General features: G+C 48.1%; 51 protein-coding genes and 1 long non-coding RNA gene across 85 annotated transcripts; 27 read left to right on the forward strand and 25 right to left on the reverse strand.

Annotated features, from left to right (window-relative positions):
* Positions 1 to 21,124: 21,124 nt before the first annotated feature.
* On the reverse strand, positions 21,125 to 22,292 carry LOC108097334 (protein KTI12 homolog). The gene is made up of 2 exons (XM_017199568.2): positions 21,932 to 22,292; positions 21,125 to 21,867 (listed from the first exon to the last, which is right to left on the reverse strand). The coding sequence occupies exons 1-2, from the start codon at positions 22,194 to 22,196 to the stop codon at positions 21,233 to 21,235; spliced, it is 900 nt and encodes a 299-aa protein (XP_017055057.1). The 5' UTR covers positions 22,197 to 22,292; the 3' UTR covers positions 21,125 to 21,232.
* Positions 22,293 to 22,389: 97 nt separating this feature from the next.
* On the forward strand, positions 22,390 to 25,307 carry LOC108097333 (protein SMG9). Its single transcript, XM_017199567.2, has 2 exons — positions 22,390 to 24,138; positions 25,063 to 25,307. Exon 1 carries the CDS (start codon positions 22,618 to 22,620, stop codon positions 24,091 to 24,093), a length of 1,476 nt encoding a protein of 491 aa, XP_017055056.1. The 5' UTR covers positions 22,390 to 22,617; the 3' UTR covers positions 24,094 to 24,138; positions 25,063 to 25,307.
* Positions 25,308 to 25,839: 532 nt separating this feature from the next.
* LOC108097369 (carnosine N-methyltransferase) lies at positions 25,840 to 28,562 on the reverse strand. Of its 2 annotated transcripts, none has more exons than XM_017199614.1 (6): positions 28,314 to 28,562; positions 27,599 to 27,857; positions 27,139 to 27,257; positions 26,929 to 27,069; positions 26,583 to 26,840; positions 25,840 to 26,526 (listed from the first exon to the last, which is right to left on the reverse strand). In XM_017199614.1, exons 1-6 carry the CDS (start codon positions 28,436 to 28,438, stop codon positions 26,109 to 26,111), a joined length of 1,320 nt encoding a protein of 439 aa, XP_017055103.1. In that variant the 5' UTR covers positions 28,439 to 28,562; the 3' UTR covers positions 25,840 to 26,108. The 2 variants fall into 2 exon arrangements, with proteins under 2 accessions (XP_017055103.1, XP_017055102.1); XM_017199613.1 differs by having other exon boundaries at positions 27,139 to 27,308.
* Positions 28,563 to 28,753: 191 nt separating this feature from the next.
* LOC108097105 (type II inositol 1,4,5-trisphosphate 5-phosphatase) lies at positions 28,754 to 33,700 on the reverse strand. Its single transcript, XM_017199174.2, has 9 exons — positions 32,895 to 33,700; positions 32,303 to 32,489; positions 31,696 to 31,957; positions 31,449 to 31,634; positions 31,056 to 31,388; positions 30,049 to 30,925; positions 29,766 to 29,952; positions 29,480 to 29,704; positions 28,754 to 29,418 (listed from the first exon to the last, which is right to left on the reverse strand). The coding sequence occupies exons 1-9, from the start codon at positions 33,003 to 33,005 to the stop codon at positions 29,231 to 29,233; spliced, it is 2,556 nt and encodes an 851-aa protein (XP_017054663.1). The 5' UTR covers positions 33,006 to 33,700; the 3' UTR covers positions 28,754 to 29,230.
* A 115-nt stretch (positions 33,701 to 33,815) lies between these two features.
* On the forward strand, positions 33,816 to 36,396 carry LOC108097106 (translation initiation factor eIF-2B subunit epsilon). Its single transcript, XM_017199175.2, has 5 exons — positions 33,816 to 34,042; positions 34,123 to 34,247; positions 34,318 to 35,606; positions 35,668 to 35,954; positions 36,010 to 36,396. Exons 1-5 carry the CDS (start codon positions 33,950 to 33,952, stop codon positions 36,226 to 36,228), a joined length of 2,013 nt encoding a protein of 670 aa, XP_017054664.1. The 5' UTR covers positions 33,816 to 33,949; the 3' UTR covers positions 36,229 to 36,396.
* Positions 36,397 to 37,113: 717 nt separating this feature from the next.
* On the reverse strand, positions 37,114 to 48,816 carry LOC108097003. Its single transcript, XM_043207396.1, is given in 3 exon segments — positions 37,114 to 39,043; positions 39,046 to 40,095; positions 48,516 to 48,816. Coding segments are annotated over 2 exon segments (2,802 nt in total). The 5' UTR covers positions 40,061 to 40,095; positions 48,516 to 48,816; the 3' UTR covers positions 37,114 to 37,256.
* On the reverse strand, positions 40,249 to 48,438 carry LOC108097103 (WD repeat-containing protein 7). Its single transcript, XM_017199172.2, has 2 exons — positions 47,437 to 48,438; positions 40,249 to 46,453 (listed from the first exon to the last, which is right to left on the reverse strand). The coding sequence occupies exon 2, from the start codon at positions 46,338 to 46,340 to the stop codon at positions 41,763 to 41,765; it is 4,578 nt and encodes a 1,525-aa protein (XP_017054661.1). The 5' UTR covers positions 46,341 to 46,453; positions 47,437 to 48,438; the 3' UTR covers positions 40,249 to 41,762.
* Positions 48,817 to 48,887: 71 nt separating the features above from the next.
* LOC108097104 (ER degradation-enhancing alpha-mannosidase-like protein 2) lies at positions 48,888 to 53,172 on the forward strand. Its single transcript, XM_017199173.1, has 3 exons — positions 48,888 to 49,431; positions 49,489 to 50,617; positions 50,678 to 53,172. The coding sequence occupies exons 1-3, from the start codon at positions 49,313 to 49,315 to the stop codon at positions 52,376 to 52,378; spliced, it is 2,949 nt and encodes a 982-aa protein (XP_017054662.1). The 5' UTR covers positions 48,888 to 49,312; the 3' UTR covers positions 52,379 to 53,172.
* Positions 53,173 to 53,265: 93 nt separating this feature from the next.
* On the forward strand, positions 53,266 to 54,832 carry LOC108097107. Its single transcript, XM_017199176.1, has 3 exons — positions 53,266 to 53,467; positions 53,629 to 54,319; positions 54,420 to 54,832. The coding sequence occupies exons 2-3, from the start codon at positions 54,154 to 54,156 to the stop codon at positions 54,728 to 54,730; spliced, it is 477 nt and encodes a 158-aa protein (XP_017054665.1). The 5' UTR covers positions 53,266 to 53,467; positions 53,629 to 54,153; the 3' UTR covers positions 54,731 to 54,832.
* A 110-nt stretch (positions 54,833 to 54,942) lies between these two features.
* On the forward strand, positions 54,943 to 56,199 carry LOC108097240. The gene is made up of 4 exons (XM_017199418.2): positions 54,943 to 55,071; positions 55,241 to 55,400; positions 55,639 to 55,851; positions 55,906 to 56,199. Exons 1-4 carry the CDS (start codon positions 55,069 to 55,071, stop codon positions 56,148 to 56,150), a joined length of 621 nt encoding a protein of 206 aa, XP_017054907.1. The 5' UTR covers positions 54,943 to 55,068; the 3' UTR covers positions 56,151 to 56,199.
* A 128-nt stretch (positions 56,200 to 56,327) lies between these two features.
* LOC108097239 (armadillo segment polarity protein) lies at positions 56,328 to 66,696 on the forward strand. 4 transcript variants are annotated; one of them, XM_017199414.2, is made up of 7 exons: positions 56,328 to 56,465; positions 57,926 to 57,985; positions 60,325 to 61,964; positions 62,018 to 62,218; positions 62,281 to 62,553; positions 63,556 to 63,652; positions 65,961 to 66,696. In XM_017199414.2, exons 2-7 carry the CDS (start codon positions 57,955 to 57,957, stop codon positions 66,239 to 66,241), a joined length of 2,523 nt encoding a protein of 840 aa, XP_017054903.1. In that variant the 5' UTR covers positions 56,328 to 56,465; positions 57,926 to 57,954; the 3' UTR covers positions 66,242 to 66,696. The 4 variants fall into 4 exon arrangements, with proteins under 4 accessions (XP_017054903.1, XP_017054902.1, XP_017054906.1 ...); XM_017199413.1 differs by lacking the exon at positions 56,328 to 56,465 and adding an exon at positions 56,839 to 56,968; XM_017199415.2 differs by lacking the exon at positions 56,328 to 56,465 and adding an exon at positions 57,478 to 57,614.
* Positions 66,697 to 69,637: 2,941 nt separating this feature from the next.
* On the reverse strand, positions 69,638 to 70,637 carry LOC108097133 (39S ribosomal protein L16, mitochondrial). Its single transcript, XM_017199229.2, has 3 exons — positions 70,483 to 70,637; positions 70,357 to 70,422; positions 69,638 to 70,298 (listed from the first exon to the last, which is right to left on the reverse strand). Exons 1-3 carry the CDS (start codon positions 70,529 to 70,531, stop codon positions 69,682 to 69,684), a joined length of 732 nt encoding a protein of 243 aa, XP_017054718.1. The 5' UTR covers positions 70,532 to 70,637; the 3' UTR covers positions 69,638 to 69,681.
* A 119-nt stretch (positions 70,638 to 70,756) lies between these two features.
* Positions 70,757 to 79,557, forward strand: LOC108097127 (histone-lysine N-methyltransferase trr). Its single transcript, XM_017199223.2, is given in 9 exon segments — positions 70,757 to 71,428; positions 71,491 to 71,507; positions 71,509 to 73,389; positions 73,392 to 76,850; positions 76,950 to 77,474; positions 77,550 to 78,145; positions 78,217 to 78,346; positions 78,418 to 78,600; positions 78,654 to 79,557. Coding segments are annotated over 9 exon segments (7,308 nt in total). The 5' UTR covers positions 70,757 to 71,004; the 3' UTR covers positions 78,747 to 79,557.
* LOC108097134 (COA8 family protein CG14806, mitochondrial) lies at positions 79,548 to 80,416 on the reverse strand. Its single transcript, XM_017199231.2, has 3 exons — positions 80,277 to 80,416; positions 79,955 to 80,221; positions 79,548 to 79,849 (listed from the first exon to the last, which is right to left on the reverse strand). Exons 1-3 carry the CDS (start codon positions 80,325 to 80,327, stop codon positions 79,634 to 79,636), a joined length of 534 nt encoding a protein of 177 aa, XP_017054720.1. The 5' UTR covers positions 80,328 to 80,416; the 3' UTR covers positions 79,548 to 79,633.
* A 626-nt stretch (positions 80,417 to 81,042) lies between these two features.
* On the forward strand, positions 81,043 to 81,658 carry LOC108097136 (UPF0184 protein CG14818). The gene is made up of 2 exons (XM_017199233.2): positions 81,043 to 81,213; positions 81,275 to 81,658. Exons 1-2 carry the CDS (start codon positions 81,135 to 81,137, stop codon positions 81,487 to 81,489), a joined length of 294 nt encoding a protein of 97 aa, XP_017054722.1. The 5' UTR covers positions 81,043 to 81,134; the 3' UTR covers positions 81,490 to 81,658.
* Positions 81,545 to 83,384, reverse strand: LOC108097129 (WD repeat-containing protein 18). The gene is made up of 2 exons (XM_017199225.2): positions 82,512 to 83,384; positions 81,545 to 82,451 (listed from the first exon to the last, which is right to left on the reverse strand). Exons 1-2 carry the CDS (start codon positions 83,280 to 83,282, stop codon positions 81,672 to 81,674), a joined length of 1,551 nt encoding a protein of 516 aa, XP_017054714.1. The 5' UTR covers positions 83,283 to 83,384; the 3' UTR covers positions 81,545 to 81,671.
* Positions 83,385 to 83,599: 215 nt separating this feature from the next.
* LOC108097135 (ribosomal protein 63, mitochondrial) lies at positions 83,600 to 84,159 on the forward strand. Its single transcript, XM_017199232.2, has 2 exons — positions 83,600 to 83,885; positions 83,947 to 84,159. The coding sequence occupies exons 1-2, from the start codon at positions 83,715 to 83,717 to the stop codon at positions 84,094 to 84,096; spliced, it is 321 nt and encodes a 106-aa protein (XP_017054721.1). The 5' UTR covers positions 83,600 to 83,714; the 3' UTR covers positions 84,097 to 84,159.
* A 293-nt stretch (positions 84,160 to 84,452) lies between these two features.
* Positions 84,453 to 87,040, reverse strand: LOC108097130 (vacuolar protein sorting-associated protein 26). Its single transcript, XM_017199226.2, has 2 exons — positions 86,612 to 87,040; positions 84,453 to 86,536 (listed from the first exon to the last, which is right to left on the reverse strand). Exons 1-2 carry the CDS (start codon positions 86,753 to 86,755, stop codon positions 85,238 to 85,240), a joined length of 1,443 nt encoding a protein of 480 aa, XP_017054715.1. The 5' UTR covers positions 86,756 to 87,040; the 3' UTR covers positions 84,453 to 85,237.
* Positions 87,041 to 87,320: 280 nt separating this feature from the next.
* LOC108097132 (serine/threonine-protein phosphatase Pgam5, mitochondrial) lies at positions 87,321 to 88,616 on the forward strand. 2 transcript variants are annotated; one of them, XM_017199228.2, is made up of 2 exons: positions 87,321 to 87,996; positions 88,061 to 88,616. In XM_017199228.2, the coding sequence occupies exons 1-2, from the start codon at positions 87,439 to 87,441 to the stop codon at positions 88,367 to 88,369; spliced, it is 867 nt and encodes a 288-aa protein (XP_017054717.1). In that variant the 5' UTR covers positions 87,321 to 87,438; the 3' UTR covers positions 88,370 to 88,616. The 2 variants fall into 2 exon arrangements, with proteins under 2 accessions (XP_017054717.1, XP_017054716.1); XM_017199227.2 differs by having other exon boundaries at positions 87,325 to 87,996; positions 88,058 to 88,616.
* A 50-nt stretch (positions 88,617 to 88,666) lies between these two features.
* On the reverse strand, positions 88,667 to 92,157 carry LOC108097128 (protein MMS22-like). The gene is made up of 3 exons (XM_017199224.2): positions 91,762 to 92,157; positions 91,120 to 91,706; positions 88,667 to 91,065 (listed from the first exon to the last, which is right to left on the reverse strand). The coding sequence occupies exons 1-3, from the start codon at positions 92,094 to 92,096 to the stop codon at positions 88,667 to 88,669; spliced, it is 3,321 nt and encodes a 1,106-aa protein (XP_017054713.1). The 5' UTR covers positions 92,097 to 92,157.
* Positions 92,158 to 92,412: 255 nt separating this feature from the next.
* LOC108097336 (peroxisomal targeting signal 1 receptor) lies at positions 92,413 to 94,325 on the forward strand. The gene has a single exon (XM_017199570.1). The coding sequence runs from the start codon at positions 92,518 to 92,520 to the stop codon at positions 94,198 to 94,200; it is 1,683 nt and encodes a 560-aa protein (XP_017055059.1). The 5' UTR covers positions 92,413 to 92,517; the 3' UTR covers positions 94,201 to 94,325.
* LOC108097337 (mediator of RNA polymerase II transcription subunit 18) lies at positions 94,319 to 95,259 on the reverse strand. The gene is made up of 3 exons (XM_017199571.2): positions 95,052 to 95,259; positions 94,701 to 94,993; positions 94,319 to 94,648 (listed from the first exon to the last, which is right to left on the reverse strand). Exons 1-3 carry the CDS (start codon positions 95,174 to 95,176, stop codon positions 94,407 to 94,409), a joined length of 660 nt encoding a protein of 219 aa, XP_017055060.1. The 5' UTR covers positions 95,177 to 95,259; the 3' UTR covers positions 94,319 to 94,406.
* Positions 95,260 to 95,924: 665 nt separating this feature from the next.
* Positions 95,925 to 99,599, forward strand: LOC108097331. Of its 3 annotated transcripts, none has more exons than XM_017199561.2 (6): positions 95,925 to 96,090; positions 96,154 to 97,594; positions 97,652 to 97,996; positions 98,061 to 98,715; positions 98,786 to 99,043; positions 99,106 to 99,599. In XM_017199561.2, exons 1-6 carry the CDS (start codon positions 96,043 to 96,045, stop codon positions 99,410 to 99,412), a joined length of 3,054 nt encoding a protein of 1,017 aa, XP_017055050.1. In that variant the 5' UTR covers positions 95,925 to 96,042; the 3' UTR covers positions 99,413 to 99,599. The 3 variants fall into 3 exon arrangements, with proteins under 3 accessions (XP_017055050.1, XP_017055051.1, XP_017055049.1); XM_017199562.2 differs by having other exon boundaries at positions 96,157 to 97,594; XM_017199560.2 differs by having other exon boundaries at positions 95,925 to 97,594.
* A 342-nt stretch (positions 99,600 to 99,941) lies between these two features.
* Positions 99,942 to 102,507, forward strand: LOC108097311 (coatomer subunit delta). 2 transcript variants are annotated; one of them, XM_017199528.1, is made up of 8 exons: positions 99,942 to 100,144; positions 100,245 to 100,284; positions 100,348 to 100,571; positions 100,631 to 101,043; positions 101,105 to 101,302; positions 101,362 to 101,675; positions 101,744 to 101,855; positions 101,916 to 102,507. In XM_017199528.1, exons 1-8 carry the CDS (start codon positions 100,142 to 100,144, stop codon positions 102,208 to 102,210), a joined length of 1,599 nt encoding a protein of 532 aa, XP_017055017.1. In that variant the 5' UTR covers positions 99,942 to 100,141; the 3' UTR covers positions 102,211 to 102,507. The 2 variants fall into 2 exon arrangements, with proteins under 2 accessions (XP_017055017.1, XP_017055018.1); XM_017199529.1 differs by having other exon boundaries at positions 101,108 to 101,302.
* A 145-nt stretch (positions 102,508 to 102,652) lies between these two features.
* On the forward strand, positions 102,653 to 103,926 carry LOC108097313. Its single transcript, XM_017199530.2, has 4 exons — positions 102,653 to 102,977; positions 103,029 to 103,090; positions 103,151 to 103,268; positions 103,453 to 103,926. Exons 1-4 carry the CDS (start codon positions 102,943 to 102,945, stop codon positions 103,538 to 103,540), a joined length of 303 nt encoding a protein of 100 aa, XP_017055019.1. The 5' UTR covers positions 102,653 to 102,942; the 3' UTR covers positions 103,541 to 103,926.
* A 4,411-nt stretch (positions 103,927 to 108,337) lies between these two features.
* LOC108097223 (AF4/FMR2 family member lilli) lies at positions 108,338 to 141,934 on the reverse strand. 5 transcript variants are annotated; one of them, XM_017199380.2, is made up of 4 exons: positions 120,757 to 121,021; positions 119,852 to 119,901; positions 119,323 to 119,751; positions 108,338 to 111,669 (listed from the first exon to the last, which is right to left on the reverse strand). In XM_017199380.2, exons 1-4 carry the CDS (start codon positions 120,786 to 120,788, stop codon positions 109,688 to 109,690), a joined length of 2,493 nt encoding a protein of 830 aa, XP_017054869.1. In that variant the 5' UTR covers positions 120,789 to 121,021; the 3' UTR covers positions 108,338 to 109,687. The 5 variants fall into 5 exon arrangements, with proteins under 5 accessions (XP_017054869.1, XP_017054871.1, XP_017054867.1 ...); XM_017199382.2 differs by lacking the exons at positions 119,852 to 119,901; positions 120,757 to 121,021 and adding an exon at positions 141,667 to 141,934; XM_017199378.2 differs by lacking the exons at positions 119,852 to 119,901; positions 120,757 to 121,021 and adding an exon at positions 139,758 to 140,687.
* Positions 141,935 to 143,293: 1,359 nt separating this feature from the next.
* LOC108097224 lies at positions 143,294 to 145,020 on the forward strand. Its single transcript, XM_017199383.1, has 2 exons — positions 143,294 to 143,908; positions 143,979 to 145,020. The coding sequence occupies exons 1-2, from the start codon at positions 143,867 to 143,869 to the stop codon at positions 144,888 to 144,890; spliced, it is 954 nt and encodes a 317-aa protein (XP_017054872.1). The 5' UTR covers positions 143,294 to 143,866; the 3' UTR covers positions 144,891 to 145,020.
* Positions 145,021 to 148,110: 3,090 nt separating this feature from the next.
* LOC108097315 lies at positions 148,111 to 150,454 on the forward strand. The gene is made up of 3 exons (XM_017199532.2): positions 148,111 to 148,738; positions 149,418 to 149,729; positions 149,821 to 150,454. Exons 1-3 carry the CDS (start codon positions 148,202 to 148,204, stop codon positions 150,229 to 150,231), a joined length of 1,260 nt encoding a protein of 419 aa, XP_017055021.1. The 5' UTR covers positions 148,111 to 148,201; the 3' UTR covers positions 150,232 to 150,454.
* LOC108097314 (protein O-mannosyl-transferase 2) lies at positions 150,359 to 153,974 on the reverse strand. The gene is made up of 10 exons (XM_017199531.2): positions 153,580 to 153,974; positions 153,435 to 153,518; positions 153,278 to 153,362; positions 153,098 to 153,202; positions 152,934 to 153,042; positions 151,794 to 152,575; positions 151,482 to 151,722; positions 151,268 to 151,416; positions 150,760 to 151,210; positions 150,359 to 150,710 (listed from the first exon to the last, which is right to left on the reverse strand). The coding sequence occupies exons 1-10, from the start codon at positions 153,687 to 153,689 to the stop codon at positions 150,517 to 150,519; spliced, it is 2,310 nt and encodes a 769-aa protein (XP_017055020.1). The 5' UTR covers positions 153,690 to 153,974; the 3' UTR covers positions 150,359 to 150,516.
* A 1,655-nt stretch (positions 153,975 to 155,629) lies between these two features.
* On the reverse strand, positions 155,630 to 170,119 carry LOC108097297 (frizzled-3). The gene is given in 3 exon segments (XM_017199511.1): positions 155,630 to 156,645; positions 156,647 to 157,669; positions 169,611 to 170,119. Coding segments are annotated over 3 exon segments (1,950 nt in total). The 5' UTR covers positions 169,839 to 170,119; the 3' UTR covers positions 155,630 to 155,946.
* Positions 170,120 to 178,372: 8,253 nt separating this feature from the next.
* On the forward strand, positions 178,373 to 184,317 carry LOC108097264 (ubiquitin carboxyl-terminal hydrolase 16). Of its 2 annotated transcripts, none has more exons than XM_017199458.2 (5): positions 178,373 to 178,555; positions 179,041 to 179,465; positions 179,998 to 180,650; positions 180,713 to 181,857; positions 182,171 to 184,317. In XM_017199458.2, the coding sequence occupies exons 2-5, from the start codon at positions 179,079 to 179,081 to the stop codon at positions 183,436 to 183,438; spliced, it is 3,453 nt and encodes a 1,150-aa protein (XP_017054947.1). In that variant the 5' UTR covers positions 178,373 to 178,555; positions 179,041 to 179,078; the 3' UTR covers positions 183,439 to 184,317. The 2 variants fall into 2 exon arrangements, with proteins under 2 accessions (XP_017054947.1, XP_017054949.1); XM_017199460.2 differs by lacking the exon at positions 178,373 to 178,555 and adding an exon at positions 178,600 to 178,624.
* Positions 184,318 to 185,234: 917 nt separating this feature from the next.
* LOC108097036 (lysozyme) lies at positions 185,235 to 186,073 on the forward strand. The gene is made up of 3 exons (XM_017199057.1): positions 185,235 to 185,420; positions 185,575 to 185,724; positions 185,780 to 186,073. The coding sequence occupies exons 1-3, from the start codon at positions 185,264 to 185,266 to the stop codon at positions 185,923 to 185,925; spliced, it is 453 nt and encodes a 150-aa protein (XP_017054546.1). The 5' UTR covers positions 185,235 to 185,263; the 3' UTR covers positions 185,926 to 186,073.
* A 2,821-nt stretch (positions 186,074 to 188,894) lies between these two features.
* LOC108097328 (hornerin) lies at positions 188,895 to 191,067 on the forward strand. Its single transcript, XM_017199552.2, has one exon. The coding sequence runs from the start codon at positions 189,082 to 189,084 to the stop codon at positions 190,849 to 190,851; it is 1,770 nt and encodes a 589-aa protein (XP_017055041.1). The 5' UTR covers positions 188,895 to 189,081; the 3' UTR covers positions 190,852 to 191,067.
* Positions 191,068 to 202,403: 11,336 nt separating this feature from the next.
* On the forward strand, positions 202,404 to 248,169 carry LOC108097286 (sex peptide receptor). Of its 6 annotated transcripts, none has more exons than XM_017199494.1 (11): positions 202,404 to 202,549; positions 202,617 to 202,682; positions 202,753 to 202,816; positions 202,912 to 202,986; positions 203,031 to 203,203; positions 203,275 to 203,363; positions 203,432 to 203,541; positions 237,712 to 238,319; positions 240,758 to 240,888; positions 243,295 to 243,356; positions 246,024 to 248,169. In XM_017199494.1, the coding sequence occupies exons 8-11, from the start codon at positions 237,887 to 237,889 to the stop codon at positions 246,751 to 246,753; spliced, it is 1,356 nt and encodes a 451-aa protein (XP_017054983.1). In that variant the 5' UTR covers positions 202,404 to 202,549; positions 202,617 to 202,682; positions 202,753 to 202,816; positions 202,912 to 202,986; positions 203,031 to 203,203; positions 203,275 to 203,363; positions 203,432 to 203,541; positions 237,712 to 237,886; the 3' UTR covers positions 246,754 to 248,169. The 6 variants fall into 6 exon arrangements, with proteins under 6 accessions (XP_017054983.1, XP_017054985.1, XP_017054984.1 ...); XM_017199496.1 differs by having other exon boundaries at positions 203,039 to 203,203; XM_017199495.1 differs by having other exon boundaries at positions 203,044 to 203,203.
* A 38-nt stretch (positions 248,170 to 248,207) lies between these two features.
* Positions 248,208 to 250,178, reverse strand: LOC108097285 (phosphate-regulating neutral endopeptidase PHEX). The gene is given in 3 exon segments (XM_017199492.2): positions 248,208 to 248,875; positions 248,878 to 249,898; positions 249,953 to 250,178. Coding segments are annotated over 3 exon segments (1,806 nt in total). The 5' UTR covers positions 250,171 to 250,178; the 3' UTR covers positions 248,208 to 248,308.
* Positions 250,179 to 254,464: 4,286 nt separating this feature from the next.
* Positions 254,465 to 255,637, reverse strand: LOC108097001. Its single transcript, XM_043207405.1, is given in 5 exon segments — positions 254,465 to 254,487; positions 254,624 to 254,705; positions 254,708 to 254,796; positions 254,855 to 255,340; positions 255,523 to 255,637. Coding segments are annotated over 5 exon segments (795 nt in total).
* A 456-nt stretch (positions 255,638 to 256,093) lies between these two features.
* Positions 256,094 to 256,648, forward strand: LOC108097096. Its single transcript, XM_017199153.1, has one exon. It carries the CDS (start codon positions 256,094 to 256,096, stop codon positions 256,646 to 256,648), a length of 555 nt encoding a protein of 184 aa, XP_017054642.1.
* A 15,469-nt stretch (positions 256,649 to 272,117) lies between these two features.
* LOC108097378 lies at positions 272,118 to 273,806 on the forward strand. Its single transcript, XM_017199628.1, has 3 exons — positions 272,118 to 272,350; positions 272,434 to 272,706; positions 273,065 to 273,806. The coding sequence occupies exons 1-3, from the start codon at positions 272,279 to 272,281 to the stop codon at positions 273,158 to 273,160; spliced, it is 441 nt and encodes a 146-aa protein (XP_017055117.1). The 5' UTR covers positions 272,118 to 272,278; the 3' UTR covers positions 273,161 to 273,806.
* Positions 273,807 to 276,981: 3,175 nt separating this feature from the next.
* Positions 276,982 to 309,104, reverse strand: LOC108097390 (pituitary homeobox homolog Ptx1). Its single transcript, XM_017199649.2, is given in 7 exon segments — positions 276,982 to 277,487; positions 277,565 to 277,829; positions 277,832 to 278,305; positions 279,469 to 279,643; positions 295,223 to 295,443; positions 301,527 to 301,577; positions 308,062 to 309,104. Coding segments are annotated over 7 exon segments (2,085 nt in total). The 5' UTR covers positions 308,681 to 309,104; the 3' UTR covers positions 276,982 to 277,207.
* Positions 309,105 to 345,374: 36,270 nt separating this feature from the next.
* On the forward strand, positions 345,375 to 364,122 carry LOC108097147 (muscle segmentation homeobox). Its single transcript, XM_017199266.2, is given in 5 exon segments — positions 345,375 to 346,159; positions 357,007 to 357,237; positions 357,240 to 357,784; positions 361,792 to 362,404; positions 362,407 to 364,122. Coding segments are annotated over 5 exon segments (2,517 nt in total). The 5' UTR covers positions 345,375 to 345,618; the 3' UTR covers positions 362,994 to 364,122.
* Positions 364,123 to 364,242: 120 nt separating this feature from the next.
* On the reverse strand, positions 364,243 to 365,315 carry LOC108097149. Its single transcript, XM_017199269.2, has 2 exons — positions 365,147 to 365,315; positions 364,243 to 365,086 (listed from the first exon to the last, which is right to left on the reverse strand). The coding sequence occupies exons 1-2, from the start codon at positions 365,313 to 365,315 to the stop codon at positions 364,335 to 364,337; spliced, it is 921 nt and encodes a 306-aa protein (XP_017054758.1). The 3' UTR covers positions 364,243 to 364,334.
* A 66-nt stretch (positions 365,316 to 365,381) lies between these two features.
* Positions 365,382 to 366,678, forward strand: LOC108097151. The gene is made up of 2 exons (XR_001771762.1): positions 365,382 to 365,497; positions 365,589 to 366,678. It is a non-coding gene; the product is annotated as an uncharacterized LOC108097151 (long non-coding RNA).
* On the reverse strand, positions 366,651 to 368,935 carry LOC108097148 (N-chimaerin). Its single transcript, XM_017199268.2, is given in 6 exon segments — positions 366,651 to 367,190; positions 367,261 to 367,366; positions 367,424 to 367,901; positions 367,954 to 368,388; positions 368,390 to 368,604; positions 368,668 to 368,935. Coding segments are annotated over 6 exon segments (1,524 nt in total). The 5' UTR covers positions 368,792 to 368,935; the 3' UTR covers positions 366,651 to 367,024.
* Positions 368,936 to 369,233: 298 nt separating this feature from the next.
* LOC108097150 (myosin-2 essential light chain) lies at positions 369,234 to 372,644 on the reverse strand. 2 transcript variants are annotated; one of them, XM_017199271.2, is made up of 3 exons: positions 372,536 to 372,644; positions 372,395 to 372,422; positions 369,234 to 370,345 (listed from the first exon to the last, which is right to left on the reverse strand). In XM_017199271.2, the coding sequence occupies exons 1-3, from the start codon at positions 372,536 to 372,538 to the stop codon at positions 369,933 to 369,935; spliced, it is 444 nt and encodes a 147-aa protein (XP_017054760.1). In that variant the 5' UTR covers positions 372,539 to 372,644; the 3' UTR covers positions 369,234 to 369,932. The 2 variants fall into 2 exon arrangements, with proteins under 2 accessions (XP_017054760.1, XP_017054759.1); XM_017199270.2 differs by lacking the exons at positions 372,395 to 372,422; positions 372,536 to 372,644 and adding an exon at positions 370,438 to 370,568.
* A 97-nt stretch (positions 372,645 to 372,741) lies between these two features.
* On the forward strand, positions 372,742 to 375,517 carry LOC108097146 (ribonucleases P/MRP protein subunit POP1). Its single transcript, XM_017199265.2, has 2 exons — positions 372,742 to 374,486; positions 374,551 to 375,517. The coding sequence occupies exons 1-2, from the start codon at positions 372,842 to 372,844 to the stop codon at positions 375,435 to 375,437; spliced, it is 2,532 nt and encodes an 843-aa protein (XP_017054754.1). The 5' UTR covers positions 372,742 to 372,841; the 3' UTR covers positions 375,438 to 375,517.
* Positions 375,518 to 375,591: 74 nt separating this feature from the next.
* On the reverse strand, positions 375,592 to 397,862 carry LOC108097144 (proton channel OtopLc). Of its 13 annotated transcripts, none has more exons than XM_017199252.2 (13): positions 397,804 to 397,862; positions 397,114 to 397,531; positions 392,719 to 393,209; positions 391,793 to 391,926; positions 391,359 to 391,397; positions 384,256 to 384,440; positions 383,999 to 384,156; positions 383,277 to 383,388; positions 383,032 to 383,192; positions 382,119 to 382,136; positions 379,929 to 381,430; positions 379,432 to 379,792; positions 375,592 to 378,998 (listed from the first exon to the last, which is right to left on the reverse strand). In XM_017199252.2, the coding sequence occupies exons 3-13, from the start codon at positions 392,866 to 392,868 to the stop codon at positions 378,858 to 378,860; spliced, it is 2,961 nt and encodes a 986-aa protein (XP_017054741.1). In that variant the 5' UTR covers positions 392,869 to 393,209; positions 397,114 to 397,531; positions 397,804 to 397,862; the 3' UTR covers positions 375,592 to 378,857. The 13 variants fall into 13 exon arrangements, with proteins under 13 accessions (XP_017054741.1, XP_017054740.1, XP_017054742.1 ...); XM_017199251.2 differs by having other exon boundaries at positions 397,630 to 397,857; XM_017199253.2 differs by having other exon boundaries at positions 397,762 to 397,838.
* Positions 397,863 to 400,090: 2,228 nt separating this feature from the next.
* LOC108097000 (proton channel OtopLc) lies at positions 400,091 to 412,606 on the reverse strand. The gene is made up of 7 exons (XM_043207406.1): positions 412,354 to 412,606; positions 410,015 to 412,069; positions 405,720 to 406,505; positions 405,097 to 405,214; positions 404,938 to 405,034; positions 404,665 to 404,853; positions 400,091 to 404,602 (listed from the first exon to the last, which is right to left on the reverse strand). Exons 2-7 carry the CDS (start codon positions 411,799 to 411,801, stop codon positions 403,299 to 403,301), a joined length of 4,281 nt encoding a protein of 1,426 aa, XP_043063341.1. The 5' UTR covers positions 411,802 to 412,069; positions 412,354 to 412,606; the 3' UTR covers positions 400,091 to 403,298.
* Positions 412,607 to 414,124: 1,518 nt separating this feature from the next.
* On the reverse strand, positions 414,125 to 415,503 carry LOC108097257 (NAD-dependent protein deacylase Sirt4). The gene is made up of 2 exons (XM_017199446.2): positions 415,235 to 415,503; positions 414,125 to 414,996 (listed from the first exon to the last, which is right to left on the reverse strand). The coding sequence occupies exons 1-2, from the start codon at positions 415,413 to 415,415 to the stop codon at positions 414,239 to 414,241; spliced, it is 939 nt and encodes a 312-aa protein (XP_017054935.1). The 5' UTR covers positions 415,416 to 415,503; the 3' UTR covers positions 414,125 to 414,238.
* Positions 415,504 to 415,695: 192 nt separating this feature from the next.
* LOC108097256 (RNA-binding protein 25) lies at positions 415,696 to 420,332 on the forward strand. Its single transcript, XM_017199445.2, has 6 exons — positions 415,696 to 416,112; positions 416,186 to 416,427; positions 416,696 to 417,908; positions 417,989 to 418,811; positions 418,927 to 419,573; positions 419,728 to 420,332. The coding sequence occupies exons 1-6, from the start codon at positions 416,050 to 416,052 to the stop codon at positions 419,821 to 419,823; spliced, it is 3,084 nt and encodes a 1,027-aa protein (XP_017054934.1). The 5' UTR covers positions 415,696 to 416,049; the 3' UTR covers positions 419,824 to 420,332.
* Positions 420,333 to 420,549: 217 nt separating this feature from the next.
* Positions 420,550 to 421,531, reverse strand: LOC108097259 (ras-related protein Rab-18). The gene is made up of 3 exons (XM_017199447.2): positions 421,353 to 421,531; positions 420,829 to 421,261; positions 420,550 to 420,741 (listed from the first exon to the last, which is right to left on the reverse strand). Exons 1-3 carry the CDS (start codon positions 421,409 to 421,411, stop codon positions 420,640 to 420,642), a joined length of 594 nt encoding a protein of 197 aa, XP_017054936.1. The 5' UTR covers positions 421,412 to 421,531; the 3' UTR covers positions 420,550 to 420,639.
* Positions 421,532 to 422,502: 971 nt separating this feature from the next.
* Positions 422,503 to 423,446, forward strand: LOC108097317 (60S ribosomal protein L35). Of its 2 annotated transcripts, none has more exons than XM_017199536.2 (3): positions 422,503 to 422,617; positions 422,861 to 423,029; positions 423,094 to 423,446. In XM_017199536.2, exons 2-3 carry the CDS (start codon positions 422,890 to 422,892, stop codon positions 423,323 to 423,325), a joined length of 372 nt encoding a protein of 123 aa, XP_017055025.1. In that variant the 5' UTR covers positions 422,503 to 422,617; positions 422,861 to 422,889; the 3' UTR covers positions 423,326 to 423,446. The 2 variants fall into 2 exon arrangements, with proteins under 2 accessions (XP_017055025.1, XP_017055026.1); XM_017199537.2 differs by having other exon boundaries at positions 422,508 to 422,579.
* A 450-nt stretch (positions 423,447 to 423,896) lies between these two features.
* LOC108097316 (protein trapped in endoderm-1) lies at positions 423,897 to 429,978 on the reverse strand. Of its 2 annotated transcripts, XM_017199535.1 has the most exons (8): positions 429,639 to 429,978; positions 428,167 to 428,452; positions 425,545 to 425,696; positions 425,322 to 425,467; positions 425,093 to 425,193; positions 424,925 to 425,027; positions 424,294 to 424,784; positions 423,897 to 424,216 (listed from the first exon to the last, which is right to left on the reverse strand). In XM_017199535.1, the coding sequence occupies exons 3-8, from the start codon at positions 425,693 to 425,695 to the stop codon at positions 424,030 to 424,032; spliced, it is 1,179 nt and encodes a 392-aa protein (XP_017055024.1). In that variant the 5' UTR covers position 425,696; positions 428,167 to 428,452; positions 429,639 to 429,978; the 3' UTR covers positions 423,897 to 424,029. The 2 variants fall into 2 exon arrangements, with proteins under 2 accessions (XP_017055024.1, XP_017055023.1); XM_017199534.1 differs by lacking the exon at positions 428,167 to 428,452.
* Positions 429,979 to 430,765: the final 787 nt, after the last annotated feature.

The raw sequence follows: 430,765 nt of genomic DNA on the forward strand, positions 1-430,765 counted from the left end.
GGTGACGTCGACTGCGGCTGCCACTGCCACTGCGACTGCAGCCGGCTGCAGTTTGCATCATCACCTTGTGCCGTTGTCAGGGCATTGGCACAGTTTCTACACTTACATACACACACACACAACCAAAAAAAATAGCATACACATGCAATCGCACATCGACGACAGCCGTGCGCATTTGTTGTTTTCCTTTTTTCGCCCATTTTGCCTCGGTTTGCTTTGCTTCAATTTCGCCTTTGGATTTTTCTCGTTTTTTGCTGCTCTTGCACTTTATCGATAACCAGCTGGTCAATCGTTAACGGGATTTCGCCTTGCAACAGGACTTGTGGAGCAGGTGGAGACTGTACTGGATAGTGTCGTGTGTCACCAAGTATTAGGTGTCATATTTGGCACATCCATCAATGTGTGGCTTATGGAGAAGTGATTTCGTTACCGAGTATAATAAGAAAATTCATTAATCAAAACATTACATGACGTATACTTAACGTAGTTTCGTATACTTAATATCCTTTAGAAAAATTACGTATACGTAAAAAGTTTTGATTTTAATATTTCCTTCAAAGATTGACATCTCTAATAATTTGAGCTCATGTTTGTATCTTTATTTCCGCCAAAATTTACGTATACTTAATCTAACCAAAAATTACGTATACGTAGAGCAGCCTTTTGGAAAATATTTTTTTAAAAGACTTGAAAGTCCCTGGAAGCTTTTTCATTTATTATAGGTCATAAATGTAGCCATAATTTATTTTTGATTTCACTATTTAGATAACATGAATATTTAGCTTTCAGAGGCCCAAGGACAAACTTTCATTAGAGTTTACAATTATTTTGTCATTTGTCCAACAAGAAATAAATGTCCTTTCCTTTGATACTGCACTAGCTATGGCTACGATTTAGTTCATCGATTCGCTGTTATTCATTCATTAACTGACCAGACAGCCAAATTGATATAATTTCTGAGCTTTACAGCTATTATATCAATTTTACGAGTGATTCGTCGACATTTAACTTCAAAAACATCCATTTTAATTCCTTCATAATGCGTTTTTGCGAGACAACTTTCTTGGCTACAGGATAATCAAATTTCTCGGGGAGAGACGGAACAATGGGGAGCTACTGCCGATTGTGGCTAAAAGCAGTTTTGACACTTACCGCATTTACCAAGGCGGCGGAGGATGCAACAAATGCTGACGACGACAGCGAAGAGGGGGCGACCAAGTCTGGCGTTTCACTCAAATGAAAATGGCTGCAACAAAGAAACAAAGATAAATTACATAATGGAGCAGACAATAGTGGGGAGGGTATTGGGGGAAATGTGTTAATAGCTCTTAACATTTGTCCGGAGCGCTGAGTATTTAAATTTAATAAGTAGTAGTAGTAGTTTCCACTTGAAAATCAACTAATATGTTGCGACTACTGTCACATATTTTCCAGTTTACCAAAAAGCCTTGGCAAAAGCATAATTTACAGGGTTTCCGGCTTAGAGATTCCCCAAAATTGCCCAGCCTTGGCAGCAGCTTTCCCACTTCTTTGTGCGATCCAGGAAAAGCTGTTCCAGCCCCCTCGGCCCCCCTGCCCCACGCCCCCTCGAACTCAATGTCTCCGTCTGTCTGTCTGTGCGCCAGAAGAAGAAGCTTTTGAGGGTCGCGGTGAGGGACAAAGTTTAGCACTAGCACCAGTTCGAGTTTGCCATTTGCCAAATAGAGAACTCTCTCGCTCTCGCTCTCTTTCTCTCTCTCTCCTTCTCTCTATCGGTCTCTCGGAAAAGCTCGCTCGTTGCAAAAAGACAAACAAACGAATAAAATACATCTGTGCGCTTTTCAACCTCAAGTGAACCAAAACGAGGAACGGGAAGAAGGCAGGAGGTAGGTGGTAGGAGGCAGGAGGCGGGAGGTGGGAGGCAGGAGGAAGGGGCCGAGTGAGCTGAACTCGGCTGAACCGCACTGAACCTGCCCCACGGAGTCGGGCCATTGGGATAGGTCCAAGTCCTCATTGCCTCGCTGTCCCCATCTGTGTGTGCGTGCCCATCTGTGTGTTTGCCAACGAGCGTGTGCTAGTGCAAGTGCGAGTGCGAATGCGTGTGCGTGTGCATGTGCGTGCGCGTCAGTGTAAGTGCTCGACTGGGACGGCTAAAAATAGTCAAATGCAGTGGCTCGGTCTGTCGGTCACTTGCCCAGCACTCCAGCACCCTGCGCCCAGACACCCCGTGTCCTTCCTTTGCTAAAAAATACTCAGCCCCCTCCACATGAAAAATTCTGCTCACTTTTTTCGAATATACATGCATCCATATGAATGTTCGTTTAAATCAAAAGAAATTAAGTCCCTAATTGCTGTTATTAAAATCTTTTTAAACATGACAATGGATTGTTATTTTGAAAGTATTTATGAGTGTAATACAAATATCGCACTTTTATACTCGATTTTCTCACCGTGCACCCTATTTTCACCCCTCTCCGCCGGCTCTTTCACTTTTGTTTTATATTTTATTGGCTCGCTGGCAGTTTTTTGTGCTCAGGTCTTTTTGTCTTATTTCAGATAGAACTGCGACGCCCCGCGTCCCTTTCGACCCATTCAGCAGTTTTGTTTTCATGCAAAAAGGTTGAAGACCTTTCACCTACTTTTTGTGTGCGCTGCTTCTTCTTCGGTTCTGCGTTTGTTGTTGCTACTTTTTGTTTCGGTTTTGATTTGGCTTTTTCGCGTGTGTGTGTGCTTTTATTTTTTGTTCTTTTGGGGCAAGAGAAAAGTTTGCATTTAAAATATTTCAGCGAGCGAGATGGAGCGATGCAGCGGCAGAAGAACTGTTCATTTCTAGCGGAAGAAGCAGCCCAAAGAAAGAGAGGGCAATGTTTGGGATTGGGAGTGGAAGGGGAAGAAAGAAGAAGAGGAAGACAGTGCTCTCATGTTACGTATACGTACGTATGTGTGACTCATTTGAGTCAGTCTGCCACTGTGTGCTTGTGTACTTCTCATATATTTAGAACACTTTTTGCAGTTTATTCGATTTCTGTTTGCCCGCCTTGTTGTTGTATTTGCCTTTTTGCTTGCATTCGTACAAAAAAAGTCGAGTTTTTGATAACGGCGGAAAAAATAGCAACAAAAGACCTCCAAGCCGCCAAACAAACTTGTTAAAACGAGCATTAAACTGTCCTCTACTCATGCTAAGAACTCATCCGAAAGCTAAAACCAGCTTACGAAAATCAAGCAAAAAATCTGGCTGCTGCTTTTGTATCGAATTTAAGTTTAGTTTCCAATGATTGTGAAGCTAACCCCTTTTTCACTTGGGAGTCTAGTGGGGGTTTCCAGCAGTCTAGACTCAACCACCCTTCCTCCTAAAACCCCTCCCTTCACAAGTCGTGCAAGAGATTCCCACTGCCGCTCCCTTTCTTTTTCCCCGCGCTTTGCATGTTCCGCTGCTTTCTTCTTTTGTTATTTTTTGGCACTGCCAATCGCGAAATTTTATTTAGGTCAATTATAAATATTAAACGCAATTAGCAATGAAATTTTTCAATTTCATTATCACAGTCGCTGGCGTCGCTGCCAACGCAGGCACAAAAGAAAGAAATACGAAAAACAAAAATTCGTTGACGACGCCACTGATAAGGGAAATATAGTGAAGCATAGCATTTGGGAGGGGGCAGTGGGTTTGGGTTACTTGCGACCCGAAGTCTTCGTCATCGGAGCGCTGGTTCCACAATGTCAAGACTGTTGCGACCTTATTTAGCGGGAAATATGTACGTATGATACGTACACATGCTTGTGTTTAGTGGGATATTTTATTTGGAAATGATTAAAAAGTACAAGTTTATTTAAAAGAGGATGCAAAAGCTCTTTCGAGACGCAGTAGAACCCAAAAGAGGGAAACATATTTCATAACAAGGAAAATTCGCTTTTCGAAAGTTAAAAACGTTTATTTTGTTAGGCCAAATAGAAGGCAGTGCGCAGCGGAAATTTTCATTTCCCGAATAAACGGGAGAAAAGGTGGACTCTCTTTTTTGCTTTGCTTATTCGATTCTGTGCAGCTGCAATTGTGCTATTCGAAAAGTCCTTGAGAAATGCCAAGCGAGGACCAGGGACTGCTGGCACCCAGGAAAACCCGCGAACACCCACTGCAGCCCCCATCGGCAAACTGCAATGAACCCCAAGTCCTCCCCCGCGTACCCCCTCTGCGGCACGTTCACCGATGTTTGTCTTTGACTCAAAATGACCTTAAACTGGGTTAAAGCTCGCCAAAGTTACCTCGACAGGGGCGGCGGGGGGCAGGCCATAAACTGAACTTTCTGTGCAACAGAGCATGGCCAACGCAAAAGAGAGGGGGCGCTGTATGTCGTAGAAAGAGAGCGGAAGAGAGAAGCTGTTTGTTTGCTAAATGCAACTCATGAATCATTCACACGCAACTATGAATATGCAAAAACGAGCCGCTTTGAATGCACAATGAATATGCGCACACACATGTATATATGCATGTATGGGTCCCTGCAAGTTTGTTTACGAAAGCACAAAAACCGACACCTGCAGGAATGCCTGGAATTATTTTCCCATTTTCCGCAATGTAAGCTTAGAGCGTCAGCCATTAGAATATCGTCCAAACATTTGTCTACGTTAAACTCAAATTATTGTGAATTCCATGCTTAGGCTTTTAAAAACAACACGGAGTATTGGTAATACGCGTTAAGTGCATCAGGCTATTGTACCAGTAGCAATAACCAATGGTGTTTATTTTTTTGCAACCAGCTGGCAGCTCTTCTAATTGCCTCGCATGTAATTCATTTTCTATTTGCCAAGAGAAAGTAAAAACAAAAAAAGCACACACTAGTTCATTACTCAGTCATACAGGCAAGCGCACACACACACTCGTGCGCATCAATACATTTTATTGCTCATCAAAAAAATCAAAAAAGTTTGAGGCTTCGTTTTCTATTGTTGGCTTACCCCGCAACCCCTCCCCTTTCTCTTTTTTGGTGTAGGCGTTAAGTCGGCGGCGCATTCGAAAAAGAGAGAGATGACTTTTAAGCTCAATTTGTGAGTGGAAAAAAGACAAATAGGAGAACTTTTGAGAGAGCAAACCAAAGGTGAATGACTTCGGGTGAAAAAAAGTTGCGCAGTCAGCTAGTTTTTTCATCTGTCATTATCCCCCTGCTTAGCTTCACTTCTAATTCTCTCTCTCTCTCTGCGACCATTTCGAAGTCGAAAATGCAGACCACTAGGTTTGTATTTCGTTTTTTCTTCAGTAAAACTGTATAGTGAACCTCCGTAACAATAGAGAAAAAATATTATATTTATTGATCATTATAAAGCGGCTGAAAACCATTGCAGCTTAGCAGTACACAACTTTGCTGTGATGGGGTCTTTGGCCCTGAGAAGTAGGCTACGTTTCGGAAAGAAACATTGTGCTGCATGCTTATTTGCGATGCCCAAACCCAGACATTTTTTTTAAACCTTATTCTCTTTTTTGTTTGTTTTAAGGCCAAAACTATTTATATAAGGTGATCGAAAGGCTCCAATCTTTGGAGCGACCACTGTGCTTTGGTTGCCCAAAGCCAAAACTTTTAACACACAGAACCAGAAGAGCGAGCTTTTCGGCACTCACGAGCTGTTTGCTCTCGCGCACTCGGCGACTTCGACAAACGGCAATGACAGTGTAGCACTCTATTCCTATTTCTTTCGAACTGACTAGAAATCCACCCTTTCACTCGCACTCATTGTGGGCAATGGTAACGGTAACGGACTGACGAACCGACGAGACTCCTACCCTGTACTTATTCCACCATGGTGTAGCCGTGCCTCTTACATTCTGCCATCGCCTTAGTAGGTCAACAAAATTCCGGACAATGGCCTTTCGCTTTCGTCGGCGGCCGTCGACTGCGCTGCCGACGCTGGCCGCGCTGCAGCTCTGCAGTTGGCAGAGCTTCGAAATGTAAATAGAAGCTAAGGTAAAAGCAACCCATGGCGCCCAAACCTCCCAGCCGCCCCCTTCCCCTTGGATCCCCCAACCCCAACCCTCCGTTCAATTTGACGACGACGACGCGACGATGAACATGAAGATATTTCAGTCGCCGCCGTCGATGCAGTTGTTGTTTTTATCATTGCTGTTGGGGTTTCTGTTTCGTTTTTGTTGTTTTCGTTGCTTTCGATGGCGTAATAGGCGCATGCAGATGCCCAGAATTGTGTGTGTGTGTGTGTGTATGGGTGTGCATTAATTGGCGTACAGTAGAAATTTCCCATCTGGAACTTCCTCAAGACCAAGTAACTTGAGATACTAAATGAAAATGTGGATTTCCATGGAGTGCACGGATTAATGTGTTGTTGTCCAATCAGGATATAGAGTTTTAAGAAATCGTATCCCCATGTCCGGGTCTATCCGAATTCCCACACTCTCCCGAGTGCGAGCACAGGGTATCCAGCATTTTAGCCTCCAAATTAAAAAAGTTTCCGCTGCGTGGGGAAAACAGAGGAATCCAGTCGCTGGGGCCTTGCTTATTGAATTTGGACCACATCCAATCCATCAGGCGAGCCCAGTGTCACTGCCCCAATCCTACTTCGGTTCCTGCTTCAGATCCCACATCTCCCCATCTCCCCGGCAACAGGGAGATGCCACACAAGTAGCAAGAAGTGGCAAGTGGGGGGGAGGGGCAAGCCGCCCGAGTCGAGCAGCTCGGAGCGGAAACCCCCAGGAATGTTGGCTATGTAGGTTAAAGGGCAGCGTTCGTTGCACCCGCAGACTGAAGGACAGCGGCCCCGATGGGTGGGGCACTGGGTGGTGCCGTGGGTGGTGCAGTGGGTGGTGCAGTGGGTGGTGCCGTGGGTGGTGCAGTGGGTGGTGGCTAGTGTGGGGTGGCATTACATAAAGGTTCAGTGGGAGAAGCGAAGTCACGGACTCTGAAGAGCGCCTCCCTTCGCGTCTCGCCTTCTGCCATCGCATATACGTATTCCTGGGGCTACACGGAAAATCGAGAAACTAGAAAGTTTCGAAGGGAGCAACTTTGACGTTGGTTGGGAACACTTTTAGCCAGGATTGTCTATGACAGGGAAATTAGTCGAGGAACACTTAAGCGAGCCAGGCCTTAGGTTCCGAGCCAGTTGTTTTCATTAATCAATATCTGTCGACAAGTTGACATCAGCGAAAATATTTCTTAAAGGGAAAGCCTTTTTCCGGCAGACAGTACATAAGGAGTTGCAGGTGAACGAAATTCCATAGAAGTGGTCAAAAATCACGCTTTTTATACTTATTTTTCAGAATGGTTTTTGAAACGTTTATTGAATATCGTCTCCAATTTGTCTTCCAGGTTGTACAGAAAAAGAATTTTGCCCATTTCTGCGCAACGCACAATTCCTTTTTGACGCACACCGAAGGTTGTTGGCACAGATCCACCAGCCACCCACTTCTGACGCCCAGAGACGCCACCAATGCGTCGCTCTGCCAACCAGACAGCGGTTGTGCCGCCCGCGGAGGCGCCCCGCCATCCATCCAAGCCACCCGATGGCTCGTGCTGCTGCCAAGCCCCATGGATCTGCATCTGGATCCGTGCACCGAGCTCCCCAACTCCGAGCAGAGGCAGGAGGAACGCATCTGGAAGACCAAAACCAAGGTTTGGGTTCTGCCAACTCGCCGAGGATCCCTCGGAATTCACGTAAGTTCTATCTGAGTACGAAAGCATCAAACGATTCACGTTAATTACTAAGATGAAGCTCTTACATACTCATATATACTCATTTTGAACCGACTTTTTGAAAAGTGTTTGAATGAAAGTAACTCCCCACGATTACTCACCGCTCGTTACTCCCTCTCTTCGGAGTATTGAAATGGTTCTTGCTGGTTGTCTTTAATCGGTCTTTAGTTCGAGCCTTCGGGCTTGAGGTTGGGTTTATGTTTATGGTCGATCTGAGCACAGCCCGATCGGATGGATTTATATCGAAGCTGTCAATTTCCTCATTGACACGTTGTCTTTGCAAGAGCAATAAATGTTGGTGGCTGCAAGGGAAGAAAGAATAAGGTTTAAATGTGCTCGTAGCTTTAAATATTTTGAAATCAAAGAATCACAGAACTTCAGGCTGGTTACTGTCTCGACTTTCCGTTAGCCGGTGCCCCAACCCATAGCGCCCTCTATGTGAGATGGCCACCGAACAGATGGCGAAAGCTAGCTTCTGCGGTAGGTGGCGTATTTATGGCTCTCTTAAGGAATTGCAAAATCTCTTCTAGTTGCTTTTTCTTAATTTCTCTTTGCTGCGCGCTCTCTTAGCCGATGTGCTCTCTTAGGACAAGTTGTTGTTGCCCCTGCAGTTTGTGTGTCAATCGGTTTCATTAACCCCAACGATTTATATATATATGTGTGCAGAGGCAGCTCTGCGGCAACGAAAGGTCAACAAAGTACATTTCATGGACACACATGCATTTGCGGCCTCCTTATTTTTCCGCTTTTCATTTTGATTGGTGTGTAGGTTCTTGTTGTGCTTTTTTCGTGTTCCTAAACAACATTCAATATGTACTAAAAAAAATGTTTTAGCAGTTAACAATAGTTTTCAATTGTGTTTTCATAATTTTAAATCTGAATATTTACTAACAAAGGTTTTTTTGTGGTACCTTCGTTTTTCGTCCGCTTGGTGTTATTCTCAACAAGGTTTGTCATTCAGTCGCTACAGTAAAGACTAGGTTTTTATGGGTTCACTGTATCCAACATGCTCTTTGGTTACAATTGCAAAAAATGCGGAAGAATATGTAACGCAATGCAGAGGTGCAAGGCATCCCCAAGAAAACGAAAAAGAGAAAAATTAAATAGAAAAAAAGAAGAATCGGTTGCAAAACGAAAGCAAAGTGAGTTGCAAACTCTGGTGATCGCAGACAGCTAGCAATAAATAATTTAAACGAAGGAGCAAACAACTTTGAGGCTCGCTTTAAAAAGATAGCCTTCACTTTTTACCCACTATTAATTACAGTCAGCTATCAATATTTGTATATGTACACACATATACAATAATTAGTCTTTTAGTGTAGGGAACAATAATTAAGAATTAAAAATCTCAAACACCTTTAATGTGTTGTCCGAGCAACCTAATATGTTTGTTTAGGGACAGACCAATCCAATCGGCAACCATCTCCCGACGCAAGTGCAACAACAGTTGGCCGAGGGCAGGTTCACCCTGTGGAATATATCCGTCACCCTGCCCCGATTTTCCCGCGACCAAAAACAAAACCCTCCCGACACGAGACGGAGGCCACACAGGAAAGCACCAAAGGCACAGGCAACCGGGCGCATGCAAATAAAAATAGATTTTTCTCGGTATATAGGATAACGACCACCAACGACCCCAAAGTTGGAGCGTCGTCGACGTCGGACGGTGACGTCGGTCGGGACGCCAACGATCTCGGGCAACGACCGGCAAAAAACAAAAAACAAACGCAAACGCATCCAAAGTTTGCCTACCCCCAAGCAGAAGCAAGAAGCAGAGGCAAGAGCTGAAGCTGGCTCCTCCACTCACTCCCCATCTGACTTTCTCTGTCCCTGTCTCGCTCTGCTTCCCTATAGCCCTCTCGCTCTGTTTCTGTTTTTGTTTCTCTCTAGGGTGGACCAGTCAGGTGAAAAGATATTCACCACTTTATCCGTTTTATTTCGGGAATCCTCTATTTAATCACTTATTCAGTAAGCGCCCCCAAATATATATATGAACATATATGAAATAAACATGGCAACAAAATACGTATATAAAGTATTTTCTAGTTCTAAACTAATTGCCACGTCCTTAAACAATTTAAAACTTACTGCTGGCTATTAATCAGCAGCTCGCATTAAACACGTATTGGATAAAAGAAAAAAATATTTGAATTATGGCTTAATCCTTATTCGATAACGTATCCTAAATTGGGACCACCCTAATGTTCACCTTCCCTCCTTCCGTGTGTTTGTCAAAGAGCGAGAGAGTCTCTCTTTAGGTCCTACACTCGCACACACACACACACACGCCCGGGCACGTAATACTTCGTAGGGGTTGCTGACCTCATCTCAGGGTCGCCGAAGGTTGTTGAACTCGGCAGCGCGCTCTCTATCTCGCTCGCTCACGCTTGTGACCGGCCCTCGTCTGTTGACGAGGGTCGCCCGTGCTCCCTAGCTCTCCCGCCTCCCGCCTCCCCACTTCCCGCTCGTCATTCTTCCCTGCTCCTTTTTGCGGCCTGAAATGTGTGCTGGTCGTTGGCCTTTCGTTTATCCCCTTCGCCCTCGCCCCCTCTCTGTCTCTCCTTCGTGACGTAATGTGGCAACAGGGCATTCCCGATTGCCGCTTCTTCCTCTTCCTTTTGTGGCACCTACCCCATCGTCCCGCCTTCCTTCATTGTTGCCGCTGCCTTTTGTATTCCCATTTATTCAGTTTATTCAGTTTTTTTTTTTAGGGGAAGCGAAATGTAGGGCTGCTGCTGCCGCCGCTGATGCACTCCGCCGGTGCCTGTGTGTGTGTGTGTGAGTGTGTGTGTACGTTGGTGCATAGTTCAACATTGTCTGAGGTTAGGGTTGAATGCTCGACAAGTCCGTGTTTGGGTCTGCTTTGCTCCGCTCTTTTCTGGTCCCTAGCCAATGCAAACCAACTGTTACGGAACCCAACCGCGGCGTTTATTGCAATCTGCAATTTGCGACACGTTTTAAAAGGGAGCCATCGAGTTATCCGCGCCTGGGAAACCCCGGACACACGGACTGCTGTCTTCCGATGGGAATTAGAATTATAACTTTTTCATACACGTAATCAAAAGAGGAAATTCGCATTGTTTTTTAAATTTTTGCAATGCTTAGAATCAATCCCAATCAAATGGTGTTGGAACGAGCACAGTAGTTGTTACCCACACTTTCTTAGGAATTTCAAAGTGTGGAGCTTACGGACGGAGATTTCACAAATACGTATGTATGTATGTATGTATCTTGTGTTTCTTGGGGAAGAATCGAACATGGGTAGGTTGCTCGACGTTATCGACACTAGGCAACAGTGCTTTTTGGTATGTAGTTTTTGTAGGCCTTTAAGTTCCTCCTCCCCTCTCTCCTCTCCCCCTCTTCCCCCTTCCCCCTTCCCCCGTCCTTGGCCCTGCCTTCCCCCACCCCCTCCTTCTGCTCCTTCCATTTTATTCACTTTTTGCTGTCGCCTGGTTTATCAGCCGGATGATTGGCGCGTGGTTAGCTTTTATCGGTCATTCGCCTTCTCCACCGAGTGAGTGGGAGAGGGACAGAGCTAGGGAAGATAGAGGGAGAAGATAGCACTGGTGGGAGTGCGTGCTGAGGGGAGTCTAGGAGAGTGCGTAGTGGTCAGCAATGCGTCACAATCAATCACACGCAGAGCAAAAAAGAAAGATCTGGGAAAAGGGGGCGGTTGGGGCAGGAAGGCGGCGGGGAAGAATAAGAAGGAAAAAGCCATGACCGTGAAGTTTAACGCCCTCCGGGCAATGTTAACGTCGGCGTAGCAGCTGGCAGCAATGCCCACAGTCCGCCATCTGCAAGATATATTCTACAGTGCCACCTTCCGCGTTTCAAGCATACCTCTAAAAAATCTTACTTTAGCTTCCCAACAAACTGCATCATAAGTGATTTTTTTTTTTTTTTTTTTCGCTCTTTTGCCATTTTTATGACCCAGCTAATAATTTTTTTAATTCAATTCCGATTTCGAACTGACAGAAATCATATAGTATTAAATATTTTCCCTAACAAACTGCATTATGACTGCCAAAATATGCGTTTGCGGAAAATTTACTAAATTACATAACATTAGATAGTTTTTACTTTTTTGGGCCGGTTTTTGTCAAAATTTTCGAAAAGCGAAAACCCAGAACTTCTAAACCCATAACTTTTCTAATTTATTTCTGATTTAGAAGTGGTATACCTTAAAACAGTTTGCTGTTTAGTTTCCAAGCTACAAACTTCTTTTGTATTTTTTAAGAAATGAAATGATTTTTCCTTTTGGGTGCGCGGGGTTTTTGGTGCGTGTTTATTTAGCCCTCTTCCTTGGCGCGCCACCCCCGCATTATCCCCGCCCCGTTCGCCTTTGCCTTTGACGTCAGCAGAGGCAGAGGCAGCGACTGCGGCAGCGGCGTTGTCGTTTTTGTGGTTTGACATTGAACTCGAATTGATGCGCGCCGCTGAGCAAATGCGTTGGTCACCCCCGTCGCCATCCCCTTCGCTGCTAACACCACCCACTCGCCAGCCCTCTCACTCTAGCCAGCTCCACCTTATTAGCCATTTCGCTTCGCCACCTTTTTTCGTTTTATTTGGCTTTTGGTATGGAGGGCAAGTTCACTGAACTTTCGCATAGAAAGCGCGCAGCCAAAATCTCTTTTTCAGCTTTGACTTTCGAGCTGGTCGAGATCCAGGTGTTTGTGTGTATGCATGTGTGTGTGTTTGCAAGATAGTATAGGATTGAAGGCGCGTGAGGTGCTAACAATTAGCAAGTGAAAAAAGGTTAGGAAACGATGAATGACTAACGGGCAAGCAATGAATAAATCGATTGAAATGCAAATTTAATGTATTTTTCCTTTTTTATGTAAAAAATTTTCTAGTCTCCAAATGAGTTTTAAACTTGGCCGTAGACTTAAATAGTCTGGTGTAATGGCTAATAATTTAATTTAAATTAAACTAAACTTCTATTCTTAAAAGTCAGTCAAAATGACTCTGAAGGACTTAAGTTAGGAACATTTAATTTTAATATAGACGATTTTGAGATTTTCGTTTTGAGGTAGAAGTACGTATACTTAATATGCGAAAGGCAAAGCGAAATTTCAATGAAAATGGCTAAAAGATAAGGCCATAAACAGCAAGCTAACGGAATCGGTGCGCGTACATTTCCTGGACTTTTTTTGTGTTCTATATGCTCCATATACATATTCGAAGAACCGAATTAAGTTCATAAGCGACTGAAGAAAAGACCAAGCGCAACAACAATGAAAAGCTCAAGAGCAACAACAAAGGCAAAAACAGCGAAGACCAATTTTATGAAAGTCACAGTCAAGGTCAACATGCGTGCAAAGAGCGAGCGAGACAGCGGGAGTGCTGATGAAGAGAAAGAACCGCGGATCTTTATGTACGTTGGGGTGGACCTGGGTGATATACAATTCTGGAGTCAAAAAAATACCTATCACTGATACGCAAGGTAACAAAACTTATTATTGATTTCAAGACATCTATTCTAGAAAATCCCACTATGTTAAATGACTAATTTTTAAAGTTAGCAACAGGTGGCTGGGAAAAGTTAGCCAATGTGTATCGCTCATTTTTAGTTTTAGAAAGAAAGGATTGGTTTTTCTGATTCCAACTAGTTCACTCCATGGAACTCATTTTTCGTATTGCTATCTACGTATGTATGTATGTATGTATTTTAACCGCACAAAGAACCTCTTCTTCTCACTAATGCAAAGCAAAAGAAAGTTTGCGTTCGTGTATGTATGATTATGGGAGTGTGGGTGCGGCGGCGATCAACAAGGAAGTAAACGAAAATCGAAGTATTCACGGAAAGGCAAAAAGGCAAATCGCAGGTTAAAAGCGGAGCCAAAAGCAGGCACACAAACGAAATCAAATCAAAAGTAATAAAAAATGACTCACTTGATCCCTCACGGCACCAACACAAGCGCAAACGCGCACAGACACAGATACAAAATGGCTAGGTCGGTCGTTCAACCTGAATCCAAATCGCGGGGTGAGAGAGAAAGAGAGAGTAAGAGAGAAAATGTTTTTTCTTTTTTAACCGGCCGGTTTCGCTCTCTCGCTCTTTATTTCATAACGCTTCTGGTTTCAGTTTTTGTTGTTGTTTAGGGTTTAATGACATTGCCAGCTCTTGTTCGTATTTATTTTTTCTTTTCTTCCCCTCTTTTTTTTTGTGTTTTTATTTTTATTCGTATTCAATGTTGTAGTTGTTCTTTGCGGCTTGTTTATTTATTCTTGCAAGGCAAATACAACTTTACAACTACAACACAGTCACACTTCGCTTTGGCGACTGTACAGTGAATACAAATGTAGAAATAACAGGCAGCTCCAATGCGCTTCACATAATCTTCGGTTCAGGCGACCAAACGAAACGAAGAAAAAATAAAAACCTCAACTTATGTATGTATGTATATCTGTATGTATGTGTATTTATTCTGTTGCCATCTAAGACATTGTTTAAAGTTAAAAAAAAAAATTATAATAATTATTTTACATAATATTTATATTCACACCTACATATGTACATATGTACGGATGTACTATGAGCGTATACGTAATGAACTATTTATTATATTTATATGTGTTTCTCATTATTTATGGTCAGTTAGGTTGAGTACTGAAAATCCAATTGACAAAAGTATAGGGTGTGAAACTTAAAAACAACAACTGCGGCAACTTTCTGCTGTGCTGTATTTTTACTTTTCAGTTGTTGCTGTTGCCTGCCCCCGACGACGATGCTTTGCTTCCTCTGCCAACGTCGACAGCGAAGCTCTGAGGTTTGTGTCTTTTGCTTTTGACTTTGCTTCTGCTTTTGGTTTTCTTTCTGCTTTTGTTTTAGCGCGCTCACAAATGTGTGTTAGTTGGCGGTCATTCACACTGAACGTGCCCTTTTTGTTGTTGTTTTCTTTTAGTTCGCTGTGCGCGCCAGCCGTGTGTGTCTGTGGCTTTGTCTGTGTGTGTATCTGTGTGTGTGTGTTTGGAGCAACTTCAACTTAAACTTGACGTTTTACATTTTTGAATCTTTTCAGATTTCTTTTTTCCAAATCTTTTTGTCGCACATCCTTTTTAGCATATGTATTACGATCTTGCGATTTGATACGTTCTTCTCTGCTTGTGCACTGCAAATGTAAATGCATTCGCTCTGGAATTGACGTCATTTTGGAACGGATTACGCAATTCCGCAAAAACTAACTAAATCAGCCATATCTACTCGAAAACCGTTGAGTGAAAGAGACAGCATGCGATGGGGGAAAGCATGGGCGAAAACGCACAAGCATAAGGGGGCGGAATGGTAATGGGAGTAGTGTAAAAGTAAAAGGTCGTTGAACGAACATTGTACCTATTTCTGCTATTTCCACACACACTCTCATTCCCACATAGAAGAGTGTGGTTGTGTGTGGGCGAATTGTTATTACTATTCGCCAGTTACAAAAATATATATGTACATACATATGTATGTACATAAGTACACAAAGCCAACAAATTAAAAGAGAAACCCGAACTTCCGATATACAACCTGAAAAATACATAGTTGCGAATATTTTATTCAAAGGGCTTTCTTCACTAGCTTTCTTATCTTTGAGGAATAAATATTTGACATCTTATCGTAGTATATGTTCCTTGCCCATTATATTCATTACTTTCCAAAATAGCCTTGCCCATAGCTTTGCTCTTTTGTTTAATGTTCTTTAAATAATTCCTGGTTTTGAATAATCTAATTTAGTATTCCCATAAACCGATGTATACTTAGTCTCTGCTGGGCAGGGAAAGGGCTTTCTGTTTTCCGTACACGAAGAAATTTAGAGAAATGAGGAGGTGAAATGGCCGAAAGATCGCAGCCATCGCACGAAATCAAATCGATGTGGATGGGATCTTGACGGATATGTATCTCGCACTCCCCTGCGTAGTCCATCCGTCAGGATGTATCCGACGGATCGTCATCAGCGCAAAGTCTTCAGATCGCGAGTCCAAAGGCCGCAACGTGATCATTCCATTTCTTCTGACGGCAAAAGAAAGCGGCCAAATTGCACGAGTTGTTAAAACCTCAAAGCGATCAAAAAGCGAGGCGAGGAAAAATGCCAACCTGGCATGCCAGTCCAACAATTTCAAAAGGTGTCCAATTGTGGCCCCGAATAAGATGACTAATCGGAGTATTGGGAAAGTGCAAGCCACGCGGAAGTGGATTTAAAATTCCAAAACACATGTTTAAGGGGTTCCATAACTTGCGAATGATGCCCCCGTTTTCACAAGATCGTATAACTGGGCAAGAAGTTTATGTTAAAGTTATGAGCAAGAGATCTTTAAACGTACATAAGTAAGTGTATACCGAATATATCGAATTACCCAGAAGCCGAAAAATTTGTCTTGGATATTGAAGGGAGGATATAGAACGGAAGTGTTGTAAGTGCCAAGCTTCTGCAAGAGCAATTTCGAAATGTTTTGAAATTTCCCGCGATGATGGAAGCGTGAAGCTGGTGAATAAGAAAGCAATCAATCCAGAAGCGCATAATTAGTAATCATGACTAAGGGATTCGAGAGCGCGTGACAGGGAGGAGAAAGGCGGAGAGAGTGCCAAAAGGGGGGGAAAGCGATAGGGAGACAATAAGAACTTTATCGAGGCACCGACCCTTAGGCGGTTTATACATTACGTATGTGTGCATGGGCAGCACCTCCTCCCCCTTTTGTGCTCCTGCCCCTTTCTTCTGCCCCTCTGGCCGTCAGTATGCATAATATTGTCACAGCTATCAAATGGCAAGAAGAAAGAGAACGGCAACGGACGGCAAACTAGAGATAAGGAAAATTCCTACTTGTTCCTTTCAGCTCAACCCTAGACTCGATCGGGATCAAGCAACTGTGAGCCAGGGGGCATGCATGCGGCTTGGAGGCGGATCGAAACGGATCGGAACTGATAAGCATGTTTACGTACGGAGTCTCAGGTGCATTACCCACCTTATCCGAAGGGAGTTACTGTATACGCGCTAAATAAACTTCAAGTTCATTGGCATTTATTAAAATACGAGGCAAGGCAAAACGAGACCAAACAAATCGAAAAAAGGAAATGAAACAAAGGCGATAACCGCAATGGAGTTCCACAGAAGAATAGTAAGAAAGTGTTTATATTTAGTAACTGAGTGTTTTTGTGAGTTGGAATGTGGGGAAAAGCTCTTAGATTTATAGTGTTGATTCGACTTCCCAAGAGGCAACGTTTCGAAAACTGTTCGAAACACTTCACCAGGACACGTTCCCGTTTTATGGCCTTTTGAAAATATTGGAATAAAGATTGTTTTTTGGAAATATGACAGCTGGCAGGATTTCAAGTTTCTGAGTGGAGGGAAAGCCATTTGATTTTTGAATTTCTGTGTGAGTTTTCCTGTGCATGGGCATTTTCCTGCTTATTCCCTTAATTGGCCGCTCGTTCTACGTACGTGAGCGTGTGTGTGAGTGTTTGTTCAAACCCTTGCCTCCCAATCTTCGCACCCTCTATTTGCATCTCCCTCTCGCACGCTTGAGCCATGTAAAACGGGGGTTACATGACATTGAAACCGAATTTGAAGGTTTCAGCGTTTTGTGCTCTGGACAGGGTAAGTTGGACCGCCTCGCCCCAGAAATACCTACCAGAGGAAAAACGTGAAAAACGGAAAACGGAGACAGACACAAGCCAGAGCAAAGCGTTGCCCCTTTTTGCGGGCTCTTCCTTGTTTCTTTGCTCAAATGGCGAAATATACACAACTTTTGGAATCTCTCTGACGCCCTTGTCACTACATTTTTGGTCATTGGCCTCGCACCAACACCAACACCAACACACGGACACGGACACGGACACGGAGCGCACTAGCACCAGTACGCCAGCACCCAGTGGCGTACTGCCGTACTGCCGAATATGTGGGGGGAGTGAATTAATATCGAATAATGTAAATGCTACCTACCCATCCATCACTCAGTATACTTGGCAATTAATCAGATTATCCCCAACCGTCGAGTTCAATTGGAATTTCCTTGGGATCTGTGATCCCCTCGATGAACTCCCAACTACACCCCTGGTGGCCCCTCACATATACATATGTATGTATGTATGTACCGATATAGAGCCATTTGGGACTTGGTAACAAGCGGCAGTCGTAATGCGAAGAAGCAGGGAGCAGAAACAAAACAATGCCATTGCCCAGACCTTAAGCACCCCACTTCCCCCCGTGGATCCCACCTCCCTCCTCCCCGTTTCCCTGATTCCCGCTCCCTGCGGAGAGTCCCCAAGTTCCAGGCGTTGTTATCGTGCGTTTGCCAACCCACCCTCTACTCACAAACACACACATGCACACACCGCACACACACACACACACTCATCGGCAATCAGGAAGAAGAAACCAGCCAATAAAGTTGCGGTGGGGACTACGCCGCACTTTGGGCTCCCTTTTTCGATTCGAACTCGAATCCCATGGTTCCGCTTTATTTGGCAGGAATAGGAAAACACTTACTTAAACAATACACAAGTAAATGAGATTCCTCGATCTGCAGATTATTTGATATGCAAGATACAGATATGTAGACATAAATCAAAATATCTACATATGTATATCAGAGAAGTAGATAACAGATATTGGCAATGGTAGTTGAGCAGAGTTAAGTTAAACGTTTGCATTTTTTCCTTAAATATAAAATACGCAGACTTTCATGCTGATTAAAAAAAAGGGTTTCAGGATTCGCATATTGAACCTTTCAAGTAAAATTAGGGAATGTTCTGAGAACCACTTAAGTGTGTGGCCAACAAAGCAAGAGCATCTGTAAAGTCGATGATATAACTACATTTTTAATGGCCTTAAAATCGTAGTCATCGGCATTTTAGCATCAACGATTGTTTATCAATGTGTAAATAAGCAGCGTTTCGTATTCGTAATTCATATCTGTGTGTGCGTTCCCAAAAATTTCAATAGCAAAGGTCGATGAACTTGCGCCAGTGCGAGAGAGCGGGAGAACAATTTTTGAAATTTTTTCTGTTCCGCATTTCTCTGAAAGTTTCTCACCACTCTCTTTGGCCCTCTCTTCGACTGAATTTGTTGTTGAATTTGCGCGCGCTTCCTCGTTGCGTTTCATTCATAAACAGAGAGCGGCGAACTCGAACTCGAACTTTTTTTTTCGTCGAGTTATCTCGGCCAGGCCAACGAACCGGGCTCTGACATGTGCTCCTGCCTCGTCCCCGTCCTCTCCCACTGCCTCTGCCTCTGCCCCCACCCCACCACCCCTCCGTGAACTTTAAGGCGCGGTGACTAAGCGCCCTCTTAAACTCCTCAACTCCTGAACGTAAAACCCCGTCTACAAGGCAACCCCCCGCCCCCTTCACTTCCCCCGAGACACGCACAATGACCCAACTTCAATTATAATGCCATCACTCGGATTATTGGTCAGTGATTAAAGTATTGAGCGATTTGGTGAAGTAATTCCTTGGTGTGGGCATTCAATATAAATGGGTCCTGGCAGTTGCATAGCCCTTGCATAAGGAGCATTAGTTGTTTAATATCCACTAAGCTAGCTAGGTATCAGAAAACCCTTGGATCTATCCATAGTTCTATAGGGACAAGATGTGGTTTTAAAAATATTAAGAAATTTTGAGTAATAAAAAAAATTGGCTGTCGAGCAGGGATATTGATTGGATCTTATTTTCAACTTTAGGCAAGTGGGGGTTACTTCAGTCTTTATCCTCGAGTTCATATAAGGGATCTTGTAAGTAAAGTAATGCGAGGGGTATATAGTACTCACTTCAATTGGTCCCGTTGCAGCGGTGGCATCTTTGTGGCATTCGGCTGGCGCTTCTTTAATGGCCAGCTATAGCAAATACCGGTGATCCTGGAGCCAAAGACGATACGGATATCGATGGTCGCGATGGAACTGGGGCGATATCCATGCTCTGCCAGCAAGCGATTCTCCGGTTACCGTTTGAAGTTAATTTGCTGGTGGCCTTATTCACTTTTAACAGCTTTTTGTTGTTAAACACTCACAGCAAGACACAGGCTCTGCTTCCTCTTTGTATTTGTATTTTTGGGCGTTAAAAGCCCTCGATTACCACTGTTGTTGATGTTCACAATAATGTATTTTCATTTGTTTTGTTTGGAGGTTGTTGATTCCAGATTTAGCAGCTGTTGATTTTTCCTGGGCTTTTTAGTTACATTTTCATTTTCTTTTTTTTTGGGTGGGGAAAACGTCAGCTGCAACAGAGCACACACATAAAAAATAGAATTAAAAAAAACCTCGGTGGCAAAGTTGCATTATGCATTTTACATTTTTGTTCCGCACACACTCACGCACACACATAAAATAAAAACAAAGCCAATTTTAAAGATCTTTAGAGGTATGCGTATGTATTTGGCGATCTTTGTTAATTTTTTTTAATATTAAAATTTGTTGTATGCTTATTGTTGCACTTGTCAAATTGTCGCACACACACACACTCGTTGAAAATGCACTTTGCTGCTAGAGCGGGATAGAAACAGTGGGGCGAGACTGCCTTCGACTTTATTTTTTATTTAATTATCCAATCTTTGGTGGTAAAAAAAGCAGTCGTAGCAACAAAAAAAATGTAAAAAAAAATAGTTTCTTGTTTTGTTTGTGAAACTCACTACGGAGTAACGTTTGATTTGCGAAGCGTTCCGGGCGCGCGACTAACTCGTTGCGCGACTATCTTGTATCTGTCAGCTACAACGCGGCGGCAGCGCAAAGAGAGCGGCAAAAGGGTGAAGAGAGCCAAGAAACTGCCGCTAAGAGAGTCCCTAAGAGAGGAGTCCTTAAGGGAGCTGCAGGGCCAAAAGAACGCCCAAGCCCTTTCACACTAAATCACCTGAAAGTCAACCAAACAATTTCTTTTTTATTTAAGCCAACAATTTAAAATACGAAGGTGGATAACGAACCACCCGCCGCTTTCTGAAAGAGCGGACTTAAGAGCACCATAGCCGCGTTTACATACAAACGCAGCGACACAACGCGGAACCATGCGGAAAACAAAAACAATAAGAGAAAAGTTCGTTAACATTTCCAACTCTCTTTTTGGTGTTGTTTTTCTTTTCTCTGCCTTAACTCTCTTCTCTTCGGAATATTAAAGCGACCGTTACTTTAAAATTTAAATTTAAAAAAGTAAGAAATTACAACTTTTATCTGACCCATAGACTACCATTAAAAATATATTTATCAAAGGAATTAAAGCGACTTTAAAATTTAAATTAAAAAAAAAATTATGAAATCACAACTTTTATCTTACCCTTGGACTACCATTAAAAATATATTTATCAAAGGAATCGCGATTTTTAATTTTTCTTCCTTTTCAAATTGGGGGAAACAATAATTCAATATTCTAAGGGAGTATTCACCCAAATCTTCAAATCTGATGGCATTCACACCTAAATTTGTTACAATTTACCCCTTACCAAAAATCCAAAATTGGCCAAAGCTTTCTTGTTTTTTAAATAAAATGAATATTCTACATAAATACTTCATACGTTTATTTAGCGTTTCTCATATTTTTCTTTTCTCACTTAGAATAAATTATGAGGATGTCCTCCAACAACCGTCGAGCCACAATCACAGTGCTAGCAACCGATCGTGTTGGCGTTAATGAACTGAACGAACAGTTGGGGCACCTGCTCCAGCGGTGTGGGCGCTGTCTGGCTGGCCCGGCAAGTGCTAGTGATGAACTTCTGGCGCAAGCGGTTCAACTGGAGCGCGTTCATCGAGGTGGCGACCTTCACGGGACTGCTGCTCCCCGGGATGCGAAGCTGGCCAAAGGCTTTGATCTTGACGGCGCCTAGGATCTCCTTGATGATCGACTGCATGATGTTGTCCAGTTCGAATAGGTAGTTGGTAGCGCCAAGCGGTGGATTCTGGGTGCTTTGATTCGGCGGAAGGGGCTGCGTCTCGTAAAGGGCCTTGTAGATGGCATCCATGTCGAGCGTGTCCTCGGGCAGGGTCACCAAAAGCGGACTGTCCCAGCGGTTGTTACTTTGCGGCTCCTCGTAGCGCCGGCACAGGGCGTCGAATGTTTCGCGGGTGTATGGAACCTCTGAGTTATCCGCCGGCTGCTCCGTTTCACTGTCGCCGGGCAGCTCGTCCGTTGCTGTTCGATGGCAGTTGAAGGTCCACGCCTGATCCTGCGGAATGCAGCAAAACAGGGTGCACTGGGTGGTCCTCGACGCCTTGGTCATGCAGTATAGTTCGTAGCGATAGCCTGCCAGGAATTACAACCAGTGGGATTATCAACTGTTCAGCATCTGGAGATTAGCAAAACTTGCCTTTGATGTAGTTGCCGGCGTCCAGGATGACCAGATCCTCCATGTTGAGATGGCGCGAGGCCTCCGACTTCAAATCGCTGCGCACCACCTTCTCCTTTTGGGAGTCCCCGGCATGTGCGTTCTTACCGAACAGAGCCTTTGGCACTGCCTCGTTTTCGCTGATCAGGTGCACCTTCCTGCCGCGCTCGACGAAGTGATCTCGTAGTTGTCGCGCCCGGGTGGATTTTCCGCTGGCCGGTAGTCCCGTAATTACAACTATCGGCATGTTTTTTTTAGCCAATAACTATATATAAACAAAACAACTCCACGCTGCACTGCAGCAGTGCTTGCTAATGACCAAGTGTGTCCGCGTGGTGGCAGATAAGTTTGTTTCTAGCTATATATAGCTATAGCTAGTAAAATCACTTATACTGCACTTCTATAAATTTACGCCTTAAAGTAGAGAAAACCGAAACAATAATTATTAGTTTAATCAATCTTAATTAGTATATATATTTGCCGTCATTTCTCCACCAACTTTTTTTTAAAATAATAGCTTTATTTTAGCTATATCATTAGCTACATTTCCATGGCAATAGCACAGCTGTTTACGTGCTTGGAAGTGTTGAAAAACGCGTAAGTCTTGTTGTTGACCCCCAAACGTGTAAGTTCAAATACGAAAGCCACAAATTACTGGATAAGTAGGAATGGCCGAGCCCCGTCGCCGGTTCCGCAACAAGAAGCGGGATGATCCCTCATCCGGCCCCCTAGCTCCAGTGACAATTGCGCGGCGTGAGGATGCCCGCATGGTGCAGCCTAAGATTTTGCTCAAGAAGGATCGCGACAGGGACAAGGAGTGGGAAGGGGAGCGGGAGCGAGAGAGGGATCGGTATCTGGAGAGGGAGAAGGAGGTGGACCCCAGTCCCAACAGCCGCAACAGCAACCCCGAGACACCGGTGGCCATCAAGACGATCATCATCAACCGCACAACTGATTTACGTCCGGCGGATAAGTGCCAAATTTCTGTGTGCAGAGATACTTCCGCCCAGGGCAGTGGTCATCTGCCTGCCGTGGCATCCAGCTCTGTTTGTGCTGCCCTGGTCAGCTCGGTGCCGAATGGTCGGGGCAAAGGCCACTGCGGTGGTGGGGCAGGAACCGCTGGCAGCGCGAGCGGCGCTCCAATTGTCCTTCAGGAGCAGCTGCAGCCACCGCGCATGAATCGCCCTACACCACTCATTGTGGCCAACGGCATCTTCAATGCCAATGCCCGCAAGTTGTTTCACAAGACAAATACAGACTTTACTGTCATCGGCGTTCTTGGTGGTCAATATTCAGGGAAAAGCACGCTGCTCAATCTCCTAGCTGCCGAGCGGTCTCTGGACTACGACTACTACCAGCACCTGTTCTCTGCGGAGGCGGACGAGTGCATCTTTGCCACGCGGCACAAGGTCAAGCCAAATAATGGCCAGAAGAGTATTTTACGTCCTCGCACAGAAACGTTGCAGTTTTTCATCACCCAGGAGCGTCATATCCTGCTTGACACGCCTCCGCTGCTGCCCGTGGGAAAGGAGCCTGACCAACAGGACCTGTACTCCCTGGCGGCCATGGCACAGCTGTTGAGTGTGTGCCACGTCCTGATCCTGGTCGTCGACGGCCTGGCTGTAGAGCAGCTGCGCCTGATAAACGCAGCCCTCCGACTAAGACCGACGGTGCCCTGCAAGGGCTATGTGCGGGACCACCTGCCGCAGGTTCTGTTTGTGCGCGCGCGGGCCAGCCGGATGGACTTCGATCCGCAGCATCGGGAACGGCTGGACAAGAAGCTGGCGTACTTGTACGGGCCCACGGGACTGCCCATTTACCGGGGTAGAGGAGAGGGGCGCTGCCTGAACACCTTTCTGCTGCCGGAGGTGAGCGGTAACGGGGCCACCGCCTTCCATCCCGGCTTGGGCGAACTGGTGCGTCAGTTTCGAGAGCGCGTCCTCGGATCTACGCGCGTCTCTATGTGCCACACCAGCACCGAGCTGAGCGAGGCCATCTGGTTCGAGATCCTTGCGGAGAGTGCCCGCCGGGGTGCGCCCCATTTTGAGAAGATCTACGCAGAGATCAAGATGCGCCACCTGGACACTCGCTGCCAGTGGCGGTCGGACAACTGGCGCAGCTTCCCCACAGGCCCAGAAAGCTGATCCCTCGATTCCGGACACGTAGCAGGAGTAGAACTATGCATTCGGGTATGGCGATGTGGTGATTATTGTGATTAAAGTTTCAAAATAACTGCTAGCCTTTCTTTTTTACTGGCTTATTGTGTAGAATAGGGTCAAAATTCTCTGTCAACCGTTAACATCAAGTCCATTTTCGAGAGATTGGTTTGAAGTAAACAGGAATCAGAATTAAGAACGTGACTGATATACATACAAACAAATGTGCATATTGTTTATAGACATTTCCATCATTCAATAAAGGCTTTTCAAAGCTTATTATTTGACATCCCCAAAAAAAGTATAAAACTGTTTCTTACTGACACTGATCCATAAATTGAGTTAGTTAATTAGAACAACTAATTGAACGAATAACAAGAAAGGAAGCTATCTTCGGCGAGCCGAAGCTTATATACCCTTGCAGTCATCACAAATGACGAGCAAAAAGCATCAAGCCAAAACAACATTGAAGTAATGACGATTTTTCTATTTATTTTTCAATTAACAAATTGTTCCTATGACTTCTATAGTCGTCAGGTTCCAATGAAATAAATTATATTACATATTTATTTATATAAAATCAATGAAACAAAATTACTTTAAAAAGCGTGCCACTTAAAAATCTGATTAAGAATTAGTGAATTTTGATCAATTTTCAGCAAACCCATTTTTTGGCAATTTTAAAAGGGGTTGTATCATAAAAACTAAAAAAAAATTCTAATGATGCAGTTGGTTAAAGGATAAAATAAAAACTTTTAGAGACATGCCATTTTAAAATCTGTTAAAAATTAGTAAAATTATGGACTTAAAACTAGCGAATTTTGGTCAATTTTCAGCAAACCCATATTCAGTAAATTTGGAAAGGGGTTGTATCATAAAAATTTAAAAAAATCGTCAAAAAAATAAAAAATTAACTAATGATGACTAATGTATTCTTGTTTTTTAACCTCATTTCAGGTCATGGCTATGGGGAACATACAGAAGGGCTACTGCGTTCTCGTCTCCTGACTCATCCGGGAAATCCACATGCCACCAGCCTGGGCAGCAAACGGGGACACAGCGTTGGACTCTAATCTTAAGAATAGTTAATTGACTAGACTCGCATTTAAGACTTACAAGACATGGATTGTCCCGAAACTTACAGTATAAGCCTAGGAAATAGTTATACTGAATTATGAAAAATAAACTGAAACTATCAAAAGTTTGTCTTTCTTTTGGTGGTTTATTTGCTGTTTGCTCTATCTCTCTCAATTGGAAAATCTTAAAATTAGCATGGGCTTGGCCGAACGATTTCAACGAGAAAATTTGTGACACTTAGATTTCAAATACCAGGTTAACAGAATTTATTAGTAGGGGTAGATTTAATTGTGGGAATTTTTAATTTAAAAAAGTGTAGCATGCTTTTGAGGGCAAATCATTCTAATCAAATGTCAGTAAGCAATTAGTAGCATAGAGCTTCTGTCAGTGAGCAACTTTTCCAACAATTTTTGTCAGCTTCTGTCAGTGAGCAACTTTTCTAAAAAATTTTGTCCATTTCCACCTACTATGGCTTTATGTTCGCCTGGTACTTCAAAAAGTGTTTGGTCCAAAAATTGTGGGTTTGTCTGACCGATTCGAACGAGTGCAATTGGGACTAGGATTCTAAGTTTCTCCTATGGAAGCTAAACGATATAGTTGCCCGATCCGGGTTCTTTTCGACTTATTTACCCTCTGCAAGGAAATAAAAACGATTTATTTATATTTAATGCTTTGTTTTGGTATATTTGGTTGTATATTTTTCCATGTGGTCTAAAAATGTACAACAAGTCACTCTAAATTTTATACAGAATAGAGGTATAACTATAACGCTGCAACGTCGAACCACTGTTGGTCAATTCGAGTTCCATTTCTTGCCTGTGACGTGTAGGTTGATGGGGGTGATGGCATCTGTAGGTGGGTTTGGCTTTGGGTTAAGGTTTTGATTTCGGTTCGGCTGTGGTGTTGGGGTTGCGATTCAGTAGCTATCACGTTGTCTGGGCCAGCTCCATTTCAGTCTCATCGTTGCCCGTGGCCTGCTTCTGAGCTTGCTCCTGCTCCTTTTCTTCCCGATCATGATGCTCTTGCTCCTCCTCGCTGTCCTCCCGCACAATGAGATCGTGTGGCTCCCGGGAGACCTTCCGCTTGCCCCGCTGCTCCTTAAACGGATCCGGCTTGCGGCAGACCCAAAAAAGGCTCTGATACTCGCTCTGCTTCATCGACGATGGATTCTGGGCGTACTTGGTGTGGATACCGGTGCGCGACTTCTCGATTACGAAGCCCACGCTCTCCATGATGATGCACAGGTCTTCGAACGTCGGCTCAATGCTGTTCTGACCACTAACGTCGCTGTAGTGGTAAAGTAGTGGACCGAGATTCACCCAAATGCCACCAGGCACGAGAATTCTGCAAGAAAATGGTGGCAATAAGCAAATGGGGTGTATGGATCTCATCGTGCTTACTTGTAAATAGTACGTATAAAATCAATTACGTTGTTGGCACAATCGATGAAGAAGCACGTCGCCACGCAGTTGTAGGAGTGCGGCGTCTTGTAGACCTCAAGGAAATCCCCGGCTGCTATTACAAACTCGCCCTTGGGCGGGTTCTTATTCGGGCAGACGTCGGGAAAGCGCACAGCGGCCACCTGGTCCTCACGCCTTAGATTGTTTACATACTGGTGGACCCACGGGTACAGCACATATTTGTTCTCGTAGTCGCAGCTATCGAAGGTAACGAAAGGTACGGTCTATGTTAAACTTACTTTTTACAAGGAGTTGGAAACTCAGTTCCCAACCTGACTTGACTTACAGATTAAGGACAAAGTAGGAAGCGATCAGCATGAAGTAGGAAAACTCGTTGCCCTCGCACGAGTATCCCAAGCAGGCCAACTCGTAGGTCAACCTTCCCAATCCCGCCCCCGGCACCAGGATCTTAATCTCCTTCAGCTCACTGTGCAGGATTTAGTAAAACGGATATTAAAACCATGGACGAGCTGGATCCAGCGGAGAAGTCACTCACTAATCGCTGGGCTTGTAGTACTCCACGATGCTATCGATGATCGGCTTATAGGACTGCTCTCGCTCCAAAGCGCCGTCGATGCTCCAGTCTCGCGCAATCAACTTCAACGTCGACTGGGCCTTTAAAATTTTGAGAGGTTCTACGTCAGCTTCATCGAATGGAATTTCATTCTGCGATTTGGATTAGAGCGGGTGCGAGATACGAGGTGCAAGTGTCATGTACAGATTTGGAAAAAAAACACAAAGAAGAAGAATATGAGTGCCAATTGTTAGTAAAAGGAAGAACTTAAGAATTTGGATTTGCGAATGAAATACTTCTACAGAACTGATAGATAAATATAAATTATTCAAGATATTGTAAAATGCAAAAACTAATATTGGGAAAACAGGTCTTATGGTGCGTGGACGTTAAGATGAGAATTAGGAAGGGTTTCTAAGAATCTAGTGCTTCAGCCGTTTACCTGGTCCATATCGCCGTGCCTGACGTTCGGCGGCGGCTCGTCGAAGTCCCAGCGATCCCTCGAAGGACTGGCACCTGGTTCCTCCGCAGGGTAGAGAACACGCGCCCGGAGAATCTCCCTAATGACCGCCTGATTGCGGTCAATGCACGTGCGGACGCACTCCAAGTGCGCCCGGTACTTGGTCAGCATGTGTTGATCCTCTCCAGACAAGCTGTTAAGGTAATCCATGGAGCGCTTTAGTCGCTGGCACGCATATGGCCTGTGTGGGAGGAAATAATTAATTTCCATTATCAGTCAATGCCACTTAGTTTCTATAAACATGCTTATCAATACAAATGATAACAAAGGGCTAAATCTCGTCTTGGTATATTATTATATCCCTAAACATGTTTCAGGATTTAAAATAAAAAAAATTATTTCTTGAGGTAAACTTTGTATGCATTTATTTATACTAATTAATTAATTTGCTAATAGAGCGGAAATGCATAAGCGGGTTACCGCGCACTTTTAAAAAGTGGTAGCTAGATTTAGCTTGAATGCGCCTGCATCGACAACACTGCCATGCACAGACAGGCACGAAACGGGAGTTTGTCGGCAGCATGTCTGTTCAGGCAATCAAGCAGAGCCGTTCCCTGGCGTGCTGCAGCCCCCATTCACCGGCGCTCCAGTCAGCATGTGCTCCAAGGCAACAAAAACAACCAGAAACAGTACTTACCCATAATAGAGGAAGGCGTTCTGCACCTTTTGGATGTGCTTCTCTTCTTCCTCCTCGTTGGCGGCGAACGCCCGGGCCAGCTGCTCGTCCATTTTGGGATGCTTGGGGAACGTGGTGCAGTCCATGGTGCTCAGCTAGGCGCGGCGAAATATTCTTCGATAAATTTGACTAGTTATATCCAAATTGCGGCCTTTGCATTGCTTTTTTATTTTGGAGGGCGGGACCGGTGTGGCTGTCGTTCCAAAAAACTAAATGCCTCTACGCCATCGTGAATCGGTGTGCTTTTACTACAGCTTTGGTCGATGTAATCGATTGTTATCGATCCTGCGCGCACTTTTCGTAGTAAGTGTGTAAGTTCGAACAATTTAACTTGGGTGCCCCACTAAAATGGGAAATCCTCGACTTCACTTAATGGTCAAGAAATAATAAAATAAAAGGTATTTATTTTGATACTGTGTGGAGCGGTGTTATTTATTTTCAGTTGGAACTGAAACCAGGGTTTTAAAGAAGTCACAAGTTTCCCGGCGGAAATCTTAATTAATTTAAACTAACAAGCAATCGTGCTCAACAAAACATTGATTTAACGAGTGTGCAGTATACATTTCGATTAACTTATTTACACAATACATTTTGTTTTATTTCTGCACTCAATAGTTCGTAAGACGTTTCGCAGGCTCAATAACTGAAGATTTGATCTGTATATTGGTTCGCTTTTGAGATGTATGCGTTGTAACAAGAACCGGGTTATTCCGGGATGTAATTCGGGACAACCAAGTTGGAATGAACGGAAGGTTGGGCACCAACAATTAACAAATAAAACAGAGAAATATGCATTAATGCTAAGTTCCAACAAAATACCAACAAGTAAAATAAATAGCCTAACACTATGTACAACTATCGCCGTTCTCCGGGACCGACTAAGCCTGCAGTCCGGCCTTGGTCCCGGATCCGGATCCTGTCCCTGTTCCGGTGGCCTCATTGCCGTTGCCCATTGTCTCGGCGTCTGAATCGATGAAGAGCCGCATGAAATTGATACAGCGGCTGTGGTAGTCCATCCAGGCAGCGCGCTCCGTGCTGCGCAGCAGGATGCGGCCGAAGGTGGAGGCTGTCCGAGAGGAAAAATGTCACACACAACATACACGGAACAGAACCCACCCGCTACTCACCGACTTGATGCAGGTCGTAGAACTGGCTCTCTATGCCCGCGCGCAGGAACATGCACAGATGCATGAATACGTTCCGCTTCGGCGGGCTAAGCAACGAAATGTAGTCCATCGCCTGCGACTTGTTGGTGCACTCCAGCAGGTTCTCGACCACCGGCTCCAGCAAAGCCTGCTCCGGCAGGTCGAGCAGCAGCAGCAACGCCCGCGCAGCAGTCTCCGCATTGGCAGCTGCATATCGGTCGGGAATAATCAGATATTTTACAGTTGCTGCCTTATTGAGTCCACTTACGGAACGGCTCATCCGACCAGGTGTCCAGCCAGTCGCGTACCGAGTTGAAGTGAGGGCCGAGGGAAAGACGTGAGTCGTAGGACGGGAAGGCACCCTCCTGTTTGGCGCCCTGCCTGTACAGATAGTCGATTAGCAGGAAGAATTCCCGTGGCATGGTCACGCGATACTCCGGCGATTCGTCGTTCATCTGCAATATAAATTGGGAACGTAATTAGCCCCTGCACTTGAAAAACAGAGTGTTGTGTTCCCGACATTCAAGATGAGTTGCTGCCACTACGCTTACCAGCTGCTTGATCTGATCCTGGGAGTACTCGCTCAAGGGCCGATCGGTGCGGCACATCGTCTCCATAGAGAGACCGAAGCAACTGGGCTGATAGTCGCCCGTCACCGTGATGAAGATGTCCCGTCCGTTTTCAACGTGTAGAATGAGAATGTCGAAGTTGTCGCTGGCGCGGATCTTGCGCAGCAGCCCGGTAATGGTCCGCACATTGGCGTGCATCTTCAAGCGGATGCTGCGCGCGGAGTCGATCAGCAACGAATCCTGACGTGGATCGACGTGCAGCCAGGGCTCGCAGATGGCGTGGATGTCCTTCTCTTTGAAGCTGAAGTCCACGGGCAGCGGACAATTGTTGTAGACGTTGAAGTCCCGTGTGCTCGGCTCGTTGAACCGTACAGTCCCAAAGTCGATCACCGTCTTCTCTACGTTGATCTGCGGTTGGTTGTCGTTCTCCCGCTTGTCCACTGCCTTGAGTACCTCCTCCTGCACCCTCTTGTACTTGATCTCGTCGCGTGTCTTGATCTTCACCCGGAAAACGGCGTACACAGGCTTGTGGTCGCTCTGCCGTATCTCCATGATGCTGTTGTAGGCCAGTTGCTCAATGCGCGTCCCCTTCCACAGCACCCGGTCGCAGTAGGCCGGCGCCCGCTGCTTCTCACTGCTGTCGTAGTTGTCTGTGCCCGGGTCGTACTTGTACGTGGGCCGAAACTTGATCTCGCCCTCGGTGTACCCCTCGAAGCACTTGCCGCGCCGCATTTCCTGGCGCAGCTGGTCGTATTGCAGGAGCAGCTCGTAGGTCTGCGCGTCGCTCATCGGTCCTGGTCGCTGCTGCCCGGGCGGCTCCTGAATGCGATAGTTTAGGTCGCCCAGCCAGAAAATGTGACTGGAAAAAGAAAGAGATGGGTAATTAACTGAATGCAATCGTCTCGCTGTTGAAAATGTTTGCTTTTGAAGTTTTCTTGGCCGACACTTAAATTTGAGCCAACCGCTCATCACATTTTCCCCAAACTCACTCATGATCGCTGATGGTGCGTCCGTCGTCAAAGCGAATGCCCTCCACAATGGCGTTGTAGTCCTGATTCCGCTCCTCCACGTAGCCCATATGGGCAGCCAAGTGCGAGTTTACAAAGCATATGTTGCCCTCGTTGAGTTGCAGGCTTATGGCCACGCCGCCCTTGTTGCCCAGAGTGTTGAAGATGCCGCGGGCCACCGACTTGGGGCGGCATCGGATGATGTGCTGGCGCAGCTCCTTGCGCACGATGACCGTTAGCATGGTGGCCACCAGGCGGGTCGACATGAGGATTTCGTACTCTACGTCCGGGTGGACGCTGTCCATCATCTTGTCGCTGCCGGAGGAAAGGCGTTGTGAACTTTTTGGGGCCAACAAAATCATGGGTAACACTCACATCCAATGCTTCTCGAGGGCCTGCACCTGGGTGGAATTCAGCATGGCTTTGGTGGGCGTGTCAAGCTCCTGCAGGCCGATGGCGTAGATGTCCGGCGGCTGTTCACTGCACGCCAGCCATGCCCTCAACGGATTATTGCTATCGCTGCAGGTCTTGTTGTTCACATTCCACGTGGCGCAGTAGATGCTGAGTAAAAAGTAAGCCAATTGTCAGGGGCTGAAGCTTAACAGAGGAGGTTGCAGCTTACATAATATCCTTGTAGACAATGTACTCGCTCTCCCGCTTCTTCAGCTCCTGCTTCACCTCGCCAATCTGCCGGTAATCATTGAGCCACCTGAAGTTCAGCACCTTCTCGGGATCGTGCTGGGCCATCGTGCTCTTGAAGGCGATTACCCTGGCCACGAACTCCTCGTAGTGGTCGCCCTCCGTGGCGTAGTAGTAGTACTTGATGGGGCCATCCTCTGCCGTGGACAGGTCAAACTGCTGTGTGGTGATAGAGGTCTTGCTATCTGCAATGCAACGGAAATAGACAGGGGAGCGTAAGTAGCTTTATCTTCACTTATTTATCTTCCCACAACTTTCAGTTAACATCACAAACGAAGAGCGCCTGGGAGCTCATCTATTCAGCTCATCTATTTGCCTGCAATTAAGTGCTGTCGACTGTTGATTAGGTGCCCACTTTACAAATAGTTACTGCACACAGTGCTTATTATGAGTTAAATATTTCTCAACTAATAGAATTGGCAATAACAGGCGTTAAAACTAGAAACTCAAAAACAATTAGCAACTATTGTAATTGTTTATCAACCAAATTTCAAATAAGAATTGATTCTTAAGCCACAAGGACTTCTTACCCTGCCGCAATTGGAAGTTGTGATCGATAGCGAACACCTTGTTGATGATCAGCTCGTTCACGGACGTCAGCGGAGTGCGCAAGTAGGAGAACGCGATGATGGCGAATGTTCCGCCCGATTTAGAGGAAACAAGCGCCAGCAGACGGTTGGTGTACTCCGGACCCTTGATCTGATAAGCCTCGAATATCTGAAAAGACAGGATCGTTTCATGGAAGCATTCAATGGCCGCAAGCAAGAGGGGTGTACAAATAAATGACTGTGCTTATCATACAAAAGAAAACTAGCCACCAAGAAGGGTTAGCTTGTTATCAATATGTTTGAGAAATGTTTAAGCGTTATGTTTAAGGGCGTTAGTCATCGTGCAAACTTTAATGCTTGGTTACATTATTGAAATAATTTATTTCCTCTGGAACAGTCACCAGTGAAGTTATTTGAAATAAATTAATCATCCTCAAAGTTGTATTTTCCGGTGAAATTCTTCACCATATATAATTTTTTTTTTTAATTCCATATAAGGACTTTAAGCTACATAGATTAGCCCGCTTTTTTTTAGAGTTTTTAATTTCTTTTCTTTCGACTATTGATTACTTACGTATTCTATGGTTTCGTCCTCCTTGAATCGCTCCTTGACAATATCCTTGACTGTCCTGGTGGTTGTCACAGAAGCGGTTCCGTTGGGAACATTGTTTCCCACCGCGTCCATTTTCTAGTGATGTGGTTTCGAGTTCCTCCTTCTAGTTCCTAGTAAGTGCTGGGTGCATTAATCTCGGAATGAAGAATAATACTTATGGGTTTCTTCTTCTGCGTCGGTGTGTATGTGTGTAGATATGAATATGGACAGTGTTCTGGTCTTTGCTGCTGCGTTGTTGCTTTTTCTATTTATAGTTGGCGCAAAGGCCCAGCGATTGAAATTCACAGTGGAATTGTGTATTGACTTGGGGATTCCAATTTCCGGTGGCAAGGGCGAGCAACTGGATCTGGGGCCCCTGAATCGGGATCCACTGGTCGGGTGACCCTGCTCTTGACTGCCACAATCGTTGGTAATAGTAATAATCGCCGTTTGTTTGTTTTCTCGCTTCATTTACTGTTGTTGTTGCTATTGCTGCTGCTCAAGGTGGGTGTATCGCACAAACACACGGATCCACCCGTACGGAGGCACCAATTCATCGGGTAATGCGATGTCAGTAATTTCGACTACCCTCCGCTATGCGAGTTGCAGCCAGGTGAGGCGGAAACAAGCGCTGTTCATAGACAAACTGGCACGCGCGCTAATTACGGCGCTGGCTCATTTTTATTTATTTCGATTATTCCTCCGGACGAATTTGCCTGCCGTTGTTGTTGTTTTTTGTTTTGCCAGTGTGCCCGTCTCATGTTTAGGGTCGCAAGGGCAGTTTAATTCAGCACTGCCATAGCATGTCGGGTTCATAACCAATCTGTTAACATACATGTTAACAGAGTATCGTGTCGAACCGATAATGTACTAACGCTTCTTGCAAAAATGTGATGGTGTGGTGGGAAACTCGACTGGAACCTTGGTTGGTAGCAAAGCATCGTTTTCGACTTCGAAATACTTTGAGACCGATGTTTCGCAGCCCTAGAATACTGATCCACGAAAACAAAAACAATTGAAATCGAAAGGATAAGGATATGGCCCAATTCGAGAAGGAAATCGTGCAAGCGGTGCTAATAGCCGACAATAATGTGTGGAACTTCAAGCCGCTCTCCGACGAAGGCTCCACGGTGAGTGCTCCCACAAGGGGTCGCGCACGACAAGCAGCATAACTCGCCGCCCGGTTCTCCCTTTATCTGTGTCTCCGCAGGCACTGCTCCCTCTGGTCAATGTGAGAATGCTGGACTACGCACTCATCGCCCTCAATCGGAGCGGTGTGGAGGAGGTGTTTGTGTACGCCAGCCTCTTCCTGCAGGACATCCGGGACCACATTAAGTAAGTCGCCTCCGGGCTGACGCAATTGCGCTGCTCACTTATGTTTCTCGATTCCTGTTGTCTTCCGCAGGGCCGGAATCGCTGCATACGCCGCGTGGTCTTTCAAAATGACCGTTCACGTGATCGGCGGGGAGGGCTGCCGCTGTTTCGGTGACGCTATGCGAGACCTGGACGCAAAGGCGCTGATCCGCGGCAACTTCATCCTGCTGGGCGCCGACACCGTGACGAACGCCGACCTACGACCGGTGCTCGAGCAACACAAGCGGCAGGCCAAGTTCGACAAGGGCACCGCCGCAACGCTGGTGTTTAAGGAGTGCTCCAACAACGTGCGCACCGGCAACGAGGTGCTGATCGCCGTGGACCGCCGCAACGACCGGCTGCACTACCACCAGCGGCTGCGGATGCACCAGAAGGAGCCGCGCTACCAGATCCCACTCGACGTCTTCTTGGGCAACTCGTGCGTGGCGCTTCACCACAATTTGCTCGACCCGCAGATCGCCATCGGCTCGCCCTCAATGCTGTCGCTGTTTAGCGACAACTTTGACTTCCAGACGCGCGACGACTTCGTGCGCGGACTTCTGATTAATGAAGAGCTGCTGGACAGCCGCATATACGTGGCCCTGCTGCCGGACGCCCAGTACGCTCACAAGGTGAACAACTGGCTAGCCTACCAGCTGGTCAGCCGGGACATCGTCAACCGATGGGCTTACCCGCTCGTCCCGGACATGGGCGTCTACAAGCTGCAGCAGCAGTACGTCTTCCACAAGGACAACATCTACAAGAGCCCCGAGGCGCAAGTATCGAAGGTGGCGTTGCACCAAAACGTGGTCGTCCAGGCGGGAAGTCGCGTGGGCAGCGGGACCGTGATCAGCGATAGTGTGATCGGAGCCAACTGCCGCATCGGACGGAACTGTCGGCTAAGCAATGTGTTTCTCCTGGGCGACGTCACCGTGAAGGACAACTGCCGGCTGGAGCACTGCGTGGTGGGTGCTGGCGCCACCATTAACGAGGACTGCGACGTAAGCGCGGGCTGTGTGCTGGGGGCGAAGAGCGTGTTGCCGGCCAAGACGACGCTGGCCAAGACCCTCGTCACCAGCGCGCCCAGCACACAGCGCAGCGAAGAAGAGGATCCGATCGAGCTGGAGTCAATTGGGCCGCACGCCTTCATCGTTAGCGATCTGACCACCGGCGATCCCGAAGACTCGGACGGCGAGGACTTTCTGCCACAGCAGCCGCTCAGCATACCCAAGATGGGAGACCTGCTGGCACAGCTGGACGAGATCAGCTTCTGCAGCGACCTGAGCGACGACGACGAGGACGCGTCTCGGGCGGTGACGCCGCTGCCCGACGACACAAACAGTGAGTGTAACCGCGGCATGTTGGAGAGCGCTTTATCAACACTTTACATCTCACATCTCAGTTTTCCTCGGCGAGGTAATCGACTCCCTGACGCGCGGCTTCCGCGAGAAGTCCAACCCCGACTTCCTTATACTCGAAATCAACTCATCGCGCTACGCCTACAACATGTCCCTCAAGGAGGTGAACTTCAACGTGGTGAAGGCTGTGTTCGGCATGCAGAGCATCGTGGAGCCGGCGAACGACAACGTGCTGGTGGCAATTAATGCCGCCTTCAAGCAGCTGGGACCTGTGGTCTCAAACTACATTAAGAGCGAGGATGCCATGCTGGACTGCCTGAAGGCATTGGAGGTGATTTTAACGCTTTTCTCTTCCTGAAAACTGATTAAGTTTCCCCCTTACGCAGGACGTGTACGAGGAAAACGTTTTGGTGCGCGAGAAGATATCGCAGATAGTGCATTACCTGTACGACAAGGACTTTGTCTCCGAGGAGGCGATCAAGACCTGGTACGAGCAGTTGGACGAGGAGGAGCTCGCGCCCCTGCGACAAAGCCTGGGGAAGCTCGTGGCCTGGTTGGATCAGTCCAGCGAAGAGGATGACGACGATGAGGAGGAAGAGGACTAGGCAAAGGCTTAACCACTATTTTTCACATTACCTTCTGCAACGATTTTCAAAGACTTCTAAATGCTAAAGCCAGAACCATTAAATGGTTCATCCCAAAAATGGATTTTATAAAAGTAGTAATTGGTTCATGTTTTGCCCTTCAACGCAAATTAAAGACTCCTTAAATTATTTTTTAACCTTTTATTTATTAAGGCTGTCTTGAAAGTTCAAAGTTCACGTTCTACTAGAAAGTCAGTGCTATACATAAAATAAAAAAATGAAAGTTAGCTTCGGCAAGCCGATGCCTATGTACCCTTGCAGTTTGAACTAAGTGGATAAAAACGACACAGACTCATCACAAATCTATAGTACCAATTTTTTTTTATAAATTGTTGGATCGACTTAAACAACGTCAGCAATATTGTAATGTTTATTCATTAGTTTGTCGAATTTGCCATTTATATTTTTTTGAGGGAGATCCCAGTTATGTGATAAAGTCTTTTGAACTTGATATTGCATTCGTAATTCGAAATTCGTTAGAAAATTCTTGTTCCAAAAATCATTCTTGAATGATAAAAAAAAAACGTTTTATTTTTTTCACCTATTCATTTTATAAAGAGTGGTTGATCTTTTCTTATTATTATGAAACTGAATTCAAAATCTAAGGTCGTTAAAAACATTATACAAAAAATGATCAAGATTAGTGACGTAACCATATGTTCCCATTACTTTTCCGATTGTTCCTATGGGAGCTATATGATATAGAAACGGACAGACGTACATACATGTCTAGACTGAGCTCTGAGGCGTTTTCTCCACTGAGGTCATACTATATTCCGACTGAGGTCCTACTACATTGACCTCTGCAAGGGCATGAAACGCAAACGAGTTCCAACTTCCTACTGGTTACTTTGTTACAGCTTTATTGCAACACCTTCTTCGAAACTTTACTCCTACTCTTGGGTTTAAACTAAGGTCCAGGAGGCCGTTGTTAAAAATGGTTGGTATTCGACTAGCGAATAGATGCAGCTTGGTCGGTCCTGTGCAGGCTATTTCTCGTAGACGAACTCCTCGCCCTCGTCCTCCTCCATTTTCAGCTGCTCGAGGTCGTCCTCCTCCGTTTCGGCGGTCGAGTGGAACTCATCGTCGGACTCCTTCATGGACTCAATGGTGATCTGCGTGTCCTCGGTGGCTGACGGATTGGGCGACTCCTCCTCGGGGTCCAGGTGCTGCTCCTCCGTGTCGTCTTGCTGCAGCGGGTTCAAGTGCTCTGCGTTGTCCGACTCGTCGGAGTCCAACTTGTCCTCCTCCTCCGTGTCCTGGTCTTTCTTGCCCGCTCCGGCCTGGTTCTTCTTCTCGGCCTGCTCCGGTCTTCCTTTCGTTTTCGCCTTGGGGCTGTCTGTGGCGCCCTCCTGCTCGTCCATCTCCTCCCTGTCGTTGTTGTCTTGGTCCTCGGATTTTACCGCTGACTTTGCACCATCCGCCACGCGACTCTGGCTGCGCTCCTCCAGGCTTCGGCTGATGTCCATGGCAATGTACTCGAGGCGCACTTGGACGCTCTTCTGGAACACCTCGCTGTTGTCGCCGCAGAACAGGTTGCTGCGCACCTCCTCGAGGCAGCCCTCGAGCACCTTGTTCACCTCGCCCACGTCGCAGTCGCCGCCGAGGTTCTGGGTCACGATCAGCAGGGTGGTGAGGTTCTTGAGCAGACGAATCATGCGCGGATTCTTCACCAGGCCCTTGTTGATGTCGTCCACCGTCTGCGAGGCCTTGGCGCGGCACTCCTCGCGCAGGTAGGTCGGCGAGATCATGGCCTGCACGTTGGGGTTGCGCGTCAGGCTGGTGGACATCTCCTGCACCTTGGTCAGCTCGAACATGAGCTCGCCGTTGATGCGCTCGATGGACACAATGTTGAAGGCGTACTGCCGCTGGAAGTTGTCGGCGATCTGGCGCCGATGGCGGTCCCCGTTCTCGTCCTGGCTGATCATCTCGCCCATGGCCAGCTCGGCGGTGGCGTTCATCTTGTTCAGGCGCTGGATGCGGTCGGCCTTCACCGCGATGTGCTTCTGCAGGTGCACCAGGTGCTCCAGCAGCGAGCTGGAGTAGGCGTGGTGCCTCGCCAGCTGCTGCCGAATGGGGCTCTCGCCCACGCAGTCCTGCCCCAGCAGGGGGTCGCTCTTGTTCAGCTTCATGCTGAGTGCGTTGCGCGCGGCCGCGTTGTTGCTGGCCAGGTGCTTCTGCGGCGACCTCGAGTAGTTCGCCACGGCTCCCCCGCCGCTGCCGCCGCCGCCACCGGTCGCACCCTTCTCCTTCTTCTGCAAGTAGTTGCTGGTGAGGTTGGCCGTGAAGCCCAGGTTGGTGGTGAAGCCCATGCTGTTCGTCTGGTAGATGCTCATCAGGTTCGGCCGGAAGTCCTTCGTGAAGCTGTGCAGCGGCAGCATCTCGTGGAAGTTCTCGGACACGATCTCGTAGTCCGGGATGGCGTGGGTGCCCAGGCCGTGTCGCTCGAAGGTCACCCGGTACATGGAGTTCATGGAGTCGTAGGCAGCCACTGTGCCGGCGAAGATCCCGTCCTGGGGCGTTCTCAGTCTGGCCGTGACCTTGGTGCCCAGCGGCAGCGGCATCGGTATCTTCTCCGGCATGTCCGACAGCAGCATGGAGTCCTTGAACTCGCCGGGCTTGCGCGACTGCAGGGTGCGTATCAGCTGCCGCTTCCTGTCCAGCTCCCTGCGCTCCTCGCTGAAAAAGTTGGCGGAGCAGCGGCGCGGCCTGCCCATCCGCCGCCTGATGTTCACCCACTCGTGGCGGTTGAGGCTCCGGGTGCCCAGCCGGGGGCCAGCTCGTTCACGTGGTTCATGAACTCGTCGCGGCAGTCGAAGAGCGGCCTGTCGATGTACGAGTAGAACCACTCGGCGATGGCCCACTTGTGCGCCTTGGGCAGCTTCAGGAGGTTGCGCAGCCGGAGCCCGATGGACTGGCCCAGCCGCTTGTTGGCCAGCGCGGTGGCCTCTGCTTGGATGGCCTCCTCCTCGGCGGCCGCTGCTGCCGCCGCCGCCGCAGCCGCTCCCTTGCCCACCAGGTGGGCGCCGCGGCCCGACTTGAATCCGCCGGCGGCCATCTTGCTGCCCGCGGAGAGCTTTCCCACCGCCTGCGACTTCGACGGTGTCTTCTTGTGCTTGCCCACTTGCACCTGCTGCTGCGAATGGCTGCCGGCCGAGTTGGAGTTGGAGTTCGAGCTGGAGCCCTGCTCGCTGGAGCGCATGTAGCGCGAGACCACGCCCTTGCGCTTCTTCAGCACCTTGGACGGCGTGATCGGAGTCTTCTGGGAGGCGGAGCCTGCCCCGGCGGAGAGCGGCGGCCTGCCGGGCATCTTCTTGGGCGCCAGGCTCATGCGCAGCGGCTTGTCGTCGTTGATGATGTTCTCGTCGTAGAAGAGCCGGTTGCGCTTGCGTATGCGGGCCGGCATTCCACGGGCGTTCAGGGTCAGGATTGGGGCCTTCTGCACCTTGGGCTTTGGCGGCGGGGCGCTGCCCACGCGCTGCAGTCCCAGCGTGGCCAGGCTGAAGGCCGGCGGATCTACCTGCTCCTCGGGCTCGCTGGTCTCGTTGCTGTCCGGCTCCTCTTCCTCCTCGGCCTCCTCCTCGTCGAGGTGCTCCTCCTCCTCCTCGCCCTCGTCGAGGTCGGGATCGTGGTCGTCGCGGTTGCTCTCGTCGTCCTGTTCCATCGGCTGGATGTTGCTGTCCTCATCCTCGCTGAGAGCCGAGTGCCTCCGGGCTGCGGCGGCGGATGCGGATGCAGAAGCGGAAGCTGCTGCCTTCCTGCCCCGGCCTTTGTGGGCTTCTGCGACGGGCATTCTCACTGGGCGAGCAAAAAGCTGAAATTCAGAAGCTGAGAGTTGGTCAGATGTCACTTGTATTGTCATGCATTGTGTTGGAAAATAGCTATAATAGTACCCAAGTGTTGGACAACACCATCGAAGTTGCTTCTTCAGTATCAATATCAAAATCAATCCCGCCTCGAGGGAAAATGCAATTGGAAGGATTTGCTCACGTTTGGTTGACTTTATTTGTTGTATACTCCGTACATAATTGTGGTAGTTGCTTCGTTTCGTTTTGTTTGTGTAATACTTTGATTGAAGGATCTCGTATATAAGTATGCATGTATATTCACATATATATGCTTGTAAATATATATATAATTCGTAATTGAAATTAAGCACAAATTCAATTAACTCTCTCACATAGTACACGTGTGTGTGTGTTGTGTTGTTTGCTTGTGTTGTATTCAATACGTTAACGAACACATATTGCAAATTCAGTTGGGTATATTTATATATTTAGGATAAATAGTTTTTAGGCCCCCGAGTACCGTTATTATTCGCTCGATGCATATTACCGCCGGAAATACATAAATAATGTGTGTATGTGTGTGTGTTATATTGTGTTTTGTATTTTATAAACTGATTTTCCTATACAATTCTCACATATGTAACAACAAAGATTTTTACACACGCCTTAGCAGAAATATACTATCGAAAGAAGAAGATATTTAGGAATTACAATAATAATTATAATGTTAAAAAAAAAACTGATCGCTCTATAAATATTTAGTGTTCGTTTTCCGTTTGTTTTCTTTTCGTAACTTTGCTCAATACATTTGTTTAGGTTTCTTTTAGATATATATATATAACAATACATTAGGCATAACAAATATCAATAATAATAATAGTAGCATACAATAGTAATAATAATAGTTGTGTAATGATAATAACAGCTTTTCATTCTTTGTTTTTTTCGTTTTTGTTTTTATCTTTTTCAATTTCCTTTGTTGTTTCTCGCGTGGTTGTTTGCTTGCATCTGGTTAATTGTTGTTTACCTTTTAATATTTGGATTTAGTTTTTGTTCTTTTCCGCATTGGAAGTTAAACAATGAACAGAAACAGAATCAGAAACACGCGCTTAAGGAGTAGGGGTAAAACGTTAGCACTAAAACATAAAATGGACGTAGCAAGGGGGAACAAAGGGCGTAGTAAAATCGTGTAATACATTAAAATACATACAGATACGGATACGGATACGGATAAGATACAGATATATAGGGTAAGTATATAAATAAATAACAAAATGTGTTGTGAATTTTCTCATTTGCATTAGTTTAGCCAGCTTTCCGTTTGCCTTAAAATTGTTTCGCTTTCGTTTTCGATTTTGTTTTTGTTTTTGTTTTGACCTAATGTTGCTTAGCTTTTCTTTGTTTTTGTTTTCCTTTGCCTTAATTACGTTTAACGAAACGCAGGACGTTTCTGTTTTTTGTTTTTGTTTTTTATTTTTGAATAATTATTGTTTTGTCGTTTCTGCTCCCTCTGATTCGCCTCCCGATCCTCTTCCTTGTCCTCCATCATCCATTCTCCATCCTCCACTGCGCTCCGCTGCTTTTGAAGCCCGCGCTGATTGCCTAATAACATGCTAAAGGTCCCGCAGGACCCAGGACCCAGGAGATCTCGATCTCGATCTGGATCTCCATCTCCTCTCGCCCTCTTGCTCGTCCAGCGCCACCTGCTTAGACGTTGAACCGCGTCTCGGAACCGTCGGCCAGCATCAGCGTCACCGTGCGGTTGTTGATCCACACCAGCTTGGCCAGGCGCATCGGGTTCAGGCGCGACACGTCCGGAATCGGCGCCGTGGAGTAGCCCTTGGTGCAGCGCGTCTGCGACTGGCCCAGCCCGAACATGCCCGTCGAGGTCTGCCAGAAGGAGAGCCGGTTCTCCGCGCAGGAGTACGAGACCAGGTACTTGCCGTCCGGCGAGAAGGCCAGCGAGGTGATCGGGTGGGTGTGCGCCGGGATCATCTGGCACTTGTTCTGGCGCAGCTCGTAGATGGCCAGGTTGCCGCTGTTCGCGCCCACCGCGATGCGCCGGGTCTGGGCGCAGTGCGAGATCTGGTTGAACTTGCAGATGGCCGGACAGAGCTCCGCCAGGCCGCGGCTCTTCAGCTCGTTGCTGTCGACGCAGTGCAGCGCGATGTCCATCACCTCCACCAGCAGGCCGGCGATCTCGGACTGCATCTTGTCGATCAGCATCTCGACGCACTGCAGGATCTCGCCCTTCGCCTTGTGCAGCACGGACTGGGTGAGCGGCGTGTTGATCGACTGCGCGTTCTGCTGCATCGTGTTGTACCTGGCCACCTCGCGGGCCATCGTGGTGATGAAGGCCGCCGGCCGGGCGGTGGCTATCAGGCGCAGGGCGTGCCGGGCCGTCCGGCAGGCGTCCGCCTGCGGAGTGAGCGGCAGCTTGTAGTTCAGGTTCGGCACCGCCTTGCCCTCGCACGAGATCTCGAGCAGCCCGAGGAGCACCTTGGACACGTCCAGGTACGGCTCCCACACGGTGAACCCGCGGCCCAGCAGATCGATGGCCGCCCGCCGCAGCGGCGTGTACTGGGGCAGCTTCGGAGACGGCGGCGCGTACAGCAGGTGGGCCAGGGCCATCGAGGTGAGCCGCGCCAGGTTGTTGGCTATGCCGAAGCCCTCCACCACACTCGACTTCCTGCGCTCGCCGACGGCCACGCCACTGGCCAGAGTGGCGCCCGTGGCCATGCTGATGCTGCCCCGATGGTTCGGCGAGTCCTGCGATATGTCCTGGCCGAACTCGGCTCCTATGACGCCCAGGAGTATGACTGCGGTGGTCTGCTTGCGCTTTAGCTCCGACAGGCTGGATGGCTTGCGTATGATCTCCTCCTCCTCCTCCTCGTAGTCCTCGTCCTGGTGGCCGTCTCCCCCGGAAACGTTGCCGCCCGGACCTCCGCTGCCGCCGCCGCCTCCTCCGGAACCGCCCACGCCGACGCCGCCGTTCCCACCCGATCCGGAGCCAGCTCCGCCGCCCGCCGGCTGACTGATCAGCGCCAGCTGCTGCTGGGCGCCCACGATGGGCTCCGTGTGCGTGTAGAGCGGCAGGTACTGCGCCCAGCTCTCGACCAGCTGCTTGCGACCCTTCTTGCCCATCCGGGTCAGCTCGCCCAGGAGGATCTGCTGTGCCGCCTCCCGGATCTCGATGCAGTGGTGCTGCCAGCGCTTGACCATCATCTCCACCTGCGGACGCTTGAACTTCTTCGGCTCCAGGGCCTCGATCTTGTCCGGCAGCAGGAAGCAGTGGTGGGTGGCCAGCAGGCTCCAGGCGTGCTTGATCTGCGAGACGTGGTGGGCCATCAGCTCCTCGCGCTCCTCCTCGTTGCTCAGCGTCGAGTCCGTGCGCTGGGCGAGGCGCTGCAGCTTCTTGTGCTTCTCGCTGTCCGGCAGGAAGGAGGCGGCGCTCATCGAGAGCAGCGTGTTCGACATGGCCACCAGGGCGAGGATGTGGTTGGTGGTCAGCGTGGTGCTCAGCTCCCAGTGCAGACGCGACGTGAAGACGGCGGTGAGGTGCTCCAGCCGCTGCAGCTCCTCTGGCAGCGGGCGCTTCTTGGAGCTGGAGGGCAGCTGGATGCCCGGCGGTATGGCGTAGTTGTTCTGCCACGTGGGTAGCAGCAGGGACATGTATCCGGCTTTGGAGAGCACGCCATAGGAGATGGGCACAATGGGGCGCAGCAGGCCCAGGCGCGTCTCGCACATCTTGTCCAGGTGCGGGTCCAGACCCCACGAGTGGAGCAGCGAGAGCAGCAGCTGGGCCACCTCCATCACGTGCGTGACCTCCATTTTGGAGGCGATCTTGCTCTTCAGGTCCTGCTGCTCCTCGTGCGGCTCCACCGCCTTCTGCAGGCTCTCCACCTTGGCCTGCACCTTCTTCTCCACGATCTCCGTCTTCTCCTTGAACTTCTGCACCAGTCCGTGCTTGTCCTTGTCCTTCAGGATCTTCTCCACGTCCACCGCCTTGTTCTTGACCTTGCTGAAGAAGTCGCCAATCTTCTTGCTGGCATCCAGATGCATCGACTTGCCGTCCTTGGGGTTCTGCAGGTGGACACCGAGCGCCTCCAAGGTGGCCGGCGTCATCTGTGCGTACTCCTCGCTGTGCAGCTCGAAGATCAATCCCTCGATGTCGAAGAAGAGGATGTGACTCTCCGCGTCCTTCGGATTGGTGCGGAGGCCCTGGATCACCAGGGGGTTGCTGCGGTGCTTCATCAGGAAGTCGAAGTTGCCCTGGTTGTGGCCTTGGAGCTGCTGCAGTTGGTTGATCCCGCGCTGGGTGGCGTGACGGATGGCGTTCATGTTGCGCGACTTCAGGCCGCGGAAGAAGTGCACGGCCGGATTGGCCATGCCCATCTCGCTGGCGGAGGCACCGTTCGATCCGCCGCCACCGCCTCCCGAGCCGCCGTCTTCAGCCTGCTCATCGCAGGCGGAGAGCACCTCCTCGGCCAGCATTCCGTGGAGCACACGGTCCAGGTGGCCCGTCTCCATCTGCCACACGTACACACTGCCGTCGGAGCAGCCCACGATGAGGAAGTCGTCCAGCGGACGCCACTTGATGGTGACCACCGGGAACAGGTGGCGGCTGGCCAGCGTCACGCACTTGCGCTCCTGTAGGGAGACCAGCGTGACCGAGTGGTCCGAGGCCACCGAGCAGATGCACTTCAGGATCCTGGGACTGCAGCTCTCCGGCGGCACCAGCAGCTGCGTGATCTCGCCGGCATGGACGCAGAACCGGTGCAGCAGGCTGCCGCTGTACAGATCCCACAGGCAGACGGCGAAGTCGATGCCGCCGGAGAGCAGGTGCGACTTCTCGTACCGCGAGTGCACCATCGAGGGACAGAGCAAGCAGTTGACCCTGCCGCGGTGACCGTAGAGGATCTGGTGCGAGGGCCAGTCGCTGAAGTTCTGCTTGATCCCCACCAGCAGCTGCATCATCACCGTCTGGGTGGCCGGCACGATGACTATGCTGCCGTCCTCGCGGCCGATCACCAGACGGCTCTGCTGCGGTAGGTAGATGCTCGAGGTCAGCTTGACCGGCGACTCCGTGATGCGCGACAACTGGTCCAGGATGCCCACGGGCGGGGGATCCATGATGGACCACGCCTCCACCAGGGAGGTGCACACGTGCGGCTTGAGGACGCGCGGCGGCATCTGCTTGGCCTGCAGTATGCTGATGTTGTCCAGCGGCACCTCCGGCACATTCCACACGGAGATGTAGCCCTCGGAGTCGCCGCGCAGCAGGTTGTGCTGGCCGCCGGTGCCCTGGAGCAGCTTCATGGCCGGCGGGCAGGAGAGCACCTTGTCGCCAGCGTGCTGCAGCACGTAGTAGAGGTACGGAGCGTCCCTGACCACGCTCTTCGAGTGGAACTCCTTGTTGTCCGGAATGCAGTTGGCGGGCAGCTTGTACAGGTAGCCCTTGCCCTCGTCCGTCCAGAGCATCACCCGGTCCGAGGTGATGAAGTCGCCTCCCTGCCAGCGCTCCCGCGCCGGGGCGATCACCGAGCAGAGGACGGTGAAGTCGCCGGCGTCGTAGATCTGCCAGTACTTGGTGCACACGAGGAGCACGGTGCGCTGGTTCTGGGCGCAGCAGTTCATGGTGATGGCGTTCAGGCAGCGGATCTCCTTCGACTCGTTCTCGTAGATGGGCTCCGCGTGCTTGTTCTCGTTGCCCGTTAGGGTCCACACCTTCACGGTGCCGGTTGTGGTGATGGCCAGCACCACGTCGTCCTTGCGGCGCATGGGACGCAGCACGTGGATGGCGGAGATCCAGTCCGGCTTGACCTTCGAGCTGAGCACGTAGATCACCTCCAGGCTGAAGGGGTCCATGACCATGATCTCGGCATAGTAGCCAATGCAGAAGAGGCGCACGTCCTCGCTGTTCGCCGTGTGGTAGCTCTGGATCTGGGTGTGCACCTGCGGCAGCTTGACCGCCTCCATGCACTTGCCGTCCGTGAGGTCCCAGGTGCACATCTCACCGTTCTCCGACGAGCTGACCAGGAAGTTGTTCTCCGGAAGAAGCGAAGCTCGCACCAGGCACAAAACCGGGGCCGAGTGGCCCACCAGCAGGCAGCGCGGCGACATCTTCAGGGTGGTCGGCTCCACCTGCCACAGGCAGATCTGTCCGTCGTAGCAGCCGGTGACAAGGGTGAACTGGTCGTCCGAGAGAAACACGCTCGAGATGCAGTGCGTGGGCGCTGTGGGTCCCCACAGCACCACCGGCACCACCAGATTGGTACTCACCATTCTGGCGCGCTTTACCCAATCTTTGCGGTAGTGGTGGTGGTAACCTCTCCTTCTCCTTCTCCTGCTCCTCGCTGATGATGGTGGTAGGGGTTCCGACTACGCTACTGCGGGGTCTGTAAGAACGGGTCTTGAGTAAACATTTGCTCACGTCTCCACCAGGTGGATGGCGACGGTCGGCCCTGTGTGCGTGAGAACTTGAGATTGGAATCCGATTCGAGTGCGTGTGTGGTACAGTAAAGGCTGGCAGGCAGTGGCTCTCATAAGGTTTTTGGCTCTTTCGATTACTTTACTCTAACTAAGTCGCTTGCTATACCAGCAGGTCGTTATATCGCAACCTACCTAGGCAAATAAGGGTTTCCTTTGAAATATGATCAAGCACAGAGTAGAAAGAGGGCAATTGCTTTACAAGAAGGTTTGTGGAATCAGTTTCAAATTTCGGTAGTTTAGCTATTGTTTATTACATAAGGCTTCTGAGGTGAATGCATAAATGTAACATTTACCCAAACAAATGATTCGCGTTTACCCTAAGATTCTACCCTAAGATAAGGGAAAGGTGTAAGGTGTATTTAAAAAACTTTTCTTTTGTGAAACACTAACTGGCTGATGTACAGTGAGGTACATACTGGTATACATATATATCGATCTGCTAGGGAGCTTCTTAATCATGTATGCTATTTCTTGTCTGGCTTTTCCTGTCCTAATGTGAGTAAGTCAATCGGAGTGGCTTGTAAAGCTCTCAAGATAAGGCTGCTTAACAGGTGACACTCTACTTATCGGCGCGTCCACCCCTGACAGCCTCCACTGTACTCCACTGCGGAACCGGAGTGTCCAAAGATAAACAATGGTTATACAATATGCCTGTGCGACAGTAGCAAAATTTGAGATGCGGTTTCCAGGCACGGACGACAATATCGAGTGCCATATGGAGCTGGGAAAATATGAAGTGCTTCGCCAATTGAAAGATCAATTAATTGGGCGACAATTTGGCATCGCAATTTGACCGGATTTCGCCTTTGCTATCGCACACACACGCAGCCACAAGCACGCACACAGGGGCAAACCATAATGATTGTAGATAACTTGGCATTTAGCTAACATTTTTCAGCCGTTTTCCGTATTGGGTTTGATGTGGCGCGTGATTCCTCCGATTCAGGTTCAGATTCCGATACCAATTTTGATTCCTCTCGCTATGGAGAAATTAATGGTCCGTTGCTGGTGGTTGTTATTGATCCTGGTCGACGGACATCGCGGTGGCGAAGCGGACTTCAATGTCGATTTCGATTTGGTTCGATTCTAATTTATGGACACGGGACGGGCGAAACACACAGACCACCCCCCAAAACACACACACACGCAAACACGCACACACGAGCACTTTTTCGCTGCTTACAAGACACACACGTTGCTGTTGCTATTTTGTTATTGCTTTTGCTGGCCACTTTTTCGTACTGGGCATATTTGCACTTTCCGCTGGACCGATCCGTTGCACAATAATCCGTACTCCACGGAAAACAAAACACTCCACTGGGCACTGGGTACACTCTGCCCTATTTATTTCCCTACTATTTGCTTTTTCCTATTATTTTCGTACACGACTATTGAAAAAAGCAACGAAAGTATTTTATCGACCGTGGGGTAAAAATTTTCGATAGGTTTGCGTGTGCGCGTAGGGTTGCCGCCGTGGCTGGGGGCTCTCTGCTATCGATGCCATGCAAACAACGACAACTCTAGGGCAGACATTTAATATTTTTCTTCAATTGTTTAAAACTTAGCAAATAACTCGAGGGGCAATGGGAAACAAGCTTTTAAAGGAAATGTGCTTTGGTCCAAGGGTTATAGGGATATGTTTAATGGAGGTTTCTGGAAAGCAATACGCGATCCCACATGTTTTTTTTTGCAATGTTTTTACTTTTCATCCAACGGACAATTAAGCGTACATATTGCAATTGGGGAAACGCATTAAAAATGGGTATAAAAAGGCACCCAGTCTATGGTCCACATCCTGCGATGTGAGACAGTAGATCACTTGATTAGATGTTTTCCCTCCAAGGTACGAACTGGTGGACAGAAAGATGATTTGTCGTACAGCAGGAGCAACAATGGTTGAAAATCTACTTAATCAACTCTTCAGGAGGATCTCAGGGCTTAAAACTTAAATGAAAGGTATTTACTTACCGCTGGGTGCAGTTGCTTCTTTTATCAGCAGCCTGTTTCGCTAAATATTTCGGTTTTAAAACACTTTTTACCCGAACGAACACACTTTTGAATAGCCAAAAAAAAACACAAATGCGTGCTGCCAACTCAACGCGATTAAGAAAATAAAAGGCGCGAGTGCCGCTCAAGCAATCGCGAATAATCGGTATTTTTATGGCACGAATTGAAAGACAATCGCGTTAATCTCGTGGATTTTCATTTTAGAAATACATTTTAAATTATAAGGCTCATATTTTTGGATGGTTCGGTTGTTAGAGTGCGTTTAAAACGGCTATGACTATTTTAAAGTGTGTGGACCACCCTGCCGATAGTTTTTCGATCAGCAACAGCTGATTGCGTGGTATTGTGAGATATAGCCGGTTGTTTAACCGTTTTGACTTAATTGGTGCAGGAAAATCTATTAAACTTAAATATTGCCCATAGTATATATCATTATCATATTCGTATCATATAATTAGACATGAACAATGCTGGATGAGACATAAATATTAAAAGATCATTTAAGTGTTGTTAACACTGTATAAAATATTCTCCATTTAGTGGAAAGATACCAAATTACAATTTCAAATAAACAACAATATAACCTACAAAAAGTGAGAGTATTTAAAGAGCGATGCGACTATCACGGTTTTGCCATGTTTTGATTTCGCGGCAACGTTGCCTCATCTGATATCCACACAACCAAATCCACGCTGGCTATGGGGCACTGACCATGCCCATAATTGAATTAGCAGTTCTGATTGATTGACTGTCCCACGATGCAGCAGCAGATGACCCAGAACACCAGAAGGGCTCTGATTTGTGTAGTGCTCCTTCTGCTGGCCACCGACATCAGCGGCCAGAAACAGTACTCCAAGGCAAGAAAGCTGGAGCTGAGGTGGGTTAATGGGATTAGCTCCTCTAGTGAATACTAATATTTACTGAAAATTTCCAGGGAGGACGTGCGGCGGATGTTCCAGCACGCATACGAGGGCTACTTGCGTCACGCCTCGAACTACGACGAACTGCGTCCGCTAACCTGCGACGGCCATGACACTTGGGGCAGCTACTCCCTGACCCTAATTGACGCCTTAGACACGCTGGCTACTATGGGCAACTTCACGGAGTTCCGCCGCGTTGCCCGTCTGCTTGAGGAGAAGATGAACTTCGACCGGGACATCAATGTCTCCGTTTTCGAGACAAACATACGCATCGTTGGCGGCCTGCTGTCCGCCCATCTACTCTCCAAGCGGGCTGGCGTCGAGGTGGAACTGGGTTGGCCCTGCAGAGGTCCTTTGCTGCGACTGGCGGAGGACATGGCCCGCCGTTTGCTGCCCGCCTTCGACACGAACACGGGTATGCCCTACGGCACCGTAAATTTGCGCTACGGCGTGCCCAAGGGCGAAACCTCGGTAACCTGCACGGCGGGTGTAGGCACCTTTCTTATCGAATTTGGCACTCTAAGCCGGCTAACCGGGAACAGCATTTACGAGGAGGTGGCCATGCAGGCGATACACGCCCTCTGGGCCTATCGCTCGCATATCGGACTTTTTGGCAACCACATCGATGTGCAGAGCGGTCGCTGGACAGCCCTGGATTCGGGAATCGGAGCAGGAGTCGACTCCCTGTTTGAATACCTTGTTAAGGCGTCCATATTGCTCAATCGCCCGGAGCTACTGGAATTGTTCCACGAGGCTCGCGCGGCCATCGACAAGTACATGCGAAAGGAGGACTGGTACGTGTGGGTGGGCATGAACAAAGGCCACGTCACCCTGCCTGTTTTTCAGTCTCTGGAGGCATTTTGGCCCGGCATCCTCAGCATAATTGGGGATACGGAGCCGGCACTGCGCACAATATCGAGGTATATTGGTGTCTGGAAGAAGTACGGCTTTCTACCTGAGTTCTATAACATCGCTGCAGGAGAAGCATCTCCGAACCGGGAGGTGTATCCCTTGCGACCGGAGCTAATTGAGTCGGCCATGTATCTATACCGGGCAACGGGGAACGAGTACCTGTTGGAGCTCGGTGAGCACATGCTCGAGACCCTTGAGTTCAGTGCCAAGACCAAGTGCGGCTATGCAACGGTTAGAACGTCTTTAAAAAAGTTTTGAGCAAGGTCTTCTATAATTTGTTTTTCTTTTTAGATCCGCAATGTGGTCACCCACGAAAAGGAGAATCGTATGGAGTCGTTCTTCCTGGCAGAAACAAGCAAATACTTGTATCTCCTGTTCGACGAGAACAACTTTCTGCACAACGATGGCTCTGGAGGGGAACTTCTGTCCACCAAGGACGATGTGTGCATAGTGCAGGCAGGTGCATACATTTTCAACACGGAAGCACATCCCATGGACATGTCGGCTCTTCACTGTTGCCACGCCCATAAGGAAGACATATACGCGTCCCTGGACTTACAGCGATTCAGTGCACGGGCGATCTTCGAAAGAACCAGGGAGCGTCAGGTTGCGGTGCAGGAACAGTGGGTGCCGCAGTGTCACTTGGAAAACTACGAATACTATTTCAAGGAACCTGAGAATGTGCAGGCACACGATTCGAGGAAGGAGCAGGGACGCGAGCAATCCGGCGCCACCACAACCATGGCCGTGGACATCGAGGTGTTTGATGAGTTTCAGCAGCCTGCCGGCGATCTGCTGGTAAGCAACTTTGAGCGGATTCGCGAAGAGCGTGAGCTCAATGAGAGCCTGCAGAGGAGCGAGGTGCCACGCAACCAGTTGACCGTCAGTGATCTGGATGAGTTCTTTGCCCAGCGGCGGGAGAGCTTCGGCAGCGCCTCTGAGGCCCTCCACTATGTGCTGGCCTTCATGGGTAACTACACAATGGACGTGGCCTTCATCCGGGGTCTGCAGCTGTACGATGTCAACATCAGCACTGTCCTCGGCACAAGTGCCCAAAAAGAGTACGAGTCACGGATGAGATCGCTCTGGCAGCTGTACGAGCTGGAGCAACAATTCCAGGCCAACATCCTCCTGATCCAGGGACTTGGCTTGCTCACTCTTCAGGGCGACAGCGAGCAGATGCGCAATTACTTGGCAGAGGTGTTGGACAACCTGGACAGACCGGCCCACTTGGAGGAGCTGGATCCGCAAGATATTCAACCGAAAGTGGTCAACGCCTCCACAACCCAGTTGGCCATTATTAGAGAAGTGATTCTCAAAGCACGTAACGCTTATGCCAAAGCCCTGGTCAATACCACGGCCATGCAAGAGTTCGCCATCCGGATCTACCTCAGTGGCACCGCGGAGGCCGGCGTTCGCGTTCGCCCGCTGCTGGAGCTGGCCGAGCTGAGCCAGGAGGAGCGAATGAGGCCACTAAAGCTGGCGGAGGAGCGGACGCTCTTTAGCTACACCCGGCGAATCGTGGACTTCCGGAAACGAATGGCGGAGACAGTTGACCGGCTGCAGACGCTTATGCAGGACATTCCGCTGGCCAAGAGCAAAGATTCTGCCACTGAAGAAGCCCAAGCTGCCAAAACAGATGCGTCCACTGTCTACGCTGAAAGCGAAGCAAAGGCGGCGGCGAAGACAAATCAGCAGGAACAGAAGCAGGAACCGAACCAGCCATCAAAGGAGAAGCTAGCGGATGAGGGCTCGGGATCAGGCTCAGGGCCAGAGGAGTCTGGATCCGTGTGGTCACAGTTCGTGCAAACAATCTTGCGGAAGACCACCGTGCAGCGGGTCAAGTTCGACGAGGCCGTGCTGCTAGAGAAGACGCGCAAGGCGCTGGAGAAGCACGCCCACAAGGAGCTGCCCCACCACCTGTTCGCCTGCCACCGCCCAGAGTTCATTGAAAACTTCGCATATCGAGACTTCTACCCGGAGGCGTTGTAGTCTTGCAACCACCTGGACAACTAAACACGACTGATCTGTAGATATGTATTTAGTTAGTTGTGGGGTATTCGCTCTGGCGGCTGGGCTACCTTGTAAATAATTCGCATCCTCAGGCAATCGGGGTTTCAATCAGCAGTGCTTGAAGCATAAATACCTCAACCTCGTAGGAGAACCGTCTTCTCATAGTTCCCCAGAAGGTTACCGATCATTATAGTTTTAGTGCTGGACATAATAATTAGAATTTTCTATATTTCGTGTTTAGACATGCATTTTTTATATAATAATAATGTATAAACCATTTAGCCTAGGCCTAACTCAATTTATGTATTAAACAGACATAAATTTACCGCACTTCTAAAAGATGTAAATTGGTTGTTTAGATTGTTTTTATAAAATTTAATTTTTACAAAAACAGACTGCCTTCAAGAAGTTAAATTAATGGAGTGGTTGATGACATTAAATCAATCTCTGTTAACCTAGTTCTTGGATATTTAACTAATGAAAACTAGGAATAGTTATATCCGCAAGGATAACTGTAAAACTATGTCACAGTGCGAATACCCCTTCAGCTAGGACCGCCATTGCCAGGCGGCGGATCCACTTGCTTCGACAATTAATTTATTAATATATACTTAAATCCCCAATTTCTCGTGGTACTCCCAAGGCATTACCAAGGCTTATACCTATTTATAGCTATAATAATCGTATTTAGATTCGTGTGTTTAAGTGTGCGTGTAAACCGTTTGCAGTGACTGTTGTTGGCTGTTTTGTAATTAAATTGATTTATTTCCGTATTTATGCATTCAATTAGATTCGATTAGGCTGGAATTGACGGCAATGAGCCAGTTCCACAACCCGAACAGGACATAAAGAATTACGGCAGCCAAGTGCAGAATGTGGTTGCCGCCTCCTCCTCCGCCTCCAAAGGATTGCGGCTGCGATTGTTTGGACACGCAATGGCAATCGCTCGAATAGGTTTATTTTCGGAAATTGCTGTTTACTTCAAGGATTCGGTTTTTGGGCTTGTACCAAATTACACCAATGACATGAAATCAAGCCAATGAGCGGATGGAAGCAGTGATGCTAAGGGTAAACCTTTTAAAATTTTACTTTCTGGATTTCTAGATGGTTGGCATAGAATAAAAAGTGTAGTATTTTGTATTTAACGGACTGATTAAGAATTTGGTTCAGATGAGGGTCTGTTCTTTAAAAATATTATATCCTATATCCTTTATATTACCCTCCTATAGGTACAGCTACTGCCCTGAGAACATCTACCACGTCACATCAATGTCTGAATGCCTTTTGCCTTCTCCTGACCCAATCGCACCCATCGTGGACACCCCGCAACAACTGCCGAGTAAGTTCGCCCGACAGGCGCCTTTCACGTTGGCGAAACTGTGATTGTGGGTCACACCACCACCGACACCCATCCTGCCCGACTGCCCTCTTAAGCCCCACTGGGGTGCGTCGTGGGGATGCGTGTGCAGTATTGGTAACATTGCCTGCCATCCAGCAACAATGGGAAAACTTTAATGAGAACAAGTTGCTGCCAAAACAGAAAGACAGCCAGGCAGACAAGCAGACAAGCGGATTGTCGGACGGACGGACGGACAGGTGTCCTTGCTGCAGAAAATTCCGCAGCCACGTCAAATGAACCGAGCACGCCACGAACTGCGGACGGATTTCTTGAGTCCCCGTATCGCTAGCAAGCTTCTTCGAGGAGCTGGAAAAGGAGGGCAAGTGAAAGCGCGAGTTGGGTCGCGCGGAGCAGTATGAAACCAGGACTCGAAACCACCGACGAAGGCGAGGAGGATAACGAGGGACAAGATCACCACGAGGGGGACCCCCGACCACTGCCCTACGATTTTGAAAAGGAGCTGATCGAAAAGTCCAACCGACACATCCGACTCTTTGAATCCTTTGTTCCAGTGAGCCAAGGTATGGGGGTTCAACATTCATAAAAGTAGTTAATAAACATTTGGCTTAGATTTTCTTCACCTACTTGGATGGAAGCTTTAGATCTTCTTCTGATTTATAGTTTATCCCCTGACCCGGAAGTTCTACGCCCAGTTTGACCAACGTCATCCGCCGGATCCGCTGCGTTATCTGCGGCACACCTGGCCGGAGAAGCAGTTGGAGCACCAGAGGCAGCTGGTTAAAGCTGTCCCGCTCCTAGAGTCCCAGGTTTACGGCTGGCTACCACTTCAAAGCGGAAAACGTGCTGCCGATCTTAATTTTTTGCACGCTCCAAAACTTCGCTGCGGGATGACGGTACACGGGGAGCGTTTGATTGCGGAGAGAATTACGGAACGACCACCTTTCAACGGACTTCGCTTCCTGCTCCACTAATCCTTAGTCTTCTCTAAAGAGATACGTGTCTAAGCGCCCATTTTAACATTTTTTGTTGATTATAAAATGCATAAAATGTTAGAGCTATATAACTATCTTTAATTATGTTTGCTGTTTATCTCATTTGGTGATTCGTGGGTTAATTCAAACTGCCTTGGCGAGGTGGCAACGCTTTATCGATTGTTTTTAATCAGGGATGTAATGCCGATATTTTTTGTTTGTTTATTTTTGTTTTTCTCTACGGTTGCTTTTAATTCGCGTTTTACTAAATGTGGAACTGGCTTTTTCTCCTGTTATGAGCACACAAATCTCCTAAGATTCTCACAGTAGCCGCCAACATGGTGGGTGTAAACGTATTGCTTTGCCTTTGGGAAGATCTACATATACGGCCTAATTCGCGGGCAGCAGAGTCAAAGGTCGCAATTTCTGGCCCCAGAAGCGACCAACGCTTAATCACTTTTGATTTTTAATTTGCCTTTCAGTAATGTAATTGCTGATCTAATCTTGCAGGCTCACTTAAACAAGGCACGCAAAGCCGCAAAAAAGACTGCAGAAGCAAAAACAAAAAGCAATTCAGAGCCGAAAAAAGCCCAAAACCCAGGCGATCAGAAAGAATTACCCAAAGATGACCAGTTTCTGGACGGGTTGCTTCAGTTTACTAACAAGACATGTACGTCCAGCGATCAAATTTACTAAGTGCTAATTACCCTATTTTTGAATTTTATTGGATGCTGCTCTAAACGGTTTTTGAACTTTTTGGTTTAATATTTCTTTTATTTGTTGAAATTATCTTCCCAAAAGAATGTTATAGGGATTTGTATGCTAACTTAAGTCGGACTTTCCTAGTTTTTAACTTTATTTTATCAAAGGAGTATTAAGTAATCATTAAATCTTTGCTGATCTTGCAGGGCTTCAAATCCGTCGCCTGGCCAAGTTTGTTATGTCAGAGCTGGGTGGCAATGAGTTTTTAGAGATCTTGGCGTCCTGGTGCGCACGAAATCCTCATATTGCCATTTGTTTGCTGGCCGGCGGTCTGGTCTTTCTCCTGCCTTTCCTCATAATCTTTGGGTTCGGAATAGCCACCATGCTGATGACCTTCACTGGCCTTTTAGTTCTAGAAGGTGAACTAATCAGTGTTTGTTTATAAACCCACTTTAATTTACCCTTTTTTTCAGGCACTCTCCTGACAATCGTGTCCATGGTATTCTTTGCCTGTCTAGGGGGATTTGTCATCATGGTTCCTATTTTCGGTGTCGCAGTTGTAGCCGCTTATTTTGGCTTTGCCCAGGTCTACGGACTTTACGACGGCATGGAGCGGCAAAAGAGTGCCCTAATTAAGTTTGTAAGGGATCAGCGGAAGGCATGCGAGTCACCGTCAAGTTCAATGACCATATCTGAGGAACCCAATTCGGCTTCATAAGCCAATATTACTTGCCCATCAAACATAGTTATTAAATGAATAAAATCCAGTGCTTGAATTTTTCCTTATGTTCAACTGTAAAACCAATCAAATATTTTTACAGGTTTCCGAATAACACATTTTAAAAACGGCGCTCAGGATTGTTCTTTGTAAAAAACAGGTTGGCAGGAACCTGTGGTAAGTTATCAGCTATCGGTTATCGGCTCTTCGCCCAATACAGTTTTCTCAGTCGTGGATTTTTGTCGAATTTTAAGATTTAAGTGCGTTATAAGAACAGAAACCTGCCTTTGAGCAGACAAATTAACTTCCGACTTGGTAAGTATTATGAAGCAATATAGGTTTTCACAGTTTTCAGCACAACTTAAGCAGTTTTTACATAAACTTAAATTGTAATACACCCACACGCACACATGTAGGCGATTGTGTAGGTAATGTTTATACAAGATAAACGGTAGGAAACAGATTACAAAGCTTGGTCTACAAATTAGTATTGCGTTCTGTTATTTATAAGTCAGCTATGGCGAAATCTCCCGCAAAATCTCCTAAGGCGTACTGGAAAATTTTGTTGCTAAAAAGGGCATAGTTAAAATTTGTGAAGATTTCTCTATGTTCTTACAAGCATAAATTTTTAAAAATTTCCACGGGGCTATCGGCCAGCGACTATCGTGTTATCGGAGCAGCAACAGGCCATCTCTAGTTAGGTCTCTGTCGCCATATACACAGTTTTTTTCAGCAGAGACAATTCGTTGCTAGTTTGCCCCAGTGCGTTTTAAATTAATAAATTCTGCTCCAAGGCAGACTTTAATCCTTTGGAAGCGGTAAGAAAATGGAGTAGAGTGTTGTCTATTTAAGAAAGTGAGTTTTGTGTTTGGAATAAAAAGCTGGAAAGCAAGGGCAAACAAGTTCGCGCGGGGCTTGAAGGGGGTGTGGTGAGATGTGAGCTTGTATGTGTAAGCGTTGGAGCTGGATACACACAAACGGCAGTTTTATGTATTCTCCCCCGTGGGACTGCTTTCCTACTCGTGGAATGTAAACAATGCCGCAGACAGGAAACTGTGTTTTCCCGAATTAAGGGCTCATTATCGGCGGCTTGGTATTTTATCTAATCTGAAACTCCATAATCGGAAATTAGAATCCTTTCTTCATGTATGTATGCACAATCTGGCGGATCTGTGGCAACTCTGCGCAGCACTGCATTCGTGTGCTGCAGTGCGACCCTTTACTTCTCTTCTCTCTCATTTCCACTTGCTCTCCTTTAATGCTTAGTCCATCTCACTCGCGCAGTGTTGCAAGTGTTTCGTGCTTCACTGTACGCTATACGATTCTGTTCCATTTTAACGAGCGTGCTGGTCGGTCGCATTTTCCAGAAGCTGCAGTAAAAAAAAAAATATTTTCTAGTGTTTTTTTTTGAGTGCCTGAAGCTTGAAGAAGTGACAAAGATAGTAATCAAATAAATAACTCAAGGTTTGTGGCCAAAGTCTTTACCAGGTAGAGAGGCCCACACAAACACGTCTACCTGTGGTCTGCCTGCGTGTGTGTGTTTGTGCTTCTTTGGCATACGCAGCATAATTTGTATTAAGCTGCGACATCTTAAAGCGGAAATTAATTAAACAAAAAAGAAATCACATATTAAGTCAGTAATATGCCTGCAAAAAAATATAGCTCGCAATTTGGGTTTAACTGTTGTTTCTAGTTTTTATACATACACACTCAAACTGTAGTTTGTGTTAACTGTTAAGCAAATTACTCATTTATGATCTGTCTCTTTCTTGCAGGTGTGGTGTAAAGCGCCTTAATCACCAAGATGAGTTACATGCCAGCCCAGAACCGTACCAGTAAGTATTTCTAGCGGTGCTCTTCCATTTTCCTTTTTCCAAAAATCCATTTGGAAAAACTCCAAAATACCCAAAATGTAAAAAAAAAAAAAGTAATTTTGTTTGAGTTTAAGGGGCTTCAGGTTATCTTATCCAATTTTACTTAGAAATAGGAGTTAAGGAGAAAACCCTAGAAATTCACTGCCATTATGAATAAAACCACATCAGCTTTATTAGAGTTATTACTTGTGGTGCAAGTAATAAACCTTTTTAAAATCTATAATTTTCTATTTTATTTTTTTTATAAGCTCCTGTATCGCAATACAATAACAACTCTGTTGCAGTAATTATTGTAAAGAGAGAGAGATACTTGTTGTTGACAAATTTGCCCAATGTGACATAAAGTATTTGCTTTTGTTATTTGTTTTTGATGCTTCCTTTGTTAGAATTGTGAAATATATAGGGTAACTATGCTATCCATTCACCCCCAATAAATAATTTATGCCTGTTCTATGAGTTGCCCACATTTACATACTTGTTAATGCTTAAACATGCACCATTTGGATGATCTTTTTTTTTTTTGTGCGATTACCAACCACCAGGCGTATACTGTGTCCCTGTCCTTACCACCAAAAAAAGCTGTTTGTGTTCCTTTGATTTTGCAATTTAAAATTCGTATGACGACGCTGCTAAAAGGACAAGGAAGGAAGATGTTTTCCTCCCTCTCGCGGTTCTTTTTGCCACTTCATTTGCAGTGTGCAAAGTCTGTTAACCATGGAATAGCAGAGGCCTAGCCAGGACATTATCAGGAGGGTGAATTAACTAGACGTATTTTAAATATTTATTTAAGAACTAGAATTGCAGTCTTGCTTATTGATAGATAACTTTAATAAAGCTTAAAAAGTTCTTACCAGTTTTCGATTCGCTGTATAATTAAAGTCGATTTGTTAGTTATACTTATGTATTTTGCAAATTTATGGTGCCAAACCCAGTAAACCCCCTTTTTACGCCTCTGTTTGGTACCCTTTGAAACTTGATTTCTCTTGCCTCTACTCACGCAGCTTGCACGTGGCACAGCCACCCACCCATCCGTCCTCTAACAACCTCCCAGGACCTTTTAGGTCCTTCCTCTCAGACTTCCAATTTTATTTTCGACTTGGCTGCACATTTTCTTCTGCTTTTTGGTTTTTTTTTTGCTGCTGCTGTGCAGAATTTAATTAGTAAGCGGCAACTTCCACTTAAAGGCTCCGGCCGTTCTCTACCCCTTATTACATACATTCCCTTCGTTCCAGCATTTCTCCCTTCGAGGGATAAAGCGGAGGAAAACGCACTTAATCGATTCGGGAAATGATTCGAAACAGAAGCACAGTCCTACGTGCTTGTAGCGAACAAAATTGAGCAATTAAGGAATAAATATCTTTCTATGGGTTATCTAAAGCTAAATTAATTTTATGAAACCAATCTTAACAGATTACATTACATTAAACAACTCTATAAGGGTTCGGTCAACTAAATATTATAATCCATTTTTATCAATACTCTTGGCCTGAATTTGAGTTTTTTCAAATTCAGCTGTTTTTATGTTTGATTTATACAGGTTTGCCTGTTGTAAATATTAACGAGCCGTATGATCAAAAAAGGGGGAGTTTGCAAATGCATACAAAAGGGGCGTGGCCGCACTGTGTCCGCGCATAAGTAAAACAACAAAGGCAAAAAGCGGGGCCCGAAAAGGCATAATTAAGACAGAAGTGGCAAACAAAAAGCCCCACGAATCCTTTGCCAAGACCCTCTCATGTGTGAGCATCATGACCCCCTCCCTGTTTTCGCTCCACCCATCCGCTCTAAACTTTGTGGAAATATCCTGCAGCGTTCAATTTGTCACGCTTCACAGTTTTCCTTTTGCAATTTTTTGCGATATATGGGGTGGGGGCTGCTCACTTTGCTGTCAGTCGCTGTCGTTTCCCATTTTTCCATTTCCCAAGGAACAAGCTGTAGAGGGTTTAAAGAGAGAACCCGAGCTCAAATCAAAAACTAAACCCAATGCCAGAGATAAAGTGTAGATACTAAGTTGCATTCAGTCTGAGGGCCATGTTTCCGTTGTCCTACGCCATTCTTGCTCTGCAAAAGGTTGACAACAAGGAATATATATATACATAAGACTATACCTATACATACATAACTCGAAGAAATGCGTTATGCGTTTTCAAATATGTATATATATACATTTATATATTATTATGCCATTTTCAATAAATAACGATGTTAAAATTAGCTTAAAAATTTCAATTCCAAACTGAGCGTCTGTAACGCACTGATGCAAGTACAAAAAAGACTAACATTATTTGTCCCTCTGCTTGCAGTGTCGCATAATAATCAATACAATCCTCCGGATCTGCCGCCGATGGTGTCCGCCAAAGAGCAGACCCTCATGTGGCAGCAGAACTCGTATCTGGGCGACTCCGGCATTCACTCGGGTGCCGTGACCCAGGTGCCCTCGCTGTCCGGTAAGGAAGACGAGGAGATGGAGGGCGATCCGCTGATGTTCGACCTGGACACTGGTTTCCCGCAGAACTTTACACAGGACCAAGTGGACGACATGAACCAGCAGCTGAGCCAGACGCGCTCCCAACGCGTCCGTGCTGCTATGTTCCCGGAGACCCTGGAGGAGGGCATCGAAATTCCCTCCACCCAGTTTGATCCGCAACAACCGACGGCGGTGCAGCGCCTATCGGAACCGTCACAGATGTTGAAGCACGCGGTGGTGAATCTTATCAACTACCAGGACGACGCCGAGCTGGCTACCAGGGCCATACCGGAGTTAATCAAGCTGCTGAACGACGAAGATCAGGTGGTCGTTTCGCAGGCCGCCATGATGGTCCACCAGCTGTCGAAGAAGGAGGCCTCGCGACACGCCATTATGAACAGCCCACAGATGGTGGCCGCTTTGGTGCGCGCCATCTCGAACAGCAATGATCTGGAGAGCACCAAGGCAGCGGTAGGCACTCTGCACAACTTATCGCACCATCGCCAGGGTCTGCTGGCCATATTCAAGAGCGGCGGAATACCGGCTCTCGTCAAGCTGCTCTCCTCGCCAGTTGAAAGTGTGCTCTTCTATGCGATTACCACGCTGCACAACCTGCTACTCCACCAGGATGGCTCCAAAATGGCCGTGCGCCTGGCTGGCGGCCTCCAAAAGATGGTTACGCTGCTGCAGAGGAACAATGTTAAGTTTCTAGCTATCGTCACCGATTGCCTGCAGATTCTGGCCTACGGTAACCAGGAGAGCAAGCTCATAATCCTCGCCTCCGGTGGGCCTAATGAATTGGTGCGCATCATGCGCTCCTACGACTATGAGAAGTTGCTGTGGACCACCTCGCGGGTGCTCAAGGTGCTGTCGGTTTGCTCCAGCAACAAGCCCGCCATCGTGGACGCCGGAGGCATGCAAGCGTTGGCCATGCACTTGGGCAATATGTCGCCCCGCCTCGTCCAAAACTGCCTGTGGACGCTCCGTAATCTGTCTGATGCGGCCACCAAGGTGGAGGGCCTCGAAGCCCTGCTCCAATCGCTCGTGCAGGTCTTGGGTTCCACCGATGTCAACGTGGTCACCTGTGCCGCCGGCATCCTCTCGAATCTGACTTGCAACAATCAGCGCAATAAGGCCACCGTTTGCCAAGTGGGCGGTGTGGACGCCCTCGTCCGTACCATCATCAATGCTGGGGATCGCGAGGAGATCACCGAGCCGGCCGTCTGCGCCCTGCGTCACCTGACCTCGCGTCACGTGGACTCGGAGCTGGCCCAGAACGCCGTGCGTTTAAACTATGGCCTCTCCGTAATTGTGAAGCTACTGCATCCACCATCGCGCTGGCCGTTAATCAAGGCCGTCATCGGGCTCATACGCAATTTGGCTCTCTGCCCGGCCAACCACGCTCCTCTGCGCGAGCACGGGGCTATTCACCACTTGGTGCGGCTGCTAATGCGCGCTTTCCAAGACACAGAGAGGGTAAGTTTGCACGTACTTGTGGATTGTTCGTACTAACTGTTGTCTACAACCAGCAACGCTCCTCGATTGCCACCACGGGCTCGCAGCAGCCGTCCGCCTACGCCGACGGAGTACGCATGGAGGAGATTGTCGAGGGCACGGTGGGGGCTTTACATATCCTGGCCCGTGAGTCCCACAACCGGGCGCTCATTCGGCAGCAGTCGGTGATACCGATCTTTGTGCGTTTGCTGTTCAACGAAATTGAAAACATTCAGGTGGGATGAAAGCTGTTTTGAAAGAGAATTCGCGTCACTTACGTTTACGTTTTTGATTTCAGCGCGTGGCTGCCGGCGTTCTTTGCGAACTGGCCGCCGACAAGGAGGGCGCTGAGATTATTGAGCAGGAGGGCGCCACCGGGCCGCTGACCGATCTGCTTCACTCGCGCAACGAGGGTGTGGCTACGTACGCCGCCGCCGTGCTGTTCCGGATGAGCGAAGACAAGCCACAGGACTACAAGAAGCGGCTGTCCATCGAGTTGACCAACTCGCTATTGCGCGAGGACAACAATATTTGGGCTAATGCCGACTTGGGCATGGGTCCCGATCTGCAGGTGCGTGCCAAGTAGGCTAAGAAGACGAGAGGTCTCCGGTTTTCCGGCTCTTTAAACACCCCTTTTTGTGTTCTCATGATTCAAATTTTAAATCCCGCGCGAAAAGCGAACGCGCTCTGTACATAAAATTGTAAACTTGTAGAAAACTTACTCTAGTCAAGCATTATATAATGGTATCTATATTAAGTATCGACCTATATACCGCTTGCTTACGATTTCGATAACATACATTTAAATTTCATCTTGATTTTGATTTATATGTTTTGTTATTTGCTTTTATTGTAACCCAAGAATCGATAGATCATAAATGTTAGTTGATAAGTAGGTAGCTGTAGATGACTATCAATTACGTATACCGATTCCGATTAGTTATCATCGTTTTTTTTATACCGCAAACCTCTTAACCACACCCCTACCCCTACCCCTTTCCACGTATCCCTCCGAAAACAATGCCACCGGAAACATACATACATACATACATTAATTTAAATTTGTATTATGCGATTTCTCGAACTTTGTGTTTATGATTTTGTAATTAATTCACGTTTTTTATTTAATTTTTGTTCTTTTCTTTTTTTTTCCTTTATGTTTACTTTGTGTGTGTTAAACCAAAAAAAAAAAAAAAAAAAAACACTATACACACAACTGCAACGGTAAATGAACCGAAACCACCAATGACGGATAATCACTGCACCAAAATCTCACCAACAACAATAAACATCGCGACTGTCTCTGTCTCACTCTCGTCGCCCCCGCTCCTACAACCACCCCCTCTCTCCCCCGTCTTTCACATTCACTTGCAAACTGGCGTTTGCGTGTGTCTTCTTCTTTCCTAACAACTTTTCACTTCTGATCCATCCCAACAACAAATAAATGAAAACAAAACTTAAAAAAAAAAAATAAAACATCGAACACACAATCATACACGAACGATCACGCACAAACTACGCACAAACAAACGCACACCGACCGATAAACAAACACGAAATCGATCGATCACAGGATATGCTTGGACCCGAAGAAGCATATGAAGGCCTGTACGGACAAGGTCCGCCCAGCGTGCACAGTTCGCACGGAGGTCGCGCATTCCATCAGCAAGGTATGTATGCCATATGCATAAGAGACCAAGCCCCCCATACCCTTAACCAAGCCCCAAGAAGAAGAACCCCCGTGAAACCCACTCAAAAATAAACTAATGGGAACGTTAAATGGCTCAGACAATTCGATAACTCCTTGGGCCCCGACCCCGATACCACCCCGCATTCATTTAATCGTTTCCGTCTCTGTTCATCTCTCAAATAAGCACTAATTAATCGAAGCCTAATTGTTAAGTTCACATCAAACTTTAAAAGTGTGAACCAAAGACCTTTCCCTGTGCCACTCGCTAGATCTCTTTACATCTCTGTATTCTTGCTCGTTATTCCCCGATTTCGTTATCCCCTAATTTCCACGGCTGCATGCAAAGGAAATAAATAAAGACTAGTTTGTGTGCGTGTTATTTGGTTATTAAGCCACAACTTTGGTCAATTCTCGTGCAAATCTAAAACCTATTATCGTATACGATGAATACAAAATTTTTTGTAATTAACTGGGTTACTTTATAGTAGCTGACTTTTTAAGGGGGGAAATACAATTAGAAATTTTTTTTTTTCGAAAAAATTTTTTTTGGTGTAATGTACTCTAAATATGTCTGAGAATAAGCCTTTAAAAGCATAAAGCCGTCCGGTCCTTATTTTCAAAGTTATACACAATTTAGTGAGGGTGTGTCATATGGCGGACATGCACAAAAGTAAACTTTAAACGCTTCTCCTGAAAAGTCGTGTTTTCAAAGTCGCCGTGCAATGTACAGGTCAGAGATTTTATTTTAATCGAATGCGGTTTTTTGCATTATGTTTGAAATTAAATTCTCCACACCATGAATATAACAGTTTTTCATACTTGTTTGTTATAACATGTTTTTTTTACAAACAAAGTCGAAAAAAAAACGTTATTTTTGAAAATTTTTTTAACTTCAAATTTTTTAATGGAAAAATAATTTTTTTCAAATATGGAATAATTCATGGTGTGCGCTGTACCTTTAAGTTTAAAGCCCAGTTGCTGTTTTTTGTTTAAGTCGTGATCCTGGACCTGGAGACTGCACGGCGCAAAGTCCTTCCCTAAAAACACGACTCCACATTATTGATCATAAATGGGCTTAATTACAATATTTTTCAAAAAACTTGACTGATTTTTATTGCTCAATAATTACCTAATAACATGCAAAAAGAATCGCTAAGATTCATTTAACACCCTACTTGCAATCCACTCCCAAAGATAGCCCTCATTTCAGGCTTTCTAATTGTATTTTTCCCCTTAAAGAAACGTTTATCAGGATAACATACTTCGTTAGGCGCCAGTTGCATAAATTAACGTTAAACAGACAAGAATACCCTTTGGTAACCCCTTCATTGCTGTCTTAATGGATTAGAGGAGAAAAGAAGTACCTGTCCTTGTGGGCCTTAAACGAACAAACTATTGACCTTACACGTAGTTATCAGCACCACAAACACAAACACAGAACACCTATAAATAAACATCCACTAGCAACAACAAGGAGCAATTGCGTAGAGGAAGGATACCACTGCCAGAAGAGTTCATTTATCTTTTGTATACTACAACCATTTAAAGACATTTTATCATCGGTTGGACCGCGTGGGATAAATCAACATAAACTTTTTATCAATAATTTTTAATAATTATCCTTTTGTATACATTTCTTGCGTTTAGTTTTTTTAGAATGCATTTAAAATTCAAACTGTCCATCTTCGGAAAAAGAGGAGTAATGAAGTTTAGAGCATTTCATTTCAGTTTGCATGACACGTAGCCTGCGATTATCGCATAGAACTAGTCACTTATCGTGTACATAATTTTAGTTTGTAAGACGTGCGTGCATGCAGATTTTAAGAAGGAGGTCAACCAGAATTCAACATATCTTTGTGTCGTATTTAGTTTTAGACTAAGCGGCATTTAACGACCGATCTATGTTGTTAAATACTTTAGGTTAATTTAAAAAGGCGGTCGTGTATGAGTGAAATTCACGTTTCGTTTAAACTGGTGTTTACCCTTTTGACGCGCCGATGAAGTGGCCATAAGTAATAAAGATTTGAAAATATGGACAAAAATTAAACAACACTATTAAATCTGCATGATATACTATATACTATTCAGTGCGATTTAAGTTAATTGTTTGATGTTTATTAAATTTTGTGGATAGCTCAAATGTGTAACCGATTCCAGCGAGAAATTATGAATCCACTTGTGCAGGACTGCATTGCCCACCATGTGCAAGTTGATGCCCTACCTTATGAATACTGTTCACTAATCAGAACTCTCGACCTTGTTTTGTTCCCCTTTTTGTTTGTTCGCAGGATATGATACTCTACCAATAGATTCGATGCAGGGTCTGGAGATCAGCAGCCCCGTGGGCGGCGGCGCTGCTGCCGGCAATGGTGGAGCGGTGGGCGGAGCTGGCGGCGGCGCTGGCAACATCGGCGCCATCCCGCCCAGCGGCGCACCTACATCGCCTTATTCCATGGACATGGATGTGGGAGAGATAGATGCCGGTGCTTTGAACTTTGATTTGGACGCCATGCCGACGCCACCCAATGACAACAACAATCTGGCTGCCTGGTACGATACCGACTGTTAGACGAGCCGAGCTAAGGGTAAGGGTCGAGATTTTATTCGACCCAACAGAAAACAACACAAAACACACACGAATCCCCCGTCCTATTAATATAGCCCTCTTCCACCGGGTGCGACTTCATGAACTGAGAGATGGAGCGATCACTGATCACTGATCCCTGATCACCGATACTTGACATGATCAACGAAAAGTGTTGATTTTAATTGACAAAGGAAAAGGAGAGGAGAGATGCTGAGGCACAAGAAAGGCGAAGGCCACTGAGGCCCGTGGAAGAAGGCTATTGTTCACACCCCCTCGACACATATACACACACGCATACATGCATAATATTATATATTAATTATAATACGAAAGCAACGGCAAGAAAAACATATTATATGATGCATTACATATTATCCACATAAACGAAATGGAAAATTAAACAAATGTTTGCAATAGAACTCGTACATTTCCCTTCAGATATGTGTTTGTTATTTGTTGAAAGGTGGAAAGCCGAAGATAACAAGAAGTAAGTATGGGCTTTCAAGTGCTAGATTTAAGCCATTTTCTAAGAAAGCCATTTTTTCATACACCCAGAATTCGTAATAAAATTCAGAATCGACTTCCTCGCCTGAAAGTGTTAAAATTTTTTGGCAAAAAATAATGAAAATTGGGCCAAAAATCGCTCATTACTAACCTGCCCAAATTTAAGCTGATCAGCTGACCGATTCCACAGAGCGCTGCTGTGGATTCACCTACTTCGAAGTTTTGTTTGCCAGCTGCTTCAAATCCAAAATGATGACTTTTTGAAAAATGATTATTTAAATGCCGTAATAAACATACTAATAAAAAAGTTGTTCCAATTAGTACATGAATTCCATGGAATCCTGTTGCTATATAAAAAGTAGATCCATAAACTGAATCTGCAATTGTAAATGGAGCTTCGATATATTCGAGTCCACTCCCGGATGCAGTGCATCATGAGTCGCCTCCTCCTACTGGAGTCCACACCCGGATGCAGTGCATCATGGGTCGACTCCTCATACTGGAGTCCACTCCCGGATGCAGTGCATCATGGGTCGACTCCCCCTACTGGAGTCCACTCCCGGATGCAGTGCATCATGGGTCGACTCCTCCTACTGGAGTCCACTCCCGGATGCAGTGCATCATAGCCTGACTTGGCATGAACTTGAAAGTGGCGGATACCTTCCTGCATGAAGTGGACTCCAGGATGCAGTGCATCAAAACCCGAAGAGGTGGGTAGCAGTTTTTTTTTAATTAAGTGATGACGTGGTCTTTTGTAAATGTAATGCAATTATTTAATTAAATATTATTTTATTTTATTTCAGGTTTTTGGTTGTGTGTTTGGCTGGTTGCAGAAAATAATTGGTGACACCATCTTACTTGTAACTTGGAGTTGAATATTAGGATGCAGTGCACCAAGTTTTTTTTCGCAGTGAGTACATCAATTAGACAGTAAATAATTAAGTTATTAATTTTAAGATCAATCAAGAGCAACAGATAAAGATCTGAAATTATTCAAGAACAATAAGAAAGAAATTCAACAGGTGATTTTGTTCAAATAATGAACTTGAAGTACTCCTATATCAAACACAATTAGTTATCTAAAACAACTAGGGTCATATTATAATAATATATATAGTAAGAATAGTTGTAAGAATGCGGTTACCGGAGATATATGCTGATACCACCAAAATGGACTGGAGAACAGGCTGCAAGATCAAGGATTAATGACGAGATCTTCTATTGAACTTCACTCCTGGATGCAGTGCATCAACTCATTGGGGTATGTATTTCTTAAATAATTAGTTTGTATTAAATATTTTAACTGATATTTTGAAATCCTTTTTTTCATGTTTAAATAATTTAGCTAATAGTTTGAAATTCTTCTTTTCATTACAGGTGATGGCTATAACGTTTTACTTGGAGTGAACTCAAGATGCAGTGAATCAAAAACCCAAAGAGGTAAATACCTTTCTTACTAACAAATTAATTCCAGCTTTTATTATTTAACAAATTATTTATTGTATATTTTTTTTTATTTAATTTCAGGGTGAAGTGTAAATGTTGCGGATAAAGTGGTTGTAGTGATTATCCTATTGAACTTCACTCCAGGATGCAGTGCATCAACTCGTTGTGGTGTGTATTTTTATAATAATTAATTTGTATAAAATAATTTAACTAATATTTTGAATCCTTCTTTTCGTTACAGGTGATGACTATACTTTTCTACTTGGAGTGAACTTCAAGATGCAGTGAATCAAAAACCCAAAAAGGTAAATACCTTTTTACTAACAAATTAATACTGACCATTATTATTTTTAAAATTACTTATTTTATTTTTTGTTTCTTATTTAATTTCAGGGTAAAGTGTAAAGTGTAAATGTTGCGGATAAAGTGGTTGCAGTTATTATCTTACTTCAAGAAGACGAAAGATTGCAGTGCACCAAGGATTTTTCGCAGTGAGTACATGAATTAGACAGTAAATAATTAAGTTATTTATTTTAAGATATCAGATATATTTTGACAAAGAATTTAAAAGCAACAGATAAAGATCTGAGAGTATTCAAAAACATAAAAGAAATTTAAAAGTTGTATACTATCAAATATTAAACTTGAAGTATATGAAAATCAAACACAATTAATCATTTAAAACAAGTAGGGACATATAATATTAATATATATAGTAAGAATAGTTGTAAGAATGCGGTTACCGGAGATATATGCTGATACTACCAAAATGGACTGGAGAACAGGCTGCAAGATCAAGGTTTACTGGCGAGGTCTTCCATTGAACTCCACTCCAGAATGTAGTGCATCAACTCATTGGGGTATGTATTTCTTAAATAATCAATTTGTATTAAATAATTGAACTAATGTTTTGAAATCCTTCTTTTCATTACAGGTGATGACTAAACCTTCCTATTTGGAGTGAATTTCAAGATGCAGTGAATCAAAAACCCCAAGAGGTAAATATCTTTTTTACTAACAAATTAATACTAACTATTACTATCTGTACAAATTACTTATTTTATTTTTTGTTTCTTATTTGATTTCAGGGTAAAGTGTAAAGTGGTTGCAGTTACTATCTTACTTCAAGAAGACGAAAGATTGCAGTGTACCAGGGTTTTTTCGCAGTGAGTACATGAATTAGACAGTAAATAAATAAGTTATTTATTTTAAGATGAAAAATACGACTCGATATGATAAAAAAAAAACAACGACTTTCAGCCAGATAGCTTAAAATTATAAATAAAACCAACCCATAAATCGAAAACTTATCCAACATCCAAGCATGTCAAAAATCAAAACTTCACTTCAAAGTCAAACTTTTAATTTTAGCTATAGTTTGTTTTTTGGTTCTTGTTTTATAACTTAGAGAAAACAACGAAAAACGTGTAAAGAGAATTGCGTTGTTTATTGGGAATAGATATTCTATTCTATTACAAGTGTTTGCCAAACCACTTGTGATCGACGGGCGAAAGCCACCGATGGCACCCGTTGAGGTTATTCTGGATCACGTACTTCATGGTGAAGGGATTCTCGTTCTGGTGGGCGTGCTCCTCCTCAGCTGCCCGCTGCTTGTCCAGCATCTCCTGGGAGACGACGGTGGCCTGAAACGGCAACTGATTGGTTACCTGCTGCAGAAACTGTTTGACCTCGACGAACTCGCACCGGCCGGCAATCTCGACGATGACGCGTCCGGCCTTGATGGGAGTCACGTAGTGGTCAATGGCCCCCTTTCCGCCTCCCATACGCTGGCCCTGACCTTTCTTGGTGATTGGCTGCCAGGGGGCAGGAACGCGCCAGGTTGCGAACATGGTGTTCACGTTCATTTTGCGTCCGATCGTCAGGCGCATCATCTCGTAGTGGCCCCAGCGCAGACGGCCTCCGCCGGTTGCCACAATGGCGTATTGCTTATGGAGCAAGGTGTTGTGAACCGTCTCTGGGCCGCGCATATATCGCAGGCGCTTCTGCATCTTGGGCGGACGGATGTTCGGCGGAAGCTGCGGCTGGCGCTCCATGATTCTTAGCTTGGGACGCTCGGGCTGCTCCACATCTGCGGGTTGCCGGACATCATGTTATTGTGGGCTTATCGACCAAGGGATGTTACTTACTTTGGTATTTGATGGGCGGGGCGAAGTATTTAAGGCCGGCTGTGTTCACGGTTGCTATGCTGCTCGCTGAAAGTTACGGAAAGTCTGTTGAAGTGTGTTTAGGTAAATAGGAAACCGTTCTCCCACCTGACAGGGATTGCTTGAAAAGCTGTGTAACTGATTTAAGACTCTGCATGGCTGGTTTCACTAAGACTTATTGATATTTCCACTTATTTTATAAGTCAAATGTGTTGCATCAATAATAGAGATGGGAAACATAAAAGATTGCGTATAAAAACACCGCAAAGAACGATGTTAAGTCCACCTCCAATCCGCAGCGTTGCCGGATTCATTTACAATAGCGGGGTCGTCCACCCTACAGTATTCTTCAATGTGGCTTTCGCTTTTTTCAGTATATTAGCTAATTTTCTAGTATGTTTTACCAGTGTGTCATGGTATTTTTAAACGAACCGAATCGTCAGCACCACGGGCACACTGTACTGCATACACGAAAATAAAAAATTTTTTTGACAAAATCGTGCATGTTTTCGCTCGCTAAAAAAAAAAGCAGGCCGCGCGAGCCCTAGCTAGCTAGACCGCCGCCTTTCCCGTCCCACGAATCGCAGCGCATCGCATCCCGCGTCCAGCGTTTCCGCTAGTGTATTTGTTATGAATATACCGAAGGTGACAACATCGCTTGGTGCCGCCGAGAAGGCGAAACCCGAACGTGTAGCATCCGTGGCGGCTGCCGCAGCCTTTAGTGCGGTCAGTCTGCAGAAGCGCAGCGGCGCCGACGACCCGGCAGCTACGGCGGAGGACCCCACGCGCAAGAAGGCAAAGACGGAACTGCTCCTCGGAACGCCAGCGCCCAGTTTGCCCGCCAAAGCGTCGCCCGCCCCGCAGCAGCAGCAGCTTTTGTACCAACGAGCTGGTGGCCAGCAGGTGAAAGCGCAGATAAAGGGAGCTTCGGATCCGCAGGAATCGCAGTCAGAGGAAACCCAGTGGGACGCCCGCGACCAGCAGATCATAGTGTGCAACTTTAGCTCCGGCGCCGAGATGGCTGCCATCAAAGCGGAGGATGCGGACAAGCAAAGTGAGTACTTTGACGGCTTGCCAAAAGATACAGTCTACCTAACCCTTCCCCCCGATATGCAGCCTTCGCTAGCTTTACCAAAAAAGGAGGGCGCCTCCTCGTCGGCCTCGTCCTCCTCCTCAACCGCCTCCATCATCTCCATCGAGCCCAGCGGCCTGTCGTCGGAACACGCCGACAATCCCGGCAAGGCGGAGGATCTCGACTTCGTGCTAATGCCAGCCGCCGGCGCCGATACGGCTGTGGCCGTGGCAAACGCCACGGGAGCGGTCACCTCTACGGGAACGCCCATCGGAGGCACTTCTACCATAATTTTGAACACCAACAATGGGGCCACAGGAGCCGGTGGAGCCGGCACTACCACCATCCTTACGCAGAAAACCGGCCACGCTAACTACAACATCTTCAACACCACGGCCACGGGAAGCCAAACGCCAACCACCACGCTGCTGAACCGGATGAACCTGCACCCTAAGGTGAAGACCCAGCTTGTGGTCAACGCCAAGAAGCTGTCGGAGGTCACGCAGACGACGGCCAAGGTGTCGATCGGTAACAAGACGATATCGGTGCCGCTGCTGAAGCCGCTGATCAACGCCAGTGGACCGGCCACCGCCGGAGGAGCCACTATTGTGGAGAGCAAGCAGCTGCTGCAGTCAGGCGGTCAGATGAGCACAGTGATGAGCGCCGCGCAGTCGGGCGGAGGTCAGCAAGTACACCATCCCGGTGTCCATACGCACGCCCATCCGAACGCACACCACTTCACCAAGCTGATCAAGCGCGTGCCCAAGAACCCCGGCACCATAGTCTCGTTCTCTGGACTGCAGATCAAGCCGGCGACCACCAAGATCGTGGCGACCAAGATGGTCAGCAAGAAGATGTCGCTGCAGCTGCAGCAGCAGCAGCTGCAGGTGACCAGCGGCGGCGGACTGGCCCCGCCCACCGGCAGCATAGTGACCATTACCACCACCAATCCCAGCCAGACGTACGCCATGGTCCAGGACGCCACCTCTGTTGCAGGAGCGTCCCACACCGAGGAGGATGCCCCGGCGCCTCGAAAGATCACCGCTTATACAGAGAACCTGCAGAAGATTCTGAACAAGAGCAAGTCCCAGGAGGCGGCGGGCGGCGGCTCCGAGGAGTTCGGCAACAAAAACAGCGTGGTGATCAAGCCGCTCGACAAGGGCGCGCTCAATTGCCCGACCAGCTTCAACATCTTTAAGCAGCAGCACTCGCAAGCCTCCCAAAACCAAACGAGCTCCGCCGTCGGCAGTGGACCAGCCACTCCGGTGACGCTGACCATGACGCCGGCCTCGGGGAGTGGCTCGGACCAGGCCACCACCTCCACCGTGTCCGTATCGGCGGGCACAATCTGCATCAACAACCCGATGATGGGCTCGCGACCCATCATCTCCATTCAGAACAAAAACATATCCCTGGTGCTGTCCAAGACGACCATGGCCCAGCAGAAGCCGAAGATGATCACGACCACCACGCTGGCCAGCCAGTCGGCGCTGCAGATGCACCACGCCCTGGTCCAGGACTCGAGTGCTGACAAGGGTGGCTCCCCTGCGACCCCGGGATTGGCTTCCTCGGGGGCGGCTTCGTTGCAGCTGAAGCTGACCACGGTGGCCGCCACCACGCCCACCAAACTCAGCGTGACCTTGGCCCCGGAAGCGGCTAAGCTCGAGGAGATTGTCGGCGAGACGAAAGCGAAGCTACTGGTCAAGCAGGAGGCGGCCGCGAAGGATTCGGCTGCGGCGCCGTCCGGCGAACAGGAACGAAGCAGCGAGATGAGCACGCCGGAGAAGCGCTTGAACGCCAGCACCACGATGACGCCCATTGGGCAGGTGCAGAGTCAGGCCGGCGGTCAGGTCCAGGCGGTTCCGGTTTCGGTTCCGGTTGCTCCTACTTCGACCGCCTCCAATCCCAGCACGCCCAACCCCCGGCGAGCGGCACGCCCGCAGCGACCAACAATCAGCGCTCGGGCGCGGAGGACTCGAACAACGCCCTGCTGAAGCAGCTGCTCCAGAACAAGAGCAGTAGCCACAGCCTGAGCCCGATCAGCATCGCCTCGGCCCACGTTGGCTCCGCCCCGACGACGGCCCCGCTCTCCGCCCGCAAGGTCATCAACGTGCGGGCGCCCAGCATGGGGCAGGTGAGAAGTCTGGAGGATCAGCTGGCGCGTCCTGTGATCCCGCCAGTGCCCGCTGCCACTCAGGCGACCGGCAACAGCAGCAGTAGCAGCAGCAGCAGCGGTGCCTCCGTGGCCACGTCCACCACCACCACCACGGTGGCCAGTGGCGGGAACGGCCAACAGGTGGCCACCGCCTCGTCGACAGGCACTCCAGTCACGGCAGTCGCCATCAGCACACCCGGATCAAGTGGGGAACCGAACCCGGATCAGAAAACCGAACAGCCCGCCGTGGGTGCAACCAACCAGAATCAGAATCAGAATCAAAACCACAACCAAATTCAACACCAGGCGCCACCCCCTCCACCGCCTCCGCAGCAGCAACAGCAGCAGCAGGCACTCCAATCGCAGCAAGCGCAGCAGCAAGCGACCCCCCACCAAGTGAAGCAAACCGTGCAGATCGTGTCCAAGGAGACGTCATTCATCTCGGGGCCCGTGGCCACCAACAAGATACTGGCGGAAGCCGCTGCCAAGCCGGCCGAACTGCTGCCTCCGCCGCCCTACGAACTGGCCACTGCGCCCGTATCGAACGTGACCATATCCATTTCCACGAAGCAGACGGCGCCCAAGGAGCTGCAGATGAAGCCCAAGGCGGTGGCCATGTCGCTGCCCATGGAGCAGGGCGAGGAGTCCATGCCGGAGCAGGCGGAACCGCCGCCCCACCCGGAGCAGGGTGCCGCCGTGGCGGGCGGAGCAGTCGCGGCCCCGCAGTGGAGCAATAGCAACCACATAGAGGTGGGGGTGGGCGCCACCAAGATACCGTTCAAGCCCGGGGAGGCGCAGAAGCGCAAGCTGCCCATGCACCCGCAGCTGGACGAGAAGCAGCTGCAGCTGCAGCAGCAGCAACAGGTTGAGATGCCCGCCAGCGCCGCTCTGCCCGCCACTCCGGCCAACCAAGCTGCTCCCGACAAGGTGCAACTCATCTCGGCGATTGCCAGCTATGTGAAGAAGCCTGGGACCGGGGCGCCTGGCGAGGCGCAGCCAGCTCCGGGCCAGAGCCAGGGCCAGGTGCAGATGCAGGCGCAGATGCAGGCGGCCATGCAGGGGCAGCTGACCGGGCAGCTGTCTGGAGGACAGATGCCCATGCATCTGCAGGCGCAGCAGCAACACCAGATCCATCTGTCGGGGCATCCACAACAGCAACAGCAGCAGCAGCAGCAACCTCAGCAGCCGCCGACAGTGCCGGTTCCAGTCGCGATTCCCGGCCAGAGTGCCGTGCTCACGATGGAACCGAAGGCGGGTGACCAGCGCAAGCGCCGCAAGAGGGAGGTGCAGAAGCCGCGGCGAACGAACCTGAACGCGGGACACGCGGCGGGAGCTCTCAAGGATCTGACGGGCACGCTACCAGCTGGCGCAATGGTCCAGCTGGCAGGGATGCCGCCGGGCACGCAATACATCCAGGGCGCGACTCCGGGCACTGGCCACGTGATCTCCAGCGGCGGTCAGGGCGGCGTGGTTCTCGGAGGCGTGGGATCCGGAGCCGGCTCGTCGCCCATGCTCAAGAAGCGGGTGCGCAAGTTCTCCAAGGTCGAGGAGGATCACGATGCATTTACCGAAAAGCTGCTGACCCACATCCGCCAGATGCAGCCGCTGCAGGTGCTGGAGCCGCACCTGAACCGCAACTTTCACCTCCTCTTCGGAAGCAACGAGGCGTCGGGCGGGGGATCGCCCTCCTCCGGCGGCTCCACGGCCTCCGGCAGCGGATCTTCCTCGGCTGGCGGTGGCAAACTGAAGGGCGGCACTCTGGGATCCCGCGGCTGGGCGCTCAGTAGGCACTTGGAGGGCCTGGAGGACTGCGACGGCGCCATCTTCGGCCGCTTCGGACGAGTGCGTCTGCCGGGGATTCCCTCGCTGTACGACAGCGAGCGCTTCGGAGGAAGCGGCGGCTTGGCAGGGGGAACCACTGCCACCCGTTCGCCCTCGCCGTCCGTGTCGCCGGGAGCCGAAAGGACGCTGCCGATGTCCAGCATACAAAACGATTTCTACGACCAGGAGTTCTCCACGCACATGGAGCGCAATCCCCGGGAGCGTCTGGTGAGGCACATTGGCGCCGTGAAGGACAGCAACCTGGAGACCGTAGACCTGGTGGAGAGCGAGGGCGTGGCCGCGTGGGCGGCCTACCCCAGACTCACGCGCTACCCGGGGCTGATACTGCTCAACGGGAACAGTCGGTGCCACGGTCGGATGTCGCCGGTGGCGCTGCCGGAGGACCCGCTCACCATGCGGGTGCCCGTCTCGCCGCTGCTCCGGTCCTGCGGCGAGGAGCTGCGCAAGAGCCAGCAGCTGGAGCTGGGGAGCAGCAGCAGCCACAACAACAACAACAACTACCAGCAGAAGAACCAAAACGTGATACTGGCATTGCCCGCCTCAGCCTCGGAGAACATCGCCGGCGTGCTGCGGGACCTGGCCAATCTGCTGCACCTGGCGCCCGCCCTCACCTGCAAGATCATCGAGGACAACAAGGCGGGCGACAAGGCAGAGGAGCAGGCGATGGACCAGGACGACGAGAAGCTCCGGGACGACTTCAAGCGGCCGCTGGCCACCGTGAGCCACAGCCACCTGCGGAAGATTCTCAACGGACGCCGCAAGCTGTGCCGCAGCTGTGGCAGCGTGGTCCCCGCCAGCGGGCTGCGAGTGCCGCGTCACAGCGTCCCCGCGCTGGAGGAGCACCTGCCCCGGCTGGCCCAGCTGATGGCCATGCTGCCCCGCAAGTCGGTGGCCCCGCCGTTCGTCTACTTCTGCGACCGCGCCTGCTTCGCGCGCTTCAAGTGGAGCGGCAAGGAGGGCCAGGCGGAGGCGGCCAGTCTGCTGCTCCAGCCGGCGGGAGGCTCCGCTGCCGTCTCGTCCTCCGCGGACAACTCGCCCGGCGGCTCCTGCAGCGCGGCCCTCGCGGAAACGGTGGTCAAGCAGGAGCCGGAGGAGGAGGGGTCGGACCAGAAGCAGGGTGCGCCCGGCACGCCCGCCAGCTTGCCCGCGCAGCGCAAGTGCATCGTCAAGTGCTTCAGCGCCGACTGCTTCGCCGCGGAGTCGACGGCCACCAAGGTGGAGTTCGAGGGAGCAGCGGGAGCGGGAGCGGCCGGAACAGGGACGGGACCGGCCAACAACACGGTGTGGGAGACGGAGGCCAGTGGGCTGCAGTTGGAGGACACACGGCAGTGCGTGTTCTGCAACCAGCGCGGCGACGGCCAGGCGGATGGACCCTCGCGCCTGCTCAACTTCGACGTGGACAAATGGGTGAGTGGGCCTGCGGATCCAGGCCGGTTGTGTGTGTGTGTGTGTGTGTGTGTGTATGGCAGCCAGTTCTCTATTTAACCCCTAATCTATCGTCGTCAGGTGCACCTCAACTGCGCCTTGTGGTCGAACGGCGTGTACGAGACGGTTTCCGGCGCGCTGATGAACTTCCAGACGGCTCTGCAGGCGGGACTGAACCAGGCGTGCAGCGCCTGCCACCAGCTGGGCGCCACCATCAAGTGCTTTAAGTCGCGCTGCAACAGCCTCTACCACCTGCCCTGCGCCATCCGCGAGGAGTGCGTCTTCTACAAGAACAAGTCCGTCCACTGCAGCGCCCACGGCCACGCCCACTCGGGCATCGCCATTGGAGCGGGCGCCACGGCCGGCGGCGGCGGAGGAGCGGGAGGATCTGCGGCTGAGAACGAGCTCAGCTCGCTGGTCGTCCACCGGCGGGTGTTTGTCGACCGGGATGAGAACCGGCAGGTGGCCACCGTGATGCACTACTCGGAGCTGAGCAACCTGCTCCGCGTGGGCAACATGACGTTCCTGAACGTGGGTCAGCTGCTGCCCCACCAGCTGGAGGCCTTCCACACGCCGCACTACATCTACCCCATTGGGTACAAGGTGGTAAGTAGTAGGACTTCAACCATGGAAATGGCGGAATGGATGGCCCCTAATCGTAATCACAATCCCACTCCACAGAGTCGCTTCTACTGGTGCGTGCGACGACCGAACCGCAGGTGCCGCTACATCTGCAGCATCGCAGAGGCCAGCTGCAAGCCCGAGTTCCGCATCCTGGTGCAGGATGCCGGCGACAAGGAGCCGGAGCGCGAGTTCCGTGACAGCTCGCCCTCGGCGGTGTGGCAGCAGATCCTGCAGCCGATCACGCGGCTGCGGAAGGTGCACAAGTGGCTGCAGCTGTTCCCGCAGCACATCAGCGGCGAGGACCTCTTCGGCCTGACCGAGCCGGCCATCGTGCGCATCCTGGAGAGCCTGCCGGGCATCGAGACGCTCACCGACTACCGCTTCAAGTACGGCCGCAACCCGCTGCTCGAGTTCCCGCTGGCCATCAATCCCTCGGGGGCGGCGCGTACGGAGCCCAAGCAGCGGCAGCTGCTCGTCTGGCGCAAGCCGCACACGCAGCGCACTGCTGGCAGCTGCAGCACCCAGCGGATGGCCAACTCGGCGGCGATCGCCGGGGAGGTGGCTTGTCCGTACAGCAAGCAGTTCGTCCATTCGAAGAGCTCCCAGTACAAGAAGATGAAGCAGGAGTGGCGCAACAACGTCTACCTGGCCAGGTCAGCTACTTGTGTGCACCGCGTACCCACGTCCACACCCACTCACAGCTTAACTCCTCCTCGCCTTTTAGGTCCAAGATCCAGGGTCTGGGCCTGTACGCCGCCCGGGACATCGAGAAGCACACCATGATTATCGAATACATCGGCGAGGTTATCCGCACCGAGGTCTCCGAGATTCGGGAGAAGCAGTACGAGTCAAAGGTGATTTTGATACCCTTTTAAGGCCGCACCTGGTACTTGGACTAACTCCAACTTCAACTTCGAACTTACAGAACCGCGGCATCTACATGTTTCGGCTGGACGAGGACCGCGTAGTAGACGCCACTTTGAGCGGTGGCCTGGCGCGCTACATTAACCACTCGTGCAATCCCAACTGCGTGACGGAGATCGTGGAAGTGGATCGCGACGTGCGGATCATAATATTCGCCAAACGGAAAATCTACCGCGGCGAGGAGGTTAGTTTTGATATTCGATGAAACGGCAAGGTAACCCAACGATTTTATCACAGCTCTCGTACGACTACAAGTTTGACATCGAGGACGAGTCGCACAAGATACCGTGTGCCTGCGGGGCTCCCAACTGCCGCAAGTGGATGAACTAGAGGCGGGAGGAGCCCGCTCCTCCTTCGGATAGCAGTCCGTTGGACCAAAGAAAGCGCAAGAAGCGGCGGCGAGCGCGTCGCGCCCAGTGAACAGGAACAGGAATTGTTATATCTGATCAAATAGATAGATTCGCTAAGCAGAAGAGACCGTGTACATATATACAATTATATATATATGCCGATATGCTCTTGGCGAGCATAGAACCTGTAAGTTATGTATATGTGCCCACAATAGCTAATTCGTGCCCTGCATCCATTTATCGCTCCTGAGTGGAGAGGAAGGGCGGGAGTGGAGAGGAGTGTTTGATAGTTTAAATTGATTGATTGATTGATTGATTGGTATCGTTCTGCATAGAGAGAATATAAATGTTAATGCTAGGACATGACCACGCCCCTGTAATGTATTTCTGACCCCCACCACCATCATCCCCCTTACAGCCGCAGGAGCATCGTATTTTTTTTGTTTTTAGCACCATCTCCACATCCATCACCATTGCAATAAGTGTCAGGAAACAGACCCATCCGATGGCCAACCCAAACTTGACTTTATGCGTGTGTGCCTTCCCCCTGTTTACCATTATCGTAATTTTAGTGGTTACTTTCAATATTCGCATACTGCGCGGGGAGCTTCCCCGCGCGACATGTACAACCATTTTTGAATATATACACTGATAAGGATATAAATACCTACATATATTTTATTTTATTTAACTAGTTTTGCGATTACTCTTAAGTACATTAACCGACTCCGAGCAACGTGTATTTTTCATCCCCTCTAAAACTTAAGTAAATTTTATGCCATCATTTTACACACACAATGTTTTATTTCAACTTATGGCGAACACAAAAAGTAAGAATATATAATAAGGACTCTACTAATTTTGAACCTAATTTCTCCGCCTGGTCAGCGCAAGAAGCTTCTGGAGCTGGACGGCGGCGGCCAGAGTGAGGATATCGAAGTTCTTCAGGTACCAGGACAGGTTGTACATCATGTGAATGCGCCAGTTCTTGTCGAGGAACGTCTTGTAGAAGTGGCTCATCTGGTCCGGGGACACCTCCGTATTGCCTTTCTCCTTGTGCAGGCGGATGAAGTCTTCCTTCTCCTACAAACAAACCGAAATCGAAAGGGATGGCAATAGAGTGGCATCAAATAATACAGGTCGAAGAGTAATCACGCCCAGGAGCTGTTTCAGAGCTCCGGTTCTCACCTCGTAGAAGCGCTTATTATGTCGCGTCCAGAAATCCGTATTCCAGGCCTCCACATCGATCCGTTTAAGACGGAGATCCCGCGCCAGCCGCGTCTCGTTATCGTCGAAGTGCCGCACATACGGCCGGAGATTGGATTCTGCATCCGGCGGCCCAATAAAGTCACTCTTGACCGTCTTGGGATCCGGTTTGTGGGTCAACCCAACAACGGCCTTTTTTTGTGGCGGAGCTGGTGGCTCCGTTGTAGCAGCGGCATAGCATCTTGGTAGCTGTGTTTAATCAAAATGTATAAATCAAGTATGCGGGCGATCTTTTGGGACTCACGGAGAGTTGGGAAAAGAGTATCCGGGGCTGGTATTTAAAGCATTTGTTCATTTCGATTTGTTAAATAAACATTTTATTTAGATGTATCGAATGTTATGTCAGGTCAGCAGTGTGGCCGGTCTAGAGAACGGCCGGAATGGTTAAGTGTAGAAATTCTTGTTAAGGGCACTCCGAGAAACACGGCAATTTCCATCTTTAATAGAATTTTTGGATTTGGACCAGGAATTCCGCCGAAATCCTGCCTTTACTCCATCGACTTGGACGAAAAAGCCGGTCGTTGTGATTAGCTCTTGGATTTCAAATACCAAGCAAACAAAATACGTCGCAAGTAGCTGCTGGTAGTTTTTTTTCCTTCTAAGTGGCTGCGTTTTGTTGTTTCCAGTCACTATTCGACCAATAAGAGACCAGCTTATCAGAAAACAACGGTTAGTTAAAATCTTAGCTCGTGAGATACCTGCTGGAGGCTTCTGATCGCCTGGTGTTTAAAATCGCAAATTACACAATAAGTTTTACGAATTTCACAGTTTTCTGAGACAAATTTTTTTATGAACAGAAGCCGTTGTTTTGGGAGTATACATGGCTAAAGATGATAAGAAGTACAGTTTTTCTTCTCCGGGCCAGGAAATAATTACAGAAATAACAAGCAGTTTTGTTTACTTTGGTAGGAACAAAACAAACCTGAACCACAATTCGGAATCCCCCTATTATTTATACCAAGAGTTTTACCCAATTGGAACTCAAACTATCGATCCCTTGCAACGCTGAAATCGTCCATCTCTAGCATTAATAACTATCCCGTGACAATAAATCCAGCTGGAAAATACAGACGAGGAAAATCAGGGGAAAAGTGCTGGGAACATGTCACCCAAGAACAACCACGATCCCTCCTCGTCCGGCGACTCCGGCAACGCAAATGTCCAGGAGGCGGATCTCCAAGGTAAGTTCTCCTGGCCCGTCGATTCTCGAGTGGATTGGTTTTAATGGCATGACCCCTGCAGAGATGGAGGACGTCAACGACAGCCTAGACGCCCTGAGCTGCGCACTAGACGCCGTGGAGCAGCGCACGGACGACATCATGTCCCAGTTGCGGGAACTACTCAACTCCAACCGGGAGATCCGTCGCCTGCTTGCAGAAGAGAAGGACACCGCTCAGGAATCAGAGTCTGGCGACGACAACATGGGACAGTCGGCCAGCGAGAACGCGTCCAAGTAGACGCCACACAATGTTATTGTTTTACCGCCCAAATCCCTTCTATACACTTTTGGTCTTACCTAAATTCTATTGCTTTTATTGTTGTTTATCCTTTCTCTACACTTTTTGTCTTACCTAAATTCTATTGCCTTTGTTGTTGATCTAACCTAAGTAAACTTAATTGAAGGCAGCTTAAAGACTTATCACTTCTGGTGCGGCCTTTTCCGCTTTGACTTTCCCGTGGCATCCGCCTGGACAGAGGCACCGTTGGAGACGAACCTGAACATTATGTCAAACATCCGTTTGGACTCTGCCTTAAGCCGGGCATTCTCCGCCAGCAGCTCTTGCACATCAATACCATTTGTCTTGGATGTTTGGGGCATGTCATCATTATCATCATCCTCATCATCACCACCGTCGTCGTCTTCTGACATAGCCTCAAATTCCTCTGAAGAAACTTTATCTGTTTCTTCCACATCGGATTTAGCTTCATCCGATACAGATTCATCTTCTTCCACATCAGAGTCGGCTTCGTCTGCTTCATCCACATCCTTCCCCGCACTCATTGACGCTATAAGTTTGCGTAGTATCTCCTCATCAGTGCCCGGATAACTTTGGGTATAGTCCACCTCCGGTGTCTTTCGTCCTTTCGAATAATCTTGATCAATCAAAAGCATGACGCCATCGTTTACGTCCCGAGGTGTGATCATCCGCTTCAAGCTGTCTGCGAATAATTGTGGCTGCTTGTGCTCCGGTAGAAAAACGGCCGGGCTGAGCAGCCGAACGCGCAGGTTTGTCACCGAGCCGTTTAGAGGCAGGCTCTTGATCAGTTGGCGACTGTCCACGTCCCAGACACACACCTGGTTATCCTCGCCGCCGGAAACCAGCGAAGTGGCGCTCATGTTTATAGCCAAACAAGTGATAGCTTTGCCGGCAGTGTGGCCCACGAAGGCCTGAATCTCCTCCTCCTCCAAGTGGTATTCCTAGAGAAGCCAGAGAGTTAGTTGGCTAAGAACAAAATGGAGGTAAGGAGCAAAATTCACCTTCATCCGCGGCGCCTTCTCCATGTGGAAAGCAAATACCTTGCCGTCGCCGGAGCCCACGTACACCTTGGTTTCCATCTTGTTGACGATTACACTGTGCAGGGCCACTGGAAACACAACGCTGAGTAGCAGGATACCACCACAAAGGTCGTACACCTTGCAGCAGCGATCGAGCGACACGGTGTACAGGTAAGAGCGGATGCCGCCGATGCCCGAGTACAGATCTGTGACCGCCAGGCCATGATCGTTAAAGCTGTACAGCGGCTCGGTGCTGTCCTTGCCGCCACCGGTATCCAAGGGCGCGGCCGAGAAGGTCAGGTCCCAGACGAGCACGGCTCCATCCTTTCCGCCGCTAATAAAGTGCTCTCCGTTGTCCGTAAAGCGAAGGCATGTGACCGCCTGGTAGTGCTTTGACAATGTGTTCAGCATGCGACCGGAGTTCATGTGCCAAAGGTAGATGTTCTCTTGGATGCCGGCTACCAGAAAGTTCCCGTCGGGCGTCAGGGCCAGGGCGTTGACCTTGCCGGGCAACACGAACCTTAGACCGGCCATCTGCTCCTGCTTGTTGATTGGCCAGACGTGAAGCAGGGGCTTCGTCGAGTTCGCAGCGAAGACGTAGTGAAGGTCGATCATTGCTAGGCCGTGGTGCTGGGCAACTCCACCGCCCTTGTAGCGCATCAGGTCGGTGCCTGTGCGCAGGTCCTGCACGCTGCATGTTGTGTTATCCTCGCTGCCCGTGCTGATAAACAATGCCTCTATGGCATCTCCCATTTTCGCTTTCAAACGCTAACGCGATTTCCTCCCGGTGTCATCAGTTTACACGTGCGCGGTCTAGTGTTGCCAGTTTGGCTACATATTAGCTAGATTTCAGCCGCCACAGTGTAGCCAGGAGGCGCGACGTGAAAATACCCTCCACAGTGGACCATGAAATCAGTGAGCGCTGTGCTAAATTTAAATCTTTTTGTTCGAAAAACCCTGGGTTCAGTAAAAAAAATATATTCTTGGTTGAAAGATGAAAAATCTAGCAGTTTCAGAAAAAGCCGTCGTGAATTAATGCGACACTTAGACTTTCTCTTGTGCAGCGCAAACGGTGGTTCACTTTGGTATTTCAGTACAGACACTATCACACTGGACCGTCTTGTACATTGCCATACAAATATTTAAGTAATTTGTTGGCTCGTTTTTATGAAATAGGCAACCAAAATGCATCTCACGCTGATCAACTTTTTCAAAAAGACTGTGCCGGGTCACATATTCCGGGGCAAGCGGCGCCTAGTTAAGCCTGTCAGCCAACGGGCAATAGATACACTGACCCGCGAGTACGAGCGCCAGGAGCAGGTGATGCTACTCCTTCGGCATCCCTACCTGACCCTGGTGAGTGTGCCCTAGCAAATGTGCGCATAGTCCGGATTGACCAGACCCTTTATATTCCCAGGAACAATCCTCCGGACACGCTAAGGAGCTGCAAAAACGAGAGAAGCTGGTGGCAAAGTGGACGGATGAGCAGACCCTGCGCAAGATGAAACCGCACGTGACTATTGAGGAGCGACTAAAGCAGCTGAAGATCAAGGAGGCGTGGGATTAGCTGCTCACACAGCTCACCTGAGTTAATTGAGAAATAAATATAGATTGTATGTAAATTACGTAATTCCCACTGAAAAAGTGCGTTTCGTTTTGTTACTTTTGAGCGCCCTGATTTTAATGAGAAATGTTGCTCTTAGCTTGTTAATCCTGATAATGATATCTATATCTTCCCATATTGTCATTTTTAATGACAAATGATCATGTCAATCATTATAAGATAACAATGATGCCAAAATGTAAAAGTTTACATTTTTCATCAGCACCATCAGTAAATTAAACAAAGGCTTTTTTAAACGCTGATAGCTTTGAAACGCTCTCTATACGGCACAACATAGATTTAATTCTACATCGCATTTATTCGTTTAATTGCGTTTGTATTTGTGTATATATTTCAATATTTCGTTTATATAATGTATATGAATTGTGTTATGTACATATGCAAGGCATGTAATATTTTTGTCGTCTCCACTTCTTATCCTTCGGATATATCGCCATTAACTGAATCCTTCCAGCATAGATTTGTTAGTACGCTATAGACTACAACTTTATTACTTAATTTTTGTCTTGTTTTTTCTGCTTGTTGCTTTTATCTGTTATCTGTGTTGGAGTTTGTTTAGTTTAATGCACACTTTGATTTCAAGATCAGGGAATTCTCACTTTTAGAAAGCAATTTTAACATTTTCAAATTGAAAAATCATATTTTCCAAACGCCCTGAGCACAGGGAATCGTCATCAAAATACTAGAGGGTTTATTTAGTTATTGGGGGGTTCGGGATCCTCCGGCATCTTCTTTCGTTTTTTTTTTAGCACTTATACCAATGGCGACGTCTGGAGATTGGTTATAGCTAAGAGTTCGCCTCCTGTTTACGTTTGTTTCATTTTTCTAGGTTTCGTTTTGTTTTTCGTTACTATCATTTGCGTTTTGCTTGCTTTTGGTAAATGATGCGCATAACCTCAATAAAACATTTTGTAACAACTTTAAATTAACTTTAAAAAAATAGATATATGAATATTTGTTGCTTCTACTCCTGCTCCTCTTCTGCTGTATACGATTATATGCGTAATAGTTCCGCCTGCAGGTGCTGCTCTTGCTTTTGCTGCGTGTCCCCCCGCGGAGATGGAGATCCTCGCCAGTTTTCCACTCAATCAGCGGCCAGCGGCGTGACGCCGGTCTTTTTCGTAGCTGCCGCGGCAGCATCTCCGGCATGCTCGTCACCCGGGCGGGTCTCCTCTAGAGTTTCGCCATCGGAACGGGAGAGTGGCGACGCTGGCAGCAATGGCGGCGGCGAACTAGACAGCATGGCAACCGGCGAGGCACTTGTGGTGGCCGCTGCGGCTCCATCGCCCATGCCCCGCTCGGGAGCTGGTTCTGAAGCAGATGTCGCTGGTGTGGGAACTGAAGCTGATACAGAAGCCGTCGCTGGCGTGGGCGTCAGTGGCGGCGAATCCATCTGTTGCTGGCTGAACTCCTGATTAGGGCTCTCCCTGGTAAACAGGCCCATCTTGGACTCGGATCCCGCAGGCGGTGGTGCCGGAGCTCCGCCTGCCTCTCCGCTGTCCGTGCTCGAGCTAATAAGCGAGTGTGCCACCGTGGGCGCCGCCGGACCGCTAACCAGATGCGGCGGAGCATGCAGCGGGACATGTTGGTGCTGCTGATGCTGCTGTTGCTGCTGCTGGGCTCCATGGTAGCGCGGGATATCCGCCTTGCGCCACAGCGTTATCTCCTGTTGCTTGAAGTAGCGCCTGTCCTCGGTATCCATCAGCACTAGGTTGAGGAAATATTTGACCGAAAACTTCTTATTGATGTCACGCATGGTGGGCGTAAGGTTGTATCCGGCGAGGAAGACCCGGATGGGTATGCTTTCGCCTTTGACGGGCGCCCCGTCCATGATCTCGTACTTCGCGATCGTCTCGTTGTCGTTAAACATCGTGGGACCCGTACCCGTGCTCTCCTTCTTAAGAATCGCGATCTCCATGTGCTTGATCTTAATGCGCACCAGCAGGAAGTAGATTTTGCCGATGATTGTGTCCCGCAGGTGGTACTTGCTCTTGTTGTACTCGAACTCGATGTGCAGGCAGTCCTCGATGCCCACCTCCATTTTTATGGGATTGTTCATCTCGGGGTAGCTGCAAAGCGTGTGCACGGCTATGTCTACCTCCTTGGTGATGTCGCTAATACGGCGGACAATGGTGGCGCGCAGAAAGTACCGCAGTCGCACGTTCGACCCGGCGTAGACTTCAAATTGCTTCTCCACATTGGGGAAGTCGAACGGATAACTATTGTTCTGGATGAGATCGCCCGGACGAGCCAAGGCCTTCGCCAAGCATTTGAACTCGTGGTGGTTACCGCGGTCGTAAAATAGCTCAATCTGGCCGATGAACTCGATCTTGATACCCTGGTGTTCAAGCTTGCTGCCCGGCTTCTTAAGAGTTACGTTCACCTGTACAAAGACAACAAAAAGTGGGTGAATTATATGATGTGAATAGGGGAGCTCTTTCGGAGGTTTAGGACGCACCTTGCCGGATACCGTTTCGCCGTCGTAGAAGAGCAGCATCTTCTCCACCTTTCCGTCCTCCCCCTTGACTTCCGCTGTCTTGTGCTCCGCTCCATCGAAGACTATCTCAATGTCCGCTGACTGGCCGAAACCCAGAAAATTCATAATTGATAATCGTCGAATCGGCTTCTTCCTTTTCTTCTTCGTGCCCCCTGCCTTTGCTGCTTCTGCTGCTGCTTTTTATTTTTGCTGCTCCGCTGGAATGTCGTCGATGTGGTTGATCGTCGGTGGTTGTGCCTACCCGTATTCGTATCCTTTTTCGGATATTCTTTTTCGTAACCGTCGGCTTTAATGGGCGTTTTTCTGCGACCTTTTTTTTTGGTCCTCTCACTGCGCTGTTGGCGTGTGTGTCGCTTTTGTATGTGTGTGTGAAATGAAAAAAATTGAAATTTTTCACATCACGGCGTTGTCGGATCGTCAATCGATTGTTTTTAAGGAGTGCCTGGTCCAGTATTTATCGGTATTCAGTATTTATTTATAGTTTGTTGGTATTTAAATAATTTAAATTCAAAAAGAAATATTTTTATAGTAATAAAGAATGTATGTGGTTCTAAGGGTTTTTAAAAAATTCGAAGATAGTAGATTTTCTTTCTGGCTGAAAGAAAACCGTAAAGAATCGCAAAATTTTTAAGTCCGTGTCCTATAAAGTCTTAATACTGTTGCTTAAGAAGATTTGCATATAAAACACCATAAAAAGTACAGTATTTAAATACCACACTACATATTCAGCGGAAAAATCGAAAAAAAAGAGATAAAATAATATAAAACTAGGAAAGATCAGATACAACATGCGAAAGTTGACCAGCTTCGTGTGCGGTACAGGAGCCGGACTGGCAGCATTTTATTTGCAGCGGTTGCGTGACCCGCAGACGGCGGTGCAGAACTCGTGGACGCACAGCGACAAGCCGGTGGATCCGTGGGCCCTTTGGGACAGCAACTGGGATTGCCGGGACCCAAAGGCTTTGGTCCGTCCTCTCCGAAACAGCCAACCGGAGGAGGAAAATCGCTATAACGCGGACCTGGAGAAGTCCAAAGCCAAAAAGCCGCGGCACATAATCCTGGTGCGACATGGCGAGTACCTAGACGCAGGTGATTCAGACGAGACACACCATCTCACAGAGCGAGGACGCAAACAGGCGGAGTTCACTGGCAAACGACTCTGCGAGTTAGGCATTAAGTGGGACAAGGTAGTGGCCTCCACGATGGTGCGTGCTCAGGAGACCTCGGATATTATACTCAAGGAAATTGACTATGATAAGGAGAAGGTGGTGAACTGCGGCTTCATTCGGGAGGGAGCCCCTATCCCGCCCCAGCCACCTGTTGGCCACTGGAAGCCGGAGGCATCTGTAAGTCTAACATGTCAGTGCTTGAGAGCCTTGATTTATTCCGCTTTCCGTTCCCCTGCAGCAGTTCCTCCGCGATGGATCGCGCATTGAGGCCGCTTTCCGACGATACTTCCACCGCGCCTATCCCGACCAGGAAAAGGAGAGCTATACTCTGATCGTGGGCCACGGCAACGTGATCCGGTACTTTGTCTGCCGGGCCCTCCAATTTCCCGCCGAGGGATGGCTGCGCATCAACATCAACCACGCTTCCATAACGTGGCTGACTATCAGTCCGTCGGGCAACGTGTCCATCAAGTACCTGGGCGACTCGGGCTTCATGCCTGCCCCACTGCTTACCAACCGTATCCCGCGGGACGCCAAGAACGTGGTCTAGGGATGTTAACCGAACTGCCAGAAAGAGAAGCAATCTTAGTCTATTTATTGTGAAGCCTTAAAGTGAATCCGTAAACTCAGCAATAGTAACACTGTTAAAGACCATGCATTTTACAACAGACCCCTAAAGTAAAAATCGCGGGAGGGCCGAATATTTGAGACCTCCGACAAAAAAACATTTTTATATGAAATCTTTGTAAAACCGTATAATTTACTTGGTGATGACTACTATTAAAAGCTAAAAACTATATTGTTATTGAGTTACATCCAAATAATCAAATGCACAGTCAATCTAAACCTAGCTTAAAACCTTTTGTAGTCGCTGTAGACACTTGCGAATGCCCACATCCTCGCCAGCGCCGCGTTTAAGCTCTACCTGCTTTGCTTGCTTCTGGACGAAAGGCAGGAGTGGAGCCACCAGATTCGGTGCAAGTTCCGCCAGCTTAATCAGCATCTGGAAGTAAAAGTAGGTGCAGTGGGCAAGGTGCTTCTCGGCCAGGGATCGCAAGTCATTGGAGCACATTTCCCTAACAGATTGAGAGCACTTATACGTCTCGTGGGATACCAGCGCTCGATAGAGTCCAAACACCTGACCGCGACTGAGGTCTAGTTCGTCCACGAACATCACGTGTTCCAGCAGAGGGATGTGCACGCCGCGGAGAATGGTCATCAGCTGCTGATCCTGCTCTGCGGTCGTGCCCTCGATCAGCTGCTGCAAGATGGTGATTACCAGAGGCACATGCTGGCCAGCCTTCCGCCTCTGCACTACCAAGAATTGGTTCACCAGGAGCTGAAGCACGAACTGCGCCAGCACTCCATCTGCATCTGCCTGGAGAAGCGTAGCGTAAGGTCGAGCCACCAGCTTTGCGTTCGGCGAAAATCCAAAGTGTGGCGTCCAATGCTGTACCAGCTGCTCCAGGGTCTTGGCCACGTAGGTGTCTGTGCGGTAGGGTAGCCGACCAATCCCCTGCAGCAGTACTGGGAAGATTTTGTGCACCATTTGCGGCAGACGGCCCTCAGGCTGCACACCGGCTTGCAGCTGCGTGGTAAGCAGGAACCGCACCATAGCCAGGTGGAAAAAACAGCTGGGCTTAGAGCGGACGTACGCGAGCGTTGGGCAGTTGTAGATGACTATAGCTAGGAAACTGTAGAAGCGGGATCCCAGCTCCGACCGCTGGCGATCCGGTGGCAGCCAGAGCTCGAAATGATTTACATAGGCGTGCAGTTTGTGGCTCAACTGCATCCGCACGTGCGCCGCAGCCTCCTCCTGCTGTGCGCGCCTTCCGAGGGCTCCAAAAAAGGCACAGAGAGGCTCGCGGCCGCTCTCTAAAGATGCCGGATCAATAGCTAGCTGCCGGAACTCCTCCAGATTTGTAACATGGGGCGTTAGGGCCAGGACGGACTCATTTTGCGCGTTAAGGAGAACCAAGGACTTCACCCAGACCTGCAGGATCGTGGAGCTTGCAGGCCGGCAGCCGTCTTTAAGCACATGGAGCATCAACTGCGCCGAAGCGGCCATATTAATAGGTTCCGGACCCTGAAGAAAGCCCAGCAGCAGTTTATCCTGATCCTCGGCCAGGGAAACAAACTTGGCCGCCAACATGGGCAACCATGAGCTATGCCCACTGACGTACTGCGTCCTCAGCAGTGGCAGAATGTGCTGCTGGAGCGCCTCCTTCATACCACTGGCATTGCCTGCCACTGCTTTTGGATCGCCAAGGCGCAGGACCAGGGAATGAATGGCCTGCCATACGCGGTCCTGCGAAGCCTGGCCACTCTTTTCCACGTAGTGCGTTAACCAGGGTCCCAAAAGTTGCTGCTCGCCGCGGTTAAAGTCATCTGCCAGATCAAAGACGGTCTGCAGGCTGCTCACATATATGGCGCCCACCTCCGTGTCATTTCGAATGGTGGCCAACTGGTTAAGCAGCTTTCCCACATAGTCCTCCATAGGAAGGCGATGATGCGCATGAAGGAGAAGCAGAGCCATGTGTCCCTTGGCCACGAGAGTCCTTCGCACCGGTGGCAGCTTATCCAGAGCCAAACAAAGCAGCATATCGCGCAGCTTGGGCGCCAGCTCGCCGAGATCCTCCTGGCTAAGCAGCAGGCACAGGAAGAGCTCAATCACATGGTGGATACCGGGTTCATTGAGAGCCAAGAGCTTCGCGGCACTGAATTTGCTGAAGATGCGACCCAGCATTTTCTGGCGCTGGTTGCTCCGGCCCTGCATTGGCAGCGTCTTTAAGGTCCTACCCAGCATCCAGGCGTACATGGTGAAACTGCTCAGATTCAGATCTTCCAGATGAGACTTGTCCAGCAACTTGCTGTAGCGCTCCACATAAGCAGCGCCACTGGGACAGGTGAGGGGAAGCTGATCCAATTCGGTTCCTGCACTGAAGTTGCAGTTCAGTAAGCGATGCAGGTACTCCCATAGTTGGCACAGCACATCCATGTCCGGCTGACCAAATTGCAGTTGTAGGGGCGAGATCAGTGAAAGATAAACACGACGCTGCTGCTCGTCCGGCTGACTGGCCAAAAATTGTTTTAGTAGACTGGCGGTTTGGAAGCTGCCAGGCGGCAAGATTTTCGTTTGCTCCGGTAGGTACTGACCCTCGCTGCTGTACTCTTCCAAACGTGCCACTCCAAGTCGTAGCCAGGCGTAAAACTCATGGTATGTCAAGGAAACTGCATTGATCTCACCTGGAGAAGACAGTGTAAGGGGGGGAACCATAAAATAATGTTTTCGCCTCTTACCATTAAAGTGGTTTGCCCTGTGCCTCTGCATGGCCATGTGAAAGAGCGTCCAAAAGTCCAGATCCATCTCACTCAGCCATTGGGGGACAAGATGCTTCAGCAGAAGCCACAGCTCCTTGGTGCAGCGACAAATAAACGGGGAGGAATGGATCAGCTCTGGGCGATGTTTGCTGCGGAAATTATGACCGGCGCACACTATTAGATCTTCCAGTGTTTGCTCCACGTGCCCTAGAATGCCCTGATTCTCCCCAGAGGAATACAACAGGTGGAGATCCAGGATGCGCCACTCCAGGATGCCGTGATACAGGTGATAGGCCGGCGCTTGGCATTCGTTTCCCTTGTTGTGCTCCGCAAAGTACAAAATTTTCCAGGCATCCGTATCCAGCTGATTGCTAAGCAAATAACGCAGATCCTCCAGAAACTGGGGTGCCCCAAGCAGAAGGTTGTTTTCTCGCAGTTGAAGCAGCAGATGGTAGAAGTGGGTGACTTTTCGGCGCACTCCAAACCATCCGGAGTTCAGGGAAGAGGTTGTGGTCTGCAGTTGCTGCTGCCCCGCCACGGCGGAAAAAAGCTTTTGCACATTCTTACTAGGAATTCTGGCAGAGTTAGAACTTGCAGTTGGGATAGCAGATGGTTAGTTACCAGGCCTCGCCGTAAAGATAGTTCCTGACTGCGGCAACCGACAGTTGACCCTGGGCGAAGTCGAAGCATAGGTTATCCAGATCACAGCGAGGCGGATTCAACCGGGAGTAACCGTTCCGCAGAAAACCACCCTCCGGAAACTGACTCTTTACTGTGTCCCGGCCGCTGCAGCAGAACTCCGGCAGAAAGTTTAGTTCATCGTCAAAGTCTTCTACTTCTGCATCGTCCAAATTTATTTGTCCGTGGAGCGTTTCCTGCTGCAACTTCTGGGTGGCCTGGGCGAAGGCGGTCAGGATCTCCTCGTCGTCATCCGACTGGAACAAATCATAGTCCATGGTGCAGAAAAAGATCCAGGTTTCACAGGATTTTCTAAATGCGCGGATTTTCTGATATCGATTGCGGGTAGCTCATTACAATTTGCACCTGTTATCGATTCATAGCGATAGCGATTTATAATAGGGAATATCTGTTAAATTTAATTAAAATATAAAACTCAAAACAAAAGAAGGGAGTTGACTTGAGTGAAAAGTATAAGAAATTAAACTATAAAGTTAATGTATAAAAAAATTCATAAGATAATAAGTAAAATACGTGATATGTAAATAATAAGATTTTCAACTGACGGTGAGTACCCCCAATATTTTTTTTGGCTTGCCCTAGTAATCTTTGTGGACATTTGAACCTTTGTTGTGGACCTTACTTGGCCTGTTATCGCCCAGTTACGCCAGTTACGTAGCATCCTTCAATTCAAGCACCATGTCGTTTCGCCCGTTAGTCGAAGGCGACTGCGGCGGCGTGAATCCGCTGATGCAGCTGGGCGGCCAGTTTACTCGCGATGCAGCCTACAAGGACGAGGGCTTTGTGCAGCGCCAGTTCGAGCGAAGCGCTCGCCCCGAGGACCAGTTAATCAGCGAGTTCCTTGGACAGGTGGCCGCCCCGCCACAGTCCTTTCAGATGGACACGCTGCTCCAGGAGATGCGGGACATCAACATCCATGGAAATGCCCAGCAGCAACAGGAACTAATGCAGATTCAGCAGGCGGAGCAGTGGGGTCAGGACTTTGCCCGTGGCCTGGCGCCCCCTCTGCCCAACAAGATGATCCACATGCAGCCTCAACAACAGGACCTGCAGCACGCCCAGGAGTTCTTCGACGAGCCGCTGATCAGCAGCCAGAACTTCCGTCCACTGCAGCGGCAGCCTCTTATGGCCATAACGGCCGGACAGCAGCAGGATCCCTTCTTCGACTCGGGCATGGAGACCATAATTACGGACAACTTACCCCGGGCGCCACAAGGCGAGTCACTGGAGGACTGGATCAGCGACTACCAGCGCAACGCTGAGCAGAAGGAGCAAGCCACCTCCAACTTCAACGAGAAGTTCTGGCAGCGCCTACAGGACGAGTGGCAGAAGCTGGCCGACGAAAATGAACACCCGTGGCTGTCGGAATACAACGATAACATGGATGCCTACAAGGAGTATGAGTTTGCCGAGGAAAACCCCATGTCTGAATTGGAAAACGCTTTTGAGAAGGGCAAGGAGTACCTGGCAAAGGGCGACATTCCTAGCGCCGTCCTCTGCTTCGAGGTAGCGGCTAAGAAGCAGCCAGAGCGCGCCGAGGTCTGGCAGCTGCTGGGCACCTCGCAGGCGGAGAACGAAATGGACCCGCAGGCCATAGCAGCGCTAAAGCGGGCATATGACCTCCAGCCGGAGAACCAGCAAGTTCTGATGGCCCTAGCGGTTTGCTACACCAACGAGGGCCTACAGAACAACGCTGTGCGAATGCTGTGCAGTTGGCTGGCGGTCCACCCCAAGTACCAGCACCTAGTCGCCGCCCATCCAGAGTTGCAGATCGAGGGAAATTCGCTTGCCTCTTCGCTGATTGGTCCGAGCAAACTGCGCGACCTTCAGCAGATCTACTTGGAGGCTGTGCGCCAGCACCCGTCTGAGGTGGATGCCGACGTCCAAGAAGCCCTCGGCGTGCTGTACAACCTTTCTGGGGAGTTTGACAAGGCGGTCGACTGTTATCAGTCGGCGCTGCAGGTCGATCCCCAGAACGCTAAGACCTGGAATCGTTTGGGCGCCAGCCTGGCCAACGGGTCGCGCTCTGTGGAGGCGGTCGAGGCTTATCAGCAGGCGCTCCAGCTGCAGCCAGGCTTTATCCGAGTACGCTACAACGTGGGTGTCTGCTGCATGAACCTTAAGGCCTACAAGGAGGCGGTGGAGCATTTGCTGACGGCGCTTACCATGCAGGCGCACACAAACGCCGCTAGGGAGCTGCCGAACGCGGCGATGGCCGCCACCAATAGTGGCCAAAACCAGATGTCCGAGTCCATTTGGAGCACCGTCAAGATGGTCATCTCGCTAATGGGACGCAGCGATCTTCAGGGTCATGTGAGCGATCGCAATCTGGTGGCCCTCAACGATGCCTTTAAGGACTAACAAAGCTGCTATTATTCTCAAGTTCTAGCAGGCCCACTTGATTTATGTATATTTTTCTATGGTTTAATTTGTAAGAAATTAAATACTTCTGTGGTATCCAAGGATAAATATTTAATCATTCCTTACCGATTGCTTTTGTCTGTTTATTTTCCTATCTTATAGTCTAAGCAATTAAATAAGTTAAGAAACAAGTACATTTTTTTGCACTACGGCATGCCGCCTAGCCGCTTGTAGTCGATCTTCTCGAGCTGCACCAGAGGCTTCAGTTGTTCGGCGAATACTCGCATCTCCTCACCGACGTTCTCCTGCCCCGTGGGCGCCACCACGGATAGCTCCACGATGTAGCTTTGCGAAATCGGCTCGTTGGCCATATCCTGCTGCTTACCAGGCACGATTTTAATGAGCTTAGAGACGGTGATCTTCATGCGACCCTTTCGGAACATGTATCCTAAAAGAATAGCTGCATTATGCGTAACAGTAACAGAGGTAGCAATATTTACCCTTAGCTATGTACTCGAACTCAAGTCGGAAGCCCATCTCCGTGAGGAACTCAAGAATTCCGTTTGTACAAGCGCAGTCCATGCAGCTGCGCACCAGCGTAGGTCTGCGTTGGTCCACCTCTGGATTGCCCAGGTAACGCATCTGGAAGGGAGCATCGCGTCCAAGGGCGCGGCGCACGCGAAGCAGTAGCGGCTGATTGGCATTGGCGTTGGGCTGCCTAAGGCTCATACACACCTCCAAGTCGTGGAAAGGCTCCGGTGAAGTGTCCACGTTGTCACAGAGACCCTTAAGTCTGCGTGTTGGCGATTAAATAGGCTTAAATGGGTCTAAATGAGTATTTGGGCACACACCTGTGCATTAAGTGCTCCACAGCGGAGTCCAGAATGGATCCTTGCAGTAGGTATTCCAAATTGGGCAGAAAGCGGTTGTTCATCGCGTGGGAGAGGCACTCGCGGGCCGAGGAAACACTATTCATGACCTAAGCTGGCTGTAAATTAACTTCTTAAGCGCCGGCTAAAAAATGCGTTGTCCTATTTGTTTATATTCTTCTTTAGTGATGCTTCACATCACAAGCACTGAACGTTTAGCCATTTTCTAGCTTTTTTTTTACTTTGGCTTCTAATGTGTCTTATCGACTCTTAAGATAATAACTAAACTAACTAACTAAAAATAATAACTACCTAATAACTAATTACTATAACGTGGTTTGCAGCAATGGCGGTCCCATTTACAATCATTTAAAATTTAAATTAATGGAAAATGCAAGCTTATTAAGGTACAATTTTAAAAATATTTTCGTTGGTGTAGTTTGCTATGGCATTTCAGGGATTGGCTAAGAGGCAAATTGCATTTTTTTAGGGGAGCAGTCAATTATAATGTGTTAGAGATAGATAACTCCCATAGCTTATAACTGTGGCAATTTTAACCGGATTACAGGTCAGTAGCATACATTAAAATGTTTGTGAGTTGATTCTATAAGAACGTGAACGAAAAATTTGGATTTTAAGAATAGTTTTCCTCGATGACATACATATTTAGGTACATGTACGATTTCTCAGTACAAGCACCACCAAAACAGTATTTATTTTTGGACAATGATATATTTCTATAACTGTTTTTCTGTCATATTGCGAAGTTCAAAACCTTGAACTTCGAACTATGAATCTTTCTAGCTAAAGCCGTAACAAAATTCATCGAAAAACACACGGTACTTCGATAACGATAGATTTAACCTGAAATCGACGCGCTCAAAATACAAAAAAAAATAATTGTCAATTTTACTTAAAGCATATTCTCAAATATACCTAAGATTGCCGTTAATCTCCTAACGACGTCTCCAAAATGGCGGATCACAAGTATAGGCTTTTCAATGCAGTCGACCCGAGCAAAGTAAAAGTACCCTTCAATCAGAAATTCGCCAATTTGACGCTATCCTCTCACAAAAAACGACAGCAGGTGTCCTTAAAGCCGAAGGAACATACAAATAAAAGGAATTCTCTTGGAGACTGTCAACAGGAAGCAATTTCAATGCGCGGAAATGTGGGTGGTCCGTCCCGCGGGGATAATCTCGAGGAATCGCACTCAGATATCAATAGTTCCGATTACATGGACGCCCTGCAGTTGAGTTGCAGCCAGGATGCACCTGGCTTGGATAACCTGTCCGGTGGCATCAGTAGTTTGAGAGTACAGACCAAGGAGCAGCAGCTGCCGCCCAAGCCAGAGATACCCATTTGCATTTCCTCTTCCACGGAGGAGCACGACGACGATGCCTCCTGCATCACGATATCCGATTCCAGTGAAGACGAGGGGGAACCTCTGCCCCCCGACAGCATGGCTGTGAGCGACCGAGCACCCGATCCCGATCAGGAGCCAATAACACACCCTATACTGACAACTGAAAAGGTGCAGCGCATCGAGGCTTTCCTGCGCGATGTGTCTATTGAGCGGCGTGACATGGAAAGGAATGGCTCACTGACACCATCGCCCCTTTCATCCTCTAGGCGGCAATCTCGGCTAGCTGAAGCTGACACCGAATCTATGTCGCCAACCGACGATGACTTTCAACCGGTGGCTACTAAGTCAATGGAAGACAGTAAGCGGCTGGCGGACATCGACACGCAGATAGACACCATCTGCTCGGCGGACATAACTCAACTGGATAGCAGCAAGCGGCTGGCGGACAACGAAACCGAGGCAAATACGATGGGATCAGAGGACTTGGAGCCCCAGGACAGCAGTAAACGGCTGGCGGACAATGACACCGAACTCAACACACTGTGTTCTAAGAGCTCCGTCAGCAACAACTCTACGTTGCACGAGGAGCAACCCATTTCAGACGAATCCATTGAAATACCAGAAACTTCTAGCGAGGGCGAGCCCACGCCACAGAAACCCAGCTCCGGTTCCTCAACATCGGGCGATGACGACGGAGATGGATGCAAATCCATCCAAGTAAACAGCATTAATATTTCAGCCAAGATCCACATCAAGATCAGTATTCCCACTATCGATTCGAGTTCGGCGGAGGACGAAGAGCAGCATTACCCGTCGCCTAGGGCCACCATGTCCCTGCCGTCCTCTGAAGAGGTGCACCAGGAGCAGCAGCAGACTTCAAAGACGGCACACCAACACTCGATGCTGTCCACGGCTGATGCTTCCGAGGATGAGCAGTTTCTTACCCACGCCGAAAAGCTGCTAAATCAGTTGTATGGAAAGTCCTGGCAAACGCCAGATGTAATCCGTACTCTGAAGCGTTCTAGTGGCAGTGGCGGAAAGACTGCTCCACTAAAAGCCAGAAACATTCCAGCAACAGCGGCCACCACCGAGAAAAAGAAGAAGCCGCGTCCTCTAACTGCTAGACCAGATGAGAGTGTCCTCGGAGATTTCAGCATATGTAAGCAAACGTTCTAACACCACCGAAATCTTAAGTAACACTCACTGTTTTCCGCAGTTAAGCGAGCTCTACGCTCGACCCAAACTCCTTTGAACTCCACTCGCTTGCCACCCGTGCGAGCTGTCCAAACGGAGAGACGTCCTCGGCCTCAAAAGCCAGTGACACGAATGCGCACTAACCACGTGGATGAGGATCGCTGGCGGAAACTCATCGATTCTGACTCCGCCACAGATGCTTCAGACGACGAAGACGCAGATGCCACTTTCAGCGATAGCGGTAGTGGCAGCGAAATCAGTGGCGATTCAAAAAAGAAAGGCAGTCAAAGGGCCGGCGAGGTTACCTATTTAGATCTCACCAAGGACGAGGTGGAGGTGATCAGCAATCCCGACGAAGATTCGCCTTGTAAGAGCGACTAATTTTTAACTCATTTCATGCCATACTCAAAGGATTCGGTTACTTCTTTTAGCACCAAAGTTCCACCGCCGCTTGGACGACATTCTGCGCTCTTGTCGCGCCAGCGCTAAGGCTAAACTCCCTGCTACGCCTGCCCCTCAAGCCACCACTCGCCGGAAGCTGTTTACACCGAACACTGGATTCGAAGACGAGACCGAGGCTAGGGCGATAGTGAACAGAGCATTGGAATTGGACATGCTTGATGAGCTGGAGGGCGACTACCTGCCGGGCACTCCCGTTCACAAGCGATTGCAGGAGGTTAAAAAGAAATTGGGTATCCCGCAACAAGTACCAACAACACCACATGAAAGCCCGATCCTCAAGCTGCTCACTCCGCAAACAGCCCCGCCAAAATCCCTTGCTCCGCTCAAAATCCCCGGTCCACCAAAATCCACGGCCCGCAAACCAAAAAAGCAGAAGGAACTGCCGACTAACATGGCTGGACGAAAGTGCAGCTTCTTAAAATCTTTGGAGGGGCAAGTGAGCCGGGATCTGGCGGATAACGAGGCCTTCTTTTACCGGGAGAACTTCGCCAAGAACAAAGAGCAGCTGGCACAGCATCTCTACAAGATGTTCAATACTCAGGTGTTTAACAACGAGCTGGATGTGCCCATTACTTGGTCTAAACTGTTGCGCAACACAGCCGGACGGTGCATGAATAAGCGGAAGTGAGTGTCGCTGACTTCTGCCGGCAAGGATTAAAGAGTGATCCGTTTACTGTTTTACTTTCTTTTGCAGACTAAACCAGCGCAGCAGTGTGGTGGAGCTGAGTGTCAAAGTACTAACCACGGCAGACCGCCTGCGTTGCACCTTGATCCACGAACTGTGCCATGCCGCCGCATGGGTGTTTAATGGGGAGGGTGGGCACGGACGCGTTTGGAAGATGTGGGCCCAGCGGGCCAACGACAAGTTCCCCGAACTGCCACCAATCAAGGTCTGCCACAATTACAGCATTGAGTTTAAGTACACATATAAATGCTTAAGCTGTGATAAAGCGTAAGTTTCCAGGAGGCGATTGTGAATATTCCCCTATTGTGATTTCTTCTATGTTTCTACAGTTCGCATGCCCACTCTCGATCCCGCAAGGTGGAGGACCTGCGCTGCAGGATCTGCCGTGGGCCAATCACTCTATTTCTTAACAAAAAGGACAAACAGGGAAACACTGTATCCACTCCTGCGGGCGAGGCGAAGGGATTTGCCAAGTTCGTCAAGGACAACTTTCAAAAGCACAAGCGAGACAACATGACAGCCGCCCAGGTGATGCGCATTCTCAGTGTGGAGTACGCCAAGCAAAAGGGTAACTCGGCGGAGGGGGTTGCGGCGTCGATCGCCAATGGAGTGGAAACGCTTACACTCGACGACTAGCTGAGCTAGCAGGACCCTAGGACAATCAGGCAAGGACTGAACTATCTCTCATTATTTTCTTAACTAACTCAATAATGTAAGAGGTGTATGTATACACTTGTATATTTTCTTTGATGTATTATAATAGTTTATACAATTTTCAACACAATGTTGTTATTATTAAAGTTAAACGGACATTTTAGTGTCAGTGTTGTGTAACTTGCTCACGATAAGCCGGTGTAACTCTGGGTGTTGAAAAACAACGAAATTTGTAGAGTTTGGTAGGTACATTAATAGTAGCCCTTCGTTGTCGGAACAGGGAATGCTTTAGTGTTTCAGATCTGACTTAAATACTTTGAAAGCTGAATGATGTTTTTCTTTACCTGTTGAAAAATAAAATATACAATAAATGTCTGATAAAGGAATGAAGTAAATAAAATGGAACTTAGCTGGGACCTACAAAAAAAAAGTTATGGAGAGTTAAGAAAAAAAATGTGCAGGGTATCCCGTTACCGATACTCTGCTTTGCGGTGAATATGCACAGTGGCTTTGGTCACACTGTCCCGCACTCACACACAGCCACCGTAAACATTTTGTCGTAGAACCGAACACGTCAGCTACGCGGATTGATTAAAAAACAACTTTTCGTGCGCCCCGCAAATCCGATCCGTAGCAGCAGACCATCCTGCGCAGTCCGCATTCGATCTGAAAAGTATTCCCCAGGACTTGAATATCAAACGCAGCCGCAAAATGGTAAGAGCCTCCGACCGACTCACGCACACACGCACACGTCGGCGATTTCGAAGCTAATCGGCATATTCCGGAATTATCATTAAACTTAATCGATTCGCAGGTACTCATTGCTGCTGCAGTCTGCACGAAGAATGGCAAAGGTGAGTGCTCCATATATCCTGTGAAAAAAAGACTTTCAAATAACAAATAACGTATACGCACAGTGATTCTGTCACGTCAGTTCGTCGAGATGACGAAGGCACGCATCGAGGGACTGCTAGCTGCCTTCCCCAAGCTCATGACTGCTGGCAAGCAGCACACCTACGTAGAGACGGACTCTGTGCGCTACGTCTATCAGCCGATGGAGAAGCTGTATATGCTGCTCATCACAACAAAGGCCAGCAACATCCTGGAGGATCTGGAGACGCTGCGCCTGTTTTCGAAAGTGGTGGGTTAATGCCTTTGAAAATCACCAAATCAGATCTAATCCGCTTGAATATCCTGCAGATCCCCGAGTATAGCCACTCGCTTGATGAAAAGGAAATCGTAGAGAATGCTTTTAACCTAATCTTCGCCTTCGACGAGATCGTGGCATTAGGATACAGGGAAAGCGTCAATTTGGCCCAGATCAAGACCTTTGTGGAGATGGACTCGCACGAAGAGAAGGTCTACCAGGCGGTTCGACAGACGCAGGAACGCGAGGCGCGTCAAAAGATGCGTGAGAAGGCCAAGGAGCTGCAACGCCAGCGTATGGAAGCCAGCAAGCGGGGCGGTCCCTCCTTGGGCGGCATGGGCGGACGCAATGGGGGCTTTAGCGCCGACAGCTTCGGCAGCAGCGGCGTGAGCAGCAGTTCCGGTGGCTCCAGCGCCGCCATAGGGATCACCTCCATCGACGTGGACACGAAATCCAAGGCTACTGCGTATGTCATTACCCCCATGAATTTCTTCTGGTTTGTCGCTTATTTTTGGTAATTTCCTTAGCAGTAAACCTACTTCGCGAAATGCCCTTAAGCTTGGCGGCAAGTCAAAGGACGTGGACAGCTTCGTGGATCAGCTAAAGAGCGAGGGTGAGAAGATTGCCAATCTGGCTCCGGCGGCGCCCGCTGGAAGCTCCAATGCTGCCGCCAGCGCAAGTGCAGCAGCGAAGGCGGCAATCTCAGCGGATATTCACAAGGAGAGGTGGGTTTCAGTGGCTTTATACTAAAGTTCATACGTGCTAAACCTCGTTATTCACGCAGTGTGCATCTGAAGATCGAGGACAAATTGGTGGTGCGATTGGGTCGCGATGGCGGTGTGCAGCAGTTCGAGAATTCAGGCCTGCTGACCCTGCGCATTGCGGACGAGGCGTACGGTCGCATCTTGCTGAAGCTGTCCCCCAACCACACACAGGGACTGCAGCTTCAGACACACCCCAATGTGGACAAGGAGTTGTTCAAGTCACGCACCACCATTGGGCTGAAGAACCTGGGCAAGCCGTTTCCCCTCAACACCGACGTGGGTGTGCTCAAGTGGCGGTTCGTTTCGCAGGACGAGTCGGCTATTCCATTGACCAGTAAGTGCCCCTGGAGGGGACCTTGCTTCTCTTTCACTTACAGGTCTGTGCTTCTCACTCTTTTTCAGTCAACTGCTGGCCATCAGACAACGGCGAGGGTGGCTGTGATGTGAATATCGAGTACGAACTGGAGGCTCAACAGCTGGAGCTGCAGGATGTAGCCATTGTCATACCTTTGCCGTGAGTAGAACGTCTTTGAAAGCCCCGGGAGCATAAATCAATTCTCTTTCAACTCTTCAGAATGAATGTTCAGCCCTCAGTGGCCGAGTACGATGGCACCTACAACTACGATTCACGTAAGCATGTGCTGCAGTGGCACATCCCTATCATCGACGCCGCCAACAAGTCCGGCTCCATGGAGTTTAGCTGCAGTGCCTCCATTCCGGGCGACTTCTTTCCCTTGCAGGTGTCCTTCGTTTCCAAAACGCCGTACGCGGGCGTCGTTGCCCAGGATGTGGTGCAGGTGGACGGCGAATCGCCGGTCAAGTACTCGAGCGAATCCATTCTGTTCGTGGAAAAATACGAGATCGTGTAGGCAACGCCGCAGGCAACCTAAGTAGTACATAAATACACCTAGAAATCCATTTTATTTTTCCGGGGCGATTCGATTCGATACGATTGATTCTACTGCTGCAGTATGTTATAGATTATTTTTATATATGTTTCGAACTTTGGATATACATATATGGCGCGATCGGCTTCTCAGAGCAAGTAATCCCAAAAAAAACTAAAAATATATGAAAAATCATTAAAGTCTATCAATTAAACTAATTTTGTGCACCCGAAGCGTTGCGTGCAACGGTATAAAATAAATGAAAGGCAATTAGTTATAGTTGGTTTCGTTGTGAAGTGTTTTTAATTTTTAATTTTTAATTTTAAGGAAGGTATTCTGACTTCCGTTACATTTTTGCTAGGCAGTGAGCCCATGAAGTAGTAGGCATGAACGTCTGCCCGTCTGTTTCTACTCTATATAAACTAGTCTCTAGTTTAAAGTTATCAAAAAAAGTTTTTAAACCACGCGTTCTCCACAAGTCGAATACATTTAACTAGCTCTAAATATGTAAATCCCTCTAGGTTAACAATTTTAAAAGATTTGTTTCAAGAATGCTCACTGTATATAGTATTTTTAGCGAAGCGTGTTGAAGTATTTCTGGGTTTGGCTCCTACTGGTCACACTTTTCATTGTTTTGGTTCTCGCCTTAGTTTTTTCTCTTAGAGTTCTACAGAGTTCTTCAGAGTTTTACGTCTTGGATTTTAAGCCTCGCCCATGGAGCAACAACTGGAAAAGGTTTTGGCGGAAATGTAGGGATCCCGTTGAGCGCGAGGACCACTATTAATAATCCTTCTTTGTAGCGTTGCGCGACAGGACACGGTGGGAGCTCTTCTGGCGAACCGTCAGGGATTGTGTCTTGGCAGTGAGTATCGGAGTATTTGCCCGATTAATCAGTTACAATAATGTCGTTGAACTCTTGCAGCCAAGGGAGAAATCGATGCTAATGTTTCCGGCATCGGAATGGCTATTTCGGAGCAGGTGGCCAAGTTGGAGCCGAATACCACGGTTCCGGCCACGATTTGCCTGTATAGCGGCAACAAGTAAGTTAGGAACATGCCTCGTTGTAAAGGACATGATATGTTTTGCCCAATGCGGATATGTTCTGAAGTCAAGAACCTCTGACAGAGACCACCTCTTTAAAGTTCGTTCGTCTTACTCATGTTCTAAAAAGGATTATTGCAAACTAGCTATGTATATATTACTTTTTCATTTGTTTTCCTACAGACGTTGTGTGATCCAGAAGAATGGTGAGATCACTGGCGTGATCTTCAAGCAGCAGGCGACTGCATCGTCTACCGCCGCCAGTAACTAACAGCAACTCGGGCTTCAAGCCCAAATCTCAGGCCAAATACGCAAGTCAAGATACGGATGCAAACCCAGATACATTTATACACATCTTCCACGACTCGGTAGCTTCGCTCGATTCGATTTATATCACGGTTCAAGTGCCAGCGCCTGTTACATTTGTCTCTCGTTATAACCAGTAGCCACAAGCATTGATTTGTGCGACTCTACTAGCATTAAGCACAACGGATTAGCACTGCTGTTAATTGCCATGTCCAAGCCAGCCTAGCGCTATCAACGTGTACATATAGACTTTGTACGATTAAGCCCCCAAAAGTGATCGATGCATATACACCAATTACAAATATAGCGATGAAGCAAGCCAGCGAACAAGCTTTTGAACTTGGAAATTTATTTGATTTGCAGTCTTAATTACTCAGTCATACCGGTATAGTGGTTCGTGCTGCAGTTTCTTGCGCATTTTCCGGGTTTTCATTTTGGGTTGGGTTGGGTGCACCGCTGCATCGAGGAAATGCCGCCGCCCACGTCATGTAAGAAGTGATACATAGATTCGCACATGGCATGCTGCATGCAACGAGCCAGCGGCAACTTCGCAGCGGTATCAGTAGTGCCAGCAGACAAATTGCCGTGCATTCCGCAGCCTACAAGCCAAGATTTCTGTAATACAGTCGAGCGTCTACAGTTGGCTTACAGTTAAATCATCTTAAAACAAAAACTAAGGTGACTTGTTTGACGGCCGACGTAAAGTGTAAAAGTCCTTAAGTCCATGGTTCATAGTGGTACCGCCAGGCGGAGGAGCTCGCTTCGCTGACTTCGTGCCAAATATGGAGAGGCGGCGATGCCATCACCTGCAGTGCGGATATCATTGCTTCAAAAAATTGAAAGGCTTCTGGTATCTGCGATGTTTATGAACATCTTTCAGGTAAACCCACTCTGTTTGCGCATCGTATTTACCTGTTGCAGAGCTCCGAGCCGAAAGAGGCCTTGAACTTTCACCATGGTGCATGACCGAACCACGTGTGGCGTCTAGGCCTCTGTCTCCGCCTCTGTTTCAGCTTTTTCCCGCATTGCTGTGGGTGTCGAAAAGCTGCGGCTGTGCAAGGTAAATACCACAGAGACAACAATGTTGATAAAACACGACAAAACAAAAAACGATCACCGAAATTGGCAGCCAAGGTGCGTTTGTTTAGCCGCCGCAGCAAAGCCTTCAACTTGAATTAAGCGTTCAGTTGGATGAGCCAACCATGTGACTGCTGCTGGTCCATCTAGATTTTCGCTATCGTTACCCCTGACATGAAGAACCCTTTCCTTTTGACAGTCACATTTTTTATAATTTCTTATATACTATATATACATTTTTTGTAATAATAACGATTGGACTATATATTACTCATACGCATAAGTGTTGAATCTTGCAAATGGGTAACTAGTTGTTAAAAAAAATGACCCAAAAATTATAAAATACATATTATATATAGGAATCTAAGTCCTAATGAGCAGCAACCCACACTGTTCAGTATCATCGCTTCACTCTCGCTTTTAAAGAACCGAAGTGCCGAGCAGGAAAACTGGTTTCTGTTTTCCCAGCGAAAGTCTCAGCCGCAAGGTGATTCACATGCACTCGAGAGGAAATTTCGAATTCCGCAGCGGCCCGCTGCATTATTCACAATTTTTAGGTAAATCCGACTCGACCTGACCAGATTTGATCGCAAACCACTGAGCTTCCAGGTCGCAAAAAAACCCGAATTACGATTCAATATTCAATACAAATTCACTGAAGGCAAAAATGCGAAAAAGCAGAGCTCCGCCCAAAAGATTTGATATATGTAACCAGCGAATTATTCATGGGATTCGACTTGAGTAAGAAACGGCTTTCATTGAAATGGTCTTGCAGTTTTTAAATCAACTAATAAAGTACAGAAGATGAGATTTAGGCGCAGCCAAGCTTATAAAGTAAAATGCAGACCCCATTACGCAGAATCGACAGGTATTATTTAGATGAGAGCAATTCCATGCTCGATTGCAATCCGATTTGCTCAACAATACGAGTGGATTGGACAGTGAACAAACCTTTTTAGTTGTTTGTTATAATTGAAATATTTAATTGTTAGAGGCCTGCCAAAAAAGACATGAAAGGGTTTGCGGAAAAATGTTTTCAATAATAAATCAGAATCAGACCGGTTTCCTGTAGTGTACCTCCCAAACGGAAACGGCATCGGCAACCCGTTGGCACACTGCATACGACATATGTCCATATGTCCATATGTCCATATGGAGGCGCCTATCATCTCACCACTCATAGTGCTCCGTTTTGGTAATTATGTCATGGGGAGTGGGGGTAATCGCCACCTCGATGCCAGCTATCACGTAATCATCGCGTCATCGTTCTATGCTCCAAACTACCTATGTACATACATATGCCGACTTTTGGACACTTCGAACAGAAATCGGTGTGATCAATTAAATATAGTACTAAATATTCAAGCTTTTAAATAGTTTATACTTTATTATCGCACTTTCGGCGCTGGAAATAGTTTGTTAAGCAAGAAATAATGGCTATTTTCGTCTGGATCGTCAACAAGTGGCAGGCGGGTCAGCAGGTGACGCCAAGTCGCAATAAATAAACAAATATATCTTAGTGACTGTGACTTCTTGCGAGAAATGGCGACGCCTGTGAATCATCGTCGTCGGATTGGGGAACTCGATTTTGGTCTTACGCCTTATTTGGTCAATTTTGAAAATTGATTTCGATTATTGCACAAGCTCAGGTGCGTGAATCATGGGTGTTTTGTGCGGCCATATGCTATTTTTATATGATTGGGCATCTGGCGAAGCAATGAGCTGGAATCTCCAAGAGAGGCTTAAGCTATATACCCTTCTGCAAACAAATTGAATGCCTCAGGTCTAGGAAAAATGTGGATGCCACTTACGGGAGTCGACTGTTTGTCTGGCCAAAAGCCTGAGGTGCGAGAAAAGCGCACAATAGCCCGATGTTATCTTGGGTTTTTATATTACATTGACTCTTCCGACTCGGATTCTCGGGCGACCATTGCATAATCGGCGACTGGCGAGCGTTTTGCTACAGATTAGGGTTCCGTGCACGCGGCATTACCTATGTACAGATCGCATACAGTATCGCCAACACATCCCAACTCTGCCTATACTCAGATACTCAGATAGCAGACAATTAAAACAATTGATGCGATTTCTCGCACAAATGTGCCAAACACGAACGTTCAATTTATATTTAGTCGATCGCCTTCGTCCGTCAAATGATCATCAATGGTCCCTCTTTTTAGCCCCCCGCCCGGTTTTTCAGTCAGTCACAAGCCGAAGGCAAGAAATTAACTCGATTAAAAGTCGATCGATCAGTTGTTTTCTTCTGGCCTTTTGCTTGCGCTTTGTGGCAAGATGAATCCGAGCGATTTGCATCGGTCTAATCTGCTTTTGACCATTTGGCTTATTCTCCTCACCGAATACCCTTCACATCTCATTCGAAAGTGTTTTGCCCAAAAACCTTTAGAGAGTGGAGTACTATTTTTAAGGACTTGGTTCAGGAAAGATATCATGTTGGTGTCGTACATTGTTGTGATCCAATTTTCGCTCGTTTCGTGGGTTTCGTCATCAGTCGAGCATCAGGGCAGCACCATTATGAACATGCCGCCACCTCTTGAATCACTTTCTACTTTCACTGCTGCACACCTCACGCACACTGGCACACCGGCACACCGGCACACACACACCAGTGCAGGCTTTTCATTTCGCACTTCGCACTCGAATGCTAACTTGGCAAAATTGACGTCAGCGGTGGCAGGCAGATAACCTTTTGGCTTGAGACAGACGTTCAGATACTCTCTGCTAACTGGATGATGCCACTATTCGTGTGCTGGCTATGCATTATTCCAAGTATCTATAGTACACCCGAGAACGTACCTCAGTTGGGTTGGATTCTGCGACGCAGATGCCTGAAATGCCGGGTCTCGGGCATTCGCCGAATGCCAATTACTTGGTTGGGCAAACACTATTTGTTTTTAGTTTCAAAGAACCCTCAGCTGATCACACAGATCGGTGCTTCCGCAAGTTGGCATTACAGCTGTTGACCGCAGATGCAGATAGATTACAGTGGGCACCAGCTAAGGGCGCACCAGCTTGGGACCAGCACTCTGTTGTTTGTGGAATTGGATTGCAAGGTGGGTGCATACGAGTACTTCAAAGCATTGCTAGTTGAGAGTCGTTGGGCTCTGTCTGTTTGAACTCATGTAGCATATAGCATATAGCATATAGCATATAGCAACGGGTCGGGTTTACATCTCTTTTAGCCACTGACCTCGCGCTGCAGGGCCAGCATCGCCAGTCGGCTGAAAAACAAATGCGGTTTGATCTTGATCGCCGCACTAAGGTAACGCGTTCTGTAAGTGGCAAATAGTAAATAGTGGCACAGTAAAAAGCCACATGTTTGGCCAAGGTAAATAAATCCATCCAAATTAAGAGACATGCGCGTTATTCTTGTTAACATTGTTAACATTGTTAACAGCTTCAGCGGTTTGTCTTTTTCCAAAATTACCACTTGCCCAAATCGAGAAGATATCGCTGCTGTGACGTCTGTATTCTGCGGTTCAACGTGCTTTCGTCACGCCACATACACACACATACATTCATACACACCTCACGCTTTTTTCGTTGACATTCAAAATATTACTCAGCCGTCGTGTGGCGCAACAGTCGCGTTCAAGACCCTAGCTGCGGTTGCTGTAACAATCGATCGGGGTCACCATTTCCCAAACAAATAAATAAAAGCCAGTGCTTTCGGGTGATTTTTAGTTGCAAAACAAATCATTGTTTATTTTATTCTCTTTCAGTTTTATCGTTGTGCTTCTTCTTTCTGTTTTATATAAAAAATAAAAACAGCCGCTAATTGCAGTGTATTTGTGCTGAAACTTATGCTGCTAGGAACATCGATTTTCGAATAAAGTATTCCTTGACTGGTTTTAGAAAACAATCAATCAAGGAACAATGGTTAATCGTCGATAGTTTCTCGAGAGAAATCAAAGATATCTCTTAGCCTAAAATGGAGTTCAATGTGAAAAATTGTACACTTGAAGAAATTTTCAATGAACTTATCGCGTGAATCGTTAAATAAATAGTCAAAACGTTTGGAAAGAAACTGATTGATAGGATTAACCTAACTTACGTTTATGCATAGTGTATAATGTAGTTAAAGTTAAACTTTACTTTATCTTCGTTTCCCGTTTGTATGTGAGATGCATTATTAGTGAAATAATAAAAAAGAGTTTGAGGAAAAAAAACAAAGAAAAAAAAATAAAAGTAAAGAAAAGAATGGAAAGTAATCAAAACGAATCCTAAGGTTAATTATGATAAATGGAGTGATTTTAGTTGAAAGTTTTGGTCAAAATTAAAAAGTATTTGGATTGCCTTTCTTCGGTGCTACTTAAACAAGTAATGGATGCATGTATATATTTTTTGTATTTTTCTGTTATTTTTGTTTTTGTTTTGCTTTTACTTTTCATTTTTCGTGTAAATATGTGAGAAAGTGAAAAAAACATCACAGCTTAAACTTCAGTACATTTTCTCGTGGTTCGAAATTAATAAGAAAAAAAAAAAACCGTATGCGTATATACATATGTAGGTTAAAGTTCTATTTTTCACTATAAATATACGCTTACAAAATGTACCTTATGTGTCGCATATAAATATATGTGTGTATGATCGATCATCCTCTTTTCCTCCTTTTTGCATTTAGCATTTAGCATTTAGCATTTAGCATTTAGCATTTTGCGTGCCTTCTTGCGATGCCCTCTTGTCATTTGAATTGTGCGGTCTACTCGGTGTGTCGATGTATTCGCTGAGCCAGCACCTGGCAATGGGCTCCTATTGCCCGGATGCGCCGGGTGCTCCCGGAACGGATGCACCCCGTTCCGCGCATAGAAACCGATTGCCAGGTGGGCGACGCAGCTGAGATTTAGAGATTGTTTTGTGTTGCTGAATACAGTGGTTCAAACTAGGTTCCTAGGCTCCTAGATCCTACTAACTGGCTCTTAACGACTAAAAGTACTTGCTGGCCACCCCCCTTCCCCCGGATTCCCCCACTTTCCCACTATCCCGTGTGTGTCCAGTTGCCCGCTGCTTGCAGTGCTCAGTCCTCCCAGCTCCATGTGGGGTCCAGCTCGCGGTTGATCCGCCAGAGCATCAGCTCCATGCAGGCCCGCGAGTCCTCGAAGCTGCTGTGGCCCGTCGTGCCGTCGCCGCTCTGGATCTCCCGCTTGAGGTGCACCTTGGTCAGGTGGCGCAGCGCGCGCCGGTAGGGGAAGCCGCTGCAGTGGGGGAAGCTGATCGAGGTGTCCACCAGGGTGTTGTGCACCAGCCGCAGCGCCCGCAGGTCGTTGTCCAGTCCGTGCCCGATGAGGATCGTGTCCGCGGCGATCAGTCCGAGCAGGTCGCGCTGCACCTCGGCCAGGGTCTTCGCGCCGGCGCCGCGCAGATCCCGCTCCGTGATGCCCGAGTAGCGGGTGTTGTAGTCCACGATGTCGCACTCCGGCCGCACGAAGTGCTCGTACACCAGCTGCCCGTTGAGGGCCACCAGCGAGACCTTGGTCACGTCCAGGCCGCGGCCCGTGTAGCTCATCTCGCAGTCGAGCGCGTACACAGCTGGCTCTGTATTCGGTCTGCACTTGGACTTGGAGTTGCAGTTGCCATCGGAGTCGGAGTCGCAGGCGTTGGCGGAGGCGGAGGAGGAGGAGGAGGAGGCGCGGGAGGGACGCGGCTGGGTGCGCACGAAGTCGTAGTAGGGCCCATTCACCCCCACCACCGATCCGGTCCAGACGTGCCGGTCGCCCAGGCAGCAGCCCGGCGAGCCCTCCTCGCCGCCGTTGCAGCAGGTCCAGCGGCCGTGGGAGACGCCGTCGTAGTAGCGCTGGTACTTGCCCGAGTGGTAGTGGCACTCCTCGCGCGACAGGTACTGGCCCGTCAGCTCGTCCACCAGGAAGTGGCGCTTGCAGCGGGCGCAGGGCTTGGCCAGGCTGCGCTCCACCTGGACGAACTGGCAGTACAGCTCGGCGTCTGCATCCCCAGAGGATGAGGATGACGAGGAGGAGGAGCTGGAGGAGGAGGAGGAGGAGCTGGATTCGCACTCACTGCCGCTCCACTCGCCGCCCGACTCGGAGTCCATTGAGCGGGGCGAGCTGTTGCCGGAGTCGCTGGAGGTGGCCACCTCCTCCTCCTGGGCGCGGTTGGACAGCCCGTCGTGGCAGTTGATCACGGTCACCGCCGGAGCAGTCTCGGCCAGCGCGGCCGCGAAGCTCATGTGCGGCATGCACTTGAAGATCTCAATGGCGCCCTCGTGCACCACGGACTCCACGGGGAACCCGTACACCCGCAGCAGGTGGTGGTCGATCACGTGTCGCCGCAGCTGCTGCACCACCGTCGCGTCGTCCAGGTCCAGCTGCTCGTACTGCCGCAGCGGCGGCACCTCAAAGTTTGTGTTCTGCCGCCCGCGCTCCCGCTCGCGGCGCCACTCCAAAGTGGCTGCCCCCGGCAGCAGGGAGCGCTCCATCCGCTTCCGGCTCGCAACTGCGTGCGGGGAGCTCGTCGGCGAGCTGGTGGGCGAACTGAGCGCCGAGGAGGAGGAGGAGGAGGAGGAGCTGCTGTCGCAGGACTTCCGCTCGCCGTTGCCGCCGTGCTTCGCCGTGTTGCCGCCAGGATTGCCGAGGTTGCTGCTGTTGATGCTGCCACTGCACTTGCCGCTCTTCTTGTTGCTGCCGCGCTTCTGCTGCTGCGGATGGGACTGCTGCTGCTGCGGATTGGACTGCTGCTGCTGTTGCTGCTGGCGCCACTTGCCGCTGGACTGCTTGCCCTTCGAGGCAGCTGCTCCGCCCGGCTTCTGCCCATTCTGGCTGATCTGGCCACTCTGCTCGGAGCTGCGCAGCTGCTGGCTGGCGGACTTCTGCTGCCGCTTGGAGCGGCTCTTGCCACCGCCGGAAACGTGGTTGCTGCAACTGCCGCCGCCGGAGGAACCCTTCGGCTTGTTCAGGTGCTCCCTGCTGGAGTCGATGTCCTCGCTGGTCGCCTCGCTGCTGGTGCTGTTGCGGTGGCTGGGATTGTGCTGGCCCAGGAATTTGTCTGCAACGAGCGTTCAATGGTGGAAAAGGCAATTAGAACCGATCATCTATCACTCGATACTCAACACTAGTTTACTGTTACTATTACAGCTTCCTATTTACATACATACATATTACATATTTCTATTGCTAAGTGTGCTAAAAGAGAATTACTGGCCACCAGGCAGGAAAACCCAACACTCATTCCCATATTCGCGCATTAACTCGAATTTCTGATAACACACGCTCGCACACAAGCGCAGGTATTTAGGCACACACGCTTATCAATAAGCCCCACGTGCTTCGACTATTTCTCTCTCGCTCTCACTCTACCTCTCCCTCTCCTCCTCTTCTTGATTCGTAAGTGAGTACACTCGGAGAAACTAGGGGAGCGCTTCCCGAAACTACACTTGAGCTGTTAGTTGTGCCGTGTGAAAATCCAAGAGTGACAATCGCTTACTAAGTGGAGACACTCATGAGCACACGTGCTCATATGACCGGGTAATTTCTGACAGTGTGGCTTGGTTTAGGGAGGCTACGCACGACTGGAAACTGACGCATGTGCGGGCCTTCCTACCTCGAGTTCTGCGGACTCAGCTTGTTGCTCTGCTGCTCTGTTGCCACCCGACGGGCGTGCCTGCTGGGCGGCTAAGTGGATGGGTGGCGATGTGGAGGGGTGAAGGGGGGCTAGTGTTGACGCATTACAATTATAGCCATTTATTATGACCATAATACGCCACCTGTTAGCATTACTTCTTCCAACTAAGCGCTTTATGTCGCCGCGGCTTCCGCATTTGGCTCATCATTCCACCCTCCCCCCTCCCATTTCATCTCATCTCATCTCATCTCATCATTTCGAATCTCGTTCTCGACTTAATCGCTAAGGCAACGCACAGAATATAAGTTTCGAGGGGCCTTTGGGGGCAAGGGGGCGTCGAGGGACTAATTGGGGGCTCAGGTCCCAGCTGGATTGACCTGTTGTCACGGATTACGCTGAGCTCTCGGGGTTCACTCTCTGCTGGGGATTAATCACACTGGACTGGATAAACAAAGAGTCCAGCCGAATGACTGAATGGAACCACTCAAGCTTATGAATATTAATATTGGATCATTTTTTTGGGGAGCTGCTGCTTGAGCTCGCCCCTCGTATTTGCGTAACATCTATAGTATATCTATCCACCATCTATGGGTAGCTTTGGGTATGTCTTCCTGATCCGTCAAGATCGTCCGTCACTCAAAGGAGACTTGTGACGCCTCTGGTGCCGACGACACTTTCTTATCTGCCACTTTGCATTGGCTCCGCCGTTTCCCAGCCGCTGTTCGCTATTTGTGACAGGCCAACCGCACCGCTTCCTCGTAGAGAAATTCGCCAAGCACTTCCTCATCAGTTGCAAAGCACTCGCAAACACACTCGCACACATGAACACATTGAATAGCCGCCGTTTTGGGGCCAGAAAGTGGCAGCCACTCGGGCTGAAATTGAGTTTCAGAGCGCGCGTAGATAAATCATACGGCGACGAGGTGGGTTTGTTGACTCCGCGCCTCGAAGGACGCCGGTGCCACCGGCCACTAAGCACCCAGACGTGAGCTGGGAGCCCAAACACCCAAAGAGCCAGTGGGATCATCGGGGAGAAATGAGCTCAGCTGGATCGGATCTGATCGGATCGGATCGGGCTGGTGTTTACATGGTGGTGTATAGTATGTCCATCACGTATGCTATAGTGTGTTGTATATGGCGTGTGGTGCAGAGTGTATACTGTATGGTTTTGGGTGGTACATGATCGGCGAGTGCGTGGTCAGCGATTAGATAAGGCGTGGCCAGTTTGGTACTGCTTTGGCCATCTGCCTGGCATTCGGAAGCCAAGCGGACCAACCAACCACTGTTCTCAAGCGTATTCCTATGCTGCGGCTTTATCAGCGACCCACGCACGCGCCGTACTTCCCAGGCAACCTTGGACAATCGCAGAGGAACGCACCCACAATCGATGCTTCTCCGGGATAATGGGAAGATATATTGTCGCCACAGCCACAAGACGAAACTTATCTGAGCGGCGATCCCCATAAATTAGTGTCGCACGCTCGAGTGCTCACTTCCCAAGGGCACTTCATCTCCCCATCAGCAGACCTTAACCCTGGAGCCCAGATTAGATATGTGTTTGGGTGAAGTAGGTGGGACTAGCGTGTCGGGGCTGACAGATGATAATGATAGCGTATAAGGCGTGCATTGTAAAAAGAGGCTCGTGCTGTAAAACACGACTGGAGGAGACTGGAAACCGAAACTGAAACTGAAACTAAAACTTAAACTAAAACTAAGTGCCTGCCAAATTATCCCGTCGCATTACGGGCATTGCGGCACGCGAATGCGAGTGCGGGTGAATGCTGTGTGTTGGATAATCGGGATTACCTATGTTATATACCATGCCATACTATATACCATATAGTATCTCTGAAATCGATCTCTGGCTGCTGGGCTCATGGTGATCTACAGTCCCACCTCCCGCCATGTGCTGGCTGATTGGGGTTCCTCCGGTACTCACGGTTGCTCACTTCCTCCGATTCCAGACCGAAGGCCACCCACATTCGGTTACTGGGCGGCGATAAGATGTGCGCTGTGCGTGTCCCGTACTCCCGACTGACCAATTTCCTAGCAGTTACCTACGGCAACAGTGCCCCAAGTCCCAGTCCCCCGAGTTCCACTGGCTTGTGATTGTGATTGTCGGTTGTCGGTTGTCGGTTGTCTCCGCACCTGTGATTGCGACTCTGATTGCGATTCTGATTGCGAGTGCGGTCGAGTGCCGAAGTCGCCATTCTACACTCGCCATTCTAATCAGCCCTCAGATGCGGCAATCCCAAAAAATACAGAAGTGAATCGGAGCGGAGCGAAACCAAATCGATTCGGGGGGATAGCAGATAGAAGATAGATTCAACAGCTGTTGGGCGGAGATAGCCTCTAGCTCGGCGGTCAATCAGCTCGGAGAGTCGTAAATCAGCTCGTCAGCAATCGGTTTACTCATCTTGGCGAAATACCAATTGCTTTTGGCCAGGCAGGCAACGCCTTGCCATTTAATTAGTTATCGCCCCGCAGTCAGCTGTCGAGATAAGTCGCTAGATATGCACTGGCAGTATCAATCCAGCAATCCAATCGCCAGTGACGCAATCGATGTTGGAGCTCGTCATAGGTGCCCATCTATCTACCTATCTATATATACAAATATTTACATTTGTATGGAATCTAGCCAGCATCCAGGTACTCAGCACACATTTTTCCTCGACTTAAAAACGACCTTCGGCCGAGTGCGGCGCTTCCTGTGCGGCGACAACGAACAAAATTGCCCGTCTCGCAATTGGCTTGTGCATTTTTAATGAGGCCCGAAAACTTGGCTTTCAGCAGAGCGAAAAAAAGGGAAAAAAGCAATAGCAGTAGCAGTAGCAGTAGCAAAAGCAATAACAATAACTATCATACTCGTTAAACATCATCGCGGTAGTTAATTGTGGCCGAACTCAACACGCTCACGTATGTCACAACATCCCCTCGCAGGTCCAAAGTTTTGGCACAGCTCGCAGTGTAATATGAGTTTTATTAATCAAACATATATAGTATGCTATGCTATATAGTATACGGCTGCCATATGCGTATGCAAAATGCGGCCATTGAGGTCAGCAGAAGGGGCACACAGATTTAATAATTTCCAAGCCGAAAACACAGGCTGCGAGCCGCAAAAAGCGGACAGGCAATCCAATCGAGTGTGTTCATATGGTACACACAGTACACTCAGTACCCACAGCACACACAGTACACACAGTACACTCAGTACACACAGAACACACAGTACACACAGTGGTGTGCCAAATTAGACAACACCTGGCGAGTGATCTGCTGTTTTTGCCCCACTCTGCAAGCCCAGGATCGTAAATTCGCCTTATCGGGCTTCTTCCTATTTCGAAATAGCCCGATTAACAATCTTTATATCTTTATGTGCCCATAGGGAGTATTCCAAAAGCAACGTACATCCGTGCGAAAATATTTACCCTGCGATAAAACTTCTAAGAATAACTATATGGGGTCTGCTTAGTTTAAGCTTAATATCAAGTTGTGTTTTAGCAGGGCTTACGTTTCCGAAGTTCTTCTCTTAGTTCCCCATAATCGTTATCCATCTCTACCTACTCCCCTGTAATGATATAAGTCCCACTGTGCGGAGATCTAGGCAAGCTCTGGATGGGATCATAATCGGATCGGATCCGATCGGATTGGATCGGATTGGATCGGATTGAATGGCGTAGCAGGCGGGACGGGGACTTAGACATTGGGTAAACGCCCGGTGCTCAAACGGCGAACACGTTAACCTTGACTATTGCCGGCGGGGCAAATCACAGACGGCGGAGTGGGGAGCGAGGGTTAAGTGGAGAAGCGTTGGGAACTATTAAGCAGATCGGCGAAGAAATGCGAGTGGCGATGAGGCTGGTGGCCACTAACTAAGATTTGAAGATCAGGCCGAGCAACAATAAACGCAACTGCGAGCACATTTTACGATTGTTATACAAGAATTGCGGTCTTTAATGGGTTAATTATGCGAACAGGCCCTCAATTCAGTTCAGTGTACGAAGTACCGTGGGCATCATGACGGTATAACCCTTGCTCTTTTTAACCACATTTGAGTTGTCGTGTCTTTGGTTCCAATGACAACCTGAAGTCCTATTTATCCGATTAAAACTAGGTGAATGCGTACTAAGGTGGCGAAAATGAATCGCAGCTGGCCCACAAAAAGACAAAGAGACAATCGGCGGAGAAAGGCGAAGAGTCGCGGCTCGGAATAAATACTATATATGGGCTCAATCCGATCCGATCCGAGTGCGATTCAGTGGGGCGTGAAAAGCGCATTCGCCAAATGCCGTCCCACAAAAACAAACACAATTGTCTAAGGAGTGCTTGGCCAACAAGGAGGCCAAGTGTCCAACTTTGGGCATCAAACTTTAATTGAGTAATGATTGGCTCGCTGGTTTGGATGTACGGTTGTCCGTTTGTCCATTTGTCCGTTTGTCCATTTGTCCGGTTATCTGGTTGTCCGTTTGTCTGGTTGTCCTTTTGTCCGTTTGTCCATTTGTCCGGTTGTCTGGTTGTCCGTTTGTCCATATGTCCGTATGTCCCTTTGTCCGCTTCTCCGTTTGCCTGTTTGCTGTCCGGTTGTCCGTTTGTCCATTTGTCCGTTTGTCAAGTTGCCCTTCCGAAGATTGTGGCTCTAATTATGTATACAAATCACTTACGGAAGAAAACGAAGTACGCTTTTTGGCACTTAACGCAGCGGTGCAAATTTCGCTTGTGCAATCCCGGTGATCTCGGAACTCGGTTCTCGACCACCTCTACCTTTTCCAGCCAAGTGCTAATCAATGACAGAACGACCGCTTATGTAACGAGTGCCCGCAAAACATTTGTACACTTGGCTCGGGTACACGTCGATTATCAGTTCATCGTTTGACCAAAATCGATCGTCGACTGATACTAAGACTAATAATACACCTGATACGGCAGAAAAGGCAAACACAAATAGCAAATACAAATGGTTAAGAGGCGCCAGCAGAACGAGAGCTGAAAAATCTGGACTATAATCAGTTGCCCCTTAGAAATTGCGCCTTAGCTTTCCCACATGGCGAATACACGTTTATTAGTCCAGCAACAGAGAATAAGACCCGATTCTGGAAAGTTTTGCTTGATTAATGTCCAAAAAAATCCAATGGAAAATTCTGCCGCGGCAATAAAAAACAAACAATAATAAACGCAGAATGTAAGCGAAAAGGGAAAGGGATTATATTTATTTTTGGGGAAATAAAGAAAACTTCGTTTAAGAAAAGAATTCAAGAAGTAATAATTCACTTCACACACATTCTGATAAGCAAACAAATGAAGGTCGTGATGTCAGGTGTAAATATAATGGGTAATCCGTTCCCAATCACATCCGATCATAACCGATCAATGAATTGGCAGAGCAAAGCTCCTTTGTAAGCCACACATACTATAATATAATTCCCCCGGCGCATAAATTATAGAATTGTGCAAAGAATTTGAATTTTTATTGTGGTCTGCTGATGGCTTTACTACCCATTTGGGCTGCCTTTCTCGGGGAGAAGATGTTGTTTGTTTATTTAATTTGCTTTTGTTTTCGTTGATTCGCTCAACTATAATTGATTTTTAATGCGAACGAAAGCGAAAGCGAAAGCCAGGGGAAAAGAATGAGTGTCGGCGAGCCCGAGTCTACGAATATATATGGTATATGTACATATGTGCTCATGGATCCCACTTGAATTGTTCCGATACAAGGTTCCTATTAAGCTTAAGCGAAGATTTCCTGCAATTTTCTTATTTGCGCACAAAGCCGGTGTCTCTAGTGGACAGTGACAGTCAGAAAAGTCAGAAACTACAATATATTGTTACCCTTGAAGTGCTCGGATATCGCGGATAGTTAATTGAAGTGCTGGCGAGCGAGGTTTTACCCCCATCGAATGGCTACTTATAGATAGACCCAGTTTGATAAGGGCTTCTCCCCGATACCATAAATAGATACGCCCCGTACGTTTGAGTGGGCTTTCCACCCGTCGAGTGATCGGGGCTTTATATAAGTTAGCGTCGCAACGCAATACGGAAAATTTAGGGTAGTAAAACACTTGGGTTTGATATACGCTCCCCCACAAATATTTGTTTTGATGAGCTGTCAGTAGAACAGTTGCGTACTCACTGCTCAACACTCGTACACCGAAACAAATTCCTGGATAATGTTTTGATTAAATTGCTTCCATACTGCAAGAACCTACTTGTTTTATATTACCTAGAAAACATTTGGCGATCTGTAGACAAGCTTAGAGAATTATTCTGATAAACTGTTTTCGGAATTTCTTAATAGTTCCGAGAATGTGTACTCGTTCTTATGACCGCCGGTGTGCTGCTGAAAAGGCCTTTCCAATGCCGAGACACTTCCGTAATTAATGTCGGATTCGCCGCCCATCCACCCACTGACCCAGAAATACACTCATGGATCGAAGCTGTATCTGTATCTGTATCTGCATCTGTATCTGTATCTGTAAATGTATCTGTATTTGTATCTGTTCCCGTTTGGCAGCGATGACGCTCTCAATATTCCCGATCCTATCCGATTCGATCCAAATTCCCGTTCCCATTCCCGTTTGCGTTTTCATTGCCGTTAACGGCGATGACGTTGATTTGGTGGCCGGGCATATGATTCACTTTAGATGCCGGCCGATTTGCTTGGAATTTTATTAAAAACAAAGCGAAACCGTGAATCAGCGTTTGCGGGGCCCGCCGTCTTCAGTCTTTAGTCTTTGTTCCGGTACCCATGATCCGAGAAATGCTATGAATGTGGGTGTAACACTGACTAAAACCGCGCAGAACCGTCGAAATTCGTTACAAGAGCTCAGTGGCAAGAAGTGCTGGTTAAGTGATTCACACGATTCACACGATTTGTATAATCGCCGAATCGGCTGATTAATAGTCGCTGTTTACCAACTTGGTGGCACACTAAGCATGTAAACACCCTGCCTGAGTTGTTTTGATTTCTTAGAACTGTTTTGGATTTCGGATTTCATCCTGTCTTATCTCTTTCCGGGCACCATTATCCCTGCTTAGCTAACCCCTGAATACTTTTGTATACTTTGTAACAGAACTTACCTTCCATGCATGAAGAATTGGCCAACCGATGTCCGTAGCCCCGCTCCAGCCAGGTAGAAGTGGGTGGCGAGGGGGAGATCTCACTTCCGCCCATTCCGGCGATTCCATTTCGCTTCTGGATATTCCCGAAGCCGGCTGATTGCTGATGTTGCTGTTGCTGCTGTTGCTGGTGTTGCTGGTGTTGCTGCTGCTGCTGCTGCTTGTTGCTGTTGTAGCGACTCTTGCGAGCGGAGTGCTTGCCGCCGTGCTGCAATGTTGCTGTTGCATGTTGCTGGTAGCCCACCATGCCACTGCCGGGTGCTAGGTTGTTGCCGTTGTACTTCTGAGGGCAGCGCTTGTTGCTGCTGCTGCTGCTGCTGTTGTTGGAGTTGCTGGTCGTGTTGCTGTTGCTATTGCCGCTGTTCTGGTTGCAACGCTGCATTTTGTCATCTGGAAAGAGCAGGCCAAAGCTTAGTACTCACTTCGAAGTCGGGTAAATGTATATTGTGATAACAAGTGCTATCGAATGCAAGTCGCATCGCAAACTTACAAATCTTAAGTACTTGCAAGATATCTTCGAGAAAGAAATGCATCGCCGCGCTGCAGACATAAACGCGTTCGAATTAGTTTCAGGTTTTTTGGTTTTGATCGTAGCTTGTGCTTTGTGAACGTGTGTTCTGTGTTCTGGGTGGGTGGACCTTAGTAGCTGGTGAAACCGCCTGCACTTGCAGCTGGGAGCCGACTAAATGGCGCGATTAGCGAGCAGCCGCGATATAAACAAAAGCTGGGCGCCAAGAAAGCAAAAAGGCGACACAGCGAATCGAAAAAACCCCAGAGACAGAGCGCTCGCCATTCACAATTCACATTCGATGACGACACAGTACACCGTACAGTATACAATACAGTATACAATACCGTACACCATACGCGGTGAACAGTACAGTGCAGAGTGGCGAGTGACTCACCGCTGATAAAGCGGGAATACGGCGAACTCATCATCATCGAGCTGTGCTCTTTCTCTTTCTCTTTCTCTTTATCATACTCTTTCTCCCTCTATATCTGTGGTGCCCTCTCTTTCGCCGAATGTGTGCTAAACCTAGGCCAAGTCACATTGTGTTTGTGGGGCTTTCGACCACCTTCTGACCACGTGCCCCTAGCCCCGAGCTTCCTACTTAGATAAGGCGTATCCATCCGCATGAGCTGCTACTCGGGGTGGAGTGTGCGTGTGTGGGTGTGTGGGTGTGTTGGTGTATGTCTTTTACCCTCGCAGAAGGTGTTGTGCCGCCTTAGACCTCATCTACCTACTGCCAGGGTAGTCAAACTTCGAAGATATCCGAAGTTCTCTGCCCTGCCAATACAAAACAAACGAGTATCTGTATCTGCATCTGCATCTGCATCTGCATCTCTATCTGTATCTGTATCTGATGTCGCATATCTGGAAGAACTTAGCCGAACCTCTGTCCCTGATGCTGATGGAACCTCCTCATTGATCTGTGCAATTTTTGCGCTTTTCCCCGCTCTTCAACGGTCTGGAAAATTTAGCCCGGTTCGATTCGATTTTGCGTGGTAGTGTGGCGCGTTCACCAAAGACAAAACGAAGCGAAACAAACGGCAAAAATTTTGATACTTTTGTGCAAATGTTTTGTTTGTTTTGAAAGTGACTTGAACTGTTCCGATAACATGTTTATTAATAATATTCCACAGCAACTACGTCAACTGACAAGGTGCCCAATGCCCGGAGAACATAATTCTACAGGGCCACGTGATCCCATGATTCTCCGTACTCCGTGCAAGTAGTTAGAGATACATATGGGATATAGTAATGCCACTAATCCAGTTTAAGTTGACAAATATCTAGAAGTATGCATATAGTGAGAAGCCGGCAAATAGAGCAACTTGTTTGGAGTTCAACTTGAAATAATAAGAGCAGTTCGTTTCGCTTTCATCTTAAAGGTTTTTTTTATGGTTTTTATTAGTAAACTGTTTACTGAAATGTTATCTGAAATATTTGGCATCTATTCTAAATAATTATTTTTGTTTCATTCGCAAAGTCTTTCATGTTTGCGTGTGAATTTTAGCACTCAATAAGAACTTTGCCCGTATTTTTAGCCAGCGAGCACATAAACGCAGAGTTCATCATCTGGTTCGCTTTCACTGGGCCATCATAAATGGATCTTGGAATTTCGACAATTCGCTGTTTATGGCGGGGAATGAGCCCGCAAAACAACAGCAAACAGCAAACAGCAAACAGCAAGCGAAATCGCTCGCCTTCGAAGCAAAAACAAAAATAATAAAATAAATTTGTAGAAGAGTAAAACAAAAAAGTCCGTCAGAAAAAATCATAAGACGAGCAGAAGACAGTCGAAATGATGACTGCGAGAAACAGGTACCAGTTCGTGCCTAGCGCCGCTCCATGTGCGTACCGCCTGCCCCGCCCCTTAGAAGACACCCCCTCCCTCCGCGCCCCTCCCCCCTCCACCACCACCCACCACACCAGAAAAAAAAAGCGAGTGATTAAACTGCTTACCATACACGCCACATAAAAACCGACTTGATATTCACAGGAAAGGTGCGAGTATATCCACATATATGGGATGTTTACACATTTTGATTTTTGTCAATGATCGAATAATAATAATAATGGTTAAATCATTGGAATCATCGATGGAGGTCTCAGTATTTCTTTCAGTGCGTTTTCAAGAAGAGAGTGGGAGAACCTCCTGAAATTGTCGGGCAAATTGTTGCTACTTCTTGCTAATATCAATTTGGCGAATGCAAAACTCGTGAAATTCGCTGGCGACCACGCCCCCCTCTCCGCCGTCGATTGGGGCGTGTGATTTATAGAGGCGCCGCACTGAATCGCGATGATTCGCGGTATCCGAACTCAAGTCGAACCCAAATCGAAATCGAAGTCGGAGTCGAAGTCGGAATGATAATGCTGCGTAAAACCAGTTTGGGAGAGACTTATAAAGATAAATGCGACAAGTTCGTGGGGATCGTTGAGATCGTTGTGGGCACGTGTGTGCAATCACCCTAGGCCCACTGTACCCCTCCCCTCCCCCTCCCCTCCCCTCCCCCAATATCCCGCCTCACCCCTTTCTTGTGTGCAAAGGTCTCGCCACCTTGCCAAAACGGAAATGCATTCTATTTTTGTGGCCACCGAACTCGGCAACTGCATCATCATCACTGCCCATTTGATAATCATCATCATCAAGTAGCGGAATACGATTCATTCATACTCGTACTCATCAGAGTTAGCAACAACACACAAAATTCAGAGCGTCAAAGTTGAATGAATCCCAGCGTACATGTATTTATATACATATATGAAGGGTAAAGATCCCGGCGAAAGGAAAAGGCAAGGAAACGAGACATTAAGAGCGAACATAGTATATAGTACATATATGGTATATAGTATATGGTATTCAGTATACAGTACACAGTATATAGGGGAGCCAACTGAAGCGGATCATTAGGGGAAGACCACGGCGAGCCGAACAATGGGGGAAACCTAAAGAAACTTTGGCCAGACCTCGCCAAACTTGGGATACACTACACATGGCTCTTGAGGGTTTTCGATTAACTACTTACTAGCAATGTTTTCCATATTGTACGTAGTTGATCATCAAAAGCTTGGAGAGTGGAGAGCTCCCTTGGGAATGTGTCACATATCCTGCCGGTCATCAAAGGGTATCCCCAAATGGGACCAAGGCGAGGAATGCCAATGTGCTTGTGCGCATGGCAACAGCTGGCAGCTGAAATTCAAGCCGATGATGACGACGCACTCGGCGCATGCGTGTGTGCTGCGCAGATACAAAAGATACATCTCTCGGATTCACAGGTACCTAACAGCTACACTTTCGGAAGCTGCAGTTTCGCACGAAAGTTTTCCAAAACCAATAAATCTGAATCTCCGAAAATCCGAAAATGAGTGGAAATTTCCCCCAAGCCCACAAAGTGCGGCGCACAATCCACGGAACGAAACGAGTTTCCTTAATGGGGATCAGGGGGGTGGTGCTAACGAACTTTTCACCGCTTTTGAGTTTTGGGTTTTGGGTTTTAAGTTCAGCGCCGCTTTTGCTTTCGGCTTTCGGAAAGAAACACGTGTGTGTGCTTCTTGTAATAACCACTGTTTCGGCCGACCGGAAATGTTAATGCGGCCTTAATGTATTGTATAATTGCGGTCGGGCCATAAAAATGAATAGAAATCCATATAAAATTAAGTGATTCGCATTCAATTACGTGCCCGTGCGCGCACATCTAGAACGTTTCGCCATTTCGTATGGTGGCCACATAAACGTAGGTTAGATTGATGTAAGGCAGTGCCAAAAAACAGGAAGACTTATCAGCCGGGGACGTGCCGCTGGGCCCAGCTTTTATTTCGGGGATTGGCCTAATCAAAAGTGCTTTAGATTTATGGCGGAGGGGAGGAGATCGTGGATCGTGGATCGGTAGAGCGTGATGCGATGACGTTTAATGGGGTTTTTATGCCCGACTGCCGATAACCAAGCCCCTTTTATCTTCGCAGTTATTTTGTGAAGACCGAGTGTAATTGGCCGATCAAAGTTCTAGTTTTAGTGATCATCGTGTACTTGATATGAGATACGTAGCCTAAAAGTCTATAAGTCTATAAGTAGTGTGTGGGATTACTCGGAAGTCGTTAAACCAATCACTTCCGCCAACGGCGGTGAGCACATGGCGTATGCGCAATTTTCGTTATCAACTTTGGCCAATTTCCTTTTTAAATAAATACCTATCAATACCTATATCTTTTCCTCATTTACTGCATGCAGTGTTTTAATATTCATTTCCAGTCCAGATCCACCTTGTTTATCCCTGATCACTTCGATCCTCGCCTGAAAAATGCCTACTAATTGTTATGACTTCTCTGGTAAATAACAATCTCGAGGGGAATTGTTAGGCTTATCAACAGAAGGGGACTCTTAAAGTAATTCAAAGCAAGTGCTGAAGAGTATATATGTATATAGAAGCATCGACCCCTTTTTTCGAAGATTTCCTCTCGCATCAATGGCAATTGTTATTAATTGAAAACATTATGGAATTCGCTGTTTACTCAAATACCCAAACGCAACCAAACAAATCAACTAATTTTGTTCAACCGAATTTTCTTCTCTTGATGTATTTTTGTGGGACTTGTGTTCATTTATTTGCTTGTTTTTGGGACTCACAAAATTAAAATTGGAGGGATGAGTTCATTTAAGATGAGAGTCCGCGTGCTTGTTGTCAAAATTCCGCGATTCTGACACTTTTCTGACAACTCAAAATGAACGAGAGCAACAGCAACAACAACAGGAACAACAACAGCAACAACTCGCTGGCAACTACAATCCAAGTATCGTAATAATATTGTGAGCCGAAAATCCTGACACTTGTCAAAACAAATCATCTTCATCAAACGCGCTTCTCATTCAAATTTTATTTGCGGCTCTGCGAACGGATTTCCCAAGCAGCCTTTTAAATGCAATCTAATGTGGATCTATGGATCTATGGATCTATGGATCTATGGATCTATGGATCTATGGATCTATGGATCTATGGATCTGCTGATCTGTAATGCTTCGGTGTACAAGACCAATAAAATGAGTTCCCAGGTGTAGCCAGTCTCCTTTGATTTTCTCGTATCATATCAGCTTGGCTAAGCCAGGTAATTGCCTTGTGCTCATTAGTACTCTGAAATTCCAGCTGATTTTCCCGTTCGCTTTCCCAGTGGGTTTTCGCCCCCCAAAACGCTATACTGGAGCCAATGCTCCTCGTTCCTCGCCAGAGTAACGGGCCAGAGAACAAGTGGCTCACCAGATTTCCATCTATTGAGGATGACCCATATTTTTCTGTTTCTCTTGTTTATCACAATTTGCAATTGCTTTCGACGTCCACGGTCTTCTCTTCCTCTTGATCGCAGTTTCACGGCCCACACAAACGCGGCAGAAAGAGATGGCGACAGTGCACGGAGAGAAAATAGTTATCTCTTTGGCAAGATCTTTCCCTAGAAACATGAATGAAAATGCCTTCCCGGTTAAAATAAAATGATTTCGATGCAAAAATCGATTTTGCAATACAATTATTTATTACTTCTTCGTCGGAAATTTAAACGCAAACAAGTTGTTAAATTTTTCGTTTAATTCTTTTATTTATAGAACTCAATTCTTTCAAGTGCAGAACTTTTTGTTTTGGTCGCCCGTTGAGAAATTACTTTTGACAAAATGTTTTCGAATTTTGTTTTGGTATGTTTTGTGTTTTTCTTTCGGGGGCCAAAACGCAACAGATTCTCGCCTTCATTCATATAAAAAGCGCGGCGAGAAAATAGAAAATAGAAATAAAATATTTATGGTAATTATTATTAGTATAATGCAGAGTCGGCTGACGTATGATATACTCGTATATTATTGTTATCGCTGTCATTGCTCTTCGGGGATATTGTTATGTATAATATTTGAAACACGCACACCGACCGAATGCAGAGCGACCGCAAACCCAGATGATTTATTTCGCCCAAAGCCAGCCAGTAATCAGAGTAATACAAATGGGCGCACAGCGCGCATTTTATAAAAATAAACAAACCAAGCGGGCCAAAACCAAGACAAAATAAAGCGAAAAGGCGAACGGCGAACAGTAAAAACCGTGCTCCTCCCAAAAAGAGGGAAATAAATAAATAAAAAGCCGAAATACTAACGAAATCTTGAGTGAACAAGGGCACGACAGCTAGAGAAATGATGGCAAATTTTGATTTTGATGCACGCCGCCAGCTGTGCTGCTGCCTGCACAACAAAATCGGTGGAAAATAGACCAAAACACCGACGAAGTGTTAAGTAAGCGGTGTTGCAAACAAACTCGACTGCTTCCCCGAGGAAATTCGCGTTTTCCAACGAAAAGCGGACCCAATAATGCACATCAACTTAATTTATAATGCTTTCGTTTGTTTGTATTTGGTTTGATTTCAATTCTATTCCTTTCGCAGAGGTCTATATTCCAGAAAAAGGGTGCTAACAGCTGCTTATTGGCCAACAAGTTAGAAGCGGTAAGAAGAACGTGAATATTAATTGGGTAAACAAACAAAGGCTTGCTTTCTCATCAATGCAGATAGGAAGTAAAAGCAGAGCAGATATGTATTTAGTTTCTTAATCTAATTCTGACAGCAATGTTTTAGGGCTTGAAATTAAAAATAAGTTTAGGTTAATTCTGAGTTAACCACAAACTTTCGAAGAGCTTCACAGACCCGCAAGACTTGGCCAAAATGTCTTTTGGCCAAGAAACGAGAAATAAACAACGAAATGGAGAAACGAAACGAAGAAACCAAAATGATCGCCTGGCTGGCCCCAAACCTCCATTTGCATGCACGTACTTATTTATTTAATTTTAAATAGAAAGTAACCTCAATTGCACTTGTAAAAAACATAAGTAAATAGCGCCGCCGAATACATAATGAAAGAGAAGTCGGGTAAATACAGACGGACACATAAGTCTGAACCACCGATTTTTTAGACTGTGTGGCAGTGAAAGGCCCCTTCGGCCCAAAAATCAAACGCTCGAAGTGACGGAAAAGAGTCGATAAAGTGGGGAAAATGCCGAGAGCAGAGGAATTGTCAGACGATTTACTTCTCGAAGAATTACTCATTTGGAACTCGTAATGCCTTCTGAAGATAATTCATGTGATACCAAAGTGAAACCCTGCACAGTAATATTTATCCACTTGCTTGTGTTTTTCCTTATTAATTTTGAATACTTCGCAGTTTTGCGAGCTCTCCTTTGTTTTTGTCACGCTTGTCATTCGAGGCGCTTAATGGGCAAATCAACAAGAATTCAGCTGATAGGAGCTCAGAATGCACCAGAGTTAGCATTCGAAACAACAAGTGGAAAAGTGGAAAAGTGGAAAAGTTATGTACAAATTCGCTGTGGAAACTTGTTTGGAATGCGATCAGAAATCGAGGGGGTGGAGATTGGCCGATTTGCCGAGCATATAGATGGGGCGGTGATGGGTCCAACAATAAGTTTATAAAGAGGAAATCACAGCATCACACTACCCACTCGTTGTTCTAAATAAAGACCAACAATTGAATGAATAGATTTTATCTATAAATTGTTCTAGATACATCAATCGGTGTCTGTGTGTGTGTGTGTGCACCACACATCCACACACAAGTTGGTTTCGATACTAGGGAATTAATCTAATAAGTTAATACATATGTGCCAGTGTTTCCTGCTCATTAAGTAATGAAAAAGCCAACCGTTTATCTCGAAGAAGTAATGTCTCATGTTTCCAATTTAAACACTCAAAACAATGTTTCGAAACATTAATCACTTGTTACGAATTCGTCATAAAAATGTGCTGTCGCTATTTAATCTATACTTTTTAAAAGTTTAAACATTTCTTGCGTAAATCACCCCTTAAAAGAGAAACTATAAAAAACATTTTTTCGTGCGATTTCTTTAAAATAGGATTTCAGAATAAAATGCTGAAATCGCTGTTCGCCTCTCACCGCGCAACGAATAAATTCAGTTGTATAGATAAATAAATAGATGTGTTTATATGTAAGTCAGGTGCGTAGTCCTAGGGGGATAAATATTGGCGTGATGCAAGCTGTTTCACTTTGTTCACATTTCAATATAAAATATACGGAATTCGGGCAATAAAACTGACAAAATGTTGATTAACTTTTGATATAAGATGTGTTTACCCACATACTTAATGATGAGATGATAAATAAATCAAACATGTTGCAAAAAAAAAAATATGTCAATGAAAGTAAAAGTGCTGCTGCCTTTCGTTTAGTTCACTTTTATCTAGCGTCATTTATGATTGTTCTGGAGATAAGCTTGGCTTGTTTGCGAGGGGAGTTCCATTCTCTATTAATAATTCAAATGATTATAGAAACAATATACTGGGGATTTACTATGGGCTGCCGGGCCCCTTGACAAATGTCTGTGTCTAAATCCCATTTGGCTTGCATCACCTGACTACGACAACAAGTGGCAGAGGCTCGAGCTTCGTAGCTGGTTTTCTTTTGGCGAATCGGTCACAGTTAATTAGGAAATCTGGCTTGCATAACGACCAAAACAAACAAAATGTGGCTTCAAGCCGGTTAAATGAAAGTTTTGCCACCAAACACGATCCCTAAGGTCGCCAAAGAAAGTCCAGTGAGGAAGATAATATTGTTTAAAAGGAAAAGGTTTTTGTTTTTGGAGGTATTCTTCTATTTTTTCTAGATTAAGCATTGGTACAAAGTAAAAATACATCTACGCATACCGTGACTTATATGTATATTCTGCACATAACACCTGAAAAAAGTATATCTGGAAAATCGACGACAGCCTGTATGATCATTAATCAAATTAATTATGATGGATGGGAATTTCATAATTTCGCTCGGTGACTGGTGGGTCAGCGATTTCAAAAGCGGTTCCAAAACATTTTGATTCATATTTTCGACTGCTGCAAAAGCAGACGGAAAAGAAAGCAGCGGGAAAAAATAAAAAACAGCTAAGCACAACAAGGTAAAGTGAAAACGAAGCTGTTAAATAAGAAGCCCGGGCCGAAAAATATACAGAAAAGCAGCGAGGCGAAAACTTTCGCTTTGGCTTTGGACTTGGCCATCATCGGAAAGACAAAAAAAAAAAAAAAAAAAAGAAACCGAACTGGAAATGGAAATGGAAGAGCGACTCCCGGGGTCTTGGTATTTTCGACGACCTTTCTTATGTCACGTCGTCGGTCGTCTCTCACAAAAAACGAAAACAAAGGCAAATTTCTTGGACTTTTCACTTTTGGCCATATGCAAATACGGGCCGGATTATGTCACGACCCTTGAACTCGAACATCTTAATCTTTCCACACGTAGACGGCATGCCGCATTCGTGATCTCGAATCGAAACGCGAATTAGCACAATGGTTTAAACAAATTAAGCAAATAAAGCAAATAGTGGCGCAGAAGGAAAACACACGGAGCGCGGTAATCATAATCGAAATCATATGATGATCCTCATCCCGCATTCCGAATTCCAAATTCTGTCCAGCAAATTGTGTAATAAAAGTGTATGGTAAAAATAACAGCAGAAGCAAAACACCAGCTGACACCATTTAACAGATTAATAAACATAAATTATTGTATAACAAATTCGAGCAGATTAAATGTTGTCACGCGTAGAGCGGAAAAGCGAGCTATAATGCCGAATGGCGAGCTATAAATCTGCCGATAATTCGAACTATTAACTAGAATTTGGTCATTTCCTATTCGCATTGTTGTTGCTGGAGTTTGGCTGAAATCGTTTTCATAAATCTTGGGCAAAGTTGTGGCTTTTTCATTCACTTGCGATTGATGAAGAACTTTGCAGAAGTTAATGGGGATAGGACATTCAGTTTCTTGGGAACAACCGAATCCATTATAGTGACTTTTTAATATCTTTAATGCCAAATAAAAAAAAATGAAAAATTCAAGTAGACTTCAAACTATCTTGACCGATTCTCCTTTTATTGCTGTGTTTTATTCGCATTCGACAACTGGAACAAGCTTTATCAGGAGCTTCAATCGTCAAATGATTGATTTGAACCTGCGGCTGTCGCTTATCGCAACATCTGGCAAGACTATAAATACAAACAATTAATGACGCCTCGCGAAATTGTATAATCCGAGGGTCTCTACCAGAGATCTGCAACAAATTTGCAAGGGTCGCCCACTATATAGTAGTTATAAGCAAAACACAGACAGTTGCCTTCGTCGCATTAACTAAATTTCGTTATTATGCATGGTGCTGCGAAATGCATGCCGAATGGAAATGGAAATGGAAACGGGAGTGGAAACGGGAATGGAAATTGAAATGGGAATAGAATGCCATGAATGCCATGAACGGCAAAACAAGAAAATACAAATAAATAAAATTACAAAAACAAGGGAGGGGAGAAGAAAACACCTAATAACAAATAACTCAAGGTCGCTGATAAGAGCCAATTGCGCGCGAAATTCGCTCGCTCCAGATGTTCCAGTAATTCCAGAAGCTATTAACTATTACGAGGTATACTATTACACAGAAAGTAGTGCTCGCTATCTTGTGGCACTTCGAACTTCATAAAGAGATATTGGAATAGGTGATTGATATTATTGCACTTGAATTAGATCTGCAGTGGAAATGGTTCCAGTAAAATGTCCATCCAAACGTGAAATGTTTTAGAACGCAAATAGTTAGCTGGCATTTTAAATAGTGGAACTTAAAGTTTGTTAGAAGCATGTTTTTATTGTTAGACGTTATTAAATTTAAATAAACAGCTTAGATTCCCTTAACCCTTTACATGGTGGTGATGCATATCTGCATCATACCGTTCAAATTCATTTATTTTTCAACGGGCGTTGCAAAACTTTCTGAAATCTTTTTGATGCAGTTCAGAAACTTTCGTTTTTTATATAACAAGTGTTAGTCAATCAGAATTCTGTCCAATACTCAACAGATAATTACTTTTCCCGCCAATTTGGTGAATGTGGAAATCTGAACTGGTTGTGCAGTTTCTCATCCAAATATAAATATCAAAAAAAAATGTATAGTTAATTTAATTTATATTTATAAACAGGTAAAAATTATATTTAGTTATATATTGTCGAGTTTTTGTGTTTGTTGCATTATAATACGAATAAATCAACAATTTTGCCTTGGTGCAGATATGCATTAAAGTAGCTTTACACATAGAAAAAATAAGGTAAAACCAAAAAAATTAAAAAAATAAAAAGAAGTGTATTTTTTATTTTCACTTATCTACCAAACAAAAAAAAAATGAAGAAAATCGGAGTTATTGCCATGTAAAGGGTTAAAGCATCTATGAGATAATGGTTTTTCCCCTCTCAATCCAATCCAATGAATACAATTGCCCGCATTATCTAGTCGAAAGTCTTTAGCCAATACAGCGCTGCTGATTAGTTTGGTCAATTTCAGTCCGTATCTCTGCTAATTTATTGAAATTCATTTACTGCCTACACGTAAAAATAAATGAACTCGATTTTCAGAAAGAGTCAGGCGGCAATAAGAAGAGCAAGGCGAAATAAACGCACAAGGAATCACAAAAATAGCTGGGGAAAAATCAAGTGAAATAAAAAAAAGCAATAACAAAGTGCAAAAGCAAGGCAGAGTAAATGAAAATGTTAACTATACACCCAATACTCTAAAGATCGCCGATTGTGGATGGCCGAGGGCGGACCTTTCTCAACAGAAAAGAAAGTAAGCAACTTGAAGTCTTTTCATACGTAGCCCCATGCAAATTAGTTTGTCGAATGAAAGTTGCCCACGGGCTCTGCGATCGAGAGATTATTATGTAAACACCGGGTTTTATTTTTATTTACTTTGTTTTGCACGTAAGGAATACACGCAAAGAAACCAGATGATGAAGAGTGGCGTGGAAAACCCGATTGCGATTGCTTCCTACTCGAGCGAGGGGCAGCGATATCTTTCGAGTTCCCATCGAACCTTGTACCGCGCAGTTTCTATCCAGAAACTCTCTGATTAATTGCAATTTGAAGTTCTTATCGCTCCAGTATTCGTCGGATTCGTATTCGGATTCGGATTCGAGGGGTAGGTCAGGGAGAACTACCATACACTCGAGTGTCGTAGAGCAGAGCGACGTTTCCCGTGGGTTCCCATACGATACGATACGATACTACACACTATACGATCCCCGCTGTGGGGCTATAAATAAACCCCACTCAGAGCCGAGAATGGCGAGCTCTGGGGGGGCAGTCGGGTGCACGTCAGTTGTGGAGTGCGGGAAAGACCCGCAGCTGTTCCTTCTCCAAATAATTAATGCAAATACGAGTGTGATTAAACATCGTGCGAGAACTTAGACATTTTTGGGAAATGCCAAAGCTGCTCCACTTCACACCCGAAATTGGATTAGGTTGTGCTCTAGAATTCCAATCCTCGTGCGGCGAGTGTACTCAAGTTTGGGTCTTTCGGTCCAGAAAGTGGGAAAATCTTCGCATCCCACAGTTACGCCACTGGGAACTTTTCCCCGACTTTATCGCATTTTAAACTGTTTTTCCAGCCACCTCTCGATAAATCGCTCTAATGCCATTTATTGCCGGCGAGCTGTTTGATTAATGACAACGGGTCATAAACCGTAGATATAGCGTAACTGATTTGGTATCAATACTAGCTTACTATGGCTAAATCGATCAATAAGTCGTGGACGAGCTTGCTAAAAAACCTTACGTTAAAATAGCTTAACCGTTCAACCGAATGATTAAATAATTTATATTTAATCGTTGCATCCCGTTTTTACAAATATCGGGTGAGGATAACGAAATTTTTATTTACCAACATATAAGTGGTATTTTTTTGTCTGATGGAAAGATTGGATACTATCCTAATTTAATTCTGAGAATACATATGGGGAGTGCTTCAAAAAATGACTCAGATGAAAACTTATACGTCTACCTGGCATTCGGGACTTACTTTTGCACTTGGCCAAGCCACTGGCCACCTGGAGGAATCCGTACACGGCAATTACGACGCACGGAAGCGCCACAACGCCAAAGGACACGTAATCCATGTGCTCGAAGTAGTTCGTTAATTGCTCCATTTTTATTTAAATGTTGGTTTTGAGTTTTCAGTTGTTGACACTTGAAATGCACTCAAAGAAAAATCAAACAAAATAGTTGTGTTTGTGTATACACTTTTAAACTTTCTTTTTGCGCAGGCGTAACTTAATGATTATTTTTTATTTTTTTACGAATTTAGCAGTTTGTATTTTTCAATTTTTTTTTTTCAAATAATTTATCGTGGTTTTCCGTAGTATTTGGTTTTTTAGTTATTTATGTTTCGCATAAGTCGTTGCGGCGGCTCCTTTTGGGGAACTAACTGAAAGTCCTGCGCTGTCTGCTCCTTTGCCTTTGTTGTTGTCGTTTTTCGCTTTTGTTGTTTTTGCTGTTGCTGTTGCTGCTGCCTTTGCTTTAGTGATTGTTGTTGCACAAATAACGCCATTGTTTTGCACTGCAAATCTGGCGTAATTGATTTGCATCGGTGGCCAGAAATGCAAGAGCGCCTGGTACTCCCGAACGGAAAAGGAAAAGCTCACTTAAACGGATGAAAGTCCAAAGAGTCAAATCAGCAAATTGCCTAAAACACTCGCGGAAAACGCGTCGTGGGAAAAATATATTTTGTTGATTTATTTTTCAGCTTTTTGTCGGCGGAGCGCGCAGTTAATTCGCTGCGTGTGCGGCAACGGCGAATCGTCGAATGAATATGAATGGAACGAAACTCGGGCGAACGACGTCGCCGTCGCAGCGAAAAGAGAGCAGAGCGCCAAGCTCTCTCTCTCTTATGCACTGGGAGAAACGGTAAGACTTTGCGCATGAAAAAAAGGTATAAAAGTAAACAATTTTCACTGCTTCCCATTTAGCTTTCCTTCTTGACATAATCTTTGTTTGTTGTATTTTATAAAATGCCTGTGAATATGTTATTTTCGCAAGCTTTTCCATGATTTCGCTAAGTGTAGGACGTAAAGCAATATCTTTTTTCTGCTCTCCCAAAAACAAAGCACGCGGTTGCGATTCCACAGTGGGGCTTAAAAGTTGCTCCAACAAGAATTGAACGTTTGGTAAATTGAATATTGCTTGAAAAACAACAAAATGTTTCAAATTTTTTCTATATACCAATAATTACCCTATCATAAATGTTCAATTAGGTTTGGAGTGCTATCAAACATTCTATTTATCAAATACTGCGGCCACTGTGCGATTCGAAAGGCACGTGAGACATTTGTAATCGGCTGAGAAGGATGCTCAATCTCCTGCAACTTGAATTGCAATGCAGCTGAATCATATATTCTAAATACGAATTGTTTTTTGCTAACGGCTCCTTTCGATAATGGTGATGAAACACTTACAAGTGGATTGCTAAGCCTTACTTTGGGGCTGGACTGATCAGAAATGTAATTGAATACTGGCGAGGGGACTGCGGGCGGGGGTTGGAGGTCGAATGCCCCGAAAAAAACACGTACAGAGAACATGCGCTATTTGAGTGCTGAGTGCTGTTAGTGCACGTACCTGTGCTGTGAACTTGTACATTTGCACCTAACCCACGCAACTCTATCGGAAACTGAACCCACTGAAAACCACCCACCGGTCACCACCCACCAAGTCACCCCTTTCAACCCCCCACCACATACGAACTTTTCACAAACTACGTCAGCGCATTGTTATTGACGTTATTAGAAATATGCTCGAGCCCCCTGAATATCGGCTGATGCTATCGATGGGCCTTGGGAAAGCCAGTTTTCCACCCACCTCTCAGGACAATAACTGTTAACTTTTGGGCCACGTCAGCTGCACAAGTCTGACATTGTCATCGCAGGGAATCGATTTAATTATTGATGGATAATGTACTTGGCGATTCACGGGGGTTATACAACGCAGTAGTTGAAGAAGTCTAATCATAATTAAGTTGACATACGATCCATTGGGGGTTCAAGGAAAATTCCTCTATGACTCAAGGAACCGAAATGAAGGATCCTATTACCAAAGTTATAGACCCAAATGGGGGAACTTCAGAAAGAGAGATTTTTATAAAACCTCACCAACCAATGGTTTAAGTGTAAATAACTCAACTTATTTTTCAGATACACAGGGGCATAAAATAATTGCAGTTCAGTACTTGGTTGCTGCGATAATGGATATCACTCCCTTTGTTCAAAAACCCAACTCGTGTCCTTGCCCAATTATTATGCGTAATCCCGATAAGCGCGTTCAGATGGGAGTTTCCCCATTGGCGGAAAACCGAGAAGAGAAGAAAGGCACCCAGTCGAATTGGGAAACACTGTCTGGCTCCCGCCTCCCCCAACTTTCTATCTAAGTTCTTTGGGTTCAACGAATTGTTTGTTGTCCGAACTCCGTCCGATGTTAATGACTCCGGGGTGACGCCGTAGCCTTTGCACAACCCCAGCCGAACAGTACAGTGTGCACTCGGATCCATATACTATATAGACGCCTTATAGCACCCAACATTGAACTTGTTGGGGCTGTTGTCTGTTGTCTGCCCCGATTCCATTTGCCAACCCATCTGGCCGGGTGAGTTTTGGCTTTCTGCGTTCTGTTTCGTGTGTTTTGTGTGTTTTGGGTGCTGGGTTTGTGCTTTGGCCATTGAACCTGGTTCCCCGCTCACTAGAGACACCTTCCCGATGTCGTTGTTTTTGTTTTCTCCACCCACGGTTTGCTCTGCAAACTCTGGTGCACAGAGAACATTTTGCATATTGATAATAAACCGCACAAAACTCCCAAGCAGCACCCTTTGTTTAGATATACTGACTGGTTTCAATTCGAACTCGGTTTGATGGACACACAATTTTCTCCACCTGTAGAGCACATTTAATTTATACCCCAACCCGATATTCATTTCGGGCTAATTGCTTTCGAAACGCCACAAGTTCTTTATAAATATCGTTATGATTATAAATAAGTCGAATTCCCGACTCTTGACAAATGCGCAATTTCGAAACGAATCGCAAAGTGGTTTTGGCCTTTTTGCAACACCTCTTCTTGAGTTACCTTATGGCAAGTATGGCAAGTGGCTAACCCTGTGTTGGCAATATCTTAGGGATGTCGGCACTTACTCGGAGATACTCGTATAGTAACATCTAGTTGCGCCGACGACACTTGCATTTACGGCTGGTCGTTATAAGGAGGTTTTACTCACCTGAAAATAAACAAAAACATGCACAATAAACAAAGGTTGTCAAAATGAACTGAGATCTTTAAGGTTTTGCATCTTCCAGTTTGGTCTGTAAATAAGTTTTACGCAATATTTTATTTCTGACAATTGCTGGAAGTTCAATTCAGGTGTTTGGAAAATGTTGTATTTTATTTATTTCCATTATAACAAGTCGCAAACGTTCAGTTTTGCTCAGTTTGTAAGAAATTGTATTGCTTTCATGTTGTTTTTTAAATCAATGGCCCTACAATTATTTAACTAAATCATGCGATATCAGGCGAAAGTTCAATTACGTTTTTCCGTTTGCCGGCTGCCAAAGGAAACTTTGAACTTTTGAAAAAAGCGAATAAAGCTCTTATCGGTGTAACGAACCGATGTTGTTGCTTCGGCAATTGTTTTTGTAGATTTGTCGTTGTTTTTTTTATTATACTACAAACACATAGCCAAGCGTGTGTGGTTAATCGGCCACCGAAAAGGAGGGAGTGCGACTCACCAAAAGAGCGAAATTATTTGCTATCTACAGCGAAAGTGAGAGCGACTTCCATTACGAGCAAATTCAAGGACGTCGGAGGGCCAGAGAAAGTGGGGTGTGCGGTGCGCAGTGGGTGGTGGGAGGTGGATGATTCTTGAACCTCTTGTTGGCTGCAGATAAAAAAGCAACAAACACTGGCGCGCGTGTCGCTGTGGAATCAGGTGTTGGTGGGTGATTGAACCCCCGATATCTTCGCACGAGCCACACCCACACCACCCGCACCACCTGCACCACCACCCACTGGCTGCAACGGAAAACGTTGGGGTAGGCGCTTAGCCACTGGACAAGTGCGCCGAGTCTTGTCATTGGCATTTGATAGATATTGCGGAAAAAGAGGCTTCCAAATGAAGTAAACATCAGAGATCATTAGTATCGAAGAAGACCCTTCAACCAATACGAGTATATATTATTCGAAATAAGAAATTAATGTAAAGTAAGCTGCACCCCAACATTCAATAGTTGTGAATTATTATCAATACGCAGTGGGGCTGGCAATCGCGGCTCATGGTCTCGGGCCATGAAAATAATTATTGAGAACAACAGAGGATTGTTTTCATTTAGCTCGAGCACTTCCTGCCTGTGCCTCTCCGTCTTCCCTGCACTCACCGTCTCTTTTCCGGCGTCTTTGTTCATCTGCCACAGGAAGTAATCCCCAGACATACACTATATATACGCTCTCGTGTAGATTACGTTTGTAAACACGTTTGTGCGACTGGGCTGCCGAGGGGACGGGGGGCATGGGCCCCTCATCTTGAATGCCACCTGCCCACAGATCCCGAAACCCATAAAGAGACCCAAAAAATACGCAAAACAAAAGCCACAAACAACATTGAGATGAAGTGCAACCTGCAGCGGCTTAATAATGCGGAAATCGAGCAACTCTGACAGTTTTCGTCCGGAAGTTTACTTTTCTTATTGAATTTATATTTAATTGCCTTGTCGATTGTCAATCGTTAAGATAAGCCGATACAATTATAAGGTAAAAAAAAACCAAAAGTTCGGTAGTAGTTAAAATGTTGTCATACTGGGCGTATACATAATGTGTAATGCGTATACGTAATGTGTAATTTACAAGAGCTCGGAAAAAAACTGCAAAAAAGTGAGATGTTTGAATTAAATCTTAAAATAATGTTCAGTATTCGACTGGTTAAACTAGATACTAGAGCAAAATTTACTTAGTTTGAGAAGTAAGTGCTCATCTGAACCCTCATTTCTTTGTAACGCAACTTCAGATTTATTTTCATTTATCTGTCGTGGTGTTTTTGCTGTAAACTAAGTAAACCTTGTGTTTATCGGTTAATTGGCAGTGAACTCCCCATATCCCCATATGCATATGCGCACATGCAGATGTTTGATTGTCCGTGCGGCTGCTTGTGCATCGGGTGCGAATTGCGATTTACATTTCCGAGTTCTGAAGGCCAGGCGAGTGAGAAGCTTTCGCAGATATCAATTAAGCTTTTGGCAATTGAATTCTACTGCGTCTTAGGTGCATTGAACCTATTGTTTATTTAATTTCGGGAGCTTTCGATATGGGGCGCTAAGTAGAAACTGCTGATGTTTTGGCAAATGCCAATGCCATTGCCAAGAGCCGAAAGCCGAAAGCCGCAAGCCGAAATAAAAAAGTAACGAACACATTTCTCCTGCCCCCCGTGCACCGTGCACCATTTCGGGCATTAAATTCAACCTCGAAAACAAACTTTTCTCCCGCCGGCGAAGTTCATTGCCGTACCTTGACCTCGCGAGTGCGTTGCCTCTCCCTCGCTCCTTTGTGATTGTTGTTGGCTTTGTTGCCGCTGCTGCTGCTGCTGCTGCTGCTGCCGGCGTGTTTATTGTGATGCATGCGATCGTCATCGTGAAGAAGGCGACAACAACCACGGCAACAACAACAACCAACAACGATTGTGTTCGCGGCGTTTTGTTTTCCTCCGCCGCAAGATTGATTCGAGTAGCAACATCCTTGGCCGGTCAAGTTTTGCACTTTACTTTTTGCCCTGAGAGCCCTGTACAGTGCAGCCACTTCTTGTGGCCCAAAGGCACGTGTTTCAAGGACCTATGTAATGCCAAATAGTTAAACTGAGAATACTAGTGTTTATCGTTATGACGTAAAGAAAAGTTTTCAAATTGACGAGGCATTACCTATGCAAAGTGATTCGTAGAATACATTCCTTAGCCTCGGGAAGTGAAATTCCTCAGACTTGCTGATAAGGCCAAACAAAAACCTACCTAATTTGCATGCCCGTGATAAGAAAATAGTTTTCAAAATGGTAAACAGAACTCTATATGTCACAGTTCATGTTCCGGCAATATAATAATGCAAAGGCCTTCGCACAAAAAATTTCATTACTATTTATTTGGGCATTTTTCAAAATAATTTTTGGTCATTAAAAATTGTCATGACATCGTTGAAAAGATATATAAACATTTTTCATCCGCGGTCACTTATAATTCTCAACTGGTTATCGTTCCGAAAGTTCCCTTCTGAAACTTTTGTGGGTTTTTGGTGTGTGTGTGTGTAGTTGTGTGTGCTTGTAAAGTGGCTGAAGGTGATGCCTTCTACTGGACTCCAGTCCCGGATGGAGTGCATCAACCAGCTGACGTGGTATGTATTAAGTAATTCAATTATTTTTTAAATGTTAATTAATTTACTTATTTGTTATTTCTAACTGCAGGTGATAGGTGATGCATGGGCGCACCTCCTTTCCGGGAGTGGACTTCGGGATGCAGTGCATCAACCTCCCAACTTGGTAGGTATTCACTATTAAAATGAGCTAATGTTACTAATCAACCGCATTATTACTTTTAATTGCAGCCAATATGCCAACGCCTTTCAGCCAGGAACGCAACGTACTTCCGGACGAATTCATCAGAACTTAACGGGGTATGTATTAATATACATAATTTATTTATTTTATAAGGTTTATAACTCTCCCTTAATTTCGGTAAAGAAATCTTTTAAGATAGCCTACCAGTAGTAAGTAGTGGCATCGGTAGATAAGAATTCACCTTACGATTTGCTCAAGTAATTGTTTTGCGAAAGAAGCCTGCCTGGCCCACTGTGCGTATGGGTAACCAACAGCTGATTGCTGCAAGTGTGCACAGCTGTTTTGGATGCACACCCGAAACGCCCGAAACGTGTGGCTGCGATTAAACCGAATCACAACAACAAAGCGAACGCTAAGTAAACAGGCAAAGCAGCGCAAAGCAAAGAAGGAAAGAATCACAAACTCACATGTTGCTGCTGCTGCTGTTGCTGTTGCTGTTGCTGTTATTGTTGTTGCTGCTGGTGCTGCTGTTGCTGCTGTTGCTACATTGTAGACATCGCTGTTAGTGGCCGTGGATCGGAATCTCACCCAAGAAGGTCGTGAATTGGAATTGTAATACATCTTGCCCTGCTGCCTGTGCTGTTGCAGTTGCCGACTGTAGCCGCTGTTGTTGCTGCTGTTGCTGTTGTTGCTGTTGTTTCTGCTGCAGCAGATAATGTTGCTCCTGTGATGCTTGCGCTGCTCGTGCTGCTCGTAATCCGTCTTTCGCTTGGTTGCTGCACCAGAGGGCGCCAGCGTGAGTTCCTTTGCAGCGGTCGCCGCCAGCAACATGCTGCTGCTGCTGCTGCTGTCTCCGTGTTGCACCTTCGTCGCCGGCTGTTGCAGCTGCTCCTTGCTTTTAGGCTGGCGGTCGCCGAATTGATTGCTGTTTCGGGGCTTCTGTCACTCGAAGTTCTACTTGCGTCACAATGTCCACAGGTTTCATCAGCGATACTCGCATAGCTCGAAGTTGTTTTCGCCCAAAAGGTTCCCTGTTTAGTGCCTGTTACACTCACAGAAAAAACAAACAAACAAAAGCACACGGACACGCGGAAAACACAAAGAGTCGTTTGTATATTTCCCGTTTGACGTCACTTCGTTGATGATGAGCAAAAAAAAAAAGAAACCGATCTACGCAGCGTCCGAAAGTGAGTCTCAGGGCCAAGAAAATTGCACCGGAAAATAGGTTTTCAATTCGGGAACCCGCGAGTTCCTTACTCTTCTGCCCACTTAATTTGGCTTCACAGAAGGTTCACTACTATTTTTAAGAAGAATACACGAATATTAAGCGCACCGCCCAACTGGTTGGACCAACAACAACAAAGTGCCCGCGAATGATTGAAGCTCAAAAATGGACTGCCAGCAATTGTTACCGCCGCTGTTGGCTCTGCCGACGCCGCAGTCGCCAGCGAAGCAGCGCGCTCTCCCGATTTCCGAGCGGAATGAACCCGCCGCCGTCGCTTTATGCAAGTGCCATATAGTCTATGGTCTTTGTGCATAATTCCAAGAATATATCAGCGCCGTGGAGTCGAGTGCGCAGGGAGAGCCGCGAGCATATCGCCATATGGCTCATTAGCCGACTAGCGGATACCTGTTGAGGGACCCGCCACCCTGTTGTAAAAGTGTCTAATCCCGAAAGGTTCCGAATAAACAGAAAAGAACCGAAAACTATAATGCGTTTAGGTTGCAGATCGGCGGGCTCTGCGGTTCCCGTGAAAGTGAAACCGAAACCGAAACCGAGCATACCCTGCGCTGCACTTTTCGGGCAGAAACAGCACGCTCTGCCAGATACCTAGTACCTGCTATCATATCAGCGCCTTTGCTGCCGCTGCCGCTGCCGCTGCCGCAGTCGACGTCGACGTCGCAGAACAAAGAAACGGCGGCAGAGCTGACGCATGCCGTGTATCTCGCATTTGGCATTTCGCATTTCGTACTTCGCATTTCGCATCTCTCAGTGAGGTTGGCTCGTGGCCCCAAATTGCGCCTAACCCAATTCGAGTGTCATCATCTGGTCATGGAGCCCAGAGGCATTCTGTCTGGCTTCGGCCCCGACCATTCCTGCCCTGCTCCTCGCTCCTCGCCTTCGCCCCTTCGGCTTTCGGGAGACGCTCGGCCGAGGAGCTTTCACTCATCGGAGCAGTCAGCTCAGTCAGCTGTTCGCCGCACAGTGGTTGTGGTTGAGCAATAGAGTGAGTACTTAAGCAGGATGCTGAATTACAACACGACAAGTAGGGGATTCAACAATAAACGATGGCAGCTCAAAGCGTTCTCATGTATCTTATACTTGTATGTAGTATGTATCTTTAAATACTCGTATTTAAAACTTAAGAAACATACCCAGTTTTTTGGATTCCTGGGAGACTCCAATAGACTTGCTGTCGATTGATATTTGAACGCCTGGCAAGTCCACCGCACAGTGGTTTTGGTACAGTCTCTCACCAAATCGTATATTTATGGAGCTCAAAGCGCCTCTTTATTGTTCATAAGCAACTGACACTGAACTAAAAGCGGACTACAGCTTTCGTTTGCATATTCCGGAATTTCGAATAATTTAGCACTCGGTTTCGCGGCTTAAGAGAAACAGCTCCGTTCGGTTTAAGAAGTCAACTGATCCTGCTCGCCCGCATATTCGCGCATTTATAAGGAGTCAGGTCAGAAGGAGATTAAAAACCCATTGTGACCGATAAGGGGTCCGCCAGCAGTTATCAGGTAGTTAGGAGCGACCCGTCGTCGACCTGATCTAAGGACTCTCTTCAAGGAGCAGAAGAGCCGGCGGTTCCTCCGACAAGATGACGCGTGTCCGCGGGATTTCTCCCGGGTTTTACCTGCATACTTAATTTTATTATTTGGCCTGTCGTTTTATTGGCCCCGTTCGAACCAGCTTCGCTTTCAGGCCGGGAGTGGTTAAGCCTGGCTCTATCCGCGATTCGCATCTGTGGACATCTGCATCTGTTGAGGCTGACCTGTTCGTAGGTAGGAGCCAGCTCTTCGGCTGAATCCTTCCCAAGGTAGGAGGATTCATAAGGTTTCATTAGATGCCAGGAAACCTGGCTAGTTTCTGGCGAGTGGATCATCACTATCCGGCGGGCGCAGAACCCGGCTAGAGCTTTGCGTCTTTGCCGTGATTGCGAACTCGGCTACCGATTCAGATAAGGGCGGCCCTCCGCTTTCCGTTTTGTTTTGAGCGGGAGATTCTAAACAACACGGCGGATGAGCGATATTGCGGGTGGCTGGGGAGCACGTACTTTGTACTCTGGCATCTGGGCAGCTGCAGTTGGCGAGCAGCGGCCACTGGCAACTGCGTCTCGGCTCTTCCAGAAGAGCACACCCCTTTCATAACTTAAATATTGGTCTGAATTGAGACATCTATTTAAATATTGGCCTAAATTGGGACATCTATTTCACATTTCAGGTCGCTTGGCGGAAGGCCAAAGCCGTTTATTTACTCCCATGCCAGACACCTGAGTCACTCGCGTCGGAAGTGGAGCACTCGCAGAAATGTAAATAAATGCGAAATAATGGGGACCGAATGTTATGGGAGTCACAGAGATGCAAACAAATTATCTGGGCGGCGGGAAAAGAGCACGAATCGGTGTCACTGTGCCATGTTTGAGTTCGAGGCGGCAACAAAGGGTGTTTTTGCATTTTATCCCCAGGGCCGTAAGTCCTCCCCACCCACTCACCCACTTAACCACTTAACCACTCAACCACCGGCGCTTGGGGACGAATAACCCAGATCCCAGAACCAGAACTCGGAGGAAACCTTTCTCGCGATCCGCTCGGAAAGGCGTTCGGCTTTCAACTAAGCGGCGATGTGGGCTCCATTTCGAGGAGAGAATGCGCTGAAGAGTCTAAGTTGGCATAATAAGCATAATAAGCACTATAAGCAACAAGCAACAAAGAAACGCAAAGCGGAAAGCGGACCTTCAGCCGAGATCGAATCTACACGCAGTGCTGATTTGCGTGCCACTTTCTGATTTGATTTAAATAACACTATGTGGGGTTGGGATATTTTTCCATGTCTCAAATCGGTTGGAAAAGGATACCGAAGGCATTTTCATTTACACCGACATAGTAGCGCTTCAAATTAGCAAATTTGCGACCCTAGGATTCAACCAGCTTATTGAGCGGGAAAACTAGGGGGAAATAAATGGAATACGGAATGGATCCTCCAGGTGATTTGGCCACGCAGCCAAGCATTGCAAAAGGTCAAAGGCCGCTAGTTCGGAGGCTACCCCTATCGATAGGAAAAATCGCCTAGTGTTGGTCACCCAAAACTGAAGTCGCACCAGAAAACTTTGACAGACGTCAAAAAAGATGACGTTCGGATTGACTCCTCTGCGAAAAAGGACAAGTCATTCATTCCGACTGCGAACATCAGTTAGTGAAAGCTGAAAGCCGAAAGCCAAATCCAAAGCCAAAAACCATTTAATTTTCCCTCAAGCAAAGGAATCCATCAAGTTTTCCCTCAAGCAAAGGAAACCATCAAAATTTCCCTCAAGCAAAGGAGATCAGTTTGAATTCGAGTCGAGAGAACATGAACCGCAAGCGGGAGGTCAAGATCCACACGAGTGTTTGGGTGAGTCTCTGAAGACTGGCTTTTTCCCCCCTTTACCCCCTAAATGCTAAACGCTTCCCTCGTGGACAAGGTGAACAAGCGCTACTCCGCCGTGCTGCAGGGTCCGGCTGCGCTGGCTGCTCCGGCTGCCCCTCCGCCGATGCACCGCCTTCCGGCGCACATGCGCCGTGCTCCGCCAACTGCGATGGCTGCCGCCCAAAAGGGGCCGAGGGGTGCGGCCCTGCCCCGCCCCCGGAACCTCGCCCCTCCGTTGGCCCCGCCCTTCGGCTCCTCTGGCATCGGGATTTCGGGGCCGCGCTTCGCATCGCGGGTCCACTTTGGAGCCCCAGGCTCGGGCCCCCTGCACTTCGGTGCTCCGAGAGGCGGAGTCCCGCTCTTCGGGCAGCACTGCCCGACGCCCTTGGAGGAGCTGAGCCGCCTCTTCTCCCAGATGCCCTCGCTCGGCGTGGACGAGCCCTTCTTCGCCAGCAACCTCAAGTACTACCCCCACCTGCCGCAGCCGGACTTCGTGGGCCCATACCAGACCTACGCCCAGGTCAAGGCGGCCATGGCGCGCTGCATGGGTGGTGGGGATCCCGCTCACCCCCTCCCCCTTCCCCTTCCCCTTGCGGTGAGGGCATGCAGCCAGTCGAAGGAGTCGCTGGAGGAGGAAGAGCTAAAGGAGCCACAGGAGCCACTGGAGACGGACGTCGCCTTCTGTCGCCGCTTTTGGATGACGGGCCAGAGCGGCTTGCTCTCGCTGTCCAACCTGCTCTTCTCGGCCAGCGGCCACCTGCTTCAGCAGTCGTCCCCGGAGCTGCAGCGCCAGATGGAGCTGCAGCTGCGGCAGCGGGACCCGCTGCTGACCCGCTTCCTGTCGCTCCAGGACGACCTGCTCCAGGGAAGGCGCCTCCCCGCCGAGCAGCGCCGCTGGTCCCCCATGCCCATGATCGCGGAGGAGGCCTCGGGAGGTCTCTCCCAGGAGGAGCAGGAGTTCCCGTGAACCAGGAAGAGCCCGAAGAAGTTCTAATCAAGGAGTATCAAGGAGAATGTGATCGAAGTTACCTAAAATAAACACAGCTACGCTGCAACACAAAGAGGTGCTCTTTTGCAGAGGGGCCTTTGGGAGGGCCTTTGCCTACATGAAATACACGAATATACAGACATACATGGAATGTACATGGAATGGAGTGTGACCTGCCTTGGCCCAACAACAAGTGTTGGCTGCGTCGGTCACACTATCTAGTTATTATGTGTTTGAAACAGAGCGTATTTGCATTAAACACGTAATCGTTTGATATGTTTTCAATATAAATCCGAAATTAAAATTTGTATGAGGGATCGGGATGCATAGGTTCGTTCGGTATCAGAAAACTTGGGTTTGCTGAAAAGTGACCAAAATTCAGTAAATCTAAGCCCATAAGTTTTCTAATTGTGACCAGATTTCGAAGTGGCATACCCCTAAAAGTTAAGATTTTAATTCCCCATTAAACTGCATACTTAGAGCTTTTTTTAACTTCCCGACTGGCCTACAAGTCGGTGGGCCGCCTGAAGTGGGCTTGTATGGGCGCTCTTGGAATCCAGTTGCAAACTTGCCAATCGACAATTATGGCCCGCATTTGGTTCAAGTTTAATGCAATCTTTTGCGCAGCAGCGAATTCGCGGATGGCCTATCTCACCGGCATTTCTATCGCAATCTCTGACTTTGGCGGCGTGCCGCCATCGCGCCCTCTCTTTCTCACCGCGTCCCCCGTTCCCCGTCCCGCTCTGGCTTCCCAGAAGCAACAAACAAAACACGACAAGCAGATACGACATGAAAAGCTAAGTAAACATTTGTTGCTACTCGAGTTTTGACACAATTCGAGGACTGCAGCCCAAGGCGATCTCGAAATTCCCTATAAAGCACTCTCACAAAGGCTCCTCCAGTGCCCCAATGCCCTTAATATGATGCAACGAGCTACTTTGCCATTACTTTGTACTTTGGCCACTCGCTTTTCGAGACATATCATATCATATTGTACCGCAGTTCCGAACAGAACTCAACCGCATCTTCATGAAATGCGCAGCACTGTTTGTCTATCGAGGTATGTCGAGCTGCGATCTTCAGATAGGATTGTCTGGGGGAAGCGCTGTTTACTCAGATCGTTCCTATTGTGTCTGCCTTGCTGTACATATATGATATAATGGTATAATGGTATTATGGTGTTGTGGTGGTCAGCGAGTTATGCGGGCAGTGGAAGTGTGTGAAGGTTTTGTATTTGCCTGCTTAGGGCTGAGCAAACAATGCGAACGGATTGCAGTTGAAGCGCCGTAGGTCAACTCGACCCGAGGAGTCTCTTCCAGAAAAGTCTTACTGGGTTATCCCCATAAGATAGATAGATAGATAGATGGATTCCCAACGGAATACGAAGGTGATATGCGGTTTCCAGTCAGTCAGTTGGTCAGTCAGTCAGATGAAGCGATGCCAGCTTTCGTTTTCAGTTTTCAGTTCGTTGATCGCGATAACCCCGCCGATCCGCAATTACGGAGCGCCTCCGAGCTCTCCGTTCCCTCGGAAACAAAACCACAGAATCCACGCGGCAATAGGCAGATACCGCCGGTCCAGCTCCGTTGCACCACTGCCAGGGCAATTGCCAAGTAAACTAGGCGGGTGTCTAATTTTAGACCGCTCACTACTCCGCATACGTCATCCCAGATGCCAGATGCCAGATTAGTTTCGGAACTGGCAACTAATTAGACGGCGGCCAGACGCGATCCCAATTCCCATCCCCATACCATTGTTGTCAAGTTCGATCCGGATTGCGGATTGCGGATTGCGAATTGCGAACCACGGACTCCGGATTGCGGATTGCTGATCCCTGACTCACCGGCGACCTGTGCATGCGGTTTCGGGTTTATCGGGCGATTCGATCGCTCCACTCGCCACTTGGCACTTGACCACGTAGAGGCGCCTCTCCCGCGCCAACCAATATCGGCCAATACAGCTGAATAACCGAAAAGCTGAATGGCCGAAAAGCACGAACGCCCGACCATGATGCAATGGCTATATGCGATATGCTATATGCTATTTGCTATATGCATCGCTATATGCGCGGTAAACAAAGCAAAGACGTTGCTCCCCGGGTTTGTTGTTTTTGAAGACCTGCCACCTAATGATAAACCACATCCTAGGTCAGACTTTTTCCAGTGACTTGCAGTCTGGCTTGTTGTGCACAGACTCTCGGGTACTTCCCTGATTCCCATACCCCTATATACCTATATATTCTGTAGGTATAGGTATATTTCTGAACCCCATTCGCAGGGCTAGCATACTTTTTGGATGGCCGGCGTCTCGGATATTTGCGCATCTGGCGAAGGGAACAGATTGCACCGCACAGATGCGCACACCCGATTGCGCCGAGATTGAACCACGTGCTGGCTGGCATTCCGCGGTCTCCGGCTGGCTGGTTAGTATTCGACGGATGCCCTGCCACAGGTGCGCTGATCAACTGTCTCGGCTTCCCACACCCAGAACCCCAGACCTCTAGACCCCCAGAACGAGATTCGCACGAGGTCGGGTTCCGCCTTCGCTGGAACAGCCACAATCTCTTCTGGGGGACAGGCACTGGTCACTGTTCCTTGGGCTCCCAAAGCCGAGATATGCTCAATCGCACTTGCTATTTGGCCTGGCCACTGTTATAATGGGACAAAGACCGATATACTATGCTCAAAGCAAGAGAGGTGTGCATGTACATAGATGTCACTGCGACTCGGGGTATGCCTATGCTCGCCTTCGCCTAGGTGATACGGATGTGCGAGAGCTCTGAGATTCGAAGCTCTGAGATTGGAGAGCTGAGATCGGAGTGGGATCTAGTCGAGTGCCGAGGCCAGGGGCTGCGTCTTCACGGGGATTCCCTGGAGGTAGTTGAGCCAAGGGTTTCCTAATCGCAGGTTAAAGAGATCCCAACCGTCGGTGCTCAAAATGAGTTAACTAAGCAAAGGGGAACAGAATCCCCCAAAATAGTGCCAAGGTAATACAATCCTTTTGCTGCTCTGAGTGTCTTTCTAATTGCCACCCCCCTCGGAGTCCCATCCATGGAGCACTGATCTATACTATAAACCCGCGACGGAGATACGCTCGAGCGGCGACTGCGACGCGGCAGCACCTGATACCGTCTACCGGCGACGCTGATAAGGGCTCGAAATATATAAGTGCGTCGGCGGGGCCACGGCTTCCCAGTCGCAGTCACAGATCGCTACCTAGAGCCCCATCCGGACCTTCAGGCGCAGCGGAGTACAGAACAGGACAGGATTAACGATTGAGGACTGAGTGCAATGAAGCTGGACGAGAAGCGGTTGGGCCAGGAGCCGCCCAAGTACCTCAACGAGGACTTCTTCAAGGCGGCGCTGGAGGACGGGCTGCGGGACATGCGGGTGGAGATCAAGAAGATCGTGTTCGCGGAGTCGAGCGGAGGGGGCGGGGAGAACTACTGCAGCAAGATCTACCGGGCGAAGGCGCTCTACCGGAGCAGCAAGCGGCAGCTGGACGAGGAATTAGCTCTGATCGTGAAGAGCATCGCCATCACGCCGGCCACACAGTTCCTCGAGGAGCTGGCCGTCTACCTGCGCGAGAAGATCTTCTACTTCGACGTGCTCGGCAAGCTGGAGGTGCTCATCGGGGACGGGTCGAAGTTCGGGGCCAAGTGCCTCTACACCACCCGCGAGCCCATCCAGACCATCGTCTTCGACGACCTCACCCAGTACGGCTACAAGCTGGCCAGCCGGCAGAGCGGCCTCAACGAGGAGCACTGCGTGGTCATCCTGCGCAAGCTGGGCAAGTTCCACGCCGCCTCCATGCTGCTGGCCGAGAAGGTGAGCCAATCGGGGATTCTAGTGGTTAGAGGGGCGGGGAGAGGGAGGAGCAGCAGGCTAGGAGCATCTGATTAGACTGCCAGAGGTCGGCCACTGCCCCCAGTTGTAAATATTAGGCAGATCGTCCGGCAGCTCGCAATCTACTCGCCAGATGATTTCTTTTTTTTTTGGAGGCCCACTTAGAAGTACGTGTTCCAAAGTTCAGACCAGTTCAGATCAATTAAGGCGCACATTCGAACACTACGTTCCCGGGTAATCTGGTGACTTTCGCATTTGAAGAATGATAACTTGGCTTCTTGCCAACCTAGACAAGTCGCAATTCAAGTCGCACTTTGAAAGGCTTTACTATTCGAAACTATCAAAGCCACCAAAACTTAATTGAAACATAGAGAGCTCTCTGCTTTTCATGTGATTTCCATTTAATCGCACAGTTTGTAGTGATCATTACAAAGTGTATACTAAATCGATTCCCGATCCCCGATTCCCGTTCTCCGATCGACGATTCGAAATCGCAACAGGTGCCAAAGTGCACATAAATAAATATTTTCCTATCATGAATGGGATTTTTGCTGACCAAGTGCCTGCGTCAGATGTGGTAACACATTGAGTTCAGATCAGTTGGTGATCCATTGGGAATCGAAGGAAACGTGCTTTAATCCAATATCTTCCGATCCTGCAGGAGCCCAGTGTGCGGGAGCACTTCACCAGCGGGATGCTGGACGAGAACTACATCCGGACGAACGAGCGGTTCATCAGCTTCATGACCCTCCAGTGCCGCACCCTGGCCAACGTGGTGGCCAAGTGGCCCGGCTACGAGCAGCTGGCCGAGAAGCTGCACCGCCACTGCGACAACCTCAAGGAGAACCTGGTGACGACCGGGCGGCCGTTGCCCGGGGAGATCACCGTGCTGAACCACGGCGACCTCTGGGTTAACAACTTCATGTACAAGTACGACGAGGAGCAGCCCACCAAGCCGATCGACGCGATCTTCGTGAGTGTTCCCTTTCCTCCTTCCCTCCATTCCAGGGATTACTTCTGGGGAGGATGAATGGTTCCTAACTCATCCGAATTCTCTACTGCAGGTGGACTTCCAGAACAGCTTCTTCGGCAGCCCGGGCTGCGACATCAACTTCTTCCTGAACAGCAGCGTCCAGCTGGACGTGCTGGTCCACCGGCGCGAGTTCCTCGTCCAGACCTACTACGCCTCGCTGCGGGAGAGCCTCGAGCGGATGCACTCGGCGGTGGTGCCCAGCTACGCGGACGTCCAGCGGGAGATCCGCGCCCGGGAGCTGTACGGGTTCTTCTCCTCGTACGCCTTCCTCCCGATGGTCACCATGCGCAAGGAGGACTCCTTTGACATCAGCATCGAGGCGCTCACCGACCAGGACTTCGCTAAGAAGAAGGTCCAGCTGATGTTCTCCTCGAATCCCCGCACCACGGACACCCTGCGCTACGCCCTGCGCCGCTTCGACGACCTCGGGATCTTCGACTGAGGCAGTTTCCATAGTTCCACAGTTCCCACAGTTCCCAGTAGCTTCTATAGCTCCCATTAGCTCCTCGCTACTTAACAACGGCTTTTTTTTTTGTTTTTGTTCGTAATCAGTAATCAGTAATCAGTAATCAGTAGGGTTAGGCATATTCTATACGCTATACGTTATACATCTACTCATAAATAATAAAAGGTGGCCCAGTTGGGGCCCACATCCACTCCTCGCAGTTCGGCTTCCCCTAATCGGGCAGGGATCATCTGATGGGGACAACCCCGGAGCGACGGACCTCTAGAACTCCCAGGTGGAGAGCCACTTGAGGCTGTGCATCGTGGAGTTGGGCTCGTTGGCCAGCGGACCACTCATCCCGTAGGCCAGGGGCGAGAAGAGGGCGAAGCTGTAGACGAGGACCGAGAGCACCACTCCCAGGATGACGTGCTGGATCCACTTGGGCAGGTTGCGCACGATGTAGTTGAACATGACGCCTATGGGAATGCAAGTCAGTCTACTGATTCACCTCTAGGATGCACTCACCCGTGAGCAGGGAGTTGAAGATCAGGGCCGGGAAGTAGTGGTGGAAGTAGAGCACCCGGCCCATCGCCCAGAAGGGCAGGTAGTGGAGCACCCAGCCCACGAAGAGCCAGGCGGCCGCCCGCAGGGAGGTCTCCGGAGATTCGACCCACCGACCATCCGACCCACTCGACCCACTGGCAGGCGCCTCCTTGAGGAGCTCCTCCGGCGAGGGACAGCAGCTGCAGACGTCCGTGGTCGAGGGTTCGCTCTCCTCGCTCTGGGCCACCATTTGCGATTGGGAGTGGGATTGTGAGTGGGATTGGGAGTGGGCCAGGCCAGCCCGCCTCTGCTGCACCACCGCGTTGAAGAGGAAGACGGCGACGAAGAGGGCCAGGAAGAGCAGGTTGCTCCACCAAATGAGCGGGTTGCCCAGCAGGTAGATGCGGTAGGCGCTCCCGGAGAAGAACTGTCCCTGCAAAGAATAGTTGTAGTTCTGGTGCTGATCTGGAGGGGATTGGTTCGGACGCACCCTGTAGTTGATGGGCCACTGCCAGGGGCGACTGGTGACCTCGCCCTCCTTGGGCTTCAGTCCGGCGTTGCCCTGCAGCATCACGGCGTGCGACTCGAGGAAGCGGGCGAAGAATCCGGGCGCGTACACACTGAAGCTCACACTGGGCACTGTGGAGCACAGAGGAGAAGATGCATTAGGTGACCCCATCCAGCATCCCACAATAGATACTCACGTTGCTTGTGCTCGTTGTCCTCGATGTTCCACTGCGCGTTCTTGTCGCGCACGTTGAGGTTGCAGGAGACCTCCTGCTGCTCGAACCCCCACTTGGGCAGCTGCTTGCCGCTCGAGGTGAGGGCGCAGTTCTGCAGCAGGTGGATGAGCTTGAGGCGCGAGGTCACCGTGTGCACCGTCTGGTTGACCCGCCCGCCCACGATCATCACGCGCCAGGCGTCGTTGGCATCGCCCACGCCCATCTGCAAAGGAGCAGGAGGAGATTTAGGGATTACCATCCTGGTTACCATCCGGATTAGGGATAGTCACTTACCTCGCCGTAGCCAGTCACCTGGAGGTGCTTCTTGGTCATGGGCGCGGGCTCGTTGTGCGAATGCAGGTTGCGCCGGGTGGCCACGTGCTCCAGGCGGACGATGTCCCCGTGGCGGAGCACCTGCAGCTTGTCCTTCGGCAGGCGCTGCTTGTTGTGCGGCTTGATGAGCCACCGGTTGTTCTCGTCCTTGTGCGTGTAGGTGGTGATCTGCTGCTGGCGCGAGCCCGCCTCCTTGGGGTAGAGGTGGTGGTGCGAGTGCAAATAGCCGCCGCCCGTCTTGTGGTTCTTGATGGTCACCACCGAGCCGTAGGCCACGTCGCGCGGCATGCTGGCGTTGTAGAGCGAGTTCCCGATCAGTCGCGACTGGAAGGCGGAGCTGTAGAAGCCGTCGCCATTCCCGCTGCGGTTCAGCACGCTCAGGTGGACGTAGAAGAAGAGCACGTAGAGCAGCACGGGCCATGCGATGAGGGCCACCGCCCGGCAGGCCAGCTGCTTGGCGGTCTCCGCCACCGGCAGCCGCAGGTCGCCCAGGATGAGCCACAGCTCGGTGGCCGTGTGCAGCCCCACCAGCAGCACCACGAACAGGCCCACGAACTTCACGCTGATCGTGCAGGAGAGCATCGTGCCGGTGAGGAAGAGCCAGCCCCACCAGCGCCACCCGTACGATCCGCCCTCGGCCGTCGCCCGCGACACCTTCACCATGCCCCACACGGAGGCCATCATGAAGAAGAGCAGGATGGGGTCCAGCAGGATGTACTGGTTGAGGGTGAGCAAGCCCACATCTGTGCGGGGTGGAAAGTGTGGGTGGAATGTGCGTGAAATGTGGGTGGAATGTGGGTTACAATGGGTTAAGGGTTTCAGTGGATGTGCATCTGCATTTGTATCTGCATCTGCATCTGCTAAACTTGATTCGATTTGAAAGGCTTGTAATAGGATCCCCAAAGAAACTACTTCTATAATGTTCAGTTTGATTTGTTTACCAAGGAATTGCAGGAACGTTAACCTAAGCTTTCAACCCCATCCCAAACTGACTTACTTTTAAACTCTTCTAACCGAACCCCCAAAAAGTGGTGTAACCCATAACCATATTAGTCGGATTCTGACTAAATCATCAAGGGGTCAACCCTTCGGTTCACTCACCAAAAACGAGGTAAGCGGCTGCGAGCAAGGCGGCTTCGTGGGATCGGGTCAGATCGTAGACGGTGTCGAAGCCCATGGGCATGATCAGAGCGCCCAAAGTGGTGCAGAACTGGATGGATATAATAGGTAATTTCTAGAGTAGCGTACTTTCGTGCACCACTTACGTATCGCATTCCCTGGTAACGGGTCTCGTTGTACTTGTCGCCGGGCTTCTCGAACGGAAAGGTGCCATTGTAGCCCGTCAGGTAGCCGGAGAGTCCGATGAGCATCTGTGCAGGAGTTGTATTCAGATCAGTTGGGATTCTTTTTAGAAATTTCTGAAATTAAGCAGTGGAAGCACCCACCTTTCCCAGCGGAGGATGCACATCGAAGAAGAAGGTCCTGTTGATGTACCAGCTGCCCATCTTGCCGAAGTGCGTCTCGTCCCAACTGGAGGAGGAGTGGAATCGTTAGGTAAAAGGAAGCTCAGGAAGGTGGAGCCACTGGAAAGTGGGTCATTACCATATGTGATCCGGCTCGGTCACCTTGTAGAACCTCGTGGCGAAGGTCACCAGGAAGACGGTGGCCAGGAGGAGCCACCAGTTCCTGTTTACAGATTATATGGAGATCATATTAGCATTCCTCCGCTCGACTTCGCTGCACTCACCAGTTGGCCTCGTTGCTCGACTTGGGCCCTCCACTCGCCGTGGCTCTGGCCAGGTCTCTGGCGGATCCTCTTCTCGGACACTTGGGAGTCTTTACCACACTTGCTGCCATGATCTCAGGGGTTCCAGTTGTGGTTGGATTAAAATCTGGACATTTCCCAGCCTGCTGCACACGTCAACAAATACCAAATACCAAGAGCAGCCGCTGCAGAATGCTTTCTCTTTCGCCACTAGATCTTTCTTCTTCCCCCTTTCTCCTTTCCCCTTTCTTCTTTAACCTTTCTTCTTTCTTCTGTCTTGTTTGTCGGCCAAAACCGGTCTGCGACTTGGCTTTAACTGTGCTTCGCAAACAAATCTGGCCCAGCTGTTCTGGCGAGCCGTTCTTCCCGTTCCCGGGTTATCGATAAATGGCCGAGACGGCTTTGACTTCGCCTCCAAGCAACCAGTCTGTCTTCTTATTGGTAAGAGGCTTCCAATTGGTAAGAGACTGCGATTGAGACTGGCGGAACCCGTCGGAACTACGAACTTTCGAAGGCCACGCAAAAGTATGCAATGCTCAATGGCAATCACAAGTGTAAAATAAGTTGGTTAAGAAGCTAAATCTAATATCTAAGATGCCTCTGAAAAAAACAGTTTTATTTGTGTTCACAAGAAACTTAAACCATTTGATGGCAATCCACCAGTTGTGGCCCAAGTTGAGTGGTCCAATTGGTGACCCCATCCAGATGCACCTCACTCTCCATTCGTTTTGGGAGTGAGATGCATTTAGTGCGGGAAATTGCAGAGTTCTTAGCCGCATTTAGCACCCGCAAATAGCCAGTACTCTTATGGCACTTGTGGTTCCTTTGGTTGGATCTTGGCCAGCTTGCTCAACGCCTTCGTATCCTAGATATCTAGAACCCCAGGCCACTTTGTGTTCTCTTCACACGGACAAAAAATCTGAGGAGTTCTATGTGAACTTTATTTATTACAAAGGTGTGATACGAAGAGCTGATGAAGAACAGAACAACCTAAAGAACAGAACAACTGCGGTTCAGTTGGATCTCCTTGTGTGTTTGTTAACTCATTTTCTCTCCGTGCAGAATAAGTCAAGAAGAGCGGCGATGGGGATGACGATAAGCGTCAGGCTTGGCTTCGTATCGTATCGCCTCGCTTCTTGTTTCCCCGCTCTGGGCCAAGTCCATAACTCCACCAGTCAGTCCACCAGTCCACCTGTCCATCTGTCCATCCGTCCGGGAATTCGAGTCCGAGTCAGGCGGCATTAATCGTTTTGATCTTGGCGCACAAGAGTTAATTGCACGCTTGCTGCACAGTTGCTGTTGTTGTTGCTGTTGCTATTGTTGTTGTGGTTGTTGTTGTGGTTGTTGTTGCCGATGTTGCTGCTGTGTTGCCTGCAACGGCCGCCCGGCAATTTGCTGAATAGAAACGTAGCCGGCACGCGGTGTGGCAGTTTCAATCAAATTGATTGTGTCTAAAAAACTCGTGTTTCGTGCGATACGCAGGGAAAGTTACCTATTACAACAGTTGAAACTACCGAATAAATAAATAATAGTGCAAGTATTTAGCCATGTTTTCAGAGGGTTTCACCTGCTTTTCGAATAAAGTTTAACCCCTGGAAGAGCTGTTGTACTCTGATATCCAGAGGGTATCGAGCAGTCGCATACCGAGCACCCGAGATCGCAGGCCCTTCCTCGCAATGCCACAATGTGTGTGACACTCGCAGGGTGGCTGAAAGTGGAGTGGAGTGGGCCACAGGTGGAGGATTGGCTACAGCTGAGGCACAGGTGAGGTACAGGTGGTGCCGGCAAAACGCTGGCCATCAACGCTGCCCGTCCGTCATTAGGCATTTCCCTCTAATTGCCACCGCAGGAACTCAGCCTCTGTGTTGCAATTAAACGAAATCGCAGCAGCACTCTCGCATCATTAACCCACATGGATGGACAGTCGGATGGATGGATGGACGGGTGAACCCGGTCACTTCGTGGGAATCAGCTGGGCCGACAAGGTGGGAAAAAAGGTGACCCCGACCATCGAAAACAACACTTCACTCGCTTCGGTTTACTCGTAGTCTCGCTTTATTGATGGGCGATCTTAGCAGTAGGAAAAAAAACACTTTTGTATGTACAACCTAGCTTATCCTAGAGATCTACTTAGATCTACTTAGCCACTAATATATATACTAATATATTATATTATATATGCGCTGAAGGCGAACTCTAAAGCTATAACACATTTCAGTTTCTCCGCTTTCGGGCTTACGAACTAGGATCAGATCAGGGCTTGAAGCCTTCTCCCGGCGGGATGCGGGATATGGGATGCAGGATTAGTGATATGTACAGGGGGATCCCATTGAGTTCCCATGGAGATCCCTACACCCTCGACTGGTTCGGGCTGAAGACGGGCACGTTGTGGAAGCTGATGCCCGCGTAGAGCGGCGCTGCGATTCCCCCGCTCGGCAGCATCGACTTGCCGCTCGCGTAGAGCTGCTTCTTGGCCACCAGTCCCGCTCCCCCTCCCACTCCCACTCCCACCACCATCGTCTTACCGCCTTGGCGACCCATCAGAGGAGGGGAGGAGGCGGGGGAGCCCGCCGCTCCCAGGCGGCTCCTGTAGCTCTCGCAGGTCTTGCGCGACCACACCCACAACCCAGTGAGGGTGCCGCCCACCAGCTGGAAGGAGATCCGCGCGAGGGCCGGCCAGGCGCTGAGCGGGGCGGGCGGTAGGCAGTCCTCGGGGGCGGAGCAGCTGGGCACCGAGTCCGCGTACCGCTCGCAGAGGGCGGCCACCACGCCGGCGGCGGTCGGGGCGAAGTAGAGCAGCGAGAAGAGGACGAACCGCCGCCGGATCTGCCCGAAGCGGTGCACCGAGCAGCGGGGCGCCAAGGCGGGCTGGAGCTGGCGCTGCAGGAGGAGCAGCGAGCGGGAGGCGCGCAGCGTGAAGTACAGTCCCAGCAGGAGGAGCACCAGGGCGGGCAGCTCCACGAACCCGGGGGCGTGGCACATCCCGGTCAGCTCGCTGGGGCGGACGCGCTCGAGCAGCAGGGCGGCGATGGGCGGGGCCAGCGGGGGGCACCCAGGCGAGCACGTGGAAGAGCCCCGAGCGCTTCTCCAGCGCCTCGCTGGACCACTTCTTGTGCGAGGAGAGGTAGAAGCAGAGCGCGAAGATCAGCCACCAGCTGGCGGCGCAGAGGCTCAGATAGGAGGTACTGATGTAGGAGGCCAAGCAGGGCGGGCTCAGCGGGCAGGCCTCGGAGTGGACCCGCACCATCCTTCCTCCCATCGTCGGAATGGCAGGTAGCTCCTGCTGGCTCCCCTTCAAGTGTCCAAGTCCGATTCCATGCCCGTTTCCCTGTCCGTAGCTGTGGTTGTGGAACACGATCCGCTCCAGGTAGCACACGCTGAAGAGGCTGTAGCAGAGGCACAGGAAGAGCACCGGCCGCTCCGGGTAGCCGAAGCGGGTGGGCTCCGCCCAGAAGGTGACCAGCGCGAAGAGGGTCAGCACGAAGCACACCGCCGAGAGGCCGAGCACCAGGCTCTCCGAGAGCTTCTTCTGGGCGGCGGTGTGGAAGGCGTCCCGCTGGCACTGCGGCACGCACTCCTCCGCCCCGAAGGGGCTGCCGCTGAAGTTCTGCGGGCAGAGCACTGCCGCTCTCAGTCCCGCTCCCAATCCCGCTCCCAGTCCCGCTCCAGATCCAGGGGGCGGTGGCGCCCCGCTCTTCCAGAAGCGGTACATCTGCGGTGGCGGCTGGAGCGGCCCCTCCGGGAGCGGCACCGCCTGCTGCTCCCCGCCCGGCGGACTGGTGGGACTGGTGGGCGGGGCCTCGGGGGCGGGCGCCTCCTGCGGGATCTGCATGCAGAGCTCGTGCTTCTCCGGCTGCGGCAGGACGGCGCAGTTGAGGAACGGCGGCCAGAGCTCCATCAGCTCCGGCGGCGCCCGCTCCCCGCACTCGCCCCGCACCGTCTCGCAGAGCGACTTGCAGGCGCTGACGGGGCGTGGCACGTCCGGCGTGCAGAGCGGGAAGAGCGCCGAGCAGAGGAGGAAGCGGGCGCGCGGCGAGCATCCCGACTCGATGAGGGGCACCAGCTTGGCGATCTGCAAGGAGAGGCGAGAAAAGGAGAATCAGGGGTGAGTGAAATGTGTATCGAAATTATCGAATCGGTCTATCGGGGGGATTTCTTATCGGTTGGATAGCTGCTAATTCGGTGTATCTGCGAAGTAATTTATATCTTTTCGAACAGCAGAGCCTTCTATCTCAATTAACGACATTTAATTGCGCGGCTGGCTTCTGTGGAAAGGGAACTTGAAAGAGCGCCGCCGAATAATTAGATCGAAATTCGCTGTTCGATAAACAGGGCAACAAAAACAATAGCAGCAACAACAACTAAGGGAGAAACACTCTTCCAAAACCATTCGCATTCCGGTTCGTTCACACTTTCGCAGTCCGCAGTCCGCCGTCTATACTTTTATCTAATAAAATTGCAATAAAAGCCCGGGCTCGCTTTGTTGTTCCGCCGACACGCCGGCAGCACCGAAAAGCTAATTTAACAAATGTTTGCCATTTGCAACAATTGAGCGGTTTGCACAATTGCAGTTTGTTTACACCGGCTAATGCCTGGCATTAAATTAGCTGAAATTGCGAAACGAGATCGTGTAATGCTAATGCCGATGATGGTTTCCAGCTGGTGGGGCTCCGGGTTTCGAAAGTCTTTTCTGCGGCAGTGGCTTCTATATATCTTATATAATATTTGGACTATTTGGGTTTGGGGATGAGTGCTCAGCTTTGAAAGTAAGGCTATATTGTATCTTTTGTTTGCCACTGACTCCGGAGTCCCTCCCTGTTTACTTTCCATTAGCAATCTCACACGTTGTGTGTGCGCTTGGTGTGAAAACTTGCGTCGGACTTCACACATGAAAAACCGCCGCCAGTTTCCCGGCTGCGAGCTCATTCCATTTCCACAGTCCGCAGTCCACAGTCAGTTGTCGATGGCAATTAATTGTCAATTACCAGCCAAGCAATCTAATAACTTCAAACGAAGCCACATTTCTCATCTCGGCGCGACTTCAGCTGATGCGAAATGAATACAGTCGGAGGTACACAGGAAACAATTGAGCTAACATTCCGAACATTAAGGGAAACTTCGAGTGGTACTACGAGTCTATAATATTCCACATTCAAAAGCAGATTTTTATAATATTCTACTTCTTCATTTCGCCTCTGGCTTTTTATTCTTCGCCTGTACTCCGTCCATTGTCCATCCTACGAGAAATGCCGACATTGATGACGATGACGAACCAGACGCATCAACATTTATGAGTTTGTGGAATTTTAGACAAGTCAGAAGTCAGCGCGGCAGGAACGGGCCAGGACCCCGAGATGTGGCAGCGTTTTGGGGCAGACGGAAGGCGAAAAACGAAGACAGGAAACCTGGGGAGCAGGCCTGGGCTGCATCGAATTATCGGGAATGGGAATTGTTTTCTCGGGAAAGAGACCCTGTCGCATCGCCTTTTGATAGTCGATGTCGATGAGCCGATCTCCGGGGGCTCTTGACATGGATTTGATGGCCGGCTGGCCGGACTCTTTGTTTGCTGGCTAACAGTAACCATATTGTTGTTGTATAATTAAGCCACATTAGGCCAAAAAACGAAGAATGGAATGGAGAGGAGGGAAAGAGGGGAAAAGAGGTAAAGAGGAAAAGAAGGCCGGCACCCAGAAGAACCGGGGGGCATCTCGAATGGAGCATTAGACACGCGATTTCCAATTTTTTTTCGGCTTTTGCAGCTCTCTGGAAAATAGCTGCCAGCAATAATAATTTAATGATGCAGTCGGCATCGAGCAAGTGAACCGCATCATCGTCTTGGTCGTAATCATCGACTTGGCCGAAAGCCAGGCGAGTCGGCGCAACAACGACGACGAAACGGAAAGGCAATCAGCCTAATAGACCTGCTCTGGCCCACGAGTGGGAGGGAGAGGGAAGAGGGGGAGTGAGGGAGATGGCGAGTGAGAAGCGGGGGAACAGTGGTTCGCAGTCGCGGGAAATCTGCATTTCTGTCTCTTCAACCATATTTAATCGATTAATTAAGTAAGAGTATTTAATCAATTAGTTAAATAAGAGTATTTAATAGATTAATTAAATACGAGTATTTAATCGATTAATGAAATATGAATATTTTATCGATTAATTACTGCTTTTACATGTAGGATTTCCCTGACAACAAGTTATCTGTTAATTTTGCCACCCTAACGTATACGTGATATTCGAACTTCCGCCCAGTGTGTCCCGGTGTTTGGTGCTCGGGCCACGAGCAGAGCCGGCCAAGTGTCTAAAATGTGTTATTAATGCAAAAAGGCATTGCCTGCTCATCGTCATCATCGTGGTGATCATCATGGTCACCATGGCAATCATGGTAATCATCATCCCCTGGATGACCATCAACTCTTCGGTCTGCGCAGCGAATGCAATCTGCAACGCTTTGAGCATTTTTTTCGTGTTTCCCCCGAAGTTGTCGGCTGTTTGGTTTTGTTGTATTTTTTTTTTTTTTTTTTGTGTTGTTTTTTTTTTCGGCCACGCAAAAGCCAACGAAAAGTTGGCTGGCAATTCGCCGCGGCTCGCTGCGCTGTCCGTCCACCCGACCAAAGGCGACAGATTCGTTTTGGTCGCGCCACGAAATTATGGTTATTACCGCAGTCGGCGAAGTCGGCGAAATGAAAGGCGTTAGATGAAGTTTGTGTTTGCGTTTGCGTTAGCGGTAGTGCAATCGCTTTCGAGCTCTGTGTCTTAACACTGGTCATTCGGGTTTTGGGCCCGCTTCATTGTTTGAAGGAGATTCCCAGATACTCTCGACCGTGTCTTCCTCATCTTCGCCGGCTGCACAGCCAGTGGTTAATACAATGAATTCGGATTCAGATTCGGATTCGGATTCGGGCTCTGGTGGGATTTTGAAAAATCATGGAACCAACTTTTGTGTCTCCGCCTCGATAGGAACCACCACACAAAAAAAAAGCGAAAAAAATAAAAAGAGTTCTGCTTAATTTACTTAAGAAACTCAAAAACCGAGTGTTCATAGCCCTTCCTTTTCAGTTTCGTTTCGGTTTTGGGTTTTCCTCTTCCTCTTCGCCTTCTCCCCCTCTTATTCCCCTTCCCCTTCTCCTCCTCCTTCTTCTTCTTCTTCTTCTTCTTCTTATTCATCTTGCCTTTTGACTTGCGGCTATTTCCTTTAATTTCGGTTTTAGTTATCTCTTTCTCGGCTTCTTTCGCCGCGTGTTTCACACTTTTTTGGGTGAAGTCCGCCCGTCCGAAAAGCATTTAATTTTGTTTCGCCTTCTCCCTTCCCCCTCTCCACTCTCTTCCCCCTCCCCTCTCTTTCTGGCTGGCTCACAATTCAATTACAAGGCAAAGAACAGCAACAACAATGACAGGGTTGACACCTCGCAACCTAAACGCGACCTAATGACTTATCGATTTTGATTAATGATTGCGGGCCAGCAAATAAAGTCAATGGTGGGTCCAGAGGCCGAGCGATCGGAAAAGGAGAATAGAACTGCTCGGCGGCACTTTGACTCTGAATACGTTCCGTTTTCGAAAGGAATTGCCAGAAGAAAAGGTACACTGAAAGAAATCACAGTACCTAACCTCAGTTTGGAACTTCAACCTGAACCTGAAGCTAGTCAAGCGAAGGGCACTCCACTTATCTATAATGCCCAATGTCCCAACCCATTTCTATTTCTATTCCCAATCTCAATCTCAATCCGACTTGCACTCCAATCCCGATACGACCAATCCCGATTCCCCCGATCTTAAGAGACACTTAATGCGATCGGACATCTGCATAATCTACGTAATGGATTAATTTATAATTTTCCACGCTCGCAGCGCCGAAGATCGGAGCGAAGGGGAACCCAACCGATTTATATATATGCGGTATATAGGCTGCACTGTGTTTTTCTGGGAGGAGCCCACAAATTGGGAGTCCGAGACTTCGAGTGGGATACGAAAAAGAGCGACTCCGCAATGGGTGCAATGCAAGTATAGGTATCAGTGTGTGCAATTTGTTGGCGGGCTTGGTTTCCAGTTAATGGGATTTGCTTATAATTACAATCATTAGGAGATCCCATGGGGGAAGAGGTAGCCAAGGCAGTCGTGGCATCACAGCTCCGTGTAATAATAAACGAGAGCTGCGAGCGTTGTCAAAGGCAAAGCCAATTATCTGTGCAGAGTGGGTAAACAGTAAACAGTGTCTTCGGAGTGAATAGAGAGCTCTCCGTGGATGCCACATGGATGGCTTATCCCACAACTCCGACAGAAGTCTCCTTTCATCGGCCGCCATCACCTTGGGACTCCCGTGACTGTGCGATATCCGTATCTGTGCGATGTATCTGCGAGATGTATCTGCGAGATGCATCTGCGAGATGGCCTGCTCTTGGATTCGGCGGCTGTCGGTGCGACAAGTGTTGCGAAACGCCAGCTGGAGGGACAGTGAGCCCTCCTCCCGACGCACCACTTGCCGCTCAAAGTAAAGTTTTCAGTTGACAGCCGTTGTACCGCATCCCAAAGATACGTAGCTACGCTTTCTAAGTGGGTTTGGATCCTGTGCTTAACACGTGTCTATCTATTGTATCTAGTATATACTGTACTTAGGGTGGAGATCTTTCCAAATTGGCTTGAGGTTGGAAGGTGGCTTTCAGCGAGGGTGTGCCCAGTTCGGTGCCCCATGCACTGTGCCACTCTATTTGATTTGCGCTCCGAGTGACTTAGTTTGGCTTTTTCGGACTTGAGTGCTCTCTGATGCGAACTGACAGCTGCTGGCCAGCTGAGGGGGAAGGGGGAGCGGTCTTGGAGCGACTCGAAGCCAGACTTGATGGCGGCACGACTTCAAAGTCAATTGATTTCATTTGCTATGAAAGCGCTTGCAATTAGCGAGCGGGGATCACAGCTGCCGCTGAATGTTTGCGGTGGAGTATTTGCCACACAGTGAGAAAACAGGGGTTCTAGGGAATTACTCCGCACAATCTCTCTATCAATCTTAATCGCATTTGAGTACTACTTTCTCAGTGTGTAGAAGGTAAACTCGGATACACGTTTATATTTCGGCAGTTCGGCAGTTCGGCAGGCAGATCGGTGACTTGATTCTGCGGCGGTAATTTGCATAATTAAGATGCCGTCCCGTGGCGACAACGATGCGATGATAAATCGCCGAAACGCCCAGGCCAAGCTGCTCCTCGATGACATCACGCCTCAGCAGCGGCGGCGACAGCGGCAGATGCAAAGCTCCATTTAGCATTCTTAATTAGCCCTGGCTTAGATGAGTCCGCATCCCAGAGATACCCATCGGCTCCCATCCGATCCCATTGGATGCGATCCGATCGGATAGATTCGCATGAGTGCATTTGTGCAGCGCCCGATTGGCCAACCCAGCTAGCCAAGTTAGCCAAGCTGGCCGGGTTAACAGACGGTTTTCGAATCGCCGCCGACCGCTGACAGAACTGTCAACCGATGCCGACGACATACGACTGTCGTCTCACAATTAATTGACGTTTCGACTGGCGCGGATTGTCATTCAACGGCGAACGGGCAGCGGCGGAATGCGCCGAAGGAGCCTCGAGGAGGATTCTGAGCCATCCCCCGAACAGCAGAGGCCAGTGCACTAGCACCCGTTTGCGAGGAGCGACTTCGGACTCGGACTCCGCGCTAATCGATGCCCGCTGAAGGTTCGAGTACGTTTACTTTGGTACTCGGACTGGGATTGATTTGATTTCTGTGTTGTGATCTCCACAGAGAACGGCACTTGGCTCGCTGACTCTGGCTGTGGCCATCCGCTGCCAAGTTAGATAATCTGCGGCAGCGATCTGCGGGCCGGGCTCTCAAAGGCCCACCGAACACTTGGCCGTGCAATTGGGCCCAGATCTCGGTGGCTCTGTGGATCTGTGGCTCTGCAGCTCGGTTGGCAGTACAATTGGGACATGTTTGGCCGGTCCGCGGCTAGAGAGACTCCAACTGGCCCCCTTTGAAGGGGCAGCAGGGGGACCTGACAGGCCGTGCCATTGTATGGACTCCGTGCGAGGAAGGTAATGTATGCGCTGCCGTCTGCCGCGCTGACATTTTGTCAGGCGGGATTACCGAAATGAGCTGCCGTTCGCCGTTCGCACACGCAACTACTTGCAACGCAACTTGCAACGCATGGTGCCAGCTGTTTTCGCAGCGGTTTCCCCCCATTTGCGAACTCCAGTTGGAGGGTGGAGGGAGGAGGGAGGAGGAGCGGTAAGAGCGGTAAGAGCAATTCACGCGTGCGCAGGCGCGCAGTTCAATTAACTTAATTGCCATGTAATTACGCGCAACAATAACAGCAGGAACAACAACAAAAACAACAACAAAAACAACAACAAGAACATAAACAGGAACTACAGACAATAACAGACACTCGGGTAACAGCAACAACAACAAGAAGAAGAACAGCATCTCAGCGTCATCTTTAACATCCTGCCGCTGATGCATAAAGGCAAAACAAAAGACTTAAGACACAAACCTGCTGCCGAGCCTCATCTCGCATCTTCTGTGGCTTTCTTTCCCATACCCTCACTCCGGGTACGAGGCTACTCCCCACCAAACTGGCTCAGCTCCGCGATTAACTTGATGAAACTACTAACTTTTTATGATTAAAGTAAACACTGTTCAAGGATGAATTCGATTATCCTGCGAGGAAGTAATAAGCACTAAAGTTAGTGTGTCTCAGCTTCGAAATGGAACTTCCTCGAGTTGGAGTTCGAGTTCGTTTCTTCGGCAGCTCTTTCTCTGTCTTTCTTCCCTGCGACTCCAACATTCCAGGGAGCCTGCTGCTCCCCCTCCCTCTCTCCCCCCTCTCCCCACCCTCCTCTTTCCCCTTTTTCCCTCGACGCTTTCGCATTTTTTTTCGCTGGGAAGGCATTTGAAAAACGTTGCCGCATTTTTTGCGTGTTTGCCAGCGAGCGGAGGAGAAAAAACAAAAAAACAACAGGCCACTGCCGCCGAGGAATGAACTAATTGTTTTTTTCCCCTCATTTTCGTATATTTTGTATTTTTTCCGTGGCTTCTTTTGCCTTTTCAGCGCTGTCAAATTGTTTTCGTCAACATTGCAACTGCCCAGATCCATCATTACCGGACGGGCTGTGGCCAGACCAGTGAATTCCGGCGAAAAAAGTCATCCGCAGAAATAAATTTAAGAGATTGTCAGGCACACTGAAAACTGTTTGGGTGACTTCAATTTAAATGTGAGTTATTAGTTGTATTACCTTAAAAAGATTTACAATTTAAGAAATGTAAAGAAAACTACGTGATTACTATTAGATTTTAAATAACGTTAACGGCATTAAAAATATATTATAGATCGTGTGGTGAAATGAAAACACATTCTCACAAACTAAAATATCTGGTGTTACTCAATACTTCAATTGAGTGCATTTCTTTCAGTGCACAAACAAGAATTCGGAGACTCGGGCTGAGTTATGCTCCCCTTTCGCCGGACTTCAAAGTCAGTTGTCGCCGAGCAAGAACAACAAATACAATGGCAGCAGCTTTTCTGCTTTTCTGTGTTTCTGTTTTTCTGTTTTTCTGTATTTTGTTGTAGTTTGTTGGATTTTATCCTCCTGACATTATCAGCGTTAAGTCGTTTCAAATGCCGCCCTGATGGATTTCTCAGGCCCCTGTGCCTTTTGCCATAATTACAATGCAAACAGAGCGCTCTTCCGTCCCGCTCCCGCTTCCCGCTTCCCGCTAGTGCCATCTCGCTCCGGCGGACGTAACCAGGTAGCCAGGTAGCCAGGGAAGAGCAACAACAACAACAAGCCGGCGCTTGGCATTTGCGGACCGCGTTCCGATAAGAACGAGCGCTGGGTTACTTTCTTATCAGAAACGCCCGGCGGATTAACTCGGCACTCAGCACTCATTTTCTTGGGCCGCAACTTTATGATTTTCCAGCTGATAGCCAGCCGAATGCAAACACATTAGCTGTTGCTTTTATCTATTCGTTGATGAAGAAAAAAAGAAAAACAGGGAAACAGAAGAGGAGAGCACAGAGGCAGAAATGTGACCTTTGGGAAGCCTCTGTGGCATCCACAAAATAGTTGAGCAGTTTAGTTCGGTGTTCGAGTGCTTTCCTCCCTTTGTGGCGATTTCCCCAATCAAGTGCGGCTAGATATTGACAGTGCGATATCGGGTGATATGATATAGTTGCCTCGCCCGCCTAAGGTTAAGTCATGCGGCCCACATACTCATAGGCGTATGATACATGTGGCCGATACGGAACGATAAGCCGCCATAAAAAGTCAGTTTGCGGCATTCCTTTGGGCTCCAAAGAATTCTGTATCGTTCACCTGGAACTGGTTGCTGGGCACTCCTAATGGGTTCTGATTTTCAAAATCAAACAGTTTATTGTCGCCATCGTCGAAGTTGCTTTATGGTCGCCGTCTTCGGATGGCGGCCCTCTGTGAAGTCTTATTTGCTTTTGGGGCTCTCGGCTCTTGGCTCTCGGAGTTTCGTTCGCCGGCTAATGCCTTGCTCAAATATTTACAATTACTTTGCATAGAGTCCGCCTCGCTTCGTCACCGAACTTGCTTCCAGATCTTCCCAGAGCCAAGAGGAGTTGTTGGATACGGAATACGGTCGCCAGGAAGGGGAAACCAAAGGAAAGGTTCGTCGATGGCCATCTGAAAAGCAGCCACCCCTTCAGTGGGGCGCACTTTCAATTAATTTACTTGTAATTGTCGCTTGACGAGCACTTTGCTGGCCTTTGATCGCAACGCCCTCGCCCACCAAAAACCAGGCAAACATCGGGCAAACAAACAGGCGGGCAGGCAAACAAACAGACAAACTGAAGGAAAGATAAACTGACAAGCTCTTGGTGTTGCCTCTCGATCACGGAGAGTGGAGAGTGAGGAGTGGAAAGTGGGGGTTGGGGGTGGAGAGTTGGGAGTGGAGAGTGGGGAGTGGGGGTGGAGAGTTGGGAATGGAGAGTGGGGAGCACCGCCGACCTTCTCGGTGGGGTTTGTTTGCATTTGATGTCTTCCCGACGACACCTCCTCCCCTTTCCTCTTCGGGGGCTTCTCCTATCACAGCCCACAGATAAGGGGAACCACTCGCAGTATCGTTCAGATACAAGGCAACCATCTCCCGCCAACCAGATCGACTGACTTGCCAATATCCAAGGGCTTTTCTACCATCAGCATTTATGAGAGAATGGAATAGTGTGTGCCCGCCCAGGATATGAACTTCCTCGCCGAGTAAACTTCCATTCGTTTGATGTGATCTGAGCACTTTATGCGTATAAAGATACGTATCTGCTGCGATCTGCGATCGCTGTGTAAATACAGCCGGATAGCTGAGGCTGCTGCTTTGATGCCTTTTATTGCCGCTCGGCGATGATGTGGCTGCCGCTGGATTCTCTTTGATTTCTGTGTACGTACAGCCTTCAGTCGCTTTGATCTGCCCCATGTGCTCGTTGCTTCCGATTCGATTTGTTCGGTGTGCTGGCCTCTTTTTCGGGGGCAGCCCTCCTGCTTTCGTTTTTATTGCCACTTGAGGCTTGGCCGCGTTTCGTTCATTGTTCATGGGTCTCTCTTCTAAACAACGAATGGAATGGAGGAGCAGTGGAAGCAAGCGAGGGACCCACGAAAACCACGGAAACCCGCTTCCAGATCGGACAATGCATCTTATTTTCTCGTTTTTCCAGCGCCTCGATGAAACAAAGTAGGCGGCAACGCGCTCGGCAGCCGCCCCACCAAAGTAATAAAAGCACAAAAGACCAGAGTACTCCGAAGATGGAGCAGCACCGCCAGTGGTGCCACAGGCAGTGGATACAAGGTACAAGAAAGTGATTGCCACATCTCATGCTTCTCGTCAAAGAATGTTGCATGGGAGAAATCATTGAAGGTCAGATAGCAGCAGCTATGCACTCTGTGTTTGCATTTGAGCCCCCAAAAGTAGCCAAATCGGTAGGAATATGGTCGAGATATGGTCGGGATATGGTCGAGTCTGCCATCTCCGATGCCGCACTCATGCCGCATCCACATCGGAAAAACAACAACAACGCGTCATCGACATTTGCCTCTCCATCCAAAACGGGGAATCGGGAATGGGCATGAAGTGCAAGATGCGCTCAAAGGAAACCGAGCCGCGCTCCCAACGAAAGGTGCTAATGGACCCGACTCCGAGCCCAGAGACACCAACACACAGCCGCCTGGTGTGGCACACACAAATACACACACACACACAGACTCCCATTGAAGCCAAACCCAAAACCCAAAACTCGTAGCCGAAACCGATGCGTTTGTTCCACACACCGGGAAAATAGATCGACTCACTTTCGAGGTGGAAAGGTATTTCCCCTGAATGTATCTCGTATCTCGTTCCTCTACACAACCTATGCTCCCTCCCTTTTCCAACTTACATTTTCGCTCAGTGCACTCTCCCCAGCGGCGGCTCTTTCTTCTCGCCCATTTGTTCCTTTCTCCCTTTGTCGCCGACACAATCGCAATGGCAATCCCAATCGCAATCCCAATCGCACAGGTCTCCTGGCCAACAACAAACGTCTTGTGGCTCCTCGAGATCCTAGCCAAGTGGCATGCCGCTCTGTCTTTCAGTCGTTCTGCCTTTCTGTCCCTCGACGGCTCTTCGCACGCACTGCGCGGCTACTCAGCGGTTTTCATGGGCTGTTTTCACGGTAAATTATGGACCGAGATGACCTCGAATGTTCGGGCCGCAGCCTATTTGGACATGCCGCCAACTAGAATACCTCGGAGTTAGTTTCAGAGCCTTTCTCTGAGTTCTAGAGTAACTCGCTTTGCAGGAAACGTAATTATTTACGAGCATAAGCGCGTCCTTCTGGGATTGCTTCAATCACTTTGACTGGAGAGCGTCGAGTTGCCTCCCCCTTCATTGGAAAGCAATTAGATATCGCTGCTCCGACTTCCTCCGACTGATAACAGTGCGTCTTATTTGTCTGCCGGCCTTGTTGCCCCTTTATCTAGATACAGCTCTCGAGTACAGAAAACACAATCAGCGCAGCGGGCGGCACTCAAAACTGACTTGGAGGCGAAAAAGCGAAGAAGTACGGCTGGAGTTTCGGAACTGGAACTTACGAATGCAGACTCTATTTCGTAAACTCATAATTTCCATAATGCTCTGATTTCGAAAGTGACCCCGATTAGATACGGGTTGTGAAATGTTTTAATTCGGTGAGGAGATAAGTGGTTCAAATGCCTTTCGTTCTATTCGAAGTAGTGAAATTGTACATAAAGGGTTATCACTCCACTTACAGAAGGCTATCACAAATTAAAATGCAATTCGCCCCGAGAAACACAATGATTATCAAAGGAGAACCCTCGAAGGATCCCAAATGACATTTTTGCTTGCTGTATTCCTGTTCCTCTCCTTGGCTTTGTGTCTATCTGAGATCTCAGAAAGCCTTACTTTGATGAGCTGCCGCCCTCCGAAAGTCCCCCAAAACATCCCCACGTACCCGTCATTCAAACTTTGAACGTTTCGCAAGAGTTTGTGACTTCCCAAAAGTATCTCTGCTGCTAGCCTGTTGGCTGTTGCCTGTTTGGTTGTCACTTGCCAAGATTGTAGGCAATACTCTTCTGGAAAGTATTGTGACTTCAATGAGAAGTTACTCCATTCCCAGTAGTTCACATTTGAACGCATTGCGTATTGCCAACATTTGACTCGACTGATTGATTAAAAAGTCACCATTAAGTGTCTATTAGGATCTGAGAATCCTTGACTGGTTAACTAGTAGTTAGTAGCTAGTAGCTCCTAAAAACCGAAAACCGAGTGTATTCTGGCTTTTCCCCTCTTTCCATTTTGAGTCGCTGCCGCAGCTTTTATTTTGTTTTTCGCACGTAGCGACGAGAATTGTTTTTATGGGCCACACAAAGCCGGGCTTATCGGCATCGTGGGATCGCGGAGACCGGGACGTGCCTTCTGGCCTTCCAGCTTTCTGGCCTTCTTGCTTCTGGCCTTCTGGCCCATATGCATGGAGGGGATGCAAGGGAAGGGGGCCTTACCTGGAGCTCAGCCTCCAGCTGGTTGGTGTGGCCCGCCAGGTTGGGCAGCGCGGTCATGTTGTAGCCGAGGCCCTGGCAGGCGGAGACGGAGATCCTCTGGCACTGCAGTCCATTGGGGCCCACTGCGGACGGCCCGTTCTGGCCGGGAGTGCTGGCCCGGGCCAGGATCGGGAGAAGGATCAGGATGGGGATCGGGATCGGGGAGAGGGTCTGGCTGGTGGCGCACATGGTTGTGGTGGTTGTGGAACCGGGACACTGAGTGGCTGCTTCAGGGGGTCATCTCGTTCGACCCTCCGGGGGTTTCTGTTCAAGTCAAGTTCACTCGCGGACACGTAAAAAAAATTGCAGTGGATTGGATGGTCTGCAGCTCCAAATTCAGTTTCAAATTCAGCTTCGAATTCAGCTCGAGCTTCGATTGTTTTGGCCTCGGAGGTTGGGTTGCGTACTTCTGGCTCAACAAACTCAAACACCCGCGGAGAAAGTGCGTTAACCTGACCGCTCGACTTCGGTCTTTCGAACAAACTGACGGCGCCGCTCGCCGGTCTTTGGGTTTTGTCCGCCGAAGGGAGATCCAACTTGTTCGGATCCAACTTGACTTGGAACAAGTTCGATGACGGTGCCATATGCCCATGCGAGTATATCCATTCATCCGGCAGTCGGGTGGGTCCAATGCCTAATGAAGACAGATCGCGTCGAAGGGGAAATACAGTGAAACCCGGTCGGAAGATGTCTCCCCGAGGATCGCAGTTGCGGAACAGGATGAAATATGGTTATAGGCCGAGCTTCGAATCGGAGGGAAAGACATGGAGACGTGGGAGTTCGATACTCTACGAATCATTTGTTCTAGTTCTGTTTTGGGGAATCGAGAAGAATCGCTTGCGGAACCCAGAAACTCCTGATTTGCAGCAAGAGGATTGCCTTTCGGACCACCAACTTGGTTTGATGGGTTCCCGGATTGGGTTGGAGGCATCGCCAGAGGACCGGCAGGTGAGCCGTGCTCCCTGCGAGCAACTGCGGTGCCATCCGACCGGAGCGTCGATCGGTTCGACACACTGAAAAAAATGGTCATGGAAAACAATATGTAAGCCTCCAAATAATCGAATGTACTCGAAGGTGCTTGTGGTTTCCTTGGCCGAGCAATCATTGTGATGTTACCTCCTCTGTTCGGGGGTCAATTGCCCACCCGTTTCTCCGAGTGTAAGGCGAGGAAACTCGATCGGCGACGTCGACCAACCGCAACAGCAACATCAAACAGAACGAACGAAGGCGGCACAGGCGGATGGTTGGATTGCTGGCTGGGGAGATGGTGAGGTAAGGGGATGGGGGGATTGGGGGGCTTCAGGTGGACGGTGTGCTGGCAGGGGTGGCACTGCAGGAGGATGAGGTGGATGCAATTGAACACCGCGACCTTCACACGCTGCAAATGTCGGCGTCGGCGATCTTTGATGTGTGCTTTGATTTCCGGCAGCCAGATAAGATTTTGCTCATCCCCTGCGTCCCCTTCAGCCGACTCCCCCTTCCCCTTCCCCTCCCCCTTGGCCCCCCACTCGGAGCCCCTTTCAGTGGTTTTCCTGGGTGCCGTGCAGAAAAAATCAGAAAAGCAGATCAAAACGAATTGCTGCAAATTTTGTTGTGGATCTTGGACCTTCGCGAGTTCGGGAGGTTGACGCATTAGATCGGGTTGGTGGCCACCTGTTTTGCTTGATATTATTTTATATTTATGTAACTGCATCAGTGTGGAAAAAAGCTCTTGCTTACTCTGAAAAAATATATCCACAATTTTAGATGTTTAATACAATTCGGGTTTCGGGTGTGCTACTTGTGTATAGCTTCGCCACAATGCTTACTCCTCCAATTCGAAGTGCCCAACAACAACAACAACATCAACAACAACAACATCAACAACAACAACGAATAACAACGATAGCAATAGCAATAATAAAGGCACTCGAACCACTTGGCGATCTCGAGCGGTCCACGATCTTTAGATCAGCGATTGTCATCGCGCCTAATCCCCCATGTAAGTAGTGCCCAAAAAGGCGGAAAGAGATGGCCTATCCCTGTGCTGGATGGAGGAGCGAAAGGAAGGGAAGAGCAGACCGCTTTGTTTGTTTGTTTTTGTGCTGTTGATTCTCGAAATCCGCCAGTTGTTTAAAAATTTGGTGCGCACGTAAAAATATCATCAAAGATTTGAAGCGAAGTGGGAATGGGAATGGGAATGGGAATGGGATTGCGATTGGGAACAGCAGCGGGAACGGGAACGGGAATGGGAACGGGAATGGGAATGGAGCGGAGTGTATGGGATGGCTGAATGGATGGATAATAGCTAATGTAAGCACTTGCTCTTGGCCTTCCCTCTCCCTCTTCTCTCCCTCTCCCGTTGCCTATCCCTTTCCCTCTTCTTTTGTTTACCCAAAACTCAAACCCCACTCGGCTTTTGTGTTTTTTTTTTGTTCAGTGCTCAAGAGTGTTTCTGTTAAGTGAGGATCACTTGGGACCGGAGGAGATTAGTCCAATCGTGGTGATCCGTGGCGATCCCTTCGGATCCCAGATATAGGAAGCGATCCAGAGAACTGAAGGAACTGAACTTCCAAAGTGGATAGTTGGGTAGTTGGGCTGTTGCCAACTGGGTTGGTGGTTTCTGCAACTAGTTTCTGGAGCCGGTGACCAGTTTTACGTCCTGCAACTCGAGGTGACACCTTCAATCATTTTCCCGACTTCAAAGCGGCGCCGCTCAAAGAGGATTCGCTCAGCCGTAAAGCGCTGTCAACATGGAAAACGATCATATTTTCCACGCCGTCTCTCTTTTGCCATTTGCCATTTACCATTTACCATCCGCCATTAACCGTTTTCCTTTTGCGTTTCCCAGCGATCGCTTGACTTTGATTTGTTTGCGCTTTTCCGCCGATGTTTGACAAAGATATGCGGGTTAATATTTAAGTATGTGTGTGTGTGTATATGTATTTATACGATCGGTTGGTGGTCGGGATGTCCGACATGAGTCACCACCCACAAGCGAGTCCCACGGACACGGACCCAGCTGGTGCTGCCAACTCTCTTTCGGCCTTGCGAGTGTGCCATTAACTAGTTTTCTGGTCGGCCGAGTTCAAAAGCGCTTATTAATCTCTGGTACTTGTGTTTAGTACTTTTAAATACGTTTTGAGTACTTTATTCAGTACGCTTGATGTTTTGCCGCCGCTCCAAGTCACGATGTTTGCTCTGCTCCCCCCATTCCCCATTCCCCTTTCCCCTCCTCTCCTCTCCTCTTCATTCCTCTCCCCTCCACTCCGCTGTTTGCTCTCTGCTTTTTGCTCTTGCTTTGGCTTTGGCTTTTGCTTTTGCTCTTGCGAATTGGACGCGCGTCAATATTTATTTTATTTATCTTCTCGGTTGCCCAGCTCACGGATGTTCAAGGTGGGAGGATGGGAGATGTTGGGATGGGGAATTGGGGTTTACAGAGAAAATAAAGAGGGGTGCCAAAAAGCAAACAAATGGTAAGCTCCAAGTGAAGTGTGTTCCAAAATTGTTCAAAGGAATCCTCTTCTGAACTCCACTCTTCTTGAATGAGATCTCCAAGTCGAGCAGCCACCGCTGATTTCTCTCCGTGTAGCGGCTCTGTGGACTTGCACGCCCTCCGAACTGGCGCCCGGCTCGCCTGCAACCCAATCCGCCCATCCGCCCGACGACTCCCAGCGGTACTCTCCTGCCAACTCTTTTATTTCCCGCCCGTTTATTTGCCTTTCTCGCAGAAGCCATAGGAATAATGCGATAATTACAATGCCGAGAATCGCTCGCTGGCCGGGGACGCCGTGTGAATTACCGCGGCTCAGACTAAAGGCCTCTAAAGTTACTCCCTCCCAAGCGGGTGGAAAAGGGGGAAGCAGAAGGAAGGGAGGGGGGAGTGGGGGTAGTGCCTGCACTGCCTACCAAAGTGAGTTGCATGGGATTATCCTGCTTCTTCAGTTACACCACCAGCAACATAAATCTCCATTTGAAAGTGCGCTCGTCGGTGGCAAGAACGCGAAAGTGATTACTCGACGGCCAAATGGGGACGATGGGGAAGGGGCACCCGCGATGCAAGGGGGCTTCCAAACCAATTAAAGGCCAAACCCTCCCAGCCGAGCTACGAACGTGGTGCTCCTTCAAAACAATGTTTACACCGCCGATAGGCGGCAATCGGGAATCCAATACGCAGGCGCGGAATACTGGCGCTAATTCCGCGGAGGGGAGCCGCACAACAATAAACTCCGGCCAGACAATAAAACACATAAAACCCCAAATGCGAAATCCGAAATGCGAACTCCCAAATGCGAAATGTGAAATGAGGAGTGCAGAAAGTGGCGGGCAGAATGACGAAGGGCAGAGCTTATGAGATCCTTTGTGCCCTAGACATTCGTCTCTGAGGATTCTCGGCGGGAAGGGCGCACCGGGAGTAATTTGCCATATCCTGGCGGAAGGAGGGAAGGGAGGGGAAATGGGCGCAGGGAGCGGCGGCGAAAGATGAAAGCCGCACTGGGGTGCTAATAAAGTTGCCCCGCCGCAGAATAATGAACTCCGGGGAGAAGCCCCTTTGGATTTTCCCTGCCCCGTGTAGGTGCTAATTTAGCGACCCCACAGAGATACGAACTCGCATTCGAGGACGACCGCCGCAGCACTTCCATTTTCAACAGAAATGAACCTCAGATAAGGGACTAAATGTCAAAATTATCAGCACACTGGAGCCCCGACCGAGTTAACCCATGGTGAAGGTGTCCTCTCGAAGAGTACAGATCCCCGAGTGGAGAGTACAGATCATGAACACGACTCAGAAACACTCCTTGGAGCATGACCCATTGGGTTGAATCGTAAATGGCAATGCACTTGCAACATTGAATCAACTGGCTGTCACGGGAATATTTCATTTATTTCCTTCCAACCCAGAAGCCAGAACCCAGAAGCCGAATCCCCATGGGTTAAAGCCTTGATTCGGCTCAGACTGTGTGCCTTGCTGACTGCAGATCAGGGGGAGATCAGGGGGAGATCAGCAGGGCGGAGGGGCGAGCTCAAAAAGCGGAGCACATGGGACCGGCAAAGTGCAAATATATGTTGCCAGACCACAAGAGCCGGGCCCAAAGCCGAGAGCCAAAGGAAGGCGGGCCAGAACCATAGGAAAACCAAAAACAAAAAAAAAAAAAGGAAAGAAAAAGAAAAGAAAAGAGAAGAAAAAACGGGTGAGTGGATCGCCTTACCTCGAGATGCCAAAGTGCATCAGGCACTAAAACGCAGAAAATTGAAACAGGCTTTTAATGAAATGAAAGCGCCGCAAGAGATGAGATGCGCGGCTGGTTGGATACCGAATGCTTGCTTGCCGGATGGCTGCATTGCTGGATTGCCGCACTGGTGGATTGCTGGAGTGGTGGACGGATCGGTCGGATCCATCGGAGGGCCATCTATCTGGAGGCAGGGCTCGCCGAGGTGGCAAACGAGAGCGAGTGAGCGCTCAGAAATAAGGCAAAACAAAGCGAACACAAAGAGTCAATTAATTAGTAGATGGATCCGCGATTATCGCTATATTAACATTGCGCCGCATCGCTGCAGTTGAAGGCGCAGTTGAGGCTCACTGTGGCAAAACAGTGTGCTTTCCTGGCAGATGCTCGTATGTGGATCTTTTGGTCAGGAGGATCCACTCGCCACACTCCTTAGAGCATAAAAACAACGCAAATGGACTTTCAAACGGACCTACCAAAACCAAGCAACCTTGCAACAGAACAGAGGAGAAGGGAACGTTTGAATCCACATGGGAATATCGTTCGGACCCGCATTATCTCGCAGTGCAGGGTCCGTGGCTCGAGAGTGGTCTTCCTTTTACTTAAGATAAGGCGGGGAATGGAAGCTGGGCGTTCATTAAATGATAAGCGAGCGACGGCGGCTCCGGGTGATAAGGCCATTTGAATTAACCCGCTCGGACAGGTAAGCGGATCGCAGCCATCCCATCTGTGGCATCCAGCCGGTGGAGTGGTGGTGTGGTGGAGTGGTGGTGTGGTGGAGTGGTGGAGTGGGGGGGCACCTAATGGCCCGGGACCGGGGATTCCGAGGATTCCCAGGGAGACCGACAGAGCGGCAGCCGAGGGGCAGAAACAGAAGCTGGGAAGCTGGGAAGCCGCGAAGCCGGGAGAGAAATGATTTAAGTACACGCAATCCTTGTGGCGCCACGGCGGGCAGCACTCGTCGGAGGACGAGTCCTCGAAATTTATGGTGCAATTTGCTGCAAAACGAGAAGGAAATGGGAACACACACCGCACGGCCATTCGTTGAATAAATCAATTTGTTTTCCCAGTGTCGGTTTTGGTAATGCAAATTGCGGCTTCGATCGGTTATTACGTTTATAAAGGCTAAACTGGACGAGTTTTGATCAGCGGTGCAAGAGCATGTGGCCCAGGGGATCATATACATATATTATTTTAATATTACTTTTAATACTTCTTTCCGATTTCAGTTCAAATAGATTCTTATGGTTGTGGCCAAGCGTCTTGCAAAAATTGTGTTTTTAGGCAACTCTTTCCTGAGCCGATGACTCAAGTTCGCAGATCTCCTTTCCAGCTAAATGGAGCTTCGAGTCCATAAAAACCAAGTCCTAAAAAACAACCGAGCAACAACAACAACAACCGAATAGAGAGCAGAACACAAAATCGAAAGCTAAGCCCCGCTTTGCATGCGACCCATCGCCGTAATGGAGATTATAAGCTGCAGGTTGAATCATGATCGTGGTTGGGGCAAACTGTGAGAGAGGAGAGGGAAGAGGAGAGCGGAGCGGGAGAGGAAGAGGGAGAGGGAGAGAGCCAGGAGGAGCAGAACACATGGAGCGGGAGCAAAACGGCAGCCAAGCGGGAATCGTTTTACGTCTTCTGCGAAATATTCATTACAGCAAATTTGTAAAAACACGCTGAGGGGCGGAATAAAAAAGGAAGTGCACTGTGGAAAACGTAATAATCTCCCAAATAAATGAGAAAAAACAGAGAGCATCCCTCTATGCTATCGTCGTCATGAACATTCAAGCGGAAGGCCCAGTTTTTTTTCGCGTGTATGGGCGCCCAAGGAGAGGAAGATGAAACATGACTTCGCCTCCGACTCCCTGGATCCCCCATCCCCCATCCCCCATCCCATCCTTCTCCTACTGTTTCTTCCTCTGTTCCGTGCCCAATGCGGCTTTTCTCCTTCGCAAAATGATCTGTGGTGCTATTATGCATTATGAGGCCTAATGCGCACAGTTCCTGTGTCCAAAGGAAAACGCGGAGGAAACATGGGAGAAAAACTGGGGAGTGGGGCAGATCCGCTCCATTTGTGTCCCAAAGCGCTTATAGATCGGATGGGGCGATGAGATGGAAAGTCATTCGAGAATTTCCCCCAGTATTCCCCATGATTGAGAACCAAGAAAATGAAACAGCGGGAAAACAATGCGGCGACAACCACTCAGTCGAGGCAAATTGCTCAAAGTAATGCTGCTGGACCATGCACTTCAAAAAACTTATCAATTGAAATGAAAGAGCGGAGAAATGTAAATATTATGTAAACATCCGAAATAGTTAATCAATACTTCTGGGGAATCGGATGATCACAAGAGCTTAGAAATGATTCACAGTGTTTTTTGTTTTCAGTTCTTGCTTAGTTTTTTTTTAAGTGGCCAGTCTGATCAGGTTTTTATGCCCGTGAAGATAGAGTTGGGATCAAGATGGAGCTGAAAATTGAACACACGTTCTGTTGTTGCTCCTCCCCCTCCTCATACTTTGTCCTGCTCCCCTCTTCTCCTCTTCTTCCTCCTCCTCCTCCTCCTCCTCCTTCATCTCTTTGTTTTTTTTAAGCTCTCGCTGTGTTTTCATGAAATATTGCCCGAGGGGCGGTTCAATTTTGATGCATTTACAACGTTCGGGGTGTTGGTAATTATAGGGACTTTATGTCTGGAAGTTTCCTTTATGATAGGGTTTTTACTTTCAAGTTTCTTTCATATACCGTTCGCGCTATTGTTGCATCGCCTTTGATTGCTGAATTAAGTCGGTCGAGTGGACCTTTTTTGTCTTTTAGTATTTCTGGGCCAGCGCCTCGGGAAACGCCCAGGGAAACCGGGAAGGTCGGATCGAAAGCCCTCTGCACACACATAAATCCGTTCGAGCGGAGGAGGAGCTCGATCATTGAATCCAGACGCACGGAAAAGGTTTAAGGGAACATCAGCACTCCGCGGGATCAACTCAGTTAGCTACCAATGCGAATGTATCTTGAGAGACCTCACCAATCTATTGTGTATTGTGGTGGATACAATCAGAAGACTCTTTTTATCAACATATGCACGGGTTTTATCAATATTGGTTTCGAAAACATTGTTATTATGAGGAACATAGTAAGTGTTTAAATAGTTGAAAGTGTTTTTGAAAGTCCGTTACTCAGGTACGTGTCTTTGCTAGATGAAGTCTCCAAAAGGTGGCGCAAATTGGAGAAAACCTTGCTCTAATTGAAGCCCTGGTGTATAACAGTGTGGTGGGAAACTAGGGTGACCGGTGGCATCCACCGAGGTCGGAAGAAACACATCTGCGGCCAGATATAGTTTTTGAGTCTGCTGATTTTTCACATTAACATTTGCAATTAGCGGCCGAGCCCTGGCTTATTTATTCTGTTTACATTTATTTCTGTTAAGAATTTTGGTTAGCGATAGAGGCGAAAGCGCCTCCAGCGGAAGAACCGTCTTATCGATAAAACCTCGGCAGCTTTGATTGGGAATCGAAAAAGAATCGGATATCTGGAAAAGGTTTTACGCGATTTAAAGTGATTGCAACTCGAGTGATCCGTCGATCTGGCAACGCAAACCTAGTTTTTATTTACGCAGAGCACGACAAAAAAGGAGTGCAGGAACAGATCAAAGTGCTATATCCGATATATGCTCATGTGCAACGCATTTCCCAGCAAGTGAACTCCAGGTAACTACGGCCAGTCTCAGAACGCAACGCGACCGAGTTCGCGGAAACAAAAGGCAGCTGTGTGCGCGTGTAAGTGTGTAAGTGTGTGAGTGAGTCGCTGCATGCGAGTTGGTCCTTTGGTTTCCGCGAAATCGCCCGAAAAGGGGGCAACGCACGTCGGGTTGGGTGGACACATGTCCAGTGAAGGGGGCGCGCAGGCGGGGCCATGTTCGTTGGTGGCCGCAGCGGGGCGACGAACTTAACCTCAAATCCTGGGCCGAGAACCCCAAACGTGTGACGAAAGACAACAAGGCAACAAGGCAAGCCAGGCGAGTAATGCCAGTCACTTGGAGCCCGATTCCGGATGACAAGCGAAAGCACAACGATGAGGCAGTCCCGGTCCCGCTCCCAGATTTCTAGTCTGATCGCCTTCTTTGAAAGCAAGCAGACCCGCCCCCGCAGCTCGTAGTCCCCGTGTCTAATCCCGCCTCCTCTCTCTTCCACAGAGCGCGCCCACAAGGAGGCCAAGCCCAAGCAGCTCGCCATGGTGAAGAAGCGTCAGGCGGACAGTCACGACCACGAGAGCTCCACGGACTCCGGCGATGAGGAGCTACACCACCGCAGCCACGCACTCGGCTCCGCCGGTCAGGCGGACGGAGCCACGCCCTCCTCCGCCAGCTGCCAGCACATCAAGAAGGCGGTGGACGCGACCTGGCTGAGGCGTCAGCTGAAGGCCACGGGTCTTCTCTACGAGTGCTCCCAGTGCCAGAAGCTGGGCAAGACCGCCGCGGAAGCGGGAGGCACAGCCGGGCCCGGATCTGGCGGGGAGCCGGGCGACTTCGAGTTCGACAGCACGCTGTGGCTGTGCCTCAAGTGCGGCAGCCAGCTGTGCGGAAGGGCCCGCCACAAGCACGCCCTGGAGCACTACCAGGTGGGTAATCTTTCCCCTTGGATTCCCATTAATTGCGTCTTTCCAACTCCGCTTTGTTTCGCTTGGATTTCCCTTACTCATTTGGTTTTGATTGTGTTCCGTCTCTATTCCGTTTTGCTCGGGTTTCCAGCGAAGTCGAATTCATCTGAATATTGAGGCATTTGGCCTAAATTCGATTTGGGAAACCGAATTAGCTTAGTGTATTCAAATGCAATTCCAGCCCGCATAAAAATAGGCCAATCTTGCCCAAGTTATTTACAAAATTCAAATGTCCCTTACAGAATCGCTGAAGTATTCAGGGTACATTTGTAAATTGTAAGTCTTCTCTTAGAATTGGAATATTGGATTTGGAGAAAGTGGCCAGCATAATGGCATTAAAAATAATAAATATTATATATTTTATGTAGCCAGGAACTTAATTTCAATTGTCAGAGTTTTGCAACAATGGTGTATGCCTTTATATACATTTTTCTACAGAATTTTTTATACCAATTGCGTTGTGAGGCTAATAATATCTTTCTGCTCCTTGCAGACACCCCGCTCGGACTCGCATGCCCTGGCCATGAACACGCGCTCCTTCGACATCTGGTGCTACGAGTGCGACATGAAGATTTGCTCCAATCTGCGCAAGAACCTGCTGGAGTGCGTGGAGCTGGTCAAGCGGCTGGCCCAGAAGCCGCCCACCAACTCCAACACAGCCACGCCCAGTCCGCCCACCATCAGCTACATCGAGCAGAAGTTGCTGGAGCACCTCACGCCCATGGTGTCCATGACTGGCGGATACTTTGACGACGCTGGCGGGGGAGGGGCCGCTGTTGGTGCGGGAGGTGGAATCAGGGGCAGCCAAGTGGCCATTCCGATGCCCCCGCCGCCGCCCAGCTCTGGACAGTCGCCCTCCGGTTCGCTGACCAGCGTGCCGGGAGTGGCCAAGAGGGTCGGCCAGGTCAACCCCACCACCACAGCCGCAGCTACAGCCAACGCCAACGCAGCCACAGCCAATGGCAACAGTGTAGGCAGGCGAGTCCTGAGCCTGGAGCCGCCGCGCAACGAACTCGACCGACTGCCCAGGGTGCGAGGCTTGACCAACCTGGGCAACACTTGCTTCTTCAATGCGGTGATGCAGTGCCTCGCCCAGACGCCGTTTCTGCTTCCCGTGCTGAAGGAACTGGCGGAGCCCGGAGAAGAGTAAGATGGATATGGATAGCATAGCCTTGCTTGAACTGTATTTAACGTGTTCTGTGTTCCAGGTTCGTGCTGCCCGGAGGCACCTTCAAGCTGAAGGACAAAGGCGACATCGAGCTGCCCATGATCAAGGGCACCCTCTCCTCCTGGGGCGGACTCACCGCCGCCTTGAGCAACGCGCTCGAGGAGCTCCAGGCGGGCGGCAGTGTCTTCACGCCGAGCAAGCTCTTCGACAAGCTGTGCATGAAGTGTCCGCAGTTCACGGGCGGCGACCAGCACGACGCCCACGAACTGCTGCGCCAGCTCCTGGAGAGCGTGCGGAACGAGGATCTGAAGCGGTACCAGCGCGTGATCCTGCAGAACCTCGGCTACAAGGACCAGGACATCAACAGCGTCTCCGAGGAGATGCGGCAGAAGTGCAAGATGTACGGCAACCAGGCCAGCGACCGCATCCTGCGCCCGGAGCAGGTCTTTCGCGGCTTCCTTGTGTCCACGCTGACCTGCCAGGACTGCCACAGCGTCTCCTCGCGGCACGAGTACTTCCTGGACATGTCGCTGCCCATGGCCGTGGAGAAGCCCCAGCCGCCGCAGCGCAGGAAGCCGAGTCCGGAGCTTTCGCTGGTCCCCAGCAGCTCCGGCGTCATCTCCACCCAGACCACTCAGCCAGCGATCAACACCAAGTTCACGGACGGCAACGTCAACTTCACGGCCACGTCCTCCTCCTTCTTCCTGCACGCCGACCAGGAGGGCTCCCTGGGCCCCTCCAAGTCGCAGGTGAAGAAGGAGAAGGAGCGGGAGCGCAAGGCCAAGCGGGCGGCGAAGCACCAGCGCCACAAGCAGGCCCAAAAGCTGAGCCTCAAGCTGAACGGCAACGGTGGAACTGGCAACGGGAACGGCTTGGAGGAGCCCGGGGAAACGGAGGCTGCGCCGGCTTCCCTGGGCGCTGGCGATGGCCAGACCAACGACGGTCCCGAGCAGTCCAAGGACCAGACCGAGGACACCACCTCGTCCAGCGTGACCACCTCGGAGCACTCCGACGCCGACGTGGAGGACAATCTGGTCGAGGATACCGCCCCGCCGTCGTCGAGCACCTCGGCAGCTCCGCCCAAGTTCTACACGGACAGCAACGGCAATGCCCAGCCGCTGGGCGAGAAGCGCGACGACACGCCGGAGCACATGGACAAGGACTCGCTGGAGGAGGACGAGAATGGTGAGTGGTTGAGCACTCAACCGAAGAGAAGGGTTTCCTGATTCCAATATGACCTCTAAAGTGCACTGATATGCACAACTAATCTTGTAAGCTGTAGCAACAAAAAGTACATTTTGTAGTATAGAATAGTATCAGTATCAGCAAATTAGGAAATCTATCTATATACACAGATATAGCTTTTAAAATGTTTGTATTCCTGCTTAAACAAAGTGATGAGCCATGTGATCTAGATTCGTTGTCAGTTTCATTGTTGTCGCAAGTATTTCAAGCACTTTGGCGTTCGCTAATCCCACTTTTCCCACCACTCTTCCAGACTCGGGCATCGCCACCAGTCCGGCACCAACTGCCACCAACAGCAGCACCAGCACCAATGCCATCAACGACTCCAACGCCGCGGGCAACAACAACTCCGGCAACTCCTGCAACTCTGGCTCCGCATCGGGATCGTCGGGCGCCACGGAGGAGACCTCGGCGCCGGCTAGCCTGGTCAGTGCTGGGCTCTCGGAGAAGGGCGCCTCCCTGATCCGCCAGATCTCGGTGGGAGCCGAGCAGGGTGGCCTGAACGGGGCTGCAGGCACGGACGGAGCGGCCCCGGCTGCGCAGGCGAACCATCAGACGCAGAAGCAGGCGCAGACGCAGACGCAAAGCCAGACGCCTGCCCAGAACCAGGCGCAGGTGCAGGCCAAGGCGCAGGCCCAGGCGCTGGCCCAGGCACAGGCGCGCACGAAGCGGGTGCGCACGCAGAGCTACTCGGACTGGAGCACCACGATAGCGCCGCGCTACCAGTGCGAGGACGGCGAGTGCTCCGTGCAGTCGTGCATGAACAACTTCACCGCGGTGGAGCTGATGACCGGCCAGAACAAGGTGGGCTGCGACAGCTGCACGCTGCGCATCAACGGCAGCGACCCGAAGGCCAAGACGGTGAACACGAACGCCACCAAGCAGCTGCTGGTCTCCAGCCCGCCGGCGGTGCTCATCCTGCACCTGAAGCGCTTCCAGCTGGGACCGCGCTGCATCTTCCGCAAGCTGACGCGCAACGTGAGCTACCCCAACCTGCTGGACATCGCCGCCTTCTGCGGCTCGAAGGTGAAGAACCTGCCGAACATCGACCGCAAGCAGAAGAAGCTGCTGTACGCCCTCTACGGCGTGGTGGAGCACTCCGGCGGCATGTACGGCGGCCACTACACCGCGTACGTGAAGGTGCGCCCCAAGGTGACGCCGGACGACAAGCGCTGGAAGTTCCTGCCGCACGGCAGCAAGTCGGAGCTCGACCAGGACGACGAGCAGCTGAAGAAGCTGGAGGAGCTGCTGGCCAAGGAGAAGGCGCGCGAGCTGCACCTGCACGCGATGGACGACAGCGACGACTTCACCAACTCCAGCAGCAACTCGTCCACTTCCGACGAGTGCAATGCCCCGACCACGCCGCTCGAGGAGCAGCAGCCGCCCCAGGAGGAGGCCGCCCACGTGCGGGCGCCGCCCGGCAAATGGTATTACGTGTCCGACTCGCGTGTCCAGGAGGTCAGCGAGGACACGGCGCTGAAGGCGCAGGCCTATCTGCTCTTCTACGAGCGCATCTACTAGAGATCGTGTCTTTAAAGGATTACCGAGGACGAGTGTGAGTGAGCAGGAGGATGGAGAAATGAGGAAGGAGGAACGAGGAAGGAGCGCGTGTCTGGGAAGGGGAGTGCAGGAGAGGAGCAGCCATCGTTCCATCAACTAGCTTAGGATACTCTATACATATACATTAATTAATTTTACTTTCTGCGCGGGGTGCGTCGTCAGAAGAGCTCTCTCCTTCCCAGGAACCCAACATTGATTACAATTAATTTTTATTTAAAACTGCATTTCTGTACAAGCTGGCCCGAAGGACAAGCACGGAGGTTGGAAAATTAGTGAAACACCTAGATACGAGATACGAGATATGAGATATACGATATGAGACAGAGAAACAGAAAGAGAAAGAGACAGACGTAGTGGCGGAGAAGGAGACAGCAGATACTCACACATGCCAAATGCATTTGGTTTCTCCCACTCAAAATTTATTGTACAATTTCGTTTTTTGGGACAAGCTTTAGTTAGTTAAACACGACGGAGGAGGAGACACGCACTCATTTTAAAGTAGTTCTCAGGAGAATGGCTTTCGTTTACTATTACCATTATTTGTGAGTTCTTTGCGAAAAGACACTAAGGGGACATAACATGTTTATTAGCTATAAGTTCTCTCGGTTCCAACTTTCCTCGAACTACGACGACAGAACGTTACTTAAACCACAAGGCTCGCAAAACCCAGAAAAAAATCGGATAATTAAAGACAAAAATACAGATAGAAAGGAGGATCGAGAGGAGAAAACAAGGAGAGAAACTATTTGCTGATGTTCATAAGGTCTTATAATGAATACGAATGAAATAAAACAACCAATTGCTCGCTTCTGCCAATAAATTTAACTTTGCGTAACTTAACTTATATACACCTACTATATACACTATATTAAGGGCCCATATACATACCGCCCACGTAGATATTTACAATTTCAGCCGAGAAATAAATATTTTGAACCAACCAACGTAGTGGAGGCAATGGCGAAAAGAGAGGTTTATACAATAGAAGACAAAATAATTATACAACACAGTTTATCTTATGACTTTGGCTTAAAGATCGATTAAATTATGATAACCAACCAACAACCATGGGACTCTATGTGTATTAAAGAGTGAAACGATTCGAAAATGTATGCAGATTGCTTGTGGGTTATTCGGTTTTTGTTTTGCCAGAGTGAAGGTTTCACTTGTGCAGATCCGCGATCCAGTTAAGAACTAATATGATAAAACATTGTTTGCGTTTTAGCATGGGTTCTGCCGATTCAATTTGCCACATTGAAGAATATTCATCGCAGGCCTAGCTCCTTTAAAATTTAACTTCTAGCAAAAGTAGAAAGTGACTCAGAACTCTGAGCATGTAGCATACATGTCGAATACATCGAGTGACCTACACGTGTAATGTAGAAAGTAAAGGAACAATTGGTAAAAGTAAACTGTATTCAATTAATGCCACACTTAATACGAATTATTCGCCACTATTTATCAATCTTTTCGCCCATTAACTGAAAACATATTTGTGATAAATACATTATTAATAGATGTCTTTTAAGAAATAATAAAAACTACAAATTTTACTGGAAATAAATTTAAGCAACAGTGGTGGGTATAACAATGAGCCCTTTAATGTTGATGCTTCGACTACCGTTCCCAGTTCCCAGTTCCCAGTTCCCAGTCCCAGCTTATCTGTTATCTGCTCCCGGCCATCTGACCCCATCGCATCCCATTCCAAGGTCACGACGTTCTCCGCTCAGTCGATCGCTCAGAGCCCGACTCACAGGCGGCTCCATCGGTTCCGTTCAGTCGCACAATGAAAGCCGCAGTGTTCAGATTGTGGTTCTGGCTGGGACTTGGGTTGCTCCTGGCCAACCTGGCCAACCTGGTTTCGGCCAAGCGGTACCTGCGCTGCGAGCTGGCCCGCAAACTCCTCGATCAGCATGGCTTCGAACGGAGTCTGCTCTCCAATTGTGAGTGAGGTGTTCATTAGAAAATCAATGTTCTTCGTCGTTCCTGTTCTATCCTAGTTTAAAAATTTACATGAGCAGTATTATGGTTTCAGCTCAAACGTATTATACTATGTATATCCGGGTATTGCTATTAATTCAAAGTTCCTTGAACTAGGGATCTGCCTACTGGAGCACGAGAGCGATCTGGACACCACTAGGATCTCAGCGAATCCCAACGGAACCCGCAACTACGGCTTGTTCCAGATCAACAGCAGCTTCTGCCAGGAGGAAAGGCGCGGCGGCACTTGCAATGTCAAGTGCGAAGGTCTGAAGAGTCTTCTGCACAATTAACAATCTATTGTATTATTCTTCCTTGCTAGACCTGCTGGACGAATCCCTGAGGGAATCGGCGACTTGTGCCAAGCGCATCCAGACTTCGAATGGCTTTAGGCACTGGAATGGCTGGCAGCGCTACTGCCGTAACCCTCAAAATCTGCCTAATCTCAAGGTTATCTGTGGTATTTAGAAAGTAACAAGTACTGTGCAACTTTTTATTCGTTGGATTTCGCAAACACTTGAAAGCAAGTACTCTCCCCTTTGAAATAAAATGACTTTTGGCTGTTCTATAAAATCGTACTGAAAAAAATGTGGATAAATTGAGCATAAAAAACGTTCACCTGCATCATTACTTTATTTTCTATTTTTTGGTCAATGTTTTGTCATTTTTTATGACCTCCGAACTTTTCGATTTTGCAAAAAATGGGTTTGCAGAAAGGTGACCAGATCCCAGCACTTCTTAGCCGATAATTTTTGTATTTTTTATCCGATTAAAAAGTGAGATACCTCCCTGAATTTGTTATTAAAATATCTATCATTGATATGGGATCAGAATGTTTGGTTTTGGGTCACCTTTTGGCTAACAATCGGAAACTTGAAAAATTTGACATGAACAGGGGTTAATAAATCGACCGTTCCTAAATGAAAAATTTAAATGAAGACCGGTAAGGGATTTCATGAGAAAAGTTTAAAGGATCAAAGTTGACAAAGTTATGGGATCAGAAAGTGCCGTTTTCGGTCACCTTTTGGTGGTTTGAATGAGTAAAGTTAAAAGAAAGGTTTTGGGTGATTCTCCGTAAGGAAATCTTGCGACCAATGTCTCTCTTTCATTCGATCAGTTGCTTTCTCTTAATATCTGCGAGCTTTGTTCATTATCAGCTAACGCAAGCTTTTTGGCCCATAGCTTTTTCCGACGACTGTTAGCTTTTCAGAGCAATTTAGTCAGCTCGTGAAACTACGCCCCCTCCTCCCCAGTGGGGCTATCTAGCTTACGTGGGGCTTTCGCACTCGGGCAGCCGTGGGGTTCATTTGGCGACACAGGCCAAGCGATTCGGAGCGTTTTTTGGCAACGTGTTCAAAACAGAAAAAACCGAAAACCAAGCAAGAAAACTTGGAAAATAAGTAAAGTCGAGAAAAGTAATTCCAGTGCCCAGTGCCAGAGATAAACTCTCTTGTTACACATATATAGTATATATATATACTCTAAGGAGTATTTGCCATGCAAATGACTGGCATGTGATTCTGTGATTCCGATTACCCCGAATGCCGCCCCTTATATAATAATTGTACCTCCTCCCCAAACATATTATAATGTGACTCATACCCTCCCCTGAACCGGTTCTGAAGAGGAACTGTTGCAGCTTCGCCAGAGCGAAAGATCCAAGATCTTGGGGCTCAGTCGTTGAGCTGCGGTGTGATAAAGTTGAAGCCAAAATGAAAACTTAAGTGTATACTGATTTTTTGTTTTCGTGTTCAAGTCCCAAGACCCATGAAACGTACCTGTTAATAATAAGTGTTATCCCTAAAATGGGGTCAAATAAGATCCGCCCCAATCTCCATGTTATCCTATAAGAATGTGAATAAAGAAATGAAAATTAAAAATTATGAAATAAAATGGATGAGCTCTATTTGATATTGGTGGGAGAAAAAAGCCTTTTTTCGCATTTTTTATATTTACCAAGCTGATAGATTAAAAAAATTTGAAAACCTAAAGAAAGAAAACCTAAGGAAGTTACTGTGTGATTATCATAATGTTGTGAAATAGAAAAGATCTCTACTGCAAATGTTTTTACTCAGATAGAGTACGTTACTCGTGCATATTTGCGTTGAAAATAATGTGAAATTATAAGGTCTTAACTTATGTCGGATCTTAAAAATAAAAGATCTATGATTATGTAAGTGCTCATATGGCACCTTGTGCAGTGAAGTGAATTATATATCAATATATTAGTAACAACAATCTGAAAGTAATTAACGAATGCCAAACAATAGAAAATTTTAATTTAATATCAGGTTTGATTTGTCTCCTTTCCTATCCTGTTTCGTATCCTTTACAGATAATGTCAGCTGATGCATGAGTGATCACTAAGAAGTGATCATGGAGCATTATGTGTTACTCGAAGAAGCTAATGAATGATCCCTGGTCCTTTAAAATGTCCTGCAAAGTGAGCTCGGCTCCTTTTGAGCAGTGAACTTTGCCACATTCTTTTGATTTCATTTGAAACATAGTTTTTATCCATGTTGGTATTTTCATAAGATTGCGAAATGCAGTAGATATATTTCCATTTACTTGGTCCACTCAGGCGGTGTGTTTTTCGTTTTGGGGCTATTTCATCATATGGCGAAACTCGTCCAAAATCCCCTTTGCCGAAGAGCTTTGTTTGTGTTTTTTCTGTTTTGTTTTGGTAATCAGAGAACGACGCTAAGTCCACGTAGTTGATAGCGAATTGCGAAAACAAAATCGCTCAAGCCAATTCAGCTTTTATGGTGTTCGTGAGAGAGCGTTTAGCTACAGTCGAGCCCCCTATGGTGGATTTCGAGTCAACATAGTTCGAAGACTGAATCACTCAAGTGTTATGCTTCCTTAAGTACTATTTCACTAAACAATTGCAAAAGTAAAATTGTTCTAAACAACTAATTGCACTTTGTATGAGTCATAAAATTGACCCTAGTTCAATTCCGAATGATATGAACTGATTTTAAAATATAAATAAATTCAAGGTCAAGTTAAGGGTTCAAATGATTGTGGATGGTGTTTGAAAGCTAATAGTCTATTAGGATACTCTATTAGAATCTGTTTTCCGAATTGTGAAAAAGTGCAGAAGGTTCGAAGAGGTGGCATAGAAGTGTTTAATAGATTATCATCCTAAGGTCTGGATCCTAAGGTCTGAGTCCTAAGGCTTAATCCTAATATCTGAATCCTAAGATCTGAAGAAAAATATAGACACTTTATCCGAACGGACAGAAGTGCACTAGTGCCCGCTTGTGTTGGTCGACTGGCGCTCCACTGTACCCAGTGGCTCTCCCTTTGTCTGCGACGCATTTCTCGGCGCTTCAATGGTGGGGCGTTCTTGCCGCTCCCGCACCGCCGAACGCACCACCGAACCACCGCCCCCCCGCCTTGGCGCTCTGCTGGCGCCGCCGACCTGAGCGTATAAAAAGTGCCGGCCGGCGAGCGGTTGTCATCAGTTCCCCAGCTTTTAGCTTTGTGGAAGAGCGTTTGCCAGTGAACAGCAGCGAAAAGCCAAGCGATTCAAGCCAAGCCAAGCAAAACCAGGCCAAAACCAAGCAAAACCAAGCCAAAATCTATTACCACATCGAAGGTAGATCCCCGAGAGAAACCAAGATGAGTGAGCTGGCCAAACAGCAGGAGCAGGCGAGCCAGGAGCTGCTCGACTGCGACATCGACTTCGAAGTCGAGGAGGTGCAGCCGGCGCCCAGGGAGCGGGAGCGGGAGGAGAGGATCCCGGCCGGGAAGGCGGACAAGCGCTACTCCAAGGCGCTCAAGAAGGTGACCAAGGTGCAGCGCATGCTGGAGCAGGCCATGCTCCTGCTGGCCGAGGAGGAGGCCAGGGTGCGGCAGCAGGGGGAGAAGGAGCCCAAGAAGGCCAAGAAGCAGCAGAAGAAGCTGGCCAAGAAGGAGAAGAAGAAGGCCAAGAAGCAGGCCAAGAAGCAGGCCAAGGAGCAGAAGGAGGCGGGTCAGGAGCAGGATGACTCCTCGTCCAGTTCCAGTTCCTCCAGCTCCAGTTCCAGCTCCAGCTCCAGCTCCAGCTCCAGCTCCTCCGGCTCGAGCTCCGAGGACGAGGAGGCGGTGAACTTCTACGGCTACGGCTGGGGTCGCAATCCCTGGCGCCGCGGACCGCACGGCGGCTTCCCCCACCGACATGGCCATGGCCACGGCTTCCCCCACCGCCATGGGCACAAGCACGGTCGCAAGCACGGCCACAAGCACGGCCACGGCCACGGACCCCACCACCACGGAAGGCACGGAAGACACGGACGCCACCACGAGGGACCCCACCACCCGCACCACTTGGGACCGCACTTCGGTCCCCACTTTGGACCCCACTTCGGACCCCACCCCTTCGGCTTCGACTTCGACCGGCGGTCCGCCTGGGCTCCTTGGCAGGATCAGTCCCAGTTTTTTCGGTGGATGGGCCTGCCGTGGGCCCTGGACAATGCCGCGGCCTGTCGGAGGAGCCGATCGCTGCCTAGACCTCTCCACGACTGTCGTGGAGATCTCGGACTCGGATTCGGGTTCGGGTTCGGACCCCGACACGGATACGGACATGGCCACCCGGGTAGACCACATGGCCGTCGAGTAGAGCGCTCCCTTTCCCGCTCCCGCTCCCGTTCCAGTTCCAGTTCCAGTTCAAGCTCTAGTTCCAGTTCTGAGGATGAGAAGAAGAAAAAGCGCTGCGGTAGGAAGTCCCGCCCCAGGAGGTCCCGCTCCAGTTCCAGTTCCAGTTCCAGTTCAAGCTCTAGTTCCAGTTCTGAGGATGAGAAGAAGAAGAAGAAGAATAAGAAGGGCAAAGGCAAGGGCAAGGGCAGGAAGGAGCGTTCCTCCTCCAGCTCCTCCTCAAGTTCCAGTTCCAGTTCGGAGAGCGATGTGCCGAGGAAGCACCATGGCCATGGTCCCCGCTTCGGACCTCCCCATGGCCACCATGGCCACCATGGCGGCCGCGGCCACCACTTCGGCCCTCATCCTGGACAGCATCACGGCGGTCATGGCCCGCATTTCGGACCCCATCATGGCCCTCACTTCGGACCCCATCATGGCCACCACCACTTCGGCCCACCCCGCAGACCGGAGTTCGGCTTTCCGCCAGAGGAACCCTTCAGGCACTTTGCCCACCGCGGACCCCACGGAGAACCCACCGAGGGACCGCCGCCACCGCCCACACCCTTCGGACCCCCAGCCGAGTTCTTTGGTCGATCCCGATCCCGGTCCCGGTCGCGCTGCCAGAAGGAAGGCCGGGAGAGATCCCACTCCCGTGGGCAGGAAAAGTGCGGAAATGGCGGGGAGAAGTGCAAGAAGAACAAGAAGAACAAGAAGAAGCACGGAAAGCACGGCCATGGACAAGGACATGGACATGGACATGGACATCGCGGCTAGAGGGAGCACAGCTGGCATTTAAATGCGTCAATATTCCTTCAATATATTCTTCAATATAACCATTTATCTATAACCTCCTTTGCAACTGCAAATCGTATACCCAGAAAAGCTTTATTACTGTTATTGTTATTATAGAAAAACCATTTAAAAGTATATTCAATCAAAAAAAGAACAAAAACAAAAACCAAATAAATAGCTATTGTATTTACTACGAAACGAACACTCAAATCTCATTTCACTTCTGGGATTAGCGAGCAGCGGAATTTTGTTCTCGCCAATAATTATGTATTTAATTCATTTTGGGCGAATGATAAAATTGCATTATTAATGCATTGGCAATGATAAGGACATCAAAAACGCCAACAAAGCGGCCTTTCTGGCCGAAACAAATTTAATCCTATTTAAATCCAATAAAACACTCAAAGGGAGGAGAAAAACAGTTCAAAACGAAAAACAACCAGCGGGGATTAATGTTAAAGTTTTCCGGTAGATAGTACTGCCATAGATAGAGGGAGTGACGAATCAATACAACGTGGGTATTCCTGGGAAGGTTTTCCCCACTCGAATGACGAGGTGGGTGCTATCAGCCGATAGCAGGCCCGATAAGTCGGTAAGTTGATCGATAACGTCCGCTGCTGATAACGGCGCTTGGGGGTCGCTCCCTCCTGGTTGAACGTGATTACATGGACGGCGAGGTAATCCAATTAAGTGACCCGAGGCCTGCGCAAAGTGCCAGGAGCAACCGCAGAAGCCGTCAATTAGCCGGCCAACTAGGAAAAGCAACCTCGCTCTCGTTGCGAGGTTTTCTTTTAGGGTTTGAACGGACTTTCCCCTGCGAGGGGGAAAGGCTGGGAACAGCTCGCAGCCAACTGTTCCCAGCGGCGGGGGAGAGCTGTTCCGAGCTGTTCCCTGGTTAGGTTCGTGGCGACAGTATGACCACCCTGTCATCTCTCACAGGCGACTTCAAGGCAGTCAGTGTGGCCCTACCCCCTCATTGTAGGGTGCACACTCTCCCCTCCTTCTCATCGCATCCCCAGCTTAAGAGAGCGCCTAAGAGAGCCGAATACTGGGAGCAGTGGTGGGAACACTTGCGGGAACACTTGGTAGCCGTCCCCTAATTAACGGGTGGAATGGCTTTTGTCTATAGCTCGTCTGGCGGATCGGGGTACCCTGGGCACCACCAGCTCCTCAGGAGCGAACTCCTGACCTCTGCGTCCGACGAGCGGACCAGGAAGCCGCCGTTGTTGCAAGCCCCACCTCTTCCCGCCTCTCCCCCTTCCCACCCCTCCCCTTCCCCCGTTAGAAGAGGGGTCAACAGGTGAGCACTAAAAACAGGCCAAAATCCAATGGCGCCATTTATAAAGGAAAACTTTATTTAATTTTGTGACAATGTGACAGGCGCAGCAACTGTTCATTGTTTCTTTTTGTGTGGTGTTTGTTGACATTCGGGAAAGTTGCAATGTTTTTATTGGCAGTTTTTTTGCACGGTGGATAAAAAGCATAAACTGTATGCAAGGTAAGTGGTTATTTATTTTTTGGACGGCTAAAATGACTTTTGAAAGCCATGGAAACATTTCCCTGCCGCCATTGTCACTTGCAGGCTCCCCGTTCAGCTCAACTCAATCCGGAGCGACTTCTGTTTTCCAATTACTGGGAAACAAAGGCGGTCAAAAGGGGGAAAAAGAACTTGAAACTGTGAGCGTGGCATGGAGCAAAAAGTAAGGAGCCGGAAGTGGATTTTTGAGCGGAAATAATTTTGCCACATGTTGGCAATATAAAAAACCGAAGAGGGTGAGGCTGAAACAAAGTCACGCGCGGAGGTCGAGGAAAAGCGGGGAGAGCGGGGGCGTGGCACAAATCCTTCCGCTGTCGTCATTGTCGAAAGCCCTAAATTCAATATAAGCGAGGGATCCGCCGCTCCCTGCTCATCCCATCCTGCCCATCCCTGCGATTCCCACTTCCTGCCTCCTCCCACTTGCGGTACGTATATTTTTTAATAATTTTCTCCATTTCCCTTCACCTGTCTATGAAGCAAACGGGGGGGAAAACTCGGGAGGGGTGCTAAAATCAGTTGTAGTTGCCTTCGTTTTAGGGGGTCGTTTGACCTTCAGTAGTTTCGTCGTCGGTTGGCATCACAGAGCCGGAATGGAGGAACCAGCCTTTGTTGTCCGCGTGCTTAATAAGCGACAGCCGAAAAGTATGCACCCGTTGCAAAGTGAAACTGAATGGCATTCCTGCTCCGCAATATCTTGGCAAGCAAGCTGGGGCGACAGCAGTTCCTCCCCCGCTTTCCCGCTTTTCCGCTTTTCCGCTTTTCCGCCTCTCCGCTTTTCCTTTTTTCGGAGCCAGCACTCTCGGCTAACTGGCAAACAATGGCCGCCGTAATACTACACAATAGATATTTGTCGGGGGCGTTCCTAGGTGCGAATGCGAATGCGAATGCAGATACAGAAAGTTATTCGAACGCTACGTGAGCGGAGTGCCAGAGCAGTGGGAACTGTAACAATGGGCGGGTGACCCCGACACCTCCCCCTCCCCCTCCCCCTCCCACTTCCTGCGAATGAGATGGCCCTTAGCCCAGTTGCAACGCATTTCGTATGCAGCTCTTGTCCGGCAACGCAACCTTTACGCTTCTGGTTCGGGCTCTTCCGCCCCCAGCAGCCCCGCCCCCACGCTCACTCGCTCACTCGCTCACTCGCTCCCTGCCATTGCGGCTCCATTTCCACGTTTCCACCAGCCGGGCTAAGCAAACAAGCGAGAGCAGGAGCAAGAGCAAGAGCAAGATGTAAGGACAAAAAGTGCAATTTGCAAGGACAACGCTGCGTATGCGCGATGTTTGAGGCGGATGTTATGACTTCAATGCCAGCGCCACTCGCTCCTCCTCCAGTCTAGTTGAACGTGAAATCGCCAATTTAATTTAAGATAGAGAGAGATTTAAAGTAATCAAATAAGGGCTGAAAAAACAACTGCGGATGAAAAAACCATGGATGGAATGGCGGGAGGAAAAACAGCCGCAGGCAAAGGAAAACCTTCTCGACCTTAAACGGGCCAATTAGGAAACTAAAGCATCCACCCAAGGAGCTCGAACTAAGAGCAGCTGAACAGTTGCCTACGTGGATACCCCGGCAGAATATGGTACAAAAACTACGCAGATGCAATAATTGCCGTAATATTTGGTTATTACACGCGCGGCAATTGGAAATTGTGCGGAAAACGAAACAAAATGCCGCCTGAAATGGCCATCAATTTAAATTGTTTAATTTGTTTGCAAATGTATCTGTATATCTGCGATTGGGAATCGGATCGAATGGCTCCCGGGGGAAGGGGATCATAAAGATAGCAGCAGTGGTAAGTTCCCCCGGAGACAAATTGAAATCCGTGCAGCGATTAAAAGGATTTCTCCGTACACTCAAAATACTTTCGCTGGGAAGTTTCGTGTTGGTAAATAATAAACAGGCAAGTAAGACGAGTGTTTGTCGAAATTCCCTTTGTTATATTGTACGTTCTGATAATTTGCGTTATGTGTTTACCTCGGATTTCTTTGTCGGAACTGTAAACATAAATGAGTTTCTGTGCGTGTTGTTCTTTTGAATACTTTTTATGAATTTGCCAGAGCATATGCTTCTGGGGCTGGTACTCCAATGCCTATTTGTACTCGCACTCGTATGCTTTCCACCTCCAATACATCGCCTCGAAATGCCGCCACGTTCGGGCAATTTGTGGCAATTAAATTCGAGGCGGGCCAACTTTTCTTGTGCGAAATCTGCATACGAGATGTGACAAATTTGACGCTATAAAAGCCAATTATTCCATTTACTTAGTCCCTGCTCCCGGCTACACACATACACACACATATATATATGTATATTTACCAACACACATGCGAAATTAAATCAAAATCTTTATTAAAACATTTTATGCAAATGAATAAATAAGCAAGTGGCGGACAGGAAAAAAGCGGCAGAAGGAAAACTGACTGACAGCCGTCAGAGCTCGCAGAGAGTTAGACAGAGAGGGCGATAGTCGGGGGGAGTGGGAGGGGGAAAGGGACGGGCAACAGTTACACATTTACATAAATATTACAAGGCTATTACTCGCCACCCGATGCCACGCCCACTCACCCTACGCCCACACGCCTTCGTAGGCAAATACGCGTGTGTGTGTGTGTGCATTACAATAATATGAAAATTATTTGTAATGTAATTTCAACTTAATAAATGTTCGTTTTCACATAAAGCGACAACTCATTTCGCTCCGCCAGCAGGTAAGTGTGTGCGTGCACTGAGAGAAACGCGGGAGGTGGTTTGTTAAATGATTCCTAGGGAGAGTGAACGGTGAACTGCTAGACATTTCCCTTGTGTTCCTTCCGGTGGAGGGAATTTTCCACAGTGGTTCGAGGTAACGGTGGGAAGTGGAGCTGCGAGGTGAGAACGAGAAGTGGAAGGAGAAGTAGAGGGAGAAGGAGAAGGACAAAGAGAAGGAGGCGAAAAGGGAGAAGGAGGAGAAGGTAAAAGCCAAAGCACGACAGGAAGTAAAGTTGTCGAAAGTGAATTTGCATAAACGTATGAAATTTTAATATTTACGACAAATTTTCAACCACTTCCCCGCCGAAGAAGAAGTCCTCGAATCTCGAATCTCGGCATCACACATACGCACCGTGCACTCAACCTCCCCGCCACGCCCCTCCACCTGCCGCCCTCCCTTTTCGAAGCTGCATGCTCTGCGCACACACGAAAAGTTTTCATTTCCCGGCCCACGGAAACCCAGTGCAGAGTACCTGCGTGTGTGCAGATGACAATGTTGCTTTCCGGCTGCCAAAGTGGGCGGCCAAAGGGGGAGTGGCAGTGGGAGTGGCAGAGGGGGAAAGGGGGAGAGGGGGGAAAGGCACTCTCCGAGTGTAAACTAAATTGAGTTAGCACTGAATTGGGCAATGAGCAGGGGACTCGGAACGCGGGGCAGGCTCTGCCTCCGAGCGGACTCGCCTCAATTGCGGCTCTTGCAAATTAAATCTGGGTCGCCTTAATAGGGAAATAAGTCGTAGTTTAGCTGGAGTTTGCATACGAGCATTTGGCAGACCTTCCGCTCTGAGCCGACTTTCCTCAAGGCTGATTATCTCGGGTGAGTTTACCACCCCGCTATCAGATTATTTGTTTTGGATCTTGCACTGAACTCCCGTCTTGTCTTCCCGCAGGTGAGCACCTTTCCCATCGATTTGGCCAGTTGAACTTGCCGACTAACCGAGGCGGAACTGCCCAAGTTTCGGGAAGTTCGTTCGGCCACACAAGGTACGCGAAGTATAGGATATGTAGCCTCAAAAGGAGGACGCAGCTGGACTTGGAATTACTTACAGGGCGCAATTCGCAATTCGATTCGGTTGGCTTCCACATGGAAGCGCACCAGGAAGCTTGGCATTCCTGGCCATTCTGGTTGTGATTGCGGGGCGGAAGGTGCCAGGAACCACTCCAGTCTTGGTCGAGAAGTAGGGCTTCGCTTTGGGCGAAAGACGCCACTTGTTTATCTGGCCATTAGCATGGCTCCCGCGGCTATATTGCCGTTCATCTGCAATTAGCGCCGCCATTTAAGTGATTCCACAATCTGCCCGCTCAGGGGCTTTGTTTACTCCACCAGCCACCAGCCAGCTCAAATGTTAGTTTAATCGTCTCGTTCGTAAATACGCATATAAGTGGCCGAATTGCTTTCCAAATATTTCCTCCGAGTACTCGCAATCGCACAAATCGAGGCGGGGCGAGTCGACCTCTTGTTCGGATCGCTTTTAATGTACTTTTTAATGGCTTTTATTGCCCTGGTCAATCGGTTTTCGATTGTTTTTGAAAGAATCACTCTGCGCATTGGAGCACATTAAATTGCCATTGAGCATGGATAGCATTCGTAATCGACGATTGGCTCCCGCTTTCCGCTCCTCATTTGCTGACCCCCCAACCTCCGACCTCCAGCCTCCGACTTTTCCAGTTCGGCATTGTCGAAGTTTCCTTCGCCATGTCCCCTGCCAAATTAACTGGCGGAAAAGGGTTAAATGGCTTCGACGACTTTTTGCAGGTACCTTGAGTACCCTTCTCCTCGTAAGAATGCACTGGCTCTTACTCTGTGAATTCATTAGTGGGACCCCCACGAACCCAAGAGGAACTCACATAAACAACCATTTTTTTGAGATATGCCACTTTGCAATCGGATTAAAATTAGAAAATGTATGGACTTGGATATGGTGCATTGAAAAATGGAAAATAATAAAAATTTAATTAATGATGCAGTTCATTAGGGAATTAAATTACAAACATTTAAAATCGGATTAAAATTAGAAAAGATATGAACTTAGAAATAGTCAATTTTTGACACTTTTCTGCAAACCCATTTTCCGGAAATGCGGAAAGGGAAACTCATAAAGGTATTCCATTTTAAGATCGAGTCAAAACTGTTGAAGTTATAAGCTCTTGAGGCAACAACTGCGACTTCCATTAACTTTCGAGGGTGCTCTCTTCCCTGCCAGTAAATCATTTTCGTGTGCGGGCGGCGTGTTTGATTTCATTAGATATTGATTGCCAACTTGCAGCCATGCCACGCAAAGGATCAAAGTCCGGCGGCGAGCTTCCCGCCCGCTTTTCCGCCCGATTTTCCGCACTCGACGCCGGTTCGAATATGTTTCCTTAACCCTTTGACGTCTGGCCTGGTAAATTGATTAAGGCGAAATCAGTGCACTAGTGATTTACAACGTAAATGAGAAATGAAAAATTAACTCGGCGCGTTCGTGTGTGAAGTTTTTCTCATTTACATTTTAATGCTGCGTCGCTCTTGACTGGAACAAACCTAAATTATTCAGAGGACCCACTGATGAGTTGCTGGCAAAGGGAATGCAAAAGCGGCAGAAAATATCGAAATAATTAAATAGACTTTGCAGAGTATCACTCGCCTATGAACAACTCTACTGGTAAGTAAAAATGTATTCTTTTGCATATAAAAGGGCTCATAACAAAGGTTCAAAAGCGTAGAGCAGCAGAATGCACACCTTTTCCCCCTTATGATTTTTCCGTTTGGACAATTTAATTAATTATGCTGCTGAACAGCGAGTTCATCGATCGAAGTGTGTGTGGTGTGCGTGCGGAAAACGGAAAACTCTTTATTGAGTGCGTTCGCTGGCGGACAATCCACTGTTCGTGGCTCTTTGGGCCGGCTGCTGGCTGATTGTAATTAAAACTGCTTAATTTACTGTCAATACAAACACGCCACCCCCGCGGACTCCCGCCCAGGAGCCACCCGCCAAGGCCTTTCGGCCTGTCAACACGCAGCAATTAACGCTGCCCCGGAAAAGCGGAAAAGTTGGATACTCGCATCTGAATACGCGGCTGGTTTATTGGGCTCAATAATGACGCATTGGAAAATTTCTCCTGCCTTCCTGCCGTTCGCCTTCTTGTTCTGCTGCGAGTGAAACAAAGTCGCCTTCCTTTATTGTTGTTTGATGCGGTTTCACCCATCACATATGGAGTGCCTCTTACTTGAGGGCTTTCCGCATTTTCCGGTGGGGTTGAACCGAGGCAGCGGTGTTTAATTGATGTTCAATGGCTCGTCGTGTCCGATGAACTCGTTGGATTGCCGGAGTCGATTGTTGACTCGCCAGTGACTTAATGTTGCAAAAATTGCATCCCATGATTTATTACTCTGGCCAAGGAAAACAGTGTTTACCGGGCTAAAGCTGCCGCTTGCAGTCTTTGTGGCAGACTCTAAAACGTAAACCTTCTTCCAATGGATACTATTTATTATATGTTCTGCTTTAGATGCTCTGCTAACCACAAGCCAAAAGTATTCGGGGTCTGGGGAACATCTGCCGCACTTATCGATCGATTGGCCTGCGCTCCTTGAGCCTTTGCACATTAATTGAGCCAAGGACATGCCGCACACGAGTATAAATACGAGCACATTTCGTCTGGAGTGGCAGGTTTCTATGGCTGCAGTCTAATCCTGCGTCGATGGGTCCTCCGATTCAATTAAAGGCTGCACTGCCAGCCGCAACAAATAGGTAATCAATACAGTCTGCGACACACGAACGCCGCCTAGAGGAGCCTGCCAGCGCAGGCAGTGCGGCTCATGAGAGTAAGGCGAGTGGGTTGAGTGGATTGAGTGGGTGAGTGGGGAGGGGGCGTGATTGATGTTTAGCATTCGACCCGGCGACTGCAGATTGCCTTCCGTTTGCCGCGAGGAGTCGACTCGAGTCAAGTCGAGTCGAGTCGAGTCGGGTTTGTCCTGGATTGCGAGTGCATCCTTCTTTGTGCCATGCATAAATTACGTGCCACCAGCAAGGACTTTTCACTTTGTTAACTCTGTGAAAATTGCACACAGACACGGACACACAGACACACATACTTGGACACACATCCGGGCATTGGGAAAACTGTTGCCCCCGGCGAGAAAAGCGAGAAAAGCGGGAGAGTTGCCCTGCATTTTCCGAGATAAGAGAGCAGGCGGCGGATTGTTGTCACTTCGCAGTGCCGGGTGGCAGGCTGCAACTGCAACTGCAACGCTCGAGAGGTCCTGCAACTTGGGCGAATTCGTTTCATTAGTTTTACCCATTTGCCCGCTGGCCTGGCCTCGTTTGCTCACCAGCTCATCCACTAAACAAACTGATTTATGAGCGGATGCAGCGACGTGTATTAGGTGGCTCATCCCTGCAACTCCATCCACGCAGCCACATACTCGTATACGTGCCACCGAAAGGGGCAGGCGGCTAATTGAGCGCACAGGCCACGGAGACCGCCAGACAAATCGCCAGATCGAAATTCCGCGACTTGGAGGAGGGGAAGGCGGTTGCGAGGGCATCGATTCCATGCATTTACAATGAGGCACTCGGATGGCATGTTAATTAACTAAATCGCTTTAATGGCTGCTCGCGGGGGAAAGGAGGCGGAGGGGGAGGTCGCCGCTTAAATCTTTACTAAGCTGTTGAGCAAAGCGCATTAAATTGTAATGAGAGGGCGGCGCAGGATACTTATTTTTTCCATTATTTCGCTGGGCTTTTCTCTGCTGTCAGCCGGGCTGTTCTGCCAGGCTGTTTGGGCCAAGGTCATGGCTTGACAAGCCGCTTAAAACATTAACTTATTATTCCCTCTTCTCTCTGCGGCATCGCCGGCAAAACAAAGGGAATTGCTTTTAATTATGACTGCGGCCAGACGGGCGGAGTGTTTGAAGTTGCCACTGCCACTGCCGCTGGGGAGAGCTATTCCTCCTCGAGGATCCAGAGACCAGCGACTGGCAACTGGCGACTGGCGACATTAGGCTAATGCTTGAGCGCAATCACTGATTAAATTCGGAGTAAGGCCGAAAGGGAAAAGCGAGTGAAAAGTAGAAGAACGGAATCAAACTAGAAGCAACTGCTCGGGAACACTCATTAGCATTAGTATATAGTATCTGTTCGAAAGAAGGGCCATGCAGGATGTTCGGCAGATCCTAATTGTTGCCGCCACAAAAGCCATTTGGAGCACGTCCTCGCACGGCTGACACAAGCACAACTTTTCGATGGATCCCGCAATGAGGAGGGCTGCCTCGTAATCCCAATTATCCAGCGGCTGAAGACAATGGAGGAGCAGGAAGAGGAGCAGGAGCCCCAAAGGTGCGCTCACCCCTTCTGGGGAATGCGAACAATTGCTCATCATCTGCGATTATCAAGGCCATTTGCAATTTGTTAAGAGGCGGTGGCGGAGGGGGCGGGACTATTAGGCACCACCTTCCCGCCGTCTCGATGATCAAAGAACTGCCTACAATTGCCTCGACACAAAGGAGCAACTGAACTGCTGAGGAGCTGAGCTGACGAGATGTTGAGCAGCAGACCAAAAACTGAACGAGACGTGCTAATTGGCCGCCGAACAACGAGTGCATGGCATCTTGCAGGAGCCGCCGAATTACATTACACATACGCCGCGTTGCCAGTCAGACAGACAGACGGAAAGCACTGCGAAGCAATAGGCTCGGCATCCACTTAATCAGACAATTATGCCCCGCCAATGCCGAGCTAATCTCGAGCTTAATGCTTTTAATTTCGCCCATAAGCCGTCGAGGGCCGCATTTAACACACGGAGATCGCGGTTTGAGTGCCGGGAGTCGGCACTTTTTCAATTAAAGCGCCGGAGGCATGCAGCTACTGCTACTGCCCTGCCTACATGGGGGAATCAAAAATCATCCGCCAATAACGGAGGCGGAATCGGAGTGGGATTGGACGTGGTCATACCCTGGTTCGGAATTGGGTTTTTATTCACAAGATTGTGCTGGTGAATCAAGAAACTCTTTAGCCTGATTAATGTTCGAGTGCGAAGTGTCTGGGTGCCTTAGATATCGATCAGATTAGCTCCAGCTGCAGCAGCAGCAGCACTCTTTTCCAGGGTGTCGTGTCTATAAAAAGGTGGCTCGTGGCAGGTGGTCGGCCTTGGTGCCCCGCCCGGAAAACTCCCGCCTTTCCCTTTCCCTTCCCCCGCCCACGAGCATCTGTCAGTCAGTCTGTCAGACGCTTTTTGCTGAAAGTTGCCATGCGCAACGGAAAACCGCTGCTTATGGTGGCTGCCGAGTGATGTGTGGGTGTTCGGTGTTGGGTGTTTGAGGTTGAGGGTGTTGAGAACGTTGGCTGGTGCGGGGGCTGCGGAGCTGCACTGGGGAAAGCAGGAGCCAAAGCCAATGAAATTGCCCCTCGGCGGAGGGGGGAGTGCGTGGGCCGAGCGATAGTTGTCTGCAGCAGCAGGATGAGCTGCACACGCGGCGTATGCGTAACGTTTGACCCTCGGCGGAATCCGCATAAAATGTGTGTATTTAAATGCGCGCTCTATTGAATTATCTCCGGCCTTCGGAGCGTCGAGCTGCAGCATCAGTTTCCGCGGAAGCTCGCATTAATTTGGTTAGTCCCACCCGCTTTCCCTGTTTTCCCAGCTTTCCCTGCTTTCCCCGCCTGCAAACTTTATTTCGCCGGACAGCGGACTCCGGCATAAGCCCTTTGTAATGCCATTGAAGCGGGGCAAAATGTTTGTAATTGTTAGTGAATTAAGAATAATTATGAAAGTTGCAACTCACTCACGGCAGCGGTTTAATTTCCATTTAGCTTTGGGGGATTTATTAGCAATGGAAATGCTATTAAAACCTCGATAAAGTTGCCGTTTTATAATTAGTTTTGCTGCTCCTTTGCAATTCTTCAAAACATAACTGCCACAGTTTTGGCATAGAAAATGCTCTGACATCTTAATGAGTGCAAAATAGTACGTAAAAAAATATTCCTGCAACATACAACATGCAACATGCAACACGCGACATGCAACTTGCAGCATTCAACAGTAAACATGCAACGTGCAAGACTAAAAAAAATGTTAAGCAACATTAATTTAACATTTAATTTTAACATAATTTCAATTAATGTAAATGTAATGTTAACTTAATGTAAGGCCACGTCAGAATTACAAATATTTTTCGTTGGCGGGCACTTACAATTCCCAACTGGTTCTGACTGATCTGTGGTGGCATACCCCTTAATTTCGGCCAATTAGTCAGTGGACCGGCCTCTCCCGGAAGTTCCTCTCTGGAACTTCTCTGGGTTTTTCGTGAGTGTTAGTGTGTGTGTGTGCTTGTGAGGTGGTCCGAGGTGGTCCGAGGTGATGCATGGCGGTGCCGTCTACTGGACTGCACTCCAGGATGCAGTGCATCACCCACAAAAGTGGTAGGTATTTATTAATTTAAATAAATATGGTGTATTAATTGCTTGTGTTTTTTCCTTTTCATTGCAGGAGGTGCATGGCGGTACCGTCTACTGGACTCCGCTCCCGGACGCAGTGCATCAGCCATAAAAAGTGGTAAGTAATAATAAAATAAATTAAATGTAATATTTTAATTAATTATTTTTATTGTTTTTTCTAATTGCAGGCGATGCATGGCACCTTCTTGCCTGGAGTGGACTTCGGGACGCAGTGCATCAGCCTCCAACCAGGTGGGTTTTCATAAATAAAATTAAATGTTCAAATAAATTATTTATTTAATGTTTGGAATTGTAATTAATTATTTTTATTATTCCTTTAATTTCAGGTGATGTGTAGTGACACTTTCTGCTTGGAATCGACTTGTGGACTTTAGGATTCAGAAGATCGAGAACTAAACTGAGTGAGTACTGTTCTTAAAAGTAAAGAAATTAGGTTAAGATTTAGGTCGTAAGTTAAGTTAAGTAAGCTGACGTCTTCAACGCACGCTGGATCGTCGTGGAATAAGCAACTTTACTGCTGCAACGTACTTTACTTTACTGGATCGTCGTGGAAAAAGCAACTTTACCGCCTTCGCTGCTCATCTTCAGCAACTCGGAGGAATCATCTCTCCCAAAGAGGTATGCATAACTTCCTTCTTTTATTATTTTACCTACTTACTTATTACTTTGTTTTATTTGCTTATTTCCAGGTGGTGGATGTGCTTGCTTGTGCACTAGTTGCTGAAGATAGATAGGTCGTTGCCAAGTTTCCAGGATGCAGATTTGAGAACCTGGCGAGGTGTGTACATTTTATTTGAATTAATTAAACAAAATGCTTACATGTTTATTTAAATTCTTTCGTTACAGGTTTCAGTTGTGCGTGTTTGTGTGTGAGTTGAATGTTCGTTCATGGCGACGACACCCCAAATGTACCTGAAAACAGGAAGCAGGTCACAGGACACCAGGGATTTAACGGGGTATGTACCATTTATATTAATAACTATAAGTCAGAGGGGTAGGATCAGTAGGAAGCACTGTTGGGGTGGACCATCTAAGCACGGTAACTTTAAGTAGAATCACCCTTGGGGCTTCTGCCTTTGGTTAAACGAGAAGCAAAGCCCGCATAAACTACTTGGTTGTCTCTGAGTTTGCTCTTCATTTATTGTGCCGACAACGGAGTTGCAGAGAGTTTCACTGCACCGCAGAGTTTTCCGCCGGGGAAAAACTACGGAAAGCGGAGGGCGGAGGCCCCCTTCCTTTCTTCTTTTGCAAGACAAATTCGAGTGGTATATTTATAATTTGTAACTGCGTTGGGGAGTTGGTCCCATGTGGAGTGTGTTTGTGGTCCTCGGTGGGATATTGGCACGCACGCAGCATAAGCAAATGCATAACGAGACCACACACTCGCCCACCTCCCACCACCCACCACCCACTCCACCACCCACACTCACACATAACAATAACCGAGATAAGTAATAGCAAATTGCTGGCATCGCTCACTTTCCCGCCCCATATTTCCTTTCCCTTTCGCCTTTCCCGTTTTCCCATTCGGCGAGGAGTTTCCCAGTGGCTGGGCGCTGATAGACTGCAATCTTGAGAGTATTTATAAGGCACACACACTCCCTCACACACACTCCCTTACACACACACACACACACACACACACAGCCTGCGTTTAGTGTCTCCTAATTACCGCCACGCAGTGGTAATCATGATTTAAGCGCTAATACGCCGCACACGACCAGCCACGCCCCTTTGCCCGATCGGGGGCGCAAGTGGGATATACGTACGTGTCTAATGAATGCCACCTATGCAAATGAGGAAGCTCAATCGAAGAGGGGAAGCCCTGTTGTGGGATGCTCGTGATGCTGGGGTGACACTGCATATTTAGTTTTGTATGTGAGCCATAAGTAATTGGATCACTGCCTCGGAACCTAAGGGAGGTACTTGTTGTGGGAAGGATAACTGTAGGAATCCTGCCTGCGAAGCCTGAGGAAAAACGTTCCCCCATCAAGCCACCCCGAATGGATTGGTGCCCTTCGTGAACAGCTCCCCCTGGGCAGCAAAACGGCATTTAGACCAATACGACACATATATATTTATATACATATATTATATATATATATGATAGATGATGTTTAGCCACTTCCGTCTTTATCCCCCGCCAACCAAATCGAATTGTGGAGTGGTGTTAAATGTGCAGCTGAAGTCCTGGTGTTCTTTTTACTTGCAAATAGGAAACTGTAACTAAATCAATTCTTGATTTCGAAGTTCGAATTTTGCATTCTGTATGGGTGTCGAATTTTCCTGCATTCAGGGAAGAGGAAACTGAATGGCAATGGCAACTCAAAACATTGATTTATTCATACATTTTAATTGAATCTGCTGCGGAGATTCATGGCCAGTCGGAATATATGAGAGTGATTACCGATACGGGCTCATTTCAGCCACATCAATGGTGATTACAAGTGAATGGGAATTCGCCAATTTGAATATAAATATTAATGCCGTTGCGGATATTGATCCGTTTACTGCTGCCGAAGCCCACGAGCCACGAGCGTCGCTTAATGATTTTCCAGAGCTCCACATATGATAAGCCGGAGCCCGATAAACAAGCAGATTCGGTTGATAATTGCGGCAATCGAGGGGCTTTAATCGCAATGTATGAAAAGCTGTTCTGTCGCTTGAATAACGTGCGCACACTCATTCCCATTCCCATTCCCATTCCCGGAATCCTGCTTCGGTGGCCTTGAAGAGGATTTGCCAGGGATTTCCATTCCGCACTTGCCGCCCGACTTGGAGCACTGCGAACGCGGCACTCCGGTGCGATTTACCTCTGCTTGGGTGTCCGTACAGCGTCCAATCGGCTTAACCGACACCTTCGCCGGAATGGGGACTCGGATACAGTTGCATGCTGCACATCCCGAAGCCCATATTCCTCCCGGGATTCTGGGAGGAGCGGTAAGGGAAGCCCCGCAGGCATATCAATCACTCGGAGGAGCCTTTGTGCCGCACTCTGCTGACCGAATCCTCGGAGCGAAATTGAAATTAAAATCACATCCAAGGATATCAAGGGTGTGATGGAGGGAACTCCGTCCATTCCAGACTCCAATTTTAGCCCTGTACTTTCAAATCAGACTTCTGAATGTGCGTACTTAAAGCTGACGGACTTACGACCTACGATTCGTCGACATATTTTAAGAGTTTGAAAAGTTTGAAGCGTAATCCCTTGAAGAGAAATCCCTGCGCAGGCATTTAATAACGTGGCTTCTACTCCTTTTGATCGGCAGAAGTATTTTCGGTTCCCCCGGCACTTCCTTCCATCTCGTCATTCCTTCCATACTTGTTATTTTATTCCTTTTTGCGGCTCACTCGGCACTCGTGGGAGTCCTGCGAGGACCTTCTGACTGCTCTGCTGATGCGAGCCGACTTGGACTTCATGGGCTCCATGGATTTCTGCCAGGCAGCAGTGCAAAAATGCAATTATTCTGCCACCAGGCGGCAACTGATTCTGAACTGCAGCTGCAACTGCAGTGCAAATTGGAGCTGCAACTGCAACTTTGCAACTTTGCATTTCACAGCGTGTGTGGCAGTCCCGAGGCGAAATCAGAGGACGAAAAGTTGACGACTGTTTTCGGGGCGGAGGAACGCCTCCAGGGGTCGGAGAAAAGGCTACAGTTTCCAATTTGATTATAAAGTAACATGGCTCAAGTGGGAGATTTCATGTGTCTCCGGTTCAATATGTCTGTTCAATATGTTTGTTTGGCGAACACTGCGGGAAATCGGGTGAGGAGTACTCCTGTATCAGTAAAAATCCTACACTATTTGTGGGCTACAACGGGCTACAACTTCCTGTATCCCAGCCAGGCTTCTTTATCCATATAATTATTACTATCCAACGTAGTACACTCCTTTTCCCAGTGCACAAGCCGCCCACTCGCTTCCCGAGTCGAGTGAATGGGCTTATTGATTCTGGCAGGCCACTCATAAACTGGCATCTAATCGAGTGGCTGAGCTGACTGCTTCGACCGACTCGACTCGAGTGTTTTGATGGGAAACCAACGCAACGATGAAGTCGCAATCCGAAAGTAGGAAATATGACAAGGAAGTCGCCTTCCTTTTGTCTAAGCCGACAAAGGTTCTGGATTTGGTTGGAGTGGAGTGGAGTTCTGCGACAGACGAGCAGACGGAGAGCAGAGTCGTTGAACCTCTAATTGTTCACCTGTGCCGAAATGCGCCGTACAATATGTATTGGAAGGGGAATCCGCAGGAATGCCGGGCAACAAAGCATCAATCAGGCCAAATCGAATCAGGATCAGGATCCAGTGGCAAGCGGCCACAAAAATAAACCAGCCACATGCAATGGAATTAGGGGCGACAAAGGACTCGAGCGAAACTGATAAGGAAATTGCATTTCCACGGGCTCCGCGCCCCCATAAAAGTTAATGACTTTTCCCATTTCGAGCATTTCGCTCGCTGGCAAGTCATTGACCAAAAAATCTGAATCAGAATCAGAAGCATGAAAGGCAAAGGCAACCGCATGGCTTAAATCATAAAACAAATTTTCGCGGTGCCCTTCAAGCGGGTGTGATGGAATCAAAGAAGTGTTTGGCTTGCTTAACGTGTTTTTGAATTGCGACGGAGCAGGCGAGGAGCTGCAATCCTGGCGGACGAGGAGGAGGCCAGCAACCTTTCCCACTTTCCGATGGCAGAGTGCAGGGCATTCGGCGTTCGCCTGCAGGACATGTGGGCTCCTTGATTGAGTAAGTTCTGCCGCTCTGCGGTTGGGGCAACATGGCCTTATGGGAGCCGAGTTGAGGAGGTGAATGGATGGCCCAGTGTCAAACACCTTCGGAGGAGACCTTCTGGTCGATGGGAAACAGCTGAGAGCGGCGCTCGATTCGGAGACTCGAAAACAAAGCGCGGCGCTAAGAGATTAAAAAACGCTTAACAAAAGCAACAATGCGGCGCAAGAATAACAACTAGGAAAGCAAGAACAACACCAGCAACACCCACAAACACCCACAAACAACAACAAACAACAACAAGCAACAACAAACAACAACAAACAACAAAAACACGAAAGTCAAGCGGGGCCATGTAAACAAAAAAGGGCGAAGAAGAGGAAGAGGAAGAGGAAGGGAAAGCGCAGACGCACGGATACGGATACGGATAAAAGTGGGAAGCCAAGGCGGGCGGATAAAAAAAAGGGGATGACGGACTCCGGATAGCGGATGGAAGCAGCTGGGAACACTCCGGCGCGGTTTTGCCGAGGCTTTTCCGAGGGCCAACGAACGGCAAGCCGCTGCCGAAATATCAGCCAGCACTTTTTCGAATAAAACCAAAGAAATTTGTTTGTTTTGATTCAGTCGTTGCGGGTTTTTTAAGGCGAACACACAGCCCTGAAAAGAGATCCGGAGACCAAGAACTCAGTTCAAAATCGGACAGCGAAAACCGAAAGCGGAATTTCGAATCCGCATTCCTAATTCCAAATCCGGCGAAGTGAAAAGCGTTTTTTGAAAACACCAGAAGAGAACCAGCTGAAGCAAATGTGCAGAACTTTTCAACAAACCGAGAAGGCCTAAAAAAACACACAAATCCGAAATACTTTTTTTCTACATTTTTGTTTCTGTGCTCTGTGACCATAAAAACATAGGAAGGCGAAAAACAAATAGAACTGTTTCCGAATGCCGGGAATTTATCAGGTAAATATCGCCTTGGCCTTCGCCTCGTTGCTGGTGGAAAAGCGGTGGAAAAGCAGGGAAAGCCGACCGAACTGACAGCCAAACAATGGCAAATATTTATCGCTGGCCCTCGGAGGCATAAACAACTCCCCCGAATTCCTCGGCCAAATCAAAGAAAATGTTTTCCTTGTCCCCTTCCGCCGATTCACCGATTCACCGACTCGCCGGCCATTTGTCAAGTGGACCCTGCAAATCGGAGGGAATTAATGCCGTAGATTATGATAATATATCTCGTCCCAGTGGCCTTTCGCAATAGTTCTTGCGCCGTTTCGTTTTGGGAAACTGATTTTAACTGGCGCTTTTTCTGTGCTTTTTCTGGGCTGCTTCCGCTCTCGAATATTGAATTTTTAAACTGCTTCGCCCGACTTCTTGGCCAGCACAGTTGTGTGGATCTTATCCAGCGCAAACTTTCGCAGTCAGCGCTGGCAAAACAGCTTAAAGTTGAATAAAATGGGAAACAAAGGAGCGAGGAGCAAGAATTGATATGAAGAAAACATAAAAACTAGAAAACTTCCAGTTCGGAACTTGTCAGGCAGTAAACTTGCACTTTGCCCTGACTTTGCCTCGAGTTTGAGTCGCAACAGGAAGTGCGCTGCCTGAAGTCAGGCGCACTGAGAAATATTTCGAGTGCGTTGGTAGTAAGCAATTGCAATAAATAAATACAAGTGCGGGAAATCGGTTAATATAACTTCAGTACAATAAAGCGTTTCGTATCAAGTAGGTGAACTTCAAACGAAATGATTTTTGGACCCAAGGAATAGCTTCGCTGTTTTGAACAGTGTAAAAGTGCCCAATATTCGTGTGGCTGACAGTCTGCTCCTTTGTTGTGTTGGTAACTGTCGAAAGTGCGCTTTTCATACGACAGGATGCCAACCAGGGCTTCCTTTCACTCCGCCCCGGATTTTCTCAGACGTTTCCCCCTGTTCCCCATTTTCCCCCTCTCCTGTCTGCCCCATCGATTTTTGAGTCCACAATGGCCAGAACAACGGCCAACGACCAATAACCAACAACCAACGACCAACGACCAACGACAACTGGCAATTATCAGAGCCAGAGACATATTAAAATTATATTAATGCACTTGGCTGAGGGCGCGATTAGACGAGGGGGAATGGCCATATAGAAAGGGAATCAGCGAATCAGGGTTCTGGAAATTGGAAATTGGAAAACTGCTGAACTGGTAATGAATTAATTTCCTCCACTCTCGATTGGCTCTTGCAGTTTACGGCATTTATTCGTGGGGAAGCAATGAAGTTAGTGAATTGGTATCTCGATAAATACTATTCATAAATGAATTGCTGTCCCCAGTTCTTTTAACGGGGATCCTTTCAGCCTAAAAAATGGCAAATCCCCAACCCTTGAATGCTCTTTAAATGCCATTTGAGCTGCTTATTTTCAGCTGTCATCGGAGCCAAAGGGCGGGCTCCTTTTTAATTATATACGAGCATGGGCACTTTTTCCACATAATTAAGCCGACACAAAATCGATTCCCGCTGATGCTGCCGCAAATTGCAGCGCTGGAATCGGGCTTATCAGCGGCGGACAGATCCCGTGGAAATGTGGCACATGTCCGAGCAAACGGCGGGAAACATGGAAAACCTTTTGAATTCTGACCTGCGGACAAAACAAAGGCATAAAGTGCGGTTGCCAAAAAAAAAAAAAAACAAAAAAAGAACCCGAAAGGAAAAATGAATGGCCCCGGGAAAATGCAGCACGCACAAAGGCAAATGTCGAGAAGCCAATTCGTATGGGCGAAACCCTTTGGCCGCCGCCCCGTGACCTTGCCCCCGCCCCGCCCCTTTCGGCCGAATTATTGAAAGAAAAACATTAAGTCCTCCGTCCGTCCTGCGTTCGTTCGGTTTTGCGGTCGGTCAGTCGGTCGGCCACTTTTTATGCCGGCCAAATTCGCACGCAGTCGAGCGGCAAACAAACAAAGCTCCCAGTGATCCCGTTATTCCCCGCTTTCCCCGCTTTCCTCCGCTTTCCTCTGCTTTCCACTCGGATCCACTTAATGGCACCTGTGGCTCCTGCTAATCATGATTTTAATGACTTCTTGCCCGGTGGTTTATGAACGCCGGCGAAAGGTTTATCGTTCATTGTTCATCGTCCATCGTCCATCGGCCGACCTGCGGAAAAGAAAAAGGTTGCAATTAATTTTTTAAATGCTTTACAGCCAAAGTTTGTCTCTTGTTTGCTTCCTTTCCCAGGAGCCTCCGCCTCCGCCTCCGTTTTCCTGATTGAGTGCTAAGAGCGCAATTGTTGTGGCAGTTTCAAGTGGTGCTTGTAAATCTCGCCATTAGATAAGTCGCTTCACCTCTTCGCTCCAAAGTCTAATGGGTCTAATGTACTCGGTAATAACTGCCGGGATTCACGGGCTTCACAGGGGTTCTCCTCTTCAGGGGTTTTCCTCTTCAGGGGTTCTCCTCTTCAGGGGTTTTCCTCTTCAGGGATTTTCCATGACATTTGTTCAACGGAAGCGGGGTGTTAATAACTCCTTATCTATTTCCACTCCCTCCAGGCACTTTTTATCTATTTTTCTTTTGGATATAAATTTAGTAATTAAAAAAACAAAAGCCACAATTAATTTGATGTGGAGTGAGCCCAAAAAAGCAATTTAAACATGGGCAGGAAAAGGAAAGCCGAGCCGAAAGACAAACTCAATTCAATCAAAATCAAGTTTGCGGTCTCATTACCAATCAATGTCCCCGGTGAAATATTAGAACCTCGGACTGGCCCTGGTAATATAATCAGCCAAACTTAATTCCTTCGCAAACAGGCCCAGCAACGAAAGACAGTATTTTAATAATTCATCCAGCCGTTTTTTATCCCGCCACTTGCTTTCTGATTTTCCCAGCGAATGTGTGTATTCGCAGAAGAGCCTGGGGGCCTAGTAAATATTGGCACAACACGTTGTTTGCCCACACTCGCACACCCCACACACATAGGCACACACACACACACACACACACAGCGACTATGCAAACGAAGCTGGCCAAGATGAAATATGTAAAGCCGACAACATATTGAATTCCGATTTGGTGTCGCCGAAAAGCATGGAAAGCCATAGAAAGCTGAGCAGCGCGTGCACGGGGATTCGGGACTGGTGATGTGGGGGCTGCTCGGTAAACAACATCGATGCTGTCACAGGGGGACCAGCCATCCAGTCCTCGGCCTTCCAGGCTCCGGGTTCCAGGTTCCAGGTTCATTGACACCGAGGCACCATCGAGTGGCAATGTGGCAACGAGCTCATCCCGGCCAGGTTGGCGCCCCCAAAATAACTACCAGGAAGTAGGAAGTGCCCTGCGAAGTCCCGGGGAAACTTCTTTGTTTTCGGGGCCCATTATGCCGCTCAAGTGCACTGCGAAAAAAACAGCGTTGAATCCGCTTCCATTATGTTTGCAACACAAATTAGCCATGAACTTGAGCCGGCTGCTTAGGAGGTTCCACGACGATGGCACCATTACATCACATCAGAGAGCGAGGCTCCTTTTCCCGAATAAATCCCTGCCACGAGGACCCACTTCTGTGCGTAAGTTCACGTGGGCACATCATTTGAGGCACGCAGTGTGGCAATTATTACACGGTTCACCAAACGCCAATGAAAAGAAAACAGCCGCCGAGTGAAAAGTGCGAGTGCAAATGGGGCAGGGATTTCCCTTTGATGAGGAGCGTCCGAACAATGCTGAAAAGCGGAAATGGGAAATGGGAAAGTGGAAAGTGGAAGGTATAAGGGTGGTTGGTTGGGAAACCGTGTGGTTTCGGTGGATCCTCCCGAGGAACCGGTTGGGAACAGGTTTGGCTTCCATTTTCGCCGAGACTGAGGCTGCGACTCCCACAAGGACTTTCCCTTCCGAGGCTTTCCATCTTTGCTGTTCTCCAGCGGCAGGGTGGAAACTATGGAAAACACATAACGAAAAGGAATTCCTTTCCGATACACTTCCCTGATTTATGGCCACGAGCAGAGATGCAAAGTGTTTGGTTCATAATTCAAACTTCCGCGGGCCATTAGCACGTCCTCAGTCGAAGACTTTCTATTAGAAAGCCCCTGCGAGGCTGCAGATATCTTTGATTTCTGCCGGAGCCATGGCCACCAGATTATGCATACGCACTGTGGCCATGTCGAGCAAATTAATTGAATCAACAGTCGAATTAATCAATGTGCGGAGCGAAGATAAAACCATGGGCGAAAAAAGAAATTAATGACGGCGGCGAGAGGAGGATTCCACCGTCGATTTTTCGTGTTCCGTGAAAAAAGGTGCTTGCGGCTATCCGATCCATCAATTTTATTTAATCATTTATTTAATCAAATTACTGATTATGCAACCAGCATAGGCAGCCCAGGCAGCCAGAGGCAGAAAGTCAGCCGGAGGAAGGCCAACGCACACGCAACGAATAAAAAAGCCGCATTCTATCCTCCGATTCTGTTTAGCACCTAACGATTTTTCGGAATTTTCCTAAAACAACAAATATCGACAGCAAGTTTATTGTTTCGTCACCTACGTGCGTATGTGCATACCATACATTATATATACACATGGATTTTCTCGCAAGGAAGCTGTTATTAATAAGTCCATTTTAATTGGGGAAATCGTCTGCTTTTCCACGAAAAGCGAGGCAACATGAAAAGCGTGCAAGTATAATGATGTTGGAAAAGGAGAATGGAGAACGGAGAACGGAGAACGGATAACTTTCTAACGCATTTTAGGCAGTCCCTTTTCTTTGGGGTTTCCCCCTTGTTTTCTTCGGTTCCCTCAACTTTTTCGGTTTCGGTTTCGGTTATATTTGTTTTGCTCGGGTCCCTGGGTCAGTTTATACCTTGATTATGATGTTTATGGCTGTTATGTTTGCTGGAGTTGAGCCGAAGCGACCAGAGGACGCAGATGTGCGGCATATGTACGGCTGGGTGTGTTTTAAAATCAATCCTGTTCCCGATTAGTTTGTTTGTTGTTTGGCCAATAAATCGCTGTCAATGTAAAATGCGTATTAATTGCCATTGTTTATGGTTTGTCTCCGCCCCCTCCGACCAGCTGAATTACCCAGTTGGACATGAATGCAGTTGAGGTTCCCAGTTGACCGTGTTTTGATGGCACGTCAACAGTTCTGATTTATTGATGTTTTGTTTGATTTATGCGTTTCTGGTTGCCGGTTGCTGGTCCTTCGTCATGTGTTTACCCATAAATACTGTCGTGCTTTGCGGCGAGTTTATCAGTTGGCGCCGAGTCCTTGCTGCCCGGCATTAATTGAATTCGCCGAGGGATTTGCCACTGCCTGCCACTAATGTCGATTAGCGCATCGCCAATGCCAATCTAATGCCAAATGGGATGTCGCCACACAGATTTGAGCCTCCCAACCCTCAGATGCCCGAAAAAAAGGAAGCACTAAGCTGTTAACATAAACAATATCCAGTTGAGACTGCTGACTGGGCCACAAAAACCCACAGCCACAGCTACAACTAGCAACTGCTGTCGCTCAGTTTTTCCCTGGCGCACATGGCGTATGTGTAACATTTTGGCTTCGCTTGCTGCTTTTTTGCGCTCTCAACTGCGTTTTAAGTTGGGTTCGCAGAGTGTCATACCCCTTGAGAGTTGGGTGGGACTCAAAATAGTATTTTACCATCTGGCGATGGTCATCAGTGTCGTCCAATAATCTATTCGGCGGATTTCTCTGCTCGAAAAGCACTCCGAGTTCGCTCGGCTATCAGGTGTGTAAAATGGCAGGTGCCAAATGCCAGGTGCTGATATCCCCAGAGCCGCACCCTCTTTTTCGGCTGCGACTCGTAATGAATGCTCATTAAAAACTGTCACATGGCGGGGAAAACAAGAGCAGTGGATTAAGGACCAAAGTCGAAAGATGGCAGGGAGGAGCAGAGGCTGCTGGAAACTCGGAAGGCGGCTAAATGAGGACACCTGTGCGACCTTCGCCGAGAGGTGGGCGTGGCCGGGCGGGGACATTGATTTTCCCAGCACCTCGGCAGCTGGTGCAGGTGTGCTCCCGTTGCAGGATCTCCAGGATCGCGTTCCCGCTTTCCCAAGACGGAGTTTAATCCGCTGCAGTAAAGTTGCGCACAAAGGAACCGCCTGGCCTTTATCAGACTTATTAATTTGGCCATAAAGCCCGGATCCGCGTTCTGGCCAGCCAGTTGGCTGCAACTAAACTGAAAACTGTAAACTGTAAACTGTAAACTGTAGTCGAGCATAAAAAGTTTTGGCTGCCGGGAAAGCCAGGGAAACTTTGAGGAGCGGCTGCCGGAGCTTGATTAAGTCGGGTCTGCTGAGCTCCTCCCTCCCGAGGACGACGATGATGATGATGAGGATGGCCCAGTTGTGAGGATAATGCTGATGGACCAGGGGCCACTCCTCCTCCGATTCCCAGGGAGGTGGTGGGTGGCTGGTTGTTGGTTGGTGCCACCACCCACCTGCAGCTGCCAGGTTGCCAAATTCGATTCGAAAGTGCGGAGGATGCAAAAGGAACCTCTTCGAAAACGGGAAGAGGTCTGGGAACAATCGTGAGCTATTTCTAACACAGTTCTCCAAGTTTTCTATTTTGAGGTAGAGGTTTCTGCAACTGCACCGCCTTAATGGCACTGCAACCTTGTTGCATTATGAGCTAATTTGCGGTGGGGGTTTTGTTTAATGGTTGCACTTGTGTCGCAGTCCAACGCTTTTCGCCATTAAAGTCGGCGAAACCGCGCCGTAAAAACGGAGCTGTTTGAGATATGAGCCAATAGCCAACAGCCGTTCCCCTAAAACACAGCCGAAGTCAGAAATGATGTTTGTGGAACCATTTAGGACTGGCATAAAATGTGGCTTTGGCAAACAAAAGCTACGGAACTCGGCAACCACAGCCACTTGGACAATGTATTAATTTGGGAGCATAAAAACTACACGTATTTGCTTTGGAAAACCGCCGAAAACGCGACCTGCCACTCCCTCCGACGATTGTGTGCCCCAATTAGCTGCCGCAGAAATGTGTGCCACAATTATTGGCCGAGCAGAACCTCCTCCGAACATCGTTTTTTACTCGATTCGACGGGCTTATCCACACGTCCGTGGCTTACTGAGTTCGTGAGCCACGTTCTAATTGCCGCAGAGCCCGCAATTATCGAAACACTTTCTGCAGAAGAAGTAGCGATTGGGCGATTGAGCGATAACGATAAGAAAAGCGTTATGTGGAGGAAAATTGGTTGGGGCGATTGACAGTGGGCCGTTGTTCTCCATTCTCGGTTCTTGGTTCTCGGTTCTCGGTTCTGGAGTCCCCTTGTTTTCGCAGCCATTGTGGCTGTTGGCTGGTGGATGTTACGACCTCTTCATTGGCATATGCAGGCATTAAAAAAGTTTATGTGCGGGTTTTATGAAAGGCAAAACTGAATTTGCATATGAGCTCGGCAAACAGGCGAAACGGAGGCGGGCGACCGACCGACCGACCGAGTGATATAGCCAGCCATTGTCGCAGATATCCACCCAGAATACAGTATACTATATATACACAGTATACACTATACAGAATATAGAATACTGTTTACAGTATATAGTATATGGTGTGTGTGTGTGTGTGTGTATGTGCTGTATCGCTGTGATTTGGCCTTGCTAACGTTCTGCCAACTCCAATTTGGCCCGGAGCCGCCTGAGCTGAGATCTGCTGTTTATTATTGTTGCCTCTTGTTGCCGCAATTGAGCGACATTTGTTGTGTCGTGGCTCGTTTTGGCAGTGACAGGTAGCGGAAACTACGGCGGCGTCTCGCCTTCAGTTTCAGTTTCGGTTTCGGTTTCAGTTTCAGTTTGGGCCAAGTTGTCAGCTGGATCGTGCCGCAGGTACTTCTCCGCCTCCTCCACCTGAGAAACATAAAGAAGGTAATTTGAGTGCATCTTGGCACAGCTGTCCAGCTGGAAACTCAATTATTCATCGGCTCGAAATGGGAAATCAGCTTGGTACACTTAGGCCGACTTTCGACATGAATATTAGTCTTTGAACTAGTTGCCGCTCCGCTTGCCAAATGAAATTAAGTCTGCAAGTTTTCCACCTGCCGTTTAAATTTCCGTTTGATGTATTCCGACCCCCCAAATAAATATGCTTATAATCAAGAGGGAGCCGTCTTTTAGCTTGCCAAAAGTTTATTTGTATTTGACCGTCTGCGAGCGACTTTCTTCCACTTCCACTTTCACTTTTCAGACTCCGACTCAGATTCAGATTCAGAATCTCCTTCGTTCGCTTCGCTTCCCTCAGAAAGTATCACTCATACGCAGCGTGGTCGTCGCGCTGTCAGTGCTCGTGCTGGGATAATATATTTTTTACAATTTATTGCGCTTTGCAACAGTTCCACGTTCCCGGGGCATTATGTATATGGCTGCAACAATTTTGAAGTGGCAACACGCGCCGCAGGATTCGGTTTGGAGCGCGTGGAGCGGGCAAGGCCATTGGCCATAAATATGAAAATTCCCCGGGAATTATGCTTTTTATTGGCCCCGCAACAAAGGCGACCTGAGATTTGCATTCGAGTGAGCCCCCAAAGCCGAGATGCCAAGTTGGGGCATCAAAATTAATGAACTCCGACGATGGCTGCTCTTCGTTCTTCTGTTCTTCTGTTTTTCTGGGGAGACAGCAATCACAGATGAGCTCTGGAATTACGCTAATACAATACAGCGGAATGCCCTCGCAGTAAAACACTTACTGGCGGGGGGGAAGGCAATCGAGAGGAAGCTCCCCAAGGAGCCGGAAAAGCAGGAAAAACACGAAGGGTGGAGCCAACAAAGTTGCAGAGTGCAGCGGAAAAGCCAGCGCAAACCAGCTGAAAAATTACGCACATCGCCGAGTGGAAGCGCTGTTAAGTGGGCGTGCTGCCCGCGGAAAAGCCAGCGGCAACTTGCCACACCCCCATCCACTTGCAACTCGGAACTTGCAACTTGCAACTTGCAACAAGGGCAGGGCTGATTGCCAGCGGAGATGCTGCTTATAGAAGCCGAAAATCAGCCAATGCACCGAGGGGAAATTCCTTTGCTTCCATTGTTGCAACAACCCAAGGATTGTTGGATTCTGTTTAATAGCTGCCACGGAACGTGCAGTGGGGCAGCAGTCCTTAGTGGCTCGTCCACTTATGAGACCCATTTAATTGAGCTAAAACATGTAGTGCCCCACTCAACACTCAACGGCAATTCGCAGGAATCAATCAGGGAAACGGAAAGCTCCGCAAATAGTCGGCACTTAGGCGGGAAAGTCACCTCTGTAATCTGCTCGCTTTATGGCTGCGTCGTTAAGATACAGATACAGATACAGATACAGACAAGCTATCTGGCAGATACTCGACAGAGCCATCCAGCAGATAGCAGATAGCAGATAGGCGGCCCGCCCCGTATCGCTTTCTCCTCGGATATTATTAAACGTTCAAGGGCAGCGTCTTCATTTGCCTTTGTTTTTTCTCCATTGGGTTTTTGCCTGCTTACTTCCCAGTCTCCTGGCATTTTAATGGCCCAACTTGTCGTCGTTTGCGAACTGGATTGTCAACGTGTCTAGTCATCAGTTTTACGCACCACTTGTTCCACACACCGAACTCCCCGCCACACCATAACTCCAAGATATCGAGCTCTTGTCGCCGGAATTTACATATTTATTCCGTTCGATTCGTCGATATATCCTAGTGATGCCGACTAATGGGCCTCTTGTCGCAATTGCCGACTAAATGGAATCGAGTTTGAGTGCAATCTGCTTGTCTTGTTTCTGCTACACTCCAATTTAATGGCCCCAGTGCCCGATCTGCATTATTCTGCTCTGAGTCAAGTGGAGAAAAATATACGAAAAATATGCAATTGCAGCGCACCGAGCTTCTCTTTGGAAACTATTAAAGCTGATTGCTCTTGAAGTGTGAACCTGCCAAGTTGGCTAACAGTGTGATTGGGCCTAAAAGCAGGGAAGAACCAGGAGTCATCCCCGATTGCCTCCGGCCATTCATCAAGATAATCTCTTCCCTGTGTCATAACATAATTCAAACGGCCGGTTGTCTCCCTAATAGTTTGCGTCCCCGCCCCGGACGACCTATATAATACAGAACGCACTATATATCTGGGGCTGCGCTGGCAGGGGGCGTGGCCCGCCCAGGAGCAGCTGCTGGCAGCGGAGAACACGCCCAGCAACTTAATCAGGGCCAAAACCAACAAGCTGCAAGGAAAAGTGAAGGAAAGGCGGATGGGAGCCCGAAAAATTGGGAAAGCCCAAGCGGCCATGACAGCTAACACCTTCGGGGGCAGCCGCACCCCATTGCCCCCCATCCCCTGTCGCCTTGCCACCTTTGGCAACTTGCCCCTCGCCACTTGCCACCTTGCCCTCTGATGGCCATCTCATTTATCAAGTGGCGAACAAACAAACACGCGCCCATTGTTATTATTGGCATTATTGCGAGGCAGGCGAACGAGCACCACACACAAAACGCTCCATTCAAAAATGTGTAATTTGGGGTTGTCACATTCGCACGCCCCTCGCTGTGCCACCTCGAGTTGCAAGTTGCGTGACCAGAAATTAAGGGGCAAATAGGATCGCACACGGCCGCAAATAAATAATGTAATCAGCAATGAAGGCGAGCGAAAGGAATCACATTCGGAATCGGAATCGGAATCGGAATCAGAATCAGAATCCGAATCAGGGAAGACACTGGCGCACAACTATGCGGGGTACGAAAATAGGGATAAAATATGAGTGCCTTGAAGTAAAGTGCACTTGTACTGGGTATCTGTGATTTTTCTGGTGGAAATTTGCTCTGCTGGTGGAAATTTAAAGGCGATTCCGGCATCATTTATAACCGCCGCAGAGAGGCAAGTGGACATCGGACATTACATGAATAAATTAAACGCATTACTTGTGGCTCTTGTGCTCCGGCTTTTTTCGTTTGGTTCTCTTCGAGTGCCCTGCATAAAACATTAAGCACATTAAGCATCAAACGAACCCCGTCCCGGCACTTCTGCTCCAATTGAGACGTTTAACAAAAAGGTCCGCTTACCTTTTTAGTGCGTGAGTGTGCGAGAATGTGTAATGAATGTATAACACGCTCCGCATCGCTCTGCATATCCTTTTGAAGTCCCCTCCTCCCGTTTGAACCAGTCGAAACCCCCTCGAAAGGAACAACAGTGGAACTGACCCGATTGTTTTCCGCTTCTGCGATCCCTTCAACCTGGCAAAGTGCACTTTCTTGGCTGATCTCTGAACAGAAACTCTCATTTTCCAGCAACTCCTTTCAGCTGCGAAGATATTCAAACGCCACCACTGTGGTTGCTCTACTGTTATTGGACTTTATTGCTTGGGAAGGCTCCCGCCTGGGGGTTCGATTCCGTCTACCGTCTTCGCTGGCCGGGAAAATGGAGATGTGCCGGAGGCTTTTCCCCGTCTGCCCGGAGGAAACGATATCTCTGGGCAGCCCACAATTTCGGCTCCCTTTCGAACAGCTGCGACATCCCCCGAATTTTGGTTTATTTTATTTTATTTATTTTATTTTACGATTATTCCTCGTGTGCGAGTATTTCTGCCGCTCGTTCGGAGCTCGTTTAGACATCGTTTTGTCATTTTGGGCCATGTGTGTGCGAGTGTGCGGGTGTGCGAGTATGGGAGTGTGCCCTAAATGTCAAACCCTTTTCAAAAATAGTCTGTACAGGACATCGGGGCCCCACTGCACGCATCGTAAATTTTCCGCTCGTTTTTCCATTTTCCGCCTGCCCTTTCACCCCAAATTCCCCCGAATTCCCTCGTTTCCCGCATTCCGCTCGGCAGACGAATAAAATTGTATTATTAACACATTCGAGATGCCAAAGTAATGTTTGGTCAAACGTTGCTAATACGCCAGAGTCTCATGCAAATTGTTTACCTTGCCTTTCCCTCCGATTCCCCGATTCCCCGATTTCCCGATTCCCAGATTCCCAGACTGACCGATCAAATCGCAGTGTCTGCACATTAGTCTCCCAGACACGCACAGATTTTCCCGGCTTTCCCTTTCCACCTTCCACCGCTCTCCCCCGCTCTCCTCTCCCCTGCAACTGACACTTGCCTTGGCCCTTTTCTCGGATCCCGTCCAGATGTCCATCTGCCCATCTGCCCATCTACCCATCTGCCCATCTGCCAGCTCCAATTTGAAACAACGTCGCCTCGGGAAAGTGCAATTACTTTCATGTTGGCGAATCGCTTAGCGAAATCAAACGGAGACTCCGTACAGTCTGCTGCCCTGGACTTTCTGATTTCTGGGACGGCAATTAGGTGCGGGAAATGGAACAGTTTTCCCATGAAAGTCGCCCTGCAGAGTCAAGAAAGGAACGCTGTCAAAACTCGACTGCCAGCTTGTGTCTGACGTTTCTTTTCGGTGCATTTAAGTGGGAGGAAATTCCATCAGAGGAGGTACTTTGCGTGGAGGAATTACCCCAAAAGTGTGCAAGCAAAGGCTTATGACAACCTCAGTTACTCTGGCCAGGCAAATTCTGCATTAAAATACAAGCAAAAAGTATTGATTTACTCAAATCGATGTCACACTTTCTCCACTGACCTGTGCTGATAAATCGCCGTTTAATAACTTGCTCAGGCGAAGGAAACTCATCCCATTAGTCGTCGTAATCGAATTTTAAAGAGTTTAGTTTGCGGAACCAACTTGCCTGGCTTTCCCAACGGACAAACAAACAAAAGGACAAACTAACGGACAAATGGACTAACGGACAAACGGACAGAGGGACAACTTTGTTAGCCAAACGCAGTTTTGATCAGTGTGCCAACCTTTGGCAAGTCTATATACATTTCTTCGACCTTTCCGTAGTTCGATTAACACTTTTTCCTGCCGGAGTGACAGGCGACATGACAGCGAAAAATAAAATGAATATAATAGCGGAAAGGCGGAAAGTGGAGTGTGGAAAGTGGAGAGTGGAAAATGAAAAATGAGCGGGCCGGCAAATTCAAACGGTGGAGCGGAATTTAGCCAGGTCCCCAGTGTTGGTTTTTCACCGGTTCCCTGCTCCCCTTTGGTGTTTTGCATGTTCACACATTGACCCTTCTTTTGGCCCAAAAGGGCCAAATTTATGGCCATTTGAGTGGTTGGCTGGTTGGGTGCTTGGGTGTTTGGGTGCTTCAGTGCTTGAGTGGGGCCCAAAGAAAGGCAAAGCTTGTAGCAATTAGCAGGGCCCGAATACTTTGTTGACCTTATTTAAAACGCTGCGACTAGCCGAGCGGAGGAGGCAGCCACGATTTATTTGCTCCTGGCGCAGCGCACCCGAAGATGCGATGCCGAAATGCGAAAATAAATTAGTCATCGACCCCAGATTCGGTGGCCAGATTCATCAGGGGCAGAAGTGAATCCGAAATTATGCACAAATTGAGTGCCCGCCCCTCGAATGGTTCTCTGAAGAGGTCGTTGCTTTCAGTGGCATCCAGCTGTCGGAGCTGTCCAGCTGTCCGACCTGTCCGACGACTCGGAGGAGCTGCTCTTATCAGCTGACAGGCAGACCGAACTGGACGGGACCCACTGGGCGTATGAGTGATATACGAGTGGAGGGTGCCCCGATTTCCCCAGTTAATTGCAAACGAGAACTACAGCGGTTGTGTTCACTATTCTTTTGTTGCAGCTCTGAATCGGAGGAGGAAACTGGAAGCCACGCGGTGAAGAAGGTGAGCAAGGATATGAATTCCAATCAGTTTACGCTAATTTCCACTGGCAAATGAATCTGGCAAGTGCCTCACTCACTTCGTCGCCACAATAAAGTGCGATGATTAAAGCGCTCGATGGGGCGCTTACTTTCGGTCAATCGTAAATCGCAAATCGTAAATCGCAAGTCCCGCTCTGCCGCTCCCAAAGTGGGCGGCGGGCGTGGCAGTGGGTGGTGGATGGTGGATGGGTGGTTGGTGGTTTTGATGAGACGAGACGGCGTCGTGACCTTCGCTGCTGACGAGCGGCGCAGCTCTGCAGTGACTCGATTTTAAAATGTACAGCGAACAAGTGGCAAGTGTTGCCATCGCCGCAAGGAGTCAGTCAGAAACAAAGGGCAGGCCACAACGACGAATTTATTTGCAACACGCGCCAGTCTGGCCAGTCCTGCCAGTCGAGATCTGTCGCCGCAGATAATCCCGCAAAAAGGCATTTAGTCGACTCGCAATCGCACTTACTGTATTCATATACGCACTCGCATGCGTGTGTACGTTTGTGCCACGCCCCCAGCCTCCGCTGACGGCCATTAAAAAAGTTGTGAAGTGCGAAGATGAGGGCTCGTATGCAATTAGCAAACAGCTTTATGTTCCCCGCACCTCGGCCATCGAACCGGGGATCCATTTGGTCCCATTTGGCGAATGTATTTATGGGGAGGGGCGGGAAATCAGGGGGTGTGTAGTGGGTGATAGTGGGTGATAGTGGGGCAGGAGGGGAAAAAAGGGCTTCTGTTCGGGGTTAAAGCCTCTGTTAAGTGAGTGTGATTATTCAAAACGAATGGAGCGGCAACTTTGCAGTCACGACTTCTGTTTAAATTAGGTCTGATCAACTCCATGGAGAAGATAACCATTCCGGAGTTCGTTTATTAGATTAGGCAGCAATCCCATCTGCAAACTAAAAACCGGCTCGTGCGGCAAAAGTTTGCAGTAATTATCCGAGTTGCGCCACAATGACGCCATAAAGCACGAGGAGCACGAGGAGCACTCCGCCTGCTGATGGATTCCCAGCACGTTCTCTGCCCGGGAAGAGGGGATATATCCTGATCCTGATTCTGGCTGCCACCATTAGCAACTTTTTAATGCGCAACTTTTGTGTGCTGTAAATTTGGGCCACGAACTGTTGAGCATCAAAATGATTGGCAACCTCGGGACCAATGAAACTGCACTAATTTCAGCTGGCAATTGGCTCTCCCCGACTACACTGAGCACAAATGAGCAGTTAACACAGCTGCGTGGAATCAGCACTTGCTTCGAAGGCGCTTTCCCCGCCCAACATTATCCCACATCGATCCCATTTGTCTGGGACATAACTTTATCTGTATCTGTGAGATACTTTGCGATATCCCTGGTGGCAATGGAGAGTGCCCATATGACTGCGATTAATATCTCGGAGCGGGAAATGCTGAGCTCTGGACCGGATTCCCCCGCCCCACTTTCCCTATGATTTATAGCCGTAATTAAAATCTGTGGCTGCAGGCTGACTCGAGTAAGCCGCTAAGGCTTTTGTCAAAAGATATAAAGGCGAGCTTAAAGCGCTGGCCGAGTGAAATCCTTTTATGCCGGAATTTAATTAAGGCAAATCTCCCTAAACACACACACACACATTCGCTCATGTCCGCCGGGATTCCACGGGGGCTGCAGGAGCAGCCAGAGGAAAAGCGGAAAAGCGGAAAGGCGGAAAAGCCGTAGGGCGGAAAGGCGGAGCAATATGGTCCCCCTTTTCGGGGGACCTGCCAACAGTGCATATGTTGATGCGTCGCTATCTTCTCCACACAGTTGTGCAGGCTCAACTGTTGAGGACTCGCCGGAGCGACACGGCCAAAAAGAAGGCGTTGGCAAATAACAACAAACAGGCTGACAACTGGCACCCGACAGGCCAACACTGGAAAAAAAACTAGCAAGAATGCATGAGAGTGGGGGAAACCGTGTGGGCGAGATTCAAAGTCCAGTGCAGTATTGTATTTATTGTTCCCTGTAGGAATTAGTCTGTTCAGCAATTTCCTAAACTTTCTTTTAATCATGATTAGTGGGTGAAATATTTGTGGAGGGAAAGAACTCCGAGCTAGAGCCACTTTTGAACATTGGAATCAGAAGCAGCTGAAACCGCCAACGCGACTGCAATCCCCAACCGCAGTCACGTTCCACATGAAACCCAATGGAGATAACCGTGCATATCATCGACAGTAAATTGCTGGGAAGCGACTGCTTTACTGCCAATGGGTGTGTGCCACACCCGACCTGCACTTTTCAGCGTTCTAGTGCTGCTTCTCGCTTTTAGGGCGCACACCTCTGCGTATGAGTGATATTTATCGCTCGCTTTCTCGCCTCAAGTGGGATCTCGGAGGCGTTGAAAGGTGTAAATCAAGTGCCTGGCACTTTGCATTGACACTTTGGATTGCGGATTGTGATGGAGCGATGACTCAGGGAACGGAATTCGGAGCGGAGTCACACTTTAAATTAGTTCTGATTAGCCGGTCACATGGATTCTAATTGCGGGGGATTGGGATTGTGCAAATGTGCAGTCGAGCTTGAGCTCTCAACGGATAAGGAAACTAACTTGCCGAGCGGAAGGTTCGCAGTGAAAGAGCTGAGAGATCGGGAAGCCCCAAACACACAAAACTAACTCAGGTCAGCAACTACGACTTCACTGAATGTAATATTTTCTGGGCAACAATATAAGAGGTTATGAAGAGCAACCAAAAATCATTTTGTCCCAAAGGGGAAGCCATTCTCCGAAGTGATACTTGACCCAGCAGAAAGTGTGTAGCTCTGTGAAATTGGTTCCGTGTTTTATATTATTTCTCGTCGACTTGAGTGGCGTGCCCTCCTAACTTATATCTAATATATGGACGTAAACAGCCCGTCGACCCAAATGTCTAATTTGTATCTGCGATAAAAAGGTTTTCTGCCCTCAAACGACTTCACATCTTACTTTTGCGCCGTTAACAGCCGTCGGTAATTCCGTACTTCCACTAAATGAAATGACAACTGCCACTTAAATGCAAAGCACACCAACGGCACTTCGAGCCATAAAAATATTAATAAATTTTATTTAATTACCGGCAAGTAACTAAAAAATGAGATAGCTGCACTCGCCGGGATCTGCGATGTGATAAGATGGGATGGGATGGGATGGGAGATGGGACTTATGGAAGGGACTTATAAAGGGGCGGAATCTGGCGGGGGCGGGGGCGCCTCTAATTCAATTACCGTTAGCCCGGTCGTCTGCTAAGCTCCTCAATATAAAAACTCAATTTAATGGATGCCAAGTTTGCCGTACCTATACATATATATATACTGGTATATATAAATATACGCAAGTGGGTGCTGGGTTGTTGTGGGTCTTGAGGCCGAGTCTCTGGGTCCCTCGAAAGCCTGTCAACAACATTCAGCGGAGCGAAACGAGCGGCAGCAACTTGGAAGACTGCGAAGACTGGGAAGACTGCGAGGGCGGGCCACAACACCAACAACGTCATCTGCTGTTGTTGAATCGCAGCCAGCTTAGCCTGCCTCTGCAGCAGTGGCAAGTTGCAATCAAAGTTGCAGCGGCCGCAGAAGCAAAGCCCTTTAAAGAGTCGCCTCAGGTGCATGGCTGTTTGTTGCTCTTGGCCTTTGTTGGCGAGTCACTTCCCACTCGTATTTCTCAATATTCGGACTTAACAGCAACTTCATTCGAATAGGAAGTCAAGTAAATATTTTGGCAGTGAAACAGATGATGAGAGTTCGCTGTGATAAATCGAAAGTTCTGGCCAAAGAGACCCAAATGACCCAGCATGAATGGATGTATAGATAGATGTATGGATGTATGGATGTATGGATGTATGGATGCCCTCCCCTCCAATGAACCCCTCCGAGCTGGCCAAGTGAACCCTCGACGAAGTCAATTGAGCAAGAGTCGAAATCAGAGACAAAGACAAAGGCGTCCGCTGGACGAAACGGCATTTCCATACAAATTAACAGTTCATGGACCCAGTGGGCATTACTCTATATATAGTGCGTATATATTATATATAGTAGCATACATCTGCGCTCGAATAATTATGCCCACTTGGCGTCGCATCGATGCCGCAGCACTCGATGCCTTTGATGGCAATCGATGCCGATGCCGATGCCGGCGCTTCAATGAAGTGGAATCGCTCTGTGCGGGCGCATCATTCGGCGGAATTTGTCACGATTACCAAACTCGATATACGAGTACGCTCCTCCTCAGGCCGGCTTTTCCGCCTCGTCCGACGACCCCGAAAAGTGGAGGCGCAGGAAGAGGGGGACAGCCTGCAGAAAGGGACGGATAGAGGGAGGGGGAGGGGGAGGGGGAGCAGATTCGGGGCAGATACTGCCAAATGGCGTAATTGATTCACTTCGATTGATTTCGGTCAGCCACTGGGCCTCTGACTTTTCTCGCCTCCTCCTCCTCCTCCTTCTCTCCTTTTCCCTCCCGACTTTTCCGCTTTCCATCGCACAGCTTGCCACGTTGCCACGTACTTATGCGGCCTGCGACAAATGCTCATTACGAGGCATCAAACTAGTTGAGGAAAGTTCGATGATGTGTGGCGAATAAAGGCTGCTCCAGCAGCAGCCGAGAAACAGAGAGAGAAAACCCTCAGGAGCTTAGTGTGTCGAAGGTCCTACGTCTCGGAAAAGCCCCAAAACATTTCGGGATTCCTCGTTTCTTGGAGCCCCCTGAATTGCAATTCCCCATCTGGAAAGTTTGAACTCTCTTTATTGCCTTAATTATCCCCAATTACGTTTGAAATGCAAAGTACATTTTCCTCTCTCCTGAATATTAATCACTTCTATATTCTGATGTTCTGACGTTCTGATGTCCTGCGTTTTGTAGTTTCGGCCGCCGTGCATATTATTCTTATTATCGGGCGGTAAATACTCCCCCGGGAGAACTAACTTAGGATCTGTGTGTGCGATAAGGTTGTGCAGCTGTGGGGGGAAATAATGTCCCGATTCCCCTGTTGGCTAGAATTCATAAAACAGCGAATGGCTTCCCTCATCCGGGGTATGCTATACTATACTATACTATACTACTATAAACTTAATTAAGGAAGTAAATACTTTTGGAAATTACCCGCGTGCCACGAAAGCTTGTTTGGTGTGCTCCTAAAATAATCACTTTGGGAGGGTAATTATAAAACAGAATATTGTAGTACAGCCTCTTCGAAGGGTACTTGGCTTTCGGCCAGCCTGGCTTCCCCTCAGATTATTATTTCGGCCGTCTTCGGTTTCGAGTTCATATTTATGTGGCCACTGGGAGCTGTTTGCCGAGACTTAAGTGATTTCGCCCGCCACCAGGGAGGCGAAACTGTTGCCAAGTCCCGCTGCTCTTGGCCTTGGCCAGCTGTCTGGCGAGCTGTTCCTTTTGATTATTGTTATTATTATTCTCGTCAGTTTCAGGCGGTCCAGTCGGTCCAGGCAGTCGGTCCTGCCAGGTGACATGGAGACAGCACTGCGAGAAAAGCTGTGTCACTGCATGGCCAATCTTCGGAAGAGCAAGTGGAATAGTTAGATGGATTTCAGGGGTAAACCTCTCTGTGCTCCGATCTTCCTTTGATCTTTTTTCGGCGTGTAGGACAGCATTTAGTTCAATGGTCGCTGGCTGCCATTTTGATTCGCTTCTACTTGGCTGACATCTTTTTCATGTTTACTTTTGACTTAATTAGGGAGCGCCCTCCGCCCACGGGGCATGCCACCCCCTCAATCCCCGCAATCCCCACTCGACAGACTCGACAGACACGTGCCCCGGTCCGTAGTTCATTTCGCCCACAATTCGTGACAATATTCGGAGCTCCTCCCCGGGATTCCCCTCCTCGGCCCTCCTCGCCGGGAGTCTCCTTCGGTTCGGGCTTGTCTGCCGGCCACTGCGACTTATGAACTGAGCGGGAATAATAAATGAAGCGAACGCCTCGAGAGTGTTCGACTGTGAAATACGCTTTGCCAAATGCCAGGCGGCCCATGGAAATGGAAAATGGGAAATGGGAAATGGGAAATGGGTCTCGCCCTCGGACAGAAGTGAGCCATCCAAAATAATTGTACTTCCCGCTGGAAGGGGACTCCCGCGAGATGTATTTTTATCTCGGCGAGATCTTAATGAGATGGTGCTCTCGTTTCCAGCTCGACCCCGCAATCTAAACTCAGGCCTCGAGCGCTGTTTACCATAGTTAAGATGGCTCAGATGGTTCAGATGGTTCAGATGGTTCGGATGCACTCCAATCATCCATCCAGTTTTGAACAAGCTGAATGGCAAAGTGAAATGCCGTTCTTAATCACCCATTTTAGCCATTTGGTATTAGGAACTCCCACCTATTGGCCTTATCTGGCCAATAAAATCTCTTTGTTTTGAAAAGTTTCTCTGCGGATTCTGTATGCCAATTTGCAGGGGCAATTTATAGTAAAAGTTTCCTGCATATCCAACAGCTTGCACTGGATTTGGCTTCCGACTGTTTTGTATTCCGACTCGGAGGGGATTTCCCCTGCTTTCTCCTTTCTCCGCAACAATAACAGCGGGTCAGAGAGAGAGGGAGAGAGAGTGAGTGAGAGGGCTAGACAAATATCTTTGCATAATTAAATCCAATTGGGCGCACAGCTCGCAGCTTTGTTCGCTTTTCTCGGCCGAAAAGGAGACACGGGGCCAAGTCAATCAAAAGTTGGCCCACAGCTCAGCTGGAATAGAAGGAACCAACAGCCAAACGCCCAAACAGCCAACAAATACGAGCGCCAACGAAGGAAGACTAATTGGCAGCCGGCGAGCTGGGCATAAACTAATTAAATCAAATTGCATGGATATGCTCCGACTGCCGGGCATGCGAGTATACTATACTATATTTCCGGCGAGATCGTAAATCGCTTCGCACTCTGACCGCCCGCGGGCCCAGAAACACGTCGAGATACTCCCGATTATGTACAGTATATAGCGTAGTACGGCATATCTTTGTTTACCAATTGCGTCTCCTAAAATTGATTTACTAAGCCCATTGACGCAATTCAATTAGCAGCAATGGGGTGTTGCCACATTCTGGAGGGCAAGCGGCGAACCTGCGGAGCGAAAGTCCGTGCGCCACAGCTACACAGATATCAGTGAAAGCAGCAATAGCAGCTATAGTAGTAGTATCAGCAATAGTAGTTATATCAGCAATGGTGGCGGTGAAATATGCTCGGCCAAGATAACTCGGATAACTTGGAGCCGGGACACCTCATGGTCAGTTATTGCTGGCCACGAATCGCCGCCGGCGGTGTTTTCGTATTCCGCAAAACTCCATTTGTTTTGCATGTGCGCTCGACTGTTCGGGGAAAGCGGTTTTCCAGAGCGGGGAAAGCGGGGATAGCTGGCAACTCGAGCGGTTTGTGGCCGAGTAAAACATGCCAATGGCGAGCCATTGTTTCCCTGCATGGATCTCAAATGTGGCCGAAAGCGAGCTCAGGGATTTCCCATGCAGCGTGGAAAAGCAAAGCGGATGAGGGCATTCGACCAGAGCTTTTCCAAGAAGCGTTTAACAGGACTGGAGGGAAAATGCGAGTAATTTGGATTTTTAAACCCCCTTTTTTTGCTGCCTCTCTGCCAAGGCAGGTAATGCGAGTTAGTGACAGTAAGTAAGGGCTGTGGAAACAGGATACTCAAAGTTTTGCGAACTAAACCAGCAGTTGCCACATTTTTAAGCGTCCAGTTTCGCACTTCTGTTTGAGTTTGAGTTTGTTTCAGTTTGCTAGTTTAGTGCCCTTCCCCTGGGGTTGGCCAGCTATTTCCAACACGTCCATGCATTATTCGAGTTTTCAGTTGCATTTTGTGCGGTTGCCACAAAACATTTTTGCGGCGGAGCTTCGGCATTTGCTTATTGATTTTTACATGTGGTTCCGGATTCCTTCGGCTAAGTGAATTTTAATTGCTGCCGGCCGTTTTAATTGAGCCAAGGCCTGGGAAAATATTTAATTTGGCCATAAATCGGGCGATAAAAGGCCACAACGCCTGTCAAATGTGAGTGACGGACCGAAATTCCGAGAAATGTGTTTGCCCCTCTAATCTGCGCTGTCTGTTCGCCTGATGGACACTATTTGTTATTAAACATCGGGCTACGCACATAGAATACACAGAAATACACCCGAGCGAACTGATAAATCTCAGTCCATTAGGCTTGATGGTCGGCGATCAGTTTTTCAATTAGTGCTCAGATCCTTGGGCCAGTTTCCCTATTTCGCTATTTCGCTGTTGCGGCTGCCTAATTTCGCGTTAAATCGAACAGGTGACCAGGCGACCAGGTGACCGGCTAAACTGGCCACTATTTCGGTTCAGTTTGGCAGCCAAGTGGCTTTCCGGCACATTAAACCCTGTCTGGAGCTGCTCACCTCGCCTCTATATTTATTTTTATGTACTCGTTCTCGTATTTTTGGAGCCCCGAGTGGCCGCCAACAAAGCTGGAGATGCTGTGAACCATTTGGACTCCATGCCCTTTGTGCTTTTCTCCAAGAGCCAGGAGCCAGCAGCCAAGAGCGGATAACAAAGAGCTGAGTTTGCGAGGCGGTTACTTGGCAGCGGACTAAGCGGCCTCGATTCATAACTGAACTGAACTGGCAAGAGGCAAAAAGTTCGTAACAAGTTTGCGGGATTATTGCGAATTTCTGGCTCGGTCCTTGGTTCTGGGGCTTTGCCAACTTTCCACTTGTTATTTGCAGATTAATTGCGCGATCCTGTCATCGGGGGAAATATTAAAGAGAACCTCTATCTTTAGTGATGTACTCGAATATATCCCTATATCTGGTGGGGGATATAGAGTATGTTCCAGCGGGTGGAATTCCCACTGTTCTGTGCTCGTCAACTTTTAGTTTAATTCGCCAAGTTGGCAGCAAATTGTATTTTCCGTGTGCTTTAAATTTGTGTTTAACTTTGACACACATGTTTGCGGCTTGTGCGAATGCGATTGCGATGCTTCCACATACGAGTATACGAGTATTCAGCTGGCGGCTTGTTTGCCGTTTTTCACTGTTTTCCACCGCTTTCCCCGCTCGGCTTTCCCTTTTCCCCGCACTCGGTGCTCCCAACACTTTGGCCACTTTTCAATGGAGGCAGCCGAAAAGATTTTCCCGTTTCCTGCAGCGCATTCCCCCGCTCTTCCCCGCTTTCCCCCGCTTTTCCCGTCTGCCGTCTGCGGAGGTATGAAAAACTCGTACGTTCTCTACAAACATTTGGCAAATTGTTATAGAAAAGCCCGCACACATGGGAATACACAAGCGGATAAATTTGGCTGCGAAACCCGACTACAACATATGTTAACGACGCACTCGCCTGTGAGTGTCTGCTGGATGAGCTGCTCTTCCCCTTTAGCGGGGCCACCCTGTACTGGCAGATAAGCGAGGGGAGCGAAGGACTGAGGACTGAGGACTGAAGGTGTAATTAGGTTGAATTCCCCTTCAGATAAAGGCGAAATGTGTGGCTGAAAATCACAAAGGAGTATCGGTTCTAATATATTCTCGTACTCCAGCCATGCATAAACTCTTTGGATTATTATTAGTTTGCGCTTATTATCTCTTGTATGAAGGGAAAGCCAGCACACTTGTTTCGATTACTTCGAGAGCACGAATCCCATTGCTGTTCGTTATGCATTCGAGCACGTGACGCGACACTCGCACACTGCCTCGCAAAAGTATGTGGAAGACTTTAAACTGGTTCAGGCTGAATGGGAGTGTACACTCTAGCTTAAACCAGGAATCCTTTCTAGTCGAAGGGAAATGTCTTGATGAACTTAGTAAATGTGATGGAAGTTCCCGGAAAATTGTGTGCGAAATAAGTGCAGTAACTGAGCGATTTGCGCAGCTGGAAAACATCTTCCGAGAAGCTCATTAATGCGCTCTTCTCCTGCCTGAAAAGCCAACCCGCAGCGATTTGAATGATTCGTGTGTCAGCCGACTGGCATTCTGTTCCTATTTTATAGTTCTCATCAAGTTGCCGCACTCAGCATCCGAACTATCGTGAGCTATCTACCTAGATAGCATAAGCATTAGATAGAATCCTTTCGAGACCCAAAACCTTCCCAGTTTGAACCGTAAGACCCGCGACATTATTTACCTGCTTTCTCATTACTTGACGCCTTTACGAGCTTTTCACGGCGCCGCCATTGGGTTTTCCTGCCATTTGCATATTCGGCAGGTGGCAGCGGCGGAGCCAAGGCAACTCTAACGCTAACGGTAAAAGTAAAAGTAACAGTAACGCTAACGGTAACGCTAACGGTAACGGTAAGTGCTTAGTGCTCGGCTTTGGCCGGCTTTGCAATGTAAATGGGCGCCATTTGGAATAACGAACTGCATTTCACACGCACCGCCACCGAATAAATTCAGATGTGTAAATTGCGAGTTTGTTGAACCGTATTTCACTCGTGTTTGAACTTCATTTCCGGCGCGGAGGCGAGCGGATGCGGGCTGGCCGCCATTTTGCAGCTTAGCCAGTGGTATTTAAATTGAATTGACACTGAAAATGCTGCTGCAGAAGCTGCCCAGCTAAATAATTCAATTCGGTTTGAATGATTCACCCTTTCGGCGAAATGCAGCAGGAGCTGCAGTTTGTGTCCCTCGGGTCAACACTGCGGATGAGCAATGTGGAACGTGCAAGGAGCAGGTTGCTCATCCGCAGTGTTGCCGCAAGGCGGGCTAAATGGTCCGAAAGGGCAACTATTTGACAGCGTTTAACTGGTGAGGAGCACTACATCCAATATTATCAGAGATAATTCAAATAATCTCTGCACCGACTATCGCTCGAATACGAGTATATAGTACACATGAACAAGCTGTATCATGCAGCGTAATCTCACAGAAGTATTTCCCCGGGGACCGATCGTCCCAATGGAGCGCAGCTCCCGATTCGGAGTGGGACCTGCTCCTCCTGGAGCAAGCAGACGTCTAATCCCTTTTATGGGCTCCAGACACGCAAGGTGCCTCCAATCCCGCCGAGGAGGAGGCAAACTTCCGCGGCGCTGCTGCCAATTTGTGTGTGGCGGCTTATCACTTATCTAGGCGGCTTTTCCCGGGAAACTGGGGCGGGCCACACGCCCAGCTTGGCATTGCCCATTAAATTCGAGGGTGGCGGGTGGCTGGAAAGCCCCAGCGAAGCGTGCAGAGTGGCCGGCAAAAGTTTCGGCTGCAGGATCGCCGGCGGGAGATGGAAATCGAGGAGGGAGGAGGAAGTGGGAGGAGGGGGAGGGGTGCTGGAAAATCCAAGAGAGGAAGGAAATAGCTCCGTAGCCAGGGGGCAGCTATTGTTGCTGATGCCTCTTATTTTAATTCCCAAATCGAAAAAGTTTTGCACTGGCGATTACGGCAAGGAAAACTCTAAACGCTTTAAGCGTTTCGTGGAAAAGCCGTGGAAAGTCGGTGAAAAGCGGCGGGGAAAGCGTATGTGAACTACTAATTCAACATGTCTGCGAAGTTTCTTCTTGGCCGCTCGGCTTAATGTCGCTGCTTTATCTCATTTTGTTCGCCAGGGCAAAAAGGGGGGAAAAGCTGGAAAAGCAGAACTTCTTATCCCCAAACGATTACAAATGATTAAGTCCACAAGTTGGCGGGAAAACAACTGGAGTAGAAGTCGCATAAGGTGCAGTTTGTTTCTCTGTTTATTATTGGAGATGGCAGATACAAAGGCACTCGTTAAAAGTGCTCATAATATTTCAATGTGAAGCAATACACAATATCCACGCATCTGATTTTCGAGGTTTTCGGCATTTCTGGTTATTGTCTAGGGGAATTAGCCATGTGATCCTTGGCCTTTCCATGCATACGTGATTTTCCATAAGCCGCTGGCTGGGAAATTTATTCATTGCAACGGGGAGGAGCAACAAATTAAAAAGATGCCAGAGGAGATGGCGCCCCACCCACAAAGGGAAAACAAACATTTTGGAACAAGGGACAAGGGAGACGAGAATGCCGAGAGACCCCTAAACGGAAAATGGAAAATTACTTAAGCCATTGAAAGGCGCACAGCGACGACTCCCCCCCTTCCCCTCCCCCCTTCGCCTTGTCCTGGGGCAATGGCCATGCCCACTTTTCCCACGCCCCGATTCCCTCGCTCAGCCATTCGGGCCTTTGGGGGAATTTGTTTCTGTTCTCTGTTTTTGCCTGGCTAAAAAGTACAATTAAGTTCATCTGCCAAAGAACCACCCCGCCCACTTTCCACCGCCCGCCCCTCTCGATTTTGCCACGACATCGTTCTATTTGATCGACTTTTTTCGGTGTCATTGTTGTTGGCCCTGTGAAAACAAGTCCCTAAGCGGGGGCAGGCCGGCAAAGTGGGCGTGGACAGGCTGTGGAAAATGAAAAATGGTGCGAAAATGGAACAAACATCGATGCACTACTTTGGCTTGACCTTGCAGCCTGCACTGCGAATGGTTCTGGCATCTATATATCTATATATATCTATATATGTAGAATTATAGAAATTATAGAGTACTGCGAGTGGAAAGTATTTTCAGTTTGGGAACTATTCCTGCAGAAAGAGCGAGGACCCTTGGAGTCAGTGCTCGTAATCGATTACCAGTGGTAATGTGCTCGTCCATCGAGTGCTCGTCCATCCTGCCTGCTCCACACACCACATATTGGAAATTCATTTGGGCAGCAAAGGAAGTCCTTCCTTGGAGAGAGCGAGAGGGGGATAGTGAGCGAGGGGGACGGGGCGAGGGAGGCGGAAGCCGAGGCATTTTAATGGCAGTTTAGTTCTGCTAATCGCTTTATGATGATGACTCGCCTGTGCAAGAGTGTGGGTGAGAGCCTGCCGGTGGGTGTGCGTGTGTGGGTGTGTGTGTGTGTGTGCATCGGGAAAAACCCATAACCATTTAACCAGTGGATATATGGAAATATTCCCTCGATCCGGCTTGCAAACGTAGTTCCATTGACTCCCTGCATAAACTTAATATACGATCCCCCGAACGTGATTATTATTTACCGAATTATTCGAGCTAGCGCCCCTCTTTTCTCGCAGTGCCCTGAGAAGCGAGCACGTGCTGTTTGCAGGGGAGATTTGCATCTGCGTGCCCGTCCTTGCTGAAGTTTTCCATCGGCGTCTCCTTGGGCTTTCCTCGCTCACGTAGTAATAGATCAAGATGGCGGCTAATGTTTGTGTGAAAGGTGGGAAAAGGGAAAGGGAAGGGGAAGGGAGATGGGAAAAGGGAAAACTAGATGGGAAATAGATCAGAGCGTGTGTCAAAGAGGAGCCCGGGCTGAAGCTTAATTAGTGGGCTCCGGGAAATCGATGGCAACACCTAAGTTAATTAAGCGGCGCCGCATTCGCACCCAAATGAGTTTTCCTTGATGGAAACGCCCGCCGTTCGGCACGTTCGATAGTTACAGATAGTTGGAGATAGTTCTCCATAAGGGGAAGGAGTGAATGGAGTTGGGCAGAGATAGTTCCCATTGAAGGGAAGGAGTGAATGGAGTTAAGCAAACTGACTAATCTCGCAACCGTTTGGCCATCGATCTGGGCTACTTTGTTGCATGCTAAGGGAAGGGGGGATCCATTCGAAGACTCTCGGCATTATATTTCTCAGGGCGGACAGACACTGAATACAGAAGACGAGGCAAAGTGACGGATGGCTGACAGTCGGAATGGAATGGAGCACGGAATGGAGCGCATTTCCCGCCGGCTTTCCCTCGACTCGCGGCGGAGCGCTTTCCTTTGCAGGGCCAATTAAAGGACTCCGATGCCAGTTGAGGCTGATGAGGGACCCGAGTTATTTCCGCTGCGGTTTCGCGGCTGCAAGTGATGGGTTTTCGCTTTCGCAGTGAGTTTTCCGCGGGATTTTCCGCCGACTTCCCCTTCGCTTCACTTGGCCGCTTGAGACGGCGGCCCTGATTGCATTTTGCATGTTTCCGCGACATTCGATTTCGCGTTGATTGGCAGCCAACAATCAATGGCAAGTTGATTATTCCGTTTGGCTGTTTTCCGCTCCCAGCTCTCATCTCCCATCTCCCAGCGCCTTCCGATCCGATCCCCCTTTAATGGCCAGCAATCCGCGGCAAAATAGCCGGAAATAATCCAATAATGCATTCGATTGTTCAATTTGAATGCGGTACATTGTGCTCACATTACTGATGAGCCCGGCGATTAAGTCTAAAATAAATAAACTGCAGAGGCGGCAGTGTCCATAAACAAAATTGCTAAATCCGAACGGAGGCATTTGGCATTTGGCATTTAAATAATTTATTTTGAATTCATTAAATTTTAATTGGCATGAGCTCTAGTTTTAATTGTGTTATTTAGAGTGTTTTTTTCTGGGAATATCAAAAACAGAAAACAGAACAGCAATTGAGCCTATTTAAATCGAATTTGTCGAATTGCGGCGCTCCTTTTATGGATTCAATTTTTAATTCGATTCGTGAAGTTCTCTTTAATTTTGCCTATTTCCATTTCAGTTGCCACTTTCCCCGCTCTCCCCGCCTTTCCCGCTTTCCATCCTCGAAATGGCCCACTTAAATCGCATTAGGCATGTAGAACATGCTGCGACCAGAGAAATATGCCAATGAATGAGTTTTTCGGTCTCTCGGCCACATTCAATTTTCTTCTCGGAGACAACCACGACCCCTGACCCCCAACCCCTGACCCCGGGCCCGTTCTTCTTCTTGCGCTTATGTGGGTCAATGTGGCCATGACAAAGGAGAAGTGGAGAATGGCAAACGGCAAGCCGAAATATTGGGAAACTTCTCGGATTGGCAATGCGAAAATAAAACCATTAAAAAGGCAGCATAAACATGACATAAACATGCGGAATGCCCTGTAATAACTTGGCTCTGAGATCATGGCCAAACGGAGGACCAAGAGTTGTCATTTTCGACAAAGTTGCGGGGTGCTCGCAGGATGAAATAGTTGGCATTGCCGTCGTGACTGAAATTACAGAGGGGGAACCTTTGAAGAGAACAGGAAACCTGTGGAAACTGTTGAGCTGAAGCCCAGCTTCCCAAATGAACTCTGCCTAATTGAGTAAGCCGGTCCATGATTTATCAATCGCACAGCCAATCAGTGGAGAACACACAATTTATTCAACTCGGATTGCATTTCCCCAGGCACCGCAGGTCGAACAAAAAGCGAATCATGGCCGATTTGAACATGGCAGATAAACAAACAACCTCCGAACCTTTTAGCAAATCGAAATCGCTCAGGCAAATGAAAGTTGGCCCTTCGGTGGGCTATTCCCGGAGCGGAAGTGTTTTGGGGCCTTTGATGGCATATTTTTACAGTTTGCGGACAATGCGAAAAGTTTTCGCCTAACAAGTTGCCGCCGAGTTTCGTAGTTCGCAGTTCGGACAAACAAATCAACGTAACTTGGGCGGAACCAAGGGGCGAAACTTCGCAATTGTGCTTTAATGTGCTCCACTGCAGCAAGAGTAACCGAAAACTATGGAAATGTCCGTCTGTCTGGGAAAACAGCAAACAGCAAAGTGAGAGCCTTCGTCCCGATTTCAATTCAAGTGGCTTTACGCAGGCGAATTTGCTGGCACAAAGTTAAACTCGAGATGCGTACAAAGTAGTCTGGGTAAATACCAATGGTTTGTTTGCAGCAGAATGCCAAACGAGATTACCAAATGCAAATTGCGATTGTCTTGTCTTGGCATAAAGCAGACATTAAAGCCAAGGCTTCCAAGTCCCTTCTCCCGTCTTCTGGTTGTGGTTTCCTTGCATTCCCTGCATTTACTTACTTACTTACTTACCTACTAACTACCTGTATTTTACGCACTTCCATCAAATGTATTAATTCGACACGCCTTCTCTTGCAGGATGAACTGCTGAAGCTGCCTGAAGGAATCCGAATCCGAATCCGAATCCGAGCGGACGAACTCCATTAGCCGCGCATAGATCCCGGAAATGCGGCACCTGCCACGCGCCGCTGCCAACTGAGGAACTGAGGAGGAAACGAGGGGAATCCCCGAATCCGAATCTGAAGCACTCGCCATGGAGAACAGTACGGACCTGCTCTACCAGTACCGCCTCGCCCCCTCCGCCAGTCCGGAAATGCAAGTGCAGCTGCAAGTGCAAATGCAGATGGAAGTGGAAATGGGCGACCTGCGCCAGGGGGCAGTGCCTCATCTGCCTGGGAACGAGTCGCAGCTGCTGGGGATGGCGGAGTACGGGTTCGGGAACGGGAGCGAGAGCCTCGACTACCCCAACTACCAGCAGATGGCCGGGGGACCCGCCGCCTGTCGCCAGGTGGACAACAACGTCAGCTACTGGAACCTCACCTGCGACTCCCCGCTGGACTACGCGATGCCGCTCTACGGCTACTGCATGCCCTTCCTCATGATCATCACCATCATCTCCAACTCGCTCATCGTGCTCGTGCTGAGCAAGAAGAGCATGGCCACGCCCACCAACTTCGTGCTCATGGGTGAGTCTATCCAGTCTAAGTTAAGTAGTAGGTTAGTTTCATGGTTAATTGGTTGGCTGGTTAATTGGTTAGTTGGACGGAGAAGAATCCAATGCACTGCCTTGGGCATAGAATGCACTACCAGGCAGCAGGTCCTCTCCCTTCTCCCTTCTCTGCTCCACATGGGAGAATCTCTGGCTCCGAGGACGGGGATCCCCGCCCAGTTTGGCCTCCCCACTCAGACGCCGCCTCTCCTGATTATTATTTATTTTCATTCCTTGTCATTTCTTGCCGCCGCCTCGGCACGTCGCCCCTTTCGGCGCTTAATGTGCCACAATGTTAAATCAGGCAGAAGTTTTGTGAGATTTCAAATAGCTGGCGATGTGCGTGCTCCCCGGAGACCCCTTCCCCCCTTTCCTCCCTTCCTCATCCTCCTCATGATCCCTCTGTGGCTGCCCCACATCGCGTAATGCTGAGATATTCTAATAGCGTGTGTAATGCTAATGGCTCGCCGACTGCCGCGGCAAAAAGCGCTGCCTAGAGTGAAAATATTCCAGGGAAAGCCAGATAAACACTCCGTAATGTTGAGCTAGCTTGCCTTCAGTCGAGGCCACTGTTTTATTCTGTTCTCCAAAACTATACTTTGCTCGGCTGTAAGTTGTTTCTTGCCCAAATAACAGAAAAATTACCATTGAAAAATGTTTTTTTTGCTCAGAAAACCCAGTTTTTTTGCAATAACTCAGAAAGTAATCTTCCAAATGTGGAATGGCATACATCGTTGAATTCGTAATAAAATTCGGAATTCGATGGTATAAACACCCAAAAATCTTGAAATTTTGCCATTTTTCGCAAAAAATGACGATGTTACCCCTTACCAAAAATGCGAAAATTGGCCAAAAATCATTTTTTTTTTAAATCGTCCAATAAGTGATTGGGCTCGTTAACTGTGACCACAAGGTGCTCAAAACAGTGTTTGGATCCGCTGTAAGTCACCTTTTGGCCTTATAACAACCGAAAAACCACTAATAATATAGTGATTTCTACCAAGAATGTATATGGTTTCTGACTGAAATTATAATACCTTCTGCAAGGGTATAAAAATCGTCACAGCTTCTTTGTTGTTTAGCCAAGGGTGTATAAGGTATATTTGGCTAGGAAGTAGCTAGATTCGCATCTGCTCCGACCATTTTATAGTCTGTGTGCGCGCAATTTGCCGCTGATTTATGGAAGCTGCGAAACCGAAACCGAAACCGAAGCTGAGAATGAAACTAGGGCTGTAAGTGAGTGTAAGCGAAAGTGGCTTACACGAGGCCCGATCGGCGGGGAAGTCCTCGTGGAAATGCCATCGAAGCATCGAAGGCTTTGCCTATGAAAGCAGGGCCAAAGTCGCGTTTAAATCTTAAATTATTCCGTCCGCGCGCCTTGCCTGTCAATGGGTTAAGGGGGAGGGGTCAAATGGGTGGGGAGATGGGTGGGGAAGAGGCCACCGCCAAACACAGGGGTGTCAAGTGCAGGCCAAGGCTAATCGTGTTGGCTCAAATGACAGCGGACCAACGTGGAACGAACTCTGCCCTGCAGCGGTGCCCTTGCAACCGCAACAGAAACAGAGACAGAAACAGAAACAGAAACGTTTCGGAGTTCGTGGGTTCAGAGTGGATGGGTCACTGATGGAAATGCCACAACGTCAGAGGTTTGGTGGGTGCATCGATTGACAACGGAGAAGACTGACTGCACACATTAGAAATCCTATTCCAGTTCGAACCCAAGCTAACCAACATGGAACTGCAATACTAGAATGGCCCACTCGTTTCTCTCTCTGTAACCAGCGAAATGTGCAGACAGCGGCACAACCGCAGAGGTCCACTGTCCAAAGTGCAAAAGGTCAGGTCAACAGGGAGTGTCGTCAGTCAGTTAAACACATTGGCCGGGGAAAGGCGAACGGGGCAGAAGTCAATTGGCTGGAGGGGATGTGGGATACGGGATATGGGGGATTTGGCCCTGCTTCGGATACCTACTGATACTGATACCTACTTACCAGCAGCATGAGAAAGGCATTGGAAGCACAAATTAATGGTTTATCTAGTAATCAGTTTGTAGGCCGCCCACTTGGTGACTCGAGATTCAATTAATTGGAGGCCTTATTGTGTCCCACAAAGTACACTCCTTGAACAACAGCAGAGTCAACAGCCAATAGCCAACAGCCAATTTGACGCATTTGACATAGGAAAGTGTAAATAATTAATCAGCGAATCGATTATAACCCCGGAATCTGATTGCGGATGCGACCCAAAATCCAAAATTGTGCGGGCAGTCGGGCATCAGCATTGCGACGTTCGCATCCGCAAAACCCAGTAACTCAATCATTTACGAGTTCATTGGCAATCGCAATTGATTTGCATAGGCATTAGCATAATTTATAATTTAAATTCTCCCCCACACTCCGTGTTTCCTCCTTCCAGGAATGGCTATTTGCGACATGCTGACGGTTATATTTCCGGCACCAGGGCTCTGGTACATGTACACATTCGGCAACCACTACAAGCCCCTGCATCCGGTCTCCATGTGTCTGGCCTACAGCATCTTCAACGAGGTAAGTCCACAAAGAGCCCCAGCAGACCCAGCAGACTCAGCATCCCAGGGTGCTTCTTGTTTTCCTTCTCCTTGGATCTGAGGGAACTAACCGCCTTAAAGTCGGAGTGAAAGATTGCAGAGCTGGCAGGGAGAAAGTGGGAAAGAGATTTCATTAAAGTATCTTTCTGTTCTGATGGTGTGGCCTCTTCTCCCTTTGTTTTCCTGCCACCAACTAATTGCCCAGACTGGTCGAAAGAAGCGGGAGGAGCGGAAAACTGTTTGTTTTGGCTTCTGGCCACGTTCCACCCCCGCCAACCTGCCACTCCCCCCAACCAGCCACCCTGCCACTTCAACACCCCACCACCCCACCACCCATCTCCCCTTATGCCCATCAGCCGCGTTAGAGCCACGTTTTCCCGAAAGACGCGACGCTCATTGACCTAAATAAAATGCTCCGCTGGAACGGTGTGCCCCGTCCCTTTCCCGCACTCATTGCCCCTCTCTTTCTCTTCCTTTCTTTCTTTGTCTCTCCGGCTGATGAACGACGCTTTGTTTTGGATCCCGTCGCGTTTGCGTTATCGTTATCGTTATCGCATTTGCTGCCACGTTACGTTCCCCCCATTTGCCGTGATTTCGCCTTTTGTGTGTGTCACTTCTGTCAGCATAATGAAAGAATGAAAAACGCTGCTAGTGCCACTTGCCATTTGCCACCTGCTGCCCCTCGAAGCGGGGAATCCCCATCCCCATCCGCATTCACATCCACATTCACACCCACATTCACAAACACATCCACCCATTCATTCAGCCATTCACAACACTTATTCATTCGAGAGCGCTTTTCCACCATTACCATGCAAACTGCAGGCCTCCCCGCTTTCCAGCTTTTCCCGCCCTTCGCACGTTCTCCTTGATTAATCAACATTTTCAATTTATGGCACTCGAAGGGCGCTGAATGGGGGTCAGGGGTTCAGATGGGGCTCAGATGCTCAGACGAACGGAGGCTCAGGGGGTGGCAAAGCAAAACTGTTTACTCACTTCAATGGAGTAGTGTCAAGCTGATAAAGCCCCGCCCACCCCTTCTCCCTCAGCCATCAGCCATCAGCCATCAGCCATGAGCCATCAGCCCTTGCAAAAGCCAAAAGGCATAGTGGTTTGGTTCACTGAGCAACCCGCATCGCTTCCCAGTTCCCTAAGATTCCCTTTTTAGTTTCGCTATCCTGCAGGATGAGACTTTGGCCTTAGCTTTGATCTGCAGCTCCAGCTGAAATGATCGGGTAGATGCGAGCTGGCATCCCACTCCCTTTTCGAGGCACTCTGGCCCACTGTGCCTCCTCATCGCTGCTACGTGCTGTTAGTGGACTCTCCGGGGATTTGTAGCAGCCATTCCAGATTCCGAACTCCATGCTGGGCTGACTGGCTGGCTGGCTGTCTAGTCGGATTCCGGGGGAATAGCGGACTATCTCTGCGTATGACTGCCATAAAATTCAACTCACATCCTGCGGAGCCGCACTCCTCGTTTCGGTAATAACCGCCAGGCGGCCATTGCAGCCTTCAGCCGCGCTGAAGATTCCGTTTCATTTCATTTCCCCGAATTTATTTGCTCTGGCAGCACGTCCTCCGTTTCTCCATCTCTTCGCTCCAAATGGCGCGCATAATGGGCATGTTAATGTGGAAAGGGGGTAACCGCCTCAATGTAAAGTACCCCGCATCCAGCATCCCGCATCCAGCATCCAGCCGAGTTATCTGGCCATGTCGGTGTAATTGCAGCCCAGTCAGACACATAAACTGGATTAGGCCACAGATTGTGCATTATACGGCCGAGTCGGATGTCAAGTACACGGAATCCCGCCCGTGGAGCGCCTGTCCGCCGCAGGGCCGCACTCATTGCGCTCCGAAATGGAGCAGACACCTGTCCTCCCGTTCAACTGTCCACCTGTCCAGGTGGAGCCGGCAAATGGCCATCCAGCCATCCAGCCAGCCAGTTGCCATTTCCCAGTTGCCAGAATTCCAGATGCCGCATTCCAGACTCCTTGCTTGCGGCTTATGCAGTTAAAGGCCACAAATCCGATTTGGCAGACGAGCTGAGGAATGACTTTGTGGCCAAATGGTGATTCCCTTGCGATGGATATTAAATGCCAAAGCCATAATACGGACCCATTACGAACCCCCTTTATGGTTCTGATAGCAAATGCTGGGCAAACGAAGCCAAGAAGAAATGATTGAAATGTGGATAACACTCCAGCAAGTATTTGTGAGGCCTTCGCATCCAGTAAATTAACTGAGAAAGAATCACCTGCCTCCGTTCTTGCTCACAGTTGCCCCCAAAAGTATGCTGCAAGCCCCGAGTAATTCCAACTGCGACTTCTGCTGCCCCAAAGCCACTTACACACCATAGTACAGTACACTCTCCGCTTTCTGCTTACAGATTATGCCTGCCCTGTGCCACACCATCTCCGTTTGGCTGACTCTGGCCCTCGCCGTGCAAAGGTTAGTATGCAATTAGGCCGATAAGCGAGCCCGCCTTTCGCAGGTTCGCCAGTTGTAACCGAAATGTAACCAAAAATGTGAGTGGCTGACTGACTCTCTGACTGACTAGCTGACTTACTGAATGACTGACTGACTCGTTGACTTGTCAATGGCGGCAATAAATCAGTTCTCGTGTGGGCCAAACTGAGATGTCAATGCCTCGGGCCGAAAACGAGCGAATGGGCTCACCTTGCGCGGCAGACGCTGCGTATGAGTGATGCGAGTTACACTTCAGACAGACAGCGAGCCAGCCAGCCAATCGATTGGGGTCTTTAAACCGAAAACGAAACCGCAACCGAAACTGTTTCTTCCACTAGGGCCATAAATTATAACCACTAATGTGAACAATAAACTAATTTCGAATGGGTAGCATAAATTTGGCCCTGTCCTCGCAAAAAATTGCCTTCGGCTTGGTCGGCTTGGTTGGCTCCACGAAATACGAGTATTCTGGAGATGATGGCGCTGGCCCGGCGCTTTGTTCTATTAACTCATGTGTGGGATCATAAATTTTACAGCTTTGCAAATAAATTCGCAAAGTGGAGTGGTGGCTGAAGAGCGACCAAAAAATAGTCATAAATATTTGGGCCATTATGCGACTTTGGGCCGCTTTCAAGTGGCTGAAACCGAGGAGGGGTGGCTCCCTGGCTCCCTGGCTCCCTGGCTGGGTGGCTTTGCACCAGCAAATAGCTAAATAATATATATATATACTATATATGGAAAAGGCAACAGAGGTAGAGCAGTGGCAAGGGGGAAGGGGGAACGGGGGGAACGGGGGAAGGGGGTAGGGCTCCCTCTAAAATGCGTTGAAAATTGCCCGAGGACAAATAGCACGATAAAAACATTCAGCGTTTATTGTTATTATTGTTGTTGTCGTGGCTGTTGTCAACTTATTGTATTTCAAGTGTTTTTATGGCCCTTTCAGATGGGCGGGGCAGGAGGGAGAGGTGGGGAAGCGGGAAAGTGGGCAAGTGGGTCGCATAATGCTCTCGAGTGCCTCGAATGAACTGAGTGAGTGACACTCTCCATAAAAATTTCATGTAACAAAAAACGTATGATGTATATGATGTATGCATATGTGGGAGGCCTGCACTTTGTACTTTGTACTCGTAAAGTGCCGGCCCATTGGCACACTTTTCAGCAGGCCTTCTGCGGGGGACATTCGTCGAACTATAAATATTTAAGGGCTCCCTTATTAGTTTGGCGATTGAAATCGAACGCCCATCAGTTATTAGTAACAGACCGGAAATATCCTTAGCCTCGCTGCTTAAATGAATTCCGGAGAAGGAGTAAACTCTTGAGGAAATCAAATTAATTGACACTGGCTGGGAGAAACACACTCTGGGAAAAGAAAGGGATTCAGCTTTCAGCTTTTGGCTTGCACCTTCGAAAGTCACTCCGCTGTCAAAACAAGCCTCCACTTAGCCAGTAATCCCACTAAAAGGGTGAAAGGGATATCCTTTGTTTCGTCCTTTCGCAGTCTTATCTCTTGCATAACATCCCACTGAACGACTGAGCGACGTCGCTTCTTCCATGGATGCTGCACTCGATTGACTCGTTGGTCCTTCTTTCTGGCTTCTTTTTCTTTTCTTAAACGGGTTGTGGGGTTTGTTTTTTCAGTGCTTTCCTTTCCTTTGTGGCAGCCTTTTAGGACAAATTAACTAAATGGCCGAGATGACTCAGGCAGAGAACGTAAGCCAGCTAAATGCCATTCATTTATTAATATCAGTTCCGTTTGGGAGCAAACGCCTTCGCCTTCGCCTTCAACTTTAACGAAATCCCCGCTTGACAAAGGTTCGATGAAAGATTGATTGAAAAGCATTTTCAAGTGCCAGCGCAATGGGCGTGGCCATAATTATGCGCATAAATTAGGCCATCACCGAGGACCTTGAGGGCGCCACCCAACCACCAACAAACAACACCCAACCTCCAACCTCCAACCTCCAAGCGAAAGGCCCCAAGCCAGCGACCATCAAAGTTCGTTCAGTTCGGTTTTCTGATTGGAAAATTAAGGGCGGTGGGCGGAGGGCGGTGGGCGGTGGGCGGTATTCGGCCAACTATAATTCGGTGAACTTTCGCACAAGTCGTCGCAGGAAACGAATTTATTCCTCAACAGGACGACGGCCTGACAAATTACTCAAATTATGAAATTACAAAGCGCCAACTTGATTAGCTTTTCAGATGGCCTTTGATTGCATCTTCCCCGGCTTTTCCCTTCCCCGGCTTTTCCACGGCTGCTCCACGGCAACGGAGGAGGGTGGAAATACAAATTGGGATTTCGCCAGTTCGTTGTCACCACATTGCGATCGTAAATTCTCACCTGGGGAAATTGGTTTATCTCTTCCTGGCCGGGGCAACGGCCATAAAATTGTATTAGCCAAATTCAAAGAGCTCGTTACCGGGTCTTAACGTCTGACGGCAGGAGAGGGAAGCATTTGGAAGGGGCTCTATAAGCCGTAAGACACATTACTTGGGCTTAAATCGCAGCTCCTCGCTTGGTTGCTTGAATTGCAAATGTTCGGTGAAATTAGAAAACGAATTGACTGTTTAGGAGACTGATAGGGATCCCCTCCTCTATTCCAATGCCTTCTGTCTGAATCTGAATCTGAATCTGATCCGATCTCTCCGCAGGTACATTTACGTGTGCCACGCCCCCATGGCCAGGACCTGGTGCACGATGCCGCGGGTGCGGCGGTGCACGGCGTACATCGCCCTGCTGGCGCTGCTGCACCAGCTGCCGCGCTTCTTCGACCGCACCTACATGCCGCTGGAGATCGAGTGGAACGGGGAGGCGACCGAGGTGTGCCACCTGGAGACGGCGCTCTGGGTGCACGAGTACATCGGGGTGGACCTGTACTACACGAGCTACTACCTGTTCCGGGTGCTGTTCGTGCACCTGCTGCCGTGCATCATCCTGGTGACCCTGAACATCCTGCTGTTCGCGGCGATGCGGCAGGCGCAGGAGCGGAGGAAGCTGCTCTTCCGCGAGAACAGGAAGAAGGAGTGCAAGAAGCTGCGCGAGACCAACTGCACCACCCTGATGCTGATCGTGGTGGTGTCCGTGTTCCTCCTGGCCGAGATCCCCATCGCCGTGGTCACCGTGATGCACATCGTGAGCTCGCTGATCATCGAGTTCCTCGACTACGGCCTGGCCAACATCTGCATCATGCTGACCAACTTCTTCCTCGTGGTCAGCTACCCGATCAACTTCGGCATCTACTGCGGCATGTCGCGCCAGTTCCGCGAGACCTTCAAGGAGATCTTCCTGGGGCGGCTCATGGCCAAGAAGGACACCTCCACCAAGTACTCCATCGTCAACGGGGCCCGCACCTGCACCAACACCAACGAGACGGTCCTCTAGTAATTGGTGATGTTGGTGCCGCGGCGGGGCAGCAGCGACCACCGACGTGCCACCGCCACCGCCACCACCACCACCACCACTACCAAGTGTGGTGGTGGGTCAGGTGGTTCGGTGGGCGGGGAGCCCCGTCCGCAGCACCAGCATCTGGTAACGCACCACCTGCAGACGCACTCCAATCCCGGCCAGCAGCGGCGGGTCAGCCACGTCGCCATGGAGATCATCGCCGAGGAGCGGAACGTCTAGACCGGAGTGCTGGGATTCAGAGGATTCGGGGGGAGAGCGGATCGGAGCCCCCGCGAGTGTGCAGTTTAGGCTTAGTGTTTAGGTTGGCCCTCTCCCTTCGATAGAGGGAGTCCAGATGGAGGGAGTCCACTTCCCACTTCCCCCAGTTACATGTAGAGGGATTCGAGGGCGAGGCCAACCGGAAAGGTTTCAAATTCAGAGGAAGGAACGGAAGAGGAACGCAGGATTGAAAAGAAGTGGTAGAAGCCAGAGGGATGAGTTCGGATAGCCACGTATCCACAGCCGAAGGCCACTTGAAAACTACAAATAGGATCGTAGGGAAGTCAAACTACTATGTATAATAAGCCTGGATAATGGGTAACACTCACTTGAATCTGTGTGTTTGCTGTGCGTCGATGTCGTATTTCCAGTAGGTGTTCGTGTTCTTCTCGGATAAGGTCATCGGAATCTATGTAATAGGTGATGGAATCGGGAGCTGATAGCTGGCGGGGATTCCCAACAATGGGGAAATATACTGGAGAACAGGAAACCCTTCAACTGAATGCAAGTAATCAATAAAAGTTATTAGTGTTAGCTGCTAAGGCTTCTGTAGGTAGAACGTTATTTTCGGCGGCCTTCGAGCGCCCTTTTGTAAAATATTTTTGTAACCTAATCGGAGTTTTAAGTGTAGCTAGCTGTAGGACTGGAAACTCGTTTAAATTCGTAAACCTTTTGAGCCCCAGCGTTTACCTATTTAAATGAACGGAGAGAAAAACCAAAAACAAAACAGAACTTAAGCTAGTAAATCAGTGGTATCGAATTTCAACCCGACTTAGGCTACGAACCTTTTTTTTCTAGACTTAGGATCAGGATAAACAATTGGAATTCAGTGTTGATATGTGTCAAGTGTTTACAATTACAGTTTGCAGTTTGCAGTTTGCAGTTTCCAGTTTCCAGTTTGAGTGTTTAAAGCGTACAACTAGCTGACTAAGGAACTAATACCCAACTAAGCAACTAAACTGCGACTAAGCCGAGCAGCAATCTCAACAATAACCTCTAAACGTAAATATAGCTGAGGGTCGTCTGCCTGGCGGAACGTGTTAACTATTGATTATTCGTCTGATTTCGAATTGGTTTTGTACATACATTTCGACGGTGCATCCAACAAATAATAAATGAACTAACTAAATGTCACCCCAAAGTGTTTTCCATAATGGAGCGTAATCATCACGTAAGTCCATCCAAATGCCACTTGGAGTATGCGTATTTATTAACTGGCGGTATTAGCTGTTTAAGTGGCTATCCCATCCTGGCACTCGTCACCCAATAAATCCTAGAACAAGCGACACTGCCTGCGATGCCGCGCCGGCGGACAGGAGAAGGCCGCTCGGAAGGGCTCGAACTGGGCCACCGCGTCGTTGACCCTCCTCCTGTCGCTCCCGTGCTCCCGGCTGTTCTCCATCCGACCCTCGTCCGAGCAGAAGAACCTGGCGAAGCTCAGGAAGAACCGCCGCTCCTCATCGTCATCAGCATCTGGATCGGAATGGAGGCGGTAGGCGGAGTGGGCCAGCTGCAGTCCGCTGAGGTCCGCGAACTTCTCGTCCCGCTTCCCCCCGAACTTCCGCCGGAGGCAGCGGAGTTCCCGCTGGAAGCGGTGGTTCCTTTGCAGCTCCCTCTCCACGGCGGCGTTCTCCTTTCCTCGCGCACTGAAGGCCACTCCGTCGGGTCCGAAGCCGTGGCTCAGCTCGTGGCCCAGGACGAAGCCCAGAGCTCCGTAGGTGGCGCTCCTCGGCTGCTCAGAGGAGTAGAGCGGGGGTCCCAGGAGCGAGAGAGGCACGATGAGCAAGTTGTGCTCCACGAGGTAGAAGGGCGAGGCGTAGCTGCCGAAGCGGTTCAGCCCCCCACGGGGAACAGGTCGCTCCCGGAGGCCATCCCCTTCCTCCAGCGACGCCGCTGTCTCAGGGGGCGCAGTGCCGCCCAGAGATTCCCGAAGTAGTCGCTGGGGTCCATCTGGACCTTCTCGTAGTGCCGCTCGATGCGCCGCTCCACGGACTCCGGCGAGCCGCTCCTGGGCAGCACGCTCAGCCGCAGCCGCATCCTGTCGAGCTTCGCCAGCAGGAAGCCCTGCGTGCGCCGCGAGAAGCCGTTCCTGTTCGCCCGCAGCTCCTGGCCGAAGCTCCGCTTGAGCTCCTCGAAGAGCTGCTGCAGGGCGGGCTCCTCCTTCAGCCGCGGGTGGCTCCGCTCCACCAGCCAGGCGGCGGGGTGGCTCATTAGCTGCCTGGCCTGCTCGGCGCACTCGTACCGCTCGATCCTCCAATCCCCAGTCAAGGTGGAGGTGGAATTGGAGGTGGCTCCCTCCTCCAGACTCCGCTTCAGCCTCAGTCTCATTTGGATGTAGGGCAGCAGGAAGGCGGGGCTCAGCTCGGCGAGCAGGCGGGACAGCCGCATTAGGAATCCGCTGGGGGGCCTGGACTTGGGCCAGGGCAGCATCCAGAAGGCGGGCACCCATTCCTGCAGGGAGGTTGAGGAGGAGGAGGAGGCGGGGTCCGTGGTCAGGAACGACTCCAGGCTGCGCACCTCCACCCAGAAGGCCTCCTTGGGGGGTGCGGCGCCAGTGGGCGGGTCCAGCCAGAGGAGGTCGAACTGCTGGCGACTCATTGGCTCCCTGTGGGTCTCCTCCGGATCCCAGTCCTCGTCGCGGGTGAGCAGCTGCAGCCAGGTGTGCGCCCAGTCCTCCATCTCCACCAGGACGCTCAGCCGGAAGGCGGCAGTGAGGGCCACTGTGAGCTCAAGGGGCTCGAGCCGCCCGCTCCGCCTCATCCTCTCCAGGATGGCCAGCACCTGGTCGAGGGTCAGGGGGCGGCGGCAGGAGGCGTAGAAGTCCCTGAGGGGCTGCACGAAGCGTGGCTCCTCCTGCGGTCTCCTGAAAGAAGAAGCCATTCGTTAGTGGAGTGGAGCTCCAAGGTGGCCTGGTTACTCCTGCTCCAGCAAGGCGGCCAGCTTGTCCTGGTAGTCGTAGTCCAGCTGGTCCATCAGGCTCCAGTAGGGATCGCCGGCGTGGGTGCGCGACCAGTTGCCGCAGGCCGCCTTGTACAGGTCCTGGCAGGGATCGAGCCCCTGGATCGGGGGGAAGCCCAGCAGGATGGCCAGAAGAAGGCACTCCCATCGGAGGCAGAAGCGCACTTGGAGAGCCATCTCAGCAGACTGATTGCTCCGGATCGAAGGCACTATGCTAGCTATGACAGCTATGCCAGCTTTGCTATCAGGGCAGCAATCTGAGAGTCTGATCGAGCGATTGCTGTTATCAGCATTGAGTCAACGCCAAGTGGCAAGCTGTGTCTTCTGTCTGGGATGCGATCGGAATGGGAGGGAACAGGGAACAGGGAACAGGGATCAAGGAACAGAGAACCGGGAACAGGGAACAGAGAACCGGGAACAGGGAACTGGTAGCAGGGAACAGAGAACCGGGAACAGGGAACAGGGGACTGAGAACAGGGAACAGGGAACTGGGAACAGTGTGCCGCCACTTAAGCGAACTACCAACAATGCGCGAACCTCGCATTTTTTGTGACGCGGGAAAAGTTTGGCGTGGAAAACACTCTGCAGGCTGCACTTGCGTTTGGGAAACTGCAAACTTTCGCACCGCTTTTCCGGAGTTGTAGAGTGACAGAACCATAGAGCCAAAGAGCCACAGGGGGGAAAGTGCGGAGGCTGCGGCACTCGCTCATTTGTATTTAATGCACTTTGGCCAGAAGCGCCGCTCAGGCGGGCTAAGTGCCCAAATATTTGGCAGAGTTTGCTCGCAGAGGGAAACTTTTCATCAAAGTCATGGGATTTCGGCAACTTTCTGTGCCATACGAGTATATATATATGTATATATATGTCTTGCAACCTGGACAGGACAACCCGACTCAGGCTCAGGCTCAGGTTCAGGTTGAGGCTGAGGTTCTCCGATGAGATGGCAGCAATTTATTACGGGGGACGGGTTAATATCTGTCTGGGAGGAATTTACAATTTTAAGCCTTTGCCTTTGCGTTTGCCCAAAGCGAAGGCCAAGCCTCATTTATTTCACTCAAAATTGATTGACGCCTCCCACACACACACACATACACACACGCACACATGCAGGACCGAATGATGGACAGGCGAAAGGAGACAGTGGGCCCTCGCTGGGAGCGACCCTCTCAAAATGTGACAAGCAGCAGTTGTTAATGATTGCTGTTTCGAGATTTATCTACCATAGGCGGGCCTCACTGTAGCTCACTGTGCGCCATGGAGCCAAAATCAGCAAGGAGACAATGAGCGGGCAGCAGATAATCAATCAGAAAGCTGCTTATTGGCTTTTCAAAATGCGTCTAACAAAATAAATAAGAGTCAGAGCGACAATGTGGCACGTTGTGCCCTGCCCCACCACCACCCGCACCACCACACCCACCCCCACCCCCACTCGAGTGGGGAGTGTCTGCTTTTGGCAACAGAAAGGAAAACAAGTCAAGTTCAATCCAATTTTGGCCGCAGCAGAAACAGAAGCAGAGCAGAGAAACAGGCTGCTGGTCCACTGGCTGACCTAATGCCAATTTAATGCTGCGTGTGGCTTACGAGTGTGTCTGCCGAAGGCCCCATTATCCCCACATCCCCCCCATCCCCCCATGCCAACCCACATGGACATCCCCTTTCCCTCGTGTCTGCCAGATGAGCTCATGGGAGAGCCGCGGGCAGGGGAAGCCTCCATGCCTCCTCCATCCAACGGTGCCCCAGATCGAGGGTGTGGATAATCGAAGGCCGGCTAATTAATACCCGCATAATCCATGCATTCCTTGCTAACAGTTGGTTGGAGAACTAAACTACAAGCTTTTGGGGGTGTGCCACTTCGAAATCGGATTACAATTAGAAAAGTTATGGTTCACATTATAAAATAATGTGGTTTAAGTTTGTCTTTGCTAATAATTACTCTTTTCGAAGCTGGATGATTGGAGTTCGGGTGGCAGATCTCCAGATGAGAAGCTTACCAGCTGTCGGCAAAACCGCATTTCGCAATTAATGGTCGCCGCTTCCGGGAAGCCACCGCGGCATTCGATTCCGCCACCGCATAATTGTGAGAAACACACCGCCGAAATGAATGCCAACTATTCATTTAATTGGCTTTGGATGTGGATGTGGGGTAAGGGGTGAGTTTGGCCACCAAATTATGTAATTATGATAGCATAGGAGTACGAGTATAGGTGGCCTGACTCCCGTGGCATCTTCACATTTGCTCGGGACATCAAAGTTTTTAATGGAATCCGGCGTAAGTCACATTACTGTCTCATTACTGCAGAGAATGTGGACCACCGACTAAAATAAATGTGGCTCGGTAATGTGTCTCGGGCTTTTATTGAGGCTCCAACGACGTTTTCCAGCGGTTGTCTGAGTGCTTCTTCGCCACTTGCCACTTGCCACTTCGGGTTGCATGTTTAATTGCGGGCGAAATTTGTCTTTGTCTGTCCTTTCTGGCAGTTTGGCAGCTTGGCATTTCGGCAGTTCGTTTCAGATTATGGTTATGGTGGCCTCAATTTTTAGTTTCTGTTCTCCTCGGATGGCCATTCAGGCCACAAACATCCAGGAGTCCCCGTAATGCAGTGAAATGCGTAGATGGAATCTATTTCGAGAGCGTGAATGTAACATTGCCCAACTCGTTCCCCGCTCCCAAAAGCATTCCGCCTCCTCCAGTCGGTGATTAATTTCAGTGGAGTTTCGATAAGGGCAGGTGGCAGGTGGCATGTGGCAGGTGGAGCACAATCATGGCCATCCATCATCCCGAAATTGTCCTCGACTATGCGTATTCTGCTCCGATGTGTCAAGCGATGACTCCGCACATTCCGCCTCCCCGAAAACCTATGATAGTGCTCTTCTGGGCCAGCCAAGTGGTAAATTATGCCCGCTCTTCAAGGGGTTCGCAAACCACGAGGACAATGGCCAGCCACTCTGAAAATACTTTCTGAAGCGAATAGTTTTATTTGGAGTTAAGTTTATTTGCTTGAATACTTTAAGACCCATTTAAAACTTCTTTTGACCGCCGAGTTGCTGGGTGAATGCCCCCAAATGAGTGGCGGTCACTCAGTCAGTCAGTCAGTCTCTCAGTGAGTCAGTCAGTCAGTCAGTCATTGGCACCAAAACATATGCACGGGGCGGCTTTAGTGGCTCTAGTGGGATATAGTGGATATAGTCACGAACCCGCAATCAAAGGTGTTTCTAATTTATGAATCCACGCAATTAGCTTTAATAACCTCGACTGTGCCTGTGCCTGTTGGTTTCCCTGTGCCCAAATTAGGTGGACGTATGTGGGCGTGGCAGGCTGTTGACTCGGCATTTGGCATTCATTCGCCTTCATTAGGTCGAATCGAAATGACAAACTGCTTTGCCGCCGGCCAGTGTTCAACAGATGCAGATGATTGTCATAAATTTGGAGGCCGCAAAACGGAATCGAATGGGAAAGCAAGGAGGAAAGGAAAACCCGAGGAGCGGAGGTCGGGAAAACTGGCAGTTAAGTTGGCAAACGAGGCTGGCAAAACAAATGGAGGCTTCAGAGTTTAAGAGTGAGTGCCGTGTGTTGTAAAAGCTATCAAACTCGAGATAAATTGTGTTTTTATAGTACAGTACATGCAGTGTGGTGTGTTTTATTCGGTGAGTGTGCCTAGTCTCTCCACTGGCTGCGTTATCCTCGGCTTTTCACGGCATCGACGGCAACCACAAGGACTTCTCATTAACCCGGAAGAAGTGTTGTGTCTGTTGTAGCCGAAACCGCAGCAAAGAGCCCCCAACCGCAAACTGGATTTGTTTGACTTGAATTCGGTTTGATTGAGGACCACGTTTTAATTAAAGACGATCCACAGCCAAGGAGGCGACTCAAATCGAATCGAATCGAATCGAATCGAAACAAAGTGAAACAAAACAAAACAAAACGAAATGAATCGAAACGAGACGAAAGTTATGCCAGCGAAGTTCGCGACGAGTTCGAGTTGTTGTTTGCCAACTTGGGCCACCGCTACGTATGCGTAATGTGCGTAATTCAATAAACTCATCGCACACCCCCCCTTGTCCCCCCAAGAGAGGGAATCCAGAGCGCAGCCGGCAACTTGACTATGCAATTTCGGTCAATTTGGGCCGGCATCTATCAATTAATTAGTGCTCCGGGGAAAGTTGGACAACGAGGAATTTCATCCACATCGAAAACAACGTGCAGCTCGGCAGTTGTAACTTGAGTTGTTATTACTCGGGCCTCTTGGCGAGCTCTCCCTCCCCGTCGGCGTTGCCGGGACAATGGCCACTAGGAGTAGGCGGAGCGGGAGGGCAATCCGAGAAATTACAGTGGTCATTAGCGGGGATTTTCCACGTTCCGTCGCCCGAGGACATTGAACAGTTAATGATACCTGCAGAGGTATCCTCGAAAGTGGAGAGCCGGAGTCCAGACGACACGCGAAGGAGGACAGGAGTCCTGGGAGTCCGTTGCCTAGTTCCTCTCGCCCTGATTGCCTTGAATATTCCAACGCGAACGGAAGGCAGAAGCTCTGTTCGTTCGGTTTTACTTTAAGTTTATTGCAGTGGAAGTGGGTATAAAAAAAAAATTGGTTGCTTCGGATGCAGTCTGATCTGAAAGCGATCCTTAGACCGCTTAGATGGTGGTTCTGGCGGTGGTGGTGGGGCGACGGGTGGTGCGCTGGGTGGTGGTGCGCCGGGTGGTGCTGCGCCGCGTGGTGCTCCTGGGCGGCACCCTGAGGCAGTCCTGTGGCTTGTCGCCCAGCTGCAGCTGCCCGCAGCGCCTCTTGTCGGTGCGGATCCAGTCTGGAAGGGGATTTGGATCAGGATATGGATCGGGATATGTAGCTGGGACTCTACTCACTGTTCCTCGGCTGGCTGTGGCAGTTCTGGTTGCGCAGCTGGCACTTGTTGGCGAGGACCTTGCACTGGCTGCCGCTCCTGCTGCGCACGCAGATCTGCTGGCTGGGCGGCGAGCGGCGGCAGACGACGGGGCGTGGCGGGCAGGGCTCGTAGCAGGGGCGCCGGTGGGCGGGGCCGTCGCCGCGCACGTTGCGGCACTCGATGTCGCGGGTGTGGCGCACTCCCTCGGGCAGTCGGAGCACGTTGGCCAGCATCAGGTGGCAGATGTTCTCGAAGCGCTGGCACTCGCCGCGCGGCGTCCTGCCGCAAACCCTCGGGCTGCTGCGGGAGCACACCTCCGGGAAGAGGGGGCAGCTGCGCCGGGTGGGGCGGGGCGGTCGTGTGGGGCGGGCGGTGCTCGTCGTCGTCGGCGGTGGGCGTCGGGTGCTCGCCGGGCGGGTGGTGCCGCCGACGCTGGCCACGGCGCACAGGCACAGGAAGGCGATGCCTGGGGAGGATTGCAGGAGGGTTAGTTAGTTAGTGAGTCAGGTGAATCCCAAGTGGAAAATGGAAGGGCGTACCGAGGAGGAGAGTCAGTTGGTGGCTGGCCATTGTCGAGGTTGCTGGCTGTTGTCTTGGAGCTGCAAGAACTTCTGATGCCACCCAATCGGCGGACCTAACTATTTATACCGCCACCCACAAAGGGAATGGGAATGGGAGTGGGAATGGGAGTGGGAATGGGAATAGGAAGCGAGTCCAAGCCATTCTTCGGCGGCACGCGGCGGTGCAGCTTTTGTTTCGGCATTCAGTTGCTTTCGGGGGTCGTCGACCCAAGTGCTCGCCAGCTGCTCAGCTCGGAGTGGGAAGACTACGCTTCTCTGAAAGCGTTTCATCGGAGCGAGGCTACCAAAAGTGAAGTAAATCAAAGTGAAGCGAGTGATTGCAGATCGAAGCCCTGCCAGCCATTCAAACCAGGGAACTGCTGCATTTACTGCCACGTGAAAGTACATTGATGAACTAGTACTTGCTGGTAAAAACAGTGTGCAAACCGAAGTAAATCTGGAACTCAATAAGATTCCCATTCACCCGAAAACAATGGCTCGGCAAACAGAAAACAGAAGGCGCCTGCAAGGCAACACCTGTCCCCAAAAAAGGGGAGCACGCGCTCTAGTGGTATTCCAGCACTATATAAGCTCCGATCGATCACTGGAGAGACATCAATCAAGCACTCCAGCACTCCAGCTATACTTGAGAAGCAACCATGACCAAGCTGAGCCTCTGCATCCTGCTCGTCCTCCTGGCGATCGCCTCCTCGCAGGCGGACGGCGACCTCCGACCCTGCCCCGGCCGCTGCACCGGAAACCCGATCTCCGACGGCAAGAGCGTGTGCATCCGCAACAGGGCCACCAAGGTGTGCACCCGCCTCCCCGCCTGCCGCCTCCGCGAGAAGAACTGCCGCCGCAGGGAGAGCGGCCTGGAGCCGCTGAGGGAGACCTGCATCACCCGCTGCCGCAACATCCCCGGCCGCAGCGGCGTGGGCCAGTGCGCCCCCCGGCTGCGACCACGCCCCCAGGCGGAGGGAAAGCGCACCAGGGAGTGCCAGCGCAGGGCCTGCGTGGACGACAAGGTCGCCGGCTGCTGGCGCGACCAGCAAGGCGCCTGCGTGCTGCAGACCCGCTGCGAGGCCCGCCGGAGGAACTGCGTCCGCGATCCGCTCAACCAGTGGGTGCGCGCCAGCCAGTGGAGCTGCAAGGGCAACGTGGTCGGCGGGGGCGTCCGCCGGTGCCGCACCAGGCCCGTCGTGATCAAGGACTAGGCCAGGAAGGAGGTGCTCCCCCGCAAAGGAAGCGCTCCTAAGGACACCGCTGGACACCCGACCCACTAGGCTTACTGTTTTTTTTTTTCAACCCGTCCTCAACTGGAATCTAATTCCGTGCAAATATAAGTAACCCAGTTCAATTCAAGACTCAAGATTCCCTTTCATTTCTAAAATAAACCTTCTCTTCTGTTTCACTGTAAACTGATGCGTTTATCCCGATAAAGGACTCGGGTTAGTGGAGTGGATAATGCTTTCGATATCGCAGTGAAAACTATTCCCCAAGCAGGTGCAAATAATGCGAGGTGTCCGCGAGCAACCTAAATATTTAAATGGAGCGGATGGTGCCATTAGTTCAGTGCCACGAGCTGCATGTGGGTGTACTAAACGATACTATACTATATAGTATATAGTATGTTCTATATGTTCTATACCAGTATGCCCCCAGTATTCCCAGTAACTCGGTTAAAGTTAGTTGTGCTAATGTTTTCCGATTTCATTATGCGCAGTTAGCGAGGACATGCTGGAATTTGCATTCGAGCACAAAGTGGCAGCGTAGTTTTCATATTTGCACTTTGCCGGCTGTCGGTTGTCGGTTGTTGGTTGTTGGTTGTCGGGTCGAATGGGCCAACATGCTGATAGAACGGGTGGAGCAGCTCCTCCTGCTCATGTTCTCCTCATCCTGCCATCCTCCCATCCTCCCGCGGATCCCTTTTCGTGTCCTCTTGGCAGCCCTCGGCGACAGCAGGTGGCAGCTGCAGCGTGGAGCTGCAGAAAGCGGACTTGCAACAAGTCGGCCTTGCGAGTGCCCTCACAAATGCGAGCGATTTTCACCAGGGAAAACCGCAGAAAAAAGTGGCCTATGTAACCTATGTGTGTAACAAAACTCCGGCTACCAAGGAAGGTTGTAATCCCTCCAAACTGGATTCTATGATTCTGGTGATTCTGGTTCCCGCACTTTCGCACAGGACTCGCTGTGCAGGGCAGCCTGAAAGCTGAAAGGACTGAAAGGACGGGAATAACAGTGAGCCAGTGAGTGGGCGTCCTCCCCAAGTGGGCGTGCCCGTGTACTTAAGCCGGGATAAGGGGATCCGAGAGCCCCGCACAAAGCACAACTCCTCGTGTTTCACTTAACGTAAGCCGGGAAAGCGTCCTCGCGAAGCGGGAGAGCAGGGCTAAGGGTTAAGGGTTAGGGGTTAAGGGTTAACGAAGGCCGCCGCCAAGTGGGAAAGCGAGCTGGTGACATATTATGACGACTTTCGAGGGGATTCGTCGCCGTTTACGCAAGAGGGAAAGTGAGTCAAGTGGCCGACGGAGGAGAGGCGCCATCCGCTGGCAAACAGTAAACAGTATCAGTATGCGCTTTTAAACACAGATTGCTCCGCGTTTAAGCAACGCACGCCAAGGGATCCCGGAGAACTGCAGGGATACAAGGCATCCAGAGAGTGATATCAAAGTCTGCAGGCTAAATAGAGTAAGCACAAAGTGCAGACACACATCCGAGTACTCCCATAATTATAAACTGCTGCGCCAGCGGAAATTGAGGGACAGACGCTCCCGAAACCTTAGCTCCGGCGTCTCCGACGTCTCCGATCCCGGATCCGAATCCGGATAGTGCTCGCAATTTAATTTCCTAGGCAGGACTGGAGCAGCCACAGGATACTCGAGAACTACGTCCGCTGATTGCGCCTCGGAAATGAAATTAGATGAGAGCCAGGCCGAAAGCGAAAGCGAAAGTCGGAAAGGAAAGTGGAAAGTGGAAAGTGCTGGGGACCCTACAAGCATTCGCCCACTGGCTCTCCTAATGAGCCTCCTGTGAAAAGTTGACCGAGTATGTGACCCGACTGGGAAACCCGTTGACAAAGTGTCGCCCCAATATTAATAACTTGCAAATGAGTTCGGCCGCTGCAAAGCCAAACCCCTAATTACTCCCACAGAAAAACTAGGAAATAAGCGGGGAGATATTATGTTATATATGTACATCCGGAATGCAATTTAATCTGATCTGAAATAGCGCAAAATCTCAATCAGGCAAAAGAGTTGAAATAACACAAATTAATTCGTTATGCTAAAAACGCAATCAAATCGACATGCGAAATGCCTGAAAAAACAGAAGCAACGAGGTGTAATCTCGTTTTTTGGGCTTCGTAAAATAATAATTTAATTTGTCAAGCTGAGTTTATTGTTTCAATTTCATACGCTAATATCCCCTGAACATGTGAACCCCTTTTTCCAGGGTATCGGAGCGTTGCTTCCCGATTTTCCCGACCGCTGCCCATCAAAATGTCAAATGTGGCTCGTAATTGGATGCGATAGTGGTCTGATTTGCTTTCTTTAATTGGCTCTGTTCGCTCGCTTCGCATGAAAAATGACTCAAAGCTGACTGAAAACGGCGAAAATGGTAAAACGGTATTATGAAAATAAACAAAACTCGTTTTCATATGCAAAGAGTGTCTCAATCCCCCGCCCTCCGCCCCCTTTCCCTTTTTTTTTAGGGGGCGTGCGTGCATCTGCATACATTTAAACTTTTTACACAATTCCTTGTTTATTTACTTAGTTGTGCTCGTGTTTGTCTTCGCTGTTGTCCCCGTTCACTGAACAAAACCGAAAACAGAAAACAGAGACCAGAAAACAGAAGCTGCCGCCGAAACAAAACATAAACAAAACCGGAGTAAAACATTTTGCATAATTTTTTAATTTACTCTTTCGGCTAAAAATAGCGGGGCCACAAAGCGTTTCTGATTGTTTTATGCTTTTGAAATCGATCTGGCGAGTGGCGAACTGTGGGGAGTGGGGAAGTCCCTTTGTGCGGAGCCCCTTCCCCGATTTGTCACTGCCTTTCCTCCTTTAGGGTTCCTTCTTCCCTTCGGGTAAGCAAGACAAATGGTCGCTCCGCCACTGCGGCTGCATTTAAATGTGGCCGAAACTGGAACTGCAGCTCGGACAGGCTCCAGAGATCCGGGGAGCAGGATAACAGCCGGCACGACGCTGCTTTTTAGTGGTAAGTCATAAATGTCAGGGGCTTCTTATGCCCGAAATCACCCAAAAAACACATACGGGCAGTCATCAATCCACTGAAAGAAATAAGCAAATAACCCACAAAGTAAATCTGTTATTTTTATTTATATATATCATAGTTTAAATGTGAGGTGAACCCGACTCTTTTAAATACATTCCTTATCACTTTAGCTCTGTAAAGTGGGGAAAAGTAACTGATCCATAATTGTATGTTCCGTAACTCACCCAGAACTTCTCGACTGTATTTATTCGACTGACAAATAACTCAAAACGTGATTGATGAAGGTCCTGACACGCTGACACATATAAATGCCTGCAAATGGAGCACGAGACGCTGCCGCTGACGTGTCATGAGGGCCCGGAATTCGCAGTCCGTAGTCAGTAGTCCGTAGTCCGTAGTCCGTAGTTCGTAGTCCGGAACCCATGTAAGGGTACCCGGACCCCCGGATCCGTGTCTCTGTAATCCCCCGCCCCGAAAAGCTTTTGTTTTTGCAATAGGCGTGCGTGATTTTTGCGGCCGCATCATTACTCAACGCCCTAAGTGCTTTTCCTGGGAAATCCAGTGGCGGGGGGCGGAGTTCAACCTGCGAATATTGCCATTCATTCCTGGGCCTAAAATACGTCAACATAGTTTCCAGGGTCCCTCGGAGTTGCCTTCCGAACGGCGAGACAACTTAGTCGGTTGCCGGGGCCAAATGAATGCAATTTGTAGTCCGAGGGCGTTGCGCTCGGGACTTTCATTTACATTAAGTAATTACGTGGAAGCCCTGGAAAATTGCCGAAAAGGGGGAGAGGCGCTAGTTGGGCTGGCGATTCATGTTTAGATTCCGTTCTTATTTTTCCCTCTGCCTGCGCCGACTGACTTCCCATCTTAATTCCTAATCTAGGGCACGATGTTCACGATATTCACGATGTTGAACAAGTTTGATCAAATAAAATGAACGGCATGCAGAGACAAACTAAACAATATTTTTTCAAAATAGGGGATTTATTTATTTAAATAGCGGATAAATACAGACCTTTTTTCTTCTTTTTCTTCCAGGATTCAGTGATCAACAGGGGCAGCTGGAAACCAGAGTGGCAGAGTCTGGCGTGCATGGCAGAGCTTGGGACCAGATTCTTCGAGGAGCAGCGCAGCGTTACACTATACTATAATAATATCAATATATTTCTAATATAGCATAAGAAACAGAATTATTATTTATGTAGAAATCGCATTATTAAAGATTATAAAAACTAACTAATGAAGTTCTTGATTTTTGGGATGTGGGGGATGTTTCGGACAACCAAATTGGTCGATTCTGAAAACCAGATACCAGGCGAACAGAAACGCCTAGCAGGTGGATATCGAGTTTTTTTTTTATAACAGCGATCTTCCGTCAGTAAGCAATCAGTAGCAGAAATCTTCTGTCAGTAAGCAATTGTATGCAGCGATCTTATATCAGTAGCAGAAATCTTCTGTCAGTAAGCAATTAGTAGCATAGAGCTTCTGTCAGTGAGCAACTTTTCCAAAAATTTTGTCCATTTCCACCTACTAATGGATTCTGTTCGCCTGGTACCTAAAAGTGGATTTTCCAATTTGTCCCTTCGAATTCGTTCCGCCAATACCAACATATTCAACCAAACCTCATTTTGAAGTACCAGGCGAACAGAATGCAATAGTAGGTGGTTACTCTTTTTTTTTAATATTTTCAAATTGCCCGCAAAAGTATGCTATAAAAAATAAGCAAGAGCAACACACCGTTTTGTCTACGAGCCCCCATAAGTATTCTACAAATTTGGAAGCCCCTAAGATATGCAACATTTCTTATCAAATTAATTTATATTTTTATTCGAGTTTCAAACCCAGTATTACCAGTGATGCCCATCACAAAATCCCCGTATTTTTCGTAGATCATGCATAGTCAAGTTTCGAACCACGATATTTGATGCCATCCACAGATGAGAATTGTTGCATATCTTAAGGGGCTGCTTATATTGTTGCATATCTTAGGGGGCTGCTTTTTTGATTTCGGATTTTGTAGTTACTTGCTAAGCACTTCTGTTCGCCTGGTATCTAAAATTTGAAAACCTTCCAAATTTCCCATGATAGGCCCCAATAAAACAAACAAAAATTATTTTATATTTTTGTTTTTTATTCTTTTTATAAAGTTCCTTATTGATATATTCTATTATATTATTTCATTATGTTATTTTTTTATTATATTATTATACATTATACTATTATATGTTATAATATTATTATTATTAATACTAAATGCTATAATATTCTTATCCTTATTATTATATTATATTAAATTACACTATTATTATTGATTTATGAATAAAAAAAGAATTCCAGTATATAATAAAATTGATACGTAGCTTCCTTCCTTTGCTTACAGCACTCTTTAAACAGATTACAGGTTCTTATGACAGAGGTTCCGTAAACATATTTGACGTATGGAATGCTGGCTGCTAATTTGTCGCTTCTCTCGGAGTTGTTATCGGCTTATCTCTTCGTTTAAAATTGATGTCTTAACATGGGTCCGTCTTCGCTGATATGTGAGTGCCGGCCATTAGGATCAGTTGACGTATGTTCCACCTCAGGTTCCCGGGGGCCAGAAGGTGGGGCGCTCGTCCTCATTCAGCCCCAGTTGTTCCGGATCTGGAGCGGGGTCCTTTGGCCCAAAACTGCGTGTACAAATTGCCGGCAATTTTGAAACATGACCACCCACTCCCGCTCTGGGAAAAGCCCCCCGCCAGGAGCACCCGTTCCATCCCCAGAGCGATGGCTCCACTTCAAAACTGATGACACTGTCAATTCGGATGGCCCCCGTCGCCGCCATCTGTGGTTTTTGGGTGGTGGGTGCTGTGGGTTGTGTGGGTGTGGCTGGCCATCCCCCCTCCTTTTCGGCCACACTGCGGGCTCCACTCCGCTCCACTTCAGCGGAGCAACTCCCACCCTCCCTGGTGATGCATTGCAATGACACTTTCATGCTTTATCTGCGGCTAGCCTCGCTGTCCATCGAGGACAGAGCGGTAGGCTGGTCCTTCCGAAGGGGATGCCAAGAAGGGATACTCACGTCGAACACCTCGGGAGTTCCGTGCGGGAACGGATCCATTTTCCATGGGCTGCACTCGTACTGCTGGCCTAGAGCCCCCCTTTCTGTGAGCCCCTGCCAGGGGCCGCCGCTCCACTCAGCCGCCGTTCCACGATGTTGTTCGACATAAAAATGCAGTCAACTCACATGAAAAATTTTACTTTTATTACACGCTTTTGTTTATGTGAGTTTTGTATTGGAACATGGCATTTGCACATCATCGGCGTGCGAGTCCTCCCCTTTCGGGTGGGTGTGTGGCATCGGAAATAAAAGTGAAAATGCGATTGCCGGGGACTGGTGGCCCCTGCTGCCCTATTGGCATACAAACTGTGCTCATGACTTGGCGATACTCTAAATAACTCACATTTTGATGACCGACGATGCCAACATCCTGTTCGGATGGACATTCTCTTTGTGGTGGATTTTTTCTGATTTTAAATGGGACTAAAAAGTTACTTCCTTTTGAAGGATACGAAGTTCATATTAGGTATGCTATTTTAGAGCCGTTCCTTCTAATGATAAAATTAAGCTTCGACAAATGAATGCTATTTTCCAGTTCATTACCCCGCAGTTTATCCCCGGACTTAATGGGAGTTTCGGCGAATCCCTGTGGGCTCTGGCCCAAATCGATGGATTTCGGAGGCTTTTCCGAGCTATAGGGAATCGAACCGCATATGATGTTTTACAGGGGCGCCAGTTCGCCTGTTTGCCTGCTTTATTTGGCCTTTATTTCGGCTGCTCATTTTTTCATGGCGCACTTTCGTGCGCTGCAGCAAATTGTTTTAGACGCGACGTGGCCCGTGTCCTTGTAAATCCCTCCTAATGCGCATCCCTTTTATTTATTCCCGGGTGTGTGTGCACTAAATTCATTTTCATTTTCATTTCGCCAGCGCCAACTGAAAAGTAATCGATTACGCGCCTTAGTCGCAGTCGTCACCTGATTAGCATAATTTGCTCTGTGAGCGTGAGCGTGAACGTGGAGCCAAGCAGCCAAGCAGCCAAGGACATCCCGAGGTGCTGCAGGCCATACATGGTAAACTTGAGTGGGAGACGCCTTTCACGGCCTTTCAATCTTGCAGCGAAATTGTTCGATTTCGATTTCGGGGGAATATTTTTAAATCATCGCCGTTTTCGCTTTCGCTTTCAGCGCCGTCGTTTGGTGACATGTCATCATCAGCAAACGCGACACGCGACAACTTCATTTTGTATTTCCCCCACTCGCAGAGCCCAGAAATGGGGAGCATCTTGTGTGGATCCTCCCGAGCCCCACTGAAGGCGGGGAGTGACAGTTGAACGGCTGGGCTGGAGCGACTTTAAAAGGGAAAGGTGAGCCAATGAACTCGGCGGAAAACAAAGGCTTTCCAGGCAACAAAGGCGAATTCATAACTCTGTCGGTTTAATCCGAATTCAATGTGGCAGACCCTTAACCATTTCTAATAAGCCTTTGTGCATTTTACTCTACTTTAAACTTCAGCCCTTCGAAGCCCGCTTCCTTTCTTGTTGAGTATAAATTTATGCTTACTCTCTGTATCTGTTTTAGGCTTCCAATATTACAATGAGCTCCCACATCAACGGACTGTATTTAATAGCAACAAAGTTGGAGGGGGCGGTGCTCAATTTGAATATTTGAATTGATTGATGAACAGGTGACTCCAGATCCCCCACTGAACATTTGGCTAAACCCAACATATGCTGCTGTCGTCTGGCTGCTCTGCGCGGTGCCAACGACCAAGTCGGGCAGATAGAGGTGGATATACTATAGATATAGATATAGATATAGATGTAGCCCCCTGACCCTTTAAAACAGTCGTTCGGGACATGCGAGCGCCATTAAAGCCGCTCAGGAAGTTGTTGGCCAGCGGAGCCATTAAGTTTGATATACGACAATAAGCGCGGATAATGCGTTAAAGGGGCTCAAGCTGAACGCAGGACTAAGGACGCAGGACGAAGGACGCGTGGCCATAAATTAGTGGGAAAGCCAAGATGTCTGAGCCAAGTTGGTGGCTCGTGGCCCAAAGTGAAATGAAGTGCAGGTAAAGTGCATCCACGTCTGCGGTTTGCCCGGTTTCTTAGCCAACGAAATGTTGAGTAACTTGAATAAGGAACTACTTTTTTAAATTTATTGGCTTGTGCGGGTTGTGAATCGATAAATAAATGTTTGCAAAAAATGCATATATGTATAGTAAATGTATTTTAATAACAAATAACATGTTCAAATATAGTAACTTTGTATTTATGGTCTGTGCCTTGAACTGCGATATGGAATCACAATCGCAGATCAATATTGCACTCCAAAAGTAGCCAAGGTAACCCATCCGACTGCCTTGCCCCTTTTTCCGGACTTGAAGCCGGGAAAGCCGGCGGAATCGGCCAGTTCAATGATAGAAATATCCCTGGCTTAAGCCTTTAAGTTGCCAATTACAATGAAAATTGATTTTATTTCGCTAGCTGTTGGTCTTTTCCCCTGCCCTCTCTCCTCTCTGCGGCTGCTGCTTTTTTACTCGGCCATTGTTTCGGCTTAGTCTGCCGGTCAGCAGCACCCACCACCCACCACCCACCACCCACCAGTCAGCCAGGCCAACGCGGCTGGTCCTTCGTCCTTGGCGGGACTTTTATGAAAGCACAGCTGGCTGGGCTTTTGGCTTTATTTTTTTGGCTGCGACTCTGGTTTCGGTTGTCTGCTGGCGCTGGCAAAGTGCCGAATGTACATAATGCCAGTGGATTAGGGCTTAGTTTATCAGCGCTTTCACTGCCAATGTCAAGGTCAAGCTCATAAGCGTATGACAACAGCGTTGGGCTGTGCTTGCAAGTGTGTGTGTGGGTGAGTGGGTGGGTGAGTTGGTGAGTGTGTGTGTGGCTGCACTGCTCCATCAGTTCTTCGAATTCATGGAATGCTATTTGGTAACTTGTGCAATAAATTCTACATAACATAAAACTCACTAAGAAAACTACATTTTCTGTCAGTGGTATCCGAGAATATGAGGGCACTATCCTTATCCTCCACTTCTTTTCTGCCAGTGTAGGCGGCATTGGAAATAAATTTGACATTAGCCACTCGCCCGCCTGCAATCGCCAGCTGTTGAGCCACTTGGTCATCGCTTCGCTCGGCTATTAACATACAATTATGCCGAAATGCCAATCAAATGCAGACAGGAGCGGAGCGGACGTGTCCCGCCCGAACACTCCATCCTCCATCCTATATCCTCCATCCTCCATCCCCGCGAGTCCATGTCCTTGGCCCTCGACGCGTCCATTTATCATGGTAATAGGCGAACGCGTGCGGGAATCGTTGTTTTGATTTAACGATCCCGTTTTGCTGCAATCAAAGCAACACAGACACCACAATGAGCCGGCAATAAAAAGTGGAATAAAACAAATAAGGCCGCAGCAGTGTCTTCATCGGAAGGCCGCAGATATTCGGATGAGTGCTTAAGCGTGGTTCTGCATTAAGGGGGTTAATTTGCTTCTGATATTCACATTTTTCCATTTGATTTGTTTTGGTTTTCTTCAGCTGAAATTATAAACACTTGAACTCTTTTTTAGCTTCCTCAACACCCCTGTTCTTTTTAGCAAATCATTTTTCGGCCACAGACGCATTGAAATCTGGTTATTTTTCCTTAATGTTCAAGTGGCAATAAAAGTGCGCAAAATAAAGTGCTAAGCAGTTTTTTATGATTATGACGAAAGGCTTTCCCGGGGTGCGAGACTTGGGAAATCAGGAGCACGTGTCCATGATCTGAGTGTGTGGGTGGGTGCTCGAGGAGCTCTATAGACACACCATATAGCATACATGACCTGCGATTTGAGGTACTCACACTCTGGCCAATTTGGCGACATTGTGGCAAGACGCAGCTGCACTTTATGGCCAGCGCGGAATTGGCAACAAGGTAGCGAGAGTACATAGATGTTTCGGCTGTTGGGTGTTCACATTGTGCAGTTTTAAGGAGTCCCCCCTGTTCAGAAGGCAGCTCTCTCAACAGAAGGGAAGGGAGGAAAGGGTTCCTGGCGCTTATCGCTGATAGGTATTAAGAGCACCAGGTGCTCACAACCTTTAAGTTTTTTAAGTATTCAGTTTTTAAGCACGAATTCTCAAACACTTCACGACGGAAACACCAACCACTTTTCCGAAGAAAACCCCGCTTTTTCCGCGCATCAATTTCCCAGCACTATCTGCAGTGTGCAGTGCGAATTGAAAAATCTTAATGTCATTCGCCATTTGATCACAGCACCTCGTTAGTTGGAGCCCGGGAAAGGGAAAGGGAAAGCCGGGTGGCATAACTGATAATTTGATTATTATATGCAGTGGGTATCTATGTGTGTGTGTGTGTATGTGTGTGTGTGTGTGTGTGGGGCCAATCATGAGCTTAGATTTCCAGATTGCCATTTGTGCCTTGGGTGCCATGGATATGTGTGTGCGTGTGGGTGGCTGTGTGTAGGTGTAGGTGTATGTGTAAGCAGCAATTTCCTTCGCCAGACTCTTTGCATGTGTGTGTGTGGGTGTGTAATGTTTAATGTGTTCGTGTGATGGCTCTGTATGCGCTTCATTTTTGCTCGAATGAAAATTGTTGCTAAACTCACTTTGGCTGTCGTAATTTCATAAATTGCGTAATTGCATTTAGAAAAGAAGCAACGGGAAAGTTGAAGGCTGCACTGAGACAAAGTGCGGTTGCTTTGTGCCGTGCTGGTTATTGCAATTAGTAGTTTAGTTTAAACTAAGCGCCTGGCACATAATATACGTAACATAAGAGCAGCATACAAAGCACAAAGCTGCCATGTAACAGCCTTCAGGCGCACAAGCTTCTTCGTTTACAATGCAGGATGTCAATAGAGTTTAATTGAAATAGAAAATAGAAAGTAGCTTACACATCCATCCTTACAGATCCTTTCTCCTCACTTCTCAGCTTCTCGGCCATTGTAGGGAAAGTCAGACCACAATTAGGGCTCGGCCAACCGCGTCGAAAGTGGCTTTCGTTGTTCGTTGTTCGTTGCTGGTTGTTTGTTGGCCCAATGTTCTCATGCTCACATCGAACACACTGGCTGCACTGGCTATTTGCTGCACTTGCACTTGGGTGAGTTATCACCGATGCCGTATGCAAACGGTTCAGGAGTTCCGACTACGTGGTCATCGGGCCACGTGCCAATCCAATATCCAATATCCCCGGCACATTGGCTGCGGCTGCGACTGCGACTGCCGGTGCGGCTAGCCCCGGCACGCTCTCAATCCGAAGTGAAAAATCACCTCTCGGGGGAAAACAATTGGGGTCCTTGTGCCGGGAGCAGGTCCTCCGAAATGGCAGGGAGAGGAGCGCTTACGTAAGTGGCAAGTACGGGTCGTAAATCGTGGCAAATCAGGTCCTCGCACCACCTAGACAAGTAAATTGATCAGAAATCGCGCTGAGAAAATTGCTTTAAAATGTGCAAGGGCAGCCGTTTTCGCCAAGTTCCCCAAATTCGGGGGGAAGATACTCGGCACTCAAGATAAAGTGGGGAAATCTCGGAGCAGTTGAGGAACGGAAAAAGGTCGAATAAAATACCAATTAAATTGATTTGAAACTCAACGTTTTTTTGGATATACGTACACGGGGGTCATTAAAGAGCTATAGGAAAGTGTATTCCTGTTGATTGATTGACGGATTGATTGGCTACGGGGAGAGGAGCAGCGGGGAGGGCCCAATTCATTAGCATAAATTACCCGCACAAACCGAATTGCGCACAGAATAACCAGCGAAGTTTAAATGCCCTTTGAATTGACATTGTATTTAGTGGGGTATATAATATTTATGAGGACTGTACTCTGCATTCAATATTTGTAGTAATATGTTAGGCAGCAGGGATGCAAGGGACACCTTGAGCTGGCCAACTGCTAAGCAAAATGATCCGCGTTAAAGGACGCGAGAGTACAAACCGGAGCAAGGAACGAGGAATGGATGTAAGTGATTGGGAAGGGACATCCTGTTGCACTTGGCCCACTTGATTGATGACGCTGGCACTTGAGTGCACACGATAATCATTTATAAGGCGCATAAATGTTCCCTTCCTCGAAGGGGAGAGCTGAAAAAGTTGCGGAGGGAGAGTCTGGGGATGTCTGGGGATATCTGGGGATGTCTGGGGGTGGTTGCCTCGCCTCGGGCAGAAGGCGTCTGCTGCAGAAGGAGCCAGCCAAGGATGAAGGAGTACTCGTATCAGATTCAAATTCACCCGCCAGATACGCCGGGGTCGTTGGTTCTTCGGGAGGTGTTTTGGGGTTCGTCACGTCAGCTGCAGACTCTGCCAGCCACTGCACGAAATTTGCATTCGAACCAAGCCGAGAGATGCCTTGGTCCTGGCCAATCCTGCTTGTGACAGATTCCCAGCTGGCGACACATCTTCGGCGAGGATGAGAAATGGCTCCCAATCGACCCTCCTCCTTTGAGGGCCCGAGATTAATTATCTTCCTCCCCGCGGTCGGCAACTCCAACTTCCGTTTAATTGCCCAAGTTGAAGCCAAGTTTGTCATCTCAAGGAATCTCGCAATAAGTCACGGCGGGGAGCCACGTTGCGTGAACATATGGCCACGTTCCGAGCTGCGAATCCGCCTTCTTTTCAAACCTCCTTTTTAAACCCTTGCTGAGGGCATTATAACTTCAGTCAGAAAGTAGTACATTCTTGGTAGAAATCACTATATTTTTAGTGGTTTTTCGGTTGTTATAATGCCAATTAGTGACTTACAGCGGAACCAAACACTGTTTTGAGCACCTTATGGCCACAGTTAACGAGCCCAATCACTTTTTGGACGATTTAAAAAAAAAATGATTTTTGGCCAATTTTCGCATTTTTGGTAAGGGGTCGTCATTTTTTGCGAAAAATGGCCAAATTTCAACTTTTTTGGGTGTTTATACCATCGGAATCAGAATTTTATTACGAATTCAACGATGTATGCCACTCCACATTTGGGAGAGTACTTTCTCAGATATTCCAAAAAAACTGGGTTTTTTTGTATCCATTTTTTGTAGTTTTGGGCAAAAAAAACTTTTTCCATTGGTAATTTGTCTGTTATTTGCGCAAGAAACAACTTACAGCCAAAGAAATTATAGTTTTGGAAACTAGAGAAGTCCAACTATCTATTTTACATCGACTGAAATTTAATTGTCATTTAACTGATCCTTTAGTTAGTTGACGAAAACTGCTTTGGAAAAGATTAGTTAAAATTGTCAACTAATCTTTATTTTTGGTCAATTTTCGCATTTTTGGTAAGGGGTGTAACATCGTCATTTTTTGCAAAAAATGGCCAAATTTCAATATTTTAAGGTGAGGATACTTTCCGATTCAGAATTTTATTGCGAATTCATCGGTGTATGACATTCTATATTTAGATAAGAACTCGCCGAGATAGAGACAAAAAACAATGTTTTATTTAATGAGTTTATGCAATTTTTTCCTTATTTCAAATGATTTTTGTGTGTTGTTTGACTTACAGCCGAAAAAATCCTTTTCTCGTTCCAATTAAATCGCTTTGGTGAGCCGCAGAATCTGGGGAGCAGAACACTCCCGAAGAGCTCACACGCTGCTCCCAGTCCTGCTGCTCATTATCCTTTCGCCAGAGCAAACAAAAACTCGCTGATGCTGCAGCTGCCAATTACAGCGACTGCTTTTCTAATTAGATGCACCCACATTTCCCAGTTGCGAGCTCCCTCCCCGCATCCACATACGCGTTTGGTGGAAAAGCGAGGGAAAACGAAAGCGAAAACCCAGCCATGTGCATGAGTCGCAGGCGAGAAGTTGCACTAAATAATTAGCAGTGAGTAATGTGCGATTGATTATCAGCTAAGGATCTCGTTTAGAAATACAGCTCCCAGCTTCAGGTTCGTTGTGAGATTGGTTTTGATGTATAAGTTATTTGGCTTAAGCAAAAGATCATTAAAACATTGAGGGACTCATTAATATAGTATTCCTTAATATATCGCCAGAAAGAGCTGGGCAGTTGGCTCGCTGCTTATCGATGAGCACAATCCACGTACCACTCGAACTTTTATTTTTAGAAATCGCGGGAAATGTAATTGCCTTGGGAAGTGAATGATGTGAATGTTTGTTCGATTGATTCCCCTCCAGTATGAAAATAAAAGTTTATCGGTTGAGCTGCTCAAGTGCAGTTCATTTGAGGCGACATTAGATACAGTGAGTGTGATAGATACAGCAGCACTAGAGGGCACTCGTCATATCCGGCACTTGCTGCCCGTTTCCGCCGCATAGAAATCTCTATCGCCCTCAGAATTTTCCGCTCCGCATCTGAAACTGTGCATGTATCTGAATCTTGGTCAATCGGGGCGGTTGTGCAAGTGACCTTGGTTTGGGGTCCGTGTTCGGTATGTGTGTATGCATGTACGAGTAAATATGATTAAACAATGCACCCGTACACGAACGAGCCATTCCCCCTAAATATGAGTCAATTTCTAAAACTAAATTTGACGTCGGGTCGACGATTTTTTGCTCTGGAAAACAGATATGTATTTATTAATATTTGAGAGATATTTCGTATAAATTTATTAAACATTTATATTTAGGATTCTTATTTCATTTGAATGCTTATGTTTTTCAAAACTCATTTTGTAAGGGCATTCAAAACCCACCACATTCATATGAAAGCTATATGAATTCGTTTTGAATTCTCTTCGGTGTGATGGGCGATTTGCATTTTACAATATGAATCAGGCCTTTGCTTTTGGTTTCGGGTGGCTCGCATTTGCATTTTGGTTTAGATTTGTGTGCTTTCAACTTAATCAATTAGCCTGCAGCTCGATAACAGCAACTTAGTTGAGCTATTGCCGCCCAACGGATTTATCAGTGGAAGGAAATAGAAGGCACAGTGGGCAGAAATTTTCAAACTTGTACTACACGGTCAAAATCCAGGGAATGCTACCACTTTGCTTATTCGGTTCGGTATACTCGTATTTTCAGCATGTCCCTGGGCTTGTGAGTCATACTGTAGGGGTTAAAACCCCCAACACCCCCTACGGACATTAGTATAATCTAACAACGCTCACGCACACACACACACATACGAGCCCCACTCAGCTGACTTCATTTGGGCCACAGAGAGGTGGAGTCCACAGTTTGTTTTATATTTGCAGGGGATTCGGTACAAGCAATAATCATCAAGGCCCAAACTCGTATATGTTCACAATTAAACTAGGCAACAATTTTTCTGAACTATAACGTTATTCGATGTTCGTATAGATTGTCAAGGTGATTGGGGCCAGTTTGGACCCCGCCAGCCCACTGTGCAATCTGTTGCTCTCTCTCTGTCTCTCTCTTAAACTCTCTCTGGAGCTCTCGCAATAGCCGTTTATTCGCCGAGTCAGGCGATGGGAGAACGCGCCAAGTGATTTTGAGAAGTTTATTAGTTGCTTTTTCAGTGGCGTTCTGTGCGTGCTGGCGAGCGCGATGTAAATTAGTCACCGGCGCTGTGCTTTCGCTCTTCGCTCGATTCCGAGGCATCGGCTGGATTATCTGATCTGAGGGCTAGTGTAAACAAATCCCCGTATCTGCCACGATGTCGGGCACCCAGGACTACGACCGCAAGTACCTGCGCAGCATGCCGGGCCTCTGCAAGATGGCCTGCCTGGTAATAAGCCGAACAAACGCTTCCCGTCACGCTCTCCCCTCACTCTCTCTCTCTCCCTCTCTTTCCCCGCTCCTCCCGATCAGCTGTGCAGCTTCGTGGGGTTCCTCTGCATCGTCTGCGGACCGGTGCGCGTGAGCAACTTCCGCGGCAGCTTCTACCTGGTGGTGGCCGCCACCGGCTTCCTGGCCACCGCGGCCCTGCTCCTGGCCAGGTTCCTCCGCCTCTGGCAGCGCCAGTTCTGCCGCTGCGACCCGACTCTCTGGTCCCTGGCGGTCCACTCCTGCCTGGCCCTGGCCTACTTCACGGCCTCCGGACTCGTCCTCTCCCTGGACATCGGAGCCTACACGGCGGCGGCGGTGAGTTTTGAGTTGCAAGTTGCCAGATCAGGGAGGCCCAAGGCCCCCTCCACCTGAATCTACAAGTTGCAGATAAATGTTCAGTTCAAGAATGCCACTGTCAGTGTTTTTAGTTCAAAGAGCACGTATAATCATTGTTTTGTGTTTTTAACACTTTTGAAATAGCTAGACTTAGAGGCGGTTCTCGAATGGAAACGATAGCCATGACCATAAAGATTACGTTTTTAGATTGAAGCTAGACTGAAGCCAAGCCGCGAGCAATAACTCAAAATTGGGATGCAAGCCGAGGGTCATGACTTACCTCGTGATTCATCCGTTTAGACCCGTCTAATACCCCGCTTCCCCTCTGCTCTTCCAGTTCTTCGGCCTGACGGCATTCAGCATCAACGGATTGGAGGCCTACGGAAACTACAGGCGGAGTCGCCAGAGGGAGGTGGCCACCCAGACGATATAGACGCCGACTCAGGTGCAAGCCCCGCTTGTTTTGGGGGCTCTTCTGCGCCCAGCTCTCTTCTCAGACGCGTGTGTGTGTGTGTACCTGTGCCTTTGTATCTGAATGAGTGAGAGAACGAGTTTCGGGGAGAGAGTGAGAGCGAGTGGCGTTCGCATTGTGCACTAAAGTCTGCTAAGGCGAATAATGTCGAAGCTTTTGTCGGTCGTACAGTTATTGGATGTGTTATCTAATAATAGTAGCTAGATATAGGTCAATAAGAAGGGAGGGAGATAAAGCCAGTCAGTCGGACGAGGGTCCCGGAGAAGTAACGTAGATATAGCAGAGATAGCAGAGAGCAGGGAGAACCACTAAACAGAGAGAGAATGCCAAAGAGATAATTCTTATTGTGCTGGTCTCCGGGCTCCTCTTCTTCCGATAACTGGTTAACAAAGCGTGAATATATATGTAGACGTATCTGTACGCATTTTTTTTACCTAGACTAAGTTGTATCTGTGTGTCGCAAGTAAACATATTTTATAATAGCTAGCTTGTAAACAAACCCGCAGCGCACTCATTTTTTGTGAGCCCTTTTTGTAAACACCAAATTGTTATGTTTATCAATACACTTTTTTTTAAGGCTAATAAATGGAACTATGCAAAAAAGAAATGTTTATTTAAGTTGCATGTTGATTGAAAGTTGTTCATGCGGAGCCACTGAAGTTGTTAGTTAATTATTCATTTTTAATATCATAAATTCCCACATGGAAACAAGATTGTTAAAGCTAAAGCCTTGCGGCCCAAATGGTGCAGCTTTGCCTCTCTTTGTCAGCCAATACTTTCTGGCGTGCTCTGTCCTGAGGAAGTTCCGTGGTCTCCGCTTTTGGCAACGACATCGCCAGCTTGCACCTGCAAACGGAGTGGGGCTCCCCTGGCCACCTGGCTACATGGCCACCTGGCCACCTGGCCACCTTTGTGCACCTTATCCGCATCGACACTGGGAACAAACAGGCGCCCCTCCGAGCGCTCTTATCTGCCTCTGTTTTTGTTTTCGTTTTGTTTTCTGTGAGCTGTTGCCATTGTTGGCTTTTCAAATCTTTGCCTCCCAACCACCCACCACCCACCACCCACACAAGCCCATAAACACTCACCTTGGCGTCTTCCCCTTCTTGCCTCGACCTCCGCTGCTTTTTCGCCGGGGCAGCCGTCTCATTATTATTACTTTTGTTGCCAGTTTGATGAAGTTCTCGCCCCGATTCGTGCCCATTTCTGGCACGATTTATTCATAGTTCGCAAATTTTCAGCCAAGTACGCTAAACAGTGTAATGAAGCGCGCAATGTATTCATGCGTTTTGAGCCTAACAGCGCCACTAACAAAACAAAGCACTGCGTGCCCTCGGATACACAAGTGTGTGTGCAGTGGGTATCTGCAAGGGGATCCTCCAATCTATCACTCAGGATGCCCGGCACCCCATCTATACTTATTAACCACTGGCACGGAGAGAAATGCACAAGAGATGGTAACATGGAAAACTCGAACTGCATAGTGAGCTATTATATGAAGGTTATCCAATCATTAAACCGACTTTTGTCTCTTCAAGGAGGGAATATAACTTACTGGTAAACCCTTTTGTTCCCGATAAGTAACGCCATTTCTTGCAGTGCCCCTCGCCTTTTCAGCTAAATGGTCATTTAATTATTTCTCCGCCGGCGGTCCTTAGCACTTCCCATACATAATGTGCCATAATTTGCACCCCTCCATCGACCTCCTCGCCCATGCAAGTCACGTAGAGTGAAATTAATTAGTCTTGTTTGCCAGTTAGTCGGAGGACTCCTTTCTGCTTTCTCCTTTCGGGATGGAAGGGCGATGGACCCCTGAGTGATTGAAATGCAATCGTGTGGACCGAGCTCATATTGAATTTGGGGACACTTTGTGGCTCCGCACTTCCTGACGGCTGTGACGGAGTGATTTATGCAGGCGTTCCAAAAGTGTCCTTCTCCCTTATTAACAAAGTGGCATGCCAATTTCGGCAGGTTCATAATTCTTCCTTGGCCAATTAGCTGTAGCTGTCTGCAGACAGGCTGCTGATCTGCGATGGGCCATCATCAATGCATTGATGGCCGGCAAGCGAATAAAGTCCTCAAGGGCCGTAATAACCACAGCGCCTGATGATAACTTTTGGCCCGAATATAATTCGCGATTGGGCGGGGGAAAAGGTGGCCTGGCCGTCCTTAATCAATGAAATCATTTTCAAATCAAACGCGCATTTAATCAAAGTCAGGCCGCCGTTCCTCGCGCAATTTATCTGGCTTGGACCGACACTGAGAGAAACTTGAAGGAGGATTGTTGGCCAACACATTTTAAATTGGGCATTTCTTAGCTTGAAACTGTTTCCCTTGTTTTGTAGAGTTCGGTGTTTGGTGGCATTTCTTGCAGTCCACTCCGTTGCGGAGGCCAAATGACGCGTTGAAATGTAGGTCCTGCGCCACTGGTGCCCTTTGACCCCCTCCCTCAACCTCCTCGTCCAGGCAGCCCCTCCTGACCACAGCTATTCGGGGGTCGGGATGCTAATGCGGCCTAAACAAATGATGGCACGAAGGCACCTCCGCCACTTTCTTCTTTCTCATTGCCGCCTCCATCTTTCATCGGTTGTTCCCGTTTTTCTGCTTTCTGTTTTCTGTTTGCTGTTTGCTGTTTTCCGCTTTTCGTTCTTCGGCCTGCTTTTAATTTTCGGCATCCGCATTTATCCTGGGGCTCCTGTAATTGCCGCCCTCCCTTTGGCCTTGACCTCCCCCTTAGAAGTTGGTTCCGAAGGCAGAACAATACAATGAGACGCCTGTTCTGGTTACATTCGGAGTGAAATTAATCTATTAAAATTACTGAGCACGCCTTGGGGCGTGGGAAATTCATTTGAAGATTCTTTGGCAGTTTCCAGGAGCAGAACCTAATCCTTCAAAAAAGAAGACAGCTCAAATATTTGAAGCATAAAAAAAAGAAGTTGTACCTCATCTAACTGGCACTGAAGGTCTAGAAATCAAATTCGACGGTTCAAATATTTAAGCAAAATAAAAAGTTGTATCTCATCTAATTGGCACTGAAGGTCTAGAAATCAAATTCGACGACCAATCAGCTTCCTTCAGAGATTTCTTTTAATCTCTCCTTTCGTAATTTTTGGCACGCTCATTTGTCAGGGTGTTGAACAAATAGCGCGTGGCGAACGGAGTAAATATATTTATATGATAGTGGGCAGACTCGAACCCGAGTCCACATTCCCTATAGAAGGGGAAAACGCTTAGCACACTGAGCTATTTCCAATCTCAAGATATTGTGAGGTATACTGCTCCTCCTACTTTACCGACGTCGTTTCTAGGCACTGCTTTATCCTTAACCTGAGATGTAGAGGTCTCTGGTTTCTGGACGTACAGCTTGCTTACACAAACATGTAGAAAAATACATTATTGAATGTCTACGCGAGTCATAAATTCCGTTAAAATCTTTCACTCGACATGTTCACTCTACACTGTATAACATTAGACGTTCTACTTACGCTATACATTCTACCAATGTTATACATTCTACTTATGTTATACATTCTACCAATGTTACGCATTCTACCAGTTTCATACATTCTACCCATGTTATGCATTACACGGGTGTTATACATTCTACACGCATCTTACATTACACTTCACTTTCAAGTAAATCTGTTAATCCTCCAAGCAAAACTCTCCCTATTATTTGTATCTATTCTTATCTTTATTTCAGCCATCGCTGTTGGCCTGTCTTAAACTTTCGTTGGTGCCCAAAAGTTGAACTCATATGAAAAAAAAACTGAGTGGATGGAGAGATTTTGAAAAAATATTACGATTCGTGTCTTACAGCTAAGAGCAGCTTGCGCCGCCGTTTAAAATACTTGGTTACAGATCCTACGCTAAATCCGCGAGTGGGGCTCCTTAGGTCTATTAAAAAAAAGGTTATCTTGTTTTGGTTTCGCTGCTCCTTGGCTTCGTAGCACTTGCTTTGTGGTGTGGGGATTGGTAAGGGGGAGGGGGAGGCGGAGGGGGAGTGGCTTAGACCTCGTCGCAGCTTTTCAACGATGCCCCGTTGGCCGTCAGCTCCCTCTTGACACTGGCCTGCGGATCGGAGCTCGGATGGGAGGGGAATCCCAGGGGCAGCGACTGCGGCAGGTTGTTGTTGTGCTCCTCGCTGAGCTTGAGCATATCACTGGAGAGAGTGGAGTCCTGCACCTGCACGTGTCCCTGGGCGAATCGCCGGAAGAGTCCTCCGTTGTTCAGCAGCCGCGCCTGGTGCTCCTGCGCCTTCGCCCGCAGGCAGGCGATCGAGTTGTTCCTGCAGCAGGACACATAATTCAGGTTCACATTCACTCAGACATTTAAATTCACTCTCGTTGGGAACCAGAGACTCACCTGAAGGCGTCGGGATCGTGCTCCATGAGCGCCGCTGCCAAGTGGTGGGCATGCAGCCCGGGTGTTGCACTCGCCACCTGCGACTGTTGCTGCTGCTGTTGCTGCTGCTGCTGCTGCTGCTGGTGTTGCTGCTGGGCGGCAACTGCTGCTGCTGCCACGGCGGTGTTCATGATCAGGTGGAAGTCCTTGCTGGAGGCTGCTGCTCCTGCGCCGGCGGCATTGGCGGCGTCCAGCAGCGGGTGGTAGCTGGGCGCCACTCCGCCGCCACTCCCCCGCCCATGTAGAGCGGCACCTGTTGCTGCTGCTGCTGCTGCTGCTGATGTTGCTGCTGCTGATGTTGCTGCTGCTGGTGTTGCTGCTGCTGCTGATGTTGCAGCTGATGTTGCAACTGTTGCGGGGAGGGGGAACCCAGTTCGATGTGCGGACTGCCCGAGCTGTTGGTGGTGGTGCCGGTGGGCGTGGTCGCCGCCGAGGAGGCCGCCCCCGCGTAGCCGCTCGTCGAGGTGGGCGGGGCCGTGGAGGCGGAGGTGGCGCTGGGCGCCGGACTCACCACGTTCAGCGACTCGGTGGAGGAGCTCAGAGCGCGGCCGCGGGAGCGGGAGAGGGAGAGCGAGAGGGAGCGCGAGTGGGAGCGGGAGAGCTCCTCCGAGTGGCCGGACTTGGAGCCCGCCGAGTCCTCGTGGTCGCTCACCGAGTCGTCCTTCAGGGCGGACTGCGCCTCGATCGATTTGCGGTGCATGCCTGTAAATAAGTGAATAAAAAGATAAATAGATAAATGGGTAATGGATAACTGGGGATTTAATAATTAAGATCGGGAAGGAATCAAGTTGGGATTTATGCAATTTAAATTTCATTATAAATAATTGATAGATATGGAGTGCGGTATGTGTGTTGGTTTGAAACCATAAACAAATAATAATAATAAAGAGCAGAGCAAATGGCGTGACCAAATTAAGGATTTAATACTAATTTCGGAGCCATCACTGCCTCCCCATCAATTGCCCCTGCAATTCGACATATCGACTTAATTAAAGGCGAACTATTCCCCCGGCGAAGGAGCCGCTAAGTCCTCGATAAGCCACTTAAGTTCGAGCAAACCTTCGGCCACGGCTACTTGGCTGCGAATGCTTGGGAATTAATTATCGAGTCAGTTGGCTCGTAAAATCCGACAAAGCACCCAAACCCAAACCCAAACCGAAACCAGTTGACACCACCGAGGGAAGTGCCACTGCCACAATGGGAATAGATAAGCGATAAATGCCACACATAAAACGGGAATTCAGTGGCCGACCCTCGCCCTTCGCAATTCGTAATTCGTCCTTCGTCCTTGTCGCGTGTGCATTTTGCATTTATTAAGCGATTATTAACGAATAAAGGAGCGCAGCCACCCCAAACCAGCCGCGGCACCACCAGTGCCACTTGTCCCGGCAACTCCCCCCCGATAATCCGCAAAGTCATTCCCGGGAAATGTGCGCAACATATGACGGCGACGGCGACGGCAGGCGGAAAAGCGCGGTTCGACATGCTCGCCAAATATGCTCACAATTCCCGAACCGGAGAACCAGAGATATGTCCGCTATCTCTTTATAATCCCCGGGCCGATGTCCTTTGTGCGGCTCGAAATTTAATTAAAGCGTCCTTAAGGCTCGCCGATATGTGTGTGCTATTGGGAAGTTGTCGGTTTAACAGCTGTCTTAAAAAGAGAGATTTTAAATAAATCAAAGCCGTTGAAAAGGTTCAATTCTCGAGGGTCGCACGTTAATAATATCTATTCGATTGGATCTATTAAAAAACTAAACGGGAGGAGGAGTTGTGAGTTCGAGCTTGAGTACAGGGAGAGTGTTAGTGGGTGCTTATCTGGTTAGATTCGATATGATTGTTGCATTTACATTTCTGCTCCATACCTAGTAGCCAGGGAGCCACCGCGTCGTTGTCCTTGGCCGACTTGAGGATCGTGTCCGGCAGTGGAAGCGAGTGCCGCACCATGGCCCCATACAAGCCGTACTCCGCCATGATCGTGCTGCCGCCCCAGACCTTCTCCGTTTTGCGCCACTTGGCCCGGCGGTTCTGGAACCAGACCTGAAAAATAGGATGATATATAAGGAGATTTAGTAGATGATATTTGCAAGTGCTAGCGAATCCCACTTCCATCGGAAGCACTACTCAAACATCAAACTTCAAGCCCCATTTCCCTCCTCAAATCCCTACAAAGTGCTTTGCCATATGGACGCCGACCTCCTCGGTGGCCAATGGCCACTGCGATCCCTGAAAAATGGTATGCAAATTGCGAATTATTAAGTAAGAGCCCATTCAGATTGGAAAATGTAAATGGGATGTTTTTTAAATGCTAATACTTCGACCATAAGCCGTAAGAAGCCCATGTCCTTCCACTTGAAGTGGAAGCCACGAGGCAGGGGCGTGGCAAGCTCACTTTTCAGCAGGGGTTTCAGACGGGAGTGTTAATCGCTCTTCAAAATGGAAAGGCTCCTCTTTTACATACTAAATAACTTAAATAGTAAATAGCAACCCCCCTCGAAAGGAGCCACTGGTTTTGGGGACGGACAGCCATGGTTAGCGACATCAGACCAGAACCCACTCACTGCTCCGCTCCGCCTGCCACACATAATGGCGAATGATATACATATTCGCATATAAGTGACCAAATTAGATTATCTTCCGAAACATTAAACCGATTCTCTGCCGACAACAACAACGCAACGCAGCGCAACGATAATAGTATGAAAACATTAAATGTTGTTCACAAAGGCAGGCGACCGGCGGGGCAACAACAACTGTCACAATAAAAGGATTTGCCGCACACACAGACACACACTAGCGCACTAGCACACTCACACACCGACGGACGGCCAAAGGATTCAGGCAGAGCCACAGAAACAGCCACATCCACCCCCGGAATCAGGACCCTCGGCGCTGGGAAGAAGTCATCATTTTTCTGGTCCATCAAATCGTTTAGTTCTGCTATTAGTCATGTGCGCCGGGGGGAGGGGCGGCATCAGCAGCAGGGGGGAGGGGAGGGGGTGGGTCAAGGGGTGGGGGTAGACCCCAGCTGAAGTGGCCCTCGGAGGGGAGGTTTATGATAAAAAGAATGAAAATAAAGACCGAATGCGAATGCGAATGCGAATGCGAGTATGCAAAGCAGAAAGCAGAAGTCGGATTCCGGAATTCGGGGGTCGGGATTCAGAGTTCGGAATTCGGGGCAACAGGGGGTTAAGCAGGCTGCCAAAGCCAAATCCAGAGCCAAAGGATGCGAATCGAACGGAGTCCGTGGGCCAAGTGGGCGTGGCACCCCGCCCAGGCGAAACTCCGCCAGGCATCGGAGAAGACAAAGTGGTTTGGCTTCGGGTTCTGTCACCAGTCTCGGTTCTCCGTTGCCTGCGAGGAGCCCCATAAATCTTGCGAATCAACTTGCCTGAAAAATTGGCAGACCCCGATTCCGAGCTCCGACTTCCCAGATAGCCTACTACCACCACTGCCACTTCTATATAGGAAGCACTATGCATATAGTTACCGGGCAGCCACTCAGAGGAGAGCGTCTCGTGCCACCCGGAAGATTTACAACTGGCCGCGGATTTGTTGGCAACTTGCCATTCAGCATTTAAAGCGCCACTTTAAGTTGAGAGCACAATGCGAAAGTTCGAAATAAACACCTCCTCAGGTATAAATACCCACTATTGAACACCCAAGTCCCGGGGCCCTTTACCTGTTCCCCGATTTCCGGGGATTAAGTTCTATATTCCCGATTGGCACTGCGAGGAGGAGCGTGACTCAGCGTGCGACTCGAACGGATTACTCGGGCGTGGAGCTGCAAATAAATCCGTTCCGGGATTACCCTCTGCACTCCGGAACAGTTTGATGCCAAAATTAATTTCCACACACCCGGATGCTTTGCTCCTCCTGGCAAGGAGCCGCCTCCGAATTTGGACCCTGGGACTTGGGGCCTTGGGAACTGGGAAGTGGCAACTAGGAGCTACTAGGCAACTGGCAAATGGCAACTGGGCCTGGATCTTGGGCCCTTTCGGCCCTTTCTGTCTGCAAAATCAAATTAATCCGGTTTGTTATTTCATCATGCAACGTCAACGTCACCGTCATCAGCTGCAACAACAGACAAAGGCTGCTGCAGCAGCAACACCAGCAACACCAGCAGCACCAGCAGCACTTTGCCATAATAAATGGCAACACGGATACAGGCACACTCCGGTGTAAACAATACACACACACACACACACACACACACACACAGATATGGAGGGCCTCTGCCAAAGGAGCGGAAAATTTCATTAACAAGGCACACAGGCAACAGCAGCAGCAGCAACAGCAGCAACATCGCAAGTACAGCAGCAACATGAAGGCACGGCAGCAACACGAACACGAACGTCCGGAGGCCACTGGCTCCTCTGATAATTTAATCAACTCTCATTGAATTATATCATTTTGCAATTTGGAGACCGGCAACATCAACATCAACATCCCGACATCCTATCATCCAGATACAGATCCAGATACAGATACAGATACAGAGATACAGATACAGAGATACAGATGGCGACGCAGATGCGGATCCAATCGTCATTATGATACCGGCGTGGCGACCGGAAAAGCGAGCCGACAATTTCGGTAGGGCTCTTTGAGTGCGGAAATCAAAGAGGGAAATGCCACAAATTTCCAAAACGGAAATTCGCTGCCATGGAAAAGCGGGGGCCTCCGAAAGTGCCCTTGAAAATCAGCAGTGGGAAATTGAAAACTATTTATTCAGGGCATTAATATAGTTGAAACATTTACTAAGTATCAGTTATAATGCTTTGTTATTATTTGTTTTGAAGATGCCCGCAATGATTATTAATTGGTAGGAGGATTCAATTCCCCATTCATGGCTACGTTTATTTGTCACTCAATCAAATCCGAATCGATTAAGATTATCAATCCGTAATCCATTGATGGCAACGCAAAACATCCACCATACAAAATCGGCTGACATCGGGGGTGGCGGGATAATGCCGACCACTTTAATATAGATAACAGCCCGGACAATCTGCCGCTAAATGATTACTTGACCATTCCCGTCTCAACTTCGATTCCAATACGCTGCGAATCACGACATCAATTTGCTGATTGAAAATTTATTATTATCGGCCATCCTCGCAGCGAGTCCAAGGAGTCCAAGGAGTGCAAGGAGTGAAGAGTTCAGAGTTCGGCGTGAGCAGATCGAAGGAGGTTTTATGGGGCGAAGCCGGAGGGGCCACGCCCCTTGTCCGGTTGGTGGAAATGGCTTTTGATTTATCGGGCCATCCGCTGGCTGGCCAAACACAACTGACCGATGATGAGGTCACCACGAGAGGGGATTCCCGGGTTCTCCCTGAGTGGGTTTTCCAAATGGTAGCTGCTCTCCTCTAAACAATCAATTAATCGGCTGCTAAGTTGGATTCTGTATATTACATTTTAAAGTATCATATCATCCTCATATCATCCAAAAGGAGCGAGGGTATCTGTTCCTTCCACACCATCCAGACTTCGGGGTTGCTCAACTCAGCCAGCTCGACCAGTCGAATGCATCCGCACAAAGGTCACAGGCCTTCTGGTCATTTCCGGCATAATTAAAATATTGGTAACCAATCAAGGATTTTCAATGGGTAACCACTCGATTCCCATCAAAGTGGGATTTGCAGTATTGCTGGATTGCAGGATTGCTGGGTTGCAGGACTGTGGATTGGGTGGCGAATATCTGCTCACTGGGGCTGCAAAATTGCGCAAATTGCATATGCAACGGGTCGCAGGACTCGTCGCTCGTCCTTTTCAGGTGACATGTGCACCTGTGCATTCGATTGCGCCCTGCATTCGGGAGGGATTTGCCTTTGAGTTCGTGAGCGGCCTTTATTGGTTTACTTCATCAACTCGAACGACTGAGTGGTTGGGTGGCTTTCGGGTGGTGCGGGTGGTGCGGTGGGTGCTGCCATCCGTTCAATGGTTAAAGGGGGAGGTGACTCCACCCAAGTGGTTGCGAGTCAGTCAGAGCAGCGAGGCGTGCGGAAATTTCATAACGACAGTCCGCAGTTTATATGCAATATTCAATTGACATTCGCGGAATTCGGTTTTCGAACTCCGTCCGAAGGGTATGATAGTTTTCAGAGGAAGTTGGAGAACCACAACAGGATAGGATACTAAATGATAGAGCATACATATAAGAAATGCTTACAGATGATTAGTTATGATTACTCCAACAAATACTGATAATTAAATAGTAGAGTATCCCATTGGGGATATTGCAAACTCGTTGGCAAGAGTATCAGCGAATCCGTTGAAGCCTCCGTCGGCTTTGGCCCCTTTTGTCTTTGCCTCCTCGCCGTCTTTCCCGTTTTCCGCAGGAGCAGGAACTCCAATTTCCAACTTTCATATGAGTTTAACGGCCGCGAACTTTTCTTTTTGTTCCGAGCGGCGAAAGGGGAGGGCAGAATCCGCAGGAGGAGAGGGCGGCGAGCTTTTCAGCTTTCCGGATTAAGAAATGTAAATGCCAAATGATTTTTCGGAGTGTTTTTTGTTCGCAAGTCGAGTATTAATTTACGCAAACGGAACTGAAGGCTTGACTTTGGCTGAGTCGAGGGGTGAAGTCCGAAGGGGGAGGGGAGGGGGGGAGAGGGGGTGGAAAAGCCCGAGGAAAACTGCACATGCGAGTCATATTAATGACCTTTACTTGACATTGAGTCTGCATCGCAATTGCCATTGCCGTTGAACTATTAATTACGGCCAAATGATGTTTTAAATGCCGGGTGATTAATGAACCGATTTTCTCATTACGTTAGAAGATCGAAGGGGTGGAAGGGGGCCGGAAGGGGGCCGGAAGGGGGGCGGAAAGGGGCGGTTTGTGGGTGGTGCAATGCCAAAACGCCACTCGAACAATTACGAAACATTCAGTGGGTGCTCTAAGTGATCCGGGTGGCTCAAACATGTTTTCCGTGGAGTTGTTTGCATCGGGAAAGCCCCACTGATGCAGTTGGCTTATTATTTTCCCGCCATTTGATGGAGGGGGGGGAGTGTTTTCCCAGCCCATAAATCGCAAATCTCATCTAAGAACTCCGCTCAAGCGTGCGGCCACAAATGAGCTTTGCTTTCCCAGTTTCCCAGTTTGGTTTCCCAGTCGAGTAGTTATCATCGCCAGCGGAGACTTCGCCAAATTGGCAAGTGCACGTGGAGCGCGTGTCATCGCAGCAGGTTGTCCATCCGCCTCCGCCTCCGCATCCACATCCGCATCCGCATCCTCACTGGTATCCGCATTCTGTGAGAACTGTTGCAATTTGTTTGTTTTGGTTGTTTGCTCGCCGCGAACAAAGGGTTGCTGCTGGGGGAGGCACCCTTTCCACTTCCATTTCCATTTGCAGCCCGGGAAAACCTTTATTCGCTCGTTTGTTTATGATTAACGCGCGCTAATTTCATTCATTTCGCACTCAATGGCCTCGGATCTCTCGGGACTCTGGCGCACACTTATGCTTATTGGATTTGGGTTCGAGCGTTGTCAGGGCAATGGCAAGTGGGAGCGATGGGTGGTGGTTTTCCGCACTATATACATACAACACAGGACTTGGATTCACACGACCGACGACCGCAAGCATTAACCGAAAAACCGGAGTCTTGCGGCCGGCTGATTGGACCTGACTTCGAACCTCGTCGAGGTGTCGGAATACAAATCCCCGAGCCGAGCTGCTCGATCGAGGAACTAATAATCTTATTAGAATTAATGATGGAATTTCCAATTTGCGGCGACAGCCAGCTGCCGGCGATTTAATGTTAATAAGGCCCGCGTTCCTCGCGTTCCTCGCGTTCCTCGAAGAGCTACGCAAAATAGGAATTCCTCGCCGGACGTGCGCCAATGCCGGCGAGGTCCTGTGACACAGATTACGAGGCGAGTGGGTTAGTCCTTCCTCACTCCAGCCTTCCTCCCCCTGAGATCCCCGAGAAGGAAAAGGGCAAGGAAAACCAGGATGGAAGGTCCCCAAGCAGATTTGTTTGAGTGCCAAATACCAAAAACGAGTTGATGGGTTGATCCCAAATCAGAAAATGATGATTTCTTTTCTGTTTTTCAAACCGAAAGCAAACACCGTGTGAATGGAAATTATTGGAGCGATTACAACTAATTGAAAACTGAAGAAGTAAAGTAGTTTGCAAATGGGAAACAGAATCGAGATAACACAACACCATTCTTTGCAGCTATTCACTTGGCACCGAATTCGCACATTGTTGACTGCCAACGAGTGCCTTGTCATCATTATCATTGTCGTCATTATGCTCGTTATTGCCGCGACCATCGCCGTCACTTCGACTTTATAACATAATAGAGCCGTTCGATGGCCGGTTGACCCGACAGTCGAAGACGCAACTGCAGGTGTCTGTCGATGACAGCAGTCGCCGTTGTTGTTGTTCTCGGTTGTTGTTGTTGGCGTTGTTATCATCATTTTCATTAATGGTAAACCAATCATTTTTCAATTATATTCGCCGCTGGATACAAATTGTCTGATTTGCGTGTGCCAAACCAAACCAAACTGAGCCAAACCGAACTGAACTCAACCGAGCCAAGTTGAATCGTGGCAGGCGCCATGCCGCGCCCCCCTCTCTGCCGCCCCTCCTGTTGTTTGTGCCACCCACTTAGCACCCAGGCACCACTCCTCCCACTCTGCTCAGGTTGTCCTTCGAGCCTGGCCAACTTTCGGGTACCCTTGGGCAATGTAAACTGGAAGATACTCGTGGTTTCAGGTTAAGAGTAGCATAAATAGCATAACTAACAAATCACTAGGAACTCGTTTAGAAGCCTTTCTAATAAACAGATAGTTTGTTTGATACTTGATAGTTTTGCCAAAGATCTTTGGGTTGATTGTGTGAACTCAAGTATGGCATCCAATCCCATTCCTACTCCTTCGCCAGGACTCTTTTAAAGGGCAGCTGGAGTTCGCCTATGCCGCGCCTCTCGCATTTTTGTGAATTTATTTTGCATTGCGCCAAACCAATTGAAGTGTCAGCGGCAGAAGGAATCGCCGCGTGGCGCCACGCCCCCGAATTGCAACAGTTGATAAAGTGCACAACTCCTGCGGGTTAAGTTGCGCCATATAAATAGTCTGGATCATGCTGCGCAGCCCCACAGAGTCCGCGCACATAATGCGCCCATAATTCGCCGACAATTCCTCAATTACGGGCGAGGTGGGCGGTGGGCGGTGGTCCCGCCCCCCTGTCAACCGCCCCCTGTTTGCCACCCACCCCGGGGAAAGGCGGGCGGCGGGCGGCGGGCAGGTTCTAATCTATAAAATTAATTTCCTCGAAATCTCGAGCAGGCAAGCAAGTGCCCCCGGGGAACAGGAAGCCCAAATTGTAAAGTTCTCGGCCGCCTAAGCCACTTGTTGTTCCAAATTAGCGTGAAATGCGATTTATAATGTCAATTGTGCTCGGACCTCGCTTTACGTTTGCGGCTCGCTAAATTGGAAAATATGCCAGAGACAAAGGTGCGGATTAGTGGGTCGCAAATGGAAAATGGAAAATGGAAAATGCAGAATGGGATAGGAGAATGGAGAACTGAGAAGGCGAGATGAAACAAGAGGTCCTTCCATCAATCAATGGCAACCAAGAGCGAGTGACCATCAATCAAGGAACGGGTTTCCAAAGCCCGGAAAACTATTTGCCCTAATTGCGCAGGGCCGCGCCTAATTTCCCAGCCAGGTAGCAACCCCTTCGGCCCTTCGGTCCAACTTTTGGATAGCTTTTGGGCAAACAATGAAAGTGTCAAAACCTCGCTTGCTTTTTTAACAAATGGACAGGGCGGCGGCAGGAAGGAAACCAGTTGGGTTGGCGAGCTAAAAGCATTGCCTACACTGAGTGTGTTACTGGGGATCTCCTTCGGTGGATCCAGAATCCCAACCTCTGAGGAGTCCTCTCCATTCCCTTTTTGTATGGTAGAAGTATTCCCTTAGCCTTGGCCGGGGCTCTCAGGTTTTTTGGCCTCTCAAGTGGCTCCGGGCGAGCAAATTAAGTATAACTCATTATCGCAATCAAGAAATCCTTCGCCGGCGAGAGCAACAACATCATTGTTTGCACAGCCAGATGAAATCGGATTTGTTGTTGCTTATTGCTCGTCGCTCGGTGCTTGTTGCACACCAATTTTCTACTCAAAACTTATGACAGCCAATTCGAGAGAACGACCGAAATTATACAGACACTCGATCGGACGGGGGGGGCCCAGTTGCAGGCCATGACTGTTCAGTTTATCCGCACAGATACACACATGTTTATCTTACACACATAAATAAGAGTGTGTGTGTGTGTGTGTGTGAGTAGTGTGCAACGTCGTCTTCATCCTCGTGCTGCGGGGCTCGTTGAAATCAACATCAAACCTTTAATTTGATGATTCTGCAAATAATTCGTAGGAGTCGTTGACGTTTTTTGTTTAACCCCTCGCTGTCCGCCAGACTTTGTCTGTTGACTTTTCCGCGCAGACGAGGCGTGAAAATATAATAACACATTTATAATTATATTTCCCCCTCCCCTCCCCTCCCGTCCCCTCCCCTCGCCACTCCTCTCCTTTTTTTGGCTCCCATTGTTCGGGGGCAAACAACGCCGCAAAAGTGAAAGGCATTCGGCGCAAATTGCCCGAAATTTGCCATAGTTGCGGAATTAGAGTGATCAGGGCAATCTGCGAACGTGATTAGTGTGACCAGGGCTCCTCGCTCTATCTTCTCGCCTGAGTGCTTCTTGCTTCTTTTTTCTTTTTTCGAGTTGAATGCACTGACGAGTGACTGGCGATCTCAAATGGCAACTGCTCGTTTATGGAATTCGCATTTATACACCCACCGATTGTTTGGATTGTCCGATATTGGTATTTAATTCATTTAATTTTATTTTTAAATGTGGCATCTACCGGAGTTCCCACCTCAGCTTGAAGGCAAACAGGAAGTCCCCGCAAACGAAAACAGTTTTCAAATGACTAATTTTCCGATCCACAAACACCCGGTTCTCGGTTCTCACACTCCATCGTATTTTCATTACTCGATGAGTCCAATCGGACGGTAATAACGAGGTTCATTTGTGGGAGCTGCAAACTGGATTGGAATGGTTGCCCAATCCGGACGATCGGCGGTAATGTTTATTGAGTAAATACAAATGCGAGTTAACACATTCCGTTTGGATTGTCATCCGATAATTACGCCTTTCAAAACGCGATAATAGGCCTCATTCAATCGGGCGATCGAGAGCTAAAACAGATTGCCCTCTTCCTCGGCCTCTGATTGGGATTGGGATTGGAATTGGAATTGGAAGTGGGCTTTGCCTAATTGTTTGATGGGTTTTGATTTGGAAAAGTGCTATAATTACCGTCCGCCTGGCTTGTAGTTGTAGGTGATTCAAAACGTTGTCTTCCCGCGCTATTTTCGGTCAGAAACCAGCCCATCTGTGTGATCTGTTTTCGATTCCGGGAGGGAGGGAGTTCCTTCTTCGTTGAGAGCAATTCACCAAAGGGACAAAGACAGAGATTCAAGCGAGCGATTCATTGACTTAGTCACTGTCCGTCACCAGGAGCACACCTCCCTGCCAAATGGCTAATTGCCGATCCAAAGCCATGGCCCAAAGGCCCTCCGCTCCCACTTCCACTACCATTTCCACTTCCCCCGCCGCCTGCGCTGCCCGATTTGGTGCGCTAAGTGCTTAACGAGCTACTTTCCCACTTGAAGACACGTCCGAAAGAGTAGCAGTCGAGTGAGCTGGAAATAATGAACGAACGAGATCTGTCTGGCCTTTTGGGAGGTTGGACCAGCCTCTCTGTGCGCTGTGCTCATTTCGCGCTAATAAGTTCGATGATATTCACAATGCGAGTGGAGTGTGGAGTGTGGAGTGGACTGGAATGGAGATGGTGAGTGTAATGGCGAGTGCGTGCAAGACGAATCATTACCGTCCGCCGGGGAAGTGGGAACCCCGAACCAGGAATCCAGAGCCCAGAACCCGGAGAAGGTCACGTTTTCGCGCCCTGGGTGGTGTTCGGTGTTCGGTGGGTGGGTGGTTGGTGCTGGTTCTGCGCCCCCGGAACAAACAACAAACAAATCCAGCCGAGATATACATAAGTGTAATTGCGACAATGTGGCTGCACTTACACGTGTCATCGCAGCATCATCCGCTGCTGTCCATCCTTTCGAGAACTTGTTACGCACTTGCTTTAGTTGCTTTGCCTGCTTTTCCTGCTTTACTTTCCACCCCCGAGGGTGTTTTCCCAACCCTCCCAGGGGACCTTCGGACAAACCACAGTGGCACACTGTTGCCATTGACTTTGTGGAAGGGCGAACGAACCCCTCGGCCCTTCGGAAAACGCGACTCTGTTTATCCGCCGGGGAAGTTATGGGGGATTACTGGGCGATTATCAGTTGTTTGCGGCGGAAATGAGGGGTAATTGATTGCTGTGTACGCGAACGGAGCTCTCGTTTATTAACTGGTAAGAAGCACACTAATTGGAGAGCATTTAAATGGTAATGTTCTTGCGGATCTGTAAATCGTTCTTGCTGTTTTTATCCAGTTTCCATACCCTTCAATAGGTCACTCTTTCGGGGACTTTCGATCGGGAGCCCTGCCTCCCACTTGCCGTTCGCCGTTCGCGTTTCCGTTGCGTTTTCCTGGAAACCCCAAGTGTGGAAAATTAAAACCCACTCGTCCCCGCCGAAAAAGAATACAACACAATAAAAAAGAAAAGACGAGGCGAGGCGATGGCAGGCGATGCCTGACATGAGCCCGAAGGTAACACAATACTCCAGGCAGGGCAGCAACTACTTAAAATGCAATTATATGCATTATTATTCGGCTGCCGGGCGAGTATTTCTGTACACAAATACGCAGAATGAGCCCATGGTGGGGGAGCAGGGGAGCAGCGGTGGGGAAAATGGGAGACGACGAGTATTTAAATGCCCACCTCAGCTACTAATTATTACCAGGAAAAACTCTTGAAATTGACGTTTCATTTTGTGCGGCGGGGCCCGTCAACATCCCATTCCCATTCCCATTCCCATTCCCATTCCCATCGGGATGGAGCTGAGGAGCTCAGCGGTCCGACTCTCCAGACCGCCTGGTTTCACTCAAGAAGGCCGGGCCAGGAACACAACAAATCCAGAACGGGTACTCGGTGAACGCCGATCGGCGTGATTGTGCACATCGAACTGCAGGCAACAGGGAACAGATTAAGGCACTCCAGAAATTATGAAAAAATAATATTTTTCTTGGAACTGATACCATTTTAAACGAATTGGTACTCCGCGCAGAGTCAACAAAATGAAGAAGTTTCACGACCATGAGAAAGGGCGCGAGTGTCTGCGAAGACTGGAGAACGAGCAACGAAGAATGGAGAGTGGAGAGCGAAGAATGCAGCGAAGGAGAGCTGAGGTAGGTAATCAGAGCTGCTGGGTTGGCTGTATAGCTATTTCCCACAGCAGCTGGCGAAACCTTCTAAAAAGAGCGGTTTGAAAACTCCCAAAGGAGCGCCCCAAAGTATGCAACAATAGCTTTTAACACAGTAACTTTCGATTGGAGGTTCAGAGGAGCATGTTAATCAATTCCTCGCTGGATTCCTGGTGATCTCAGCTTGGCCAGTTGGCTACTTTCATCGGGAAGCGGCCAGCACTGGCGGGTAACTCGATCGCCGGCGGTGCAGACGGAGCTGCGTCAAGTGGCAGCATCGGCCAGTCGAGCTGTCTGCCGCAAGTCTGGTTTCTTCGGGTTCCCAGGCCAGAGTCCGGGGATCTGGTTGTCTGCCAATCGGAGGACCGTGGCTACTCCAATGACTCCGCAGTCCGCAGTCCACAGTCCACAGTCCACGACTTGTTCCCCACTCGCAACCATCGCATCCATTTCCACGCGGTCGCCCCGCTCGATCGAGACTTTGTTCACTTGAACGCGTCGACACTTCAGTAAATTAGTTTCGTAGAACTTCCACTGCGGCCCACACTGAGAGGAATTCCGCGCACCGAGCGGAAAAGGAAAGGGTCGTACAGTAAAATGTGTGTGAGCTGTGTACCTGCTTCGAAATACTGCCGTAGTTTTGGATTCGTTGCCCCTGCCTTTTCAAAACCTCTGTTTGGGAATTTGGTTGCGAGTGAAGCATAGTTGGTGGGTTGCGACTGGAAACCCGAATAGAGTGTCCCTATATCGCGGTAAAACCCCATCGAGGCCTTTCAAAGTCAACTCAAAAAGCGGATGAATAATTCCGCCTCGAAATTCGTGCGGGGTTGGAAATTTATTCACACAGAAACGTGTAATTACCCAGACACAAAACAGAGCAGAATCAGCAATGCACACAGACACATACACTCTCACACACACACACATACACGCTCAGGCACTTACCAATACTTAAGCAAACACTCACGCACACAGGCGAAAATTGGCAGCACAAAAAGTTCACTTCAAGTTCGTCTCTTTTCGCCTCGAGCGAAAAGTTCGAGGAAAAGTTTGGGGCGAAGGGGGAAAGGCGGAAAGGGGAAGGCGGCCTGGAAAAAGTGGGTGGCGGCGGAATGCGGGGGGCGTGGGGGCGTGGCAGCAGTCGGTGCTGCTGTTACTGGCATGGAAAATTAACAATTTTTCAATTAAAATCAATATGGAGTGTGTACTCGTAGTCGTAGTTTCCTTTTTTAGCTCGGCGCAGGGTTAAGGTGGGCGTGGCGGGCCAAGGGGGCGCAGAAGTGGGCGTGGGTGTGGCCGTGCTGTCTGCATGGGTAATCTGCATGTGTGTGTGTGTGTGTGTGTACATTTCAGGAAAATAGCTTAAGTGCCTGAAAATATGCAACGCATTCAACGAGCCAACTTTGGCAGTGTGCGTGTGTGTGTGTGAGTGCGTGTGTGTGTGAATTAGTGTCTGCTTGGAGGTGTGTGTGTGTGTGTGTCGGAGCGTATGTGTTTCTGTTTGTTTATGTATGTTTTGCGTTGTGTTGTTAGTTTTTCGGGCGCCGCTGCTGTCACTTCGAAAAGGCAAAACTCTACAGCTTTTTGTTCCAAATAATGCTGTTATTTTTAATGGCACTGTCTTTGTGTGCGTGTGCCTGCACTGGAGAAAAAACCACAAGCTCAGATGGGATATGTAGGCTCAGTAAATACGTACAGCAATTGGGAACTTAATGGCCTACATCACTTTGGGATAAAAGTAGTGGCTCCTTAAGAAACACTTGACTCCTTCAACATTCCAAATTTCCAGCATCGGAGTATAAGCACACTGGTTTTTCTTGCAGTGCCTATCTGCTTGTATTGGTGGGGTCGTGGCTCCTCTTGTCCTCCTTGTGCTCGTGCATCGTTTTGCGGTTGTTTCGGTCTCTCCGAGTATTTTGCGGCCGTCTAACTGTTGAGTCCTTTCCCCCGCTCACACACACACACACACACACCCACACACACGCACGTGAACCCACACAGATGGAGCGGGAATGGGGAGGGGGGAGGGGGGCTGAGCCGAGGATAGACTCCATTTGTGGGCACCGCAAACAACGTTAAATGCAAATTTACACTCCAGCCACTCCCACAAACTGATGTACAACTAGCGACGCTCCAAAGCGCCCTGGATTTGCCACACCCCCTTCGCCCCTTCCACCCGCTCTCTCCCCACCAACACCCCACACTAACACACTAACACACCAACACCCACACCCACACAGCTGTGCACACAAAATGGCCGTACTTTGGCGCCATTGCTTCACTTCAGTTGTCCTTCGCTCCTGGCTCCCTGCTCCCTGCTCCCTGCTCCGTGCTCCGTGCTCCTTGCTCCTTGTTTTTGTTGACTATTGCCGTTATTGCCAAGTCGGAGTGGGTCGGAGTGAGACGGAGAACGGCGGCAGGGGGGTGATGGGGGGCAAGAAGGGGGCTCCAGTGGCCAGAATTGAAGTGTTAGTAGTAATGCTACTAATTGGACTCGCTTTTAGCAACGCTTCATGTGCCCCCAAGCAATCTCGATCCCGAGAACCCAATCCCATCCCAATCCCAATGCCAGAGCTCCTTCAAAGTGCTCCACACACACACACACACACACACACATGCACTTGTGCACAGTGCCACAGCAGCAGCAACACCAACACCAGAGCAAAACCAGCACAAGTGCGGGTGTCCTTCTCCGAAGTCTATAATTGGAAAATTTTACACACTCGAAATTCAATTTCAGCTGCAGAATATCAGTTGAATGGCGGCGAGTGGGCGGTGGGCGGTCGGTGGATGCCCGGGGAATTAGTGGAATTGCATGCCGGCGATATGTTTAATTAGCAGCGATCACAGAAACAGATGCAACTCTGATTTATGGAATGGAGCCTTAACTCGGCTGCCAGCTCAATTTGACCACCGATCAACGGACTATTCTGCCCTGGGGTAATAACCAAAACTATAGTAGTCTACCTGCAAATTATTGGAAATCCTTTTGGGTTATTATTATTATGAGAAAGCTTTCCGAACAACTTGTTATTACGTATATCATCAGTTTCGGGGTTCGATGGCCTTACTCCAGAAATGGTAATATGGAAATGAGCGTGCATTTAAGTGCCCGGATCCTTGAAGTGCCTGCCATTAGCATTCCAGAAAAGAGCCGGAGAGCGACTGCGAACCCGTCCGCTCGACGATTCAGGACTTACAGCTGGGAGAGTGGTAAAAAAAAGGGCAAATTCGCCAAGAAATCGCGCCATAATTACTCTTTTTTCAGTGCTAATTAAACACACACAGTCGTTTTCGGGTTCGGCTTTTAAGGGTGGCAATTTGGCTTAACTGAAGTTCACTCAATGCAAGCACACACACACACACACACACAGAGAGTACACACACACACAGAGAGAGAGCGAGCACACAGACAGGGTATACTTGTCTCGCTCACTCCCGCGGTCCTGGGACTTAGAACAATAACGGCCATTAAAATGCTTAATTATAAATTCGCAAACGTTGCTGAAATTTTCTACGTTTTTTCCCCAAACCTCGGTGGTTCCCCCTTCCCCTTCCACAGCTCCCTCCCTCGCCATCTCCCTCGCACCCTATCGCCGTCTCACTTGCCCAGCGTGAAGCGGACGTTAAATGATTTCCGGATTCTGCGTTGTTCGCAGTGCTGAGCACACTTTTACCTATGCACATTCCACATTGTTCTTTAAAACCCAATTAAGTGCCAGTTCCCGAAAGTGTTCCCCCGAACTGCTGTTAAATTTGTTAAATGTTTTCAAATTATATGTATGTGCTGGTGTCAGGTAATCCACTTTTAAATGCAGTAAATAATAGTGGAATTAGTCACAGTGTTTTGTGGGGAAGGAGAGCTCGAGAATGCGGGGAACTTGAGATCAAGCTGCACTTAAGATTGGCTTGCCGAGACGACGAGTGGAGTGGAGTGGAGTGCAGCTCCCCAACTGAAGGAGGTGTGAAAAATCAGAGCGAAGACATCCAAACAAGCAGATGACGAACCGAAGACAAAGGATCTCCATCTCGATCTCAATCTCAATCTCGATCTCGATTCGAGGGGAAATGCAAATTGCGCGGCCGAGTTTTTGTTTTGCCAACAGCAAACACCTCCGCGGCGGATGTAATTAGTTCGTTAATTCTTTGGGGAAGAGCTCGTAGCGAGGAGCTCTGGATGCGAGAAGACAATGCCCCATATCGGGTTACCCAACAGGCAGCAGAAGGCTGACTCACCTGTATGCGATCCTCGGGCAGCTCCGTCTTCAGGGACAGCATTTCGCGGGCGTAGACGTCGGGGTAGTGGGCTTCCTTGAAGGCCTCCTCCAGCTTCTCCAGCTGGTAGCTGGTGAATATGGTGCGGCTGTGCCGCCGCTTCTTTTTCTTCTTCTTGCTGTTGGGACCCACGCCGAAGCCGTTCAGCCCGTCCATGCCGAAGTCCTTGGGCGCCAGGGAGCCTGGAAGAGTCCGAATTGCAATCAGCATTAATGTTGGAAAGTAAAGTTACGAAATACAGAATAAGCAACATATTCTAGCAAGCGATTCCAATCGGTTTCTTTGAAGGCAGGCAAGTATCCCCCTTCCGATACTTCCGATATATATATACATATATATAGTCTTGTCAAATTAGTTGACGAGAGTCCCACGACCGGTGCCGGAAAACACATGGCGCTGAAGCGCGACTTGAAGTGGTTTCAGTGGTTTGTTATTTTAATATTTAATAATTGTATCTAGTTTCCCACTTGTCTGTCGCTTACGTTCGCGCTCACGTTTACTGCTCGTTTTGGGCTTGTCACACACATCACTGTTGTTCCGAGGAAAACCCCACTTGAGAGGCTGTCGAAAGCGGGGAAAGTGAAAGCGTCGGAGGAGGAGGAGGAGGACGCCACTGGATGGCAATGGGGATGGAGACTCGGATCGAAGGAAGGAGCTGACAGGCGTTGACAGGCGCGATTTGCGTTTTCGATGACTGCCAGTGGAGTAATTGCACTGAGAAAAAGCAACAGCAGCTGCTTCTCTTTTAGGCAACTATTCGTTAGTCTCAATGGGATTCGGTTATCCGTTTCGCACTCAAATCACACTCTTTTTCTCTCTGTGCGCGCTCAGAGTTGAGCGGCCTGAGGATGAGTTAAGGACGCAGATGAGTCGGGGACTGGAGATGGAGATTGGAGATGAGTCGGAGTCTCGGGATTGAGGCCACTTGGCGGATTCGAGGCCTTCGAGGGTTGGCAAGCGGCCGTGTTTTGGCCAAATCGAACTTGTGGCCTGAGCACCCGGAAAACACAGATGCACAGTGCGGTGATCGAGTGGTCTGGACCACTCCACTCCGCAGTTTGGAAAGTATGGAAAAGTATGTGGAAAAGTATGGAAAAGTGCGGAAAACAAAACACACACGCCAGAGCCACATTCGTGCAGCCATAAACGGCCAGAAAAAACATTTCGCATTGAAATTCGATACGAAAAATGAAGTAGAAGCAGGCTGTTGTGCTGACGAGTTGTTCAAGTGAACCCCATTCCCATTCCCATCTCCCCCTACCCCATCCCCCTCCCCATCTAGATGCCACTTCCCGCCCGATTTTCCCATTATTTGTGCGTAAAAAATATCTCCGGAGCTGCTAGTGAAAATGCGTGTAATGAAGGCCGAAAATTGCATCTTGAATTACCAAGCAAAATGCAGTTCACTAGGGGAATTCAAGGTATGCTAAAGGAAATTTAATTGTTCGGATTTTTCGGCAAAAAAGAACTCTGTGCGAGGGTCGCAATTATTGGGTGTATATTTCACGGTCAGTATTTAATTAAAACACTACAAAGGCCTTCATTTTAACGAATGCTTTTCACAGCTCCGATTTTTACTTTATTCCCGACCAATTTCACTTTTGAGAAATGCATTTTCGGTAAATTGAGTTTGGCTCTATTTGTGTTTCATTTTTCTTCAACTTTAGTGAATTATTTGTGTTGCCTATCTTGTGCAACTTGGGACTCAAAAGGTTATCGGCATCAGGAAAATAAATGTACCATAGTTTGCTGTTAGAAGTTTTCATCATTGTATAATAATTGAATTTACTTTCAATTTCCGTTGCGAACAATAAATACTGAGAAATACGAACTCGGTGATTAGTTAATTCGGGAACGCAGAAAAGTAGGCAACGTCGAAATTCTCTGCGCTTTTAATGAGCTCATACACACGCACACATTGAAAGCTGTGCCAGCATGCCAACGTGCATACTAACACAAGCACACACACACACACACACATGCATCACAACATATTAGCAATTAAAATTTTCTTAGTTAATTACTTTAAGCAGACGACGACGAAGGATGAAGGACGAAAGGATGTCGGCGACGTCAGCTGGGAAAAATGCCAGAGCGAAAATGTCCCCAGCCAAATGAAAGGCGACAACATTCTTCGGTCTCCCTCGCTCCCGCTTCCGCCCCCCTCTATTTTTCTCTTTCTTTCTCTGTCTCGCTCGCTTGACTTTCGCACAAAGGAAGCCGTTCCGTTCCCTCTCTTTCTCGCCTGGCAAGTGAATTTTATGAAATTTATGCGCATTTCACTAGAAAATTTAATTAGGAAATCTAATTTGCTCAAAAGCGCATAAAAAATGTTGTCGCTTCTGAAGGGGATTTTTCGCCCCACGCCGCTGCTTAATTTTCCCAGCGCTCCGCATTCTCGCCGTCCCCCTCTCCATCTCCATCTCCATCGCAGTCCCCACTTCCCCTTCCGTTTCATTCCATGGTGTTCCCCTCACTGGCTCGTTTTGTAAGCTGCACCATTTTTGTTAGTCAGACAAAGTTACAGGGAGAGAAACCTGCTGTTCCGGCTTGCACTAAAAGCACGTTCGAGTGTGTCAGCTAAAAACAGCTAAAATTTCGAAACTTATTTTCGAAGCTTAGAGCTTCGAGCTCCTTCGATACCTCCCAAATCAGCGCATTAATTAGGATCCCCTAATTAAGATCCTCTTTCAGCTAAAACACACTTAACACATTCTCCCGATAAATATCCAAATATTTTTACCGTGTGGCTTTTCCTCCGCCCCACTCCCTCCGCACTCTCCGCCCAATTTTCGCCCCTCCCCCCACTTTCCCCGCCCATTTCTCGCCATGCATCAAGTAACCAACAAAATGACTAATTCCTCGTCTGTGTGCTGGTGTGCTAGTGTGCGAGTGGGCGAGTGTGCGTGTGTGCATGTGTGTCGCATAAACAGTTGCATGGCAAAATACGCTAATAAAGTGGCTGAGTTGTTGGCAACGCGGCAGCGACGCGGCTGCGCAGTCGGCGCCGACAGAGGCTGCGGCAGAGGCAGCGGCGACGTCACCGTTGAAGGGGCATTCGCAGTTCGCAATTTGCATTAGCACCAAAGTGGCTGCGTTTTTGTGCATGTGTGCGACTGTGTGGGTGTGTGTGTGGATGTGGGTGAACTGCCATTCGGGTTTTCGCTTATTTTTCGTACGCTTTTTCCGTACTAATTAGAAATGAAATTGAATTATTTGCTTGAGGAATCAAACAGAAGCCACAGCGCAAAAACCAGAAAGAGGCTACGCCGAGTGGACCAGTAAATGCTCCAATTAACAACTTTGATAACTCGCTGTTTGATGCCGGAAGGTGGATTTCGGAAGGTACTTGATGCTGGGACGCAGGACTCGTTCGACAAGCGACTGGCTCGCAGTATTAATACCTAATTTAAATTAAGTATTCGTCTGATTGTCTTCTAAGATAGTTCAATACGTAGTTTGGAGTGTTTAGAGGCTATGTTGTAAACCTGGCAATTTCAAAGCCAATTAAAATAAAAACAATTTGCATTCTCAAGCAAGGAACACAAAAGGACTATAAGGACGCTTTATGGACGGAAGAGTACTGGCCTAAATTTCCAGTTTAATCAAATTTTTAACTGGAACTGCAGCTCTTGTTTGGCCGTAGTGGCCAACACTGTGAAAAAAGAGAGGCGGCGCAGAAGCGTTAGTGGCAACAGCAATCACGTTAACCAACTTTGACACAAAGCCGGCTAAAACGCTGCCTTCACCTGGGCCATTCGGGTGGAGTGAGTGGCAGTGGGTGGCTGTGGGTGGCTGTGGGTGGCTGGTTGGGTTAGTGGGCGGAAACAATGGAGCGAAGAAGAAGCAGTCACACGACAAGCAAGGAATCTAATTAACAATTTTCCATTGAGTGCGCAAATTACGAGGAACAGGAACAGAAGCGAGGGATCCGGCAGTCCTGTCCCGAAAGAGACGGCAAGAGGGATGCCGAAAGAGATGGCGAGTGGGTCGGAGGGTCGGAGGGAGGGAGACGGGGAGAGACGGAGGAGGCAGGCAGACAGGAGCAATTAGACGGGGACGAATGCCGGACAATGTCAAGGCGAGTTTTCAGCATAAATTCCAGACAAAGTCGATTGGGAAACTGGAGTTTTCAGTTTGGGAAGAAGTTGGGCCAAGAGCTGGCATTCAACCCATTGGAAGACTCGTAATTTTGCAACATACTTTTCCATAAAGAAGCTGATGTCTTCATCGATTTGGCTGTATATAGTAGCTAACCCTTGCCACCCCTTCCGGTGTTCCGGTGTTCCGGTGAGTGAGTGTTAACTCGGCTTTATCACCCCGACATCCGACATATTCACGTATTCGGTCAACTGGTACGACGTGAATCGCAATTGGTCTCGCTTCACACATGTCACACTTGTACAAATGTGTGCCGTGTGTTTGCCCAAACATCTCCTTTGCGTTGCTCGTCCTGCGTGTTTCAATTAAGCCGAACGATTTTCCGGGGGCCCTCGCTTCGACATGGCCAGCAAATAAAAGTTAGACACGCTTCCAGGCAAAGGATTCTCCTGGGGTAACACAATGCAGCGAAGGAGGAAAAAATGCCAATTAAAATCTTAGCCATGACAAGTGCAACACGATGGTGCAACAGCCCCCCACCCCCTCCCGCTTTCCCCGGCAACAGCCTTCGCTTCCAGTTTTCAAGGCAAATTGCCCTACTTGTCAGTCTCTCGGCTCCTTCGCTTTTCCTCGGCTTTTGTGTAATCTTGTCTTGCAATCTGCTCGCAGCAAATGGCTCAAAAGTGGCTGCTCCTCCCCCCCCCAGCTGCGAGTTTTCCCGGCTTTCCTCTGGAAGAATGCAGGCGTCGAGTGGAAGACTTAAGCAGGGCACTTCGCCCATAAAAACAGAATGGAAAGAATGCGCGGCCAAGTGGCCAAGTTCGTGTTGCCGGGCCCAGAGATTAGAGTTTAGAAGGGCCCACTACACTGCAGCAACATTGTCGGGGCAACATGAACGGCAGCAACATCGCCTCAACAGCAGCAACTTCAACAGCAGCAACACCAGCTACACCATTGACAAAAGGGCAATTAAGTAGGCCCGAGATCTCGTCAGAAGGAGTCAAGAGCCCCGCGAAGGACCTAGATAAAACAATCTAAGGAAGCCTCGTGCTTAAATAAAAATGTGCTCCTTATCCCTGCAAAGTGGGAAATAAACAACGCAACAAAATATAAGTTTAAGCATTTCGAAACGAGCTGCAGGATTAGAGGAACTCCCTTTCAATGAGCTTTTCTTTTTGTTTCATTAGAGCCGAGCAGCCAACTAATTATGGTATCCAATAAGCCTTTAGTAGATGTACGCAGATGTCCTGCAGCTTCGGTTTTAGGTACTCAGTTTGTGGCGATGTCCTGGCTTTTGGTGCGCTTCAATTTATTGGCACACTCAGTGCGGCCTTTCCCTCTCTCCCTCTCGTTCTCCCTCCCACTGGCCAGCACTCCGCTCGGCATCCTTCGAACCAGTTTCCAGATCCTTTCTTATTAGACAAGTTTATGTGTGCGCTCCGGTTATGTGTTCTCGCTCCGGTCGAAAGGGGTAAGGGTTGGAAAGAGACGACGCGATGCGGTGCGAGCGAGAGGGAGCGACACGACGACGAAAGGACGACAGGACGACAGGACGAAAGGACGTGTGAGGATGTGGGGAGAGATGTATGCGCGTGCAAATTGCGTATAAAAGCGTATGTTGAAAATATTTATTGCCCGTTACGAATGCAACAAAATGAAAATGGAAATTTCATTATTTGACTTTCGTCGCTCGCATGTGTGTTTGTTTAAGTGTGTGTAAGTGTGTGTGCAAATGTGTGCGTGTGGGGTTTTCCTTTTGTTTTTTCGTTAGCTAAATTGTTTATTTTATTAGCAATTTGGAGAATTTATGTGCGCGACATGTGAAATTTACGCTTCACCCTTTACCCTCCACCATTCCCCATTCACCATTCACCATTCCCCATCCACCATTCACCCTGTGCCCTTGGCCCTTGGCCACGCCCCCGCCACAGGACCTTCGGGAGGCGGGATCCATGGCTCGAAATGAAGCGCAGGAATGCCCATTAATTAGGCCGAGTGCCGAGCTGGCGCCCCCTGTTGGCCTGTTGGCCGAAGGACATGCAGCTTTTTTCGACTTCCTTCACCGAATGGAAGAACGAGTTGCAGTGGAAGGACTCCAGGATGTATGGCCTACCTTTGGGCTTCCCCTAAATTCGCTGGTCACTCGCACCGCGATCGTACTCACCAGGCAAACAAGTTCCGGCTGCCGCGGCGAAGCTCTTCAGCTGGGGAAATCCTGAAATGAAGAGGGGACTCAAGTTAGAAAGCTGGTTACATTTGGTTTGTACCTATGTCTACTACTCCTTTAGAGCGATATATTCCGGCATTCAAAGCTTAATTAATCAGCATCAAAGATTCGGTTACAGTTACACCATGAAAACCACTTCGGTGGCCTTTAAAGCGAGCACCCACCGTACAGTTGGACTCTTTGCATTTATTAGCCAGAGGAGGACCTCCGAAATACACCCCTCAGCCAAGGAAATCGGGAGGAGAGTGTTGCATGCACAAGGCGACCCCCTTGCTCGCGAAAATACACTGAGAACTATTTCAGAGTCACTTCTACGAAGCATTTTAGAGACTTCTACTTCAAGTATATATATGTATATATATATATATATATATAGACCATTTCATACAACTGGTGTTCCTTGTTTTCTGGGAAGCATCCGAAATGAATATAGTTTTGAACAGGGACCGACTTTTCTCTGCGTGTCGCCGATACTCAGAAATGCAAATCGACGACCTCGGTGTCGAGATCGAGACAAGCTCTCCTTGCAATCCCAACCCCTGCCCCTGTCCCACCCCCTCGACCCCTCGACCCCCTGACCCCCCGACCCCTTCACCGAGAGAAGGAGTAACATATCAAAGCAAAATCAAATTTGACAGACAACCGCGCTAATTTCTGGCCGAAGTTGCATTGTTTCAAGGCGTTCGACTCGTTCGAGTTCGCTTTTGATTTCGCTTTTGCTGTGGATGTGGCTTGTTTCTCGCTCCTGGCTTTGTTTTTCGAGATTCTGAGGGGAATCAGAACTGGATCGGATCGGTCGGACCGCCAGCTTGAGCTTGAAACCGAACAGAACTGAAAATGGAGCAGAAAGTGGGACGCGGACTGGCATTTCCCTCAATTGTTTCACGGTGACGCATAGTCGAGCACAATAAAAATGGGAATGGGATTGGGAATGAGACCTCGACATATGCCAACAATAACGACGATGGTGATTATTATGTCGACAATCAAACCGCATTTATTAGCTCTCTACCAGAAATTCCGATTGCGATTGCTATTGCCATTGCCGATGAAACCCGATACGGCAGTATGTGCGCGAAATTTCTCTGGAGAATCGCTGTGGAGAATCGCTGAAACAAAGGAGGGAGACTGCAAGTGACGAAGTACTTATAAATTGATTAACGCTCGACAATGGCTGATGTGGGTCGTTTGGCGCGGAGCTTGGGGTAAGTATGGAAAAATACGGAAAATAGCGGGCAGTCGGGGGTTAAGAGCGGACCGCACAAGGCGATCGTGGAGCGTGTGGGTCGGGAGCACCGTGAGCATCGCCAACCGGCGACCTAAACTTGCCACATACGAGTAGACTTGGGAGTCGTGAGGGAAAAGCAAGTCAATTAGTGAAACACTCACAAAATGCAATGCTATACGTTCAATCACTCAAATGATACAGGTAATAAAGCCAATTTATACAAAACCGCACGAAAACAAAAGTCCAAAATTTTATGGAATTCTAAAGTAAACTTACTCACAACCTACTGCAGATAAGTTACTTTTCAATCTGACTTAAATTATTAAAGTTATGGTTACTAGAAGTGCTGGTTTCAGGGGCGGATACAGGTATCTGCCTGGGGGGGGCGATCAAAATTTTTTTTAAACAATGCAAGTAGCAGGTGGCAAATAATCAAAAATTATACGCAGTTTTATTCAAAACACTCTGTACAAATAAATTAATTAATTTTAATCTAAATGGCGAATTCCATTATTCTTTTCCCTCTTTTTAAAAACTTTTCTATAACTCTCTCGATGTGAATACTGATTTCGGAATGCGTATGTAGCAATGCTAGGCTAGTTAGTCTTAGGAGGAGCGATAGACAAGGGAAGAAGTAGGGCAAGGAAGGACTGGCGACACGCTGTAACACGCAGGTTTCCGAAGTTCACGCCAGTGAAGCACCTTTTTCAGAAGCTGAGGGGGGCGATCGCCCCTATCGCCCCCCTGTATCCGCCACTGGCTGGTTTTTGATCACTTTTCAGCAAACCCATTTTTTTTTTTTAATTGATAAGGGGTTAGGTCATAAAAATTGCAAAACATAAAAATAAACAATCAACCAATGATGCAGTTTTCTAGGGAATTGAACTACAAGCTTTTTGAGGCATGTCACTCCAAAATCAAATAAGTAAAAAATTATCTATGGTGATGAAGTTAAACCGCAATTTGGCAAACTAATTTTTTTGAAAATTGAAGGGGTTGCTCAGAGGTACTATATATCACATCAAATATCACATGGATTGCAAGTGGATGAGTTAAGCGGTGTGGGATTTTCTGCAAAGCCATCTATTAGATATTTGGAGGAGCCATTAACCCAGTGATTTGGACGGTATAAAAAGCGATAAAAAGCGGAGTGAATAGCCGAGTCGCAGTGCCATTTATCTGGCAGCCAGCAGTCGGTCGGTCGTTCGAACATGTGAATCACATCGTGTCCACAATTGAAACAATTTCCAGCCGAAAAAGTGCTGAGTAGCCACTCCAAATAGCCAGGTAGATGGCCATGCCATGAATAATTAGCAGTAGTAGTTGTTGATTGTCGGTGTTGCTGTTGTTGCTGTTGCTGTTGCTGTTTGGATGTTGCTGATGGGATGTTGCTGCTGCCGTTGGACAGTGAAAGCAGCCAAATTCCGAATTCAAATCCAAATCCGCACCGAAATCCCACTTTCGAGCCGCTGAGGAAGCGGACTCAAGTGCCAAATCGTGTTTATTTGCGTTACAAAATTAGCGCAGCGCAGCGCCTTCTCCGGAGGGGCCTCCCTCCTCCAAAAGGGGCTTATGTGCCGCGGATCCCCCTCGACGACGCTCCTGAACTTCGGGGCACGAATTGCCCGGCTCTGATTGCCATGTGACGGGGCACAAATCCGCCTTATGAATACATGAATACGAATGCGAGTGCCCCGAGTATGGTAAACTCATGGAAACAGATTTTCAATAAATGTATCTTTAAAACTTGTCTTCGAATGTGAAAAAGCTTTACTCAAGGTATCCGAAATGAGTGTAGTGACTAAATCGTATTTTGAATCGGTTGAAATAGGCAGGCCCCACTGTACTCCACAGCATAGTTATCGCTTTATTATTACTGTAATTTGTGATTATCGCGAATGAATTGCAAGCGTTCCGTTTGAGAAAATTTGAACGAGTTGCGGCTAATTCTGGCCAGTTCGCCTGGCTGTGAATCAGCTTCCACCCACACCCGCATCCACACTCGCACTCACACTGGCACACACTCTCCCTCACACACACACACACAGGGGCACGGACAAATTAACCCTTGAGTGGCACTCGGCACTTCGTTCGTCAAGTCGCTTTAATTGACTTTTAAATTCGCAAAAAATCAAAGCGAAAAAGTGTGACAAAGTGCCAAAAAAAAAACAAAAAAAAAAAAAAAAAGAGGAGAGTGTGAAAAGGTGGGCGGGGAGGGGGAGGGGCTGAAAAGTGCAGCAACAACAATAACAAGAACAACAAATGAAACAATAACTGCACTCGTGGAACGCCGACGCCGAACATTTTCACACCTCAGACAATAAGGATTTTCGAAAGGGGGAGGAGAAAAGAGGGCGAGAAAAGGGGGTGGTAGGTGGGCAGGGTGGGGGCACACTCGATGGTCGTCCGCTCACTAAAAAAAATCGAAGGGCGTTCGCTGGCACTTTCCCCACCCACTCTCCGCACCTCTCCCACCCACTTTCCACCCGTTCTTTTTCTTTTTCTAATCTACGTCAACGCAAAATCAAAGCAATGTCAAACGACGACCGCACACATTGTCCGCGGCGCAACTACAATTAAGAGTATTTTTATCAGCCAAGGAGACGCGACGGAGTGAGTACAAGTGAATACGAGTGAGTGTACTCGGTCAGGCTATTAGCAAAGTGGCTCAAATATCAAAGGGCAGCAATTAGCAGCAGGAGCAGGAGTCTTCGTCAGTTGCAACACTTCCCGTCGCCCCGAAACCATCAAGTGTCTATTCCTAATATATAGTATATATATTCCTTAAATAAATAAATAACCCTATGCCAATTAAGCCACAGCAACTACAGCTGATCTGATGAATAGAATGTGTAATTAGTAAATCATAAACTGGCGGCAATTATTTGACAGCTTTCGGCGCCGCACAAAAACCGAAAACCCGTCGAATCGAAATTTAGAAAAACGCTAAATGGTTAATTTCGAGCGGCAAGGAATTTACCGAAATATTCGCAACAACAATAAACAATATTCGCAATATTCGTGTGGGGTGTGTGTGGGGTGTGTGGGGGGTGTGTGTGGGGTGTGTGTGGGGGGTGTGTGTGTGTGCTTGTGCGACGTTCGTTTGTCGGTGTGCAAACACATCAAAACGACTGTCACAACAAAGCGACGCGAGGAGCCAAAATGAAAATTGTCAATTAAATGTGGGGAAAGCGAAGAAGCCGAAAAACCGTTTTCGCCATTGTCGTTGGGCAACCAATTTTCCGACTCGGTTTTCCCTTCTGGTAAAAGATCAAAGGCACTTAATGGAAGGCGCCAAATACCCGGCTCCGGGCAGGAAATCCGCCGAAATCCGACCGAACTTGATGCGATTTTTTAATTGACGAACTGGCTGCGCAAGCGGGCATGAAATCAGCTCCACAAAACCAAACTGCGAGTGCGAGTGTCTGCGACATGGAGAGCAGAACGGGTCGACGATATGCAAAATTAAATACGATGACGCGAACGAAAAGCAACGAGGAGCGACTACTGAGAACTGAGAACTGAGAACTCCAATCGATGCTCGACTGGCACACACCCTGGAGTGGGAAATGAGAAGTGAAGTTTACACTGAAAACTTGGAGTTAAGCACTGAAATCCTCATCGCATATCAAGTACTGATAGTTTAGCTCGAACAAACCCTGTAAACATTCCGCACCAAGTTGAAATACCTTCTTTAGCAGCTTCCCACGTTCATTAGGCGCTGCTTAAGACGAGGCAGTGAAAAGCCGCGATGAGCGAAAATAGCGCTGTAATTAAGGTGGCCAGAACACCAAGGGCGGAAAGAAAGCTCCGGAAGGTGCAGAAAATAAAGCCAAAAAGGCCGGAAGTGACGGGATAAACAAATTCCGAGTCGAAAACTGAGTCGAACTGCTGTGAATAACGAATAATACGTCAAGTGCGCATCGAAATTGGCACAGTGAATCAGTGCGGAGCAGCAGAAGTCGGGATGGAAGATCGGAGATCGGAGATCGGCGATGACGATGATATTTCAACGCTAATTAAAATAATAATAACAAAAATAACAGCTGCCACTTGAAGCTACAAGATTATCGGAGCCCCTTTACAGTTTGCACAGAAAAAAAACAGCGATGGCTCTACAATGGGTTATTTATAACCAAAACAAAAATTTGGATATGAAAAGCATGGGTGTTTTACCAAATACCAAATACCAAATGCCAGCAGCACAACAGCTTGAGACGACTTTTTCTTTTGGGCACACTTTTCTTCGAGTGTATCCCCAGCACTCCTGCCTCATTTCTCTCCGTGCCTTTCTGCTCATCTGCGTCGGCTGTCATCGCCGACTTGGGATGATATTGCCACTTGCAAATGAGCTTTGGGTTTTCGCTCAGTGTGCGTCTGTCAACGGCAAACAAAGGCGCGCTTACAGTGGCACCAAGCACCCAAAAGTCAGCCACTTTTGATAATAATGTGCAGATAAAGAAGCGTGTTCCCTAATAATAATTCCCCAATGCACAACTAAATAAGAATAATCTTTTTAAATTCCTTTCAGCTACCTTCAGTTTACCCACGCACAGTGGACTTATTGGAGTCGCAGAGCACCACTTTGCACCACCGCCTCCCTCCCTCCCTCTCACACACACACACACTTACACACTGCAATTAGCAGCTCAGCTTGAGTGGTGCGGGGGGCGGGGTGGTGCTGTGCCCCCAAGTGGAGTGGCTTCGCAGGCGGACTGTAGTGGGCCAAAGCTGATTTGCTGATTCGCCTGGACGATGGCTCGTTGAATAATTCCTTTTTTATGCCGACTAAGCGGCACTCTACACACCGATTCGCCCCACTGTGCCACTGTATGGGTGTGCACTCATTGGCTGTGTGTGTGTCTGTGTTGGTTTGTCTGGCAGGTGACAAAACCAGTTGCGATTGTTAATTGCGTTTAAACCCTGAATGCCATTGTACGTTTGCACGGAAAGAAATGGAAATGGTTGGTCTTCGCATTAACTTCTATAAAGTTTCAACTGCTAGGAACCCTTATAGGATACTACTTGGATCTACACGTCCAGCAAAAAGTGATTGCCCGAATATTTGCAATTATTTCTATAAACTTGTAAATTATTTTTCAAATTAAATGTGTGAATATTGCGGCTAATTTTCTCGATTTTTATTTTAAGGCTGCCAGTCATTGGTTTTTATTTTGGCTTTTCTTTCGGTGTACGTGGTTTGTCGGTGGGTCGGTGGGTGTCTTGGTGGGGACAGTGGCTTACCCTGCGCGTGCAGCAGCGGGTGGTGCGGATGGTGCGGGTGGTGGTGCTGTATCGGCGGCGGCGGTGGCGGCCCCCCCGCGGCCCCGTGTGGGTGGTGGTGCGGGTGGTGCTGGTGCTGGTGCTGGTGCTGATGATGGTGGTGCACCGCCGCGGCCAGCTGGTGGGGCATAAAGGCCGCCGCCACCGCCGCATGGGCATTGAAGTAGGCCATTCGCGAGGCGGCCGCCATGGTCATTTGGTGGTGCTCCCTGTAGTGGTGGTGCTGCTGGTGGTGGTTGAGCTGTTTCTGTGGCTCCAAGCCACCCACTAAATTGCCCTCAGCCGCATTGCCCGTTGTTGTTGCTCCTGTTGTTGCTCCTGTTGCTGCTGTTGCTGTTGCTGCTGCTGATGTTGCTGCTGCCCCGCTGACATACGACGTTGCTGCAGTGGCTGTTGCTTCTGCCATCGCGGCATTTGTTGTCTTCGGCGGTGCTGGCGATTGGCGCTCTTTCGCCAGTGTTGTTGCACCGGCAACAGTTGCCGTTGTTGCCGTCGTCGTCAGGTCGGTCGGCGTTTCAGAGGCAGCTGCCACCGCCAAGCCCAGCAGCTCCTGGATGGCAAATGGTGAACGCTGCGGCATTGCTAATTGCTAATTGCTAGTTGCTAATATTTAAGGCTACGACTAAATGGTGCTGCTGTCAGCAGAGAAGCATGGTTCGGCCCAAAAAAAATATTAAAAAAAAACGAACTGCAAACAACAAAGAACTACGGCTACGTTGCAATGTTGCACGCGGGATGCAGTAGTGCGAAGTTGCGCCTGGCACGCGTCGCAGAAAAACACACAACAAATTCGCAATAATTTCCACGTTAAACTGTTGCCTGCCTTAATGTGCACCAGGAGTTTTGTCGTCGCAGTTGCTGTCGTGCTGTTGCTGCCGTAGTGTTGCTGCCGTGATGTTGCTGCTGGTGCTGGTGGTTGGCTTTCGACTTGGCTTTGCATTCCGCTCTGGATTTGGCCAAGGAGGCATTCAGCTAACAAACGGTAAACGGCCAGCGGAGCTTTGCTCTTCCGAGGACCTCAAATCATGGCAAACGCAGTAGCAACATCTGCAGCGGCAGCAGCAGCAATGCCAACGGCAGCGCGCTGGCTGCGGCGCCGACGTCGACTGCGCCGCCCGGCAACGGTAAATATTCAGGGGCGGTCTCTGTCGCACGCTAGCCGCGCTCTTTCCACCCCAACTGGTGCGAGCGAGGCAGCACCATGTGGGACTTCCCTCGGCAACATGGCGCATGTGCAGCATCTGTTCGCCATGAGAGCGAGGAGGGCAGCACTAGCCTTCCAAGCGGCAGCTAGCCGTGCTCTTCGCACTCACGGCCAGCCTTCCAGCTTTCCCTTGAACTTCCAGTTCTTAAGCCATCGTGAGTGTATTGGTGAGCCACAAGTCGTGGTATTGGTGTTGCGGCGTCAGAGTGTGCGGCACCCATTTTGTGTGAGTGAAAGAGGGCCAGGAAGAGAGGGGAGAGCGCGGAAGGGGAGCCCAAAAAAGATATCGAAGACTCGAACTCGCAGCTCGAACTCCTCTCCGTTCAATGAAGGACGCCAATTTATGGCCCAAAAAACAAGAAAGCATTCGGTTTTCAGCTGTAAAAACTACTCACTTGTCGGGCCGAATTGTCGCCCGTCTAACAATGCTTTCAAAAAAAAAACTGTCTAATTAAAATTTTCGCCAAAAACTTTTACTATTCGAATGCGTAAATTAGCATTTACACTTGGCCATGTATGCGCGTTCGAGGGAGAGTCCTTGCTGCGCAGTTCCGCAGGATTTTCGGGCCAGTATGTGGGTTAGTTATTGTTCTCAGGGAACTCGGTCTCCCATGGGGCAATTGTGCTGAAATTCGGTACTCGGACAGCCGGCTCTTCAGATGGCTTTACCAAATGGTTCGACATGATTTCGGGGCAAGTAGAGGAGCATACTGAGGGACTTGAACTTTAGCATTCAAAAAAAATCACAGGGAACAATCCGAAACTGAACTTTTATTGGCGTTGGAAAGACATGATCGGCTGCATCAGAAGCTCGCCAATAAGCGTGCAACGGTCCGTGCGGGGCCTTTCTCACGCCCCCACAGTGGGCTCCCCTATGGAGGAACCCACGCGGCAATTAGACAATTCAAATGCCAACGCTCACACGGACAAATTAGAGCGGATCGGAGCGGATCGAGCATCCGTCGGGCCACGCAGTCTGGCATCAAAGACAAGAGAGAGAGAGACGGAACACGAGAACCTCGGGAGAGAGAGAGGGCAACACTGGGAAGAAAGAAAGACAGACGACGGTGCGTACTAGAAGAATTCCGCGGAGTAACCCGATATTTTTTAGAGCAGGTCGCTCCGGATGATTCATTCGGTTCTGTTTCTGCGAGCTCTTCAGCAAACTCTCGTTTATTTGCCGGAATTTGATTGTTAATTAACTTGCAATTACAATCGCCGGGATCCTGTCAAAATAAATATTGAGTTTCGCAGACGATTATGGGTAATCCGATAGCCAGAGAGAGATATAGAGTTCCCTATTTCGACCAGAACTAGTTTTCACCTGGCGGTCATTGGCTACTGTTCAATGTTCAACGTTGGCGATTTATTATTTTTTACTGGGTCCTTCGGCATGTCCTTCGAGTTTGCAGAAGCTCAGACCTTTGTGCTTTTGTTTTGCAAATATTTTGACGTGCGAACGAGGGACTGACAACCCGACTACCTGTGGACAGTCGGGCTATATATCTGCAGATACACATAGACATAGGCACATATCAGTGTGTATATATTCGTATAAATTGTGCACGGATATTTGGATACCGGGTGCCCCGCTTCGAGTTCTGCTTCGAGTTGCTCTTCACATTTCTGGTAGTTGACGTGGCCCGCCAAATGATTCAATTATGCTCTCAAGTGCGAAAGTTGACCAAAATCGACTGTCAATTATGTGTCGAGATTTATTTACTTAACTATTATTGTCTTGGCACACACACAATACACTACGCACTCTGTGTGTACAATGGGAATTGGACAAACTTAATTATGAACAATTAAAGTTCAGTTACTTTTTGTGTAGGCTTCCCCCAGCGTTTTTCTCGATTATTTTTGGAGTGATGGCCGCGACTGACAGCCGCAATCGGGATTGCCAAAAAAAAAAAAATAATAAAAAAACAAAAAGCGTACAAAAATCAGTAATAAATAATAAGTCAAATGGCATAAATAACAACAAGCACATTGTTGTGTAATTAAGTTGTTAGCTGCGAACAAATCTCCGTAAATCTTCGCGGGGAGACGGGGGTGTTTTGGAGGAGCTTCAGACAATATTATTGTCACACAATTGTTGCCGTGTGATTAGTTGAAACTTTAATTGCACCACAATGGCATAATAACAGCGATAATGGCCCAAAAAGCTAAGAAAAATTGTGGAGCGAAGGCTTTCAAGCTTATAGTTCGGCGAGGTTTGAATACTCTCACAAAAATATGCCGTTCCTAAGTGTTTATAGATTTTATTATGAATATACATAAAGAATCAAGTATCCGCATATTTCATCAATTTTGTTATGAGAGGATGGAAGTAACAACATGTGAATTTTAAATGGGGAACGTTTCGAGTTTCGGTACCCCCAATTATTTTATAGGGCATGCTAAATTGAGTTTACCGTACAAGTGGTGGCAGCTTGGTATTAGCCGTGAATTATAATCGTCATTATCATATCACAATTATTTATTTATTGTTATTGTGGCTGCTATTTCCCTGGCTCCGTCTATTGTTGTGTGTGCTGCTGATTTCGAGTTAAGTTTTCAATTATTTAATTGTTTATTTCGCTGGGTAACGTGAGAAAATTAATTTCTGCCTTTGGCAAAGGCGAATTGTTGCCCGCTGCTTACAGGTGGCGCCACTGTTGCGTTTATGGCTAATTTTGCACAGAGCCAATCAGAGATTCCTTGTTTTGCGGTTGGTTTGTGTCCTCGCTAAGGAGTACTTGGGCGGCAAAGTTAATTAGTAAAAGTTTTCGAGTATTAATTAGCACAAAGTCTGGGTTTCCTGATACCTGAATTCCGCATACTTTTCTTATCTAAACGTTTAATTTGAACTGCAGACTTAAGTGCAGAAAAAATACAACCTTTACCATAAAAGCACAGTCTATATATGTAGATTGAAAGCTAGCATTTGTTTTTCGGCAACCTACTAATATCATTTTGGATGTCTAGCAGTTGTTTTAGCTTCATGCTGTTGAGAACACCGCCGCAAAACGCACTCAAACGAAACAATACAGAAGATGACGCCTCAGAATGACGGGGATGGAGGTCCTTTAATGGGATTATCTGCACTAATTTCCACCCAACAAAAAGTAACAGCCGACTTAAAACTGAAAATACTCGATCACCGTTTGTGTGAGCGACGGGAAAAATGATTTATCATTTAAGAACACTCGAGTGTGAAGATGCTTGCTGACAGGGCTAGGCTATATGCTATATGCTCAGTTCTTCGACTGGGTGGGTTTCGGTGCATACACGGAGAGAAACAACATTTTCATTTGTATTCTATCCGTGAAAACGTGTGTTAATTGCGGCAGAGGTACAGCACGCAAGTTGAAGGCAGAGAGGATCATGATTTGTTCACTTCTTGCTTCCCAAAATCGCCCCCCCGTTTCTCGCAGTGTACCACTATATCTGGCTGTGTGAGCTACCGAAGTGGCCGAAGAGTGTGCTCGACAATGACGACGAACCAATTTATGGGACAGGCTTTCGAGCCGGCACTTGAGTAAACCGAAAGGCAAACACTACACCACTACACACACAGCCGAGCACCGAACTATGCGAGCGGTGGTATGGGGTGTGATTCGGTGATTAGGGGTGGTGGCAACCCTGTCCGCCGCCTTTCGGGTGGTTGCAGCCCCGAACTAGAAAATAGGCAACAAAGAGCTGGAGGGCCGGGGCAAATTAGTAGCAGCACAACAGGAACACAATTACAATATCGAAAATAAGGGAGCGAGCGAGCGGTGCGGAATCCAAAATGGCCGAACTCCAGCTGAAGTGTAACGGAAGAAGTGGCCGGCCGGCCGCTGAATTCACTGCTTACCGCCGATGGCCGACACACTGGCAAAATCCAGAACAGGGTAATCCGGAGTAAAAAATATTGAAAGGCATGCGAATTCTGCTATTACCTAATATTACAATTAGAGATCCTGAAACCCTTATCCTCAAAAAAAATTTAGTTGCAATTTGAAAGCATCAGCAAAAGCTTATCAAAGTTACTAAAATTAGATATATTTTTTCCCAAATAAATCACCTGAAAGAACATGGTTACTGAGTTCTTAGTTAACCCTCGATCGGCTCAGTGTAGCTCTGCGACGACGGCTCGCTAATGATGATGGAAGGTCCCGCGCCGCGTTTATGGGTTAATCAAATTGTATGAGCGCGACTCAGATATGCAAAGCAGCCTTCGGGGGCAAGGGAGTGTTAAGCGGGAGTGGACTGGGAATCGGAATGGGAAGTGGACTGGGAAGTGGACTGGGAAGTGGATTGGGAAGTGGAAGTGGGAATGACTTCAATTAGACGCCTGGTTTTCGGTGTTTTCGATGGTGGCGGTACTTGGCAGCCAACCAAAAGGGGCGCAGTTCCCCGAACACCGAGCATTATAATAAAACGAGAGAAAAAATACCGAGTGCGGAGTGGAGAAAGCAGAACACAGAGCTCGGAACTCAGAACACAGAGCACCGAGCACAGAAAACATGGCAGCTCGCTGGGCGAAAAAAGGGGAAGGCAGCCACTTTGAATTGTGGCAAATTGCAGGCGTTTCCGCCGCTGCCATCATTACTTATTATTTGAGCTCTTGCCCGTGCTCCCTCAACATTTTCTCTGGCATTTTATTTGTTAATTTTCAAATCAGAGTCGCGTGCAAATTTGATTATTTCGCCTTCAAGCTGTGACCCACGGAGTTTCCAGGGGCGTTCTTCAGTTCTCCGTTCGCAAGAGTTGCCAACATTTTTTTGCCGCTCTTCGAATTTTTTGTGAAAAAAACTCTTTTGTTCGAGCTCGTCGCTGGCTTTGCTAATGAGCCATTCAAGCCGCGATTTGCATGCAGAAGGGTCGAGCCAAATTGAATCAAAGTAACGAAATATTCCGGAATGGTTGCTGAATGGAGAAGTCGGGAAATGTCCAGGGAGAAATCCCCTGCGCTTCAAGTGTCCAGTAATTGGTATTTGGGAGCTTGATTTGCTGAGGTTTTACTATGTGTTTAGTTCTTTACTTAAAAGCAATTTTTAGTGGATAAATGTTAACAAAAAGCAATGGTTTCTGTTTCAATGATTAGCAAACTTGACTTCAGTATAAAAGGGATGCCAGCAAATGCGTGAAAGGAGAACTTCGTTCACCAGCTTTAAGAGACAATACCTTTCGCCTGTTCGTACTTTTGATTAACTTTTTTTTTTTGATTTAACTTTAACTTTTTTTCTACCTTTTTTCACCATCTGGCAAAAAATCGGTTGGCAATTGACAGAAGCCAGCCCACCGAAAAGAGGACCAAAATGCGTTGCATTTGATTGTTTGTGCATGAAGTGCATGAGGCCCAGGATTCTGGGGACCAGAGATTAAAAACCACCCACTAGGAGGCGGTTTCAATCAACCTGCCTCCGAGTCCAGCTCACCATTCACAATTCACATTTTCGAACGAATTTTGATTAATTTCTGTTCCTGCCGCCTTTTTTGTTGTTCTCCGTTGGTTTAATATTCACACAATCGCAATCAAAGGAACTCAATTGGATTTGTGTGGGACTCGATGGCAGAAGGACCTGCGAGGACCTTATGGGCGGAGGACAATGAACAAATCTGCTGAATGCTGAATCCTGAATGCCGAATTCCGAATGCCGAGTGGCGAATGCAAAAGTATGGAGATTAACCTCTACCAACTCGGCTGAAATTTGTTTCATGTCCTTGAAATCCCACTGGGAGCAGGACATATTTTTGCTTTCAAATTAAAGTTAGGGCTACGAAAACAAACAGAAAAGGTTATTTTTAATCTCCTTGCGGTGAGGGGATTTGAACAATGATATGCAGGTTCCGCCTTTTCTTCTACAACCACTTCATCTAGTTCCTCTAGTTCTCTAGTTATCCTTGACGAAGGCGTCAATTCCTTCTCCACAGTTGCATAATCAGACCATTGCATAATTTCAGACCCACACGTGGTGGGGCATTTGAAAGGGCGAGGCGAAACTTACCCTTTGGCTTACATTAATTATAATTTGCAGCCTGTGAGTGAATCGCAGCTTATAATTATGCAAAAGTCTGCAACGACACGCCCACCTATCCACCTATCCACCGCCTCCGCCTCCGCCTCTCGCAGCCACCACGCGATTTTATTTTTCCCCAAGAAATAATTGAAAATTGCGCAATTCTCACAAGTGGGAAACAGAGCACAGGCCCCACTCCTCCGTTTCCACCACAATTAACCAGGCGAATGACACTCTCGTTCCCACACACACACACATACATCATGCCACGCCTACATCGCCCCCATTAGAAATATATTTTTCTCTCGCTTTTTTCCCCTGGTTTTTGTGGAATTTCTCCGGCAAGCGCCAACGCCCTGGCCCGAGGTAAAAAAAAAACAAAAAAAAAAAAAAATAACCATGTGTGGGTGCGATTATTATTATCATGATTATTATGCGCAAATTGCAAAATTTCGCGGCTGCAGAATAAGAAGAACGGAGACAGTGAGAAAAGTAAGTAAAATATCTGAAGGTTATAAAGATTCCATAAAACTTAAGCGCCTTCAAGGGAATGTTCTATGAAATGCCCGAAATTGGGTAACAACGAGCACATAAATATAACTTTGTATACTTTTTACTCCACATTTTTCTGGCAGTGCACCGAAGATGGGTCTCATACGTATCCGTATGGGATTTTCCCCGTATCGCAAGCTCCAGTTGAGCCGCTCAGTCGTTCAGGCCACAAATTGCTGCGGTTTCTGGCCGCAGTTTCCATTGTTTCGCAAAATGGCGTGGTTTAAGCCACGAAGAAAAGGAAGGCATAATTGTAATGAAAATTCACACCCAGCGAGCAGGCAGTATCTGTGCACGAATCCTGGTAGTATAGTATGCGGGGGTTGGGCAAATCAGCCTCATCATTATCATTAACAAAACGCCAGCCGACGTATGGAAATGGAGCCAGGTCTCTGCAGAAAATGCAGAGAATGCAGAATACGTCTCGAAATATTCGAAATAAATTTCGAGCAGTGAAATCCCTAAGCTAGTATTACTTGTATCACTTGTACTTCTGGTTTCCCAGCTGCTAAATATCACATTCAAATCGAACGTTTGCATCGTGAAAATAACTCATCCAATAATAAGCAAATTAGTTTAGCCTGCTTACTAGAATCCCTTTTGAATCTGCTCACCAACTTGAGCAGTCCACCCTCAACACCAATCCGCACTACTTCCCCGACTTCTCATACGTATAGCTTTTCCAAGAGCCCATCGAGTGCTCCAATCTCCCAATCTGCCATCGAAGGCCCCCGCTCCCCCGCAAAAACTCAGGCTCATTGCAAATAATGTGAATAATAATTGCTGAGCAACAACAAAAAGGCGCAAGAAATTAATTTCCATACGAAAGATCAAAGAAAGTTTTCAATTGTTGCCATTTGCCCAGCAGCGGAAATGGGTGGTTGTGGGTGGTGATGGGTGGAGTGGGTGGAGTGGTTGGGGAGGGGATGCTTAATACGAAATGTAGCAATTATATTCTCGCATTCGCAGATCCCCCGCCCCGCCCCGCCCCGCCCCTCATCCTCATCTCGCATATTTATTCATTTCTTCATTTACACATTTTTAATTTCAATTCTCAGCCAAAGTCTAGGGCTTTCTCCATTTCTCCTGCATTATGGCCCAACTCATTTCCTGTGACAATGGGCGGGGCTCCCCCCGCTTCCACACCTCTGGGGGGCGTGGCACCTACCGCCCACTAGCACATTACGAGCGTGTACTTAGCATTTCCTCGGTCGGTTTATGTCTCTGTTGTTGTTTTTCATATGGAAATCAACACATACTTGATTTTTAATGAAGTACTTTTTCATTATATTCGCACACACACACACACACACACACACACTCATGTGCATAGGGAAATGCATCACACACACACACACAACACTCACTTATGTATGTATGTATATGCAATTTCTTTTCATTTCCGCCATCTGAGTTGCACTTTGTGTTTGTGTTTTTGTTTTCCCTTCCCCTCTCCCCTCTCCCCTTTCTCTTTCCCCTTTCTCCTTTCCGCTTTCCCCATCGCCTCGCCATTTGTCTTAATTTCTATTTTAGTTTGCTGCTTATATCGTCTTTTCATGCAAATGCCTGTGTGTGTGTGAGTGGGTGAGTGTGTGTGTCTGGACACTTGAATTTTTCCCAGTGTGTGTGTGCTCCAATTGTTGTCAAGTGAAAGAGTGCTATATGCGATAGTCCCACGATATAATGTCGTATGGGGCCTATAAGAAATACTATCATCCCTCGCCGTTCGATCTATTAAATCTATTAAATCTATCAGTTATTTCATTGCCAGCTTTATTTATTTAATGATGATAGATATTTGCTTACTATCATCTAATTTCCAAGCTTAATAGATTGATAAGATATCAATTTGCATCATTTTAATTTTGATATTTATTGTCGATATATTTCTAATGTCATAGTATAGTATATATAAAGTTAGCTGCTTTACAATCAAGCAACATTTTATTTTAAACTCAAATCCAACCCAAAATCAGACGACAGGAATACATCAACCCACGAAAAACCTAAATTTTCTAGTTCGATTTTGTGCACACAAATAAATATATACCAATATATCCATTAGCCGTGGAAAATGTCGTCCAGAGGCGATGCGAAGGCGATGGTCAAGCTCCTGGTGTCGATCCGGGAACCCAGGTCCTTTGAGCGTCTTCTGGAAACCTTCATCACTGATGGCCAGAGTGGAGCGAAAGCGAAGGAGGCCGAGGATAAGCTAAGGACCTTGTTGGACGCCGCACTTCGACTCGACTTCATCGCAGAGAGCGACGGCCAGTACCTCCGACTTTGGAGTTGAATTGGTTTATGGTGTCATATATAGATTCATATACTTCATATACATTCATACAATGAAAGATATAATTATAGTTCACTGAGCCTCCGTAATAACCAAATATTTAACTTGATTGGGGGCAGTGCCCCCAGGATCTGCTGAGTTTCCTTCCTCTCCGCAATCTGCATCATTCACTCTGCATATTTGCAGGCTGACTCACCCGGCATGCGATGCTTGGTCCTTGAGAGCTCTTCCTTCTTCCTTCCTCCTTCCTACGCCCTCCTCCTCCCCTACTCCTTCCTCCTTGCAGCTCTTCCCTCTTCGGCTCTTCCTGCCTTGTGCGAAAAAGAAGCACTCTCTTTGGCATTCTTCTGTCAAAATATTGACACAACAGTTGTCAGGTTGTCAGGTTGTCAGGCTGTCGGGAGGTTCGGCAGGACATTCCAGTGCGGCATTGTCCTGCTGCAGAACGTGATCGCCGGCGTGGGCAGCAGAAATTACTCGTAATCGTATTATCTGGCCAACAACGAAAACGACAGCCACAACGACGTCGACAGGATGCCGAGTAATTGCGGCGATAATCCTGCCGAGAAGTGGCAGTGTAAATAAGCCTGCCGATCGGCAAAAGAGGTGGCAAGAGGAGGTCGAACGGGAGTGGGGATTACCGATTAGGGATTACCGATGACCTTTCCTCCTTTTCTTTCCCCCGGGAAGGTGTGATCGGCGATCGAGAGGCGAGTGTCCTGCAGGACGAAGAACAACAGTCCTCGCAAGCAACAGTTGGCCAGGACAAACAATGTCCGAATTGTTGTTGCAAGCGGTGGCAGCTGAGATTTTAGGGGGAAAGTGCTTGGCAGGCACTCAAAGGATCCTCAGTCTACTGGAATGCTTTTCATGAATAGTTAGTTAGGTATTCTCGAACTAGTGCACACTTGGACTTGTATTTAGATCAGTATATGAGTCTTAATCGCATCACAATGACTTTCCCCAGAACTCGCCACTTTTGCAAGTGACCTTTCCCACTCGGTGTTTACCTGCCCGTCATTATCCATTATCCCGGCCATCGGAGGCCGACTTATAGCCCAATTAATTGCATGATTAACGCCAATCTGCCCGAATTGCCCTCCTCCCAGCTCCTCCTCCCTTCGCACAAAGGATGCCAGGCTGGCAGGCACTTGAGTTGCTCCTCGGCAAGCTGGGAAAAGGCAGCCAGGAGCAACTAGGAGCCGCCAGGAGCAGCAGGCACAGGTGCTTTCCACTTTCCACCTTCCACCTTCCACCTCGTCGGATGGCTCAGCAACTTTTGCGTTTATTTCGACGGTTTCCCAGCAAACTGGTAACGCTTACACGGTTACCCAACTCCCCGAAGAGCGAACAGCGAAGAGCCTGGTTTTTCCTCGTTGCCGAACCAATTCTACTTTCCTCTCGAGCGTGACTAAAGCATTTCTCTAACAGGCTGCTAACGAGCGCACTTTCTAGGGAAGGCATCATGACATTCGGTGGATCGTTCAGGAGAAGTATTAGCTTCGGGAGAAGTATTAGTATTTTCGGGTAACTGATTTACCAATTCACTCCATTGACTTAACATTCATTGGGTAACAATCCTTTTATTTGCACTTGGAATATATTCTATATATTTCGTGTTTCGTGCACTATCGCCTTGGCAACCTGGCTGGAAAGATGCCATCTCTAACTGGCTCACACATGGCTTGTGGGTCCGCAGGTCTCTGGCTGGCAATCGGGTTTAATTGGTAAATGGTTCATTTAGCAGTCAGAACCAATTACGGGCCACATTCACACTTGGTCCGCCGCTCTCGACGCCGCTTCTGTAAAAACAATTACAACAGTTTTTCACCTTCCTTTACCTTCTGTTTTTCTTTTTTTCCAACGAGGCAACGACGACGTGAAAATGCCTCTCGAGGGCCTCTCCGCTTTTTCCCTTCGTTGGAACCAATTAAATTTAGAATATGCCGTGGGTGATACGCCCCTCCGAAAGAGTCTCAATTGAATCGAATCGAAGCGAATGGAATCGAATTAATTCGAGGCGAGTTGCACACGCCTCCTTGATTGGATAATTGGCGGAGCGTCGGAATAATCGGAGCAATGTCCAAACTACAATTGTTGCCCTCTGACTGACCGACTGGATGGGGATTAATGGAGCGAAGCCCCTGGCTAATTGCTCACATCGCAGCCAAAACACTGACTTTTGGCTGTTTAATGAGAGCTTCATAAAGTTGGGTTCGCTTCAAGAGTTTGTCCACCTTTTAAACGAACTCCATCACTCCATCACTCCATTTCCATGGTTGAAAACACCCGGCAGCCCAACCTTCCGAATTCTAATTGGTAGCCAACAATTTTTGTGCGCTTCTGAAAAAACATGCGAGACAGCAGGGCTTTTCTCAAAGGAAATCAACATATTTTATGGTCTGGTTTTTCTGCTCGTCGAGAGGGCAGGCAAAACGAGTTTAAAACGCGGCAAGGAGCTGGAATGGAGATGGAGAATGGAGAATGGAGGCATTATGCTGGCGAACTCGCAAGCGTGTGTGCTCGACGAGGCGGGGAAATATAATAATGAGGACACCCACCAGGAGTCTAGGACCCTAGGATCCCAGCCCAGCGCAGCCCAGCCCAGCGGAGGACTCACCACATCCTCACCTCGTTAGCTAACGATGCTCCGATGCCCCGCCCGAAATGGCGAATGGCGAAATGGAGTATTAAAAAATTATGCAAATGAATTCGTGTGTTCGTATTCGCTGGAAAAATGCGAGCGGAGCAGCTCCTTCAGCGCCACTCCCCCCAAATGCGCGGAAATTAAGCGCAGGCGGTGCATTATGAGTGCTGAGACTCATTTCAGCCGCACAAACACTCATTTCACTCCCACTCCTCCTCCTCCTCCTCCCGCGATTCAAAGGCCCTCGAAAAGACACGAGCCGGGCTAAGCAGTCGGTGCAGAATGGAATTGGGATTGGGATTGGGATCGGGATTGGAGTGGAGTGGAGTGGAGTGGACAAATGCGTAAAAACAATTACGCTTTAATTGCAATGATTTCCCAGGAAACGAGCCACGGACACGCCGAGCAGAAGCCAACGAAAACTGACTGGAGACTGACGAGCTGGGTGGGGAAAACGGTTGATGGTGGGTGGGGAATGCCTCTTTTCGAGGAGGTGTAGAGCCACTGCAGTTTTGCATATTGAAAAAACACAATGCGAAGGGAGAGCTGGGAGATCGGGGGGCGGCAGAATAAATCCTACTACTAACGAGTCCCCAAAACAGGCAGGTGATTCCCAGGAACAGTGGGCTGAACAACAGGGTTTCCTTCTCTCTAAAAAATATATAAAATCATATCATAGTTTGTTTTCCAAGGAAAACAATGCCACGAATGGAGCAAACGATCAGCTATTGCTGGGAATATTTTCCAAGCGTAGAATAGTAGAAAGTGTGAGGTTTCCCTGCCACATTTTTTGGCGGAAAAGAGCGATCTGTGTCCACGGTCGTCGGGCGGCTGCAGTGGGCAATTTTAATCTCGCTTAACGAATTATTAAATCCTCATGGGTGTGTGTGGTTGGAAATCATATTCACATTCATGCTTGAATGGGTTTTTTCTGCACGGCAGGCACTTGCTTGATCAAAGGACGACACTCTTGAGAAATTATCATAAAAGGATTTGTGGCACCGGTTACTGCTCTCCATTCCATCCATCCAGTCCTCTCCTTCTCTGTCCTTCCTTTTTATTTACTTTTTTTGCGTTTTTTTTTTCCATTTTTTGAATAGAGCACCTTGGCCTTTGTTTTTCATTTGAAAATGGCAAAATTTGAATAATGCGCAAGTGGCGTGAACAGCGGAATAAAGGGAAATCATATTCAGATTCGAATGCAGATGCAGATGCAGATGGAGATGCAGATGCAGCCTTGATTGCATAATAGGCATTTCCACAATTGCAGATTGCAATTAGACAATTGTCGAAGGCGCGATGGAAATTGGAGTAAATGCTAAATGCTAAATGCTAAATGCTAAATAAGTAATCAGCCGATTCGGTAGCTTCAAGTGTATTTGGCATTTGCACTCTGAAGTGGTTGGGCACTCGAGAGGAAAAGGACCCCACACCCCACACCCCACACTCTACACCCTACACCCCACCATCCGAATCCCATATGCTTTTTCGCGACAATCGGGGTAATCCCACTCAGGCTGATTGACTCAAGCGACAGTCACCACTGCTTAAAGGACACTGCATTGCTCGAACTTCAAGATCTGGTAAATTCTGCATGCCAATTACTTTAAGATTGAGTTAAAGCAGGAAAGAATTTAACTTGCATTATCCAATTTTTGAAACCAAGCAATTGATAGTTTCTAAAGTCAGATATTCAAAAATCAAGAGTCAATTAAAGACAGAAGCCTTTCTCTTCATTTCAAATATTGTGGTGTGAAGATAAAAAGCCCTCATAAATATAACTTTGTTTCAATGATCGGAAGTGTAATACAATTTGTTGTTACTATTTACCAAGATTGTTTTTGTTTCGAAACCATGTCCTTCCAAATTTAAACGTTTGCCATCAACTTGATAAGGTACCCATAGTGAGGAATAAAAATGAATATTTAATGCTTGTTTATCATTTCTAGTCTGTTCAATCAAAATAAATCCGGGTTTTTAATCGCTTGAATATCATTACCAAAATAATGTTGTTTACAATCTGTTTTATGCTTTCATATTAAGTAACAATATAACTAGGCATCAAAATGATAAAACGATTCCTTACTCTTAGATCTGATTGCTGATTGCTGCATAGCCACCAAAGTTTTAAGGGGATAGTTTAACCAACTTTAAGACTACTAAATGATTTGAGTTGTGACATTTAAATGGGTATTCAGAAATAGCTTTTAACTTGATTTTAGAGAATCTCTTAAGGATACAGCGAGGGAGAAGTGCAGAGACCCCGAATACTTCTGAGGTGCAGCGGTGAAGTCCTGACGCTCTAGCCTTTGGTTCGTGTCCCGACTACAAGGACGACTTCCGACTGCGAGCGCTGAAAAGTTTGCCGGCAGTCGCAGCTTTCGAGGGTCGAGAGAAAGGGGAAGGGGAGCTTTTTCAGCGCTCTCAAAGGGTTCTTGTTTTACGTCCTTTGTGATGGGTTGTTGGTTGGTGGTGCTAATGAGCCACTGCGCCTGCCTAAATGCTTGGTACCACGTTGCGTATGCGTCACGTCGCAGCTTGATTTCATTTGCAGCGATTAAACGCGGCTAACTGGGGGAAATGGGGGAAAATGGGAAAAATGGGGGAAAATAGGGAGGCACGCCAATGATTTGTTGGCAATCTCGTTAAGTTCGCAACGCACTCAGTGCACAATAAAACGATAAATTAAATTACACTCGCCGAGCGTCCGAAAATGTCAATGGCAGGACTCCAATCCCCGGCCTCATCCCATTCCGTCGCCAAGTAGTTGGCCCGAAGTGTATTTAAGCTAAAAGCTTTACGGCCCTCTTGACAATGGGCCAAGTTGTTATCCCTGTTACTCCCTTTCCCTTTCCCGGGAAAAACCCTGCGTAATCCGGTCGCCGCTCGGGAAAAGCCAAGCATTTTCCCTTTGGCTTTATTTACACTCGTTGCGGTCGAGTCAAACGCAGTCAACAAGTCCGTCCGGACTCCGGAGTGGATATCCCGCACTTCTGACGGATATTTTGGGGATCTTCGTCTGGGTCTTCCCTTTTCGGGGGAGGAGAAGATGGGGTTTGTTGAAGGAGGTTGGGCTTGGGATGAACTGCGATTGTTGTGCGGTCGAAGTTTCGGCCATTGTGTGGTGGACTGTTTGGCTGAGATGCCGAGTACAGGAGAGTGCATTCAATTAGTTGGCAATGATTGAGATAAGTCAACTGCCTCCGATTCCGAATCGATTGGATTCCCATATCGGGTGATTTGTAGCCTTTGTGTTTTTGGTTCCAGCTCTTGAAAAGCGCATTTCGCGTTTCCCGAAAATGTGTTTCGTAATTTGGGCAAGACCTCAAGCTTAGCCACGCCCACTTCCGCCCCAGCTCAGTCCGGGAAAAATGGAAAGGCCAAGCTCTTTGCATATGAAAGGAAAAGAAACTGCTTAACGGCAATTTTCACCCTCCGCCGCTCAAATGGAAATTTCAAGCTTGGTAAGTGAATTAATTCCGGATTACATTCCGGACATCTCTTTGAGTCGCATTCAAAGTCTTCGGAAGTCCAGCGGAAAGTTGATTTCCTTGGCTTTCTTTCGCTTCTCTTGCCATGCAAATGAGGAAAAACTCCCCGCCCGCTTTCCCACGTTTCCCCGCTTTCTGGTTTCTGCTGATGGAGCAGAATGCCCTGCTCACCTGGAACCGAACCACCTGGAGCACGGGGAAAATGAAGTGAAATTAAGCAATTTGCTATTCCGAGAAGCGAGCCGAAAAACATGCGGAAATGTGTCGAACCGAATGGAACATCTGTCGGCGAGAGCAAATAAAATAAACGAATAAACGAGGGGCCACGAAGAAGCGTATCTGATAGATCCGCGCACAATGGCCTTTTATCGCCATCGCCATCGCCACCGTCGAGCTGACAAAAGGATGAAGTGCAAACAGTTCACGTCACGCAGGACGAAGGACAAACATGTCAACCAATTTTGACACGTCGCCTCTGAAGTGGGAAGCGGTGAAAAGCGGCGAAAACCCTGCACTCGGGAGCTATCTGCGGTCTACTATTGGGTATTATTGTATCATAATCTAGGGGCATCCGTTGGCCTTTGAACCCATCATCGAAACTCACTCCTCAGCTGCTCAAAGTTGGGTCAGAATATCGGAATCAGAATGCAAACTGAATGGCCAGGAAAACAACTACTGTTTGTTGCATTGAGCACACATTAAATAGCAATCTATAAACATAAAGCAAAAGCGAATCACACATTCTCCATTCCCATTTCGAGGTACTGTACCTCCATCGAAGAGGGGATTGTCCCCAAAACGCAATCCCAGCTATCCGAGTGCAGTGCCAACAGTCAAAGTGTCAACAAGCCGAATCGAAATAGTAATAGAAATAGAAATCCGTTTAGCTGCAATCTTGCGAGACTGTCAGACGCAGTCGAAGGAGTCGCCAAGCTGGCAAGTTGGCTGACTGGCTGTTAGACGCGATTCCAATTTCGTTTCGAGTCGGAAACGAAATCGGTTTTGTTATGATGATGGCACAATAAATATGACGCCGGCACCTGCGACTTGATTCGATTTAATAACTTCTGTCGAAGGCACACAAGCACTCCCCACTCCTCACTCCCCACTCCTCGATCCTGACTTCCCTTCGATTCACTCAAATCGATTGCTGTTAACTGCTTTTGACACGGCGCCCAAGTGCCTCCTCCTTTTGGCCAACTTGGGCTCCCAGCCCGACTCCACCCTTCGGCTTTCTGGGCTGCCAGTATTTGCTTGCAGCACATTATTGACAGGCGGTAATAGGGATTGCCGAATGTGATTTTGCCAGCCACTCGAATACCAAGCTCGAGATAATACCTGTTGCCATTAACCGATTCCTGATTTCGTGACTAAGGAACATAAACATAAGGTAGAGATCTCAAGTCCTAAGCACGCAGCGGTAATTGGTTCCCAGGCCCTCGCAAATTGCGAATTGCGAAACTCCAAATTCGATATCATTCAATTCGGCGGAAGGGAAGGAAAAAAGAGGGAAGCCAGCATAATTCCCCATTGCAGTTGTGCGCCATAATGACATCCTGTGCGCAATGCACCGCTCGGCCCACAAAGAGTCCTGCCAGGACTCCGCCATTAGCGAAATATGAGAAACAGCGAGCAGAGGAGTGGAAAATATAATAAGAGCACCCAGAGCGAATCGCGTCGAGTCAAAGGAGGAACTGCAATTGGAATTGGAACTGGTATTGGTATTGGATAACCCGAAGGACTCGCAGGACTCGAAGGAGCCAGGGTGGGTCGATTCATGGGGGTTAAGTTACCGAATAATGCCGGCATCCGAATTAAGCTGAATAATTTACACAACCCCTTGAAAGTGCACTTAAGAGCTACAATATAATAATAAATGGGAGCGTAAAAATGCTGAAATATTATTTTTCCCTCGCAGTTATTCCACTCCTCCACCGCTTCCTGCGGTGTCCTTCGCCATCCTGGCATCCTGGCATCGTCCTGTCCTGGCATCCCCGCACCCTGGCTTCCTGCCACTGACTGCCAATAGAAAATTGCGTTTCCCAATTGACTGACTGATTGACAAATCGACTGACTGTCAGACCAAGGACTTGCGACTCGGCTGCACTACAAATCCAACTGCTTTTCGTTTAAATTATTTGTGCTTTGAATTAATTAAACAATTAGTCCGAGAAGCTTAAACAAATGCATAAACATTGAGTAGTTGATCCAGAAACAAAACACTCTAGCTTAATGGGTAAGAATGGGTGAATGCTGGAACCAGAACCCTTTATTTCTCCCAGTGCCTCTTCGTTGGGCTGTGCAATTGTCTGAATGGGCATTCAATGGATCCTGAAAGGAGGAAAGAAGGATCCTGGGGCGGGGTGGGCGCCGCGCTGGATTCAGTCAAGTGTATTATCAATTGAAAACTCAACGAACTTGCCAGGTAGCGCTGAATTGGATTGGATTGAAATGGATTGATTTGGCGTGGTCGGTTTAGTTATCGAGAGCTGTCCTATGTGCCCTCGAATCGGAGGGGCATTACCCTCTATTGGATTAAACTCGATTTGTGAAATGCAAACAATAATACATATATTCGCCAATCGTGAATATAAAAATAATTCTTATTGTTGGAAATGTCTTTTAAAAGAAGTCATTATTGCTAAATAAAAATGTGTACTCTGTTGTTTCTTTTTCAAATGCAGACTTTGCCACGTTTTCTAAACAGAAACTCCAGCGCTCTTATTTCAATGATAATTTTTTGAGAATAGAGCATCACCCTTGTCGACTATTTCCAAACCCATTTTCCAGCTCGATTTTTCTTCGCTAATGACGCTGATGAGTTGACGAGGTAGGTTTTCCAGGATATTAACGACAACGACGACGACGACTTCGAGGAGGAAGACCATTAATGAGGACGATTATAATGTCGCTGATTTTGCGTTCAACTGACAGGCGGAGACGAAGCGCATAGGAATAGGATAACCCCCGATCCCCGATCCCCGATCCGCGGCGGAACCCTTTATCTATTTCTTCTTCTTCCGATTCTGAAGTTTGCTCCATTATTCCGAGTGCTGGTGGATGGCGAGGACGGTTGGCATATTTCTGCTCTAAATAAGGTTGAGTTTTGAGCTCCGTTGGCGCAAACAATGCCACCACCGCACCACCCAACCACCCAGCCACCCATGGCCACCCAAGTCCACCCACTTCCCCTTTTTTCGGAAAACCCCTTGAGGAGCCGAAGGCTGCGCCCGTCCATTGAATTCAGAATTTGCTGCGTTGCCCCACGATAATCGCGATGATGATGATGATGATGATGATGATAATGACGATGATTCTGATAACTGATGACTACTTCACTTAATGCAAATTTGCATCCGGGTGGAGTGAAAGAATCTCGATTTGATGCGACCTGCCTACCACACAGGAAAAAAAGGAGCAAACTATCAAAATAAAAAACTAGTCTACAATGGTTTAACCATATTTTGTTTTGGGTATCTGAGCAGAACTAAAGAGGATTATGATTTTATATAGAATCTTGGGAATAATTTCTCGCTGTACATGCTGGTGAAAGCCCAGAGGGTTGGGGCCACAAACGAGGCCATAATACTGCAAATCGTCGTATAATGAATGAGATGCTGCAACTCGTTAGCCATAAAACATAAAACATGGAGGGCATGGAGAACATGGAGAACATGGAGAGTGGTGTGCGCTGGAGGACCCTTGGATATACTTGGATATTGCTTTCAAAGCCTCGCTGGCAAACGTTTTCGCATCTGAAATTAATATGCCATTGTGGGACGCGTTTAGGGCCAAATAAAAGTTGCGAAATTCAATTTCCACCTCGATTCGCCCGCATTCGAGATGCGAGATTCGAGATTCGCTAACGAATTGCGGAAGGATGGGAGCGAACTAACGAGATTTGCATATGGATGCGAGGGGTTTGCCGTCATAAACTCAATTCCCCCAGCGACATAATCAACTGACTGCGAAGACGAACCCGGGGCTCTTCGCTCCACATTAAGCGCTTAAATTGCATTGAAATATGCGAAAAACTTTGAAATCAGCAGACCAAACGAAGCGGAACTCCAGGTGTGGGAGGCCACATCCCTGATTGGGGGTGAAATTGGTTGGGGAGGAAAGGGGGTTCTATATCTCTGTCTATATATGAGCTCAGATTCCAGTTTGAACTGTCCGATTTGCATACCGAAATATAAGTGTTAAATGTTAATGATTCCATAGTTCTCAATGGCTCAGTGCCCACAATTAATTGCACGCTCTCCATCATTTTGGTTAGGCAATCACTCGACTCGTGTGGTTAACCAGCTCCCCTTAATCCCTGCGATTAATCCCAGTGATTACTCCCAGTGATTACTCCCAGTGAGGAGCGTGGGATGGCTGCCCTCAACCGCAATCAGTCTAATTGCAGGCAGGTCTCATTAAAAAGAAGCCTCGACGATATGCCTCATTATCCAGAGGAGGCCCAAAGGCCCTGGATAATTGTTGATTCGGTGATTCGGTGATTTGGTGATTCGGTGCAATCGAAATCCGAACTCGTCAAATGTTTACCGCCCAGATCATCAAGTCATCACAATCACAATCGCAGGCACAATCACACAATCGCAGGCACAATCAGCGATTACGTGGATTCAATATTTCCAATCTAATATCCGGCGACCCACCCAAGGCCCCCAGAAGCGTGGACAGCCGACCAACCAGGACCCAAACTGACGCCGGGGTCCAAGGACTCCGGAAACCGAGGCTGGCTATCTCTGTTTAACCCGCGGCAGCCCTCTGGTGGTTGTTTCCCACCTGCTGACGGGGCTGATGAGTGGTAATGGGTGAGGTTGGGGGTGGTCGACTCACAGATGGGTGGTTTATAGAGTGGCCGAGAGCAACCCTCTTTTGCGCTTTGTTCTGATTTTCGCAATCATCCTTGACAGGAGCTCCACGCTCGCCCCTCCCAGTTAATTTGCTCCTGCTCTCTCTTTCGCTCGGCGTAGTGCCCTCTCTGTCGCACGCCCTTTTTTCTGTGGCCTCATTTATTCATTTTCATTTTATGAATTGCATTTGCGCTCTCTCCCTCGCGCCCTCTCGCTCGCACCCGTGCGACCTGCGCACACACCACTCGCCCTCACTCTGTCACTCGCCATGCTGCCGTCTCTCTCCTGCGCTCTAGCCCCCTCTCGCTCGCACAGCCCGGAGAGGTGGGCCCGCAAGAGGAAGCCATTATAAATTTTCCTTCTTCGGGGGGTTGCAATTTGCGGACAGAGCGGTGGTGGGGGTTTATTAAAACGCTGATTACGATTTGGATTCGGATTTGGATTTGGATTTGGCAACCCTGTTTGGCAACCCCGTTTGGCCAGAGGAGGATTCCTTGGCCGACTGCCAACTAATTCACGAATCTCTCGTCCCTACCGATTAGAAAGCTAATGATGCAGACTTGGCCCCTATATGCATCAAACAGTTATTCTTGTATATTAGCAACCGGGTTTGTTAATCATTAGAATTTTAAACTGAATCGGACTTAAGTGGAAAGTACCTTTTTTGATATGAAAATTGTTTAAAAACAATCCCGAATGAATGTGGATAATTAACAAATAAAAAACATATACGGCTGATTCGCTTGGGAATACTGCTCTCCATTTTCACTTAAAGATAATTGGCTGAGCTTAGGGTTTGGACTTACCAGTTTGGCCCCTGTATGTGGCACGTCCTGATTCCCAGTTGCAGAACAACGGCCTCGCCAAACGTCTACTGGAACCACTACACAAACACACACTAGACCTGGAGAAAATATAAAGTTTTTTAGAATTTATGTAACTATTTACTCCGGAAAGTGCTACATACCTTTTAGGAACTGAATCTCGCATACTGGAGAGCACTGAGAGTAGGATGGTATCGTTATCTCTCCCCAGAAATCAATTTATAAGTGCACACACCAAAGACCTGAAAGTAATTTGAAAAAAGTCAAATAATTAATTTATTTTATTTTTACTTAATTTAGCTTTACAATATTTACCATATTTGGTGGTAAAGCTCTGCGACCTAGAGGCATCTATCTCCAGCAACTACTGCACAAGCTAACACGTGCACCACCTGCAAATAAGCAAATAAAACAAAGTAATAAGTAAGTAGGTGAATAAAATAATAAAAGAATAAAGTTATACTACCTCTTTGGGAAAGATGTTTCCTCCAAGTTGCTGAAGATGAGGTCTCCGAGTTGCAGAAGATGAGCAATGAAGGCGGTAAAGTTGCTTATTCCACGACGATCCAGCGTGCGTTGAAGACGTCAGCTTACTTAACTTAACTTACGGCATAACTCTTAACCTAATTCCTTTACTTTTAAGAACAGTACTCACTCAGTTTAGTTCTTGATCCACTGAATCCTAAAGTCCACAAGTCCATTCCAAGTAGAAAGTGTCACTACACATCACCTGAAATTAGAAGAATAATAAAAATAATTAGTTACAATTCCTAACATTAAATAAATAATTTATTTTAATATTTAATTTTACTTATGAAAACCCACCTGGTTGAAGGCTGATGCACTGCATCCCGAAGTCCACTCCAGGCAAGAAGTTGCCATGCACCGCCTGCAATTAGAAAAAACAATACAATTAATTAATTAAAATATTAAATTTAATTTATTTTATTATTACTTACCAATTTTTATGGCTGATGCACTGCATCCTGGAGTGGAGTCCAGTAGACGGTACCGCCATGCACCTCCTGCAATGAAAATGAAAAAACACAAGCAATTAATACACCATATTTATTTAAATTAATAAATACCTACCACTTTTGTGGCTGATGCACTGCATCCTGGAGTGGAGTCCAGTAGACGGTAGCGCCATGCATCACCTCGGACCACCTCACAAGCACACACACACACACACTATCACTCACGAAAAACCCAGAGAAGTTCCAGAGAGGAACTTCCGGGAGAGGCCGGTCCACTGACTAATTGGCCGAATTTAAGGGGTATGCCACCACAGATCGGCCAGAACCAGTTGGGAATTGTAAGTGGCCGCCGACGAAAAATATTTTTAATTCTGACGTGGCCTTACATTAAGCTAACATTTCATTAACATTATTTAAATTAAAATTAAATTAAATGTTATTTAACATTTTGCAGGTGATTTTTTTAGAAGTTGCAAATTGATTGTTGAGTGTGCCCCTCATATGTTGCATGCTTAATGTTGCATGCTTAATGTTGCATGCTTCATGTTGCATGTTGCAAGTTGCTTTTCTTGTTTTTATTTTTAAGTTGCCAGGAGAATGAAGCATGTTTCATGTTGCATGTTTTATGTTATATTTTGCATGTTAAATTGTATTCTTTAAGTTGCCAGTTTATCGTTGCTAGTCCCAAGTAATATTGTTTTATGTTGCATGTTTCCTGTTTAATTTTTCAAATAAAAAACACACCAAACCAGAACAAGAACTATAGAAGAAGAATAAATATTTTTGATATGTTTAAAAATACAAATACTTCTTGGAAAATTAAACGTTTCCTGAGCTGGGGATCAGCTCACGGGGCATTAAAGTGACCCCCACATGCAACCTCATCATTTTGATACCCACTCCTTTGGACTCCTAGCTCAATCCTGCGATCGCACTCAAGTACACAAAAGCCCAGGGACCACGAAGTTATTTTGCATCGATGGGGTACAAGGGATAAGGGATATGGGATAGGGGATATGGGATACTTGAGGCATATTAATGCATATGCAAATTACTGGGGAAGGGCACAAAGGGAAGCTGCACCCTGCAGGTGGCACTGTGGTGCGGTCGTGTGGTGCAGTGGGTGGTTCTGCCGATGGTGCAGTGGGCGGAGCTGGGAGCCTGGAGCTCCGGTGGGTGTGACGGTTTCGCTTGGTTGGTTCGTTATTCGGTTACATTTCATTATGACGGTGAACTCACACAGCGGGAAATGTTTGGGTTGTTATTGCTGAATAAAAATAAAATATTCTTTAAAACTCAATGCTCTTCTGAATAAAGTGAAGTATTTCAAAAGGACTGTTTCTGGTTATTCCAAATGCCAAAATACTAATAAAAAGATATTGTATCTTCTGCTTTCAAATTGTATCTGACTCGCAGCTTCAGATGTTTTCTCTAAGTGATGCTGGTAAGTTTGAAATTTAATTCCTTCCAGTTTTATGCATATTCACAAGATGACGACGCCAGCAACGCACACTTTTATAAATTAAGGATAACGATGTCGTTCTCGCCGGTCTGCGTGGGTGTAGGTGGGTGGGATATACACTCGCATCTCTGCTGGCTCTGTAATGAGTCACATTTTTCCATATCACCCAGGCCCTCCCCCCGGAGGAAATCCTTGGCTGCTTTTGCATAATGCCCCCTCCTCCGCCTCATATACGTAATTGTTATGTTTGCATTTCTCCAGGATTTCTTTTCGTTCCGTGCAAATTGTTAAAACACCATAAACAATTATTTTGCATTTCGCTTTGAGGTGCGATATTCCTTTGACGGACAGACATCCTTCGGGGACTGGAAGCTGGAAACACGTGTGCCACAAAGGCTCTCGTTGCACTTTTTGCGTTTGTGCATTTTACCAATTCATTTAATCTGCCCACCGGCGATTCGGCGGGAGGTGAGTGCCAAGTCTAAAGAGGGTTTCAGCGCCCATCACACTCATATATCATCACGTGCCCTTGGGAAAGCAAATGCACATTAAATCAACCTCGAGGCGATTATCCCATTTTAAGGAAAGCTTTTAAGAAGCTTGAAATACTTTAGTTACGCCTTCGAAAGTCATCGGGCACCTTTGGTTATAATTCAGAAGTGACTGTTGATCGAATGACCACTGGCTAATAACTCTTAGAAATGAAGAGATTTATCGGCGTGCCTTAGGTGGATATATAATATGATTTGATGTTTTCAGCACTTACTATACAGTGTATGCTGTGAAATGTTTTTCAGCAATCTTCTTCAATTCCGAACGTTTTACTCTTTGACTTTTAGGAGACTAAATGGCAAAAGTTGTATTTACCCACCGCGCCAGACCGTGAAACCCTTCAGACCTCTTGAAAGCCCTCTATTCGCTGTCTCCGCTCCATTCTCTTCTGCAAGCTGCACAATCACAAAGGGGGAGCTTTCCCCCGTCGCATTTCACATGGGGCTCCACTTTGATGTTCACGAATTGGGCGGATACCGAGCGAGATTTCAAAATTAAAAACAAAAAGCGAGCCATGATGGCCGACGCGGAATGATGGCGAACGCTTTGCCCGCTCTTGATTTTAATTTGCGTCTCAATTTGAATTTCAAAGGGCGAGCAAATGCACAAAGAGCGGAATCAAACAATAAACTGCACTCAAGCACGAGGCAGGTGGAAGTGGCAGTGGGTGGACTCGGGTTGTTGTGGGTGGCTCTGGGTGGTTGCAACAGCAACAGCAAGTGGGTGGATTTGGGTGACTTCGCGCCCCCGGACAAGTGCAAAGTTGGCCATATTTGGACGCCATGCTGGGCGCCTTAATTCGATCAAAAGAAGCTCCGGAGACGCGGCAACCTCGCTGCACTCGCCCCTCGCCCCTCGCCGCTCCTCCCCTCGAAAAACGGGAAAACCCACTCCTTTTTTCTGGTCCACGCCCCCCCGTCGATGATGCGCCGTCGTCTAACCCTTAAGGAGAGCTGCGTGGCTGGGAACTTTCGAGGACATTGTTGAAATCATACTCGGCGCGAAAAAAGTGTTTCCTAAATGATTTTTAATGAGAAAAGGGTTGCCGCCGCGGCCTCAAGTGGCAACGCCCCCGGGTGGCAGCTCTGCCCCCTTTTTTGCGACTCGGTGGCAACTCAAGTTGCGAACTCTGCATAAAAAATGTGTTCGTTCGATGCGGTAAGGAACTTTCATTAGGAGGCCATGCCAGTCCACGCTTTTCTCCGATGTCTAATCTTCCGCTCTCCTTCGACCCAATCAAACAATCGACATCAATCATAATTTTCGGTATTTTCCTCGCACATTGATTACATTATGCCGCTGTCTGTTCGGGCTTTTCTTTCCCCCTCTGCCACACATTTCTGGGGCCTTTGTGAATTTTGTCATTTTCTTATTTTCCCTGGATGTCCTTAATCCTTGTCAACAGCAGCTAACAATGGCTCGAGGTCCTGGGCTGTTGCTCCTTTGGCTGTCGTTGTCGCCTGTCGGATTTTCGTGTTCATTTGTGGTGGGAAAATTGTCATAATCTTTTGACGTGCACCCCCGCACCCCCCGCCTCCCATTCGCCTGCATTTTTCCACGAGGGTTCAGTCCTTTCGTCCGCCGCCTTTTTCTGTCTCAGTGCTCCGAGTTGCGAGTTCTGAGTTGCGAGTTCCGAGCTCCGAGTTTCCCCGCTCCGCGCCTTTGATATTCAATAAGAAATTGTCCTTCACCGGATTAGTGGAAGGTTGACAAAGCCGAGAAACTCGCTTAATTTGCATTTCCACCTTCCATTGCCACACCCTCCCCCGCTTTTGTCTTCGGTTTCCTCACAAGGCGTATCAACTTACGAATCATTAAAATTTCACGGCTGACTTTCCCCGCTTTCCGCTTTCCACTTTCCGCGGTGAAAACTTTCGCTCGGCGGCAAAGAGCAGGCAGCAATTAGTCGGAAACTCTGAGGGGGAGCAGCAGGTGCGAAGATAATGACAATGATATCGGACTCATCCCAGCTCTCCACTTGTCCTGCAGTGTGAACTGCAATTGAGTTTCGGCACAGAGAAAAATTGAACCTCAGCTAAGCTGATTTTGGTTCATAATGAAAATAATATTATTATTTGTTTAGTTTCCAACGAGCGTAATTCTGCTTTTCCCATTAAATCTAAATGAATAAACAAATCAAGGAAGTCTCTATTATCTTTCTGTGCATGTCCTGTGTCCTGCGTCCTGCCAACTCGATTGTCCTCCTCCTGCTTCCCAATAATTCCCAACAAGTGTGAAAATGGCAGGCCAAGCCAAGTGTATGGGAATAAATGAGCAAATTGAGACACAAATTGAGCAACAAAGGAGCGGAAGGACATGTGCGAAAGGTGCCTCAGCTGTTGGGGAAAATCCTGGGAAATGGCCAGGGGAAATGCTTTTTACGGCTAAGTGAGTGCCAACTCGATTTATTCGCTTATCCTCGGACACTTATTGTCAAACTCGGGCGATTGAGATTGGTTTCGTCCATTCAGTTGATTGAACCACTTCAAGTGCTATTCCAGCCTGGAGAACTGCATACAAAGGATCGACAAAGGACTATTTCGCAGATAATATTTCAAATATAATAAAAAACAAACAAATCCTCCTCTCATCCTCGTTCTCCTGGGTGGACCCATTGTTTTTTTGCACCCATTCCGAGTGAGTAGTCACCCACCACTCAATCCATTTATTTATTTATTCATAATCGTAATCGTAATCGTATCGCAGACCCACGCCGCACACTCCACTGACCGAATCACCTGCGCAATATTTATGCAAATCTCTTTGGACTTACTTGCTTGCTAATAGGCATGAAAATATAATGATTGCATAATGTGCTCGAAAGTGAATTGGAGAGTGGTGAGGAGTGGTTAGGGGAACTGCGGCTCAGCTCGAGTGGAAAACGAGGATTTCCTTTGTGCTCTGGTGTGGGGGTGAATTCGAATTGGAGTTTTAGTCTGCAATCGCTGTTCCAACTAAAAGAAATTAAGTAATATATGTAGTATATACCTTGATTGCCAGTTTGGTTCCGTGTATGGTATAGCCTGATCATCATCATCAGTAATCATCGTGAGTCTGAAATTCGGAGGATAAGGCGCCATTTTGCTGCGGTGCCCCTTGGAAGTTCCCCTTTTCCCGCTGCTCCACGGGAAATGGAAATGTCAATGGCTTGGTTTTTTGCCGGAGGCTTAGCTTGGGTTTCGAGTCGGATTTCGATTGTTCAAACACGCGATAAATGTCACTTGAGATGCGGCGCAGGGAAACCTGCAAGATGGCGCGTTTGAGCATTTGATTTCCATTTTGCTTATTGCGAATCACTTGACGTAATTAAAACCGGGGGAAGGAAATATCCTCGAGCCAGCCCCGTTGGGTTGGCGTCCTTTGTAGCGGTCCCCGAACGAATGACATTTGCGCCAGGAAGCGGCGATTGAGTTAAGCAGGCACAAAAATAAAATGAAAACAAGGTTGGGGAGGGGAGGGGGCACTTCCTTTTTGAAATCGAAACCCGTCGAAATCGTCCGTCATGACACGGGCAATCCTTTCTGCCATTATCCTTGCGTTGGTTGTCGTTTGGCTCTTCACGCAATTTAATCAACTGGCCGCGCTTCGCTTCGTCCTGCGTATTTAATCGTGTGGCTGGCATTGTGTCCTAGTTAGGACCGGGGTCGGGGGTCCTGGTATCAATTACCAAATGTTTTGACAGCGATTGTCTAAATAGGTTGCTCTTGCCAGCATCCTTTTTCGGTGAACCTTCCTGGGAACCAAGTTCCAGTCTTCAGCCAAAAAGCTATGGTTCGAGGAGGGGGAGAACCGGGCCACTCCCTACCACAATAACTCGTAAAAAACACACCACTTAAAAGCCCGAAGCAATATCGAGTATAAGGAGCAGCCACAGCACTCAGCACTCATAAGTTGTCAATCTAAATTGGAGGCATTAACTCTAATCGAATCTAAACACCCCAACCAATGTGGCATGCCAGCAAGCAAGCAATGTTCCCCCCCAGTAATCCAAATAATCCAAATAATCACAAGAGTCCCCAGACCAGATTGAATAATTTTTCCAATCAATCAAGTGCGAAAGCTCCAGCTCTCTCGAAAAGCAATCAATGGGAAGTCCGCTGCCGGCTTCGTTATTATCAATATTGTTATTATTATTATTATTATTATATTGCTGTTATTATCGCCAAGTGAAAATGAAAACAATTTGAGGCTCGTTAAAGTTGACACTTTCATTAAGTTGGCGAAATTGGAATCATATTTTCCCTGTGTCCGTTGGGCGTTAATGAGGAATGAAATTTGACGAGACGTGGAAAATTAGTGACAAATTAAAAGTCTACCCGGGCGGGAGGTTTGGGGTTGGGATTCCAGATACCATCCAGATTTCGGTTTGCAGAGTTCAGGGAGGTTTGTTGATGCCGCTGCGATCCATCCGAATTGTGTCAAATGTCAAAATAGAAGCAACTCCCCCTATTTAGTCCCCGTCACCCCCTATTTCGCCCTTCGTCCTTCGTCCTTTTTGCACCACCTGCTGCGCCTGCGACTGCCAACGTCCAATTAAATGCCGAAAGGCGACGGAAAAAAGGGAAAAGCGGGAAAACGGGGGCGGGGTGTGGAAAATAAATGTCAATGATGTCGTCATGCCACCAATTAAACTAATGATAAGCAAAACGAGCAACGGGTCGAAATGGAACGCGTCGAAAGTCAAAACATGGTGAGCATCCACACAGAAAAACAGAATATGTCTTTCGCTGAAAAGTGCAAATAAAAGTCTAGTATGAATACTAAAGACTTTATATATAATACATCAAGTTCCAGCAAACGGAAGATAAATTAAAAACATTTTTAGTTTTGAGTGAAAGTTATACTTTGGAACCGAAACAAGGACTTTTGAATTTTGATGGCTGTGCATTCAGATTCGATTCCTGATGTGTGCCGCTGAATATGTGTGCTCATCATCGCCCCGAAAGTCGGAAATAGCAACAAGGGCATCGCTGGCAACCAAAAATGGCAACTGCCACGCTCGAGAGACGTGAGAAATTGCTTGTTATCAAGTTTATTTCGGTCGGCACGTTGCACATGCCAAAAAGTATGCTACAAGTTCGGTTGCGTGCGAGTGTGTGTGTGTGTAAGGATGCATGCAAAGCTCTGTCCCGCACACACACACACACACACCCATCGTGGGGCTGGAGGAGTAGTGCTTAAGTGGCATCATTTCGAAATAAAGTTGATTCAATCAGATACTGGCATGGATGTAGCTGCAATCCGAGTGTGTGGGTGCGACTCTCTGTGTGTGTGTGTGTGTGTGTGGGTGTGCTGCGGGTGTTTGTAGTGCTCCATCTGTCACGCATCCATCCAATCCGCCCAATGTTGGCTGTCATCCATCGGATATCAAGTCGCACTCCCCCGATTCCCTCGCCCCTGAAACTAACCAATTTATGCCTCACCATTTCACTCTTGATTTATTTAATTTTAAAGGAATTTGGTTTGTTTTTCGGAACTAAATTGGAAGGCCCCTGTTCGGCAGTGCAAAAAAACACGCAGCATCTTAATGCGCTTTGAAAAATGAATAAAAATACCTCCCCCACCGAAATAAAATGATTTTTGACTGTTTTATGAGGGTTTTGAGGTGAAATGATTGTTTTTCCCAAAACTACATAAAATTTATCGGAACACCCAGTTTTTTTCAATATCTCAGGAAGTACTGTTCCAAATGTGGAATGGCATTCATCGATGAATTCGCATTAAAATTCTGAATGGAATGGTATTCACACCTAAAATTGTTGACATTTAGCCATTTTCCGCGAAAATGACAATGTTACCCCTTACAAAAACTGCGAAAAAAAATCAGTTTTTTTTAATCGTCCTTTTTTGATAGGGCTCGTTGACTGTGGTCATAAGGGGCTCAAAACAGTGTTTGGTTTTGCTGTGGGTCACGATTTGGCCTTTTTACAACCAAAAACCACTCAAAATATAGAGTTTTCTACCGGAATTGTCAACTGATCTTTCCCAAATCAGTTTTTATGAACTAACTAAAGGATCAGGTAAATAACAATTAAATTGCATTCGGTGGAATGAACAGTTGGGCTTTTCTAGTTTCCAAAACTATACTTTGTTTGGCTGTAAGTTGTTTCTTGCCCAAATAACAGACAAATTACCAATGGAAAAAGTTTTTTTTTTTTGCCCAAAACTACAAAAAATGACTAAAAAAAAACCCAGTTTTTTTGCAATATCTGAGAAAGTACTCTCCCAATTGTGGAGTGGCATACATGGTTGAATTCGTAAGAAAATTCTGATTCCGATGGTATAAACACCCAAAAATGTTGAAATTTTGCCATTTTTCTCAAAAAATGACGATGTTACCCCTTACAAAAAATGCGAAAATTGGCCAAAAATCAGTTTTTTTTTAATCGTCCAAAAAGTGATTGGGCTCGGTTACTGTGGTCATAAGGTGCTTAAAACAGTGTTTGCTTTTGCTGTAAGCCACTATTTGGACTTTTTACAACCAATAAGCACTCAAAATATAGTGTTTTTTTACCAAAATTGTCACTAATCTTTTCCAAATCTGTTTTTATCAAACCTGATCAGTTTTTATCAGGCATACGGACAGACGTACAGACGTGCCAACATATTTCAATTTAGATCGTGATGCTTATCAAGAATGTATATACTTAATGGGGTCTGAGGTACCTCCTTCATCTGCAAGGGTATAAAAAATAAAAAATTTACCAACATTACTGTAAGAGGTAACCCTTACCAAAATAAGCGTCACTTTTGAGCGTCAAGAAACATATTGAACAGTTGCCTATTTAGCCAAAAAAGATTTCGAATGCCATGGGGATAACTCCTTATGCAGTAGCTTAAGCCTGAATAAAAATCTATGTAAGCTTTTCTGGGCTTTCAGCAAGCACTCGAACCTCAGAATTATAACAAGCTCTAAAGGACTCTTGTCCTTTTTTGCGTGGCGCCATCTATCGGGGCTCGCTTGGTTGCCATAAATTTTCCATAAATTGCTTGGAAGGAGGGAAGCAGAATGTTTAGCTCGGAACTTGTAACCATATTTGTGTTTTGTCACTTTGTCACTTCACGCTTTTGATTAAATTTTTTGCCCCACAAGTGAGCTTCATAACTAGTTTCAAAAACTGTTTTTCACACGTCATCAGCTGCGCTAATCCCTAAAAACTGCAAATGCAATAGATGGCAAAACCGTGAAAGAGTGTCAGCAGATGTCAGCTTTGCTACTGGCATTTTTTTCAGCGCTTTTAATTGAAAAATTCTGAAATCACATAATTGCGATAAAGCACGCCATGAGCTGAGTAATTAAGGAAATAAACCTTTTGATAAATTTGAAATAGAACCACTTGAAAAGAGCGCTTACTTTTAATTTGTTTGCTACATGGGCTTTGGCTTTGCTGACTTAAATGGTCAAAAAGAAAAAGCCACGTAGACAGAAAGCGCAGGATGTCCCCCGCTTTTAGCCGCGATGTCGCCCCCTTTTGAAGTCTGTAATTCAGATTTCCATTCACTCGGATCGCCTATGAAGTGTGAGCTGCTCATTTAGGCGCAATGTCCACAGAGATGCAGAGACATCCCCCAACAACGCCAACAAAACGCCATGTTTGGGATTAATTTTGAATTATGAGCGTTTTTGAACCTGAATCTGAATCTGAGTCTGAATCGCATTTAAATGCTGCTTCTGCTGAAATAATTGAAAGGAGCGGAATTCGCTTAATACGCCTAAAGCTTAATGAGCTCGCAGTTTTCAAAGGCGTGGACGGGCTTCCCCCTGAAGACTCTTACAAGGGGTCTTTGAAGGTTCGTCATTGAGGGTTCTGCAACTATTGTGGCATTAAGCAGGCGAGGGGGAAATGTAATGGGAAAACTCTGCCTTAGCGGAGATAATAAGTAACCAATAGCTGGCCGAACTGCTTGAGCACAAAATAAACAAATACCATAAGGTGTCCAATATATTCCTTTAAATAATATTATATAGGATATCCCCACCCCCAACCCTCTTCTCTGGGCCAACCCTCCGAGGCAGGGAAATCTGAGTTGTGAAATGTGAATGGCAAGAACAAGCCAAGTGGCCGCCAAGAAGGGGAAATTCGGGGGGGAGTGGAGCAGAAGTTGACCAATTATTTAAACCACTTACACTTACACTTACACCACTGCTACATATCCACTCCACACACACACACGCACACCCTTACACCCTTACGCACACTCCCTCGCCGAGGGAAAATAAATACAAAATACAAAATACAAAATATAATATAAAAAACCGAGAACGCAAACACGTCAATGCGATAATTATTAATAATTATCCACTCGTCCTTCTTTTGCTTCTTCTGTTGCCGCTGCCCTGTTTCCTTCTCTTTTCGCCACTTCTCCCTCTCCCCTCCCTCTCCCTTTCCCTTTCGCACTTCGCAGCACTGGCAACAATACGTATCGCAAATTTTAAATATATGAAAACTCTGGCAACATCAGCCTCCGATTTCAGGGAGTATTTTTGAAGAGGATTAAAGTCCTTGTAGCTTAAAGAAGTTTTTTGTTTATAATAGAAATATGTTATTTTTTATACGTTCTAGCATTGTTTTTTGCCGTGTAGCCCGGCTTGTTGTGGCCGCTCCTTCGAGGCCACTTCGTCCTCATCGAGGCAGTCCCTGGCCACCGCCCTGCCCCCGCCGGAGTCCCGGTGCTGATTTCCCGCTGAGTGGCATTGCAACAAAGGCCCCGCCCCCCCGTCCCCGCCCCCGTCCCCCGTCCACTGCCAGCGCCCACTTCGTGTGGCCTGAACTGCTAATGGACGGGCAAAACTAAATTATGGCCAAAATGGTGTTGGCTTTCTGGCTGGCTGCCACTTATGTGCCACTCGCACACCCACAAACATCCATACGTGCGCACACAAATGCGTATGTGTGTGTGTGTGTGTGTACATACAACCCGGACTTCCCCATTTTGGAGTTCGGAGCGTGTGCATGAAACATGTAATTATGAAATTAACGATTGCCAAGTGGCTCAAAGCGACGTCGCCATTTGGGAGCGTGTCTGCCATTTCGGCGGAGGGAAAGGAGTGAATGGAGTGGAAAGGAGCGAAGGAACAATGGCCGGGATAATGCGGCGCAAGGATGCAGTGTCGCCAGTGTCGACTTGGGTACAGTCCGCAGTTGGATTGGAGTGACCTCTGCAATGTTGCAAGCCCTTTCCCTGATTAGCTGCAACTTTGAATGCCTGATAGCTCGTACTTGTTGATTATGTCTGCAGATCGCTAACACTGTTGTTATATACAACCAAACCTCAACCTCACCTTCATCGTTTGAAGGGATCTTTTATCGATACTCCAAACGCTCAAATAAATAATTGGTTCCACGGGATACTTGCTCTCAGGGACACACGATTCCGGATTCCGGATTCCGGATTGCGGACCCCAAAGGATCCATTCGCATAGAAGCGGCGTGGAGTGGAGTGATTGTGGGCTCGTCATTAGTCAAATGGCAGGCTTTTCAAGGTCCAAGGCCCTTGCTGGCTAAGCAAGAACAATGCCAGAGTCCGGGGCAATCGTGGGCTAATATGCGGTCGGCCAAGGATACGGGTTCGGGATTCGGGACAATGCCGATGCCGAGCAATTCCCCCGGGGACCCACAACAGCAACAGCAACAGCAACCGACAAGCGACAAGTGAGCAAAAACAAAAAGCCAAAGCGGCGCAATCGATGGCAGATGTTCCTTTCGCCTCCTCGGTTAATTAGTTGGCCACCGAGGCTTTTAGCCTAATGAGACTCTGCCCTGGTTGCCGAAGGAAGGCGAAGGACATCCAGGGAGGGCGAGGGAAGGTGCCCGGATCAAAGGATCAATCAACCAATAATCGAAGCGAATTTCCCATTTGCATTCAACCATTCAGCCCCACGAACTGCTTTTCATTGCGCCCACACTCGCCAAGCGATGAAAACGATGAAAACGATGTAAACGACTTATTCCAAATGCATCTCGAGTGGCCGTCGAACATCAAACAAAAAGGCGGCGCGGAGAAGCTGGAAAATAAAATAAAAAACACAAATACAAATAGAAATAAAGCAGCGCTTACAAAGGCTTTTAGCCCATGAAGTGGACGCTCTGCATATGGAATACGCCATATGCTATATGCCATATGGAATATGGAATATGGAATTCATATACGAGCGGATTCGGATTCGGATTCGGAATAGTCGCCACGCCCGCCCGCCTCCATTTGTATTCGTGATTTATGCGCCGTCTCTTTGAGGCTCAAGTGCAGATTACATTATAAATATGAAATAATGCTCTGGTCCTCGAGGACAATGCGAAACGGAAACTCCTTTTATCGAACTTTTGTGTCCTGACCACTTTCCACTTTCCTTTCCACTTCTGCTTCCCCAGGAGCTCATGTGCGGCGAACCAATTACGTGGGGGGATTGGGGATCTCCGCTTTTTAAAGGTTCATCGGAACACAAGGGTTTATCGCTGGGAATGAGAACATCAAGTTCAAAGTGTCCGTCCAAAGTTTGAAATTTACCTATGTTTATATTATATTAAAAGCTATTTAGGTGCTGATGTAATTTACTCACCCTGCTTAAAGTATCGCAAATACAATGTATATACAATTGTTTAATAAATTCCCAAGAAAAAGGAAAGAAAGAAAAGTACTTTTACACCACACCTCTGAATTTCTCAATTAGATTTGTTTCAACTGCAATTTACAGAGCCACTTGAGACTGCAAATGCGAAGATTAAAGCAGAAAGTAAATCACGCATATGGAACGCTGTCAAAATTGTCATTTTAATGGGTTTTAATAATGTCGCTGGGAAGGAGTTGAGATGAAAGCTAAGCTTTGTATTGGGTTGGGAGGCGTACGAAGATAAATGTTAAAGTCTAAAACCTAAGTAGAATGGTAGAAATACATTATGAACTGAAGTCCATTCAAAATGCAAGTCTTTTATCGATTCAGTCCAACCAGCTTTATAATAGAAGGACTCTACCCAATGTTTTCTACCGTGTAGTTTTAGTTACTGAGTGCTAATTACTTAAAATGTCCGACAGACAGGCCCCAAAACCCAGCGAGCAAAAATCGAAGGACGAAAGTGGGAAAGCGGGGGCTCTTGTGGGCTGACTAATTGCTAACCAAGCAGTTAATTGAAATGGCATATTGATTATGCAATTGTTATGCAATGCGACTAATTAATGTTTGCAAGTGCAGCCCGACTGGGTGATGGTGGTGTTGGTGGGGAAGGGGGAGGGGGAAAGAGAGGGAGTGCGATGGCAGCCGCAGCTAATCGATAAGAGGGAGACCGCCAAGTCCGGAGGGAAAGAGAGAGGGCGAGCGCAGCTTAATTAACATGACCAACTTTGGCCTGAACAATGCTCGCAATTTGGGGACAAACGTGGAAAGCGGAAAACGGAAAAGCGCAGGGGACGGAAAACTTCCAGGAAAACTTTATTTTCAGAGAGAAAACGAGAGAGTGCCAACGAGCGGAGAAAGCCCGAGAGGCGAAGAGAGAGCGAAGAAAATTTTAGAGGAATTTTAATTCGATTTTCTGGCCAACCTAATATCCTGCTCTTTTTAGAGCCCGACACTAAGTAATTGGCTAAGAACAATCTAGAGATTGTATTTAATAGATGATAGCTTTAAAATCTATCTATATTTTACAAAAACCGGAACAAAAACAAAAATCTATTTAAATTACAAAGTTAAATGTCTTTTACGGCACAAACAAAAACGAAAAAATATAAAATAGAGTGTTACTTGTGCATGTTAAATATAGTTTAGAACACCGCTTTATTTTATTAAGTTCTAATTTTGGCGGGCATTTTTCAATATCTACTCTTTAAAAGCGGTGTGGATATTTTCGAATAGCATTAAATCCTTGCCTTTGCTTAGATTTATTTATTAACTTAAAAAAAAAAAAACAACGTAGAAAAATATAATTCCAATTGCACACGCACACTCTCCCACTTGCAAATATAATTACATATGTACATAAGGACATTTACCATCATTGGCGTCGCAAAACAAACTGAAGACGAGAAGCCGAAAAATTTGGAGCGAAATGAAACCCCGTGTAATTAACACCCATACTTGGCTAGTTCACACGCACAGTGTATACAGTGTACGTGAGGGACTTCCAGCGCAGAATGAGATGGCCATAGCTGCCGGCTAGAAGTCGGAGCGAGAAGGGCAGACAATAACCCCTCTGCGTTGGAAGTTTCCAAGGGAAATGCGGGTGAGTGAGTGGGACGGAGGCATGGAGCTGCTATTGCCATCCCCTTTTTGCCCGCAAAGATGGCGCTGCTAGTTGTTTTTGCTTTGCCGGCTGTGTGTGGGAGCTGGCAGCGACGTCGGCAGCGGCGTCGACATCGGCAGCGACGCGCAACGCGACGCTTTTGCTGGCGTGCAATTCGCTTTTCAATTTCAGTTCGTTTTCGAACGCCGCACCGAACGCTCCAGCGCTCAAAACCCCACATTAAAACAATAAAAATCACACAGAAATAAACACACCTACAAACCCTAAGTGCGTGAGTGATCTTTTTTCCTGTGACGTGTGCGTGTAGTTGTGCTTGACAGCTGTCATGAAAAAGTGCAATAAATAGAAACTTGCGAGTTGCAACTCTGTCGACAAACACAAACTTAGAACTTAGAACGGAAACCACATAGTGCAAAAGTACCGTCGGCGAAATGCAGGCCACCAAAATGCGAACGCCCTTTGCCATCCAGGAGATCTTGGGGCTGGGCGCCTACCAGCAGCAGAACAGCACCAACGCCTCTGGCACGCCCACAGAGGCGCCGCCCTCGCCGGCAGCCACGCCCCCGCCCGCCACGAGTACGCCCGCGAACGGCTCGATGTCGTCGGGACAGCAGCAACAGCAACAGCAGCAGCAGCAGCAGCAGCAGCAACAGCAACAGCAACAGCAGGCCTTGGACGGCCTGAGGGACTCCCGGTCCATATCGCCCGACGTGTCCAGACTCTCGGCGGCTGCAGCGGCGGCAGCGGCGGCCGCCGCCCACTGCCAACTGCCCGTGTTCAATCCGGCCAACTTCTACGCCGCCGCCGGGTACGCCGCTGCAGCGGATCCGGGCAACGCGGCGGCGGCCCACCACCACCACATGACCACCTTGGCGGCGGCCGCCTACCTGCGCGGCTTCCTGCCGCCCGGGTTCAGCACGCCCCACGAGTTCCGGGGGCACTTCCAGCAGCACTTCGGCGCCCAGTTTGCAGGTGAGTGGTCCCCAGAATCCCCCAAACCCGAAAACAAGTGTCCAAACCGATAGCAGGAGGGGCCATCCAGGTGCCTTTGCACATTACACATCAGTGATTATCGCCGGATAGTTATCCCTTTCACTTTATGAGGTTTATGAGCTTTCCTTTCCTAGTAAAACTCACTCACTAGGGATTCCCTACCAAAACACATTTAAGCAATGAGCTTAAATATGTATTTCAATTGTACCATATTTATACTTCTCACTTTTATTAAATGCCTAACGGAGAAATGATTTTCGGTAGACTTGAACTATTGTGCTGACAGCTAATCATCTCGCCCAGTGTATCGCAAATGTATTGTTTTTGCATTGCTCGTTGCTGGGAGCGATTTACACGCTTCCAGGGGAATTTAGTTGGCATCCCTTTGTTGGGAGCGACAAAGCATATTCTACCTTTGCCAGTGAGTTGGCCCGAATGGGCACAAAGCCCGCCAGAGGAGGCTAATTAGGGGGAGTGGGGAGTGCGGGACAGGAGCTTCAGATGCTTCAGCTATGCGGCGTTCAACACTCTGTTGCATCTGCCATACAGCCAGCCGTACGGGTGCAGCCAAGTGGCAACCGCATCTGTCTGCTGTGCTTCGTGCTTCGTGCTCCCTGCTCCGAGTCCCTCGTCCTGCGTCCTCCGTCCTGGGTCCTGGCCCCTCCTCCCCTGGCCCACCCGTAGGCGCAACTAATAAGCTCAAAGGGGTTGGCAATTGAGTTGCGTCCTCATCGGAGTTAAAACAATGAAGCGACACGATTAGGCACAAGACAAAGGGCGGCATGCGGGCCGAGGGGTTCGAGGGGGTCCGAGCTTATTAATAACACTCATGCACTCGAAAAAACTGCCCTACAATACAGCAAGGTGTTGAATGGGTTCTTTTCATTTGGAAAATAAAAATCAGTAGGATCCTCTGCCATTTTCTCTGATGATATATTTATTATGCTTAGCATCTCGCGTTGTTTATACAGAGAATCGGAAATCGGAATAGTTAGTTTCTCTAAGTGTACACACTGAACGGGGAAACGGGGAAGGAGAGAGGGGCGGGCGTCCTGTCAGCAAAGTGTGAAATCTCACACACACTTCACTCAAAGCTCGATTTCGGTCTCTCTGCTGCTGTGTGTGTGTGTGTATCGCTAATTAAGCGCGTAATTTTCAGGGAAATTAGCAAACTCCAGTTAGCACGAGCATCGATTAAAATGCGATAGCCAGTGGAGTTTCGTTAAAAAGATATGTGGCACATTCAGCTTTAAATTTGTTCACTAATGTTTACCTATTGTTCAAGCAACCTCAATTTTCCACAGACGAATCCTCGTAGATTTAAATGTGTTTCAGGAAACTTCTGTTTTTCTATGCACAACTTTATTTTCTTTTCCATGTTAAATACATAGAGTGGTGCTTGTTTTGCGGCACCACATCCACACATGCCACCTTCTTATGTGGCGAATGGCCACGCCTCCGCACAGTTTAGGCCAGAGTTGCACGCCCCTTTCCTCACACTCTCCACACACACACACACACACACACACACGCACACACACCGCACATCGCAGATACAATTGTATCCGAGAGTTACACGCACTTAATTTGTTAAATTTTCACACATTACATCTGTTTATTTGTCATTCCGTTTGTGTGGCTCTCCGTTTCGGTTCGGTTGGGTTCGGTTTCGGTTTCTCCGTTTGTCATCCAGTCATTCCGTCATTGTCACTCCGTCATTGTTGACCTTTCCGGGAGCTGTTGCCAGCCACTTCAGAGTGCTGTTTATCTGTTATCTGGCTGGGTTCTGGCTGCACCTCTGCACTGCGAGAAAACGGGGGCACCTGCAAATAATATCGTTAGCCGAGCACTTAATGGCTACTTCTTCACTTCCACGCGATTACCCCCACCAATTTGCTGTTCGGGACTTCGGAACTCTCGAAGTGCTCAATTTCTCCGCCTGCATCCTGGCACATCCTTTCAACTTTCTTCGTTCTTGTCGGTCATGCCCATCGTGGTCTATTTGCCAAAGGTCCGCTCGCACTTTGTTTGCACAACAGCAGAAGTTGAGACCCCGAGGCTCCTTCTTGAGCCGTAAAAAAGGCAACAAACGGCGGCCACTGGATACTGGATCCTGGCTTGCAGGATCGCAGGATAGCAGGACACGGGGCGTTAGTTTCCCGAGGTAAATTGTGTACAAAATAAATCGACTCGAGTGCTTAACCGCAGCTGGAACATCGGAAAATGAAGGCTGAGGTGGCTGAGTTGGCTGAGGTGGCTGCGGTGTGCAGCATCCTTTCATTCTTTCATCCTTATATCCTTTCATCCTTTCCTTTCTCGGGCGAAATTGCTACTTGCACGTTGTTAGCCCTAATTTGAGTGGCCATTGAGGAGCTCTCCGCTCGCCTTGGCTCCTGTCTCCTGGCTCCTGGCTCCTGGCTGCTGGCTCTAATAAATATTTACCCGAGAGATCCTTGGCGTATGTTGTGTCCTTTTGTCCGTATCGCTGTCTCCGTGTAATGCGGACAAACTATTTTTCTTTCACCTTTCCTCGTGTTTACCTCGCTTGAGATTCCCCTGTACTTGTATTGCCCTGTACTTTCCTGTGTCTTTATTTTTCTTCGCACATTTGGCTGAGTCGCCGCCTTGTGAGCCATTTGGTTGTCAGCGCCACTTTTTGTTGGCCATTGTGTTGTCTTCTTTGTTGTTGTTGTTGTTGCCGTCTTAGTCATGGGCAATTTTTCCCTGCGCTCTGGAAAGTGGATTTGTCTTAATGGCAAATAATTGAAGCCAAATTGGTTTCCCTAATTGGGTTTTCCTTTGAAGGGGAAACCAAACAGCGGATGAGCGACTTTGCGAGTGCGATTCTCAGCAATTTTCACTGATTAAATGATTAACAGATTCGCCCAAATCACCCAGTTTCAAAACTCTTAACAAAGCTTGTTGATGGTTGCAAACAGCTCTGAGATCTCATGGATTGCATCGAAATGAGTAAGAACTTTAGAACAGGGAGCAGTCTCCCAAATGGTCCCTCTCACGCGTGTCCTTGCCACTGTAAATCAATAGCACCAATTTCGAAAGCCAAAATAATTGCCAACAAAGAGACAGGACAAAGGGGAAATCCTCAAAAAATAGCAGCAGCGATAGGAATCTGCTCCTCGGGAACATAATGAACGAGGGCCAGGAGGTGTCTGAGATGTTTCTGCGATATTATTGTGCTCCGCAAGTACGCACTTCCGATACAAGTCCTTGCCTTTGCACATTTCCTGCCCCGCAATAAAGGAAATTCGATAGTTTTAGCACATTTTCCCAATCGGGCGAGGAAACTGCTGGGAAAGTACCCCGAAAAGCGAACACAAATTGCTGTATCAAGTGTTAATTATGTGACAATGAGTCTGTCGAAAACCAGGAGAAGGAGAACCGAGAACTGAGTACGGTAACGAAAAGAGCACCTATTATTTTCATAATAATTTTTTAATTAGAAAACTACAAGTTTGGGTTACAACGAAACGAAACGATTCCAAACTAAACCAAACGAAACGAAACGAAAACAAATATGGACAGACGGATGATACGCGTGGTTTTCCCGCTCTGCGTTTTCGGTTTTCCCAACGTTTTTTCCAGCGAAGTGCAACCGAACTGCAAGTGGCCCCGCTGGATAAACAGATAAACAGAGAGCCAGAAATTGATGACAACAAGTGGCAGGCATTGAAAGGAGTTCGCTCGCCCCTGCCCCTGCCCCTCCGCCCGAACTTAAACCAGCTGCATGATCAGCCAAATGCAACCTGGACCATCCACTATCCACCATCCACTTCAACCTGCAGTTGCACTCGCACTCGCACTCACACTCGCAGTCGTCGTCATTTTCCTAGGAAGCACTCGAGAGCGGCGAGTAAACAACTTGCACAGATACACAGATACACAGATACAGATACAGATGCAGATACAGATGCAGATACAGATACAGATGCAGATACAGATACATATACAGAGATGGAGATTTTCCAGCCTTTTGGCTCTCAGGGTCCCAGATGGAGCCGAAGATTGGACTCCAGTCCGCCGACTACCAACTACCAGCCACAAACTATATAAACCTACAAGGCTAGTCAGCGCATCAGTTAAGTGGCTTTGTTCGAGGGCCTAAGCCCAATCCAATCCAATCCCATCCAATCCCATCTCCTCATCCCATCTCCATCGCTATTCCGCTGGCAGTCCCCCGAGCTCGAGCATTTTCTGCATGATTTTGCAGTTAAGCCCCCAGAGGGCAAACTGCATTCAGTATTCAGCATTCAGTATTCAGCATTCAGCATTGAGCGTTGAGCATTCAGCATCCAGCGTTTGGGGCCAAGTGGCATTCGGGAAAAGGCTCGTTGGATGGACGGACTCGAACAGGCAGGCGAACATGATGGACAATTTTTGGCCAGCGAGTGCAGCAGACGCACTTGCGAAAGTCAGAAATCGGGGGGAGGGGAGTGGGGCGATGGGAAAAGCTGGTGGGAAACCCGATTCGCCAGAATGTCGAGCCCTGCGAAGAGCGAAGAGTGTTTTGTGAGCTATTCAAGTAAATACTTGTTCAAAAAGTCTCTTCCAACTAGTTTCTGGTGATCACAGCGATCCTCGGGTGAAGCTAATGGCCAGAAGTTCCATTTCACTGGCCGTCATAATTCGCAATTACCCCGACGAATGCTGGCACTTAAACTACCGTTAATAGAATGAAATGCCCAGGAGCAGAGGGGGCAGAGGGAGCAGAGGGAAATTTCCTAGCCTCGAGTGCCATTGCGGCATTTTTAGAGCGCTGCGTGTGCGCAAATTGAATATTAAACGTGTTAATCCGTTTTATGGCCACGCAGCCATCGCCTAACTTTCGGCATAGCTGCCAAGGGTCTTACTTTATTCGCCGAACTTAACACACAAGCACCCATTTTACGTGGAAAGCGGGTAGGGGAAATGGGAAAGGGGAAATGGAAGGGGGGCGGGGGGTTGCTTCGCCTTTAAAAGGCGTTTGACTTTTTATTAATTTCCCTGTTGACAGCAATTTGCAACGCTACACGAATTTGTTACCACCGAAAACACACAAACAGACAGACCAACAGACCAACACACTCATACGCACACACACACACACAAACAGACACAATATGCAAAGGGGGGCAGGAGGAGGAAGGAAGGAGGGGTGGCGAAGTTTTCGGCTGTTATATGTGTTTGTAACGAAACGGCCGGAAAAACTTCAGCATGTGTTGATGGGTTAATAAATATTTGAGCACACACAAACAGGCATTTTAACACCCTGCCGCCTGGCAGTGTGTGTGCTTTTATATTTACCGCTATTTCCGCACAGCACTTACAGTGTTGTAAAACGTTGCCAGCCGAAATGGACAGACCACAAAAGGGTTGTCGGTCGTTTGCCGTTTGGCGTTTGCCATTTGGTTTGCCGGTTACGAGTTAGTTGCCCATTTAAATGGAACAGCCTTCCGGCTTCCCCCTCGGCCATTCGAGTCCAATGGTGTCCCGAATTGGGGGGGAAAGGTCCCCCCGGCAGCTGCCCGTTTTATGGCCAAATGAATTTTGCAAGAGTGAAACATACAATTTGGCTTGGTTTCTGATTCGCAGCCTGCTGCTTTTCCTCCAGCAGCAGTGGAAAGTGGAGAGTGGAAAGCGGAAAGCGGGGGGCAAGGGTTGATCGGAAGACGTTACTATTGATTGCCCCTACCGGGAATGACCAACTGGATGCTGACCCAACAATCGACCGCTTTTATCCGATATCCGAGGCACGAAACGATGTATCCGATGGATACCATGGACCCGAAGCACTGGCCCCGACATCTCATAAAGGTCCAGTAACGCAATTTCCCCACTTATTGCCCCACATCGCCGGTAATCGGATATATGCCGCTGCTGCCTGAATTTCATTAGCTAATAGCCACCTATTCCCGCCACGCCCACTTTGCCAACTACAGAACGCAGCTGAACGCGAAATAATGTCTAATTATAAAGCGAAATGGGGGAAGGGGGAGGGGTACGAGGGGTAGGGGAAAAGTGTTGTGCGCAGCGGCGGCGGAGGAGGAAAACGGCGGAGAAAAGCCGGGGAAAGCACCTGCCCCACTCAAGTGTCGGCCGTATAAATAAATTAAAAGCGGGAGAATGCAAAGCGAGACGGCAGAAGAAGCGTTTTCAAGGGGCTGCCAAAGGAAAGGAAAATCGCACTAACTACCCAATTATTTCATTCAAGCTCCACTGCTCCGCTGCCGAATGGATGGAAAACCAGAAACGGAAAGCTTTCGAGCACACAAACAAAGCAGTAGGAGAAAAACGAAAAGCGAGGAAAAACACGGCTAAACAACAAGGGAAAAAAGGCAGAAAATCAGCTTGAAAATCGAAATACAATACACAACAACAATGCGTCAAGTGGTTGGGTTGCTTCGGGTGGGGGAAACGGGTGGGGCAACGGGCGGGAAATGGGCGGGAAATTCGGGTGCGGGTGCGGGTGCGGGGCTTTCAAGGCGAGTAAGCAAATTTAAGCACAGCTCGGATAATCAATGGCTGCAAATCTGCGAATAAAAAAACGCCAGCGAAATTGGAAAATAAGCGTAACACAAAACCAAAACCGGGAGAAGCCCGGGGCCCCACAACACCCCATTTTCCGCACTTTTCCTTCTTCAGTTGTCATTGTCTGATTGTTGCTTTTCTTCTGTTCTGTTCTGCTCAGAGTTTTACATTTAAGTACTGCGAAAATAAACACTAAAAGAGGAGATTCCAACTTTGGTATTGACTTACACATAATTTATTACGACGATCTACATGGGAAAAGGGTGATCTGTTTTCAATATTTCGTAATGCCTTCGATTCCCTTTATTTTATATTTCTTTTATATATTTTTTTATATTTTTAATGCCACTTAACTGTGTACTGTTCATGATTATTTTTTAAATTCCCCTTATTAAGTAAAGTAACATAAAAATTGCCTTTTTTTCACTTTGCATAAGTAAACTGTTTGCATTCTTTAATTAATACTTAAAGCGAAAACTATCTTTCCAAAGGCCTGTGTGTCAGTCAGTCCGTCCCTCTCGCACACACGCAAACGCACAGCAGCGGCGAACGCACGCACACACACAAAGGTCCGCCATCTTGGAAAAACAACGCCTTTTCGTATTTATTACAACAGCCAGGGCAATAGCAGTGGCAACAAAGCGAATTGCAAGCGCAAATCGAGTTAACGAGCTAACTGCGGGACGTCCGGCCACCCACACTCTGAACTCCTGGGCAAATCCTCTGTAACACACCCACACCCCCCTCCCCCCACCCACTGAACGCCTGCGAAAACCCCCGGAAAAGCCCCGAAAATTGTGTTTCCCCCGCGGCGACAAACAACCACCCAGAGAACTGGGAGACAAGCCGAAAAAGCAACCCCAAAACAAAAAGCAAGTCTCTCGTTGTGTAACAACTGACAAGTTGGCTGAAAGGCAGTCGACCATCCACCCCACCGCCCCACCACCCCACCAAAACAGCACCACAGCACCCCACCACCACAGCACCCACTTGCCTTGCCATTTTTCTTTTGCCACTTTGCTTCTTCAACTTATTTACGTCTCCATTACAAATAATTGCGCGTCATATTGGCTCAGCTATACTTAGCCCTCGTCTTTTCCGTCCAGACGGGGAAAGCCACCCCCCAGAAGCACCACCCCCTCGAAAAGCGCCCAATGGGGCAATGTTGCCTCGGCGCAAATAAATACATTTCGCTTTTTGGGAGCAGCGAAGAAAAAGAAACGACAAACGAAAAGGAAAAGGAAAAGGAAACCTTCCCGCTTTTCGCCTAGACAACCTCCTCCTTGTAAATGTGTAGGTAGTAAATACGCTCGAGTATTATTAACGTAAATGCAAAATTGCCAATTTCGAGTGTATTTCCTGTCAACAGAAATTTTCCTCTTTTTTCTCTCCGCAGCGAAAATAAAATTAAAAGCGAGAAAAAGCGAGAGAGGAGGGAAAATATAAATCGCTTGCAAGGGGCGTCGGTTTGCCTCGGCTTCATCTGGTTCTTACATCGCCTAGTGGCACCCGTGTGGCCTATCCACTAAATCGCACAGCTACTACGCAACGGTGCACTGAGAGAAAAGGTTGTTAAATGAAAAGGAGAAGAAGATCCAAGAGTTGTGTAACATTCCCAAAAAATAGTAAACTCTGCGAAAGCAAACAACTGTCTGGTACTATTTCACATCCTTAACTCAAACAAAGCCGAGAAGGCATCCCCGATTTCTCGCCGTGTAATCGCGTTAGGAGAGGCCCAAGACAGGCGTAGATCTACTCCACTCTACTCCACTCCACTCCACTCCACTCCATTTGCGATGCCAATGCCAAACGGTGGTAGGTGGGCTTTTATTAATATGTCTGGCAATTTCAATTTGACTTTATTGGTAATTTTACATTTCGTCTATGGACGATGGCGGGGGGTCCTTGGGAGGATCTGCTACTTGGACGGCTGCCATTTATCAGGAAGAGTGCCCAGGGAGTCCATAAATCGCACTCGCTCGATGGGATAGCTACGACCCACTGGAAAATGGCAGAGCGAGCTCGTATTTTCCAGTTGAAACTGAGGGCATTGAAAGCTCTAACTACTGCATTGGAAACTAAAGGAAAATGCCTTTGAATGGCTATTTGCAGGTGCAGTGGCTACCCAATCAGAAACGCCTGATTAAGCCTCGCACTCAAATAATACCCCAATAAATTGGCATATTATCGTGAACGCTTCGCTGGGCAGTTAATGAAATTCACGGAATGCCGCACAAAACAAAAGCCATTCGATCAAAATATTGCTTAATTGAACAATTAATCGAGGCACAAAGGACCTGCGAAGGAGCCACGTCCAAGGGGCCGGACACAAAGGACTCGGACTCGGACTCGGACTCGGCCGACTCGGTATACATTTCACATTTCCCACTCCGCATTTCCCACTCCTCACAGAGTCCTGCAGCCACAAAACCAGGGAAAAACACAAGTACATATCAAATTAATTTAGGCGGAAAACGAGCCGGCAAAACCCGGCAAATGGGAATGAAAATGGATAAGGAAAATGGCAAGCGGAAAACTGGCAGTGGAAAAGTGGAAAAGTGGAAGGGACGGCGCAAAATATCGCATGACAGAAAACAGAAAATCAAGCAACTCATGCCCCGATTGACTTACCCGAGCAGCAAATTAAATTAGTTGGCGAACCGAACAGAACTGAACTCAACGGAAAGCAAGAGAGCTGGACCAGACCCAGCCTTACACTGAGCGAAAAGCACAGAGCCACACAACAAAACACGTTCGATTGCGGAACATGAGGATGATGACTTGAACTTGGCTTTCACAAATCACACAAATCACTCGAAATAAACCAGCCTTTAATAACACTTTTGCCACTTCTCGTTTCTCGCAGTGCAGTCGACATCGATAGCAGGCCAAAGTGGCTGACCACTCATCGCCCCCTCCGCTATACTATATATATCTATATATGTACAATTATTAAGGCTATTTATAAGCGAGCGGGTGCTTTTAGAGCGTTTTACGTTGGCTTCGATCTGTTGGGTTTTATATATATATATTATATATATATATATATGGGAGGGTTGGTCAGCAGCCGCCGTTCGCTGACCAGCTAATTGTTAATTGATGTGTGTCTAATTGTGCCGCCAAAGTAGCCAGGCAATAAGAGCGCCGCCCAGAGACCCGTGCATATACTTATAGCTATCTGAATAGGATCCGTTGGGTGGGGCAGAGTCAGGTCCAAATTAGTTCGCTACCCTGTGCCTAATTCGTTGGAAAGTTGAGCAGTTTTGGCCTAATGAGTTCAGCTCTCCAGCAACTGTTAGTCAATTACCGGCCCTCAATAAGTTGGCAAACTAATAACTTCTCCTAACGGAGAGAGACTCCCGGGAAATCTTTATTAGTCTATCGATCCCGACACAATGAACCACAAACCATATGGATTGGTCAAATTAAGTGGCCGGAAGAGGGAGGCCTTTCGTGCTCGGCAACCTCATCATTGTCGTCATTGTCATTGTTATCATTATCATTATTATTATCCTGTGCATTGGCTCTTCCTGGCAATCGCAGTCCCAATCACAATAGAACGCCCTGTGCAACACGCCTAAGCCGATTCCCGTTTAATTTGAGACCGAAAAAAGGGCTAAACCACTTAACACCCTAACACCCTAATTGTCAAAACAAAGCCAGCACACGAAACCGCCGAGCTCGTCCATTCGTCCTTTCGTTCCTTCGTTTCTTCGTCCTTTCGCCCTTTTCATCTTCCTGGGCCTTCCTCTACAAGGAGCCAAGGAGCACGCAAAGAAAACATTTGCCATCCGAGGGTGTGTGCTGCTATTTTCTCGATTTTCTGGGAAGGTGCAGGCACAAACACTTTAACCCTTCGCTGACATTTGAATAAAATCCAGGCAACTTGTCAAAATCTGCGCGACACGTCGCCGGGTTGAATGGAGCGGAGCGATTTTCCAGCTGCCGCTTTATCGTGTGCGAAAAATCAACTTCTCGGATGTCTGCTCGCCATTGTCTGCCGTTTAGAGGAAATGCCATTTGCCACAGGGACTGGGCTTCGGATTGGGATTGGGATTGGGATTGGGTTTTCTCTTGCTATCGGGGGCCACATCCTACGACATGTGTTCAGCAAGCGCCAGGAATCCAGTCGGAAGGGTAGGAGGTTGTGATTACAATGGGTTCGCTTTGATGAGCTCTGAATGCAATCATAATCAGTCATAATCTTAGTTACTTATCTCGCCAACACCTACATACTTATATTCCCAATTCCCGAAGCGAACTTATCTAATCCCGATCTGCACTTTCTCCTTTCTCCGCAGAACAAGCCGCCGCTCGTGGCCAGGAGTACGCCAGCAGTTTGGCCAACGCCAGTGGCGACGAGCAGTCGCCCAGCAAGAACAGCAGTTCGTCGGGCAACGGCTCCGGCGGATCGGGATCCGGGTCGGGATCTGGATCTGGATCGGGATCAGGATCTGGATCGGGGGGCGCCAACCAGGTCTCCAATGGAATCGGACACTTGGGCTCGCCGACGGCCAGCAACGGGGGCTCCGCCGGGGAGGATCCATGGGAACCGCCGCCACTTCCGGGAGCAGCTCCTCCACGTCCGTAGGAAACTCCGCCGGGAACGGCGGCAACCCTGGCAGCCGCTCCTCGCCCGCTGGACCGCATCACTCGGCCGCCCTGGCCGCCCACCAACATGCAGCGGCTGCTGCGGCCGCCGCCCACCATCACGCAGCGGCGGCCGCCGCCGCCCATCACGCCCACCACGCCCACGTTCAGGCGCACGCCCATGCCCACGCCCACGTCCACGCCCACGCCGCCCACGCGCACCACGCCGAGGCGTTCCTGGGCGCCGCTGGCGGGGCGGGCGGCAACCCCAACAGCCTGCTGGCCGCCCACGGGGCGGATGTCCTGGTGGGTCCTGGCGGCACGGGTCCCGGCGGCAAGAAGAAGAACAAGAGGCGGCACGGCAGGACGATCTTCACCAGCAGCCAGCTGGAGGAGCTGGAGAAGGCCTTCAAGGAGGCCCACTACCCCGACGTGAGTGCGCGGGAGCTGCTGTCCATGAAAACCGGATTAGCCGAGGATCGCATTCAGGTGAGCAAGAGGAAGATCTCCTCAAGTGGAGGATTCAGACAACTAGTGTGCGATTACAAACATTTGGATGCAGGCTACCTTCAGACCGGATTAAAGTTATAGGTTAAGCAATGGGGTTCCTATCAGCAGTGTTTATTTGAGGTTTTTGCAATCTAAGCAAGGCATTGATTTCCAAGACTTCAACCCAGAGTTAATCAAGAATTCCCTATTTGGGATTATCTTGAGTGGGGGAATGGAGCCATCAGGACATCACGTTGCACTGCAGATTCGGAACAAGGATGCGCTGGCTTTCTTCTGTCGTTTTATGGCCATTTTTATGGCTCTTTTTTATGAGGGTCGCAGGGATTGCAATCAAAGGCGTCTTCGATTCGAAAGGGGAGGTTCGCAGCCCCCCGAAAAGGACTTTCGAATGGGGGGAGTGCGAATGGCACTTGGCAAGTGTTGCCACACGTAATGAGGCCTCGCTGATTACGTAATTACGAGTGCACAGAATTGCAATTGCAACGTCCAAGTAGCGAAACAAAAACGGAAACGGAATGAAGTAAGAAAACGTGGCGGGCGGCACTCGCCGACACTCCAAAGTTCCACAAAAATTCGATACAAGAGCTCGCGAGGTGCGAGCTTCGAAATTGCAAATTACTTTTTCCAAACCGCCCGTTTCGACAATAGAAACTGAAGCCATTGCAATTGAAAGCCAAACATAAGGGGTAAATAAGGCCAAATTCAATGTCATTTAATTAAAAGGGCTTGGGAATTAAAATCTGGTAGTGGGAAAAGAGAAGCCAAGCCTTGGATTATGTAATGAAGTTATGCAAGGCCCCAAAAGTTGATTAAAAAACCTGACGGGAATTTGTTCTCTTCTTGTTTATCCTTCTCAATTGAATAGAGTGCGTATTTAATACTACTTGAATATCCTTTTGTAATTTCAAACCTTTCTTATTTTGGACTTTCCCTCAAAAATCGACCATTTTGTGGGTCTCCCCACTTTCCGTAATTCCCGTGACTTCATTAACCACTTGAAAAGCCGCAAGATGGCGCCAATGTGTGTGTGTGTGAAAGTGTAAGTGCATCCTGCTTTTTGCGTTTGTGTGCGAAAATCAAATTAACAAGCACAATTGGCTGAAGGCAACAACAACAAAAAGAAGAAGGCGACTGCAGTAAATATAAAGCAAAAACACTCACACACACACGCAAATACACTTCAATTAAGTGCAAATATGGCGCACAGCTGGAAAAAATGGGAAAAGGGTAAGGAGAAAGGGAGGCGAGGAGGAGAGGCAATCATTAGCAGCACTATAAGAATGGGAGTATGATGAGAAGGGCGAAAGAGGAGGTAAAAAGGCGACGGCCATGCAAATTCGTAAAAAACTACGGCAAATATCGAAGCCACCATTAAAAGTCCGCTCTTTCCCCCTTTTTCTTGTGTGTTTTTTGCCTGCCGCTTTTAATTGCATTCCATTTTGCGTGCATTTCGCATTTCATGTTGTATGTGTGCTTTTTTCTGCACTTCTCCCCCTTTTTCAATATTTAAACCCCTTTGGAGCGAAGAAAAAGAAACATGGCCAAACGTGATTTTCAGCGCCTCTCTCTTTCTCTCTCTCTGGAAGTGCTCACTTTCCCACTCACTCTTATTGGCTTTTTTTGGAAGCGCTTCTCGGCTTTTGGAAGTTGCCAAAAATGTTGCTACAGCCAAAAGTCAAGAACCAGGCGACAAAGGCATCACGATTACTTTTGGTATAGACATGCTTTCGAAAAAGTTGGGTTCTTGATTTACAAAACCTTCTTAATGCGAAACAATCTCAACTATCTTTTCGAGAACTTTAAGAGCTAAGTAAACAACTCACCGTTGACCTATAATTTTAAATAATCCAATACGAAATTTTCGTCGCCTGTTAAAGGTGCGACAAGGACGAAACTAGGAGCTGCATTGTCTGCCAATTTTACAGTTTCTTCTGCTTTTAGCCTTTGATGTTTACTCCACTTTCTTTGGGTTTTTGCTAATTTACACACTCACACACACGCGAAAAGGTAAAAGAAAAGGCTAAAACAAAGACCAGCCCATTGGAAGGAACACAAAATTCAACAATCGCGACTTGAAACAATGCAAAGTCCATTAAATGCAAAAAAGAAAATAAATTGCACTCCACCGCATGTTCAAATTGTTCCAACTTGCCAGAAAATATTGCAACGAAATTGCCACTTTGTGTTCTCAATTTTTGAAAGACAAAAGAAACTGCACTTGCACTTCAAGGGAAAAATTGGGAGCAAGAGTTTCATATTTTACAAAATCTCAAGCGTTCTTCAGCTGAAGTTTTAAGATTGTCAAGCTTATCCGGTTTACGAGGAGTATTTTAAAGGGATTTTTACAGGATATTTCGTATATTTAATTTGAAAGCCTTCGAACGTATGTGACAAATATCCTTCGGGCAAACTTAAATTCTTGCAGCTATGCAAATGAATTGCTCACATAAAACCGAAGTTGTTTATATTACGTGTTTGAATGCATATTTGATACTGGAATTAAACGTTACGGCGAGCAGCTGCAAATTGCGAGTTGCGAATTACAAACTGCACTTGCATGAATGCTCCATCTACCATCTACCATCGGCCATCTACCGTTAATTTTGCATAATTTTGTTGCTCCTTGCATAAATTACACACTTCTGCGCTTCTCTTCTCCCCCTCTCCCTCTCTCGCTCTTAATGAGCTGTTAATATCAGCGCACACACACACACACAACACAACGCAGAAAAGGGAAAAAATGGAATTAAAAATGATTATGCATAATTATGTAATTAACATTTAAACAAAAGAGGTTATGGCTGTGCAACAAAGGCATTTAGCGAATTATTCTCTCACTTCTCCCTCGCTAACCACTCGCAACAGTCTCCCGCGAAAGGGGACAAAGGCATGTTTCAAAATAGAACTATGTGCACATGTACTACATTTTAAGCCATTTGCCAACAATCGGTTGCAACCAACTTGCGAGCAGATCAAGTGTTTTTTGGGCGCACCTCGAGAAGTCATTTATCACGGCATTAGCAACGCCGATTGAGCTCGTCCGCCCAGGAGAGTCGCACCCCGACCACTGGCCATTATCTGCATGTACACAAATACATACATATAAACATACATATACAGATAGAGCGAGGGATTCGGGGGTGTTAAGTGTTGTCAACTCAAGCAGATTTAATTTGCCATGTTTTCGCTTTGCTTTTTTCGTGCTGCCGCTCAAGTGCAACAATAAGCGAGGCAAACAACTGTAAATGCAAATGTTGACATCACACCGACTCAAATGAAATAAAAAATGAAAATGGTAATAGCAATAGCAATAGGAATAGGAATAGCAGTACAAATCCGAATACGAGCGCGAATAAAATGTGAAAACAAGCGGGGAACGCAACGAAAACAGGACGAGGCCGCGTGGCGGGGAATTTAAAGCGATTCGGTCCTTGGAGAATTGCGGCACATGTAGCTGCTGCGCCAGCAACCCTGGGAAAACTTGAACTTTTCACAACAGAAGATTAAGTTGTCCCCGGGGAAAAGTCGAGAACGGCCGCAACTTGTCTGCTTGTCTGCTTTTCTGCTCTTCTGCGAATTGTTAAATTGAAAATTGACCGTTTAATGTTGTCGGCTGGCAGGATTCACCAGGCAGTGCTTAACGGTAATGTTAATGCCATCATCGTGTTCGCTAATAGGGGATGCGTGACAAGTGCCCCGCCCCCCGATAAATTAATTAGTTTTTCGCCCGCTATTGTCCCTGATTTCGGGGGCACTTTCTGATTCGGATTTCCCGCTGCCTCTGCAAACATTTTCCGCACTCGAAGTCACTTTCCCAACTTTCGAGATTAATTTTCGGTCGAACCCTTTAGTTACCAATTCCCAACTGGTTCACACACCTTGTAATCCGCACTGTAGTGGCACACTGGGTAGCAGTAGCAGTGGTGATATCGCAACACACGAGTGGGCAGCCAAGTAACCAGCTCCCTTCCCTTTCCGATCCGCAGGTCTGGTACCAGAACCGCCGGGCCAAGTGGCGCAAGACGGAGAAGTGCTGGGGCCACAGCACCAAGATGGCCGAGTACGGGCTCTACGGGGCGATGGTGCGCCACTCGCTGCCGCTGCCGGAGACCATCATCAAGTCGGCCAAGGAGGACGAGTCGGTGGCCCCCTGGCTGCTGGGCATGCACAAGAAGTCCCTCGAGGCCGCCGAGCTGCTCAAGAGCGACGAGAGCGACCGCGAGACGCCTACCTCGGACGACACCAACACCAGCTACTCCGCCGGCAGCACCCACAACTCGCCGATCTCCAGCTTCTCGATCTCGCGGCTCCTCTTCGACGCCCCGCCGCCGGCGGCAGGTTCCGCGGGCGGGAAGGGCCACCACCACCACCACCACCACCACCACGGCCACCAGAAGGGGGGCCACCACCACGCCCACGCCCACGCCCATGCCCACGCCCACGTGCACGCCCAGGCGCAGGCGCACGCCCACATGCTGCTGCACCACCAGCAGCACCACCTGCACGGCGGCTCCGAGGCAGCCGCCCTGCAGCAGCAGCAGCAGCAGCAGCAGGGAGCAGCAGGAGTGGCCGGAGCGGGATCCGCGGCAGGAGCGGTGGGTGGGCCCCCGCTCACCACCCGTACAACCAGCAGCAGCACCTGCACCACCTGCAGCAGCTGCAGCAGCAGCAGCAGCAGCACCAGCAGCAGCAGCAGCACCACCATCACCACCAGGTGCACCACATGCACCACCACAACGCGGCGGGCTACGCCGAGGCAGCAGTGGCTGCCGCAGCGGCCGCAGCAGCCGTGGCCGCAGCAGCGAACGCGCGGAACGCAGCAGCCGCGGCCGCAGTGGCGGTGGCATCCGCCTCCGCATCCGCATCCGCGTCGGTGTCCGCCTCCTCGGCCGTGACCATCGCCGAGTCCGAGGCGGAGGAGGAGCAGGACGAGGGCGAGGACATGGACATGGAGCTGGACAAGGACTGCGAGGTGGAGGAGGAGGAGGTGGAGGTGGAGCCGCGGGACCACGACGACGACAACGACCAGGAGCAGGAGCGGGAGGGCGAGAGGGAGGAGGAGGGGGAGGGGGATGCCGACGCGGACCCCGAGATCGACATCTGCGACGACCACGACGAGGAGGTGCGTCTGCAGGAGCAGCTGCTGCTGAAAGTCAAGCAGGAGCAGTCGCACCACGGACCCAGATGAAACATGTACATCGACGTGTTGTTCTAAGGACAACGATGAATGGATTTAGATTCCGATTCGGATTCGGATTCGGATTGGGATTGGGATTGGGATTGGGAGCACATCCGGCTAATGCAATGAACATTTTCCAGCAATAAATGAGATAACGCACTGGTCTCCACAGCAACAAATCTCATAAGCTAAAGGCATTACATTTAAAGATTAAACGAAAACAAATCGAAAACAAAACAAAAACAAAAACAAAAGAAACCCTAAACTTAAAGCCAGCAAACATTTTTTTTCATACACCTAAGGAGCACACGTAATTAATCTATGTATAATCGTACATACTAACGAATACTCTCTCATTTTTTAGTGTACATATTAAATTATTGCGAATATAAAGACAAACAAACACAAACGAACACTAGAGCCTAAGGAAAGCTGCAACAACGATTTGCGAAATTTTAAAAATATGCTAAATGTGATTTAATTTAGTTGTCCATTCTGAACAAGGCTTTTTATGGTTTAAGACATTTTTTTTGCCCCTTAAATTTAGTCATTTTTTTTTTCTAACTGTACTGTACTCCCTGTAAAAATGTACATACCAAATTCAATCGATCGAATATACGAGTATTTGCCACGACCTGCGATGCAACCCCTGTCCACTGCCTCTGCCCATCATTTTCTCCACTTTTTGTCTGCGTAATTCGAGTTTTGGAAACGAAACAAAGATACATGAGTAACTGCAATTGTGTAATTGAATTAACAAACAATCCACATACAATACACATACTTATATATGAAAGTTAGATGAAATAAAACGGATGATATACAAATACAGACGGGGTCTTGTGTGTTCTTGGATCTTTTCAATCGGAATCTTAAGCTTCGTTTCGTAAAGTAGAACTATCTACCCTGGATGTAACGAGGCTTGCTCTGTTACTGTGTAAAGTAGAACTATATACACTGGATGTAACGAGGCTTGCTCTGTTACTGTTTACATGTCGCAACGTAATGCGAATGATTCTCCGTTACACGATGTAATGCCACAGACTTCCATGTTAGCTTAACATGAACATGTTTATGTAGCAACCTCATGTAGTTTCGGAAAGCAGGGTAAAATGCTCATGTACATTACTCTCTGTAAAGCAGTTGGTTCGTCCAAAACGTAAAATACATTCTACACTTCCAGTCAACTAAGCAGTGGCTTAGTCTTACAAGGAAATCTGAAACATTGAGGGCGGAACACAAAAGCCAGAGCTGCCAATACTTTTCTTCTTTTTTTTTTAAGGTTAAGCGGTTAATAGATCGAATCGAACAGGAGTCAACGGACGAGGAGCCAAGGCCAAGACCGAGGACCTACTCGTCCATGATGAAGTACAGGAAGCGGCGGTAGTTGACGCCCCGCTCGCAGCTCGTGTCCTCCATGCCCTGGGTGAGCAGCTGCAGCTCCTCGGCGGAGAAGCGCTCCTCGCTGCGGTTCAGCAGCTCCAGCAGGCGGCCGGACTCGATGAAGCCGGTGCCCAGGGGATCTTCCCGCCGCAGCGCCTCGATGAACTCGTCCCGCTTGGCCATGTCCATGTCCACGGCGTGCCGGCCCACCGCCTGCAGGTAGAGCCCCGCCTGCCGCAGCGCCTCCTCCGCCTCCGACTCCGGCTGTCCGTCCGCCCGTGCGTGCCTGGCGAACAGCTGCTGCACCAGCGGCTCGTAGTGCACGTTGCCGGCGACGTCCGCCACCGAGTGCAGCAGCCCGAAGACCTCGGCCTCGTCCAGCCGCTCGCCCGTGGAGGTGAGCATGCGCCGCAGCTGGCTGTAGGGCAGCATCCCGGTGCCCGCGGGGTCGCGGCTGCGCAGCACCTGCAGCACCTCCGCCGCCGTGGGCCCCCGCCCCTCGCTGGTCGGCGCCAGGGCGCAGTAGAGAGTGAGCACCAGCTCGAAGGTGGCCCGCCTGGCGAAGCGCGCCCCCTCCGGACCGAGCGCCTCCCGCCGCCGCAGCTGCTCCGCCAGGCGGTCTCGCATCCAGTCCTCGCCGGGACTCAGGCCCATGGCGCGCAGGCAGTCCGCCACGTCGGAGAGGTCGATGCTGGCGCATCCGTCCACGAAGCGCAGGGCTGACGAGGTGGGTGGGAGAATGGAGGTCTCTCTTGGTCTCGAGGAGGCGGCTCACTCACCCGAGTCTCCGCTGGCCGGCGGCTTGCTGCCGTTCGCCACGAATAGATCGAAGGTGTCCCGCAGCTTGGGCAGCGCGGGCAGCAGGGCCATCAGCTCCGCCTGCGTGTGGAAGAGCCCAATCCTGGATCCCGGATCCTCCGAGCGGCTCCGCGTCGCTGCTCCACTCATCCTGCCAGAAGTCGCAAATCTAAAGGGAATTTCAAGTAAGCTACACACTACAATTTTGCCGAATTTGGTTGCGAGTGCCGAATGGGGAGTTCAGTTCTGATCGGTTGGGTTTGGAATTTTGGATTGACTACTTTTTTTTGAATGACGTTGAAATCAAGGAGTCCCACGATCCACATATATAGGTATGTATAGTAATAACAAGTAATGAAATAGTAATCTTTTAGCTGCCATACTCTCCCAACTTCTGTTGGCACAAACTCCGATCCTCCTTAGATCCCTGGAATCAGATCTGTGAAACGGAAGCGGAACGAAGGAACGGAAAACCCAGGAGTTGGGAACGAATTCCATGCATCACGCACCACATTGTATTACATAAGATCGGAATTACATTTCATTGTTGAACAACATTTGAACGGCAAGTGGGATGCATGAGGAAGCTTGGACGGAGCACAGCATCTCTACAATTGCCGGATGCTCGAGGGACCATCCGCGTTGTCGTCGGGATCCAGGGTCCCCTGGGTCTGGGTCAGGGTCTCCTGTTCTGTGCATTCTGCAAGGGACGGCGCGCCAGTGATCTGCAGCTTCGCATCAACTCCGGGATGGGCCTCATTTGAGTCTGCGGTGTCAATAGACACGGCGTCTTCAAGGCATCCTCCTTCCAGGCGCATCTCCAGCAGGGCATCCCCTGGCTTGGCAAGTCCGTTCGCGGCCTTCCTCGACGGCACCCGACGACGTCTCCGTCCCCTGTGTCTGCAATACCAAACTCATAAGACACCAGCGCACACACATTGCTGCCACAGGTGGTTGCACTCGACAGGCCATCACCATTGAGGCGTCGCCATGGCGGGACAACCTTCTCGGTCGTGGGGAACTCGGAGGCCATTGGGCACTTACTTTGCACTGAGCATCGTTAGAGAATCGGATGTGAGCAGCGTTAGGAGCTCCTCCATGGAGACCGCCAGCTGGATAAAGTGTGCTTTCTGCGTCCGCATTTTACCCTTTAGCCTGACCACATGATTGGAGTCCTTCAGGACGCCGCGCAGTTCGTCCTTTTTTGTTTTTCTTTGGTTGGCCTTCATCACAAACGTCTCGTTCAAAGTCGTCTGAGTGGAAATATGTATGTTGTCCGACTTGTGATGACCCAGGGGGCAGGTACAGGAGCAGAATGAGTGGAACTACGTCCGCAGCTCGAAAGGAAAACTCCAGCCTGCCGAGTCGAAGTGTTTGGAGTGCTGCAAGGAGCCTACTGCCCTCCTGGAAATATAAGTATGTTGACTCTGCGAATGTCACACAGTTGTGTATTTCCAACACGCATCTCGTAATACAAAGTTAATATAAAATAAATACATTTATTGTGACAAAATACTTGGCCTTAAAATATTTCGAAAAATCGTTAAATTCGTACGTACATTCAATGCGTTTTACTGGATGTTTGTGTCCTAAAAAGAGATATAAACCCTCGGCTCGACCGGCCGACACTTGATCTTAGGCTAAATTTTTGGTGGAATCATCGAGTTACGAGTTGTGGTGCGTGCTTAAAATAGTGTAAGTCGAAGACATATTCGTTTCGAAAGAGAGGGCATGATCGCGTGGCAGTGCTTCTCCATCTCCATCTCCATGTCCAACTCCAGTTGGTGCTTAAGGTTTTGGCTTTGGGTGGCATTGGGCTCGGTTGCGGCTGATCCGGCTGATGCAGCTTATGCGGCTCCTCAGGACGCTCCGAATATCGTCTTGCAGTGGGTGATGAGCGAGGAGAGCATGAAGATCTCCTCGGTGAGGTTCGTCATGTGCTGGGGCGTGGCAATCAGCGTGGGCGCGAACACGGTGGCCAAGTTGTGCTCGTTCATTTTGTTCACGGCGTAGTGGGAGGCGACGCTACGAGAAAAGAGAGCAATGACGGTGGGGATCCTCGTGGAGCGGCAGAAATGCCTTCAGGCTCACTCACCGCTTCAGGTGCTCGAGCATGAACTGCAGACAGCTGTTGTGGGCGGGCGGCAGGCGACGCACCGCCTCCGCCATGAGCTGGCGCTGCTCCGCCTGCTTGTCGGTGCCTAAAAGAGAGCGGGTCTGGATCAGTGGGCACGCAGCTCGGCGCGGTTCACACTCACGTCCTGCCACCATGAAGCTGGGGTACGCCTGGAAGGTGATCAGCGGCACGGGGAGCAGCCGCAGGTAGAGCTTCAGGGTGCCGGCGATCACGTTCACGTTGCCGTAGGCCGTCTCCGACATGTCCGTCTTCTCGCCGTCCCGGTCGAGGGCCAGCTTGAGGGCCTCGATCTCGTCGGCGAAGCCGGACACCCGGTAGATGCCCTCCTGCAGCATGCCCCTGGCCTCCACCTCCTCCACGCAGCGGCGCACCACGAAGGGGATCGGGTGGTGCGGCTCCAGCTGCACCATCGTGGTGAGGTCCGTGCCGAAGACGCCGCGAATGCGCTTCAGGTCCGGCACGCACTGGCGCGGCACCAGCTCCGAGCACTTGCTGTGCGCCACGAAGCCGCAGGCCTCGCACTTCACGCCCTGCGCGGTGAAGCCCCACAGGAAGTTGGCGCAGAACTCGCACCAGTTGAGGCCCTTGAAGGTGTGCACCTGCGGAGAAGACGCGATGCAGATGGGGTCATGTGTATCCCATGGTTCTCACCTTGAAGTGATGCGGTTTCTCGTACACCAGCGGCACCGGGTCCGCGGCAGGCGGTGGCGGCTCTTCCTGCTTCCGATCTTGCTGCTGTTCTTGCCGCTGCTGCTGCTTCTGCCGCTGCTCCTCCTTCTCCCCGACTGGTGGCGACTTCGTGCCCAGCTCGTTGGACAGGGCGCGCAGCTTCCGGCCGTTCAGGGTCATGTAGGGACTCTGCTGATAGCAGTTCTTGGTCTGCTGGTTGATCTGCTGGATAATCGGGCTGGCGTGGAGCTGCATGTGGAAGTTGATCAGCCCGTCGGCGACCATGTCGTGGACCGTGTCGAAGCGCTTGTCCTGCCCCCGCAGGTAGTGGCCCACGCCGGGCTTGTGGAGCAGCTTGTAGTGCTTGGGGCGCTTGTTGAACCGGAGGCTCAGCGTGTAGTAGCCGTCAGACTGGGGGGCTCCGCCGCACGAAGTAGCTGCCGTCGCGCGCGTTGGCCAGCAGCTGTTCCGCCTCCAGGTGGCCCATGAGCCCGTGGTACTCGGACCCGTACAGACTGCCCGCCAAGTTGTTGGCCTCCACGGCCTCCGCCGTGCTTTTCGCCGGAGGCAGGGGCAAGGTGCGCTGGCAGCGCAACGGGCACGGAGCTGGAGCTTCCAACTGCAGTTTGTACACTGTTCGGGGAGAGGGGAGTCAATGAAGAGCGTGTGTTGACACACAGGGGGTCCTCTACTCACACTCCGGCTTCCAGACCTTTTGAACCGGAGAACTCGGCTCGGGGGCACCGCCTACTCCGGCGGATCCACCTGTTCCGCCGGCTCCTCCTCCGCTTCCGACGGCCAACTCCGGATTCCGGGACATCCTCCTACGGTTTGGCAGTCCACTTAACCGCTGTTCACTCAAATTATAAAGGAATTTACTTATTTTATCAAATTAACAAGTCCATTTTCGCTTTTGTTTTGAAGCGGCGTTGCCAGACCAGTGGAGGGTGGCGCGGTATTCAACTCCGAAAAATACCAAAACCTGACCATTGTTGTATTTTTTAATCATTTTATTTAAATATTTAAACCGTGTGTAATAAGTTCAAAAAATCTCACAGAAAAAACGATTATTGCTCACAGTAAATAATCACTGAATAACATAAAGGATATGACTCAAAATGACTAATCTGTATGATTTGTATGACAGACCTCATGCGTCATAACAATTGAGTTTAGTTCTTTAAAAAAAAAAAAAAAAACAAAATAAAAGATTAAAATTAAATCAGTATCACCCGTCGCCACCAGAAAATAAAAACATCAGCTAAGGTTTCAATTGGTTTAATAGATTTAAGTACGTTTCTTTTGTAAAAAGACCTACACATTCACTTGTTCCTCTTTTATTATTTATTAAATACAAATATTAAATTATTTAAAAAAAATAAACATGTAAAACTTCAAAATGCGCATTTAAATTCGGACATGCGCCAGCGACGCATGTCAAATTTAATTTCGAAATACTTTTTCGCGATTCTCTCGCTGTCTCCGTTGAAATATATAATATATTATATGTATCGTGTGATTGGTACAAAAGAACGCCTGAACTAGGTGATAATTACTGATTAACTTCCTCATTTTCATTTTTCATTTAGAATAATACGCATACGCACATTCACAGACGCGGTGATTAGTTTCGGTTAATCGTGGATCTATGTCTACATCGATGGTTAGTTTAGTTTGTTTTGGAAGTGGGAAGAGCTCCAGTCCATCGGGCGCTTTCCCCAGCACGTCTGCGTCTCGATATCCTTGGTCGATGTCCTTGGCAAAACAGGATTCAGGATCCATGATGTCGTGATGTCGGGGAAACGGGGAATGGCGAAGTTGGAATCGCGGAGTTGGAACTTCTGGCGGAATGAATGGCTCAGCTAGCTTGGCAGGTGTTGTGTTTAGTGTTGTGTGTTGGATAGTGTGTTGCTTCTATTGTCGTGGTGCTGTTTAGCTGGAATTGGGGCCCCGGACGCCTCCTAGCCGTTCATGACCATGCGCACGAACTCCTCGTAGTTGATGTTGCCCTGCTGGTCCTCCATGTTGGCCAGCAGCTGCTCCACCTCCTCGTCGGTGAGCTTCTCGCCCAGGGTGGTCAGCAGGTGACGCAGCTCGGCGGAGGAGATGTAGCCGCTGGCGTCCTTGTCGAAGTGACGCAGTCCCTCGATGAAGTCGTCGGCCGTGTCCCCGGAGCGGGCCTTCGAGATCGCCTGGTAGATGGGCAGGAACACCTCGAACGAGATGCGCTCGTCGGGCTTCAGCTGGTGGGTGCACTTCTTCACGTCCGACTCCGTGGGGTTCTGGCCCAGGGCCCGCAGGCACTCGCCCACCTGGCTCAGCTGGATCTTGCCGTCGCCGCGGTTGTCGAACAGGTTGAAGGCCTCCTGGAATTCTGCGGAATAAACGGTATATCATTGGCAACTCTCGTCTTGCGGTGCCCCAGTTGCACTCCTAGAAGACGATAAGGGACGCTTTGCGGATCACCTTCCAGGGTGGTGAAGGTCTGCTTCACGTGTGCCGTGTAGAAATACATATTGAACCACTCCGATGACCGCTTTGCCAGCTACTGACTAACTCAACTGAACCGAGCCGAACTGCGTCTGCCCGGATTTGGCTGGCCAGCGGATCACATCGGCATCGGATTCGATCGGATCGGATCCCCGGTCCGCCCTCCTTGGCCATGTGATACCCTCACTCCGCTGGGAAGTGGCTGCAACTCTCGTGAAGTTGGGCGTTGGAGTCCACTGTTTACATTCGGCATAAACAACCCAAGGCGGAGCCTGGAAACTATTTGTTTTGAGTAGCGGTTTCGTTTCATTTCGACCTGCTTCGATTCGATTTAAATGGGGGAGTAGAGCACAGAACAGAGAATGGTAAGACTGCAGTCGGAGTTAAACAAATGAAGGGGCAAGTTCTCGCTCAGCTCGCGATCCCTTCTGCAACAGAGGAGAAGTTCAAATCGAAGGAACAAGTGTGAAACAGAGAGTTGGGAGCCCCAGAATAATAAGAGTGTTTAGCAGTCGATGTCCTGAGCGGACGAGTGTTGTTTTGTTTGGTTACCATGCGCATACAACGTCCAAAAATGGCAATAAAAACAAACGATTCGAGCTCATTTTTGTCCATTTTAGGCGATGACAAAACGGCGACGGCTGGCGACTCGAGACCGGTGAATGCTAAGCCAAAGATTGCAGTGCGACGGCGACAAGGTGAGTTGGAAATGGAAATGGAAAATGTTTTTGGAGTGTGGCATGTGTACACGGTCGAATGCGGCCAAGAGCCAAGAGCCGAGAACCGAAAGCCGGGAGCTGACGTCAGAGTGTCACTCAGCACGGCTGAATTATCAGGGACCATTGACTTTGATTAAGTTATCACGGCAGATTGCGTAAAGACTCGATCGATTCGTTATGGAATCAGGCTCGCACCGTGCTGCATTCTGACCCACAGAAGGTGATGCTCCGTAAATGGAAGCTGGTTTTCCGTCTGCCAGCTGCCTCTCTTATCGAATTGTTTCGCTTTGCAACCGCAATTGCAGTTCTATCTGAGGCGAGCTGCCGGCTGGTCGAAAAACCGGGTGATTATCCCATTCCCCAATCCCCTGCTCCCATATCGATATCTTATCGCTCACTTCCTTGCGCCTCCGAGTTGTTTTTCTGCACTAAAGTACCCTTGCAGAGGGAACTTTGGTCCGGCCAAGTCTCGAAGAATATGCTAACTACTTTCGATCAGTTTTTCTTCACCCTCACTTGCCTCTTCAAAATTAACTTCCTCTGGCTGTCTAAATAGCATACACCTACAAAAATAAGGAGTTGGGTTGCGGAACCAGGTGTTCATCATATCCTACAGCTGACCAAATGGCTGGTCACTACAAACCCCAACTGGAAGCAAAGCCTAAGAAGCGGTGTCTTTGTTGTTTCCCAAAAGATTAACGGAGATTTGTTATCATTTTAACCAAGTCGTGCCAGCCATATCTGCCTGTCGTCCGACATCGATAGAAAACCTGGTAAACCGTAGTTTGCGGCGACCTTGAGCACACATGCCCTGTCCTGCACTGATCAGCAACTTGGTTGTCCCCAAAGACATCGACATGAACACGAGCCGCCGGCCACCTCCCAAACGCCCTGAAGGGTATCCCAACTTCGGCTGGCTGAGCTCCCCCCGGGAACCGCTCTTTCTTGCTGTTTTGCCGTTTTCGGGTGAGTCACGATCGTATTCGTATGGCTGCTTTCGCATAGCTTCCAGCGTATTTGCTTTATCAATGATTCATGCACATTTATGCCGCATTCGTCGACACAAAGCTGTGTAACACACACACATTTTCGTGCCATCGCTTTCGCACTCCCGCATTCCAGGGCCACGTGGGAGGGAGAGGGCGCGATGTGCCAGCGCACATATATAATAATATATGTTTATTGGCCGATTTTTGACCCCGTTAAACACTCACCAGCCAACTGATCCTCGGTGTAAGCTGCCTGCAACGAGAAAACAGAAGGCAGAAACTGAGTGTCCGTTTTCAAGACGCCGCCAACGGTCTTGCGGTCGACAGCAAACGTAAACAGTGCTGCAGTAAACACAGACCACTCACCATATCGATTTGTTTTTAGCTAACTGGGGAAAACAACACAAAAACACGGGATTAAATTCGACGACGAGGCAAACTAGTGCTGGTAAACTCGGTTTCTAGTGTTGCCAGACAGTGCGACAGCTTGTCCCTAAAAATGACCGCTAGAAAGTCCCTAAAAAAAGCATTTAGCCGTTTCTCCCACCTTTTCCGGGTACCGAACCTCCATCAAAAGTGTTGGTAAACGCCAAAACACACGTGCCGCCCAGTTTGTTTTTATTTTCTCGCGGGGATTGACGCCAAACTGGAACTCGATTGCCGACCACCCCGATGAGCAGCCAGAAGCTGGAGTACGACGCTGCGGTGGGCGGGCATGTCACCCTGCCGACGCACGTGACCACGTACCACTATGCGGCCGGAGTGCTGCAGGAGATCCGGGGCCTTGTAGCCGACTGCCAGGAGACGACGCAGCGGAGCAGCAAGCTGATCTTCCAGACGCTGCCCAAGCACATGCGCCGCCGGGCCATGTCGCACCACCCGAAGCGGCTGCCGCGCAAGTACCGCCAGGCGCACAGGTCGCAGATGGGCAAGGGCGGCAACCAGCCGGTGAACGGGAAGCGGCCCTCGAGGAAGTACCGCCGGCGACCGAAGAACCTGGCGCGCGAATACGTGCGCCGGCAGAGGCGTCACGTCTGGCTGGAGACGCACATCTGGCACGCGAAGCGCTTCCACATGGTGGAGCGCTGGGGCCATCGGCTGGCCTTTGCCAGCTGCGACAAAACGTACCGCGCCTGCTATCGCGCCAGCGCAGAGCACTGCCTGCTGCAGGACATCTCCTTCTACGGCTGCGTGGAGCTGCGCGGGCCTTTGGACACCCTGCGCCAGGGATTCGGCCGGCTATCCAGTCCGCAGTGTGGACTGGGGATCACGGCCAGGACCTTCCTCAGCGGACGACGCGAGGGCAGCGTGGAGCTGTTCGAGGCGGACAGGTACCCGCATGGAGCCCTGCAGCGGGTGAGCTTCATGTGGCGCCCCCAGAAGAACGAGGGCGAGGGGCAGCACACCGTCTGGCTGTGGCTGCATCCCAGTGCAGCCCAAGCCACTCTGGAGCAGCTGCTGGCTGTGTTCCGGCTGAAGTCCACCAAGCAGCAGACGCTGCCTCTGGCAGAGGAAGCGGAGCAGCAAGCCGATGGCAAGCCCAGGGGGAATCTCAGCCAGCAGGACTCCAGCGGCAGCCAGAAACCCCTGCGTTTCTGGACACAAACGAAGGCCTTCGAGCTGCAGCCGAGCTACTCCAACTCCGAGGAGTCACTGCACTTGGTGCTGCTGCAGCGGGAGTTCAATCGCTTCCGTTTGACGGGCCCCCGAGCCCAACGCGTTCTGGCCGCCAGCCTGCGGTCGCATCAAGGGCAGGCGCTCCAGGAGCAGGAGCAGGCCAACTACTGCGAGGCTGCGCTGCAGCTGAGCTCGCCCGCCGAGCTGCTCTCCAATCTGGTGATTGGCAACCAGGTGGTGGATCCGCGCCTGCAGCGACCGAGCAAGCGCACGAAAGCAAACGGGAACGGAGAACAGCCACGCTCCGCGGCCGATCTGCTGGTGGATCAGCCTAAGGCTCTGCCAGAGAGTCCGTTGTGGAGCAAGGAGGCGAGGGAGCGGCTGGCCAAGGGCATTATGTCCACGCACACGTACGAGCTGCTGCGGCGACAGCACGCCGTGGTGCCGGGCGCTCCGTGCGCCTTCGAACAGCAGCTGCAGGCGGTTCCCGTGATTCTCATTCAGAGGCCCGGCTCGCAGGACTCCAGATACAAGAGGCTGGCCTACGGCTGCGGCTGGGATGTGATTGCTCCCGGCGGATACGGCATGGCCCTCTGGCTGACGCTCACCATGTGGGGCGCCAGGCCGGGTGGATTACGGGAGCTGGACTCCGTGGCCAGGGAGGCGGGCGCCGAGATGCATCTGCCGGACACAATAGCGGGTACACTATCACTTTCTGTTCTCTATCACTTTTACCTGACTTACTGACCCTTTTGTTTCGCCAGGAATTCAACAAGCTGCTGCCTCAGCGGACGAGCTCCGTGCCCGCTACTTTCGGCTGCCGCCCAACAAGCGCACCAACTACCGAAAACTGGCGGTGGCCAGCCCGTTCAGCGCTCCGTGGAAGCACCTGGTGCGCGACTGGCGCTCATCTCCTACTCCTGCCAGCGTACCGCCGTTCTACGTGCTCCGCCATCGCCAGAAGCTGGAGGAGATTGCTGAGGCAGTGCAAAAACGCAGGCCACTGCCGGAGCCGCTGCCCGAGGAGGCACTCATCCAGATCCAACTCCGGCTGACGTCCCGCGGTCGTGTGAGCGACAACGCCCTGATATGCCTGCCCACGGCGGCGGATTACAAGCAGCGCTGGCGGCAGCTGAAGCAGAACGACCAGAGCCCCGTTCACGTGGAGCCACCGCAGCCGGACCTCAACGAACAGCCCCGCAAGGAGCTCCGCCAGAGCCACAAGCTCAAGCTGAAGCGACTGCGCGCGCGAAGGGTGCGGGAGAAGCGAAGGCTCCAGGAGACCGCCACCAAACGGGTGCACATCCGGCCAGCGAACACCGGGCATCTGGTGAGCGCCCAGCTGCAGGAGATGTGCCGTCTCTGGCTCCCCTCCGACCCCGCGGAGATGCGGGACAGCGTGCGCCGGCAGTGCAGTCGCCTTGTCTTCGGCTACGTCCGCACGGCCGGCTTCAGCTTCACGGAGGCGCAGGTCTGCGCCGTCGGCTACGTGACTCCGCTCGGTCTGCAGCAACTAATTAATGAGCTGCCGAAGTCCAGTGATCACCGCAGGCAGCCGCCATTGCAGTGTCTGGTGCGAGACCCGGACAGCCGGGACTACCGCTGGGCCGGCTTCCAGATCAACCTGAATGTGGCCAGTCCAGCCTTTTGATCGGTTTTTAAGATAGATAGTTGGTAAGATACGATGAACCAAATAAAAGTGGCTATCACATAGCTGATAAATAGATAGAAGTTGAGTGGTTCCTAAAGCAATAACTGTGCGGAGAGGTTAACTAAAGAGAGCTTTGGTTAAATAAAACACTAGGTTTTTGTTGTACATAATTAATACTAATTTTTATTCAATTTAAAATTACTTGTATGCCATCTTTACTTCGTTTACCATCAACTCTGTACTTCTTTTTGGTTTTAATTTGTATTCGTTATGCAATGAACTCAATATTGAGCAGATGTCAGTGTATGGGTTAGTGTGGGTGTGTGGGTGTGTGGGTGTGGTGTGTTAAGGTGTTCAGGTGTGTCGTATGAGCTTGTGTGTGTGTGTGTTCTAACAAAAGGATTTCGCGCTTGGAAATGTTTGAATTTTGTATCCGTTCTCGTTTTTGTATCTTAAATGCGACAATGGTTAAAAAATTGCTTACAATTTTTGGTTTTTGTTGTATTTTCTGTCTGTGAGCATATGCGTTCGCACACATCCATAATTTATAATTAATAATATTCATTCATCGTAGACATTTTTCGGATCGTTCGTCCATTTGAATTCGTTTGTAATTGTTGGTTTGGTTTACTTGATTTGTTGTTTAGTTGATGCGATTATGGGAAATGTATTTGAAATGCTTGTAAATTTAGCTTTTTGGTTTTCACTTTGTATATATGTTATTAGTTATTGAAATTGTCTATATACTTACGAGTATATAAGTTGTTCGTTTTTCGTTTCATGGGATTTAGCAGCTGCTTTGGTGTTGATCTTTTTGTTCTTGTGCGTTAAGTTTCTGTCTAAAGGTTTCAACTCTTTCGAATTCCCAACTCATTTCTTTTCATCGACGCTTTCCCGAAATATCAGTGTTTCATTTTCTTGCTTAGATACAGATACATAATTCCATTATGTAAACTCTCACTTATAATTATACAACTTAGTTGAAACATTTAATAAATATTTCTTTCTGCTCACTTCCCTTTTCGGTTGTACGGCATAAAATATGATTCGATCTTACGTTTAACTAAATGTTAAGGAAAAAACAATTAGATTTATTTATATATATATTCATATATATATATATATATATAGATGTATATATATATGTATAGTTAAATATATGTATGTGATTTATGTAGCGTATGCAACTTCAAGTACAATTTCTAAGAGCCTACGCAAGTACAAGTTTCAAACTGAATTTGATTCGCAAACTTTGGATATATGATTCCGATCCGGATACGGATCGACTGTGAGTCAGTGACTGAGTGAGTGAGTGAGTGTGTGCTGAACTACTTATGGTTAGTTCGATTTTGGCTTGGTTTACCTATGCTTGCTACCACATTACATTTGATTGGATTACGAGAGTATTGAATACGTATTCTTCTTGAACTCCCCGCGCCTACAGTTAACATGCAATATATAGACTTGTAGACTGGATTATGATTATAGATTATAATCGGATTCGCAATTACTCGCTCGATTCGCTATTGGTAACGTCTCTATCTTCTTTGGTCTTTAGCAAACTGATGCTTTCTGACTTGAGTTGCAGCTGTGTTTTTGAAATGGTATCTTTATCTAAGTCGCGGGATTTCGAGGATCTGATGGGGTTTATATTCGGGATCGGATAAAGTTGGGACTTAGGTATAGTAGGGAATAGGGTTCTGGTTCTGGTTTGGAGGGGACGGGTTGTTAGCTGTCCCGATCTCTTGTCTTGCGCATCGTCTCCTTGTATAAAACGTTGAAATACTTTGAATTTGGTGGGTTAGTATACATATATTTATAGATATACGTGGCATATATATCTTTCAAAATGTTCGATTCTTTTAACATTGTAAATTGTAAACAATTTGATGCTTGTCAATGGGTTTTCCCTTCTCCTCCCGACACTTTGCTATCGCTCCTCTCGTTTTCCACTTCGCATTGCCCAATATGTTCGTTCATAAATGCGGGGATTCACTTGGAAAGTTCTTCGTTTGCTTCAAAAAATGTCTCTTTTTTTTTTTGTGGTTTTGAGTGTCGCTTAAGAATTTCTTGGTTTATCCGATTCTTTGCTATAACATACATACATATATATTATTATTTTTACCGTTAATTATGTTTTTCTTTTAACATCACTACTAATAATCAAAAAATGGACATTTATAAACTTTTATATATTGTATATTAAAAATGTTTTTTTGTATTTTTGGCCATTGAATGCCTACATTTTCTCTTTTTTTTCTGTATTATTTTGTTTTTAGTTGTGGTGTTTCGGGGAATTTGTTTTTACAATTGGCCATGAAGTTGTCTTAGCGCCATGGTTTCTAAATTCTTACAAAAGTTGTGTGTTGACTCAGTGAGTGAGTTGCCTGGCTGAGAATAAAACGAAGAGGATACTAAATTAAATCAAGTTGAGAACAGAAGTGGTGGCGATTAAATAAAATACCAGAAAACCATATTAATTCATCACAGTTTGTTGTTGTTCGGCTGTTACTGTTGTTGTTGTTGTTGTTGCTAGAGAGAAAAGTCAGATCAAATTGATTCAGAACAGAAAGTTCTTTGGTTTCCGTTTCCGGATTTCCGGGTTTCGTTGCCGCTTCCGTTTCCTGTGGCCGCGTTCTTCATGGCATTGCATTGTGTGTGTCCCTGTTTTGTTGTGTTTCAGTGTATGCGTGTCGTGTTTTTCTATCCGGGGACTCTCCTCCCCATTCGCAGTCGCGGAAAAAACACGCGAAAAGTAAACAACCATTTTTGTCAGAACAATTTCAATCTTATTCGTAATGTGAATTTTTTAATCGATTCAATTTTGGTTTCGGTTGCCGAAGCGGATAATGATAAAAACAATTACGAAATTAATATTAACTTGCATTTTAGATTTTTCGACTTCGATTTAGTAACAAGGTATTGCAGCGTGTTAGAAACGAAACTAAGCTAAACTAAATTAAATACGTAACTCAGATTGAAAACATGTCTAAACGCTATGACTTAGATCTTAGGTTCTTCACGAGTTAACAAAGTAAAAAAGGAAAGCAGCGGGGCAAATTAACAAGCGACCTACAAATCGTTATCGGTTGGCAATCGTTAATCGTGCAGATTGGTCTGATCGGTTCGGTTCGGTTCGTTCGTATCGTTCTTCATTTCGTTTCGCTCTTTCGCTTGTAAACAGAAATTTAAAATATATGTAATCATATCTGCATTAATGTATATATTATATGTGGTATGCATATATGTTTAATACGTTATTAGAAACTAACTCTTCACTTGATTTATATCTGTTCTGTTCTGTTCTGTTCTGTTCGCGTTCTGGGCTTGCTACAATTTGGTTTGGTTTGGTGCATTTCATATCTCCCACGTCGGCCTATTCAGACATTCAGACATTGGGGCCTCGACGACATCGCCTCCTTACTCCAGGCGTGCCTTGTAGGTGGTCTTCCAGATCTCGGCGAGTGTCACGGCACTGTGGAACCGATGGAAGATGCACAGGGGCAGTGTGATGCGCTGGATGATCGACCAGGGCACGAAGCCGTAGAACTCCAGCTGAACCTGTGGATGCAGCACGGTTGAGGGGGTTAATAACTGGACGAGGTGGCTGGGACTCCCAGGCCAAACATCAAACATCAAATATTCACGACATGCAGGAATCAAAACAGCAAGACAAATAGGACGAGTATGTACAGAAGCAGAGTAGATCCGTCAAGACAACTGTAGGTTCAGTGATTGAATGGGGAGTGCACTCGAAATAGGTTCAAGATAATTTAAAAACATGATATAGGCTCCCGTATTGGGGAGCTTTCCCCGAATGGAAGGCATGCAGAAACAGAGGAGAACAAGGAAAGACACTACAGCTAACTGATGGGATAAGGGAAATCGGAACTTGGATATCGAACAGCAATCGAGAAACAATATCAGGTAAACAGGTAACGGGTAGAGAACGAGAGCGTTAATCGTCTTACTCAACTCAGTCTCGCTTACGTACATATCTACTTACAGGATTGGCGAATACTTTTTGAGCTTCGAATGTGTAGATGGCGAACATGGCCACGTTGCAGATGAGAAGGAAGGTCACGATCTGGCGGCCCGGCTTGCTGCGGTCGTGCTCCGGCAGGTGGACGCGACGGCGGGAGACGTCCGCGATGAAGAGCAGCTGCAGGATCACCTGGAAGACGGCCACGCCACCGGTGGTCGTCACCAGCAGGCTGGGCTCGCTCTCCAGGACCTTCAGGCTGCCGGCGATGATGCTGAACACCGAGTAGGTGAACAGGCCGAAGGCCGAGATGCGCAGCAAGATGTCGTTCAGGTTGGACTGCTCCTCGCAGCGGAACTTCAGGTTCTTGACCCTATTTTTTTGGGAAGAGAAAGAGACATTCCGAATTAAATAAACACCCGTGAAGTAACTGATGCAGGGAGAGCCCATCAGGGATCACATCATCGCCACAAGGTGCTCTCCCCGCAGCAGTCAAACGCGATCCCGACCTGATGAATCCCACTATGATGGCCAGGATGGCGAACGCCATCAGGACGCAGTGGCTGGCGTCGGCGAGGTAAATGGCCAAGAGCGAGAACTGCTGATGGCGCACCAAGACGAAGAAGAGTATCAGGCAGATGAGGGCCCCGACCAGCAGCAGGAGCCCGAAGAAGAGCCCCTTCGACGAGCCGACGCAGTCGACGCGCCCGGAACGCGCCTGCTGCGCCATGGCCACCGCCCGCCGCGACAGCATCACCTCCAGCCGGTGCTCCAGGTCCTCGTCGTTCATCCGGCCCGGATAGCGGCCGATGTGCTTCCACATCACATACAACACCACCGCCCCGATCAGCGAGTACTCGATGATGAACGGATAGAGGTAGGGCGCCGAATCATAGACAATGGTGCCCATTATGTCGATGCGTCCGCAGGCGGTGGAGTTGAGTGTGCCGATGTTGGAGGACAGCGCCGCCGGGTAGATGTTGTCCAGGCTCTCCAAATTCTCGAAGCTCACCAGACCGGTGGCCTCCTCGTGGCCGAGGTCCGCGTACGTCTGGAAGCTGTTCTCCATGGGTCCCTGGCCGAACAGGTTGTTGATCAGGCTCGCGGAGCCCTCGGTGCTGCTGGCCGGGCCCAACGTGCTCCCCAGGAGCGAGTCCACAAAGGAGCCCGATCCCGATCCCGTTCCCGATCCGGCAGTGGGCGTGGCAGCGGAACCGAACCCGTCGACTGGCGGCAGGCTCGTCGGCACGGCGCTGGAGAAGATGCGCTGCAGGCCGCCGAAGGGCGACTCGCTGCCGCTGGTCAGCTCGGAGTTCAAGGCGGCGGCGGTGGCGGTGGTGGTGGTGGTGGTGGCGGTGCTAAATGGACTGAAGGTGGTGCTCGATGGCAAGATGGTGGAGGTGGTGGTGCTACTTGATGACAAAATGCTACTGGCTGAGTCTGAGGCTGAAACTGAAACTGAGGAGGTTGGACTGATGGTGGTGGTGGTGGTGGTGGTGCTGCTGCTGCCCGCCGCCGTGGTGGCCGCGGTGGTGGCGCTGGTGATAAACTTCTTCAGCTTGCGGGCCATAGTAGTGCTGTGCCATTGGTAGTTCGGAGTGGTGAACGGCGCCCTCGTGGTCGAGGTGGTGGTGCTGCTAGCGACCACCGGGTCGCCGCCACCCATGCCCAGGCTCTTCGAAATACCATCGACGGTGTTGCGGACCAGCTTGGACAGCACGTTGTCGCTCTTGTAGACGTCCTTGGGCAGGAGGTCCTCGCCGTCGAGCACCTCGAACTCGCTGTTGGGACCCGCGTGGGTCCTCAACACTGTTCCCGCGTGTCGGAGGGCGTGCTGGCGGATCGAGTGCGCAATGGAGGAGGCGCCCGCCTCCGGCTCGTTCTTCTGGTGGTAGATCGTGATCTCCAGCAGCGACTCCTTGACCAGCGTCCGGATCCACACGCAGATGTTGGTGGCCACCACGTGCATCAGGCCGAAGCGGGCGATCACCTTGAAGCGGTGGATGTTCAGCTGCATCCGAATGACCGAAACGGAGAGAGATGGAGAACGAGAAAAGAGAGAGAGAGAGAGAGAGAGAGAGAGGGTGCGCGGGGCGCTTGAGTACGGCGAAGAGCTTGTCGGGGATTTGAGTCCAGTGCATTGGTTACTTATACAGATACGGATACGGATTAGATTAGAGTACAGATTGGAGTACGGGCAAATCTCAGTTCCGATGGGGGAACTGCGAGCCACTGGCCCTGCAGAGGATTCCTTGCCAGAGGTCCATCTCATTGGTCTAGCCTATATCCTTCATTAGCCTGCAGCATATGCTGTATCTTACTATAGTAATAGCTACTACATTCGATCGGACAATTAGCAATCTGAAGGGAACCATGATTTGCAGCTATAGGAATAGACCCCAGACCTCTCTGCAGGGTCAGTGGGGCAAACAAAAACCAAAGGCCGCCAACACCGAACCCTTAAAGATACAGTAACTTGCTTAGACTAGTGGTTAGCATATCGCATCATACATATGTATATATAGTATATAGTACAGATATTGGCATATAAGTGGTATAGGTATGCAGTTAGGTGAGCAAAATGGCATTGGTTGGCAGATGTACAGGATGGTACAGGTGGCATTAGAGTAAGAGTTACAGGTACAGTAGAGTAGAGTAGGTAGAGTAGAGTAGAGTAGAAAATGAGTTGCATATCGTACCTGAAATGGCGGCCTAGTCTGCGATCGCGCGAATGGGGCGGAGTTGTGGGATTATGTACACAAAAATGGTTCATTAAATAACTACGTAGCAGAATTTCGAAATTTGTTTTAAAGAATGAATATGCATTGGTTTGGTTTGGATGAGTGAATGGACGTATGAAGTATGATTTCAGAATTATGAATGAGCTGTGGATGGCTGTTGGTGGTGGGTTGAGTGGTCAAAATGCGTGTGGTGCTGAGGATCTGAACTCTGTGTCAGAAAAGCAAAAGATCAAGTATCAATTCGAGAAGTGAGGGCTCAATTTGATCTCCAACCACAGTGGTTTCCGGAAGCAAGATCACATTGGCGCCCTCACCAAGTAATTTGATGTGTCTGTTGTCTGTGGCTCTTTGCCAATGTTCGTTTCTTGGAGATTGAGAGAAGCAAGCGAGTGAGGTGGCAGATGATGTGATCAGCGATGGATGCAGTTGCAAATGCAGTTACAGATACATTACAGATGCGGATGGATGAAAACTGAACTCAGAACTGCCAATTAGCACGCCAATTTCAAGTTTGTGGTGAGATTTGGATTGAGATCGACAAACCGAAACCGAAATCGAAACCGAAAACGATTCGCGATACCGCGGCCTAACTTTAACCAAATCGCGACCTAACTTCGAGTTCTACGGTCTACGAATCTAGGGAGACTAACCTCGCTGGTGTTCCCGAGGAGGAGCTGGGTTGGATTCGTGTACTTATGGTGTCTTTACATTTAGCATACGAGTATAGAATAGCCGTAGATAATAACAGTAGGTAGCAGTAGTATAGTAGTAGGTAGTAGGTAGTAGTCATACGCTTACAGTGTTCTTTAGTTTTAGTTACGTTTTAGTTTTAGTTCAGACACACAGAATGGGGACTTCCGCTTCCACTTACCCGGGCGTTCATGAATATGAAGTACATCTGCATGAAGGTGAATATCATCTGGAGCAGGGGGTTCACGCCAATCAGGATGTGGTGGCAGGGCGAGTCGAAGGGTATCTCGAAGAACGACCCGAACTCCAGTCCGATGTAGATCATGGCGCCCAGTCCAAAAGCTGTGGGTGCGAGGGGAGAATTTAAAATCAAATCGAGATCAAATCAGCATGGTTTTGCATTGGGGATGCTCCAGCTCCACTCACCAATGGCTCCCACGCGCAGGAAGAAGCTGCCGTGCGTCAGATCGCTGTGGGTTGTCTTGCGCTTGCGCACGTTCTTCGGGGTGACGGCCACTTCGGCATCCACGGGTGCTTCCTATGTGCGAATGGACGGAGAGATCGGGCGATCAAGAGACGTGAGACATGAGAGAGTGTGCACACTGGCATACTGGCATACTGGTATACTGGTATACTGGCATACTGGGGAGTCCCACGACCCTCGGAGGAAACTAATTGGTACGACCTCAGCACTGGGTAACTAATTGCCAGAACCCGACAAGGTGGCTCGTTCAATTGGCGCGTGGTTCAAGGAGAATGCTGGAGGTTGGGGGTTGGCTTCGAGAGCCGACCTAGATAATTGAGCATTATAACATTGGAACGAACCTAGATTGTGACAAGGGATAGCCAGCAAGCTAGCAAGCTTTCTACTAACGGACACTTAGCAGGGCGAATATATATGTTCTGTACAAGTATATAGGGTAATAGTAAGCTCATTGCAAACCAGAAACTTTGCCAGTGCGTGCTAGTTTAATAGAGAATAATAGAGATCCCACATTAGTTCAACTTCGTTTTCAAGAGATCGTCTTCCAGGGAAGTGATCAAGTGGACTTATTCAGAGTTTGGGAACTTGTGATGTGACAAGATTGATTGACGGATTGATTTGATTGACTGGTCAAGAGGTAACCAACCATTGAGCAAGTACTCACCTGATATGCGGCGCCCTTGGCTGCCTTGCCAGAGTCCTTTGAGCCCTTCGCATCCTTCGAATCGGCCGGATCGGCATTCTTGGCTTTCTTCGACTTCTTCTCCTTGGGCTGTGGTTTCGGTTTGCTGCCTCCGTTGCCGCCGTTGCAGCAGGAGCTCTCTGCGAAAGAGCATTAAAGCAATGTTACTACTGTTCCTGTTGCCGAGGAAGCTGTGAAGGATGAAGGATGAAGGATAAAGCGATGGAGGAGCAACCCACCCTGCAGCAGGAAACAGAAGACGTAGAGGAGGAAGAGTATGCTGACGCCGTAGAGATATGTGAAGAACGTCTCGTAGTACAGAACCGGCAGTCGGTGGGTGGTTACATCGCTGATTACGTAGGCGATGCAGACGACGATCAGCAGGATCGCGTACACCAGGCTGGTCACGATGAACAGCGATGTCCTGCGAAAGGCGGAGTCCGAAAGTTAGTTCGCTGAATGTCTGGGATTCCTTCTAATTCGATTATGTACAGTGGAGTAAACACTGGGTGCGCGTATATACGGGTTGTGTGTGGGTGTGTGTGTGTGTGTGTGTGGGTGTGGGTGTGGGTGTGGTGTGTGTGTATGGTGGCTATTGTGTGCGGGAACTGTGTCAAGATCTGGCCAGGAATCGGCCGTAGTTATAGAGCTCCCTCCCTGTTGACCCACTGTTCCACTTGCAGCGAGAGCTAATTTCCCACTTTTCTACTGTTTGTGTGCGTTCGGGTGCGAGAAAGTGTCTGACATGCAGCTAAATCTCAAGTGCGATTCCACTCGACGACTCAAGAACTTAACCACCCTGAATTAGGCGCTATTTGATGTTTGATTAGCCACAGGCTCTCAGTCCTTGTGCGATTTAAACTGGATTTTAACGGGGACTGCCTTCGAAGGACTAAATTGAACATTTCATAGCATACTTTCCAGCACTTAAATAGCTAAACTAGTGCTTTATTTTGTTTGCCCCCTCTATGCTCCTCACAGAACCCATTTGCAGAGTTCTGTGACCCAGTTAGTCACAACCCCCTTTGCCCACCTCCCACTAAAGCATCCGTCTGCGAGAGTACGTGCCCTGAACCGAATCAAATCCGCTGTTTGCTTAGTATAATGCAAGTATTTGCAGAGCATTCCTCGAATTATGCATGACTTCACAGGGGACGGAGGTATTGCTTCAGTAATTTATTTCATCCTTGCAAATAACTCAAGATATTCTACGGGCTTTACCCCTCGAAGGACCCAAAAGATGAAAATACTGTCTGTGTGCCCACATTGATCGGGGGAAGGGAATACGAATGCAACAGGAGAGTTCGAGGAGCAGCGGGATTTGGGGTAGGTCGTGGTTTCACGTGTCACTTTACCATAGTTCGATGGGTCCCGTTATCGGATTTGTTTCATATGTACCCTGTACCGTTATTTTCGCTGGCATAAAACTGTACTTATTTGGATTTGGCTTGAACGTGTAGCAAACCCTATAAGAATTAAGTTGTTGATATCCAGTTCGTAACGCAATGCAACACATATACAAGTTATCTTTAATGGTTCGGATTAGCATAGCCTAGGGCGGTTGGGGCGGGTCAGTAGGCGGAAGACGGTGGGCGGAGGGCGGAGGGCGGAAGGCGAATGTTCAGGCGCACACAACAAAAAGGAAAATCCTTCGGAGGACCTCGATGAGAGAGTGAGACGGCGCTTTACGGCTGGGATATTGCACTTTTGGTTATATATACTTTACTATATGCTATGTTATGTACCTTAAACGTATATACGGGTTAGCATTACTTGCTTATGTACAGAGTGTGCGGGTGTGTGCGCTCGTATCTGTGTGTATGTGCTCAAGTGTTTTGGGTGATGCTGTTATACACAGGGATTAGCTAAATACTTAGTACTAAATGGAAATGGAGAACGGCCTTGATGGCCGCGAGGCAATTCTCGCTGTAAATTCCGATCATAAAAACCTCTAACCCTTACTAGTTGGTTCCTCTTCAAACCAAGTAAGATCTTCTATGGAATTTGTCTTAATTAAACCCCGAAACCCTAGAGGCATTTCGTGGGTCTCCGGAGAAATTCTCTCAAAAGCAGTATGATCACTCAATTTTCCCTCAATTTTCCCAGACTTTCGCACCTTTGCAGCGGCTGCGGCATTACGTTCTTGAGCTCCATCTCCTTGTTGGCGGCGTTGTTCTTCTCGGCGCTGTCGGTGCTGCCGGCGGTATGGGAGCGGGACACCGGCAGCGTGGCCATGTTGTCCCCGCCCTCGACGTCGACGGTAGCGACCTTCACTTCACCGCCGCCCATTGTCTCCGTTTCCGTTTCGGTCTCCGTTGTGCTGGCTTTTCTCCGACTATCCCTCTTCGATTTCTCTATCGACTGGCGATAGGATTTGTTGGTCCTTCGCGGCGGGTTTCCCTTTTGCTCGGCTTTTCCCGCGTTTCACTTATCAGTTCAGTTCGTAATTGTGCGATTCGATAACTCTAAATGAAGCAATTTGCAGGGTTTATTTTCTGGTTCTGAATGCAACAGAATAACTATTGTTTGACTTGGAGAGCCCCTACACACGTACGTATATGCAAAAATATATCTGGCTCGCTCTCTTTTAGGGGCCTTGTGGAACGCATTTGAGATGCATCCGACAATTGGGCAAATGAGGCGTGGCCACAACTTTCCAAGTAGACTGCATCCCGGACGGGAGCGACCTAGTGACCTCTCTCTCTCCGTCGCCTTTTGGGGGGTTGAAAGCCGTACTCGGCACTCGGCACTCGGCACTTGGCACTTTGCATTCCGGCGGGGAAAGTGGAGCCCATATCTTGTGGAGCGGACAGACTCCCGTTTCTGCGTGGTGTGTATGCATCGGACGCGGACCTATGTGGAAAATACTATCTCTGTACATCGGGAGTCCTCCTCAGGTTCTTGAGAGGCCCTCTAGCTGTCTCTTTTCCCCACTAACTCGTTGTCCCTTTTGCTCCCACTCTGGATTGTGTATAATAAGCTGCTTAACGCGTGTGTGTATTGCCCGGTGCCATTAAAAGTCCTTTTTTTGGAGGCCTGGCCAGCGGAGTTAACTTTAGATGGCGGAAAATCACTGCTATTATGACATAAACCCCACAGAGAATTGCTTCACTTGAGTTAAAACGGCTTATAAGTCAAAGACCACAAAGGTTTTTCGCTTTCACAGGTAGCTTCACAGTTTCGGTTTTCACATAGAGCATAAAGCATAACAGCACTAAAACAAACACTTTTCGAGTTGAAACACAGCAAAAAAACTCATTGTTAGCCTCGGTTTCCGATGGGACTTTGACTTTTCATTGAGCAACTCCAACTGATTGGAGGACTCTGGCTTTTGGAGTCTTGGAGGACTCTGGAGGCTACCTGGCGAACGGTTCGCTCGACACGTCCAAGACCCTTTACTATCCAACTACAACTGAAACGGGCCCTGGCAGGATAAGCAGCATCCAGCATCCAGCATCCTTTTCGGCCAGCAGCCGCCCTCAGTCTGCGCCGAATCCCTCGCGCTCTCTCACTCTCTCGCTCTCTTCGCATCTCCGTCTCCTCTCGCTCTCCCTCTCTATCCCTCTCCCTCTCTCTCAGTCTCTTAAGCTCGCAGGATGCTCTCGACGTGCAGGGGAAAAGTCCTGTGAGTACGCCAGAAAGTAGGACACATCTCGCTGCGCGACTTCATGAGCGACTTTTGACTTGCTCTTCCTGCTCTCAGTTCTGATGGGTTGGGTTGTGTTGTGGGCCTTATGGGGTTTATAGGGTTTATAGGTTTGCCCCCGAGGAGTCCTGCCATTCATTGCGTGCAGCATCCACTGGTTCCTGTTCCGCATCGACATAAATGTTTATTGTTGCGCTTTTATAACATCTATCTAGCCGTTGTTTATCCTGCTGATAACGTTAATGCCTCATTATCTTATTATTATTTGGTTTTATTAACTTTGCATTGATTTATATTTGTTAAATAGTTCCTGAAACCTGCCCTCTCTCTCGTAATTTTTCCGTCGCCTCAAATTCCGAAACAATATATCTTTTAATTGAGTTTTGCATCGGGAAGCAGAGATTCTTTGTGCTAGCCACTACGCCGATGAAAATGGGTCACTTTGCGAGCAGGCCAGGAGTCGAGGGGGCGCCAAATGCCAATCAGCGGATGCTCTCGTATGGGGCATGCAGCAGCGGCACAAATGTCAGTCATCGAAAAGCAACAGTCCAAAACTCAATTACCCACGATGCCTGGCCTGCCTCTACTGCTTTTACCACACCATTTGATGCTGATGTTGTTGCTATTGATGTTGCTGTTGTTGTTGCTATTGTGGTGCGACGTGCCCGCAGCCACCCACTGAACCACCCCGCAGAGGCAGCCGTTCTGGCATTGTGGTGGGGGTTTGGCTCAAAGTGTAGATGAACTTTGCATTTTATTATGGGTTACTTGGATGTGTTCGATTTTGAGGAAGTGAGGGGTTTACGTTTTTGCCAATATAAAATAAATACTCCTTTGGTACTCAGCATTTTAAATCCTTTACCGGATCAAGTACATATTTTCTTCCGAAGACTTAGTAAGATGCTTTCACAGACCCTAGTCCTTTTTCTTCACTAATCGCACTTGAGGGCCCACTGTGCGCTGGACTTACGATAAAAGCCGACGAAGTCGTCATGCTGTCTGGCTCGCTTTGCTTCGTCCTCGTTCGTCCTGTTCTGCCGTTTATCGTAACTCCAACGCTGGCTCCCTTTTGTGCCGCCTGTTCGCAAAAACATTGCGGCATTCTGTTTTGGTCGCCCATTCGCCGACAGCGTCGCCCCATCCCTTAGAATTCCCAACTACCGAGTCCCGAGTCCCAAGTCCCGAGCCATTGAACGTGGAGTGCAGATTGCGACAAGGGGTTGCAGTCATCCAGAAGTGTGGCGGTATTAACAAATGTGAGGGTGCAGTGAGAGAAAACATATGTATGTTTTTATGGAGTTTTTACTGCTTTCTAGCGTAAGAACCATAATGCATGAGTGGAGGAACCTTTAGGTTCCCAGAAGTTATATCGAAATCGAAGTAAGGAAAGCGCAAATACAGTTCAAAACCTCGTTGAACATTCACGTTTTCAGTGTAAAACAACGAATTGTAAGGATTTGCGTCGCAACTAGCCAACTGCGTCGTAGTTGCATTGAAAGGCATAAAAGCAGGAAAAGCTGGAAAAGCGGCGGACGGACGGACTCCAGAGGGTGAAAGGGGGAAGGTGAGAGGCACAGGAAAATGCTGGCGGGGGTTATCGAATCGCTGGCAGCCGCGCCCTGATGTTACCAGCCAGATGAAGATGGTGACGTGTGACCCAAATGCCACTCACTAATTCCGAGAGTAAAAAATTGAAATATAACCCCTGAAATTCGGCCTTTCTAATGATCAAATTCAAGCCGTGGAAGCACCCTAATCATCTGTCCGCTGGTAATGCGCAGTTAAACAGCAGATATTCGAAGGGCTTTGGAATTTCTGGACCTACAGTCTTTAGATCCAATGCAACTTCAGCATGGTGACTCCTTGTCCCACTCAAGGTAATGAAAACACGGGTAAACCTCTGACTTGTTGTTCTGTCTAATTGGGTTCAATGTCGAAGGCTTCTCCTTGGGTGTTCATATACGTAATCATTGTGGCCTTTCATCTGCAGCCCTCGCAAATCAAAGAAGGGTTGCACCGCTCGCCTAATTATATTTTCAACCACCCCACGCAGCAGATGAGGTCTTTATCGGGAGCTTAAGCCTTTATTTTTAAAACAAGGTATCAGGGGTGAGCAGAGATCCTTGGGTTCGTTACAAAAACCTTGTGTCTAATCGGCCGACAACGTTTTTGCCAGGGACAACGCCACAAATAGATGTTGGCCTTTTTTGATTGATCGAGAGGAGGAGTAGGCTTTAATAAAAAACCGTTGGAAGTCGAGATATTTTTTGATGCCTCTCAGAACCGCCAGGAGTAATATGTTTTCAAATAAAAACAAGGAAAAGCGAGCAGAGGGCGTTTTCCGATTGCCTCAGCACAGAGTACAGAGTTATCCACGTTGTTTTATTCCTACTGCAGTTCGAACAAGTTGACGACCGTGTTCTCAAGTGAGGCTGACAACTCTGGCCAAATGCCAAGCATCGATGGCTCCGCCGCTCTCCTCTGCGGCCATTGTGCCATCGCACTCGCATTGTTAGCAATTTGCAGCGACTCACGAATGTAAGTCATTCGTACAATGACACTTTGGGTGCGGAGACAAAGGCTTAGTTCCACGGGCGACTTTTCCAGGGGATGCCATTGGGGGGATAGGTCCTCCTACTCCTACATGGAACAAAATGATGCTCTCGTCCCGAACAACAGCCAGGTGTTCGAGCCAGTGGATTTTTCAAACAGTTTCGATCATTTTCTTTGTGGTAGAAGAAATCGAGCTGCTTTTTTATCCGTGTACGTGGAAGACGCTGGCAGATCTGGTTGGCATGCATCGCTGACAGTTCATGCCGCAGCCAGCCGAGTGGAATGCTTTGTCGGTTTGTCAAGTTGCGTAATTTGTTTGCAACTTCAGGCCACCCGGCAGCACCCTGCACCACCCACTCCACCCACAGCACCCACACCACCCACTGGGCGCATTGTGTAAGCGATTTCGGGATGAATCGCTGCCTACTTATTTGTTTTGTGTCCCGACCGAAGAGGAGCAAAAGAAAACACTCTCGAATAAAAACGATGCCACGCCATCGGAAATGTAAGGCAATGTGCCTGCCGTCCAGTTCATTGACATTATAATCCACTGGATGCCAAAAAAAAAAAAAACAAAGAACACAGAACACAAGAGCCCAAAGACACAAATGGAAACAACTGAATGAAATTCGGGCTGAGATAGTTTTTTAGCCGCCATGTGTGTGTTTGCGACTCTCTAAGCGGATATCCTACTTAATTTTGGATTTGTGTTGGCACTCAGTGAAAAGTTCCTATAATTCCCAGATCATATATCACATTTATGTCTATCTAATCGTTGTACAATGCTGTGACTCAAGTTGCGTGTAGAGCTCTTAGTAAGATTACAAGCTTACCATTCTACATCCGAAGAAAATAATAAGTAATGGCATTACATGTTCAGGTTAGTGACCCAAAGATCTGTTTATATATGCTTGTTTCGGTAACTACGCCTCTAAGAAGCCATCGCAAAATGCAGGTTATGGAAAAGATTAACTACGTTCCAGTGAGAAGTATCTAGTAGTTTCATTCCCAGGTTAGTAGGAAAAGGATAAGATCATACGGTTGCAGAGGGATCTACTTCTTTGCTATACGATATATGCATTTCGGGAGAGTACAGATAAGATAGGATAGAGTTTGGAAACAATGAATAATGGCAAATCTGACCTTTGCTGTGGGCGCGTCAGAACCGCTGGATGTTTGCCGCTGTAACGGTTTCTTACTGATTATATTGACGACTTACAGTTTTACAGTTTTACAGTTTTAAAGTTTTACAGTTTTAGGGGCTCTACTGAGGATCCAACACAGAGGTTTCAGATATCAAAAAATGATAAGGGTAAGGAATTGAGACATCCACACAGGGATAATCTTTAGCACATTTTAATATTATTTTTCATATTTTGATACGTATGTATATCTTCTTGGAATGTGAAACGGAAACGGAAGCTTAGTAACGCAGGAAATGGATTGCGAGACACGAAACACAAACACATTCGGTGGAGACACATAGTGTGGTGCTGGCTCTTTAAGATTTCGGTTGGTTTGGCTGGTATTTTGCGGGTCAGGATACAGGATAAATTGGATACATGGAACACACTTACTTGGCGTTTTTCGGTCGTCGTGCGTCGATCGGGAAGTCGTCGTCGAAATCCAAATTGAAGTCCTCGCCGAGATCATGCGGCACTAGTGGGGTGCGCTGGTGTGCAGGACTCGTGTGGTAGCCATCGCCTTGCAGCTGTTGCGAAAGATACAAAGGACATTTTCCATTAGATTTCAATGCCTACGGAGTCCCTTCCTGTACGACAATAAATTGGAATTTTATAAAGTACACAATGTACAAGGTGTATACACAAAGTTTCAACAAGGAATGAATATACATATGTTACAAAGGGAATTTCCCAAAATTATCAAAGAGCGGTTAGGAATCTCCCAATAAGATCTGTAGAGATTTCACACGTAAAGGTTTCGATTTTGTTTAAAAAAGTTTGTTAATTTTAGTCCATTCACAAAAGAAGGTTTCACAATTGCATGCATTTCGAAAAAAAGACGTTAATTCAATTCCAATTTATTGCAAATTATATTACTCATAATGTTTGGCTGTTTTCGTTTTGATTTTCGATTTCGAGGAACACAAAGTTAAGGGCGAATCGGTAACTCGTGCAAGGATTTTGTTGGTTGAAGTTTTGGATCCGTTTCGAATTCTTTGGCTAAGAAGAAAGGCTGTTAAAACAATTTATTATTTGGCCACACACAAAGACACACACACTGATTAAAGATTGAGGAAGGGTTAAGAGTTTAATTCATATGCAATATTACAAGCTTCTTGAACTCCAGAAAGGAGTTTGGAGTTCAACAAAAATTGTTTTAGGCTGTACAACAGTAAGCACAACGAGAGTATTGAGTATTGTGTTATGTGGGGCTGAGTGTGTTTCGATTTGGATGTGGTTAGATGGTTTGGATGGTATTTTATATTGCATATGAGTTGGGAGGGGGCAATCCTTGTAGCGAGTGTATCGAAGGCCCCTACCTTCACCACAGTGCCGACCTGGTTGGATTCGGATGCCGATTGGCGGTTGTCGAGCAGATTGGCCCGCTCCATGTTCTCCAGTTGAAGAGTCTCGCGTGGCTGGTCCAGAAGTCTTTCGCGCATCTCATGAATGTAGGGACACCGCTGCATTCCTCTCTCTCTCTCGCTCGCTCGCTCCCGGCTCTCTCCTTCTCGCTTCCCTATCTGTCAGATACAATTTCGGTTATAGACTCGACCTGCCGCGGAATACAATTGATGCGGTTGAACACTTCTAGCGGCTTAGCGTTCTACTAATGACGAGCAAGCTTCCAGTGCGATCGGAGTTACTTTCATGTACACCCGCCGTATACGTAATTATATATATGTTTTTGTAAGCTTGTATAAAGTTCCTAGGGAGGTAATCGCTACGATTGGCTCAACGTGATAAATCAGTCATTCGGTTTGCAGCAGCAGTTAAATACTAAGACTTTTGGTTGCGCAAATTGGTCGTTCTGAAACGAGATCAAGTAACAGAATGACCTTAGATAAGAGCAGTGCTTTAAGAATACAGAATATCAACATTTGGGAGAACAGTATATTATATAATAAACAAGTGTGTAACTGAAAGAAAGCTAATATTACATGCCCAATACATCGTTTTAATGTTTTTGCCTATGAGTTATTTTTAAATGGGTCAACACATAATAGTTTCTGATTTTACGCGATCTCCTCGAAGCATTTCGCTTTCGCACTCGCTCGCATTTAAGTTACGCATTGCCCCATTTATATTGCACAGAGTCCAAAGTGAGGGGGTTCCCAATGGGCTTCTATCGAGAGTTTATATCGCCACACGACCTCAGATTCTGTGCTTCCACACGCACGAAAAGCGATAAAGAAAATAAACATTATGGAACAATATTCTTCGGCGTGCAATTTCCACCCACACGTCCCCGTTTTCCAAAATACATTGATGGCAACATGTAGTTTTACTAATGCAGTTATATATGAATTCCCGACTTTAATTCTAATTCTATATCCTCATCTATTTGCAGCTCTATCTCATTCGGGTTACGGATCTAGAATCTTAAACTTGCAGAGATTCCATAGCCACCCTCGTCAATCTGTCAAGATCTGTACATATTATTTGGCACACGTCCATCAGCATCATCTTGGCGGGTTGGATGGGTCTTGATTCGATCGGATTGAATGGCCGGCGATTGAGGGTCATAAAATTACGCCAGTTTTCCTTCTGGAATTTCCACTTGTTGCTCTGGCTTCCAAGGGCAAAGGCATTTATTTTTAATTCCAAGCGGAGGCATTATTTTTGTGATGGTCTCGATTGGGAATTTTTTTGTGGAATTTGGCAAGAAATCGTAAAAACTAAGAGATTATTCATGTGCTTTGATCCACACAGAAGGAGTTAATTTTTCCCTGGAATTCATAAACCGACATTATCGCACGAAAATGCATTCTTTGAAAGTCGTCTGGGCTCATTGACCATACTTTAAAATTGGATCTCAATATTTACAATCAGCGATCTCCAACTGGAGAATGAAGTGAGTTTGCGAGCCTTTTTTGGCAGCTCTGTTACCTTTTTTCTCGGCTATTTAAGCCGTTTTAGAGCGAATTAAGGCAACGGCGGCGGTCATAAAAAGCATTCTGGCCAGAGTGTTGCCTCCGTTTGTTTGCAAACGTCTTTCAGCAGTATTTGAGCTCGTGTTTCTTTGCTTTTTCCGTAGCTCAGTAGTTTTTCCATGCTTTTCCAGGGTCATTTGCCAGCCAGAATTGTCGCATGTTCTCGTTCGGCTGGCAGCGAATATCTGGCAGCAACCAACCAACACAGTGTCGCAAATTGAGAGCTTGGCTAATACCATTAACATTTGATGGCTAACACCTCCCCACACTGGCGCAAAAACTAGCCCACTGCTGTTAATTGAGAGCTGTCTTATTTCGGCTTCGGTGCAGCATTATTGCCAACAATCGAATCGAATCGCTAACTTGACCTGATTAGCGTCGAATCGATTACCATACTAAATTCCAGAAAAAACAAAATGAACCAACTTACTTCGCTGCCTCTTCGTTTTCTCTTTTTTTCATTTGCCAATCAAGCGGCTAACAAGGTTTTCCCTTTTTAAGATCCGAGAGGAGAGGCCTTGCAGTCACCGAACGGGAAATGTGAGTGAGCCCAACTGTCTGGTTTTCTGGCTTTCTGGCTTCCATTGTAAACAAACTGTGCCACTTGAATTGGATTGGGAGATCATTGCTGCTCCGCTTAGTTTATGACAGTGTCCGATGACAGATTGCACACAAATGACAGCCGACCCGCCACCCTGCACCCTGCAGCCTGCACCACTCGATTGCCACCCCACCCACCCACACAGAAGCTCAGTGGATCGGCGCCTCGGGGAAGACAAAGGAGGAGGCGCTCCACAACAACCAACCACAAAATAGATGAATGAAAAGGGAAATACGGAGGGGAAAAGCTGATCTATGCAGATCCATCCGCGGATGTTCCAGAGACGGCGCCCACATGGAGAACCGGATATGCAATTGTATACCGTGAAGAAAGAAAACGAATAGGAATCGAAATGGAAATGGAAATGGAAATGCGAATGGGAATGGGAATGGGAATGGAAATGGAATCGGCCAAAGGGGCAGACGAGTGGAAATGGGCTATGAAAATGAGCATGAGAACTGTCAGCAGATGGATGCAATCCGTGAAAATAGGGTGACCTTATAAACAAACCCCGACTGCAGTCGCCCGTCTGGCAGCACACTCAGAGAAATGGTGGGTAATTAATTAATCAATTATACATATGTATCTGATTTTTGTTTAAATTTTTTTAAATATTCCTAATTAAAAGAAAATCCTAGAATATGTTAAAATATATGTACCTTAATTCTTTGAAATCACCTGAGCCGCCTCTTAAGTTCCGAGTGCGTGATCCACAATGGGTTGCTTTTCGGTTGCTTTTCGGTTGGGTGGGTGGTGCGTGGTCACTCACCCACTGATTCACTGACTCACCTACTCGTCAGTCAGCCAGTCAGCCAGTTGTCCATCCCCCTAAGGTCGTCGGCTCATTAGTTAATATGCATGCAGGCACACAGTGTGCAGGGTATGCACTTCGGTTTGTTTTTGTTTTGTTCCTGCTCTTCATATTTTAAGCTGGCCACCAGCCACCATGGGCAAACCACCACCTCACCAACCTCATCAACCTCATCATCGCCAAGGAAGCACCGCACCACCCACTCGGCGAACCACCCACCCGTCCGCTGGGCAACAACTAACCACCGCTAGAAAACGCATGTCGCGGTTTCAACCCTCACAAATGTGCTTCTGCATTTCGGACTTTTATGCCTTTTATGCTACCGAACATTAGCGTCGATTTTGTCGATTTTGTCGATAAGAGTCGACGCGAATCGGTAGTAAACAATCGCTGAACCCAACCCATGGATCGCTTTTGATGACAGTGAAAACATAATTCCTTCAAATTTACTCAGTGATCAACAGAAGATGTCAATGAGTCCCCCTAAATATCGGTAGTTCTACTCAGAGCTTATTTGCACTCAAAGTATAATACTAACTTTAACTTTAAGTGGGAATAAACTCAGCTGACATTTGTGCTTTTACTCAGAATCAGCAATTCACGATCTCTAATCGATGCTATATAATGAACGATTCACAAGCCGAAATGACTCAAACATCAACAATTCCTCCTATTGTTTTTATTGCTAAGACAAAGCAATAAATAAAGACTAAAATATAGTTAGCTTTAATGACTGAGATCGTTTGGGAATACTCTATAGCGCATCGGCAAGTTTGACCCAATTCTGGGGCCTGGTTCGGTTACTTCTGGCATATCCGGCCTTTAAATGCCAGTTTTTTGTTTGTGCGGTTTTCCTCAGGCCGTCGTCTCTTGTGCAACCAAGATTTTCCGTTCGGGCCAGCACTTCTATGGGTTTACTTGGACGAAGGTAGCGGGAACCGAAAAGGAAAAGGAAAACCCAGCGACACCGAAGCGATTCCAATGTCTTTCTAATGGAAGACCAAGAAATGTGTGTGTAACCCGAGAAGGGCAGCAGTTTGATTGCTTTCAAGTGTGGATAGGGGCGGTGGAGGGGGATCAAAGAGCTTAGAGTTACAGGCGGACCTGCATAATGCTAACTACATATAGTACATCCATGATCTAAGGAAGACGAAAGTACTCATCATTGGGCACCGGAAACCATGTTAAATATTAAGTCACTTGAGTTGATGATCATTGATCACAAATACCAGAAGCAATTTCTAAGTGGGGAGGCCTCACAAGGCAATTACTATCTTGAGGCGCTCGTTTGAACAGGCTCTACTGTACTTGGCTCAAATTGGGCTGATGTCATACTGAAGGGGTTATCTTGATCCATCACTTGACTTACTTTTTGGGGGTTATATCCTGGCGTTCAGCTCATACGCGTGCTCTTCTTCTTGTCCCTGCCTTATTCTCCTCCTTTCCCTTTTGCGTTGTCCTGGCTTCTTTGTTTTGCTTCCGCTCGAGAAGAAGAAGAAGACGCCAAGGGGGCGGGGGCGTGACGTCTGTTGCGCGCGCGTTTATGTTTATTTCGTTTCGCTTTAATTCAGCAGTTTCAGCAATAGCTCTATTGTCCTGAGTTTTTGGCCAACAAATAAGAGTTTGTTGATTGACTTGGCCGGAAACAAGCTGAAACACACACACACACACACAGGCACATGGACAGCAGACAAAATGGACGACGCACTCCCAAATGTTTGATCTCCTCTTTCACTGCGTCAGTGTTTTTAGTTTACTGTATAGAGTATGTTTTAGCACTTCTCTCACTGCACATTTACAAAAACAAAGCAAATAATATGTATGGGTTCGAAAGCAAGCAATTGCTAAGAACAACAATAACAATAACCTGAATAATAGCAATTACCAATACAACAATTACTAAGTGGCATTAAACGACTAACTAGCTGGGGTAAATTTTGTTGCAAATCGTTTAATTCTTAGCGGTTCGGGCTTCCCAATTGTTGCTCTCAAGCGTTGCTATTATTCCTTGTCTGACTGTTATTCTTTTAGCTATTTATTTGTTGTTATTTCTCGGCACCGGTCTGAAGAGACGTGGTGTTCCATCACTCGCAAAATTTCGCTGTTGACTGAAATTCCCAACTTCCAACGCAACTAACAACACCGAAACGCAAACGCAAAAGCCAAGCAAAGCCGTGGTAAAATACGATAAGGTAGTCTCGTCGGGCCCATCAGTCCCGTTAGAGCGCCACCCGAACGTAAACGTGTGCGTTTTTCCCGAGGCGTTTTTTTCAGCCTGGTTAACAGAAACTTTACATCGAACAAAGTTTTTCCAAACGGGTAAATTCTGTTTCTCTGAGTGAACGCGAAAGAGCCGAGAGCAACACCCGATTGTTAAGGGACCGAACGATTTTGAACCCGCACACAGCCTTTCAGTCCGATGAAACAGCTGAATATCGTAACTTTTACGATACTCACGGTATGCGCCGTCTGTTGCTTCAGTTCTAATACCGTTTGTTGTTGCTGCTGACTGTGCATCACGTTCTGCCGCCTTGTTGCTGTTGCTTTTGATCTGCCCACCACCTTTCTTGTTTTTTTTTCAACTGCACTGATCGAAATTCATTTCTAAACAAAATAGTTTTTTCGACTTCTGGCGACCAAAAGGTTGTTTGAGTATTTAAAAAAGAAACATAAATATTGGTGAAATATTTTTCCCATATTCTGCTGTAGTTTTTTCCATTAACCCCATTAGATGTACCGCAAGAGTTGCGAGCCCAAATGTCTCGGGAATGTGGCTATAGCACGAGAGCATATAGAATTGGCTATGCAACAATGGCAAACAATACTAAAACCCATCCTGAGAGAAGTACATAAGTCATCATCGTGAATTGAAATTAATTATCGTCCAAATAAATATTCCTTCGCATGCTCGTGTGTCCTTAGGAACTTAGGGAAGTCGAGGAAAATCGTATGCCCCAAGTTTAAGGAGCGGGCTTTTCTGGGTGTTCTTTAATGTACGGCGGCGTTATCAGATTATCGCCCTCGGAACTGGCCCCCCGAAAAGGGGACTTCCCCCGGGGACACGTGTATATGCAGCGATGGAAGATAATGGGCCGACAGGGTGCGCCACGGGACGAGGCGAGGTTGAGCCAAAAGTCGTGCTGCCAAGATGCACACAAGTTTTTGGGGTAGGTGCCCCTGCGTTAGTTCGAGGTGGGAAAGTGCGAAAAGGGGGCGGACGGGGCGGACGGGCGGGGGTGGGCGAGTTCTTCCTGGTCCAAGTGCAGCGCATGCGTTGAGTCCTGGCAAAGGACATTCACCTCTGGGCCTCAGTTTGCCGCCAAACAGGGTTCATTTATGTATGCAAACTGCTCGCATTTGTATCTAATTGCAGGCGTGCCCACATAAAAAACAAAAACAGGCACACACCCCCGCAAATAAATACAATAAACAATAAATGGATAGGAAGTTAAGTGAATTAGGTCCGGCTCCTGGCTGGAAATCTAGTAAAACATGGTAACAGTAACCTAGGGAAGGGAATTTTTAATAATTTCGCTATTGAGCCAATTATATTTTTTGTCTCGTATTAATAAACGATATTTGTCTTATCAATACATAAGTATAATTTACAAGAATAGTGTGGAGATAGTTGCAAAATATATTTTAAAGGATTCTCATAATCCTATAGATGTGTTACCCCTTTACGCATCGCGACTCTCCCTCTTTTCGTGTGTAAGCATGTATTTGAGCGGTAACCTAGTTTTTGGCCAGCTCGCTTGGCCAGGGCGTGGTTCAAATCCCGGGTAACCAGTTGCCAGATGTATATACCCAAGGATGTGGTACATGGCATCCACAGATTGCAGTGCCAGTCAGGGGAAACGGCATCCACAAAGGCCCAAAGAGAGAGAGGGGGCTCGAGAGAGATTGGGGAAATCCTCAGGCTGTCTCGCTCTTGAGCATGCAAGCACGGGCGGCGGCGGGGGAACTCCCTGAAAAAGGGGGAGTGGCACCAACACATCATAGATACATGCCCAAGGTTTGGGATACGAATGCGAGTAAACGGCTACAGCTTCAGTTCTGTATCTGTATCTGTATCTGTAACTGTATCTGTAACTGTATGTTTAACTGTATCTGTATCCGTACCTGTATCTGTATCTGTACCTGCTACTGCGCCCATTCCCCAGTCTAGAAAGCAATGCCACTCAAAAGCGGTCCTTTCAGCCAGCCCGAAACCCCTCAAAGAGCCCCGAACCAACCTGAATACTTGAGAAGCACTCCGGAGCTCCGGAAAGCGCACTCCTTAATGCTATGTGAAACATTTAGTTCTTCATGACCCACATGCGAAAAACAACGCCATTTTCCATAGTAATCGAATTACGTTTCAATTTATTAATCATATTTATTGCATATTTACTGCTCTTTTATAGTCAATATAGTTTTCTTTCGGGTTTTGGGGGACTGGTGGTGTATTTTTTTTCGGGGAACACAGAACATTCACGACTAGTTTTATCTTGGCTTTAACTTTATCTTCATAGTCATTATTGTAAATACATATAAATACTTGTAACACTTAATACAAATTGCTTTTCCTAGGCTTAGCCAAGTTGTATCGGTTGAGTACTATGGGAAAAAGTTTCAAAGCGAATGGGAATGGCATAAGCCGGAAGATATTTTACTGAACAGGCGTAAAAGGTTATTTACCTGCCTATAAAGATATCAAAATTGATTTAGCAAATGGGATTGCAACAGTGAAATATCAGGAGAAATGCCTGGAAAATACATTTCTTGAGCTAAGAAAAGAATATGATGGAATATAGCAGGAAGAGATTTGACCTTTCAGGAATCCAAAGAAATATTTGAGAGGAAATTGAGGAAAGAACAGACAGAACATCTAGACACAAAAAATATCTTTCAATGACTGCCTGAACCATTTATAGATACGTAGTTTAAAGAAGAGAAGGGGTCGAAAATTCAGATCTCTGCTAGAATTACAAGTCCCATAATTACGATTACTACGTTTATTTGGATTTTCCATTTTGAGTTTTATAAGAACATATAATGGTTTTCGGGTATAACTTGAATATTTCGATTGTTTTTTTGGATTTTATTCGCTTTTATTCGCTTTGGATAAAATGTCCCTTTGCTGGTTTCGTTTATCGTTTCGATTCTACGTGGAATAGGAGTTCCTCTAGTGAGTTCGATCTCTTGTCGTAACTACTTAGTTTCAATAAATTTTAATATAATATAATCAGCTGTAAATACAATACAATTTCCAATTTTGATTTTTCGCTGAATGTGCGATTTTTTGAGCAGTGTTCCGAGACGGTGTACAATAAATACATGTAAGAAAATGCATATAAATTTGCAGTTAATTCTAGTTAAAAATTTAGTACGAGTATAAAATTGAAATAACTAATTTAATATATATATATTTTGTTGTTCCTTAAGATTTTTGTTCGTGTTTTTGGTTTTGATTTCGATTTGGCATTCGTAAAACTTTGAATGTACAATGGATGAGTCAGTAGATTCAAAAAACTCGAACTCAACGGGAAAGCAATCAAACATGAACATAGGCTACGTAAAGAACTCTTTGGCATTGAAAAATGTATATCGCATTGTATGTGTAAGTGGAGTCTATATCCTAAATATCTGCTTATACCATTATGGTAGACAAAAAAAACACAGACATACATATTTCTACCTTCTTAAATAGATTTGTGCGTCTTACAGTAAGTGATTCATTGGAATTTCCTTCGCAATCTCTTGATTTGTCCTTCTACAGCTGTCTTTTGAGCTTTCATAATACTGAAGTGGGATTCGCGGGGGTTACTATGTAGATTTGGACCTGGAACAAGCACAAACGTATCACATAAAAACCTATTTGGGCGAAACAAGGTTCCTAACAAGATGTCTCTTACTTCGAAGTTAAGTTAACAAATTCAGTTAAACGCTACGAGTATGCTAAAAATCAGGAAACAGGAATCACAACAGGGGCTCAAATGATTCATGGGTATTCATGGGGACTCGAAGGGGGTTCTTCCTTTTTTTCCGTTCTTGCAATCTGGGCTGAACATCTACATATGCATGTGAGTATTTATCCTTAGGTGCTAGGCTATGTGAACCGTCTACTTTGTAGTACAGCGTTGTCTAATAACTTTTGCGGTTCCTCGATTTCTGGTGGGGTGAATGACTCTCCTGTCCTTACTCCTCTGCTCCTCGCTCTTCACTAACTCTCCTCTCCTTCCTTTGGGTTTCTCTCGCCAACTATATGTTTCTGAGATATATCAAGTATGCCTTGGAACGCCGACTAATTATCCTTGTGTATATCATTTAAAGAACTCGCCTTTGGGGTTATTCATATGTCCGGCCTATCGCTAGTTTGCGTCGTAATGCGGTTGGTTCACAACCCGATTTGCTGATCCTCAGTCAAGTGCTATATATAAATATATAAAATGCTGTTTAGTTATTTGCTCACGACGCCTTCCAACATTTGTCGAACGAGATATCTCTGCTTTGGTTTGATTGGGTTCGAATGCAAGGGCTACACATGAATTTATCTACGGTACGTGTTATGCCTACAATAACTTTTATATCGCTCTTACTGCGCTTGATTGAGTAAAACAGAAGTCATTGCAAAGGCAAACATAAAATGTCAGGGATTTTATGGTTTTCTGGTTCGTTTTACTTGCATTTCATAAGCTTTGCCTCTCCAATACGAGCTCAACGCGTTTTCACTTGATATCAACTCTCGAGAACAGTTGTTGGTAAAAAGGTGAATATATTGCGTATACGCCCTAGTGACAATTGTTCGGAAATGCATTGCGTATACGCCCTAGTTACATTGCTTGGGGTTCTCCTATCGATGTACCTCCGCTACAGGGGCTAAGATCTCCTTGAATCTCTTTGACAATCTCCCTCAATTCTAACACTGTCACCTAACTTTGCTTTCTAACGTTTCTCTAGGTGGCTCTAGGATATGTTTTCAGGGCTTCCACACTTGCATCCGCTTGCTGTTTGTGTTTGTGTTCTGGACTTTGATTTGGATTTGGTGGTTCTCGAAGATGGGCTCTTAGTTCTCTTGGTGGGTGGATTGGTGTCGATTGGTGGTGGTGCGGTGCTCCCCAGCGGATGCAAGCCCTAGACAAAGCTGAGCTCATGGCCGCTGATCGCGTCGATGAACTCAAAGTGCGCGTAAACTCATTCGCCGTTGATCACGTAAACCGGACAGAAGGCCTTCTCCGTGTTGAGGGACTGCGGCGACAGCGCCCGGACGGGTGGCCTCAGTTGGCCACCGCAGCTGCTGCCGCCGCCAGTCCTGTCCTGTGCTCCCTCCGCTCCTGCTCCTGCTTCTGTTCCTGATCCTGCTTCTAATCCTTCTACTCCCACTGCTCCCGCTGGTCCACCATCCTCCGCAGAGTTGCTACCGCCGCTCTCGCCGCTGTCGACCTCCTCGACGGTCTCCAGCTCGCCGCCAGCCAGCGTCGTGGAGCAGTAGCAGTAGGACAGGTTCGTCTTGAGGTCGTCGCAGAATTGCTGCTGCTGCGCAATGCTCTGGATGCGCGAGCGGGCGAACTCTCACATGTACGTGGGCTTCAGCTTGTAGGCCCGCTTCCAGATCTCGCAGAGGCACACGGTCGAGTGGAAGCGGTAGAAGATGGCCAGCGGCATCGAGACGTGCGTGATGATCGTCCAGGCCCACAGCCCGTAGAAGTTCAGCTGGATGGGGTGCGACTCGGCGCGCGACTTCTCCAGGGTGCTGATGGCCCACATGGCCAGGTTCACCACCAGCATGAACGTGACGATCTCCCTGCCGGGCTTCTTGCGCAGGTGCTCCGGGCTGACGGCCTGCCGCCGGCTGGCGTCCAGGATGAACATCGTCTGGCAGGCGGTCTGCACGATCGAGGCCAGCGCATTGATGGGCACCAGCATGTCGTCGCTGCGCAGGGTGAAGTGGCCGGCGATCACCGTGAAGATGTTGTACAGGAAGGAGCCCGTCTGGGCGCCCACCAGCAGGATGTCGTCCAGCGAGAAGCTGCGGTAGGCGTCGTACTGCAGATGCCGGATCTGGATCATCCCCACCAGCGTGGCGATGGTGGCCGTGCCGTAGATGAGCAGCTCGCAGATGGTCACCTCCGTGACGGCCATGGCCACGAACTCCGGCCGCGAGATCAGCACAAAGAAGATGATTAGCGAGATGATGGTCAGCACCAGGATGAGGATGCCCACGAAGAGGCCCTTGTGCGCCCGGGCGCAGTCCACGGAGTAGTGGTGCGGCGACCGCTTCATCGGCGAGCTGATCATGTCCGGCCGCTGCGGCGCCGGCGTCTGGGGTCGCGAGATGCTCCGCCACATCACGTAGAGGATGGCCGCGCAGATCAGCGAGTACTCGATGGTGCAGGGGAACAGGAACGGCGACGCGTCCTGCACCAGCGTCCCGATGATGTTCGTCCGCCGGCACTCGAAGATCTGGTAGGGGCCCTTCAGGCCGCGCGGCACGCGCAGATGGGCCGTCGGGTCGTGCTGGATGATGGCGTGGCCGCGCGAATGCCCCGGAATCCGGTGCGAGATCCTCAGCGTGCGGTTCTCCGGGTTGTAGAAGGTGAGGATCTCGTGCTTCGTCTCCTGGATGAGCACGTTCAGCCAGACGGCCAGGTTCGTGCCGATCATGTGCATCAGGCCGAAGCGGGCGATGATCTTGTAGCGGTAGACCTTGATCTGCTCGTTGTTCAGGAAGATGAAGTACATCTGGATGAAGATGAAGGCCATCCGGGTGGCCGGGGTCAGGGCCAGCAGCACGTTGTGGCACTTGGTGTCCGGGTTGAGTTCGAAGTACTGCCCGAACTCCAGGCCCGAGTAGATCATGCTGCCGATTCCAAAGGCTGCAAGGGGATGGTCGATTTGAAGGCTTCTTTAACCACAGAGCAGAACAGTGGACACTCACCCACGGCGCCCATGCGCAGATAGAAGCTGCCGTAGTGGGCGTCCCGCCTTCCGAGGGGCGCCAGCAGCGAGGGTCGCCGCACGGGGATCGGCGGGGGAAGGCGGTGGTGCACGGAGTTGCTGTCCGTGTCCGACTCGTCCATGCTGTCCGTTCCACTCGCCTTCGTCGTCGACTTGTTCGGCGAGGTGGCTGTGGAAATGGAAGGTGGATGGGAATATGGATTGGATTGTAAGGATGAGTATCACATCGATCCCGAGCTGCTCCCGAGCTTACCAATTGGCACCGGCAGTTTGGGGCGTCCCCACAGCAAGGTGGCGTACATGAAGAGCAGGAATATCATGCTGCCGATGTACAAGTACAAATAGTACACCTAAGCGAATGATTTGCCCATTAATTGTTCTTATTTACTGCCTAGGAGTGCATCGTACTCACCTCATAGAAGGAAGGTGGGATGTAGGTTGATATAACCTCAGCCATGGGAAAGGCTATCCCCATAACCACCAACAGCTTGCCGTACAGGGCGGAGAAGAGGGTCGCCAGGGCATCGCCGCTGCAATGGAAGCCAAGCGATATTTGTACGCACTTATTATATTTCACTTACTTATATCAGGTTTAATGCACACTCAGCGAACTAAGAAATGAACTAACAATGCCGTTTTCTAGAGAATTAAACTACAATTTCATAGAGGTGTTCGGTACAGAGGTATTCGGAGAGTGGTAAGGTCACAACATTGCAAAAAATCGACTAAACATACAAAATTTAATGGTTAGAAAATGAAGTAACAAACTTTTTGAGGTACTTCAAAGTCGGAGATGAAATAAAAATTGTATTTATAAAATTTATATATATAACTTTTATATTATAAAATTATATATATATATATATATATATATATATATATATAATAGGTATACTTGTTAGTAAAGGGTTTTGGGGAATCCGCAAACCGATTTTTGGGAAACTTAAAGGAATGTATGTATGGTATGGTATGGTATGGTATGGTATATAGTACATTATCGAATCTGGTTACTCTCCACAAGTAGGGGGTACTTACGCCTTGACCCTCGGCATCGGCGGATAGACGAAGGAGGGCCGGTGGGTGCGCTTGATGGCGGGCAGCACCGGGTAGTTGGTCAGCTGGTGCGAGTGGTACATCAGGGCCAGCTGTCCGTCCGCCTGGCTCCCACTCAGCGCCGGCTGGGAGCTGCTGCCTCCGGGCGAGGATGGCGGGTCGGAGCTGTCGGGTCCTCCGCCTCCCCCACCGCCTCCGATGTCCCGATCGCCGTCCCCATCTCCGCCACCGATGATGAGGCCACTGGGCCCCGGGGTCTCCTGGATGTTGCCCTTGTGGCTGGGCAGGCTCGACTCGTCGATGGTGACGTGGTGCTGCGATCCCGAGCGGGCCGAGATCCTGCCCGGCGAGATGGCCACCACGGGCTCGGCGGGCGCGGCCGCCAGGGAGCCGCTGGCCACTGGAGCGACCGGAGCGGCCGAGGCGGCCATGAATAGCCGCCGGCGGTCGCCGGGCGAACTGCTGCTCCCGCTGTCCCCTGGCGGGGGCGGGGGCGGGGCGTAGCTGCTCGGCACGGTGGGCGTGGGCACCCGCACACTGTGGGTGTGGTGGTTCTGGTGGTGCGGATGCTGGAACTGGTGCGGCAAGTGGTAGTGGTGGTGGCTGCTCGTGAAGTGCGCCCGCGGCTGGCTGGTGACCACTGGTGGTGCTGCCGAGGAAGCCGGCGGCTTCTGCTCATCCTGGTAGCTCACGGTGGCTATCGGCGGCGCTGCTGACTCCGCCTGCGGCTTCGGTGGCTCCGGTGGCTCGGCGGCACTGCTGCTCGAACTGGAAGCGGAGCGAGAGGGAGAGGGAGAGGGAGTGGGAGAGGGAGAGGAGGATGATGGGGAAGAAGCGGATGCGGTCGACATTAGTGGGTTCTGCGAATATATATTGTGCGTGGCTGGACCTGTGGACCGACGTGGGCTCACTGAATCGGTGGACTGTGGTGGCTTTGGGCCCAGCAGCCGGTTCTGCAGATACGAATGCAGATGCGAGCACCGCGAGGGGCTTAATTAAATAATGGTTTCCCCTCGAAACCATTTATATACCTATATATCGTGTGTGCGGGGATTTATTGTATCGGATGCCAGACATTTCCGCCGCGGATACATTGAACTTGGTGGCCAGTCGAACCAAGATGGCACTATGGTACATTATTTATAGTCACAGGGATTCCGGGGAATCTCTGGCCTTCCGAAAGAGCCACCTTCGCCTCCAATTCCTCCCGCCGGCAGACTAAGTGTGCGCTGCTAAATTGCGCTTAATAACAGATACAAATAGAGATGCAGATACGAGTACCCACACTGATCCAGATCCAGATTTGGATTCCAGATTCCAGATTCAGATTCAGATTCAGATCGAGACAAACACATAGAGCTGGCGAAACAAAAAAGAACAATACCCACTCGAAACAGAACCTAATGAAAAGGCCCCAACCACTCGCCATTCGCCATTCGCCATCGCCACGGGCAATTGAAACTAATCGCCGTCTAGTGGACGCAGCTCAAATCGGGATACAAATGCGAAGAGTACAGTGCGTTTCATGATTATTATGATCATGCCTCCTCAACTAGTAGTTAATCCTTTCGCTTACTTTATCGTCCGATAGAAATGTTATATTAAAACCTGTTTAATTTGCTGTTGGGTTTCAATATGGATTTTACAGATCGCTTTATAGCAATGACAGGTATGTTTAGAGGTTTGGAGGCGGCACTCACACAATCGCAGCATGTTTGCTGGCTAAATGGAAATATGAAATATTTTCAGTACGTGATTGGGATGTTTAATTAAGCGGCAAGCGAGGCGGCGTGCACATGACACAACTGGATGACAGGTGGACCTGGTGTGGGGGGCTCTTCTCGAGGGGCCACATCCTGCTTCACACGCTTCCCATGCCACAGTGCCACCATGCCACCAGAACCGAGTACGCATCATTTGTTTGCATTCAAATCCCGAACCACTCGAAAGAAATGCTGGGGCATCATTACGACATCTGGCTGCGGATCACAAGATGTCGCATCATTCAGAATTCACAGACAGGTGCAGAGAAAATATGGCAGCCTCAACAACTGCTTAGCTAAATAAATAGTGAATGCTTCGCAGAATCACTTGTGAAACAATCCAGATTTTTGTTCAGTGCGCGGCAGCACGGCAACAAGTGCTCAGTGGAGGGAAGCGGGATTTCTGAGGGGTTTGGGCTTATAAATAACCTTGACATCAGGACACAGTCACCAGCACAAACAGCAGCAGAGGCAGAGGCAGAGACAGTGGTGCATGCACCTGGTGGCGCAAGGAGCGGTTGCAATTGTGTGGGTCATGCACTCAAGCGCTCTTGTAATCTGATTTCTAAAAGCGTGCTGCATACTCCACGGCGTTCCCTTTGCCCTGCACTCCTTTTTTTCGGGGTTGTTAACCCGACACGACGGCAACCTTTTGCTCCCGCTCGAGTGTTGCATAAATGGATGAACAACCAGCCCGCCCTTCCACCTTTCCACCGTTCCACCTTTCATCCCCTTCCCCACCTGGTTTGGTTTTTTTCCCTCAAAGTCACAGAGGGCAAACAAACGCAGCCTGTACAGTGAGCACTCGACGGAGGGCCACTCCACGAGTAACTCTCAATAAAAATTGGAATTGGTTGCGGAGTACAAAGAACTCAAGTCAGCCTTTCAAAAGGACGTAAGTTGATTCAACTACAAATAGTTTGGTGAATCGAATAAGCGAAGAATGCTTTCCCTGGGATTTAATAGCCAGCCGGGGACACTTATTGATGCCCGGAAAGATGAATCGATCGGAAAGTACTGGTTACTCAACCGGACACCATCAATCCGGCGACCTGTCAGTCAGTCGGAGCAGTTAATTTCCGGCTCGACAGACGGGGGACATCAAGTATTCATGAGTGCGAATGCATTCACCCCGGATCCGAAGTTCTCTGTTTGGAGTCCAAACAAAAGACGGCTTGGAAATGTCCACTAATGGTGCTCCTTGCATTCGGACAAATGCAGCAACCGCAGAGGCAACACAAAAGTCGCCAGCGAGCACATGGCGCAAGGAACTTTCAATTGACCTATTTTGCGGTGGTTCTCTGGGGGGTTTTTCGGGTGGTCTCCAGGCGTTTTTTTTTAGGCTCCCTGGTCCCTGTTTTGCGGTGGCTTAGAGCAATTTGCAGTTCAGCCGCGCCGCTTGCATTTGGCGCCACAATAATGGGTGTGGCAATGGCCGAGGACAACAACCTGCCAGGGCATCCTCTCCAGCTCTTCCACCTCTTCGCTTGGTTGCAACAATTTGTGCATGTCAAGCCAATCGAGCAGGTCGTGCTCGCCCGCAAGGGCCACCCGCAACCCGCGGCCCATCGTTCCTTCCACTTGCCGCGGCTGCACACCAGGCGTATACGCACTCGAAATGAATCATACGCCCTGTGGCCCTTGCTCTGCACTATGCATTTTGGGAGTATACAAACGAAGGAATGCCTTATCAAAAGCCCTTATATTGTCTGTATTGATTAGTTGGGGTACTATTATTATCATTCTACCCAAAAGTAATCATTTAAAGGGTACAACTGATTCCTGCAGGCGCATTACTTGACACTCCGGGTGAACCCGGTTGCTGGCTTTTTCTCTCGGTATACGGTATACGGTATACGGCTCTGTTTACGGCGTGAAACTTGTCAGGGTGTTGCTCTGGAAACGTGATGTTTAATTAATGCGCAGGAGAGGCGGCAGATGCAGGCAGACAACGGCAACGCCAACGCCAACGCCAAAGCGAAGCAGCGAAGCGAGCGCAGATGGAGCATTTGCACGATGGGAGGATAGGAGGAGATCGGGGAGGACCAACAGGACAGGGAATGAACTGGCGCGATGGAAGCACGAGTACATGAGTTAAACAGTTTTGTTGGGCTATTAGCAGCGACTAATGGAGGCTGACGACGAGAATGAGTTCACCGTATGTTGTTAGATGAAATTGAGGATGGGAGATGGGAAGAGAGGCGCGCGGCGGTCTAAGGACGATTATGCAATTAATGAAGTGCCCGAGGGAGTCCGACCAGACGAGATGGCTCAGTTAGATACGCGAAACGCGACAGGAACGCCCTGAGCCGTGCGATTAGAGGTTTTAAGGGCCTGAAACCCCCCAGCGATTTCGTCTTGAGTCGATGAGTATGAGTTTACCCAAAACTCGAGCGAAAATCGCTGTTCTTGTGGGTGCTCACAATCCAGTTAATGGTGCTTCTACCCTCCCGGACTTCTACCCTCCTGGACTTCTACTCACCCGGACATCTACCCTCCCGGACTTCTACTCACCCGGACTGCTCCTTGACTCCGGCTGCGACGCCCACGGCAGCGGCCGCGGTCTCGGCCAGCTTCGGCGGACTGCTGACCAGCGGCGGACTGCAGACCCTCGGCGGAGTCGTGATCCTCGGCGGACTGTGCATCTGGCGGGCCAGCTCCGGGGGCGGACTACGCATCAGCGGCGGCGAGGGCATCGCCGGAGCACCCTCTCCGGCGGGCGGACTCTGCACGCGCTGCGATCCGGACTTGATGGATCCCACGGGACTCCGCACCGACGCGTGTCCCTGCGAGCGAACGGAGGCCTGCGACTTCAGGGACGCCTGCGGCGAGAAGACCCCGGCTGCCTGGGCGGAGGCCACGGATCCCGAGCGGGATCCAATGCGAGAGCTAGCCCGTGATCCTGGCATCGAACCCTGCTGCGATCCCGACCGCGGCTGGGACCGCTGGCTGCCACTGCGACTCGGCCCGCGACTTTCGGGCTTCGGAGAGCCGCCTTCCCCGCCGACGGATGTGGAAATGGATCCCGTCAGAATGCTGGCCGGGCGCGGTGAACTGATGCTGTCGCCGGCCGGATCCTGCAGCGACTCCCTGTCCACGGATATCTCGTCCGTGCCCTTGGTCAGCTCCTCCTCCTCCTCTTCCTCGGGCTCCTGCTCCAACGGCGGTGGCGGTATGAAGCCCCTGTCCTCGTCCAGCTCTGCAAAGTGCTCGGGCGGAGGAGCTATGATGGAGGAGGCGGAGTAGCCGTTGCTTGGCGGTGTGGTTATGGTAGTGGACTCGTCTTCGTTGTCCAGCGAACGGCTGTAATCTTCGCGAGCGCCGCTAACGGGCTCCGGCTCGGGTTCCGGTTGAGGTTCCGGTTCCGGTTCTGGTTCGGGCTGCATATCCTCCGGGTCTTCCTGATCCATCTCCGGCGGCGGTTTCTCGGCCTCCAATCTGGGTGGCGGCGAGTTCGGCTGGGACTCCGCCTCGCCCTCGCTCTCGTCGGAGGGCGTGAGTGGTGGTATCTGGCTGATGTGCTGGGCAGGCGGCGAGACCATCCGGCTGATGTTCAGTTCCGGGCAGGGAGGCGGTGTCACGGGAGGGGAGGGCGAGGTGGATGGTGACTTGGTCAGGGGCGGGGTCACCTGGCCCTGGCCGAGGCTGTGGCCCTGCACGTAGGAGAGATTCGATGGCAGTGGTGGCAGGGGAGGTGGTGGTGTGGACTTATCATCTTCCTCCTCCTCCTCATCGGGGTTTTCCTCCGGTTCGTCTTCTTCTTCCGGATTATTGTCCTCATCGAGCATTTCTTGGGGTGGTGGGATGGCCGCTACCTCCCCGACATCGTCGGCATCCTCGCCATCGTCATCAGTGCGGAGTCCCGTGTCCTCCATGAGAGACAGAGGAGGAGGTGGTATTAGCTCCAGTTCCAGGACCGAGTTGATGGGGGAACCAGAAGGCGAATGGGCAGCTACTACGCCCTGGTCTTGATCTGGGTCCTCTGGCTCCTCCTCCTCCTCCTCGTCCTTCTGCTGCGGGGGCGGTGTGGGTGTGGGTGGAATATCATCCGTTTCCGTTAGCGTCGGCAGCGGTTGACCCAGTAAGGAAGGCGGCGGTGGTGCCACCAGGAGCAGGACCTCCTCTGCTAGCGAAACTGTTGGCAGCGGCGGCGGTGGAACCTCCAGCTGCTCTGGATTGGCCGTGTTGTCCACCTCCTCGATATCCGAATCAATGCCCTGGGCAAAGTCCATGTAAAAGTTATCCCGCGAATCGCTTGAACCGCGTCGCAATTTCAGCGACAGATCCGGCGAGCTGTCCATCCTTCTCGCACAATGTTCGTCCTTACTTCACGGTCCTTTCTCTCTCTCTCCCCCTTTCACTCCCTTTTATACTTTTAGGAAATTCCGTTACACACACGCCTGCAGGGGCGCCCTCTAGCGCTGGCTTTCTTCTAACTGCGTACTCGAGTTATTAGCCTAGATTTTCTCTGGAGGCTTAAGTTTTCTACTTTTTAATTTTGAAAGTTGATTTTTATCTGATTTTTGGCTTTTCACTTGATTTCACTGCACACGCACATTGTGTGTATCCCTGAAATGCACAAGGAAGTGTCAAAAACACGCATACTCACACACGCACGCACACACAGCATCTCTCTGGTCCTTTCGCTCTCTCTGTCTCTTTGCAGAGATGTGGGCGATTTTGGGAGGGGCGTGGCAGTGCAGTTTGCTGCGCATTTGGCCTTTTACGCAATTGAAGTGCGTGAGTGTGTGAATGTGCGTAGTAGGAACAAGGAAGGGGAAAATGGTAAGAGGAAGGAGTAAGGGTACAGGATTAATATTGTTCGCAACAACATTTATAAACTATCAACTCACTAAAAAAAAACTTAAGGTAGATTTGATTTTGCACTGTTTAACTGTTTAACCGTTCTTTGCCAAACAACTCTATAGCACACAGAAAAAAACTTTAACGGTTACGGTTCGTGTTCCGATTTCCGTTACTTATTGTTCCGGGTGTTCGGTGAAAGCACGGACTTGTGTTCGTTTTACATGTATGTGGCCAACTGGCTGCGACTCCGACTGCAGCGGCACTTAATTCTAGAATGAAGAGGACCGAGTTGGAGCTCGGCTCGGAACCCATAGCGCACTGAAAATTGCGCCACAGCCTCTCTGAATGAGAGAGCCAGAGAACGGGGAAGAGAAAGCGCCACTAGAGCGCAGCTGCCGCAGTGCACAGAGGGCGGAGAGAAATCTTTACAAAACGGTGCCGGCTAACGGTGGTTGTCGAAAGGCATTTGCAACTACAACGCACTTGACCGGATTCCAATTGCTTTTGTTTGCAAAAGTTTCCAGTTTCGAGTGAGTCCGTAATCGCAAATCCGGGAGTCCGCGAAAAAGAGGAAAGTAGGGTAGGAGGTCAAGTGGGGATCCTTCGGAAAAAACTTGAATAACCTGCCATAGCTTTTAAAATATTTGCCGTAATCCAATTACGAACTATAAAAACCTTAGCCATCTTAAATATGCATTTCATATTGATATTGAGCTTCCGAAAAATGTTTTTTTTTATTGAGGTTTAATATAGCATACTTTTTGACGCTTCACATGTAATGATAAGAAATTTACTTCGAGCTAAGTTATCTCACATCCAAAGACTCTTACTTTTTGCCCATAGTACCGCGGCCTACGCATCTTTTTTCTTCTATCAGCTGTGTGTGTCGGGGGATGCGGAAGGCACCGCTCAGAGTACGTTGGAAGGGGTAATGGGCGGCGTGTGAAAAGTGTCACTGCTGGGTGTATTTAAGTCTGATTGTGTGTGTAAGAGAGATGCCTCAATTGCGGTCCAATTATGTGGAGCAAAGAGAGCAGCAGGCCGAGTCAAAAACAAAAACATTGAACGGGAGCGGACCGGCAGCAACGGAAGTGCGCATAACAACTCCTTGTTACACTTCCCGTTGGGATGTGCTGGAATTTCAGCTCGCAGGACAGTGGGAGAGCCACAGAGAGAACATACATATGATACTTGAGGGATGAGAGAACCCTTTTTCGGTAAAGCGTGTCACTGCGAAGCTGTGTGGGCTTCCTCCAAGAGCCTGCGCGAAAACAAACCAGAGGCGGTAAAGTAAAACACGACATCCGTGCCGTTAGAAATTGCTTGTAAATATTAAATCATCACCGAAATATTTTTTTTATAAGTTTTTAATTCATGTTGAAGGACTTCAGTACTTCCTCAGATGTTGCAAAAAAAACTGCGTTTCTGAGCAATTTTATACAGTTTTGGGCAAAGCAAACATTTTTCAATGGTAATTTGTCTGTTATTTAGGCAGGAAACAACTTGCAGCGAAACAAAGTATAATTTTGAATAAAAGAGAAGCCCAACTGCCATCGGATTCAAAATTTTATGACGAATTCAACGATGTATGCCATTCCACATTTGGAAGAGTACTTCCTTAGATATTGCAAAAAAAAAACTTGATTTTTGAATGGTATGACATTCCATAGTCTCAAATTTCCATTATTTTCATTATTCCATTTTTATAGTCAAATACGGATTTATATTTATAAAAATCAGGAATAGGACTTTTAACATAAACTGGATAAAACTTGAAGATGTTAAGTTTTTTTTTGTTGGCCAAAAGGAGAATTCAAATTATAATTAAAATATATAATATTTTATTCTATATTGTTATTAAAGATGACTGTACAACATTTGAAACAAAAACTTATCCAAATGTATTGAAAGAAATATCAGCAGTAGTCAAAATTAGCTGTCGCTTTTCAAGGAGCGGAAGTCAAACAGTTTGGGTATCACATCGCCACACTTTGCAGAGATCTTTATATCTGCCAGGTGATCGGCACGCGTATCGCCTATATTGACTATGGCCACCGGGAGCTTGAGGTCCTTCGTCTGCAGCACAACGCGGTAGCCGGAAAAGACCAAGAGCGAGGAGCCCAGGACGAGCAGGCCATCGCTATTGTAGACCATGCCTGCAATCTGATCCAGTCGAGTCCTAGGAACAGAATCCCCAAAGAAGACTATCTCCGGTTTCAGGTCTCCACCGCACTGCGTGCACTCTGGTATCCGGAAGTTTTCTATGTATTCCAGGGGTATCTCCACATCGCCATCGGGTCGTATCATGTCGGGGGCATCCTTGAAGGCCGGATTGAGGGAGGCCAATATGCTCTGGAACTCGTGACGATCGATGCGGTACTCGCAGGACAAACACTTTACCACATAGCCACTGCCGTGTACTTCCACCACGTTCTTGCTACCCGCCTTTGAGTGCAACCGATCCACATTCTGGGTCACTACCGCCTGGATCCGCTCCTCACGCTCGAATCTGGCCAGTGCATGGTGCGTGGCATTGGGCTGCGTGGCGGAAAACTTGGGCCAGCCCACAAAGTTTCTGGCCCAGTACCGCTTGCGCACAGCCGACGACTTGACGAACTCCATGTGCTGAACGGGCTTGTGGTTCGATCGAGCATAGAGTCCCACGCCCTCCGAGCGATAATCGGGGATTCCTAGAATACATTTGGGCGATACATTTGTTTTCAATTTTAAGTCACAAACAAAGTCGTTTATGCTAAGTACTTAACAAATTAAGCAATTTTTTACTTAAAACAAATCGGTTTTAAAATTTAAAAATTTTAAAAAGATTGTGATTTAGATCACCAAAAAAATAATTATAATAATCAATAAAACAATTTTCTGATCATAAACTGGCCGTTAAAATAATGAAAGTAATTCTGGAAAACTAACCCGATTCCGTTGAGATCCCTGCGCCCGTCAAAACCAAAACATTTGGTTTGGACATTAGGAAGTCCTCCAGACGCCGAATGTCATCCTCCACGGCGGGCTTATGGTGGGGCACGTACTCCTGTCTAGCTGTGGAGCTTCTGAAAGCGGTCCATCGGAACCTGAGCAACTGGCCCACACGCATTTATAAAATATTTTATATTTAGTTTTATTTATTTCACTGGTTACGTTACTAAAGCTGGACCGATTATCGATACTATCGATATACCAAGTACAAATCGAGTACACGTCGCATTATGGCTGAGGAACACCTATTACGTTATATTAAAGAAGAAAAACCCCATATCTTACTAATACGTGTTTATAAAAAATCGTCCCTTTAATATTTTCCCTCATAAATAATTTTCAAGACTCGGCGTTGCCAGACCCCAACGGCAGCAATCGATCTCTACACGCCACCAGCCGATAGCAGCTTGTTGGTGAACTTCCATCTCTAGAGCAGCGGCCGCAGAGTTGTGAAAAAGGAGAGATTCGGTAATTTACGCGTTGAATCAGCACGCGCTGTGAACCCAACAATTGCAGAACAACTCACCCGAGACCCTTTTAGTGATCCTTGCGGACACATAGGTCCGGAAACAGGAAAAAGGACATCCACACTCGCATTTACCACTCCGTGTGGCGTTTGCGCCCATTCGTGCGTGTGTGTGTGTGTGAGTGACCGTCGTTTTTGTGCCTGTGTGTGTGAATTGTCGGCTTTTATTTTGCAAGCACGCTAAAGTTGAGGTGTAAAGGATACAAGGGCTTCACAATTAGCTAAGATGTCGTACCCGCCGCGGGCGCCTATGCCGCCGTACATGAATGCATCTATACCGCCACCTCATGTAAGTTACCGTTGCGGTCCTCTTGTGCCATATCGGACATGTAGCATTGTGACCCAAAAACCTCTCCTTCCAGATGATGCAGAACATGGGCAATCCGCCTAGGAACTTTCGCAACTCAGCGACCATCAGCTCACAGCCAACAGTTTACCATCGGCCGCCGGAGCCGCAGCCGCAGTTCCGCGGACCAATCATCACCGTCTTTGTGGGAAACATCAGCGAACGCGTTCCGGAGGCACTGCTCAAACGTATCCTGGCTACCTGCGGCATGGTCATTAACTGGAAGCGCGTATCCACTTTTGGCTTTTGCGAATTCGAGTAGGTTTAAGCGACTCAGGGGGTTGTGAAAAGTACTTAGGAAGGATGGGGTTACACAAAATCTAAATATCTCATCAAAACTAGCAAATAGCTTTAAAATATTTAAGCTGATTTAAAAGAATTAGCAATTATTAGACTGTATAGCTAGGACTATACTTTTGTTCCTTCTAAACTTATTGCACAGAAGTCGAAAAAACGGCAGCCTTCCAATGGGGTTTTCCTTCTGGTCTCTGGAATACCGCCTAATCGTATTTTTGATTTCTTACAGCGGTCCAATTGCAGCCATGCGAGCTGTGCGCCTACTCAGCGAGATGGAGATCGACGGCAAGAAGCTAGTGGCCAAGGTGGATGCCAAGAACAAGGTGCTCATCGAGGACTACAAGGAACAGGAGTGCAAAAACGGCGACCGCTCAAATTCGGTGGACGAGAAGACAGAAGACGAGTACGCCATTAGTCAGATGCACGATCTCCTAGAGGAGCACAAGCACGAGTTCGAGGGTTTCGATGGGAGCAGCCGCGCCGACCTGTACGGTAGCACTAGCCGCAACAAAAAGACGCGCCGCGAGGACGACATCAAAATCAAGGTGCTAAGCGAAAACGCATTGGAGGAGGAGAAGCGCAACCTGATCAGCAGTGAGATTGGCAAGTTCCGTATGCGGGCAGAGGCCGACGAGCATCGCAAGGAGCTCGAGAAGGAGAAGGAAAAGGAGAAGCTGGCGGCCAGCAAAGAAAAGGAGCGCGACAAGGAGCGCAAGAAGCACCAGCGTGAAAAAGAGCGCAAGTCTTCGACCAGCAAATCCAGCGGCTCCTCGGCAGCAGCCACAGGCTCCACCGCCGCCGCCAACACAGCCACAGCTTCCTCTTCGGCCTCCGGCGGCGATGACACTGACGCAGCGGACAAGGCTGAGAAGGAGGCAGCTCCAACCATCGCCAAGGAATCCACTGCCGCCAAGGAGCCAAAGGAATCGTCCTCCTCTACCGGACGCAGTGCCAGCAGTCGCAAAGAACCGGCCGCTAATGATAATACACACAAGGAGCGGCGCTCCGACTCCAAGGAAACAAGACGCCGGCGCTCAAAGTCCCGCTCGAAGGATCGGGAGCGGGAACGCGAGCGTGAGTTGCGCGAGCTTCGCGACAAGGAGCGCGAACGGGAACGCGAGAGGGAGCGCGAACGTGAACGGGAACGGGAGCGCGAGCGCAACGAAATGCGCGAGCGGGAACGGGAACGTAACGAGATGCGGGAGCGCGAACGGGAACGCGAACGGGAGCGGGAACGGGAGCGAGATCGAGAACGTGAACGGGAGCGCGAAGAAAAGATGCTGAAGCCAGTCCGCGATTCGCGACGCGAGAAGGAAATGGAGGACGAGCTGCGGGAGCGCAAGAAGGCCGAGAAGAAGGCACGCGAGAAGGAGGCTGCCTACCAAGAACGCCTGTCAAACTGGGAGATTCGTGAGAAGCGCAAAGCCAAGGAGAACGAGAAGGTAAGGAACGAGCCAGATGCACTTGTCCGTCTTAGTCACATTTAGCAGCTTATTTATTTCCTTACTTTTGTATTCACCAGTACCGCCTCAAGGAGCTTCTGCGGCAGGAGGAGCGCGAAAGCGACGCCAAGCGCCTCAAGGAGTTCGTAGAGGATTACGATGATGAGCGCGACGACTCGCTGTATTATCGCGGACGCGAACTGCAGCAGCGGCTGGCGGAACGCGTCCGCGAGGCGGATGCTGATTCCAAGGACCGCGAAAAGGAGGCCGATGAGCTGGCTGAGCTCAAGACCAAGTTCTTCAGCGGGGAGTACGAGAACCCGTCGCTGGAGTTCGAGAAGGCGCGCCGCGAAATCGAGAAGCTCTACGAGCCGCGCATCCTAATCAACGTAAACCTGGAGGCTGCGGCAGCGGCGACAGCGCCGGTGCACCAGCGCAAGCAGGCCGCCTCGGCGACCGGCGAAGGTGGAGAGGGCCAAAAGCAGCGGCAAAAGGGTCAGCCGCTGGACAGCTTTGACCCAGACATGGCCGGCATGAATGAAGACTCCATATCGAACGATGATCATGGCTCAATGGCCGACACGGCGTCGAATGGTAGTGGCTACGCCAAGAACAACAACAACGACAAGTCTCTGTCGGACAGCCTGAGCAGGCAGAACAGTGAGTCGCGTGACTCGCTGGCCAACATTCACACGCCCACGCAGAGCGCCATGCTAAATGACCCGGGATCGGGACACGATGCCCTGCTGCCCTCGGCCACGCCACCCATGTCCATCCCGCTTATCTCACTGACGCTGGGCAACAACCTGAAGAAGAAGAAGATCGAAGCCACGGGAGTATTTGTCAACGACGACGACAACGATGACAATATCAATCCCAAAAAGCGAAAGCTGGTGCCGCTAGGTGAGTGTGCCATCGGACTTAAAATTACTTTGCAATATTAACTCCAGTCTAAATACTAAGCATAAACACAAAAAGAGAAGAGAGGCCAGTATTAATGATCCCTTTGCTTTCACAGACTACGACGACAACATGAGCAACAGCACACCATCCGCCCATCCAAGCAGCTCCGCCGGCGGTGCGGCAAACAGCACCAGCGGCAACAACAACAGTAACAGCAGCTCTGCGGATCGTCAGAGCTCCGCCGTGTCGGCGGCCACCGCTGCAGCCGCTGCCGTTAGCCAAAAGATTGCCCAGGCGGGCGGCTCCTCGGGATCGGGTTCGGGATCCGGTGTGGGTTCGGCCACATCCGGAGGCAAGAACAACGGCAGCGGCAGCAACAGCAGCAGCGGCGGCAACAGCAACAAACAGAACAGCAGTGGCAAACATGGTAAGAATGAGGCAGCTGCATCTGCGAGCAGTAGCGCAGATGCTGCCGCTACAAACACCAAAAAGGATGAGAATGGTGCAAAGGTGTATGATGAAAAACGGCGGCATATAAAAAGCATTATTGACAGGATTCCCACGCAAAAGGAGGAGCTATTTAATTATAAGCTTGACCGCAACGAGATTGACAGCGGTCTAATGGAACGCAAAATACGTCCATGGATCAATAAGAAAATCATCGAGTACATCGGTGAGCCGGAACCGACGCTTGTGGATTTTATATGTTCCAAAGTGTTGGCCGGCAGCCCGCCCCAGAGCATCCTAGACGATGTGCAAATGGTGAGTACTCTGCGATTATCTCGCTAGGAGACATTGTACAACTTGAAGTGTACAATTTAGGACCTCAAATCGCTACAATTATATTTACGTTAATGGTTTTACTGAAAACTTATACAAACTCTACCCCTCTCCCTCTTTTCGATGAAATGCTTAGGTACTCGACGAGGAGGCGGAGGTGTTTGTGGTGAAGATGTGGCGACTGCTCATCTACGAACTGGACGCCAAGAAGAGCGGCATTGCGGGGAAGTAGAAGGATGCTCCGCTTCTGGGGAACTGGTTTAATGGGCGGGAGCGCGTGCGGATCTGGGGGTCGGGCGAGGAGCAACTGCGCGAATAGACTCTAAGCTACTCTTACGGAATCTAAGCGACTACAACTTTGTACATACAGGGCGTGCTCCGGAAATTGTTGCGGCCAAATTTCGAGCTTTGTTTTCTAAGCTTTTACTTCGTGAAGCAAATAAAAAAAAAAACAATAATAGATAAAAAGCAGCAGCAGCATCAATGATTTCTTAATCCACCTTGTTAGCGTTAATTGCTAAAATGTATCATCGATTAATGTAAATACACACTAAGATCACTTATAAAACCAACCAGCAGAAACAACACAAGAAGAGAGAATGCCGAACATAAAAAAAATAATGTCTCTTATCCATTTTCCCCTTTTTTTTTGTTGAGACATCGCATTAGCTCCTTTTTCGGAACGAGAGTAAAAAGAAAACGGTCTTCATTTAAATAAACAATGAAAATAAAATTGGAAAATTGAATTTTGGTTATTCGGAGATGCGGGGAAAACCTGGGCAAGTCTTTGAAATGGATAAATACATGATATTAAACCTATACCTCATATCACCTCTAAACAAATTTTATTAACGAACGCCTTTGGGGATTAATTTATCAAAAAGGAATGATGTATTCCAATGATCCTTGACAAAATAACTAAATCTTAACACCTGATTATAGAGGAGTACACGGTAAATTGCCGAGTTTGACTTTATGCTAGTGATATTGAAACGATTAAATAAATACACGATATAAATTTGACAAAAGCACGTACAACATCCAAATATCAACAGTAACACGTGGAAGCGCTTGCCTCCAGATCCCGATCGCTAGCTATATCCAGACCGCTAGAGCCATTGCCATTGTTGAAGTACTCGGAGGAAACGATCTGTAAAGAATATTTAAAGTTTATAAGAAGTGTTTCGTTTCATATATAATAAACAAAAAAAAAGGACTCTTTGGCTCGCAAACCCACCTTCTCCACAACATCCTTGAACACATCACTGACGAATTGATCGCATTTGGCCGAGGTCTCAATGAAAAGCGCCCTGTGCTTCCTGGCGAACTTGCGACCCTCCTCACGATCCACGACTCGTTCCTGATCAATCTTATTGCCCACCACAATGATCGCTATGTTTGGATTATCGCTGTAGCTGTCTAATTCGGCCAGCCAGGCCTCTAATTTGACCAGGGAATCCCTGTTGGTGATATCGTACACGAGGATGGCGCCCAGGGCCTTCCTGTAGAAACTGGGTGTAAGACTGCGGAACCTTTCCGCGCCTGCCGTGTCCCAAAGAGCCACCTTGTAGTCGATTCCGTCGACGTTCATCACCTTGCTCTTGAAGTCCATGCCAATCGTGACGTCATGATTCTCATCGAACTTGTTCTCCACGAAGCGACGAATCAAACTGTGACGAAAACAACAAATGATGCAAGCATTTTAAATTATATACGCAGTGGCCTTTAGACATTGGCTGTGATCTAAAAGATTTTCCCAACCTGGACTTGCCCACACCGCTTTCCCCGATCACCAGCAGCTTAATAGCCCGATCCGCCATTGTGTCTCACGCTCTTACTTATTACTTATTTTAAAACTATTATTTACTTAAACAGATAAGAATTGGCAATTATTTATGCGGATTATCAGTGAGTTTGTTGCTTCGACGTTGCCACCTGGATGATTTGTTTACATTCTCACGCTAGGGGTGGAGCGTCAAATTAAGTGTGACTGCAGCCCTGCAGGGAAATGGAGTTATTTTAATATTTATTTAATTTATTATTTAATTAGGACTTGGGGATATATGATACATATTTCTTGCTTACGCCGATGAATCATGGCTATTGAATTTTACAGTAAACAAGAGCGAATTCTTGAAATGTATATGTTAAATTGTGGTTTTAGAAACCTGAACTTATGCTTAATATGTTTATATCCTTGCAGAGGCTATTATAATTTTAGTCAGAAGATTGAAACTAAGTGAAGGTGGTATATCAATCAGAACAGGGCGGATCGGGCGACTATATCGGATAGAGTAAAAATAAATGGGTAAAAATTATCACGCCCTTGATTTTGCTCATGTCGATATAGAATTAATGGCAATAAAATGATAACGTCGTTGACCATGATTTTTTGAGTGTCAAGTTTTTTAACTAGACTTGAATCATAAAAAAGTTTAATAAAAATCGGACAACTATAACTGCTATAGAAAAGATCAAAAAATTTAAATAAAAGTTCTGGAACCAAAACATACATACTATCGATGTTTATTTTTATTGTAAAATTACGATTTAGAATATTGATATTGAATTTTCTAAAAACCCTTGAATTTCAAATTAGATTCCATGAAAATCGGACGACTATTTTATATAGCTGTAATAGGAACAATCGGTGAAAATATAGAACATATTAACAACAAAAAACCGCCATTACTTCGATGTTGTTTGGCCCTTGAGGATTTTGCTCGACATATGAAATGACTGCGAGGGTGCCTAATCTTCGGCTTTCCGAAGTTAGCATCCTTTCATGTTTAATATGGCATCTTAAAATTAGATCGCCATTACATCTATTGAGATGTTTAATTAAATGCATTTATAGTTGATATTTTGGCTAAAATAAGCTCCCATATCTATTCGATACTGCCGGTGCTGCCGGACATCGGGAATGGCACTATCGTCTGTTCTGTCACCCCTAAGTTTTTCTTTCTTTTTAATTTGCGTGCGAACGAGGTAGGTTTGTCGCTCTGGAATTTAACACGTGGTAAACCGTAAGTTGGAAAATAGGGCATGTAAAGCTTTGGAAAGGGGTTTGAAAGTGAACCAGATGTAGAAATACACCTGCTGGCTAAAAAAAACTGCACAGTTGTAGCATCGAGAGGCGCATCTATTAGATGTTGAGCCAACTGAGTGCCCAAAATAACCTAACTTTTTGCATTGTGGTTTTCTGTGAACTGATGCCGCTTTCCCGAATGTTTATACAGAACTAACAGATTTTACATTTTTGGTTTCAGTGATCGGCCGGACAAAACAATAAATCAACATGGTGAAGGTTAAGTGCTCCGAGCTTAGGACCAAGGACAAGAAGGACCTCACCAAGCAGTTGGACGAGCTGAAGAATGAGCTCCTCAACCTGCGCGTGGCCAAGGTGACCGGCGGAGCCCCTTCGAAGCTCTCCAAGATGTGAGTACATACCAATAACTTCTATGTGGCGAATTTAATTCCGATTTCTGCATACGCCCCACAGCCGCGTTGTGCGCAAGGCCATCGCTCGCGTCTACATTGTGATGCACCAGAAGCAGAAGGAGAACCTGCGTAAGGTCTTCCTGAACAAGAAGTACAAGCCTTTGGATCTGCGCAAGAAGAAGACCCGCGCCATCCGCAAGGCCTTGTCTCCCCGGGATGCCAACCGCAAGACCCTGAAGGAGATCCGCAAGCGCTCCATCTTCCCCCAGCGCAAGTACGCCGTCAAGGCCTAGGATGGATCCGATCTAGAATCCGTATTCGGATGCCTATTTTCTCGTCTGTCTAGTGTGCGTTAAGGGTTCTTCGCTTCCATGAAGAAGAAAACAAATAAAACTTTTTTTTCAAGTGAAAAAACCGATGAATGTTTGATTTGTGACCGAGAATCGCGAGTGGCACATGGCTTGTCCATGGGTTTATCAACACGAGTCGCAGTCGAGTGCTTGTTTTTACCGGCACAATAAATACGTGTGCCAAAAATGATCGATTAGCAGAACTCTTATTAATGAAATTGCTTAGGAACAAATTATTAAGGAAGACATTTCCAACATGATATTAATATCAAAAAAAGAAAAACGAGACCATCCAAAAATGCACCGTGCACCCTCCGAATCGAAAATCAAATGAAATAGTCACCAATACTATTTTTTTCAAATGTCCCAAGTACCACTCTCAAATTTGAATACAAAGTAAAAAACAAAATATGTGAATTTTAATAATAAACAATGATAGTATTGTTGTAGCCAATGTAAAACTGGTTCGTCAGACACGGCTTTATCTAAAAAGTATAAAACACAAAACAGCGCCTTCTCAATTGGACTACGTAAATATATTTAATTCGATTGTCTTTGATGTAAGCACTGCCGTACATCGTTTGTAAATTTATAAATTAAGAAGTAATAGATAGATAATTAATACAAAGACTCGATTGCGATCTCGATCATACTGAATAAGTTTGGCACATTTGGTTAATACTATTCTTCTGCACTGCGTGGAAAAGCGGCGTGCTGCGGATGACGCCCGACAGCTCCTTTGAGTTCTTGCTTTGGTGATAGTTTCTACTTGGCATGGGCGACAATGGCTCGCCCCAGAACTTAAGCAGCGCAAAGATCTTGTAATATGCCACTCTAAAAGAGAGATATTAGGAATTAGTTATAGAACATGACCTTCCCCAATATTTATACCACTGGAACCCTGCACTTACCTGTAGTTGCGATTGCTGGCTGCATAGATGATCGGATTGATAACGCTGGAGGCCCAGGCCATCACCGAAGCGATGATGTGCAGCCAGGGGTACGAGGTCTTGCGCTCGTCGTCCACCACATTGGCGAGCATTAGCGGCAGGAAGCAGATGAGGAAGCACAAGAAAATGGTGACCATCATCACGGTCAGGCGGTTATCCTCGCGCGCCTTTCGCGTGCACGTGGTGGTCATGTAGGATCCGCCGGCGGAAGAGCCCTTGCCCGCCGCATTCGCACCGATCTGGAAGTTGTCGTGGTTGCGTATCTTCTTCTTCTGATGCAGCACCGTGATGTAGATGCAGGAGTACGACACAATGATCACCAAGCAAGGCAGCAGGAAACCGAGCAGGAACAGCGTCTTCTTGATCGATCTTCCCTCCTTCTTGAGTATCGTGCATGAGAAGGTAGCCTCGTCGAGACCCATCTCGCCCCAGATGCCCAGAATGGGTGGCAGCTGTAAAACAAAACGTAGGGATATCAAGGATGTTGATTTTTAATTCCTAACGGTTTTATAATAAAAAATCTCATCTTAGTGGGACAGTCTGTATCAGTCTGTAAATCTTCTTGAAAGGATATTTCTTTTCAGTTACTTACCAGCAAGAGAAAGGACACGGCCCACACGAACAGCAGCTGCAGGGTTATGAACTTGGGCTTGTATATCTGCGAGTAGCGGCTATGGCATGCTATGAGTATATATCTGCCAGAGGATTAGGAGAACGGATTAGCTTATTCAATTGACAAAAAGGACTGATCTGGGCTTACCTGTTCAGCGTGATGCCCACCATACTGAGGAGGGAAACGGCCACATTGCCGTAAAAGATTACCGGAAAAATCTTGCACAACGTGGTACCAAAGGTCCAGCTCTACGAGAAAAATTGTTTAAAAAATATGGTAAGCATAGTTATCCGAAGAGTTATGTAGAAAACATAACAAAACACCCAATTCAAGTATTAATTGTATTCTTTGGCAGACCTAAGAAAGGATGACTCACCTCCTGGAAGAATCGCACCGCCGTCAGCGGCAGACTGAAGGAGCAGAAGAGCAGGTCGGAGATGCTCAGCGAGATGACGAAGGCGGTCGTGGCGTGTTCCCGTATCGTGGGGCTCTTGAGCAGCGCCAACAGGGTGATCAGGTTGCCTGCGGGTCGAGCCGGGCAAAAACAGGTTAGCATGGGCGATCGAGGAGCAGCAGGATGAGCAGCAGGTATTACTCACCGAGAACGCCGATTGTCACAAAGACACAGGCACTAATTGCCGCAAATAATGTCGCCGAGTGCGGGTAGATGGACTGCGTTGTTATTGGGGCATCCATCAACATGTCTTGTTCCAGGTCCAGCCCCAGTCCCATAGCCATGTCCTTGTCCATTCTGCGGGAAACAAAGAAGAGGATGTCATTAGTGGTATTTAATAAGTCGAGTTTTGTTAAGAGATAAGAGGATAAATTCGTTTATTTGCATTTGCATTTTAAAGGCAGACAACTATAGTGAAAACGTAATATGCATAGCATAATAATTAGTTTTGAGATGAATTTGTAAAGCCCGTATATTAATTTAATTCGAATATATTAACAGCCTTTTACCAAACCATTTTTTTTTCTGTGCACGAAAAGGAAACATTATCCGCGCAATCAAGCTCGACTAGCGTGAAAATCTGTGAATGAATGGACGTAATGTATATATAAGCGGGAAGATAGAAAGAGTTAACTAATTGCTGCTCTGCGGTGCGGATGCAGTAGCCCAGTTTGCTCGGCTGGATAGCGCATGGCCGAGGAAAACTCGATCCGATCGCCGATCGCCCGGATTAGCGAGGAAGTCTGCATACTCCCACCGACTTATCGCATCCGAGACATTTGATTTATGCGAACTGACTGCGTTATAAGATTTCTGCCGGCCAACTGGTCAACCGCAATGATTGAGCCGGTTTGCACGCCATATGAATGGACATTTGTACGAATTTTTTGATCAAAAGTTCGAGTTTTCCGCCAATTTCCTCATCACTTGAGCAAGGCAAACTGCTTCGAATATTAGTGTTATACATATAAAACCGCCGTTGCCTGCGTGATTGATGGCTACAAGATTATTATTATCGAATCAGGATTCAGAAGGGGATCAATGTCAAACGCGGACAGGAACACGTAAGACGCTTGTTAGTTGTAATTAAAAATGTATGTCCGACAGTTTTGGACTGTTGAAAAAAATATGCGTGACATCTTTAATTCCTGTCTAACTATTTACAAAAGCCCTGCTTATTTGCATACTAGTCAGCTCGGGCTTTTCTGCTAAATAGGTATATTGGTCTGATGACTCATTAACATCATTTGGAAGACCAGTTTCCGCCGCTTTCTTTTTAATTATTTTACGTACTACTTTTGTGTTTCCATGGTTTTTCCCTCTATGTCACGTACATTTAGTTCTACTATTCGGAAAATATCAGTTCAGTTCAATGCAAATGAAATTCTGAGTAGTAAGCCGATTTTAGAAGTCGCCATTATTCTTATTATAAAAACGGACAGTGTGTGTATTTAATTGTTTACTATAACAAATTACTACCGCGTTTAGCGCTCAATTTGTGATAACATCATGCAATGAATTTTGATCTAAACCTGTATATTTGTAATAAATAAAAACGTGTTTGATACATGACATAATGGTAAACAGATTTGAATCGAAGCTATCAACGCATACTGTCCAAGCGACAAACAACAACAATTTATTACATATCAACCATATGTACATAGATTCGACGAAATTTGGAAATAAATACATAATAAACCTTATCTCAAGAAGGGATTGTTAACAAGTGTTTACGGTTTTGAAACGCATTTGTTTTTTGAATCTCGCTTTTTAAAAGGCCCCTTTTAGAATTTGTAATATTGTTATCTTTGCGAACAAGCAGAAAGGAGCTATCAGCGACTTTACCATTGATGCACTTTTTTACGACCAATTAAATTTTCATTTTCCTTTCTTTTTCCAGTTGATAAGCAGCGAAAGCAATGACAGAAGAGTCTGGCGACACAAATGCAATCAAATGGATTCCGTTGCGGTGTCAGTTTCCCGTTTACCAATGCCATCAAAGAGAACCCACCATCATACTATATTATATATGTTGCGCGTACTGAATCAATGACAGTTTCAATTAGACCGTGCTTTCCATGCTTTTTTGTGGGTTTCACCCTGCGGCAACGCGGTGTCCAACTCTTTTGCAGTGCACACAATTTCATTTACTTAGTGCTTTGCATTTGGATATGTTAAATTAAAAAGCGCCTTGTTACGCATTTAACGATGTTTCCGGTGCGTGGTGGTGCTTCTGGGAACGGGAACGGGAACCCGGGAACATGGGAACCCCAGGGCCCCGAGAAGGGGTACTGTGCAGGAATCTGGGTGGGGGTGATAAGTGGGGCGGGGGAACGGCTCGCTTTCATGCATGATCAACATGTGTGTTTGCTTTTCAGCTCCATGTATGTTGTTTCAGTTCTTTCGGTCTCTTCAGTGTTTCGTTCTTATTATTTTTGAATAGGGGGAGCAACGCCCCGCAACTGGAAATCTGAATATGCATCCCATATATAACATGGCAAGCCGTACCATCCCGTCCAATATGCGCACCATCCAAAGCCATTTTATTCAATTCCATTTCCATACATGCGTGCCCACACAGCAACGCTAGTCACATAGAACTGCTCTGTTTTTTAAAGAGTTTCGGTGTTGTACTAAAGTGTATGAACTACTTATAAAAGTACTCTTGTGGAGGAGTGCTCTTCCTGGTAACACATTTTTTTAAAACCGACGCACTTTTCGTTATGTTGAACGACCCTACATATATCCATATAACTAGACCTACCTAGTTAACCTCGAGTGTGCGTAAGCCCCTGCTTAACAGTTGGCAGTGATGATGGCACAGATATCAGAGATAGCGCTCCCCCTCGTTGGGATGTTCGGATCGCGCCCTCTCCTCACTTTTCTTCGCCGCCTCACGAATATGCATATTATGTACACACAGCTAAGCACATAAGGGATGTTTGTATGTTTACATTAAAGTGTTATCAGCCTTGGATTCCCATCGCTCGGAATTCTTCGACGCCGTCCCCCACTCACTCACAAAATCCAAGACAAGCTGCGGAACAAAGCTTTAAAAATAATCAATCAATAAATATTTATTTTGGGAGGGGGAAGTCAAATGCAAATATGGCTAATCAAAGAATATGTGTTTTTGGACTGATCATTTTATCACTGAAGTTTATATCTTTCCTAGTTAATATGTATGTATGTGTGGGTATGCTTAGCTTATCACATATGAGATCTATCAAAGGAAAAAATCTTATCAAACATTAGGATGTTTCAAACTGATTATAATAGTTCTTGGAAATATTCGATTGGAACGATTCTGTTGCAATGGGGGAGCGGAGAATTGGATTCTGTAATTTTCTAATTAAAAAAGATCTATTTAAAAAACATGGTTCCCGTCATATTTTCTTATCGAGTCAATGCACCAGAAATATTTCCCATTTTTTTGCGCTCTGCTGACTAATCGAAAGCTTAATACAAGTGTAGTGCCCAAATAAGTTTGTTGATAGGGGGTACACTGGATATATATGTACGAAAGTCATTTGTAGATAGTGCATACATACATATGTGTATTGGATCGGTTTGGAGCTGGGTTTTTCAGAGTCTTGAGCTGAATGACTCGCTACCAACTGTTGTGGTGGAAAAGGGACGGGGAAATGAATGACTCATACAGCTGATGTTTGGACAGAGGAAGAGAAAAAGAGAAAGCACATCGGAAGCGGCGCAGTCAAAAAATCTGTGTAAATAAAAGCAAAAGACTTTGGCTCAATCAAACCTAGATATGCAATGAAAGTAAAGTTATACTTCAAGTTCCACATTTTTGAGTTTCAAAAGATTTCATATAAAAAGAAAACATTCTTCTCATTTTATATGAGAAATATTGAATATTGAATTTGATTCTTTGGTAATTCATTAGATTTAATTCCGGTGTATGTGTTGCACTATGTCGTCTCCTCTCCCCCTTCCCCATTTCATTCCCCTCTTTGCTGATTTTGAGAGGGTGGAATTCGGGATTTAGGATGCGAGCGAGGGGGATGGAGATATTCTATATTGTAGAAACAGCCGTTCCATTATCGTTTCACTACACTTACAAACTCCGATACAGATGCAGTTTGCACGCGTGTGTGTCCGTGTGGACCAAATGCAACAACACTAAAAACGCGCAACTCAAATTGTTAACAAAAGTGAGGCCGCTTTTGGCCGGATTCTGGTCTTAAAAAAGAGAAACAAAAGCCAAAAACAACTCACCTGAACACGAACCCGTTTCTGTGTTTTCCGTTTATTATTTATTCTTCGTTTGGCGTTTCTTAAATGCTTTTAAATTGCATTTTGTCAGGCGCACAGCACTCTTTTCGAATTGACAAACACCGATCTTGACGATAAACCGCACAGCACAGCAAAAAAATGCAACAAAAATATATATTCAACCGATTCTGGCCTTCCGACTTTAACTTATCGAAAGAGAGGCCCAAAATAACGGAGAGATCTCCGATCTCAAAGCGAACAATTTCGTATTTTCTTTGGCAATTAACAACAACAGCGCAACGCAGCTCCACGTCGACCTCACCGCTTAACAGATCAAGCAAGAATATGAATTTATATAAGAGAGGCTTAAGCCCCGACCCATGGTAGAATAAGTATAAGGCATAGTAAAACGAGTCTGTATAAGCTAGTCTCGTCGGGTGCAAAATCTTTCGGGTTCAGTCCATTAACGTTAGCCCTTGTGTTCAAATGAAAAAATACTTGTTAAGGTTATTGCAGCAACGCAAGGCGTAACATTTTTTATTGCACAAATATGTATTGCAGGGTTGAAAAAAATTATACAAAAATGTTAACTTATTGTCATATTTTAAAACCATTTGAAACCAACGGTGCATTGGTTTAAGGGACACGAAGAGACTATCTTATATTATTCTACCATAGGCTTAACACTCTGTTCTATCGATATCATGCGCAACGGTGCGCAGGCGCCTATCGATGTTTAAAATTCCAAGCGGGGTCTAGAAGCATTTTTAAACGGGCTTTGGACGTATAAATAAAACTAACTTATACATATAAGCGCATAGTTTGTTGGATTTTTGCTGTATTTCGATCCGTGCTAATCAATTTACTCATGCGACAGTTGCACATGGTTTTTGATTGGCCAATCATTTATCATTTTCGTTATTAGTGCCAAGTTCATGGCCAACGGTGTGTGTGTTACCAATTTGCATGTTTTAGCGCCATTGACTTTTTCCTAGCTTTTCCTCAAGGTCGCGCTTATTAAATACTCGTTATTAGTGATGAGAACAGAACATATATATACAAAAAAAAATTAATAAAAAACATAACATAAGAACATAACTATAAAATCGTCTTTTTGCGAGTAACAAATA

Source organism: Drosophila ficusphila, unplaced genomic scaffold (assembly GCF_018152265.1).
Source record: "Drosophila ficusphila isolate 14025-0441.05 unplaced genomic scaffold, ASM1815226v1 contig_198, whole genome shotgun sequence".
Lineage (NCBI taxonomy): Eukaryota > Metazoa > Arthropoda > Insecta > Diptera > Drosophilidae > Drosophila > Drosophila ficusphila.

Bases quoted from the DNA above. Each gene is read 5' to 3' on its own strand.
- LOC108097334 (XM_017199568.2), bottom strand. From the start codon at position 22,196: ATGCCGATAGTTGTAATTACGGGACTACCGGCCAGCGGAAAATCCACC. The intron at 21,868-21,931 runs GCAAGTTTTGCT...AATTCCTGGCAG, and splicing joins CGCCGGCAACTACATCAAAG to GCTATCGCTACGAACTATAC.
- LOC108097333 (XM_017199567.2), top strand. From the start codon at position 22,618: ATGGCCGAGCCCCGTCGCCGGTTCCGCAACAAGAAGCGGGATGATCCC.
- LOC108097369 (XM_017199613.1), bottom strand. From the start codon at position 28,438: ATGGACTGCACCACGTTCCCCAAGCATCCCAAAATGGACGAGCAGCTG. The intron at 27,309-27,598 runs GTAAACGGCTGA...TCCAAATCGCAG, and splicing joins GGCACGGCGATATGGACCAG to AATGAAATTCCATTCGATGA. The intron at 26,841-26,928 runs GTAAGTCAAGTC...TACCTTCGATAG, and splicing joins TCCTACTTTGTCCTTAATCT to CTGCGACTACGAGAACAAAT.
- LOC108097105 (XM_017199174.2), bottom strand. From the start codon at position 33,005: ATGGACGCGGTGGGAAACAATGTTCCCAACGGAACCGCTTCTGTGACA. The intron at 30,926-31,055 runs GTGAGTTTGGGG...TTCTTTTTCCAG, and splicing joins CGCACCATCAGCGATCATGA to TCACATTTTCTGGCTGGGCG. The intron at 29,419-29,479 runs GTGAGTAGCGGG...CCTCTCGGACAG, and splicing joins CTACGACCTGCATCAAGTCG to CCTCCACCTTCGGCCGCATC.
- LOC108097106 (XM_017199175.2), top strand. From the start codon at position 33,950: ATGGCCCAATTCGAGAAGGAAATCGTGCAAGCGGTGCTAATAGCCGAC. The intron at 35,607-35,667 runs GTGAGTGTAACC...CTCACATCTCAG, and splicing joins GCTGCCCGACGACACAAACA to TTTTCCTCGGCGAGGTAATC. The intron at 35,955-36,009 runs GTGATTTTAACG...CCCCTTACGCAG, and splicing joins ACTGCCTGAAGGCATTGGAG to GACGTGTACGAGGAAAACGT.
- LOC108097103 (XM_017199172.2), bottom strand. From the start codon at position 46,340: ATGGTGAGTACCAATCTGGTGGTGCCGGTGGTGCTGTGGGGACCCACA.
- LOC108097104 (XM_017199173.1), top strand. From the start codon at position 49,313: ATGCAGCAGCAGATGACCCAGAACACCAGAAGGGCTCTGATTTGTGTA. The intron at 49,432-49,488 runs GTGGGTTAATGG...GAAAATTTCCAG, and splicing joins GCAAGAAAGCTGGAGCTGAG to GGAGGACGTGCGGCGGATGT. The intron at 50,618-50,677 runs GTTAGAACGTCT...TTTTCTTTTTAG, and splicing joins CCAAGTGCGGCTATGCAACG to ATCCGCAATGTGGTCACCCA.
- LOC108097107 (XM_017199176.1), top strand. From the start codon at position 54,154: ATGAAACCAGGACTCGAAACCACCGACGAAGGCGAGGAGGATAACGAG. The intron at 54,320-54,419 runs GTATGGGGGTTC...TCTGATTTATAG, and splicing joins CTTTGTTCCAGTGAGCCAAG to TTTATCCCCTGACCCGGAAG.
- LOC108097240 (XM_017199418.2), top strand. The intron at 55,401-55,638 runs GTACGTCCAGCG...CTGATCTTGCAG, and splicing joins TCAGTTTACTAACAAGACAT to GGCTTCAAATCCGTCGCCTG. The intron at 55,852-55,905 runs GTGAACTAATCA...CCTTTTTTTCAG, and splicing joins TGGCCTTTTAGTTCTAGAAG to GCACTCTCCTGACAATCGTG.
- LOC108097239 (XM_017199414.2), top strand. From the start codon at position 57,955: ATGAGTTACATGCCAGCCCAGAACCGTACCA. The intron at 57,986-60,324 runs GTAAGTATTTCT...CTCTGCTTGCAG, and splicing joins GCCAGCCCAGAACCGTACCA to TGTCGCATAATAATCAATAC. The intron at 62,219-62,280 runs GTGGGATGAAAG...TTTTGATTTCAG, and splicing joins ACGAAATTGAAAACATTCAG to CGCGTGGCTGCCGGCGTTCT.
- LOC108097133 (XM_017199229.2), bottom strand. From the start codon at position 70,531: ATGCAGAGTCTTAAATCAGTTACACAGCTTTTCAAGCAATCCCTGTCA. The intron at 70,423-70,482 runs GTGGGAGAACGG...CGTAACTTTCAG, and splicing joins TTTCAAGCAATCCCTGTCAG to CGAGCAGCATAGCAACCGTG. The intron at 70,299-70,356 runs GTAAGTAACATC...GGCAACCCGCAG, and splicing joins CCCGCCCATCAAATACCAAA to ATGTGGAGCAGCCCGAGCGT.
- LOC108097134 (XM_017199231.2), bottom strand. From the start codon at position 80,327: ATGAACAAATGCTTTAAATACCAGCCCCGGATACTCTTTTCCCAACTC. The intron at 80,222-80,276 runs GTGAGTCCCAAA...GATTAAACACAG, and splicing joins TACTCTTTTCCCAACTCTCC to CTACCAAGATGCTATGCCGC. The intron at 79,850-79,954 runs GTGAGAACCGGA...GTTTGTTTGTAG, and splicing joins ATAATAAGCGCTTCTACGAG to GAGAAGGAAGACTTCATCCG.
- LOC108097136 (XM_017199233.2), top strand. From the start codon at position 81,135: ATGTCACCCAAGAACAACCACGATCCCTCCTCGTCCGGCGACTCCGGC. The intron at 81,214-81,274 runs GTAAGTTCTCCT...TGACCCCTGCAG, and splicing joins CCAGGAGGCGGATCTCCAAG to AGATGGAGGACGTCAACGAC.
- LOC108097129 (XM_017199225.2), bottom strand. From the start codon at position 83,282: ATGGGAGATGCCATAGAGGCATTGTTTATCAGCACGGGCAGCGAGGAT. The intron at 82,452-82,511 runs GTGAATTTTGCT...TGGCTTCTCTAG, and splicing joins AGAAGGCGCCGCGGATGAAG to GAATACCACTTGGAGGAGGA.
- LOC108097135 (XM_017199232.2), top strand. From the start codon at position 83,715: ATGCATCTCACGCTGATCAACTTTTTCAAAAAGACTGTGCCGGGTCAC. The intron at 83,886-83,946 runs GTGAGTGTGCCC...TTATATTCCCAG, and splicing joins GGCATCCCTACCTGACCCTG to GAACAATCCTCCGGACACGC.
- LOC108097130 (XM_017199226.2), bottom strand. From the start codon at position 86,755: ATGAATTTTCTGGGTTTCGGCCAGTCAGCGGACATTGAGATAGTCTTC. The intron at 86,537-86,611 runs GTGCGTCCTAAA...GTCTTTGTACAG, and splicing joins GCGAAACGGTATCCGGCAAG to GTGAACGTAACTCTTAAGAA.
- LOC108097132 (XM_017199227.2), top strand. From the start codon at position 87,439: ATGCGAAAGTTGACCAGCTTCGTGTGCGGTACAGGAGCCGGACTGGCA. The intron at 87,997-88,057 runs GTAAGTCTAACA...GTTCCCCTGCAG, and splicing joins ACTGGAAGCCGGAGGCATCT to CAGTTCCTCCGCGATGGATC.
- LOC108097128 (XM_017199224.2), bottom strand. From the start codon at position 92,096: ATGGACTATGATTTGTTCCAGTCGGATGACGACGAGGAGATCCTGACC. The intron at 91,707-91,761 runs GTAACTAACCAT...CAGAATTCCTAG, and splicing joins TATCTTTACGGCGAGGCCTG to TAAGAATGTGCAAAAGCTTT. The intron at 91,066-91,119 runs GTAAGAGGCGAA...TGTCTTCTCCAG, and splicing joins CAGGGCAAACCACTTTAATG to GTGAGATCAATGCAGTTTCC.
- LOC108097336 (XM_017199570.1), top strand. From the start codon at position 92,518: ATGTCGTTTCGCCCGTTAGTCGAAGGCGACTGCGGCGGCGTGAATCCG.
- LOC108097337 (XM_017199571.2), bottom strand. From the start codon at position 95,176: ATGAATAGTGTTTCCTCGGCCCGCGAGTGCCTCTCCCACGCGATGAAC. The intron at 94,994-95,051 runs GTGTGTGCCCAA...GCCAACACGCAG, and splicing joins GTGGAGCACTTAATGCACAG to ACTTAAGGGTCTCTGTGACA. The intron at 94,649-94,700 runs GTAAATATTGCT...CTATTCTTTTAG, and splicing joins GTTCGAGTACATAGCTAAGG to GATACATGTTCCGAAAGGGT.
- LOC108097331 (XM_017199560.2), top strand. From the start codon at position 96,043: ATGGCGGATCACAAGTATAGGCTTTTCAATGCAGTCGACCCGAGCAAA. The intron at 97,595-97,651 runs GTAAGCAAACGT...TGTTTTCCGCAG, and splicing joins CCTCGGAGATTTCAGCATAT to TTAAGCGAGCTCTACGCTCG. The intron at 97,997-98,060 runs GTAAGAGCGACT...TACTTCTTTTAG, and splicing joins TCCCGACGAAGATTCGCCTT to CACCAAAGTTCCACCGCCGC.
- LOC108097311 (XM_017199528.1), top strand. The intron at 100,572-100,630 runs GTGGGTTAATGC...AATATCCTGCAG, and splicing joins TGCGCCTGTTTTCGAAAGTG to ATCCCCGAGTATAGCCACTC. The intron at 101,676-101,743 runs GTAAGTGCCCCT...ACTCTTTTTCAG, and splicing joins GTCGGCTATTCCATTGACCA to TCAACTGCTGGCCATCAGAC.
- LOC108097313 (XM_017199530.2), top strand. From the start codon at position 102,943: ATGGAGCAACAACTGGAAAAGGTTTTGGCGGAAAT. The intron at 102,978-103,028 runs GTAGGGATCCCG...CCTTCTTTGTAG, and splicing joins GAAAAGGTTTTGGCGGAAAT to CGTTGCGCGACAGGACACGG. The intron at 103,091-103,150 runs GTGAGTATCGGA...GAACTCTTGCAG, and splicing joins TCAGGGATTGTGTCTTGGCA to CCAAGGGAGAAATCGATGCT.
- LOC108097223 (XM_017199378.2), bottom strand. From the start codon at position 140,121: ATGTTGCTGGCGGCGACCGCTGCAAAGGAACTCACGCTGGCGCCCTCT. The intron at 119,752-139,757 runs GTGAGTTTGTGA...TGCTCTTTCCAG, and splicing joins AACAGCAGCAGCAGCAACAT to ATGACAAAATGCAGCGTTGC. The intron at 111,670-119,322 runs GTAAGTTCTGTT...CGCTCGTTGCAG, and splicing joins CAATTCTTCATGCATGGAAG to ACAAATTCCTGGGCCAGCAC.
- LOC108097224 (XM_017199383.1), top strand. From the start codon at position 143,867: ATGAACCGCAAGCGGGAGGTCAAGATCCACACGAGTGTTTGG. The intron at 143,909-143,978 runs GTGAGTCTCTGA...CTCGTGGACAAG, and splicing joins AGATCCACACGAGTGTTTGG to GTGAACAAGCGCTACTCCGC.
- LOC108097315 (XM_017199532.2), top strand. From the start codon at position 148,202: ATGAAGCTGGACGAGAAGCGGTTGGGCCAGGAGCCGCCCAAGTACCTC. The intron at 148,739-149,417 runs GTGAGCCAATCG...CCGATCCTGCAG, and splicing joins CCATGCTGCTGGCCGAGAAG to GAGCCCAGTGTGCGGGAGCA. The intron at 149,730-149,820 runs GTGAGTGTTCCC...TCTCTACTGCAG, and splicing joins AGCCGATCGACGCGATCTTC to GTGGACTTCCAGAACAGCTT.
- LOC108097314 (XM_017199531.2), bottom strand. From the start codon at position 153,689: ATGGCAGCAAGTGTGGTAAAGACTCCCAAGTGTCCGAGAAGAGGATCC. The intron at 153,519-153,579 runs GTGAGTGCAGCG...ATCTGTAAACAG, and splicing joins TCGAGCAACGAGGCCAACTG to GAACTGGTGGCTCCTCCTGG. The intron at 153,363-153,434 runs GTAATGACCCAC...CTCCTCCTCCAG, and splicing joins ACCGAGCCGGATCACATATG to TTGGGACGAGACGCACTTCG.
- LOC108097264 (XM_017199458.2), top strand. From the start codon at position 179,079: ATGGTGAAGAAGCGTCAGGCGGACAGTCACGACCACGAGAGCTCCACG. The intron at 180,651-180,712 runs GTAAGATGGATA...TCTGTGTTCCAG, and splicing joins CTGGCGGAGCCCGGAGAAGA to GTTCGTGCTGCCCGGAGGCA. The intron at 181,858-182,170 runs GTGAGTGGTTGA...CCACTCTTCCAG, and splicing joins GCTGGAGGAGGACGAGAATG to ACTCGGGCATCGCCACCAGT.
- LOC108097036 (XM_017199057.1), top strand. From the start codon at position 185,264: ATGAAAGCCGCAGTGTTCAGATTGTGGTTCTGGCTGGGACTTGGGTTG. The intron at 185,421-185,574 runs GTGAGTGAGGTG...TCCTTGAACTAG, and splicing joins ACGGAGTCTGCTCTCCAATT to GGATCTGCCTACTGGAGCAC. The intron at 185,725-185,779 runs GTCTGAAGAGTC...CTTCCTTGCTAG, and splicing joins TTGCAATGTCAAGTGCGAAG to ACCTGCTGGACGAATCCCTG.
- LOC108097328 (XM_017199552.2), top strand. From the start codon at position 189,082: ATGAGTGAGCTGGCCAAACAGCAGGAGCAGGCGAGCCAGGAGCTGCTC.
- LOC108097286 (XM_017199494.1), top strand. From the start codon at position 237,887: ATGGAGAACAGTACGGACCTGCTCTACCAGTACCGCCTCGCCCCCTCC. The intron at 240,889-243,294 runs GTAAGTCCACAA...TTCTGCTTACAG, and splicing joins CCTACAGCATCTTCAACGAG to ATTATGCCTGCCCTGTGCCA. The intron at 243,357-246,023 runs GTTAGTATGCAA...ATCTCTCCGCAG, and splicing joins CTGGCCCTCGCCGTGCAAAG to GTACATTTACGTGTGCCACG.
- LOC108097096 (XM_017199153.1), top strand. From the start codon at position 256,094: ATGACCAAGCTGAGCCTCTGCATCCTGCTCGTCCTCCTGGCGATCGCC.
- LOC108097378 (XM_017199628.1), top strand. From the start codon at position 272,279: ATGTCGGGCACCCAGGACTACGACCGCAAGTACCTGCGCAGCATGCCG. The intron at 272,351-272,433 runs GTAATAAGCCGA...CCTCCCGATCAG, and splicing joins TCTGCAAGATGGCCTGCCTG to CTGTGCAGCTTCGTGGGGTT. The intron at 272,707-273,064 runs GTGAGTTTTGAG...CTGCTCTTCCAG, and splicing joins GAGCCTACACGGCGGCGGCG to TTCTTCGGCCTGACGGCATT.
- LOC108097149 (XM_017199269.2), bottom strand. From the start codon at position 365,315: ATGAGTGGAGCAGCGACGCGGAGCCGCTCGGAGGATCCGGGATCCAGG. The intron at 365,087-365,146 runs GTGAGTGAGCCG...CCACCTCGTCAG, and splicing joins GCCGGCCAGCGGAGACTCGG to CCCTGCGCTTCGTGGACGGA.
- LOC108097150 (XM_017199270.2), bottom strand. From the start codon at position 370,486: ATGTATTTCTACACGGCACACGTGAAGCAGACCTTCACCACCCTGGAA. The intron at 370,346-370,437 runs GTGATCCGCAAA...TTTATTCCGCAG, and splicing joins GACCTTCACCACCCTGGAAG to AATTCCAGGAGGCCTTCAAC.
- LOC108097146 (XM_017199265.2), top strand. From the start codon at position 372,842: ATGAGCAGCCAGAAGCTGGAGTACGACGCTGCGGTGGGCGGGCATGTC. The intron at 374,487-374,550 runs GTACACTATCAC...TTGTTTCGCCAG, and splicing joins TCTGCCGGACACAATAGCGG to GAATTCAACAAGCTGCTGCC.
- LOC108097144 (XM_017199252.2), bottom strand. From the start codon at position 392,868: ATGCAGCGGTGTCCCTACATTCATGAGATGCGCGAAAGACTTCTGGAC. The intron at 391,927-392,718 runs GTAGGGGCCTTC...CTTTCGCAACAG, and splicing joins AGGTCGGCACTGTGGTGAAG to CTGCAAGGCGATGGCTACCA. The intron at 383,389-383,998 runs GTGAGTACTTGC...ATTCGCACATAG, and splicing joins CCAAGGGCGCCGCATATCAG to GAAGCACCCGTGGATGCCGA.
- LOC108097000 (XM_043207406.1), bottom strand. From the start codon at position 411,801: ATGGACAGCTCGCCGGATCTGTCGCTGAAATTGCGACGCGGTTCAAGC. The intron at 406,506-410,014 runs GTGAGTAGAAGT...CTCCGCTTCCAG, and splicing joins GGAGTCAAGGAGCAGTCCGG to TTCGAGCAGCAGTGCCGCCG. The intron at 405,035-405,096 runs GTGAGTACGATG...TCATTCGCTTAG, and splicing joins TCCCACCTTCCTTCTATGAG to GTGTACTATTTGTACTTGTA.
- LOC108097257 (XM_017199446.2), bottom strand. From the start codon at position 415,415: ATGCGTGTGGGCCAGTTGCTCAGGTTCCGATGGACCGCTTTCAGAAGC. The intron at 414,997-415,234 runs GTTAGTTTTCCA...AATGTATTCTAG, and splicing joins AGGGATCTCAACGGAATCGG to GAATCCCCGATTATCGCTCG.
- LOC108097256 (XM_017199445.2), top strand. From the start codon at position 416,050: ATGTCGTACCCGCCGCGGGCGCCTATGCCGCCGTACATGAATGCATCT. The intron at 416,428-416,695 runs GTAGGTTTAAGC...GATTTCTTACAG, and splicing joins TTTGGCTTTTGCGAATTCGA to CGGTCCAATTGCAGCCATGC. The intron at 417,909-417,988 runs GTAAGGAACGAG...TGTATTCACCAG, and splicing joins AAGCCAAGGAGAACGAGAAG to TACCGCCTCAAGGAGCTTCT.
- LOC108097259 (XM_017199447.2), bottom strand. From the start codon at position 421,411: ATGGCGGATCGGGCTATTAAGCTGCTGGTGATCGGGGAAAGCGGTGTG. The intron at 421,262-421,352 runs GTTGGGAAAATC...TTTTCGTCACAG, and splicing joins AGCGGTGTGGGCAAGTCCAG to TTTGATTCGTCGCTTCGTGG. The intron at 420,742-420,828 runs GTGGGTTTGCGA...TATTCTTTACAG, and splicing joins TCAAGGATGTTGTGGAGAAG to ATCGTTTCCTCCGAGTACTT.
- LOC108097317 (XM_017199536.2), top strand. From the start codon at position 422,890: ATGGTGAAGGTTAAGTGCTCCGAGCTTAGGACCAAGGACAAGAAGGAC. The intron at 423,030-423,093 runs GTGAGTACATAC...TACGCCCCACAG, and splicing joins CCTTCGAAGCTCTCCAAGAT to CCGCGTTGTGCGCAAGGCCA.
- LOC108097316 (XM_017199534.1), bottom strand. From the start codon at position 425,695: ATGGACAAGGACATGGCTATGGGACTGGGGCTGGACCTGGAACAAGAC. The intron at 425,194-425,321 runs GTGAGTCATCCT...TTTTTCTCGTAG, and splicing joins CGGTGCGATTCTTCCAGGAG to AGCTGGACCTTTGGTACCAC. The intron at 425,028-425,092 runs GTAAGCCCAGAT...ATCCTCTGGCAG, and splicing joins GTGGGCATCACGCTGAACAG to ATATATACTCATAGCATGCC.